At 41.8% G+C, this 481580-nt stretch overlaps 5 protein-coding genes and 4 long non-coding RNA genes across 24 annotated transcripts; 6 read left to right on the top strand and 3 right to left on the bottom strand.

Moving 5' to 3' along the window:
- The first annotated feature begins 16221 nt into the window (after positions 1 to 16221).
- On the top strand, positions 16222 to 19096 carry MYF6 (myogenic factor 6). The gene is made up of 3 exons (XM_081877737.1): positions 16222 to 16922; positions 17133 to 17223; positions 18592 to 19096. Exons 1-3 carry the CDS (start codon positions 16326 to 16328, stop codon positions 18708 to 18710), a joined length of 807 nt encoding a protein of 268 aa, XP_081733863.1. The 5' UTR covers positions 16222 to 16325; the 3' UTR covers positions 18711 to 19096.
- A 10382-nt stretch (positions 19097 to 29478) lies between these two features.
- Positions 29479 to 37130, top strand: MYF5 (myogenic factor 5). Its single transcript, XM_081878595.1, has 3 exons — positions 29479 to 30209; positions 35438 to 35513; positions 36442 to 37130. Exons 1-3 carry the CDS (start codon positions 29655 to 29657, stop codon positions 36639 to 36641), a joined length of 831 nt encoding a protein of 276 aa, XP_081734721.1. The 5' UTR covers positions 29479 to 29654; the 3' UTR covers positions 36642 to 37130.
- A 16716-nt stretch (positions 37131 to 53846) lies between these two features.
- On the bottom strand, positions 53847 to 89748 carry LIN7A (lin-7 homolog A, crumbs cell polarity complex component). 4 transcript variants are annotated; one of them, XM_081878416.1, is made up of 6 exons: positions 89625 to 89748; positions 78558 to 78676; positions 63762 to 63833; positions 60095 to 60304; positions 59030 to 59236; positions 53847 to 57877 (listed from the first exon to the last, which is right to left on the bottom strand). In XM_081878416.1, the coding sequence occupies exons 1-5, from the start codon at positions 89668 to 89670 to the stop codon at positions 59030 to 59032; spliced, it is 654 nt and encodes a 217-aa protein (XP_081734542.1). In that variant the 5' UTR covers positions 89671 to 89748; the 3' UTR covers positions 53847 to 57877. The 4 variants fall into 4 exon arrangements, with proteins under 4 accessions (XP_081734542.1, XP_081734544.1, XP_081734543.1 ...); XM_081878418.1 differs by lacking the exon at positions 89625 to 89748 and adding an exon at positions 82551 to 82572; XM_081878417.1 differs by lacking the exon at positions 63762 to 63833.
- Positions 89749 to 89893: 145 nt separating this feature from the next.
- On the top strand, positions 89894 to 110961 carry LOC309351203. Its single transcript, XR_014160750.1, has 3 exons — positions 89894 to 90117; positions 105662 to 105717; positions 110635 to 110961. It is a non-coding gene; the product is annotated as an uncharacterized lncRNA (long non-coding RNA).
- Positions 110962 to 118074: 7113 nt separating this feature from the next.
- On the top strand, positions 118075 to 187760 carry ACSS3 (acyl-CoA synthetase short chain family member 3). 6 transcript variants are annotated; one of them, XM_081878580.1, is made up of 21 exons: positions 118075 to 118556; positions 124315 to 124459; positions 131407 to 131595; positions 139111 to 139245; positions 139574 to 139714; positions 141785 to 141865; positions 142456 to 142551; positions 144178 to 144329; positions 146555 to 146658; positions 156872 to 156967; positions 159810 to 159873; positions 166548 to 166629; positions 167581 to 167703; positions 174193 to 174292; positions 174426 to 174601; positions 175325 to 175392; positions 176533 to 178399; positions 179520 to 179648; positions 181503 to 181722; positions 185103 to 185241; positions 187554 to 187760. In XM_081878580.1, exons 1-17 carry the CDS (start codon positions 118225 to 118227, stop codon positions 176582 to 176584), a joined length of 2136 nt encoding a protein of 711 aa, XP_081734706.1. In that variant the 5' UTR covers positions 118075 to 118224; the 3' UTR covers positions 176585 to 178399; positions 179520 to 179648; positions 181503 to 181722; positions 185103 to 185241; positions 187554 to 187760. The 6 variants fall into 6 exon arrangements, with proteins under 6 accessions (XP_081734706.1, XP_081734705.1, XP_081734707.1 ...); XM_081878579.1 differs by having other exon boundaries at positions 185103 to 185246; XM_081878581.1 differs by lacking the exon at positions 181503 to 181722 and having other exon boundaries at positions 185103 to 185246.
- PPFIA2 (PTPRF interacting protein alpha 2) lies at positions 181145 to 448020 on the bottom strand. 8 transcript variants are annotated; one of them, XM_081878567.1, is made up of 34 exons: positions 447756 to 448020; positions 437934 to 438184; positions 306868 to 306930; positions 303708 to 303749; positions 279604 to 279705; positions 272576 to 272740; positions 268643 to 268717; positions 254935 to 255051; positions 246017 to 246238; positions 245687 to 245833; positions 244613 to 244747; positions 236379 to 236465; positions 235853 to 235936; positions 234934 to 235065; positions 234259 to 234321; positions 230303 to 230394; positions 228193 to 228328; positions 227623 to 227843; positions 226339 to 226576; positions 223884 to 223913; positions 221356 to 221486; positions 218346 to 218500; positions 213694 to 213787; positions 198172 to 198253; positions 194807 to 195007; positions 193383 to 193445; positions 192083 to 192112; positions 190137 to 190312; positions 189734 to 189831; positions 189103 to 189278; positions 188939 to 189007; positions 186160 to 186319; positions 185070 to 185166; positions 181145 to 182647 (listed from the first exon to the last, which is right to left on the bottom strand). In XM_081878567.1, the coding sequence occupies exons 2-33, from the start codon at positions 438180 to 438182 to the stop codon at positions 185108 to 185110; spliced, it is 3894 nt and encodes a 1297-aa protein (XP_081734693.1). In that variant the 5' UTR covers positions 438183 to 438184; positions 447756 to 448020; the 3' UTR covers positions 181145 to 182647; positions 185070 to 185107. The 8 variants fall into 8 exon arrangements, with proteins under 8 accessions (XP_081734693.1, XP_081734686.1, XP_081734687.1 ...); XM_081878560.1 differs by lacking the exons at positions 181145 to 182647; positions 185070 to 185166; positions 186160 to 186319 and having other exon boundaries at positions 187992 to 189278; positions 218346 to 218497; XM_081878561.1 differs by lacking the exons at positions 181145 to 182647; positions 185070 to 185166; positions 186160 to 186319; positions 236379 to 236465 and having other exon boundaries at positions 187992 to 189278; positions 447756 to 448018.
- LOC309351194 lies at positions 195023 to 211883 on the top strand. The gene is made up of 2 exons (XR_014160734.1): positions 195023 to 195424; positions 211706 to 211883. It is a non-coding gene; the product is annotated as an uncharacterized lncRNA (long non-coding RNA).
- On the bottom strand, positions 251788 to 253765 carry LOC309351202. Its single transcript, XR_014160749.1, has 3 exons — positions 253681 to 253765; positions 252775 to 252901; positions 251788 to 251926 (listed from the first exon to the last, which is right to left on the bottom strand). It is a non-coding gene; the product is annotated as an uncharacterized lncRNA (long non-coding RNA).
- Positions 312138 to 317689, top strand: LOC309350695. Its single transcript, XR_014160500.1, has 3 exons — positions 312138 to 312254; positions 316928 to 317076; positions 317174 to 317689. It is a non-coding gene; the product is annotated as an uncharacterized lncRNA (long non-coding RNA).
- Positions 448021 to 481580: the final 33560 nt, after the last annotated feature.

Below are 481580 nucleotides of genomic sequence, written 5' to 3'. Positions count from 1 at the left end.
TGCCATCTGTACTTGCTGGTGAGTAACGGCAAGCAAAGGCTTTGTGCCCTTCGTGTGGGATTCTCAGGGGCATCTAGTTGAAACAATATGGTAGCTCAGACAGGCCTTCCACCTTTCCTGATCACCCTGCAGTGCTGCTTTTATGTGTTATACAGCAGCACAACTGGACACCTTCCTCTGCCCCAGCTGCAACAAACCATTTGTTTCCTGCTTGGCAGGGGGTTGGACTCGATGGCCCTTGTGGTCTCTTCCAACTCTATGATTCTATTCTATGATTCTATGATTTCTCTCCCATATTGGTCTCAGCAGCCACAACATTATATTTGAGCTTTCACCCAATGTAAAAGTCAATTCTTGAACTGTAGTGGGATATAGTGCATTTCCAAGTTCTTTGCTTCCAGGGTGGAGGGCAGAATCCATTTGCAAAAATATGAAAAAGAATGCTAAACTTGCACTATATTGCCACTAGAAGTGTACAGATAAAATATTTTACCATGCTCACCTTAAAAAACATAATGACCACAATCATGCAATACTGATACATGTGGTTTTATGCCTATTAATTTCAGTTGGCTTTAATGTGCATGACTCTGCCCACTTTTGGGCACAGTTCTGAAGCATCTACACCAGTGGTGGCCAAACTTGGCCCTCCAGCTGTTTTGGGACTACAACTGCCATCATCCCTAGATAACAGGACCAGTGGTCATGGATGATGGGAAGTGTAGTCCCGAAACAGCTGGAGGGTCAAGTCTGGCCATCACTGATCTACACCATGTACCTACATACAGGCCCATGAGTGTACACATGAGCAGATTATTTCAGAATTGCAGCCGGGAGTCCGAATCCAAAAATGGCAACCTATCTACCAAAGCAGGCTTCCACATATGTAGCAGAATCCTTGCATGCAAATGGGGCATGAATCCAATCTATGCCTTTCATTGGTAGGCTTATTTTTGTCCCGATGTGGATTAACATACATCCAAATGATACACTATTGAAAGCAACAGACAACTTACTTTGAAAGTGTGTCTAATTTTTCTTTGCTCTCTTGTTAACTGGTAAGTTTAAAGAAACCTGCTTTTGTGCATGGATCACATCTTTGGATCAGGGCCTATAACCTTCCTTTGAGGAAATGCTCTGGACACATTCCGCATACCTCTAAATTAATATAGGATAAAGGTAAAGGGACCCCTGACCATTAGGTCCAGTTGTGACCGACTCTGGGGTTGTGGCGCTCATCTCGCTTTATTGGTCGAGGGAGCCGGCGTACAGCTTCCGGGTCATGTGGCCAGCATGATGAAGCTGCTTCTGACGAACCAGAGCAGTGCACAGAAACGCCGTTTACCTTCCCGCCGGAGCGGTACCTATTTATCTACTTGCACTTTGACGTGCTTTCGAACTGCTAGGTTGGCAGGAGCAGGGACCGAGCAACGGGAGCTCACCCCGTCACAGGGATTCGAACTGCCGACCTTCTGATCGGCAAGTCTTAGGCTCTGTGGTTTAACCCACAGCGAGGAAATGCTCTGGACACATTCCGCATACCTCTAAATTACTATAGGATAATACAGTACGTGTCTAAATGAGCCAAATGTGATGCAGAGCATTTGTATTCCTCAGGTGTATATAATTCAGTGTGCAGATCTGTTCTCCTATTTGTGGTTGATTGTGAGGGAAAGCTGCCATCCCATAAACTCAGTTGACTTAAGAGGATGGGGTTGATTGAAGTAAGATGACTTCCAGGATTATCATAACATTTCCCTAAATGTATGCTCTTCTGTTTTGACTCTTTGTTTTATGGGAGTTGAAATATTATCTTATGATCCTGAACAGCTGAAAACTCACCCCTCTGACACTGTGGAGATTTTTCAGCTTTTATTCGGCACACAGTAGCTTTTCAGGGACACTCGGGGCTATTTAACCCATCGTGGAATGACGACCAGAGATTATTGGTTTTCTTGTTCCATTTTGCAATGCATTTGGTAATTGTACGTGCTTGACGATTAAAAAAAACAAACACTGTCTCACATTCCTAATACTTTTCTAATGCTGTAAAATAAATAAATAAAGTTTTACATTTTATTATACAATATAATTCTCAATACCGTCTTGTCTCCTATATACAATTCTATCAGTTACATTTGAAAAGTCTGCATGGAGTCAAATTCTTTCCCACCCTGGTCCTTTCCAGATGATTTGGACTACAAATTCTATTACCTCCAACCAGCATAGTCAATGGTCAGAGATGATGCTGTAGTCCGACACATCTGGAAGGCACCAGTTTAAGGGAGTTTTGCCTGAAGTTGAGATCAAACAGCTAGGCAGTTCAGACCTTATTTTGGGAGAGGAAGGATACAAGGTCTAATTCATGCAACATTACTTGGGTTCTTTTTTAAACCCCCCCCCCCAGTCCAGATTGTATGGAATATTTGTTTATTCCTCTACCAGTCTGAATCCAACTGCAAGTTAAACACACTTCTACATAAAGTCTTACAGGACTTTCTTAGGAATATTTTAACAAATTGGCAATATTTTAACAAATGAGAATTTGGAATTGTGCTTTTTGAAGCCTCATGTTCCTTTGTTGTGTTTATTGCTGTTCTTATTTTTTGTTCTTACTGTTCATAAACAGTTTTGCATTTCATGTGAATAGAAAGAAATACAATCAATCTAATCAATGTTCCATGGAAAAACACTTTTGAAGCTGTAAGGACCCTCAAAAGCAGTTTGTGGTAGGACATATGGATCTTCAATCTGATGAAAGTGGCAGTTTTGAAATCCTACTAAGTACAGTGGTACCTTGGGTTACATACTGTACACTTCAGGTTACACACTCCACTAAGCCAGAAATAGTGCTTCAGGTTAAGAAATTTGCTTCAGGATAAGAACAGAAATCAGGCTTCGGCAGCACGGTGGTAGCAGGAGGCCCCATTAGCTAAAGTGGTGCTTCAGGTTAAGAACAGTTTCAGGTTAAGAACGGACCTCCAGAACGAATTAAGTACTTAACCGGAGGTACCACTGTATGCCCAATTTAAAATGCTTCAGAAATAAAAAACAAAATCAGAGTCTCGGTGTGGGAAAGGGTTTAACAGGACGATGCACCAGGCAAGAAGGATGTGCTGAGATCATTTCTTTTTGCGAGGACAAACTCTGTAGTAAATTCACCTGTCAGGCTAAAGAAATAACGGCGCTTTTTAATGCAGAAGAAAAGAAAGAGGTGATACTCACAGCTGTTCATATACTTGGCAAGCCATTTTTGTGCAGCTCCCATTTCATTTGGCTCATTCAAAACACGTGTTCTCCATTTATTATAAATCTACTTTCACATATTTGACAAATTGCTTAGGGAGGGCTCTACACATGTGGAGCATGGTTTTATTTGCACTTGGTATGCACAGCTTTCCTGATCAGGTATCATTAGTTTCGTACTCTCAAGTTCTTGAATATGAGTATCTGTGTTATTCTGAGAGGAACTGCCAAGCCACGCCATGCCAAGTTGTTTAAAAATGTTTGAAACATGTTAACTTAGGCAACTTCAAAATCTATTTAATATAAAGCAGGTTGTGACTATCCTAGGGTTTTTCCAGTGCTGTTAGACTACAGCTTCCATCATCCATAATCATTGGGCTGATGGGAGCTGGAGTCCACAAACCTCTGGAGGGCTACAGGTTAGCCCCTCCCCATTGACTATAAAGATTATTTCATCTTTCCCTCAAGCTTTTGAGTAAGAGTAATTTTGTCTCCTTTGAGTGAAACACTTTCTTCTGTCAACTTATTTAGGGGTACCTCATCTTCTATGTGTTAAGGGATTACATCATTCTCAGTTACTTAGGGGGCTATTTGTAGCAGGCTGCCTTCCATGTGTTGGGGAGTGGGGCAAGGTTTTTATTCTTAGTGCTGCTACTAAATTAATCTATTCTGCCCCTCTCCTCTCCCTGATAGATGCTGGACGTTCCAGAAAGGCTTATTTATATTATTGGGACCTGGAAATGGCACAAATAGTTTGCATAGCTCACATGTCACTACACAGCCTGTCCTGATTAGCACCCCACTCCTGCAGTCTTTAATAAGCATAAACGTGCCCCATATTTATGCTGAAATAGGGCTGCCATACATCTGGACTTTCCCAGCCATTACTGGGATCTGAAAGGCGTAATTGACACCCAGGGGGAATTTCTGAAAGGTGGCGCTTTGTCCTGGATCTTAGGCAAGTCAATCGAAAAATCAACAACTTGGGGGTTTGTCTTAAAAAAAACACCTCAACCCTATAAATGTCATGCAACAATCCTTATCTCCTCTATTGCTTTGCTTTTGGTCTCTTCCTGTTAAAACAACACAGCATCTCTACCCTTCTTTCACCCCATCTGTTGTAACACCGTGGCTATAGAACCATCTACATTTCAGTCTGAAGACTTGTAGGAAGGAATCCTGTTTGAGCACATGTTCATCACTTGAAATCTGAAAGTTGGCCCCTTCAAAATTTGTTTGAAATCTGCTCAGTTCCACCTGGAAACTGTGAATTTTCCCCAGAGAGAAGCTTAATTAAGACCCGACTAGGTTACCTGTTGGTTTCCATACAGCTCTTACCAATCTGTATGGAAAAGTTTTTACTGCCACTTTGTGGGCCACTGCTGGGTAATCTCACTAAGTTACTGGAAAGGTGCAGCAATGAGGGAAGTGGCTGTGGTGGTCCAGTGATTGATTGGCAGCTAATTGTAAGGTAAAAGTTGATGGAAGGCACTCTGCGCCTCCAGGGCTACCTGTGTCTTGAGTGACAGCAATGGATCCAACAGAACCTCTGGTGAGCATTCTTGGGTGCCCCCATCTTCTTTCAAGATTTCCCCCCACCCCTTTTGAAAAGATGTTTGGAATAGGGTGAATATCAGGGAGAAGGAGGAAACCCTCCCCCCTTGTTGTGGTAACTGTGTCAATCTTCACTCTCACAATCCAATCATTGGGTGGGATTCAACCAAGGAGTCCCATCAGCAGAAGGTCTGTGCAAGAGGTTCTGCTGGTGCAGCAGGGCTTTCCCATTTCTGCTGCTCTGTGCCCCCTTAAATTGGCTTGGGGCAGGGGGGTGGTCAGAAGAACCCCTGGAAAAGTGTCACTAGTCTGGGGTGTATTAACAGCCCAATTGTTGCTGTTGCTTTCTTGTCTCCTTATACCTAACTAAACAAACCCAGTGTCCTTTTGCAATGCAATTCCATCCCATTTTGGTGCTGCAAATCCCCCAGAATGTTTGTGCCCTGGGAGGGTCAGCTGGGGCGTTATCAAACCTGTTAACACAATGCGTTGGATGCTTCATCATGAAATTTAATTTTTAGGATCTATGCCAGTGAAGGTCAACTTGCTGAAAGGTAATCTACTGCCCCATGCCAGAAATGTCACCACTCAAGTAGTGATGAAAATATAAACCTGTCTAATAGCCCTCCTCAGATTACTTCTGATCAGAGAACAACCTTACATATGAGGGGGGGGGGTTTCTTTTCAAAATACCACCTCAAAATGGAGCTCATTGGAAGGCACACACACACACACATATATATATACTGTGTGTGTGTGTGTGTGTGTGTGTGTGTGTACCTTAAAAATGATAAAGCAGTATGAACGGCTGATTGGCTCCTTCTTGAGTCACATGACTTCTAACCCTCTGGCTGGAAGTCTGGCATAGTTACCTCTGCCCCCTGGCAAGAAATTGACATATATCAATTACAGAAGAAGACCCCAGTTGGGTCAAGACAAAGGTCTCTCTAGTCTAGCATCCTGTTCCCTCAGTGGCCAACCCAATACAGATGAAAGCCTGTGAACAGGGTATAAATGGAGCAGGGTATAAATGCTACCCAGAGGCAGTAGAAGATGGCAGGGTGAGCCACAAGCACTTTACCTGACCTTGTGGCAGCAAAGTTGACAGTTTTGGATGGCTGTTTCAGTTCACATATTTTTTCAGAAAGTAAGAGTTAGGCAGGACCGGATTTAGATGAAGAGAGGCTCTCAGCTAAAACTGATTTCCAATAAGTGCCCCCCTTATTTCCATAACAAGTCCTTGAGTCTGTACTCTGAATGGTGACACCAGGGACCTAGAAGGGGCAGGGCTTGTCAGTCCAACCCCTGCACAGTCTCATCAGGGCTGACATTCAGGCAATTGGAGTAATTGGGCCTAATTGGGCCCCACGGGCCGCTCCTAGGGGGGGCTCTGCACCAGGGCAATCTAGATGGATTTTATTTATATCTATAAGATTTTATAGACTTTGGCTGTAAACTGGGGCCCTGCAAGAAGAAAAAAAACAAGTTGCGCCCCACTGCTTCAAATTGGGCCCCACTGGCTAGCCCTGAGTCTCATAGTTGCCCTGCCCTTGCATGAAGTCTTGGGTTTGCAATTTTGGGAGAGGGGAGACTGCGGCACTGGGGAATGGGAGAGCTGGCGAGGCCCCCTAGATTTAGAAGCCCTAGGCTTCAGCCTACTTAGCCTATACATAAATCTGACACTGGAGTTAGGTAGGTTCACCTGTAAATGTGAACTGAATGGAATTTCTCCCCTGTCCTTCATTTTACACTCCCCTGGAAGTAACCTGAAAATTTGGAGATTTGGGGCTTGTAGTGGCAATTGGAAAAGGCAACTGAACCACTTGTTTAATGTCTTGCTGAGCTCTCATAGGTGGGATGGAAATAAGGGGGATGACACCATCTTGCACTTCTCTGTTCTTTTCCAGGTTTTTGGTTTGCCCCTCCCATTGAGAACAATGGAAGACAAATTTACTATGCCAGTTCCAAGCAGCTTAGGGAAATGCTTCAGCTTGGTGGAAGAGCATCTTGTCTGCAGAAAATTCTGGTTTCTTCAAGAAGGACTGTGAATGTCTCATGCCTGAAATCTTGCCATGGACAGTCTGTGTAGACAAGATTGAGCTAGATGGACCCAGTGATCAGACTTGGTATAAGGCAGCTTCCTATGTTCCTAGTTTCCTTCCCCTGGTCTGCCCCAGCTGCAACAAAACATCTCTCTCCCATATTGGTCTCTATAGCCACAGCAGGTGCTGTAATCTTCCAACAGTTTGACTTTACCCCAAAGGCACAATTCTCCATTGTCTCCCAAGAAAGACGGATGTCAACCAACCAACCAACCAACCAACCAACCAACCAACCAACCAACCAGCCAACCTGCTTTCAGTATCAGCAGAGCAAGGACAACTGATGTTTCTGTCACAAGAGGAAGGAAATCTTCAACACTGGATCTCTCTTTCTGATGGTTGGTGTTCCTGTTTTTAGAGACAAACATTTGATGCTTCCTATCACCCATACAACACCCTCCCTGGGACTGTAGGAGTGCAAAGACCATGAATCCATTAATAATTTTTAGTCTTCTGAACTCTATTTGTTATCAATATCCTCAGCAAAAAGCTACTTAGCAAAATAGATAGATGATAGATGATAGATGATGATGATGATGATAGATAGATAGATAGATAGATAGATAGATAGATAGATAGATGATAGATAGATATAGATGATAGATATAGATAGATAGATAGATGATAGATAGATAGATGATAGATAGATAGATAGATGATAGATAGATGATAGATAGATAGATAGATAGATAGATAGATAGATAGATAGATAGATAGATGATAGATAGATAGATAGATAGATGAAGGCAGAAATTTGAACGTACAGAAGGTGGGTAGGATGTAGTAACAGTGAAATTCTAATCACCTAAAATGCTAAACTAAAACTGTTAGCATCTACTCTATTCACTACAATTGCCTTGTTCAGCCTGGTGGTATATTCTTTTCCAGAAAGAAGGAGGGAAATACTTATTTTTACAAGAGGAACTTCAAATTGACAGGGGCTTGTAACAATAATTAAGAATCTGTTGCTCTTATTTTAGACCTTTATTGCTTCAACTACATGAGCAGCTGTTGGTTCTTTTTTTAATTCAGCAACCCAGAAGGGCTGTTGACCTACTACACTATACAAAAGATTCTAGCTAGTCATGGGGGTGCCTATTTGAGTGCCACATGTGGTATCCTAAAATGCTAATTCTGGGTCTTGTCTGGTGGTTTGGGAGGCCGTAGCTCAGTGCTTTGCATGCAGAAGATGCCAGGTTCAGTTCCCAGGTAGGGCTGGAAAACCACACAGAGTCTAGAACCCTGGAAAGCTGCTGCCGGAAACGTGTAGAAAATACTGAGTAAAATGGACCTATGGTCTGATTTAATACATGGCTGCTTCCTGTGTTCCTTCTTTCCATTTGTAAAACCTTTGGATTTCCAGAGTGCTCCTCTGCCTAGGCTGGTGTGCCTCTTCTCCTTCCATCCATTTCTACCACTTTCCTGTGTAGCAGTTGTTTGACATGTTCTCCTCTTTCTGTTCCAATAAGAAGGAAGGAGTGGCATTGCAATCCCTTGCTATTTCCCCCAATGACCGTGGGAGCTGTGCCAACCCTTCTAGGAATGTGCTTTTCTTGGAAGATCACCATAGCTGGTAAGAAGAACCCTGGAACACTGAAGCCATTGCATCTTCAACAGCCAACCAGGCAAATCCTGTAGCTTTGGGAATCATTTACAGCTAATGTTGCTCTTGCCTTTAACTTCAGGCATATGTGGCCATGACCGGCAGATCTCCAGACACATTGCATAGGCCTTCCAGCAAATGAAAGACAATTCCTTTGCATTTTGCAAAGCATGGGAAATACAATCAAAGCTTCATCTATTTGCTCGGATATAGTTGCTCTCTTTATCTCTCTCTATATATGAGACAACATGTAGCTACAAACTTCACTGTTTGATATCAAATCATACAGTATAAGCGAATAAAAATTACGTGCCTGCCATTTCACTGTCAACAATCTCCATGCCATCACCTCATTGTCTCCAATGATGTTTGTGCTCACAGTTGTTCTAAGTGCTGTTGAGGAAGAAGTAGCCATAGAATGTTGGCAGTCATAGCTACAATATCACCCCTGAAAAATGGTCCCATTCCCCACCCATGAAATGTTTGCTAGTGATGGGGTGAAGACCTGGACCTTTCGGTGCTGAACTTAAAGACAGGGCAGGTTCAGAGGGGTGAAGGCAGTCCTTAAGATAGCCTGTAGCGTGGAGACTAGCTGCAACCATTTTGAAGCTAGGTAAGATGAGAAGGCATCAGAAGCAAGCTTTGTGACCTAGAAGGTTTCAGGGTGACCAAGAAGTCCAAACGTTACTGCAAAGGCCTTGTGTGCAGCCGAAAGGGAGACCCCGTACTGAGAGAGGCCGTAGCATTTCTTAGAATGATTTGACTCTAGTTGCCTTAGTCGCACAGCTTATATCCATAGTTACAGAGAGTACAGTTGGGAGTACAGTATTATGGATACTCTGCCAGCTTTGCAGCTGTGCAAGGAGTTCTGACACTATGTGTGATAATAGAGGTCACACCCAAGGTTGTCTCCGCTTCTCCATAAAGAACCAATTTCCCCTCAGACCCCATTTGTAAAAAGCTTTCCTATGTCTTTCTGTGCTAACAGGCTTGTAAGGAGTCTTCTGCAAAGTATGGGGTGTGAAAACCTCTTTAAGTAGAAAAGATTAGGAAGGTGCACTTATTTTCTGTTCCGTTCTTGGTAGGGGCTCAAAGCAGAATCTGTTTATAGGATATACATCATGTGAGACTTGCATAGATCCAAGGATCTCAAATCTGTACCATTATCTCAAGATAAGGATATTCACAACTTTTACATGCATACCCAAACATTTTGGACTGGTCTGAGGATTATGTGGTAAAATCCTTTTAAAATATTTGCAAACATGAACAGCCCAAGCCAAACCAAACCCCAACCTTGGGACCTATTTATTATGTTGACCTTTATACGCTTTCTCTGTACTGCTTCTTTTTCTCTTTCTAGACAGAGAGGATCCATAGCAGGGGTCAACATGGCTCAGGGCAGTGGACATATCTGGTACATTGAGAAAGTATCGTGAGTGCCAGCCACAAAATGGCTGCTGTGGGCGTGTGGTATAATGATTTCTTTGCAGGAGAAGCCCAGCTAATGCAAATAGGAAGTGAGCTGGAAGACCAAACAGTCCCTTGTGTCTTTTGGATTTTTGAAGGGATATTTACCAAGGTCTTTTGTGCAAAACAGGAGGAAGTCCTGGCTGTTGTGATCACGCCTGCAAGTCCATGAAAGTCTAAACATAGGAATAATCATATTAGAGCCTTCAGCCTACTTGCCTATAAGCTACTTATCCTTCATCCCTCTCACACAACACAGAACGCTGTAATGCTCTAGGTAGCTTCATATGATCATAACTACCAATATTCATTCCGAACAGAAATACAGCCAAAGTCATTGGTGACAAGGGTCACAAACCCTGGCATGAGGCATGGCAATATTGCAAATTTCCAAAGGGTTCTTTTTTTAAAAAGGCCAGAGATGAGTGGCCAAATTGGGATGCTTTGTTAGTTATCAAAAGCAAGTGGCTCAATGCCCCTAATTTAGATCCAGCTGTTTGACCCACAGTAAATGGCCTCTGGTGCCCATTCCAAATGGAATGGGTGCCAGGAAATGACAGGAACAGGTTGAACAAGAAACTTCCCTGCTCAGTATCTCTATGGTGCCTTCTACACTACAGAAAGTTCCTTGTATGAATACCATTCACTGTTATATGCTGCAACTGTTCTCCAAAATTTCCTCTTAAAGTGGAATAACTAAAGCTTAACTAATTTTAACTGGCATATTGTAGTCACAATCAGGGTGGTTTAAATCTTGTTTTCGCTATCTGTCTGAGAAGGTGATCAAGAGGGTTGTTAGGCACTTTCCAAACCACAAAAACACATGGAGAAAATGCATTGATTATCCCAATTATAGGCTAAGTGCTACATTTTTACATGAAAGTGTAGTGAGTGCTGCATGTAATTTCAGGAATAAAAGCGTCATTAAGTCCCCTGTGTCTCAGTAATTACAACATTTCATATAAATTGACCTTCAATAATTGTGCAGGTTAGCTTTTGAACAGTGCTCAGTGACCATCCTTTGACTGTGAAATCCCTGCTGCCACCATTACAAATGGGGATATCTTGCTATAGAATAAATGTGTTTATGCAGTGGTGGTGATTTGTCACTGCAGACCATGACACAGGCATGAAGGCATCTGCCACTTAGAACTATGCATCATAACCACCCAATGTGAGAATGGTAATAAAACACTGCCTTCCTATTTTAAAGTAGAAGCGTCTGTTTAGTTAGCAAGGTTGCACCTCGAGACAACGAGAGAGACTTGTAACTGATCTGAACACAAAAGTCCATTTCTGTTCAAAGGGCAACAATAATAATTAGTAACACTTGCCCAGCCAAGATCTCAGCAAAGTAAGACGCCTCTACCAAGAACAGAAACAAAAAGATCAAACAGAAAATCGGCCATCCGATTTCTGATTGAGTCTCACCTTTATTCATATATGTCCACAAACATTTTATTATTCTAGAGCTATGCGATATTTGCAAGTATTAATTGGAAAAAATAATTGCCTACATATCAAAGATATGTGTACAAGAGCTAACGTTTAACATATAGTATGTTTCAATAGGATTGTGTGTGCTTAAATTATTAAAACATAACTAGGTACATGCTTATTCTTTCAGTTGCTTTGAAATATGAATTTCTCCACATGCTTAGAAACTGCAGTTTGTTCTAAATACAGCTGCAAGATTACAAATCAGGATTAGATATGATCGTATTACACTGTACTTTACAGTGGAATGGGTCCAAATTAAAGTGCTGATTTTGACCTTTAAAAACCTTCATGGCTTGGGATCACAGCATCTGAAGCCTGTCTCAACCTTTGCTTATTCCTATCCTCTCCCCATCTAGTGTGTGTCAGGTAAGAGGGAGAGGGTCTTGTCTGTATCATCACACCGGTTATGGAATGCCCTCCCCAAGGATGCTTGCCTGATATCTACACTGATGCCACCTTTTTGCGGTGCCTCTGCCTCCACCCCATTAACCTTTGACCAAAAACTGTTTTGTCACTGTGAGGTTCTTACATGGTCCTGTTTAGATTTCAGATCCTGCCACTTTTCATCCGTTGCGCCTTGGTGCTTTTAAATGCATTTGAGTGTATTTTTTATTATTTAGCATTATAAACTACCCTAATGGTCTATCAGGAGCATGGGATGTAAATTCCGATGATAAACACACATCAAACAAATATTTGCCCTTTGACTTCAATACAGGTCAAATATTGATGGTGGGGTATGATTAAATAATTTTATTTTCATACATAAATGGTGTGAAAGATGGATGGTGATGCTATTAATAATCATAGAGTTGGAAGGGACCCTGAGAATCATCTAGTCCAAGCCCCTGAAATGCAGGAATAAGTAGCTGTCCCAAATGGGGATCAAACCTGTAACCTTGGTGCTATCAGCACCATGCACTGAGCTATCCCGAAGTTAAATACTGCTTTATTGTAGCAAGTGTGTTTAAAAAGCCTCAGGAGGCAAACTCTGCACACCAAACACTAACTACTTAGCCCTCTAGCTGCTGTCTCTGAACTAGCTTGTAACAAGCAGCAGAGCATATGCAGAAATCCCTGCCCATTGCCACCTTGCAGCTGCAGGCCCATGTCGGGCTGCAGCCTGAGGAGGGAAAATGTGGTCCTCCTAACTGCTTCCTCCAATGGCTTGAATGATGAGGCTTCCAACCAGCACCTAATCATAATGATGATTGTGCCCTAGATCCAAACATATCTAATCCCGAGTTATTTCACTTGATAAATGTGACAGCTTGTCATTTATATATACTGATAAGTGCCATATATAAATAAATGCACCATCAAATAACATACTGAATGTGTGAAATAGCAGATCAAATGTTACACACGCATCCTTTCCCCTCAAACAGAAGATCGGGGATGTATATGACTCTCTCCCATATACAGTACATCTTCATTAAATGTGCAGTATGAGTCATAAATACCATACAGTCTACTTACATACTCATCTGCACGTGTTGAAGTCCGAAGTTATGACATTTTAAAAGATCGAGCGATGCACAGTATATGCATGTGTGAACTGGCTTCACATTTAAGGATGAGATATATTTGTTTCAGAACGAAATTTCAAAATGAGAGCAAGAACCCTTACTGAAGATTTACAGCTCTTTCCTATGGTCCACAATGGCTGGGGAGTTAGTGATGCAGTCTAGGGTCTCAAGGACTGGGCATTAGGGTCCCAGCATCAGCACAGCAGGAAGTCAATTTATATCCTCAATCCATCACTTGGAGCTGGACATACTCCCAGCACCTGGACAGCAGCAGTCCTCAATCCCTTCAAAGAGGTTGATGCAAGGGAATGCTATGGAGTGAGGAGGGCACAGAAAGTGAGGTTATTATCAACACCAGAGATGCACAGACTTATCTCATTTGTCTTGTATAAGTTTTTTTGGGTACAAACCATCATCTGTGCATCTGTATCTATCTGTATCTTTTGCATTTTCGATCCCAGCTAAAGGTGGCATTCTTTGCCTGTAATTTCATCGTAAAATTGTACTCCGTGCAGCACATTCTTTGCATTATTACAAGAATTTGGAATTTTAGTCCCAAGGCCAATTAACAAGACTATTTCTGAAGTGTGAAGTCCTTCCAATAGCTTCATTTTCATGTGGGAATCCATATGCGTGAAACAGCCCCATGGGAAAAACTGAAAAGTGGTCATGTACAGAAAATCGTAATTTCCACGCATTTTCCCTGATGTGGTCACATTTTTGTGTTGCCCCACCCACTTCTCCAAGTAGAAGCTGTTTTGCACAAGTTGGAAATCAGCCATCACAGAAAAAGTTTATCACTTAATGGGATAAATGTGTGGATTCACATCAAAAAATCATGACTCAATGAGATTTTTTCAAAATTAGGGATTTTACAAAAAAATTAAATATTGAACACACTATTATGCTTTTTTCAGCTGCAAAGCAGCTTTCTGAAAAGGACAGATTAGAACTTTTTTCATGTCTGAAATATGAAATTTGCACCACTTCTGGTCAAGTTTCCGATGTTAGACTATAAAATAATAAAAAAGATAATTAAAACAGTAATAATCTTAAAGAAGGGTGGGAAAGGGTGAGGAAATGGCATATCAGTCATTGCAAACGGACAAGGACGTTTGCAGGGTAACTCTGGTGCTCCTAGGAGAAAAAGGAAAAGGAAAAGTGGACATACTAAGTTTAACTCTTCCTCCCCTCCTTTTCATTATGGATGAGCCAATCTCATGTCAGAGTTAGAGAGGTCTGGTGTCTAATCCCCCAGTATCTACTCATTAAAAACTAAAGCCTGCTGATTCTGATATCAGTGGAAAAATCAAAATAGTTTAATTGGTATCAGATTTTTACAAAAACAAAAAAGGCCCAGGAATAAATTGCAACAGAGGAAAGCGAAAACTGGCAGAAAAACAGGGCTGCCTCTTAAACTCAGTTGTGCTGTGTTCCTAGTCCCATATAGCAAGGGTGGCTAACCTGTGTCTTTTCTCACGTTGCTGACCTAACCATTGGTCATGCAGGCTGGGGCTGGAGGGTCACAGGTTAGTCACCTCTGACATATTGAAAGACATCTTCTTGGCATTCATAAAAATGTATCTTTCTCTGCAATTTAATCCCTAAACTAACTGAAAGACCCTACGGCCATAGATACAAGCAGAGCATCTATCCAGATCATATATCCAGAGAAGTGGTGACATAATAAAAATTGTCTTGTCCAGTAGGTTTGACTTAGCTATCCAATTGTCTCACCACAGATTAGTTGTTTTTTCATGCACACCCAGAGGAATGGCTGGCTCACCTCCATTCATCACTTTGTATCTGCAGCATCACAGTGGTTCAGTTTGTGCATAACACTAAATTGTGGCTAAGCATAAATGCGCAAGAGTGCTAGAAACTGGGGCCACTATGCCCCACCCCGGTTCTGCTGCCAATGCACTACCCAGGGCCAAGCCATGGTTTGGCTTAGAGTTACATCTGAACCCAAGCTCATGGTCTGTTCCAAAACAGACAAACTACAAGTTTCCACCATGGCTTGTTCTGGGCTTACCATTAACATCTGTAAGATTTTCATTTTGAATATTGGCTGAATTGCAAGCTGAACAATTTGAGGTGGGCTGGATATAGCACTCAGTGCACAGCGGCAAGAACCAGCCTGGTTTTGTGATTGGTTAAATTATTTCTATCTTCGCCCTTAATCCAGCAATTTAACCTGAAGTCTCACTAGACAGAACATGGTTTGGGAGATTCCAGGAACAGAGCCCAGAGACACTCCACCATCATCACCACCAGTAGCATTAGAGGCTGGGGCTCTTCTTCCTGGCAACATCCCCTGGAGCAGGAATCAGGAACCTGTGTCACCCTCCTGGCATTGTCAGGCTCCAACCCCTATCAGTCCCAGTCAGTGCGGCCAATGGTGACAAGAGTTGTCCTACAACACCTGGAGGATGCTAGAAGTTTCCCAATTCCTCTTCAAGAAGCCCAAGCACTACCAGCAGCAGGTCCCAGGCTGCTTTCACTTTATCATAGGGATTGAAAACTTGTGGACTCCAACTTCCACCAGCTCCTGCTGCTAGCACAACCAGCTGTCAAGGTTGGTGGGAGATGTGCTCCAGCAACATCCAGAGGACCACAAGATCCCCATCCTGGCTTTGCGCCCTTGAGCTGGTCCTAAGGCATTTAGGCCTTAGGAGCGACATGTTTTTGCCCAGACGGGCAGGGTACTAATTAATTAATTAATTAATTAATTAATTGTTCTGTTGTTTGTTTTTTTAAAAAAGCACAACCCCACAAAGTTATTACCTGGCCTATTTGCAAGTATAATCATTAGAGCCTAGCCAGAGTTCTATACTTAGCCCAAGGCTGGGAAGGGAGAGGGGATTTTCGTTTGAAGCCCTTTGGCCTGAAACCAACCTGCTGCATTTAACTCACGCCCATGCCAGCAAGCGATTCCCATGTGTCCAACTTTGTCACTCTGGCTGTGCTGGACGGGTCTGGGGTTCAGAAAGCTGGGAGCGGGCTTTGGGGAGAAGGGGATCTCTCCCCAAGGCCTCTTATTCCTCGACTAGGCGAGGATGGTCTCTGGCTGTCGCTCTGTCCGGCCAGCAGCAGCAGCAGCACCCAGAAGGAGCGTCGTGTTGGCCGGGCTCGCCGAGGGTGATGCGCCGCGACAGCTAAACCGGGGATAGGGTTTCAGCGGCGACTCTATATATAAAGCAGCCGGGGGCCCTGATGTCAGCGCGCTAATTAAATTCCGCCGGGCCGGGCGGCTTCTCTGCGGGGGCTTCTCGGTCGGGAGCCCCTCCGAGAGAGGCGCGCAGAGGCGGCGGGAGAGCCATGATGATGGACCTTTTCGAGCCCGGCTCCTATTTCTTCTACTTGGACGCCGGCGACCATGGAGGCCTGCAGGCCCTGGACATGGCCGACGAGGGGTCGCCGCTGTACCCGGGCAGCGAGGGCCCCTTGTCGCCCAGCTCGTGCCCCGACCAGCTGGCCCCGGAGGCCGGAGGGGGCGGCGGGGGCGACAGCAGCAGCGGCAGCAGCAGCATCGGGGGCGACGAGGAGCAGCACGTGCTGGCGCCGCCGGGCCTGCAGGCGCCCCACTGCCCGGGCCAGTGCCTCATGTGGGCTTGCAAGACGTGCAAGCGGAAATCGGCGCCCACCGACCGGCGCAAGGCGGCCACGCTGCGCGAGAGGAGGCGCCTGAAGAAGATCAACGAGGCCTTCGAGGCGCTCAAGAGGCGCACGGTGGCCAACCCCAACCAGCGCCTGCCCAAGGTGGAGATCCTGCGCAGCGCCATCAGCTACATCGAGAGGCTCCAGGACCTCCTGCACCGCCTCGACCAGCAGGACAAGAGCCACCAGCAGCTCCTGCTGCCCGCCAACGGGGGCGCCGTCGGAGACGCCTTCGCCGGCAGCGCCAAGCAGGGCCATGTAAGCGCCACTGCCGCGCGCAAAAGGCGCGGTCGCCTCCCTTAGCCCCGCTCCGAGTGGGCGAGGGGCGCGCAGCCGGGCCAGCGGCGGATCTGCTGCTGCTGTTGCTGCCGCCGATCGGCACTCCCCTTTCGTGCCAGCCCCCTCCCTCCCCCCTGCCCCACTCCCGCCCCCAACTCTCTCTCTTTCTCTCCTTCCTTCCTTCCTCAGGTGCCCCCGCCCGACTTCTTGAGCCCCTGCAGCGCCGACTGGCCCAGCGGCTCGGAGCATTCCAGGGCGCTGCCCATCGGCGCCAAGGAAGGTAAAGCTCCACACTGACAAGGAGACTGGGGTACTGTGTGGGGTGGGGTGTTTCATCTGGCTGGGAGACTCGGGATTGTTGTGCCCCCTACTACGCCCTCTCTTCACCCACCCGCAGCCCAAATGCTTTCACTTCGCAGGATTCGCCTGGTTTGCCTACTCACATTTGCGCGCGCGCGCGCACACACACACACACACACGCGAAGTCCCACATTTCTGGCGCCGACGGGTCCCCTGGAGCAGCCCTGCATCCCAAGGGACTCTTTCCCCGAGAAATGGCGGCTGATTTGGAATAGAAGGGGAGGGGGCGGCTCACATACGCCTTTGAAAGTTTCTGCCCTAGTAAATCAGGCGCAGCGCGATCCTAAGCACTGAGCTGAGCAGGACCTCCTCTCAACAGCGCGGGTACTTCAGTTTGCAAGCGCCGTCTCTGTCCTAAGTAGAAGCGCACAGAAGGAATCCCGACGTTTCCTTTCAACACCAGCTGCGAGTTGCACCTGTTTCGCTCCTTTATCAGGCCAAACCTGGGTAATCTTCCCAATGCGTTTGCTTTCTGGAGAGCTCGCGTTGGATGGCTCAGGAGGGTGAATTGCCTCGGGAGTTGCCTGCAGGATCGCAGCACACAGCATCCCCACTCCGTCCTGAGCTCACGGACTTGGAAGCGGACCCCATTCTTTCAGCAGCACATTTCGCAATAGGGTCCTCCTCAGCCTGTGATCCTAAAAGCACCTCCTCTGAGGTGCAAATCCCCCTCAACTAGAAAACGTTGTGCTAGTTTACTTTGGATGTTTTGGGCTTGTGAGTAAAATCCTTGCTGGAAATGAATGGGATTCACGTTTCTAAATAACTCCCGGTGGGGGGGCCTAACCCTGTCAGTCTGCTGCATCTGTCTAAGTGGCGTGTGTCCCAGAAAGGTGATAACACACGGAGGGGTCCCCTGGGTGGTCGATCTCTCCGTCATTTGGAATAGATCTGCAAGGGATTCCGGCTGCCAATTCTTTTAACGATGAGACCCCAACTCCTTGACTTCGGCGGAAGAAACGAATATATATAGGTGGTAACCAGAAGTGTAAGCCCCGTGCTGACAATAAATGGCCGGATTCAGAATCTCCACCACCACGATTTTATTCTAAACTGCCTGCCTTTTGCACCTGCCTTTGGGTTGGTAGATCTTGGCATTCCACCTTTTTGCAACAAAACAAATCTGACGCGCCTGTCCGCCCCTTCCATGATCAGTGTGTGGGTCTTTGAAGGGCTCCTGCCGTGGGATTCTGTGGGTGCTTCGGTTCAGAAACACAAGTGGCTCGTGAAGAGGATGGGGCCCCGATTCCGCGTGCGCTAAACTGCATTTTCCCCCTTCCAAACCCAGGGAATCCCCTTGGTGACTCGTCCGCGTCGAGCAGCCTCCGTTGCCTCTCCTCTATCGTGGATAGCATCTCGTCGGAAGACCGCAAAGTACCCAGCGGGGAGGAAGTCGTGGAGAAGTAGCCGGCCTGGTAGTATTTTTGGAAACATGCAGCAGCCCCGCAAGGGAAGGTCTCTCTCCCTCCCTCTCCGCCCCTCCCCCCTCCACTTCGCCCTTTGGACTAAATCACAATTAATTTAATCTTCTGGAAATCCTAGATGGGGTGGAGGGTGGCGTTGTGGAAAAGAACACACAGCTGAACAAATAAAAACGCATCTTCTTAAAAGGAAGTTTTGCCCTCCGACAAAAGTACGCCGGCCCGCTTTCATTTCCACCCCGCCCCCCCTTCCCGCAAAACCAATTTTCAGAGGTATTTTTATTTTACCGAACGTTGCCTCGACCACCCCAACCCTCTCCTTTTATAATTAATATATTGCCTTGTGGTTTACTGAGGGTCTTTTCTTTGGGTAACACAGTTCATTCCTGTTTGAAGGAAGTTCCTGGTTGCCTTGTATTCTCTTCTCTCTCTTTTTTTTTAAAGTTCCTGAGATTTAGGGTTTGTGTTTGCGTGGGTTTTGTTTTTGTTTTTGTATATAATGTTAGTACTTTTCTTTATCTCTTATTCCCTTTTTTAACAAAGACAAAAAAATTATTATCTATTTAAAATGTGGAAAGTGATCCTGTATATAAGAAAAGCTAGATAAAGTTTCCAAGGTTGTAAAATAAATCTCTTTGTGTAAAAAAAAGAAGCTGTGCTTGAATATTTTTAGCCTTTTGGCGTTTGTGTGATTCAACTGAAGACTCTAAGCTGGCGGGGGAGAGATAAATGATATGGGTTCTTCTCTTTCTCTAACCCCGACCCCCAAACAGGAACAATCGGGACCGCTTTTTCAGAAACGTACTACCGGTTATTGAAACGGATGGCATTTCCTCGTGCGTGGGATTATTTTAAGATTGAGCTCTGGCCATTTGTTCTACTGAAATAGTACGAGTGCCTCCTCTGAAGTCATAAAATGAACGGGACAACAGCAGAGTAAATGGCTTAGGAACAGAAAGAGCGAGAGAGAGCACTTTCATTATTTGTAGCTTGCCTTCTTCGCCTGTCGCTTTTACCTAACAACCTCCTGTTCTTGGTATGAGCTTTCGTGTGCATGCACACTTCTTCAGATACACATCTGAAGAAGTATCTTCAGATGTGTATCTGAAGAAGTGTGCATGCACACGAAAGCTCATACCAAGAACTGACTTAGTTGGTCTTTAAGGTGCTACTGGAAGGAATTTGTTTTGTTTTGACTATGGCAGACCAACACGGCTACCTATCTGTAACTGAACCTCCTGTTCCGTTGTCTTCTCAAGTCGCTAGGCCTCATTCAAAGAGCATCTACTGCCGCGAATCCACGCTTTTCTTGTTCTTTTGCCGGCTTTCCAGAGATCGCTCCTCCGGGTGTTCCTTTTGCACCCGATCTCTGCATATTGCCAGGATCTATTCCTCTTCCCCTCCCCCCATTGGCGGGTTGTGCGCCTGGGTTGCACTCGAGCCTTGTTTAAAGCAGAATGGATGGGCGTGAGATCCAGAGGCTCCGACAGGAGGCTGTCCAGTCCCTTGAGATGTGGAGAAGGGGCGTCTCACGTGATGAAGGGGTTAAGTGGCTGAGAGCAAGGGGCCAAGCGCGCACCTCTGGTGGAAAACAATCCGCTTCTGAGGCTGGCAAGGCGAGCCTCTTCCTCCCAGGGAGAACAGCCCTTAGTTGTAACCAGAGTTGTTTATCATCCCAGGAAGGGGCGACCACCAAGAATCCACAACCCTCCCCCCACCTCTCTCTTCCTGCCCTCCTCCTGCGTCCCCGCCAGCCTCACCATGCAGAGCGAGAGGCAACATTTCCAATTCTCTGCAAGGCGCTTTGTGGGTTTGTCCCGATTCTGCGTCTTTTGTGGTTTGGTGCTGCTACTTTAATTATGTTCTGGGACTCTCATGATGTTTATGATTGCAACTTGTTTAAATTGTTTTTACTGTAATGTTGTGGTTTAATGCTGCAACTCGCCCTGGGACCTTAAGGTAAAGGGCGGGTAATTATTATTGCTGCTGTTATTATTATTATTATTATTATTATTATTATTAATATTAATAATAATAATAATAATCTCGAGGGTGGCAGATCTCTCAGCCTCTCATTCAGAGACTGCTGATCTGGAGATTTTCCCCTGCCTTCCTATCTTAACGGGCTGTGGCTGTCGGAACATCATTCTTTGCATCTTCCTAAAGTCCCATTCCCACCACCCTTCTGAGTAATACCCCTCCCCAACTTCTCACTATATAGAAGGGTCTGGTGACTTCTGTTTCAGTGTATCTGAAGAAGTGTGCATGCACACGAAAGCTCATACCAAGAACTAACTTAGTTGGTCTTTAAGGTGCTACTGGAAGGAATTTTTTTATTTTGTTTTGACTATGGCAGACCAACACGGCTACCTATCTGTATCTCGATCCTGTGTTAACTTCCTTGGGAGTAAGGCACATGGAAATCAGTGCGACTTTCTTCTGAGTAAACATGGAATCTGTGCACGTGTGTGATTCACAGGCAAACTTGCGCCTGCCTGATTATTATTTTTTATCATCTCCATCCTCAACAGAGAATAGCTCAGGCCTGAGCTGTTAGTATGATAGAATAATCATGATTTTTTTCAAGCAATCTTGCTTCGTGTCGCCTTCTAGAAGGGCAGTTCTGGGCCCGCTTACGCAGGAGTAAGGCCCTAGGACTGACTTCCCAGTAAAGAGGAATAGATTCACGGTGTCGATTCAGTTCCACGTGTTATATAATTTCGCCTGACCTCAACATTTTGTCCTATTCTTTTCAGTAGGATTTATTCCCGAGTAAGTGCGCAGAGGACTCCAATCTGGCATCTTAGTTACAAAATGAGAATTTTACTCCTATATTTTGAAGGTCGCCTTCCAATCCAAACTCTGGAAGCCAATTGTGTTCAGAGAATAGTCCTTTTTACACACTCAGCCACTCCAAACCTGTAATGTTATCTGCACGATTTCATATATATTGCGACTGTCATCAATGCAGGCTCACGTCACAGTCTTCTTAGCGACTTTACATCAAAGTCCCACTGAGTCCAAAAGCGTTCTACTGCATTGGATAGAGAAAACCCTGGTTTATTATCCTTAGAGCAATTGGATTTAGCAAATCTGTGTGTATAAGAGCAGCCCTTCGCCAACCTAGATGCTGACCGACGCTTCTCTTTTATTACTAGCAGAGTCTTTGTGTCTTAAGGCCTAGAAACTTAAACGCTGTCCGTGTTTTTAAGTTGAAAGGGTCTGCAAGGAAAAGTCCCTCTGCCTTGAGAGACCAAACTATCCCTGGCGCGACTCTGCCGATCTCGAAGGCGGGAAAGCTTTTAGGAGCCCCAAACCACCCGAAGGAAACAGCAGCCAGGAACGAAAACTATCCTCCCCCCCCCCCCCGCCAATGTCTGTGCGTCCCCGCCTAGTCCCAGCTCTTCCTTGTGATATTTTAGCCTTACCAAACGGTGTTGGGTTCCCCTTCCGTCCTTGTCTTCTCCCTGCAAAGCGCAGTAACGTGAGAAATTGTTTGGAGTAAACGGGACTTCCAAGAAGGTTTCTCATTAAAGAAAGAAAATAGTCTCTCTCCCCGGGCCTGCACCCCCCCCCCAGCCCAACGCGACCTCGGGGGCTGCAGCCAAAGAGACCCCGGGTGTGTTTGCAATTACACTGTTTGGATTTGATATTAAGAATGATAATCTTTACCTTACTCTAAAGCCAAAGCAAACGCGGCCGTTGGAAGCACAACTCTGGAGAAAGATAAGCAGGTTTTGTGTCTGGATCTAGTGAGAGGTCTCTCCACCCCACCCCCCTTTATTTGCTCCCCTAAGCCCACCCACCAGGCCAGGGGGAAGGTGGTCTGCAAAGGGAGCAGCTGGAGAACGAAGGAAAGAGATTTATTCGTCTTGGGGCTGATTGAAACAAGGTCAACTTTACCTGCAGGTTGGACTTCCTACATCCTTGAGTTATCTGATGGACCTCAGAGATTAGGAGATCTTCCCGCTCCTGCCCCTAGCCTCACATCCACACCAGACAGTTAAGGCGCCTGGTTTTCTCAAAAAAATCCTGGGGACTATACTTTAACCCACATGGAACTACAATTCCCAGCACCCTTAACAAACTACGGGGGAGGAATGTGCTTGGCAGTTATTTGCATTGAGAAGATAATGGGGTGGTCGCAGAGGCAATGTGTCTCTTACTGCAGAGCGTCTATAGGCAACAAACCAATAATAGATTGCTTTGTCTGTTGTTGTTGTTGTTGTTGTATATTTCCTGCCATTTCTCCCAAGTGGACACATGGTTCTCAAACAGTCTTCCATTCAGGCACTGTCCAGTCCCAGACTTGCCGGGTTTCAGCAAGCTGATGGCCTCATGCACCCTCTCTCACCATACCATAACCCAGGCTTCCTCAACCTCGGCTCTCCAGATGTTTTTTAGCCTACAACTCCCATGATCCCTAGCTAGCAGGACCAGTAGTCAGGGATGATGGGAATTGTAGTCTCAAAACATCTGGAGGGCCGAGGTTGAGGAAGCCTGCCATAACCAATATGGAGCTTCAGAGAGCTCAAAGCGCTTCACGGTAGTCTTCACGACAACCCTGTAAGGTAGGGCACATTGTTAACCCTGCTGGATTCTGATGGTTTTGATCCACTAGAATTTTGATAGCTTTCAGATGGGTGTTAATGTTAATTATATATATATATATATATATATATATATATATATATATATATATTCTTTAATTAAATATAAAAAAATTACAAGTGCACAGAGTAAGATAAGATGGGGGAAAGATAGAACCCATGTAGAAAACAAAACAGAACGGGGAGGGGGAGAAAAATTGTATACATTTAAAAAATGGTTATTGTTGCTAACCAGACCTTAACCTAGTAAGGTACTGTATTTATAAAAATGAAAATTGGAGTTCCTCATGCATGCAAGTTTGTTTGTTTTCAGTGTCCATGTGATGCAGTTGTCATCAAAATGCGGGGCCAGCAGCCCCCCCCATGAAGCCAGGTGTGGCGGGGGGGGGCACACGAGGTGCCAAAATATATTGGCCTGGCCCATACTGCACCCCACAATAATAATAATAATCCAATTTACCTTTTATAGGTGATATCTGATACATTTTTTAAAATTGTTGTCATTGACCCCTTTGCAATATATCAATGACCTGTTTGGAGTATTACACGTACCCCCCCCCCCAAAGCACCCTTTGTCATGTCAACAAGATGGTCATGGCCCTTTGCTGAAAAAATAAATCCACTTCATCTGTTTGCTGAACACTTGTGGTTCTACTAACAGAATCCTGAGCATGGAGCCAATCCGATGCTCTTTTTCACAATGCATAGACTCATACAAAATAACTAGAATGCATCGTGAATCTGAACAGCGTTCCATCTCCTCCACCCTCAACTGCACGCAGTTGAGGGGGAACTCTAGTGGCTTGAAACCCAGCAGTGTATATCATCTGAACCCGGACCCCAGTTGGTCATTCATCCTTCCAGTGAGAACCAACAAGCTTCCCCACCTCACCCCGCCGCCAGACCCTCAGCTAGGATCCATGCTCGAATTGCTTGCTTTAATGAGCATCTGTTGAATTCATTTCTAGCCTTGTTTCGATGGGGCTGGCTGGCTGGTGGTGGAAGGAGCTGAAGTCACCAGCTTGTTTCAGAATGCCATGTTGTGAACCGCCCTGAGATCTACGGGTGAATTGCGGTATACAAATTTAATACATCCATAGATAGTCATCAGTTTACCAACCAGAGAAACAGCTGTCTGGAGAGAAACGCAGCCAGCGCCTTTGGAACAAGGAACCCGGGACAGCGCACCCGAGGGCCCAAAGGGGTCCCTGGCCTCTTGCCCCTGGCCTGATGCTCCTGCTGCCTCCCGCAGGCCGCTTTTGATCTCGGCCAGTCCAGGCCAATGGCTTCTGCAGCTGGGACCGAGCTCTCCCGCCGCTGGGGCAGGTACTGCTGTGTTGACATAGGTGCGCTCTCGGGCGCAGACGGGCCCCGCAGCCGAGTAGAGGTTGGGGGGGAGGGGAGGGGATCTGCCAGCGGCGGGGGAGTCTTTGGGGTCCCCTTGAAGGTGCCAGCCCCCCCCCGTATATGTTGAATGGTGAAAAATTGAGCTTTCTAAGGAGGAAATCATTTCCTTGAGGACCAGCGTCCGGAGCTCAAGGTTTTTCCTTGTCCTGTGTTGCCAACTCAGCCATCTCCATCTGAGCGGGTCTTTGTACAAAATCTCTCTCTTTCTTTTATCTGAATGTTGTCCCGTGCCCCCCCCCCCCCAGCCTTCTCTTCCAAATCAATCGCGGCTGTCACGCAGTCCTAAGAAGTTCCTCTGTCCCCAGAACACTTTGGCTGAAGGCGCATGCCTGCAGAGCCGCCGGCATTCCTGACAAAGGAGGAAGCGACGGCAACATTTGCTACCCGCCTTTCACCATGAGATCCCAGGGCGAGTTACAACAATGTGAATTCCCCGCCCCCCGTATTAAACTCAGTTAAAACAGTTGCCATGTTATCAATCTTAAGACTGCCTTTCTTCTGTCATTTACTTACATCGTAAGAATCTTTGCTGTATACAGTTGTACCTCGGGTTACATACGCTTCAGGTTACAGACTCTGCTAACCCAGAAATAGTACCTCGGGTTAAGAACTTTGCTTCAGGATGAGAACAGAAATCGTGCTCCGGCGGCACGGCGGCAGCAGGAAGCCCCATTAGCTAAAGTGCTGCTTCAGGTTAAGAACAGTTTCAGGTTAAGAACGGACCTCCGGAACGAATTAAGTTCTTAACCCGAGGTACCACTGTACATCAAAAAACCTTGCGTTTGATAAATGCAAAGATTTCCAAACTCCTCCCCCCACACTGTAGCAGAAAGGTAAGTACTGTATTGGAATTTCCACGGGATGTGGAATAGATCCTGTGTAGCAGAAACATACGCAAAAGTAGGGGAGCAGGCCAGACTCCTTGTCCTTCGATAGTTTTGACAACTTATTCTGGCAATGAGAGCTTAGTTCGTCCTTGACTTCCCACTGATGTGAATACTGGCTGGACCTGGAATTGAAAGCAGATTCAATCTCTAGCCAGCCTCTCGTGTGCCCTGCGTAAAAATCTTCACAGCTCTGTAGAGGCCTCTGAAAATGTCGGAGAGGGAACGGGTCAACTTCTTGCCGGTTCTCTCCCCTCCACGTGCAACCTTTCACTCACTCAGTCGATGCCCGGTTCCCACAAGTGCCTCCTCCGGGGGAGAGGGCTCCTTTGCTCCCCAACTCCCTGCTTCTCTGGTTCCTCTCTCCGGCTGGACGTTTGCAAATTTGTTTTGAGAACGGCTTACAAAAAGGGAGCCGGCTCCTCCGAGAGATACCAAATGCACTTTTGCTGGAGTGACGACACACACAGACCAGAGCTGCTTTTAGCAGGAGAAAGCAGCCCAGGACTTTCCCAAAAGCTCTGGACAAAGGAGACGAGAGCTGACTTGCTGTAAGCGCAAATATCCCTTCAATAATAATCACAACGAAGGCTGGAGGGGTCGCTTCTTACTCAAGAGAAAGAAAGAAGCACTGGGCTGTGTACACACCATAAATTTAAAGCACATAGCTTCCAGGAAAGAATCATGGGAAACTGTAGTTTGTTAAGTGTGTTGTTAAGCTCTGTGAGGGGTAAACTACAGTTTCCATGGTTTTGGGGGTGGTGTGCTTCAAACGCCCTCATCAGGTGCAGCCACTGGCTCGAGAAAGAATGATAGTATTGTTGGCTTATTTTTTGTTTCTCTGTGAGGGTGCATCTAAACTCCAAATAAACTACGAAAAAGACTCAATCTCTCTCCTTCTCCCGGGGAAAAAACCGAGTTCTCCTTCCAAAATCTGAAGAAATCTTTTATTGCCCTATATTTTGACAGCATTCCTGTAAAGGCACTTTCCCTCTGCACTTTCAGACGTTCAGAAACTCCCTGATAGAAGCACGATGGGGCTTCGCGACTGTTGACTTGAAAATGTGCACATTCGCCATAAGCGAGCTTTTTAAACAGCACATTGGCGGTGAATATGCAAAAGCTACTAAGCGCTTTCTGAGCAACGCCTGGCGAATATGCACAATAACTGGCGTCTCTGCACATTCTCCATTCAGCCCACAAGAATCAGCTCTCTCTATGAGCTAGTGGTGTACCCTTCATCCAGGCTAGTTCTCGCCTTCTTAACGATTTCTTTTCGACTGCACCAGCCATGCTTCCCATCCCTTTGCGCATCTGCTCGAGTATTTGATGCCCCCTGAGGTCACGAAGCAACAAGGCGAGCGACGCGCAGCGCTTCTGGTCCTCCTGATAGGAATCAAACTGTATTATTAGCCCCGCTGCGAGGCCCTCTCAGCCACCGAGCTGATTTGCAGAGAAAGCGCCCTGGAAAAGGCGGCTGGCGCTTGCAAAAGATCAAGTTTATTTGTGTTCTTCGGAGGATAAATCGGTAAACGGGTTAATTTTCGCCCCTGGGGAATCCGCGAGCTCAAAACCTCCATCGGAGCCAGTCCTCGAGTTACAGCTCACCAGACACCTCTTTCTTTGCTTGGTGGGCGATTCCTCCCCGAAACCAGAGGAACGGATCCGCCGGTTGTCCAGAAGTTTATTTTCTACCAGCGTTTCTCCCTTTGCAAACTGCTTTAGAGCAGCGTTCGCCAACCTGGTGCTCGCGACAACCCCCATGAGCCCTAGCCAACGCTATGGTGGCTGGGAAGTTATTAGGGGAGAGAGATGACTCAAAACATTTACCTGTATCAAGTGGGGAATATATTCAAAGCGTGTGTGAGAGACAGACACGCCTGTGCTTTATAATAGGCAGAAATCGCCCTCGCTAAAATGAAAGCTTTATATTATGTATTAGCTTATTAAAAATTTATATATATATATATATGTGTGTGTGTGTGTGTGTGTGTGTGTGAAAGGTGAATACTCTCCCTTCCTATGCGCACGTTTAATACCGACCTCTTTCCATAGGAAAAGTAGCGCTTAAAAAGTACAGGATGCGAACTGGGGGAAGCATGTTGGCGCCTTGGCGATGAAGGCCTTCGAAAAGGCCCTTTCCTAGCCCACCTCGAGGCTCCCCCTCCCTCCGCCTGCCCTGCTGCACTTCTTAATTGCTGGGACCCCGGGGAGCCTGTTCCCACCGCCTCGCGTCAAGCTACTCAGGATCTGTGAGACTCGAAACTTTACCCTGAGAGGAGGGGCGGGGCGGGCGGTGGCAGCTGGAACGCATCTGTAACGGTGCAGAGACAGGATTGGAGCCGCCTCCCGCCGGCGCAGCCTCTGTCAAAATGAAACTGCAGCAAAGGGGGAAATAAGAGAGCGAGGAGGAAAGGCGGCAGGGCAAGAGTTGCTTGGGCTAAAGCAGCCTGTCTTTGGGCTGGGAAATCAGAAAGAGCAGTGGCTTCCGGTGACTCTGCAGAAGCAGGGGCTTGGGGTGGGTGTGTGGAAACCAAGTCAAGATTTTAACACCCCATGCGCCCCACTCCACAAATCCTTATCTCTTCCTGTTGTTGTTGTTGTTGTTGTTGTTGTTGTTGTTGTTGTTGTTGTTTTATACCCTGCCCATCTGGGCGGCTCCCAATAGAATATTAAAAACACGGTAAAAGATCAAACATTAAAAACTTCCCTAGACGGGGCTGCTTTCAGATGCCCTCTAAAAGTCAGATAGTTGTTTATTTCCTTAACATCTGATGGGAGGACTTTCCACAGGACTTACAGTCAATGGGGCTTTAAATGTTGATTCTTTGCTTGCCCAATAATCTTAACCATTCGCTTTAAGAAAGTGTCAGCCTTTGAGAGGGTGGGGTGGAAGGAAAATTCTGCCCATCAGAAAATTCCGAATTGCTGGTAGAACATTAGGTATGATTCTCCAAACCCGCCGCATTGGGAAGCCAGGAGTCCTGAAAGCTTTGATCAGTCATTAGAAAGGAGCGTGTTTGTGTGTGTGTGTTCTGGTATTATTACTATTACTGTCCATAGATAGCTCAAGAGACTCTTATTCTCAGGGTTGTGGGTTCGAGCCCCACGTTGCGTGAAAGATTCTTGCATTGCAGGGGGTTGGACTAAATGACCCTGGGATCCCTTCCAACTCTACAAATCGATGAATCTAGGATAGAGACTCTAGGGCTGCGATCGTCCTTCTGAAACGGGGCGGCGGGGGGGCGGGGAGGACACATAGTAATTTTTAACTCCTAGGAACAGCAGGAAGGTCGTTTCTGAATGTGCCTGACGCATTGCCTAATGGCTTTTGAGCAGGTTTCTTCAATTGTCCTTCGTGTTCCGTTTGGCACCTCTGCTTTCATGGACCTCTGCTTTCATGGACAAGCGCGGCTACCTGAAATCTTCGACGACTGTCCAACTTTGTTCTCTTAAGAACAAAGGTCAGCCCGTTCTAAAGCTGCATTCCCAGCCACGTCAACTCAGAAGAAAGTCCTAAACTCCCAGGAAAGTGGAGTTAGGAATGCACCTTTCCTTGGAGAGAGGGCTTGCCCTGTGGGATTTCCTTCTAAACAGACGGCCTAGGATGGAGCCATCGGCTTCCTGAAGGCGGGAACTGACCTGACACTTAACTGAGCCGTCGCGTTTTTGAAAGGCGGCCTCTCTCTCTCCCCCCACTCGCTCCTGGTTGCTCCTGCTTGTCTCTCTTCCTTCTGCTCTGATCTCCAAAGTGTTACTAATTGAGCCTCCCGGATCCACGCCTTTAAAAGGCAGCAGCCAAAAGGAGCTGGGAAAGAGACTGTTGTCCCCTTGGGAGAGAGGAGGGGGAAGCTCTACACAGACGTCCCCCCGTCCAATCCCATCCCCAAGTAGGGGTCGTGGCGATGATGCTCTGAGCAAGCAGGCAGCCCCTGGGTGGGCAGCCTAGCCTGTCCTGCGGGTATAAAGAGCCCCGGCCTGGCCTGCCCGGCTCCCAGATCCCGGGCGCCTGGCGCGCCCTCAGCTCCAATGATGGACGAGCTGATGGACGGCTGCCAGTTCTCTCCATCCTCAGCCGTCTTCTTCTACGACAGCTCTTCCTGCATCCCTTCCCCGGAGGAGGAACTGGTGGAAGAGGACTTCGCGCAGCGGATGGCAGCCTCCTCCTCGTCCTCCTCGTCGTCTTCTTCCTTCGGAGCGCACCCGGCAGATCTGCCCGGGGGATCCGACGGCGAGGAGCACGTCCGGGCGCCCACGGGCCACCACCAAGCCGGCCACTGCCTGCTGTGGGCTTGCAAAGCCTGCAAGAAGAAGTCGAGCACGGTGGACAGGAGGAAGGCGGCCACCCTGCGGGAGAGGCGGAGGCTGAAGAAAGTCAACCAAGCCTTCGAGGCTCTCAAGAGGTGCACCACGGCCAACCCCAGCCAGCGGCTGCCCAAGGTGGAGATCCTGAGGAACGCCATCCGTTACATCGAGAGCCTCCAGGAGCTGCTGAGGGAGCAAGTGCACCACTACTACCGCTTGCCCGGCGGACAAAGTTGCTCCGAGCCCAACAGCCCCACCTCCAGCTGCTCCGACGGCCTGGTAAGGACTTCGGAGGGACCCCGCCCGAGGCTGGGGGACCGGGTCAGGGAGGGGAAAGGGGACCTCTTCGCGCTCTCCCAGAGGAAGCGGCTGCGCGGGGGCTACGTCGGGGGTCGTGGCGGGTGTGAAGCGCGCGGGGAGCTTCGGAGCGCCGCGAGCGGAAAGGCAGGCGCTTCCTTAAGCCGCCTGGAAACAAAAGGCGCTTCAAGGTTACGCATTGCGCCCGGGCTTCCCGCAGAACAGAAGGGCATAGCGATCTTGGAAGACGCTGCCTCCGACGATCATTTTATGTCTGGGTTTGTCCTGATATGGTTTCCGCTCCGGCTTGCCTAAGCGCGATCACAATAAGTACCGATCGCGCACCTATATATATAAAAAGACAGATTAGAAAAACAAACACAAACCAGCCTATGGGAAGGTAAAGGCTAACAGAGGGGAAACGGCAAGAGTGGAGAATCTTTTGAACCTCAGTGAGCAAGGTACACGCGCACACTAAGCTGATGCGAGAATGGAGCATCTCGCTAGTTGCGCGTGCGCGCACCCCCAGAGCAAGGCATTGTGATAGACTGCTAGTCGTGTTTAGAGAATTTGCTATGTGCTTTGGAAATGCCTTCCTCATCCACAACAGTCCTGCGAGGTAGGGCGTTATCCATCTCATCTGACAGATGGAAAGCAAAGTATTGAGTTCAATACTCCCAAGTAAGCTGGTGAAGTATTGCGGTGTAAATTCTCCTTGCTGAGCACGCACTTGAACCCAGTCCTCCCATTTCGATAGATCTCTTTGCTGGTGGAGATGGTCAAATACAATAATACGGGAGCCGTTCGCGTGTCTGCAGATGGTGAGAAATGTGAGCGTATGATATATTTTAATGCTGAACACTGAAACGAATTGACTTACGTCAGAACAAAATGGATTTTGGGTGATTTCATAAACTGTTGCGTCATTGGCCAAATTGTTTGCTTCTGAGGAAGAGCCTTGCGTTGTTCAGAAGCTAGCAACTTTTATCAAGTCGATCTAAGGTAGGAGCATATCCATCAAAGTAATGTGACATAATGCAAAAGACTTAAATAACTGGAAGGCTGCAGTTTTAGGCCAAATAATTTGGGAATATAAGCCGAATTTTTGCTAGGAGGCGCGTCGGTTTTACTAACTATGCATCGCATGGGACCACACGGTTGCGTGAGAAAGTCGCGCGTTTTGCCGCCGCGGCCGGGTCAGCAAAGGAGTAAAGGCAAAACTTGCGCTCACTTTGCGTTGCGATCTTACGCACGATTCTTTGTAACGCGCGTGGCCAGGAAATTCCAAGCGAGGCAATACGCTTCCGGCTGTGACCCGGTGCGTGTTTTCTTGGAAGCAAGCGAACGTTGAACTCAGCGTGTTCCCTATTACGGAAGTACTGTAAACATGTTTGTGGTTTGTGGTGTTAGTCCTAGATCACTCTTAATGAAAGCAATTAGCCAGACGCCCAGATCTTGAAAAGCCGTTTGAAATCGACAGGCAAGTGAAAAGTCCTTCAATTCTAACTAATCCAGTTTTCTGGGCGTGCTGAAGGAGCTGTCGCCTACGGTCCTATTAAGCACGTTTCTTTAGGAGGAAGATCCTGGGAAATCGGTGTGTAAATTTCCTTGGATTTAGTATTGCACTGTCAGAGTTTTCCACTATAAGTTTATTTGATCAAAAGATTTAACGATGGACAAGATAATGGTGGAAACAACAGCTCCCTCTGAGATGACGCTTGTTTTCTCCCAGTTTTTCTTCCTTGCTGGTGGAGGGAACGGCCTCCCTCCCACATTGTGTTATGGGGCTGTTGTTGTTGTTGAAACCACATTCTTTTCACCAGGCATTTGGCTCCGGATGCGCCAAGCTTTGATGCGCTTGGGAAAGGGTCCTGTCCTGGCTTGCTGCGGCTTTCCCTTGCTCCAATCCATTCTCCATGGTCAGTGGAGCTCACACAGATCGGAGATGCCCCAGGTTGCTTGGCCTTCGTTTCCCTTCTTCCTCGGAGCACAGCGTTGAGGAAATATAGGAAGTCAAAGGGAACTCCTAAAACTGAGCCTGGGCAGGCTGGCTGCCTTCTCAATGGTTTCAAGTACACTCTGTACAGGCAAGGGCCAGGCTCCCATCCGATTTAACCAAATTCATAAGAAATGCTATCGTTACTACTACCAGCTGTGGCAATTCAGGGTGCTCCTGCCAGATTGTGGGGAAGTGCTTAAATCGCAAATGGGCCACTCAGATCCTATTTTTCTGTGTACATTATTTGTCTGGCACCATCTGTCTGGAACATCAGCTTACACACATTCCTGTCCTCTCCCCCTCTCCCAGTCATGGATTTTCGTTGCTATTCCATTGCTTCCCATCCACACCAGAGGGTGGAAGTTGATGGAGTGTATTGAGAGATAGTATAGTCCCTCCTCTCCAGTGCCATTTTCTGTTCTGGGCATGTGGGCAGATATTTCTGTACCTGTGTGTGTGTGTGCGCACATCATCTTGAAAAATTAACAAACCAGGAAATGTGCAAAAGCATCAATTATTTTGTTTCACAACCAGAAAATGGAAGCTTGCACTAAACAAAATAAATTTCCGTTACTTTTTTAAAAAATTTAAATCAAGGTCTTGTGCAAGAGCTGATATTTACTGGATTAAGGCTTGCACAGGAGATATAGAGGTGCTGCACAAAACCTCTGCAATGATGTGTTTTTAAAAGTGCACAACACATTATCATAGAATAGAATCATAGGATTATAAAGTTGGTAGGGACCCCAAGGGTCATCTAGTCCAACCCCCTGCAATGCACATATTAGTCTGCAAGGTGTTCCCACCCAGCAGAGTTCCTGAGAAACCAGCTCCTTCTAACTGGGCTGTTGAAATCTGGCCACGTCTTCAGTAGGCTACAATTGGTGGGAATATGTATGCCTGCATTGTTTGGGCACCCAGAACAAAATGGCCACTTGTGCTTGGGAAAGCAGCAAATAGAAGTAGCAGAGGGAGTGATAGAGGCCACGCACAAAAAGGTCACCATCACACATGTGACAATCCCCTCCCCCCCGCAAATGACACTAATGAGCTTCCACTCTAGCAGCAAGTGTAGATGTCTAACAGTTTGGTTTTTTTTTTTTTAAATCTTTTTGGATGTTCAGCTGTCAGATTAAATCTGGATTAAATATAAAACAACCCCCCCCCCAAAAAAAAATATGGGCTTGCAGCCTGATGATGTTATGGGGGTGTGGACGCTGCAAAAAACAAAACTTGTGTGTGGACGCACAGCAAAAAAACTCCTGTCTGGAAGCAATCTCAGTAGCTGATCTGCCCATGCGATTAAAGTGGTACCTCAGGTTACATATGCTTCAGGTTACATAAACTTCAGGTTACAGACTCCGCTAACCCAGAAATAGTACCTCGGGTTAAGAACTTTGCTTCAGGACGAGAACAGAAATCGTGCTTCGGCGGCCCGGCAGCAGCAGGAGGCCCCATAGCCTAAAGTGGTACTTCAGGTTAAGAACAGTTTCATGTTAAGAACGGACCTCTGGAACGAATTAAGTACTTAACCCGACGTACCACTGTACTACTATTTGTAGTAATATTGTAACAAAGAGTCTTATCACACATTTGTTTGTGGTTTTGCTATTCTGCATGTTTTATTGAGAGGCCTCCTCCTTCGGTTCATTAGTAAATTTTTGTAGGCTGGAGTCCGTCAGATCCATGAAGTGTAATCGGAATAGGCAAGGATATATATATTTGCATAAGTAGTTCGCTGGGAGGTGGGGGAGCAGGGATGGAGAGAAGTGGGGTTGGATAGCAATGAAGTGCATTTCAGCAATGAAATTGTGATTACAGAGTAGTTGCGGAGAACAAAAACTCATGCAGCCAATTCTTGGTTGCACCGCATAGATTTTAAGCTGCTACTCCGTCGCTTTTCTGCAGCAGCAGCAGCAATACTATATAATTCTATAATAACACTATAGTATCACATACCTGTAGTTGGGAAGGTCTTCCAACCAACTTCCTCTTGAAAGGTAGGCAAGATCAAGACTTCAAAGTGAAGCACAGCTCACCAGGGCTCCTTCTTTTAATGCCAGGTCTCAACCTTGAACATGTGGCGTGGTATAGAGAGTCTCTGAGTACATAAACATTCCACTGAGTAACCACACACCAGGGGTTGTTGCGAGCAGGGCTTTCAAGGCAGGTGGCTCCATAAACCGCACAGGCCCAAATCTCTTGTTTTGGAAGCTAAGCATGAGGAGCTTCCATGGGCAGCTTCTTACAAACACTACTGTCCAGGACCCAGAATCTTTTGGACTACGGAAGAAGGAAGCTGCTTCAGCGAAAAAGGACAGCAGCAAAACAAATAGGCAGAACCAATTTCAGACAAGGCACCTGGTTTGAGATAACACAAAACCAAGCACCCACACATCCGCAGTCACGGGGTCATTGCTAGTCACCCTAACCTGGGAGAAAATCTGTCCGTCAGACTATGAGTAAAGTCCATCTATAAAGTTTCTTTGTGAAAGAAAACCTTTACTGAGAAGGTTCACTTATGGGAATGGTTGTACCTTAGCAGGAGAGAAGAAGAAGAGTTTGGATTTGATATCCTGCTTTATCACTACCCAAAGGAGTCTCAAAGCAGCTAACATTCTCCTTTCCCTTCCTCCCCCACAACAAACACTCTATGAGGTGAGTGGGGCTGAGAGACTTCAAAGAAGTGTGACTAGCCCAAGGTCACCCAGCAGCTGCATGTGGAGGAGCGGAGACGCGAACCCGGTTCCCCAGATTACGAGACTACCGCTCTTAACCACTACACCACACTGGCTCTCATGCTTTTTGCATGCTTTTGCATGAAAACGGCCTCAGATTCAGTCCCTGGCAACTCACAATGCTGAGCTAGGTAGACCAAAGCAGCTTCCCCTGTTGAAGATAAGAAGAGCCTGCTAGATCAGGCCAGTGACCCATCTAGTCCAACATCCTATTCTCACAGTGGCCAACCAGATACCCTTGGGAAGCCCCCAGGCATATCCTGAGCACAACAGCATTCTACCAACCTGCCGTTTCCAGCAACTGGTATTCAAAGGCTCCTGCCTGTCAGTGGAGGTGGAACGTAACCTCCATATTGCCATAGCTTCCTGTCTTATTCTGGGGTGCTCCTTCTTGGATGCCCAACACCAATGCAGCAGAAGTAGTAGCCATTGCAGGAACTCCTATGAAACTCATTTCTTCTCTCATCTTTCAGGCTGAATGCAACATCCCGATGTGGTCCAGGAGAAACGTCGCTCATGACAACGTCTATTGCTCTGATCTCCAAAATGGTAAGGCTTAGCTTCCTTTTCCCACTCCAAGGAAGTGCTGATAAAATCAAGACCAGAGAGGTGCTCTCTCTGATGGAAGATCAGCAAAAGGCTTTGGAGAGGGCAGCTTTAGCTGCATTTCAATTATATTCTCTGCCAACTGCCTATTCATTAAAAATGCTCAAGCTGGGATAAAAAAAAATTAATATACAAAGCAATAAACCATAGTGATCAGGAGATGGCAGAAGGTAGATTGAGATCTGCTGGTAGATTTCTGGGTGCTAGATCAGCAGCGGGGTTTGGTTCTCAGTTGTTTAATGATAGCAACAGCAAAGGAGGCTTTTGCCTCATGTGAAGATTATGCCGAACAAACGAATTCAAGCTTCCTACTTTTAAAGCCCATCTAAAGCCCATTTCCCCCCTCAAATAATTTTGGCTGTTGCAGTTTACACCTCACAGAATTACAGTCCCCAGCATCCCTTAATAAACTACAGTGCCCAGAATTCTTTGAGGGGGGAACTCCAGTGTGACTGTGTGCCATGTTTGCAGCCTCAGATGTAGATTTGTAGAGGCAAATCATCTCAACGCAGGAGGTAATTGGTTCTGTCCCTGAACCACCATTTTGCCTCTGACTCCACCCCAACACCAATCTCTATTTTGGATCTAGCTCTGATTAGTGGATCTCAGTGTTTTCTTTACCCAGTGCTTTTTTTCTAGAAAAAGAGATGTCGGCACTCACTGTGAAGTTGTTACAGTAAGTGCCACACTCTTAAACAACAACAAAAAGAGGTGCCAGTACCGCGTACCATTGAGTCCCCCTCGGGGGAAAAAAGCACTGGTTTTACCTAAAGAGAGAGAGAGATCCCACAGGCCTTAAGTCTGCCCATCTAATGCAAAGTCTAATGTCTTACTTTCCATTGAATGTCCTTTGTTTCTTCCCCCGTCCCAGTCTATCCATCTGAAGTGAGCACAGCCCTCTCCAGTCTGGATTGTTTATCCAGCATAGTGGATAGAATCTCTTCCTCGGACCAGGCGGGCCTCTCTCTGCAGGACTCCACTTTGCTGCAGGATTCTCCTGGTGCAAGCCCTGAGTCACAGCCAGGCACTCCGGAGACCCCTCATCCCAAGCTCATCTATCATGTACTATGAGCTGGCTGAGATTTGAGACCAGCTCCAGCCACGTTCGGACATTGCTGAGAACTCCCAACAGCAACGAGAAGGAGGCTCTCCATTGAAATCCGAGGCCCTTGGAATCTCACTGGACCAAAAATATGTATATAGAGGAGATGTCACTTTAAAATGTGTACATTTGTGAATATATTTGCCCCGTCTTCCTTTCTACAAGGGGAATGACATTATATTTAACCAAGACATCTATATTTTAATATTATATAATTCTATGTTGGGTTTTTAAACTGTGCTATGTTAAAACCCTAGTTATTGTCAAGAATGGACATGCAGGCAGAGCTGGCTCACACATAAAAACACTTCATGTTTTGAGATGCCCAAAATGACAGATAGAATTTAAGTTATATTTTCATATGTGTATTTTTCCCAACTGAGGAGAAAAACAACACCGACATGCTGTTTTTATGAGATGAGCTGAAAATTCTTAGAAGACATTTTTCTGAGACAGGTTGAGAGAAAGATGGCCACTTTGTAGAATTTTATTTGAATATGTTCTACCATTTTTGTGTGTGGCAAACATCATTTCCCCCTCTTCTGTGACCTGGAACAACTTCAGGTCTGTGTGGAGGATGCAGAATGGCGGCCAGGCTTTCAACGAAGTTGCTTTCATTTGCAGCAGGGGGAGAGGATGGAGAGAAACTTTAGAGCAAAGGAATGAAGATATTTCCATGGCTAATGGTCAGCTCCATTCCTAATAAAATTTTGGATAATTTCTCCTCCCTCGTAGAAATTTTGCTGAAATAGCACTCCTGTTTTTCTGCCCACAAATAAAGTGGAGAATTCTGAGAGGTAATTTTCACACACCTCTGCTTTTTATAGCAAGTAAACAGCCTTAACCAGGTAGGGTGAGGCAGTTTGCTTCCGAAAGGAGCAAATTGTCATTACCGTATATTTTGGCCACTAGGGGAGCCATTGGACACTGATGTTCCTGCCTCTAGGGTTTTGCGCTGCCTCTATCTTTACTGCCATGGCGGTAAATCATTTTACACAGAAGCCTTTAGAAATCAAATAGTACCCCCAAAACAGTTTTTGATGCTCTACTTTACTATTTCCATTTAAGAGGCCCCTCCAACGGAGAGGAGCACTTAAATGTTTTGGTGGGCTTTCTTCAAACTAAATCGGTGCTTGAAAAACTGGAATGCAAATCCAATTCTGGTTTTATTTTTTTATAGCCATGTTTTCAATGGTAATAAAAAAGCCTTGTGGATTTTTTTTGGGGGGGGGGGTTAGGGAAGAAATCTCTGTTTCAGTTCATTGTATGTAAAAGAGAGTCTTGGTACACTTTTGGATTATGGAGCAGCTCTTCAATATGATGTACTTAAAGAAAAAAAAAGCAGGAAGGCTCAAGCGTAACATTTAAAAGCACTTTTGATCTCCATGGAACTCAGTCATGCAGTTTTATGAAAGGAAAGAGTTCTGCAAAGGGCAAAGCACATTAAGGTTTATGGTGGTTAGCAATTCTTCAGAGACCAGCTGAGCTAGCCAGTACTAAAAGCTAGATAGTTTGTAGTGTGCAAAATATCACAATGGAAAACTTCTCAATTTATATGTAATGTAACCCTGTTATTTCCCCCCTGCCTTGGACATTGGGGTGGGCAGGGGAGAATATGGTGATGCCAGCATAGAAGTTCAAATCTGACCCTTTTCAATGCTTCTACTGCCTCTATAAAACTGTAAATTTTGTAAACCAGCTGTGACAGTAATTACTCACCTTTACAACCCAACCCAACACAGGTCTAGCCAGTAGTCAGTACAATTGAACTCAATGGGATTTGCTTCTTTAGGGTTATGCTGTTGGTGTTTTCCATACTATTCAGCACAGACTACAGTACAACTGTTGTGTATATGCATGTGCTGTTCTTTTGGTGTGTTCCATGTAGGGTATTTTACACCATCAGCGCCACAAGCAAAGTGCAAAAATCCACTGTAATAAAACATAGCAACTATGGAAAGTATCATCAGCTCCAATGAATGGTGGCCCACTATACACTAGAGAAGCTGTATGGAATCCTCTGTTTCAGTTTGTGCCACAATGACCTTGCAAATGACCTTCTGCAAGGCATGCAGTGTAACACTGACAAATCACATGCCCGTAATATAATATACGCCTCTTTCTGGCTAGCTGGCATTTTCAAGAGTCGCAAGCAAGGTCAATGGCTCTCTTTTCGGCTGGCAAATGTTTTCAAACAGAGAGTCCTGCCGTTCATGACTTACTATCCCGAAACAGCTGTATATCAAGCTTGAATATCAAGCTGAAGAGCTTTTCCTACAGCAGAAGGAATCAGAATGTTGGATTTTTGCAAATGTTGTAAAACTATCCATGACTCCAAAAGCCTTTATTGTGGGAACTTTTACATCTGGGGGAGTGTACTCAGGAGGACACATGTGAGCTGTATCTACAGGGCTTTAAGTGCCAAATCAAAGCACAATGAGAGAAGTGAGTTTTGTAACTTCCCTTGAGCACACCTTATGTGGACACCCAGAACCCAATAATGTAAATTGTGCTGTAATATGCATTGCAGTGGTCCATAAGTGAAGGTCCATCGTAGCTCAGTGGTACAGTGTTTGCTCCAGGCAGGGTTGGGCGAGATCCTTGCCTGAAACTCTAGAGCGCCAGTCAGTGGGCCAATCAGTATCAGCAATACTGCACTAAAGAAGAAGAAGATGATGAAGGGTTTGGATTTGATATCCCGCTTTATCACTACCCGAAGGTGTCTCAAAGTGGCTAACATTCTCCTTTCCCTTCCTTCCCCACAACAAACACTCTGTGAGGTGAGTGGGGCTGACTTCAGAGAAGTGTGACTGGCCCAAGGTCACCCAGCAGCGGCATGTGGAGGAGCGGAGATGCGAACCCAGTTCACCAGATTACGAGTCTATCGCTCTAAACCACTACACCACACTGGCTAAATAGACCAATGGACCTCTGCTCCCATCAGCTACACAGCTGACAGGGACTACCCAAGGCTCTGGCCTCCAACATGTCTGTAAGGACTCTGGGGAATTGTTGCACTGCTTTGGCATCTATCCATTTGCTGAAAATAAATTGCTGTGCAGATGGGATCTTAGATTCACCTGTCTGCTTTTTTAGCTGATTTTAAGGTTCATAGGAGAAAGAATTCCATTGGCCTTCTTTAGGACTTGCACAGAAGGCAGAATTTCATCAGCTGTGTCTTGACCCATGAAATGCCTACAGTTCTTACAATCTAACCTTATGCCCATCTGCATAAGAAGAAAGTCCCACTGAATTAAATGGCTCTTACTCCCAAGGAGGGGTGGTCCATCCCATTTTGCCACCTGAGGCGCAACAGGAATGTGCAGCTCCCTGCCCTGCTGCACCCTATCAATTCCATTTCAGCCATCAGCAGGATGCCCCCACCTCTCATCAAACTTGCAGAGAGTCAAGGCATTGCTTCGCATCTTCTCCACCCCAGAAGATGAGCTGCAACGCTGTGTGCTGGAATGCCTGCTTCTCACGGGCGAGAGGGAAGTGTTCTGGCGGCGGTGCCAGTGGTGAATGAGGTGTCGTCTTTTCTGCTTCTGCTGCCTGAGCTGGGTGCATTGACCCACTTCACTGGTGAGTTGGCTCTGCTCCCAAGTATAAGTGTGCAGGATTGCAGCCTTAAAAATAAAGGAGCTCATCTCAAGGTCTGAACCTGGAAAGCAACGTTCTGTAGAAATTCTAAACATAAAACTGGTGATACGGCCTCCTTTTTAAAACCTGAGTAGTGGTTCTACCTGGGGAAATAATTTTATTTGTTTATTTTGCGAGGTTATATACTGTTGCATTGTAATAAAATCTTACTTAAAACCAGTATGCATGGGCTAAAACTCCTTTGTTGACTAGCAAGGCCGTTCCTACACCTCAATAACTGTTGATATATATATCATTGCTATACTGTGTATTTTGGGTCTATGGACTGCAATAAAGCTCTCTCTCTGTGTGTGTGTACATAAAAGGATAAAACAGTAAAACTACAAGAAAAAAGAGTTAAAAACAGTATTTAAAATATTCAGAAAATAATTAAAATCAACAATAAGTTAAAAACTATGTTAAAACACATGTCAGCATTCTACATGTCCAGACAAGCTTGCCTAAACAAAAATGTTTTTAGCAGGTGCCAAAAAATAGGTACTTTTAATGCTATTGTGAAATGGCAATCAAGTCTATAGAAGGGACTCTTCAATGAAAAATGAATACAACATGATTAAACATTGCAAGCGAGTGGAAAAAGAATGCCGAACCTATGGAGTCATTTACACTAACCATGGAGAACAAGAAAATCTGTGAGTAAATCTCCAGCTGGGCTTTCTCAGTGCCTGATACGTGCCCATTCCACAGTGTAGGAATTTCTCACACAGTAAAAGAAAAAAGTCTGGAGTTCGAAATCTGAAACTACCATGTCAGTGGTTTTTAATAAGTAGTATTAACTTTACAGCGAGACATATTATTTAGCTGCCAAGAGCACGCTTGCAAATTCTAAAACAAAGAAAAGCACTGCAAATGTGTGTGTGGGAAAATACTGGGCAACTCATATTGGTTTAGAACTTAGAAATAACCATTACATTACAGAACGTGTTTTTATCAAAATGAATATGAAATTAAATTTCATGTTTGTGCTTTTCTTACCCTTTTTCTCTATAAAAGTAGCTTAGAAAACAGACAAGCAACAGATTTTCCCTAGACTGAAAGAGATTTTGTGCAGCCTTTTATCAGAGTTAATGCTTGTTGCTGTCACAATTATGTTTGTAGCTCTCGCAAAGTACACATAATCTTGAAAACGTTGTGGCAATAGATGCTAACATTTCAAAATAACATGGCCAGTGTAAAAGAACACAGGAAAATATATTTTTTTAAAAAACATGGTTTTAAAACTTTTCTAGCATTAACACAAGACTGTTCATATGTCAGATTATCTGCTCTGGAATAAGAACATCACTCATGTTTGTGCAAATATAAGGGAGCTAGAGAATATCCTTGGGTACCACCTCCCCCTCAGAGTACTATTCAAAATCAATAGTTTGGTATGTACTTCCGTTCTTATCTATTCCTATGTGGTAGCATTTGTACCTATTTCAAGTATTGGAAACCACCATTCACATTTCTCCTTGACATATCACTCAACAAGCTTAGCAATCTTAGTGGTATTTGGGGGGGTAGTTCAAATGATGCCCCGAGTCACTTCCAATTCTTGGGATCCTATATCCAGTGGGGGGTTAGAATTTAGTAGAATAGGTTGTTGAACTTGTCAGACAAGTTTCTTTGTAAAACAATTAGCTGGCCACTTCAGTGCCCTCATCAGCAATAATGAGCTAGGTTGCCACAGCTACAGTGAAGCGATGGAGAACAATAGGCCAAAGGAAAGAGAGTGAGGGGAGGGCTGTTGTGCCTGTGAGCTGAAAAGCTGAACATGAGAAGCTGCAGGTGGAGAGATATGTCTTATGATTCTACGCTTCTGTGCTCTGTGCTGAACCTAAAACTGTGACTAATGGAGGAGTGAGTTCTTTGGGGATGTTCATGCTGTGAGCCTCACCATCCTAGGCTCAAGTTGTACATATGAGTAAATAAAACCATATATCTTAAAGACACTGCAATCTCAGCTGACCTTCATTCCAAGAAAATTGAACCTTGGGTAAGTGCTCGAACCCAACCTTTTGGAGGGGTGGAGAGTAATGGTATTTTAACTTCTAGCACTCCCCTGCTTAACTCTGGGGTATGTACACATTAGCTACATAAAACACAGCAAGGTCATTTCACCCCACTGACTTCCAAGTCTCATTTGCACTTGCTGCACATACCACAGAGGAAGTGGAGAGTGCACCTGTAACTCTCCAAACACCAATTCAAGGAAGCTGTCTTCTGCACTGATGCAACAGCTGTCTGAACTGTACACAAATCAGCTTAAGTGCATCTTGTGTCTTCAAATGGGATGAAAGCTGGTTTGAGGGGAAACGCATCAAATGTGAGGATTTCTTGGGGCGGGGGGAAATGCAGGATAGATATGGATTGTGGCTAATGCCATCTGCAAACGCCTTCAAACACCACTGATGGGAATGCATTGGAGTCAGAGTAAATGGTAACTTGTATGTAGCCTTCCTTGAAGGAAAGCAATGTTGGACGGAATAGTACAAGAAACAAACAGGTTAGCCATTCTCTATAGACTCAGCACAGACTTTAAATGCTATTTTATTGATTGAACCACACTCCCATTCTGCCTGTATATGAAGACAGCATACACAGAGTTCAGATGTGACCTCCCATCGACCACAAACTGGCAAGACCCGTCCCTGCCCAGTTTCCTCACGGTCACAGCATCATGTGTCTTCACACCAAGCCTTGTGATCTAGTGTAGATGAGGGCAAAATGTATTTCAGTTTCAGTTTTGTTTCGTTGACGTGACCTTCCCTGAGAATATATCTACTGTAGGGCAGCAAGAGTTGGGTGATTCACAACATTCATGAAATAAAATAAATGGGGACTGTAAGAAAATGTTGCAGCTGTGGAGTATCCATGGTTGACTGGCATTTTGGCTGGCTAGGACTTCGCCCTCTTCCAGGACATTGTATTTCCCCTCTGGCCCAGTTTTGTATCCCCCCCCCCCAATTCCTCCAGCACTACCTCTAGATATCAGTCAGCATTCTTTGCATTTCATTCCCACTGAACTGTATTTTTTTCTTTTTTTGCGGGGGGCTGGCCTTCAATGCTGAGGGTTCCCCCCTAATATTTTATTGCACACCTGCATACAAAGTGATCCCCCAAATTTGCGGACACCACCCTCTTGTGCATGGTTAGTGCTGTTTTGGCTACATAAGGGTGGAACTATGATTAGTGTCACAGGAGCAGAAAACCTCTGGCCCTCCAGATGTTGTGGAACTGCAACTCACACCAGTGCTAGCAAGCATGGCCAATGGCCAGGAAAGATGCATTGCTGCAACATCTGCACTAGAACTTACTTAGCAAGAGTTCTTACTGAAGTTAATGGTAGATCTTGTTTTGTTTCGTCTTAATCATGGCTATTTGATTTCAAATTTATAGAAGAGGACATCTACTGGCAAGATTTGGCAGTGCTATTTGCTTCAGACGAAAGCATAATCAAATGTGTTTGCACTGACAGTCTGTCAGCACAGAGGCTCAGGTCTGAAAGCAGAACTGAGTAGTATGAGTTAAGTTTTATATTCATTGAAATGCGCTTTAAATCGGTGGTTGTGGCGGGGTGTGTGTGTGTGTGTGTGTCCTGCATTCTGCAATGTCATTTGTGCCATTTCAAGGGAGAACCAAAGTGGGGCTCCGTATGGTGTTTGGAAGGTGGTGTTTTTTTAGCTGAGATCTAAGGACTGAATTTCTTGTTTTATGATGCAGTAAAAATCTCATGTGGTAACTTTACCACACTGCCTTCATGTGGTGAGGTGTTAAGTGCGAAATATCCCCCACCTGGAACAATCAACACTCAGCATGCCAGAGCAAATGTTTTATTAACTGTTGATTTTCTCAAGTGTTGCGTGTTCACACAAACTCCTTGTCACAGAAAAACCTTGTGCTAAAGTCATAGTATAAAGCCCATGTAAATAGATATAGGTATGGATATAAATAGATATATAGTTTCACTTACTGTGCTCCAGCAGTTAACACCATTCAAGGCATTTATTTCAGAATCTCTTTTCAGTCCCAGGGCTTAGCCCTGAAATATCCAACTATTTAAAAAAGGGTATAGTTGGGCATGTTCAGAGAACATTTACTTCACTGAGTAAGCACAGCTCTTCCTTTTCCACCCATCTAGGAAGATGGTCTGGATGCAAGATTTCAAGAATATCTGGAGCACCATGACACCTTTCATTTTAGAATTTAATTCTTGCTTCTGTTAAAAGAGTTGAGGGATTATGAAAAAAGGCAATGCATCATAAATAAGACCTCATACTTCTTAATATGAAAAGAAAACTAGTTTAAAGTCTGCACTCTCCATTTTGAAATTCCACAGAGCCAATTCAACAGCCACGAATAAAATATAACCTTTATTTATTTGGGCTTCTAGAAGTTCTAGACATCTGAACACTGATAGCCACGGGTGGTTAATTTTGAGGTGCTATGTTCTCTTTGAACAGTAGGTGGCTCCCATGATTTGCTGTATTGTGACATTTTTTGATGCAACTTGCCCTCTGTTCAGAAAAATGCCTAGAAAATATGCATGAATGGCTTCTCCTACCTATAATGAGACTATATATAGCTAGGCTTGCTATACATCAGGAAAATTCCTGACATGTCCTGGTTTTCGGGTATAAAAATGGCATCGGGGTGAATTTTGCCGAAGTGCCAAACATCATGGAAAACCCAGGTGTACGCAATGCAGAAAGCTGCAGAAATAGCTCCAAAAGCTTAAAAATCACTATTTTGGGGGGAGTTTTCCTCAAAAAGCTCAACAACTTTGCTGGTATCAGGAAATTTACTTTCTGAAATATGGCAACCCTATATATAAATGTAATCCATCTACCCTTTTACTTAAGACATTTTATTCTTCATTGTTTGAACATTAAAATATAGAATTTCTACCACAAACACTGGAGGGAACAGAGAAAGTGTCTGGAGATCAGAATGGCTGTCCCACTGTCCTCAGTCAACCTATGAGGTAAAGTCTAAATAGTTCTTATTAGCCTGTTCACAGATGGAGCTGTAAAAAAGAAAGAAAGCCTTAATTCTGAAATGTAGGCCATGGACAGAATAAAATAGATCATATGTTAATCTAGTAACGAGTTCAGAAAACCAGGTTTTGATCCTTACAAACTTGCTCTGCCTTAAAGAACACACAAAAAATTCTATAAACAAATGTAGACAAATCCCAAGGTAGTTTTGGTTGTCAGAGTACCTCTTGCAGCAGATGACCCAAGTCCCCCACCCCCAAAGCATAGCTTTTAATGTGTTGGGAGTTTCTGTTATTTCAATAGATCCTCTTTTGCTCTTATTGATTCTCTTATTTTTAATGTCCATAGATTGGTTGCTTAGAAATGGTTTATGCTGATGGCAGAGCTATAAATTATTCTTGCAATTTTTTGCCAAAACAGAACCAGCTGTTTGGCACAACCCTAATATGGAATAGTAACTGGCAGGTAGCATAGCAACAACTTGGGCAGCACCCAAGTGCTTTGGAGATGAAAAGATGGTTGCACTGTGTAAGCATGTGGTTGTCCGGACTGAGGCAGGGGGCTGGGGCAGAGGAGAGAAAAGCAGGAGTGATTATACTCCCTCTAACTTTGTTAACTTTGTTTTGGAAGGTTGGCGGTTCAAATCCCCATGATGGGGTGAGCTCCAGTTGCTCGGTCCCTGCTCCTGACAACCTAGCAGTTCGAAAGCACGTCAAAGTGCAAGTAGATAAATAGGTACCGCTCCAGTGGGAAGGTAAATGGCGTTTCCATGCGCTGCTCTGGTTCGCCAGAAGCGGCTTTGTCATGCTGGCCACATGACCCGGAAGCTGTCTGTGGACAAACGCTGGCTCCCTCAGTCAGTAAAGTGAGATGAGCGCTGCAACCCCAGAGTTGTCTGCGACTGGACCTAACGGTCAGGGGTCCCTTTACCTTTACCTAACTTTGTGTTATGTCATGTTCCACCACAACAGCCATGTTGTATTATGGCATGGTCCCCCATGGTGGCCATTTTGTGTTAGGCCACACTCCCATGGCAGCCATTTTGTGACCAACACTCACAGCACTCTCTCAAAATTCAAAACGTGCCCACTGGTCCAAGAATTCTGATGAATCCTGACTTGGTTGGATACAACCCAGTGCATCAAATATTGGCCTAGTCTGCAATCCTGAACATATTTGTAACAGTGCAGGCCCCCATTGAACTCAGGAGAGAGACGAGGACAGCAGCGTTCAGAGCTGCTCCATTCCAGCACCATGTTTGTGCTCTGATGTTCATATAACTCTCTTGTGCCTGCAATTTCCCATTTTATTCAGCAGGAGGCTAAAGGATGTGTGTGCGGAGCTCCCTGCTCCCGTGAAATGAAAAGTCCTTGTAGGTAGTCAGAGGAGCGTTGCACTACAGTGGTACCTCAGGTTAAGAACTTAATTCGTTCCGGAGGTCTGTTCTTAACCTGAAACTGTTCTTAACCTGAAGCAGCACTCCCGCTGGCAGCACTCCTGAACCTGGGGCCTCCCGCCACTGCCACGCGATTTCTGTTCTTATCCTGAAGCAAAGTTCTTAACCCCAAGTACTATTTCTGGGTTAGCGGAGTCTGTAACCTGAAGCGTCTGTAACCCAAGGTACCACTGTATTGAAGTACCATACTATTTTTTCCCAAACAGTTACCATTTTGCTTTTATTGGGCAGCCAAGACCCAAGCAAAATCGTGGCTGATATCTATCCGCATTTTAATCCTAATTCTTGCAACGTGTGTTGCAAATTGCTCTTCCAAGATACAGCTTGCCCTTCTCAGCAGGACTTTGGAGAAATTACTGGAAATAATCGTAACAACATAAGGAAAACCTGCCGGATCAGGCCATCCTGATGCATCTAGTCTGTCATCCTGTTCCCAACAGTGGCCAAGCAGATGTTTGTGGGGAACCCACAAGCAGGAGTCAAGCCCAAGAGCCCTCTCCCCTCCAGCAACTGGGATTCAGAAGCAGGGCTGCCTCTTCCTTGCGGAGGCAGACCATCACCATCATGGCTAGTAAAGGTAAAGGGACCCCTGACCATTAGGTCCAGTCACGGACGACTCTGGGGTTGCGGCGCTCATCTTGCTTTATTGGCCGGGGGTGCCAGTGTACAGCTTCCGGGTCATGTGGCCAGCATGACTAAGCCGCTTCTGGCGAACCAGAGCAGTGCACAGAAACGCCGTTTACCTTCCCGCCAGAGCGGTACCTCTTTATCTACTTGCACTTTGATGTGCTTTTGAACTGCTAGGTTGGCAGGAGCAGGGATCGAGCAATGGGAGCTCACCCGTCGCGGGGATTCGAACCACTGACCTTCCAATCAGCAAGTCCTAGGCTCTGTGGTTTAACCCACAGCACCATCCGCATCCCACCATCATGGCTTGTAGCCATCAATAACCCTCTCAGCCACAGATTGGTCTAATCCTCTTTTAAAGCCATCCTGGTTGGAAGCCATCACTGCCTTTTGCGGGAGCGAGGTCCATCCTTTGACTGTGCATCAGATGCCCCTAAGTCCTGGTGTTATGAGGGAGGGGAAAAAATTCCTCTGCCAGCTTTCTTCACGCCACGCATAATTTAGATATGTAATTTCCAGTTAACATCTGACCTCACTCTGAAAGGAACCGTGCTTGCAATTCAATGCAGTGTTTAAATGCATGCTGAATTGTAACCTTTGTGTTTGCCAGTAGTCCTTGGTTGCGATTGCAGCTTCCTTTCTAGCTATTATTCAGCGCTGCAATAAGGTTCCTACATGTGCTGTGCCATCGCATCTCTTTAGACAGGCAATTTTTTAGAATTTACTTGTTAGAACACATTCAGGTCACATCAAAGATGGCAAGCTGAAGGGTTTTATTCTTTGCCTTCGTTTTTTCAGGATATCTTCCCTGTTTTTTTAACCCTAGAATAACTGTAGAATTTCAGAACCACTTCATTTCAAAATCAAAACATCCAACATTTCTTTAAGCAGGTAGGTAAACCTCTGGGGCTGGTGTATGTTTTCCATCATTTCAAAGGCATGTCAGGGGAATAGGTAGACTATAGATCTTTCAGAAGCATGCCTTCCCCACAACCAGCTCTATCATGCCCCGATAGGCTCCTGTCATGCTCTATGTCAGCCCCTACTGACACTGAAGTTCTGCTCAGTGGCATAGAGAGGTCGTCTGAGGTCGGACCTCTCTCTCTACCCTCAGAATGGGAGGTCCAACACATCCAATTCCCCAGAATGTCCTCAGGGACAACAGAACAGTGGCGTAGCGTGGGTTGTCAGCACCCAGGGCAAGGCAAGTAATTTGTGCCCCCTAACCCGGGGCAAGGCAAGTAATTTGCGCCCCTAACCCCTAACCCCTAACCTGCCGCCGCTGCCAGCTTCTTCTTGCTGCTGCCTGGGCTGGTCGGGTGTGGTTCTCTCCCGCGCTCAGCGCTGCACTGGGCAGCCGCTGCACTGTCCCTCCCCCAGATAGTCCCTCCCTCGCTCTCTCTCCACTCCTCACCGCAACGCATGCCTGGCACCCTCCCCCTCCACAGTGGGCGGTGACCCGGCAGCTCGGATCGGATTCGCACAGCCAGCACTGCAGTGAGAGAGAGTGAGTGAGCCAGGTAGGGGCAGAGAGCTGTGAGTGCGAGCGTGCCCCCCCCAAATGTTGCGCCCAGTGCAGCTGGCCCCCCTGCACCCCCCAGGCTACGCCACTGCAACAGAAGGCTTATTTTATTTGTATTATTGTTTTCTTTCTCTTTTAACTTTTTATTCCATGGAAATGCACCAGAATGGAAAGACTTTAAAAATTCAACACAGACATGAAAAAGTGTAAATATAGACTATTCCAACATGAGACATGGAGAAAGGATAATTACATGCCATCTTGAAAAAGTGCTGTCTCTCTTGAATGTGCCTATCTTAACTCTCTTGAAGAAATTCCATCCAAAAAGTTTAACTGGATGGCCTCAAGTTCTAGCATTAAGAGAGGGAGAAAAGCTTTCTTCACCCCATGCATAATTTTATACGCTTCTATCACATCCCCTTTTACTCACATTTTCTCTGAACACAAAAGCCCCAAATATTGTAATATTGGCTTATAAGAGAGTTGTTCCAGCATGATGAGAATTTCTGTTGCCCTGTTCTAAAACTTTTCCAGCTCTACGACATTCATTTTGAGGTGAGGCAACCAGAAGCATACATGATATTCCAAGCATGGTCACACCATACATTTTCAAACCCTTTCCTAATGATTCCTAGCATGGAATTTGCCTTAAAAAACAAAACAAAAACATCTGCTGGACACTGGTCCATCATTGTGCACAATGGCCTCAAGTTCTCATTCGCATTCAGTCACTGCCAGTTCAGACTCTATTAGCACATATGTGAAACCAAGATTTTGTTGCCCCAATGTGAATCACTTTGCACTTGCTTATATCAAATTCCTTTTGCTGTTTTACTGTCCATTCACCAAGTCTGGAGGCTAGCAGAGCTTTCTTAATTGGGCCTCATCTGCCAAAGACGCCCAGGCCTTTCAAAAAAGTATTGAGGAAGTTCTTTATATATTTCCCATCAGCAGACGTTTTGAGATATTTTATGATTTCATATGTCATTTTACTTTGCACAGATGGAAGATGGTACTCACTGCGGAAGTATCCTTACTGGTTTCATCCACCAAGTGTTACATAACCAGGAATATATCTAAATGCTAAATTATGCTTCTGGGACCTCTGGTGCAGCCGAGATAGATGTTGTGACTTATGAATTCAGGCAGCCTGCTCTTGCTTATTACAGAAGTTAACGGGGAGAAAAGGTTTTTTGGATCAAACAGCTCTTCTCGCTGCTTATGTAGGTTTAAAATATTTGAAGTTGCTCAAGAGGGGATTCGTTTTGAAACTGAAACTTCTTGGATTAATTCCTGAGTTGTCAACTGAGCCAGAATGAAACCTGGCAGGCTCAACATAATCTCTGTATATGTCAGGCCATGCTTTTATTTAAGCAGCTCTGCACTTGGGGCTTAATTTTGTACTGAGCTATTTATGGGTAAATTTATGTGCATCACAAATGCAGAAATGTGCAAAACTGAAGCACTGCAGTCAGGTTGCAACCATATGGGTTGCAAACATTTCAGGGGCTCCTGATGCAGCTCTTTAAACAACTTGGAGAAAGCTGCTACTCTCTGTTCTTTTTGAAAGAGGTGCACAGGAAAAGCTTAGCAGATTGTTTGCTGGGAGAAATTATCCTGCATCCCAGGGGACAATCAAGAGTCTTCTGAGCTCCATCTGTTGCCTGGGCTATAGCCATAGTTATAAAATAAAAACAGAAAAATAGTATTCTAGTCAGTTTTACATTGCTCAGAATAAAATAAGATGCAAATGGAAGGCAACATCTTTTAAAAGTGTCCTACTGCGCTTCTTGAAGGGATGCAGGTGGCGTTGTGGGCTAAACCACAGAGCCTAGGACTTGCCGATCAAGTCAGTGGTTCAAATCCTCGTGACGGGATGAGCTCCCATTGCTCGGTCCCTGCTCCTACCAACCTAGCAGTTCAAAAGCATGTCAAAGTGCAAGTAGATAAATAGGTAGCACTCCAGCGGGAAGGTAAACGGCGTTTCCGTGCGCTGCTCTGATTCACCAGAAGCGGCTTAGTCATGCTGGCCACATGACCCGGAAGCTGTACGCCGGCTCCCTTGGCCAATAAAGCGAGATGAGCACTGCAACCCCAGAGTCGGCTATGATTGGACCTAATGATCAGGGGTCCCTTTACCTTTACCTTTTACTGTGCTTCTTGGAATAAATTAATACTATATCAAGAGAATCAGGGTCACACTTAACTAACTTTCTTCACCTTAGCAATCTTCAGTTAAATCCTCTGTGTAATGGGATTTTCAAAGGAATATCTGAAATTTTGGTATTTGAATTGCAACAAAGGTGGCAATGCTCCTAAAATGACAGGACTCCTCCCATTTATTGTGTCATAGTGTACATCTTAGAACTATGGCCACTGGTGTGCATGGTTAATATAGATTTATTCTCCATTTGCAGTTTTTCCAGTTTGTTGGCTTTTCTCCCTGATTGCTACACTAGGAATGCATCTTTATAAATAATAAAAAGGCTGGGCATATCTACATTATGAACCTTACAGTCTTAAACTTAAGCTATCACCATTTCTTTCACAAACACCCATGGGACCTGTAGATTTTGGCCCGTGTTGTGAATCCTGTATTTAAAAAAAAACAATGCAATCTGAGAACTGTAATTTCCAGGCCCCTGTGTGGAACCATGGGAGATATGCAGTAAAATCTAACAATGTATATTCTTGCTAGTTAGCATGTGAAGGGGTTAAGACCATACAACTGTATTGCTGATAGGCGGACCCAGACCATAGAAATGTAATTGGTAGAGAAAGCTCTGTGTGATGTCATTTCCCCTTCTCTCCTGGGAGGAAAGAAGCAAATGAGTATTTTCTGTTCTCTCTCTCTCTCTCTCTCTCTCTCTCTCTCTCTCTCTTTCTCTTTCTCTCTCTCTTTCTCTTCAACTAGCCATGGCAGTGGACATCTGTCTGCTTCCCTGCAGCTGTTTTTGCTGTAGATGCAAGTATTTTACCTGCAATAGTTGTTACTGCTGTTGCTGCTCAGGAGGAATGCTTGACTGTGAGTAAACTATATATTTTAAACTCTCAGTCTGTAGCCTGTTCCTTTGATAAAAGGGGTAACAAAACAAGGAGACCAGCCTAACAGCTAATTCCTATGCTTTCTTTTAAACTGCTTAAGATGGGATTTAAACTCTGCTGAGATGGCTTTCTCTTGTGGGAGGGTCTGCAAAAGCCCTGCACTTTGAAAAAGGCTTGCAACCACATACGTATTCTCTTTGCCTCACCCTACATACCGTAAGTGGGTCTGTAGAGGCATAAAATATAGTTAAGATTACCTACTTAATAAAACCCATCAGGAACCATCAAAACAAATCAGGTTTGAAAATTTACAGTGAAGAACTAAGTTGAAATCATACTTCATGTGCATACCAATCTATACTGTGCATTCCAATAGCAGAAGCAACACTGCATTTTGTGGTAGTTTTTAGACACCCCAATTTCAACCCTTCTGTTCTAGCTCCTTTCCTGTCAATTTCAGCCTGGCTGAAATATTTGAAATATTGGTGAGTTTTCTGGGAAGCTGCCATGATTCTCTCTCTCTCTTTCTCTTAAAGGAAGCACATAAATATTGTAATGAAATGCAAATGTTGTGTTATATAGTTATGCAAGCTAGGGATTCATAGCAATATGCATAGCAGCTTGTGCCTTCAGTCATTTTAGATTTCTTTTGAAAAAGTTAAGAAAAGAGAAGGTCACTAAACATGCCTTTCTGTCATCATGAGAATTTGAACATCGAAAGGGAGAAAATGTTAAGTAACAACAACAACAACAACAATTTGGGGACAAAATGCCACTCCAGCAGCAGGGATCTGGGCTCAAAAGTAGAATGAGGATGCATAGCAAGTATATATACATAATCTTAAAAGCTCTGTATCAAAAAGCTGCAAGACGCACATCTTTTAAAGCTCTAGTCTCTGCAATTTTCATTCTCCTGCTTTCCTTTCTTCTCAGTGGGGTCCATGATGCCAAAGGAACCATTACTTGGGTTCTTGCAGACCTGTGATGCCCTGTTCCTCCTAGTCCCAGCATGTGGTTAGAAAAATGGATGAACTATTGGTGACTTGTGGAAGTCAGCTGGTCGTTCACCACACCTCAGCCATGCGATTTATCAGCAGAGAATGCAGAACCCCAGCAGAGACACCAGACATTTCCTGCTCCCAGCAGAACTTCCTCTTCCAGAGTCCCTGGTTGACAGAAAAAAACTCCTCTCCCACATAGTTCAAAGTAACAAAGTGTTTATTGTCTCCAGATACAAGACAAAGCTAAACACTACTATCTACTATATACAGTTATTCTGGTCTTTGAAATAGAGATACACATGTACAGAGTGATCGGCTAGCGCTATCACCATGCTAGCTAATGCTGCTGTGTAAAACCTACCCAATTCTCTCAGTCAGACCATGGCAGCAAACAGGAATAGTATAACCATCTCTACATTCCTGCGAAGGGTGAATGACTCAGCAAGTCATGCCCTTGACCTTACTGGTGTTGCTATGGTAACCCAGTGTGCCTGGCACTCTTCTCTTAGAACACCCAGATGTGGGAGATATGCTCCTCAAGGCATGAGACCAAGCACTGTGCAATCTAATACATCGTTCACATTGCACCAACATGAACTGCAGATTCATACAACTCTCCTTGTAAACAGGCATACCAGTGGATTCTACTTCTACATTCACTGTTTAAAAACTTTCCTATGCAGCATGTGGCTCTGCAGCTACAGTCTAAATACCTCTGCATGTCACATGTCCACTGCCATGGCTAGTTGAAGAGAAAGAGTAAACTGGAACAGGAAACAAACATTCTGTGTAAATAATTTATTAAACCATAAGATCCAAATTGTGTTGATATTCACTATTGAAATATGAGTGACAATCTACTTATGCAATATATCCTTATGCACTGCCATTTTATCAAAATCTTTATTTTTCTGTTGGAGTTTGACAACAACGTATGCTAAATATATAACAACATTTTACAGGGTTGGCTATAACTGAGGTTTGTATTAACATAATACAGAATGTGTGGAAGGTGAAAACAGCTTCTGTACACTCAATTCTGACATAAACCCTTAAGCAATATCATTTTTAAGAAGCTAGATATTTCATAACACACATCACATTTGGTAAACACAACAAACTAAAACCCAAATATAAAATTCCACATTTAAAGTTGGATGGCACAGGGCTAATGTAGTTGCACTGTCCTGGTTCCAGACATCACTGAAACAATACTAAAAACACAATTCCACACAATTATATTTTATCTCATATTTTCAAAATCCATGATCCTAAATCTCATGTGTTCTGTGTCAAAGAGCTATGGCCGTAACTTTAATTTGGCCTTAGAAGTACTTTTCTCAAATTATTTTCAAAAATCTTTGCACAAAGCAACACCCGACTTCTTACAAAAAGGAAAGTTTATGTGTGTTCATCGAAACCCATCTAAGCTCTGGCTAATTCCTACGGCTGTTCTTCTTTAAGGATGTTTTTCATAGCCATGAAAATTCTAGGATCGACTTCTAGAAATTATTCCCAAGGAAAACGACATCCTTAGCAACCTTTCAACATGACTATTATTCAAATGGTTCTGAAACTGCATGTAAATTTTAACTGACGTTTTAATTTGATTACTTGCAACTAATTCATATGAATTGCACACATTATAAATTATCCTGATGACAGCAGGTGTCGGCACTTCTTTTTATATTCTTGGGTCTGAGATTGGTTTGTTACGATGCCAGCATTTGAAATCAGTGGTTGAGTACTTGCTTCGCATGCGTAAGGTCCCATAAATCCCTGATGTTTCTGGTTAAAGACTATTTTGTATCCAGGTTGAGAAAGAGCCCTGCATGAGACCTGTGTGGATTAGGGTTCATTGAAAAAGATCAAGATGGGCTGACTTCATGGCTAAGGCATGAGGATGTGATATCCTTTCCTAACCATCAGTAGCAATAGACTGGGCTGCACATGTAGTAGAATGGAGTGGTTAAATCCTGAGCTGGTAGAATGGACTGTATAACTTAGAAGATCTTATTTTTGAATGCTACTCCAAAGAAGAAGAAAAAGTGTGTGTGGGGGGGGGGGGGGGACTCATTGCAAGTAAAAAATAATAATCCAGTATGTTAATAATAAAGTCTGCTGTGCTGGAAACCCAAATGAAGGGAATTGAAGGGGAACATTCAAAAATATGATGCATCACAAGCAGTTTGAAAGCCAGGAATGTCCCCAAACATTTTGTTGTGTGAGGTGAAGGACCAGGTGGCACCTCTCCCTACAGCACAGACAGAAGCCAATTGAACTGGTTGATGAATTCACTTCAACGCTAGTGACAGGACAGCGGCCCCTACCACACCAGAGGGCAGTGCGGGGGGGGGGGGCAGGGCAGGCCTCATGGCAATACAGCTCTATCCCTCATCAATTTGCCACCATTCCTGACATATGTTGCCTAAGGCAGCCACCTCACTCTGCCCATTAGTAGGACCAACCCTGCTGAGGGGCCAACCTAGAAGAGACACCGATCACATAACGAGCAATTTTGTGAATGGCTTTGTAAAAGTGGCAGGCGTGGATTGGAACCTTGGCAGGGGGCAACAGGGATCTTTGGTGCCAACGGAATATTCTCTTCCAATGCACATAGCAGGCACTGGGTTCCAATTCCAACTGGGACTTGCAGATGAGGCAAAGGGTTAAAGCCCCTTACTGTTCTCACCTGGATAACCAACCTCATTTTTACTGCATGTGTAGATCAGACCTATGTTGAACAAGTCAAAGAAATCCTAATATTATTTTAGCAATCCTTTGTGCCTCTTTGGGGAAGCCTGCCTTCCCACTATGGGATAATAATAATGCTCAAGGTTTGTATAGCACTTTCAAATGTCCATTGTGCTTCGTGTGCGCTAACTTATCTAGTTGTAATGCTTACAACAACCCTGTAAGGTAAGTCAGCATTGTTATCCCCCATATAGTAGGGGGGCGACTGAGGCTGAAAGGGAGAGTGCGTTGCCTAAGGCCACCTAGTGAGTTTGTGGCAAAACATGAGATTTGTAGCTCAGTTTCTCAGCCACTTGGCTACGCCAGCTTTCTTGACTAAGTATTTGGGTGTATTAAATCCAAAAACATAAACAAAATAAAGAATATATTTGAAAAATAGAGAAAATACTGATACCCTGTTTTATCTATTTTTTCCCCAAAAGAAATTTTTGTCTCATTAACATTATCTTAAAACATTTGTAATATATAATAAGTACAGATCCTACCTCTGGAACACATACATTCTGACAATATATATATGTTGGGGATATATATCTATAGATATAGATTTATTTATTATATCACATCATATATATCTTATAAATATACTGTAAACATTATAGATTTCTGAATAATTATAGCTATAATACTAATAATATCTATATTTAAAAATACAGTTCAAGGGTCCTCTAGTCTTACTACTTACAGAAGACAGAATTAAACCTGCTGAACAGAATTTATGAATACACCAAGAGTAAAAATGCTTTTACAAATAAAATTCTGTATAAATTAGGGCTGTTGTTTGATTAAAATAAAGTTTAGTTGATTAATCCACTGATAAAAATCTGCCCAAATTGTTTATTATTATTATTTATTCTGTATAGGCTATGAAGTGCAACAGTACACATGTCTACTCAGAAAGAAGCCCCACTGAATTCAATGGGGCTTATTCCAAGGTACATGGTGGAATCCACTCACCTGGGAGTAAGCTGCATGGAACTCAGTGGGGCTTACTCTTAGTAGACACGTACAGCATTGTACTGTTAAGGCTACATAGTTCCAAATGAGTTCAAAACTATAGTATTGGAGAAGAAAAATTGCTCCATATTTTTTAGATGATGCAAGCATGATCTCAGAAGAAGCATTACTTCCTACGAGGTGGAGGAGGAAATTGCCCCCCCCCCATGGATTTATAACCACTTGCATTAAAAATAATAATTAACCATCAAAAACAAAACAAAAATTAATCAGGAGCATCTCTTTCATCAAGTAGCAATATTTTGATTTAGATCCATTGATTAATCAACTCAACTCTGCAGCCACAGTATAAATATTGTAATAACTCCCAGGAAGGAAAAAAAAAGTAAAGAACTAGATTACAAACTGGATTTCAGATCAAAGCACCTGTACAAGATTGTGAAGTGAAGATGTTTTGCAAGATGCAAGAAGGGCTTTTGTAAGTGGTAACATTTTATAACTGATGCCATGTCTCCCTGAATTTGTAACGTCTTGGGGCCACAGGCCTCAATCCAGATAGGGATAGGTACATTTAAAAGGTGGTCTTCCTCACATGTATCACTTACTGGTTTAGGAACCGTGGACACAAAAGGGGTGGCATTCAATTGTCAGCACCCAAATGTCAGCACATTGCTTTCAGTGTGCAGTCTAGAGCACTTTTCCATCTACATTCTGAATCAACTAGTTCTGATCCATTTAAAAGCATGGCTTAGGCTAGATAGGGCCAGAAATACTGGACAGCTGTTACTCTCAGCAGTGGGCCCCATCTTGCATCCATCTGATAAATTCCCACTGAAGTATCACTGTAAAGCAAGCAGGATTGGACCATAGACACATTCATTCATTCATTCATTCATTCACTACTAAAACTCTCAATTTTACAGAGTGTTCTTTTTCTTTTTTAAAAAAGCCTTACCACATGGAACAGGAGTCAAAGAAACCTTTCATCCTAGGACTTCAGTACACCGAAAAACCTTTTTGGAAGGATTTCACTATGTTATTGACCTGCCAAGCAATTCTTATGGCAGCCTTTCACAGTTTGCTGGTGAATGCAGCTGTTGTATTGTCATTGCTGCTGCTCTTTTACTGCATGTTGGAATTCAAAATACAGCTTTGCTGCTAAATTGTTGGATTCTTGGTTTAGAATTTCTTCTTCGAGGACGATCTATAATTAAACAACAACAACAGAAATATTGAGGAATTAAGCAACATCTGTCCCTTCTGTCTATTTCCTTCATTACTCTTTTTCATCTACCATATACATAGCCGTCAGGGAGTCACTACACTGGTGTTGCCCAGCGTTAATATCATGCAGCCATTAGTAGCCCTAGCAACTAAGGGCCAGTCAATTGGTCTAGCAACCAAATGATAAGTGTAGTCTGCTCTTTTTTGCTTTGTGTTTGGATCTGTAGAGAATGGTGGGGCAGCTTTATTCACATGAACTCTAGTTGGCCATGCCGTCTCTGCTTACTGAAAGTAAAAGGGGATGGACAAGGTGTCAGGGTGGACAAGGATGGCCCAGTGCAAATGCACCAGTGGGGGAACTGGATCGGCTCTGCCATTGCATTTGCCACCTTGCCCCTCTCCATCTATTTCTCAGTTAACAGCAGCGATGTGACTACCCAGAGGTCAGGTGAGTGTTACCAGCCCACCATGCTGCCTGCTACTGGTCTTAATTGTAAAGAGTTTTACCATACAACTGCAATAGTGCAATGGAGCCAAATCACTACCTGATATTTCAGATACAACAACTGTATTGAGACCAGGTGTCCTGCAGAGGAATCCTATTTCCTTGTGCAGGTGATGGAGCAGCTATGGATCCAGCTCTGGCCTGCTCTACTCTGCTCTACCCCACATCAGGGTCCAACACTTGATGTAATTGGTGGGAACATTGCTGGAGATAGCTGCTCAACCGCTGTGCTTTTTAGAGGGTGCAGTAAGCCAGCCAACAGAAGTCAATGACCAGGCACTGCTGGTATATCGTAACTCCCTCCAACAGCACAGGTCAGGGGTTAGGACTGATCTGGTATTTCTATATGATTCAGTTCATATTCCTGAATTTTGAACTTGAGCCTAACAACTATATTTGAGAATTCTGCATAAAATCTAAGTTATGAAATAATCCCCTGCTGCTCTACTATTAATCAACATTGAGCAAGGATTTTAGGGTATGGAATGTCAAAGCAAATTATGGATTAGCACCTAAACCCAAATTGATAAAGCAGGGCTTGCAAAACTACAAGCAGGCTACAGATCACGACACGCCAAAAGTCTTTTCCAATGGTAGGCTAAAAGCAAGACCATCGGATTCTCTCACCTACGACATATGGTTTTGTTGTGCATTCTGCTGCTGCTGCTGAATTAGCAACTGCTGCTGTTGTCTGCGCCGTGCTGTTCTTAGCTTCTCAAAGCGAGCCTCCATCTCATCCAACACTTTGGGAGTGTAGCGCACCACTAGCTTGACGCTGTCCTTAGCGGCCTTCAGGAGCTCCACAGCTTTTTCGTGATGCTCTCCTTCCACGCTCTGATTACGAAAGGAAAGAATAGTGAAAAACCACATATTGCAAGTTTCTATTAAGGACTTGGGTTTGGAAGGCAAGACCTGAAAAGGCAAGAAAGCAGAACCCAGGATCAGGGCAGAAAGCACAGTTCCAGCAGCTTGATAAAGCCCTAAAGACTTTTAGCTTTTTGCAGTTGGTGCAAAAATTATATTAAATATGCAGTTGGCTTGTATTGATGCACCTACTGCAGGAATGAGTTCTCAGATAACTGGCACATACAGATTTACTGCACCCCAACACACCTCTCTAAAATCAATATATGGCTACACAAAATCTCCACTTTGCAATTTTTGTATCTGAAATGTCACATTATGACTGCCTGTTGTTTTGCTTTTGCTTTGTTTTTAATTATCATTGACTTGAAAACTATTCCTAATATTGCATATCATAACAGCAGCTTTTTGTAATAACACAACAAATGTTTGCAATTCCACACTGGACCCATCAAGACTCAAGAGCTACATATAATGGTTTGTATCCAGATTTCACTCCAACCTGTGGGAGCACCCCCTCAGTGGAACTCATAGGACACTCCCATTGACAGACCAATAGGAGACAGCTTTTGCCTGTTCCCTCCTCCCACTACAGCCTCTAGGACCATCTTCCACAGTTCCTGAGGGTAAGGTGACTCTCTGAAGCAGTGTGGGGAGAGGGAAATGGCAAAAGTCTTCCATGGATGGAAGGAGCATTTCCATCCGTGGAAGGTGATGTCTGGACACAGCCCACAGTATTTCCAGCTATGACTTCTTACTTGCAGCATGGGAGCGGAAGCTCCTTCAAAAAGCACAGTTCATAAAAAAAAAATCAACATGTTCACATACCACTCCATTAACAGAAAGTAACTGGTCTCCCCGTTTGAGTCCTCCATGCCTCTCAGCTACTCCTCCAGGAATTATGCGAGAAATATAAATAGGAGAATTTTGTTCTTTTCCTCCCATTACATTAAAGCCAAGGCCTTCATCAGTCTTTGGCAGTTCTACCACTCGAGGGTGAGAATGGCCTTCACTAGCTGCAAAGGCAGCAACTGTTGCCTAGAAGAAAACACATCTCTTCAGCATATAGTGAGTACAATGAAAAGCAATGGTGCTGACTTTTTAAAAAATATTAATTTGCATGAAACAGTATTTGCAATTCCTTAATTTTAAGCAAACATTCCATAATTCTTCTGAATACAAAGTATTGATGTGGAGCATTTAGTACAGAATTGCCCAAAGCCTCCAAGCACAGTTATGTGCCAACATCTTCGGTATTAGAACTGGGGTGCATGAATCCCAAGTACGGAGTTTCACATGTGCTCAGAGGCTCACATGGAGCTCCTGCACATATGGGGATCCCTGTTTCCATAAACGCAACCCATGCACATGAAGCAAATATGAAAACCAGTTCTGTGCACTACTTGGAGTGATTTCGGTAGACTTTCTAAATCTATAAGCAGTTTTCTATGTTCTCTAGAATGTGGCCTCTCTATGAAACCTGAATAATAATAATAATAATAATAATAATAATAATAATAATAATTTATACCCCGCTCATCTGGCTTGGCTTCTCCAGCCACTCTGGGCGGCTTCCAACAAAATATTAAAAATATATTAAAACACCAGTCATTAAAAACTTCCCTAAACAGGGCTGCCTTCAGATGTCTTCTAAAAGTCAGATAGTTGTTTATTTCCTTGACATCTGATGGGAGGGCGTTCCACAGGGCGGGCGCCACTACTGAGAAGGCCCTCTACCTGGCTCCCTGTAACTTCTTGCAGTGAGGGAACCACCAGAAGGCCCTCAGAGCTGGACCTCAGTGTCTGGGCAGAACAATGGGGGTGGAGATGCTCCTTCAGGTATACTGGGCCGAGGCTGTTTAGGGCTTTAAAGGTCAGCACCAACACTGTGAATAATGATAATAAAAAGTAAGCTTTGCCAGACTACAAAAAAGGGAGCTGTTTTTTTCTTAAATAGATTTAAAATGTATTTTCAAAGTAACATTTAAAAATGTTTTAACAGATTTGATTAACAAGATTAACAAATTTGAAAGCTCTGCAGGGCCTTTATGCACACACTGAGCTTCATGCTAGCAGGGGCAGGCATGCAACATCCCTCAGCAGCAAAGTGGAATCTGTATACCATAGTCTTTACATGTGAAGTGGAGCCACTGGACTTGCAATGGTAAGGAGTGGAAGAAAAAATACTTTAATTAGGGGAGTTTAGTTTAAATAACTGTGTCAAATAAAATTTTAGGACTCCTGAAGTTAAAACAGTTGCTGAAATTAAAGCAGTAGGAAACCAGGATTACATTGCTTTAAACCTCCCCCCCAAAAAAGTTTAGAAGTATACCTTAATTCTCAAAATAAACCAATTTGCATTGTGGAAACAGACATTTTCCCACCAGCAACTGTTTTTCAAAGTGTTTTGTATGTTTCTTTGGCATGTTAAAATGCAGGAAAGAATCTAACTAAAGTTAAAGACTTTAAGGGGTTCATTCATTTCCATAGGAGAGATGTACACTAGAATCCTATATTTGCATATTCAGAAGTAAGTCCTATTGGGGCTTAGCCTCAGGCAAGTGGCTATAGAATGATAGCCCCAAGCACATACATAACTCTTCTATTGAAATAAATGATGCTAGAAAGTGCTTAACGTCAGCTGGAATGATGTCCATGGTTCTTAAAGGTCCTATGAGAGATTGTTCTATTAGGGATGTTTAATGGATGGAACTAGGTAACATGAGTATGAGACCTTAGTTACATATGCAACATGTGTTATCATGCAAAAATTGTAACCATGCACACATTAAATGTCAAACATAAATGCACAAGATAATGCAATGCAGACAGCCCAGAAAAAACCAGGAAATATTGTGATATTGAAACATTGCTCTACAATCCTGCTGTTCTAAATGAATAAGAAATGAGAATGGCAAACCTGGAGAGTTTTTCACCTTTAACTGTACTTTTCTATTCACAGCAGAAGTAATATAGAACACACCTTTCTTGGATAAGGAGTTACAAAGCTCAAGCTCAAACCACTCTTGCATATGTGCAATGTTCCAGAAGCTGATAATATAATGGAGGAATTTTATTTAGACCTACCTATAGCTTATTAAAGTTAAAAAGTACTGCATGGCTCAGAATGGTGTTTTTTTAACTCTCTAATAATCTAAAACACATTATTTTAATGGTTCTAATAATACATTTAAAATAATGTTTCCCCTACATCAAACTTTGGCTTTCCTCCATTTCAAATCAACAGGATTCTTTCACCAGAATTGTGGAAAGAACATTAGCATTATTTGCTTTGATTTGCAAAGAGCTGTGTTCTTAGTTTGTGAGCATATGCTTTGTAAAAGTTCTAGTTTTCTTAGTTTTCTTTCCCCTGCCTCACTCATGCAGAGAAAATTCATTCAAGTTTTATCAGTGTTATAAGGCAGAATCTATTCCATGAGGAAAACATTTATTCTTGCAAACATTTATTCTCTGCACAATGTGAACACAAAAGTACATTTCAGATTTAGTTACAAAAGCAATGGGATGGATTGGATAAAATGCTAAACCACAGTTTAGCATTGCAAGGATGATTCTAGCCTCCCACTGGGCTTGCACATGCCCCTCCCCTCCTACACAGAATTCCTGAGCAGTTATGAAGCTCTTACTTCTGCTTTGATTAACCTCAGGTTATTGTGTAATCTGAAGCCACACAAATTGTGGTTAATCTTAACTATGGTTGGTGGAAACCAGCTAACTTCAAACCATAGTTTATTAACTTAACTAGCTTATCCGAACCCCATTTCATGTTTTAGATGGCATGCCAAACTTTGGTAAATCAAAGATGGAAGAAAAAACTTCCAATCTCCTTGGAGTTGCATCAGATGGGAGAAGTAGGAAGCCTGGGAAAAGCAAAGCTTTTTGTAATGCTAAAACCAATGGTTTAGTGTTGCAACTGAACACAGCCATTATTTCTCTTGATGCTGGGCACATACAAAGATTTGTAAGGATGCGTCCTGAAATTTCGTCATAAGGCCCTGTTTTTCAGAAATGATGAAAAACACACAGCTGCTGCTGCTGCTTTCTGTTGAGGAAATATGTGTTCAGCATCTCTGACAGTGAGAACATTTACTGTCCTAAAGGCAGGCCTGTGCCATACTATGAAGAGAGAGAAAATGTTACAGGAGAACTTAGCTAAAGAAGCGCGAACGGCCAGTACATTGTTCTATGCAATGAAATAGTAGATTTGACCTGAAGCTGGCTCCCCGCTCCCCACACTGCAAGCCTCTTTATTCTGGAAAGCATTCTCTTTTCTTAAGCTACAGAAGCAGCAGCACAAAGGTTGAATTTGCCATTATAGTTGTTACCTGGAAAGTAGCACTGGTTCTAGACTCTGGGCTGCCACTGATGTCTAAATTTTCTTACAGTCTACACACGAATACCTGAAACATACACGCGCACAGTCAATTACTGGGGCATCTTAGGAGTGTATATTTTAAAGCTGCAAGCACCCTACCTTTGCTGTTGCCCTTGCGCGGAATTCGGGGCAGCCATTAACGTTTATGGTTTCATGCATATATTGATATACCTGAAGCGGAAAAAACAAACAGAAGCAAAACGAATCATCAAGTGTTTCTCCGCAAGTCAAAAGCTCTGAATACAATTTGGTGCTTGTTTGCCTGGCCAGTTTGTTTTTTTGTATTTCTCATGTCATAGGACAATGCTACCTCCAACAGCCTTTTTGTACTATTGATTTAATAATCCGTATGTCTCCCCTCAAGGCTATTGGAAGCATATTGCCATATTCCAAGCACTCAAACATCTATATTTGATACACAGAGAATAGGTAACACTTCCTTGGATTGCCATACATGGAACACTTGAGTGGGCCTGGGTCCCCATAATCATGTAAATGGGTGCATTTCATCCTTCACACTTTATATATTTCTTGTAAAAAAACATGAGTGTTGCACAAAGCAAAGACATCTGCCTTATGAAGTGTAGAGCCCTCTTTAATTAATAAACAAACAAACCACTTTTACATTTAACTGTTAGGAGCATGTGCCAGGAGCAGGTCAGCAATAAATCACACGGCGTCAGTGAATTAATTCTTTTTTCAAGGAAACAAGCTTGACTCAGGAGGCCATGCCTAGTGAGCACAGCAACTTGTCCTGGTAGATCTTGCCCCTATGAGACATTTGTGGGGGCTGAAGGTCCCCAACTTCCCACAGTTCCCTATGTCTCCTCCTCCCCTGTGTCCTTCCCAAGCAATCTGATATTCCGTTGTCATGCCTCTCTTCATACTGAGTCCTGGGAGACTAGGGTGAGGGGAACTGGTTGCAGCATGAGTGGGAGACTCCCCTGGCTTCTTCACCAGCCTGACTCATCTCTGCTTCTTGCCCCCCATCCTCTTCATTCTCTGTTTCTACCTCTGATTTTGCACTGCTCTCTACCACAGCCTCTTCCTGCTCACCAAACCCTGTTACTTCTTCAGCTTCCGACACCTTCTACACCCAGTCTGCTCCCTCTGACCACTCGTCCCACCACCCATCCCCTGGCTCTAAGTCTTCTTCCCTTAGGGGTTGCCCAGCTGCTGTCTCCCACCACTCCTCTGTACCCAGCCAGTCCATGACATTAATACAAACAGACACACACACAAGTTTTGCCTGTCTTTTTGCCAAGAAGCTGAACTTGTTAGCAATGTGAACTCCAGAAGTAAGACATCAACAAGAGCAAAGAACAAAACACCACTTCTCTTGATTTCTTTTTTCACACAGAACTACTAAGAAGATAGGCCCTTTTAGTGTGGTTTAATTATTTAACACCAATCAAAAAATAGGTTGTGTTGTTGACTTTCTTGGGGAGTTTTCAAAGTTTTGGTGAGAGTGTTCTTTTCTGCTGCAGAACTGACCAGTGAAACTTTCAGTTAAGGCAACATTGCCATCAAGATACTTTGGACTAAGTTGTCAATTCAGACTTCGGTACTTTTGATGAAGATATAGATGAAGATGTTGACAGTGTGCAGAGGCTGTGAAAAAGGCAAACTCCATGTGCGGACTTCCCCCCCCACTTTTGGTCCTGGCACAACCACAAAGAGGAGTAATTTTCTTTTTAAAAAATGTTTACTACATAATCTAGGCATGAAGTTGGCACATCACTAATGACATTACTGGACTCCCTGTTCTATACCCAACAGAGCACAGGATCAGACTCTTTGAATTTCTGTGAACTTCTACATCCTTATACAGCAGAACTGCACTCAAACAAGTTGTAGTAAGAATGCTTAGTGCACTGAAGATACCTACTGGCATATTTATTAAATTTGAAATTGTAGTCCTGTGGCTCTAATCAAATACTAAATCATCAAGACATCCTTAATCATCTCAGGTCTAATTTAATGTACCATGACTTATTGGTGTGATAAATAATCAAGTTATAATTGCTTTCACTTGAATACTCATTCCAAGTGAAAAATGTCAATGTTTAAATAATGTAAGAGGCCATCAATTAATTTCAGAGTCTGCTTGATATTATACTGTGCTGCTCAATAGCAATAAACACAAAGTGGGTACTATGTTTGCAGTACTAGTGTGGAGGGACATATCTTTCTGTTTCTGCTTTGGGATCCAGCAGTGGGTTTTTTTATACTGGGACAATAGCAGTCAGTACTGTACTCAGGAGACATCTGTATGTGGTTTTGAGCTTTGAAAAAGGATTTTTTTGGGGAGATGATAGCACCTTTGGCACCTTGTTCCATCTGCTACAGTGTAACACAAGAGCAATTTTCCAGGACCAACAGCACAAAACATAGTTATGTGGACATGTTTTGTTTTTTGAAGGCTCATGGGGCATAGCTGGATGCTGCAATTACGGTAGTTCACAACTGCAAGCCAGAAGTGAGGAATAATTGTAAGACCACAAAAGAAACATCTACTTTATCTTTTCTTATTACAAGGAGGAGGAATGGATGCTGCAAGATAGTGTGGTTTGTCAACTGGAAATTAACAACAATAATGCTACCAGTCAAAAGGAAACTGATTTCGAGTTGCACAGCTAAGTCCACATAGAGTATACCCATTGAAACCAATGGACAAGTTAGTCATATCAATTGACATCCATAGGTCTGCTACTGGTATGGCTTACTTGGTCCCAGCCCTCTGAGCATAATTTTTGGTGATGTACATGGATCCTTGATAGCCCTCTAAAATGCACTTTAGTGTGATTTAATGAATGAGCAGTATGATTATTTTGACCAGGGTGACTCTGGTTCAAATCCTACATCAGCCATGGAATTTGCAAAGGGCCCTTTCACAAGCTTTCAGCCCAAACCACCTCATGGGGTTGCTAAGAGCAGAAAATGGGGAGGGTAGCATTTATGCTGCATTCAGCTCCTTCAAACGAGGGCAGCATATAATTGCAAGAAAGAAATGCTGTTTTAAAGAGGGAGATGGCAAACAAAAAACAAGGGCGACAGCCCTCCTCATTATTTAAGCTGCCTTCATTTTTGCAGAATTTCAGCAATGATTTAATGAGCTATAGTACAGAACAGACTTGGTCCAGGCAGGGTTGACCAACATAGTGTATTAATAATTGCATTTTATCTTAATCTTGAGAGATATGCTTTTTTAAAAAAGCACCATCCCTTCTAATTTTGAACTCAGGTGGTTGAGTGCCTATTAGTTTTGAAATGAAACTGAGTCGTCCAAAAATACAGAAGTGGTTTCTTCATATTTCAAGGACTCCCTAGGCATGCAGAAGGCTAAAAACCCCTCAAAGCTGCCTGACCATATCTAGAGTGTTTATATAATGTTGATGGCAGATGAACAGAGAAGGGTGGGGGAATCTAAAGTAACCAGAACTTCTTAAATTTTGACAACTTGCAGGTCTGAAAACAGATGTTTTAATTTACTCTTGAATGCCTTGTCCCCCACCACAATAATTTATTTCAATATACATTGGAAAGGTCAAACAGTAAAAATCTGGCTTATTGACAGAAGTTAGGCAGACCGGGTGAGTCTTTCAGTTAGGTCTATGGTTGAAAGCAGTTGAGGCAAGGAATGTTCAGAAATTTACTGTAATGAATAATACTCTCTATATGGGGCTGCTTTTAAAGACAGTACAGAAACTTCAGCTGATACAGAATGCAGCTGTTATAATGCTTGTCAGGGGGACAGCCATTTGAATCAATTCTATACCAGTTGCACTGGCTGCCTATTTGCTTCTGGCCTCCATTTGAAACACTTGTTTTGATTCTAATCAATTAAGCCATTTCACTAATAACACATGTGTTCTTATTAACTGCATGTGTAGCTCAATGCTTTTGAGATCTGGGTCAAATTAACAGATCTAAATGATTGACAATTAGAAGGCTGTTTATTACTATTATTAGAAACTGGCAAAAATATCCCAATAATTTTGAACTGGGGGTAGCCAAGACTATATTGCCAATAACACACTTGTGCTTTTTTTTAATCATACTGCCACTCACAGCTAACGGGAACATGGAAATGATCAGTCTTTGGAGCCTCATAATTAGTATATTGCTTATGTATTGATCTATTAATACAGCATCAGTTTAAAAGTGTAAGATTGCCTTTGGTCAATCTGATCAGTGATCCATCTAATGCAGAATTCTGTTTCACTCATGGCCAGTTGGATGCCTGTGGGAAGTTTATGTGAAGGACATTAAGGCAACAGACATAACCCGCTGTCTGTACTAACATCTTTATTCACCGCCTCTGAATTCAGGGATTCAGTTTTGTTATCATGGCTGATAGCTGTTGATAGAGCAAGCAGCCATCACCTGTGTACTGCAGGGGCCAGCAAGGTTTATCTTGCCTGGGCTGGATCGGTCCTGCGGTGATCCCTCTGTGGATCGGATTGCACATGCGCGCCCGTGATTTCCAGCACCACGGAAGTGAGTCCCCATGCCGTGCTAATTTAGCGTAGTGCGTGAGTGGGCAGCTCAGTTCGAGGGTGGCTTGTGGGCCGGTCAAATGACCTCCGTGGGTTGCTTCCAGCCCATGGGCCTTAGGTTGCTGACCCCTGGTGTACTACATCTTCTGATAGAGAGTTGCTGTAGTCCTATATAAAAGGGCTCTGGCAGCAAGCAAGGATCACTAAAGCTCCAATCCTACCGAGGGCAAAAACCAAAGATGGATGAACAGCAGGGTAGATGTGAGGTAAGGAGAGAAAAAAAGAACACTTGAAATCCTCCTTCCTTTAAATGTATCCATTTTTAACATTTCCCTTTTCATCATGGGAGAGATTTAGACCAACTCCTGAGCTGATCTAAATCTTCCTTGTCTTGAGGGTATGTCAGAGGACTGTGGCGACTTTGGATTATTTGGCTCCAATGTTTTCTGGTCCTTCCCTTGCACAGTTCCATCATGCCCCCTTTCTGGCCCTACTGATGTCGTGGCTCTGACATAGCTTGTGCTGGGATATCAGGTGTTCCCATGTTGGTGGAGAATCGGGATCCAATCTTGGCTCTCCCTCTTCAGCATTGGAAAGGCAGATCCAATGTATCCTATGGCCCCCAAGATGCTCTCTCATGGATAATAGTATCACCCCCTAAATCTACTACATGTTTCTGAACCATTATTGCCCAGGTTATGAAAAACACCCACTGCACTCACATCAATTTTCAACATGCGCTATATGCTGAATGCAGAAAACAGAACCACCTGACTCCTAGATATGCCAGGCGAGAATGCACTGAGGTAAGGAAATGCATATGTATTGTGGCTGTCAAGCACATCAAAAATTAAGCTGATTAATTATAGAAGCTTTAGCAAACTAATTAACCACTACAATTATCATAAATTATAATGTGCAAAATAAAATTATTTCAAAGACAAAATGAAGTTCATTTGCAAAGAACAAGAGCCAACTGTCATGGGGCCAATCTGGAGGGCCACAGGCTTACTGATCTACAGAAAACATTGACATGATACTCACAAGGAGGATTCTAACAGGCCAAATGATTCCGCTACTGCAGTTACTAAAAATACTGCTTTGACAGGACAGAAGAAAGCATAGTGGCAACAAACCCTTTTTATAAAATGGAAATTCAAATCTCTTGTGAGAATAGCAAAAACAAGCACAGAGAAGAGGCGTAAGGAAAAACAAAAATAAGGTCCAAGTTCTGCTAATCAGGGAGGCACCACTGCTCAGTTTTGGAACATGTTTTTAATACAGAAGTTAATGGCAGCCCCAGCTAAAAAAGGACTCAGCAGATCAGGCCTCTGTCTGAAACATTATAGTACTGCTGACAGCTGATGCTAACTGTACTGTGATAGACGCACCAATGGTTTGACTCAGTATAATGGACATAATCTCCACCAATGCATAAAGAAACTGCCTATTACCTAATGCAGCTTTTACTTTGCTATTTACATTGTGGGCTGATGGTGAAATATATGGGCATATCCATACAGGAAGATGGATATGCTTCTTCGGGTACCTCTGCTGTTGGAGGCAAGATGGGTAACTGCTGGGAGAGGGATTTCCCAGTGATGGTGCTCCAGTTAGGAATGCTTTTTCAAGAGAGGTCCTCTTGACACTTGCCTTATTCCTTTGGCAGCAGGTAAACATCTTTTATTCTTATTTCCCTAGGCCTTTTAAAGTCAACTTTACCCCTGCTGTCTTACCCAGGGTGGCGGGATTCACCGGGGCAGCAGATCCCAATGTTGATCATTCTTCCGCCCTTATTCCTGATGTAGATCTTCGCTCACCCCTTCTTCCTTGGTGGGGAGGGGAGGCATTTGGGGCTCCACCTCAGGTGTCTTGGGCTGACCCTGGTTTTACCTGAGACTTACTGCCTTTTTAGTTTTGTGTTTTATGATTATTCTGATTTGCTTCACCTGCATTCTTGTTATTTTCTACTTTCTTTGTAAGCATTTCCATATGAATTTCTGTAATAAACTAACTGTGAAGGTCATTGCACCCACACCATACATTTAAAACACTTAATACCACTTTAAGAGTCATGGAGAATCCTGTAAACTGTAAACTGATAAGACTGCTGGGAGCTGTAGATCTTCGGTCAGCACTCTTAATAAACTACATTTCCCATGATTCTTTGGAGGAAGCCATGGATGTTAAATTGAGTGCTTTCAATGTAGCACATGCTCCACATCAGGGAGCTATGGGTCTTTTACAACAGTCTCAACGTCTCTTGTCCTTTGTCCCCCCTTTTTAAACTTGAAAAGAAACACATATTTTTACATTGTTTTCAGAGCAGCTTCTTTTCTGAAAGTCAACTTACATTTGCAATTACACACAGAAATAAAAATGTGCAAATTTGTGTTCTGGGTCTGCGCCGCAAGTCTTTTAAAGGCCTAGCAATGTCCCTGCCTTTCATGCAGAAGACCCCTGATTATTGCCTGATAAAGAAAGGATTTGACAGTATCTTATGGAAAATACCTGCTGAGACTCTGGAGAACTACCATTCAGCACAGACAATACTGGCCTGCATTGTCTGACTGAGTATGCAGTAGCTTTTTGTGATTTGAATAAAAATAAAATTGGTCTGTTACCAAAGCTGTTAGAGCTTTGGTATGATGCTCTTTTATTAATCTGGAAAAAAAAGTCATGTGCTTCTGTCAGGACAGTGTTAGCAGGCCTCCCTTGGAGACAAACATCTGCACCATTACGCCAGCTGTCGGAACAATTGGATGCCATGCAAGAAATCTATGTGTCACTTTGCCTCATGCAGTGGGGATGATGATTCATTAACAATCCCAAACCTGCAATGAACTAAATCTCATTTAGCTCTCTGTGGAGCTATGACATTTTTAATTACAAAACATACCACAAGAGTATATGGAAAAAATATAAAGGTCACTGAATGAAATGTTTCTTTGAGAGTGTGAAGAAGAGAAAATTAGACTTATTTTACCATATTGGGGAAAAAATGAATGTTAATTATAGTTAATTTCAAACCTTATATTTGGAATTAAATATCCTGAAAAAGCATCGCATATGAACAAAGGAGAGATGAAGTGCTTCCAAATACAAGGATTTAAGATACTGATGTGGATTTCTGCTTTGCACATCTGCCTACTTGCATCCATCTCAATGTGCTTCCATACCAGATCTCTACTTTGCCTTCTGACTTCACTGTGAGCTGTGGAGGGAGGGAGGGAGGAACAGGGTGCTGAATGAGATGCAATGGAGCATTTCACTAAGAAATCCCTCAGCAGCCCAAGAACAAACGTCTGATTCTGATCATGGTTTCTTTAGGGAAGAACAAAGATCCTGGTTTGGATAATTTATTATTTATACCCCGTCATTCTGGCTGGGTTTCCCCAGCCACTCTGGGAGGCTTCCAACAAAATATTAAAAATACATTAAAACATCAGTCATTGAAAACTTCCCTAAACAAAGCTGCCCTCAGATGACTTCTAAATGTTAGATAGTTGTCTATATCTTTGACATCTGATGGGAGGGCATCCCACAGGGCAGGCGCCACCACTGAGAAGGCCCTCTGCCTGGTTCCCTGTAACTTCTCGCAGTGAGGGAACTGTCAGAAGGTCCTCAGTGGTGGCCAGAACAATGGGGGTGGAGACACTCCTTCAGGTATACTGGGCCGAGGCCATTTAGGGCTTTAAAGGTCAGCACCAACACTCTGAATTGTGCTTGGAAACGTACTGGGAGCCAATGTAGGTCTTTCAAGACCAGTGTTATGTGGTCTTTGGACAACATGGTATGTCAAGGTTTATGGTTTGTTGCTCCTGCTTGTGCTATGGGAGGAGTGAAGCAGCAGGGGTCTTTCAAATTTCAGTGGTATTACGTGTGAGCCGAAAATTCAGCACCCCTCACCTTCCATTCTGCTCAACATTGTAGCTGTGACATCCTGCGGTGCCCCTTGGGCTCGGTGCCCAGTGGAGCAGAACTGGTCATGCTGCCCTAAATCTGTCTCCGGAAGCAGGAGAACCCGGTAGCATACTTTCTCACAGCAAGCCATGGTTTATGGCTTATTGCAACATGTGAACATGGCCTACCAATGCAATCCTATGTATATCTACTCAGAAGTCAGTCATATTGAATTCAGTGAGGCTGGCTTTCAGGTAAGCATATATAGGATTGCAGCCTATGTCCAGTGCTCATCTTCTGTGCAACACTCAGTCACTTTTAATAGGCTTTTTTTCTCTCAAGATATGTCTCCCAGTGGACTTTGCTAACAGCAGGAATATAAATACGTAGGATGACAGTGCACTGCAGACCATCTCCACCGTCAGCTGCAATTTTGCTCAACAGTGGATGAAGATGAATAGCACTATGTGCTTTAAGTCTAGGATTTTGTAGAACTAACTATAGTACTGCATGACAAAGCAGAAATTTGCAACAACCTGCAAGCAAAGGAAACAGGTAGGCAAGGTCCATAAACAAATCTTACATAACAAACATGCCTTACATAACTATAAATAATTGTGGCAATAACTGAACTGAATCAGCATCTTCAAATGTGCATTGTTCTTTAGAATTTAAGGGACTGACAAGAGAAGCACATCAATATCTTACCATTTGCTAGTCAAGCTTTCTGTATTCATTCCTACCCCCCAACCGTTAGTTGTCTCATCCCCTCCTAAGGGTCATCTAAGCAATCGGGCATAGCTGAAAGTATGTACATTGCTGGTGGTCCAATATTTTCTTCCCCTGCAACTGATTTTTATCTTAGAGTCAGTAGGGGACCTCTGATTACACATCAGTCCTTTCATGTGACTCTGGATTCTGAGATATTAACATTTGTAGCATCACTGAAAGCAGCACAAAACTGTGTATCACTAGCAGTCGTTTTAGAACTCCTGTAGTGAAGTCATCAGGATGTAGCAGCCGTAAATAGGCTTAACAAAGCCTCTTCTTCAGTAAATCTTGGGTTGCCTAGCCGACTCTTGTAATTAATGACAGCAATCTGACGCATGAAAAAAGCAATCATACCTAAAAGTTCTGATTCATACTATTCAGGGCTTTGTGGCAGCAATGCCAGGGAGCCACTGGTTGTGAAAGAAAATACTTAAGTTTGTCATTTGGCAAAAATTACATTTAGTGCCCTACTTGAGCTATAGCAAATGTTATCATTATACTAAATGTATGCAGAAATACCCGCTTGTGTGGCTTTTTACACCATGCATTCTAGCTGCCAAAAACCATGATGCACAAAGGGGACAGCATAGATTTTTCTATCGCCACCCCCATCCCTGTTTCCAGTCAAGTCTCCTACAAATATTCAGGTTCTATCAAGAGAAGGGTATTCTCTATTGCTTTGGAAGACAGGTCACAATTGTGATGGTTGCCCAGCTGATGTGAAGACATGGCCAGTCTGCAACACCCCCAGTTTATGTCAGCTGTCTCCTCTCCACTTCCCCTTCCTTGGGAAAAAGATACAGCTCAGTGGTAGAGCATTTGCTTTGCATGCAGAACATCTCAGGTTCAACCCACATACATCTGCTGATAGGGCTGGGAGAGACCCGCAAACAAAATCCTGCAGCTGCTACTAGTGAAGGCAATGCTGAACTAGATGGCCCCAATAATCTGACTTGGAATAAGGCACCTTCCATGCTCCCAATGCCCAAGCAAGAAGATCTCTAAGAGATGCAGTTTAATTTTCAGCCTGGGAGGAAGGGTAACTTCCCAGCCACCACTGAGCAAGTTCAGCCTCTTTCTTTTAAGTCTCCTGGGTCAAAGTGTGTCTTGTGAAACCATGGGGAGGAGAAAGTACCCAATGGTGCAGATGGAACCTGTTTTTTGTTTTGTTTTTTTACAAAGTCATGTGGAGGGAGATTTAGGGAAGCAAGGAATAAATCTGACCTCCCTCCATGTTGCAATCCCAGTAACAATCAGTTTCCCACAGCTGTAAGCTAATTCAATAAAAAAAAGATTTTGTTGCATGCAAGATATTAAGCATGACATATACCTCTGACCCTTAAAAATGCATTGGTGATACAAGACCAGATATATTTTTGGGCTTAGCAGGCACAGGATCTAATCAGATTTCTAGACAAAATTAGCGAGCCTAGCTGAGCAAGATTTATATTATTAACACAAAAGAAAAGAAAAGAAAAACAACATTTCATGCTTGGGTGACATCTGTTATTGCTAAGGCTTTCCCAATTTATCTTTTGCAATAGGTTACATGTCTTCTCCCTAAACCCTGGTGAGGAGCAGATCCCTTCTGAACTCCAGATGCAAAATATAAGCCACATTCACCTAAACCACGTTTTAGGTCTACATACATGATGTGGAATGAGTCTGAGAAAAGCTTCAGACCTGCATGCTCCTTCCTCAGTCCCCTGTCCTCCCACTTAGCTGAGGACTTTGTGAGTATTCAGCAACACTTTACATTGATTGGCTTGTCATTGGGTATGAATCAGGGTTTATAATCTGTCAACCGTGTTTTGAAGTCGGCTTGCTTTGGAAAATGACCAGTGTTTGATATGCAGTTAATTATAGACTATAATCTCTGGTTCACACACACCAAACTGAGATTAGCGGGAAAGTGAAAGTAAACACTGGCAAACTCCTTCTCTTGGCCAGATGGGAGTGTGCAAGCCTGAGGCTTAACTTGGTTTCATGACATACATGTGGCTGCTTTGAACCAGAGGTTCAAAAAGCAGTGCAGGGCTGCATGAAAGCTGCTTTGCAAACATCCCCATCTTCCTCTTTGAACTTCTGGTTGCAATCAATGAGAAGGAAATAGGTTGGTGTAAAAAACGGGTTTATCCCTCATTTGAGGGGGGGGGGGTGTTAGGGGAATGGAAGCATCCATCACTTTTCCTAATGCCCCCCCCACCTTTTTGCCCTCTGTGATGTTGGACAGGCACCGACTACAGATCTTTTCACAGCTTCATGGAGGAGTCATAGAAGGTCAAACCTCCTTCTCTGGAAGCATGTCTCAGGAAGGGAGACGCAATGAATATATGGTGCTCCAAACACCCTCCCATAGGATTGCAGCCTAAATCTTTATTTCTTACTAATGGAAACAGGTTGACCACAGCTATCTGCCAATCACCCATTCCCACCACCCTTCTGAGCAATACCCCTCCCCAACTTCTCACTATATATAAGGGTCTGGTGACTTCTGTTTCAGTGTATCTGAAGAAGAGTGCATGCACACAAAAGCTCATACCAATAACAAACTTAGTTGGTCTCTAAGGTGCTACTGGAAGGAATTATTTTTTTTACAATGGAAACTGAAATAGTGATAGTTCACTGATGGACAAATTTCAAGAGATAGCACGATGAAGCTGTTAGCTGTCAGTGTGTAGAGCAGGGGTCAGCAAGGTTTACCTCACCTGGGCCGGTTCACTCCCGTGGAAATCGTTCCGTGGGCCGGATCATGTCTGCGCAGACATGATTTCCAGCACTGAGGAAGTGAGTCCCTGCTCCGTGCTGTGCCGGTTTAGCGCAGCACATGGGGACCCACCGAGCAGGCGGCTTGGTTCAGAGGCAGCTCATGAGCTGTTTAAATAACCCCCGTGGGCTGCTTGTGGCCCATGGGCCACAGGTTGCCAACCCCTGGTCAGGATAGGTTGTTTAATTTCATCCCTTGTAAATGAATCAAAGCCTATTTTATGAGACATATTGACTGTATAACAAAATCGGTGTTCTTAATACACTGATTTGTGGGAACAGATATCTGTAGAGCAAGTAATGTACATTTTGGGATGATACCTTCTAAATATTCCTCCACCATGGCTGAGATTATTGCAAGGCCTTAGTAAGCGTAGACATTTAAAGAAAGTGAAAGCATCCTTTCATTCAACATGTGGTTTCTTTCCAGCCTTAGGCTATGTACACCTTCGCAGTTTAAAATGCAGCAAGGTCATTATGCACCCCCACCCCCATTTCAAGTAGTATTTGCAGGTTGTTGTACACATCAGAGAGGGACTGGGGATGTCAGCACCCAGTGTGCATTATCTGTTGGGTCTTCTTGCCCCTGCAATACTCTCCCCTCACCTCCAGTTCCTATTTCTTAAGCTGTCATCCATGCATGTGCAATGGCTACCTCAAATGTACATACATCAGCTTAACTCCAAAGCAGATGTGCCCTAAAATTTCCTTTAGGATTTAAGCTGTTTTAAGAGAAAATGCACCTAGGAACAGTTTTTCTCCATAAATTACAGAAGAACTCTGCATTGTGGGTAGCATCACATGTACACAGATTCAAAAGCCAGTGGCAGAAGTGCACTGGAGCCAGAGTAAATGGTAATGTGTGCACAGACTTATTTCAAACCCCTTGCCATTTTCTTGTGGTAGGAGTGAAGGAGTTTTGAAAAATCAAGATCTTCTCATGGTGTAACAGTCACTCAGCAGTCGTAACTAATCAAGAGTTGATAACCTGAGCATACTTTAGCGCAGCTATGCAATCACTTAAGAGGTTCAACTGTTTCCTCATTGTGAGCTCATTTTTTCTGTTTCTGGTACAGTAGTTTCTTTTTAAGACATACACTACTAGTCAGAGGGATCATGTTAGGTACTTGGCATAAATATCAATCTATTTCTTCAGAATTCAGCAATAACTGGTTAAATGTATAATTATATGCTCTTTAGGCTGCTGCCTTATACCTAATTACCTAGAAGGAAACATAATTGAACTCAATTACACTTACTTCTGAGTAGACATATGTAGGATTGCACTGTGAAACTGAACTTAATTTTCTTGCTATTAATGGGGGTGTGGAGGTCAGCTGTCACTAAACAATAGCCCATAAGAGCTTTTGTGGGCTATTCACTGTCTTGTCAAAGTCCAGCTAGATAGCTTTTAGTTCATTCAACCGATAGTGAATCACAGTCTAAGTAATTTTCTGCTTTCCTGAATTTTGCACCTGTTACAAAGGACTGCATGTTGGCTGCTGTTCAAAACACTCTTCACAGATGAATATAAATGTAATCGACATTCCTAGTAGTATTGCAGAAAGGCAAATCTATACCACATAAAGACAAAGCTACAATACAGCCTGTCATCAGTTAGAAGCTTTTAGTTGGTCAAATTAAAGGCCTTCATCATGATAGCTACTACAAATCAAAGACAGCACCAATCTTTTGCAAAAGAGCAACATTCTCTTTAAAATAATTTAAAAACATACACATTAAACTACTGTACACTGTGTTTGCTGTTTCTGTTAGCCATCAAAATATTTCTTCATTTAAAAACAGTGTTTCATTCTGTGTACTGTTATTGCCTAGGAACCCCAGTGTTGTTGTTGCTGCTGCTATTGCTTAGATAATAAATAAATCAGAATAGTGGCAGGCAGTCCACAGAGACCAAGGAAGAAAATGGAGGCACTTGCTAATTTTTAGGTACAAATTGCTATTTCCAAAGAGTGTTTGACAACACACTCCTGGGACAACAACTTTAAGGCTATTTTAGCCGAGCATCTAATGTTTAGGTGGCTCTAGGCTTTGTTGTAATTAAAAATTATGAAGCAGACCAATTTCTCTCTTCCTTCAAAACAGCTATAAAACTGACATGAACATGTTAATGGAATTAAGAAGGGAAAACATAAATGGTTTTCTAATGAGTAACAGCAATGTTGTGAAGATGTCCATAGTGCCTTCCTTCCTGCCACAGATCACAAAGTGGTAAATCTACAGGGCTGCAATTAATCAGTTAAGTAAGTTGAAGGCTTATTAGCTAATTGAAAATTTGTCCATGGAAAGATGCTACTGAATAATTAGTCAGAAGATTAAAAATAATTTAGAAATGATTATTTGAAAAATAAGTACTTAAAAAAAACTAAAGACACTTGCCTCTTCTAAGATGGTGCTTACCATTAATCTATTTATAAAACTGGACTTTTCCTTTAAAAATTATTGTTTGTTCACGGGGGGGGGGGGGGGAATATGCAGGTTTAAATTGATTAATCAAAATTCCTACCTGTGAGAGAGTGCCACTGAACGTGGTGTACATCACTTCCTGGTAGCCATGCATGGCATTGTGCCCACAAATCAAACAAATCAGATAGCAGATTTATAAATTAGTTCACCTCACAAAGATCTCCTTATGTTATGTGCGATAGAAATTACTACCCCAATGGAACATATTTATTAAGAATCTGCTGTGTGCCTTAAGACCCCGGTCTCTCTTGTTCGACACAGATGATTGGACCTCACGAGGTTCCTGAGTTATTACAAACGTTCATTTTTTTTATGGAGGCAGTAAGTCTCTGGACACATGCCGCTGACTCTTATGGAAACGTAATAGAACGATTTTCACTTATTTGCATAATACAGCATAATGTGCAGTGGCTCGTGCACATTGTGAGTCTCCCCATTAATAAATACGGCCAGCGATTCATTACCATACCTCTCTGATAGCTGTACAAAACTCACTCTGCAGTACTTTTTTAAGTGACTGCAGCTTGTGTCCTGGTACTTCTCCAGCTTCTTGTAGTTTCTCCAGCAGTTCAATTGCTCTGGCAACATCTGAACAGATAAAAATAAGGCAAAAGGTCAGGGAAGGTCACATTTTGACTTGTATTACTGCTGTTTCAGCTACACCAAGGAGCATATGCTGTAATATTCAAATTGGACAGTGAGATTTTGCCACCCCACATTCCCCCCCCCCCCGCCGGCTGTTCAAGTTCAGTTCTGCATTTTCACTGACTTTAAAAAAATATGACTATTGCTTTAGGCTGCAATCCTAGGCAGCCATATATGCAGGCATTGGAAAAGAGCAAATATTGCCCGAGGGGTTTTGAAAGTTTTTCCTACAGTCAGTCATCTAGTTAATCAGGTAAGCCCACTTGGGCAAATCTTACGACACAACACACAAGCTGACACAATGCACCAAGCTCCTACATGTTTGACATACACCTCTCCCTCATTTTGGCTGTCTTAGTAAAAAAAAAAAAAGGAAAAAAACACCCCTCAAACAACAAAAAAAAAGCAGCAGAGTATTCAATTGTGGGGACTGGACTACCAGGATAATGGAATGCATTGGATTGTTCAGCAGTGGAACATATTACCTCTCAGAAGGTGGTGGGCTCTCCTTTGCTGGTGGTATTCAAACCACCGGTGGTCCAATGGCCATCTGCTAAGGGTGCTGCAGTTGCACCCTGCATTTGTACACTTTGCATTGAAGTGGGGTTGGACTAGTTCAGGATTTCCCAAACCTGGGCCTCCAGCTGTTTTTGGACTACAGTTCCCTTCATCCCTGACCACTGGTCCTGCTAGCGAGGGATAATGTGCTTCGAAAACAGCTGGAGACCCAGGTTTGGGAAAGAGTGGATCAAATGACCTCCAAGGTCCCTCCTAACTCCCATGGCAGACCTGGTCATTTTGTTATTCCTAGGTTGGTTTGGATACCTTTCAAGGCTATTAGCATTAATAATGTTCTCTTTCGATCCTAATGCAGAGCACTAGGCTGAATGCAAGGATCTCATCACCTAATGCATGGCCCACAGATGGCTCAACTTCGGCTACACTAATGGAGAGAAGACATGATGGCTCTGACCCCGTTCCTCACTCATTCTGGTGACGAGACCTGCCAAAGCAGATCAACCTTCTGTCCGCTGCCCAGAGGGACAGAAATGCAATGACCACAATAATGGGACAAAGAGCTGTTTATCAGCAGGTGCCCCATGTCTGCATGATAAAAAGTTGCTTGCTGGCATGCTTGCTGCCTTCTTGTCTTGCTATTTTGTGAGCTGCATGTATAATGTGAAGGTCTGGTCCTGATTTTGATTGACTGATGGGATAAGGGAAAACTACAGCTTTAAAGACAGTATCATTTTCTCCTGCTTGGTCTAGAGATGTGAAGGCTTGAGGAAAAAAACAGGTGGGACCCAGTTTTACTCCATTCCCCCCCTTATTTACTTCTTTAAAAATTGGAAGGAAATGGAAAAAATGGGTGAAAGGACCCCTCCCCCCTCTCCATATTTTTCTGTGGGTTTTCCCCCAGGCCTTCCTATTTCAAGTAATGTATAAATTAATGTCTGTGCTATAACCAGAGTTCTGTAATGGATAATTTAGCAAATATTAATGTATATAATGCTAACATTTGAGTTCTTACATAAGCACACCGTAACTTGATTTGAGGGTCATACAGTTCAGATAAGATGTGATAATAATAATACATATTTTTTTTAATGGTGGAGCAAAATATTTGAACACCTCAGTTGCCTTCTACTGAGCCAGACCACTGATCCAACTAGAACAGGGCGCTCTCTGCTCTGACTGGCAACAGCTCTCCACTGGTCAGGCAACGGTTTGTCCCAGTCTTACTATCAGTAGAAGTGAGCACATGCATTTACCAGGAAGACACAGAGCCAATTCATGTATACCTTTCCGTGTGGCAGGAGGTTTGTATAGCATCCAGGCTACACAACAAATCCACGCCAGAACACACATTATGCTAAAACCTGGGAATAGCTGTAATGAAGTGTTAAAACAAGTCCTGTGCCAAAAATCTCTCCTATCCCCCCCCCCCATTTCCCATCTATTTTTGATGAGAAAAATTGTAACCAAAAATTTTGAAATAGGAATAAGATTTTTGTGAAATTCTCATGGGTGGGGAGGTACAGTCTCATGGGGTTTTGTTGTGATTACTGGCTGCTAAGGTGGCCGTGGGCTACCTTTGAACGTCCTTTCTTTTGTTCCAAAAATAATCTCTCCAGCCTTCCTGGGTGTCCATTTTTCCTGGAAATCCCATGATGCCTTCAGCTGAGCTTCCATGTAAGCACAGGGAGGTGGGAGAGCTACCTATTATGAACCCAACAACTGTTATTTTTTACATGAAGTCTTTTTACATTTTTTTTTAAAAAAGTGTAGATTTAAAAATAAAATCAGTGACTGTGTCAATCTGAGATGCTTGGTAGCCAGCCTCCTTAACTTCCTGTGCCTCAGTTAAAGCTCAGAATAAGGCATAGTGAAGTAAATTCTTCTATGGTTTTTTCCCTTCCAGATCAAGATATGCATGCAGCCCAGAAGGTTCAAGAGCACTGGATGAATGTTTAATCTTTATTTTAATGTTTAATCCCCATGCAATGATAAGGTAAGCTGAACCCTGCATTCACTGAATTTTTAAAGAAAAGTGCCACAAGAAAGAGCCAGGCAAACAGAAACATCTTTTGCACTGAAATAAAACTTTTCAGTTACTGGAGAATAGGGTTCAGAACAACACTAATTAAAACCAACAGTCACTCTTTACAAGTATGGAAATCAACTTGCATTGAACAAGACAGAGATTCCTGGCTGTTCTACACAGTGTGATATAATGAGGATTAAATGCTGATAAGACTATGGCTTTGCTAGGATGAGAAATTATGCAATCAATCTCCTTTATTGGCATAAAAAGTGCATGGATATACATGGATCAGAACACAACACAGTTAACGAAACATAGTAGGAGATACTTTAGGATAAAACTATCAGGACATCATGAGGTGCAAAGATGGCTCTTAGGACCTATGGTGACATAATTTAATAGCGTCACTCAAAAATCTTGCCACATTCTCCACAATATCATTGCTACAATCGTTCAGCAGATAAGACACTCTGGAAGAGTCTTTGCGATAAATCTCCTCTTCGGAAAGGGGGTCAAATACTTATCATATATTCCTGCATAAAATAGGCAATTAAATAAAATGTGTGTGATGCATTCGACCTGTTTTGTGCCACAAGGGCAGTATCTTTCAGAGTATGGGATTTTCGAGAATCTACCTTGCTGAAAGTCTTTGAGCCAAAGCTGAACTACAGTGACCACAATGTGATCAAATGGGTGAGGTACATTGGTAGGAGTGGAATCTATGAGCAGTGGCGTAGCGTGGGTTGTCAGCACCTGGGGCAAGGCAAGTAATTTGCGCCCCCTAACCCGTGGATTTTAGTAGGGGCAGAGAGCTGCGAGTGTGAGCGCGCCCCCCCAGATGTTGCGCCCAGTGCGGCCGGCCCCCCCTGCACCCCCACGCTACGCCACTGTCTATGAGACAAGATGCTAGCCCTAAGCAGCCAGCTGGCTCCCTCTCCCCTAGTCTCCCTTGATTTCAAAGTACAATTGAAAAGCATATCTCTGGCCCCTACTCCATACACAGGCAGGAAGCTAGACTCCTGCGGCTTCTGTGGAAAAAGAACACGTGTGCCTGCTCTGGCTTCAGTCACTGCTGGAGTTTGCAGCTGGCACTGGGCAGCCAGAGAGCCCCCTGCCCCAGCTCACCTCTTGCTTCTGTCCCAGGATATAAAAAGGCCAGTCTAACCACCACCCAGGGAGCATCCACCACCATGTGATAAAACCCTCCTCTTCTGTTGGTGTCACCACTTGCATCATATCCTAGTATTTTTGGAAGTTCTTGTGCATATGTACTTGCTGGGCAACCCTTGAGTTGACTGTCTCCTGTGCTTGCTATTGCTGTTGTGATTGGTTGGGGGCTCACACTTCCCCTCCCCTCTTTGTTGTGCAGAGTCCTTGATATGGAGCCCTGCTCTGGGAAGGTCTGTGACCAAAAAGGCTGAGGGTTGGCATCTGCTACTTGTTGGGCTGGAGTGGGTGGACATACCACAACATTTGAAAGCTTTGGAGTCCTGTTAATGGCTGGCAAGGCCAGCACCTCCCTCTCCTCCACCCCAATCAGAACTACACCCTCCTGCAAAAAGTAAACCCAGCAGGCACACGAGGACAGATCAACTTGTCTTTAAAAATCTACAGGTTTTGTCCTCTTAATTTGAAATTGGCCAGTAAGTAATTCCTTGCCTCCATTCTCTTCTCTCTCGCTTGCCCCCGCCCTGCAATTGCAGTTCACCCCAGGGGATCAAAGACAACTTGTCTGAGTCACCATGGCCACTGCTCTAATAAACAAGACTTAGACAATCAACATTATAGTTCGCTTTTTTTTCCATACAATGAAATGGCCAGAGCTTTTTAATACTTTTTCTACAGAATTACTGCTTGCATAAACTGAGTAAAAAATCCATAAATTCATGTCTGTACTTGAATAAAAATATTCATGGCTTAAAAGCAAGCAAATAACCAATGAAAAGGGAGGAAATAGGAAATAAAAAGGAAAAATTAAGAATTATAGTATGAAAACCATATTCCAGCTTGTGGGTTGCAATTATAGGATTCTGTCATTATCCTGTTTTGAATGTTCATATCCAGGGATCATTTTATACTCATTTATACATTTTATATATTCAGGTCTCTCTCTTTATTCTTTATCTCTATGTTTTGACATATCCAGCCCATTCACAAGTTATTTGCATTTAGACAGAGGAAGAAAATGAGGTTGAGCTTTGCGAACTTTGTAGTGAAAAGCCTTTCAAATATCTTAGGACAGATTTGAGAGCAAGATGAATCATTGCCAACAAGTTTGCATTATTTTGATGCCATACTCCCATGTATTAATTTCTGGATGGTTTTAGAGTAAACCCACCTCAGTCTCCCATTTGCCTTGTTTACAGCTAACAGCTTTGATGAAAGATTAATGGACAACGTAGCGGCATGTGTATCTGTGGCAACAAGAGGAACTGTACGTTCTATGTATCAAAGGGACATTAATGATGTCTTAATGCAAGTAAGGAAAAGATCAGGTCTGCAATTTGCCGAAAGTAGGAGGCTATATAGAGGGTGCTACCTCAAGCCATCCATAATGCGATATTGGATGTTTCATCTAGATAACTTAAAAGTCGATTCATATATTATTACTGAAGGAACATATGCAATCTGCCTCTATTCCACCTGCATTAGCCTTTCTTCCTCCTTTCAGCAACCAATGCAGACAACAACTGCAAAGCTATTCAACAGCCTCTCCTGGCACAGAAAGATCCCTTGGTACCTTCATCACAGCCCTCATCTAACTGCTGGTAAAAGTCTATCCCCAACCTCGGAAGCATAATATCACCTTAGGGAGCAAGCCTACATATGAGGCTGTTAAGATTCAGGTAGTCATCCTTTCTCTTTGCCTCCTCTTCCCCCCACCCCGCTCACCACATATCAACAACTGTTTCATGTCCTTTTGGGTGTTGCAGTTCTGAGATTATTACTTTGCTCTCACATTAACTGCCTTCAGATTTGCCTGAAAAACTGGCCTACTTAATTGTTCTCCTGAAAGGTCTCAGTATATTTCATACTAGGTTCAGCCAACTACCAAACACTCGACGGACGTTTTCAAATCAGTAGAGCCCATATGTACATTTTAGGATACTAAATTTTGCCTCTCATAATGAATTCATCATGTATTGGCACTTAATGAATTTACTGGCAGTGGCTAGTGGCTAATTATATGTTTCACTTCTCTCCTTTCACTCTGCTATGCCTCTCTGCATTCTCAGTTTCTCCCTTACTATGCTCCACCATTCAGCCTTACCCACTATGTGCCACATGATCTTTTGCCTCCCAAATCCCTTAAACCCTGGAACATCTGCAATTCAGTCTCCTGGTTAGTTGCACTGCAGCACGTTCCTTGTTCTGCCAGAACAGCTCCATGCAAGCTAAATGGCAATGCCTGTGAGATTAAACTATAAAGTGATTAAAAATTTTCATTATTTCAGAAATGTATTCTACCCAACAGAGAAGTTGTGCAAGACAGTTTTGCAGGTAGAGAAGATATATGCTGGCAGAAATTAAAGAAATTAATTCCTGTGTTTGAGATTCAAGTAATCTACCACCATTAAATTAGCATTCAAGGATTTACAGCAGCGGGGGGGAAAGGCTTTTTAGGTTTGAATTGCTTTATGATGTTTTGTATAGGATTTGTATCTAATTGTCACTCTTGCGTTCATGAAAAAATAAGGCATGATTTTATCTTGCTATAGTACAAGAAAAGGGAATCTTCTTTAGTGACTGGTAATATTTTACACTGTCTGCACTCCTATACTCAAATTAGCAGAGGACAGAGTTGCAACTAACAGAGAAATTCTATGCATTATCTGGCTGCCCCAAAGTTCGCCCCATTGATTTCAATGGGATTTACTCTGGCACAGGCAACTGAGACTGCAATCTTGTACATGCTTACTTGGTAGTAGCTACAGGTTACAATGGCAGAGTGACTGTGTTTCACCAGTGTAATTATTACAATCTGAGGGCAGGATCGGAAGAGTGACCCCCTTTGTCCAGGTCGTATCCTAAGTCAAGACAAAATCCTGCCACTCCCGTCAGTGTAAAGCCATGATAGCAAAACAGCTATCATTCATTCAATGGTAATCAGAAAAATCAAAGCAGTTTTATTCAAGAGATGACATAGCTAAGTATACTGTTTTGCATAAAGGAGGTCCCTGTTGCCACAATCCTCAAATGCAGATACTACCCCACCATACACTGGGAAGCCCTACAGGGAGCATATTGGTAAATACGAGGGATTCTTCTCCAACTGCTGACCAAACCACCACCTCTGGTATTTATGTCTGTGCAAGAATAGAACCAGGAATCAAGCAGCACTGGAGGTAGAGCTGTTTTCAACTCCTCTGTTGCACGATTGAGTAAATGGCAACATATTTACCCCTGTCCTGTGAATTTCCCTATGCAGACATCAGTTGGAATGCAGGATAAATACACACCCTGTGGTAGAGTTGAGAACTGGGCTGAAGCATGAAGAATGGGAAGGAGAGCACCTTGGTGCTAGAACCTTTTCTCAGTTGCTCACTGTCTCCTCTCTATCCTGTGCCATGTGGACCAGCGGTATATCTGGTATTTTTGCAGGACTCCAGTACTTGAAAGATACTGGACGGACACCTGTGTAGCAGAAGCAGTCATATCCAATATGTGGCTGCACTTTTTACTCTATTATTGTGATGAGGAATCTGTGGCTGCTCCCTCATACATTGTTGGATTCCAACACCCATCAATTGCAACCAGCATGGCCAATCATTAGTAATGATGGGAATTGTAGTCCAGCAATGCCCAGAGGAACAGAAGTTCCCCATCCCTGCCACCTTAAATGCTGAAAAGAAAGCAATTTTGGTTCCCCTCCACATCAGCATTTAGTAGGCATTTTTTCTGAGGTGAAGGCTTGCCAAAGTTGTCACCCTTACTACTAATGCAGCTAATGTTGTTTTTTATACTTCATATGAATGGATAGTATAAATCTAAGAAGCACGCCTCTACCTTCTTGCTATTTCCTTGCTGTTTGTCTGGGAGCTACTATTTACCCTAAGTAGCACTGTATGTTGCAATGTCAAAACTGTGAGTATTAGCATGGCAACACTAGGGCCTGTTTATGCATTTATGTAAACATGCAGATCATCACTGCTACTAAATGTTATTTAATGTCATTTTCATTTGCAAAATTCAAAATATTGGAAAGTTCAGACTGTTTTAGTAAAACATCAGTATTAATTAAATTTTGACTCACCTGTACAGCTATCATTCTGAAGTTTTTTAATAGCAAGAGTTTTCAAGTATGTTCTCAGATTTATGTAACTGGTGATACTACCTCCCACCTCCAAACAATATTTTCATTGTTTTATGTATAACTTGCCTTGCCAACTGGGACCCCAAGCAAGGGCATTTCTGTACCTTTTCTATACACTCTTATGCAAGTTCCACCTGCAACCTACGTGTAAAAAGACAGAAGTGTAATTACATCTAACTTTAGTTTGCTAGCCTTTAAAAATAAATAAGGGTCATGGTTGTGTGATACTTTCCTTTGAAAAGCTGTGCTTCCTAATGGATTGCCATCTGTTCAGCCTTTTGCCAGGAAATATTTATCCTGCTTAATGTGGTCACCACAGAGGTGGAGCTGCAGATTACACACTGAGCTTCTAAAAAGAAGAAAACACACATTCTTCCTCCTAACCAATGCTCTCCCTTTTCTTTATCTAACACTTTATCTAAGCTTTCCTTTGTTTGGTTTGTGTGCCATAAACCATACATTTCAGAAATCAATTTTAAGCAATGTACCGTAATTATGGACATCATATTATAAATTCCTCTGCTCTTCATCAGAATCCAACAAAGTAGAGACTGCCTAAATTTTAAATGGAGACTGAACATTTCTTTTTTACATTGAATGTACAGCAGGAACCTCTCTGTCTTGTTTTTAGAGTCTGTTGTAATCCTCTACAGAGCATACAATTATAATGAAGACACTGGCTTTAATCATTCCCAAATCAAGTACAAGACTTTAAAATTCTTTAGGAAGCTTAATCCATACAGATCAAGATTAAAAAAAATGAAATGCTTTAAAGACTCTGAAACCATGTGGATGGAATTTATTTGATTTAATTCAGTAGAGTGCACAAATAAGTAGTGTTAAACAGAAAATAAGAAAGCAAATTATTATTCTTACTTGTTTCAGGTAAGCACAATACCCCTATATTTCAAGTAAGCACAATAGGCCAAATGCCTATTAGGAACTATGTCAATCTTTTAAAGTATTTAAAAGATTTTATCATTTAACCATTTTTTATCCCCAGTGTAACAGTAGGTTTACAATACAAAACTTCATTTATTTTGTTAAGTTTTTAAAATAAATGCAACTTCAGTAATTCTGCCTTGTAACTTAATTATAGCAGTGAAAAGTGCAACAGTATCCTCAGTTGCAGCATCAAGGATGACAGTGATAACGTAACAGATGCTAAATGGGAAAAGTGTGGTATAGTGGTTATTAGACTGGAAGGATATTTAAATCCCCACTCAGTCATTAAGCTCAGTGAGTGAGCTTCGGCCAGTCACTATCTCTCAGTTTAGCCCACCTTACAGGGTTATTCTCAGTGCAATGAAGAAGAAGAATATTCTTCTTTGAAGGAAAGGTGGGGGAGAAATTTGACTAACAACCCATCAATTAGCTGTCTTTAGTGATATATCATGCTCCCACTACAAACAGCAGTAGTATCAAATTAGAAGCCTACAGGGAAGGAATGAAGTGGCTAGTTTAACTAAATTAAACCAAGGTAACAAATTTCCCCTTATATGAAATTCTTAAAGGTATAGTCTCTCTAAGGCTATAGATCTGGCAGACCTATCTCCACAATAGTCTCCAGTCCCCAATACTTCCCCCCACCCACCCCAGGGCTGTCTCTTCTACCTGCCCTTTCCTTGACTCTGGGCTCTCCGCTCCTCAGTTTCTGTATCTTGGGGGTCTTCTCCAAGTGAGTTTTCCATTTCTCAGTACAGGGCTGAGGAACCTGTGGTCCTCCAGGTATTACTGGAATTCAACTCCTATCTTCCCCAGCTAAAGTGATCATCAGGGAATGAAGGGAGTTGTAGCACATCAACATCAAGAGGGTTTCAGATTCCTGCCCCCTGCTTTTTGGCATGCTCTTCCTTTCCTAAGGTCTCTATTAGGGTTTAATTTCAGCCAAACTGCCAGCTTTCTCTTTTCTCACAGGAACCAGACTGCAAACATTCTGACAGTTTGGGAACAGGTTTAGTTATTCCATGGCATCACACCAGCTCAGCCAATTGGCACCATAAGCTTCACCATAGCAGCGCAATGCAATACAATACAGACTGCGATCAGAAGCACAAGAGCTTTCAAATCAGCTTTGATTCTGGTTCTGTACACGTGCAAGCCTTTTCTCACCCTGCGAGAGCTTATTTTTCTAGCAGATGCTTGATGGAGGACGTGACGATGGGCGAAAAGAGCCACCGAAAAGTAATCCACAGTTCCTCTACCACTGCTGTGGATACATCTGTACACTGCAAGGAGAAATCAGCTCCCGGCCATGCTATGCAGCGAAATAAGTAAACAGCAATGAAGACTGATTACTCCAAACCACATTAGTAATCCTTGTGTGGCCAAACTGTGACAAATGAGTAGCTTCCCCCTCCCAATGCATTTCCAATGCATGCTTACGTGTGGAGTTGCGAATCTCCTCCACACCGATTGCTGTTCTGGACTGTGGGCTTTTGCATTTCTTTCTGGCGACAGGGCTCTTCCTAAGAAACCTGCCATTTTGGTGCAGGTAGGTACACCCGCGAGTCCCTGATCTCCAGGCAACGGGATCCTGGTGACCTGGGGCAATCCGGCTCCCCAGTCTTCCCAAACTGGCGCAGAAGCTCACACAAAGTTTCCCTCTTTTTCATCCTCCCACCCCGAGCCCCATTCGCTCGCTGCCTCGAGTCTCCCTCCGCGCTCATCGGAAGCCCCAGCTGATCCCAGCAGCTCGGCTGCCGGCGCCCTTCTCCCAGCCTCGCGGCTGCCCTTTCCCGTCCGGCAAAAGCCGGGCGCTTGACGCCGGCACAGGGTTCAAGAGAGAGGTCACCGCCGGCAGGTCACGGCTCCCTCCTTGGCGCACTTGCCCAACTGCTCTCGGCTCCTTCGGCCAAAAGCGAGGCAGCCTCTCAAGGATGGCTCGGTTCCCAGGACCCTTTCGTGGAAACAGCAGCAGCAGCAATGGGGCTCCAATGGTCCCGGACGGACAAGGCATCCTCGGAGGCCGCCCCCCCCCCCTCAGCGAGCAAGGCGGGGCGGACCTGAGGCGGCGGCAGTGGCGCGCTTACCTCGGTCCAAAGTGAGCGGCTGGACGGCTGTCAGCGTCGTCGCCATGTCTGCAGCGCCGCCGAGGCTGAAATGACGCTCGGCTCCAGTGTGAGGCGGGAGAGGGTGGCTGGGAGCGGCGAGGGTGGGGCTACGCGAGGAGGAGGGGGGAGGGGGGCGCAGGGGAGACGCGCGTGGCCGGGCGGGGGGCGCGAGGGCTAGGAGACGCCGCCGAGCGGACGGGGCAGTTGTCAGGCGGGCGGGAAAAGGGGAAGAGCGGCAGGCAGGCAGGCAGGGGTCACGCCGAGGCCAGCCGCATCCCTGGGCAACAGCGAGGGCGTGAGCGGAGTTTGAGGGGAGACGTGCAAAGACTCACGGGAGCTGGAAGGAGCCTGGACGCGCACAGCCCGCCGCTGCCATTCCCACCTCCCCTTCCAGGTCATGAGGTGGTGGCTTTAAGATTCTGGACCCCCGTCCTAGGGATGGCACCGTTCAGACGACCTGTGTGTGACTTCCGTGGGGAGTAGCAGAACTGGCACTTCTTCCCTCCTGCTCCCCGCTCCCAAAAATAAAAATAAAACCCCCATGTTTTAGGACTGTTTCTACATTTCTGGACCTGATAGGATAGTGTGTAACAAACAAACCAAACAAATTTGCCAACCCCGTTTTGAAAGAAAGACTCTATGCGCAGTTTTTCACTTTAAACCCACTTCAATCATAGTAAAGTGGAGGTTTGCTCCTGACTTGCGAATAAGTGCTGGGTTGCTGTAGAAAAGGATGAAGTAAAAATCATAAAATGAGTACCTACAACCCCAGACAATACAATGTTTTTTTTTTTTGTTTTGTTTTTTTTAAAAAAATAAGTTTGGAAAGGATGCAATCAGCATCAGTCCCAGGAGACACAGGATGCCAAGCCTACATTTTATCCTAAGACTCAGCCCTAGCTGTACCACTGCCCCTCTGAATAACACATAATGTCAGATACCACAGTGTCCCTCATGCAGGAGCAAACAAGGCACAGCACGGATAACCTGAGATGAACCAAGAAAGTGGGCCACACAAGCTGTGGAGGAAGGAAGAAGGAAAATTAGATACTCCCTGTAGGTGGATACTAGACCATATGTCATGCTGACTAGAAACAACTTGGAAGGAAGCAAAACCATGTGGATCAAAGAATCCCAGGTGGTTGTCCTTGCCAACAAATCCACCTGTGACACTTCAGCACCAACGGATCAAGTAACTCACATCATGCAGACTGCGGAAAAAGCCACATGCAGAGAGCAGTAATGAACACTGCAAAGCAGCATAACCAGTTATGCTTATACAGAGCAGAAATAGCCCCAAGAGGACCCAAGTGAATCTACAAAGCAACACTTAGGAGGAAAGCTCTCTCCTCCTCAAACACCAGATGTGATTACATGAGTATAACAAATCCCATTGGATCAGATCTTCATATATACATACCTGCACACAAGCCATGATGTGTTGGCAGCTTTGTTTTTTTTTTTTTTTTAAATAATTTTTATTAATTTTACAACATAAACAAAAAACAAACAAACATAACCGACTTCCCCAAACCTCCCCTTCACTGCATTCTTGTTTTAAAATTTTTTAGCAATCCTTCATCCCTTTTTATATTTAATTCTCTCTAAAAATTTTTAAGTTTCAATTTTTACAGCTGTAATTCTTTATATCCAATCCCTTGACATCTTAACATTCCGAAATTTTACAACAATTTTTAAGATAGATTTTGATTTTTTTCCAGTCTTCTTCCACTGTCTCTCTCCTCTGGTCACGGATTCTGCCGGTCATCTCTGCCAGTCCCATAAATTCAGTCACCTTGGTCTGCCATTCTTCCAGAGTAGGTAATTCTTTAGTCTTCCAATACTTTGCCAAAAGAATTCTTGCTGCTGTTGTTGCGTACATAAAAAATGTTCCATCTTTCTTTGGAACCATTTGGCCTACCATGCCCAAGAGAAAAGCCTCCGGTTTCTTTACGATGTGTTGGCAGCTTTGAGGAAAACCAACAGGGAGCCTTGTGGCACCTTAAACATGAAGGCGTTTTATTATGGCATAAGCTGAAAAGGAAGAGATGGAGAACCAGGTGTGGGTGGGTGGAGAAATCACACACATCTCAGACACACTTTTGCACATACACACATTGAATATAGGTAGATACATTTGTACACAGCCCAGATGCATAGCACAGCAAAGAAAGATGTGCAGTCCCTCTGTGGACATACATACTGTGAGAATCAGATGTAGTGTTGAATTCTAGCAGAACAGCTGCACAACCATTGCTGTCTGTTACGATGTCTTAAAGACTAACACATGTGGCATGAGGCTTCACAGACAAGAGCCTAATTCATCAGCTGCAGATTTGTCTGTTTACAAAGTGATATGGAGTCAGATGTTTACACACAGAAAAAGCACACATTGATATGTGTCTGTGAAGTCAGAGTTAATGGTACACAGATAGAAAGGGCCTCACTGAGTGATCCTCTCCTGATAGGATTCTGCATTAGTAATGACAACAAACTCCCAGAGACATCTTTTTTGGAGGCTGGCTCCTCTCTGGTGCTGCCTAAATATATAATTCCTATTATCTTCCACTGACCCTTATAAGAAAATAATTGGAAAGTTTCCTCCTAGGTGCCTCAGAACAGAAGAACTGCTTCACTTGGGCACCACTTGTAACCAATGAATTTTTGGTAAGAGAAGTTAATGCTCAGGTGCTTCCTTTTCCAGAACAACAATCCTGCCTGGGAAAAATTCACTTCAGCAGAAGAATCATGGATGGCCCAAAACACTGGACACTTACGTAATGGAAAGTCATTTTTTCCCTTCAGATTTGCCTAATACGTTCCATACCATTCTACTGTTTGGGGCCCAGTATGAAAATAACTGTTTGGAACAATATGAGGGATACATTGGAACACTAGAAAGCCCAGTTGGGTCAGCTCAAAGGCCTGTTTAGTCCAGCATCTTGTTTCTCACAGTGGGCTGCCAGATACTTTTGGGAAGCTCACAAGCAGGGCAGTGGCACTCTTCCACTATAATTGCTTCTGATGCTGGAGGTACGACATAACATCATGTCTAAGGGTTTATTCGTGCTTCCTCTTGTCCCACTGCTTTCCCACTCTTTAGCATGCAATCAAAACAAACAGCAATTTAGGTTTTCCTTGGATTGACATTTGTTTTGATCTATCGCTAAATAGCAGGTTTTCCGTTGGAAAGGAACAAGGGCAAGGGGGAAACCACTTGGACCTATGCTTTCCAGGCACAACACAAGCAGAAGTATGGATCAACCCAACAGTCACTGATAGCCTTAACCTCCATGGAGTTGTCTAAGCTGATGCCCATCATCATACCTTGTGGGAGCAAATTCCAACTATGTGTTGTGTGAAGAAGTACTTCCTTTTGAAGAGACTGTGTACTTCAATAACCTCTTAATACCTGCCACCAGTGATTGTCATCTTCTGGGGGCATGTACAGCTGCTTAGTTATTATTGTAAAAGTCACCATCTTAATACAGCTCATGCAATTGCTATGAACACTGAGGATGTTCTAAGAAGGTAGATATTTATCTGTACAGTTTCCATATATTACCAGCTTTGAAGTCAAATGGTCACCATGCAGACTAAGTTAAAGGAGCCACATTGCATTTCTTGGAAACTAATGGGTCTCATTGGGATGGAAGCATGCTTTTTTTGTATTGTGCCATATGTGGACAAATACATCCAAATAAGCTCTTTTCTATAGAAACATAGACTACAGATTATTTATAGTCCAGTCCTATAAATCTGCTTTGATAGGTGCAATGTTGTCAGTGACATGCACCCCAGAAGCTAAAGGGAGACCCAGTGGGGCGCAGCCAGCCAAATCTGACTTACCTGCCAATAGAACAAAAACACAAACTGGGCTAAAGTGATCTGATTCTTCAGCCACCCAAGTGGGCTTTTTAGCATATGGATAGGGTGCACAGGAACTACCAGTGGGGCTGTACAAGAACACTTCTTTAATTCTATCAGGAAAAAAATAAATCTTAATTGTAGCCACATTGAGGACTGCTGTTGATGGCCACAGAAAGTTCAGATGTATCTGCTTCCACTTGTAAACAAACCACAACTCCAGACTTTGGAGACTGTGGTTTGTTTAAGCTATGATTTAGTCAAAACAAGTCAGGATCAAGTTTTAGATACAGTTTCTATAGTTACTTTGCCATGTTGCTTATTTTTGAACTGGAGCACACATCGGTTCTGTTGCCATTACTGTAATAGCACTCTGTGAAAACCATCTGCTTAAGGCTCTCAAAACGGCACCGCTCTGATTAACTGGAAGTTCACAGTAGAAGTTGTCATATTTGCCTTCAAGCTGACCCACATTCTGTTTCATGCTGGAAAATAAAAATTCTAATGACTGCAGTACTGCTGATGGGTTTACAATCAAAGGCTTCCACCCTGCCCCAGTGGATGTAAACAGTTCTGGGTGAAAGAAGTGTTCAGAACACACTCTTAGTGGTAAATAGTTGAATCTTTCCTGCTGGTGACAGGGAAGATGATCTCACTGATACTCATCATGTCAGTTATAATCAAATACGCCGGCATCTAGCTCCTACTATGTCTGTCTCTACTGCTGCTTTTAAAGGTCAAAATAATTTAGTAAACTGAGGGTTGAGGGTCAAACTAAAAAGGTAAAGGTAAAGGTAAAGGTACCCCTGCCCGTATGGGCCAGTCTTGCCAGACTCTAGGGTTGTGCGCTCATCTCACTCTATAGGCCGGGAGCCAGCGCTGTCCGCAGACACTTCTGGGTCATGTGGTCAGTGTGACAAGCTGCATCTGGCGAGCCAGCGCAGCACACGGAACGCCGTTTACCTTCCCGCTGGTAAGCGGTCCCTATTTATCTACTTGCACCCGGGGGTGCTTTTGAACTGCTAGGTTGGCAGGCGCTGGGACCGCATGATGAGAGCGCACCCCGCCGCGGGGATTTGAACCGCCGACCATGCAATCGGCAAGTCCTAGGCGCTGAGGTTTTACCCACAGCGCCACCCGCATCCCGAGGGTCAAATTACATGTCTGCATTTGCTTCTGCAGCACATATGAGAGGATACATGGATTGGGTTCAGTGCCATTATTATGATGTTTCTGTTGTCACATCATCATGATAGGTGCATGGCAACCTAGTTGTCAGGTACGATGTTGGCGTTCCTGTAGTTTTCTGTTTTTGCACTCTTTGCTGTTGGAGGAGAATAAGAGCATGGCTAGGTTATGCTGGTGTTAGTAGAAGCATAGAATCAGCATAGATATTATGAAGAAACTTTAATTTAGGTTGTGAGTGACAGAGATGAAAATTTATGTGTGTTCAATAATCTCTCAGGGTAAAACTACATGGAGTCCTAAAATGTGAGAATATTTTCTCCAAGGTTTTAATATTATTATTTTACCCAAACCAGGTAGAGGAAGATGCAATATAGATTGGAAGTTTACACAGGGAGATAGAATCATAGAATTGTAGAGTTGGAAGAGACCCCAGGTCCCTCTAGACCAACCCCCTGCAATGCAGGAATCTCAACTAGATCATACATGACAGGTGGCCATCCACTCTCTGCTTGAAAACCTCCAAGGAAGGAGAGTCCACCACTTCTCTTGGGAGTCTGTTCTACTGTTGAACAGCTCTTACTGTCAGAAAGTTCTTCCTGTTGTTTACTTGGAATCTCCTTTTGTGTAACTTGAATCCATTGGTTCGAGTGCTAGCTTCTGGAGCAGGAGAAGCTTTTTCCATCCTCCAGGCAGCTTCAAGATGAAATATCAGTCATCTGGAATCTTATCTTGTGAGCCGCTTTTCCAAATTTTCCACCCACAGGTTTTCCAGAACAGGGCTATAGAGAAGACATTCCCTCCCTATCAACCATGGAAACAACATTTCTTTGACTCCTGCACTGATATTGCATTAATTTGTAAAGTTCCCCACTTTACCTGAAAACTCCTGTTTTCAAGTTTTCCTCTTAATACACAAGAGATCCTCTACAAACAGTTGCATTTTGATTTCAGCAGTTTGAGTTCTTGCTAGAATGTTGCTTAGTGTCATATAGTGCTACTTAGCTTCATGTTGAGAGAATTCAATGCTACAAGAGAAGTAATTTGAAAAAGGAAAGACTGTCAAACTCCCAAACTGATTTTTTAAATAAATATTGTAACAGAGGAAGTTGAATAAAATATTCTGATACAATATAGCATCTAAAGAAACTAACTGAAACAAAATTAAATCTCCCCTTTGTAATGTAAAGGTTTGTTCTTCCAATGTGTAATAATAATAATAATAATAATAATAATAATAATAATAATAATATATTCCTTGGCCCATGTGAGCCCTTTGCATGCCATCAGATTGAGCATCGTCTAGCAGAAGGAAATATCTAAAGAATTCAGAATTCATTGAATTTACAAACTGAGATCCAATAGCTTTCTGAATTCACACTTGTTAGAATTCCTGTTTAATAATCCAATCCCTCTCCATATGAGAGAAGCTATATATTAGTGATAGTACTTTACACATACACATACAGTTCCCAGGTTTAGTCCCTTGTACCTCCACCTAAATAAATGCTGGGAAGAAGAACTGAGAAAGACCTGAACCTGATACCCTGGAGACCTGTTACAAGTCACAGCAAACATAGGAACATACCATCTAGCTCAGTACTGGCTACCCTGACTGACAGCAGCTTTCCAGGGTTTCAGACAGGGATCTCTCTTCCAGCCCCGCCTGGAGGTGCTAGAGACAGAACGTAGGAATGTCTGCATGCAAAGCAGATGCTCTGTTGCTTTGGACCCCAGTAAGATGGATCAATCAGTAGTCTGACTTGGTACAAGGTAACTTCATATGTTTATGGGATTTCCCCCTGTCATAGAATCTATCTTGAATATGCTATGAAGCATCAAAGGCAAGAGGAAGCATTTATTTTCTCTCCCCCCCCCAAGGTTTCAAAACAATCTAAAAACAATTTCTAAAAAGCCAATGGAAATGATATTATGGTGACATCTGGGAGACTCATGCGAATTAAGATTCAATTGGTCTCAAACTAGTGATATAAATATATTTGCTATCATTGCAGAGCAGTTTGCAGCTGTTACTAAAGGGAATTAATTGGTGATCAGTGTAATGTATATAGAATCTCAAAAAAAAAAAGAAGATTATTACAGTTAAAGGTTTCGTTCTAAAACCTGGGAGAGATTATTTTAGTGACATTGTTTTCAAAACTGAAAATTGTTTGTGACTATCTTAGAGAAAAGGCTTCTTTTAAACATATGAATGTGGCTTTGTGGATTGGACCAAGAACAGATTAGAAATATATAACTACAAAGAGCAGATGGTGTGAGAGTTTTATTTGTAGCAAACAGCCTTTTTGATTCTACTGGACGAAAATGAATTTAGACCAGGAGTATGATTCTTTTAAAGAAGTTTTCTTATAACATTTGAGTCTGTGAAAGCTCCCCTGCTTCACATAAAACAATGGCTTCAAAAGCTTTTGACGTACGTCCACTCCATAACTACATATCTCAAGAGTGGTGTTAAAATTAATGTGCATTGCCTAGGAATCCAGAGGAGGAATTTATTCCAAATTATTACAGATATAACACATCTATGGACACACACAGAGAGAAGTAAGCCCCACTGAACAAAGTTGAAATTATTTCCAATTAATGCCCATAGGTTTGTGCTGCAAGTCGTCCCAACCTTCTCTCCAGAAGTTTTGCTCAACCATTTCCATCTAGTTGACATTGTCAAGGGATAATTGGAAAAGTGCTTTTGGAGATCAGGTTTGGCAGTGGTGTCAAGCTGCAATAAAAGACTTGTTCAGATTTCAAAAATAGTCATTCAACAGCCAGACTATTTACCTGTCTCATCGGTCACTGTGACAGTGCTGTCACAAGTCCAATTAACAGGCAGCATTCCAGCTGTTCCTTCAACTCCATACCCACTACTCATTAACTGACAACTGAAAGTTATCTGTAGTGCAACTTTCAACAAGACATTTCCAACAAATCTTGTCTTCCAGCAAGGTAAGTTTCAGCCAGACATTTCTAGCCCCCTAGTCCTTGTTCAAGGCTGCATCCACTCCATCACTATTGCGTTTTGCAAGGAAGCTTACTTCAGCTTCTCAATATGGAGGTCTTGAAAACTTGGAAATATTTTCTTCCTCGTTGCTTCTTATTTTGGCCCAGTCATATAGTAACTTCATAACCCACTGCAGTGTGGTGTAAGAGAACCAGTGTGGTGTAATGGTTAGTGTGTTGCACTATGACCTGAGAGACCAGAGTTCAAATCCCCACTCAGCCATGAAGCTCACTGGGTGACCTTGGACCAATCACTGTCTCTCAGCCTAAGTTACCTCACAGGTTGTTGTGAGGATAAAATGGGGTGGGGAGAACCATCTACATTACTTCAAGCTCCTTGGGGGAGGTGGTATATAAATGCAATGCAATCAATCAATCCATAGAAATTTATCATTAAATTATTCCTCCTGTGTGTATTTATTCATTCAATCGTTTACTTTCTGTGGTTATAGATTGCCCTATAATAAAGCCAGGACAGCTTACAATGAGAAATAAAAAGAAATGGAATGATAATGATACATTAAAGTGAAACTGCTCTTTAGCCATAGCATCCGCAGTGTGTATCTTAACTACAGAATAAGTTTAGTTATTCAGATAACAGTATGTATGTATGTATGTATGTATGTATTTAAAATACTCCATTCAAATAAATGGCTTTTCCATTGCCTGTAATCATGGCAGCATCTAAGCTGATTGCTGCTCTTCTTAAGTGACTGGCAGAACAATCTGCTTGGTTGGTTGTGGACAAAATTACACCAATTATCCCATCTCTTATTGTTCTTCACACCTCCTTATTCTTTTTGTTATTCATCTTAAAATGTCATCAGTAGGTCTAATTCCCGCCCCTGCAAATATCCCATCCTACAAGCAGAGATGCCTATTCATACGTATACAATGCTTTGAGCAATCTATCTCCAGTGACTATTTAGCATGCCATTTCAATATCCCTTTTCACAATGGAAGCTTCCATAAGTTAGTAGGGCGACTTACATACAGAAGTGGACAATAGGTGTTGATCAGCAGGCTGTGAGGGGCCTTTCTCATATGCCAGACAGATCAGACTATTAAACTGTGGGGAATTAGCAGTCCTGAGGTAAACTCATGTGGAAACACAACAGTGAGATCCATATGCTTGAAGGAATGATTTGAGTCTTAAGACACCTTGAAGGCTCATGAATGTATGTAGGCATAAGCTTCTCAGAATGGGCCAGAATCCACTTGGTGTCATGCTTCCATCAGATGAGATGAAGACACCGAAGTTTGAAGGCCCAAGGGGGCCTCCTGACTCAGTGTTACCTTAGATATCTCCAGCAGAGCAGGAGAAGCTATGATTTGCCCATCTGCAGCAGAGGACTAGAAGGGACCTGTGGACAGGGTTGCTGACTTACCTGCAGCAGCTGTCTCACCTGCAAAATTAGAGAGGGGAATGCCAGTGTCAGGAGGTGCAGAAAGAGGCAGCTACGTGCCAATTAAGTGCATGCCTCAAGGCACAGAAGAATCAGGCTCCTCAGGAGCAGGTAACTGGAATGGCTGGTGTAGCTAGTTGCAGCTGAGCCTGGGTGGGTCCTGGGTGACCCCAGGGTGCAGAAGTTCCCAGTTGCTGACAGGCTCTGAGGATGAGAAGGTTATAAATTCATCTGAGTGAGGAGTTCACTGGGTGTTTTCTGAAGGCACAAGAATCCCTGGGGCTCTGAAGACCCTTCAAATCCATGGTGGGAGGGTGGATGCCCCCATAGCCACCTTCTAATGAACTGTAGTTCTTTTGGTTCTAACTGGTTAGCCAGTGATTCACATGCACACAAAGTATCTCCTTCTCACAGACAGCACACTATTTCCTGCTTGAGGTTTCCAGGAAGCTAGGCATATATTGTGTGCAACTGGCTCTTCTCATGATTTTCCTTTCCCACCTTCTAAGGCAGGTATTTGGTGTCCTAAATTGGTGCATCCAAGACCCACAAGGCATCCCCATGCAGGCACATGGTCCACATCAGTGACTGCAACACAAAACCCTTCTAGTTGGTACCTCTTTGGCAACATTACTTTGTACTTTTTCACTGTTTCCTGTTCAGCACTACAGGAAACTGCGGTCTGCATACAGTCTAACCAAACTATAGTTTATTGTCTGCATTGTTAGGAGAATAGAAGGGTCAAGATAATGCTGTAAACATTTTCAGTTCTACGTTTCAAGGAGGAGAAACTGAGTACGTTATAAAGAAAGCTTTATGGATATTCTGAACTAACACGCTTTGTGGATTAAATGGTTTCAGTTCCTTCCATTTCAAAAATGTATGGATGACATTTTTTGTCACTATCTCTTTTTGACTGCCTTACTTCCTCCTGGGAAGTGGTTGAGATTCTTTTTATTGACATGATTCTGTTTATTTCCTCTATTTTAAGTGAAAGGTTGGGAATATACTTTCCCCCATCCCCATATATGTCTCCATATTTGCATTATGTAAGCATAATTTCTTGCTGCAAGCTCAAAGTTGCACTGCTAGTACTATAGAAAGTGGGGGATATTAACACCAGTCCCTTGTCACTACCAGATCACTTCCTGTTGAGATTTAGGCTTTCAGCATATTTTCTACTCTGTGGAGGTGGAAGACCTATTAGGATAGTCTGCCCTCAGAGGCTGGTGTATCCAATGGGTTTCCAGACAGCTCTGGGGAATTTTCCAGCTGATAATACTGGTGCTCCTGTCAAAGCCCTGGCTGACTTCTGGAACACCCAAATGGCTTGGGCCATTGACATGATTGCTCCTGAGTGCTGTCTCCCACTTTGTAGAGCCTGTTTGGCTCCCTAGTAGACTCCAGAGTTTAGGGCGAAGAAGCAAGCTCGAATGCCAGTGGAGGAAAACTCCACTTGAATGCAATCAAACACCAGTGAGGCCTCATCATCATGCCTACCTAGCAAAGAAGGTATACTTTGCTGCCTCCACTGCATCTTTATTGTGCTGTCCAGCAGATATTTTCCTGGTAGTAAAAGATAAAGGACCCTTGGATGGTTAAGTCCAGTCAAAGGTGACTATGGGGTTGCGGCGCTCATCTTGCTTTAGGCTGAGGGAGCTGGGATTTGTCCACAGACAGCTTTCCGGGTCATGTGGCAAGCATGACTAAACTGCTTCTGGTACAACAGAACACCGCGACGAGTGCCAAAACGCACGGAAACGCTGTTTGCCTTCCCACTGCAGTGGTACCCATTTATCTACTTACACTGGCATGCTTTCGAACTGCTAGGTTGGCAGAAGCTGGGACAGAGCTCATATACAAAAAAGTTTAAGCTATACTTTGGTAAACACACACACACACACACACACACATATAGCATTAATCAGAGTAGACATACCATTACAGACAGAAAAAATATGCTCAAATCATGAGACACACTTATGAAACTTCTTCCAGTTTGGTAACCTTATTCAACTCAGGGCATATGTTGAAGTTAACTGGACTCTATAGAATTGTTTTGTCAGTCAGTCAGCCTCCTCCTCTTATATTCTGTAAATATACATGCCATGCTAACTAGAAGCAGAGCGACAGAAAGCTTATACAATAAATAGACACGAAAAGCATCAGGTTTTCCTTTTTTGGAAGCTCCAAACTCGCTGTCAAGGCTTTATTTCCCATGTTCAGTTTAAAAGATGAAGACATATTTGGGGCATCGTGCAGAGCAGTGATTTTAAAATTTTCTGCCTATGGGGAACCTTTTCCTCATTATCTCATCTACCATGTAACTTCCCTGCATTGCAGAATATGATCTACTTACTTTTATTTATTTAACATATCTCTGTACTCCTTAATATGGAACATCTAAGCAGTACACTGTATCATATAAAACCCCCTGCCCCCAAATAAATAATAAAACAAATATCAGCCTGCATATCAGCCCACTTGTTTAGAGTGCGGTGCTGGTAATGCCAAGGTTGCAGGTTTGATCCCCGTATGGGGCAACTGCAGATTCCTGCATTGCAGGGGGTTGGACTAGATGATCCTCAGGGTCTCTTCCAACTCTATGATTCTATGATATAATACAAACTCAGTTTTACAATAATGATCTGTAATAAATAAAAATAGCTGGAGTCATACTTGTCATGGATGCAAATCACAAAGTGGCTGCCATGGGGGCATGGCATAACACAAAATTAGACAGTGCAATTGTGGTAAAGCTTTGTCCATAACTATATTTTCATACTTTAATTTCTGCCTGACATGCAGCTGTTATAGACACAAACTCCATGTTTTCGCTAGTGCCATCTTAAACCAAATACTGGGCTTACACAAAGAGACTTTCTTCTAATAATAGATATATACCATTGTACTTTAGGTAAACTATACAGTGGTACCTCGGGTTACATACGCTTCAGGTTACATACACTTCAGGTCACAGACTCTGCTAACCCAGAAATATTACCTTGGGTTAAGAACTTTGCTTCAGGATGAGAACAGAAATCATGCTCTGGCTGCGTGGCAGCAGCAGGAGGCCCCATTAGCTAAAGTGGTGCTTCAGGTTAAGAAAAGTTTCAGGTTAAGAACGGACCACTGGAATGAATTAAGTACTTAACCTGAGGTACCACTGTACAGTGAATTGTTAATAGCTGCCTGGTCTTTAGCTCCTGCATAGCAGGAGACATGTCCAAGTCTCTTCACAGCGTTTTCACATTTGGCTTTTGGGAGGGATTGTTTGACATCCTTCCACACTTATTGTGTAGTAGTATCTGCAGAAAATAACTTCTAAGGACTACCTGATCTAAGATGAACCCACCATAGTAAAGATGCAAAGGCAAATTATGGAGATTCAAAGAACTAGAAATAAGACAGAAGCAGGAAAAGTGCAAGAAAGTGGAGGGGGAAATAGCAGTTCTTTAGGACTCTAAATATTCCTATAATCTGGTGTCCAAACAACTCACTTATCAATCACTGCTCTGACTTCACTTACTGGCTAAAAACCTGACAGGCAGGAGCAGCCATGCTGGCTCATTTCACAGAAATTGCTTATTTTACTTCATTATTTTCTTTCTAGGAGGGCTAGAGACTTATTTAAAAGTATTTAAATAAAAATTCAGAGTCCGGTGTGCCTGACGGGGGGCATCAATGAAGGCCATCATGGGAAAACAGAGTGCTCAAATCCACTTTAACTGTACAAACTAATTTTCTGGGACGCAGACTCCCTCCTACATAGTAGTGATAGTCTGGAGGCACTCAAAAGGATTTTGTTGTTGTTGTTGCACACATTTGCTTTTCTGTACAGCTCAGATTTAGTCTTGGGAAGGCTAATGTGCATTGTCTACCTAAGATTCCATAATTCCAGTGGAGAATAATCCTAGATAAAGCAGCAGCACTCAATAGTCTTCAGAAGTATTTTGTAACTGGATCTAACCTAAGGATGACTCACGTTTTCAACCTTGCGCTTTGGTGGTTTGTCAGCTTAAGTAGCATGGAACCCAATGAAGTATGCGTGTGGTTCCTAGTCAGTCATCTGTCCAGGCACTGACCAGACCCAGACCTGCTTAGCTTCAGCGAGAATGTGGCTCCATGTGCCTTGAGACCCTGGCCTGCATTAAACAGGATTAATTAACTTCAACATAACCTGCTAAATATTTCAAAAGAGCTATTCTTTGGGAACACATCAGACAAAACTTTTTGGTAACCAGTACATGGTTACTTTCTAAAGACATATTGTATTGTAGGCTTTTTTAAAAAAAAAAAAAAATTGCAGGAAGGAATATGAAAGCGCAACTCTAATGATTTCCCTTAAGAGCTTTGAAGGGTTGCTATGATTAATTGAAAGGAATATGTTCACACTGACTAACAAGTCCCTTTCTTCTTCCTGTTCCACATCTGCCCACACTCTTCATATGAATCTCTATGTATGAAGAGAGTCTTAAAAGTATGTACACATTAATAGCAATTTTGACAGCTGCATTGTTTCTTGGAGAAGCAATCATCTTTTCCCCTATTAACTCCAGGCTGAAGGTCTTCTCATTCATTTCAGAGCGCAGGTTCAGTTTCCCAAATATAAGCTTCATTAAATTTCCAACAAAACAGTCATTTAAAATCAGACACTGAGGGTAGTTGGCTCCATTGTAGTTGTTCATTTAAGCTTACTGTGACTCATTGTGTTACTAGAATTTGGAGACAGAAAAGAAAGCTGTGAGGATCATCAAAAATAAAAGCTTTGGTTTATGTTTTGTGAAATAGGCACAGTGGGAAAATCTAGGCATCGACTTTCCAGTGTGGCACTGTACTTTAGGCTGGGTGGCTACCCATATCTACCATAAGATTCAAATTTTAGTAGGCGAATTGATTCTGTTAACTATACATGGGATCACAACTCCAGACTAAAGAGTTAGTTTAACAGCCAGCATAGTAGGGCTATCAACGGATTATAGAGATTCGCTGTTTAAATGGATGGATTAATCAGTTATGATAGATGCTGTAGTATCTCAGTACATGCAGACGTTTGAGGATATTTCATGGTGGAAACAGTTTCATTTAATTAAACGAACCAGAAGACATAATAATTGCTTATACAAATCACATTATATGCAAATAATTTCAGAAGATTAGCATATTTTGCCACAGTGTCTCTACGTTAAACGCTCTTCATCTATAGCCAACAGATTATTTACAGTGCAATCCTATGTATATCTGCTCAGAAATAAGCAGTGGTGGGACTCACTGCCAGGTAAGTGTATACAGTGGACAATCAGGTTGCGAACGTGATCCGTGTGGGATGCACATTCACAACCCACCGTGTTCGCAACCCGCGTCTGCACACGTGGTGGTTGCGATTTGTCGCTTCTGCGCATGCGCGATTGCCAAAACCCAGAAGTAACCCGTTCTGGTACTTCAGGGTTTTAGTGGTCCGTAACCTGAAAAAACGCAACCTGAAGCGTCTGTAACCCAAGGTATGACTGTATATGATTGCAGCCTTGCAGCACAATTCTATACAGCACCACTCCATCAGAAGTGTGGCCCATTGAATTCAGTGGGGCTCACTCTTTGGCAAGTAGGTATCAGATTGCAGTCTTAATGATGCAATTTATATCCTGCTTATATTTATATTTATATCCTGGAGGTTTTTAAGCAGAGAGTGGATGGTAACCTGTCATGCATGATCTGGTTGTGATTCCTGCATTACAGGGGGTTGGACTAGATGACCCTTGGGGCCCATTCCAGTTCTATAATTCTATGATTCTATGAATTAAACAAGAATAAAGTGCATTAAATGTCTGCTTTTGTTCAGCTGGGCTCATTTCTGAGACTTACACAAATGTCTTAATACCGGTGTTTGCAAAACCATTTCATTCTGCTTGCAGCACTTCAAAGGATGCAATTTCTTCTTTCCATCTTTAAATTGGGTCTGCAGTTGTTCAGAAAAAAGGTATTCATAAAGTACATTTGAATGAAGGCTACATAAAAAACCCCATTTTAATTACAATCATACTTTGATTTCTGCTTCTGTCTCTGAATGTTTGCGGCTTGTTTTGGTTCAACCTCTGGGTCAGTGCCAGCTTACTAAAATTATATTTTCTCTGCGTTTTGCTTTGAAATAACCCCAGGTGAATAATGTTTTCTGCATTACCTCAGAAGCGGCGGTACGGTAATTTTTGTTTGGGGAAGAGGCTACAAGTCACTTTCAAATGTTAACTTGCTTTTGAGATAATCATATATTGAGTGGGAGCCACCCGTGGAATCCATACTCTGTCTTCCTACTAACATGATTACTACTAACATGATTATAATAGAGCCAGTCCAGTCTACTAAATAAGAAGATGAAAGCATTAATCTTCTTGCCTCTTGGGTATACCTATGTGGCTTGAAATGATAGACAAGGAAAATAATAATATATTATTGTTCTGTGGTGTACTTCAGAATGCTAAGGCTTTTCACTTTTATACTCTGTCAGCAAGCTGACGAAACTCAGTTCTATTTCTTCTTTTCCAGATGGGGCTCTGAGGTCTCAAAATCCATGCCGGCCACCAGTGGTGGAGTGGATGGAGGTGAATATTTTCAAACTCAATCCAGATGCAGAGTTGATTATAGTGATAAGTCAGTGGGCTTGTTGGCTAGTGCGTAGTCAGGGATGATGGGACTTGCAGCTCAAGTACCGTATTTTTCCGAGTATAAGACTAGGTCATTTTATTAAAATATTATGCTAAAAATTTGGGGTTGTGTTATACATGGATAGTGGAGAAGTGGGATGGGCGATTGGTGGCTGCCACAAGCCGGATATTGTCTGCGGCGTTTTTGCGGGTGATTGGTGGATGCTGCAAGGTCTGCTGGCTATTGGCTGCTGCGGCAATTGGGCGAGCGATTGGTGCTTGCTTTCAGCGAGCGTGCAGACGATTGGTGGCTTCGCCAATGTGCGATTAGCTCTATTTAGAGTCCCCCAAAATAGGGGCCGTCTTATACATGGGGGGCATCTTATACACAGAAAAATACGGTATATCTACGTAGAAGGCACCGCCTTGGCAACTGCTGCCAGAGTGTGACTATAGCTCAGCTGCACTCCTCTCAGCAATGAAAAAGCATAAAAAGGAGAGAGGTGCAAGAGTGCTCATATCTAGAAGAGTTGTGAGGTGTGTGCTTTGAATCCCATGAGCAGGCTCAAGGCAAGCATAACTCTTGTCAGAAGGAGGATCTGTGAATTGCTGCCTTACCTTTCCCCCCTCCCCAAAGCCCAGAGATATAGCTTGGGTTAGGGAAGGTGGCAGCAGTGAGTAATCTGAATCCAAAAAGTGGAATCCAAAAAGTGGAATGGCAGCCATCACAGCTATTTAAATAGTGGCTCCCAGCTAGTAACCTAGCAACAACATTTTGAACCAATTCTGAGAAGCCTTCAAAGGCAGCCCTTCATACAGCACATTGAGCAGTCTAATCTAGAGGTTACCAAAGCACATACATATCTGCGGCCAGACTGTTTGTCCACGATGGCAAGTAGCTGGTGGAAGGTGTTGCATGCCACAGATTCCTCTCCAGCCACCACCAGTGTCAGTGCTACAGTTAAAACTACAATTTGTTTTAACAAAGTATGCACAAAAATCAATGGAGCGCTGTTCATGGAAACTGTTCAGGCTGAAATAAGTCCTCCAATCCCTGCTGTCAAGTCTGCTCCTGAAGCAATTAAGTATTTTGGTAGTTTCATTAATGGACTATGCAAGGTGCAAAAAAGAATGGTTTCCTAATTCAGTCAAGGAATCCAAGACCTGCTTATATTTACATGTAATTACACCAGTGTCAGTAGGCAGCTGGTGGTTGTTTGGTGTCTCCTACTCCATATGTGCTTCAACATCTGATAACATCCACTGATGTTGATAACTAATCTTGTTCTAGCAACAAACTTCTTTTTCTTCCTGCTATTTCTTAATCATCTGCTATCAGCGGCGTAGCGTGGGTTGTCAGCACGGCAAGTAATTTGCGCCCCCTAACCTGGGGCAAGGCAAGTAATTTGCGCCCCTAACCCCTAACCTGCCACCGCTGCCAGCTTCTTCTTGCTGCTGCCTGGGCTGGGGTATTTACAGTAAGGTAGCCATGGCGGCGGCGGGTCCGTGTCAGGTGATCTGAGGTGAGTTGCCACTGGCGCTGCCGCCCAAACGACGCCGCTTGCCCGGAGGAGGAGGGCAGAGAGGCGAGGAAAATGCAACATGGCCCAGCAGCTGCAGCAGCAGCGGCGGCGGCGGGGCTGTGAGGAGGGGCTGCCTGGCGCGCCCTCCGTGGCCCTGATGCGCGGGGACCACGGCGAGTGCTGAGAGCCGCTGCCTGCCGGACGCCTTCAGCCCAGATGCGCGCACTGCTCGTCGGTTCCGCGAGACATGGGGCTCTGCTACAGCCTGCGCCCGAGGCTCTTTGGCGACTCCAGAGGCGGCGAGCGTGCCCCCCCAGATGTTGTGCCCGGTGCGACTGGGCCCCCCTGCACCCCCCACGCTATGCCACTGTCTGCTATCCTTTAACAATTGAAAGGGCTGCTAGGAGATCATCATTAATTAACCTGATCAAGTTTAAGCACACAAGATTTTTGTAATTGGTTTACACTGACTAGTCAATGAAGCATAAACCTACACTTGATGGAATAATCTGTCCTTGAAAGCTTGCTCCCTTTTTACATATACAGTCGTACCTTTGAAGTTGAACAGAATCTGCTCCAGAAGTCCGTTCAACTTCCAAAACATTCGGAAACCAAAGTGCAGCTTCTGATTGGCTCCAGGAAGCTCCTGCAGCCAATCAGAAGCCGCGGAAGCCTCATTGGATGTTTGGGTTCCAAAGCACATTCGCAAACCGGAACACTCACTTCTGGGTTTGTGACGTTCAGGAGCCAAAACGTCCAAGTACCAAGGCATTTGGGATCCATGGTGTGACTGTAGTTTATGTAAAGCTTCACAGATGTTAAAGAGGGAGGCTCGCTTGGCACCTTGGTTACATGTCTTTAGGCGCCAGGCAAAAATATTCTTTTTCTCCCAGGCCTTTGGCTAATTAAACAATCCATGGCCTTTAAAACTGTGGGGGGGGGGTATTGTTTTCTTTTGTTATGTAGTCTTCTTTTTAAATATTGTAAACCACCCTGTGATCCTTGGATGAAGGGCGGCACAGAAATTTTATAAGTAAATAACAAATAACAATCTTTTCCTCCACGCACTGCAGGCTTGTCCCCATAGTATTTTCTTTTTAATTGCTGCCATCCTTTCAGATCTTGAAAGATGCCTTTCGAATTAAAGAAAGTACAGCTCCTTAAAAAAACAAAACCATCAGACATTTCATTCAGCACAGCATTAAAATCATAATTACGCCATTCACTGAAGAATTTTAAGCAGCAAGCAATTTGATTTTTGAAAAGAATGACACAGGAACAGCAATATAGCAGATACACTTTTCTAAACTGTGGAAGCATACAGTACTATGCAAAATTTTAATTGCAAATACGGCATCTCCAAATTTTATTGTTTTAAAAATGCAAATAAACTGGGATCTAATAAATGATTTCATGAAAGGAATTGAATAGAATATACAGATTGTTGTTGTTAAATTATACCTACGTTCTTTCCTGACAGGGAGTTGAGGTGGCTTGCAGATAAAAATAAGTACAGCTAAAAAACCCCAAAACAAACTGATAGAACAAATTACAGATAGGTAGCCGTGTTGGTCTGCCATAGTCAAAACAAAATAAAAAAATTCCTTCCAGTAGCACCTTAAAGACCAACTAAGTTAGTTCTTGTTCTTTTAGCTCATACCAAGAACTAACTTAGTTGGTCTTTAAGGTGCTACTGGAAGGAATTTTTTAATTTTGTTTTGATAGAACAAAAACTTGTAAAAGGAAACACACAGTAAAAAATGTCTGAATCCACTTCGGCAATACTTTTATTAGGACCGACCAAAATACCACCCAAGTGGCAAGTGTTTGACTTCTCCAGAACTATTCATCAGGCAATATGTCACATAAAGCAAAGGGTGGGGGAACATGCCTAAAACATGGTTGACTGAATCAAACAACCAGAGAGATTAGTAAGCAGCAGGACATGGGCTTGTTAAGGATGTAATCGCATATATATCACGCTAATTTAACAGCAGTCACATTAGAACTAAAAGAAGAAGTTATATATTTTAAAGAAACTGATTTCTGGAATTGCACTCTTTCAAGTGGCAGAGGATATATGTTCTTGAAATATTATTATTATTATTATTATTATTATTATTATTATTATTATTACAGAGGTAGTGGCACTCTTCCTGTGGAATGCCCTCCCATCAGATGTCCAGGAAATAAAATAACTATCTGACTTTTAGAAGATATCTGAAGGTAGTCCTATTTAGGGAAGTTTTTAATGCTTGATGTTTTAATGTGCTTTTAATATATTCTTGTGAGCCGCCCGGAGTGGTTGGGGAAACCCAGTCAGATGGGTGGTCTAGAAATAAAATTATTATTATTATTATTATTATTATTATTATTATTATTATTATTATTATTATTATTATTATTTCTGCAACAAATGTATTAATCACCTTCTAAACTACTGTCTAAAGTTAATTTATACATGAAATAATTAAACACAGTTGAAAACACAAAATAATACCTTTTAAACAAGACTGAAATCCTGACAAATGGTAAAGACCCAATTATCTTGTTGAAAAAGCCCATAAGAACAAAGTTGTCTTCAACTGTTTCTGGAGTGCGGGCACTTGCCATATCTCGACAGGAATTCTGTTTGACAGAACAGTGGCAGCCATATTGCTGATACCTGCCTGCCAACTACAAAGAAACACACCATATCTTGTGAGGCCATTGATCCCTCAGTCTAGCACATTCCTTGGTTTACTGTGCCCAGCAGTGGCTCTTCAAAGCCTCAGAGGACTTTCCTAGCCTTGCTACATGAGATCCTTGTAACTGGAGTTGTAAGGAACTGAACTTTGAACATTTTGCATGCAAAGTATGTGCTGTGCCACTGAGCTCTTGAATATTAAGTAGCAATAAATTAAGCCAATATTTAAGAATGTGTAGGTGGACTCTCATCTTAAAGTGGAAGCCTTCAATAATTCATGGTGGTTGAAAAGATGCTTTCTTTTGCCATGTGTGGTACATTTTAAACTTTTCTGTGCCATTAATACTCTAGTAGTATTACAGTAAATCCATACTAGATAAAGACACTGATTTATTCCCCTTTTTTCTTTTAAAATTCTATAAACCAGGGGCAGGAGATTAATTCATGGATTTGTCTATTGTGTTCTCTAAATTTGTCATTCACGAATTTCCCTATTGTATCATTTAAACATATCCTCATGCAAAAACTCTGAAAGGCAACCTAATGCAAATGCAGAATGTTCAAACTTGGTAATTTCGGTTATAATAGTTAATAGCAAATAGTTCATTCTGCAAAGCCTAAGATGGACGGGCTCACAGCATTAACACCCCCTTGCTTCTTCCATAGTCACGGCCTTGGAAATCAATCAGAAATCAAGCATGGCTCTCACTCCCCAGCCTCTGCCAGCAGCCTGCCTCTATCCCAGCTCACATACACTCAACTCTGGCGATGATCCCTCTCACTGGGTGAGGAAGGGAGGTCCACCCATTTGTCTTCTGGCACAAAGTCACTGCCTTTGTTTTCCTAACCACCACACTTAGGTGGTACTTAGGACTCTTGCTTGGCTAATTCAACAATGGAATCCTCAATTAGATTTCAACTCTTTTTGGATCCAGAGCCCAAGAATCACAAGGGACTCAGGCATCATGCTGTCAAACTGCCCCCTATCCTGAAACACACAATATGTATACTCAAAAATAAGTGCCACTGGGTTTTATTTCTGAGAGAAAGGTGCATTGAATATAATGGATTATCCTTCATAGTAAATATGCGTAAGTTTGCACTGCCAAAAGTATCACCTATAGTGTTATCCTCACCATGTCTACTCACAAGGAAGTCCTATTGAACTCAGCGGGGCTTACTCCCAGGTAGGTGCAGTTAGGAATTCAGCCTTATTTTGTTTTGTTATAACATGTCTTTATTTTCCAGAGTCTATCTGGGTGCATTTACAGAAATTACAGTATATGATAGTATAGTCTCTGCTCTATCCTAAAGTCACATTATGGAGAGAACATATAATAAGCTGAAAAGCAGAGTTTTAGCAAATATTTTGTGGTAACTATTCAGACATTTGTTTCTATATTTTACACACACACCCCGGACATGTCCCCTTGAAACTCATTAAACTTTCCCTTTCTGCTTCAGAATATTTTCTCAGTCATGAATAATCTAAAGAGTAAGCAGAATGCTGGGATAAATATGCAAATAACCATTATGAGAGATAGCAAAGTAAGAGATAATGAAAAAGCACTAAAAAGAACAAACAGTCTTTGAAAAACAGTTTCTTTAATTATTGCATAAGCTGTACTTGCTCATCCTGTTGAGTATTTATTGCAGCCTAGCCCCAAAGATTCAGAAAAGAGGAGAAATTGGATTGCCAGGGCAGGCTAGTAGCTAAGTAGTACTTCAAGCAATTCAGCTGAACAGAGCAACAAATTTCTCAGAAAGTAAACAGTTATGTTGACAGGGGCCTGTTGGCTCCTCAAGTCACCTTATCCTGACTTGGATAACATTTGTTTCCTCTGCTTGCAAGCTGCCTTGCTGCTTCAGGGACTGAAGTTTCTAGGATCTACCACCGTATTTCCAGGTTCAGAAATCTATGAAAGAGAAAAGACAACATTCCTCACATATGCGAAGAGAATCCATGAAGAGCTGGAAGGCTGTACAGGCCTGCCCTGTTCCCTGCTATGCAGGCAACCATGTCTCTCCATTGTCCATGTTTTTGGACATTGATAAAGGGCCCTACATTGATGTACATATATAGAGCTCCTCCATATGAAGGGTGTATGTGTCCTAGGTAAAGGTAAAGGACCCCTGACCATTAGGTCCAGTCGCAGATGACTCTGGGGTTGCAGCGCTCATCTCACTTTACTGGCCGAGGGAGCCAGCATACAGCTTCTGGGTCATGTGGCCAGCATGACTAAGCTGCTTCTGGCGAACCACAGCAGCACACAGAAACGCTGTTTACCTTCCCACCGGAGCAGTACCTATTTATCTACTTGCACTTTGACGTGCTTTCGAACTGCTATGTTGGCAGAAGCTGGGACCGAACAACGGGAGCTCACCCCGTTGCGGGGATTCGAACCACTGACCTTCTGATTGGCAAGCCCTAGATTGTGAGGGAACACCAGGCATGCTGATAATGGCCACATGGCTAAGCCGCATGGCCCCTCAACTCCCACATGAGAAAAGTGTTGAGGGTTATGATATATTTGTGTGAAATTTTCCCCAAAGGGTCATCTATCTATCATCTATCTATCTATCTATCTATCTATCATCTATCTATCTATCTATGAATGAAACTTCCATGCTTCTTTTTAATCACATGAATAACCCAAGCTTTTCATTTGCAATTTTAATTGGTTTGAAGCAAGTTACGGAAACATTAAAAGAAACAGAAGCCATACGAACCAATAGAATCACCATATAATACCCATTTCTCTCTAAACTGTCCAGAATTGTTCAGAATGGTAGGGGGAGAAGCAGATGGCAAGGGAGTGGAGCTATATTGATGAAACTAAATGGATTGCTGGAAAAGTGAAACAACAAATGCTACAACACTTGCTTATTGTCCATAAAACATGAAATAATCAGTAGAAATAATAGTTTAAATATACAAATGAAAAAAACAATCTCTAGATTAAAATCTAATACAAACTGAAAACTTCTAGACTGCATTTTAAAAAATTATTTCCCCCCCCCCCGTTATAATTACACAAAAGAGTGCATTCTGCAATGCTCATGATATTGTATTGCCCATAAAACATGTGTGTGATTCATAGTATGGGGCTTACCGTATATAATGGAATGACCACTGCAGAGGACCCCTCAACTTAGAGAAGCACCAGACTGAACAGATCCCACCCAACCAAGACCAGGCGTATCCCAGCCCCCCTTTTGGGACATTCACTAACCAGCCCCTTTATCTTGATGCTACTCCTCAATCCCAGAAAGAACTTCAATGCTTTATTACATGCTCCTTTTTTGGCTGTCCACCAAACCCATCTTCTACTCTCACCACATTTCCAAACCATGTATGATATATGATGCTTTAAGCTGTCTGTACATTGATTTGGAATTAAACAGCCTCTAGTAAAAAGATTATTCAATATTATTTAGGATCTAACAGAACCGAAGGATGAAAGCTTGTATTTATCACATCTGTATGAATCACACAAGTGTCATATTGGTTTAAATTGAGGATTGGCAATGTCAGTGGCAGACTGGGGGTTCTCAAATTTTAGCAACTCCCTTTGTGACACTAAAATAGGCATCCTTGCCTCTCAAACTCCATTCTACAGCATTGTTTTGGTGCCCCCTGCAGCATGGGTCCGTGTGGCTACACCAGTTGTACTAGCCTAATACTGGCTCCGGCAATGTGCTAATACTGTGGGGATAGACTTCCAAGCTGCTCAGAGCCAGACCATCCGTGGCCAATTTGCTGAGCTTGAAGCACAGATCTGAAACAAGAAAGTGCAATTTGTTTGAAATGTGTTCAATGTTTGGCAGGCTTGTGCTCTTAATTACGAAAAACAAAAAACCTCCTGTCATTTTGACCTAGATAAGGTTTGCAGGTGTGCATTCTTCATACAGTCCAATCCAGTGATTCTCAAATTCATCTTTGAGTTATTGATTCAGGTGTGACAACTGAGCATGCTTAGTGTTTTCTGTTGTACTTCCTATCAATGGTTCTCCTGGCTGTAGACCATTTCCATTTAGAAACATTTACAACTGGAGCAAATATTGCTGTTTTTCAGATAGATGTGAGGTCCAAGAAGATCCCAGAAGCATAGTGTCAATTAATTGCCATTGGAAATGATGTGTAGTGGTATTAATTCACATTATACAAACTCATTTGCAGGTTCAAATGAGTTCGTAGAATGTTTCTCCATTACACACCCATACCAATTTTATTGTAGAGAAACATGGTTTCCTCCTAAAGAATTCAGGGGAAAGAAAACCAGCACATATCACATCTGTAAATTTGAACATTCCTGGAAAAGAAGTAATAAGCAGACACATTTAAACATATGGTAGAAAATAAATAACAGTGTGCTTTGCTGCTTTTAATGTTGTGTGTACTTCACCGATTTCTGGAAACAGACCCAAATTCCAGTTTAATTTGCTTTACTATGTGTAGTATTGTAATTACTACTTCCTTTGATTAGCTTATTCATTTAGTAATAATTCATTTAGCAATAATGGAACATACATGCTCAGGGTTTCATTCATAACTAATCATCAAGCATATCTTTGAGTTAGAACATAACAAAAATGCGTCAAAATTGAGGCAGTTCCTCTCCCACCTTTGCTGGGGGCTGCTAAAGACCTGCATGCCCTGAGGGAAGGCATAAGCAAGGGAGCCCAGGTCAGGGAACAGCTAGATGAAATGAGAAGACTCTGTCAGTCTTTGCTTTATATAATGGTGTTTTTATTTTTTTTAGTGTTTAAATTATAAACCGCCTTGAGTGCATTGTCAGGAAGGCAGTGTAGAGATCCAATAAACAAACAAATTGGCTTGTAAAATGCGCTTTGTTGCTTTGTATTTTGCTGCCTTAAAGAGGACGCTGGTTATGCGTTGATTTTTTATTGCCATCCAGCGGATGAAGATTTGCTAGAAGGGAGAGCTATGTGTGGGAGAGATCCGACATTCAGATATGAGTGAATTTAGTAGAAATGGCTCTGGTTGGTGTCAGTGGAGGCCAGTCCATTAGGGCAAAAGGAGCACTGCTTTGTTAAGCTCAGTCTTGATTCTTTCAAAGCACACCCTGCTATCTTACATACAACCTTGGTTATCTGCTTCTTCCACCTTGGTCTTAGTGTTGTCCTTGTTGAACTCAGCAGGGTGGAGAATGGGGACAAAACCAGAATTAGTTGGCTCCGCATGTGCTTGGCTGTAGTTTCACCTACTGTTGCTCCTACTACGTTCCACCCAACCAGTCCCAATGAGCACCAGCAACCACTGGTTGATGTATGTTATCAACAGTTGGGTGACTTTTTTGGTATGCATTGTGCCATAAGCAAAATGCTACTAGAGCTGTCAAAATGGCATTTTCCATGCCCTTGTCAGTAGACTCCGAGTGCCATAACTAGATTGCATTGAATTATACATTTAATTATTAGGAATATTTTACTTTAGTGAAATGCCACAGATTGAAGTGCATACCTCACCACGGCTGGAACACACAATACTACTATTGGGTCAGTTTTCTTCTTGCTCCATAACTGTCCACCACAGGGATTGCCAACCTTTTTGGAGCAATGGGAGAATACTGTGGGGTGGCGCGAGTCAAAAAATGGCTGCCATTTGGTGGGCAGGGCATAACACAGAATAGGCCCAGTATTGTGGAATATTCTGCCAATAGAGATTCAACAGGCACCTTCTGTTTCAACTTTTACATGCCTGCTGAAAGCTTATGTATTCCATCAGGCTTATATGGCCAATTAAGAATATATCTTTCCACAAAAGTTAGCTGATTTCTGAGTTTAACTTTTTTTATATGCTTTTTATTGTACGGTTTTACAAATAATTGTTGCAAACTGCTCTGTTTTTTTAAAACGAATAGCGGTATATAAATGTTTTTGTAAACAAATAAATAATAGAGAGTAGAATCATGGGGAAACTTTACCCATAATTGTATTCCCCTACTAGAAAAGGCATAACCTGTTGAATTTCTGCCTGGCCCCTAGCTCTACGGGCACAAGAACCCTGTTTCCCAAAAGCCAACCCTAGGCTGCCATCCTGTGCCCACTTACCTGCAAGGAAGCCTTCTTATCCACAAAGAGACTTAACTTCTGAGTAGACATGTACAACATTGTACTGTAGCAACATACAGTGAATTACTTTTGCCTATTAGCCACTCATATTAAGCACCACGCATCAGTTGATCCTGCAACAGGGCATTAAGGGTTAAGGTGTAGCAGCACCCATATCAGCAGTGTTCTTTCAGGTTTTTATTTAGGTGTTCCCATAGCAACCTTGCCTGTTCGAAAAGTTTTCCTGCCGATTGTCACAGTTGGGGACTTGTTATGAAATGCTTCTACCTTCCTGGAATACTCAGTATTCGCCATGGAGAAATGTGATTCTCGAAGAGACTACCCCTGGGGTCAGTGCTCCTTTGCAAAAGTACAGCACACTGGTGAAAGTTTATCTCCCCTGCTGCATTACCCAATAGGCAGGCTAAGTGTGTGCTTAGGGCACCAGTAAATAAATAAATAAATAAATGGGGGGGGGGGAGAGGGAAAGAATTTGACATTTGATATTTAAAAAGAGCATTGACGTAGTTTTCATGGGAACAATCAGAACTTTGTTAAGACTTCCTTACACTCCATACTCTCCCCCCATTTTTCTGTTCTCTTATTACTTATCCCAGCATAAACCACAAGGCATTCTACAGATGTAGATGGGAACAATGCGAGGAAATCAGATCCTGTCATGTGTTGCAATAAATCTGTTTTATTTCAATTTTTTATTTTAGGGTTGGTACAAGTCTGCATTGAATTAAAGGCAGCCCTGTTTAGGGAAGTTTTCATGTTTGATGTTTTATCATGTTTTTAATACAGTGGTACCTCGGGTTCCATACGCTTCAGGTTACAGACTCTGCTAACCCAGAAATAGTGCTTCAGGTTAAGAAGTTTGCTTCAGGATGAGAACAGAAATCGTGCAGCAGCGGCGCAGCAGCAGCAGGAGGCCCCATTAGCTAAAGTGGTGCTTCAGGTTAAGAACAGTTTCAGGTTAAGTACGGACCTCCGGAATGAATTAAGTACTTAACCCAAGGTATTCTGTTGGGAGGCGCCCAGAGTGGCTGGGAAAACCCAGCCAGATGGGTGGGATGGATAAATAATTATTAATGATTAATGATTAATGATTAATTATTATTAATAGCAGCATTGCTTAGTGCCTGTAAAGGTACTGTTTATCTGGCACTGTTTATCTCCTAGTCCTTTAAGACTTCTTTGGGTTGGTGCACTCCTAAATTAGGAAATATAATAGTAACATCCTTCTCTGTGTGTGGATCTACACATTTTCTCACACACAGTGAGAGTCCGTGGTGAGTTCATGGAATCCCTCCATGGTGAGATCTCTCTGAAACTGGTGTGTCTGAAATGCCTTTATCTGGCAAATCTAATTTTATTCAAAATGTCAAACGCATCCCTTGTTCTGGATAAAATATATGCCCCTGTTGTGGTGTCTCCATATCAACCTAATCCTCTCCAATTCTCCCTCGATAAAGGTTGATAATGGAGATAAATTGTAATAGTTTTTTTTTTAATGATGGAATACGGTTTTAATATAGCTTATTATTTTAAAATGAAGTGCACTTACTGGAAGTGGACAGGAATGAAAATTGTTTTCAAGGTAATTTAAAACTGCCGTTTGTAGAAAATGAAACTAATCAGGAAAGAAATGCTGTATTCCTGGGCGAGTTTTAAATACGCCGTTGCCTCTGAGAGCAGATTGCCATGATTTTAGAAAGGATCTTGAAGAAGGAAAGGCGAATTCCTGAATCTGCGAAGTGAGGGAGAAGCAGGACACTATCCTAAACCGCGTCCACTTACTTCCAGGCACTTAGCAAACTTGGAGCAGTAATAGAAGAGGGAAAGTTGGCAGAGTATCCCGAGCCCCAGAGGTCGGTGGGCGATATTATGCAACCTAAGCAAACCCCAGAGGGCCTCCTCGCTACAAAACAAAGTGCGGGCTTGGGAGCCGGCACCAAAGCCCGGACTGGAGCTCTTGCAAACTGGTCGTTTGTAAATACCAAAGTGGGTGGAAGGAGGAGCAGGTCCTAATCTTTGGACCTGAATCCAGCTCGGCTCTTCCTGCTGACTTTGTGAAAAAGGGACTTAATAAGATTCCCCGGTTCCAAAAGTGTGTAGTTCAGGGCGCTCGAGTTTGGGGGTTCTTTTTGCAGTTTCGCCTCGGGGCGGCCAGGGAACATGAGCGCCCAGCAGTGCCGGAGAGTCTGGCTGCACCAAGTTGCTCGCAGCGCCCGAGGCCTTCTCTGGGCTCCGCAGGTGGGACTCCGGCGCGTCCCTCCGCTCGCTTTCCCGACTTGCTGGACGAGGCGCCCGCCTGCAGCCCGGCTCCTGCTCCCGCTCAGCCGCTCGTTGTCCTCGCGGCCAGCCGCTCCTGGAGGCGACTACGAGGCGGTTTTCAGGGCGTCGGTGGAGGAGCCCGAGAAACACTGGGCTGAAGCGGCTCAGGGCATCGACTGGCACAAGCCCTGGGCTCAAACCATGCAGAGGAGAGATCCCTATAGCACCTCCTGGTGAGTGGCTGGACCAAACCCTCGCTGGGCTGCACCTCAGGGACAGGCAGAAACTCAACCGGTGCTGTGCTGTAGTCGCGGGTTTCCTGCATCGGTGCTGGGTTGGATCATGATTAGAGGACCCGTGAGACGCCTTCCAACTCTCCTGTTCTGTGCATCATTTCACCTCCCGTTTCTGGGCGAAAGTGTGTCCTCACCTGTTGAATTTTTGCCTAGCAAACTGCTACAAAAGGGACATTGAAATAAAGCTAGCAAGGCTTTGGGCAACCAACTCTTGCTCTCACTATTAAGTGCTAGCTAGAAGGGATTTGCTGGGTGGGTCCCAGAGACAGCAAATGCTTACCTCCAGGAAAGAGGGGTGCCCACCACATTGACCCAGGTGGTTGCACAGCCGCTCCTTAAGAAGTCCCTTTTGAACAGAGGAGATTATAATGACTATCACCTGGCTGTTAATATGCCTCTTTGGACCAGGTGATTGAGAAGGTGGGTGCAGTTCCAGGTGCAGTTGGAGGAATCTGATTATCAGGACCCATGCAATCTGGATTTAGGCCCTGTTTTGGCACTGTTGGGACGTGGGTGGCGCTGTGGGTAAAAGCCTCAGCGCCTAGGACTTGCCGATCGAAAGGTCGCCAGTTCGAATCCCCGCGGCGGGGTGCGCTCCCATCGTTCGGTCCCAGCGCCTGCCAACCTAGCAGTTCGAAAGCACCCCCGGGTGCAAGTAGATAAATAGGGACCATAGGCGCCGACTCCATGGGGCCTGAGGGGGCCCAAGCCCCCTCAAAAATTCATTTGGGGGGGCTCCGCCCCCCCAATAATTTAAGAAAATTATTAGTTATATTATGCTTTGTAAAATCACAAAATTATGTTGGTATTTTTTATTTTCCTTGTTTGACGATAGTTACCTTTTAAAATACATTCAGTAATGAGTTAAAACAAAGCCACTCCCGATCTAGAGAGGGGGTGGGGTTGTGGGCTCTCGACCCATCAACAATCTCGCGGGGCTGGCGTCAGCCCCGCGAGAAGCGGGGATTCCCCCTAGCTCATTAATATTCACCGCCCACGGCGGCAGCCAATCGGCTGCCGCAAAGGGTGGGCCCTCACAGGTTCACTTAAGGTCGGGGCAGCCCGGGGCTCGCCCCTTTCGTTCCCACAGCAGCAGCGGTTTGGAGGTCTTGGGCCCCCCCAATATTTTTTATAAGTCGGTATGGGCCCCTGCCCCCCCAATATTTTTTATAAGTTGGCGCCCCTGATAGGGACCGCTTACTAGCGGGAAGGTAAACGGCGTTCCGTGTGCTGCGCTGGCTTGCCAGATGCAGCTTGTCACGCTGGCCACGTGACCCGAAAGTGTCTGCGGACAGCGCTGGCTCCCGGCCTATAGAGTGAGATGAGCGCACAACCCTAGAATCTGTCAAGACTGGCCCGTACGGGCAGGGGTACCTTTACCTTTACCTTGGCACTGTTACAATTTTGGTCACCCTGATGGATGTCCTTGGATGGGAGAGGGACAGGGGGAGTGTGACCCTCTTGATTCTCCTTGATCTCCCAGCAGCTTTTGGCAGCATCAACCATCGTACCTGCCTGGATGGGAGTTGAGAGCATGTTGATGTGATGGTTCTCCTTCTACCCATAGGGTTAATTTCAGAAGTGACATGGGAGGATTTCTGCTTGGGCCTGTGGTGCTTGTGCTATGGGGTTCCATCCTGTCCCCTATGCTCTGTAACATCTCTATGAGGCCACTGAGTGGGGGTCAACAGAGAATTTGGAGTGAGTATCTTGATGACACTCAAGCAGATTTCCATCACCCAGGGAAATTGCTATGTGGTGGCACTGGAGAGAGCCTTTTCTGCAGTGGTGTTCTGGCTGTGTAATACTCTCGCCTTAGAAACACGGAATTGTAGAGTTGGACTAGGTTATTCCACAGGAATCATCTAGTCCAATCCCTCCTGCACCCCAGGAATTTTTTGCCCAACGTGGAGCTCAAACCCATGACCATGATATTCAGAGTCTCATGCTTCACTGACTGAGTTATATCTAAGTTCAGCATTTTTTCTCATTTTGGTTCCGGGTTAAGATATGCCATTTTGCTTGGACAATTTAAGAGCAGGAGTGACTTGTCAGATTTTGGCTGGCCCACATGCATCTGAGACTACAGAACATGGCTCGTAGGCTGTCTTGAACCCCATATATATATATATATATATATATTCCCATGTAGTGGTAGAGCTTCTGCTTTGCATGCAGTAGATCGATCCCAGGTTCAGTCCTCAATATCTTCAGGTAGAGCTGGGAATGTCCCTTGTCTGAAATCCTCACTACTGCCAGTCACTGTAGACAATAAACTCAGTTTCCTGTGTTCCATAAACCACTATTAATATACACTATCAGGTACTTTAACAGAGAACTATCTCGTATAATTTATGTAAGATTATCCTTTTTCTTCTGTATTTATTTTCCTTTAATCTCTTGTGAAAGGAAAGCACCTCTGAACAATAATATGCTTTCCCTTGGATATGTTCCAGCCAGTTCTGCAATATGATACTGAGTGTGTACTTAAGAATTCTTGTGGGTAAAAGGAACACAAGCAAAATTGGCTTGGATCACAGTGGGCAGTGCAACAAAAGCCCTGCTAGTGCTTAGAATGAAAAATCACACTGATCTGTCCTCTTTGTGCCAAAAAATGGCCTGAAGTGTTGCGCTACTATACCAGCTGACAATTCCTTCTGGATCGTGGTGTTTGCTTTTGTTTAAAACAATGATGCTTCCTAATTCTGTTGTTTCTGTGCAGATCACATTAGCTAGTTCTTGCTGCATAGCATCGCTTGCTTATAGATTTCTTTATCTCTTTTACACATGCATGCATGCATGAACACACACACCAGGTTAAGGAAAAAACCAAAACCCTTCCTGTCTGTTGCTAGATTTAGGCTTTATCTATCATTTCTGGTTTTGCTCTGTTGTGAGCCTCTTGGATTGTTTTTATGAAAAAAGAACTGTTGGACTTTGCAGTCATTTAGATTTTTTTTTTTAAAGATCCATGAAGATTATTCTGTTGGACTTGGGTGTTCTGTTTTGTTTTTAATGTGTGCTAGAAATGTCACAAGCATAGCCATTGGATTATGCACCTGGGATTTGTTTGTTACTCATTACAATGCTGTATAATATTTATAAGCACCGTCTGGTGTGCACAGAAAAGGAGTATTTGTATTCCAGCATCACTGCTAGAAATATATTATTACTAACCTGTTGGATTACACAAAAGACCTCTTTTAGCTAAGATCCTGTTTCCCACAGTTGCCAGCCAACTAGTTGCTTCTACAAGAACAACATGAGGACAGTAGGCCTCTCCTTCTTCAGTTTCATAGCAACTGATATTAAGAGACATACGGCCTCCAGTCATGGAGATAGCACATTATTGCCATTATAAACCCATCTAAATTGGTGTTCATCACTGTAGTTGATGGAAGAGCCTGAATGGGAGGCAGGAAAATTTTGGTCTCCCAGGGTGAGAGGCTGGGAGGAGAAAGGAAAGATCCCAGGTGAGAGCTGGAAGGGGCTGCTACCTTCTGTGGATAGTAAGGGTCAAGAACTACCTTTAAAAGAGGATTCCATATTCTCTTATTCTATTTGCATTTTTAAAAATTTAGATTAGTTTTCTATATCTTATTGTACTATGATTAACTTTAATAAAAGTCTCATACAAATGAAATAAAACCAAACTGTGTCAAAGTCATCTTTTTAACCTTTCATATCCTTCAGTCTTCAGCCTGTTAACGTTTTCAGCTAAATCAGTTGGCCAGATCCTTATGTACCACCTGGATAATGTTAACCCTAGGCCAGTTTCCCAGTGTTTACTAATCACCTGATGAGCAACCATTATCAAAAATATAGCCAAGTCATTGTAAATTCCATTGTTGAACTGTGTGCTGTGAGTGAAGCACTTCCTCTTGTCTGTCCAGAATCTCCCACCACTCCCCATGCAACATGAGCCACATCTTGTGATTTGCAAGGGGGGGGGGGCGGGATAAGAAATATCTAAACTGTTTCTTGAGTTAATGTTGTAGGATCTGCAGCAGCAAGCAAATGTAAAATTATCTTTAGAGCACTGCAGATAAGTTTCTATATACAGTGGTACCTCAGGTTACATACGCTTCAGGTTACAGACTCTGCTAACCCAGAAATAGTGCTTCAGGTTAAGAACTTTGCTTCAGGCTGAGAACAGAAATTGTGCTCCGGCGGCCTGGCAGCAGCAGGAGGCCCCATTAGCTAAAGTGGTGCTTCAGGTTAAGAACAGTTTCAGGTTAAGAACGGACCTCCGGAACCAATTAAGTACTTTGCCTGAGGTACCACTGTAACTCCATCTTGTATTGCCCCCCCCCCCGCCATTTCAAGGGTAGTACAGAGACATTTGGACTTCCCATCCACTTTAGTGCATTGGGGATACCGTATGAAGATAGCTTCTCAAATTAGGAATGATGTGACGCAGGAGAATCCTGCACTGATGTTATACCTCCAGTTGGGCAGGTTATTCCTATCATGTGGGCTTCTGTGAGTGGGGTGAGGAATTGGCGGAGGCTAATTTGCAGGCACTAGTAGTATTCAGGTGCACATTTCAGTGCATATGGGATTCCTGAAAACTGGCCAGTGCAGATAAATTCTAGACAATCTTACATCCATTTCTGGACTCGCCATAGCTGATAAAAAGAACTGTCCTAATGTTTTGACCTTACTGAATGTGGTCAAGGACAGAACTGCACAATGTTTAACTTGAACTGATATTCAAACTCCAGTGGAACTTTGTCCTTACTGGAAGGACTTGGGTTGGGATGGCTATGTTCTTATAGCCTGTGGGTCATTTTGCTTGGTATTATTACCTGACAAAAAAAAAAATTTTCAGTAAGAGGTGATCCACATAATACTTTAGTTGTTGATATTACATATCTCTGTAGTTTCCCCATTCTTCAGAATGTTGATAGATGCACATATTCAGGTAATATTATCTGCAATTGCTGAGTTCACAAGGCTGAAAAAAATACCGCTGCCTCGATCAAAGAATTGCTAACTGCCATTCCACGGTTTACATCCATCCACATGGATGTGTACCCAGAGGTGATTATTGGGTGTACAACAATAGTATTGTGTATACTGGCCTTAAGAGGTAGGAAAAACCTATAATTTATTCTGGAAGATAAAGAGGTTCAGAAGAACTGCTCTGTATGTACACATAGCATCGTACCTACAGGGATAATGATGTTTTTAATCGTGTGAGAAGAAGATAATGACTTGGATGTTGTAAAATTAGCATCTATATATTCTTAGGTGGAGTCATTATATTCTAGAAACCATAATAGTTAATAAGGAAGTTTTGTGCAAAAAATGGCATGTACTACAAGATTATGATTAATACTGTGGCTTTCTTTGCTCAGGTTCTAAAATACATACAGACATATCTATATAGGCTATTGCGATAATCCTTATCTCCATGCCATACAAAGCTTCATTTGCTGATTTCTGCAGGTCAGAAACCTGCTGAGGTCCCATAAATGTATTAGGACATTTTGTTTCTGGCTAGTTCGCAACTCCATACATATACTATAAAGTAATGCAAGGCATGTTGGGCAGGAGGGTCAAGAGGTTGGATGGTTAGCGGTAGGGTTGGCATGCAGTATTTTGCTGCCTGAGGCAAAGGAGAAGATACTAATTCTCATTTGGCAAGATTTATTTTTTAACCCAGCGGTTTTCAATCTTCTTTCTTCTCTAGGTTTGTTGGGGGAGAGCTGAATATTTGTTATAATGCTATAGATCGCCATGTCAAGAATGGACAAGGGGACCAGATTGCTATCATCCATGACAGTCCTGTAACAAATGCTAAAGAGTTTATAACTTACAAAGAACTTCTTGAACAGGTGTGTTTAATGGATTTTTTTTTAGCGAGCAAGAGAGCCAAATGAAATTGAACAAAATTATTATACCATGGTTGTAAAACTTCAAATACAGGAAAGACTTTTTTCTGTTCATTTACCTTGCTGTATGTGTATATATTTCATAAAATTTATATACTGCATGGTTGTGGAAAACAAGCAAACCTCCAAGATGTTAACTGATAACATCAACTGATGTTGATAACTAATCTTGTTCTAGCAACAAACCTCTTGTCTTTCTGCTATTTCTTAATCATCTGCTGCTCTGGTTCATCTAATTCAGCAAACAGAACAACCATATCGCTTTTCCATTTAACATATGAGTTTACATGGACACCAACTGTATGACATATGATTAGTCAACAATTGAAAGGGCTGCTAGGAGATTATCATTAATTAAGTTGATCAAGTTTAAAGCACACAAGAAGAGATTTTTGTAATTGGTTTACACTGACAGGTCACTAAAGCATAAACCTAGCTTGTACACATAGGTTCCTATAGGACAAATTATGTTTGTACGATATACAGAACAGCCATATCTATGCAGATCAATCCAGAAAGCTGGGTTCGGCTTTCTGTGTGTGCATATGCCTAGGCTTGATAGAATAGTCTGTCCTTGAAAGCTTTATCTCTTTTTACATAAACTTTACAGATATTACAGGGAGGCTCACATGGTGCCTTGGTTACCTACAGGTGAAACTCGGAAAATTAGAATATTGTGGAAAAGTTCATTTATTCCAGTAATTCAACTTAAAAGGTGAAACTAATATATGAGATAGACTCATGACATGCAAGGCGAGATATGTCAAGCCTTTATTTGTTATAATTGTGATGATCATGGCATACAGCTGATGAAAACCCCAAATTAACAATCTCAGAAAATTAGAACACTAAATGAAATCAGCAAAACAAGGATTGCAAATAGAGCAATATTGGACCTCTGAGAAGTAGAAGCATGCATATGTACTCAGTGCTTGGTTTGGGCCCCTTTTGCATCAATTACTACATGAGACCGAGCAATGCAGAAGAGCTGAAGGCTGCTATTGAAGCTTCCTGGTCTTCCATAACACCTCAGCAGTGCAGTAATTGATGCAAAAGGGGCCCAAACCAAGTACTGAGTACATATGCATGCTTCTACTTCTCAGAGGTCCAATATTGTACGCCATGATCATCACAATTATAACAAATAAAGGCTTGACATATCTCGCCTTGCATGTCAGGAGTCTATCTCATATATTCCCATGATATTCTAATTTTCGGAGTTTCACCTGTATCTTTAGGTTCCAGGCAAAAATATTCCTCTTTTCCCAGAATATTGCTAATTAAGCAATCTATTGCCTTTTAAACTGGGTGGGTGGGTAGGTTTATTGCTTTTGTTTGTTACTGTGTGGTGTATTTTTGTGTTTTTATATTGTAAACCACCCTGTGATCCACCTAGGGTTGGCTGTGGGCAGGATTCCTGCATTGCACGGGGTTGTAATACTGTAGATGACCCCCATGGTCCCTTCCAGCTATGATTCTGGGATATGATAAGCAAATTAAAAACAAATTATGAAAATATTTCCACTCCGTGTATGAAACCGCTTGACATACTATTGCTTCAGTTGAGACAGGTTTCCAATAGGATGCAGAGAACCCCAGAACCAGTTGTGTGCGTCCAAGAAGGCTTTTGATTTTCTTTTCTTCAAGGTTTTATGCCCCTTCCCATTGTGCAAAGCATGAGAGCCAAATCAAAAGAGATTTGTGACATGGTATGAGGAGAAACTATGTGAGGAAATAACTTAAGCACACATGAGCCTTTAACTGTGACTCCTGCATTGCAGTGGCTTGAACTAGACCTTTGGGTCGCTCCCAACTGTATGATTTTGCGAATCTGTGATGCATCTAAACTAGATGTTTGGATCCTGGCCTTAGCTTCCCAAAGCAAATTTGCTTGCACAGCTTCTGCTCAGGCCGTTAAATTTGCCCTAGGCTTGTCTTTCTGATATATTGATACAATTGTATACGCTTTGTCCTATGCAACTAAGTAAAAACTATTTTAAAGAAAGAGGGCAAGAGTTATAGAAGTAGCTGCTGCTCTGGCAAATGTTCAATTACACATTTCTGATAGCACAGCTTGTATTGCAGTCTGTCCCAAGTTATTATTGTATCATTTATTTTCTTCAGCGCACTTGCTCTAGGTAATCCTTGCACTCTGAGAGTGATTCAGTTTTGTCATCAAGCCAAATGTAAAGGTGAATTGTGGTTCAGAGCTGCTTGTTGGCTTTCATTTCCCACCAGCTCTGTACTTTCCCGCAGCAGTGACCTCTTTGTGGAGCAGTGGCAGTGTGCTTAGTTTGTCAGACGAAACATATCACAGATAGTGAAAAACTGGAGTGCAAACTCTCTTCAAACAATATTTTCTGGCTCCTGTTGATCAATAGAAAAAGTATGGGTTTATCATAAAATCCTAGAATTGCAAGGGTCATCTGGTGCAAACCCCTACAATAAGTTATCTGCTGTTCTGCTCATACATTGTGTACACAGTTGAACTTCCTCGCCTACCCACTCCAGCTCTCCAAGTGCTTTCAAATTCAATTCCAGAGGGTTGGGGGAACTCTGGAGCAGATTTTTTTTGGGGGGTGGTGAATGGGAAGAGGAGAAGAATGACCTTTTGAGATAAGCCCTGCTCTCACATCATTGCATACAACCCTCAGATGAAACCTTAGCAAAAACTTGTTTGGTGCAGTGCTGGATTTGAGGCAGTGTAACAAAACCTATATTCCATAGCTATTTGCTGTTTCATCACTCTCATATTTGAAAAGGAATTTGTATTCAACAGTGCTAATTCAGCCTTACATGATCTGGAGGTTGGGAATACCTTATTAGGGAGTGAGAAAGGTACTGCCTAAGCCTAGATCCACAGAGGACACACTGCTCTGTGCCCTGGATTTTTACAAAAATAAAATATTGTGAGGGCAAGAACTTAGTGGAAGGGCCCTAGCATAGTGGCAAAACATCTGGGTTGAGAGCATAAGGTTCCAGATTCAGTCAGGGTGGGAGATGACCCAGACTGAAACCCTGGACAGCCAATGCCAACCAGTGTAAGACTATACTGAGCTAGATGAACCAATGGTCTGATTCGGTATAAGGCACCTTCCTTTGTACCTTCTTTTTAGAGACACCTGTACTTTGGGATGGTCATTTTATCCACCATTCACCTGTTACTTTTTAAGGTTGCTTAAAACCTGATAATAAGGGCATTTGGTGATGGGTTTTGATGATTTGAGTTGATTCTCTGTAGCCTTCTGGTTTTCATGGGCATAAGAAAAAAAACACCCTCACCTCTTGCCCTGGCCACAGTGATCCAGCAAGGTTTAGGGAAAGGCAGCAGCTTTGTAACAAAATTTCCCACCACCACCACCATAGCATTGCTGTATCACGCTGAAGATGAAGATGTTTGGTACTGTCTTAGGTGCCACTTCTCTAACGGAAAGTGAGATGAAGAAATCTTAAATCAGCTAGTAAATTAAAGTTAGATGGCTTGTTTTGGTCTTCTGTCTTCGTTGTTACGATAAATCTTTGACCAGCATAATGTAAAGGGGTGGATTATTTATAAAATATGCTAGTCAGTCTATACAATTTCATTTCGGGTTAGGCTCAGCTCTGAAATTGTGCTGGTATTATTCATTTAAAACAACAGCCGTTTTTTTTTACTTCAGCTGTCCACCGCATTCTGAGCTGCATAGAATGTTTATGGTTTTTTTCCCCCTAATTTAGGTTTTGTGGAAAGAGGTGTTTTACAGCTGCAAATTGACTGCAGCACTTCCTAAGTTAGTAAGGTGACATGAGGAAGCCTTTTCCTTTGTAATAATTACATGATCCTTAGGGATTGGCAGCCAAGAAAGGATTTAAAGGTTAGTTGTCAAAGCATGGCATTGTGTCAACTCTTTTGTGTGTTGAAAATTACCTGAACTGTTACAAAAAGAGAGCAAGAGATCACGTTAAATAGCATTACTTGACAAAAGTGTGTTTTAAAATACCCCTTTTAAACAACAAACCTTTATGGGGGAGGAAATCCTTTTATTTCCTCTCTCTTTTTCCTGATCTCCTTTTCAACATAAATAAAATACACATTTTCAGCCTATACAAACCACATTCCCCCCTTTAAAAAAATACATTTTTATTGATTTTCCAATATCGTTGCAATAGCAGCCTCATTATAACAATACCATTTTAAACCAATGAATACAATTATTAATGCCAGTTGTTCCAATGTCAGATTATACAATTGAATCAAACTGGTCTCGCCATGTGTGTCAGCGGAGTGCACTTAAACCCGCCCCATCCTGTTAGCCCCCCCATTCTGTTCCACCCTCTTCCTGAACGTGTGGAAAATTGCAACCTCCCGTAATTGAATGGGCCTGTTTTGATGGCTCGTAACATAAGCCTACGGCACCACTGGATCACCAGTTTGCTATACACGAGGAAACATGTGCCTGACAGAATCAGTATTTCAGAAATGCTATCATTTCCTCTATGTAGCGTTTCTATTATGCCAGTGACAAAAGCTGCAGAGCTGTGGATTGGGCTTCAGGCCTTTCACCCCAACCCCCCCCCCCCCCGGTTATTGAGACTCTTCTGCTCAGTGTTTTGAGACGCCAACTAGAGCTAAAATAATGGGTCAGTGCACACTGAGCTGCACAAAAAAAGCAGGAAAGCTGCAAATATGTGTCTTTTTTACTCACGGGCCCTCCCCTATAATGACAACAATCATATTCTGTATAAGAAGCACTATAGTCTTAAAAAAAAACCCAACCACACTTTTTTTTGCCAGAGTGCATTTCTTACAGATCACAACTCAGTTGGAAAAAAGCTGCATAGGAAGCAAGAAAAGGCATAATTAGGCTGGAGTCAGAAATGGTTGTTGCAGACTAGCTCCTAGATTTTCACAGCAAAAGTGCTACCCCTTGCATTTTCCAGAACTCCATTAGCACCCTGCCTCTCATTTTCAACATCCTGATCTGCAAAGCTTTCCTGCTTTAGCTGAACAACATCTGCTTTTTGAATCTTCCAACTAGATGGGAGGTTATAATCACAATTGATTTACTGTATTTTTGGCACCATAACACTCACTTTTTTCCTCCTAAAAAGTAAGGGGAAATGTCTGTGTGTGTTATGGAGGGAATGCCTACAGGTGCCATGCCTACGGATTTCCCTCCTCTAAAAACTACGTGCGTGTTATGGTCGGGTGCGTGTTATAGAGCGAAAAATACGGTACTTCCTTTGAGGGCAATTCTTTGCATATGCCTGTTACAACTTACTTTGGCTTGCTTAGCTTCCACCAAATGGGTTATGAACCACGGTTCGCATTAACTGTGATTCTAGTGGCTGCATTGATACCTGCCACATATATACCGCTAACTGAAATTTATTTTCCTGCACCTTGATATTTAGGAGGACGAGGAACTGCTTTACACAGTCAGATCCTCTGTCTCCCTAATGCAGGACTGTCTGCATGCAAAGAAGATGCTTTACCACTGAGCCACAGCCTTTCCCTGTATCTCTCTTGGTGTGGCTCATTCTTATCACACTAAACTATGATTTAGCATGACACCCGAATGGATTGATTTCAGAAAGCGTGCACTTATTGTCCTATTAGATTTATTTGGCTAGAACTAGTATGAAATTGGGGGTGGGAAACATGGAGCCAAGTAACTAGTTTGAAATGAGGGGCTCATGTGACGTTGGCAGGATTTGATATAGTCTCATAAATATTATGAGAGCACATGGGGCACATGCCTATCCAGGTTTATTTAATATAGCTTTATCATACTTGCTAAACTTGCCAAACATGATAATTAAATGTTATACCACACACATGTCTAATAAAATGGAGTAGCTCATGAGTGAAATTTATTCGTGTGTTTCTAAAGCACCTTTTACTAATAGCATTTTGATTAGAGCTTACTTTTGGTTGTGGTTTGCCTTTACGGAATAAAGGAATACCAACTTTTAATTTCTTGTTTATCCCAAGTTAACTGATTCAAATCTTCATTTCCCCCCCATACCTTGCCTCAGTTTTTGATCGTGTCGTTTCAAGTGGTATACACTGAATTAGCATGCTTTACTAATTGCTTGTGGTAGATTTATGCAGTATTTTCTTCTCTTAAGAGTTAAACGTTATTGGTCTTGAATGTTTTTCCATAAATTGTTTTTGGGGGATAGCCACATTTTGGTCGTTTTAATAAAAGAACAGTCACAGAATCATAGAGTTGGAAGGGACCATGTGGAACATCTAGTCGAAGGCCCTGAAATGGAGGAATATTTTCCCCAATGTGGGATACCAGCCCATGACCCTGAGATTAAGAGTCTCGTGCTCTTATACTCTCACTCTCATAGAACACATCATGTGAATACAGGCCTTGCGCCAGCAGTTAGGCACTGACCAAGGGCCTCTGTGGCTAAGGAGTCCCCTCATTCTCCTCACCAAAGCCTTGGGCAGCCAGTTTAGCAGTGGGTGGGCAGTGGCGCCGCTTTAGAATAGGAACCAAGAAAGCTTCCATTGGTGTTGGTCACCTGCCATTTTAATTCACCCAAAATGCAAATCTATAGAATCCATGGATCTGTGGGTCCAGAGGCATTACATCTTGGGGAAATGAAATGGCAGCCAGCACCTGTGGTTTGCAGTAGAGGTTGTCTTTCATTCCAAAGTGTCACTGCTGCCTACCTGCTGCTAAAACATCACTCACTGGCGCAGTTTGCAGGTTGCTAAGTGGTGGTGTTGCTGTGACAGCAATGGCAGAAGAAGAACAAAGTATGGCTACACTAAAGGGGATAAAGTACATAGGGGATGGGAGTCCATCGGTGCCATTGTGTTGAAGCCCCCCTGGAATCTGGTGCTAGTACTATGTGAGTAACCTCCATATAACTTTAAACTGTTGCCTGCTCAGGTTTCCAAGCTAGCTGGTGTCATGAGGAGCCACGGTGTGAAGAAGGGAGACCGTGTTGTCATCTACATGCCAATGATTCCACAGACGATGTACACAATGCTGGCGTGTGCAAGAATAGGAGCTATACATAGTCTCATTTTCGGCGGATTTGCTTCAAAAGAGCTTTCAAGTCGCATTGATCATGCCAAGGTAACAATTAATTTTGCTCAAGTATGGGAGAGGCGAAGTGAAACAGGTCTTGTAATAAATGAAAGCTGGCAAGTAACCCTGCACATCATCTGCCCCACTGCTGTGCTACTCACTAGTCAACCGTGGCAGGAAAGCCTTGTAAATGAAAATACTATTATTATTTTTATTTCATGATGATGACATTGTGATTTTTATTTTTTATTTTTATTTTTTGCAGTCAGTGGTTTTTTGAGGCTTGGTAGCTTTTATAGACTTTTTTGCTTTTAAGGAGGATATGAATTGCTCTAATGACAGTGTTTTCAGCCTCAGAACTGACCTTTTCCTAAGGAGCTGGCATTTCTAATGAGGACTGCTGACAGGTGGGTAGAAGTGGCAGGATTTAGGACCCTAGGTCAGCAGGGACCCCAGCCTCTTAGTTTTCATTAAAAAAAGAAAGAAAGTCAATTGGATATTTCTGAAGAAACTTGGAACACAAAACATGGGGGCAGCTCTAATGCTTCAGCACTCAGCACCATTAGTAAGGACACTTAATCTCTGTTGCTAAGTGATCAGAGCAAGAAATGCTGAGCAGTTTCACCTGGGACTTGGGAGAGCCCTCCCAGAGCAGCAGAAAAATCAGGAGAGGCTCCTTGCTGCTAGCCTGATGTTGGACGGAGGAAGATAATTGGGGTATGTTTGTTTAGCAATTTCTGCTGCGTCCAAATTATTTCATTCACTTCCCAAGTGTGGAGCCTTTACAGAGTAAAACACAATTGGCTGGCTTTGGTATGTTTTACTCAGAAGTAATTTCCTTGAAATAAACAAGGCTTCCTTCCTACTGGGAAAAATGGTGCTCTTGCAACCCCCCCCCCAAGTTTCCATGTCCCCACTGCTGGTCTGCTTGTCATCACGGGGCTATTATTTATTAATACACTGTTAACATTAAACAAAAATATAAAATACAAGGTGAATCAGCAAACACCTTACAGCTGTAGCATGTTAACATTTCTATAAGACTGTACTTCAACACCAGGATACTTTTTTGTTTATCAAGGTGGGCAAAATGGGTTGCAAGCTGTGAAATTGCATATACTTGTTGCTTGTGGTATATTTGTCTCACAGTTTTACTCCCAGGAGCTCAAGGCTGTGTACTTTGTCTTTCACTGCCCGCTTTTATCTTCACACCAGCCCTGTGAGGTAGGCTAGGGTGAGAGTTCAGACACTAAAGCTGTGAAACTGCACATCATTTGAGGGTTTGGGGGGGGGGTTGGCATAGTATTAGGATTGACATTTTGTTTGTTTGTTTAGGTATTTTGTTGTAAACATCAGGACACTGAAACACTGTAGGAAGCTGCTTTTCCGGCTTTATTTACATGATCTGTGAATGGTAATCCAAAAGAAGGGCCTTCCTGGATCAGGCCCCAGGACCTGAATGCAATAGCTGTCTCACCTCCTAAGGTTTCCAGCAACTGCTATTCAGAAGCAGCTGTGCAGGCAGACAATAGCCGGAGTGTCTAGTTGCCACTGACCGCCTCATCCATGAACTTGCCTCACCTTCTTCTAAAGCCACCCAAGCTGGTGGCCATTGCACTATAGCCTGTGGGGATGTGTTCCATAGTGCAGCTTTGCAAAGTGTGGCATATACTTGCTTTTTCACTCAGGAGCTCAAGGTTGTAATATTTACCCTGTCCCCTTTTTATATGTGCAACAGCTCTGTGAGATAGGATAAAGGTGAAGGTAAAGGTAACCCTGACCATTAGGTCCAGTTGTGACCGACTCTAGGGTTGCGGCGCTCATCTCGCTTTATTGGCCAAGGGAGCCTGCGTACAGTTTCTGGGTCATGTGGCCAGCATGACTAAGCCGCTTCTGGTGAACCAGAGCAGCGCACAGAAACACCATTTACCTTCCTGCCGGAGCAGTACCTATTTATCTACTTGCACTTTGACGTGCTTTCAAACTGCTAGGTTGGCAGGAGCAGGGACCGAGCAATGGGAGCTCAACCCAATGCGGGGATTCGAACCGCTGACCTTCTGATCGGCAAGTCCTAGGCTCTGTGGTTTAACCCACAGCGCCACCCACGTCCCTTGTGAGATAGGATTGGTTAAGTTAATACAGTGGTACCTCTAGTTACAAACTTAATTTGTTCTGGAGGTACGTTCTTAACCTGAAACTGTTCTTAATTAGAGATGTGCTTTTGCTAATGGGGCATCTTGATGCCGCTGTGCCACAGGCACACAATTTCCATTCTCATTCTGGGGCAAAGTTCTCAATGTGAGGTAACTCTTCCAGGTTAGCAGAGTTTGTAACCTGAAGTATTTGTAACCTGAGGCATTTGTAACTTGAGATACACTATATATGTACATAGGCAGCAGTCATCAATAGATGGGTGGGGATAGCGGAAGGATGTGGGTGGCGCTGTGGTCTAAACCACTGAGCCTCTTGGGCTTGCCAACCAGAAAGTTGGTGGCTCGAATCCCCACGACGGAGTGAGCTCCCGTTCCTCTGTCCTGGCTCCTGCCAACCTAGCAGTTCTTTTTTTTTTTTTTAATAAATATTTATTAAGGTTTTTAAATATAAATGCACACATAATAAACGATCTTACTTCTTTTACAACAATTTCATCACTTCTTTGGACTCCCTCACGTCTCCCGCTCCCATTTACATCGTTAAAAATTTTTTCCAAACAAATTATCAACTTGTTTACAATCTCATGTCCACTCATTCAAATATAATCTAGCACTTCTTCCAAAAATTTTTTATATTTTCTTTAGTCTCACTTATCATCAAATTTAAATCTAGTTTAGTGGTGGCCAGTTTTTTATAATCTAGCATCCTTCTTAACATTCAACCAAATTACAATGTTTTTGTAGATACATCTTGAATTTCTCCCAGTCTTCCTCCATCTTCTCTTCTCCCAGATCACGGATTCTGCCGGTCATCTCGGCCAGTTGCATATAGTCCATCAGTTGCATCTGCCACTCTTCCAGTGTGGGTAGATCTTGAGTTTTCCAGTTTTTTGCAATGAGAATCCTTGCTGCCGTTGTTGCATACATAAAAAATGTTCGATCCTTCTTTAACACCTTCTGGCCGACAATACCCAGAAGGAAGGCCTCTGGTTTCTTTGTGAAGGTATACTTAAATACCTTTTTCAGCTCATTATATATCATTTCCCAGAAGGCCTTCACCTTAGGGCATGTCCACCAGAGGTGAAAGAATGTTCCTTCATTTTCTCTGCATTTCCAACATTTATTATCAGACGAATGGTATATTTTGGCAAGTTTAACTGGGGTCATGTACCATCTATATATCATTTTCATTACATTTTCCTTCAGAGCATTACATGCGGTGAAGTTCAGCCCAGTGGTCCACAACCTTTCCCAGTCCTCAAACATAATGTTATGCCCAATGTCCTGTGCCCATTTTATCATAGCCGATTTAACCATTTCGTCTTGTGTATTCCATTTTAGCAGCAAGTTATACATTCTAGATAGTACCTTGGTCTTTGGTTCTAACAATTCTGTTTCTAACTTCGATTTCTCCACCTGGAACCCTAACTTTTTGTCATTTTTAAAAACTTCTTTAATCTGAGCATAATGTAACCAGTCTCGCACCTTATCCTTCATTTTCTCCAAACTCTGCAATTTCCAATTGTCTCCATCTTTTTCTAATATTTCCCAATATTTTGGCCATTTGGCCTCCATATTGGGTCTTTTTCGGGCCTTAGCCTCCAGAGGTGAAAGCCACCTTGGAGTTTTATTTTCCAATAAGTCTTTATATTTTGTCCAGACATTAAACACTGCTTTCCTGACAATATGGTTCTTAAAGGCCTTATTGATCTTAACTTTGTCATACCATAAGTATGCATGCCAACCAAAAGCATTGTTAAAACCTTCCAGGTCCAGTACGTCAGTGTCTTCGAGAAGTAGCCAATCTTTTAGCCAGCAGAAAGCTGCGGCTTCATAGTACAACTTTAAGTCTGGCAGGGCAAAGCCCCCTCTTTCTTTCGCATCTGTTAATATCTTAAACTTAATTCTGGGCTTTTTGCCCTGCCAGACAAATTTAGATATATCTTTCTGCCACTTCCGGAAGCACTCCGTTTTATCCACAATCTGTAATGTTTGAAACAAAAACAACATTTTTGGCAATACATTCATCTTAATAGCAGCAATTCGGCCTAACAAAGAAAGCTTCAATTTTGTCCAACTATCCAAGTCTCTCTTAATTTCAGACCAACATTTTTCATAGTTGTCCTTGAATAGACTCAGGTTTTTTGCTGTTATGTTTACCCCTAGGTACTTTACCTTTTTAACCATAGTTAATTCTGTTTCTCTCTGAAACCGTTCTGACTCTATGTCTGTCAAATTTTTTCCCAGCACCTTGGTTTTCTGTTTGTTTAATTTAAATCCCGCCACCCGACCAAAGTCCTGAATCAATTGTAATACTCTTTTCGTACTAGATTCTGGCTCCTGCAGGGTCAAAACTAGGTCATCTGCAAAAGCTTTAAGTTTGTATTGTTTCGCTCTGACCTGAATCCCTTCCACCAACCGGTCCCCTCCAACCTAGCAGTTCAAAAGCACGTCAGTGCAAGTAGATAACTAGGTGGGACGGTAAATGGCATTTCCATGTGCTCTGGTTTCCGTCGCAGTGTTCCATTGTGCCAGAAGCAGTTTAGTCATGCTGGCCACATGACCCGGAAAGCTGTCTGTGGACAAACGATAGCTCCTTCGGCCCAAAAGAAAGATGAGTGCCGCAACCCCATAGTCACCTTTGACTGGACTTAACCATCCAGGGGTCCTTTACCTTTACCTTACAGGATGGGGAATGGGGCAGTGCCCCAGGTCTACCTATAGTGCACTGGGCCCAGGAAATCCTGTTGGCATCCCTGCACCTTATACATTCAGAAAGTTATCAAACATACTAGATGTGGCTCCACTCTAGAGCAGGGGTAGCCAACATGGTGCCTTTCAGATGTTGTTGACTAAAACCCCCATCAGCCCCAACCAGATTGGCCAATGGCCAGGGATGGTAGGAGTCATAGTCCAAAACATCTGATGGTCACGGCTGCATTAGAATGTCTTCAGGTGCCATAATGGATGTTCCCCCATACTGTCTACCTTTCACAGTGTGGTTCAGCTATTGCAATATTAACAAGAAAGAGCTCCGTTACAAGTGACTGCTTTTCAGTCAATGCTTGCCAGCTTATGGCTGACTTTGCTCTAGCTAATTCTTGTTTTTCTCGTACTGATATGGTGTTTGCAAGTGATACTAGTGTAAGTAGAGGAATGAAGGGAAACAAACCTCTTTTCAGGCATTGCAGGAGAATAAATCTCCCCAGCGTCAGTTACAGGACTTCATTTACACTATTTCTGCTGCCTCTTTCTTTCCTTGTTCATAATTATTTGTTCAAATTCTTTAGTCACGGTGCTCGTTTTAAAGAGGTGAGTACACATTCACTCTTGCTAATAAAAATAATTATTTTCCCATTCTGCTCCAGAGTAGCACACGCATCATATCAGTTTTCCGGTGGTTTATCTTGAATTTTAAATAGCTATGGGAATATCACAAAAGCCCACCCTAGATCATTGTTAGTCTTGTCAGGTTATTGGAAGTCTAAAAGGCGAACAGTGATTAAAGATGTGGAATTGAAGTGTAGGTTTTTCTTTTATCTGTTGCAATACACTGAACAGGCTGTCATGTGTCTTTAGTTTTATGTGACTGTGGTTAAGAAATGCCTCCCTTTAATAGGTTTTTTTTTTAAAAAAAAACAAAAAATGGTATAGTGTTTAAAATAATCCTTGAAATTTTCCAGTTGATGGGGGTAATGAAATTTTGGCAATAAAATGCAAGTACCACTCCACCAATAATGTTGATTACCTTTTTCTATAAACAGGGAATACATGATAATTCTTTATTTTCAAATTGGAAAAGTTTTGGAATAAATAGGCAGACAGTTTCTCATTGTATTTCTGTGGAAAAAAATATGTGTGAGGGCTTGGAATGTGTTCTAATTTGACAAAATGACACATTCTCCAGTCTTCAAAGACGTGCAGTCTCTGCTTGCTGCCAGTAAAGGAGAGTGTCAGGGACACAGTGGTCAAGCAAACTGCTCCTCACTTGTCATCATGCCCTCCTGTTTCTAATGGGAATTTGCTCACTTGCCCCTTCTCCAGAAAGTAGGTCAAGCACTCTTTCCCCACAAGTGCAGCCGACAGCTGGCCACTTGGGGGGAATGGATTGAAGATACAGAGGAACCAAGATGGCAGCTCACTTCATCCTGTTCCAAACCTGCTATTTCAAGGAAATCCACTAGGTGGTGAGGTTCAGTCTTGACACTTCTTTGTAATGTTTCATGAGTGGTGAAAAAGAGAGAGAAAGAGAAAGTACAAAACTTTTCCCAGCTATTTCTCTTTCTCAGCAGCCTCTTTAGTCATCACAGGTTATTTGTACATCTTTCATAGCACGAACACTTCAGAAACTTATATTTACGTGGGGCATAGGTTATAAAACAAATATATTTTCTTTATATGTATTTACATAGGTTATAAAACAAATATATTTTCTTTATATGTATTTACATAGGTTATAAAACAAATATATTTTAAAGCTTCCCTCCTCCTTCCCAGTTCAAGGAAATGTTTTCAAGGAAATGCATGCTGAACTTTCATTTTAAAAGTCACCCGGTGTCCATGTAAAATAATTTATTCTCTTAACAAGAAAGAAATGTCTACACATAAATGGTATATCAGGTTTTAACATTTGATAGAAGAAGCAGTATGAAGTGTGGTGTATCCATGTATTAGTGGTGAGCTTGTGGTTTTAGGACTGGGTAAGGGAGGGACATGGGTGGCGCTGTGGTCTAAACCACTGAGCCTTGGGCTTGCCGATCAGAAGGTTGCCGGTTTGAATCCCCACAATGGGGTGAGCTCCTGTTGCTCGGTCCCAGCTCCTGCCAACCTAGCAGTTCTAAAGCACCCCAAAAGTGCAAGTAAATTAATAGGTACTCCTCTGGCGGGAAGGTAGATGGTGTTTCCCTGCACTGCTCTGGTTTCGGTGTTCCATTGCACTAGAAGCGGCTTAGTCATGCTGGCCACACGATCTGGAAAAACTGTCTGCAGTGCGGACAAATGGCGGCTCGCTTGGCCTGTAAAGCAGGCTTCCTCAACCACGCCCCTCCAGATGTTTTGGGACTACAATTCCCTTCATCCCTGAGCACTGGCTAGCTAGGGATCATGGGAGTTGTAGGCCAAAAACATCTGGATGAGCGCCACAACCCCAGAGTTGTTCGCAACTGGACTTAACTGTCAGGGGTCCCTTTACCTTTACCTTTAAGGGAGGAGTTGTTTGTATTGGATCCCAGTTCTCAGGAACAGCTTAGGGATCTGACTGGAATATGGTTATTTACAGGAATTGGAGACAGGGCTCCTCATTCCCTAGCCTAATCTCAAAGTAACTTGTGAAACAACCCAAAGACCCGTGATGATATTGCCCGTTTCGAAAATAATATTTTAACTGATAAAGCTTTCTCTCTTCTTTTAGCCCAAACTGGTTGTAACGGCAACTTTTGGAATAGAACCTGGAAGAAAAGTCGAATACATACCACTTTTAGAGAAAGCATTGGAGATGATAAAGCACCAACCTGACAAAGTTCTGGTTTATAGCCGCCCTAACATGGTAGAGTTGCAGCAAATACTTTGACGCACTTTCTTGGACTATTCCCTTCCCTCTCTGACCTCATAATTTCCCTGAATATTTAATTGGAACATTTCATTTTTACGATACTTAAGTAACATTTATTTTTCTCTGTGGCAAAACCTCTATTGCTTTACTTGTTTAAAGCTTATAATTTTGTAAGTTTCAGTACAGCTGCTAAAAGTCATGTGGTAGGGAAATCAGGCATATATTTGGTGCTCCACAAGGAACAGCTAATTATTTCTGAGCCTTTCCTCTTGTTGTTAAATCCAGTTTAAATGGTTGCAGTGCTCTGTCTCTTGACACGCAGGGAGATGTTGCTCTTAAACCAGGGCGTGACCTGGACTGGCATGAAGAAATGGTGAAAGCAAAGCCATGTGACTGTGTCCCTGTCCTTTCGGACCATCCACTTTATATTCTGTATACATCAGGAACAACTGGCACCCCCAAGGTAGGCCCTGCCTTTCAGTATCTGTGACCAAATTATGCTCTATTCCACATGAGGGAGAATTTAATTAAAAGGCTGAAAATGTTTTCCCAGAGCTTAGCACTCATAAAAGATTAGTGTTGTTGGAGCTGACTTTAATCGTATTTCATTACTCCAACATCACTTTTAATGTCTGAAGCGGTGTTGTCAGTGAATATTTGAGCCACTTGGATTTTTCTTCCCAACCAAAGTATTCCCAGCTTGCTGCTGCACGTTGCAGCACTTCACCTTGAAGATCCTAGGTAGCTCCACTGTGTTTCTGATCTTCAGATTCTCTTGATTCTCCCCAGATGACACCACATAGCCTTTCTTTTTTTTTTTGGTCCTGTGTTGTGCTGGATCAGGATAAGATCAAAGAAATAAGCTCCTGTGTTGTGATGGCATTTGGATGAAATCGATGAAGCAGATGAAATGAACCACATGAAATATATGGAATAGCGTGTGGGAAGAAGCAACATCAAAAGATAGATTCTCACACATAAACAAGAAGCAAGAGGAATGTTTACAGCAGCATATAGCTAACTTGAATAGACTAGATGAGGAAAGGGATTGCTAGCAAATGGTCCATGAGGAGAGATGGAGAATGGCCTGAGATTAGGTGTGAGGAATGTCAGGCCCAGGAGCCTAGTGCGGCACTCCTGGCCCTCCGGTCTGGCCCTTGGGATTCTCCCCAGATGTGGCGCTCAGGCTGAGGAGAGTCCCCCACCTTAAGCCTTAGTTAACAAGAAGCATCAGCAGCTGTATTTGCAAATGACTCGCACAAGTGGCTGGCGAGGCTTCTCACCATCTCATGCAGGGATCTCGTGGGGGGGGGCAGATAGCTTTATTTATTTAATTTAAGCCATTTCTATACTGCCTTTTGATTCAAAATTCCCCACTAAGGTTTACAGTAACTAATAGTTCCAGTTACAGATAGGTAGCCATGTTGGTCTGCCATAGTCAAAACAAAATAAAATAAAAACATTCCTTCCAGTAGCACCTTAAAGACCAACTAAGTTAGTTCTTGGTATGAGCTTTCGTGTGCATGCACACTTCTTCAGATATTAGTAACTAATAGGAACACCATAAACAGTGGAAGGCATTTCTGAAAGTAAACACAGCGGATGGAAAAATTACACCAGAGACTAAAAGCTTGGGGAGTAGGGGGATGCTTTTGCCTGGCACCTTTGAAAAGAAAAAAGAGAAAAACCTGAGCATAAGTGCCAGGAAAACCTTGCTGGGAGGAGGACTACGAGTGAGATGCCATAGCCAAAAAGGTCTTTTTCCTCTGTGCCTACTTCTGAGGGAAGACCTTGGCCTACTGAGAAAATAAATGTGTCCGTATCCCATGAATGAAGCAGTGCCAACTTAGATGTGCAAGACATTCTGCTATGTATCTGGCTAATCATGCTCCCTGTAGTATCCAAAGCCATATCCTGTTAAGTACTGTAACACAAAACCAGGAAAACTAGGGACAGTGTTCTAAGGAAAGGTAAGTAGTGAATTTTCCTCTCTCTAAGAAATCCCAAGTGGAGACCATGACAAGCCAGATGCGTGGATTTTCCAGCCTCTGCTGTTCTCACATGTGGACTGTGAGATCTGGAAGGATTCAAGCAGAACTCTTCTGAAAACATCAGTATCTGGGCATGTATGTTCTCTGTAGTATTTGGACTGAAAACGACAAGTTTTTATTCAGTTACCTGAGGTTCAGCATAAATCTTGTAATGTTCTTTATAAGTGTGTTAGGGTCAGGAGCCTTAGGTTACTGCAGTGCATCTATCTGGTTTCAGCACAATATATAGGATATAAACCAAATTGCAAAGAGCAGTCGCTTTTATTTTAAAAGAACAGCATTCCACACCTCCTCGTTGCAGAGATAAAATCTAAAAGTAAAGGCTATTTCTGCTATTCTGAAGGGCTCCTAGGAGCTAAGGAGAGAGTTGCTAATTGCTTCAGAACGTTAAATTATGGAAACAGTAATTTTCCTTATGGGATGAAGTTTCAGGGCATAATTTATTTACAAACGATCTTAATTTCACATTGCTTCTCACTTAGGGTGTTGTTCGACCAACAGGTGGCTATGCCGTTATGTTAAACTGGACCATGTCAGCAATATACGGCCTTAAATCTAAAGAGGTAACTTCTATTGATTTATTTTTCATTTTATAAATTGTTTCCTGTGAAATATCCCAAAGTGATTTAACAATTTTTAAAAAAAGCATATTTAAAAACTATTTCAAGCGCACTGCAGAGATTCAAACTGGAATTTAAAATCTCCACTTAAAAGGCTTGTTGGGACAGGAAGGCATTTAGTAGGTGTCAAAAAGATAACAGAGATCATGTCTGGTGTGTAACAGAAGGGTAGGTGCCACCACACTAAAGGCCTGAATCCTACATGGTTTCTGTAGAAGGCCTTCCCTGTAGTGCAGTGACCAGCTGGGTATATAAAGTGTGAGACAATATTTTAGCTCTCCTAGTTCCAGGCTGTATAGGGCTTTGAACACCAGTGCCAGCACCTCCCATGTCACCTGGTAGCTAATTGATAGGCAGTGTGAGTCTTTCCAGGACGGTGTCATATGGTAGCAATATTCCAATGCAATTAGCAGTCAAGCTGCAGCATTTTGCACTTGCTGCTGCTCCTGGAACAACCTCAGGGGCAGCCTCACCTGGTTCATGCTTATGAAGAACTGCTTATACTTCAAAAATAAAATCTTTCTTTCTTTTAGGTTTGGTGGGCAGCATCTGATTTAGGCTGGGTGGTTGGCCATTCTTATATCTGTTACGGACCTCTCTTGCACGGGAATACAACGGTTTTATACGAGGTGACTGTTTATTCTAATGTCTGTTATTTAATTACTTTTATAGGCTAAATAAGCTCTTGGAGAATTCTGGGGGAAAAACACAAAACAGAACACCAATGCATGTTTTACTGTTATGTAAGTTTAGCATGGGTTTGACATGACTGTTCTTCTGCAGCCTCGTGTGTGGACTGAGCTGGTTCTTAAATGGCCAGGGAAGCTCTGCCCATCCAAAGGAGGCAGAACTTGGAAAGTCACCTGCTGTCTTGGATCAGGAAGCAGTGGAAAGCCATAGCCTCCCACTAAGTCAATGAGCCTGAGGACCTTTCCTCTTCTATGTGCTAGAGGAGGAGAATGGAAATCTTTGCTTCTGGTTATAACTAAAACCACAGTTTCCCATTGCATTCAAATCTGGGAAATTGGGGTTTGTTTAAACTGTACATACTGATAGCTAACCTGGAATCAAGTCTTGAGTGGTAGGAGGCTTTAACTCTTTGGCACGAATAGGAGCTTCCCTGGCCATTTAAGAACCAGCTCAGTCCACACTCAGTCTACTTTTTTTGAACATACATTCCTGGCATTGTCTAAGGAGGCTACATTGGACTTCACGTCTGTATTTGTGAAGTACTGTGTCCTTGATCTTTAAGCCAGGCTTGATGCAAGCTTTGGGATGGGTGTTCAGTGATCTTTTTCCCTGGTTGTCTTTTTCCTCCCACAGCCCGGTGATTGAGTACATTAAGCTCCAATATGCAGGAGTGTAGTGAACCGGAAGCTGCTTGCCTGCAACAGTTGTTCTCTCAAGTGCACATTCTGTCCAGTTTCACATCCTTCCCTCCATCCTTACAGCAGGAGACGCATCAAGACAAAATAGCTTCTTCATTTCTAGATATCTGGAAGGAATTTGGTGTAGAAGCTCTTCATCCGATATGTGCTGTTTTACTGTGTATGGATGAGGGATGGGGAATCAACCCCATTTTCAGAGCTTTCTACAAACTCTCGCCAGTAGTCTGAGCAGGTGCTTTCCTGTATGTTCAGACCGCAAAGTGAATGTTGCATTTAGCTAATTATGTTTGTTAGTCTCCTAGCGGAGTTCAGAGATGCAGGAAGTCACAGCTTGTTAAGGATCTGCTCCTGTAAGACAGCAAAACCCGGTGGGTCAGGCTGTTTAATCCCATATTAATTCCTTGTTGCTTTCCTTTGTTTTCGAAGAACTGTGTATAGATAGCCAAGGGAGGATTAGTTTTACTTCTCACATACCAGAACAATTCAGAGACAACTCCTTGTGAGGATAAAATGGTGTTGATGGTGTTGCAGCTATATACACCCCCTTAAGTGTCTTGGAGAACAGAAATGTAAGTGAATAAATAAGAAAACATTGGTGCTGACACAGCCAAGAAATTGAAATCTTAGACACATTTCGTATCTGAATGTAGTGCATTTCTGAGCGCACCATAAGATGGAACTGAGCCCTTAATGGAGCAGCAAATGGATGCTTTCCTTCTAGTTGTATAAAGGCAATTTACCAGTTGCTTGAATACACTGCTGACAAGTTGATAACTACTGTTACAGTCAGGACTCAAATCGCAGAAGACTCATGGAACACTTTTACCCAACAACAACTTTAAAAACACCTCCCAAATCTCTTTGTAGGGGAAGCCTGTGGGAACGCCAGACGCTGGAGCTTTTTTCCGTGTGCTTGCAGAGCATGAAGTCATAGCCTTGTTTACTGCACCAACTGCAATTAGAGCAATCCGTCAACAGGACCCTGAGGCTAACTTGGGGAAACAGCACAGCCTGACAAGGTGAGTTTAGATTAAGCCAGAAGCTTGTTTTTACTCATTATCGGAAATAAGCCCCAAGTGTATATCTTGAGTTCAGTCAACTGTAAAGATGCTATAAAAAATAGGTTTTGTGTGTGCATATATACTATGGCCATAGGTACATACAAATGGTCAAACCATCATTGCAGTGTTTCAAGCTTGAGTTCTCCCTCCTTTCTCCCTCAGAATGCACCAGTTTCATCCTTTCCTCCATTACTAGTTTGAGCAACCCATCATGTGTTGTGACGTATTAATAGGTCAAACTTTGATTTGCACAAGCCGTGGTTTGCTGACAAAGCAGAATTGGAAATCATGACATGAAGTAGGCTTCAGATTCTAGTTTGGAGATAAAGATTTTCCAATACAATAATACCATAAAATATTTGTTATAAGAAAGAGAAAGATGTAACCAGCCATCAGAGCCTAATCTGTTTTGACCTTATGAACCTTTGCAGTGACAAATGATCAAAACTGGTAGTTTGGCAGCCCCAGAGGTGGGTTCAGAATGGAATATATCTCAGGCTTGTTCTTAAAAATTAAAATATCCCATTATTTTACAATGAAATCTCTTTTCTCTCCCCTCCCCCATATGAACACACTCTGGATAAGGCTGCATATGATGACTCACCATCTGTTTTTTACAAAAATGTTCAGATGAGAAACCCTGTAGTCCTCAGACAATTGAAGCCTGAGGGGAAAAATGATTCAGCTGTAATTTCCAAACAATAAAGTGAAAGTGTGTTGAATGTACATACACAAAACCTCGACTAAATAAATCCTTGTTAACACATTATTTAGATACTCACCAATATTACACTTACCCCAAACTACTAGCCCTCATACCAGAAATTTTGTTACCCTTTATGGCAAGGGTGGGGAGTTGTAAGCCCTCCAGATGTTGGACTCCCAACTCCCCTCAGCCCCAGCCAGCATGGTCAACAGTCAGGGATCATGGGATCTTTAGTTCAGTAACATCTGGAGGGCCATAGTTTCCCCACCTGGTTTAAGGCATCACAGGCCAGCTGTTTTTAGTTATGAATGTTTGTTGTGGAATTTAGTTATTACAGATACTACAATCTGAAGAAGATATACTGGGAATTCTGGCTATGTTATTTATGACTGTACTGTTTGCTGCTTAAATAGTAATGATTCCTCAGCATCTCTGTTTACCAGAGTGGAGGTAGGATCTTGCGTAGCTTCCAAAGTGCCAATGAGGTGGCCCTGTCTTATAAATAAAGTGCTGAAGAGGCCAAAATGCTGTAGCAAGGAGAGAAGAGATGGGCTTGCATAGGTTTGAACATGCCTTTTATCACATTAAACCTAGTATGCATTATTCTACAAACAAAAAATAAATATTTATGGGAGCTCCTCTGCATAATTCATCTGTAGCTGTTCAGTTGCTGACATAACATCTTCTCTGCTTTATTCTGCCATTTTATGGACAGGTTTCCTATGTGTCTCCCTCCTTATAATTTGCAAGTGTCTTTTGCCATTTGTAAGACGCATGCCATTGTCATTTCTCATATATCTGTCAATGGTCCTATTTATTTACTGCTTAGCTCCCAGGATTCTACCATGAAGAGTTTGTGGAAACCTCCCTATTGCATGCTTCTTTCTCTACCCCTCTCATAGCAGGGAGAAGTGAGAGCCTTCACTGGGGAGATCCTCCTTTTACAACGAATTTGGTACTGCAATGAATCCCTGGGTAGGGCTGGCTCTACCATTAGGAAGAGTAGGGCAGTCAACTCAGGCAGCTGATATTGAGTGTCCTGAAAGGGTAGCAAATGGTTAGTTATTCATTTTTATTTTTTAAAAACTGTTTTTACTCTCACAGAGAGGAATTTGGGGGATTTTCTGCTTCCGTCACCAAATTAACTTGGCCAGTCTTGGTTCTGTGCTCTTGGGGAGGAGGTTGCTAAGTTGCTGTTTCACTTCAAGCAGAAAAAATGCCCTGTCTCAGTCGTGCCCCTGGAAGAGAACCCACTTTACGACGGATTTTTCTCAGCTAAGAAGTGTTGCAGCTATTTCTGCTACCTGCAGCACATGCTAGTCACCTCAGAGCTCCCTTCAGATGTCTGTTAAATCGGCTTCATCAACAGGGAAAGTCCATAGCTTATTCTTCAAAGCACGCACACAACACTTACCTTAGCGTGCTTATCTTTTTTATATTGCGGAGACATGCTGAAAATAATCTTTATTTGAAACAGGTTCCGAACACTCTTTGTAGCTGGTGAACGCTGTGATGTGGATACGTTAGAATGGTGCAAGAAAATCTTCAAGGTTCCGGTTTTGGATCACTGGTGGCAAACTGGTGAGTTCTGTGCATTTACAGCCACCTTTCTGAATAAAGTTTTTGTTTTCAAGCCAATTGATATGTGGAGCTTCTTGCTCTTCTGTAAATTTCTCATTACAGCTGGGAATAGTTGGGATTCATTCCTCATTTGGCCATGGACTCCCGTGGTTGTGATTTAACGTATTCTCTTCCTAATTTCATTTGGGCCCCCTCTTACTATTTTTCTAGTTTCTGATCTCACAAAACTGAGTTATTTGGTTTATTTTGGAACTGAGAATTATCTGACTATTCTTCTACTGGGAAAAAAAAGACATGCATCATTCTACTTATTAATAAAGTGAATGCAGCCCCAAATGGGGCTTGCTGGAAGCACCGACCAACTGATTGGAACTTAGCTTGCAGGGCTTACTGTATTGCTTCTGTTGCCCCTGCAGGCAAAGAAAGCAGGATTTGAAGCAGCCACCAATTACGGTAGCTGATGCTGCAAATCCCACTTTCTTTTCCCACCTGATTTGGTTTTTTTAAAAAATGATATTTATTAGAATTTCAAATAGTACAAAAAAAACAAAGAAAAAGAAAAATTCAACATTTGCAATCCATATTTTCAATACCTTTTTTCCACAACTTCCCCTCGCCTCCCCTTCTTGTATTCCCTGTCCAAAAATTTGTTCAACAAGTTCTTCTCCCTAAATTTTTAACCTTATTTTGTTGTTATGTTAAATTCAATTTATATATCAACTTTTAGCATATATACATCAATCATTATACTTGAAAACTTTTCCTAAGATCAACCCAGTTTCCCTTCCACGAATTCCCCATTTTAATACTAATAACAACACAAAAAGAAAAAAAAGATAGAATAAATCAGAATATTTTTGTACACCCTTTGGATTTCCAAACCCCGCCCTCCCTTCCCTGGTTTCAATCCCCAAACCATTGTCCATTAGTCCATCTATTATCAGCCTGGCAGCCTCACATCTGAGGCCCTTAAATCTCTCTCAGTCCCCCTCTGCCGGTTTCTTTGAAAGTCTTTTATGTTGAACACCAAGTCTCGGAGGGGCACTATCCCTATAATGTCCATGATCCTTCCAGCCGGATCTCCATATTTAAAAGTTGAGCTCAAGTCTTGATTCTCAATCCTTCTAAGTCCAAATAGCCGGAAGGTTCCAACTTCCACCTTGATCAGATTTATAGACCAAAGATCTTCAGGTCTCCACAAAAGGAGATCCTTCCATTTCTCATTTTCCAGTTCAAACCCAGTTTTTATCCTCCAGTTCTTATTTTCTTTTATGTCCATCTTGACAGGCCTCCGGCTCTCCTTTGCCTTCTGCAACTTTGCAGCCCCTCCTTCCTGCTCCTCCTTTTCAGTTTTCTCAAGTTTATTTTCTTGTTCAGCTGCCTGGGTTTTGTACATCAAATCCTTTTCCTTTTCCCACCTGATTTGAAATCAAAACCACACAAAGAAATGACGATACTTCACCTGACTTCATGGTGAAACCAGGTGATAGATAGGTGGGTATTCCCATTCACTTGCCAAACTGGTCTACCTGCAGGTGAAATCTGGATCCAGATTAATAATCCTGAAATGTTTAGCAAATATGTTACCCCAGTAGATAGACCTCACATTCCCATTGCTTCCTGGTGCTTTAAATTCTCTCCCAGCTGCTGTTGGTTCAAAGTTCTGTTACTGCTACGCTGACTGGGCTCTGTATATTCCTCTGACTCTCATCCTTCAATACACAAAGGAAAAGCACAGGAAAAACTGTCAACATTCCTGATAATGCCTCTTCAAATGATTAAAGGTTGGGGAAATAAAAATATATTCACTCAGTGACAAGAAGACATAAAAGTAGGTGCCAGGAATGCTTCCTTGGGCAGAGAATTCTGAAAGTGGGTCACCACAATAGAAAACAGCTTCAGCCCTTTGCTCAGCAGGTGTTGCTTTTCAGCTGATGCACCTTTCTGGATTTCTCAGTGCTGATCAGCCTGCAGCAGCCGGGCCCAGTTCGTTTTCCTCCTGTCCTGAAAATTCAGCAGTTTGATCTCCTTTCCTCTGCTGAGGCAGAAGAGCCTTCCCAGGATCTCGCCAAACAATTCCAACTTTCAGTTTTGTCTTCTAGTCCTGATGCCTCCTCTCCTTCTGATGATGATATATTGGCTGGAAGCAAATAAATAAATAAAAAGAACCCATTTCTCCAAGTGGTCTGCACACAGGAGCAGTGTAACGTTAGAGCCATAAACTCAGTGAAAAGAAGAATTGGTCCCCCCCCCCATTACTTTTGATGAAAGTAGAGCCACAATTGTAAAGGAAAAAAATGTTAGAAAATGATTTAGTAGTAGTGTCCGTGATATTTTTGCCTTCAATTCAGCTAGCATAATATATATTGGCTGCAATTCCCTACTATCTCTTGTCTGAACGATGGGCTATAATAATATCTCCAGACATATTTTGCCTTGCAAAAAATCCTTAGTCTTAAATACTGGGGAGCTGCTACCAGTGATGGACCAGTGGGCTGACTTGGTATGAAAAAGCTACCTGTGTTCCTACCAGACATGTGCTTTTCTTTCTTCTGTATTGCATAGACTCTGTAGCAAGGGTAGCTAGCATCACCATCTGTTCGTCTGTCTGCCACTTTCCCACAAAGTTGTGCCCTAGGTGGTTCACAACAGATCAGGTGAACAATTAAGCGGAAAAAAATATATATGAAGCAGTATCATCAGTAAATAAATACAAACAACAACAAACATCCATATAGGTTTATATAAAACAATGATCTAATTTAGCAGCTTAAAACTAAGAAGGAAAGAGGAATGAGGCCTAACACAGAAACTATACACATTTTTGAATGTTGCTTTCAATAATTTATGCATTCACGAACACTTTACCTTAGTATATGCATTTTTGTAAACATTACCCGAGTGCAGAACTGCTTTACAAAATTCAGAAAAGTGGATGGCTCTGCTTTTATGGACGGTGGAGCTTCAGTTTGGGAATTATTTTTGGAAAATGTGAAATCAGTAGGTTTACCTTTAAGTACAAACTGTATTAAATTTCTCCTCCATCCCTAGTGCCACCTAAGCCAGTTGTAGAGTTTCAGCGTTAGCCTGCCCTCCCCATCCCTCTGAAGATCTCCCCTCCGCACTCTGCCAGTCTTATTCATTATAATTGTGAGATTGGATTGTATCCATTCCACCTCACTTGTCGCTGATGCTGCATGTAAGTTAAGCATGTATCAGGAATCTCTTCAGTCCCTCTCAACTGTTTAAGCTCAATCGCTTCCTCTTGCCTCTGCCCCTCTTCCTAGCCATTATGTCATTACTCTGATTGTAGGGAAAGGAATAGCTAAATCACATTCAGACATGATTTTGATCTCAAAAGTTATTTTAAGATCCACTAGAAGAATTGGGTTGGAGGGGTCACTTTTAAAATCTTATTTCCATAAGCGAGAGAAGCTGTGACAGCCTCTGGTTTTATATATTTCCTCTGAAAATGTTACAGGCTGCTGATGTCATTTGTGTTGCCTGGCAACAATTTTTTTTCTAGTTCAGAGACTGGAGTCCTCGTTAGGGTAAAGTAGATGGTTTTACTGATGATTTGAGAATAGGGAACTGAGAGCTAAGCTCCATGAATCTCTTTTATAGAAAGAATAATCCTTTGCAAGATTTAAGGCAGCCACAGTGGAGCCTTTGTTGCAGAGAGGGCAAGAAGCAGTTTATAAAACACTAATCCCTGCTGTAGATAATTTTTACCCAACTAAAATAGTTAGCAGCCTAATCAGTCTTTTTCATCTTTATGGTATTAGTCTGACTAAAGTAGAAACAATGTTTTCTGGACACGATTAAATTGTAAATGAGATATGCAATTACTTTTTGTAACATCAATTTGCATCTAATGTCCACTGTGCAGCATTATAAACATTTGCAACAGAGGAAGCTAATAAAATACTTTGATTGAATTAAAACTGGGAAACACATATTGTAATCATGTGCATGAAAAAAAAAAGAGATTGTGTCTTTATTATGCAATGCATGATACGTACTGGAAGTAAATAATGGGAGAGATTTCCAAGGCGATTCTTTCTCCCTTAGTCGGAGGAGGATGCTATAGTTCTTCTGCCTTTCCTTGCCTACAATGTAGTAGTTGTCTGACTGCTTGCTTCTTCCTTACATCTTCTGTGGGGCAGTGCTGGAGTCATGCATGCTATGAAAGAAGAGAGCTTGGTTGACCCAGAAAGAAGAACAGGATATAAATGTACCAAATTACAGTTTGAGACTTTTTGGACTAAAAAGCAAATGGATGTACAGCTTGATCATCTGTGGAGGGCTTCCGTGTTTTAAGGCAGAACGTAGGGATGGGAATGGAGAAAAAATGCCCTGTTGCCCCCCCCCCCCACTCCCCATTTTTCTTATAAGGTTTGCTCAACTTAATTAGCAGATTCCACAGATTGGCTGATGTGGAAGGATACCGCAAAGGACCAATCAATAGGGAACAGATCCAGTTGTTCAGTTGACAGATGTTCTATTGCTTTACACAGTGAGGCAGAAGGATGCTGCCTTCAGACCTTTAATGCTCCTGGAACATCCGCTCGCTTTTGCTTCATGGGCTTCAACTGCATCCAGCCTGCTTCAGCGAGACTTCCTGACTCCGAGGCAAACACCTGGCCTTTTGGCTCTAAGGAGCATGCACATGGCCCCTCTGCTGGAAAATGGTGCACAATCAGGACCTCTTTATGAATAATGTTATCCGTCTGCGGAGATACACATGGGTCTTTGTACTGGAGATGATCTGAATATATGGTGTGCAGTGTTTTCTGCACAGCAGATAGACAGTTTGTGCAGTAGGTGTGCATATAAACTGCCAGTAATGTATGCTACATGTGACAGAAGAATCAGCCTTTCATATATTACAGTATAAAACTGCATTTTCCCTAACACAGATGATCATCTCCATGTTCGAAAAACCTTACTTGTACAGTAGGGAGTTATCCTTCAGAAGGATGAATGTTTCTGCATGGTGACTAGCCTGTTCTTGTAGCAGGCCTTTTCTAAGGCTCCATAAAGTAAGTGACAGAAACGGGGGCCAGAAAAACCAGCCCAAGTTAAATCCAGCTTATTTCAACTAACCAGAGTGATTTAAGCAAAGTAGCTGGATCGGAACTATAGTTTTGCTTCCTTCAGGATTTCATTGAGGTCATTTTTCTCAATCTGTATAGTGGGTAACAGTATAAAACATTTTATTCCATGAGCGTTCAACAAAATTGTGCATATGCTGTAATCACGCTTGAGGGCAGCATGAGAAGCAGGCAACAGGGTATGTGCCACCCTGTGGGTTGGCAGGGTGTTGTGAGGAATGTGCCCCCCTAAAAACTGTGCCCAGGGTGACAGCCCACACTGTGCCTCCGATATCTAGTACAGTGGTACCTTGGGTTAAGTAGTTAATTCGTTCCGGAGGTCCGTACTTAACTTGAAACTGTTCTTAACCTGAAGCACCACTTTAGCTAATGGGGCCTCCTGCTGCTGCTGCACCGCCGGAGCACGATTTCTGTTCTCATCCTGAAGCAAAGTTCTTAACCTGAAGCACTATTTCTGGATTAGCGGAGTCTGTAACCTGAAGTGTATGTAACCTGAAGCGTATGTAACCCGAGGTACCACTGTAATAACACCTGTGCACACTTCAATGTTGCAGTGGTCACCAACCCCATCCCAAAGCATTTCTGTATCGGTACAGCAAGTCTTCATGTGAGGTTGGAAGTATATTGCCCCGTAAAATGACTAAATCCACAAGGAACCATGCAGAAACAAAAAGGTCTGCCGCTGATATGCTCTCCTGTTTTAACTGATCCGTGGAAAACTAGTTTCAGGAGCTTATGAGCCCACTAAAATTAGCACTTAAATTTATGGTACTTACTATAAAAATCATATCCGCCGTACAGTACCCTGAGAGTAGAATTATTTCTTGCATGAGTTAGCCTCCTATTGATTTTTCACGGGTACCATAGAAGTGGATCAGAGAGCCATAGCACTGGTACCCTCAGGTATGCTGAATACTAAAAATAGAACATTTTGTACAGATAGCTGAAGAATATTTAGTTATAGAGTAGCTATGTTTGGATATCCTTACTATCTAGAGAATGGAATTTGTTTTTGAAAGGAGATGAAACATAACGACATTGGAGAAGTATGTTGTTTTAGTGAATGGATAGACAGCACACTAATTTAGTCTCTCTTGGTACATTTAACCTTTATTAATATTTGGAATCTTTTGATTATTGGATCGTGAGGAATCCTGCGAGATTTCCTGTGTATATAGCCTTTAAAAATATGACTTTCAATAATTTATTGCCTTTTCTGACAGAATCATTGCTTTGCAGTTGTTGTAGTGATTTTCTTGCCGTTAGCTCTCCTGATTTCTGACAGCTTGTATGTGTAACAGAATTAACTGGAGTCCACAAAGTGCTTTTTCAATAGTGATAACAAAGTTACTAATAGTTCTTTACCTGGCAGGCTTTTATCAAGGTAGATTTGGAGAGCAAGAAACCAAGTAGGCTAGAGCAGGGGGCTGTTGAAATTGCTGTGGGAACTACAAAATACCAATTTCACAGAGGAAGACCTAGACATGCTTAGGTCCTTTCTCCTAAACAAAACAAAACAAAACACCTGGTCAAAACAACTACATTGGCCACTAGCCATTATGACTGTATTGGAAAATATGCTTATGTTGTGCTTATGCTTATGTTGTGCTGCAGATATCCCATAGGCAACTGTCAGGCCATTATCTGAACAGGGTAGTGGACTATATGGGCATTTGGTCTAATCCAGCAGGCCTATTCTGTTCTTCAAATGGGGGGGGGGGAGAGCGAGAGCAATGAGAAATTTACCTTTTCCTATGCCACCAGTGAAGTTGTATCATAATTTGATTGAGACCGCTGCTGTTTTTCAGCATCATGCTGTTAAGAAGTTCATTAAGGACGATTTCATCCATTCTAATCCCTTGGAATGGAATAATGGTGTCTTTTTCAGGCCACACATGATCATTGCGTCATCTGTTAGCCAAACCTGCTTTCTTTTTCAATGACAAAGTTGATATTTATCAAACATCTTAACTAAAATTACAGTAGTGCTTTATTGATGTTCACTGGGGGACTGATAACAGCTTGAGGGTAGTTTTTTAATGACAAATCTTGAAATGAATTTAGTGTGTGTTTTAATCCTCTGAGTAGGCAGGATGGACTGTGCTTTTGATTATGGCAGTGATTTCTCATTACAAAGTTCTCATTACTTCCATGTTGTTATACACATACAGCATGGTCGTGAAAGAGATGCACCTACAGATTTATGCCAATGGATTTGTAACCTTAGGATAAGGAATCTATATATAAATGACTAAATGCACCCTAAGTAATTAAACAAGTCGCTTTAAGACTAGAGGAGCTTGAGGCAGTAACAATGTCCATTAGGTCAAAAGGTGCTATTTTTTACTTCCCTGAAATTGAAGTGAAACTGATGATTGCTGAGACCTATTTGCATGTACTGTCTTAATGTACATGTAAACTATATTAATGTTGGGCACAGCTTTCCTAACTGTCAGCTGACCTAACTGTCCTAACTGTTAACTTTCCTAACTGTCAACTGACAGCTGCCACTGTCTCCAAAGCAAAGGAAGAAACTAACCATCAACATCATGTTAGTTGTGATGGGTAGAACTACAGAAATTTTAGGAGTTGCTTTATAAACCAGAAGGTTCAGCTATGTCAATTGGTAAATTTAGTCACTCAATGTAACCTTTTTATATATGTATTACAAAAGTATGCTTGACTGCCATATGTTTGCCTAAATCAGGCATCCCCAAACTTGGCCCTCCAGCTGTTTTGGAACTACAATTCCCATCATCCCTAGCTACCAGGACCAGTGGTCAGGGATGATGGGAATTGTAGTCCAAAAACAGCTGGAGGGCAGAGTTTGGGGGTGCCTGGCCTAAAGGCTTAAAGGAGTCCCACTGGAAACTTCTTTTGCTCAGATCACATTGAGACAAGTATGAGCTTTCCCTTGGCTCCTACCAATTTCTTGAAACCTTATGGGTTGTATCACAGAACATTAGTGTATGCTGCAGTTTTCTGTTTTCATCATTCTTCTTGTTCCTTAACTCTCTCATTGAAGCTCCATGTCACCTTCTTTTCCCTTCCTCCCACCTTCCTGTTTCTTTATTCTTGTCTATGTTCCATTCCCCTCCTCTTTGGGTTTCACTTCCTTTTCATCTCTTCTTACTACTGCCTTCTCTCTCTCCCCCTTTCCATTTTTCCTTGCTATTCATTCATCCTTCTTTGATCATTTTCGAGTGCCTTTTTAAGGCCTTGTCCCTGGCTTACGTCTTCTGCCCTTTCCCACTTGAGACTCTTCAAGCTGTGGCATTAGCAGCTTCTTCTGCTCTTATCTCTCTTGTTTGAGATTCTGACCCCTTGGGCAGCTTTTCATGCAGCACAGCTGCCTTCTGAACTGGCCTCTAGTGTAGATTGCCTAAAGGAAGGATTTGGTTTTTTGAATTTCCAGTTTGTCCTTGGTTCATATTCAAGGTTCTTTACTTCTTCCTATGGTGTGTTGAGGCATGAAGACGGAGGCATCTTCAAGGATGGGCAGTGGGTATGGCCTATTAACTGGAAGTTTGCAAGTAAATGGGTACAGTTGGGTGAAAATTCTGAACTTCTTTAATTTTCCAGAATGATGCTATGCGATAATGGAGGAACTTATTACCTTCCAAGAGGAGGTAAAGACCTCTCCCCTAAATTTCACTGCATTGTTGCCAGCTAATTCCGACTAGTAGCTTCAGTGAATATACACCTGGAAAGGACAAAAACCCCAAACAAATAAGCATTTAGATTGATATACAAATGGCAAAGTAACCAATTTCCAAAACCCCAACTTATTGACAATTTGACACCCTTTGGAAACTAGTCATGAGAGTGGAAACAAAATTTAAAAAATTTCCTTCCAGTAGCACCTTAGGTAAAGGTAAAGGGACCCCTGACCATTAGGTCCAGTCGTGGCCGACTCTGGGGTTGCGGCGCTCATCTCGCTTTATTGGCCGAGGGAGCCGGCGTGCAGCTTCCGGGTCATGTGGCCAGCATGACTAAGCTGAACCAGAGCAGCGCATGGAAACACTGTTTACCTTCCCGCCAGAGCGGTACCTATTTATCTACTTGCACTTTGATGTGCTTTTGAACTGCTAGGTTGGCAGGAGCTGGGACCGAGCAATGGGCACTCACCCCGTTGCGGGGATTCAAACCGCCCACCTTCTGATCAGCAAGTTCTAGGCTCTGTGGTTTAACCCACAGAGCCACCCGCATCCCTTTCATGTGCATACCAATAACAAACTTAGTTGGTCTCTAGGATGCTACTGGAAGGAATTTTTTTTTTATTTTTTATTTGACTGTGGCAGACTAACACGGCTACCTACCTGTAACTAGTCATGAGAGTGCCACAGATACTTATCAGTGTTCAGTTTGCACTTCATAAACTTAAAACCTGTCATTCAAACTTTGCTTCAGGTAGCAATTTCAATTCCCTAGTAGCTTTAGAGATTTAATTTAAATCCTTGCATAATATTTTCTCCCCTGCCCTGCACCACCAAGAACTCGTTGTTGCAGGAGCCCTGAGAAACTGATCTTAACAGGAGTCACTTAAGCTATTAATAATTCTGGCACTACCACCAAAGCAGACGGGCATGTCAGTGATCCATTGCTTGCTCTTTAGTTGTCTTTTTGAAGCCAAGTGAAATTGGTAGCATGATTCATGTGCTTTCCTGAACTGATGTCTGCTTGAGATGTAATTTCACAGGACTGGCCAGATGAGTCTCCTTGAGATCCTTTAGGGCAATAGCTCCAGTTTTATGAGAATCCTTAAAGTTGACTTGCCATCTAAGGGCTGCTTATAGTAATATATCACACATGCTGTTTTCTATGCATCTAAGCTCAATGGACAAAAGCAACTCAATTTTTACACAACCACACATTGTTGATTAGATATTGGTATCTGTTCAATGCTAAAATGGGGGCTAGCTATCAACTATGTGATATATTCTGTTTGAGCTCTTTTTGTTTGTAATAATGACAACTATCATTACCTTGCATATAAGGACATTTTCTTATAATGTGGATTTTAAAAATGCTTGGTTGATCAATTAATATTAAGTCATTAACTACCAATCTTATGATATGTTCTGCTTCTTGTTTTACAGAAACAGGATCTCCAATAACAGCTTCTTGTGTTGGCTTAGGAAACTCACTAACTCCTCCCTCAGGTCAGACAGGAAAACTGGTGCCTGGATACAATGGTAAAGTTATTACAGTATTATTATTATTCCTGTAGAATGCCCTCCCATCAAATGTCAAGGAAATAAACAACCATCTGACTTGTAGAAGACATCTGAAGGCTGCCCTGTATAGGGAAGTTTTTAATGTTTGATGTTTTACTGTGTTTTCATTTGTTGGAAGCCACCCAGGGTGGCTGGGGCAACCCAGTCAGATAGGTGGAATAATAACAATAACCATAACAACATGTATAACATTATAATATAGTATTAGCTTACCAGCTCTAAGAAGCACATGATTCCTCACAGGGTGCAACACCAAGACGACATTTAAAGCTGAAATGCTGCTGTATTTAACAGTTGAGGACCAAACCCATTATTGATCTGGTTTCCTTGGCCACTTGAAACTTTTTTTGTTCTGTAGCAACATCTCCATTTGTCAGAACACACTTTTTTTCCTGTTCTCAACCTGCAGCTGTCCAGTTTTGGAATTACACCATGCCCCAATAATTCCCTAATGTAGCAATAACCTATATTCATCATTGCCAGCAGGCATAACAGACTGTAGCATGGATGGGTGTTGCTTCCATTTTCTGCTTGGAAGTCACCTTGAATGAACCAATCCATATGGGCTGCCACATGTGGGTCAGTAGTTCTATAGGCCCAGAAGCCCAAGGAAGTCACTTACGGGCTGAATTGAGGGAGAAGATGAATCCAGAAGCCTGAGGCCACTTCTGCAAACACAAATCTTACCTTGTACATGACCCCACCTCCTGGGCAAGTTGGGTCTGCTTGTGAAACTGAAAAGCGACTGTTTTATCAACCTAGCCCAAAAGTTCACAGACACCTTTGTATGTGGAAATGCATAGATTTTGCTATTTATGGCAAAGCTAGGGCAGCCTCTGCATATAATTGACTGCTTTTAATTAAAGGGCTGCTGCCGTGCTGTTTCTTTTGTGTAATTTTGTGTAATTATTGGTGATTTTATATATGTATATAGTTTTAATTCTATTTTTATCAATGCTTGTATTTTAATATCTTTTTCTACATTTTTAGTTGCTCTTGTTTTTATCTGTATGCTGCCTTGAGTTCTGCCAGGGAAGGCGTGGTATAATAATAATAATAATAATAATAATAATAATAATAGGAATATGTGTACAGAGTTGTTTCTGATGTTGTACTGGGTACTTTGTGATTGTGGAAACTCTGGGTGATAGACCATTCCCACACCTTCCTGCAGCCTTACTCCTTGGCTAGGGGGACCCTTCAGAGCAGAGAGTACAAGGGGAGGAGAAATGGAAGCTGCCTTGTGTGAAATTGGATATTGTTCTTTGTACATGCATCAGGAGTGCCAGCAGAAACATACACAGGAGGCCATGACATCAGAGGGCAATTGTCCTCATCAAAACTGCCATGTACTCTGTAATGCCCTGTTTGAGAATATGAGCAGTGAACAGATGTCCCCATTTCAGATATTGCTTTTTGAACTCTGTACATTAAATAGCACTTGTGTGTTTTATAGTGTGTAAAGATGTTGCTAGCTAGTCTAGTCAGTGATCCCCAGAAACATTTTTTTTAGTGAAAGCAAATGCCCATTGAGCTCCGCAAGTGTCTAGCTGTTTTTAATTTAAAGTTACCTGCTTTCCACTTATACCAGGAAGGCAGTTTTCTGCAGAGGCTGATATTTGAAAGGAATGCTAAGCACATTATCTTTAATGTTCAGCATTAAAAAAAAAGATTGCTGTAGGAAATGTAGGCTTTGAATCCATATAAAGCATGAAAGGCAGTAGCTGCCTCTAGCCAGGAAAACAACCGAACAGAACATGTGCAACCGTAAGATTAGGAAAGCTGCAATATTTTTATAACTAGAATTATGGTTTGACCAAAATTATCTAGGGATTAACCTGTTCTTCACATGTAATTGATAGTGTACTCCTATTCATATTTACTCAGACATAAGTCCCATTAAGTTCACTGGGACTTAGTACCAGGTAAGTATTACAGGGTTGCAGGCTGAGATAACTTTAAGATCAATTTCACTTGCCTGAGAATTGCTCAGTTAATTGGAAAGGAAAGAGTTGACTGGTTTTGTAAAACAAAGAAATAGGGCAGGATAGTTGAAGGTTGAAAAAGTGCAATGTTTTCTTGCCCTTTATTGGCAGAAGAACCAATAATTATGAGGTGGAAACAAGATCAGACTTGGCACATTAAGTCAAGAATGAATGTGGGGCATGTACACTCCTTTTCCACTCACACACTGGGTTCAGCGCTTCTAGTTAACTTTAAACCACAGTTTCCCATTACATCCAAACTAATAAATAAGGTTTTGCTCTACAGCAGATAGGAATGAAGTGAAAAGTGGGGGAAGTGACTGTTGTGGGCTGAGACAGGAAGTGCAGTGGCTGTAAATACATACCCTCTGGGCTCTATTTGACCTTTAAAGACAGATGAAATTAGGTGAAAACTGCCACTTTTTGTAAATTGCCATCTATACCTCCAAGTGCTCTTTAAACCGCATCAGCTCCTGTGTAGTTGTCTGTGCTTGTTGCTGTGCCTTGCATCTTAAACCACTCTAAAAATAAGGTATCTCTTGCCCTCTGATAAAGGTAATTTACATTCCAGCTTTGTCCAGCCTTCCTCTGAGTTGAATCTGTAAATTAAAACTAATTTTTCAGTCTGATCTGCAAAAACAAGAGCCCCAAGATAGCCTAATTGGGCACTGCAAATGTTTTGTAATTGCTTTCCTCAAGTTGTGTTTTCCATAGCAATTAAGCTCGAAGCTTTCCTCTGTCTTGAACACTAGTAAAGAGGGGAGGGGAGGAAAAAAATATATTTTTGTGAATCATTTTGTCTTTTTTTCTTGCAGTGATGATTCTGGATGATGACAAGCAAGCTGTAAAAGCGAAGACTTTAGGAAATATTGTGGTGAAGTAAGCAGCCCACAACCTTTCAAGGGATTAATGCTGTAAAGTAGACAGAAGGAGTGAGCCAAAACACTGTGATATAATTGAATATTGAATGAATATACTTACTGATACTGACCACAAATATTACCCCTTTGGCCAGTAACATCTACCTCTCTAGAGTTAAAACAATTTTTTTTCGACATACGAACTTCCCTCTCTTTTGCTCAATTAGGGGCTCTTTGCAGAGGCTGCTTGCTGCTTCATTGATCTGTTTCAGCTTCTGTAACAGTACCATTGGAGAATACTTGAAAGCCAATCCTCATTCCATGTGGGAGCTTAATTGGAATTGAAAGAAAAGGTCCAGGCTTTGAAAGATGCCATTGCAGAGAGGGAGAACTGGTTTTGTAAAGGCCAATTCCAGCTAGTTCAAATTATGAGTGTTGGGTGTGGTGGTTCCTTCCTCTCTGCTTCTGAGAACTGTACCATCTTTGTCATTGTTATGGCTGGTTGGCTTCCTAGAGAGAACGTAATCCACAGCCTAGCACAGGAGGTCCTCTGTCTATTTCTGGGGCACAGCCAGACAACTCTTGGTTGTCTTCTTCAGTACAGACCTGGGAATCTGGCAGGTTGCTGTCTTTATGAAGTCCCACTTGTTAAGCCCCCTTCATGCATTGATCATGATTAACTGCAAACTTGGCTGCACCAGTGACACTAACTACTCTGATGTTGCATGGCTTCCTTGACCCTGCCTGCAGTTTCAGATGTTGAGCAAGGGGCACCTATGCTCATAGACCTCCACATGTATAGGTTTCTACAGATGGAGCCTAGTTAACACAGGGTTCTTTGGAAACCTAGACATGTGGAGGCTTGCATGCATACACTTCCTCTGCTCAGACACTCATGCTTAAAGCATGAATGTCAGGACCGGGTGGCGTGGAAGCTGCATGGCATTGGAACAAGGCTCTGTTGCTCCTTTCAACTTCTAGTGTCATGTCAAAACATTTAACTTTCCCAGGCCTTTTAAATGGCTATGCTTGTTCTGCACTATAATTTCACAATTCTATTGCTGCCTCTCATTGTTTTTAATTCATTATGAATGTTGATTTTTGCTGTATTTGCTGGTGTGAACTGTTTTATTTATTGCCCCAGAAACCATTGGGATGAAGGGCAGTCTAGAAATGAATAAATGAATAGACTCATATAGTCCCACACACATTTACTTGGGAGTAAGTCTCATTTAACTCAGGCTTATTGCACAGTATTGTTCTGTCTGTGCTTCAGGGACTCTGGCATGTTCTCTCATTGAGAGTGTCAAATTTCCCCCCACACAATCTGGTGAGAAGGAACAAAATTTTCTTATGAGTGAAAAATTCACCTAGACTACCAATTCTGACATTGTTTTTCCTCATGTCCTCCAATTACTTTCACAATGCACACTCCTAATGGAGACAGAATTTATGTAGGAACCAACCCATTATTTTTCTGTTGTGGTTCTTTCATATTAGCCTATGATTCTATTATTTTGCATCTCCAACCAGGTAGGTTCATGAAAGAATAATATCTTGCATAGCATCTTTACACAATGTGAGCTGGGTTTCTCATCTCCGTTTCTGCTTTCCTACCTGTTTTTCAGTTTCTACTGCTTCTCCTTAGGAGCTCACTAAGCTTCTGCTACCATGGAACGTGCTATCTGCATTTTTTGCCTGATTTGCTGGTAATACTTGAGGTGACTATTCTTTTGCTCAGCTGATTACCACTGTTTTAGCTTCAGCTTTTCTTATTTTCAGCATTTCTGTTGCTAATTGACAGCAAAGCACATGTTTAACTAATGCTCGGAGGCATTATTGCTTTTATAGGAGTTGTCTGGACAATGTTGGGTCACAAATGCAACATCTGTGGCTGCTTTACATCTTATCTTTTTTGACACATGTGCCAATCGAGGCATGCATGCAACATGCAAATGGAAGCACCTGTGGCTGTTATCGAAACACAGTGCTTGCATTTGCACTTAATGTTCAGACTTCCAGAAAGAATGAATGAATGATCCAGCTTTGCTCATCCCCTAGTGCAAACAGGATAAACAAACCAGCAATAAACCAGAGCTTCAAATTGGTACCAGTAATGCCTTGTTAGGGATTCAGAAACCATAACCCATGGCTTAGATGTAATGGGAAGCCAAGGTTTCCTAGTTGGCTATGTCACTTATGCCAGTAGAGCAGCAAAGCAGCATGCTCATTCCTAATAACCCACAATAAGCCATTCTAGTTTATTGTTTTATGCAAGTATGGCCACTAGGCTCTTACTGTTGATGAGTAAATTCATCACAGCACTGTACTTTGCAGTGAAGGGGAAGGTGCTTGCTCCCACATCAAAGTTTAAATATATATATAACTTGAATACTTGTTGGTTTTCCCCACAGGAGAAGGTGGAATGTAAAGGCAAGTCTCTCTTTGTTTAAGTGTGCATGCAAAACATTTTTGCACCTTTTCAGTTGCTTGTCAAACATAGCTGGCAATGTTTGTATGCATTAATTTTTTGTTATCATTAAGGCCTACACAGTGTGTTTAACAAAGTGACTGGCATGCTGCCCATTGCTTAAATATTAGATAAATCTAAGGTACTCCCCCACCCAAAAAAGCCCCCCAGTTTGGTATGATACTTTTAAAAAAATGTAATCAAACCCTAGTGTTTCAAAGGGAGGCTAATTCCAATAAAGTTATCCTGAGACGGTTTCTTTTTTTTGTTTTGCAGTTGTACAAAACACCTATGTTGTTGTTGTTTTTGAAAACTTGCATGTTCAGAGCGTCAGTAGTTAGAGGAGCACACTGGTTTAATAGTTCTAAGGAATAATGCTTTTCCGTAATTCTCCATATTGACAGACAGGGTGCAACTTCAGTATAGTGTGTGTTAGAATGTAAAACTACTATCCAAAGCTTTAAAATGCTGGGCTAACTTTGGAATTAATCTCTAGGTTTTTGTGGGGTTTTTCTTTTCTTTTATACTAATAAATGCTGAGTGTAAGCTTGGCCTTTCAGGCAGTTGATTTTCTGATGATTTCAGGAAAGGTCTTAATCTTAAAGTGTCACGTTGCCTTCTTTGCAGCATAGCAGGCACCACACTTTCTGCACATATTGTCTCATTCCTGCTACAAGCTAACATTCATGTCACACTAAACAAACCAATTAGTGTCTATAGTGCCGCAGGAATTTTGACTTTGAGAAACCTCAAGAAGCACTTTGTAAATATGGATGGAGGAAAAAAATCAGGGTTTGTGGGGTGTGTGTAATGACACATTCTTCTAAGACTTAACTATTGCTAAGTTTTAGCACAAGCGGTGTGCTAAATACAAAATGTCCTTACAAACTTTTGCATTTTCAGTTATGTATGCATATCTATTCTTGTTACACTTGATGTGACCCTGTTGCAAATCTCCAGATGGAATTAATTTAACACCTTTTTTATTTCTGCTCTATTGCACGCCAGCTTTTTAAAATTTTTATTTTTGGAATTCATACGGGTGAAAGTCTGTGTGTGCCGAGAGGTGATGGGCTCTCTTACTTAATGGCTAAGCTGAAAGGAGCAGAATAAAACCAAACAAAAAAGCCCCAGGGGAATCGTTAATGGCTCTGTCAATGAGAATTGTCCTTCCTCTCTGTCACAAGGACTTTTTAGACAGTTAAATAAATCAACGGTGCAACTATGTTACCGGTTATGAATTACTGTCCTGTTGGTACCCTGAATGCATACAAGGTAACTTCTGTTTCCTGAAGGTTTCATTTAATACAGATGCATCTTGACATGAGATTACAAGTTAGGCAACATTTTATTCTCAACTCTGTTGGAACTGACCATTGGGCCTGCTTCAACAGGAATTAGAACCCAAGGTTCAGTTCAGCCAAGGTACCTCTTATCCATGGGTAGGCAAACTAAGGCCTAGGGGCCAGATTTGGCCCAATCACCTTCTAAATTCAGCCCGTGGACGGTCCAGGAATCAGTGTGTTTTTACATGAGTAGAATGTGTCCTTTTATTTAAAATGCATCTCTGAGTTATTTGTGGGGCCTGCCTGGTGTTTTTACATGACTAGAATGTGTGCTTTTATTTAAAATGCATCTCTGGGTTATTTGTGGGGCATAGGAATACGTTCATCCCCCCCCCAAAAAAAAATATAGTCCGACCCCCCACAAGGTCTGAGGGACAGTGGACTGGCCCCCTGCTGAAAAAGTTTGCTGACCCCTGCTCTTATCTTTCAGTATTGTGCAAAGCACTTGAAACATTTAACCACCTTTGGAAGCAGTCTTCTCCCCACTGCTCCAGGAACACAAAACAAAGGTTGTGGGTAATGGTACCATAGTGAGCTAAGGGATTTTGTGATGACGGAACCTGTGGCTGTAGAGGCCTGAAACGGTTATGATATCATAGAGCTTTTCACAAGCATTCTAACTTGTCAGCGATGAAAGCTATTTGCGGAGTGCTAACAGTCTCCTATGAAAGACTGTAAAAGTCACCTGAGTTGAGATTAAGCCTCACACATTCCCTATCCCTAGGAAAGGAATAGGCAGTGTGGGGAAAAATGAGGACTGATGCTGAATGGGCAGAGACAGAGAGAGATGCTAAGGGGACAAGGGAGCCAGAAATGGGAATGTCGGTGAAATGGAATAAGCTGCCATGTGAACACAGCCTCAGGAGGGACTGTGAACTGTTGAAGAGAAGAGGGTTGTTTGAAAAGGAAGCCTAAAGTGCCCAGGACCACGGTGTAGGGGGCTAAGGAAGTGTGGGCCAACTTCACTCTGGGTGCCCTTCGTGATTAGAAGTTTGCGTTGTCTTGGGAGTGTTATTCCCCTGTCTGCTTTTTATCATTACCTATGTCTCTATTTTGTGGCGGTGAATTAGATTTTAGGCAGAGTGTAACATACTCCCAGGAGGAACACTCCCTTTTAGGGGGACATCTCCTTGTATTTTTCTACAACAAATTCTAAGGTCATAAAAAACATGGCTGTTATTGTTAAAGGAAGTTTGAAGAATATTGATGGGTTATCTGGAAAACATCAGTTGATGCCGTTTGCAAGCCATTGATTTATGACAGTGTCAAACAGAAAAGTGAATTCAAGGGGAGCCTTCCCCTCCCTCACTTTTTTGCTGAGATAAATGGGAATCTTTCTCATGCCCTCTACCACAAAAAAGTGTGCCTCTGAAGTTTTGTCACTTAACCTCGGGTTAAGAACTTAATTCATTTTGGAGGTCCGTTCTTAATCTGATACTGTTCTTAACCTGAGGTACCACTTTAGCTAATGGGGCCTCCCACTGCTGCCGCCGCCGCACGATTTCTATTCTCATCCTGAAGTAAAGTTTTTAACCTGAGGTACTATTTCTGGGTTAGCAGAGTCTGTAACCTGAAGCGTCTGTAACCTGAGGTACCACTGTACTCGGCTAAGGGAGCTTGGCCACTCTCTTTTTGCACTAGGATTTGCAAGTTTAACTAAAGACAGTTCTCCTGGGCTGTACCTGAGAAGGGAAGTCACTGCCACCAGCTCTTTATGGTAGGGATGGGGCATCTCAGACCCAGAGCCTGAATTGCAGCCCTCCAGACCTCTCTTGCCAGGCCTAGGGACTCTTCCCAGGATACAGCCAATGGGGAATTGAGAGGCTCCTCTCTCACACATACCCATAGCACTAAGCAGTTTCTGGGAAATCATGTTGCTTATGTATGCGCCTAGCTCTTGGGACATATTGAGAAACATGTAGAGACAGTTGACCATGCACATATTGCTTAGTGGGTCTGGCTCATCTTTGTTCTTGTCAATTGGCTTATTACCTGCATGCAGAGACACATCGGTTTTAAGCAGTCTGCTTGTTTTGTTCACATGTAGTTCACATCTAGTGCAGGTGTAGTCATATTTTTCCATGTTGGCAGACTCTGTGAGCACTGTATTTGTAATATTTTAACATCTGTTTTCCTTTAGTTAACAACTAAACTATTTTTAAACTATTTTTAAAATGTAAACCAACACATAATATTGTGAATGGTGAATTGATGCTTAATTATAGTTCTCCCCCCCCCCCCATAATGCTGCGCTTCCAGTTTAGGATAAACACTGGTGTGATAGGTGTTTTTACACAGATTAAAATTGAGGATTCAGTACAAAAAAAGGTACATAGAATTGGGAGATTTATAAGTGCCTGATTAGCTTGCACATTAGGTGAAAATATTCAGGATTTGTAATGGGCGTGGTGGTGGGCATTGTGTCTTATGATAGGAGAATGTCTTTATAGTACAAGAAGCTACCATAATTTGTGCAATGGATTTGTTAAAAATAGATTTCATCCCCATCTCTGTTTTTACTATTATGGGAAGGAACAAAGTAAATCCCTGTATCTTCCAAAAATATTGAGCTGACTTGAGCAGCAAAAAATTAAATATTTGGGTTGGAACTGATTATTAGCTACATGTGTGACATAAATATTTCATATTCTTGATCAGAATGTTTCAATCCTTGACCAGCTCCACTAGACTTGTAAAGATAGTTGCTTTTGGCTTCTACCCTTCCAACACATTTCAGGAGATGACTTTTTTTAAAAAAAAAAACAACCCTTTAGTCGCCATTGTGTAATAATCTTGTAAAAACGATCTGTTCTCCTTGATCGCCTTGTTCCAATTTAATTTTGTGTGTTTGTGTTTGCTTTTTTATTTAAATAACAGGCTGCCTTTGCCTCCAGGAGCCTTTCTGGGCCTTTGGAAAAATGAGGATCTGTACAAGGAAATATACTTCCAGAAATTTCCAGTAAGAGGAGTTAAAATGAACTAAATATGTAGTAAGCTATCTTTGGCTCTCTAGAATGAAGCGATGCCATATTTTGGGATGCTGTTTCCCCCTCTAATTGACCATGCTGGCTGGGGTTGATGGCTTCTCAAAGCAACTGGAGATCAGCGTGTTGCTTACCCTATGTAATAGAATAGATATATTTTGTAATGCTCAAGAAATACTTTCACTCCCCTTCTCCATAAATGCTGCGCACTGTAGTGTAAGAATCCCATTCATGCCCATGTTTGCATATTCTTCTATTACTCTTCCACATGTCCTTACTAAAGGCCAGCCGGCTTCTTATGGGATGTGTGCAATGCTGGCGTGGTGAGATAGCTCAGTCGGTAGAGCAATGACTCGTAACCTTGAAGGTCGTGGGTTCAAGCCCCACACTGCACAAAAAGATTCCTGCATTGCAGGAATGACTCCAGTGGTCCCTTACAGCTCTACAATTCTCTGATTCTATGGAGATTGCACATGAGGCAAACAAGGCATGTGCTAAGCAGCTCTACACGATACTGTTAAGAACGTAAGAGTTCAGTCCAAGGCCCTTCTAGTCTGGCCTTCTGTACCCACAGTGGCCAACCCAATGCCTACACAAAGCCCATAAGAGTGGCATGAGTGCATTTCAGAGGCTTATCTCCAGTATTAGAGGTAACATCACTGTCAAGATTAGTAGCTGTTGTTTTGCGGAAAAGCTGCTATACGAGATGTGGCCTGTAAAGACTGGACAGGAACCTAGGGTTATTTTGGAGTAATGCTAAGGATGGGAATGGTGGTTAAAGTGGTCCAGATCTTTGGTAATTTTTGTTGATGTTTCTGTATTTAAGGAACATCAATAAAATGAGCAATAAACATCTTTTTAAAGTATTACTGATCTCAAATATTCTGATATATTTTTTCCCTTTCCCCTCTTGCTTTTGCTCCCAGGGGTACTATAATACTATGGATGCAGGTTATATGGATGAAGAGGGCTATTTGTATGTGATGTCTCGAGTGGATGACGTGATAAATGTTGCAGGTCATAGGATTTCAGCAGGCGCAATTGAGGAGGTAAATGCAAAGTGGTCTGTAAAAATGCTTTAAAATTACATGTTAAAACTCCAGCTAAGATTTAAATCACCAGTGGAGGATGTTTCCACATTGCTGCTGCTTATGAATGGTATTAAGGTAATGTGTACAAAGTCACTTTTGTGTCCTCCCTGTTCTTGCCCCTAGGCATTTTAACAGCGAGAAGAACAGTGGCATACATTTTTAAAATCTGACTAACAAAGTACAAAAGGTCTTGTATTATCCAGCACAAAGGTGTGTTCTTTTGAAACTTATCTGAGTGATTTGTGGTCCACATTGGCAACTTCATAACTTCAGGAAAGCCCTGATACCAGGGACTGGATTCTGAGTTCCCTCACTGTCTGCAGGCCACTCTGACAGGGGAATGGGGCCAAAAACCTACCTGTGGGTCACTTGATGTCACTTTGATGTCAAGTAACTTAACTTACTCTCCCCTCCATGCTACAAATAAACATTTTTTTCCTGTGCTGATAAGACTTGAATTCAAGCTGTGTCTGCAAATAAAGAATTGGAAGCATACTAAGGTCACATCCACAACATACATTTAAAACACGTGGTTTCTCCCTAAGAATTCTGGGAACTGTAGTTGGTTAAGGGTGCTGGGAGTTGTAGCTCTCTGAGGGGTAAAACTACAGTTTTCAGGATTCTTTGGGGGAAGTCATGACTATGAAAGTGGAACATATGTGGTTAAAATGTATTATCACCATCAATTTATTATGAAGGGACTGTGCAATAAAGCCCCAAAACTCAGATACATTTAAGACAAAACTAAATCTCTGAGCAAAGACCCATATATCCTGCTGAGAAAGCCTGCCAGAATCAAAATGTATTTATTTGTTCCTGGAAAATGCAGATAATGGGTACCTGTTCATATCTCAACAGGAATGCTATTCTATAGATCACTGAAATCCCTGCTCCAACTTATTGCAGAGCAGGCCTCTGGATCTTTGGAACTTACAAGAGAAACTCTCCCACAGACCACAGGGATCTGCTAGGTATATAAGGGGTAAAGTGGTCTCTCAGATAACCTGGTCCTGACACGTATGTTAGCACCAACACTTTGAAATTGGCCTGGTAGCAGATGCATGGCATGGAGGTGACCTAAGAGTGTTCCTGATTCTTCCTTTGCATCAAAAGGTTTGGCACTTTTTGAATCTCACACCTTGTAATGTCACTGTGCAGGGCCACAGAAAAAAGGAGCTAAATTAAAAAAGTACCAACTTTTTGATGCTTGAACTTTCTTGTTCCTGGCATCATATATGATGGGAAAGGTTGGCATGGTTTGTCTGAGATGGCCTGGTGGACCACCCACCAAGTCTTGGCAGGCCTAATCAGGCTGGGGGTGGGGGACTAAGGTTCACCATGGACTTATATACTGTCTTATTTCCAAATAACTTGAATAATAGTAAAATGAAAGTAAAGGTGTAAAGTAAACTGAATCCGGAAAAAGAAATAGGGTAATGAATGCCAAGGGAATAAATGCAGCAACACAATAATGCTTCCAGGCAAAGAAAATAATTAGAGCAGATGAATGAATGAAATAAAGGGCCTATGATGAGACATAGGTAAACAAATCATTACAGTAATCCAAACAAGATAAAATTAAAGTATGAGGTGTGTCAACAGGTGGAAGGGTGATATTAGTTTCCTGAAAGAAGTAAGATGTTGGCAGTGATATTTTAGGAGAAATATTACTAGAAAGGAGAAGAACCACACAATACGACCTTGATTCCAGAGAGAAGGCGATATTGGAGTGACACCAGCAACAGATAAATCAAGAACCAACGTGGGAAAACCAAATAAACTTATTTTTAGATAGTTTAAGGAACTGTATCCAAATCCCAGAAGAAATAGGCAGCAAAGAGGGAGAAAACTCTTATATGGTGATGGTCATCTGGAGCAGGGAAATTCAGCTGAATTGAACCTACCTAAATATGATAATCAGTGCTAGGGGAATGGTTGCAGGAACTGAGACAGCGAAACCTGAACCATGAAGGACACCCAAAAGTAAAGGGACAAGGGTGAAAAACAGCACTCACACTAACTCATGATTGACAGATAAGAAAACCATTAAAGAATAGAACAGGATTAGCCAGACAAAAAGAAAGCAGCCTCAAATACTGAAGGATAACAAAGAACAGAAAAATTATACATTGAAAGTAAAAAAGAAATGTGAAGATGAGGCAGTTTATCAAGCCAAATGAATGAAAACTACATTAAAAAGGACCTAGTGTAGTGATGTATGGAAGTGAGAGCTGGACCATAAAGAAGGCTGATCTCTGAAGAATTGATGCTTTTGAATTATGGTGCTGGAGGAGACTCTTGAGAGTCCCATGGACTGCAAGAAGATCAAACCTATCCATTCTTAAGGAAATCAGCCCTGAGTGCTCACTGGAAGGACAGATCGTGAAGCTGAGGCTCCAATACTTTGGCCACCTCATGAGAAGAGAAGACTCCCTGGAAAAGACCCTGATGTTGGGAAAGATGGAGGGCACAAGGAGAAGGGGACGACAGAGGACGAGATGGTTGGACAGTGTTCTTGAAGCTACCAGCATGAGTTTGACCAAACTGTGGGAGGCAGTGGAAGACAGGAGTGCCTGGCGTGCTCTGGTCCATGGGGTCACAAAGAGTCGGACACGACTAAACAACTAAACAACAACAACAAAAGTGTAGTGATAATCAAGACTTTGAGAGAGAAAACACCGCATACACGTTGCTTGGAAACAAAGGAGAGAAACCAGGTGGCAATTAGACAAACCCAGTGAAGTCATCTATGAGGCTAGAAGCCATAACAGAGAGATTCGAAATTATACTAAAGGGAAGAATAGAAAGTGAGCAATCTGCTTAGAAAACATGAAGGCATGACACTGAGCAAACAAGTAGAAGAGAAGAAGAGCAGAAAAGAAAGAAAACAGCCACAAGGCTGTGACAAATGGTGATAAATAAGAAGAGCTGATCAGAAGGAACTCATGAATGAACTTGCGCTGCTTTATCAAAGGCATGTGCAAAAGCTAAGAGATAAAAATAGACAAGAAGGAAAATGAGGAATAAGAAGTGAATTAGCAAGGGAATAAAAGTGACTAGCCAAAGCAGCAGCAACAGAATGAATTAACCGAGAAAGATAAATAAGATTGCTTATTTAAGGGGGTGTGTGAAGCGTATAGATAAGAAATTGAGAAGTCATGACGAACGGCACAGGACCGTGATATATGAAGGAAAACCTAATTGAGAAGTAATCTATGGCTGACCTGGGGAAGAATAATGGGAGCAGAAAGACAAATCAAATGTACATGTTGAAACAGAGTTAAATGAAGAATCCGAAGCATCAATAATTGGTGCCATAGAAACAGCAAACAAAAGAGGATCAGGAAAAAATAGGTTGTCAAGGCTGAAAGTTGCAAAATTCTTAAAACAGTCAATAAAGGAAACGCATCAAGCAAGAGAGTAAATTAAAGTAAACGATGTTCAGAGGGAGGACAAAGAGTACACAATGAGGAGAACACCACAAGGGAGTAATTAAGAGTACCGGTTTCCCAGGCAGCAGGGAAGAATCTGCTCCCCAGGCATATTTTGTCTAACATATAAAGTGTTACCTCAGGTTAAGAACTTAATTCGTTCTGGAGGTCTGTTCTTAACCTGAAACTGTTCTTAACCTGAGGTACCACTTTAGCTAATGGGGCCTCCCGTTGCCGCCACACCGCTGCCACGTGATTTCTGTTCTCATCCTGAAGCAAAGTTCTTAACCTGAGGTACTATTTCTGGGTTAGCGGGGTCTGTAACCTGAAGCGTCTGTAACCCAAGGTACCACTGTATCTTATTGCTGTAAGCCTCTTTGAGACTTCCATGGTGAAAAGCTGGATATAACTTTATTAATGAAATAAATGCAAAGTTGAACCCGTGCATTATGTGGAAGCACCTCCCTTCAATACCATCACATGCTACTCCAAGAACATGGCCAGATAATTTAGACCCAGTGACAGTTCCTTCCCATGTGAGCTTTGCTTGCCTGCTGTGTAGAGCTGCCTGCAGTATCTATGCACATTGGAGCACTCATAAAAACAGACCATCATGCTAACCACTGTTCAACCCCACTCCTGGTACCTTTCATACCATCACAAAATGGATATATATGTATGGGGTCTGAATCTTAGTGGAGCATTATTTAATAGAGACCCACCTTTTCTCTCTTTTCTGTGTTAATTCTATCGGATCCAGTTTTTAGGAGAAAGTGTCATAGAGCCACTTTAAGGTAGGTTAAACTTTTGGTTTTTAAAGAAGTGTTAGGAAACTTATTCAAAGCTCTCGCTGCTTGAGGGGGAAGGTAGGGGCACAGTTATTTTTATTTTTACAGCTTAATTGCTTCTCCATCCTCCTTGCAAAACAGGTGTGAGGTGGTGGTAAACTGACGCCTTATTATTATTGCCGAGTCTGTATTTTTAGGGAAAGAAAACTTGGGCTAAATTAGTTGTTTTGTGGATTGTGCTTTATTGCAGTGCTGCCTCCCTTGTGGCGTTGAAAAAGCTATTTAATTCCCATTTTTTGCTTACCATACAGTGGGTGGCAATTGATTGTTTTGCTGAATGCACAATAAAGTTGTTTGCTGATAAATAATGTATCAAATTTCTGTCTGTCTCTCCTGTTTTAAGGATGACATTAAGTGATAGTTTGATCTACAGCTTAAAATACTGTGCATGTTATTATTCCAAATGGAGACCCACAAAACAATAAAATGTACACTAAAGTAGCTAAAATGATTTATATCAGCATGTTGCTCATGGTGAATATCATTGTCGTTTATACACAGTCTTATGGGCTGGACTGCGAATGTACATTTGTAATTTGAAATATTGCATTCCCAGTAGGTTTATTAATCAAGCTAATAAGCAAATGTTACAGCTTAAAAAATATTTCAGTAAAAAGGCACTGAAACATCTCTTTTTGGCAGCAGTCAGACAATAGTAAATAGGTGTAATGTTTTGAGCATGTAGGCCAGAACTGTAGCATCACATGATTCTGAAATCCTGCTCCTGGCAAACTGAGTTTTCTGTATTATGGACACTGTGAATCGCCATAATGGCTTCATTGTCTAATGCTGCCTGGAAACTTCAGAGGGGTCAAAATTCCACTGCTAAAATCTTGACAGGCCAGGAGTTGGGATCATGTGACCATGTCACTGTATTAGCTACACTGGCTGCTGATTCAGTTTTTAATGCAATCAGAGGTATTGACTTTGTACCGTTGGTCCCACACTCCTTGGGGCTTCAATCTATGTACTTGAAGGGCCTGTGAAGCTGCTTGTTTTTTCAGATTGCCTTGCGCGTCACACTGCCTTCTGAGGCACATTTTGTGGCAATGCATGGAAGAGTTTTCTCTACGGCAGGACATCATCTGTGAAACTCCCTGCCCCAAGGGGTCAGCTTCCTCTCTTATCTTTGTTTTGCTGGCATCTGAAGAAGTTTGTTGTTTGTTTGTTTTTAAGCCAAGGATTTGCTAGTGCTGCTACTTAATTTATTTCAATTTGATTTTTATTCTGGTTTTTCCTGTTTTCTGATGATAGGTCAGGTTGTGTTTTTTGTAACCCAGATTGTGTTTTTGACAATGGGTTTTTAGGGATGTGATTCTGTTTTCATGTTTTGTTTTACTTGTTGGTTTCTCTGACTCCTTCAGGAGCAGAGTATGGTCGGTTTTTAGTGTACGACAGGCACGTCCAACAGGTAGATCACTGGATGTATGTGGTAGATCATCACTGGCTCCCCTAAGAAAAGCTATTTTTTTTGCCCTGCACCCCCCAAAAACAGGAACTCTTCCTTCCTAAAAAAAGCTCAACAAATTTGACCTGAGTAGATCGCAGTCTCTTGGGAGTTGGCCAGCCCTGGTGTAGAATATAAGGAATGTATCTAAAGCAGGGGTAGGAAACCTTAGGCTGGGAGGCCTGATACGGCCTCTCTGTTTGGCCCTCAAAACTCCCCAGACCACCCCCCTCACCCACACTGCCTCATAACCCAGGTGGCCTGACTGGAATGTGTTGTTGACCTCTGAGAAGGCCTCTTGCTTGTCTAGATGGAGGATACAGAGGGGTGTACACTTCTGTTTCAGAAGCTAGGCTACCGTGCAGAGGTGAAACTCACATTAATTCCTCCACCCACTTTGGCCTCTGCTCCTGCCTACCATGGGCATGTGGCCCTCAAAAGGTTTTCTAGAACGGAATGTGGCCCTTGAGCTATAAAACTTTCCCCACTCCTGATCTAAAGAGCCTCCCACACAGTTCTTTTGGTTGCTATCTTTGAAGGAGTCCCCGTCCAACAGGAAAATACTTAGACATCTATCTCCACTGTGACTCTGAAAACTCCCTGTGATATTCCAATTAGGAAAGAAACTGTGACTTCTGCATTATCAGATTCTCTGGATTGATAAGGAACATGTGTGCTCCACTGACGCATGGTGGTGGTTGTTTTCTGTTTCCCCAATCAGGCTGTTCTCTCCCATAGCGCTGTGGCAGATTGTGCAGTTGTCGGCCAGGAAGACTCCTTAAAGGGCCACATCCCACTCGCTCTGTGCGTCCTACGAAACGGTGAGACATTTGTTTGAAAAGCGGAAGGAAGCCTTAGGCTCAACTCATGGCCGGTAGCAGCTAACAAAATGGTTACCGTACAGAAGAATCAGACTACTTTTGTTGACCGTGGTACTCTTACCTTGCTTATCAGGAGTAAACACTGAAGAGGAAAAGCTTTTGGATGAAATCGTAAAGAGAGTTAGAGAAAATATTGGCCCTGTGGCAGCCTTCCGGAAAGTAGTGTTTGTGAAACACATACCAAAGACACGTTCTGGCAAGATACCACGGTCAGCTCTTTCTTCCTTGGTAAATGGCAAGCCATACAAGGTGAATTACCTGCATTCTTTTACTACTACTGTGATAAAAGTGCTGGATATTTTGATATTACGCTGTGCTGTCTGCAGTTTTCATAATCTTTTATAGCGGTCCCTCTAAAGTTATGCCTAGCATGTTGTGTAGCATTTAAGTGGCTTTAAGCAGCAGCATATCTTGTGTAAAGCAGACCAGTCCCATTAACTTGGCTCCAATACCACCACCCTGTAGCAGGCATATAGATTTACAAAGTGTAGCCAAACAACCTTGGGAGGGTCAAATGCTTTTAGGATAGTGCCTGCATTTCCTACCCTTGCTATATATACTTCTTTATCCTGACCTTTGACACTTGACAAGTATATTTTTAGGACTCTCTTTCAGAACATAATACGTCCTGGGACCTTAAGGTGAAGGCCAGGTAACAAATAAATAAGAATAGTTTTTATCACATTTGTTTTGACCCATTTCTGTACTAAGGAACCATTTTGTGTGAGATTGCCTTTTTTGCATCTACTGACAGTGGTTGGTCACAAGAAGGTGGCGGCTACAAAACTTGTTTTCCAGTGCCACTGCTGACTATGGGCCATTACACTACTGCTTTTTTGATGGTGTATGCAGGGATTTTGTATGATTTCAACAAAACTAGGAAAACTAAGTTGACTAGACTTGAACTTACTAACACTGTTGTTAACTATAACATAGTATCTTGATTCTCTTCTCTTGCTCATTTTTTCCCAGATAACTCCAACCATTGAGGACCCAGCTGTGTTTAAACATGTAGAAGAAATGCTGAAGACCAAGTTAAAGTAATGGTTAAATCCTATTAAGATCTGAAAATACCTGGAATACATAACTGCATTTAATTAGGCCAGGAGTATCATGCAAATCAAATTACATTGGGACTAATTTTATTTCTGCAAAACTGTTGCTAAGCCTTATACCGCAATGGCAAGTAATTAATATTGGATTGCTGGTGTAATGATTTATGGTGGATATTCAAACAGTTTCTCTGAGGTTCAAATAGCTATTAAAATAATCGCATTTGCAACTTTCATGCTGCTCCAAACCTATATTGAATGCAAAGATGAAGCTGATGATGCAGGGCACACCCAGCCAAAATTTTAGTGCTTTCAAGCCCCATCAGTTTCAGTGCAACACTTGAATCCGTGTGCTCATACTTCTTCCACTGAATACTGGGGGAATTTAAGTATGCTTATATATTAATATTGTTTCAAGAGGTGGGCAGAGCAATCTTAACTTCCACATCCATTGGCTGGAGGGGGCAAGGGTGGAGCAGAGGCTGCTGCCTAGCTTTGTGTGTATAGAATTACCACTGTTGGTTCTTTTGTAGCCAAAGTCAGGGTGAGGCAGGGGTAGGATGGAAGCAGCCTCGAATCTGCTGGATGCAAGGCTCCTTCATTCACTGGAGGGTTCCCAGGATCAGTGTCCCCTCCACAGGACCCTGGAGCTGGTTTATCTAAGTCCCACCCCACTATTGGAATCAACTGGAAGATTGAGGGGGTGAGCAAAGATCCACACAGCAAAGGAAAGTAAGTCTGCCTGCTTTGCTGCCCTGGCTGCCACAAGCAAGCAAGGTTTAGAAGTGGAGGTCAGTTTTCAGCTTCACACCCATGCAAAGACATTCACAACCTCAGGACTGCCCTCTAACTAATGAAACTATTGTTTACAAGTTTAGAGCTATGAGAATAAAATTTACTATTTTTATTTTGAGTTGTTTAGATTATATATCACACCCAATACATTTTCCCCTCCCCCTCCCCCACGTTTCGTCACGCATATTTGCAGGCTACATTTCGGAAATCCAAATCACTAGAACCCATTTAATACTTACCTGCAATCAAGCAGCACAGAAGAATATTGGGTCTAGCTGGCTGTATGCTGAACTTCCTGTCCCAGGGTGCAATTTTGTTTCTTCACTGTAATAGAGTGAGCTCTGCACCTATCTGGATCCAGTTCAGTACTTCGTCCAGCAAGTGATTATCCTGATCAACACAGAGAACAAGACTGGAAATAGCAGGGCCTTGGGCACAGAAGGGAAAATGGCCCTGTGCAAAAGCTTACCTGTAGGTAAAACGGTGATGATGATACAGAACAGGAGAAGCCCTTGGTGGTGAGTGGGCTTCTCCATCATTTTTGAACAAAGGCTTATTTTATATTGCCCTGTAAGTACAAATTCATCCCAGTTTTCTGGGCCAGTCTGCACAGAAAATGGAGGTAATGCTGAATATCTTTAGAACGACCATTCCTCAGTAGTGTAGCGCACACTTTTATGCTGAAGGCTCTCTTTTTGGTCTCTGGCATCCCCAGCTACAGCTGAGAAAACCTGGATAGATGCTGCCAATCATTGTAATAGTTAGATGGACCATTGATCTGACTTTGCATAAACCAGTTTCCTGTGTAGAAGCAATGCCATTTTTTAATACGGTTTCAGTTTTAGTACTCAAGGTGCAATCTTATACATGTTTGTTTACTCAACCTTAGTTTGCTTTAAGACATCTGTTGCATATTTTGGCTTCACAGACTGAACAGCAGAGTCAAAAGGGGAATTAAAGAAACCTTAGAAAGTCTTCATAGAACTTTGATTAGAGTCAATCAAATGGTTCGAAATAGCACATAGTATTGCCTTCGTAGGACTGCAGTTCAGGATGCATGTGAAAAATGCTATGTTTCTCCCACTTCAAAAGCATGTAAAGCAGCTGCTGGTTCCCAGAAAGCAGTAGTATTGTAGCAGCTGAGGGTGGTGGGAATGGGGAGAATCACAGAATTGTAGAATTGAAAGGGACCATAAGGGTCATCTAGTTCTACCCCCTGCAATGCAGGAATCTTCTGTCCATTGTAGAGTCTCTCCACATCACATAGACGTGGGGACTTAAACATGACTTTTTACATGCATGGGTTGGGGGGGGGGGAGGGAGTGGGAGAGCATGAAAAAAAATGAGCAGCAATCCCAGCTGTGTTTGTGAGAGTGTTTGAGTGCAAAGAGGCGGTTGGAGAGGAAATCAGAGAAACTTGTGGAGTGGTTTGGAGAGAGAACAGAGGGGTTTGGAGTGTGAGGGAGGTGGTTGGCAGAACTTCAGATGGCAGAATGGTCCACCAAAACACAAAGCATCATCACCATTGTCATCAGCTTCTGAGAAAACAAAAAAGTAGAGGGTGGTTCTCATGCTGATATACATGTTGGCTTTGTTGGATTGCTGGCATGTCTGCGAGTGCTGTGGCATGCAAATTTGGCCAGAATGAGTCCAGCATCCATGCTCATCAAGGTGTATGAAAATGAGATCCATGGGGCTGTGGCAGTAAGTGCACCAGTGACGCAGCCAGGTGTAGGACAAGGCTTTCGTGGAGACAGAGAAGGCCCTGAACTTGTGGCTGGAGGACACGAACCGGAAACATGTCCCATGGATGGCAAACATACTGTGCCAAAAGACACTGAACCCCTATGACTTCAAACCTTCTATCACAGATGGGGACCAGCTTGCTATGAAATTTGAAGCCAGGCCAGGTTGACTTGACAGCTTTAAGATCTGCTTGGAACGCAGCCTCGAGTTCATCCGTGGGATTACAGACACTCTGAGACTATAAAAGAAAGTGTTTGATGAGCTCAAGAGACAACATCGGCAGCTGCCAGTCACCATGTTCCTCACACAGATACCAGCCGCCGCTGTCATAGCAGCAGATGTGCCCGTGCAACGCACCTCTGAATCTGAACCATAGCCAAGCACTTCTCAGTCTTCATATAATCAGAAGTATCATCCAGCGAGGGAGGAGGATGACTTCATTCGTCCCTCACAGGTAGGTGCCACCATTTGAAAAATGGTTTTTACGTGGTCTTCTAGGGATTGTTCAGGCTTTAATGATTTTGTTTATATGTGCGATGATCAAGAACATAACCCCAGGTGAGAGTTACCTGTAGCTTTAAGATGAATAGAAACTTAAGGGCAAGCCTTTTACTCAGCATGTTCTGTTAGAGAAGGTTAAGCACAGTTATAATAATAATAATAATAATAATAATAATAATAATAATAATAATAATAATTTATTATTTATACCCCGCCCATCTGGCTGGGCCTCCCCAGCCACTCTGGGCGGCTTCCATAGAAACCAAAAATACAGTAAAATATCACACGTTAAAAACTTCCCTTGCCTTAAGATGTCTTCTGAATGTCAGGTAGTTGTTTATCGCTTTGACATCTGCTGGAAGGGCTTAATGGATGTTGTAAATATATGGATTGTGTGTGTGTGTGTGTGTGTGTGTGTGTGTGTGTGTATGAAATACAACACTGAATTTGAAACGTCATGTTGAACACAATACATGGTACCAAAAAATGTTTTGTGAGGGTATTATGGGATATTTGAAGGCTCCACATCTCTCTCATGTGAAGCAGCTGAGGAATGGAAGAGGGAAAAGTGTAAGGAGGAGAAAGTGGTAGTTTTAAACAACTGTAGAGATTTGAACAAAGCAGAGATGGAGAGGAAAATTTTGTGCTTTTAAGCAATGGCAGAGGTTTGAGTAGAGCGAGTGAGTAGACATTGCAGTGGGAAGAATGGCTTAAAGCAGGGTTTGAATACAGCGAGAAAGGAGATGGGAAAGTATGTTTTCCCCCTGTTATTTTCCCTTGTAAAACTATTTAAAAAAAAACGTATTTCTCCCTTCCCAGTCTATTCAGACCTCTCCCATTGTTTTAAACCACCACTTTCCCCCTCTCAGTTCTCTTTTGTCTTGCTCCCATGTCACAGCCGCTGCTGTTGTGCAATCTGTCTTCTCTTTTGTGCCCCTACCCCACCCCAATTTCATGCAGTCAGGATTGTGATGCGGCACTACAAATCCTCCAGAGGGGGCTACATGATGACACTCTTAAAGCTTTATTATACTTAAGGACCAATTTATCCTAACTTTGTGTCTTCCTTCCAGCTACTTGGCTACACCTCAGAGAGCAAAGGCTTATCATGTGTATGTCCTCCGAATCCTGGGATCCAGGTCTCTGCAGGACTGGCTCTTCATGAATTTGGAACAGCAGCATATGGAAATTGTATATGGGAGGTGAGTCACAGGCATCAAAGTGCTGTTTCTCCCATACACACTCCTTTGTACATGTGTCCCAAGTATGGAGGTAGGCGGAGCATTAGAATAATTAAAGGAGGTATTTGTATGCCTCTTACATCTATACTTTTCCATTTGCTTTTGAAAGTTACATGAACTATAAAGTTACATGTATATGGGAGGAACATAGATTTCTCATTTCTCGTCATGGCCTGTCCTACCTCTATATGTCTATATGCACATCGTAAAAGTGTGAGAGGTATTATTGAGCCTTATAGCTAATAGGTCCTTCCCCACTTGTAGGGTGCTGTGTGCCTATGCAGGGAAGAAATATACCCATCAGTTTTTGGCAGAAGAGAAATAAAAACTTAATTCATCTATTTTCTACTCAGCACCTTTGTGTGGAAAGAAGAGAAGCTCTTGCTATAGTTGTCTACTGAAAAGTAATATTGTTTTTGCAACTACTATTATAATTAGTGTATTTCAGGCTTCCTCAGCCTTGGCCCTCCAGATGTTTTTGGCCTACAACTCCCATGATCCCTAGCTAGCAGGACCAGTGGTCAGGGATGATGGGGATTGTAGTCTCAAAACATCTGGAGGGCTGAAGTTGAGGAAGCCTGGTGTATTTCATAGTAGTCTTAACTCTATTCTAGGACACATAGTAGCTAGAAAAGAAACTGAGGCATCTGTAAAGGTAAAGGGACCCCTGACAATTGGGTCCAGTCGACCTTCTGATCGGCAAGTCCTAGGCTCTGTGGTTTAACCCACAGCGCCACCCGTGTCCTCTGTAGGCTTCAGCAAAAATTCATTATGGCTGCAGTCCTACATACTTACCCATAGGTAAGCCTCCTTAAATTCAAATCACCTTCCCTATTTATAGGATTATATTGTGCTGTTATATAGTGTATTGACTCCAAACCAAAACTAATCATACTTATATCAATGGGACTTAACTTGCTCAGGAGCAAACAGTGGTTAGAGAATTAGATTACCAGGTTGCTAGTATCTTTGATTACAGCTGTATATTGGTCTAAAACGTGTTTGGAAATTTGAAGACATGTTACAGCAGTTGTTACAACAACAGAGTATATTAAGGTTACCAGATTTTTTTCAATGAATCCGGGGACACTTTTCAACTTCAGTGGATTTTGTATGGGGACTGATTTGTAAATCTGGGGACTGTCCTCGGGAAATGGGGATGTCTGATAATCTTAAATTATATCCCATAGAAATCAATTGATCAAGCCAATGTCTTGGCGGTTGTAGCAAAGTTTACTTAGAAGGAACCCTTTTTGTATGTTACTTTCTATGAAGCAATACGTTCAGTGCACCATCTTGTGGCAGACAGCATTATTATCTTTCAAAGCACATTCTGGTTTGCTTGTTAATAGAAAACGTTATGTTTATATTCAGCCCTGAAGCAATGTTTGCCTCTTAAAGTTCCATTTGAAGCTGTGACACACCATGCAGTTCCATCAGACACTGAACACATAAAACAGCACTGATTTTCTTTTATTGACAACGGGGGGAGAAAAAGAATCTGTCACCATTTGGTTAACTGAGGTCTGTTTAAGTAAAAAAAGCAAAACAAAACGCAGTAAAACAAATGTACGTGCAGATGTTTTGCAGATCAACCTGCTGAAAGGAATAACCAAAAGACAGGTCTGAAGCTAAGATCAGGCAGCGGGAGATTAGCAAATAGAAGGTAAATGACATTATTAAATAGGTCTTACTTTGAAACTTCCCATATAAACAAAGAATAAACATCAATAACACCACCAAATAAAGCCACAGCAGATAATAGTTTCTCCTCTAAGCTTTTGTACATTATATATTAACTTTTCTGCCTTTCAGTTAGTTCCTCTGATAAAGTTGACTTCCGAGAAGTCTCAGCAAGGCCGTCTTGGATAAACAGGTTATTAGACAATCAGCTGTCTAATGCCTATTTTAATGAAGAAATGGAGGGCAGCATTTTTCTATATTAACTGAAAACTTGAAGATCAGGATTTATTTCCCCTTGATGTTTGTTCTATGCCAACGTTGGCCAGCATCTGAAGAATTTGGAAGGCAAAACGTGAGTCCTAGAAAAAGCTAGTTTCTTCTTGGTCCATAAGTAGCCATTGAGGAGAATGTCTCTTGTTAACATCCTATAGTTGATTTTTGATATTAAAAAGGAGAGCCGTCACAGTGCTTTTCTACAAGTATATATAACAATTGTGTTTTGCCTTTAGAGGTCCATTTTTGGCTCAAATCTTTCTTTTGTAAATCATCAGAGGCAGGTGTTGAGCTTTAAATATTGACAGATTTCTTTTAAAAAGTAGGAACATGTTGAAGCATCTAATAATTCTGCTAAACGTATCCAATTGACTTTGCTACAATTCAAAACTGTAAAAATGGTGGAATGGAAGGATACAAACAGTATTGTTGACACTGTATTGTCAAGTGTTTGCACTAAGACCCCATGTACCATAGATTTAATTTCTTTTAAAAAATCATATTTATATCCATTTACATGAGACTTACACATATTAAAAGAAATACATACACAGTAAATACATAAATTCTAGTATTTTACAATAAAACAGATGAAACAAGTTTAAAAATGAGTGTCTCCTTTTGATAAAAGCTTTCCTGCACTTCAATCAAATTTATGATAGATACATTGGGGTTTATTTATTTTTTTAAAAAAACTTAATTAGTAACTATTACCTTATTGAACTACCCAATGGGCGCAGTCCGGCCAGTACTGTTGCTGCACATTCTTTAGTCATTTCAGTGGGGCTGTCTGAAACTTAGGTTACCTCCACTGAAATGAATTAGAGTTGCATGATGGTAGTACTTGGCAGGTTGCACCTTAAAACGCAATTTGTAAAAAGATCTCCATGTAGTTTAGTCTGATAAATATTCTAGTGTACTTCCTTATACCCTGTTCTTGAATAAAAAGCTTCTTTTCATAACGTGGTGGTAGTGCACTTCAGGTAAAGTAGAAGAGTTGGCATCTAGAGGTGGGGAAAAAATAGTACATTCAGTAATAACTCCATTACAATATTCTGTTACTGAGCCCAAGGGTCTCCAACATGGTGCCTGTGGGCCCTGCAGAAGTCTTCCCTGGCAGTGCAGGGCACCCTTCTTCATCCCTCTATGGAAATTAGGCTCAAAAAACATTCTGGAGTAGCCAATACAATAAGTTGTGGTGTGTGCTTGATTACAGCATGTGATCCCCCCCCCCAAAAGGTTGGTGATCTCTATCTTAGGCTCATTATTAATGAGTAGTAAATGGCTTCTAGCACAGTCCTGTTGAAGCAGACAGGATTATTGTGGAGAAAAGGGGCTGCGGACACAATGGGGAAAAGCTGTCTTGAGGCACTAAGGAAATTTAAACATGGGCAGTATCTGTAGGTTTTGAGCTACCAGCCCGATTCCTTTTACCACTCAGAGCTAAGTATACATATTTTACCTGAAGTAATCAAGGTAAATGATACTGTTTTCTGTGAGAATTTAGATTGTAATTGTAACCCGAGGTACCACTGTATGACTAAACAGACTCCGCTAACCTGGAAGTAGTACCTCGGGTTAAGAACTTTACCTCAGGATGAGAACAGAAATCGTGCAGCAGCGGGAGGCCCCATTAGCTAAAGTGGTACCTCAGGTTAAGAACAGACCTCCGGAATGAGTTAAGTTCGTAACCAGAGGTACCACTGTATAATATACCGAAGCAGACGTGTTAATACAATAAATAGCCCAGTTGGAATTTCACTATCTTAATTGTTTTGCATCTTTTTAAGGTAATAAATTGGGTTGCTTTTTTCTCTCTCTAGTAGGATTGTTGGTAATGCAGAATGTTTCCTTTGATAGATGCCGGTTGGGAAATGTTTCAGATGTCATTGGTGACAGTATTGGTCCATAAATTACTGTAGCTACCAGTGGAATAAATGTCAAGGGCAATGGCATTTGCAATGAACCCATAGACTGCACTCTTAAATAGTAGTAGTAGTAGTAGTAGTAGTAGTAGTTCTCCTTGCAAATTGCACCGATTCATTTTTCTATACCTTTAGCACATTATTTTTGTCTGCCTAGTGCTGTTTGTATTTCCTAATTTTAGAATTTGTATTCTCAAGCAATGGCTGACTCTGTGGTAGTAGCAGTAGATTGGATAATCATAGGTCTGATATTTGCAAGCATTGGCTCTTTGCTATCTGAACTTGCAGTGAAATTTGTAATGCTCTGGGGCACTCAATTTCATACCCTTGGCATGCTAACAACAGCCTACAGCTCTAATTACAAGCTATTCCATTTCAGTGTTTTTGTCCTCATTTGGTTTAATGTTTTTTGCTTGGGAGAAAGGAAAAGCTTTCTCCCCCCCCCCCCCCATTCAGAGCTAAACTACACATGGCATTAATGATGTGTGTAAACAAGTGTGCTATGTCTGGCCACTTTTATTTTGGAGCGAAATCTATCTTGGGGCCCGGTGCTGGAATCTGCTTCAAATGTGGATGGGGTCCTATGCTAGTTTTCTGCTGAAAGTGCACCATCATGGTTGACATTTGCCCTGAAGGTGGTGTTTTGCAGTGTCAAAAATTGTGTGACTGTTATTATTTGTACCCCACCCATCTGACTGGGTTGCTCCAGCCACTCTGGATAACACCCAGCTATGCTCAAGGAGCAGAAGTAAGACACATGATTAAACAGAGGAAAGTAAATTGGGGTTTATGGAAAAGAAATATTCACATGCTCCTCAATGGAGCAGTTTCTCCCCTCCCCTGGATCACAGGAGCCAGAGTGGGGCATGATCAGCTGATCAGTGGTGGGTGTGCAGCCTGTGCAGGGTGTACTCTTCTGGTCAGTCACTCCTGGAGCAACCAAGCCCTGCCTCTGGCTTGTGGAAGCTGCCAGAGCAGTATGGGAGGCTTCCCACCCCTCCGTTGAGTGGTTTGAGGAAGCCCCCTCCGGCTCGTGTCAGCCAGAGGGGAGAAGCTTGATCAGCTGAGGGGCATGGGACTGGGTGATGTATTTCAGCTGCTTCTGAGGAAGCAGCAGCCAAGATACACTTCACACACTGTTGTTTTAGCTGCTGATACATCACAATGTTAAAAACCAGTTATCACCCAGCCCTAGTCCTCTAGACCCTGTTCTACTCTTTAGGCTGCAGGCAGGTTCCTTAGATTAATTTGAGTCTCATTCCAAGGCTTAGATGTTGAGAACTCACAGCTGCTTATTGCTCAATGCTGTTAATGTGCAGACAAAGTGTAAGAATAGTCAGAAGTTGTATAGCCCAGGCATACCTTCACTATCCCAGTGCCCGGACGTACTTCAGTGAGAACTGCCTAGGCCCTTTGAGAGAACCCTACACTGCTATGGTTATTGCTTCAGTTCTGCCCACTCCACCCCAACAACAAATAAGATAGCTTTTTAATTACTCACATGAGTTCACCTCCGTCCTTTTTTCCATGCCAGCCTTGTCAGCACGAATACGTGCGAACTGTCGAGCTGTCTAGTCTCTGCAACCGTGCTGACGCCACTGCAAATTGATAACCAAAACAACAAGAAGAACCTTGGAATTAGAGGAAGAGGAAAAAAACACATAGCCCACTCTGTAAGGTATTCTCTGTGACCCAACTCTTGAAGCTTATTTAGTGTGGATTGCACGGTTGCCCCCATTCAATTTTCATTTGTTAAAAATAGTACTCAGTAGTTATCACTAGGGACTGGGACAAGAGGGTACAAGCTGCAGATTTGCTCCATTATACATGTTGGGAAGAGAGAATGCACCTGTTGCACTTCAGATGCGCACACGTACACTTAATGTTCAAAAAGGGTATATATCCAGAGTGCCTGATCTGTGTCCCAGATTTTTTAAAACAAGATTCTGACCATGCTATCAGGGCATTTGTATATACCTTACCTATTTGACCATTACACCCATATGTTATGCTATTTATTTAGCTGTTTTGCTTATGCTGGTCTGTGACCGAATAAAGTAAATTCATTCATTCACACCCATATATGGATATCTGCTGGAACAGGAGACACAGCAGACAGACCATGTGGTGGTGGTGGTGGTGGGGGAGGTTCTCTTTTTGCTCTTCTCATTATATGGGACAATTGGGGAAAAAAGGTGTGTAATGCTTCTTAGCCCAATTAGTTGTAGCCGTATGGATGAAGGGCAGGTTATAAATATAAAGAATAAATAGAATGGATAAATAAAATGTAGAAATGAAAAATACATTCACCCCTTCCAGGGATTTGAAACTGTGTAAAAGCAGGTGTGGGGCATGGGGCCAAGCATATGAGCCCAAGGTTTGCTGCAGCTCTTTCATGTACCGCTAAACCATGGTTTAGTATTACATCTCTTAACACATTTTATGTGTAAATATTTCACACCCACCAGCACCTAAGTCAGTGATGCTTTGCTGCTGGCTATATTGCTTATGCAAGGTCGGCATATTTTCTTCCACATAGATAATGAATGCTTAGACACCTTTAGCTATGAAAATAAGCGTTAGCCCCATACCATCAGTTGCCACTTTTCGTGACTGTCCTGATGTTGTAGTTAATCTGAACCCAGCTGGCAGTGTTTCTGAGGAGCCAGGCATCATGCTGATTCCATGGACTTCACGTGGGGGGAACTGTCTTCGCCAGGAAGAACCTCGCCTGTAATTCTTGTCATCACTCTGCCAACACACAAATACAGTATTTAATTTTGCTAAAACTGAAAGCTAGTCTTCTGGGTAGTTAAAACTGAACAGTTGAGGAATAGTTATCAGTAGAAAGGCAGACTTCTGCTCGTTACAAATAGAAACAGATACTTAACAAGGAAATCTTGTTTTAAGGCTGGCCAATGTATAGCTTTATCATTCCTTTTGAACATAGCCAGTTAAAATGGTCCATATATAGGCATTGTTACTCTATGGCCAGAACACAGTGAAAAAGTGAGCCAGATAGAGACACTGAAATATAGGATGTGCACAACAGAGCATTAAATGGAATGTAATAAATAACCCTCAACTCATCCTTTGATAAGATCCCCATTGGACCCAAAGGGTAGGAAGATGCTAACTGGAGTGCTGGGGAGATTATCTGCTGCCCTCCCACCATTGAGATACTCTAACTAATATACCTCTGTGGTTTTATTATTTAACAAACCACCAAAAGATTAAAGAGGGATGATGTATGCCTATCTAAAATGTCCTATGTGAACAGTGATAATAAGAATATAATCAGAAAATGGGGGTAGGTGGGTGGGCCACAACTAATGAAACTGACTAGTATGTTTAGTTTTTTGTTTGTTTGTTTGTTTGTTTGTTTTACTAAAAGCTGTGTTCTGTAAGACTGTAACTGCACAGCCTTCAGTGGAGGATTTGCAGTATTTCATCACAATCCTGAATTTGCATGAAGTCAGGGTGGGATAGGAGAGCAAAAGAGAAGGCAGGCTTCTCAGCAGTAAAAGACTGAGTAAAGAAGGGGTGGAAGGAGCACAGAGGGAACAGCAGAGATTTGAATAAAGCAAAAATAGAAAAATGGAGAGGGAATTTTAAAGAATGGCAGAATTTTGACTAGACTGAGCAGAAAGCGACCTGGGGGAACTGCAGGTTTAAAACAAAGCTTGAGTATAGCAAGGAGGAAGTTGGGAAAGTCTCTGTTGTATTAGGTTCTGTGTTGTACCCATCACTGCTATTTTTCCTTGTTAAATCTGGTGGGTTTTGTGTGTGTGTGTGTGTGTGTGTGTGTGTGTGTGTGTCTAAGAGATAGATAGATATAGATATATAGATATAAACAGCAACCTTTCAGTTTCCTTCCATTCCTGCTTTGCTCAAACCTCTGTCATTGTTTGAGTACAGCAAGAAGAAAGAGTAACTGAAAATAAAAATATGGCTTTCTCAAACTTCTTCCTCTCCCATTCCTCAGCTGCCTCATATGAGAGAAATCAAGGATGTGAAGCCCTTAAATATTCTACAGTACCTCTCCACAATCATGTATTTCCTGGTACCATGTGCTGCCTTCAACACGGAAGTTCAAGATTCAATGTTGTAGTTAAAAGAGATATTTCATTAATAAGAAAACACCCATGTATGTACAACATTCATCAACTGAATTAAACTCTTCTAAAACTGACAGGCTTTTTCTTAACATTGTAGTCATCATAAGGATACATTAACATATCAGTATGGGCTGTGTACACAAAGGGGACTGCAGAATGAGAGAGGGGGAAGACTGAAAGTGGGGGTGATCTGTGTGAAGGGAAAGTTAAAAAACAAAAAGAGGAAGGGGGGAAAAGGTGAAGGTGATAATGGTGTGTAGGTGCAAAGAGATCTATACAATAGATAGGAGAAGCAAGGAGGAGGGTGGAGTAAAGAGATGAAAGGAGGGAGCAGAAGGCATGGGAAAGGGTCTGAAGAATAAGAGGAGATGGCGGCTTCATGGTTGGGTTGAATGTGAAATGGGTGCTTAGCTGCAATGTACGGAAGATGCAAGAGGTCTCTGTGGTGATCACACAGGGTCCCCAGACGTTTCACTGCCTATTGATCTCTGTGCCACCACTTTATTTATCGCTGCCACCACCCAGGCCCTACCTGATACAATACTGAGTCCAGTCAGGGTTAAATTGGAACATAAAGTTTTGCTTATTTATTGCAGTTTAACAAGTGTGTGGTTTCATAAACGGTATCAGTCAATTACAATCATGGGTTGCCTATCCAGACCTATAACTTCCGCTACCTGTTCTCACACACTAAACCACCTCTCAGATATTTACTTGTCTTCCTAGTTCCTAAGTATTCCTGACTCAGCTTATTTCGCTACACTAACTCAGCCTACTCACAAATTTTATCCCCATTCACTCCCACTCCAACCAACCACCCAACTCCCAACGAACTCCCCCCTTTGCCCCTCCCAGAGCTGGTTTTATAGTCCCTCTGACTCCACCCCTGGGTCCTGATTGGGTAACCTGTTTAACTATTTCACCTCCAGCACTCTCATATGTTAACGTCACAGTCACCATGGGAGTGGTTTGTGTGCAGGGGTGAGGAAATAGCACAAGAAGAGGGGAGTAGGAGGAAGAGACATGCAGGTGAAGGGGAAAGGGGGTACAAAGCAGGACTGCAGAATAGAAGAGTGAAGTGGCCCCCAAAAGGGGAAAAGTTAGCTTAGTGTTGCTTGGGTTGGGAAGGAGAATCTCCAGCTTACTAAGGGTTAGTGGGCCAAGTGAGCAGGGGTATGTATATATATATGAGGACCAAAATCAACCATTTCATATTCTCTGCTACCTATTAAGTATAAATAAAATTACTTACTTCATCAAGTCGTCTATCTGTTCCTAGTGCTAACAGATTGTTGTATTCTCTCTCAAGGATCTGCCGTGCCTATGGTTAACCAAATCAAACAATTGAAGCAATTTTTTTTTAAAAAAGTTAAAATCCATGGGAAATAATTACAATTAGCAATTTAGTTTACTTGCCTGGGTATTCTGTGTTGGAATCTGCAATAACAAAGCTAAGCTGCTGTAATCGAAGTTATCATCCAGGGCTATGAGCGATCCATGCACCCCACTTTCTAACACATTGTTTGCATATTCTCGCAATCCAATTGCTTGTATCCAGCGTATGACTCTGTCATTACTCCATACTAACACATCTATGAAAAGGAGGGAGAAAAGTATTTTCCCAATGGCTGAACTTTCAGAAGTGCAAGAATGCATGGAGGGCTGAGCTGAACCAGTTCTGAATATATATAGAAATTTCATTATATGGACTTTTCAAATCCAAAAAACAGCAATACAATAAGAGGAAATTTCGAGAGACTTGTAATTAAATGTTGCATTGTTCAGATATATTGTGTTTTAAAATTCCCGTTAATTTGTATGATGGCTACATTTCCTTGAAATGTGCTGATAAGTCTATGCTGATTCCATCTAATAATGAATAAACTTTTAGTTTCTTGCTTAGCCTCGAGGAATTATTTCATTTTAGTGAAACCCATTCTGAACCTGAGAGAACTTGTTCATATAACTACATTGGGGCTATTGCGTCCAATAGAATAAAAATTCAGAAGACAAGCATTAAAGATATCCTCCTTTAGTGAAGTATTACCTTTTATTTCATGCTGACTTGCTTCTCTTCTCCTTTCTAGTTCTTGTCTGTCATAATTCAGTTTCTTTAAACACATGATTCCATACTGCAGACTTGTTCTGTTATTTAAGGTGGGGAAGACGACATTATAAGGCAACTTGCAGTGAAAGTAAACAAATTAGAAGATTTTGTGCATTTGAAAAGCTCCACTTAAAACATTTTATAAATACTGTAAACTGTCTACTGTATACTGTAAACATCTTCTATATGTTCATGAGACAAACTGTGGAAATAATTTATATATCTTTTCCCCAGATAGAAACATTTGGCTTTGGTAATATCAGCACTTTTATTTCTGGTTTAAAAGTAGCATAGACATGGTTTTAATAATTAATTAATAAATGAAGATAATGTGCTAACTCACCGATGAAAGCTATCCACCATTTTTAAGTGTACCCGGAGATCTTTTTTTGTCAGGTGATCTAACATCCTTGCATCTACCAAACACTCCATGAAGTAACTTCGATACTGTGGCAATCCCAGACTAGGAAGCCATTCATTACCAATCCATTCATGATTCATGTCACCATAAGCAAGAGTCTGGGGTGGAAGGTGGTGAAGAATAGGAAAATATATTACTAGTGTCCATAGTATAGAACAAATGCACTTCTCTTGATGTTCCAGTTTCGTTAGTAATATTAGGTAGTACTCTATGTATGCCATAATATCATTTGATCAGCTCTAATCAACAATCAGCATTCCTAGTCTAGCAAACAGGCGCACAGAAGGAATAAGGAAATATAAAGCAATATTATCCATGAAGGCCCTTTCTTGTCACAGGAGAAAGGCATCCGATGATGATGAGTGATTCCTACCATCTATATCAGAAATCAAAACTTTCAAGAGTTTGGATTTGATATCCCGCCTTTCACTTCCCTTCAGGAGTCTCAAAGCGGCTAACATTCTCCTTTCCCTTCCTCCCCCACAACAAACACTCTGTGAGGTGAGTGGGGCTGAGAGACTTCAGAGAAGTGTGACTAGCCCAAGGTCACCCAGCAGCTGCATGTGGAGGAGCGGAGACACGAACTCGGTTCCCCAGATTACGAGACTACCGCTCTTAACCACTACACCACACTGGCTCTCAGAAGCTTCTGAAACCTCAGCCAAAAGAAGGTTTGGCATGTAAGTAATAGGCTGGCAAAGTATATACAATGGATTTATATCTAATCCTAATAAAATTATCTTGAGAGATGAAGTGGTGTTATTTTAGTTTTGTGGAACTGCCATGGAAAAATCATTTCAGTTGGCCTCCATGTGGCTGGTATAATGTGTAGACTGGCCTTCAAAAGTTTCAGATTCTAGCAGGCATGTATTGTAGACCCTTCTCATTCAGATGTCAGCACTGAAGAGAACCCACAAGCCACTGCCTATAACAAGGGTAGGGAACTTTGTGGAAAAGCTGGCAAAGGGACCTCCTGGAGAAGAAAACCCACTGCTTGAAACGAAAGTCCCTACTTCTGCCACACCATACTGCTTATGTTTCTTAAATACTTGTAGCACTGGTCCTCTGTTTAGCACCAAAAATAAACAAAGCCAATATGACACATTTAATAGTATGTAGTCATATGGCAATAGTAAGCAGCCATGGTAATGGAAGGGGCAGCAGCAGGGAACTGGATCCCTTAATCCCTGAGGGCTACTTTCACAGGTGGGGGGAGCCCTGATCACCTGGCAATCACTTGATATCACTAAGATGTCAGGAGACACATTTTTTGCCTTGTAGTATGACAAGTTATGCCACAGAAGAAAAATCAATGAAAGTGGGGCTTCAAGTCGTCATTGATCAGCCGATAGGCAGATACTTGAAGCTGGCTTTCTGCATGGATTGGCTGCATGACCAGGTTCCTCATGGGGAACTCATGCAACTGATGCAATGGGTTTGGTTCCATGGACCCATGCTAGACCAAGTCAGGCCCACAGTCCAGAAGTTCCCCACTCCAGGGCAGGTGATCAAGTCCCCATCCATATTCCCATGGAGGCAATTCTCTCATCACTTGCCCCAAGCATCTTGGATTGCCTGTCTTGCAGTAAAGGGGGGGATTAATTCTTGAGTCAGAGAAGTCCATTCAGTGTAGGTAAACCCTCTAAGGCACATTGAAGCTTTTGCCTGGGGCTCGGTTATAATTAGCAGCACAAAACCAGCTTGTCTTAACAAAAAGAGAAAAAAGAACAAGACCATTAAAATATCCCTTGCTTCTAATACTTAAATAAATATGAAGAGCAAGCACTGAACTCTTCTGTGGAAGGGGCTGACAGCTCCCTAGTGCCAGATGTTGAGCTATTGTTAGTCACACTGGAAAAGGTTCCTACCTGAGCCCAGCTGCCTTCCTCATTCTCTTTCTGCAGTGTTGAGGACAGCCGTTAGTAAAGTGAGTTAATAACACAAAAAGAAATACAGCATGAGTCAAAAAAGCAAAACAACAGATACAGTGCCTTACATTAATTGTGCGTTTCAAACAGAAGGGTAATGAAGTCAACCTACAGCAGGGTTAACTGCTGGCTAACAAAATACTCTTAATAAGATTAAAAGTGAGGTAAGAAGCAACATCATGCTCTACCCTAATACATCTCACACTGGCCCATCTAAACGGTGAGGAATGTACACATTTTGAGGGAATTTACTGACCTGGCAGAAATGTCCCACATGGCCACACAAAACAGCTGATATGGGAACAGTTTGATTCTCATTTTGTCTATCATTACTTTCAAAGCTTAATTGCTTTCATATTTGGCAGGGAGAGGGGGAATGTGTAAATATAACTGGGAAGATTTATTCACGTAATGGAAATAGGTAAGCATAAGGACAGACTTAAGGGTGGAATATGGGACAGAGGTAGCCAATTCTGAGCTGAAATTGTGGACAGTCAACCTCTCTTTGCAAGAAACTCTCAGAATTGTAGCGCTGTGAGGGGAACAGGTGGGTCTCCTAACCATTCTCAGCACCCTTAACAAATTGCAACTCCGAGGATTCCTTGGGGGAAGCCATGACTGGTACCATAGTGCTTTAAATGTATGGTGTGAATTTGTCCTAAGTAAACAGTCTGCCATCATACCTCTGGGATTAGCACTCTGTCACAAAGCATGTTACTGCATCAGCAATGCAGGCACTATGTTGTCAATTACAACCTGTCGTCAATGCACATTTTCACAACAACTGTTTCAGCCAATATATATCACTACAGAGAATTATTTCCAGTCTAGCCTAGTTAAACAAACAGCAATAATTGCTGCACCAAGAAAATAAAATGAACAAAGTGATTAAACTAATAGTAACACAATTCAAAATTGTGATTATTGCTACAACCTTATGTACAATTTGGACTTAATTCTGACTAAATATACACAGGCTGCACTGGGCAACTGGTGAAAAGCCAGACCATTTCTTCAGAAGCACCTCCATTTATTGTTTTTATTTATTTTGGCATGAATTATCTGTACATTAACTGTACAGTGACATTCTCCTTGTATATACAGAATATTCAGCGTACATAGCTTAAGATTCAAATAAATGTTGTGTAAAACAATATGCAGCTTATTCACATATTGTGATAACTGTAAAATCCACACTTTGACATTGAAGTAAATATGAAAAACTGTTGTTGAAACTAACCGTTTTAGCTGGAGCAGCAAGAGTTTCCATTTCTTCATGGGTCACCCAAACATTGCCTGAGGGCTATTGCCAATGCCCACAGGGAGGCAGGTAGAATCCGCATTAGGTAAGCAGTGTTAAAGAAGAAAGGCAGCAACACTGTAAGTTAACAGCATACAGCATCACAATGAGCACAACCATGTCCTTGCCTCAGTTGAGCAGCAGCTAGAAACAACTTCAGACAGCTGCTTTTCATCTTCCTCCACTTTGAAAAAAGATATGGAGGTGATCCCCTGAATTCCATTAAATGCGTATTAAGGAATACTAGTACGATTGCCATTTCCAAACACAACTGTTACTACTTCTCACAGAGCATGTTGAAGTGGCTCTTATTTCAGCAGACTGGTATGCTATTTCAGGTCTTTGGAGACCCAAAGGCTACATACATATGCACAGGACATTTCTAATATGATAAACCTTTTAACTAATATGCTAAACCTCATGAAATGGAAAGCACAGATTGAAGCCTGTAGATCTAGGTTGGGGTGCAATTTTTTAAAAAAGATAACCCTTTAGGAGGCAAACAGGTAACATGGGGTCATCAAATGGCTATTCTAGAATGGAGAAAAAAGAAGACATTGCCTACACACACGCCTACACACACACACACACACTCAGAGTTTCTTGTTTTGTTTTGTTTTGCTAGCTCTCAGATGTTGCCCCTAACGTTTTGCGCAATGCAAAATTCAAAGCGCAGTTCAAGGGTTGCTTCTTCAGAAAATATATCAAAGAAAGCTAAAAGGGTTGTTAAGGCCATATTCATTCTTTTTTTGAAAATCATATCTAGAAAAGAATAGCCCCCACTGAACCATACTTCTCTGCTGAGGCATCTCTGTCTATTTCAGTGAGATGACAGATGCTACTGCTTCTGCCCAGCTCAACAGGAGAGAGAGACTTGTGGCCACACATGCCTACTTCAGTGGGAGAGAAATATTGTGTGCCCTCACTATTGTTGCTGCCTGCCTAAGGAGACACTGGCCATTGTGACTTTGTGCTGATGTTGCCTGCCCAGGTGCCCTCATACTGCTTTGCCCCCCCCCCCAAAAAAGGTTGCCCATGGCTAAAGCCACTTTCACAGAAAATGTGTTCCTTACACACCAGATGACTCCCTCAACAAATGCCTTTTAGGACATGGGGACGCTTGCCCTCCAACTCCTGTTGAATATCAGCAAAAGCATGGTAAGAAGTATTTAAAAGGAAACCAAGAAATTACATGTTTGTTAGCTTAAAGTCCACCTTGGGTAAATTGGTGGAAAGTATTATGAAAGATAAAACTATTAAGCAAATAAGACAAACAAGCCTTGCTGAGAAAGGAGAGGTCCATAGATGGCTAACTTCCATGCTCAGGCCGAATTCTAGGTGAGTGAGAGAGGAACGTGACTCACCGTTCTAGATGTCGGAGGGGCCGATGGGCTTGTGAGTGACACCATCTCCTGGATTGCCAGACGGAGCTTTAGGCGATGAAGAGGGTTGCTGATTCCAATTTCCCTCTGAATTTCAGTATCTGACAAGGCAGACATAATGGCACCGCTTTTCACATTTGCACGGCAAGCAGCAACATACCAGGCGGGCATTCCCAGCCACAACTGTTGAGAGGGTGGGGTGGAGGGTGGGAAACAACAGTGAGCATCAAAAGTAGCAAATCTGATTCCTGAAGTTTTATGCCTGGAGCTGAAATTGGGTGTGCATATTGCAAACATGGGGTGCTTGTTGTTTGCGTTTGACGGGGCTGCAAAAGCAGACCACACTGTCACCTGTTGCTGTTTCTGGCATTCAGGGCAATGCTCCATTGTGAACCTCTTTATTAACCCCAAGTAGCTGCCGTTTCAGTGGCAATTTCTTTTTGCTTTAATACAGTCCTTTCCCTAGTGACAGTGTTAACGGTCACACACTCAGGCTTGGTTCGATTTCCTTTTTGTTACTAGGAAGAAGCAGAGTTATTTTTCCAACCAAAGCATGTCACTGATAGAGACTCTGAACAGGAGTGAACTTGTGCAAAACAGGTAAGGTTTGGGAAGTTTTAATGAAACATTTTCACCCTCTGAAACTGCCTTTCATTCTATAATCCTTTGCTTCAAAACCTCTGGCTTCATCATAGCTTACATGCAATTCAGGTGTAGAGAAATCAGGGGTGAAGGAAGGTGTTGTGACACCTATGACGTAGGGCGTATGTGTGGCATCGCTATGTATGACACATGCGCCATACGTAGTGATGCCGAACATGCGCTCTATAGTGGTTTGCCGCCAGTGCCACTCCAGTGCTGTACGGACAGTGCCGGGATCCCTCCAGCACTGCTACAGCCACGGAGGATGGAGTGCTGGAGCAGCACCGGCAGCAAACTGCTATACAGCACACGTGCGGCGTTCCTACATACAGCGCATGCGTGCAACACCGCACATGCGCTGCACTTAGTGGTTTGCTGCTGGCGCTGGGATCCTCTGCTCACTGCTGCAGCTGCGAATGGAGGATCCTCCAAAGGCGGCCATGGTTGCATGATGGCTGCTCGTGCCGCCACAAGCCCCGTGGGGTGACTTCTTGTCACCTCTGCAGGCATGGAACCTGGGGTGTATCTCCCCCCTGCCCCCACCACGACACCACTGAGTGAAAGGATTTTAAAATTCAGTTTCAACAACAGTGCTGTCATTCTTGGAAACAAATGCCACCCCCAGAGCCAGATTTAGGTTTGATGAGGCCCTAAGCTACTGAAGGTAATGGGGCCCTTTTATATGTCCAGCTGTCCTTTGTCAACAGCAATTTGTCACTGTTTTTTGTGTTGAATATATGCTATATGGTAATTTATGGACCTAATAGGTATCTAAAGCCATTTTATTTGTTTTTTTATCTTATATTTTGGAAATGTACATCCAGTTTTTTTCCTTTAACTTTTGGGGGCCCCCAAGAGAGTGGGGCCCTAAGCTATAGCTTGTTTAGTTTATACGTAAATCCGGCATTGGCCACCCCCCTGCTCCTCTTGTTTCCCATCCAGAAGAAGAAAGCTTTTCACCTGGGGTAGATTATAACTCTAGGGGCAAAAGCAACATAATATTCGAATAGTCTAGGGCAAAGCCACATTTTAGCTTTTAGCTACAAAACTTCCTCTTACATCAATACACTTTTGGTTACCATCTTTCAGCTAAGCCTTCTTAATAATTTAGGCTTCCTTCACGGAAAATGAATGGAATGAAGCTGCTGCTTTCAGATCCTATGATTATCTGCACTTTTCCTTTTTTAAAAAAACTGTACATTTTACACACTTAAATACAGCACCTTTGCTTTGTATCATTTGAATCAAGTTGTTCCTTCCCCATTAAAAAATCCTAATAGCTCAAGACACACTTTCTCTCTCACAACTTGTAAACCAAGTAGGAGAACATATGTTTGAATACTAAAGCTTATTGGGGAGTTCTGCTTCATGAAACACACTCAGTGCTTCTACCTTTGAAATACAAGTGCATGAATCTCACTTCAACAGCAATAATCCTGCACATTGTGGATTGAAACACAGCATCTGTTTTTAACATCAAAGGAAAAGCAAACTCTTTAGCTTTTCTAAATGGCTTGCTTTTTAAAGAACAAACAGATTTATAGTGATTGTACTCAAGAAAGTGGAGTTTATTAATGCTGAACACTCCTCTATCTTTACTGATGTATTCAGATTTTAAATATCGCAGGGAGGTTCAGAAGCCAGAGTGATTCAACCCAGAAAGCAACTTTTCATTTAATAGAACTGAGGATCATTGTTTACAATGTGGGATGTGGTGTTGCTTGCTATTTGTAATAAAACTTTAAAAAAAGGAAAAGAGATTAGAAACTAATGCAGCACAGCAGGTTTATCAACAACTGCTGAATCTGGTTTATCTTATCTTAATCATGCCTCTGAATTCTTAAGATTTCATATGCCCACACTGGAAAACAATAAATCACAGTCTGCAGTGACACCCTAAACTGTCAGCACACTGGGCAAAGGAGGACTAGCCCCTCTGTGACATCAAATCTGATAAGCTAGTGGCAGCTTCAAGGATTCACTATGTCATCAAAGCAGATCAGCCAATGGCATCAGGAGACAAGTGGCAGAGAAAACAAGGACAAGGAATGAGAGAACAAACCAGAGGAAGGAAGGGACTGCAGAACCATCAAGGGATTATAGGCTTGGTGGTTCTCATTGCCTGTTATATCTATAGGTCTTTTGCTAGGTTCTAAGGACCTGTATCAGAAGCATAGCTGCTTCTTTAGAGCAGCATGTTGGCTCAACAATTTACCAGAAATTGTAGGTGACTGCCTGTTCATACAAGTGCTCTCACATGTATGAGGGGGAGCCCCATGGGTACAAAAACCACAGGTATTGGTGTAGTAGGCTGACATGCAAATCCACTCTTAATTCGATCCAAAATCTGAATGCAGCAACAAGCAAAGAAGCTGCAAGTAAAAATTGAGAAACACTGGTTTCTTAATGGGTTGGGTTGAAAAGATCACTATTCATCACAGATCCTCAGATTCGTTTAGATTAATCTGTATTTTTAGAAAGGTTTGGCCATTCTCTGCTTCTATAAGACGACAGCTGGAGAACTTGCTGCTTTGTGCTGGAACGCAGTATAAAGCATTCTGGGAGGCTCTCAGTAAAATGAATGAATTAGTGCTGCTTTTGTTTTTCCTTTATGAATGCCAAACCTGTATTAGATCTTCAGTGATTCATAACATTAAGGTACAATCAGGTATGGCCACCTTTTCAGAAGATTTCCTAGCACTTACCTCTAGCCATGCAACCACTGTGGGCCCATCCCACTGTGCAAAAGGCAAGCCCTTCCTCCGAGCTTCCTCCAGGAGTTCATGCCTAAAAGACCATCACAAATCTATTAAAGCATATGGTGGTACCTGGGAGCACCACAGACACAATTATGCTCAGATACAGTTAGCCTGTGGTAAATCACATCAATATACAGTACTTTAGCTGCCTTTATTTGTCCGTCAGCACTGTTGAACTGTTCAGACCACAGAGAAAATGTTATTTCCCTTGTTGAGAGAAATGGGCTCCCCTGGCCATGAATTCTCTTGCTGAATTCACAGAATCATCAAGGTAGAAGGGACCTCAAAGGTCTAACCCTCTGCAAATGCAGGAAAACCACTTTTACAACATCCCTGGTAGGTGGCCAGTCACTCATGAATATCCAACATGTGGACAAAACCACTTTCAACTTTATTTTTCAGCATTACTCAAACTGCATGGAAAACCCATTATTATTCAGTTGTATTATAAACCATTGCATATGTATGTTTGCTCAGGATACCGTTTAGAGAAAGAACAGCTATTTCCTGCCAAATTAACACTGACTTCTGTAGAAAGTAATTAAGCAGTACAATGAGAGATGGACTCCATATTCACTTTGTTGTAAGAACTAGATTTGAAATACACATGTTGGGCTCTTTCCAAAACCAAATTTCACTTAGTCATTTGAGGGCTTCAGGTGTGAATGGTTACTGGGAGAGGGGGGCGGTTCTTACGTCATGGAAGAAGTGTTTTTGTACACCGTATTGTTTTTGTCAAATCAATAGCTGGCCATTTGACAAGGCCCAGAACTTTCTGGTGCATAGCACCTCCTGCTATGGCTGTTTCAGAGGGGGAAAGTAGAATATGTCACCTGACTGAAATGGGGAACACATATCTTCCACGATAAAGGAGTGCTTGAACACTCCTGATCAAACTGCTTTTCTCAAGCAGTTTGATCAAACTGATTTCTCAAAAACGAAATACATAGGTTATATAATTTCAAGTGCTTTCCATTTTGTACACCAGGATACGTAATTCATACATGCAAACTAACTCTGAAAACAGTTTGATAGCAGGTAGACACTATTTTTCACCATTACAAAAAAAAAGACAGTTTTCAAAATCTGATCTTTTTACACACATGCAAATAAGTTTTTTTTAAAAAAAAAATATTATCAACCAATCACATGATTAATCTTAACCTGTCTTAACTTCATGATGCTAATTTTGAATTTTGCCACTGAAGTCAGTGAAGGTATCTATATGTTTTAAATATCATGGCTCAAGGGCAAGACTGCTCTTTTGATAATAACATTCTCCAATCCTTCCTAACTGAATTTACTAAAGTGAATTTATTCATATACTTGTTTGCAGCTTCTTCATTAAATTATACAGGATAACCTGAAATATGCTGACATTCAAAAAGAACCCCCTTTTTTTGCTCCATTCCTTTAGGGCTGTTAATGAATGAAATGTTGTAGAGTTGATACACTGCTGTTGGTTATTGCTTTCTTTTTCAATTTAATGCAAAAAATAATTAAAACTCATTTTGTTCCATTTTAGTCTATGCAAAAAAACCCCCTAGAATTCAAACTGACCTTCTTACCATTCCATTCTACAAGCCATTACACATTCAAACATATATATATATATATATAGTGGAGTATTAAAAATTACAGTAACGTTGGAGTGGAAGAAATTAAAAAGGTCCATAGAAGGGTAAATGGACCTTGTTTGGCTTCACCAATGAAGCTAAACAGGGGTGGCAGTTTTGTGGATGGAAGATCCCCTGAGAATACTGTTTGTGGCATTCTGAGCTCCAATATGTACGTGACATGGAGTCATTAAGAAAGCAGTTAACTGCATGAATGTTGCAAACACTTCCTATTACATTACCCATGCATGCCAACCCAAATTCATACAGTGTTAGCATGCCAGCCTCTCTCACCCACCCACCACTGGACTGCTTAGTGTTGTCATGCTAGAGTTGGGTGTGTATGGGCCTAGCACACATGGTAAATAACACTGAAATATGACAAGGTATGAAGGGAATGCTGACCTGGGTCAATGATTTACCTATCACCTGAGCCACATATAATTGGGACCTTAGAAACTTAAAGAAAGGGCAAACAAAGAAAATAATAACCTGGAAATACATGCTAAGTCTACTTGGAAAATGCTACTTTTTTAAAGATACCATGGTGAAATCCAATAACAGCTTGCTATTTCATAACTCAACTCAGGATCACTCATTTTTGCAGAAGATGGTGAGCTATGATTTTACCATGGTCAGCTCCTCAGTCATTGCCTTATGCTGTTCATGTGATAGATATGCATAATTATTTGTATTTCGGTCCTTTTGATACCTTTCATGAGCCATCTGGGAAATTAATAGAATGGGTTGCCAAGGCAGTCACCACTATTATTGCGCTGTACAATTGAGAGAATTTTATATCTAATCTTGGCCATTCAATGTCAGGTCTAGTAATGAGCAGAGGACCTACAGTACACTTCTCTGTGTAAGATAAAGGGGGAAAAATATAAATATGAAACGTGAGAGAATAGCATTAATGTTCAGCGAATTCCAATTGAGAACACAAGTGCAGAAGTGGGTGCTGACTTTAGTTTGCATGCCATTGATTTTCAGCCATTTTCTTTCATTAAGATATCAGATGAGCAGAAACATTTGACCTCATTATGCAGATATAATCCAGTGTGGAATGAAATGTTTAAGTCCCACTGGATGTAATAAAGAGTACCTGTTTTTTCTTAGAAGTAGTAACAGGAATGCAGCCTTGTTTATAACGCAACATAGTGCCATAAGCTTAGATTACAGGATAGTATGTATGTTTATCATAGGGAAAAAACCTTGTAAGTGCTGCTGCTGAAGGACACAGTCCAACAGGGAGCCTTCTGCTGCACTTCTGTGACTATCTCCCACTTCAGTAGGGGATTCACAAGAGAACTCCCCAGCTGGAGAAACTTGACTAGAAAATTATGGGACTACTCTCTTCAAAGGTTGGCTGAATGCTGTCTTTGTCAAGGAAGTCTTGGTAGACTGAAATTTCTTATTCACTACAGTGGTACCTCGGGTTACATACACTTCAGGTTACAGACTCCGCTAACCCAGAAATAGTGCCTCAGGTTAAGAACTTTGCTTCAGGATGAGAACAGAAATCGTGCTCCGGTGGTGCGGCAGCAGCAGGAGGCCCCATTAGCTAAAGTGGTGCTTCAGGTTAAGAACAGTTTGAGGCTAAGAACAGACCTCCGGAACGAATTAAGTACTTAACCCGAGGTACCACTGTACTAAGACCTGATCCACACAGAACCTAGTGTCAGGGCTGGCCCAAGACATGTTGGCACGTGAGGGGAACCACAAAATGACACACACACACATACCCTCCCAGGGAGAGAAGGGGTGAGTGAAGATCTGCATCAGGAATTGGGGGGTGGGGGAGAGAGAATCAAATCAACCCAATGGTTGAAGTGCAAATCAAAGGCCATTATGCAGGGATGGGGCTGCTCTGAATTATGCAGGGCAGGTGCAGAGCCCAGGAAACTCCAGAGGGCAACCCCTACCATTTCCTCCCTAGAGGTGGGAGGAGACCAGCAGTGTCTCCTATTTGCCAAGAGGCTGCTGTAGAGGCAGCTTTGGTGAGGCTACCAAGGAGGCAGCAGATCCAGCTTCCAAGCAGCCATTGATGTTACTGTGGTGGCGGCAAGCAAGCAATGCACTCCTTGGAGGCTAGATCTGCTGCCCCTGTGGATCCTGTTGCCTGAGGCAGTCACCTCACCTTGTCTCTTGGGTGGGCCGGCCCTGCTTAGGGCAAAAGGCTGGATTTCAAGAGAGAAGTGCACAAGTTTTTTGCCTCTTCCCCATTCCTGCTGTTACTGTGTTATTGAGAAGCAAAGCACTTGCAACTTTCTCTCCAGGAAGCTATACATTTGCTCCTATATGCTGTATCATGGTTTGGCTTAGTGTTGTGTGTGAGTATTGAACTGCTCCATGAAAGAAATTCAAAACAGTCAACAGCACACAGTTCCACTCCATACAGTGTAGCTAGGTTTCTTTCACAATTTAAAGTCACTATTGAACTTCTCTGGACACATGTGTAATTCATTTTCTATATATATATTCTGCTAGAATAAAGGGGGCGGGGGGAATCCTCAAAAGATAATAAAAAAATCAAATTAAAAGGTTTCAAAATCTAAAAAGTGGGGAAGTTTGATTACTCTTTTAATGAAAGCACAGCTTGCTTAAATAATGCTGTAATTGCTGTGCATATGTTTCAAGGCGGTGAAAGTTATTGCTTTTTCCTAAAAGCATTCATTAGGTAAATGGAAATATAGTTTGGAATTGCTGAGTAGCCACTAGAAGCCAGGGCCTTAACTTTGAATTATAATGAGAAATAATGACTGTTCAAAATATAACACCACTACCATAATGAATCAACCAGCCTGCATAATATGTGGCCTTGGAATCTTATCGTAAGCTTGCGAAATACAATTACAGACCCCTGGAGTTTTCAGGTATATTAAAGCATATTAAATCCATATTTGATTGCATCCATCGTAGAAATACATTTTAACATACAACTCTTAAATTAGTATTTTCTGTCCCTTGCAGCTCCACACACCAAAGGGCTTTTTGTAAGCTTACTGTTTTAATCACAGAGATGTTGGGAAGTTTATATATGTGTAAAATTCTACATACGTTGCATGGAAGGGGCTATACATGGTCTGACTAGGAGTTTTTCTCTCCTACTACCTGATTTTTTTACAAAATCAATTGTTTCAACAGTGCAAACCTACCCATGTCGACCCAGAACCAAGCCCCATTTATTTCAGTGGGGCTAACTCCCATGTAAGTGAGTTTGGATTGCAGCCGGAATAATTTTAGCCAAACTGAGAAGAGCAATAAAAAGATATTCACAAACTTGCAAATTAATTGAATTGGTAAGAAATGAAACCAAGAGTGGGAAAATCAATACAAAATATTGTTGTTCTATATATGGGTCATATAGAACAAGTGAATGAACAAATGAATGAGTGAAATACCAGTGAAACAGTTTACCACAGAGGTAGAGCACAAGTTTTTTTGTCATTTATTTCAGCTCATCTAGAATTTCACTCAGTTCATATGAAAATATATTCATATATCCACAAGTTGAGAACAAACAGGAGTAGACCTTGAAAAGGTCTCCAATGTTGCCCAAGTTTAGAATATTTTAAAGTTTGATTTTGGTTCAACTCTCCACATAGATCTGCAAATTAAAGTGGTTATATAGAAATTAAAAAATATAATAAGAGGAAATAAAAGAAGAAATCCAAATATGGTGCTGAAAATGAATATGATCAGCAACCATTGTGGTTTAACTTACCCAGATGTGCTTTTCATGAGATGAAGAGAGATGGATGGAAAAGAAAAGCACACAAATATTAATGTATATATGTCAATCCATAAAAGAAATCATATGATAGAATAAAAAATTAAAGAAGCAGCATAGAAGTATGATTTTTTAAAATTAAAACCGATCTCTCTTGCTTTAGCTAAATTAAATAGATAACCCTCTACAGAGTAAATACATTTAGATAGCACTAATTTCCCTGATAAAGAAATGCAAATTATTCAAGCTTAACCTTGAATTAAAGGCACTTGAATGTAGAACATACAAAATGGATTACAATCACAACAGAACTAGCCTCAGTCAACACGTAAGAAAAAACATACATTTGCCTTCCTTACAGTTCATCAGATTTGCAACATCAACTCCCTGAACCATTATAACAATTTTCCTTATAATTTATCCACATCCATTAATGATACAGTTCCTTACCTAGGAGCCATTCATACCCTCATCTAAATAGGCTTTCCCCTGAAGAATGAACAAACTGGTGTACAATCTAGGATGGGGTAAACTGGGATGTCTGATCCAGGCTTCCCATAAATACAGAAGCAACTTCCTAATGGAGATTTCATGCAGCCACAATTGGCAGCATACTTCGCAGGTCCCACTGAGAAGAGCAGGCACAAGGGAGGAGGGCCTAATTCTGCTTGGGGCTGCTATGGGAGCAAGGGCTTACATCTCTTCTCCATGGTTCTGATCCTGTTCCCCATTGTGTACCGGTGGTTTGTTTCAGGGGGAAATCACCAATGCAAGGTCACACTGTGTGAATAAAATGGACCCACGTCATATTTTATGCTCTCCATATGAGTGCATCCCTGGAGACACTGTGTTGTATATGAAGAAAGATTGTGACTGAGCGAACTGGTCCGTAGAGATAGATGCAATGGCTTGAGCTGGGAGGTGGTTCATAATGTTTATGCTTCAACAGGGCTGATTCATTTCCACTGGGCCTGGTGGCGCAGATGGCAGGGAGACAGACCAGCAGTAGGGGGAGCCAGAATGGAAGGCAGGCAGAGCCACCCATGACTGCCTCAAGATGGCAGGCAGGTGGGAGCTGGCTGAGGGCAACCCGAGATTGGTGGGGCAGTGCCCCATTTGCCAGAACAGATCTCTTATTTATCTTCTGCTAGGGCATCTGCAAGGGACTGAAGGTTTACTATTAGCTGAGTAGCAAAGATCCTAAAATCTGACCCTTCTCACACTGCTTTGGTAAAAAAACCAACTACCTAATCTAAAAGAATTACCTTTGCCTTTGCTAAAATCACTGAATATTGTCCTTTCTCTTTTCCGGAGAGCGTAGGTATGGCGTTGCAACAACTATATATAAGAAAAAATTATTTGTGGAGGGAGGCGGAAGTTTGTGCGTCAGCTCAGAGATATATTAATATATAATGATTTCTTATGGGTCCTGACACAAAAAGAAGAGGCAAACATAGATTTAGTCAATAATGGGCAATTATAAATAATTAAGAGTTAGATAATAATTAAGTATTCCGAAGGGCTAAACAAAAGCATACACCCTTAGTGGCTAAATTAATGGGGTTTTTTTTCTAGCAATAAGAATCAGAAAAAAATAGATGGAAAGCAATTAATTCAGTTTTTTGTTTTGTTTTAAATTGCACTTAATTACTAGGCTCATTAGAGGCAATATTGTGTATATGACAATGAGCAAACTTATTATTTTTAGTTAAAGATGAGCAAGCCAAACTAATATAATTAAACACTCAACTAAATTAAAAAGGCCCTGATGATAACAAAGGATGGATCAATTTGGGAAATAGATCTTTACACGCAGACAGGAAATGCTGTAGTTAGAATTTCCTACACCCAATAGCTTGGCACGGAGAAGCTCCTATTCCTGAGATCAATACATTCAGCTGCCACCAATCCTAGTTCCATTTTGGGAAGGAGGCCAGCCTAGGGATTGCTTTTCCCCTCTCATCGGCAATCTCTTCAGTGTGATCTGGAAGGGTCAAGATCTACTGCCTTTACAGATCTATAAACTGAAGCTAAGTAGTTGTACATGTTTATATATTGGGACAGAATTAATCCCCCGCCCCATGAAACAACTAGTGTACAATTTGTAACAATACATTTGCTAAAGACTGATGGGATTTTTTTTTCTACTTTCAAATCTAAGGCCAGGTCTGAAGGTTACACCTACTGTGTTAACAGCATGCATTTATAGCACATCCCCCCACCGAACAAAGAATCCTGAAAGCTGTAGTTTACCCACCAAAAAGTAACAATTCATTGCACCCTTAACAAACGACAGTTCCCAAGATTCAGGGGGAAGGGCTGCATGCTTTCAATATGCTTTCAGTGTCTAGTGCATATGGAAATATTATTAGGAACTGAGCTGTACTGTTGTTTGCTCCTAACAAGTCTTGTGTATGTTGTTTGCTCCTGTGCAATCTTAAGCGATCTGCCGATATATATTTTTTCTGTTGTCAACCATGTCCCCTTTTTAAAAAAACTATGTCAAGCAGAGTTTGCCATGAAATGGAAAACAAAACTTTCATTGCCATGCCTGCCCTTTCTGAACATGGACATCTGCTTGGGTCAAGCCAACTCTCTCCCCTTGTGTCAGAACTTTGACTGAAAACACAGAGGAAAAGAACACTGGGACTGTCTTCACAAGAATGGGCACCCTGCAAACCGCCCTGGAGGACCAATAACTTGCACCCAAGCTATGTCCCATGTGAACTGAATGTAATGTTTACACATATCACATGAGTAGGACAATGTGCCAATCTATCACGGAATTCCTGAGTTGGAAAACAGGAGACAAACACTCACGGCATGATACATACTGCAAACAAGACACGACAACTTTACATACCACAAGACAGGTGTAATCAGTCACAAAAGTTTCTGAAAGCAGCAACACTATAACTGCCAACCCAATGCTTAATATTTTATCCACCTAAATAAAACTATATATATGTATATATATAATGCATGTTATCAGCATTAAGTAGATACCTAAAACTGGACCAGATTGCAAAAGCACCTAAATTAAGCACGATTACGATTTATTAAAGTCTGTATGTTATTCAGAAACTAATACTGCATTGTATAATATTGCCAGTTTTAAGAATGTTTGTCTCTAAAAAGAGGAGCCGCAGGATCAGAAATGAATCTAAACAAGTATATAAATAATACACCTGCCATCTCCAAGAAAGGTAATTTGAGGCATTATGATTTTTCTTTCCCCTTCCATTCCATTGCATAAGAAAATTTAAAATAAAATGTCGGTTTAAACTTATTTAAGAAATCAACTCAAAGAAATTCCAACTGTAAAATGAAAGAGCAGGGTTAACTAATAAGCAATTGCTATGGCTACAAGGAGGAAAAGAGGACTTTAAGGGCTCCCCCTATATACGAACTGCCTAGTTATGAACCAATTCAAAAATGCCAGCAGAGAATAGGAAGAAACTAATTAAGGTGGCAGAAGCTGAGAAGCGGAAGTCACTTTTTAAAAAGGGCACTAGGAGGAAAATTAATGGGAACATTAGCCCTGGGATGCCTCAAAAGCACTTCGCTGGGCTGGGCTGCAGTTGCATTTTAACAGTTTAAAGAAAGAGAGCCACAAATCAAAAGTGTAGAAAAGCAGGAGAAGGATGGCTAAAAACACCAGAATACAGCACATTAGCAACAGTCTCATTTGGATTATTCAGGAAAAAGCTGAGAGAACAAATGGCGTCCATTTCAGATGAAATGGCTAGTGTGGAAGAAAGCTTGGTAATGGGATAGTCCTGTAAGGGCTTCAGTATTTTGCCCCTAGAGTGATGCAGGACTGAATTCTTCCAGCACTTATTTTCAGTGCTTTTAAAATTATGGTTTCGGTGCTTTTAAAATTTTACCTCTAAACAGTAAGGAAGTTTGTACACACAGAGAGACCTCCCCCTCCCCTGCTATTCTCCATTCAAACAAGCAAAAGACATTATTAAGAGTTCCAAAGGCACATTCCAGCCAGGCAAAAAACCTCAAGGTGTTAAAGGTAAAGGACCCCTGGATAGCTAAGTCCATTCAAAGGCAACTCAGAGGTGTGGTGCTAATCTTGCTTCAGGCTGAGGGAGCTGGCGTTTGTCCACAGACAGCTTTTCCAGGTCATGTGTCCAGCATGCCTAAACCACTTTTGGTGCAACAGAACACTGTGACAGAAGTCAGAGTGCATGGAAATGCCGTTTACCTTCCCACCACAGTGGTACCTATTTATCTACTTGCACTGGTGTGCTTTCGAACTGCTAGGTTGGCAGGAGCTGGGACAAAGCAACGGGAGCTCACCCCATAGTGGGGATTCAAACCGCTGACCTTCCGATTGGCAAACCCAAAAGGCTCCATGGTTTAGACTACAGCGCCACCCACTCCCAACTCAGGCCAGTGGGGGTGTGTGTGGCCTGAGGAGAGTTCTGAGGCCTGGAAAACCTAATTCAGCTTCCCAGGCCTAAGGTTCCTCAGCACTGCTTGATGATGGGAAATCCAATGATACAGAATACCAGAAGTCATCCACATATTGTAATATATGGATTTCAGGACACTTTTAAATGAATGAATGAAAGAACACCAAGCTACAGAACAGGAGCAACTAGTGGCTGCACTGGCCAAGGTGCTAATTATCAGCCTCAGCTCAACCTCACAGAGTTAATGTGAGGATAAAACAGAGCAAGGGGAGAACCAGGTAGACTTCTCTGAAAGGTGGGGTCTAAGTGCAGTCAAGAGAGGGCTCTTGTGCTCAGTTCCTGCTTGCGGGTCTCCCACAGGCATCTTGTTGACCATTGTGAGAACAGGATGCTGGATGAGATGGGCCGTTGGTCTGATCTACAAGGCTCTTCTGAAGTTCTTATGTAAGACCATCTTCACTGACTTTCCACACCTACACAAAAAGCAGAAAGACTGATTCCCCCTATCAAACCAGCACTGATTACTTCATCCCACTAAGTGGGTGCTTTTGCAGAAATGTTGATCTTCATAGTGCCTGCTGCACCAGTAGATTTCCCATGGGTTGGTATGTGCATCATCCCGCAGCTGGATAAAAGTACCAAACAGTCTGTCATCCCTTTCTCTGCCTCCTAAATGACCTTTTCCTAATCCAAGGTGTGGCTGAATGGCCGTACAGAGCTGTCACACCCTCTCTCTGTAGCTCATGATACTCCTTGCAGCAGCAAGAAAGCACTTCGGGAGATACTCCAATAAGATTCTCCATCTGGGAGCATAATACGGTTTGTTGGCTTGCCTGTGTCCTTACACCCAGCTTGGAGCCATATACTGTACCGTTTGAAAATAAGCATTAAGAATTAGGGAGAACTTGTGCATTCAGATCCCCTTTGATACTGAGCAAATGCAAACAAAGCTGTCAGTTCTCCCCCCTCAAATTATCGCTCTTTGTTACTGGTGATAATAAGGTAGCACTAATCATCTGAAGAAGTGTGAAGAAGTGTGCATGCACACGAAATCTGAAGAAGTGTGCATGCACACGAAAGCTCATACCTAGAACTAACTCAGTTGGTCTTTAAGGTGCTACTGGAAGGAATTTTTTTATTTTGTTTTGACCATGGCAGACCAACACGGCTACCTATCTGTAAGGTAGCACTAAATTCAGGTGCAAAGGCATCCTTGCCAGAGGCTGAAATGCTGCAAGTGACAAATTTGGTAAGCGGCAGAAGGAATTTGTCAGTGTCAGTGTGGTAATTTTGTCAGTGACTCGAGGGAAGAGGTAGTTGCATTATATAGAGGACTCTGATAATTTGTGGGGTGGCTTATCCTTAAGAATTGCTGAGAAGAGAGAAAACCAGGCTTCTTTCAACCCTGGTCACAGCTTATACCCACTGCAGTTTAGAGTTCTTGAATGGCTTGTTAATTAACAGTGTTTATCACAATGCACTAGTAATGCATTGGAATATGGTCAGCCAATACCAAGGAGGATGGTGATGGGGCAGGGATGATAGTGTGAAAGTTCAAACAGTTGATTCTAACCTTGTAGCTTTCCAAAGCCTGAAATCTATGGAGTAATCAAAAATAGACAGCATATATACTTAATTCTTTCCGAGACTAGCTAGGCAGGGAACATATTCCCAGCCTTGCTGAGCTAATATTAATGCACTTTGTTGAGACAGGTGGTATGGGGCAAGAAAGCAAAGGAAAGTAGAGACTTATTTGAAAGACACAGAAAAAGATTTTCAGTTCTGGATATGGGCCAATTGCATCCCAAACTAACATGCAATTTAAATGCTCCAAATTTAGATGATTATTGGAGATGCTTCTTGATACATATATATAGAGAGTATAGCATTTGTATAGGATAACTAAACATCCCTTCAAATTACATTATTATTCCAATTACATCATCATCCAAATGACATTGTAAAATCACAATTAAGCTTTCACTTTGCATTTGTAAAACTTATTTTACAAACATGCACAGCCGACGGTAGTAATTGAAGATGTGACTTAGATGGGTACAGTTTCAATCTGAGCAATATACGGTATATATATTCCGCATTTTAAACTATTTGCTTTTGATTGCATTTTTGACAAATTAAGCCCATGTAGACCTCAGTGAGTTAGCATGTGAAAACTACTATAGATGTATTAGATTTATGAACCATGAAACCACTGAAATGGGAAACATGTTCACATTTTAATAGCTGCTAGACACACATTTGTCCGAGACACTGCATGTCATTTGCATTTTTAGTGAGCATACAAAAATATGTATTAAGTTATAAACCTTCTGTTGAAGCAACAAGGTTGGACCCACTACTTCTGAGAAGGTACCACTTCCTACAGCTCTACTGTAATAAAAACCATCTTTCAAACAATTAGTTTGAAAGTCTGGCCCATCATATAACTGTGGTACATGGGCGCTTTAAATTTACTGGTACCCTGTGAGGTTTCCTGTCTTAGCAGAATGATCTCCCGTGTAATATCTAGTAGAAGGCCAGTTGCCTTGATATCTAAACAGCCAGGGTGCTGTGCAGACAGCAATTTGGCTGGGACACGTTTAAAATGATGCCTGTTGGCCCTATTGGCAATCTTTATGAATTAAGTCAATCTATTGTCCAGAGATTATGTGTCTACAAACTGCATGAACCTACAATCTTTCCATGTGATCTGTACCCTGAAAAAATACAAAGAGTAGCTCCTGCACAAACAACTGGTGTGGGTCTGAAGATTAGGTGAATTAACCCCTCTTGCTTTTTTACCATCTCTGACCCAAAAGTGCCATTTGAACAGGGCTAAGATCTATACACAGATAAGTAGCAGGGAAAGATTCCATGGGCAAGTCTCAAACACAATGTCTGCAAAATTCAGAGCCCCAGGAATTTCTTGTGCGGCAGACATTTTTGGCAGCAGACTGTATTCAGTTGACAATCAAAATCAAGACATGAGAAGTCAATGGGCCAGATACTATTCACCCGAGATTTCTTTAAAAGCTGCTTGATTGATTTTGTAAAGCAAACAGATGGAATAAAGGGGAATCAAAATGAACAAGCAAATAAAGACACCGGTGTGAAAATACTGGTCTCTAAAACATGTATCCTATCACTAAAATTTGCAAATTCATTGTAGGATAGTTAAACATTTAACTTAAAGAAAGCAAAACACCCTACAGGCAACATGAAATTACAGATTTAATAGAGGAAGATAGGAAACATTTAAGGCTGAAAAGGAAATTGGTGGTAGGACCAATAAAAACTAATTCCTTGCCTCTCTGACTTGCATTAAACTGCATAATCCTTGCTTGTTCCCTTTCATACATTCACCATTGTTCTTTCTAGTAAGGAGTAGGCAGAACTCCAGCAATCTCCAACCCCAGTTGCAACTAAACAAAAGGATAGTAGTTGAAGTAATCATATAGTCTTACCCTGCTCACCTCTGCTCCCATTCCCCTAGTCCCCTTTTAGATTGTAAGCATATTTGGGGCAGGGGCCCTATTATATGAGGGATGGTGTTAAACAGAGTATAGTGCTGGCTGGGGCTGATGGGAGTTATAGGGCACTGGGTTGGGCAAGGCTCTGTTAAATAAATAGACATTGGAGCTTTCCTAAGCCACACTGTAACCAGAAGGAGGTCATCAAATTATATGTTACTGCTTCTTTTTCAGAGGCTAACCACAAGATGCAATTACCAGAAACAAGAAATCCAGCAAACATAAAGAATACCAAACCACCAACGAATGAGACAAAGGACAAAGGTGAAAGGCAGGACTAAAGTCTCTAGCAAAATTTTATATAAATTATTAGACTCTTTTAATGAACAAAGATTTCTATTCCAACCCCAAAGCCATTTTTTGTTTACTTCTGTTGCTTATACATATGATGGGCGACAGTGACTGATTTCATACTACACCATCATCATGTGTTATACAGGTATTCTAATAATATTACGTTAGTTTTTCTAGGATGTTAAAATGTAGGGTAGAGTTAAAGGTAAAGGACCCCTGGATGGTTATGTTCAGTCAAAGGTGACTATGGGGTGTGGCGCTCATCTCGCTGTCAGGCTGAAGGAGCTGGCATTTGTCCACAGACATCTTTCCAGGTCATGTGGCCAGCATGACTAAACCGCTTCTGGCACAAGGGAACACCATGACAAAAACCAGAGCGTAACCTTCCCTTTGCAGTGGTACCTATTTATCTACTTGCACTGGTGTGCTTTCGAATTGCTAAGTTAGCTGGGACAGAGCAACAGGAGCTCACCGTCATGTGAATTTGAACCGCCGACCTTCTGATCAACAAGCCGAGGAGTCTTAGTGGTTTAGACCACAGCACCACCCGTGTCCCTTTCGGATGTTATCAGTGCAATCCTATCCATGCCTACTCATAAGTAAATCTTACTGAATTCCATGGGGCTTTCTACTAGGCAACTGGGGTAAGGATTTCAAGTGCTATTCATTACAAATATTTAGGAATGGGAAGCCAGAAATAAAATTTTAAAATACTACAGAAGTTATAACCAGAAGTTATTCCTGAAATCCTCAGTAATGATTTTATACCATTTATAGTCAGAAACCTCTTATCTGATATTTTCTTCTAAATCTAATGGCTAGCTTGGCAGCATGATACAAATTCCAGTCTGGTTCTCTGCTTCTTCTATACAGTCATAGCTCAGATAAGAAATCAGGTAAGGATTCTAGTAAATAGCATGGAAAAGATAAAACTGGCAGAATAATTCTGTTGATTGTAGCTTTGGATTGCTGCATCAGGATTTTCATAGGGTGAACAACCAGGTTGAACAATGAACAGTGAACGGTGAAAATATATTTTCTCACAGTCATACGTGGCATAGAAAACATGGTTAATATGCACTCTACAAACAAAGAGTCAAATGTTGGAACACACCTATGAAGAAACTGACAATATTAAGCAGGAAACTTTTGAGGAAAGGATCAGCAGAAGTAAGTTGAGTGAGAAAACTTTAAGGAAATTTCCAAAGTCATACCATGAGAAGCAACAGCAAAACTTCACAACACTGCTTCAAAACACTGAATAGTCTTATTCCCCCTATAAGTTTTTCCCCCCTTTGTTTTTTTTTTTTAAATAATCTGTTTCCAAACGGAGCATAGCAGGTATTGAGAAGCAGTAGTAATTACAGTTTATCAAAGCCTATGTGTCCTGAATCATAGCAGCTGCTGAATTTAACTTCCAAGTAAATGCAGTGGGTGAAAGCATATAATTATCCTATAATTCATATACACAAAACTCTAGGTTGCCCCCCTCCTAAGGAGAAAATAGAGTCAAAGGAGAACATTTGCATTTTATAATAGGCTGCTCATAAATACAAACAGCCTTTCCTCTTGACCTTCTTTACTGAAATCCACATAGAGAAATGGACACAATCCTTTAGGGTTTTTTTTTTAATGCTGCTTTAAGTGCCAATAAAACTTGTTTTATTTTTGCAAGCTATTGCACTATTTTGATAAATTATATGTTTGTAAATTGTACTGAGTGTTGCTAATCAAATATATTTAAATAGAAAACAAATACCTACTGGATATTCCAAGCAGGTGCAATCCATGCTGAGCATAAGTAAAGGATCAAGGAAATGCACTACAGATGGATGACAGGATAAAAGGAGCATGAATAAGCAACCTACTTTTTCTTTAGTCTTCGGTCTTTCTCTGCCTGAGTTCCCAGTTTGCCTAATCCCAGAGATTCCTGTGCTGCAGCTTCTGTTTCCATGTAACCTCCTGTGTCAAAACAGCAAATAGATTTTCTCCATTGACATTCTTTTCAAGCAGCTCTATTAGTTTAGCATTTGGTCTGTGAAATTCTAAAGTCTGTCTTCTGGGGTGGAAAACAAAGCAAGATACCTAAATCCAGAAGCTACTTCCTCACTATCCGTTGGGACATATAAGAACTAACAACAAGGAAATCATTTGTAGGATGGTCTCAACGACTTAGAAAAAGAAGCAGCAAAAGCCACAGGTACCTCAACAGCAGATTATTAATATACAGTCACTAAAGGTCTTGTTCAAGGTTTCCTGTGAGGTATGGGAAATGTCTGCTGACTGCAGGACTGTTCAATATGGAGGCGAGTCATTATGTACTGATGACTGCATAGCACTACAGGATAAAAACAGAGTCCCCTGTGTGTAGGAAACTGTAGTTTCCTAATGCTTTGGAGAAAGTATGAAATTAGCTGGGTTTTTCCCTAGAGCTGCCTCTAAACAGAATGAAAACAGAAAATGGGCTGTAGCCAGAAGTTATGGGAGTGGAATATATGTATGGAGAAGGGCTTGTCCACACTCCTCCTTTTCCTAATACAGCCTCCTGGGCCTCTTAAAAGTGTCTTCTAGGGGCACTACATCCTACCAAAACCTTTCTTGAGGACTCCTCAGCTGCCAAGAGGCTTCATTTTTTATTTAATGCATTTATTAGATGCCCAGTTGCTATTGATCTCTCTTGGAATCACACAAAAAGGGAAAAGAATATGTACAGAAAACAAACTCACAAAAGTCAACAGCAACAAAATAAAAAAAAAACAGCATGGGAAAGAATTATAAAATGGAGTTAAAACCATACCAAGCAGCAAAATACAACCTTAAAATACCAACAAATATTGGTTGTGTGGGGTGCGGTAGTGAGGAACTGGGGCCAGGAATGTTCCTTTGCATGAGTGGCCTTCCAACCTCCTTACTTATGAATACAACCAATAGTTTTAAAGGTGGTTGAAAATGGGTTGGGTTTTTTTTAGAGGTATCAGTTCCCATTAAGCCTTTCTTCTGCTCGCTGTTGCCTCTAGTCATGCAGGTTTTGCACGTTTTTGAAACAAGACAAAAGCACTTGCTTACTGGAGGCAGGAGTAAGATGATTATACACATCCCTCTTTCAGACACCTTCGAGTCTGGAGACACACACAAACACACAGAGCATGCCACCAGCAATATAGACTGTTTGCACAGACAGATGAAAGATGTACATGCAGGATCACTGCCTAAGATATAGTATATCAGAGTCAGTAAATCTCCTCTTGTTCAGCTGTACCATCATCTGACCAAGCACAGTTAGGACATGCATTCTGTTATGGATCATATTTAAGCGACTTTGAGCTTGAAACATTGGCATGAGCTATAGTGTACCATTGTGCTATTTTAAATTAAAAGCAATACCACAAGGTAACTGGGTGGTTACACAAGTCATATTCTTAAACATTTTCACATGTTTTCTCCATCTCCAATTAGATGGGGTGGAGGGACCCTGTTCTTGCCAACCAATGTGATACATTATTTGAATTTAAGAAAAGACATCACAGATCCAACAATAGAGAACACAAACAAAAGTTGATGTTTCAAAAGCATGCTGGAAGACTGCAGAGAGAGTCAATGAGACGACAAAAGGACAGCAAGTTCAAAGGATAAAGAAGGGAAAAAAGAGAGAAAGAGTTCCCTACTCTCAATCTTAAATATGTATCGTTGAGTCAGGTTTTTTGGGTCGAAGAATTAGAAAACAACAACACTAAACTAGATCTCTTTAACACATTAGGTGACTTGATCCTAGCTAATCATCAGAAGTGGAAAGCTATGGAAACCAAGACTACAGAAAGGACCACCATGGTTTTCTGAAAGAAAATCTTTGATAATGATCATGGACCGGAGAAGATGCAGCATGGTTGAAGCAACTTTTCTCATTCAAAAAGAAAAGAAAAAAGAAGTCCTATTGTGACACAGGACAAAAAGAAACCAAATGACACTGTTTCCAATGTTATAATTGCTGCCATATACAAGAGCACAAATCCCTATCAGAAGGCATTAGATTAGAGGTTGATCTAGACCAGCAAGTACTGTAGATGCCTCCAGGAAGAAGGACTTGAAGGCAATGGCTCTCTCCCATTGTATGGAGGTTCTAGATAGAGGTTCTAGATAGCTAGATAGCTAGAGATATGGAGGTTCTAGATAGCTAGAGTTCGCCTTCTTACGAAGTACTTCATGTTTGACTACAGATAGCTCAAAATACAGGTTATACAAGTTATGAAGGATCATTGTGAGCATCAGTTGTGGGCTTTCCATTCCAGAAGCATGCAAATGGAAAGCCAATCTTTTTCCTGCCATTGCTCTCACACTTTTTTTTAAAAAAGGGGAACAGGTATTCTGCAGAATATACAGTGGACGTTTGGGTTGCGAACGTGATCCGTGCGGGAGGCACGTTCACAACCCACAGCATCCGAAACCCACAGCAGCACGCCTGCGCACGCGTGGGTTGCAATTTGGTGCGTCTGCGCATGCGCAAAGTGTGATTTAGCGCTTCTGCGCATGTGTGACCGCCGAAACCTGGAAGTAACCCATTCTGGTACTTCCAGGTTTCGGCGGTCCACAACCCGAAAAAATGCAACCTGAAGTTTCTGTATCCCAAGGTATGACTGTATTTTATTAATATTGGTTGCATATTTTACTTTTGAATGTACTACTGCTTTGGTTGAACTAAGGTGGAAATGAAAACCCCTGTTTGTTACAAACATTTGGCAGTGATTTACTTCAAGTACTTCTTCAGAACTATGAATGGATTTTCATCCAATTATGCAGTTATGATGTTGTGGTGGGTTACAGTCATGGGGAGGGGGTAGCACATTGGGCAACTAATATTGCCCCCAGGGCAGCTTTTACAGGTTGACATCTCTATTCTGTTCTAAAGAGCATAATGGATATGAATGCATTTATTATATCTTGATTCCTGGGGCCTTCAACTTACTAAAGAAGAAGAAGAAGATAATCAGACGTAATAGTATTTAGTATGCCAATAGTATTTAGTATGCCAATATCAATAAAATGGATCTTGATTAATTTAACTGACAATGAATAAGCCATGGAACAGATATTAAGCTTTTAGTCTGTGCAGATGGGAACATCTAGTTTGTGTCAAAGGGCTCATCATTAAATTGATTGTGAAATATATTGAATGTACCATATTAAAAAAAACCAAATCACCTCATTTCCCCCAATGCTAGATGAAAGGACGGTCTGAACTAGAATGTTACTAATAATGAGAAAAGTGACCATTCTGCACTAAGCTAATTATCAACCTATTTATTTTTTGTTTATATACACTATATTTCAGAATGTACAATATTTTACATGAAAAGTTAAAAATATGGGGGTTAGGCAGGCTGTATTCACTATTTGCTTGCCCCAGAGTAAACTGGGGCTGCTCACTAAATATCCTAAATATTTAGGTTAAATATTTGTTTCCTTGCTCTTTCTTGTCAATAGGGATGTGGAAACTGAGAAGTGGAAGTTTCCAATTTTATTTGAATGAAATGATTCAGGATAAAACTTACCTAAAGTGTTGCCCCTGAATAACGTAAATGGACAATGATATGAAGATATTAAATACGAACTGTAAGACACTGTGGAAATTCTTCATATTCTAACAGGATCCATAATCACCAATATGTTCCGGCCATCTGTTTCAAATGACAGTTACCTAAATCTTTGTTTTGTTTTTACAAATGGCAACTTAGCAAAGCCACTAAAAGGTGTAGTTTTATTGAAATGAATAGAATTACAACTATTAGTCACTTTTACTAAGTCAGCAGCAGCAGGATTGGGGCCAGAGTTGCCTGCCTCCCCTTTTGCTGCTGTGAGTGGCTGGCTACAAATGTCCTAGTGGCTCTGCAAACCACAGTGGCATAGGCAGGCAGTTAGCATAGCTCTGCCAGTGTATGGATACTTTTGTGTCTTATAATCTATCTGAGTATAAGATCAAAACAGATAGGAGCCTTGTGCTATGAAGACTGGAAAAGAATCCAGGAGGGGATTCATGGCAAGCAAACGAAGGCTAAAAGCAACTACATTCATAATAGGAGCAAAAGCATGGGAACCAATGCCACTTTGAGTTTTCTGCTAGCCAAGTCTTCTGTCAAGTTGGATGCTAAACAAAACTGAAAAAGGACGGTGATGGTGGTTGTGGAAAGGGGCCTTTTAGCCAAGTCAACAGATTCATATGTTTGCTGTCAAGGTTTTTTAAACTGTGTAAGTGTTAGCAAAGTTACACTTTCGTAATTCTGTAAAGGCAGCAGAATTAAGTAAAGGAATCTCATCCTATCCCCCCTGCTCATTTAGAAAAACACAGTGAACGATGTGACAGTCAATACTAGTTATGGTATAACAGAATTATGTGGAAAAGATCCCACCAGTTTAGAAGAGAAATGAATGTTTGGAAAAGCAAAATGAAACTGAAAAAGAAGCCAAAACCATTAAAAAAAAAATACTGAAAAACAGCGACCCGAGCCTGGTACAACTAATTCCTTACTGAGCTGTCCAAGTCGAGCCTTCTCTTTTTTACCGAACAAACGTCCTATTGAAGACTTGATTCCTTTCTTCTTGGGAGCTTTGTGTAGGGAATCCTGGCTGCTACTGACACTGCCAAGACCAATGCTTTCTGGCTCCAAGGATGCAGGCAAGCTACTATAAAATACACACAAAAGATAGATAATACATTATTGCCCTTATGAGGTCCTGTGCCCATCCCCTCCTAAGCAGCTGTGCAAACAAATTATCTGGAATCTAATAAGAGTGTCTTCATAATTGGAAACATTAATCAGGTTCTGATGGCTTCTTTCCTGCATCATAATAATATTTAGAACAGCACAATGGCTAATTTTCATGTCTCACTAATGCTGATCAAGATGATTCAATCTAACAAAAAGTGACAGAAAGGAGATATAATTCATCAAAGCCCTATTAATATATTTTTTGGCTGGAAAGTTCAGAGAAATATGTGTTGAGAAGAACCAAACAAATCTGAGTTGTGACAACATTGTTTTCAACCCAAAATGGGATTTTTAAAAATCTTACCTGAGAAATTTCTATTCTGAGCAGGAACAGGGTGAAAACCTAGTGAAAGGTATTTTCCTCCTACTAGGCATAGATGCAGAGCAGTATTTCTGAGCGTATCCAGAGAATGAGTCCTATAAGTTCCAAAAAGCAACCAACAGCCATGACACTGACTGGAGGTGGTGGTGGTGGTGGTGGTGATAGGCTTCTGAGAAAGATTCCCTGCTCTATAGCTGGGCTTGTATCTGCTGCAGGTAGATCTAATCTCTCTTCAGGTGTTTTGATGTCATGCATTGTGATCATGCAAAGGGGTAGGGCTATAGGGAGGGGCATGTTAGCCTTGCTATTTTCGTACATGGCATCAGAGCACCTGAAGAGTGCTCTCGTGTATGAACTCTGGCTTGTAAGAGAGCTCTCGACCATGGGAAGGTGAGCTAAGACTTGTCTTTTGACTTTTGCTCATTTGCTGCTGAACAGAGGTATAGCTGGTGATACAGAAAGTCTGGAATAGCATAAATGTAAACTGGATTTCAAGGTTTTGAGCCATTAATCCTGCCATTGCATTGCATTCCGATTCAGAAGGTAGATATTGCTTGATCCTAGGGTCTTGGGAAACAGGGTCTTGGGAAACTAGGTCTTGGGAAAATGATGATTCTAGGATCTCTGCCTAGATGTAGTCAGCAAAACTGTTCCAGCTTCCAATTCCAGAGATACTTAATTTCCCCGCAAATGATCCGTCTTCCTGCTCCACACCATAAGAACAAAGACACGATTCTTACAAGGGCATTTTGCCCCATAGTAATAAAAGCCTTTAGAAGTGTACTCAACATACTCTGGAAACCCTTCAAACTCCTATGTGGAGGGCACTTTCCATGAAAAAAAAGAGAGCTTGCAAATTATGTAATGTGATCAAGCTCAGATTCCTAGCATAAAACAAACACATACAAGTGATATTATCAGAGTAACAAGCTATACAGAATTGGCATGCTATGTCCTACTTGGTGGTGATTTGAACATTAGCTATGTGTGAGGGGGCAGATCAACAGTGGCAAAAGCATGCAAACTAGGAATGGGGTGAAGTGGTGGCTAGGCTGGGAGCTCCGAGTTGGTGGTGGTGACCTCACAGGTGTGCCTGCACCTGCAGGATGCTGATATCACCAACCCAGAGTTCCCTTGACCTCACTGCCTCCACCCCCTACCTTATCTGTGTCCCAGTGGGCACCTGGAGGGCACTGCTGGACTTGAAGTGACTCTTATTCCATGGGACGCAATATTACCAAGGCTTTGCAAATGCCCACTCTGCATATTCCGAACAATGTTATAGGAAAACTACATCTAGGAGGAAGAGCTCAATGGGGAAAAAAGTTGGTTGTCCTAATTGAAATTGTCAAGAATTTTGCAATATGGGGTTCAAAAGGTTAGTAGTGGTCTTGTCAAAAATTGCAGTCCTTCACTGGTCTCCTTGCACAGGTCAGCCAAGATTCAAGTTATTGGTTGTATTAGTTGCATTTCTGCACACAAATATCAAACCCCATCACTGAATCCAATATGGATTTTTCATTTTAATCATTGTTGTGAGCGTTGCCTTCTCCTTAGTTCACTTATAGAGAGCCAACAGCAAGGCAGTAAGAGCAACCACAAAAATATACCATTTTGCTCCACCTCAATTACTTAAAACACAAGAGGGTAGACTTCAGGCTTGTGTGGTCTGTCTTGATTTTTACTAGAACCCTGAGATCTACAACTGGAGCCTGGGCCAAACAACATACCCTTAGAATTATAGCATTCTGAACCCAGGAACTTATTTTGAGGAGCTCAATGTCCTTCCACACCAAAATCCACTTTTGGTTATCCACAGCTTTCTTCATTTCAGCAATGTAATACAGGGCAGGGGGTGATCTTGTATCCGCCATCTCTAAGCAGCTGGAAGTCGGAATCCTTGCTCATATACCACAAATTACCAAAAGATCTACCAGTAGATCTAGATCTGACTTCTGCTCACGTTTGATCTAAAGGGGCTACAAAATGGGAGACCAGACATCCAAATCAGACTGGAATTCAAGGAGTCAAGTTGTAAGAGTTAATTCCCACCTTGGTGATGATGTACAAATTTTTAATTAAGAAACAATTACTCTTGGAGAACTACATTTGGACCATATAAGAGGCCTGGGTGAGCTAGGAACTAAAACAATCAATGCAAGCAGGGCAAGCACGATCAATGCAATGAAAGCCACTCTTTCACAAAGAAACTTGTCCAGTTTCTCCTTCAGATAAGCTACTTCTCATGGATCCTGACATGAAGTGGTGAAAAAAAGAAAAGCCATCACAGGGTGGAAAACCCCCCCAGCAGTCTGCATTTCCAGATAAATAGAATACATTGGAAGTTATGTGGAAGTTCACCTAGAAGTCATATGAATGGGTGCATTATAAAAAGAACACAGCACATTCAAGTTGTGAATTACTGTCTGAAGCAATGAGCTTCTTACCTTCTAGCATCATTGTGGTATGAAGAAGGTAGAGTATGAGTCATTCTAATGGCTCTAGGTGTTGGAGGAGGGGAGGTTTCACATTTTATTGTGGCTTTGTCTTCATGCCCATCTTCTTCGACGACTGCGATCTACAAACAAACCATGTCCATAAAAGGCAGCTTAGAAACCAACTTCCTAAGTTATTTGCAAGAAATAATTCAAATTGTGCAGTAGGCAAACTGTTTGGAATTCACCATACTTTCCAAGCAAGCATAAGGGCTTACATAAAAACCACATTCCATTCGTGGGACGCAAAAGTAACAGAAGAAAAACGCCAAGGAGATAATCGGATATGATCATGGCCCTACAGAGAGCCATTCAAGTCCCATTTTCCAATCTCTGAGGCCCAAACTGGCCCAAATGAGCACACAACTGGCCATAAAACATATCAAGCACAGGTCAGTGCTGGCACTATGGTGAGCACCCAGGCAACATGGTGTCAAATGGTGTCAACAGCTTGTGGAATTATGTACCAACTCTTTGTAATCCACTGTAGGCACCCATGGGGGCTAAATGCCTATGTTTCCATACTGGATGGAAAGTTTCCACCCTCAAATATACAATGGATGGAAGACATGACACAACTGAGGAATTTCAAGAAAGTGAACCTCTTTATTCAGAAAAGGAGTGGAAGATTCTTGGCTATATCGACACCCTACACAGGGTTGCACAAACAAAGAATACTGAGCAAGTTTGGGCTGGTAACATAATTCCACACCCCATCCTCTTGACATAGATACATAATTATTGTGGGGGGTTTTTGGTTAATTTCTTTTCTTTTCACTATTAATGTTTATTGCAACTCTGTGTTGCTTTTTTTGCTTGTGATTAGCCTTTTTTTTTTTGTATATAAAATAATCAAAAGCATAATAAAAACTATAAATAAACCACACACATGATTGGCCCTTCCATGTTTGTTTTCTAAACAGCAACTGCAGATGCAGGGCAATCTGTATCTGGACCATAGTGATGGTCAAGTTAAATGCCCTCAACTACCTCCATGGCCCTGTTCAAGATTCTACCCTCCCAACTGTGTATAAAGAAAAACCAAGAGTGGATGGGGCCAGTAATTAGCTTACTGTAATGTTTGGACCTCGGGCATCATTTAATTAACTTTATATGGACCCAGTACAGAACAGGTTGATAGGACTGTGTTGCTTACACATGCTGTGTCTTCTCACACTCCATGTTTGCAAAGCCTGGCTAATTTATATGAACATACAATGGATATTCTAGCTCAAAATACTCTTCAGTATTCAAAGTAGATTCAGGGAGGAAACCAATTGTGTGTTCAGACCCAGAGACCCCCCCCCAAATAAAAACACAATTGACTCAAATTTTAGTTTTGGTTTTTGGCAGAATTTAGGCCACAACTTTATTGATTACAGAAAATGAGTGGTTGCATAGGCTCTGGTTCGACTAGCTCCCTGCACCCTTGCAGGTAGTGCTGACCCAGAGCTCTATCATAGGTCAGCCAAGGGTGAACACCTGAGGTAGGTAGAAAGCCTGGGAACAGACTATGCCCACTCCCCAGATGCTCCCCTGGACTCAGGCATGGGAACAATCCCCTTTTGGGGGTTGGCCAAACCAAGTTGAGTCCCTGGATTCCTTTAACAGAATACCCTTCACATAGGGATGGCGAGACTGTTCTCCCATCCCTATCACCTGAACCACTGCCTATCCGCAACCTTAGAAGTTGTGACGATTTGCTATGCAGCAGACAAAACCCAAATGGCAACAGCCAATCAGCAAGTGGGGAAAATTCCTGCTGTGCCCCTGTCCCAAAGACAGATGACACATGACGGCATAGCAAGGTCAATTGCAAAAATGCCCTAAATATAGGGAGAAGTATACCCACCCACAACCAGAAAGTCAGTCTCCAGGTCTCACCGCAACACGTGCCCTCTTTTAGGGAGGACACGCTCTGCCACTAAAGAAGTGTATAAAATTGAGACCAGCAAAAGACAGGCCTCAGATATTGACTCATCTGTGTAATTTGATGCATGCCACCATTGTTTCATTAATCCCACATACATAGCCAAAGTTACAACTGGATACATATCAAAGCAAGATCAAAATTATGTATCAGTACAGAATTACCAGGGTTCTGCTTAATAAGCTGGAAGTAATGACAACTTCTGGTAGTTTCATATATGCTTGTGTCATGTATTGCTATAACATTCAGGGTGCTTTACTATTTAGAAGAATAATGAGAAGTTTTCTGCAGCTTTATAAACTAATATGCAAAGTTATGATTCACAATGAGTTACACATCAAATTTCAAAGATGACACAAATCATCTTTGTGAGTTTCAAGAGCTGAGGCCTGATTTTAGATGTTCTCAAGTTCCAATTACAAATGCAAAAATTCATTTTGCAAAATTACTTTAAAAAACCTGTGGGAAAAATCCGGTTAAACTGAGTTTTAAGTGCACATGGGAGAAAATTCACAGCAGCATGCTAAAAGAGAGAGAAAAGTATGCATACCTTTCTCCGGTGCTTCCTGAGATCACTCGGCTGGAGTTGAAAACAAAGGAAAGAAGAAAGGGGAATGATCAAAGCCGTGTAGGTAAAATAAAAGATACTGATATCCTATCCATTTCCATTTTTCAACATCAAACCGGAAAATCAATGTTTTGGAAACTGCAAAACTTCAAGTAAAATACTATGGCTTGGATCTAGAGTTAACTTGTGCAAGGTGAAAAGCACTCCCACTTATGCAAAGCAGCCCCATGAAATCTCCCCGTTTCCCCATATTGCTGCAACTCCACTAGCCTCATCCAAGATTGTTCAAGGTAGTATGTTGAGCCTCAGAAGGCTTTTCGGAGATTATGGGCTCTGTGGTAGATGGGGGAAGGACTCAGGAAAGTCCCACTGTATGATGAGAATTCTGCTTAGTTTTCTCTGGAACCAACTCCACAAACATACTTGAATCTTTTAATTTGCAGTTAGATCCTATGCTGCTATTTTAACTGCAGCAGGAAAAGCAGGGCTGCCTTAAGTCGCATTTGTTGCCATGCAGCAAATTAAGTTCTGTCCCTATGTAGTACCACCCAGTGCTATTTTTCTAGAACTCATCATCTTCCTTGTTCTATTATGATAGCAATGGTGCCCACCTGAGAGGTGCTGGAACTGAATCCTGGTGAGTTGCAGCTGAAGAAAAGCCCTGGTACCACCCCACCAGTCTTCTTGTGACTCTGTTTTGCTGTTGCAACACCAGGAGTTGATTTGGATGTCATGAATGAACTCTGTAGTAGGCTTCCACCTCCTTTCCCTGCCCTTTCTTCTCCCATGCATTCTACTTTAATAGTAACTTCCTGACTTTTGACAAACCATAGTTGGCCATGATATCCAAACTGGCAAACTATGGCTTGAATAACCCCTTGCAAACCAGAGTTGGGAATCTTGTATCAAACTTGTAAATGGAAGTTCATACATGCAATGCCTTTCAGTTAGTAAGGCTTGGGGATGTGGACAAGGTGTTTGGATTGGTCAGGGTGACCACTAGCACCCTAGACCCTGAGCTGGTAATATCTAGGAGGGAGGGGACAGCAGGCTGGGCTAGGGAGGTGATTAATGTCTCCTTGTGAGAGGGGGTGGTCCCTGCCTGCTTGAGGGAGGCAGTGGTAAAACCATTCCTCAGGAAACCCTCCCTGGATTCAGAAAACCTAAGTAACTACTGCTAATATCTTCTTCTTGGGCAACGTTCTTGAACAGGTGCTCACAGACCAGATCCAGGTACTCTTGGAGGAAACTGATTTTCTAGATCGATTTCAGTCAGGGTTTAGGACTGGTTTGGGTACAGAAACTACTTCGGTCGCCCTGTATGATGACCTCTGTTGGGAGAGAGACAGGGAAATGTGCCCCTGTTAATTCTCCTCAAGCCCTCAGCAGCTTTCGATACCTTTGACGATGGTATCCTTCTGGAGCAGCTGTCCGAGTTGGGGGTGGGTGGCACCACTTTGCTGTGGTTCTGGTCCTACTTGGATAGTTGTTTCCAGAGGGTGTTGCTTGTGGAGGATTCTCCAGCCCCATGGAGCCTTCAATGTGGGGTTCCTCAGGGTTTGATTTTATCCCCTATGCTGTTTAACGTCTACATGAAACTGCTGAGTGGGGTTATCGATAGGCTTGGAGTATGCTGTCAGCAATACACTGATGACATACAACTCTATTTCTCCTATATATCTGCAGGTGAGAGAGTGGATGTGCTGGATCATTGGTAATGGACTGGATAAGAGCCAACAAACTGAAGCTAAATCCAGTTAAGACTGAGGCACTGTTAGTGAGCAGTTCCCTAGACTGGGATGGCTAGAAGGTTGCCTCCTCTTGATAGGGTTACACTCCCCCTGAAGGGGCAGGTTCACAGATTAGGGATATTTCTGGATTCGTTGTTGTCACTTGAGGCTCAGGTGACCTCAGTGGCGTGGGGTGCCTTCCATTAGCTTCAGCTGGTCTCCCTGCCCTATAGTCTTTTTACAGCACCAGATTTTGCCTCCTTACACTGTGCAAACAGACACGATATATCTGAGAAGTCCTTTTATTAGGAAAAGCACTTAAGGATTCTCACACGAATGCCATCATAAATTTGTTAAGTCTTTAAAGGGCCACAAAACTTTTCATTGTTTGGTATCCTAAACAGCTTTCTGGAGCACTGACTGGAAACATAATGAAGAGTGCTTATCCCAGCAACCCACAAATTCATTTCATTACTATTTTTTATTGTTTACTGTATCTTGTGTAACACTGGCAATGGCCCTATATGAAGTCTTATTGCATTTTGTATTAATGGTTAACGTGATTCTACTACAGACAAAAACATAATAATAGGCAAATAAATAAATGAGCAGGAAAAGAAACAAGCTATAGAAAAAAAATCTTATTTAGAGAAGTAATAAAATAAGTGAAACGATCAGCACAAAACTGTATTTGTACATTTTCTTACCAGTGTCATGATGCCCATACGATCCATCTCCCTGGCTGGGCTGCGGGGAGTGAGTTTTGGAGTAGAATGCCCACTTGGAGGAGAAGAACTTGCAAGGGAGGAAGCTGTAATGGAGCCAGTAATGGATGTGCCAGGATGGACCCTGGCCAGGTTTAAGCCTTCTAGGCTTACACTGGCTACTCTATTTTCTATTTCTTCAGCACGCAATTCCGTTGATTCTTTTTCCTCTTGGATTAACCTATAAACACGAATTGGGAGGCAGCAGAATTAAAACAGCTAATGTCATGTGAGTGGTATTCCAATACAGTGGTACCTCTGGTTATGAATTTAATTCATTCCAGAGGTCTGTCTTAAGGTAAAATGTTCTTATCCTGAGGCATGCTTTTGCTAATGGGGCCTCCTGCTGCGTGCGCTTTTTCCGTTCACATCCTGGGGCAAAGTTTGCAACCAGGAGCAGCTACTTCCGGGTTAGCAGAGCTTGTAACCTGAAGCGTTCCTAACCAGAAGCGTTCGTAACCAGAGGTACCACTGTACAGCGAATTGCTTCCTTGCCCTGATCCCTGGCAACAGTTTAATAAGGTGCTTTTCACAAATGATATAGGCTTCACCAGTACATCATGTTGGAGACCCATCGGTGAGCTTTAAATAAGAAGATAATAGTAATAATAATAATTTTATTATTTATACCTCCGCCCATCTGGCTGGGTTTCCCCAGCCACTCTGGGTGGCTTCCAGCAATATATATATATATATATATATATAATGTCAAATATTATAATGATGTACACTGTAGTCAAAGCATCTATTTCAATTGATTTAGCAATTTTGTAGAATCAGTTGCTTAAATGACTTCAAAGGTTCACCACAGCTGAAACATTCCACCTTGAAAGGTGGAAAACCTACACAACAAACAGTTGAAATGTTAAGGGGCCTGAGAGGTATTGCGTAGTTGTCTCTTATGGCTGTATATTACATGAACATAGCTGAACTAAAGGCTCTACTTTTGGGGAGACATTAAATGCTTACTGGTTTTGCTGACAATAAAGTGGTATACAAATTCTCTTAAACAAATGTACACATTTGCCTTTTCTTTTGAAAAATACGTAATAGTTGTTTCAGGATTGCACTGCTAATATGAATAAAATTCCACCTAAGTTGGTTGTTCTGCTTCCCTCAGAGACCAGCCAGATGCATGTGAATAAACTCATTTTATTTATTGCAAGCATTTCCACGATTTGTTGCCTGGGATGAGAAAGCTCTTGCTTTTTAGTGATGTACAAGTACCTGATTTCTTTGTTGATTGCATCCAGTTGTTCCTGAAGCATCATAGCAAGGGTTTGGGCATCAGAATGTCCACTTGGCGACAGAAGATCCATGGAGCTAAATATTGTATCTCTGTCGTCATCATCAATGTCAGACATTTCAGTGTCACTCTCAAAATGATGGCTGCTCAGAACACCCATCGGTTGACTTCTGCTCCATTCATGATCTCCAAGGGATTTCACCTAATTGGAAAGAAATGCATACCCGATCAGCCTCATTCCAAATGTTAATTTTGAGAGAAATTAAAAACAGAAAGCCTAGTACATTGAAACACTGTTGGCATTGATTAACACCTTTTAGTTTTCTCAGGCCACTTGTACAAGAGTCACTTTCCAGAAAGAGGAATGGCCTTGAGGCAGGGCTTGGCTGGACTACAGTTCCTCCTTACCAAGCCAATCTTCCTGAGCAGCAGTGAATGTTGTGCCTCTGTCACTGAACATCTAGACTCCTTGGACCACTATGGCTAAAACCTATCCATTTCCATTACTATAATAGGAGCACTGCTTTTAATAAACAAAGAACAAGATAAACCTTTGGTTCGTCTCTCCGGATTCCCATACGGCCTCTTCTAGGTCTTCTTATCACCTTAGTAGACCTATAATCTGGTTGGCTATCAACTAGGGAGCTCACAGAGTACCTCAGCTCTGCTGATGAATCAAGATGTGGTCTGAAAAACAGTTGCAGCACACGAATTAGCAGATGCAAATAAATAAGCCAAACCGTAAAAAATAAATAAAAAATCAACAATTTATCAACTGTTTTACAATGTGCAGAGACGTTCATCCTATGAAATCTCATTCTATACATAAAGAAAACAATTTTGGGTGGTTTCCTGAAATACTACAAGGGTAATAAAGCTCTGTGATGTATCTGAATGGAAACTAGAAATAAGCAGTAAAACTCAAAATGACACGTTTTCCTGAGAGTCAGTGTGGTGTGGAGACAGCAATGAAACTTGAACTGGCAAAACTTGGGTTGAAATCAACCAGGATTCAAGACCAAATGAACAACTCTTGGATGAAGCTTAAGTTTCCCACTAGCTTTTGCACTTCCCAAATGTTTCTGCATAATTCTCAGCTCAAACGTTTCATCATTTACAAGGGTGCATTTTGAGAAAAGATACATTTTAAAAGACACACTTAAATATACACTTGAAATGTGATCTTTTCCCCTCCCCCAGATTGAAATAAAACTTAACGTGGAGATGAAGCAGAACAGACTTATGGGTAACTGTATATAAAAGTCATACAAATCAGAAACAGGCTGCATTTACATGAAGTTTATTCCATTTCCCTAATTGTTAATTTCTGAATTGCATGTGAGCTGTCACATGACATAATAGCCATTTCCTGAAAACCAGTGGTATATGATGCATGTTTAGTGCTCACTTCCATGTTATTTGATTTGGGGGGGGGGGGAATCCTTCCAGCAGCTCTTTAGTGACCAACTAAGTTTGTTATTGGTATGAGCTTTCGTGTGCATGCACACTTCTTCAGATACACTGCAACAGAAGTCACCAGACCCTTATATATAGTGAGAGGGTGGGGAGGGGTATTGCTCAGAAGGGTGGTGGGAATGGGTGATTGGCTGATAGGTGTGGTAATCCTGTTGACGACTATTAACGACTGCAATTGGTCTTACAGGAAAAAGCAAGGGGTGAGATGGCTAAAAATAGCTTTATCATGTATAATGAGAGAAGAATCCACATGTATAATGAGATAAAGATCCATCTCATGTATAATGAGATAAGAATCCATCTCACCCCTTGCTTTTTCCTGTACGACCAATTGCAGTTGTCAACTGGTTTACCAAACCTATCAGCCAACCACCCATCCCCACCAACCTTCTGAGCAATACCCTTCCCCACCCTCTGTGACTTTTGTTTCAATGTATCTGAAGAAGTGTGCATGCACACGAAAGCTCATACGAAGAACAAACTTAGTTGGTCTCTAAGCTGCTACTGGAAGGATTTTTTTAAATATTGTTTCGACTACGGCAGACCAACACGGCTACCTACCTGTTACTAGAAAAAAATAACTTTGCAGCCCCTTAACCCAGAAACTCATGGAAGGGACAAAATTGGGGGTGGTACATTGGCATACAGTTCTTTCCTACTGTTTTCATGGGGACGTAATGGAGAAACAGAAGCACACATGTGAAAGGATGAATGGGGGAGCATCAACCTCATCCAGTGACATTCACTGTGTGTCACACCATGACCACTGGTGTGAACGAACGGTAGCACTAAATGCTACAGGTTCCCTAATGCAACAGGTACTGCAACGTGAAAGGAACATTAGAAAATGGGACAGATGTGCTAGCATTATAATCAGGAGAACTAATGCAATATTCATCACATCTGAATTTAATCATGGACTTATTTGTCCATTCCTCTTCCTGCCAACACTTTCCCAAAACCCACGCAAAACAACCTATAAATGCCTAAAGCAGATTTCCCATTGGCAGTTATGAAAGGAAGCGCTTCACCCAGTACCTTAGAAAATGACGATGATTAAAATGATAACATTTTCAAAGGCTGCTTGCAACACATGGTGGATGGTGAACTGCAAACAGTATTTTCAACATAGTATGATTTTAAATGTATTAAAATTAAGAAAATATTATGGTTTTCTTAGGCTACCTTGACAACGTGGGATCAATTAAAGAACCTGCTCTTATTTTCAATTGGTCAAGTTCAACTCTCAGCTTGTCTATTTCATCTGCCAATCTTTCCTGAAAATAATAATAATGACAAAAATAAGAAGTCAACAGTGTTTTTATATCAAAACTTACATTTATCAAAATTAATATCAGTGAACAACATTAAGCTTCTTGGCAACTAAGTACCAACTTACATTGTATCAGCCTAGCAAGGGGTTGTAAAAATATTATTTTCATTAAAACTAATATTTGTTAAATAAGTAATTTGTTAGACTCATTACTTATTGACTAGCATTACTTATTAAGGTTAAAGTTGCAACAAACCAACTAATCATTTTAAACAGCCCAACAAAGCATGTCTATAGATATTTTTACAATATGAAAAATAAATTATTAACAGGAGAATTGTAGAAAAAAATTCCTTTGTCAGCTAGACAAACTAATCATTGGTGGTTTTTAGTGATGCCAGACATAACAAATGGAAGATTATAAATACATTCCAAAGATTCCAGTTTTCACCAATTTTGCATTCCTTCTTTGCTGTTTTAAAGTTTATACAGTCAAACCTCAGCTCCTGAACTCCTCCGTTTTGGAACGTTTTGGCTTCCAAATGCTGAAAACCTGAAAGTAAATGCTCAGAAGCCAAATGTCCAATGCAGCTTCCTGCTTGAGTGGAGGAAGCCTTGCAACCAAACGGAAGCCATGCCTCAATTGTTGAACATTTCAGAAGCCGAACGGGCTTCCAGAATGGATTAAGTTCAAGAATCGGGGTTTGACCGCACAGAGTTCTTAAAAGAATAACACTTTGCAACAAATACATAAATCCAGCTAACGTTAGTTGTCATTGAGGCACACTGAAAACCATCAGATTTGAATCAATTGTTTCTTACTTGTTCTTATGGGTCAGTCACAAATAACAGGATCGAGGACAAAGAACACTTCCCCTAATTTTTTTAAAAGGTCGAGTACAGCAGTTTGAGCTCAGTTTAGCATGATAAAACCACTAGCCCTCAGTGAACAGGGGTGAACTGCATAAGCAAGAAACTATTCCTAAATTAATATAGTAACAACAACAACAACAACAACAGGAATCTAGACACTTCTCTATCGGGGAAAAAAATGCAGCTCAAATTTTCAACGAAAGCAGTCAAAGAAAAATGCACAGGATTTTATATACGAAATCATTTGGCTCGGATCCAGATTTAGGTTTGGAATAGTCCTTTTAAAAGAATTGACTTGAGTATTCTACTCTAAGTACGAATAGGTCCAGATCCAGCTCATAGAACTCCCTTAAGGAGCAGCTATCATGGCTGTGCTGCATTGACTGGTGGAAATTGTTGTATGAAACATCTGGAGGGTTTCATGTTGGGAAAAGAGGATCTACCTTCTTCCCGTGAAACCTGCCCCCACTTGTTCTTGGTATCAGGAAGAATCATAGTATCCTTCTGGTGTGCCACTTATTCTGTACTTTTAGCTAAGAAAATGTAAAAAAAGGGGGGGCTAGCATGGTATGGTGGTTAGAGTGTCAGACTAGGGCTAGGAAGACTCCAGTTCAAATCCCAACTCAGGACAAGAAGAAAACTGAAGAATCTTGGGACATCCACTCTCTCTTGGCCTATCCTAGCTCACTGGGTTGTTAGGAGGACAAAACATGGGGCAAGCATGTCTTAAGCTCTTCGGGGGGGGGGGAGAGAAGCTATAAATGCAGTAAATCAAAAACAAATTCTGGAAACATATTTTTCAACTGCTCAAAATACATATAGGCAACAGCTATTTACATTCCATAAATGCTAAATATGACATTCTCCCCCCCCCACACAAAAAAAGATTCAGTCTCTTCCTGACAACAAGTATAGACAAAATATGGGGATAAGCATAATTGGAAGGAAGCACACTGCTTCGGGTACCATTCTTTGGAACAGAATGTGGCCAACAAATTATTAAAATAAACAAATGAAGCAACAAGGAGCTCATGAGTCATAGTCAGGAAGTCTAATCCCATCCATTCCTTCTGGAAATTCTCTTTTTAGGAACAAATGGCAGCCAAATTAAAAAATGTATTTGTCTACAATGTATTCCCTTCATGTTTGGTTCCGATATCACGTATTAACAGTTATTTTGCCCCTAGACTCAGGGCTCAGCCACAATTCTTTCCCATTCCACTCCTTCTATTTCTATTTAATCTGATACCTAGCAAAATTACTTTCTGCTTACTTAAATATGATTGGTTGAATTTATGTTATCTACTGGCTGTAGGTTGGTAAAGAATTAGAAAAATGGCATTTGTTATAAATGTTTGTAATGAATTTGACTGGTTCATTAAATCAATGGTACATGGGTTAAGCTGTGTTGACTTGCAAAGGGCAATTTTGATGCTATTTTTAATATGACTGTCAGGATTGGGTAGATGTGGGGCTGAAAGCTCAAGACTCATGTCCTCAATAAGTTTCTGGCCATTGACCACCCAGACTTGAGCATTCTATGGAAGCAGAGCAATCAAAATGCATCTCTAGAGTGGGGAAGGAGGTATTTGCATAAGAATGTGGCAGTTTGGAGGAAAGTCTTTCATTCAACCAAATGTATCCAGCCCACATATTTTATGGGGGCAATTCATGCCAGCACTAGGGTCCATAAATATTATCAGCAGGCCAATGAACACTACTTGAAGTGTACAGCCCAATTTGGAAGTAAGTTGCATTCAATGGGGCTCACTCCCAGAGAAATGTGCCAAGGATTGCAGCCTACAGAGGTGCGGGTTCTCTAGTGTATGGCTAAATGTTGATGCTGTGCGGCATGTAGCTCTCTCATATCTTCACTTGGATGTGTGAACAATAGCACTGTCCAGTTTAATTGCTCACACAATGAAACTTCTCCACCTTCTCCTTCCATTGCACCCCCTGCAATCTGATTTGGAGGGTTGAGGGAACTCCATATCAGATATAGAGGGGGTGCAAGGGGCACACAAAGGGAGGTGTGGGCAGGGGTGAAGGAAGGTGCTGTAGTACCCGGAGTGGCTGTCATGATGTAGGGCACATGTGCAGCGTTGCTACATATGGCGCATGCGCCATACAAAGCGGCGCTGCACATATCCTGTATAGTGGTTTGCCGCCGGCGCCACTCCAGTGCCGTATGTACAGTGCCGGCATCCCTTCGTTGCTGCTACAGCCGCGAATGGAGGATCCTCCATTTGCAGCTGCAGCCACAAGCAGACGACCCTGCCACTGTCCATATGACGCTGGAGCAGCTCCAGCGACAAACTGCTATACAGCGCATGGGTGGCGTCACTACGTACAGCGCTTGTGTGTGACACTGTGCATGTGCTGTATAGCGGTTTGCCGCCGGCGCCGCTCCAGCACCGTACGACGGTGCTGGGATCCTCTGCTCGCAGCTGCAGCCACGAATGGAAAATCCCATTCTTCAGTTCGCAGCTGTAGCAGCGAAGGAGGGATCCTGGCACTGTCCGTACAGTGCTGGAATGGTGCTGGCTACAAACTGCTATACAGCACATGCATGTGGCACTGCACATGCGATGTACTTAGTGGTTTGCCGCTGGCGCTGGGATGCTCTGCTCACGGCTGCAGCAGCGAATGGAGGATCCTCCACATGCTGCTGCGGTGGTGCGATGGCTGCTTGTGCCGTCACAAGCCCCCACAGGGTGACTTCTTGTCACCCCCGCAGACATGGAACCAGGGGCGTACCGCCCCCCACTCCCCGTTGTGACGCCACTGGGCGTGGAAAGAGAGAATCCCTTGCACAAGTAGAAGTTGTTCCTCTTGCAGAGTCTTAGTTGGATACAACCCTTAGTTGGATACAACCCTAGGTTCCATTATCTTTAGGAACATTTTCAGGTTTTGAATTCCGAAGACTACTACTTCTTTTTTGGTAATCAGTTGCTTTTTAAAATAAAGGTGAATGCAGGTAGGAAAGAACGAATACCTTATCATGTAATGATTCTTCCAAGTTCTTCCTAAAGCTTTCTGATTCTTGTATTAAAACATTCTAAGAAAGAGAAAAGATCAAAAGTAGAGAAAAATTACAGCAAAATAAAACACATTTCTGCAGAATCTGCAATTTTTTCCACGCTTCCCATTGTAATAACAAGTATTGACTATCCTTTTATGAATATGTTAAAAGTTATACTATTAACACTGATAGCTATCGGACAGCATCAATTTTGGACTGACATTTTTCCATCAACATAGGATTGACATTTTAAACATTAAGCACATGGCCCAGTCTGTGTACTGCAAATACCCCCTGAGTACATGAGTAGCTCCTTTGGGTTTTGAAGAAAGCTGGCAGGAAGGAAAGTCAGTGAGGATTTCACATACAGGAAAGGAACGGGAAGATTTGATGGACAAGGGATCAAGCCTTAAGTATTTATTTGCTTTCCCCCCATAGTATCAAGAACACAACCCCCCCAAAAAAAATACAAATCAAGGTAAGTATGGGACAATCCTCAATTGGGTCATACACTCAGAGTGTATTGAGCTAGATGGACCAATACCTAAGCAAAAGGCAGCTTAGTACATTTCTTCTTAAGCTGATCCATTGATTCTGTTCTGAGCATGACTACCATTGGATATGAACCATTTGTTTTGCTCATTTTACCTTTTCTTCCAATGCTGCCATTCTCTCTTTTAAATGTAGCTGCAGGCGCTCATTAGATTCTGTCAAAAGTCTGTCCACAGTATCTGATAATCTCTTGTTGTGCTCTTCATTCATTTTTTCTCTTTGCCTTGCCTTCGGTAAAGTATCAAGGAAACAAAATGGGCGGTTCCAAAATTATCTAAAACGTTATCATTAGTGAAACACGAGTGGTGGATTATTGTAACTGAAATCACAGTAATGATACCCTGGTACAGCAAAGGTAAAGGTAAAGGGACCCCTGATCATTAGGTCCAGTTGTGGATGACTCTGGGGTTATGGCGCTCATCTCGCTTTATTGGGCGAGGGAGCTGGCGTACACCTTCTGGGTCATGTGGCCAGCATGACTAAGTCACTTCTGGCGAACCAGAGCAGCGCACGGAAATGCTGTTTACCTTCCCGCTGGTGTGGTACCTATTTATCTACTTGCACTTTGACGTGCTTTCGAACTGCTAGGTTGGCAGGAGCTGGGACTGAGCAATGGGAGCTCACCCCATCATGGGGGTTCAAACCGCCGACCTTCCAATTGGCAAGCCCTAGGCTCTGTGTTTTAGACCACAGTGCCACCCGTGTCACAGTACCCGTGGTACAGTAGCGCACAGCAAAAACAAATACTGCCAGAGGATAAAATTTATTAGCACTACTGCTGAATCAAACATTTGCGCACATTCAATACCTGATAATCGTTCAGTTCATATTCATCAAAAAAAAGTCAAAAAAAAATAATGGAAGCAATTTGGGGGAAATTCCAATTCTTCTCTTCCAGTTGAGCTTCTAGACATGAGACTCATTTTTTAGGTATAAGGGGGACTATGTGTAACAGTGTGATGCATTTAGCTTAGACGAGTCAAACTATAAATCAAATGATCAACAATACACATACTCTTTGAAGCTCCTGGTTCTTCTCCTCCAGTTGGGCCTCCAAGTGCCTCATGCGCTCTTCAATGTTGCCATGCCTTTCTTCTGCCTATATAAAAATAAATAAACACACTTCTTTGAAACTTAAAGAGCTTTCTGAGCCAAAATCTCAATTTGTTTTAAAGAAAATGTAAAGCAAGCTACTGCTAACTGCAAACTTAGTTTTCAAAAATAAATATTATTCAAACAGGCAGCTGAACAGCATTGCTTGAAATGTGTCAGCTACAAAGGCCTGTTACATCCAAGCATCCAGCAAAACATTGGAGTTATTTATGAGCAATGAAATCAGCCAAATGTAACATGCAGACTGTGCATGGTTTGAACACAAACCTGCCATCATAAAATTGTAAGCTCTTTAAGCACTGAACCACACAATGGTTGATTATCAATAAAAGAAATACATAAATTTTTAAAAAAGAGTTCTTAAAAATAAGAAAACAAAATTAGATGGATTCTATTTAGCAATAGAAAGTAAAGTCCAGTAGGACTACCTTCCTACGTATGGAGATCATTTCTTGCAGTTTAGCTTCCATAACATATTGATAATCATCAGATGAGGTAGAAGAGGTTGGATCAGACTAACAAGTCAAGGAAAAGGAGAGGGACAAAATTGAAAAATCAGAACTAAAGACACCAACACTGAACAGAACACAGCACAGAATGCTCAAAAGAAAAGTGTGATTGCAAATTTAATACTTTAACTGACAGAATTTTATGTAGAATAAACCACACTTACAATAGGGTGACATGAGGCAGTTGATGCGGATGAACTAAAAACAATGTGATGCTAAAAAAGCTAACAACCTAGGTATGGAAATTTCAGGTTAGTGATGGCTGGCTGGTAAGAATTACTCTTCCTCTATAGAGGGATCTCAAAGCAATTATGGCAAATATAAAGCCTGATTGGAATTTGGATAAACACAAGACCAGAACACAACTTTGAGGAGCCAATGCCAGAATTATTATTATTTTTTTAAATAGACCATCCTACAATCTTATCATAACAAAAACAATGTATATTATGTTACAGAATATACTAAACCAAATGGGTTAGTCATCTCTAGAATAATGTTATGGTAGGTTGCCTAAGAGATATGAAAGCATATAACTAAAGGAAATATCATAACTCTCCCGGGCTTACTATGAAAGTGTTACTGAGTTTGTGGTGAATGCAAAGCAGGTGTCTGGTCGTTCCACAAGCTGCTCACATTATGTCTTGCTATGCCACTCTTTAGTTTAGTGAACAACGATCTGGACAAATGCTCAGTTAGGTAATGTATCACAATGGATCCTATGTTTACTGCATGTCCCATTAACACACACCATGGACTTCTAAAAAAAGTCAATGTGAATTATTTAAACAGAATGAATAATGGGTTGTATCCCTGTTAGCCATACTCAGAGTAGACCCACTGAAATAAATGAACATTACTGACTTAGGCCTACTGATTTTAATGGGCCTATTCTGAGTATGACCAATTCTGGATTTTGGACTAGTTAACCCCTTTCAGCCCAAATTAAAGTTCATTGCAAACATTTTAGGACACAACCTGCAACCCTATCCAGCCATATGCAGCCCACCTGGACTAGGGTCTTCCAGGTCTTTGGCAATTCCCGTTTTTGTTTTGCAGTCCCAGGCAGGCCGCAAAAGCAGAAGGATTATCAGTACCCTGGGCAGACGACCATATGTAGCTGATGGGCTGCATTTGGCTTGGTGGCTCACAAGACCAAAGTCAAAATTAAGAGAAGACACTCTTTATAATGTGTCAGTATATGCTACAAGATAAAAAGAGTACTCAGATCAACATGAATATTTAATATTAATAATAAAGGCTCATCCAACGATTCAACACCTTTCCAAGCATAAAATGAAGCTGATAATTTGTTTGACAGTGGACTTTTTTCTTACCTGTAAATTGCCTGAGAGGTGTAAATTCAGGTAAAATGTTAAGAGCTCTACAAGCCCACAGTTGCCTCATTCAGTTGTAACGCTAAACCATGGTTTAACATAGAATGCACCTTGGTCCCCCTTCCCTATTCCTCCTTCCAAGGAAAACATCAGACATCATCTCCATTACAATTTACTGCAGGACAGCAGTAAGTTTAGTCTGAACTCAAAGTTGTGATTAATCTTATCAATGGTTTATTGAAACAAGCCAGAAATTGGGCTGTCTTAGTAAACCATACTCAAAGTTAAGCACAGTTTGTTTGGGACTGGATATAATGCTAAACAGTGGTTAGTTAAAAACAGAAGCAACAGCTTCTTTTCGCCTCTTTGTAGCCGGAAGAGGAGAACAGGTGGGCTGAGGGGAAATCACATGAACCAAAGGCTCACCAAGGCTTGATCATGTAAGGTCAATATGTGCAACTTTTTTTCCCTTGAGGAGAAATGGTTTAAGTAAGAACAAAGAAAAATACCCCCTGAAGCTTACAGAAGAAATTTACTTTAAGGATGAAGAAAGGGTGAGGCTCAACATTTCTTTGTCCTTAGCAAAGGCATATAGGCCCTTATTGATGGCAACGCTGAAAACCTACAGGCAAAAGCAACAGCCACAAGAAACTGCATCTAAAAGATTTTGATTACCAAAATTGCAGATAAAGTAGACATAGTGGTATAGCAGTAAAACTGCTAGCACATTTGCAAAGGCTAAGCCAGGTCTGGTCTGGTTTCAGATTGGATGGGAGACTGCAAGTTGAGGTAACTGCATTGCAGGGACTTGGACTTGGTGACCACTAGGGTCCTTTCTAACACTATAGTGATATAGTGATATTGCATTTTGAGGTAAAATCCAATAATGACCGAACCATTTCAGTTCTTGATTTACATCATTCTGCACTCTGTGATCTTCTGGATCATGGGTAGGATTGGCACTTTATATTGATTGGTTGAAACTTAATACTTGATTACCTTAAAATGAAGCATTCACCCTGCACAGTTGGAAGCCTACTGGTCACCTGATCCAGTCTGCTAACTTTATTTCCACCAGGGACATTAGGCGAAATGCAAATAAATCTTCTTCTACCTTGGCTATGGGCCTTGATGGCATCCTGTTGGAGCATGAAAGATCTCATGTATCTCTGTGGAGTCCTGACCATTCATTTCTTGTCAGGAGCGTCTCCACCCCCATCGTTCTGCCCGGACGCTGAGGTCCAGCGCCAAGGGCCTTCTGGCGGTTCCCTCATTGCGAGAAGCAAAGCTACAGGGAACCAGGCAGAGGGCCTTCTCGGTAGTGGCGCCTGCCCTGTGGAACGCCCTCCCATCAGATGTCAAAGCGATAAATAACTACCTGACATTCAGAAGACATCTTAAGGCAGCCCTGTTCAGGGAAGTTTTTAATCTGTGATATTTTAGTGTATTTTTGGTTTTTATGGAAGCTGCCCAGAGTGGCTGGGGAAACCCAGCCAGATGGGCGGGGTACAAATAATAAATTATTATTATTATTATCATTCCTAGACTGACTAGCACATAAGAACTATTCCTGGCCAACCCTGGTCAGCTTCCTTGCTATCACTTATGTTATGGATACTGCATTTCTAGTCTTTGGATGGGAGGAAAAGACCTCTTAGTCAGGCTGACAATGAAGTGCTGTTTTTTTATTTAGGCAAGACACAACTGAACATCATTCTTTCCTTCATTCCTGGGTAAAAGTCAACAAAGGTATAATTTGGGTAGGTTTCAAAAATAGAATCATATTTTGTAGGCCGAAGTGTGACACTAAGGCCACATCAAGAATATCCACAGGGTTGGCTACTTGAAAACACTCAATACTGAGTTGCATTAACAATGCAAAAATGCTTCCTGGGGTTGAGGCTGCAGCTGGATAGGATGAAATATACTTCTGAAATGCTTATACAGTGGTACCTTGGGTTACATACGCTTCAGGTTACAGACTCCGCTAACCCAGAAATAGTGCTTCAGGTTGAGAACTTTGTTTCAGGATGAGAACAGAAATCATGCTTCAGCGGCGTGGCGGCAGCAGGAGGCCCCATTAGCTAAAGTGATGCTTTAGGTTAAGAACAGTTTCAGGTTAAGTACAGACCTCCGGAATGAATTAAGTACTTAACCCGAGGTACCACTGTAGATGTTATCACTTCAGGATGAAAACTTTGCTCTCATCTGTTTTTAATGCAATGACTGAGCTTCTCTAGGGTTAAAATGTCTAGATTGTCTTCCTTCTTTGGAGTCCCATTTAATTAGTCCTTGAATGCCTTTAGGGCACTTTGTATAAGTTCAGCAGATATCTGGCACTATCTTCTAGTGTCTAGACAGAAACTTCATTTTTGGAGTTGAACAAAAACTATCCTTAAGTAACACAACAATTTCAGAGCATATTTCTTCAACAGTTTCCTTTGCTGATTGAGTTGATGTTATTTTGCTGCAAAGTGCTGAAAATATTCTCATTTTGAAATTAGGGATCACACTGAGTACTAGGGTTCCTCCAGATAGCCTATTTATTCAGGATTCATCCTGATTTGTTGCAAAAGTTTGTGGTGGTTAGACTATGTCCAGTCTTTATTGAACATTCATTCCGATTTGTTTATGGGGTGGTTATATGACAAAGAGCATTCATTCTGCATTTGCTGGTGTTTACATATCTTCCCATTAATAATTTGCTTATCCCACAATTTTTAATCTCCTGATCATTTTCCAAAAACTCAGTTTCTGTGTTGTCTCCTTCTCTCTCAGAGTGGGGAAGTTTAACAGCCTCCCCAGGACATGAAGAAGACTGCAGATCCTCCAAGTGTCCCTATTTTCCAGGGACATCACTAATTTGGAGAAGCCGTCCCAGTTTCTGATTTGATCCCAGAATGTCCCACTTTTATTTAGGATGTCCCTATTTTCATTGGAAAAATGTTGGAGGGTATGGAGTTATCAGACCCCCAAGCTGTTTGAAGGTGAACCTGTATAGGAAAGGTTTTTTAATAATGTTTTTATATATGTTGGAAGCTGTCCAGAGTGGCTGGGGCAACCGAGTAAGATATGTGGAGTATAAATAGTAAAATTATCATTATGGAATGGGACGTCCCTATTTTCATCAGAGAGAAGTTGGAGGGTATGAGACTGAAATCTGTTATCCACTATGCATGCATCTAGATCAGAAGCTAGGCCTCATGACTGGCTTTTGCTTTGATTTAGGGAGAACTGCTTGCTTGAAAAAGGAGGTACATAGTCTGTAAATTGACATTCCTCTTCAATGCGACTGCATTAATAATATGAAATTGATACTATGAAGGAGCAACCAAACTGCTGGTATTGAGATAAAAACAAAGTAGGCAGGCAGGAGGAAGGAGGTGCCAGTCTGGCAAGCTGCGTAACTCATCCCTTTTGTATCCTAGCAATTTCGCTCTGATTGTAGCAAAAAAGGAGGAAACACTATCCTAGACATGATGATTCCCTCCCTCTGGAACCTTGGAAGAACTCTTGAGGAGTTTTGCCTTGCAGCAATTTCAATGTGGATGTTTTTGAGCTGTTTACATGAAAACATAAAATCCCTTGATATAGTGGGCTGAAACATGTTGGGCACTAATAAAAAGTGCATTTCTCTTCAGCATCTTTGATACTTTTTTTGTCTTTTCCATTGGATGCTTCCTTGTTTTTGTTTTGTTGCACTATTGCTTCTTCGTTCAGGAACTCCCTTTCCCTGGAACTCACTGAGAAACTGGTCGCAAGCAACTTCCAAAAATATACCAAGAACGAGTTGGCTCCAGACTTAATCATGCTTAGACAGACTCATTAAAAACCAGTGCACTTAAGATGTGCTTCAAGCTGCTTCAAGCATGACTAAGTCAAGATCCAATCCAATATATATTTAAATTTAGGGGTGCAGAATAGGTTTACTTTAGTTGAATTAGAATTGTTCATTCATTTATATTTATTATTATTTGAAACACAATGTTATGAACAACACAAGCCTACTATAGAGTAGTTATAAGACGAAAAGATTTATAACATGGCTATAGTTTTACCAGATTACCAATACTTCCTAGTAAAGGAGGTGCTTATGTGAACTCCCACCCAATATTCAAGGACTCCTCCATTGACTTCAGTATCAGTGGCAAAACTGCATACACATCTCTTCCGTATCCACATCAAGGCGGCCCCCAAAACTGTAATCAGTGGGTAAGTGTGATCACCTAAGAACTGTTGATCGCACCAGAGGGAAAAACAAGATTTCAGATTTCATGTGTGTTAGACCAGTTTAAATTGATGTTAGTTTTCTTCTTGCTATGTAACACTTGAAATCTTATACAAATTGATAAACAGAAAATAATGTGTCAGAAGTAAAAAATCTGGATTTCTGTGCCCAATACATTAAGCATCTTTTTAGTAGAGCGAATTGTGGGGAGGGTTTCAGTAAAGTCTATTCTCACTTTTATCCACTGTTTTTAGGAAAGAAGTCAGTTATGTTGATTAGCTTGCTTAAACTTAAAACATAATAACAGTAATACATTAGGACCCTTGATTTCCCCTGATTCTGCCCTCTCTGCTGGCTTCAATGAAGCTGGCAACTGAGTTGGCCAGAAAACTATTTGGGGAGAAGTTAGCAGTGGGTTAAGGGCCTTGACTCAGTTGAGATGTAGAGTGTAACTTGCCTCTGACTCCCTCCCCACACACTAGGCAGTGCAAACAAGGTCCCCTGACTGGCTTTGCAGAGACCAAGTAGGCTCTTGCTTGGCATTCAAAAGAGGAGGTCACTAGTGCCATCAATGGCTACAGATGTATTTTTGGCTATGTTTGGCTGCATTGCTTGTGATCTTGTTGTCCAAATAGTAGTTTTGCCCTCAATTAAGTAACATATACATTCTGTCTCACTCAGTTCCTGATATAAATTGCACAACACAATCTGGATGGAACACACAGACCATATATATCTAGTTAACAGGAACAGAACTGAAAAGACACAGAAGGGCTGGGATTCCTATGAATGAGGATTTTTTCCCCCATTTCTTCTCCTCCTCAGTACAGAAATGATCATTCAAACAGGCTAGAAACCTATGCAACTTATAATCACAGAGTGGTAACTATACTGCATTATTATTATTATTTTGGTCTTCTCTCCACCCACCCAATGGATGAACATGGCAACCTTCCTTTCCTAATGTCACTTACAGTAGCTCTTATATTAGCTGACTACAGGACACATAAACACTTCAGCATTGTGCGTGCTCCATTTTGGAGCTGCTTTGCACGGCGATTTCTCCATTTGTTCCGTGGAGGGAGTGGGAGGAAAACACATCTAATAGTTTTCTTCCCACATGCTGAGCTGCTCACTGTACAGAAAATACTTAATAAATAAATAAATAACCACCTGTGTGCATTGGAGGGCCCATTCACACATCACTTTGTTAGCTTGGTGTGACTTTTTCTGAACTTTACAAGGAATCTTAATGAAGGAAGAAGATATTCACCCATGAAACTACTTTAAAAAGGTAAAAGTAACCCTGACCGTTAGGTCCAGTCGCGGACGACTCTTGGGTTGCAGTGCTCACCTCACTCTATAGGCCGAGGGAGCCGGCGTTTGTCTGCAGACAGCTTCCGGGTCATGTGGCCAGCATGACTAAGCCACTTCTGGCGAACCAGAGCAGTGCACGGCATCGCCATTTACCTTCCCGCCGGAGCAGTACCAATTTATCTACTTGCACTTGACGCGCTTTCGAACTGCTAGGTGGGCAGGAGCTGGGACTGAACAATGGGAGCTCACCCCGTCGCAGGGATTCAAACCGCCAACCTTCCGATCGGCAAGCCCTAGGCTCTGTGCACATCCAAAAAGCATTACAACAGATACCCACAGGAATGAGCCATTGTCTTTTGGTTTGTTTTTTAAAAGAAACCCGAGAAGCATTAAAAGAAACCCTCCAATTTTTGGTGACTTTTCTGAGTTACTGATGAAAAATCTCTCTCTCTCTTAACATTCCATCAAAGATTTTATTACTGTGTTCCAGAATACTTCTGTAAATGCATTTGCACCCTATTCAGATATTGAGTGCCAATCAGTTCAGTGAGGAATGGACTTCCAACAAAGTGTGCATAGAAATGGAGCCTAAGTCCACAGGGGTGGGGGGCAGGGAGGCAAGACAAGAGTGGTTTTAGGCATTATAAAGAAGAGCCAGCAGAATATATGTGATTGACATGTGCCTTTTCTTTTTGAACTTGTGTATCATCGAAACTGGCAACTTGTATATCTGCATGAAACTTGTGTGATACTACTTCCTATAGGAACAATCCACTGGGTATTTCTCCTATCCATCTTATGCTCTCATGCAACCCTGATTCATTTGAGCCTGGAAAATAAAGTGTCTATTTTCTTTTGGTCTGTTTTAATGAAAGTGATCACCGTGTTTCTTTGAATTAATGTGATGTGGGAAATCATGGAAAAAATTCGATGGCAAATAAAGTTCATGATTTTTAGCTGAATTGGATTAATCATAACTCTTTTATAATACGAAGTATTATAAAATAAACTCCTTTGGGATTTTGGGAGAAATGGACTCAAGCCATACAAGAAATACGAAGCAATACCTCTGCCATTAAATTAAGCTAAAGCAAATAACGTCGTATGTGTAATTAGTATTTATTTACGGTGCCAATAAGTAGAATCATCTTGTCCACTCCAAAACAGGGTTTTATTGCTGCTGATGGTGCTGAAGGAAGGGAAAAGGGATGAAAATCAATGTTAAAGGAAAACGTGTTTCTGAAATTCACCTGCTTTCAAGTGTACAATACCTTAGTCAGGGCTGCGATTCTCTGAGCCAGTTCAGCTTCCACTTCAGGCAACGTTTCAGCTTTCCGCATTGTTTGTTGCAGCTTTTGCTCAGCTAGTTCAAGCCGTTCCTGCAGCTGTCTATTTTTGTCTTCCATCTGAAACCCAGAAATGAGATGGTTAAATAAATAAATAAAAGGCCGGATCAGGAAATTGCTGCCGTTCTCAGGGGATTGGACTTCCAATGGTTCATCCTGGTTGGCTCTCAAAGAGCAAATCTTCCTCACTTTCTCAAACCCAACCGATGAAGCATGTAATGATTCATATAGAGATGCACTGAAGAAGTGTTAATATAGAGAGATGTACTGAAAAGGCATTAATATGAATGAACGCTACAACAAACTGGAAAGTTAATAAAACATATAAATAGGAGCAATCAGTAACTTGTCCCATGCTCTCATGAACCAAGACATATCACCTTCAAGTGGTTTCTTACTTTTATGAGTAAGAAACTTCCTATGGCAAGTTCAAACCTTTTTTTTTTTTTTTTTTTTTAGCACGCTCTTAGTTTCCCACTATTTTAGGCTGTTTTATATTAGCAAACATAGCTTGCATGCTGCAGTCATAGATACTTTCCTGGCTGGCACTGCACATCATTCACCCTCTCCCAAAATCTACTGATGGTTAAAGTTTATGATCCAGTCTGTATAGTTCATGTGTAGCTCAGCTTGCTGCTATAAACCTGTCATACTTTCCCTTTCTAGCTTACCTTGATTTTCCTTCATCTCACCCAATCTGGATTCACTCCCAGAATCTTGCCACCCTGACTTGATAAGAGCCAGGTTTGACAATCAGATATGTTCTAGCCTTGTCTTGAACATCTTAGCTCTGGAAAAATTAGATCTGGGCCCAAATCTGATCTATCTTTGACTTCTCTTGCTGGAAAGAAAAGTCCTCATTCCCTTTTGATCCAAATCTAGCAGTATTTGGATGGCAGAGTAAGATCATAGCAAGAACACACATTTGCCTTTCTTTTCAGCTAAATGATGAGAGGACACTTATGAAGAGTCTCTTAGCAGTGATCCCAGATACTGAACCTGACGCAGGAGAGCTTCCTTGTTTGCCAGCTCATTTTCCAGCTTATCATTCATGTCATGTATGGAGGTGGATTCCCTCTGAGCACTTAGGTAACGCTTTTCAAGGGTAGTGATCCTTTCTTCCATGTCTTCCTTCTGAGCCATTGCCTTAAAAGAACAAACAATACATCAAAAGACTACAATTTACAATCGCTGCCAATATTCATGTAGCTAGCAGGAGGTCATTAGATGGCTTATAATCTAAACTTGACTTTGAGATGTACCAGCTTCAAAAGGAATGAATGAATGTACAGATGAACGAAAACAAATGGAGGTGGAATTTTTTTTTACCTCCCTAATGTCCCTCTGATATTTGCTGTTCAGTTCTTCAGTTTTAATGAGGTCTTTCCTAGCTGTCTCTGCATCTTGCTCTACCTCCCCGACTCTGGAAGACAATCCAGCCAAGCGGTCCTTCATCTGTGCCATTTCATAATTTTGCTTTTCAAGAAGTTCCTGCAGTTCCACCAATTGGCTGGTCTCATCATTTGAGTCTATGGAGCCATTTGACAGACGCTATTAAGAAACAAACAAACCATAGACCACTCACATTAGCCTACTTTCACCAACTTAGTGAAGAAACGGAGCAAAGTGTATGAAATCAACAGGAATATACTGTTGGCACTTTTCCATATGATTCAGATTTCTACAGTGGTCAGGTCTTCAAAATAGATTGCTACTGCTTATCAGAAAAAGAATGAATGAAATCTTTATTGCTAAAAGCTATAAGCCATCACAATTCGACACAAGTTGGGAAATGGTCACAGTGCATGGGATACAAATAATTGAATCAAAACTGAACAACAGCAACAGGAAAACAGACTTACCAAAATGCAAAATCACACCTGTATAAGTTAAGAACTTTACTCCCCATTATGATACTTGTCTTGGTACCTAGTTCTCAACTTACTTGCAGACAAAGCAAATTTTGCAACTAGTGCAGTAATAAATACATTATTGCCAGCTAGCAAAATAGAGATTTGCTCAAGGGGAGGTCAGCTGGAAAAAGAACAAAGGATGTAATTGATGAATTTTTGTCTAGGGGATGTATATAAAGGGCATCATAGCAAATAGTGTTGAATGTCCTCCACGTCTCCCGACTTACAGATGCAGAGTCTTTGGTACACAGGGGTATTATTAAATCTTCCTGTTAGATAGGCGGAGGGCATACACTGAAAACACAAAGCTGTGAATCCTTTATCAGAAAGAGAGACCAGGTGCCTAAAACGGCAGCACTCCAAACCTAATTTAAATAAAGGAAAACTCTCACACAACAATGTTCAAATGTCTATCCTCAGTGACTTTTCCCATTTCTGAACTTAGCTCCTTATAGTATTTTCTCATGGTGTCTTGTTGCAACAACAACAAAAGCATCACAGGCAATAGGGAGGGCAAGTACACACCTGGCAACTGAGCTGTTCATATATTCCTCCCCCAACATTTTAGTGGGGGAAAAGCATGGAGTTATGTTGCTTTCTGTAGCAGTCATCACTTGTGTTCTGGATTGTGTGTAACTACAAGAGGACATAGTTGCTTATATGCTCCAAATACGAGTAATTGCACACATAGCATTCTGTCTGTGTTATAAATCTTGCTCAATTTATATGACCCTCAGAATGACAGAACACTGTGAAAAGAACCTGTGAAAGATCTAGTCTCTTTTATTCTCTTACCTCTGGTAAGTCTACATTTGAAAGCTTATATTTGCTGTACAGCTCCCAGTCATTGTAACGGTTGAGTGATGCCGCAGGAAATAACAGTATGAGTCTTGCTTTGTCTTTGCAGTATTTTTTCTATTCAACTTACTATTTGCTTTAATCCAATTAAAAATATAGATGTCTGCACATGCATTAAAATATTTTTTCTTTTTTTTTACAGCTGCTGATAAAACTGATAGGCACATTCATGTTAGCTGTAATAGATAATTTTTTTTTCTAGAGTCTGAGATTCATTAGCTTAGAAACACACAAACACTGGAATTATATTATGTGAAGTACAGAACCGAACTAAGCTCTATTTGCAAATTAATATAATAAATCCCCACCTACCATCACACGAATATTGTGTAATGATAATAGCTAAAGCTGAAAATTCTATCATTCAGTTTTGGAGCCGGTTCATACGGTATATCCATCAGCTCATTTTCACAAATAACTGCTTTCATGAATGATCCATTTGTGTGGTAAAGATACTGAGGAACACATAGCTGCAGCTTCTTTGAGCAGTATTTCCATATTCCAAAGATATCACACTCACGAAGGCTGCCACCATGACTTCCATGAGCTTGCTGCAGTGGCCCCTTCTGACCAAGGGAGGGAGCTTTAACAAGGGGGTACCATACCAACCTTTACAGCCAACATGGGCACATGACTACAGTCTATGCTGCTGTCCTGTTAAAGGGAACCTGTTTATGAATCAGCATGGCCAATGTCTACATGTTGCCCTACAATAGCCCCAGCTGGCCAACTAGGGTGACAGGCAGCAGTGGGATGGATTTGCTGTAGACCAGTGCCAGCTAATTTGGTCTTCAAATGAAGCACATTTTTTTTCTTTCAAAGGATATGCTGAGCCATGCAAACAGTTAATTAAATGACTATAACACTTGGTGGAGACTTGATGATGTAGTACTAGCTTTGTTAAATTAAGGTTTTTTTTAAGAGCCTAGGCAAGCACTTTTAATAATTTGGCATTCAAACAAGCACACCTACCACAGTGAATCACTTATTTTTCAAAGCTACCAAAGACGGTAAAACACATTAACTAATCAACTTATAATTTAAATGTCTTACATGCATTCCATCACTCCATGTTGATTTTCCAATGTCCCTAATAGCACAGTGTTAAACAGTTTGCCTCTATGAGACCCCCTAGCTGGAAGAAGAGATGGTTAACTGAGTCTTTCAAAGCTGACTGGGTGTCTCTCAGAATAGGCCAAGTGAGCTGAGTAGATTCCTCTTACTGGTGAAAGTCTGGCTTACTTTTGCTGCTTTTTGTGTTGCCCATTCAGTTATGACACTTGGAAGAGCCTGTGATCTTGTATATGATTGTATGTTGGCTAAAAGCCACTTAATACTGCTTATAGGGAAGAAAAAGAACGGCTGTGTCAGATTGTGAGTCCAGTTCATTTTATTTGTACTTGTCTGTGGATTAATAATGCTTTATATACAGTTTTTCATTGACCTCCACTTAAAAAAAAATCAGCACCCTAGTACTTCATATACAAAAATCAAATCTGACTATGTATCTTTTCAGCATCCTGGGTTTTCAGTGTGGTGTGTTCTCCTGGCCGCTTTATGGGTTGTATGCATGTCAGAAGACCGGAGTGACCAAGTGACAAAAAGTGTTTCTTGCTGTTTCACTGATTGAGGGTGGTGGTATATATTGTGGGCTATGTAAAATTAGGTAGTGGGCCAGAAGCAGTGCCAGATTTCCATATAAGCTAAACAAGCTAAAGCTTAGGGCCCCACTTTCTTGGGGCCCCCAAAAAAATTTTAAGGGAAAAAACCTGGATGTACATTTCCAAAATATAAGATAACAAATAAAATAAAACCTACATACAGCAACAGTGTTTTGTTTGGTGTTGTGTAGGCTCCTATGATGTAAGTAATGGGCCCCACCTGCTAGCCTGCTCCCTAAAATATCACTGGTTTGCTCATTTCTATATACAGTGGTACCTTGGTTCTCAAACTTAATCCATTTCGGAAGTCTGTTCCTATACCAAAGTATTCCAAAACCAAGGCGTGCTTTCCCATAGAAAGTAATGCAAAATGGATTAATCCGTTACAGACTTTTAAAAACAACCCCTAAAACAGCAATTTAATATTAATTTTACCATCTAATAAGACCACTGATCCATAAAATGAAAGCAATAATCATATAAAAATCATTTTAAGTTTAATAATTAAACTTCACTAATAATTATTTATGCTTAATAATTATTTCACTATTAATATACTACTTCTTAATTGTATTTCACTATTAATATAAAACAAATTCCTTCCAGTAGCACCTGCATGCACACGAAAGCTCATACCAAGAACTGACTTAGTTGGTCTTTAAGGTGCTACTGGAAGGAATTTGTTTTGTTTTGACTATGGCAGACCAACACGGCTACCTATCTGTAACTGGAACTATTAATATACTTTTTCTTAATTGTATTTCAGTTCAACAATTACTTTGATAAAATTCATATTTTGTTATGTGCAAATGGCTTTAGATACCTATTAGATCCAAAATTACCATATAGCAGATATTGAACACAAAAAACAGTTGTTGACAAAGGACAGCTGAACATATAAAGAGCCCCATTACCTTCAGTAGCTTAGGGCCTCATCATACCTAAATCCGGCCCTGGCCAGAAGCAGTCTGGGGAGTACAAATTGAAGATGCCTTAACAAGAAATAAAAAAAGAGGCATGTTTCTATGCCTACTGAACAAAGAATGTGCATATTGCCTGGATAATATAGAAAATGGTGTTGAGATATGCATATTCCCCAAGGCATGTTGGAGATTATGCATAATGACTGGTTAATATGCACATTCTTTTCTTCATGGAAGGAATATGTGCACATTCTCCTGGTGCACAATGGGTGGTTATTATGCATGTTAACAACTCATATGTGACTGTGTGTGTTTGTGTGTTTATGTGTATGTGTGTAGTCATTCCTCTGGTTGCAATCTGAAGTGGTACAGGCAATTTTACTCTCACAAGACTTTACTGTAACAATCTACAGCACATGTGGTCCCAGTCAAAGAGTTATACGAAGACCTCACCTTGAGAAGATTACAGGCCACCATTTATGCTGTATCAGCATATTATGGATTTATTTATTTTAATATTCATATACTGCCTTTCCAGGAAATGTGCAAGGCAGCTTATAATAACACAATTTAAAATGGTATGATTGATAAAAACAGGAAAAAAGAGTAAACGTTTTATGAAAAGAGTAGCATTGTTAGGAAGTTAGGCACTGCCTACACAGAGAAATTCCAGCTGTGTGTCATAAATATGTGTACCACTTTGGGGAGCGCAATAGTCTGCGATTTGTGGGCTTCATATTACTACACACTCCCACTCATCATACTGACAAGAATTTTGCTGGTTAAATGCTTAAAAAGGGGAAAGGGAGCCACTTTCATCATGCCAATCCCCCCCCCTTTCTAAGTCACCCTAAAAAGCAGCAGCAAGTCTCAAGAATGTGGTGCATCTCTGAAATCAGCACCCATATATGGTGGAACCACAGCCGAGTTCTTTGTTGGAAAAGAGCTTTAATAGCTGTCCAAATATAGTAGTAATCACCCGGGGGAGAAAGAGAGAGATGAAAGTGTTATCAAGCAAATCTGATATCAGTGATGGTATTAGCTACAACAAAGCAGGCAGGCCATGGAGAAAATCAAAGTTCAAAAATACCCTGTGGGAACTTGTGCCACAAAGCGCAATGGAGATTAAATGTGGAAGAGGTCCAGGGGGGAAACAACCAGCACACGCTATCAAACTGAGACTGGTTTGTAAGAGAAGAGAAGAAGAGGAAAGCATGATCATGGTCTTCCCTTCCTAAATTGCCAGAAAAGGAAAGTCACACCGATAATGTGCTATTTCTCCCCTCTCTCCCTAGATCAAAACACAGCAGCAACTGCAAACTGGTGTCTGCAGAGACAATGTATCTGCAATCAGAGGGAGGCTTAATATATGGACTTACCGGTATATAGGTAAAATTTCTTTTGCAGCCCCCAATTACCTATCAAAATGAGCAAGAATGTCATTGGATAATAAGAAATTAAAATTAAACATGCCAGGGAAGAGAGAGCTAGGAATTGGAGATATTAGCAATGTAATGGGAGAAAAATTCTAGATGAGGATAAAGCAGTGATATTTCAGGTTCATGAACTGCAAGACTGGCATTTCTATTTGTCTATAGTGTCTGATCTGTATTTTCTTGCATATGACTATACTTCCTAAATTTGTTTAAACATATTTATGACTTGGCAATGCTTTACAGGGTGAATAAAAGTGAATAAAGCTGCCATAATATTAAGGCTGCAATCCTATGCATGCTTACCTGAGCTGGAAATAAGATTTAACTGATCATAAGACTGGGATGCATTATATATGCTCAGTTCTCCAGAGGTTCTTAGTTATTCTCCCATCTCTGGATTCTCATATTCCTGCTAAGATTCTCAAACCTTAAAACTTACAAATACCATCTGCATCAAGAGACACGGTGTTAATGAACTTTCCACTATTTTATAATCATGTACTTTTTATTTTATTTTGTTGGATAAACATTTAATCCTTCAACAGCCTGGCATTATGGCCTTGAGGTTAATATCTCAATCTATTTAACCTTTAACATGTGTAAATGTGAACATTATAAAACACCCAACCAAATGGAGGCTATATCTCCTGTTCCTGGAACAGTCATCTAGAAAGTAAAATATTATTCTCTCTCTCGAATTTAAGAGTTTTAGGAGGCTAACAAGAGAAACACTGCAAGCCAACCAAAATGAAAATGAAATACAATTATCATTTTTGTCTTAAAGCACATAAACCAACACCACTTGTCTTCCAAACTGAAGAGTGCAGAGATGACAAAGCATCATGAATAGAAAATAGAAAAACTGCCTTGTATTGAGCCAGATCTTTACTTTATTTAGCTCAGCAGCTCTCCAGGATTTCAGACTGGGCTCTCTCCCAGCCCTACCAGGATATGCTAAGGACTGAACCTGGAAATTTTTGCATGCAAAGCAGATGCTCTACCCACTGAGCCACAGCCCTTCCCAAGATGGTAAGATTGTGCGACTAAATAAATCATTCCAGTCTTCTCTACAGTCCACTATAATTGCTAAGCTTAAAAATGTATTACTAGACCACATTGTATCTTTTCCATGCCCACAATTCACAACGTACATATCAAGACAGCTACACATCTCATTCCACACACATCTCTCTGTGGACTATTCACATTATTGCTTCAGATTTAACTTAACAAAATAATTCTCAGATGCTTTCATCCTCTCCCCATCCAATGCCTCTTACACCTGGGACTCCTTACCTCTCCTTTGTCCATTTTGCATTCCTTGTAAGTCCTTTTGCTTATCTTATGTGCCAAACAAGCAGATGTTTTGATCAAATTCCATGCACACATAGTTTTTCCAGTAAAGTCTATCAATAATCACCCACTGAACGAAGTAAAGAATTCGAAAACACAGGCAGTGTATGCGTTGCTTCTTAGACTAAACCATATTGTTATGAACAGCTACATTTTGGGCTAGAATTGTATTGATTTTCTAGTTGAGAATGTAAATCCTCGGAGGGCAAGGATCAAGCCTTTGACCTATGTTTTACACATCAAGCATAATGACTATATTTAATAAACCACAAAATTATAGCATCAGTTCCTTGAAGCAAATTTTCTCCAAGTTATAATCAACCTCTGAAGGTCAGTGATAGCTCCCTATATGTCTCTTCCCTGAACTGCCTTGCACTGTCTTTCAAAGAAAGACTCCACAGTTGTTTGTCATCGTTTCAAAGTATTGCATGCTATTAACACAGAAACACTAATGCTGGAAACAACTCTGTAACTTCCTTGCATAAAAATATGCAGATGATTAACTTGAAAAAGAGCTTTCCAGCCTGGTTGAAGAGCTTCATTCTTGCATCATAAATTATCTACACATGACAAGAAGTGGATATCAAAAGTGAAACTAGAAAGTTACAAAAGGCAGTAGAAGCTGCTAAGATGACAAGCTGCTACAAAACAGCTTTGATTATTATTTTTTTTACATCACCGCTATAAGAAGTGCAAGTAGAATTGTTTCTATCACCTTCCATCCCTAGATTTGCTTGTGAGGAATGTTAAAATTGTCTTTTGGCTGCTAAGAATTTTATTTTTTTCTAAAATACGTTTGGAATAAAGAACAGCTGAAAATCTCACACATTGATGTTGTATTAGACCTACTGCTAAAAAGCTTCAGTTTAAGGCCTATTGGCAGAACCCTTTTGAGGGACCGTTTGCAAACCCCACACGTTAAGGCTGATTTTCCTAGCACTGACTTTAGAATATCGAAATGGTTTGCAGCGTCAGCACTTGGATCACAATAGATCAATTCTGTAGCTTAATGAGGTCATGAGGTTCATTTATGCCTGAGGTTCCTATAGAACCGCTCACATTCCCAGGGGGGCAGAGTTGCAGGCTGGCCACAAGCACATCCCGTGTACAGTGGGGGGCGTGGCAATGCCGCCTATGTCATTGGGAGTTCCAGCTGCATCACACCCCACAGCCGACCAATCTGGTCGACCGGGGGCGTGGTTTACCCGATTTAAACATCCTCGCAGCCAGGGCTCAGTCTCCTCTTCTCCTCCTGCTTCGGATCTCCCGCCCTCCCGCCCTGTTTTCATGCGTTTCTCATCTTGGCCTTGCTATGGACCACGGTTGGTCACCTGTTGAGGGGGCCAGGTAGGAATTTTCCCACTTGGCAAATAGCACCAGCCATGTGATTTTCGCCTGCCTTGTAGTAATCGTCAAAACCTAGTAAGGTTTGGCGGTTAGGCATTGGTAAACCTGGTTTATGGGAGGGGAGGTTGTGGCCTTCACCTGCCCCTCCTCTTTAAGGATATTCCGTTAAAGGGATCCGGGTGTGTAGATTCTGTTTGAAACCTGGGTAAGGGTTAGGGCCATGCCACGACCCCATCGGGGACCCTGGGGGAGCTCACAGTTAATGTACAACAACAGGAACTCCCCCTACTGGTAGTTGACCTTTATGAGACTACCTGCATGATGGGCAGGAGTCTGATATAGTCGGTGCAGTTCCAGTGCCTAAGCCAATACTGCTCACATCTGCAACCAATAAAGTTGTGGCCTTATTTATCCCATTAACCCAAAATACTGGTGTCTGTGTGTTTCATTATCAAAGAAATGGGGGTGGGGCTCGGGGCCTCGCCATGCAACCTGATGCTGTATGAAACTTCTTCACTACTATCTTAATTAGAAAGAAGCAGCTTTAATTTCTGTAGGAGGGCATAAACAAAAGAGACTGCTCAAGGCATTGATTCAGAATACACTAGCGACTCATCTTGCATAGGTGCCAGGTTTTATTCATCACATTAAGTTCATCTTAGAAGGCAGAAATGGATTTGGGAGCTTAGAGCAGTGGGCTTTGATTTGAACTTTTCAAATGACGAAGACTCTCAAAGGGAAGCTGTTACTTTATACCTTTTCATGAACTTTTTGTCCAGGCTCCATTCCTTTAATAAGCTCTGAGTCAGTAGGACCCTCTCCTGATGCCATTTTCCTTTGAATGTGTGCATTTTGTTCACGCAAAGCTAGAATCTAGAAAAGAATTAAGATTAAGGTCAGAACAAACAGCAAGTAAGAATTTCATTTCTTGAGCACAAATACACAGCATTCTAAGCAGTAATGTGACAACATTTTAACATTATTCTCCACATTGTATCAATATGCTACAAATCTAAATGTGGAAAAATATTTAAAGATGGTGTCTCTTGTTATCATCTTTCTTCACCACCCTTAAATGCTATCATTTTATATCTTCCTTCAAGCCTTTATCAGCTATGCATTTGAAAGAACTAGTTTATGTGATTATGAAAGGTCAAACTAAGCGTGATGCAGCAGTTCCATGATTGGAACTTGCAACATATTTTTCCTCTCTTAAAATGCACCCACAGTCAGTGGGGGAGCTGATATGGATCAAGACCATGGTCAGGGAGAGTTTTTAACAATAAGTTATCAATTGGGGGAAACATTTGCATTGAGGGGCCATTTCCAAAAGGAAAAGAGAGCAAAGAGGGGTAACTCATCTTCTCTGTACCATAATCCTAATTGAGGACACCCTCCTTCCCACACAGCTATGCTTTGTAAAGGGAAGAGATGAAATCAAACCCTTTAAGAGAATAGAGCACACCAGCAGCCTAATAGGTTTATCAGCAAAATTGTTAATGATACTGCACTTTACAATACTAGAGAACCAGGGCCATCTTATCCATAGGAGCTAAGGGTGCAGGGCACCCAGGCGCAGGGCTCTCAGGGGCGCCAGGCTGAGAGTCCGGGGCCTGAGAGTTGAGTCTGGGGATGAGCCCGCCTGTCGGTCGGAGCACTGCAGCGGGCTCTTCTGCTGCGGGTGGCTCTGTGCCATGAGTTCGGGGGTGACCGAGCCAGCAAGAAGCTGAGGCGGCTGGCTGGCTCCGCTCTCCTGCGTGCCTGGGACTGGGCAACCTGGGGAGGAGGCGCCAGGCAGATCTTTGCACCCTGGCGATGCATATACTTAAGACAGCCCTGTAGAGAACACACCCCTCAAAAAGCACAGAAGCCAGCATGGTTTTACTTCAGCATCCCAATTTCTGTTCGTAAGACTAATACTCAGAGGGAAAAAAAAATAGTATATGTAGATTGAAATCGTTTGATCTCATAGACACTCAGATCAGCAAGATCACTCAGTACAAGTTTTACACAAGGTTGCTTCTAACAGATGTGAACAGAACTTCAATTTCCAAAATAGCTCTATATTTTTCAAAAATTGTATTTAACTGTGCAGTGGGGGTGATGAAGCAATAACATCCATTGATTTCTACCAGTTGGGACACATCCTTATTGGGTTAGAAGAGCAGTACTGGATTATGCTATGGGACACATATGCCTTCTTCATACAGTGGTACCTCAGGTTAAGAACTTAATTCGTTCTAGAGGTCTGTTTTTAACCTGAAACTGTTCTTAACCTGAAGCACCACTTTAGCTAATGGGACCTCCTGCTGCCGCTGCTGCACGATTTCTGTTCTCATCCCGAACAAAGTTCTTAACTCGAGGTAATATTTCTGGGTTAGCGGAGTCTGTAACCTGAAGCGTCTGTAACCTGAAGTGTCTGTAACCCAAGGTACCACTGTACATTACAACCACAAAGCAGCAAACCCAGCTTAAATAGGCTGTGGGGCCATGCATTCCCTCACTGTTGTCTTTCCATATTCTCAGATAACTTGTTCCACTTTGGGGGGGTTCCTTGCACAACTGAGGATATGTTTAAAAATGGTTCCCCACTGCAGCAGTTATAACAGAATACAGGGTAGCTGGCTTGAGTCATCAGGCTAAAAGACATAGTCCTAAATCCAGCACTTTTTTTTTTCCTTAAAAAAAGGTTAGGGGTACTCTCATTTTGACTCAAGAAAATCACCAATCGGGAAAATCAGAAAAATAAATACAGTAAATGGACAAAAGGCAGCCAATTGGGGGTGGAACTGACGATTCACCGTGCTAGAGAATAAACTAATTTTTTAAAAAAGTTTTTAAGTTTCTTCTCCTGCCAGATTCAGGTTTAAGGGTATGCGTACCCCTGTGCCCCCCACCCGAAAAAAGCACTGCCTGAATCCCTTTTTTCCTCCCATAGTGCCATCATGGGTGCCATACCTGAAGAGGGCTGTAGCATCTGCCAACTCAAAACTGCCTGCCAATGTCTAAGTAAGCAACTTGCATGACACAACCTAATTGGTCCTGAACCCCTGCAAGTGGCAGCCAATGAGGAGGAAGGGAGGTGGGGGAAAGTAGAGTATCACAATGTCACATTACACATCACACTTAGTTTGGCATTACTGGGATGTGGTGACAGAAGTGGGGGAAGTGATGTCCACACTGTTGCTGTCATACACAATTTAGATCTAACTGTAAGGAAGCTCCTTATACCCTTTCTTTTTCTAGAAAAGGAAATACTCACATTATAAAGGATATAGAAAGACAACAAAGGGCAATGTTTGAATTGTGCTGAATCACTGCCTCAGTTTTGATCACAAAGTGTGTCTAGGCATTTTAGCTGCAATGATAACAGTAAAAAATAATAATACTGGGAAATGGTAAAGGAATCTATGCCAGATGAGCTCTTATTCATTTTGGTGAGCATGAAATTCCGATGGTAATGATACATGTTATTTATTTATAAACTGTCTTTATCGCTTTTTATCCAAAGCAGAAAAGATCTAAGAGAGAAATAAATTGGACACAATACATTCATAATGTAACATGCCATTACATGCAACCATTTCACAGCTCAAGGGATTAATAAAATAAAAAAGTGGGTTGCTTAAATGTTGCACAGCAGGGTGGATATCTAAAGTGACTGGTCACATTGCTCAACTAAGAATCAGAGGCTGTAGAAATCATTATTAGACTTGGTGGGGGATCTATGAAATGGAACAGAGACCTTCTGCTCTGATGCAGCCATAATGTAATTCTGAGCTAAGTAACAAAAACACACTTCCATTTCATTTGCTCTGAAACAGAAACAGCCCAAAATTAATAGGAAAAGGTTCACATTTGTTTTACACCCACCTGGAATACAGATAGTTCATTTATCTTAAAAGAGTCATAGAAATAAAAGCTACAATGGGCATAAACAACACCTACCTATTGGACCCCTAAATTAAATTGGTGTGTTTCCATTAACTTAATTTCCAGAGGATATCATGGTCCACACTTGAAAACAGAAATCCAGGTTGGTTTCTGTGCATATACTTGTGTCTCTGAACTATACTTGCTGGCCCATGCTGAAACACAACACAGGCAGAGCGAAATATGCCTTTAAGGAAAATTTATCAGGCACCAACCTGCTCTTTCACCAGGAGGCCAAATATTAGAACTTCCTTAAGCCTTAGCCAAAAAATAAAAGAAACAATCAAAATGCAAAAATGGAGGGAAATGGAAAGAAAATATAATGCTGTTAGAGAGGGTGGGGAAACTCTGGGCCAGTCCATTTAGCCCATGAAGCTGTTATGGACAAGCCACACCCATCTGCTTTACACCTGAGGTTGGGGGGGCGGGGAGTAAAGATTAGTGGCTGGGCCAAAGTACTGTGACCCCCAATGAGCTGGATGGAAGAGAAAGAACCTATTCCCCAAACCAAGGTCTTTCCTCTTTCACTATAATAAAGATTTCAGTCTCCGCATTATACATTATGCATTTACTTTATGGAACAGAAATAAATAAAAGAAATTATATACAGTGGTGGCTGATTATTAAAAGCAGACATGGCAATGATATAGATCGGCTTCTTATCCAAGGGAAATCCAATGCTGTTTTTTTTCCTTAATGTTCCTTGCATTTAAAAACATCAGTCAGCAAAACGGATTAAATTATGTCAGTCTAATTATCTTGATTGTAATTTGCTTCCAATTCAATCACTTGTCTAGGATGTACTAAAAGGGCTTAATTTAATTAACAGTATAGTAAAAATGTAAAGAGGTCAAGGTCTATTTTCAGAGGAGGTTTGTCAGGTGTGTATAACATTTGAAAACACCTTATCTCGCCTCTCCTGTTAATTTGCAGTTCTTTTTTTCTTGGGGCAAAAATATGCTTTCCTTCTTATTTAAAGGAAAACCAAAAGTACAAGTATTTGCTCTGCAAAATGGTGTATCTAGGAAAAGCGAATAGTGGCATCCACACTATGCCCTGTGGGTTCTTTGCAGGGGGTGGGGGCAGGGACTGTGCTTGGCACCTGCAGCCACAACCAACAGCCCTGCCACTTCCTGCCCACCCAGTGAGGCTCGCCACCACCTCCCTTCCTAGAACATGAGGCATTGCTGGCACTGCTACTGCTAAATTTTAGTGGCAGAACAAAAACATTGGGGGTATCGTCATCAGGAAGAGAAGGAGTCAGGGAAGAGATGAAGCCAATGGGACCCCACATCCCCCAGTCATGCCCCGGTTGGATCTTCTTTGGAGGATAATAAGAATAATTCCAGCAGATTATTAAAATGCAGTGGTACCTCAGGTTAAGTACTTAATTCGTTCCGGAGGTCCGTACTTAACCTGAAACTGTTCTGAACCTGAAGCACCACTTTAGCTAATGGGGCTTCCCGCTGCTGCCGTGCTGCCGGAGCACTATTTCTGTTCTCATCCTAAAGCAAAGTTCTTAACCTGAAGCACTATTTCTGGGTTAGTGGAGTCTGTAACCTGAAGCGTATGTAACCCGAGGTACCACTGTACAATGATTCAGCAAATATTAAAAGCTTCCCTAAACAGGGCTGCCTTCAGGTGTCTTCTAAAAGTCAGATAATTGTTTATTTCCTTGACATCTGATGGGAGGGTGTTCCATAGGGTGGGCACCACTACCGAGAAGGCCCTCTACCTGGTTCCCTGTAACTTCACTTCTCGTAGTGAGGGAACCACCAGAAGGCCCTCAAAGCTGAACCTCAGTGTCCGGGCAGAACGATGGGGGTGGAGACACTCCTTCAAGTATACTGGGCCGAGGCTGACCTAGGGCTCTCAGAGGAACACCCTGTGTTAAGCGCCCAGGGCCCTCAGGGAAACTGGCAATCTGACTTTCCCTTTTTCAGATTCAGAGACAGATACTGAGCAGCCACCAAGCCCTAGGGACCACAGCTGCCTCAAGATACAGGCTCCGTTGGCTACCAGATTCTAAAGTGCCGGGTGACGAATACTCGTGAGGAAGCTAGTCATTGCAGAAGACCAAATCTGTAAGCAACATGGGTGCCTTGTTGCTGTCTTCTGGGTGGAGATCTAAAAGCCTTCAGTTGCAGGCATAGAGTACCAGAACATCTTTGTGCCAGCTTCCTGACTCATGGGTCACTGCCACCTAGGTGTTCACCGAGCTTGCCATGTTTGAACCTCTGACTGTTTCTGAACCTTGCTTCTTGGGTTGCCCCAGTGAGAGGAGAGAGACTTTCTGTTCCTCAGCAGGCAATAGCATTTACACCTGCCTTGCCCCACCTAGCCTTTCAGCAGACTATGACTTTGAGAACAGCAGGAGGAGCAGCAGCAGCCACTGGACATATACATATATAAAGGTAAAGGACCCCTGACAGTTAAGTCCAGTCACAAATGACTCTGGGGTTGCAGCGCTCATCTCTCTTTACTGGCCGAGGGAGCCGCCATTTGTCCACAGACAGTTTTCCCAGGTCTTGTGGCCAGCACGACTATGCTGCTTCTGGTGAAACCAGAGCAGCGCACGGAAATGCCATTTACCTTCCCGCCGGAGCGGTACCTATTTATCTACTTGCACTTTGACGTGCTTTCAAACTGCTAGGTTGGCAGGAGCAGGGACCGAGCAACGGGAGCTCACCCCATTGCACGGATTTGAACTGCTGACCTTCCGATCACCAAGCCCTAGGCTTAGTGGTTTAGACCACAGTGCCACCCGTGTGCCACACACAAACACAGTGGTACCTCGGGTTACAGACGCTTCAGGTTACTCCGCTAACCCAGAAATAGTACCTCGGGTTAAGAACTTTGCTTCAGGATGCGAACAGAAATTGTGCGGCAGCAGCGGGAGGCCCATTAGCTAAAGTGGTACCTCAGGTTAAAAACAGTTTCAGTTTAAGAGCGGACCTCCAGAACGAATTAAATTCTTAACCCGAGGTACCACTGTGTGTATATATATATGTATGTATTTATATATGTGTGTGTGTATATGTGTGTGAATTTTGGGACTACAATTCCAATCACCCCTGACCACTGGTCCTGTTAGCTAGGGATGATGAGAGTTGTAGTCTAAAAACAGCTGGAGGGTCAAGTTAGGTCACTACTGTTTTACATGGTTTTGTATGTTTTGTGGTATTTTATGCATTGTGATTTGTTGTTACTTTTATTGGTTATAGATTGGCAATTCTTTATTGTGGTTGAACTGTTTGTTATTTGCTGTTTACTATTAGATTCTGATGGATTGTTGAATGTTGCTTTGTTTGATATGTTATTTTAAAGTTAGCGTGACTTTTATGCTGGAACAGATTGTTACTATTAATGTTTGATGTTTTATTATGTTTTTATGTCTTGGAAGCTACCCACAGTGGCTTGGGTAACCCAGTCAGATGGGCGGGGTATAAATGAAATATTATTATAATTATTATTATTATTGACTTCTACTTGACTTTACATCTTAGATTGCCCCTGTTGATGTCTTGCTGCTCTGATCTGTGTGCAACCTGAATCAGGATACCCCCCCTCCCCAGGAAAGCCCTGGCATGGTACCCCAGCATAACAGAATATTTCCTGTCAATGGTTTCATTCTCACCTCCCGCACCAAATTCTCTTAACCTTTAATCACTCAAGCTTGTTTTCCAGACAAACTGTAACAACTTTAACATTTACAAACAGATGTTCCACATCCTATTAAAAATCTAGTGGGAAACTATATTTGTTTCACTGCAGCAAACAGTATTCAAAATCAGGCTTCCTTCTTACCCTTCTTAGGAACAGATTTCTTCTACACAGATGCCAATGCTAAATAAAATGTCTTGTGTCAGACCTCCATCTTGCATCTAAAGCCTTGAAGAGCCAGATAATTGAGAAAGCATCTATCCACATATGTTCAATTCTATACTAGTCAAACAAAATCTTGAGAGGAAGCTGGGATAAGAAGGATCCCCTTTGTCTTTGGAAGATAAGCTTATGTAAAAATGTAGATTTTGCCAGCTTTGTGACCGCCATGTATTAAGCAAACAATGCAAAACGACCACATTCACACGTCACAATTGGGGATAAGAAAATCTGTCCATTTTTATTTCTCTCAGTTTCTCATTCCCCCCCCCCCCAATTTTAAGTTTGGTTGCCCATGTTTCCAAAACAGTTTGCCATCCTTTATTTTTAAAGTCTTCATTAAAATCCACCAGCATTTTAGTGCAAATTTCTCTTACTACACACTTGCTTGGGTGCAGTTTGTATGCATAATGTGCTTTTGCATATTATTTCCACTAATATATGCATGTATATGCACACTTTATGCAAGTATATGCATTTTGGTACAACTGACTTCACTGGAGAACTGCAATGCAAAATTCACGGCACAAAGCATAGTGTGATGGTGTGCTTGGATATAAGCTAAGTAAGATAAAATGTTATGATTCTGTAAGCAAAGACTATAATGAAGACAGAATAAATGCAAATAAATTATATTTGGCATTTAAGATACAGCCTGCTTGCTCAATTTCTATTCCTGAGTTCTAGGTACAAATTATACTCAAGCCTTCTGAATAATAACAATAATTCTCCAGCTCCTAGTGTGGTTTCATTCATTTCTAATCTGATTAGTCACCACCTTCTCACTTAAAAATAGGGTGCCTGCTTATACATCCAGTTTAAAAGATATATATTTAGAATTGGTGGGGTTTTAAAATCTAAATAAATATACATTATTTTTATTTAGATAAATAGCCTACTTTTGTTTGAATATCTAACAGGGATATCTTACATTTAAAGAGCCTTGGCCTTGTATACCTGAAGGAGCATCTCCATCTCCGTTGTTCAGACCGGACACTGAGATCCACCTCTGAGGGCCTTCTGGTGGTTCCCTCACTGGGAAAAGTGAGGTTACAGGGAACCAGGCAGAGGGCCTTCTCAGTAGTGGCACCCACCCTGTGGAACACTCTACCTTCACATGTCAAGGAAATTTTAAAAATATGACTTTTAGAAGACATCAGAAGGCAGCCCTGTATAGGGAAGTTTTTAATGTTTGATGTTTTATTATGTTTCTGTAAATGCTGGAAGCTGCCCAGAGTGGCTGGGGCAGCCCAGTCAGATGGACAGGGTACAAGTAATAAAATTATTGTTCATTATTGTTCTTAAATATGTGTGCAAAGACAATTGGATTTTCAAGAAAATTGATTACCATCAGTTTGCCAGAACCGAAACCTAAGATTTTTATATCAATAAGATGTTCTATATATTTTAGGTTGGAAATTGCCATGGGATGCCATTTATGGTGGCAACCTTGGGGCCAGAATAGAACATATCTTGCCTTTGTTCTTTGGTTGAGAGTCAACTTGCCAAATGATAGCTTATGGTCATAATCATAGGCTGATATGATGCTTAAATGGCTACATACCTGATGCAAAAGTAACATGTACAGTGGTACCTTGTTTTGAGTCCGGGATCCGTTCTGGAGCCCCGGACACTTGACAAAAGGGACGCTCGATGAAAGGGACGCTCTGCGCACACACGCAGAGTGGTGTGCGCTTCTGCGCATCCACGAGCAGCAAACATGGAAGTAACCCGTTCCGGTACTTCCAGGTTTGCAGCGGACATTCGCCAAAATGGACGGTCAACAGGGTGGACGTTTGAGGAGATATTACTGTATAATATTTTCTCAGATAGATTGCATCACAACTCAATGGTATACAGGCTGTGGCTACACCATCTTGCCAGAAAATTGTAAATGCCTACTTTCTTAGTCAGTGATGGAACATGCCAAATTCAGTGAAGTTTATTTCTTTACATACTGTATTTGTCCAATTTGTGAACCCCTTCCCATTTCAAGCTTCGCAAACAAGTTTGAACTGCTTCCTCCATTGCCTTCATAATTGCAATGCAAATGAATGCAGTGTTAATGAGAACCTGCAGTTTAATGTGTGCTGCTTCGATGTGATAGGAAGCTAAAGCAAGAGAACCTTTTAAAATTCTGATTCTGTTAACCAACATGCAGAAATTCCCCACAAACTACTTTAATATTATGTGTGGGGGGGGGTGGGGGTGGACACCTTAGGTTAAATGATGAGGTTAAGGCAGAAGAGATGGCTTGAATGCTGAAGCACTCAAGATTTCCCATTCTCAACAGCAGGGGGTCTACTTCTTCGATCTGTTATTCGTTTAATAGCACATATATGGCATCTGTGTTGTGAAAAGGCAATCAAAATATTTTCAGCCACAGGAAGACGCTACGTTGCAGTAAGGACGGCTTTATATGGCATTTATCACTAGTGCAAGTTGCACTTTAAGGGAACAAAAGGCAGAAGAAAAGGCCTTTCAGAGTTTCAAAAACTGGTTTGGGATGTTGCTTTCAGCAACCACAAAGCCCTTTTCATCCTCTTCTTAGGTGAAAGGATGCTATAAAGCACCTTTCTACCCAAAATGGGTTTCTTTCTCTCTACTTCAACTTTAAAAACAAAGGATTCCATCTCAGATAGAGTTCCAGCAGACACTCTTCCTAGAAGAACCGTGGAACGAAATCTCAGTGAAAACCACTTATTCTACACAATTGCCAGCTGCACCACAGATTCTTTTACCCAGGGCTGAAGTTGATTTACAAAACCAGGTAAAAAGTAACCACAATTAGCATTACTGTCAGCATCTGCATAATGCCACGTAGGCAATGCTGATGAGAAGAGTGGGTGAATTTGTATGGAAGAGGAAGGAGAAGCACGCCTGAATATCATCTTGCTTTGAAAGTGAAAGCTAGCTTTGCAAACATTTACATGCCAGTTGATTGTAATGAAACCTCAAAGTGGTTTATATATAATGTATGTGACACTTAAGGAAAGTCAGTATTTAAGTAGAGATGAACAGGACTTCCCCACATCCCAATAAATGCAAGTGCCTTACTAAAACTTTGGATTTTCTCATCCCTCAGATTCCTCAAATGTTTCTCCCTGACATATATGCCTGGAAGTTCCCACAGTGCCCAGCCACCCTGAATAAGTTGCCCACAAACAGGAGCAGCCACTGTCTTTTGGGAACCTACAAGCACTTTTTCACACTATCTCCCCTCCTCTGACACGTAAAGGGGGGGGGGGGGAAAGGTAAAGGACCCCTGGACGGTTAAGTCCAGTCAAAGGTGACTATGGGATGTGGTGCTCATCTCACTTTGAGGCTGAGGGAGCTGGTGTTTGTCCACAGACAGCTTTCAGTGTCATGTGGCCAGCATGACTAAACAACTTCTGGTGCAATGGAACACTGTGATGGAAACCAGAGCGCACGGAAATGCTGTCTACCTTCCCGCCGCAGTGGTACCCATTTATCTACTTACACTGGCATGCTTTTGAACTGCTAGGTTGGCAGGAGCTTGGACTGAGCAATGGAAGCTCACCCCATCATGGGGATTTGAACTGCTGACCTTCTGATCGGCAAGCCCAAGAGGCTCAGTGGTTTAGAGCAAAACCACCCACTGACACGTAGACATTAGCAGCAGCCCAATGAAGAAACCCAGGCTAACATCTGACTTGTGAGGGACTAACATCTGGGACTAATTCCTGGCAAGGAGATTCAGCTGCAGAGCAGTAGCTAGAACACTGGAGGATGGAGGAGACTTGCGAGAAACATCAACAGCAGCCCGGTGCGGGGCCTCTGGGCTGTTAAGGAATTAACATCTGGTGCTGTATTTTCAACATACTGGAAACTACTTCAAAAACTTCACTTAGTAGGCAGAGTATAATAGTCATAGAATCATAGAATTGTAGAGTTGGAAGGGACCACAAGTATCATCTAGTCCAATCCCCTGAAATGCAGGAATATTCTGTCCAACATGGGGCTTGAACACACAACCCTAAGAGTCTCATGCTCTAGTGACTGAGCTACCAAGGCAGATAAATAAATAAATAATAAACAACAATAAACAAACAAACTAATGAGTGACGGATGGCAAGGAGGACCCACATTGCACTGTGCTCTTACCAGTGCCCAGTAAGATAGTTTAGTTTGTACAAATGTGTTACATTTAGGTCTGATGCCAGATTCCTTGGAGAAGATGGAAAGGCAGGTCAGACGTTGCAGGACCATGGATAGCTCTGAGTGAGTAACTTGCCCTGATGAAGCTTGAGAGCAGTCGGGGTCGTTTTAAGAACCTGCCCCCAGGCTCTCTCTTCTCAGGGTTCACTATCTTGTGGATTACTTTAGAGCCTTAAATGGCCAACATTCTGGAGTAAAAATGAAGACTCCTCAATTCCATAGCCTCCATCCTGGCACATCCCTGGCATTGCTGATCCAGTGAGGAACAGTGGGAGGCACTAGGTTCCTTAGGGAACTGTGCCCATTTTCCTTGGAGCTCATTTTGATCATTCTGGGATGTCCCAAGATGATATGTAACAGGATTAGTTGCCTCCTGATCTCCAGCAGGAGACTTAGAAGCTTGGACCGGGTCTTGCTCCTTAGCTGGAGACTCTACAGCCTCTTACTCAGAGTCTTGCTCTGCTGGACTCTGGGGTCATGACAAAAAGGGGCCTAAATAGCCAGATTGCAATTTTGTGGGGAGAGATAGGTTAATTTCTGGACATTCCCTGCATGTCCAGGTAGTTAATCAGGCTTTACGGGATTAATTTTAAACTGGACTGAAGGGGGGGGTTGTTATTATTTTCTGCCTCTACATAAATGTCCTAGTTAGAATTCAAATCTCTCAAATCTTGTGATCTGTAGAAGGTATTTAGATATTTAGTACTACAGTGGTACCTTGGGTTACATACACTTCAGGTTACATATGCTTCAGGTTACAGACTCCGTTAACCCAGAAATAGTGCTTCAGGTTAAGAACTTTGCTTCGGGATAAGAACAGAAATTGTGCTCCGGCGGTGCGGCAGCAGCAGGAGGCCCCATTAGCTAAAGTGGTGCTTCAGGTTAAGAACAGTTTCAGGTTAAGTACGGACCTCTGGAACGAATTAAGTACTTAACCCGAGGTACCACTGTATATTATTATTTTTAAAACACACTAATAAAGTTTGTGCTCCTTGCTAGTACTATTGCAATACCTATTGTTAACAAAAACTGGTGACATATAATCTGTAATTATGATCCAGGAAGGTGAAATGAAAATCCCACACTAAGAAATACACCGAGGCAGTTATGAGGGATCAAGGTTTTGTGAAGAAAAAATATTCAGCTGCACAGAAAAAGGCAGACCAAGTGGCATTGCCAGAACAGACTTCAAACATTGGATACTCAGCAAGGTACTGTTTTAACATATATTTCAAATCATCAGTACACTGCAGGTGTGGAGGAAGATAAAAATAGTAAAACTGGTAAGCAGCAATTTTTGTAGCTTCCCCCCATTCTTCCCTCTTCATTTCTGTTGTGCCTGGATTCCTCCCTTGGTTAAACAATTAGTAACTCTCTGAGAACAATAGGAGCAATGCCCAGATATTATGAATAGCTAGCTGGAACCTTAGGCAGAATACTCCTTAGACAGGAGACACAACTGGGATTTTTCAACAGAATATTGCAGTGTCTCCTTCCTCTTAATAGGAGTGCTCCTGTCCAGCTATTCCTTCAAAACAGAGCATTCCACTTTCCTCACTCGTCTGTTCTCCACTTTTCTTCTTCACCTGATACTCTACATACTGCAGCCACTGAACATGCTCAGTTCTCATTAGGTTGTGTTTTGCCCCCTTGATTTATTTAATAAATGCTTTGTTGTGCTTCTCCAAACCTCAATATTCTCCCAAGCCTGCAGAGACCTTCCTCTTATTTCTCAGTAGCCCCATTTTTGGCTGTTTTTACTGGTACTTAGCACCTGAGTTCACTGTTAGAGGACATAATGTATGTACTCATGGAATCAAGCAAAGAAACAATTTTTAAACACTTCAGTAAAAGGACCACTTTGCAAACAGCAGGAACAGAGGAGTGCTCTTGTTCATACATTAGCTGGGACAGCATCCCTGCTCATAGAGTTGCGTAGCAAACTTGCTCCCTCACTGCTACCATGTAGATAGCAGTGTGAACTGAACACTCCGCAATGGCTGGAGGTCCAGCTCAAATGGCTCTTCCCATCTTCAAAAATAGGAGGGAGAAATTGCATGATTGTGACAATAAATGAGCATTGAATTTAATGTCCTAAGATGTTTTTCTGTCTGGTGGTGCTGACGGAGGGAGGGGAGGAAGCTCACCCCACCACCCTGTGACTGAAGACAGCGAGTTTTGCAGTGAATGTATTGAAAAAGCTGTATAAACCCATGCTCTTCAATTGTAACCTAAGTGTCACAATTTGTTTTTTAAACTTTCCTGCTATCTTCGATGCTGTGGGTTTCTAACAGCTTAAGGTAAAAAACAAAAAACAAAAATCATACCCCTTTAAAAGTAGCAGGATTGCCTAAATTTTCAGAATAGAACCAAAGCAGTATCTACACAGGTTGTAAATCTAATGTTAATCCACAAAATGATATGATTAAAAAGTTACATCATACAAGACAGAGAAAAGTTCTGTATTTACCTCCTGATTAGCAGCTGCTAGTTCCTCCTCAAGTGCTGAGACTCTTTCTAAAGAAACCCTCAGTCGTTCCCTTACCTAGAAGAAGAAAAAAATTGTACCATTCAAATTATTTGAGCTCTAGAACTTGAAATAATAAATAGATGGGAGCACTTGAGGCACATATACCCCATTGTGTGGCTTGGGTGTATTGCCGTGCAGTTTTTATGGCTAAAAGGAACTGGGGAAGAAAGGGCTCTAGCAAGACTTGGGTAGTTTCTCCATATGAAGCTGCTGCACCCACACATAAATTAATTGAGTCCATCCATTTGCTATACAGTGGTATCTTGGTTCTCAAATGTTTTGGTACTCAAACAACTTGGAACCCAAACACTGCAAACCCAGAGGTAAGTGTTCTGGTTTGCAAACTTTTTTTGAAAGTAAAACATGCTCTGTTTTGAGTGTTATGCTGAGGTCTGTCTGTTTTTGCTATTTATTTTGTGTTTTTGTGGCTCTTTTTTGTGACTGTGTGGAACCCAGTTCAACTACTGATTGATTGTGTGACTGCAGTACATTATTTATTGCTTTCATTTTATGGATCAATGGTCTTGTTAGATAGTAAAATTCATGTTAAATTGCTGTTTGGGGGTTGTTTTTAAAAGTCTGGAATGGATTAGCCCATTTTGCATTACTTTCAATGGAAAAGAGCGCCTTGGTTTGGGAACACTTTGGTTTTGGAATGGACTTCCGGAATGGATTAAGTTTGAGAACCAAGCTACCACTATTTTTAACTTTCAAGACTCTGAACAAGTCTGCTTTAGAAGCCTTTGTTGAATAATGGCCTATGGTTAACTTGACCAGTCATGTAAGAAACATCACCACATACCCAGATCCCCAAATCTCTATTGGGTTGGGTAGGGGGGAATAACCAATGAACCTTCAGACATATCCCATTAGTTGGTTGGAACATGGCTTACTGGGCAATTGGAAAGTGCTGAATCTGCAAATGAAGTTGTGGTTACATTGTTGCTGCATGTTGCACTCAGACTGATTCCATGGGCCGGATGGATTTATGATCAATAATTCAACGCGCCAGCATTCAATCCACTTTTGGAAGGTTTGTAGCAGTTCAGAAGGTCTGGTGAATCACTCAGAAATAAGCAGGCAATCACCTTAGTGCAGATTCAACGCTTACCAGTTGCTTCGTAACATACCTGGTGTCACTCAAACCGCCAGAGAAAATCCTTCAATTTCAATTCTGAGTTCAAAACACAAAATGTACAATACGTAGGATGTTTCTGATTAATTGCTTGCAGAAAGTTCAAGTTCATTTCTCATTAATTAAAGTAGTTTGAGAAAACAAGGCGTCACCACTTCCCTAATAGTTTTTTTTTTATCAGTCTCAAATACTGGAAAGTGAAATTAGTCTATAAACCATACTAATCTCCAAAGACTACTGCTAGTAATGCTCATTATGTAAGTCCCAGCTACAATGTTTAAGTTCAGCAGAAAACCCAAAAACTTCCAGGGACATTTAAAATATTGTTTAAATGTGTTTGCATAGCATTGGCCTCAGTTACTCGTCTCTTACTATGCACAGCTAAATTATAAAGCTTCATTTCAGATAAAAAAGCACAGTAAATGATTTTCACATCACCTAGAAGGAGCATGTCAAAATATGGTGCAATTGTGATTCAGGCACAATATGCACTGCCCTATTTAGACTGTGATGAATCTCTGTGGGATTTCTTCCTAAAGGTAACATAGTTCCCTACAAACAGACCACTCTACACAAGCCAGCTTCTAGGGCCATAGACAAGTGGCCCATATGCCTTGACTTTCCTTATTTATCATAGCTGCCCCTCCCTGCTGCCTGGTACCTACTCTTGATAAATCACTATCCCATTTTTATTTTTATTTTTATTTTACAATTTTGTTAGTGTGAGATACCATTGTTTAGGGGTTCCCCATGGTGTTTAAAATTTAAATCTCTGAGTGGATGTCAGATGCATCGTTTCTAGTGCATATTCATATCAACACATAGGCGTGAACCCTCTCAGGCACCATGCAGTGAACAATCTGCCATTTCCCACACTTGCAGCTGCTGGTGGTATTCTCACAAACTGTTGACAATGTATTGCAAGACAATTTTATGTTTCTCATGAACACTGTCTTGGCTTTTAACTCAATAGAAGACAGGCTATTACACAGTTAATGAATACAGGAGGAAGAACAGACACCTTTAAGCAATGTTGGGGAACTGAGACTGTTATTCTCATGGTGGAAATAAGAGACAATAAAATTCCTGACACCCGCAAAGGTGTTGAGATTTTCTTAGGAAACCTCCAAGATTGTTGAGCCTCTTTGGAGAAACCTTCCCCCAAAATAGTGACTTTAAGGTTATGGAGCTGTTTCTGCTGCTTTTTCCATCACATTGCCATATTCTGTAACTGGGTTTCCCCTGACATTTTGCCGATTTGGCAAAATTCCTCCGACACCATTTTTACACCAGAAAACCAGGATATGTCAGGAATTTTCCTGACGTATGGCAAGCCTAGGTACCCCTGTATTCATACATGAATATGGGGGTCCTTACAAAAATATTAACATTCTGCTGATCAGTTGCTTGGGAAGGGGAACAAGGATTGGGTTAAACCCCTCCTCTCACCTCCTTTCCTCCCATACAGTTGACTGATAGGTTTTTAAACTGTTTGAAATGACTGCACATTTTTGGATCAGGCAGTCACACCTACACCATACATTTAAAGTATGTAACTTCCCACAAAGATTTATGGGAACTGTGGTTTGTAAGGGGTACTGGGAATTATAAGTCTGTGAGTTGTAAACTGTAGCTCCCTGGGTCTTTAGGGGAAGCCATGACTGTTGAAGTAGTATAAATGTGCTTTAAATGTAGTGAGAATATTTAGTTCAACTTGGAAATGCAGCTTGATAACTGCTTTGGGGACAGCATCAGAGATTTTCTCTCCATCTCCTGCTCCCCTCTGCCATCTCTCTCTGTCTCTCTGGGCCTAAAAGGGAATATAAACAACTTACAGTATGCAACTAGCCTGAATCAACTGGGTTTGACTTCCTGGAAGGGCCCCATGGCCCTGCATAAGTCCCATGGAAATCTCCACCACCATTCAGGGTGTGAGGCCTGCTGCCTCTGTCATGACCTTGGAAGAATATAAAATGGCACCCTGGAAGCATTATTATGTTACATATGCCAAGAGAATGAGGGAACTAGTCTAGTGTAAACAAAATAAAAAAATTCCTTCCAGTAGCACCTTCAAGACCAACTAAGTTAGTTCTTGGTATGAGCTTTCGTGTGCATGCACACTTCTTCAGATACACTGAAACAGAAGTCACCAGACCCTTCTATATAGTGAGAAGGTGGAGAGAGGTATTACTCAATAATATAATTACTCAATAAAATAAAATAATTATTATTATTTCAGAAATAGACTGGAAAGAGAAGCTGCTGAATTGCAACTTATTACCAAACTTAAAACCATGGAGAGACCTGGTCTGAACAAAGACATTGGATTCTTATCTCATTATACACGACAAAGCCATTTTTCACCTTTTCACCCCTTGCTTTTTCCTGTAAGACCTATTGCAGTCGTTAAGAGTCGTCAACAGGCTCATCACAGCTATCTGCCTATCACCCATTCCCACCACCCTTCTGAGTAATACCCCTCTCCACCTTCTCACTATATAGAAGGGTCTGGTGACTTCTGTTTCAGTGTATCTGAAGAAGTGTGCATGCACACGAAAGCTCATACCAAGAACTAACTTAGTTGGTCTTGAAGGTGCTACTGGAAGGAATTTGTTTTGTTTTGTTTTGACTATGGCAGACCAACACGGCTACCTATCTGTAACTAGTCTAGTGTAGGCATACATGACAAAGCTTAATAAATATATGCTGAGTCAGTAAGCTGATTCCCCATACTTTACCTTCTCATCTAAAGCCTTGTGGTGTTCAAACAATGATTTCAGTGCTTTCAGAACCTCGACTTCACTGGAGACTCCTGAGGGGGACTGTGCTTGCCGTTTCACCACTGTCATTCTCAGCGACCTTTCATGTCTTGAAACAAGGCACTCCAAATGTTCCAGTAACAGCTATTGGATTCAATATATATATATAAAATGAAAGTTAGCTCATTTTCACCTGAAGGTCACCGGCACCATAATTCTAGTTCAAAATGATAATGACACAGGCAGGTTTCACCGTACTTGAAGGTTTATGGTGACTCTGTTTGGCAGTTTTCCATGATATTATTGCAGAGAACATAAAGGGGAATAAAGTATAAATGTGATTAATATCTACTGAACTCTCATGCAAATTTTCCAAGATGGCAAATTGTTCCACTCACCTTTGTTGTGTCCAAACTAAGACATTTTAGGACATTGAAATATTGTTAAATGGAACTACTTAAACCGTCAGATTAAAGAAACATATCACAGTGCAGTATGTAACAGATGCTGAAATTAGTTGCACAACTGCATTTCAAAACATGAACAGATATGCAAAAAACAAACGTTTTTTATTAACATTTTGAGTTTCTGTATTTGATCAAAAGGGGTTGTATTCAATGCCAGCACTCATGTAACAAACTCCCTCTTGTAACCTTTTGGAATGTATTTCCCACATTCATGGCTGCAGGAACAGACTTGAGGAGAGGTGAATAAAGAGAGGGCTTATCCACACCTTTTGCCTTGCTCTTTACATGCACAGGCCCAATACTGAGAAGCTCTATGTCTGAGCGCTCTTTTTGTTGCCCTAGAGCTTTCCCTGTGAAAACCCACTCTTTAAAGCTGAAGCGCAACAAACAGCAACTCAGGTTTTTCCTGGATTGCAGTTCGCTCCTATTGCTTCCCCCATAGCCGCAGCCTTGGATTCAAACAGAAATCAAGCTCTGACTCTCTCTGGCTTCCCAGTCTGCAGCTTTTCTTCCAGCTCCTAGCTCACCTCATGCAAATCTCAACCCTGGCCATTTCTTTTTAACTACCGGTCAGTTGAGGGAGAGAGCCCATCCATTTCTCGTCTGGCACAGACCCATTTCCTTTGTTCCCTTAATGGCCCATTACCTAGGCTATCATCTCACCAGGAAGCTAGCCTGGCTTATATTTTAACAGCTGCTGGATCCAGGGGTTAGAAGGGTCTCAGGAAACAGCCTACTCTCCCCCTGCACCACAACTCACAATAGTACATTAACATTGCCCCACTCATTTATGCTATTTTACAGCAAGCACAGCACATCATAGTGTTGTTGTTGTTTAGTCGTGTCCGACTCTTCGTGACTCCATGGACCAGAGCACGCCAGGCACTCCTGTCTTCCACTGCCTCCCGCAGTTTGGTCAAACTCATGCTGGTAGCTTCAAGAACACTGTCCAACCATCTCGTCCTCTGTCATCCCCTTCTCCTTGTGCCCTCAATCTTTCCCAACATCAGGGTCTTTTCCAGGGAGTCTTCTCTTCTCATGAGGTGGCCAAAGTATTGGAGCCTCAGCTTCACGATCTGTCCTTCCAGTGAGCACTCAGGGCTGATTTCCTTAAGAATGGATGCGTTTGATCTTCTTGCAGTCCATGGGACTCTCACCATAATTCAAAAGCATCAATTCTTCGGCGATCAGCCTTCTTTGTGGTCCAGCTCTCACTTCCATACATCACTACTGGGAAAACCATAGCTTTGACTATAGTGTTACGCTGAACTAACTCCAAGAAGTGAATAATGGATCCTTTACTTTTCCCATACCACAAAAAAATTAATTGCAGCTATAGATGCATACACCGAGGTCAAAATAAAGACTTTTCACTGCAGGGTTGTTATGTCGTAGAAAACAAAACACACCACTGGATAAATGAAAATGTGGAGTCAAGGGATAATTATGTCTGTCAACATTTTTGAGTGGCTTCACAATTCCTATCTCAGAACAATGCTGTAAGAATCGGAGAAAGAAATACGACTCAGCCCAGAGTCAGCTTCCGTGACTCAGCAGGGATCCAAACCTGAACCTCCCACTCCATTCACTTCCCCGCACTTCCCCTTGCATGTCTGTTCAAGCATTTAACAAATACATACAGGATTTAAGGCCTATGAAAGTGAGCAGCTCCTGACAGTTAAACGTTTGTGCCAGGCTGTCTATTTATCTTAAGCAACTATAGAGAGTTTTTCTCTATTGGCATAATATATGTTACTCCCTTACACCCCATTATGCCCAATATCAACAACCTCAGATATACAGATGGCACAACCTTGATGGCAGTAAGTGAGGAGGAATTAAAAAAACCTCTTAATGAGGGTGAGAGAGGAGAAAGCAAAATATGGTCTGAAGCTCAACATCAAAAAAACTAAGATCATGGCCACTGGTCCCATCACCTCCTGGCAAATAGAAGGGGAAGAAATGGAGGCAGTGAGAGATTTTACTTTCTTGGGCTCCATGATCACTGCAGATGGTGACAGCTAGTCACGAAATTAAAAGACGCCTGCTTCTTGGGAGAAAAGTGATGACAAACCTAGACAGCATCTTATAAAGCAGAGACATCACCTTACCAACAAAGGTCCATATAGTTAAAGCTATGGTTTTCCCAGTAGTGATGTATGGAAGAGAGAGCTGGACCATAAAGAAGGATGATTGGCAAAGAATTGATGCTTTTGAATTGTGGTCCTGGAGGAGACTCTTGAGAGTCCCACGGACTGCAAGAAGATCAAACCTATCCATTCTGAAGGAAATCAGCCCTGAGTGTTCACTGGAAGGACAAATCCTGAAGCTGAGGCTCCAATACTTTGGCCACCTCATGAGAAGAGAAGACTCCTTGGAAAAGACCCTGGAAAAGATTGAGGGCACAAGGAGAAGGGGACGACAGAGGACAAGATGGTTGGACAGTGTTCTTGAAGCTACCAGCATGAGTTTGACCAAACTGCGGGAGGCAGTGGAAGACAGGAGTGCCTGGTGTGCTCTGGTCCATGGGGTCACAAAGAGTCGGACACGACTAAACAACTAAATAACAACAACAACAATTAATGCTGAACCTACAAAACAAAAAATATTGCCTTAAAGGAGGATGATTACTTTGCTATTTTCTTTTTCAAAAGGTCTGCGTTGTGGAATCTAACTGTATACAAAGCAAATCTGAAACTACATTGTGGGAAAGGCATTCAAAACACACTATGTGGTGTTTTTGCAGATGTTATCCAGGGATGAGTGCTGATCTGATGTCAGAACACTGCTCTCTATAAATATTATGTACCCTACAGTAAATGTCATAAAATTATAGACACCCAGGCTCACCAAATATCTACTGTTCTTGTATCATATATGGCGCATTCTCTTTTGTATTACAGTGTTCAAAGTTGGACTACCAACTTGGCACTTGTGGATGTAATGGCACCCTTAACGTCTCCCCCTGGTAGTGGCAAAGCTTCAAGCTCTGGCAGGGAGGCGGAGAGCAGGTGGGGGCGTGGTGTGTGTCCTGGGGGAGTGGCGCGTCACCTGCGGGGGCGTGGCGCCTAGCTGGGGGTGTAGCCGCAATGGCACCCCACCGGGATCATGCCGCCAGGGCAGTGCACTCCCCCCACACCCCTGTTCCTCCACCAGTGCCCCCTGGCACCACAAAACCTCTCAGCTCCCCCACTCACTGCCCCTTTGGTCATGAGACGGTGAGGCAGGTTACCTTTTTCTCCCTCGATTCTCTTGCCCACTTCCTCTTTCATTTTTATGTGCTTTTCAAGGCTCAGATTAACTTTAATGGATCTGACTTTCACCTAAGTTTGCTTCAAACAGTGAAGTATGTTTTGTGCTTTCTCTGGGGGCTCATCCAAGGTAGGGAAGAGAGCAGTGCCCATAGATGGTGGTGTGCCCATGGCACTCTCTCAAAAATCCAAAAGTTCCCATTGGTATAATTAAAGTTGGTGGCTTCTGGTTTAGAACTTGTTTGATACCAGCCATCAGATAGATTGATGTCAGGGCTAGTTTAAGAGACTACCCGCCCCCAACAGGAAAGCTGCCCTAAACAATTTTTTTGTATAATGTTTAACACTTTAAACCTTCTTGCCGTGTGTGTTGTTGTGCTGAACACATACAGCATTTCTGTGTCAACAGTGCATATCTTTAGAAACAGTATGGGGATGCTGCATACATTTGCACTGCTACATGGGGTAAGATACTTTCACTTAAGGATTTTTTGGCAGCCATCACCTGGGAACTGTAATATTTAAATTAGACATCATGTCGAACAAAGGCAGCGAACAAGCAACTACTGTAACAATCCCTTAACAGGGATGTAGCAGTGTGATGTTTCTTTGTGTATTCTTGATTCTAGTCTGTCTTTCTAGTCTTGCATAGGAAAAGGCAAGTTACATATATTTAGGGTTATTTACTGTCAATTTATTATTTTTAAAATCTGAACCTGACTATTTTTATTTATTTAATTTATATTTTGCGCTTATCCAAAGATCACAGGACAGTTTGCAGTAAAAAAAACACAAAATACATAACAGCAGCAGCAAAACACAGCACCCGTCATAAACATTTAACGCCATAGATTGTTTAATCAGCCCAAGGCTTGAGTCAACTTCAGCCAATCATTGTAGACAGTACTGAGTGAAATGGACCAATGGTCTGACTTGGTATAAAGCAGCTTCCTAGCCGATCTTCCAGGTATGAAAGAATGGCTGTGACATATTTTACTTATACAGCAGGCTTCTGCTTTTAATTTGTAAGATGGCTGTAAGGTAGAATGATATCCTTATTCAGTGAAATCATAAAGCACTACTTAAATTTTTAATTGTGCTTTTTTAAAAAACTGCCCGTTAATAAAAGCACACAGTAATTCTTTTTCTTATTAATTGCACATTCATTTAGAGTTGAAACCCCCCTTTAAAAAGATTGTTCAAAAACATTTGTATTGCCAAAAGTGAGAGGGCAATGTAGTCGTTTTCTTGCTATGTTTTCTTTAAAACAAATAATGTGTGGGTTCTGTTGTCTATTGGCAACCAATATGTCTATATTTGCACCTCTCTCACTGCAGAACATGGCATGGTATGTTTTGCTTTTTAATAGAATAGCAGATTTTTTAATGGCTCTTTGGTAAGAACATATAGGAGTTTCCCATTATATATATTAACAATTTCTGGAAAAACTGGGCAAGACTCTGCTAGAGCCTATAGATTGTATCCAATTAAGTTTTCCCCAGAGCAGATCCATTGAAATTAATGGTCCTAAGTTAATCATAGAGTTGGAAGAGACCCTGAGGATCATCAAGTCCAGGGGTCAGCAACCTTTTCCAGCTGTGGGCCGGTCCACCGTCCCTCAGGCCATGTGGTGGGACGGACTATATTTTTTGGGGGGGGGTGAACAAATGCCTATGCCCCACAAATAACCCAGAGATGCATTTTAAATAAAAGCACACATTCTGCTCATGTGAAAACACCAGGCAGGCCCCACAAATAACCAGACCTAACCAGAACATGGAGCATCATCAAGGGGGCTGGGTACTGAATGTCTGAATAAAACTGCTGCCAGAGACAGGATACATATCCAGGTGATGTTGAGGATCCAGGAGGGCAGCAGTACTACACAATTGTTGTTGTCATTTTTTAGTCGATTAGTTGTGTCCGACTCTTCGGACCAGAGCACACCAGGCACTCCTGTCTTCCACTGCCTCCCGCAGTTTCATCAAATTCATGTTGGTCGCTTCTATAACACTGTACAACCATCTCATCCTCTGTCGTCCCCTTCTCCTTGCGCCCTCCATCTTATCCAACATCAGAGTTTTTTCCAGGGAGTCTTCTCTTCTCATGAGGTGGCCAAAGTATTGGAGCCTCAGCTTCAGGATCTGTCCTTCCAGTGAGCACTCAGGGCTGATTTCCTTCAGAATGGATAGGTTTGATCTTCTTGCAGTCCATGGGACTCTCAAGAGTCTCCTCAAGCACCACAATTCAAAAGCATCAATTCTCCAGGCGATAAGCCTTCTTTGTGGTCCAGCTCTCACTTCCATACATCACAACTGGGAAAACCAGTAAGGGGGTCCTAGACAATACAGCTCTTAAATTAAGAAGCTGCCAAAGATATGCCTTTTCCTGTGGATCCCAACTTCTACAAAGTGGTACTTGCTTTACTTCTGCCTAATGGATGAAGGCATCAAAGATACTTTTGTTTCCATACATATATTTATCCATTCTGAAGGAAATCACTGTGAAACTGGTAGTACATGGGTTGGAAGAAACATCAAACACATGACCAGGTTTCATCATGCTTATAACACTAACTCCAAAATTCCATATATAAACTGGTTCAGTATAAACATTGATCAGAAAGGTAGGGAGATAGGAATTCTGTAAGGAAGACTCCTCTACTCATCATACATTAGCACTCTTTGGTGTATCGCTGCTCTGAAAAGTCAGAACTGCTCAAAAATTATCCCAGGAATGTTCACCAGTCCACACACTGTCATATTCCAGTAACAACATTGACCATGAAAAGGTTTTGGGAATCAACTGATTAGAAGCCAAATTTGCCAATCTTTTTGGTGCTGGACACTGTTCAATTTCACACTTTGATCAAAAGCCAGACTGGGAGAAATCCAGAAAGTTAATAAATGCTAAATGAACCCAAATCTGATCAGTGAATGTCTACTTTTAAACTACTCCCCAAAGAGCAGGTGGAAAATAGAACTCAAGATATGAATTTCCAAACAAACCACTTGAACTATCAAAAGGCTATTACAAAAGAATGACATTGATGAATCGGTGGCTCTGCAAATATTGTTGGATTCTAACTTCCATCAGCTGCAGCCAGCATGTCAATAGTCAGGCATGATGGTTCTGGTCCATCAACATCTGGAGAACTACAGATTCCCCCACCCAGGCACAGAATGTATTTTCACAATTCTCATAGAATATTATAAGATAAAAAGCAGTGCTAAAATTATCTGATACATCGTTGTATAGAAAACACATAACTGATTGTTTTTATACTTACTCTTGTGTTATTCCTTTCAGCTTTCAGTTCAGAAATTTCTTCTTCTTTTTCCAGTAGTTGTTCCCTGCATGCATTTAGCTCTTTTGTAAGTGCAGCAAATTCCTGCAAAGATGGAGAAAATATGCAAGAGGAAAACATTTAGCATGAAAATATTGTATTGATTTAATCTCCAATTTCAGAAAATCTAACAAAACTAAAGCTTGAGTGCTGGAAAATTTCTAAGAACTTTTGAAAACAATGGGAATGAAATGCCTCTCTCAGATTAATATGAAGGGCCCTGCTTTGAAATGCCCTGCTTTGAAAAGTACCAAAAGTCTAGAGTTATATTCCACTGAACAGTAAAATATGCTGTCAGGTGTCAGTATAAGGTTCACATAATGTATTTTAAAATTCTTGTAACAAAAGCCACCAGTACAGTCATACCTTGTGTTACGCTTGCTTCACATTGCGGCTTTTCAGGTTACGAACGCAGGAAACCCATAAGTGTTTACTTCCGGGTTCCCTGTGCGCATGCGCACAGAAGCAATCTGCGTGCTTCGCGTATGCGCAGTAGCAGCACTCTACTTACGGACTTTTCGGTGTGCGAACGGCACCCTAAAACAGGTCATGTTCATAAGTAGAGGTACCACTGTATTACATTTTAGGGCAAAACTGTCTGTTTCCTTAGCACTCATATGTCCCCAAACCTATGTTTTCTGAGGTAACATAAATGTGTGGCTGAGTCCAGGGCAACTGTATGGGTTAACTGACATGCCTTTCCATCATCTGCCCACTATTCTGCAAATGCCCCCACCCCCTCATTCTGGCTTAGTTCTGATCTTGGAGATCAGGTGAATAAACACTGGATCAAAACTGATCAGGAGGAAGCAATTTGCCACAGAGAATTGTTGGCAGGAGAGGAGAGCCGAACACTTTCCTTGCAACTATATCCTTCCATCTTTTAATTAGCATTATAAGGTAAATCTTTGATGAAAGTGTTTTCTGTTCAACACAGTTACATTATATATATCCGTGGCATAGTAAAACACACATAGTATTATTGATCAGTCCCATGCAAGTTCACTTCCTATGCCTTTCAAAGCCAGTGAGGCTACTATTGGTATTGACTGCTACAAACCACTCACCTGGCAGGATGGAACTTGTGGGATATGCTTAATATTTTAGATCCACCAGCCAGAGCCCAGTACAAAATGGTAGTCGGGTGGGAAGACATATGCTAAGAATTAAAAAACATGGTGCCTCTGAACTCATACCCAGCCTAGGAATTTGTGATCATTATCTGAATGAAGCTTACAATTCCTTTCACACAAGAATCCACTACTGGTTTTCCTGCCAAACTTCTTTTTCAGCAACCTATGTAACTTAGGAATGGGGAGGATTTTTAGTTGTTGTTATTAGGCGGCAGTTGTTATTGACAATCTATTGCAGGCAACGGCAACCTTCAGCCCTCCAGATGTTTTGGACTACAATTCCCATCATCCCTGACCACTGGTCCTGTTAGCTAGGGATCATGGGAGTTGTAGTCCAAAATATCTGGAGAGCCGAAGGTTGCCTATGCCTGATAATACCCTCAATGTCTCAAAGAATGCACACAATAATCTGAAGCATATATGTCACTTCGTAAAATGGTTTTCCAATCCATTATGTTATGTTAAGACTCTTCTGAAATAATTATACCTTAATAATATAATTCACTTAGTTTAATTAAACCACGGTGAAGCAGATCAATACAGTACAGAGAGAATATTAAAAGCTTAAGCAGGAGTGGATTCTGCAGGAGAGTGTGTCTGAGGTTTTTATAAGGTTAGGCAGTAAATTACAGATTTGATGATTTATAGTTTTTGCAGAGGTTAATCATTCATCACTCTGATACAGTAACTGTTTAAACTAAAATATCTGGATTTCAGCCAGCTTCATCTCATCAAGGAACTAAAATTGGTGTTTTGACTTAGCTGCTTTTAGTTGATGACTTGTTCATTCATTATTAGAAAGGAACACAAAACAGCTTACCATTTTGGCAGCGGCGGCAGTTGCAGCCTGGTATGGCTATGGGCAAACTGGGAGGGGAGATTCTTTCCCATGGGGCCAGCTGGTGTTGTCATCAGCCTCAGCTGACCATGGGTAAATGGACAGTCTTGCTATGGAGTTGGTCGCTGCATTTGGGACCAGGGAAGAATTGGGCCTATCTGGCAACTGTCACAACTTGCTGACAGAAAAAGGCATTGAGTTACATCATTAGCCTAAACAGAGGAAAGGAGTCCTACACACTACTTCTTAATCAAATATTAGGGTACCCCGGTAAAGTGGTCCAGGGGGAAGGATTCTGTCTGAATGCCCGGATGGGGGCAGTGGCAGAGCTAGCTGCTTGGGCACCTGGAGTGGACATGCTGTCTAATTACTTTTCTAAGCTAACATCTGCAGTGACATTCACACACATATATCCATCTGAAAGCAAAGGCTTGCCTTCAAAACTATTGTTTCAATTGTATGCAAATCTATATGGATTTAATCAATTACTGTACTTAATCAATTAAAACTAACTTGATTTTATTGGAATAAAAGCCCAAATTAATACATGCATTTCTTGCATGTATTATTTAGACATCTCAGTATTGCTGACACCAGATCCCTCACCAGATCCCTCACCCCCCACCAAACCAGTAAATGTATTTTGGTGTTAGGGGTAAAAAGTATCAGCTTAAATTTTCTGTTTACCTGCACCTCAGGGGCGCCGACTTATAAAAAATATTGGAGGGGCGGGGGCCCATACCGACTTATAAAAAATATTGGGGGGGCCCAAGACCTCCAAACCGCTGCTGCTGGGGAAACGAAAGGGGCGAGCCCCGGGCTGCCCCGACCTTAAGTGAACCTGTGAGGGCCCGCCCTTTGCGGCAGCCGATTGGCTGCCGCCGTGGGCGGTGAATATTAATGAGCTAGGAGGAATCCCCGCTTCTCGCGGGGCTGACGCCAGCCCCGCGAGATTGCTGATGGGTCGAGAGCCCGCAACCCCACCCCCTCTCTAGATCGGGAGTGGCTTTGTTTTAACTCATTACTGAATGTATTTTAAAAGGTAACTATCGTCAAACAAGGAAAATAAAAAATACCAACATAATTTTGTGATTTTACAAAGCATAATATAACTAATAATTTTCTTAAATTATTGGGGGGGCGGAGCCCCCCCAAACAAATTTTTGAGGGGGCTCGGGCCCCCTCAGGCCCCATGGAGTCGGCGCCTATGCTGCACCTAGGCAGGTGGCACTGTGGGTTAAACCACAGAGCCTAGGGCTTGCCGGTCAGAAGGTTGGCGGTTCGAATCCCTGCAATGGGGTAAGCTCCCGTTGCTCGGTTCCAGCTCCTGCCAACCTAGCAGTTTGAAAGCACGTCAAAGTGCAAGTAGATAAATAGGTATCGCGGCGAGAAGGTAAGCGGGGTTTCCATACGCAGCTCTGGTTCGCCAGAAGCGGCTTAGTCATTCTGGCCACATGACCCGGAAGCTGTACGAAGGCTCCCTTGGCCAATAAAGCGAGATGAGTGCCACAACCACAGAGTCGTCCATGACTGGACCTAATGGTCAGGGGTCCCTTTACCCTTTACCTAGGCTGCACCTAGCTATCCAAAGCTTTGGCTTCTCTGTCCTGAAAGGAAACAGACAAAGATCTTCCACTGGGGATATAATAGCAGGACCCCCCCCCCCCGAAATTGCCTCACAGGAAAATTAAGCTTTTCTTTCTGCTTTAAAAACGAGATTATTTCCGTCATGCTTGGCTCCTGAGGGATGAGTTAATAATGAGGTAAGACAGCAGTTTTGAATTCATGCTTGGCAAAAGCACAGGTAAATGCCATTTGTTGACACAAAAGTTATTTTAAAGTTGGATGTGTAGCTTGGCTCTTAGGCACTGTCGGATAGCAAAGTCTCTAAGAATACGTTGCCCCACGTTAAATCACAGGAATGCATGCTTTTGTTCTATGCAGTTACATAACAGCTTGTGATGATAATGACCTCTGCTCTGCATTTGCCTCATAGATGCACAGAAACCAAAGGGATACTGTCATCTAGAATTATTGTTTGCAGCAGAAATGTTGCATGGTCAGTCATAGTTTGGGAGGCCTGAAGGTAGAAACTGCTGCATAACTAATACAGTTTGACAGATCAAACTGCACTCTTAAAGTTTACAAGGCAACTGTGGGGTTACCACACCAATTAAAAAGTGAAGCACAGAAATTACTCAGCAGATAATCCCACATTTTAATCCTGAAATTTGAAGGGCCAAACATGTTGCTCCACATGATGTTTAATTTTTTTATAACCCACTTTTGGAAAGGGGGCTTCAATAATTAAAGAAAAACAAAAAAATAGAATTGCCAGAAGATTATGGGGAAAGAATAACTAGTTTTCTGATGCTACATGGTATTCCATGAACACATACATTTATCAGGATAGTGTTCAGAAACAAGTCACAAATATCTGTGGCTCTTGACACATAAATCTGAAAAAACACATGCTTCTGAAGGGAGATACCAGCTGCTGTGCCCACTTCTGACCTCCATGTCCTCATCTGCTCTCTGCGCACAGAATTTATGGGTTGGATCCAGATTTATGCCACATTCACACCATACATTTAAAGCACTATGAGACCACTGTCATGGCTTTCCCCATGTAGGGTGCTGAGAGTTGTTGAGATGCCACTATTCCCTTCCCAGAGCTTTCTGTGAAGAGGGCTTGATTGTTAAAACTATGCTGCGAATTATAGCTCTGTGACGGGAACAGAAGTCTCCCTACAACTCTTAGCACCCTTGACCTAGGATCCTTTGGGGGGCAAGTCATGACTGTTTATAGATGTATCATAGTCAGGGCCGGATTTAGGTTTGATGAGGCCCTAAGCTACTGAAGGTAATGGGGCCCTTGATATGTCCAGCTGTCCTTTGTCAACAACAAATTGTCACTGTTTTTTGTGTTGAATATATGCTATATGGTAATTTATGGACCTATATGGTAATTTATGGTAATAGGTATCTAAAGCCATTTGCACATAACAAAATATGTATTTTATCAAAGTAATTGTTGAACTGAAATACAATTTTAGGGAGCAGGCTAGCAGACAGGGCCCATTACTTACATCACAGGAGCCTACGCAACACAAAACACTGTTGCTGTATGTAGATTTTATTTAATTTGTTTTTTATCTTATATTTTGGAAATGTAGATCCAGTTTTTTTCCCTTTAATTTTTTGGGGGGCCCTCAAGAGAGTGGGGCCCTAAGCTATAGCTTGTTTAGCTTATATGTAAATCTGACACTGATCATAATGCTTCAAATACATGCTGTAAATGCAGCCTTAGTTATGCTTAGGAACAGACCCCGTGAAATCAATTTCAGTGATTAATTTATCATTGATTTCAATGGAGGTACAAGTTGCACACATGATCTGTGACACAGCAAAAAGTAGGAATCCAGATAACACGGAAAAGTTCTACCCAGGGAATGCTCAGAGCACACAGTGCAGATGAAGACTAGGAGATGGGAGGTAAGGACAGTGAAAGTGGTCGCAGGCATCTTCTACATATTCTCATTGTAAATGGTTTCAGACAAGGTGAAAAGGTGCTGACAGTGATCCTCACTCTTCTTTCCCAGCCAAGAAACTTCCTCTGAACAAGAGAAACGTTTACCGCGTGCACAAATTCTTTTGCCAAATAATAATTCATATTTCATGTGCAGTAAAAGAAGGCAGTCTTTTTGAGGGGAAAGGGAAAGAAAAAGCACCCTGGCACAGAAATATTGTTGCTTTGTGTTCAGCTCAGTTAGGTCTCTCTGTGATTATGATCTTTTTTGATCCACAGACTTAGAATTGTTTTAGATAAATCCCGCCTGAGAACAGAGATTTTGAGTTCCAAACATTTGCTTTCAAAATAATTAGGCTACTGGTTTCATTGACCCATCAAGCTGAGGTGTGGACAGCTGTGAACTTGAGGAGAGAGAAACTCAGTATGACAATCGTATGGCACCCTTAATGGGAACAGATCTGTTAATTAAGCCTGTGATGAGGCTGACACCTCAAGAGAAGGTGTCCCTACAATGTCATCAGTGATCACGTCTGCCATATTGAGACATAATCATCTGTTGGAGTGCACAGCTTTCTCTAGAAAGGAGATTGGAGTCTGATAACAGGAGCAATCATGAGTTTTTATGCAATAATTTTACAAAGTTTGCAATGGTTTAAAAACGCAATGGCCTGGTCCATATGACACAGAAAGCCCTACTATGGTTTACTGGAACTGCACAAACATATGGGCTTCTAGGGAGGAGCTTGAAGCTGGCTTGCTCCTTTCTGGTCCTTTTTGCTCCCAAGCCATGCTTACCTAAGCCAATGGCTGTTGAACATGCCATCCAAATCCTGTCTTGTGGGTTTGTCTAGAATTTCCCCATCAGCCTGAATAAATTTTAGAAACAATGCACGATCATATTTCTCAGTTGGCTTGACTAATATTTCAGCCATGCACACAGTCCTTTCTTTTGTGCCCTAGGATGTTCCACATTTATTTAACACAGATCTATTTTTCTATATTTGATTGTCATGCCACGTTCCATACAACCCAGATGTTGCACATTATGAAAGCCTTTTCAATTAATATGCAGCATCTAGTGCAACATGCCTTCTACTTTGCACTGTCAGAGTGGTAGAAAATTAACATTTGTTCTGCCAACATAATGTCCAAATGCCAGTACTATAAGCTGACCTATTTTATATAGAATGCTTACACAATGGCAAGCAATTTAAACATAAAACTTAGGATACTGCACTTCAATGGGAATTTTGTAAACAGAAGGAGAAAGTCTAATTTTAGTAGATTTTTGTGCTTTACTGTTATTGTTCATCTTGAAAAGGACATTTGGCAAGACAATTACTTCAAAATGTATACAGATGTATGTATTAGAAACGTGTTCTGTGTCTGACAACACAATTTCATTTTACGAACAACAAACAAATGGGTCTCATTCAAGATTTTCCCAGCTGACATGGGGGAAGAGGAAGTGATTGTGGCTACACAATGCTCAAATCCAGAGAACAAGAGACTCAGCAGGAAACTGCATGCCTGCTGCTTTGATCATCGATCACCTTGACCCAAACCTAGCTGATGATCAGCACTGCCAACCCCAACTATCTCTTAGAGATAGGGGGAAAAGAGGATCTCAAATTCCCACATATCCTGGAAACTGACATGACTGGAACAGAAACCATGCACCAGTCTTCTATGTTGCCAGTAGGTAAATGGGAACGAATACTGTCACAAGGACCTGTCTACAAATCCTCATGATATGAATTTTGGTATCCTCTCTCTGCAAGTCAATATCAGTTTCATCACTGACCCAAGAGGTGTTTCACAACTCATTTAAAATCATCCTCATCATCATCATCACAGAAAAACCTATGGATACACCCATCCTCCTATATACATAAACATGCAAGGCTATATCATCCTGTGTCCACCACTGAAGGATCAGTCGTGCCGCATCACAATCCTGTATTTGTATGAGGTCAGGGTGGGGCAGGGGAGCAAAAGAGAAGGCAGGCTGCACAGCACCAGCAGCCGTCAAAAGAGAGTGTGAAGGGAGGGACCCTGTCAGGGGAAGAGTGGTGGTTCAAAACAACAGCAGAAGTTTTGAGTAAAGCAGGGGTGGAGGTAACTGAGAGGAAAATGGTGGTTTTTAACAACAGCAGAGCTTTGAGTAAAGCATATGGAGGGGCACAGAGGGAAACTGTGGCATTAAACAACAGCAGAGGTGAAAAGGGCATGAGGGTGAAGGTGAAAGCAAAGGTGCAAAGCAGAATTGCAGAAGAGAAGACCGAAACGGGGCCGTGAAGGGGAATAACGAACTTAGTAGCTGCATGGGATGGGAAGGGAGTATTTGCTCACCTGGGACTCCGGGTGGGTGGCTGTTGCAGCATGGCATGGCAGTGGTGGGTTCAGGGAGGCTGCTATCTTCCAGGCGCGGCCAGGGAAAGGGATAGCTGGCACTGCCCACCTCTAGCCAAGTCAGACACTCAAGAAAGGGTGGGCAGTGCCTGCTGCAATCTCAACCCAGCCTATTTAAGGGGTTGTCCAGGTGTCAGCTGCCCTCTTGGCCGATCGTCATGGGATTTTTCCACCCACCAAGTCTTTAGGGGCCCACCGGGGTGGGGAGGGGGGGAGGGGGCACATTGCCTATGGACCTTGCTGTGGTTAATTCAGTCGCCCTATTCAGGGCTCCCTTTCTCGTGTAAGCAAATGGGCCGGCTTGTAGGTTTCTCCTATCTCGGAGCAACCATCACAACTTGGGTGGATAAGGCATTGGGCTGCATCCTTAGTAACAAGGGTAGCCCGTTAGAGCAGTCCAGAAGGGGTGACTCTGTCCAGGAGTCTGCTAGGGGACCAACAGGCCCATATACCTCTCCCAACAGTGGCCTGGGTGGGGCTGTGGCATCCAATCCATGTTGGGGGTGACTCCGCAGCAAAGGTTTGACCCCACCAGGTTTCCATCAGGTAGCAGGTGGGATACATGCCCAATGCCTTAGCCAAACCTACTCTTTCCTGTAATCAATAAAGTTGTGGCCTAATTCAACCCAATACCAGTCTCCTGTGTCATTCTTGTGGCCTTCCCTTCACCTGCCATAGCCGTTATGCATCTGTGCCGGCAAAACTCCAGGCAGTTAATAAGGGGGAAATGGCAGAGGGGTTGGTGAGCAGGGGCAGGGGCATAGCCCCTAGTACCAGTGCTTCTTTCTGGGGGTATTCAAGGGTAGAAGAAAAGCATTGGTTAAAAGCGTGACACTTACTGCAACAACTTTATCGTGAGCATCGGCACCTTATTTCTAAAATAAAAGCACTGCCTAGTAGAAATAAAAGTCTAAAATCACTCTATATATGGTGCATGCCAATAAGAGAGCTGGCTATTCAGTTTATTCAGTTTGCCATCTTGTTTCCTTTCTATATTGGTTTACAAACTTAAATAGATTTTCAATCATCTACAGGACTTTCACTTGTTTGTGCTCACTTAGCAATGAGCAAGACATTTGATTAAAAATGCCCAGTTCTCTTACTTTTTGGTAACTTACACAATATAGGCTTTACTGGTCTTTATGAAACATGTTGTTGTTGTTTTTTTTTAAAAAACCCCCAATGGTACATGCCTCATTTATTTTATTCAGTTATCTTTGAGAGTCATGTACTATTTAGAGTGATGGCCTATGAATGACTTGACAGCAGTACGTGTTACTTTTTCTGAAATAGTGACATGACTCATCCCTCCCCCTCGACTGCCCTTTGATTTCTCAAATACCTTTACCACCTGGACCAAATTATGTAAACTCTTTTAGGATAGGACAGAGCCCTGAGTCACCCTAACATGACTTGAGAATCACACTGAGTCTGACCAAAACTATTTCCTCAGATGTAAAAATAAACACGTTCCCCAGCTGTGTTACTCATACCTTGTTCTGTATGGACATTTGGACACACTTAAAACAATGAGTTGTGTAAATGGGTGCAGTTTCATTGAACTTTGAAGACGGTAAGTGGGGAAAAATGGTGACGATGGTAGAATTTAAGGCTCAGCATACAACAAAAAATAATCAAGAGATTATTCTGCAGGTAAATGTGAACCTATCACCAGAATTTTCTAATTTCAAAAGCAAAAATATCAGCCGAAAAGCAAGTAGTCTTCATCCTTTCAAGGCCCTTTCAAGTTCAGAAAAGTTGTGCCTGCATAACTTCTCTACAGAGCCTAGGACTTGCCAATCAGAAGGTTGGCAGTTCGAATCCCCGCGATGGGGTGAGCTCCCGTTGCTTGGTCCCTGCTCCTGCCAACCTAGCAGTTCGAAAGCACATCAAAGTGCAAGTAGATAAATAGGTACCGCTCCGGCGGGAAAGTAAACGGCATTTCCGTGTGCTGCTCTGGTTTACCAGAGGTGGCTTTGTCATGCTGGTCACATGACCCAGAAGCTGTACGCTGGCTCCCTCGGCCAATAAAGCGAGATGAGCACCGCCACCCCAGAGTCGGCCACGACTGGACCTAATGGTAAGGGGTCCCTTTACCTTATTTAAAGATACAGACATCCTGCTCTGTTTGCATCTCGTCATTCTTTCTCTTTCTTTTATGAGAAAAGAAAAGTAATAGCACTGATGCAACTCATGCTGCACTAGAGTAGAAAGGGAGGGAGAGATCAGCTTCAAAACTTTTTAAGAAGAGGAGCAATGGCACCCTCTGCCCCAGCGTAAACTACAGAACCTGCCTGATGCTGCAGATGAATGAGGTGATAATAAGCAGAGGCAGATTTAGGGGAGCACAACCGGTTTCATTGCACTGGGAGCAGAGCTTTGGGGCACCACAACTATGATGCAGTATAGAAGGCGAGGTGAGGGGCACCAAATTTTGACAAAGCACAGGGCACTTGAGATGCCAAGGTCTGCCACTGTAATGAGTTATTCAAGTTCTACAGTTGTCAGCATAGAGGGGATCAGAAAATAACAAAAACAATCACGCAAAGGCTGGATATTTCTTTCCTTTTCTTTGATGGGGTTCCTACTTCATGCCAGCACTCCCCCCTGAAGTTTGGTGATGCTTACTCCCAGGTAACTACAGTATGTACAGTATTTTAATCATGCTTCACGACTGATCAGGGACAGCAATGTCTAACATGCCAACCTTTGCTAGCTCAAGGTATGACTATGAACACCTTTGGGGGACGTGGCTAGACAAGTATCGTGACAAGATCCTACTCTACAAAATTTACCAGCACACCATTTGTTGCCACCCATCTTAGGTGGAGGTGTGTCACCCACTTGTGAGGTGCAATCTATCAGCAGGATCAGTGATCTAAAGAACAGAACTAAAGATATGTTTACCATAGAAAAATTATCTCCTCCTTAGCCACTTGACCAGTCATGAGTTGTTGTTTTTTTAATCAAAACCTGCATAGGACACACTACTTTAAATGCTCTACCCTGGATGGAGTGGATGAGATCAGACTAGTAATGAAAACATAGAATATAGCTGAATGTTTGCCTCTGGACAGATTCCAATACCAAACAAATTATTCAATGGCAGTATTGTCACTCTGCAGAAGTGAAGGATGGTAGAGGAAAATTATTCAATCATATAACCCAATAAAACAAAGAGAAGGTCAAAAAACATTTTGTCGATATTGCTACATGTTCTTTTTTTTAAAAGCACAACTGTCTCAGCGCCATAGAATGAAACAGTTTTGGCATCCATTTGTATGAATAAATATCTAAAGAGGGGGAAAATGTGTGTACTTAAACACATCTTTCTAGACAGGCAGAACTACCTTCTGAACTAGAACAGTCCACCTTTCAAAAAATAACATCGGCAAGGATGCCAGAGAAGTTATTTTCTAGGATAATAAGAATAAGAATAAGAATAAGAATAAGAATAAGTTATAACCCGCCCATCTGGACACAAAAGCAAAGCAAAGCATCTATGGATTATGCCAATATTTCGACTTCCGAGGGTGTTCAAAAATCAAGGCATTTACTTCCGGGTTTTCGGCATTCGAGTTCTGAAACATTTGACTACAGAGGTGTTCAAGAACCAAGGTACCACTGTACTATGAAAGGCTTGTGGTGGAAGCCACTCACAGCACTAAGCTTGACCCCTGCTCACTTCTACAAACCCACTCAAGAGTTCCTTAGTTTCCTGTGGGCAAAATATAATGCTGAATTAATAGAACTGTAACTGTTACCCCATGGTGCCAACATTTTTTTTAAATGACAACAGGACAATGACAACAATCCACCAACAGCATACAAATCAATATGGCTAACCTGATCCAAAACACCCACCCACCTCACTCACACACGAAAACAAAGATCACCACAGCCAATCACAAGCAAACAATCACACCCTAAGCCAACCCCAACCTCTCTCACCACCAAAGGAACACAAGTGAACAACACAAGCAACGCTGACACCAAACTCTACATACATTAAACATAATAGAAACACCGCCACCCGACCCCACCCCCATCCATCCTCCCTCTCCCCACCCCCCTTTCTTTTTTCTTTCTGTTTTCTTCTCCCCCTAATGCCTCAACAAATGAAACGGACTTGTAAAAACGTTACATGGAAGAAGAAGAAAAAAAAACAAAAACGAGGCACTACACTTCTGTAAAACAAGAAAATCCTTAATAAAAAATATTTAAATGACTACTTGTTTTTAAGGAAAATGTTTGCTATAGCAATGAGTTACTACATCAAATCCTACATTTCCTCTGTATTTTCAAGTTCTCATAATCATTTTAACTAAACTGTCCTTTGAGTTTATATCCTAGCTGTCACAAGAAATGAGATTTTAAACTGTGACAGCTGAGCTTTGATCAAAATAAGACCTTTATAATGAAAATGTTGGCTAGTAAAGGCTCTACTACTATTAAAAACTGGGCAAGTAGGGCAGCTCCATTAGCTTATACTTAACATGTAATGGCTATCCACTAAAAATACAGCCAAGCTGTTGTGTTAATGTTGTCTCCCACTAAATTGATTTTTAGAAAAAAAAATCTGCCAATATGCGACATAAATCAGAACCAATTCAGAATGGAGCATGATGTTGTGGGGGACACACATTTTATATCCACACAAGTTCCATGACCACCTTTCCCTGGCAGGCTTGAATCTTGTGGATGGGGCCACTGGGGACTACTCAAAAAGGAAAGGGACAAACTTGGCTTTGAAATTCAAGCCATTGTTTGGATCCAGGAAAGCAGTTGTGTTTTGGAGAGGAGATGGGTTGTAGGAATAGCAAGAAAAGTGTAAGCTGGCTGTAGGAGGCCAGATGTCAGAAGCAAAGACTTTTGCTACACAAATGACACCCCCCCCCCCCGTTTTAAGAGCAGCTACATATATGAGTAAGAGCTAAAGAGTACTCCTTGATAGAAGAACAAGAACTGTAGGAGGGAAATCAGCATGGCTTCTCCAAAGATAAGTCCTGTCCCATTAATGTTTTAGAGTTCTTTGAGAATGACAAGCAGCGTGTAGATAGGGGTCAGCCAGTAGATAATGTACATTTGGATTTGATGAAGTCCCTCACCAAAGTTTCCGAAATAGGCCAAGCAGGTAGGACTTTTTCTTAAGTCCCTTTGTGCATAGAGAATAATTCCATGGACACTGCTCATGAAAATAGGATGGCTTTGTACATTTCACATGCTACTTTCAAGCAAGACTGCAGAACCTGTGGCCCTTCAGATGACTAGGGCCCATCAGTCCTAGTCAGCATGACCAGTGGATTGCTATGATGGGAGCTGATCTAGAAGTGGGTAGCTATGATGACCACAGGTTCCCTAGTCCTGGTTTAAATCAATAGCACACAGCAATGCTGGGCCCCATCTGCACTATACATCTAAAGCATAATAATAATAATAATAATAATAATAATAATAATAATAATAGAATTTCTATGCCACCCTTCATTAGAAGATCACAGGCCGGTTCACACTATAAAAGCACAAAAATACATACCGTAATAACAAACAAAACCAATACCCTCCCCCCAAATAGTTTAAAAGGTCATAGATTGTTTAACTAGCCAAAGGTAAATGTTTTTGCCTGGCGCCTAAAGATGTCTGACAAATATGCGAGGCGAGTCTCCCTAGGGAGATCATTCCACAAGTGGGGAAACACCAATTCTTGGTGGTTTAACTGTCAACTCCTCTTCCAAGGGAACTCTGGGAATTGTACCTCTCTGGGGGAAATAGGGGTCTCCCAACATCTCTCAGCCTCCTTAGCAAACTACAGTTTCCATGATGCTTTGGAAGAAGTGATTACTGTTTAAAGTGGCATGGCATTACTTTAAATTTACAGTGAATATGGTGCCTTAGTTATAGTTTCTCTCTTTTTGTGCAATAGATCCAGCTATTCACTTTTGATGTATGCCCTAAGTGGTGTACTACAACAAATGAAACTCTGGTATGTAGGGAAACATTTTCAAATGAACACAGCAGACACAAGAATCAAGCGACAATGAAGCATATACAAATACCAAGGCAGTGTGGCACAGTAAATGTAAAATTCTTTCTTTGCCATCATTGATGCCATGTTATAAAAGACTGAGAATGTGAAAGATTTGACAGCTTGCACCCACTAGTAGGCCGAAGGTTAAAGGTTAGAAAAACATGGCTTTCACAACTAAGTGCTTTCCTGAATATTAGAATTACCAAATCAGTAATGCTGACAGGAAGTGTCTTTTGCCATGCAATTAATCAGATATAAACACTGCATGTCCAAAGGGAAATTTTATAATTAGACATTGCAACTGGGACTTGAAACATGCCCCTTTCCAGGATCATCCATTCTTTCTGCCCTCCACCCCACCATAATTTTCAGTTTCCCTCCATGCCCCAAACAGACACTACTGTAGTTCTGTGCAAGTTCAGTTTTCACTGGGTTGCTTTAGGAAAATCCTTTGGGGGCTCCCCGCTAACATTTTGTGTTCTTTTTGTACTACATGCATTTGGGTTCTCTGATGCTGCTAATACCTCTCCTCTTGCATGTGGATGGTGCCATGTTGACTACATAAGAATTGGCACTCAGGAGGGTGAATATGCTATTGGCAAATATGGTGTGAAGTAGGGGTGGCTAACCTCTACTCACCCACTCAGATGCTGTTGGACTCCCCAAGTCAGAAAGGCTAATGATCAGACTTGATGGAAGCTGTAGATCAGCAAGGGGTGGTGGGAATAGGTTAGCCACCCTGATATAAGGTTTAAACATGGTGCAGGAATACAATTTAAAAGAAAAGTGCTAATTATTAAGTGCACCTCATAAAATACTGCTTGCAACACATGGCAGTGAAAATTATATCCTGACTGTCAGCCAGTTCATTAGCATGTATTTTGAATGGTACTTAGGCACAAATGCAGACACATTGAGAACTGTTAGTGAAAAGGACTTTAAAAATAGACCAAACCCCAGCTCCCTATTGATCTGCCTCACAGTTGTGAATTGAAGATTGCAGCCCAATAAATATTAAATGATTATCTTGTCATATTTACAAATTCCAGGGGGAAACGTTCACGGAGGACTCCATCAACAAATATATAGCTAATTTGTATGGTTCCTTTTACAAAATTCATCCCGTGCAATGTGAGCAAGAAAGCCAATATCTGTTTCAGCAGTACCACACACCTAATGCTTAAAACGTTATCAGTCTTGCAGTAGTATAATAGTTGTAGCCAACTAAGTTGTGCACAGAAAAGATGCACTGATGTTAATGGGCATGACTAACTTAGGTTCATTAATTTCAGTGGGCTTACTCTGAATACAACTTAGACAGCCAGTTCTTGGCCAATAAAAAAATAAAGCACCTCAGTCACAAAGCTCAGAGCAGTCTGACAACAAGGAGAAGCTCACACGCTAACCCATTATAATGGTGGGGGGGGGGGCGAGTTGCAAGGGGAGAAAGTTGACCAAAATCACCACCAATTTACTTTAAAGGATAAAGAAGAAATATGCATCTTGCTTGCCAATGTTCTCTTTGCTTAAAGAATACATTAGAAATTAGGTTGACATCTTGGCTTGACTTCTTTAGCATTGCTTATTGCTGGGTGTAAGTGGGACTGAAATAATAGTTATAATTGGACAGTTAATCACAGCAAAGACTTCCAGGGTTGTGTGGTGTGTTTTTTTACGATAACACACTGAAGTGACACATTCAGAAATCCAGCAGAGAAAAGAGGAAAGTGGTGTCTGATTTCAACAGATGTTCCTGATCAAGGATGGTGAAGAAATCAAGATTAGTGACATCCTGCAGAAACAAACATAACAGCACCCTGTCTGAATGCTATGATCATTCATGTCATTAGAGGAGTGCTAAAAGCATAGCAGGGAGGAATAAACATTCCAGCCATTAATTAAACACCTAAGCCATCAATCAATGACAAAATCATCCCCTGAGCAAAACTTTCAGTCATTTCTAAAAGAAGTGTATCTGAAGAAGTGTGCATGCACACGAAAGCTCATACCAAGAACTAACTTAGTTGGTCTTTAAGGTGCTACTGGAAGGAATTTTTTATTTTGTTTTGACTATGGCAGACCAACACGGCTACCTATCTGTAACTGGAGCCATTTCTAAAGTATAATGAGAGACCTAAACAGCTGGAATAAAACTACAATAGCCTTCCTGCTCTTTGGATGTCAGTGATGAAAGGAACCATCTACAAATGGCCCCATAATGCTACAAGCCTCACTCTGCAATGCGTAGCATTCATAGAATAGTAGAGTTGGGAGGGACCTGTGAGGGTTCTCTAGTCTATCCCCCTGCAATGGGGGAAGCGCAAATGAAAACATCCATAACAGATGGCCATCTAACCTCTGCTTGAAAACCTCCAATGAAGGAGAGTCCACAACCTCCTAAGGGAGTCTGTTCCATGTGCAGGTAACGCTCCGCTTTGTGAAGGCAAACCTCGCACCAGACATGCAATATGTCAAGGAGCGCCGCACCTGCTTTCCCTGACCTTTTGCCTTCTTGGCTAGAAAACAGGGTTTTCCCCCTGACCGTTTGTCCTCTCACAAATTGTTTGCTAGACATAACGCTTGGCTAGAGCATGACCAGGGACACAGATGTAATCAAGTATTGGGGTGATTTCACTACTGTTTCCAATTGTTGACTTCTGCTAATAAAAGGAGCCTCCACAGAGCTAGCCGGCAGCTTGCTTGGAGCATGCTTGCCAGTGTGCTTCTGCACAGCTCACCTGCATCCAACCTCCTGTCATCTCAGTTATTCCTACAGTTCCATTGTCAAATAGCTAGACTATCCCTGGCTCCTTTATTCTATCCCAACCATCAACACGGATGTCTGTTGCTGCAGCAGATTGTAATGATCATAACTTATCATCTTCCCTGCTGCACAGGTTTCCACAGGCTGCTGCAAAAATAGCAGACAGCAATCATACCAGCCTGATGCATTGAAAATAGCTCTGAGTAGCCTTCAACTATAGAAGGTGGGAAATGACAGGCAAAGAATATTTACGATCTCAAAGGATGCTGCCATGATTTTGGGGGAAGAAACCCTTACTTCTCTTTTCGGGGTAGCCTATGTGATACCAGAAGTGCAACAGTTAGATGAACAAAGTAATTTATCATTTGTTATATTTAATAAAACAAAGTTGTCATTTGCTATATTTTTACCCTGCCCTTTCTTCCCGAAGAACCTTGATACACATAATCAAAACATTTAATCAAATCAAAGCATTGAAAGCAGCCACATCTGCATTTGTACATGATCCAATACTCCGGAAACCTGAAGGTCCAAGAGTGTGCCTACAACAGCCTTTATGTGTAAGCTCTGTAAAAATAGTGCCATTAAGTGTGGATGGACACCTATAAAACATTTTATATGTTACCTTTCCTTTAGAAAAGGTCAAGGCAGCTGGCCACATTAAAACAAAATAACTAAAAGCAGCAGACAGTCAGCCACATAAACCTATGCATAACCAGCTGTTGAGCATCTTCCAGCAGTAAAAACAACCCATAGTCAAACTCCGGCCCTCCAGATGTTTCAGAGTACAATTCCCATCATCCCTGTTAGCTAGGGATGATAGGAATTGTAGTCCCAAACATCTGGAGGACTGGAGTTTGACTATGCCTGCAATACAGAGTCGCTTAAAAATGATTCATGGCCCAAAAGTGATCCGAAGCAGGAAAGTTTTAAGTCACTTGGCAGAAGGCCATTAAGGGAGTATGAATGCATACAGGTTGGGAGGGTCTGTGATCCCAGTGGGGATATTTCTTATTTACTCAGAGTTCATCCTATATATATTTTTGCACAAAGTTAATAATAATAATATTTTTTTATTTATATCCTGCCCTCCCCTGCCAGGGCCGGGCTCAGGGCGGCTAACACCAAATATAAATTACAATAAAACGTAATAGGAAAACAAACAAACAAACAAACAAACAAACAAAAACCAGTTAATTAAAATATGGCTTAAAATACAGCTTAAAATGCAGCCTCATTTCAGTAGTAGCCCATAAATCAAGACCATAAAGGGAGAAAACATCAGATATCCACCCAAGTCAACTATGCATACTGATCCTATGTGGGCCAGCAAAAAAAAAAAGGGGGGGGGGATTTATATACCAAATTCCATATAAGGGGTCAGAGTGAGTCTAGGCCGAAGGCCAGGCAGAACACCTCCATCTTGCAGGTCCTGCGGAAAGATGTCAAATCTTGTGACAGAGCGTCCCACCAAGTTGGGGCGAGTGCTGAAAAGGCCCTGGCCCTAGTTGAGACCAATCTAACCTCCTTGAGGCTCGGGACCTCCAAAGTGTTGTTATTTATGGACCTTGAAATCCTCTGCAGGGTGTACCAGGAGAGGCAGTCCCGTAGGTACGAGGGTCCTAGGCCACATAGGGCTTTAAAGGTCAAAACCTTACGGGGTGTGTGTGTAGGATGCACTGTTTATAGATTTTGATTCTATTTTGCTTGTAGGGAGGTTATGCAATATCATTTCAAGCAACTGTTCTCCCATGCTTCCCAGTGCATTTTCCAGTCAGCTTCAGCAAAACGTCCGGCTTTTCAAAAAGTGGGATTATTTCACAAGAGTATCAAATCCTCTTTAAATGCAGAACCTGAGTTTTCTGCTTTGTGGTTGAAGTTCCTGTTTACCCAGGCCTTTTCAGTCGAAGTGGGAAATGTTTGTCTTGAACAGCAATTTGTACTTCTTTGTTTTTAAAGACTGCTACTTTATGAATATTTTAGTTTTGTATTTGCTTTATTCACTGGTGTAATTCTGCTGTTTCTCCTTTGCTATACATCCCCTTGGGCTCTGATGGGTGACTCATAAATACAGTTAACTATGATGAAGAAGAAGAAGTCTTATTTAAATTATAGCATAATTCTGTACACATTTATTTGGAAGGAAATCCCACTGAATTCAATGGAACTTACTCTCAGGTAAGTGTAAGCAGCTTTAAGAGAACACCAGTTGTGAATTGTGTTAGCCTTTTCAATAAACTTACATTTTTCTGTTAATCGGGCTCTAAGATTTAGTTAAATCTTCTGAAAGTTAAATTAGGCAATGTCTTCCTTGAATCACAGGGCAAATCCTATAATTGCTAAAATATGAATACATCTATTTAGAAAAGACCCTCCCCTTCTGACTAAGCTGATCTATGTACAAAGCTACAATTTATATCTTGCCCCAGGGAGCCTACTGAATTTGTTCTGCTTATTTTCCATAAGTTATTTTAAGATATAAGCAACATTATTCCAGCACCATCAAACAATGCTTCTAAAACTGCACCACATAATTTATCTCGCTGCCCTTTGACATGCTATCATTGTTTATTTTGGAATGTGAATATTAGGTGCGAACACACCTTGTATATAATTTAGAACAGTTGGATGATTCAACATAGCCAATATAATATTCCTCCCCAGCCCTAACAAGCATGTAAAAACAAAAAACAAAGAGGAAGTTAGGATTATTCAGACTGGATCTTTTCATTTCCACCCTCTCTGTACACTGGAGTTACTATGTAGCAAACCCATTCATAACATCCAATGCAACTTATTTCAGCAAAATAAATAGGAAAAGCTTTACTTTAGGCATTATCACCGAAAGAGGAAAGGCAGGTTGAGCAGGGCTGAGAGGTGCACATTATTTACTTATTAAATTTGGGCAAAAACTGCTTGGACTGGGGTGGCAAGGGAAGGGCAATCAACTCTGAGATATTTCTCTGCTCTTCCTCCTTGCCTATGGTGGCTTTTCTTGCAAAAACACGAAATTAATAAGTGAGGGAGCCTGGAATTTGCTGTCTGTTTTTTGCATGTAACAGTAGTTTGGCTGTAACATGTTTTGGGTGCAATGACTGTTCTTTAGCGCTCATCACTTAAAATCATATCCCTATGTTGCATGAGCTGCCTCCTAAGCTTTAAGGCTCAGGTGTCTCCGTAAACAGCTTCTTCTATTTTGCTTCCTTCTTTCTGCCACCTTTTTGTCAAGTCAGTTTGCATTTTGCTAGCTTTTGTGGCACACTTCCAAAAACTGCACTGCCAACTGTGTTACCGTAGAGCCAGAGGCACCATTGGAAGGGGGTGGGGGAGAGGCTGTGGCCTAATTCTCACTGAGCCTTCTCCTGCCACGTCTGCCTGCTCCTCCAAAATGTCTTACTCCTGATGTCTAGAGCCCATGCAGTGCTTGTTGCCATCATTAACACAGCCGCTTTTGTATGGAGCAGCATTCATTCATGTGACACTGCCCGCCCCCCTGCTCGCATGCTTTCTAAAGGAGTACAACCCAGATCCAGATCTGGCACCTTAACGAGAACTAGGACTGCATTTCCAAGCATGCGTGATTATTCCCAGAGGAGCACTTAGACCTCCATATATGATGAGGTATAAAAAACAGCCATGCCGAATGCTCTCAAAATGAGCTGCTGCTCTGCAATTTAATCTTGAATATACCCAAGAGCAGGCCCTTGAGCCGTGCCCTCTGCAATCGTTGATATGTCTTTGCTCTCCTCCCACACTGAAACCATAAAAAGGAAGCCAGAACTGCTGAGTCTGCTGACTGCTGCAATGAAGAGCTTGCAAACTCTGCAGAGAGACTGTACCTTCTTCACAGCTGCCACACAGACACCTTCCTTCCAGTATAGCAGGGGTGGCCAACTCCCAAGAGACTGCGATCCATTCACAGAGTTAAAGACTGGCGGTGATCTACCCCCTTTTTGGGGGGTGCAGGGCAAAAATGTTGAGCTTTTTTTTAGGGGAGCCAAGCTTGTTGAGATTCTTTGGAGAGAGCCAGTGATCTACCAGTGATGTCCGGTGATCTACCGTTTACAATAGAATGCAATATCATTACTCACTACACTGATCTGGCTCTGTTCCCTAAATACATTGAAATGGGGGGGGGGGGTAGGGAAAGCAGCAAGACGGTGCATAACAACCCTGCTACTGACCTGCTCAGTTTAATGTTTGTATAGATCTTACATGCAATGGGCTGTTTCTGCAGGAGCAGAAACACTGGAAAATATTGTTTAGTGCACAGAAAGAGATGTAGGTGCTTTCAAGTTGTATGTTCATATAGAGTCGTATCTTGGAATTCAAATGGCTTATTTGCCGAATGTTTTGGCTCACGGACGATCAAACACCAGAAGTGATTGTTCTGGTTTTTGAACATTTTTTGGAAGCCAAACGTCCAGTGGAGCTTCCTGCAGCCAATAGGAAGCCACGCCTTGGAAGTTGAACATTTTGGAAGTCGAATGGAACTCTGGAATGGATTCCGTTAGACTTCCAAGGTATGTCTGTATTAAGCTGAATACCTAGAGGTGCTCTGTCCTGACCACAAGGGGCACAATGGATAGCCAATGTGGCAGGTCAGGTGGATGACAGGGTGACAGGGTGAGCTGGAGTTGCAGGACCTTGGACAGCAGCAATGAGAGGACTAGAGAGGAACAGGAATGAGGGAACATGCAGTTAAAAAGAAATAACTTGGGGGATTTGTGGGCAGTGGCAAAGATGTGAGGTTGTGATTTTTTGGCCCCAATCCTAGCATGGGTGTGCAGTTGTTGTTTTTTTAAAGGTCTGATAAGAGACAGACATTACAAAGGCAAACTTCATTGGTGTTGTGAGAGGAGTATGTGAGTCCATATGAATAGTCGTGCAACTGACTCATAGGATATCATCCACCTTTTCTAACAGCATGAGTCTATCTAATTATAGCTGTGAAGCCAACAGAAACAACCTGTCAGGTGGTTCTGGCTATCTGTGACTAGGTGCAAAATGCACTCTAGTAATGGATGCCCAATGGGGCCACAAGAAAAAGACTGCCTTGCTAAGCACACTTACTTGAAAGGAAGGCTGGCTGAAACTAATGGGCCTTTTCAGTAGCAATCTATGGGTAAAAGCTATCAGAGTCTCCACATGTTTAGCCTTGGGGCATTGGTTATTGGTTACTTCCTGAACAAGGGAACCTACCTACTGATCAGCAGTAGCTTCAAAATGGACAAAACAAAGTACACTAGCACACAAAGCATCATGGAATTTAGACACACGAGATACAGTGATTGCTACCAAGTTAGCTGGCTGTGTGCAGCCTGTGTAGGCTAGAAAAAATTATTAGTCACACAAAGGCCTATTAAGCCATGTTAGCTAATAGAACATCCTTGTTCGTCCTGAATATCAGGTGTGAACAAGGAGAAGAGGGAAGCAGGGTTGCATCAAGGATTCTGGATGAGATAGAAAGGTGGATGCTGGTTTGGAAGGTCTGATCCACCAAAGATCTGCTGTTCTTATGATCTCAAGACAAGTGATAAGCCTATAGATACAATCTCATATGCATTCCCAACCCTTCTTCTGGTGCAATATGAAGAAGCCCATGGCCAGCATAATTTCGAATTGTATTTTGAATTGCAGTGTAAGCTGATTTAAGAGCTCTTGCAGAGCAAGTAGACAGAGTATGTGATTTAAATAAATAGGATATGTAGCAGTGCCAAACTGGTAAAAAAACCAACAACAGTCTGGCTTGCTAATTTTCTAGAAAGTTGTAAGTGGCATAAACCCCACCAGTGTCTGTTATCTCATCATTTTCTTTTTTAATTGCTTAAAGTTTTCACACTTCTCTTTACACCATCAGTGTGGCTTTTCTGCTCACACAACTGTGATATTTTCAAGGCATGAAAATGGAATCTGTACCAAATAAGCAGAATCTTGGAATCTGTACTAAACAAGAAGAATCTTGGCAAGATTACTACTAAATTAGCACAGAGAGATGGTCAAAGGGTTTTGATTTGGGGTAGGTTTGTTTTGTTTTGTAAGATTTCAGTTCACACATGCATATAAATTCTTTGTGAATGAAGCCCTGCTAAATATGTATTCTTGCATGTGCATATGTGCATCTCTATATATGTGCATATGCATATATAATGTGTCATGGGCTTTGAAACACTTGAACTCAGGATGCAAGGGAGAAACGTGCTAAGAGGAAGGCACGCTTGGCAAATCCACACCGTGATCAACTCCCACCCAGAAACCAATGTTCCCACTGTGGAAAGAGGTGTGGATCCAGAATTGGCCTCCACAGTCACTTACAGACTCATTGTTAAAACCATGTTCATGGAAGACAATCATACTCGGCTATGAGTGATCGCCAAAGAAGCAGCAGCAGATACAATGCAGTAAAGAGGAAGCAAGATTCACAGGCAGAACCAGGGTACATTCACTACCACCTTTTAATACTAATCTAGTCCCAGCTGAGTTGGCAGCCTGTATCTTTTGAATGCAGATAAAGATGCACATGCCCATTCGAGAGCTACTAGCTGCAGTGTACAACTAGCTACTTATGTCATCTGAATCAGGGACATGTTGCTTTTGAACTCAAATAAACTTGCAAAGCAAAACACAATTTAGTGAACCAGTGCTTGTCAGTAGTTCTGTCAATGTGTAGAGAGGGAGTAGTAGACTGTACTTTCTGTCCTCACTGTGGCCACACATATTTGAGAGCTGGAATGGAAAACAGGTAGGCAGCCATCGGCCATGCTTGTGCAACAGAACTTTCCTGCCCCTTTTCCTCCCATGAACATCCCACACCCTCCCCAAAAGTGCTCTGGAGGGTTGGGGAAAACCCCAAAACAGATTTAGGGAGTTACAGGGGGAGAAGACGGGGTGGGGTGGGAATTCAGTTGTACAAATCCTCGCACTGGTGGATTGAGTGACTTAGTGCTAAACTGGAGCTGCCCTATTCTTCCATTACAACAGGGTTCCACTTTGTTTCTCCTGAGACTCAGCCAGACTGGTAAAGAAAAAGCGATTTATATGCATTGTATATGCGATATAACATTGTGCCTGCAGATGGCAATGTGGAGTCCCATTTTTCTCTACTTGTTTTCCCTGTTTAAATTTACAATGCTTTAAACTGACACGGTCCTTTGATGCATCCAGATCCAGCCCTGGTTTGTTTTAAAGTGTTTCCCTTACTTTCTATGTGGTATACATTACTCTCTCCACCCAACCCTTGCTATTTGAGACCAAATTATTAGGTTTCTTCCATGTGAATGTGTGTATGTGTGTATATATATATATATATTGCACTAAAAACAGAAAGGAATTATTTTCACCTGTTTTCCAGAACAGTAGCTGCATTGGTCTGCATTGTTCATCTAAAAAACAAACACAAAAATTGGAGTCCATTATCTGCGAGAAACCCTACCAAACCCACTGTGGTTACTGCATAGAGCTTTCTAGCATGGGGGATTTTAGATCTGAATTGGCCATGGTGAAAATTGAAGCGGAGTAGTCCTTATTTCAGATTAGTTAATCCAATGCCTCCCTTGTCCTCCAGCGTAGCTGTAAGGAACAGATTAGAATCTTTTGATCTTGATCAACCACAGTTTAGTATGTCACCTAAACTGTGGTTTACCTTAACTATATTTTGATAAGCCGGTTGCTTAAAACAATGGTTTGAAATGGGCATGCTTGACCAGCCATTGTTAGGGCTTAGCCAGAATTTGTGAGGGTTTGGGAATTGAAACTGTGCAAGCTTCTTCTTGCGGGAGCACTGGAGGAGGAGAGTCTGAGACATTGCCTAGACAATGGTTTAGCATTATGCCTTAAGCAGTCTAGGCTCATCTCCATATTGAACACTGTTTTTGCAGAGCTCCCTATATTACACAGAGTTGCATACATCTATAGGCTCTATTTCAACCAGGAAATGAAGGCACCCAAGTTCAGGGGCAGAGTGTGCTGCCATGATCCTGCACACATTCAGTACATATAGATTCATTTCTGAAAAGGACTGTGGTATGACAGAGGGGAAAGAGTTGGTACTAATGAATAGCAAATTTAAGTTGTACAACATTAAAAAAGGGAACACTATCATTTAAAGAAAAAAACATAAAGCTAGTAATGCAGTAGTATAAAACTACATTAAATTGAATAAAAATAAAATTCCAGGGAATTCATATGGTACTTAGAAAAAAGGAACTCAGTCTTAGAGACCAAGGAAAATCTGATCAGGTTTTCCAATACTATAACAGTCTGTGAAATACAAAATTCCAGAATGGTGCCTCTTATTATTTAGGGGTACATGCCCAATATTACTTGGGAAAGAGAATACTTAAGTGCTTTTAGTGTTCATTTCATAGTCCAGCTTTTCTCATGCAAAGAATATCCACTAATAGGACTAATAATGAATAAAACTGAATAGACATAGAAGAGAAAGTGAACTGAGGTCTGCAATGAAGACCAGTTTCAAAGAATGCCTTTAAAGGAGCTAACAACTTTTGCTAGCATATTGTTGACAACTAAGTATGCCCAAGTATGGAGTTCTTCTGATCCCCCCAAATTTGATCTATATTACAACAACATTATTAACAACAGGTCACATAGCAAAGAGAGAGACCAGACTCTGCAACAAACCCAGATACTGTTAAGAATGCTGTTACAGGATCAAGTAACATAATTTGCAACAGTTATTGGCCCATCTTTTAATATGTTATTACTTGCCAGCAAAGCTTTTCTGCTTCCTATATATAGGACAAACAGATAAGTTTCTATGCAAAAGAATATACAGACACAAATCTGACATCATAGAGGGGAAACACTTAGAAATCAGTTCTGGAAAATTTTAATTCCACTGCTGACCTGCAAGTGGCAATTCATTCTATCAATTTTTAGGCTTCAACTGAGACAATGTCCCACTATGAGTGTTAACATAATCAACCTGATATTGTTAAGTTAAATATCTTAAAATACTTTTGTTGTGAATGGTAACTTTATCTTAAACTATATATAGAATGACCACAGCCTGTACTTTTAGTATTTCACGTCATTTGACCTCACTGTTTACCATTTTTTTCTCTATACCAATGTATGGGATTAACATGTATGCATATATGTGCCAGCTGAAGAATCTACTCTAAGAGGCAGTGATCTACCCCTTTTTGGGGGGTTCAGGTCAAAGTTGTTGAGTTTTTTTAGGGAGGAAAGCCCCCCTTTTGAGGAGGAAAATCCCATTGGGGAGGGTCAGGGCGAAGGAATAAATAAAGAAAAAAAAGTGCTCACAAGGCGATCACTAATGAAACAGCCAGCATTGCAACAAGAACTTTGTCTTCCGGTATCGTGATCTAGAGGATGGGGCGAGGGGGCAGGGCCAGATGGAGGAGCCAGTGATCGACCGCAATCTACCCAAACCTCCCTGGGATTGACCAGTAGATCAAGATCGACCTGTTGGACATCCCTGACCTATAGCATTGCCCTGCCAATAAAACCAAAGAGGCTGCTCCGATAGTGACTTCTATGGATGATTGAAATCTGCTTATTCAAATAACTGTCCTGTACATATGTAAATGATTCAAGAATATACAAATTTTTGTTATTGTTCCAGATTTTGACCGGTTTATTTATTTATATATATATATATATATATATATATATATATATATATATATATATAAAGTTCCTACGCAACTACGAAAGCAAATATATATATATATATATATATATATGTGTGTGTGTGTGCGCGCGCGCGTGTGTGTGTGTGTGTGTGTTGTGTGTATGCTGGGGTGGGAAGGAAACAGCAGGAAGCAGTCATTGAGTATCCCAGAGGCTACATCTGAGATGCTATATTTCAGTATATAAAAAAATTGTCCAGTAGCACCTTAAGAGACAAAGAAGTGTGCATGCACACGAAAGCTTATACCAAGAACAAACTTAGTTGGCCTCTCATGTGCTACTGGACATTTTTTATTTTTTTATATATATATTTTGACTGCGTCAGAACAACATGGCTACCTACCTGAATATTTCAGTATATGATAGATGCAAAGTTATTCATTTTCTGCAAGTGGCTGTTGTTGTTGGGGTGATAGCGGATTATGTAGAATGCAAAGACTGCTACTGTACTACAAGCTTATGAATAAGGTTTACCAAGAAAGAACAACTTTAGATCCTTGGGTGATCAAGCCAAGTTTAGAAGTTAAATAAACATGGCCTTGAGGTGCTGCACCCTTCGTTCCAAATGATGAGAGCACTGTGCTGGAAGGAAGCAGCTCTGAGAGAACTGTGGCAATGTAATCACAGACATTACTAGCAAAGCTGTCAAATTATAAGAGAAATGCTTTAACGGCAATTCAGTAACCAGCTTAGATCCTTCACTTGTAGTATAATACACAGCATGCCTGGAATGAACATGATGTCGTAAGATGACAGAAGAGCAAATTCACATAATGAGATTTTGCATTTATAATCAGACAAAAATCCAAGATATGTAGAACATACATTAGGGCAGGATATGGTCCTTTGAATGTTATTCTCAATGCTCGTACCAGCAGCAACCGTCATCTGAAAAAGTGTGCAACAGAGAGTCCACTGAATTGAAAGGATTTGCTTTAAAAACAACACACACATATAAATAATGTGACAGAAACATTAATGTATTTTCATTTCCACTCAACTGCGACAGTTAACCTTACTGCAACGTGTGTCTTAAAATCTCACATTGCAAATTTAAAATTATTGTAGATTAGCATAGTAAGAACATATTGCTGATTGTAGAGCAAACAGGTTATTATTGATTGAAAAATGCCAGAAAACCATTACTTGTATGCAATATCCTTATAGTTTAGTTCTGATGACTTTAGAGTAAACAGGGATGTGGGGTTTACTGTTCAAGGTCATGATCCCACAGAGGAGTTCTCCTGCACAAGGCCAACTGCAACAAATGGGAGTTGTGCAAGAACACCGCAAAGTCAGTATGTCGATCCCATTCAATTTTAGCAGTGCATGCACAAGAGAACATCTGCCTGGATTGTACCCCATATCCATGGCCATATCTGCACTATACATTTAAAGGGTCCTCATACCACTTGAAGCAGTCATGCATTCCCCCAGAGAATCCTGGGAGCTTTAGCTTGTTAAGGGTGCTGAGCTTTGTTAGAAGACCCTATTCCCCTCACAGAGCTGCAATTTACAGAGGTCTCTGGGAAGAGGAAGTGACTGCTAAACTACTTTGAGAACTGTAGGTCTGTGAGGGGAACAAAGAGCACCCTCAACAAACTACATTTCCCAGCATTCTTTGGGCAGGAAGTCACAGCTGATTACAGAGGTATGCTGCTGCTTGAAATGTACTACATAGTACAGATGGGGCTCAAATCAATGTGTGTTGCTATCAACATTCAAGACTATTCTGCACACAGTACTTGCTGACAACTCACACACTTAAGAGCATTATGAATCTTGAAGTCACACAAACACATCATGCCAAAATTTGTTATGCAACCATGTTTATTGGCTGAGCCAAGCCTTGCAGACGTTGAAATATATACAAATCATTTATATTTTGTTGTACTTTTTAGACATATTCATGAAAGGAATAAAATTTATAACACAATCATAATTATGCTTTCTCTACTTTACAAGATAAAATGCTTTTTTATTTGATGCAAACATTAAATTTTCATAACCTGGAACAAGTAGCTTTTGTCCACACATGCTTTAAAATGCTCTTTCTTTTTTATGTTACTGCTAAACTGTCTGGGCAGGAATTTACAATGCATTGGTGAAATTATTTCTTGCTGCTTGCAAAGGTTTAGAAATTTAGATCACGATCCGAGGGACTCTGCACAAATCTTAATTCCACCTCACTCCCGAGAGTTTTAGTCTCATAAGGCACATTCAAACTGCCCTTTAAACTCACTTGAGTTCAAACAAAACAGTCAGGATTTGGCACAATGAATATTTACAAAAAAGTGGGGTGCGGGAATACCACTATCAGCTCTTTTCCTTTCAAAATTTGCAAAACTGATTTTTCAAGTTTAAAGAGAAACACTCAGGGGGAAAATGTTACCCTGTGTTGACAGTGTGTATGTGTGCTTCTGGAGAATGGCTATACAGACTGTTGAGTACTTCCGCAGTTGTCCTGTCACAAAGTTTTATAGAAGACCTACAAAGAAATTATTGGACCTAACTTTCTCACATTCATTAATTTCAGTGCGTCTACTTAGTTGCAAACCACTCATAAGATTTAATCATTGAGCCACACGTATCAAGACTTCTCTTTTCCTTAGTGGAGGCTGCTCTAGAGTAAACCGTTTTAGACTTTAGCCCAAATGCCCTTTGACTAACAAGCATAAAGTGTACAGATAACATGCAGGCCTAACAATATCAACACTGTTTTGTTGTTGTTGTTGTTTTACCTTTTCAAGGTAAGATATATAAGCTTTGTTCCAAAAATCTGCCTAAAAATAAGCCCTATATACTCATCAGTATTATAGATAGGGATGAAATGTGGGGTGGAGGAGGGGCAGAGAGCTAAATTCAATATTATTTAGGAATGGACACTATTAAGTCCAGTTTGCTGGGAAAGTGAAGCACAATGTCACCACTTTATAAACTAAGCTCACATTAAACATGCAGGAGAATTCTTAAAAACTGGAAAGTCAACGAAGTTTTATAAGAACCATTTAAAAAGCAGACGGTAAACTGCTTTCCCAAAACTGTATGTTCACAATGAAAATATGTCATAATTGTAGCATGCCGTGGCCCCATCTGCACAATTAAAGCAGTACCATACAACTTGCCATGGAAACTGCTGTTTCTTTAGGACACTGAGAAGTTGCTAGAAGGTACCTATTCCTCTCTGCAATTCCCAGAGTGGTTTAGCAATAGATCCCTCTTCACAGGGAACTCTGGGAATTGTAGCTGGGAGTGGGGGAGGGGTAGAGATCTCCTAACAAGTCTCAGCATCCTTGATAAACTACAGTTCTGAAGATTCTTAGGGAGAAGCCATTATTGCTCAGAGTGGTCTGAAAGCACTTTAAATGTATACATCCATGTTTATAAAAGGGAGAGAGTGAGTATCTGTCACAGTAAACAGCAGCGGCCTTACCACGCTACGTGCAGAACAGCAGCCAGGATTCCAGATCTTGATTTTCTGTAGCCAGCCAGCCAGATCCATTGAACATACTCAGCTGCCATAGCACAAGCAATCATTTGCTCTACGTCAGCTAAAGCAGCCCTCTGGACTTGGCAAGTGGGACAGATGTGCCCAGCTCTGCTCAACTTGCTCTTCGACCCCCTTACACTAAGCAGTGATTGTTGGCTTTCAGGGCTCTACAGGGCATACGAGCGGCTGTTACTTTGGACCCCCTCCCCTCCCCTGTCTAGGCACCAAAAAAGATGGCTGGCAATCCTTGGCTGAAGGCAGATGTTGCATCAGTGCTGCAGAAGTGAGGTCACAGAGCTAATGCCAAGGGGTTATTGTGCCCTCAGCAACTGCATCACACCTGATTCTATTATTCTTTGCATGAGAAAAGTGGCAGAGTCATAACTTTCATTTTAACATTTCTAGAAATCTTTCCAAGAATACCGAAAATATCTCTTTTGTATATTCACTAGTGCATACATTTCATTCGTGTCACAATTTACTTTGAGGTCTGCCCCCCCCAGCAAATAAAGTAGGTCCTATCATTAATGATTTTGATAATACTGCATTAGTTTTACCCACTTATTAATGTCATTTTGTTCAGGATCCAACTAGTGCTTTAATTGATTCAGAAGGTTTATCCATGTCTAGGCCCTTACTCTCCATAGCAAAGTCCATTGGGTATGATTCAATGACTCTGTCTGTGTACAACACCACACACTGAGAGCATATTACTTCTCCCAAAGAACCCTGGTAACTGTAGTTTACTCCTCACAGAGCTACAATCTCCAGCACCCTTTTTAAAACTACAGTTCCCAAGATTTTTTTTTTTGGGGGGGTCATGTGATAATAGATGATTTAAATGAGTTTTAAATGTATGCCGTGCACACAGCCTGTGACCTAGAAGGCATCACAGCTGTACTTGTTGAAAACCAGAAAAGTAAACTACACACGTTATCAACCTTGACTTTGAATCCTTCAGATTCTTTTTCATGGCTTTTTAAACCAACAACAGCCAGAGAATACTGAATCCAGATCTGGAACTTGGCACAAGAAGACTTAATTTTTTGCCTCATGGCAGTTCCCCGCCCCAACCCCCCTTCTCCAAGCTACAATTTGCTTCAAATAGCAGCTTCAGGAAAGAGGAACATTTTCATCTACAGATCTCTATCGTGGTTCAGATCCAGACCAGGTCTTTCTGATCATTTAAAAAAAAGAAGGAAAAAAGTTCCAAGCACAGAATTCAAAGACATGGTTAATTTTGCATCTAAAGGTAAAGGGACCCCTGACATTAGGTCCAGTCGTGACCAACTCTGGGGTTGCAGTGCTCATCTCGCTTTATTGGCTGAGGGAGCTGGCGTACAGCTTCCGGGTTATGTGGCCAGCATGACTAAGCCGCTTCTGGTGAACCAGAGCAGCACACGGAAATGCCGTTTACCTTCCCACCGGAGCAGTACCTATTTATCTACTTGCACTTTGAGGTGCTTTCGAACTGCTAGGTTGGCAGGAGCAGGGACTGAGCAACGGGAGCTAACCCCAACACGGGGATTCGAACCGCCGACCTTCTGATCGGCAAGTCCTAGGCTCTGTAGTTTAACCCACAGCGCCACCTGCATCCCTAATTTTGCATCTAGTTTGAACCTACAGATCCTACGGATGTATCTGATGCTCTCATATGCATTTGAGCATCATTTCTAATTCTTTGGCCTCTGCCTGTGATCTGTTCATGTTTACTAGAAAATAATTCTTACTGGAGGTACTTCCATATTAGCGTGCTAAGGAGCACAAATTGAGTCTCTCTCTTTTTTAAAAAAGGTATGCAGATAGTTTCCCCAGTGAAAATTATATAGATGACATATTTCCAGAGCTCCTTTAACTAGAATAAAAAATAAGCACAGTACTTGAAGATTCATTTTATATGTTCCATGCACAATGCTCAGAATGACCCTTCATTTGGTGAATGAAGTGATTTATACGGCCCACTCTCTTCAGGTCCATCAAAGTTGCCTTTGTGACTGTCACCTTATCTATAAAAGTCAGCTTGTTCTATGTAGACATTGATCTTTTGTTGTTAAGAGTACTGAATCAAACAGCCAGCTTTTATTTCTGTCGCCTTTTAAAAAGATTGATTTGGCTGTTGGCTTTGCCCCTATCATCCTTAGCCAGCCAATTTCGCCTTATAGCATCATTCTGAAACCATTTACCTGGGAAGCTTACCACCAAAACCAGTCAGATCACTGTCTAGTAGGCTGTTGTCAATATTCCATGTTAGTGTCTTTCCACATGGGTCAATCGATGTGCACCTTCCTCCAGAATATTTTAGGCCAGGCCTCCTCAACCTCAACCCTCCAGATGTTTCGAGACTACAAGTCCCATCATCCCTGACCAGTGGTCCTGCTAGTTAGGGATCATGGGAGTTGTAGGCCAAAAACATCTGGAAGGCTGAGGTTGAGGAAGCCTGCTTTAGACATTCTGCCATCATATACATTTATGTGTGGTAATCTTCTGTCCTCTGACTCCACAGTCCTCAACCATTTAAAGGTCTCCTACATCCTCAAAAGATTCCATCCTTTCTGCTCCACATTCTTAGAACTACTTCTAAGAACCCCTGTCTGATTCCAAACCTCTTACTTAGGGGGACACCAACCAAGTCCCCACAGGTGCCACTGTGCCTGCCAATACCACCTAAGGTGACTATGAAATGTCTCAGTCAATATCCCTTCAGAAATCCACAATACACAAGGTAATGTTTGCCCTTCTTGTTCAGTTCCTGTTTGCACTTCCTCAGCCTCTCCAACACTGAACATGCCTGCTTAAGGATGCCCATATTTCATACCCATATGTCACCATTGGACACCCTCCTTCCTTTCCATTCCAAACAGAGGAGAGGTGCAAAGAGCTTATCTCAGAGAGTGAACACAGGAGTTGCTGATGAATGCAGCAGCTAGACTGGTGACTGGGAGCCAATATCATATAACACCAGTCCTGAAAGATCTTCGTTGGCTCCCAGTATGTTTACAAGCACAATTCAAAGTGTTGGTGCTGACCTTTAAAGCTCTAAACGGCCTCAGTCCAGTATACCTGAAGGAGCATCTCCACCCCCATTGTGCAGCCTGGACACTGAGGTCCAGCGCCGAGGGCCTTCTGGTGGTTCCCTTGCTGCAAGGTTACAGGGAATCAGGCAGAGGGCCTTCTCAGTAGTGGTGCCTGCCCTGTGGAATGCCCTCCCAGCAGATGTCAAGGCAATAAGCAACTATTTTACTTTTAAAAGACAACTGAATGCGGCCCTGTTTAGGGAAGTTTTAAATGTTTGATGCTGTATTGTTTTTAATATTTGGTTGGAAGCCGCCCAGAGTGGCTGGGGAAACCCAGTCAGATGGGCAGGGTATAAACAATAAATTATTATAATATTATTATGATGTTGATACTTTTTTTACCCATCAATGGGGCAGCTGATGGGGGGAGGAATGCTTGCATCATCTTGTACTCTTCTTTCTCCTCCCCTCTCTCCTTCATCCTATCCCTCTCCCTTTCCAGTTTGGTGGTCCCTGTGTTATACAAACTTGCCCAGTTTAACCCGGCTTCTCCTTAGCTTCCCTTCCAGCATTGCTTCTCCTATGCTAATCCTTATCTTATTCTCCAAAGATACTTATGAGACACCCACAGTCCTTACAGCTTGGCTGCAACACCTTCCCCTCCTGCCATTTTCCCTGGTGGTAGAAAATATGCATAGAATACAGTGGCTGCTCGGGTTGCAAATGTGATCTGTGTGGGAAGCATGTTTGCAACCTGCAGTGTTCACAACCCGCAGCGCCATGTCTGTGCACGTGCAGGTTGCGATTCGGCGCTTGTGTGCATGCGCAAAGCGCAATTTAGTGTTTCTGCACACGCGTGAGCACCGAAACCCAGAAGTAACCCGTTCCAGTACTTCCAGGTTTGGCGTGGTGCGCAACCCGAAAACGCACAGCCTGAAGCCGAGGTATGACTGTACTGTAAAACAAGCAAATGCATGCAAGTATCTTGCTTTGCACTGTATATTCTGGTCACAAAAAGTAAGCTTCCCAGGTCCTTTTTATCCGCATAAATATCCTCCATGCTACTCTCTCCCATCTGATTTGTCCTGTGTCCCTATATGGTTTCTTACAACAGAAACATGGAAAACTTTAGTGTCTGTCATCCCCATACTTTCAAAATCACAAGGCTTCGAATCAGTACTTAGTCAGAGGTAAGAACGTGATACAAGATTGATGCTTATGATTCAGAGGAAGACTTTTCTTGGAGACCTCCCAAGAAACTATCCACGCTTATGCCCACATAAAAAACTGATCTACAAAAAGACTGACTGCATTAATTAGGCAATACTACATATATTTCCATATTGGTATTGGGGGGGAGGGCAAAACAAAAGCTGCCTTGAAAAAAATAAGAAAAACTGCAACTTTTAATAAAGTTGCGACAGAGCATTCTGTCCTTTGAAGTGTTAGCTTGATGGCTATACAGAGAGGGGCTCATAAAATGATGGCAGAAAACATGTGGTAATTAACTCGACATGCACAAGGTCATATCCAACACTGCTGCTCAGCTAGCGCAGCAGACATCAACTTGCACATAGAATTTTTCCTCTTCTGCTGCTTCCCATACACCTCAAAATCAGGAGGACCCTTCAGAGCCGATTTTGAATGAGTGTGGGGAAAGGAGAAGTCCAGTGGTGCAAGTTGGACTCCACAAATGTAGTATTAGATACAACCTACAGCCTCCCTCTCTCCCCCACTCCCCGTTCAATAAGTTATTTTTGTGGCATATCCCCAACAAGTATCTATCCAACCATTTAGCGGAGATCAAACTCTGCATTCCCCACTTGTAGGCAACAGACGGCTAGACTTAGCTTACGCATTATAGGATAGTAGCCCTGATGTAAAAAAAACTGAACCAATGTTTCACTCCCGTAAAAGAAAAGTAAAAACAGAGCCAAACAAAAACACTTTTGCTTTAAGACAATGTCTAGTTCTACATCTTTGATAGGCAGTAGCCCTATTCACAAATTACTTGTGTGTAGGGCATCTGCATTCTGAAGTAAATAATAACTTCTAGTGGTCATAGACTGAGGTATGCTTCAAAATTCACAATCACAAATTGTTAATTCTGTGTTGGATTGTCTTCTATTGACTAATAATCAGAATGCTGCTCCTAAAATAAAATTATGTACCCGTACAAAAATGGATTGAAATTTACAATAAGCTAAACAGTAATACATTCAAAATGAACAGCCCAAATACATGCTATATACATAGATAGATATAGCTGGATATGCTTTCAATGCCACCATCAAAAACTTTCCTTTAATACATCCCTCAGAAATGCTGTGATTCAGGTACATAACATGTAGGTGGGGAGCTTTCTTCCCTTTTCCTTCTCATCACAAAAGAAGGTTAGAAACAACAACAAAATGTCAAAACACTGAAATAACTCACTACTCAAATGTCAACAACCAAGCAAGAATGTTGATACTGTCACACACACAAAAAGGTGTCAAAGGAACAAATACGCAAGAACAACAATTGATAAAATCTAAGCATGTATCAATACCACCTCCATCAACAGCTTCAAAAGTCAATGAGTGACAGCACCACTCATGCCTACCCACAACACAGAGCCATCCCTGTCTCTTCAGCATAAGTCACCACAGCCCACCATCTCCCATTAATAGCCCCAAAGATTCCCTCTTATAAGAACAGGGAGACTTAAGAATAGGAATGTTTCTAGCCTAGATCCACTTCTGGTTCATCTAAGTCTTCATTTCAGCCTTGCAGATCCGTAACACCATGCCCTGATCCTTATACAGCAATGTTTCCTGACTCTGCCTGTATCATAAAAGAAGTCAAGCTGTTGGTCCAGGCACTGTGGGGGCCTGTGTCTATTCTTCTTCTATCCTGTAATCCTGCATCTTCACACAGTTGTACCTTGGCACTTGTACGTTTTGGCTCCCAAACACCACAAACCTGGAAGTGAGTGTTCTGGTTTGCAAACGTTCTTTGGAACTCGAACGTCCGGCGTGGCTTCAGTGGCTTCCGATTGGCTGCAGGAGCTTCCTGCAGCCAGTCAGAAGCCATGCCTTGGTTTCTGAACATTTTGGAAGTTGAACAGACTTCCGGAACGGATTCCATTCGGCTTCCAAGGTATGACTATTTCAAATCACAAAGCCATTTTGCATTTCAACCATGTTTTGATGATGTATACAGACACAAATTTATTTTGAACCTATATTGGAACTCGGTGTTTCTAGCAAATTCCCTGGAATTCAGGTAACTAAGGTGCAGGGCAATATCCCCCACTACATACGACAACTTTGGTTTAAAAAAATCTCAAATGTCATACCCTTGTGGTTCCATGTGTGGACAAACAAGTAACATTTGATTAATGAAACATACAGGCCTGTTAACTCTTCTGCTCAAACTCTTCTGCTACCAGATAGGCTTTTTATGAAAGTTGGAGAAACCCCACTTGCCACCTGAGGGAGGTCCTATAATTTGGCACTACTCGTAATGCCTTGTGTGCCCTTGTCTTCTACGAGTTATAGATTTGGAACGCCTGTCTCCTACTGATTGTACATGATCCTAAAAACCCCCACAAAAAACCCACCACACTCAAATAACAGCCCTCAAGCATCAAACATTTTGATGCCTTTGAAGTATAACAACAATCCTTACTTACGAAAGGCATTTGTATTTGTCAAACATGAAGTTAGTTGGAAATAAGTCACAGAAGGGATTCATGCTATCTATCATGGTTACTTGTTTCTTGACAGCCGACACAATTTTCCCAGTATAATTTTGCATCTTGTTCCACAGATATTGCTGTGGGAGAAGGGGGAGGTGTGGGAGGGAAGGAAGCTAGGGAGAGGTGCAAAGAGAAATACAAGTTTAATATGGGGGAGAAAGGGGATGGGTCAGATAAGAGAGTTCTGTCAACTTTAGCAGAAACAGAGACAGCACAAAACCTTCACAAGAGACCGTGATAGCCACTAACTTGGATGACTTTAAAAGAGAGAATAAGACATATTTGTGAAGGATTATCCATGGCTACTAGCCACAATTGCTATTTCTATCTCCATGTTTTGCCTTTGACTGCTGGTTGCTGGGACAGATGCAGTTACATTTTGTCTCTGCTTGGAGGTTTCCCATGAGCATCTGGCTGGCTGCTGTGGAAACAGAGACCTGGGTTAGATGGGTCTTTGGGCTGATTGAGCAGGTCTTTTCTTACATTCTTACATTCTTATCATTCATGGAGAAAACAGGTTGATGCGAGGCTAGGACACAAACAACTTTGATTGAAGGACTGGGCAGGAAGCAGAAAAAGTGAGGGAAAGGGAGACAAAGCAGAACCCTTATAAGATCTCAGGGTCCTTTCTGATTCTAGGCTACATCTTCTCCCTCTGCTTAACCCAGAAGACCTGGCTTCTTTCCGTTTCATAAAAAAACCAAGAAGTTCACCTCATCACAGGCGCTAGGCACCAAATGTGATCTCTTCAAATTGGTCAAAACAAGGAAGCAGTAAAAGTGTGGAAGGTATGGCAGTGGAAGGAGCAGGAAACAAGAGGGAGGAAATGGGGCAGAAGGCCTTGCAGGACCAGACTTGGGAGCAATTCTTTCTTCGCCATTTCAGGTGCATCACAATGAAACTGGTAACATCTTAACATGATGCGAGTGATCTTTACACAGGGAAGTATATTTGATCACTCACTAATGTGCCCTTTAAGCAGCTTAATTTGCTCTGGTTTAGCATTTTCTTAACAGAGGGACACCACCAGACTGTTGAGCAACCCCACAAATGAGTGGATTAATTTGTAAATATGGAGATCAGAAAGGAAAATCAAAGAAAGGATAACCCCACCTGCTGGTAGCTGTGTTCACACACTGCCCATCTAATGAGCCAATGCATGGTATTCTGAGAAAAAGAAGGTTTCCTTCCACCAGCTGTTAGTTCAGCTAGTGACACAGGAGCCACAGATGAGGCTTTCAGGGAATGGTGCACAGTTTCCTGACACACACACACACACACACACACACACTTGGAGAAGAAAAAAATGGATGCTGATTTTTCATTACTGCTGCTTCACATTATTGAGTTTGCAAAGGTGGCAGCAGCGGCAGCAAAGCTGCTGCTTTTATTATTTTTTTATCTCATAAAATCTATATACCACTAGATTGTATTTTTTATATTGGAAAAAAACCCTCAATGATTAAAAAGTTTAACTCAGCCTTTGCTAATATGGTGCCTCCAAGATGTCTTGAACTACAACTCCAATCGGTGCCAACCAGCACAGCCATGTTGGCTGGGCTTGATGGGAGTAGCAGTCCAAAGGAGATAACCAGGTAAGTGAAGCCCGGGTTAACTACAGCTATTGAGAACAGGCCAATGGGAGGAGGCAGCAACAACAGCAGCAGCAGCAGCTTCTTCCTCTCCAAAATCAAAGTGTGGGAGAACATGTCAGTTCTTCTCTATCTGTCTCCTCATTGTTCCAGTTACAGATAGGTAGCCGTGTTGGTCTGCCATAGTCAAAACAAAACAAATTCCTTCCAGTAGCACCTTAAAGACCAACTAAGTCAGTTCTTGGTATGAGCTTTCGTGTGCATGCACACGAAAAGTGTGTATCTGAAGAAGTGTGCATGCACACGAAAGCTCATACCAAGAACTGACTTAGTTGGTCTTTAAGGTGCTACTTAGTTGGTCTTTAAGGTGCTACTTAGTTGGTCTTTAAGGTGCTACTGGAAGGAATTTGTTTTGTTTTGTCTCCTCATTGGTTTCTGGAAGTGAAAAGAGACTGATAATGGAAGGGAACCTCTCCCTGCTATCTCATCCTTAATTAAGGTGGCCAGGTGCAATGGAAGGAAGATATTATGAAGCTTTAACACTTGGGTAGAAGAATGGAATTTCAATTGATGTAACTTGCATGACATTCTTTTTTAAAAAAGAGACCCCTTCCTTTTATGCAAGTATATATAAAGTAGTATGGGTTTTCCCCCCTCTCTTGTACATTCCAAAAAAAGGTATTAGGCTTTCTGGGGCTCGGCTTCAATGAATCATTGTCTTGATAAATTAGAGTGTTCAAGGGGCTTTGTCAAAGGTGTTGAGTTTTGATCGGGAGAAGCACACAACCAGCTCTCTCTGTGTTATGGGGGCTTTTATCTTTTTTGCAACAGCAGTTCCTTCACACAGCATAAGCATCTTTTCAGAAACTCAGAGGAAACTTCAAAAGGTGTTGCAGTGCAGCACAGGAAGGGGGTGGGGGTTATATTGTACCATAAAAAGACACCTTATGCCCTCAAGTCTTTCAGTTTCCTGAAATAGATTAAGAAAAAGTCACAAGGGTCAACAAGGTAGCCCCATGGCTCAATGATTGGTCCTGCTGACTGGAAAGGAGGGGTCAAAAAAAGGTGGCATGCTCTAAAAAAACCAGTCCATTAACTGAGAATGAAAAATCATTTTAGGGTTAAACTCTATAAGCACAGAATCACAGAAAAGAGTTGGAGAGTTGGAAGGGACCCCGAGGCTCATCTAGTCCAACCCCCTGCAATGCAGGAATCTCAACTAAAGCATCCATGACAAATGGCCATCCAACCTCTGCTTATAAACCTCAAAGGAAGGAGAGTCCACAACCTCTCATGGGAGTTCATTCCACTGTTGAAACAGCTCTTACTGTCATAAAGTTCTTCCGGATGTTTAGCCGGAATCTCCATTCTTGTAACTTGAATCCACTGTAAGTTCATAGGGAGTCAGCCCTACTGAAGACTGTGGAACTTAATAGGTAAAGGTAAAGGGACCCTGACCGTTAGGTTCAGTTGCGGATGACTCTGGGGTTGCAGTGCTCATCTTGCTTTACTGGCCGAGGGAGGTGGTGTACAGCTTCTGGGTCATGTGGCTAGCATGACTAAGCCGCTTCTGGTGAACCAGAGCAGCACATGGAAATGCCGTTTACTTTCCCACCAGAGCAGTGCCTATTTATCTACTTGCACTTTGACGTGCTTTCGAACTGCTAGATTGGCAGGAGCAGGGACTGAGCAACGGGAGCTCACCCCGTCGTGGGGATTCGAACCGCCGACCTTCTGATCAGCAAGCTCTAGGCTCAGTGGTTTAACCCACAGCGCCACCTGTGCCCCTACATCTTACATCTGAGTAAATAGGCATTGGATTGTGCTGTCATAAGAACATAGATGTAAGAACAGAAGAAGAGTTCTGCTGGATCAGACCAAGGGCCTATTTAATCTAATTCCCACACTGGCCAAGCAGATGCTTAAGGGAAGCCCATATGCAGAACCTGAATGCAACAACACCCTCCCCACTTGCGATTATCAGGAAATGGCATCCACTATTGGATGGTAACCATTTATTTTGAGAAAGAGAGAGATTCCTTTCCAGCAGGCCTTTCCTAGTCCTGTGCTGCCAGACACAGCAGAGCTCTGTGGAAGGAGAAGCCAGCCGACCAGTCAAGTCTCAGAGGGGTACTTGCCTGGAGGCAGAGTCCATATACAAGGTCCAGTCCAGTCCTAAGGTCAAGACAACCTCAGTTCACCTAGTCAGACGATCTGAGGGTAAAGAAAGCCAAGGGTCCAAGGTCGCAAGAAGCAGCAAGGTCTGCTCAGGAACGACGACAAATATTGTTTCCAGCAACTGATTGAGGCTGGAAACCCTGCTTAAGAAAGCTGGAGCCAGCTGGTTCTCATCAGGAGCAAGAAGGCTGATCAGCAGCAGGTGGAGTTGCCTTGCCTTCTGCTCCTTCAGGCTGCTGCTCAGCAGGTGAAGCCAACTCCTGGCCCATGACAAGCCCATTGACTCAGGTAAGAGAGATCCTTCTTACATACTTCCATTTGGAGAGCTCGCTATTTATACCTGCCCTCCATTCCTGTCCCTTAACCCATTGATTATTCATCTCTCCTCTTTTTCCATAACTGCCAAGCTTACTCAGCAGTCTTTGGTGAGGGACTTGATCAAAAGCTTTTTTGAAAACCTAAGTACATAATGTCTTCCACATCAACTCCAGCCGTATGTTTATCGGCACTCTCAAACTGCCAATTGTTTTCTTTTTATTAAAAAACAACAACACATTTGCTAGAGTCTTGCCAATGATAGTTGTTCTGCTTAAAATGGATGCTGGGAACAAATTGGCACAAAAGACTCAGTAAGTTACATTTCCAATTCCCAGCAGAAGATCTACTGTCTTTGATTTACTGTTGGCTTTTCTTCAGCGTGAAATACATGTATTTACGCAAAGGAAATTAAAATTGTGCACTTCTGACTTTTTTATTTTTCTGCAACAATCTGCAGTGAATAAATGAATGAATGAATGAATAAATAAATAAATAAATAAATAAACCACACAGTTAAAAGAAACTAATAACTCATATTTATCAAACTTTAGGCCTTTTCCATTCCTAAATATGCTTTAAGTATTTACATTGTTAAATTATCTTTCTCTATGCATTATCTGCCCATGTACTCAGTTAACATTGCCCTGTCAATAAATTGCCACAAGAGTTTGCAAGACCATTTTTAGAGCAGATTTCAGTAGCAGAACTCCAGACTGTTAACACTATTTCTAATTGTACAGAACTACTGGCAAGCTGCTTAAACCCACTGTGGCTATAATAAAAGGAAACAGATTGAGGGTGTAATATTTAACAACAATTCATCCAGTCATTCTTTATTTTTTGAAGTGATTTATATATTTGAAATCAATTAGATTGTCAAAGGCCAAACCACTAATGAATATAATTTAATACTTTGTTACTAACACACAAATAAATAATCGCATGGGAATTTCCAACTGGGAAATCTTCCTATTTCCTTTTTTCTCAAACTGAAAGAATAAATGAATATATAAATTTGCTAACCTGTGAGTTGTCCCATATATATTTTCCATATAACAAGCAAGGCAGGACATAACTCCATAAAATGAAGCAGTATTACAAAATATCCTTAGTCATCAAATTCTAGCATAGCCTCCTTTTCTAACTTTCACTGCTAGCTTAGCAATGTTCTGCACAACTTTCACATTTTCTGTATCATTGCTACTTATTAGTCATCACTTATAAAGATTTAGATTTGTAAGTGAAATGGGGGGAAAAAACCTGTCTCTGGACTGCATCACTGCATGATGCAATATTCTCCCTAGGGAAAAGCATTCCTACATAGAAAACTAGCATATCAGGTAGGAGGCTAGGCTAGAAGTTAGAGCACATGCTTTGCATGGAAAATGTCCCAAATTCAATCCACAGAATCACCAGGTAAAGGTGAAAAAGACTCATTTCTGAAAACCTGGAGGGTCATTACCAGATAGTGTAGACAACACTGAGTCTGACTCAATATCAGGCAGCTTCCTATGCCCCTATGCAATATCTAATTTTCTATATTTATGGGGGTGGGGAGCGTATGGAAGAGAATTCAATCATGTGAGTCCCCACCTGAAATCTGGCTGCAATCTCTAATTCTTGTTTGTGAAAACCAAGTCCAAGTGAAGCTGGAAAGGGCACTTCTGGCTGCAGCCACCATCTAAGGCTTATAGGACAATCCTATACATATCTACTCAGGAATGATTCCTTGGTGGGAATTTCCCACTGATTAAAAAATGCAGTCTTAAGCAGCAAAGCTGGATCCAAAAGGATCTCCAATCTATGTATCTGCTTCTCCTTGAAAGAGTGTAACCCTATCACAAAATAGGCCAGTCAGTGGCTCTTGCATAGAGTGAGCCAGGGATGAGGCAACAACAGCTCCCTTGAAGCTCTCGGGTAAGCTCCTGTCCTTGACTGGCCAGCTGCCAGATTCATACCCATGAGTTTTCCGTGGGGACACTTGTTTCAGAATGTGGGTAAATAGAATACTGCCATAAATGGGACAGTCGTGGAATTCCCCCTTCCTTTTGATACAGTGCGGCCCAGCTTGCTAGACCTTTGCCTCTTCCTCCTGCCTAGTCCACTCATGGAGAGGTATGGCCTTCACATTCTGCTCCTTGTGCTACGTTAGGCTGCATCCTGCACTCCTAGAGGACCAGAAGCAGCAGTACACTGGAAGTTGAGTATGACCAGTCAATGGAAGCCACTTATTGGATGTTTTATTTCCCAGGTGAATATCTAAAGTCCCCCAAAATATTTTTTTAATCATCATCAACATGTTCATCACCAGTTTCCTTTCCCCCTAAGAACAGAACTAACGCAAATAATTTTCTCATAACTTTTTTTGTTTTTTTTAAATTGTAGAATCCTTTAAAATCATAAGACTATGGGCAGTTCAGGCTTTAATCATTGTGGTTAAGACAACCCTTTTAATAGAATCACAGAATTGTAGAGTGGGAAAGGACCGCTAGGGTCATCTGGTTCAACCCCCTGCAATGTAATAATTTTCTTTTTCTTTTTGCCCAACATGGGGCTCGAACCCACAACCTTGAGATCAAGAGTCTCATGCCCTATGGCCTGAGCTATGATATAGTTCTGGCATGCAGTTAATGAGGCATTTAAAGCACAATCTCAAATTAAGTCCTTGCCCTTTGTTTATGCCGGGCCTCATCTTCTCTGACATACGTCTCTGACCACAGCAAAACCTCTTTCCACAGCAATGCCTTGGATAGTCACATTATATACAGCTCAGAGTTTATGTAAAGGTTATATTATATTTTAAACAACAATGCAATAACATGAGTGAAAGGTGAGCACTCCAGGAAGAGTGCCAATGAGAAATATTGATTCAATGAAGTTCCTTCAAAATACAAGCTGCAAGGGCAACTCAACCACTTTGGTATCAGGGCAAGAGGATTTGAGCTCTCTACAGCAATCTATTTTCCAGTTTTCTGCTTTTTTCCTTCCCTTTTCACTCTTTTCTTTTCTTATGACTCAATCTAATAAAGTGTTGAATAGTGAATACTCCAAGATTTGCTTTCCTATCCTATGCTATCCCAAACTACCAGTGATAAATTACAATATAACCTTAATATGCTTCACAATAGTCATGCAAAATAAGGTAGGCAGAGAGATGGTGATGTCTGGCAAGCTTAATGGCAGAGCAGACATTTGAATCTGAGCCCCTAAGTACACTCTCTCCTGCAATTAATAAATAATAGTAATAACAATACTACTACTACTAATAGGATTTCTATATTGCCCTTTATCAAAAGATCCCAGGGCAGTGTACAACATTAAAAACATATTTTACAGAGCATAATAATAATAATAATATAAAAAGCATGACACTAGATTCCATAGGGATGTTTATGCACATGCTGAAACGTCTTTTAAATAATTAGCTGGATTAATCAAGATTTTATGCAGCATCAGCCACAATAGGACCTTAAGTACTGTATATTATTCACAAAATCTGCATCAGGGTTAGAGAAGTCCAGATAAGGACCACTTACATGTGGTATTCTTTCCTACAATGCTACACCCATGTTGTACATGTTGTATCCATTATATGTGGGGGGTGGAGAGGGGACCTGGCTTTCTCTCTCTCAAATTCATGAAGCAACTCAGAGTATTACTATAGCAGCTATGTTTCATATGACTGTTTGCTGTGGGGAACCTCATTCAGCCCAAGGGCCACATTTCCTTATGGGCAACATTCTGGGGGCCACATGCCAATGGTGGGATGGGCCAATAGAAATAATGGCATGACTCCTCCATTGGTACAACAGGCTACATTCTAGCCGTGCAAAAGTCAGAGGTTTCTACAAACCCCACACCCCTCTCCATCCTTCTTTCCAAGCAAGCAAAAGGCAAGATCACAATTCAAGGAAGCATTCCAGCTCAGCAAAAGCAGGGGGTGGCAGTAATCCAGAGAGCATCCCAAAAGGCTGCACAGGGCTGGATTTGGCCCCCAGGTCTGAAGTTCCCCCTCATGGCCAGGTCCCCAAAATTTCTAATCAGTGAAACTAGAAGATACCTGACCTCCCAAATATCATATACAGTCATACCTCGGGTTACAGACGCTTCAGGTTGCGCGTTTTCGGGTTGCGCACTGCGCCAACCACAACGGGTTACTTCCAGGTTTCAGTGCTTGCGCATGCACAGAAGCGCCAAATCGCGACCCACGTGTGCGCAGATGCAGTGCTACGGGTTGCGAATGCTGCGGGTTGTGAACGTGCCTCCTGCATGGATCATGTTTGCAACCCGAGCGTCCACTGTATAGCCAACCTTGAAATCTCAAAACAGTGAAGGGCTTTCACCCTGGCCCGTTGTCAGGCCCTCCCCATAGCCATTCAGGAAGGCCGTTATAAGAAGACACCATACCAGGAGAGGAAATGTCCATGTGGTTCTGGGCAGGAAACATGCCTTTCCCATTGCCAGTACTATGTAGACATATGAGCCAGGTTTATCCTGCCTATCCTGCACAAATTCCCAGGACGTACATCTCCCTACTACTCCAGGATGAAAACCCAGATGTTACACCCTCAGTTGCTAGATTTTGCACTGCCATGATGGATATTTGCCAAAGGATGGTTTGTACTACAAACCAGTCCTAAACAAAAGGTCCATATTGCAAGACCGTTATTCCCCCAAGCTCCACCCCTTATAGTAGTTTCAACTTCGTGTTCTCTAGTTCTTATCTGTTTTAATTATCAGTTCTTATTCATCAATTATCTGTGTCTAATCTCGTATTCTATTCACATGTTTTATCCTATGCTTGTTTCTTTGTTCTTATTTGCTTTAGCAATTACCTGTTTAAATCCCAACTGCTACTGTATTCATATGTTTCTCTTATGCTGGTCTGTGACTGTAAAAAAAGTTTATTCACTGTATTTTGAACACTGTATTTTGAACAACTGCAGAGATCTAACCACAACCCTGTGCCCAGCGTCAAGGAGCTATTTTCCACAGTTGGCAATTTCGAGCACATTAAGAAGGAAGGGTTAATTTTCCTTGGGGAGAAGCAACATGTACAAATAAAAAGCCAAGCCCAAATGTGGCTGCTTCATATACACCCCCATACAGCTGCTACGGAGTGCCCACTCTCCCATCTGTCCCAAGCTGTATACCAAATTGGAAGTGTCATGATCGTTCTATTATTATCTTCCTGGCTGTGGAATTGTGCCCTCCTTGCATCCGTGATGCTGGAAGCCCCCTTTGTGACTTCAGCCAGGGAAGATAAAAGGAAAGGAAGAAACGAGTGGGAAGAAACAATGCCTGATATTGCTGCCTACTTAAGAAGGCTATGGCAAGTTGCTACACAGTGTTGCTAAAATGCCACACTGCGGTGATTTTCTTTGAAACATATTACAGGGTACAAGATTTAAAAATTTATACCAGGAGGCTCACGAAAGTATAAAAATGCCAGGACTTATTTTCCTTCCTTTTTTATTAAAGAGGGAGAGATTTCATTCTCTGGGAGTTAACATAATCTTTAGCGTATTTATGGCCACATGATTTAGAAGACTAAAACTTAGTACACGTGTTGTGCAAGAGACTCTGATGAGCAGAGACCTCTGCAAAGGGGCATTTGTACATCTTCCTTCAAAACCAGCCAAAAACTGCACCCTAAAATGGTGAAGGTCTTCCTATCTCACGCAGAAAGCTGAAGTGCATATATATTGTATTATGTATTAAATCAAGGGTAGCCAACATGGCGTTCCTCTAGTTGTTGTGCTCCCATCAGCCCCAAGCATTGGCCATGGAAAGGTCCACCACACTGGCAGGGCACCAGGTTGGCTATATACTTATATACTACAGAAGTCTGAAGTGAGACATTGCACCATCTCTCTCTCAAAGGGTGAGCATGAAATTTACTGCTAAATGATTACAAAGTACTTCCACATAACAAGAAATTGAAACTGGTGCCTAGACTCTGTGGTTTCTGCAAGAGTATTTAAATGGGACATTTTTGCATCTAACGCAAATGAAGAACAAACATAGCCTTAGTCTCATAACAGAGGCAGAGTTCATAACAGAGTGGGAGTTCCAATGTCTCTTTACACACCTGAATCAGCCTGAGGTGTAGCAGGATTTCCATGACCTGGGTAAGGTGAAGGGACCCCTGACCATTAAGTCCAGTCGTGGACGACTCTGGGGTTGCTGCGCTCATCTCACTCTATTGGCCGAGGGAGCCGGCATACAGCTTCCGGGTCATGTGGCCAGCATGACAAAGCCGCTTCTGGCGAACCAGAGCAGTGCACGGAAATGCCATTTACCTTCCTGCCAGAGCGGTACCTATTTAGCTACTTGCACTTTGATGTGCTTTTGAACTGCTAGGTTGGCAGGAGCAGGGACCGAGCAACGAGAGCTCACCCCGTCGTGGGGATTCGAACCGCCGATTTTCTGATCAGCAAGTCCTAGGCTCTGTGGTTTAACCCACAGTGCCACCCGCATCCCCTTTCCAGTACCTATGTTTGAGTAATTATTATGATTATTTATGTGAGAGAGATGCATTTGGGACAACAATACAGTCACTTTTGAGAGCCAGCATTGTGTAAGAGTTAAAGCCTTACATTTGGGAGACCAGCATTCATATCCCCACCCCTTATCACTGTGGGATCTTGGGCCAGCCATGCTCCATCAGCCTAACCTACCTCACAGGATTGCTTTGAACTTAAAATGTGTGTTCTTCCCTGAGTAAACCAAAAGCCACTTGAGAGTTTATTTACTCCTATCACAAGAAACTCTATTCATTTACATATGGACACACATACTACTTTTTTGTATGCTTTCGGTCATGAAGAGCCCAAGCATGAGTGCAATAATGTTTAATAGGTCTAAATCAAGCAGACACCTTGTAATTATATCAAGAGGTACTTAAGAGGCTCTTGTTTCATACTGAGCCTGGAATCTGCTTTGCTATGGAAGCTATTTTATAATATAAATAATCTATTTTAAAAGTGCCATTATGTCAGAGGACTGTGACTGAAACACCTCCAGGTTAAAGGAATGCATTATTCATTACAAGGCCTTAGATAGTCTTTCCAAAGAAATCATACCATGCCAAAAAAAGAAGAAGACATTTTTAGGGCTTCACATATAAAACTAACTATAAACACACAATGATTAAACAATCAAAATTCCTGGTGCAATGACCACAAGTAGATATGAGATGATGGAGCAGAAGTAACTTTGTAGGAACTGGAATAGAGACATGTAAAGGTCACATCGACACAATGTATTTAAAGTGCTCTTACACCACATTCACTTTTATGGGTTCCCCCAAAGAAACCCAGGAAATATAGCTTGTGAAGGGGGCTGACATCACAGAGATACAAACTACAGCATCCTCAACAGATTACAGTTCCTGGGATTTTCCATGACCATTGCAGCGAAAAAAGAGTGCTTTAAATATATGGTATGCAGAGAAAGCCAAGGAGGAGGAGGAGGAAGGAACTGAACCAGAAAGAGAGGGAATCCTTGCTCAGCCCAATGAACTTTTGCAAAATAACCTGGGAGGTAGGATATCCAGCTTGACCAAGCAGCCCAAGACCCTCACAGGTCTCCACAGCTCTGTGCTGTGTGCAAAGCTGTCACTCTACACACCTGCCTTGAGTTGAGAGAGGCAAGTTGTGGCATTAGCTACATCAGCTTCTGAAATGGTTAAACAGAAAGAAAGAAAAAGACCCGAAGATAAAGCACCAAAGGTTTGGCCTTCCTTGCACATGCGTTGTATGTGTTCACTGTAAGGAGTCAACAAGAATAAGGTGTTTCCCCACTCTCAGTTCATCAAGTTGCTCCAAAAACATGCTCAACAGAAAATTATAGAATCCAAATAAAGCATAGAAATAATCCCTTGCATTAAAAGCCAATCCAGGCAGTTAGCTTTGACAGATTTTCCTTTTCCTCCTGAAGCCTTACAACATTTTATACTGAAGGTTTCCATTCCTTGTAAAAAGGTTCTGTTGTTTTGAACTCTGCCAGTAAAAGATTCATAGACACATAGAACTGTAAGTGACTGTGTGGCCATTATAAAGACCCTGGTGTTGGGAAAGATTGAGGGCACAAGGAGAAGGGGACGACAGAGGACAAGACGGTTGGATAGTGTTCTCGAAGCCACCAGCATGAGTTTGACCAGACTGCGGGAGACGGTGGAAGACAGGAGTGCCTGGCGTGCTCTGGTCCATGGGGTCACAAAGAGTCGGACACGAGTAAACTACTAAAGAACAACAACAGAGAGGATGGATCATCAATACACCAATCATGTTTGCATTTTCCTGTCGACAAAACCACTTGGTGTGAATTTTTGGTTTCAGTATGGCTTGCTGTTGTGGTGCTTTTGAGGTTTGTTTTTGCCACCACTACATGCTGCAGTTGTGGCTCAACCAAACTGAACCCCACTCATCAGGACTGGCACAAGACATTGTGGTTCCTGAGGTGAATGACAAGATGTTACCTCCCTAATTCCATGTACAGAAACTGACTAGATTGACCATTTAATCTTAGTTCAATACTGGCAACAGAAGTGTCCCCCCCCCACCCCACTTGATGAGAGCAGGCTAGATTAGCGAGGCAGAGGGCAGACTGAATAGCACACACAACACTTCACCACCAGTCCCCACACCCACAACCACACCTAATGCTAGGACCAGACTTGCCTCTCAGTGGTGCTGCATCATGACACTCAGTCCTTCTAAGGAAGATGCAGGACAGATGTCAGCCATCAATGCCATTATTATTATTATTATTATTATTATTATTATTATTATTATTAGTCTGCCTTACTCATATAGTCACTCAGCCAGGGAAACCCAGCCAGATGGGTAGGGTATAATTAATAATAATAATAAATTGCCCTCATAATTGCCTTAATCCTGTCAGCTTGGTTAAACTGAGAGATAGTGGCCAAATGTGAGTTCCATAGCTAAGCAGCAATTTGAACTTTGGTCTCTCCAGTTTCTAGTCTGACACTCTAACCACCACACCATACTGACTCCTCTCATACCCTCAACCCCTTGGGGCAGCGGTGGACTTTAATAACATGGTGCCCTGAGGGAGGCTAACATTTGACACCCTCTGCCCAAATATTTCATATTTTCACAATAATTCCCTTGGTAAAGTTGCTTTTTTCATAGATCATCTCGACAGGTACCTGTATAAATATAGTTGTTGTTGTTGTGGTGGTGGTGTGCCCCCTCAGCTTGGCACCCTGTGAGAGAGAGCCACCCACACCATCTTAAATCCAGTGGTGCTTGGAGCGATACTACTTTGTATTTTAGTGGCATTCCCAGAGGCAAGGACGATGTGTTTATGTGTCTGCTGCCATTGCTGCTTGCTGTGCTGGCAACCGCACATTTTATAAGGAGTCAGGAAGGAAAACACTGCTGGCTCCAGACAGCATCCAGCCCACACCCACAAAAGATCACTGAAATACCCCAAATTTGCCACCTTCAAAAAAAAGTGGGTGTACTTGTCTCATCCCTAAATTGGCTCTGGAATCTGCATTTTCCCCTGGACAATAGACAGCCTCAGTTGATGCTATTTTGGCGTACTGGAGAATTCTGTTTACACTTCTTTGTGTCTATTCCCCTCCCCATTCCTGTCCCACCACTACAAAAGTATCTAGCATTATGGATCTGTAAGCACAGCCAGCAGGCATATAATTCCACTGAAGCCATGGAAAACAACTTAGTGTGACTAGATTACTTTGGGGGATCTTATGCAACAAGCCACATGCATACAAACATCGCATAATATATGCTGAATGTTCAAGAAACACCAACACTGCACAACTATCGCCCATCTTTTCTCACACAGCTGAAAGAAAGGAAACCTTCACCTCTTCCTATAGAAGCATCAGCCTCTCCATCTGTTTCTTGTAAATAAAAGCAGCTTTTATCTTTATAGCCGGTAACCACAGTTGTTACAGATAAGAGAGATGGAATAGCCCATTTTTACTTATTCAAAGGCCGGTTCCTCAAATACTGCCGGGCTCATTTATTTCACAATGGATAATCCCCCAAATAGATGAAAATATGTTTGAAATTGTTATTTTGCACTTTCATTGTGCTCCTGCATTTAGAAATGCATTACAACAAAACCGTAATGCATTTCCCATGGAAACTTTTCTAGATTATTTTTTGGGGGAAGGGGAAATAGCTTGGGGGGGGGAGAAATCTTACTTGGAATTATACCAAACTTCTTTCTGATGATGTCACAACGTCCAAAAATGTTAGGAGCCTATTTCACAAAGTATAGAAGAGGTTCAGAAAAAGAAGGAAATGAATAATTGGTCTTTAAGCCTGGTCCTTAAAATATTTCTTTAAGAATACAAGTTAATCCATTTGCTCACTGGTCCTTTATCTACCCTGAAAAGCAGCTGGCAAGTTGCTTGGGCTCAACAATCTTAAAACATTTATATTGAATGTAAATTTAAATTGTAAAGTTGCTAGACAGGATTAGAGACCTAGTATCATAGAGCGGGAGGTGGGTGGCACTGTGGGTTAAACCACTGAGCCTAGGACTTGCCGATCCGAAGGTGGGCGGTTCGAATCCCTGAGACAGGGTGAGCTCCCGTTGCTCGGTCCCAGCTCCTGCCAACCTAGCAGTTCAAAAGCACCTCAAAGTGCAAGTAGATAAATAGGTACCACTCTGGTGGGAAGGTAAATGGCATTTCCATGCACTGCTCTGGTTCTCCAGAAGCGGCTTAGTCATGCTGGCTACATGACCCGGAAGCTGTACGCCGGCTCTCTTGGCCAGTAAAGCGAGATGAGCACCGCAACCCCAGAGTCGGCCACGACTGGATCTAATGGTCAGGGGTCCCTTTACCCTTTACCTATCATAGAGCTTTAGGATTGGAATGGACCCTCCCCCCCCCCGCTGAATATAAGATCCGCTATGCAGGATGCAGCTACAGTAAAAAGGTAAAAAAAAGTTAAAGGACCCCTGGACAGTTAAGTCCAGTCAAAGGGGACTATGGGGTGCAGAGCTGATCTTGCTTCATGCCAAGGGAGCCAGTGTTTGTCCACAGACAGCTTTCTGGATCATGTGGCCAGCATGACTAAACCGCTTCTGGCACAATGTAACACTGTGATGGAAGCCAGAGTGCAAGAAATGTCATTTACCTTCCTGCCACAGCAGTACCTATTCATCTACTTGCACTGGTGTGCTTTTGAACTGCTAGGTTGGCAGAATCTGGGACAGAGCAATGGGAGCTCACCCCGTTGCGGGGATTCGAACCACCGACCTTCCAATCACCAAGCCCAAGAAGTTCAGTGACTTAGACCACAGCACCACCTGCTCTTTGCAGCTACAGTATCTCCGAGGGACAACTGCCTAGCCTGCACCTCAATATCTCCATTGACATAGAGACCATAACCTCCAGGAGACAGTCTAACTTCCCACTGCCAAACACTTATTTTCTTTCATTTATTTTTATGTATTACATGACAACTGATGAAAAGATGATACAAAGTTATTAATCCACTATCATGAGAGAAACAAAACCTGATTCATAATATTCAATTAAGGGATATAATGCATATAATATATATACGGTCTGTTACTGTACTTAAATTTCTAAGTCCAGAAGGAATTAAAACTACCCAAGTAATTTTGAACAATACATTTTTTTCTTCAATAGACATAAAATGCAAGTTTATACATTGTAGTAATATTCTATGTACTAAAAATATTTGGAAAAGGGAGGAGAGATTCCCCCCGCCGCCCTAGCTTCAAACAGTTCTTTCCATTAGGCCATTTCTCCTAGGCCAGCATTACACTTCATTAACAGTCACAGATTCCTCAAAGAATCCTGGGAATTGTAGTTTGTTAAGGGTGCTGGGAGTTGCTAGGAGCTCCCCTCGTTTCTCTTGCAGAACTACAATTCCCAGAGTTCCTTGGGAGGAGGGATTGGTTGTTAAACTACTTTGCAAACTGTAGCTCTGTGAGGGGAATCAGCTGCTTCCTTGCAGCTTCCACCATCAGTCCTAATTCTGCCCTTTGGAACAACAGAGAACAAGCCTGCTCCATCTTTTGCAAGACAGCCTTTCAGATATCAGAGGACAGCTATTATGTCTCTCCTTTATCTTCTCTTCTCCAGGCTAAAGTAGTCCTTACTGAAGTAGAAAATAAAATACAAAACCAAGTATTTCTAGTACATGCCTGTCTGCCTTACAGCAGCATCAGATTCAGCCCCCAAAAAACCTGAGGGATGGAAAAGGGGGGGACGGGGACCCTGAGGTGTCATTGAAGTGCTAAATACAAAATGAGATTTGCACTTCATAAGATGGTTTTACAGACTTAAAGGATTGGCAGTGCTCCTTTGACAGTGTTAATTACTCCAGATTATTTATATCCTTGACTTTACAAGCAGTCAATTGATGACAAACAATCAGGCTACTGTGGAAAAGAAAAGTCACAATGCATTACTTGAGGGTTTTTTGTTGCTGAGCTAGTCCCTTATTATTATATTATATTATATTATATTATATTATATTATATTATATTATATTATATTATTATATTGGTACCTTGGGTTACATATGCTTCAGGTTACAGACTCCGCTAACCCAGAAATAGTACCTTGGGTTAAGTACTTTGCTTCAGGATGAGAACAGAAATTGTGCTCCGGTAGTGCGGCGGCAGCACGAGGCCCCATTAGCTAAAGTGGTGCTTCAGATTAAGAACAGTTTCAGGTTAAGAACAGACCTCCAGAATGAATTAAGTACATAACCAGAGGTACTACTGTACTGTATATTATTACACTAAACTACAACTAAATCATACTCCAAACAGAACCACCAATATCAATAGTCTTGTCCATGTATCTCAGTGGGTCTACCTGAAGTATGATCACTCTTAATTCCCATGCACATTCCAATTCTTCTTAGATTCAGAAAAAAACCCAACACATCCCTCCTTAAAATGTAAGTTTCAGAGACACACTATACTGTTGATCCCAAGGATATACCTTGATTTCTGTTTTTTGAAATCCAGAGGAAGGAAAGGAACAGAGTCAAGGTTTGCCAAGGATGAGCTTACAGTGCAAATAAAGCTTGTATATCCCTCATTTGACACTTTTCAACCTGACAGCAGAGCTCTCTCTGCAGGGGGTCTGCCTGGGTTGCAAAAAAATAAATAAAATAAAATAAAAATCCTCCCAATTCTGTCTGGATGCAGCTCAAGGTTGCTCTGGATCAGTACTATCTCCCCTTTGGCATCTGCTCATGACAACAGGGGAAGTGGAGGGAGAGTTTAATTAATTCAGGGCTATAAATATCAAGGCAATTATGTCACTCGTAATAGTCTAAGTGTAAAAGAGCCAAGGTCTCGAACAGAGCTGTGGCCAGGCGTGTAGAATGAAAAAGAGCACGATGGCAGCTGTTACACAATAGAAATCTGCTTGTTCTCAGAGCAGAACATAACCAAGTAACATATTCCCACTTCCGGTGTACAATTTTCCCCATACATTCTCACATGTTGTGCCTGCGTGCTGGCCTTTCACAAACAGCAGTTCTCAAAAAGCCGACCACCGTGAAAAGGATGCTATTTGGCACACCAATTCCTCCTTGATCTTCTTCCCAATTTGTCATTTGATTCAACTAGGAGGAATTAAGAGTTCCAGTCCACCTTCCCCCCTAGTCTATGCCACAGAAGAGGCTGGATACCTCCATACCTTTGGTGTTGTGTGTTCATTCTGATGTGGTAAAGAGCTAGGGTTTTTCATACTTTGCCATCCCTTGGGTTCATGGACCATAAGTTGACAGCCAGTTGAAACTCAGTTTTTCAATCCTGGCTTCGTGCCTTAACTCTGGCTTCTGGCAAATACAGCACTGGCCTGATCTATATATGACGACAAATTATGGTTACCATGAGGCAGTGAACTGCAGCACACATGATCACAACAGGGCTAGGCACATATTAGCCCTATTAAGCACCTGCTCAATGGAGAGTACATATTCATTCTGATTTATTGATGGTGGGAGGTTATATGACATCACATCGAACAACTGTTACCTTACATTTTCTAGTGCGTTTTCACACCACTTTCCTCACCACAAAAGTCTATTTTTGGGAGGGGTGGAGCAGGTGTGTTCTACAAGAGCAACAGGTACACTTTAATTGCACAACCCAAAAATGCCGAATGCTACTTATCCCACCCGCAAACTGGTGACAGTTGGAAGTAGCCCAACTAAGTTAGGCCTAACAATGTTATGTGTCAGGTTGGGCAAATCTTTAACCAGTTACTTTGATCCTCCCAAATGAAACCTGTCTGCAGCTCTATGCCTGGCAAGGAGCATCAAAGTGAGAGTAAGCAAAAATGTGCACACAACTCTGGTCAAAAAACACTATGAGCTGGATTGCAGCCAATATTACTAAGCATGCCACTTCAGAAATTTGAAGCTTTCTAAGTCACAGCATTGCCAATCGTTTTGTACAAGTGCACAAGCTTACTAACCCATCTCCAAAGCCATTATAGCTTCAGAGCCATCAAAAGAAGTAGTGTACAAATGCATTTAAGCACAGTGTACTTTTTTCTCAAGCCCACTGAAAACATATTCAGATGGTAATCATTTAACCAGGCTGCCACATTGGAAGAAGATATGAAAAAGGTTATTGTACTCAAGCAGCAGCAGCAGCAATAAAGATGCTGTTATAAGACTTATCCATCACAAATTTTTATAGCCAGGTTTGAATACATTTGCACACCTACAAAGGTGGGTTCTGACCTAAACAATGAGCACCTCTTATCACCTTGTGTATGTAATAACAAATTAAGGAACAATTATCATGTGTGATTGTTCTTCTGTTGTCACTTATGATATGGAGTGGTGTGGGGCAGAAAAAAGAGAGTGCCACAGGTTCCCCATCCCTGATCTACACCAATAATAATAATAATAATACAAATACTAATAATATTAATAAATTTTATTTATATCTCGCCCTCCCCAGCCAAAGCTGAGCTCAGAGCAGCTAACAACAGTAAAATAATATAGCATTCTAAAATCAATTCATTATAAAATCAGTTCAAATCAAATTGATGGCACCCATTGGGCTAGAGTTCGGTGAAGAATTACCAAAGGAAGGGGTCAGGCTGTGCCTTGGCCAAAGGCCTGGTGGAACAGCTCTGTCTTGCAGGCCCTGCGGAAAGACGTCAAGTCCCGCAGGGCCCTAGTCTCTTGTGACAGAGCATTCCACCAGATTGGAGCCACAGCCTAAAAAGCCCTGGCTCTAGTTGAGGCCAGCCTAACCTCTCTGTGGCCTGGGACCTCCAAGATGTTTTTGTTTGAAGACTGTAAGGTCCCCCATGGGAAATACCAGGAGAGGCAGTCCTGTGGGTACAAGGGTCCTAGGCCATATAGGGCTTTAAAGTTTAAAACCAGCACCTTAAACCTGATCCTGTACTCCACTGGGAGCCAGTGCAGCTGGTATAGCACTGGGTGAATGTGATCCCGCAGTGAGGACCCCATAAGGAGTCTCGCCACGGCATTCTGAACCCACTGGAGCAGCTCCAGGGTTTCATACTGGGGTCTCTCTCAGCCCTACCTGGAAATGCCAGAAATTGAACCTTTTACATGCAAAGTAGATGCTCTACCACTGAGTTACAACTCTTCCTTCCATCAAGCATTTCATGATGACTGAGAGTGTTGTTTTGCCCTTTCACTGCTATGAAAATTGTTAAGTGTATTGTGGTTTGCTGAAATTGATCACTGTGTGCTTGATTCTATTGTTTTATTTGTATTTTAATTGTATGTATGTTGCTTTAGGGGCCTTTGCTGGAAAGCAGCATAGAAGTAAGCATGAACATTCATGTGTGCATTGGCTATGAGGACACAGAACTTACACACACTAAGTTCTACACACTGTGGGGAGGCATTCAACTAGGTTTTACTTAGAGTAGATCCATTGAAGCTAATGGTCCTAATGTCCTAATATTTAACAACAACAACAACAACCCCACCTGGGCTGCTTCCAACAGATATAAAAGCCTAATAAAACATCAAACATTAAAAACTTCCCTATAGAGGGCTGCCTTCAGATGTCTCCTAAAAGTTGTATAGTGATTTATCTCATTGGTCCACTGAAAGTAAATTGAACAGCACCCATAATCTCTAGGCCCAATCTGAAACCCTGAGAAAAGAGTATGTGTTTCTGCCTGGACCAGGTAGTACTGGCTGTGTTTGGGTAGCTTGAACACATATCTATTTTGGGGGGGGGGGTAGGCTCCATTCACATGCATCATTTCCCCACTTATGTGCTAAAGCATAAACTATTACACAAGTACATCATTTTTTTATCTCTATTTTGCCAGGATATGTCCAGTCAGAATGTTGCCAATGCAAACTAGGAACTGAACCTCAGCCATTTAAAAGCCATATTTACATGTAGGATTTCTGTTCAAATTACAGATGTGGGAGATAAAAAGCACAATGTGTAGAATCACTGGTAGTTTGTTTATAATGACTTTCACGATGAGTTTCAAAATTCTTTATCTGCGTTTGCTGGAGGACTCCACAACTGAAGGGAAGAGTTTGGCGGTTTTCCAGGATCTATACTGGCCTCTCCTTGTTTTTTGAGAAACAAATTAGCATAAAAGCACTGGAAGCACCGGGTCAGCAGGGCTTATTTACCCTTCTTCCTGTTGCCAGACATCCTGTTTAGCACAAGCTGTCAATCAATGTCAACAAATGGGCTTGAAAATAAGTTAAGACAGGACAGCACCGCCTGAAATTTATAAATAAAAAATTGCTGGCATTTATAGCCTTCTCATAAAGATGCCCTGAGATGGTCTGAAAGACAAGAACCTGAGTTTTGGATTTGACGCTTAGATGTCTTGTGGAGTCAGTTTCTTCAGGTTATGTGCATTGAGGGGAGCGGGAATAAGCCCATGCTCTCATCCAGACCTGTTTCTCTAATACCACATTCAACATAAAGTCTTTCATCAGAATCCCTGCAGAGATGGAAAGCAACATGAAGGGATGTTTACTGTCATCTGAAAGCTTTAAGGGATTTCTATCCAACTCCATACACTTGCAATTATAGAATAAGACTGGGGAGAAATGTGTTCATTCTCACCCTCCTTAGACCATTTATTCTGTTTCCCTTTGCAAGGAAAATGTTACTTTAGGGCTACAAACCACCTCTGAATATCACATATTGCAAATAAAATAAAATCAGGCATATTTTAAGGGGGGGGGAGAGGTATGATAGCTGGAGTCCTAGGGTTGCCATATTCTGAAGAGCAAAAAAGAGGACATATTTGGTGACTTCTAACTATGGATCGCTATGACAACTCTCATTTTACATCCCCATGAAAAAGAGGACATGTCCTGGAAAAAGAGGACATATGGCAACATATGGCTCCTGGACACATACTCCATCTGCAACAATGTATAAATCCCACCCTCATTACATTTAAACACTTGGCAAATGGTTACAAAAGACCATGTCAGGTTGACACATGAGTTAGCTACCGGGGACAGGTCTATGCAAACTTGTGCTATACAGTGGTACCTTGGGTTAAGAACTTAATTCGTTCTGGAGGTCCGTTCTTAACCTGAAACTGTTCTTAACTTGAAGCACCACTTTAGCTAATGGGGTTGCCCGCTACAGCCACGCCGCTGGAGCACGATTTGTGTTCTCACCCTGAAGCAATGTTCTTAACCCGAGGTACTATTTCTGGGTTAGCGGAGTCTGTAACCTGAAGCATCTTTAACCTGAGGCATATGTAACCTGAGGTACCACTGTAATGTCAGTGGCATTTGCCACTTCCATAAGAGACCTGTAATGGATCTATTACTTAGGCTGCAGTCCTAACCCACCTTACCTGGGAGTAAGCTCTGCTGAATTTAAGAGGACTAGATTCCGAGTTAGGATCACACTGTTTGCCAAGTTCAGAGTAAAGCCAGTGAAATCAATTAACTTCAGTTAATCATTATAAACAAAGCCCATTGATTTCAGTAGATTTACCCTGGGTCTGTCTTAGTTGGAAGCAATCTTTTGTATATGTATTTCCTGGGTTGGGTCCTAGGTCTGTTGGTTGGAACTTTATGAGATAGTGATCCATAGGAACATGAAGCACTTTGCAGACATTCAAGTTACAGTCCCCTGCCCTATGCACATGCAGCATTTTATAGGCACAGTAGATGTGTACAAACCTTTTAGTCCATTCAGTCCGGACACCAAGCTCTAGCTCCGAGGGCCTTCTGGTGGTTCCCTTACTACAAGAAGTGAAGCTAAAGGGAACCAGGCAGAGGGCCTTCTTGGTAGTGGCACCCTCCCTGTGGAATGCCTTCCCATCAGATGTCAAGGAGATAAATAAATAAATACAACTTTTCGAACACATCTGAAGGTAGCCCTGTATTCAGAAGTTTTGATGTTTGACATTTTATTATGTTCTTATATATTAGTATCATTTTAGAGGATTCCTGTTTATGTGCATAGATCTTGTGTAGACTGCTTTCCCACCCTCTTCCCCATCCCCACTCCATGCAAAATACATTGAATGTCTGCTAATGTACGTCTTTTCACTGATACCCACCTCCTGATTAATTCTCAGATAATACACCATAAAAGAGAGGAAAAACCTCAGCTATCTTTAACATTTGGATCCTGTAATTTTGCAGAATGTAATTTACAAGATTTAGCTTCTTGTTTTATAGGCATGCATTATTTTATATGCATTTTCCAAATTTGTATATTTATTTTCTGAGCAGTGGGAAATGCATACTATTGAGGAATGTTAACATGCCTTTTTTAAAATAAAAAATAAAAATTACAGCATTCTGTCAGGTATGTTATGAGTATGCCCACAAGGGTGATTTAATTTTGTGTTGGGAAGCCAACACCAAAGAACAAAATATGCAGAAGACAATGTTCATCTACTTTGTGAGAAGTGTGAGAGACATATAATGTGCCACAAATTATGCTAGCAATATTTAGAGTTAAAATCTGTAGCAACATCTGTGCACACCAGGAAACAAAAGGGTTTTTTCCTTTCCTACTGAACAGATAATCCTCAATCCTTTAGCCCCAGGAATAATCTCCTTCAAACTCTTTCCCCCAATATGGGATAGTAAGAACCACTTGATTTGGTGAATAAAGCAAACTGTGTATTTATTCTCCTTCATTTGCAAGTCTATAAATGTCTACTGCATTAAAGAAAATGCATAGTAAATGGTAACATATTATTTCCCCATGCTTTCCAGTTTCTGATTTGAGTTCTAAACTTGAAAATGCCCTTGGATCAAATCAGATGCACAACACACACACAATGGTTGTTCACTGAAATTGGTATCCCAGCTGTTCTTGCATCATGATCTTTATTATCACATTGCATTTTTTAAAGGTGCTTCCAAAAGGTCCAATCCACCCCCCCCAAAGCTGATTAATTTTCTATATTTAAAACATGAAGAGGCACTAAGGAAGGGAGGGATGAATTAGGCTATTTCCAGCCCAGGCTGCTTTCATATGCACTCACCCATAAGTCTGCCACATCCTGTTTCCACATAATCAGCATTTAAAAAATAATAATAATTCCACGCAACATTTGGCACCATGCTCTAACAAACTGAGCTATCCAGGCTGTCTTTAGAAAAGGTAAAGGGACCCCTGACCATTAGGTCCAGTCGTGACCGACTCTGGAGGTGCGGTGCTCATCTCGCCTTATTGGCCGAGGGAGCAATTCCCTAATGTATCAGGATGGAGTCTTTCCCAAGCGCTACCTGGAGATGCGAAGAATTGAAAGTGGGGCCCTCTGAATGGAAAACACCTGCTTTGCTGCTGAGCTGTGTTCTTTCCCTTGGAAGTGTGGATCATGTGAGCTCATATCGGAAATCCTCAAGCATCTTTATACTGCATGTACAACTGAGTGTTGGTGCTGACCTTTACAGCTCTAAACGGCCTTTGCCCTGTACAGTGGTACCTCGGGTTAAGTACTTAATTCATTCCGGAGGTCCGTTCTTAACCTGAAACTGTTCTTAACCTGAAGCACCACTTTAGCTAATGGGGCCTCCTGCTGCTGCCGCGCCACCAGAGCACGATTTCTGTTCTCATCCTGAAGCAAAGTTCTTAATCTGAAGCACTGTTTCTGGGTTAGCGGAGTCTGTAATCTGAATCGTATGTAACCTGAAGTGTATGTAACCCAAGGTACCACTGTATAGCTGAAAGAGCATCTCCACCCCCATCGTTCAGCCCGGACACTGAGGTCCAGCGCTGAGGACCTTCTGGTGGTTCCCCCACTGCGAGAAGTGAAGTTACTGGGAACCAGGCAGAGGCCCTTCTTAGTAACGGCGCCCACCCTTTTAGAAGTCATCCCTGTATACAGAAGTTTTTAATGTTTGATGTTTTGCGGTGCTCTGATATTTTGCTGGGAGCTGCCCAGAGTAGCTGGGGCAACCCAGCCAGATGGACGGCATAAATATAAATATTAACAACAAATGACTTATACTCCACATAAAAACCATCGTATTTTTGTTGCTACTCTGAGTGCTTTCTATTCAATGTAGTTTTTATAGGGGAAAAGGATTTGCAGATTCTAAAAAGTAAATTAAACACAAACATTTATGTTTAAGGTCCCTTTGGCTCACACTGCCTAGTTGTTAAGTGCCTATGATGCAAGTCCTGTAAGGGTGTGAGATACAGGTTTGGTGAGAGCACTCTTCTATTCTTTAGCTCCGAAAGACTTTCTTTTGCTCCACTTAAGCTGTCATTTTGATACCTCATTTTTTTCTGATTGATTTCATGGTCATTTTTACTGTACTTTTAATGCATATTTTGTTTAAATATACTGCTTGACACAATTGCGCAAGAACCTTCTCGCACTTCAACACCAAAACAAAAAATTAAGGAGGCTCAGGGGGAAGAAAGGCATGGTGCAGCTTTCTCACACCAACAGTACATCTTCTGATGTGTGAACTCTGGCAGCAGGGACAATTCCAAGATCTTACAGTTACTTTCATGCAGATGGTATAAGCAATATTCAATCAGCTTTCCTCTGAAGCTAGAAAGTTCAGTGGGGGTCAGTGGATGAATGGTCTAACCAGGAACAATGATTCATTTTAGTAGCTATAGTAATTTCTACCTTTTCTTTAAGAAACAAGCTATAATTTGTGGGGTGATGTGACTGTGGGCAAGAGTCTTTGCTTCAGTGCTCTATAATACGAGGAGAAAGGCAAATCAGAAGCAAATATATGCATTTGTGTTCACTTACCAAACTGACAAGCATGTATAACTCCATCTGTTTTGCCAGAGGCTGGAATCATTGCTTGCTTCTACAGCTCTCAATGCCTACTCCCCCCGACCTTTTTGACAACTGCTGGCCCAGCATAGATTATAATTGAATATTAAGTTGTCCCTTAGTAATACACTAATTTTATAAACAAATTTATAAAACTTGTACACAACAGCACAAAACTTGATTAAAATAGCCACCTGTTTGCCCATTCAACAAACACAACTTTCTCCTGCAAAACCAGGCAGACACAAAAAGAAAAATGCACACACTATTATAGGCGAGTCTTTCTGCTGTCTAACAATGAAGGGTGTCTACTTCATAATAAACCTAGACTCTTCAGCGTTCTATAATACTAATAAAAAGAGAAAGCAGCCATGATAATACTTTTTTTATAAATGAACCCTTCAAAACCCACAGCTTGGACGTCCTATTATAAGGACCAACCAAAATGTTGCAAAATAGTGACATTCAGGTACTTCAGAATTCTTCATTAGATGGGAGGGTGTTGCGGAAAAATAAAAAGCACAACATTAGACCCAGTGTTGTAGCCATAAGGTAAACATCTAGGCTCACTTCCAAGATGGAGATGGCAGAGCAAATCTCTGCCAGGTGTTGTATCAGGTTACATAGCTACAATTGTGGGATAAAGAAGCAGCAGTCATTCCCCATTTCTGAAAACACAAGGGCTGGCTATTATCCAGATTTGCCCCATGTTTTAAGTGAAACTCAGAGTTAGGAAGAGGGCAGGAACAAAGAGCAATGCCGCAGTCTGTACACTAACAAAGACGGCAAATTCTTTTGAGTGGTCCAAGTTGTTTAACAAGGGCAAGCCACATGGAACATTTTACTCCAACACAAGCGATTCCCAACAGACCTAATTCCGGGCTGGATTTGATCTCTAAAGACTGAAACAACCTGGGTCCTGGATAGTAGTTCATGGTCCACCTTCTCCCACTGGAACCTGCCCAGCGTCTCTCAGGCCTCAATTCCCCCCTCCCCTTGATTCAGAGGAAAACCCAGAAGGGAAGAGGAATCAACCGTCCCCTGCTCCCAAGGCTTTGCCAGACTTGGACCACACTCTGCTCAATTCAGTCCTCACCACTCCCATTTTAAAAAGCAATGGCCCTTTAAAAAAACAGGCAGCTTGTTGGAGGAGGGGGCATTAACTGGAGCCAGCTTTCATAAAGCCTCTGCATGCTGTTAAGACAACAGCTCTCCTTGGGTGACATCCAGGCTTTGCCTTTTTGACTGGGATCTTCCATAGCCTACATTGACTTGACTTTTCTGGCTATGATCCTGCTGTTACAGTAAGTGCCACTGCTTCAACCTAGTCTCCCATGGGAGTCCTAAACCAATCTATGACATCTCTCTCCTCTCTCTCTCTCTCTCTCTCTCTCTCTCTCTCTCACACACACACACACACACAGAGAGAGAGAGAGAGAGAGAGAGAGAGGTTGCTGTTCTATGTTTCCCATTAATCTGAACTGTGGAAGTTTGTAAAAGAGAGACATGGCCTCCTCTGTAGTTGTACAACTTGTTTCCAAGGAAGGTTTGCCTTGACCTTTTCTCGACTGGTTTTTAGGTGTCATGTGAAAGACAGATAAGTGAGTCAGCAAGTAGTTGGGCTAATAAGCTAATGACAGATGACCTGAGAGGCAGGGTAGTAGTTTGGCAGAGAAGTTGGTTGGGGCAAACTAATGACAACTCCTTCTACTGCAGTGTTCTTCAACCTTTGGCCCCCATATGTTGTTTAGGGAAGTTTTTGATGCTTGAAGTTTTATTCTGTTTTTAATGTTCTGTTGAAAGCTGCCCAGAATGGCTGGGGAAGAAATAATAAGTTGTTGTTGTTGTTGAAGTGTCAGTTCCATCAACGCCAGCTTACATGACGGGAGTTGTTTATTCTTTTTGTAAACCACTTTGAGGGTGCAATATATATATGACAATCATGTGGTTTCTGAATTTCATGAGATTTATATAAATAATAGTCCAACAACATCTGGGGACCCAAGGTTGATGAATGCTGCCTAATGCCATGCTACTACAGAGAACTTTCAGTAGTCAGTTAACAATGTCAATTGGAAGATCTGTGTTGGTTTTGACTGAAGTTGTTCTACAACTTGGGATATAGTTTGCCTTGAAATCTTTGGAGTTTTGGCCAAGTGTTATACTTGGCCCCATGAGCTTTCTTTGTCTAAATGTCAGCTTGACTGTGTCTGGAAGACTCACCCTACACTTTTCTTAGGATCAATACTATCCCATGATGAAGACATTTCAATACATTTCAGCTATTTATCCTTTTACCATTTTATACCACTCAGCAGTCAAGCACAATGGCTTACAACTATGGCTTTGTCAGACAAAGCATGCATTGAGTACAGCAATTTGTCTCTTCCTATATAATTTCTGAAAGCTGGGGATGCTATTGTATATTAGCAACATTCTGTTTGTCATTTCTGTTGCTAGGATATGAGGATGCCACCCACCCTTGCCCTAGTCTATGATGACTTTGTCAATATTAGTCAACATTTCTTCACCCCAACCCTACAAAATCCTAGTTATTTTTACAGCTAATATGCAGTATTAAAAATGTTGAACTTGGCAGATTATTCTTGTTTTACCAAGCTTGATTTAGCAGATCATTTTAACAACTGACACTTTGTAACACAGAAGGATGTATATTTAGTTCCAATAAACCACTGATACTCCTGATTTTCTCTGTCATTAATACTGACAGATAAGTGCTCACTCTGATTCATTTGAGTTGCATCTATCCTACTAAGGATACAGCATAAATGTTTGAAATGGGGGATAATTCTAAATCTCTGAAAGCTAAACAAGAGAGTTACGCAACAGACAGAAGTCTTTGCAGATGTATTGATCATGTTCAAAATGTTCAATAATAGTACAATTGAAGAGTAATGTACAAGATGTCATTTTATGATAGCCGTAACAATCTTGCATTTGATATTAAAACATAAGAAGCTCCAACGTAAGTTGGATCAGGCCAAAGGCCCATCTAGTTCATCATCTTGTTACCTAGGAAGCTAGCCTATGCTTAGTCAAGCCAACTACCTCTGCATTGTCTACACCAACTGGAAACAGCTCTGCAAGATTAAAGAGAAGGTTCTCTCCCAGACCAATCTGGAGATCCCACTGATTGAAACTGAAACCTTCTGCATGTTCCACCACTGAGCTATGGCCCTTCACCAAGGGTGGCTGCTCAGATGACACTGAGAAGCCAGAAAGCAGGACTTAAGTACAACAGTAAAGATCTATTTATTAAGCATGTCTTATATTTGGCATCTTGTTCTTTGCTTTGAGGCAAAAAAATAAATACACACCATTAACTATTAAATGCAATCATCTTGTTACTTCTTCTTTTGTGGGAGGAAACAGAGCAGTAAATATATTTATTATTAATAAATAAAAACAAGGCAGGAGGGAATAGGGCTAAAGAGAAATTTGAGATGTGTGAAATCAGTGATGTGGTGCATGAGATGAGCTAGAGTAAATGGAAAAGCTTTGATTCAGTGTCTCTGTACCAACGGAAGGAGCCAAGGGAGGAACACAGGAAGCTGCTTTACAGCAAGGCCCCATCTTCACCATACATTTAAAGCAGCATCATACCACTTTAAACAGTCATGGTTTTCCCTCCAAAGAATCCTGGGAGTTAAGGGTGCTGAGAGTTGCTAGGAGACCACTATTCCCTTCTAATGGGTCAATTGCTCTTCCAGGGGAACTCTGGGATTTGAAGCTCTGAGGGGAACAGGGGTCTCCTAACAACTCTCAGCACCCTTAACTCCCATGATTATTATTATTATTAGTGGGGGAGCCATCATTGTTTTAAGTGGCACTGCTTTAAATGTATAGTGCAAATGTCAACCAAGTCAGGCCACTGGCTCATCTACCTCAGTACCGGCCATGGTTTTCCAGGGTCTCACCATGCAAGGCAGATGCTGTAGCACTGAGCTACACCCCTCCTACTTGAGGAGAAAGAGTGCTGCTGGAGAACTGAAGATACAATACAGTGGTACATCGGGTTACATATGCTTCAGGTTACATACGCTTCAGGTTACAGATTCCGCTAACCCAGAAATAGTACCTCGGGTTAAGAACTTTGCTTCAGGATGAGAACAGAAATCGTGCAGCGGCAGCAGGAGGCCCATTAGCTAAAGTGGTGCTTCAGGTTAAGAACAGTTTCAGGTTAAGAACGGACCTCCAGAACGAATTAAGTTCTTAACCCGAGGTACCACTGTATTAAGTTTGTGGGTGACAAGAGTACCAGAGGAGTGAGGACATCAGAGAGTAAGAAAGAAACGTAGAAAGATATTGCTAGAGGAAAAGAATCCAACACTTACACACTGCCCTACCTTTAGCAGTTGTATAATTCGGTGCCAAACAAAGTTACCTTGAGTAAGATCCAAGCATTTGGAATGTAATTGTCCATTTCTTATTTTTAAACTATTTCCATTGAATCGAGGTACCTGCCTTTTTTTGTCACTGTGCTGTTCAGTGGCGTGCAGTCAGTGGTCTGGGGGACTAGGCTAGTCCCCAAAATATTTCCCTGGCACCTCCTTCGCAAGGCCTGGGAAGTTTCTGCCCAGCTTAGGGAGGGAGGCACGATGCTCCAACGAGTCCAAGAGTCCTGTTGCTGCCTTCCCACATCCTGCCTGGCTTTGGGAAGGAAGCAGGAGGGTTCCAGCATCCTGCCTGAGGCCTGGTGCCTCCATCCCAAAGCCCAGGAAGCTTCTGCCTGGCTTATGGAGGGAGGTGCAATGGTCTCATGCATGATGTCAAGACGTTTCTTCCCTTTCCCCCACGCTGCAATCACCCTCACAAGCTGGTGCCTCTGGCCCTAACTGTTCCTCTACACAAAAATCCACCACATGCCACTGCTACTGTTGTAGGCAAAGTTCAGGTTCCTCTAAGAGAATCCTACACAGCGGCGCTTGAAAATGAAAAATGATTCCTCTTTTTGAGGTAGTCTCCTGTGTCATGAACTAGGCTGATCATTTCATTTCTACAAGATTAGATACCTTTCATAAGAAACTCCTCCTCTGGATAGTCCTGGGGGAGAGTTGTTGGGTGTGTGATTATTTTGGGAGTTTGTCTGTCATCAGCGACCATTTATTTTCCTAGTTTGACATTTTTATCTTTAAGGAGCACACTTTCTGCATAACATAATCAAGCTTCCCATTCCAGAACAGCATCTGCAATGAACAGGCTACCCTCTGCTATGAATGCCAATCTCATTTCCAGTTTCTTACAGTACATTCACGAAAAGCCAAACACATAGTGCTAATGTTTCTCTGTATGTTTCACTGTTCTGGTCTTCCCCCAAAGAATCCTGGGAAACTGTATTTTACCCCTCACAGAGCTACAATTTCCAGTACTCTTAAGAAACTACAGTTCCCAAGTTTCCTGAGCCATGTGCTTTAAATGTACTGTGTGTGCACAGCCAATGGTTACAACACTATAGGGTGGGAGGGTGTGTTTCTAAAACTAGGTTTGGGTGCAATGATGGCAGGTTAGCAAAAACCTTGCTTGACCCCAAGTCTCCCCACAGTGCAAAATATGTGATTTATTGTCAAGATATAACAGCAGAGGCTGAAAAGCTATTTGCATATGTGGATTAATCCTGCATTGACACAGAAACAAGTATGAAGCACATATGGTTTGCTCCAATACCAGCAGTATAATACTTAAAACACAAATTAGCATCTCCTCCTAACTATTATAATGACAGCAGAAAGGGTTTTTATAGGAACACATTGCACTCATATGGCTAAGCACACCATTTTCTTCAGCTGCAGAGGATTGATTGAGTTCTTATTTTAAAATATTAATACAGTGGTACCTCGGGTTAAGTACTTAATTCATTCTGGAGGTCCATACTTAACCTGAAACTGTTCTTAACCTGAAGCATCACTTTAGCTAATGGGGCCTCCTGTTGCTGCCGTGCCGCCGGAGCACAATTTCTGTTCTCATCCTGAAGCAAAGTTCTTAACCTGAAGCACTATTTCTGGGTTAGCGGAGTCTGTAACCTGAAGCGCATGCAACCTGAAGCATATGTAACCTGAGGTACCACTGCAGGTCACATTTTAACATAAAACCTTCTCAAAGTGGCTTGCATGAGAACCATTTAAAAGTACCACTTCAACATTAAAAAAAAGAAAAGCAGAGAGAAAACACACCCTACAATTTCTTCAAGAGACCCACATTGTTAATAGACGAGCAATGGTAAAAGAGGAAAAAAGAATGAAGCCTATGTCCAGTCCATAATATCATTTTAGCCAAACATCATCTAAAAAGCAGGACTGGCCCTCCCATTTGGCAATGTGAGGCAGCTGCCTCAAGCAGATGATTTTGAGTGGTGATGAGGTGATGGAGGACAGAGTTATGTATACCATGCAGCCTGCCCCCCCCCCACTCCAGGTTGGTTACCTGTCCTTAGGTGAGTAATGTAGCCCCAGCACCAGTACTGAAGTAAGATTCATTTGCCACTGAGGTCAGTTTCTATATGTTGAACAGGGGTGTCATTTTTCCCTCTGCCTCAAGCAGAAAAATATCTTGGGCCATACCCTGCAGTACAGGCAACCCTTCATTTTCGCATGTTCAGTAAGTGCCTGACCATGCATACACGCATTGCGCCAAACCCAGAAATGACCTGAAAATGTTACAAAAACATCACAAAAAGGGGTGGAACAGGGAGGGGTGGAGTGGAATGGGGTGTTTGCAGGCTTTCTACACTGGTGTTTCAAATATACAGTGGTACCTCGGGTTAAGTACTTAATTCGTTCCAGTGGTCCGTTCTTAACTTGAAACTGTTCTTAACCTGAAGCACCACTTTAGCTAATGGGGCCTCCTGCTGCTGCCGCACCGCCGGAGCACAATTTCTGTTCTCATCCTGAAGCAAAGTTCTTAATCTGAAGCACTATTTCTGGGTTAGCAGAGTCTGTAACCTGAAGCATATGTAACCTGAGGTACAACTGTACACGATTCCACTTCAACGCATTGAGCCTCGGAGCATAAACCCTACGTAAATGGGGAGTTGTCTCTATAAAAAAATATACTCCTCCTGCGTAGGCAACCCACATCAAATAGATTTCCAAAAACCTCCTGAAGTGTAGCCTCTTTCTAGAGGTCAGCTGGTAGTGAATCCTAGGGTCTTTCTTTCATGGTAAAAAATGGTTTAGTATGGTTTTCATGGTAAAAAATGGTTTAGATACTGCTGTTCTTGCTTTCCATGGGGGTGGGTTTGCCTCCCCACCCCCTCAAGGAAAAAAGGCAACACAAGGTTGTCTCCTCCTCTGGGGTGGTTTTGATGCCATGATGCTCCATGAGAATTGGAGGGGGTACAGCAGTTAAAAAAGACTTTCCTACCCACTCTTCTCCCTCCAATGCCATTTGCAGCACCCTCCCATCCTCCCTCTATACTGTGGGATCTGGTTAGTCGTCTTTTTCGGAACCGAGTAGGAAATTGGCAGCAGGAGCCCCTGATTGGCTTTTGGGGCTCCCTGTTTTTGCCTACTTGACACTAGAATTCAAGGTAAGTGAAAGGCCCTTGGTAGGATGGAATGTGATGCAGAAGGTTCCATTTTTGACCAGACCTTTGAGGTGCTGCTTTAGGGAGTTTGCACGTGGTCTAGCCTGCAACTCATGAGATGCATCATTAGGTCACACAAAATTTCTGCATATTTTTTTTCAGGGGTGATTCACACTCCCCGCTGCAAAAGAAGTTAGCTACAGTGGTACCTTGGGTTACATATGCTTCAGGTTACAGACTCTGCTAACCCAGAAATATTACCTCGGGTTAAGAACTTTGCTTCAGAATGAGAATAGAAATCGTGCAGTGGTGGCGCAGCAGGAGGCCCCATTAGCTAAAGTGGTGCTTCAGGTTAAGAACAGTTTCAGGTTAAGAACAGACCTCCAGAACGAATGAAGTTCTTAACCCGAGGTACCACTGTATTTTACATGGTTGCTTTAGAAAGCAAAACCAAAATTCTGATTTTTCCCATTGAAAAGATAATTTCATCAAGATAACCGACTTCTTTAGCACCTGACAGTTGTGAAATCCTTTCTGTAATGACTGGTCAGTTTAATTACAGATCAATAATTTGACTGTTTTTAATACACTTGAGTAAATTACAGAAGGGTACTTCATCTATCATTGTATTTCCTTAGGAGCTTTTCCCACTGCACTCAACAGCCTAACATTTAGCATGGGAAAAGCAAGGTGAATGCAATTACAAATATTTATTTGTGTTCTTCCCTTGTTCTAGCAGGGGGAATGTCAGGCCTTCAGAGCAGCCTTTGCATCGTCAGTTTCATTTGGAGTAATGCATGCTGGAGACTTGTAGTATCTTTGTGATAAGATACAATAATGATGATTTACTTATTTGCCAATTGGATAGTTGTTATGGAGGCACAAAGCAGCACAGAAACAGATATTGGAAGCCTGAAAACAAAATCAATTCTGTCCTTAAAAATCCAACTCAGCTTTTTTCCAGTCATATCTAAAGTTCCACATATTGGCTTTCTATTGCATTTTCTCAATGGTTTCATGGGCCATTCTCTTCATCATCTTCTTCTTGCTTCCCCTCCTCTTCTTCCTCATCACTGGGGTACAAAAATCTGACTACACCTGCTTCTTGTCAAATGCAAAGGGTGCTGCAATGTACAATTTATCACCTTTTAACAACAAAAAGAATGGGGTTTGATTATTTCCCTTTTGTTCTTCTGATTGTTTTAAAGGGATACCAGCTGTGTTTTACTATACTCCCTGTCCACACTTGATTGAAACACTTGTATATTTGGCAACTAGCTATCCTGATGAAAAGGCAAAATAAAAAGTGAGAATTGGCCATCAATCAATGTTTATTCCTGACTGTCCAATGTGCCAACCAGACTGTAAATCTCTGGCTTTGGATAGTTAATTTTATTTCCCCATCACAGTAAATTTTAGCCTGTTACATGATTAGCCATTTTTATTTTTATTTTTTGCACTGCTTGGTTTGGATTGCAAGGTTGGTTTTATGGAGACAGAATTATTTAATCACTGTGCATCTACTTAGAATGAAAGAATTGTAGGTTTGTGTGTTCTTTTATGCTGCTGCTATGTTGTATGTTATGCTTTATATTTTATGAGTTTTAATGAATATTTTAAAGTTATCCTTAATGGCATTTGAAGAAAGGTGGCTTATAGTTTTTTAAAAATAAAGCTCCAAGTCCATAAACACAGATGAGGAGAATGGGTGGGAATAATGCACAACTTCATTCTAGACCAGGGGAGACAACATAGTGCCTTCTAGATGCTGTTGGACTACGTCTCATAATCCCTGGCCAATGGCCAAGTTGACTGGGGCTGATGGGAGTTGGAGTCTAACAACATATGATGTGCCACTATGTTGGTTACCCTTGTATGTAAAGTACTAGAAACCTTTGTAATTAAGCAGTATATAAATACCTTAAATTAATAAAGTATCTAAATATCTACTACATCATTCTCTAGGTAAACAGTAGCCAACATGATGCCATCCAGATGTTGCTAGACTTCCATGGCCAAATGGTCAAGGAGGATGGGAGATGTAGCTCAAATTACATATGGAGGGACCCGTGTTGGCTAGACCTATTCAAGGCTTTTATAGTCCAGCAGACTCCTCTGAATATTAGGGTTTATAATCAGTTTTCTTAATGGAATGCCACTAAATCATGGATGCTATCTCCATACCAAAGGTAAAAGAAGAGCCACTCTGCATAACAGAGCAGTGCGAGTCTCTACAATATTTAGTTTCATAAATCTAATAAACTCAGTGTCAATGAGGCACTGATAAGCACACATCCTTTTGACTGATAAAGGACTTTCACATAACATTTCCAATTATTTGGACACCGTTGTGAACATATTTCAACTTGCTTCTACAGGCAGATTGCTCAAGTGCATGCCAGCCCCACAACATTTCAGAAGACGAGACTAATATTGCTACAATGAGATGCAAGAATGCACCCTCTAATTGAAGTTTATTGTTTTTCCAAGGAAAGCCTAGAATAGGGATCAGAAGCCCACAAGCAGAAATCAGCTGGGCTCAGAAGCAGAACACAGCGGTGCCACAGTTCCTGGTACTTTTACTGTCACCAACATCACTTTAGATCCAGATGGGGCAGCAGTCTAACTTCTTTCTTAGCTTAGTACAAGTTAAACTGAGATACAAAATTCTGAATCTGGAAATTCCCCTTATTTGGGCCAAGCTAGATGTGACATGAAGAAGAAGAGAAGAAGAAGAGTTTGGACTTGATATCCCACCTTTCACTCCCTTTAAGGAGTCTCAAAGCGGCTAACATTCTCCTTTCCCTTCCTCCCCCACAACAAACACTCTGTGAGGTGAGTGAGACTGAGAGACTTCAGAGAACTGTGACTAGCCCAAGGTCACCCAGCAGCTGCATGTGGAGGAGCGGGGAAGTGAACCCGGTTCCCCAGATTACGAAACTACCGCTCTTAACCACTACACCACACTGGCTCAGAAATGGCTTCAGTGGGAGATTTCCCCCAAAGCAAATAGCTTCAGAGAAGGAATTTTTCTCAGGACTGTTGCTGGGTAGGAAAGGGTTGATTTCTTCATTCAACCCCTTTAATTATCAGCCTGATGCTATTTGCAACACACACACACACACACACACACACACCCTACATGTTCAAATCAGTGCAAAAACTTCAACTTCATGTAGAGTTTGGCTCTTCTGTTTAACTTGCATTGCTAAACGAATGATACACTTGAATAATACGTTTTTCAAAGAAAGGTCCCACTGAATTTTTGAAAGTGTACATCACACATGATTTCTGAGCACAGGTTGAGGTTAAAGCTCACCTTCCCTTCACATGATATATACGATATACGATATCTTTATTGTCATTGTCCCATGCAGGACAATGAAATTGAAAAACTACATAAAACTACATAAAAACTACATAAAACATTCAAAACCCCCTAAAACTCTGAAACCTGATTTTAAAATACACTATACTATAGAATTCTCAACCCTTGAAGAATTCTCAACCCTTGTTTCTTTTATGGTATAGTGCATTTATGTTTATGTTTTTAAAAGTGAGTCGCTTAGGCAGCAAGTGACAAATAAGTTCAATAACGGAATGAAAATAGTAGGGGTTTTTTTCTACCCAGCGCATAGTTACATTTTGGAATCTGCTAACAGAAGATGTGGTGACTGTCACCAACTTAGAAGGCTTTAAAAGGCAGGGTGCCCCCAAATGAGAACAGCTGCAGGAGAAGGCTATTGCCCTCATGTGCTGGTTGTGGGTTTCTTAGCATCATGTGGTTGGCCACTGTGGGGAACTGGAAGCTCGGCTAGATATCTCCCTGGTCTGCTCCAGCAGGACTTTTCTTATGCACATAATCCTAACAACACCAACACCAAGCATGGGTAGACTGTCTGAAATGGTCTAGAAAACTACTTGCAACGCAGAAGCAGAATACGGACATCTAGTCCACACTTTTAAAGAGATGGAGCTATCGCTTTCTATTTAGGAAGACTGTATTTTCATAGCAGTACGGCACCATCTTTGTTCACCAGAAAAATGTGACACTCATCAAGGGAAATATGAAGTATCCACTATTCAACTGCATGTTAAATTTAACACATCTCTTTCCTTTACTCAATATGGCATAAATCTTAATCCATTCCTATTGTCACATGGCATCTATGTGCTCCTGTGTGTGCCCACCCTGAGCGTTCCCTTTTACAGTGGTACCTCAGGTTAAGAACTTAATTTAAAGGTAGGGCAGTGTGTAAGTGTTGAATTCTTTTCCTCTAGCAATATCTTTCTACGTTTCTTTCTTACTCTCTGATGTCCTCACTCCTCTGGTACTCTTGTCACCCACAAACTTAATACAGTGGTACCTTGGGTTAAGAACTTAATTCGTTCTGGAGGTCCGTTCTTAACCTGAGGTACCACTTTAGCTAATGGAGCCTCCTGCTGCCACCGCTGCACGATTTCTGTTCTCATCCTGAAGTAAAGTTCTTAACCCGAGGTACTATTTCTGGGTTAGCGGAGTCTGTAACCTGAAGTGTCTGTAACCTGAAGCGTCTGTAACCTGAGATACCACTGTAATTGCTTTGACTGAGAAAACCCCACTGGATCCTCCTTTAGAGAACCGTTCTGATCCCAATAAGCAGTTCAACTTTGGATGAAACAGGATCCAATGTGTACAGCAATCTATTCAGGGGTTTTTTAAAAAAAGTATGTGTAGATATGTCATTTATAGATACACATATGTCTAACTATAATCATTAAACAATTAAGTAATGTAAATTGCTTCCAGAACATTTAGCATTTTACTATGCATCAGAAACTGAATTAAAAGGTGCAGGTTTTTGGGTTGTTGTTTTTTGATGATTTTTTTTTTAAAATACTCAAATGACTTCCGGTTTGGATCGCAAGCAGCAGGGAGTGCGGAGAAGCCGCTGAAGGGCTTTTCTGAGCCTCACGGGGGCTTGGGAGCAACGCAAGGGCACTGTGACCCCCAAAATCTCAAGGGGGACAACCTTGAGGGACAAGCTGTCCAGCAGCGTAGGAGTAGTTCCGACGTTCTTTCGGGGTTTTTTTTTAAAAAAAAGGACTCGAGAGTGACGGGACTGAGAAAAGCGAATGGTAAGCTCTGCGGACCCCGTGTTGCAATGCCTCTAGCTCCCAGTGGAAAAGTGAGAAACCTCCGTAACTTTAAGAACAGAACCCTTAGTGTTTTTCTGGAATAATTCTTGACTAAAAATTTGGATTATACACTAAGTGAACTCTGGATGTAAAAGGATTTAATTGAGGAGCCTGACCCGTTTTTTGGAGTGAAAATGGCGCAGGATATATAGCTGTAAGAGTGAAGAAAGGAAGTGATTAGTCACCCGCTGTAGAAACAGAAAAGTGAAAGTCCTCAGCAACTTTTAAGCGAGGCAAAGGAAACTAAATAATATAAAAGTAACGAAGAAGACCTTTAGAGACTTTGTATTCTTTCTGGGGAGAGCTTTAAAAGATAAGAGAAAGAACTGAACAGTGGTTACAAAGAGTGAAATACTTTGAAGCCTTAATCCTTAATATGGAAACATAAGGGGGAAGGAGGGGAGAAGAGAGAAGACGAAATAAAACACAAAGGCTTTAAACTAGACATTAAATAATAATCTCCACTTATTGTGTTGTTTTTTTAAATCCGGAACCCCCTATATTACAGCTTGGTAATTGATAAACAGGAGTGTAAATTTTTGCTTCTTTTTTTTCAAACCTCAACTTTGGAATTTTACCTCCCCCCCCCCCCAAGAACTTAGATTTTTGACTTCTTCTTCACTTCCTTTTTCTGAGTCACCTGGATCCCTACATGAATTGAACTTATAGGGCTATATACATATCTTTATTTGGATACTTATCTTTTCTCTTTGACTGATTGGATTAAACTCTGAATACCCCGGACTCTCAAAGGTTGGAGCTTTTTGAAATGGAATTATATACAAACTAAGTCATAGAGGGGTATATTTAAGATTACTGGGGTATATACTCCCCTCCATTTGATAGACTGATTTTGGATCTCTGCGTCTCTTTTCAACATAACTCAATATTGGATTAAGCCAGCAAGTGGCTGAAGAGCATAGAACTTAGAACTTAAAATAAACAACCCTCTCTTCTCTACCTTTTCCTTTTTTTGGAGGCCTAACTGTTTGGAACCTAACAGACTGCACATTAGAGACTACGCTTATTTTTTATTTTTTATTTTTATTTTTTACCCATCCATTTTTTTTTTCTCTACGGACTGTGTTGGCACTTTTTGTCCCTTTCTGGATACAGAAGAAATTTATTTAGACCGATTTCCAAATACTGATTCCCTCTCTTGATAAAATATTTGAATTGGATTAAGCTAACCAAGTGGCTGAAGATCAAGTAAAAGAAAGAACAGGAAGCCATTATCCAAAACAAAAGTCAGATATATGTTAAATTTATGATTTTTCTAATGGTTACTTTACATAAAGTCTTTCTTGTAAGATTAATATTTTATTCACGGTCTTCATATAAGGCCCTTATCATTGCATAAATAATAATTTCTTAATAAGATTATTACTGAATCAATTCGAATTAACCTGTATTAATTGTGAATTTACCTTGGACTTTACCTAAATTCAGATTGTAAATTTGTAAATTCAGATTGTAAATTTCAGATTGTAAGTTTATAAATTGGGATTTCGATTTGGGAAACTAATTGATATTTGGGACTTTAGATTTGGAGTCGGAAATTCTACAAGCTAATTTTGAATGAATAGCAACTTTGTGTATTTGTAAGAACCTAAAGGGACTGAGAACAACCTGATTTGTCATATTCACAGAACTACCTTATACGTTTCTTTTTTGATCTCTATTGGTAAAAAAATTTTTTGGGAATTAGATTGTTTAAGAAAATGCTGTTCAATATATTGTCTGATAATTAATTAAAACTGGTTAAGATTGTGCACCCTCTAGGGGAGAGAACAAATATTACAAGAAACTCATTTTAAAAAGTCGAGAAGGAGAAAATGTCTGGGAAAAACGGGAAAAAGATAGGAGGAACTCCATTAGATAGGAAAGCATCCCGACAAGAAGAAATCAAGGACTTGGATATCCTATGGGTAAAAATAAAGGAAGAATTCAAACAGAGTGAAATACATATGGAGAAAAAGCTAGGAAAGATGCATGAGTTGATAGATAAGAAAATAGAGGGAGCAGTAGGAGAACTGTCAAATAAAATTAAACACTTGACAGTTCGGTCAAAGACCATGGAAGAAACAAACAAAAAAATACGAAAAGATATGAAAGAACAAAGGAAGGAGGCAGATAGGATAAAAGATGAAATAGGAGAACTGAATAGAAATCAAGATCAAGTTTTGGATAATTTAGCGATGATTGAAATGAAACAGAAGCAGCTAAATTTAAAATTTAGAGGAGTAGGAGAAGAAACAAATGAGAATATTAAAGAAAAAATGACTAAAGAGCTAGCGAAATGGTTAGAACTGAAAGAAGAGGAGGTTGCCTTTACGATGGAAAATGCCTTTAGAATAAAAATAAGGTCTAAACAAGTAAAATCAAAAAAAGTTCCAGGAGATTGCCTAGTTATATTTAATTCGATGGAGATGAAAAATATGATATTAAGAACAAGTTATCAAAAGAAATTAATCATCGAAGGCAGACCAATCATCATCTTTAAAGAGATACCAACTAAACTCCTACGCAAAAGAGAAGGTTACAAACAGCTAGTAAGTGTGTTAAAAAACAATGGTATATAACATAGATGGGAGTTCCCTGAGGGGATCTCCTTTTCTATAAAAAAAAAAAGATTCAGAATTACTGAGACCCAAGAAGTGAGGAAATTTCTGCGTAGATATGAGAAAGATCTTGGAAAAGTAGAGGAGAGATATGGAGGAAGAAACGGAGACCCAGAGGAGAGAAGAAGGAAAAAGGAGAAAGGAAAAGAACAGGAAGATAAAGGAAGGGAAGAAGAAGTAGAGGAAGAGGAAGAGGAAGAGGGAGCAGCGGAAGAAGAAGAAGAAGAAGAAGAAGAAGAAGAAGAAGAAGAGGAAGAGGATACAGAAAACAAAACCACTCGAATCTAAATTATTCGTTATTTGTAGATTGGAAAGTAAATACAATAATGAATCTGAAAATTTTGTCATGGAATCTGAACGGTTTGAATGAAAAAACCAAAAGGAATAAAATCGTGAATGTTTTGAAAAGAAAGAATCTTGATTTAATCTGTATACAGGAGACACACGTGACTAAAAAGCATAAACATATTCTGATAAACAAAAAATTAGGGGTTGAATTTATAAATTCTATTGCAGGGGAAAAGAGAGGGGTAGCGATATATGTCAAAGAAAAATGGGAACCCAAATTAATCTGCAAAGACGATGAAGGAAGGATTTTGGGGGTACAAATTAACTTCCAGGGTGGAAAACTTAATGTGATAAACATATATGCCCCGAACCTGAATAAATTGGAGTTCTTTAAGAAACTGGAACTAATATTACTGGAGCTAGAGTGTAACAAGACGATATTATTGGGAGACTTCAATGGAGTGCCGGCACCAGAAAAAGATAGACAATCAGAAAAGAAAAAATGTAATCAAGGGAAACTGCCAAGATCCTTTAACAATCTGGAGGAAAATTTAGATTTAGTAGACATCTGGAGATACAAACACCCAATAGAGAAGCAATTCACCTTCTTTTCAGAGCCACATAAGAGCTGGGGCAGAATTGATCAAATCTGGGTCTCAAGAGAACTCACATTAAGAACTTCAAAGTGCGAAATCCAACCTAGAACCCTCTCTGATCATAATTCAATAGTTTTCGAAATAAAAGGTGTATCACAGGGCGGGTTCAGATGGAGAATGAATGAATATTTATTAGAGAGTGAAGATGTTATTGAAAAAGCCCAAGCCACCTTAAAAGACTATTACAGTCTGAATCTCAATAAAGAAACACGTATAGATATAGTCTGGGATGCCAGCAAGGCGGTCCTAAGAGGGTTTCTTATTCAGCAAAATAGCTATAAGAGGAAATCCTTAGTCAGCTAAGAGAATGTGAAAAAATAATAATAACAAACCCGAAAGATGAACAAAACATACAAATAATAAAAATGTTACAAACACAGTATTCAATGCTAACAAGTCAATAAATTGAATGGAAAATTAAGTTAATGAAACAAAAATATTTTGAATCAGCTATCAAAACAGGTAAACTATTAGCTTGGCAACTGCAAAAAAGGCAAAAACAAAATGTAATAAATAAGATAAAAATAGAGGAACAATTGATAGAAGATCCAAAAGAAATAAAGGAAAATTTCCTCAAATTTTATGAGAAATTGTACAAAAAGGAAGACGAAGAGATAACCCGGATAGAAGAATATTTAGAAGACTACAGTGGGAAGACGATAACAGAGGAAGAAAGAACTCAATTAAATAAACCTATAAAAGCAGAAGAGATCCAGGATGCGATAAGGAAGATGAAACCAGGGAAAGCCCCGGGACCGGATGGACTGTCAGCTAAATATTATAAAGTATTAGAAAACCAACTAACGCCAGTGCTATGTGACATCATAAACAATATATTAAGAGGAGGTAGGATACCAGAGACATGGAAAGAGGCCCACATTACGATGATCCCTAAACCGGACACGGATAAATTAAATATCAAAAACTATAGACCTATATCACTATTAAACAACGATTATAAAATTTTCGCAGAGGTGATGACAAACAGACTCAAAATATGCCTAGTAAATTTAATACATAAAGATCAAGCAGGATTCCTCCCAAATAGGTTACTCAAAGACAATGTAAGGCATATCATAAACATCACTGAATATCTGGAGTGTAAGAATGAGGTACCTGCGGCGCTGATTTTCATCGATGCAGAGAAGGCATTCGACAACGTCTCATGGCTGTTCTTATTAAAAAGTATGGAGAAAGCAGGGCTAGAGGGCGAATTTATGGAAGGAATAAAATCGATTTATTCGAACCAATCTGCTAAACTGATTATAAACAATAATCTAACAAATTCATTCAAAACTGAAAAAGGAACAAGACAGGGATGCCCTCTATCCCCGCTTTTATTCATTATGGTATTAGAGGTAATTACGAACAAAATAAGAGCAACACCAGAGATTCAAGGGAACGAAGGAATACAAACTAAAAGCGTACGCAGATGATCTGGTGCTATCCCTAGAAGAACCACAGAAAAGTGTTAGTAAGGCCTTGGAGATATTAGAATAATATGGCAAACTATCCGGTTTTAAATTAAACAAATTAAAGACAAAAATGTTGACTAAAAATTTGGGGAAAGATGAAAGAGAAAAACTGGAGATACAGAATGGAATCAAGGTGGCAAAAAAATTAAAATATTTGGGAATTTGGCTAACCACAAAAAAACATAAATTTAATTCAGGATAATTATTCCACAACATGGAAGGAGATTAAAAAAGATCTAGATACGTGGAACACAGTAAAACTTTCGTGGGCGGGAAGGATGGCAGCAATAAAAATGAACATACTCCCAAGAATGATATTTTTGTTCCAAAACATCCCAGTGATTAGAGGTTCCTCAATGTTTAAAGATTGGCAAAAAACTCTTTCAAAATTTATATGGCAAGGGAAAAGACCGAGAATTAGATTCAAATTACTTACAGATCGGAAAGAAAGAGGGGGATTCTCGGTACCCAATCTGAAATTATACTTTGAGGCCTCCTGCCTCTGCTGGATCAGAGATTGGATTAATTTGGAAGACACCGATCTGTTAGACTTAGAAGGCTTCAACAACAGATTCGGTTGGCATGCCTATTTGTGGCTAAATAAAGAAAAGGTACATAAAGGTTTTTCAAACCACATTATTAGAGGGCCACTATATGAAGTTTGGGAGAAAAATAAAAAACTTCTGGAATGGAAAACACCCTGGTGGTTATCACCAATTGATATTTTAACAACCAAAAAAGCAAATATGGAAGGAGAAAGACTGACATATGAAGACCTACTGATAAGATCAGAGAGTGGATGGAAATTGGGAACATATGAGGAGTTGAAAGACAAATTAACAGGCTGGCTGCAATTTCATCAAATAAATGCAGTTTGGAAGGAAGACAAAAAAGTAGGGATAAACAAGAAAAAATCTAAATTCCAGATAAAAATAATTGAAGGTAAATCCAAGTTATTATCTAATATGTATAACATATTACTAGATTGGGACACTAAAGATGAAGAAATAAAGGAGGTCATGACAAAATGGGCAATAGACTTGGGATACAATATAGAATATGATAAGTGGTTGAAATTATGGACTAGTGGAATGAAATTCACGGCATGTGTCTTACTCAGAGAAAATTTGGAAAAAATGATGTATAGGTGGTACATCACACTGGCAAAACTAGGGAAAATGTACAAAACAGGAAATAAGCCTTGCTGGAAGTGTAAAATCAAAGAAGGCAATTTCTACCATATGTGGTGGACCTGAGAAATAATGAAGAAGTTCTGAGAACTTATTTATAATGAGTTAAAAAAAAATTTAAATATACCTTCCCTAAAAGACCAGAGGCATTCTTACTAGGAATAATTGGGGATGAAATAAAAAAAGAAGATAAGACATTATTCCAATATGCCACAGCTGCCGCTAGAATATTAATTGCACAAAATTGGAAAAGTCCAAATACCCCAACGATCAGAGATTGGCAAACAAAATTATATGAATATGTTGATTTAGCAAAAATGACACAAAAAATCAGAAACCAAAAAAATACAAAGTTTATTAGTGACTGGAATAAATTTATGGTATACATTGAAGGAAACTATAGAGACCTAAAAACTATAGCAGGTTTGATATAAGTCTTACGACGCGTAAACCATTAACAATTAATAGCTGCAGAAAAAAGAAAGAATTTTTATTAAGAAGCCCGAAATCGGGAGGGAAGGAGGTCAATGGGTGTGTAGAGGAAAGGTTTAAATATCTAAAGATATAAAGATTCAAGGAAGAAGACAAAGAACTGTAATGGATGTTATTTTGTGCTATGTATGGCTATTTCTTTTGAATTTGTTGACTTGTTTATTTTTTTTCTTTTGGTTTTTTTAAGAGAAACTCAATAAAAAGAAATTTAAATAAATAAATAAATAAATAAATAAATAAATAAATAAATACTCAAATGAAGTTATATTTATTCACTTTCATTCATGTGGTAAATGAAAATTTAATTTTATAAACACTGAAACTAATCTGCAGGAAAATGTCCGCATTAACATAACCAGCTGGAAAAAATATGCAAGGGGAAGAACATCTGATTGTGAATCTTATTGGTGGGATTGTCATAATCTTATGGAGCTTTTCACCACTGAGTGTCTTGTATACAGTGGTACCTCTGGTTAAGAACTTAATTCGTTCTGGAGGTACGTTCTTAACCTGAAACTGTTCTTAACCTGAAGCACCACTTTAGCTAATGGGGCCTCCCGCTGCTGCCGCGCTGCTGGAGCACGATTTCTGTTCTCATCCTGAAGCAAAGTTCTTAACCCAAGGTACTATTTCTGGGTTAGCGGAGTCTGTAACCTGAAGCGTATGTAACCCGAGGTACCACTGTATGTCAACTCCAAGCCTTCTTTCTTAACTGTGCTGTACTCAAGAAAATATAAGCAAATAATTGGCACAAAGAATAAAAATAGGCAGGTGATAAAACGCATACAAATGAAGCATTTTTCTAAACTGCATATGCATTTCATCACTTTGTAATTAAACTCAGCATGTAAAAGAATACATTTGAAATTTCATTTAAGAGATTTCATTTAAAAATCCACAATACCTTCTGCTCTGCGTAATGGATAACAAATAGCAGGTAAATTTATATAAGGGAAATATGACTCACATGCCTTGTGTGTTTAACAATATCTTATTTCCAGTATGTGCATGTGTGTTTCTATATATAAATATATAAACTTTGCTGGCTGGATATACTGAATATGCAAATGCGATGCAGGCTTATTTTAACAGTATTACTTGTAACTATTAGCAAATATCACATCTGGACTAATTTTAAACACAAAACATCAGCAGGACTATTAATAGACTTGAGACTACTCACACGATTAAACAGTTGCAGATTAAAGGGACTTGTGCAGGAACCCAGTTTTGACTGAAACTTAGCTGATGATCAAAGAGTTTAGAAAGACACATAACAAATCAAGGGGTAAATGAGGGAATTATGATGAACTTGGGGTCAGTATAAGAGACAAAAACTGAGGGTGTCAGATGGAAAGGAGATGGAAAGGGAAATAATTCTCTTCTATCCCAGGCCCCCATGATATAGCAAGCTCTGTCACCCAGTTCTACAGGTCCACATATCTACCAAGTAGCTGCTCAATTGCAGTGACAGCGCAGTAAATTCAGTGGTGTAGATCCGTCTTCTGATGCAACTAGTTTGTCAAAATCCCATTATAGCCAGTTGTTATAATTCACACACACACTGAACCAACTCTATGTAACTGGATCTATGGTAAACAAAAGCTGATGCCTGAGAGCTGTCTCAGGTCTGTTTCCACCCTGTTTCACTTGTATTGGGCCCTACGCTCACCAGTATAGGAGCTTTGCGTTTAACATGTGGTGGGGAAAGTGCTTGCTGCTACAGCAATGTTTACAAATGGTGGATGAGATAGATAGCGCTCTTCTTGAGAACTCTTGCACAGTCCATAGCCTCAAATCCAGTTCCGAGGGCAACTTAGTAGGACTTGAAGAACAGTTTGGTTGACTCAGTCCCCACCCCCACCCCCTGCGCAATGCTCAGTATGGCATGCATACTATAAACTCTGTATAATGCCAGGTTGAAAAAGAAGAAGTGCGGGAATGTAAAACTAGTCACAACGTCTTAATCAAATGCCCTTGGGACTCATGAAACAGGGTATCCAATGGCAAAGCTACAGTCGGGGCCTTCGATTTATGGCCCAGGAGTGGACCAGAGGGAGAAGGTTCTTAATAATAATAATAAGGTTTTTTAATTATTATATCCCACCCATCAGACTGGGTTTCTCCAGCCACTCTGGGTGGCTTCCAGCACATGTAAAAAGTAAAAAAAAAGTAGACGTAAAAAACATAAAGGACCCCTGGATGGTTAAGTCCAGCCAAAGGCAACTATGGGGTTGCAGCACTCATTTTGCTTTCAGGCCAAGGGAGCCGGCGTTTGTCCACAGGCAGCTTTCTGGGTCATGTGGACAGCATGACTAAACTGCTTCTGTGATGGAAACCAGCAAGGAAACACTGTTTACCTTCTCACTGCAGCAGTTCCTGTTTATCTATTTGCACTGGTGTGCTTTTGAATTGCTAGGTTGGCAGGAGCTGGGACAGAGCAACAGGAGCTCACCCCGTCGCAGGGATTCAAGCTGCTGACCTTCTGATTGGCGAGCCCAAGAGGCTCAGTGGTTTAGACCACAGCGCCACCCGCATTCCATGGTAAAAAAGTACCACTCACAGGAGCCCACTGACACTGCTGTTGGGTGATGTCACCACTCATGAATTGCTAACTTTATGCCTAAGTAGCTGTGCCAGTCCCCGCCCCACTCCACCAATACCCACATGGGGACAGAGGAAAACTTCTGGGCAATGCGGGAACCCACAGCATTTTGAAAGAAGCACAGTATCTCATTCAAATGTTATTGGAACCAGGAACCTTTAACGAATAAGTACAAGTGTGTAAGGAAACTATGGAGCAGCTACAGTTGAACCCAACTGAATCTACTTCTCAGGAAAAATGCCTAAGATTTCACTGTAAGTAACTTATCCCAGAGATAAAATATAAAAGGTATAGTACCCTTTAGTGTTATATCTAATCTTCAGTCAGGGAGAAGAAGTTGTTGGGGGGTGGGGTGGAAGGGGAGGGGGTTACAAGTGAGATATGCATCCTAACTTCATGTTTTAACACGACATCTATTTTTAATAGAGCGCTTTAAACCGGGTGTTCTGCCTTAAGATTTAATACTACTGCTGTCTGTGGCCATAATTCAGAATGTGACCAATTCACGATTACTTGTTTTCCCCATTCCATGCCCTGCCTTGTCTGTGTAGTTTCAGAAGTGTTTTATGGTGTGGCTTGGGAATGGGCTGCTGCCTAAAGAGGAGAAGTTAGCAGCCCCAGCACACCTAAGAGAGCTCTCTGAATCATGGCCTATAAAACAAAAATAAATTAATAACTTAAGCATAAATATTGTGGTGTTACAGTCGATCTGGCTGAACATTTCTAATGCAATACAAGGGAATGTACAGTACTGAATTTTCATGCTTGGAATTTGGGCTCTAGATCTGAGAATTCAATGTGCTCAGAGAGCTTCAAATCTCCCAGGCTTCCTATGTTCTCTTCTGTGAGACAGAAAATGCCCAGAATGGGGCATCTAGAACCCTCATGTGCATCTCTTCATAAAGGGAATAGGAAGCACCTGTTTTTATGTATTAATTTTTTTAATATATGCTGCCTTTCGGAGTAGACCCTTTCAAGGCAGCTTACAATACTATGCAGTGATATAATAAAAACACTGCGAATCAAGAAACTAATAAATCAGGTAGCCCCTCCAAAATGACTAAAATACAATCAAAGCCCACAAACCATTTCTATTTTATTTTTTAAAAAACCCTTCATGGGAAAGTCACTGAAAGCAGGTGAGCTTTAAGATCTTTCAGAGAGGCCTGCAGCATTGTGGTCTGGTGGAACCCAACAGGCAAATAATACCAAGGCCATAAAGCTTCGTGCAAAAGCTTGGGATCATGTCCTTTGACTGCCTTCTGGTGTTTAGTTATGCCCACTTAAGTTTTGTTTAGGTGCACAGACCTGCCCATCTGGGCAAAGGATTACTGTTAAGTTTTAAAATAAAAAAAATAAGTTGAAAACTTATTTGATATGGGTTGGAGGCAAGTAGGAAAAGGGCTGGGGCAGAAAAATTGAGAAGCTGTTGTTGGACAACTCCTCCCACCATCCATGACTATGTTGGCTGTGGCTTATGAGAGATGAGTGCAGCAACATCTGTCCATGGAACAGGGTTCAATACACTGAGAATATACAGGAACACACACAGTATGGGAGACTGCAGAGTTTCAGTTGTGTGTCTGTAGGGAGAGGGAGAATTAACCAATCTGGAAATGACCAAACTTTGGAACACTCACATTCCTGAATCACTGCCAGGATCGGCAGAATATCACTGTGTGAAAGATAACACACTGTTTCAGCACAGCCTTCAGCTATCAGCAGATATCAGTGTAGAAAAGGGCAGGACGACTGGGTTAAAAATAGCACCACAATAGAGGAAAGGAATATGACCTGAAACAAACACAAATATATTGCAATACTTCCAGAGTCAGTGAGTGAGATGGATTGCTTTGCATGTTATAGATTTTAGCCTAAGCATTTTGTTCCTTATTTAATTATGATTAAATCATTAAAGACCCATCACAGATTATTACTTTGTAACTGCCAAAACAACAATGGATTCAAAACGAAGCATGGGGAGCTTTATTTTAATCCTGACCATATAAAGAGGATGAAATGAAAAAGGCATTGCAATTTTAAATAATGGTTGCTGTAAAGAGACAGATATCTTTAGACTTTATCTGTTGTGTTTATTTGTTCCCCTTTTCTTCTGAATAATTGAGTGAGGGGTAGAAACCGAGTGTGTGTGGGAGATTACATATTTATCTTAAAGCATAGCATTAGGGATTTCGTTTAATCAAATGACATGGGGATGTAGCTAAGAGAATGTCAGCTTTACGTCTCAGGCATACCAATAAATGATGAATGATTTCTTACCATTCTTTATAAGCAATGAAGGAAATGTCATTCATTTTAGCTGAACTTAGCTGATAAACTAGAGAGCCTGATAATCTAACAGTAGATAACGCTTCCCCTTGGCATGCATAACTGTTCCTGCCATCCAAAACGACCCCAAGAAAAAGCCACACATCATTAGGTGGGGCTTTAAGGTTGTAGAAACCCCTTTCCTCTTCTCCAAGTATATCATGCAAACTTTCGCAAAGCATTACTGTATATCGTACATTATTAGCACACTGCAACTATTTCAGGAATGCTCTTGCAACTCCTGTCTAAGAAATACAAAAAACACATTTCTACCTGAGAAATAATAATTTTAAAAATCTTATGATCGAGCACATTTTATGCACAGCACTGTAATAATAATAATAATAATAATAATAATAATAATAATAATAATAATATGAACACACTCTTCCTGGTTTCATCTAAAATGACAGATAACCTTTACTTTGCTGGGGGCAACACTATGTTATTTTCAAATATTTACTGCTGAATACTTGAAAACCTCATGTTCTGTTTTCCCTTGCATCTCCCCCCCCCAACTTTTAAGAGCAATTAACTTCCTAATAACTTGAGTAATTAAAGCTCACTTACCTGGAAAGTATAAAACCGAGTTCCATTCGGAGGATATACCTTTGGGGACCCAGAGACAGTGCTCATATCAGAGAAAATCATTTCTGCTCACAGACACAATAAAATCCACAAGGAGCTACAGAAAGAGGCAGAGCAGAGCACTATGCTTACAGGCAAATCCTCCCATACATTTCAGGGAGGCAACTGTAGAAAATTGCATCTGCCCCATCCATTCAGAGAGAAGACTGACAGCATGTGAATTCCCCCATGCCTGCATTTGCGAGCTTAGCTGGAAAGTCGTCAGTCAACAACCTTTAGTTCAGTGAGTTCTTTTTTAAAAAATGCCAGAAGGGGGGAAAACACACACACATACACACAAGACTTTGTTTTTTCTATATAAAAAAAATTAGAAGCTAGAACAACCTACAGTGAAATGTAGCTGGTGCAGAATCTGGCAATGTTTTGGACCCTGCCCATCTGTTCTTAGTGATAATCACCTCCCCTCTTCTACAGACTAGCAGAGTGATTATGCTAAGCATCCCAGTTAACCATTAGCACACAGCTTCCTTGCAAGCAGGCAGGCACAGTGTAAGACAGGGGACCTCTTCTGACTAACCCGAATCATGTCACGTATAATGCTCAGAGACGTAGGTGACGAGAGAAAAGAAACGATTGTATTAGTTCATTGCAATGCAATCTACTTCTAAGATCAGGTTGTGTATATTTCTTGCCCCACTGACTGCACAATTCGTTTTGTTATACATGTGCCACACAGGGGCAATGAACTGGCAACAACGGAAATGCAGTATTTTGATTACTCAATGTTTGTCACCATCCTTGTTTCACAAGAACAAAACTCCTCCAAGCAAGCATTTATTTTTAACAAGCAGCCAACATTCACTATGTTGATTGGGCTCTGCCTGCCACACACATTTACTTTGGGATGCTTTGTAAACAGCATGATATATATATATTATTTTATTTTTAAATCCCACCATGCTCAAATTCCTTGGCACATTCCAAAGAGCAAAAATAATTGGCTTGATTTACACTCCAATGAAAGGTGGTGATTCAAATGAAAATTAAAAAGCAGCGTCAGGTAGGGAGGAAATTGGGGGGAGGGCAGGGTTGTCACAAATGTTAGACCCATACAAAAACACTGCTTTAGTAGTACAAAGTATTAGTGTGTGGCAAAACAGCTTAAGAAATGGATCTTTAAGAAATAAACCCAATCAACAGAATCCTTTCACATTTGACTTTGGACTAGTTCAACGTTTTAGCAAAATGTAACACCGTGTCTCCTGTAAAAGGTTTCCACCGCAGTTAGCATATTCCCGGAGGAACATAGATGCATTCTTGTGTAAATTTGCCAGCTTCCAATGCTGCCAACATTCTGTTATAGAACATACAGCAGAGATAGGAAATCCTACAGGATTCCATTCCTTCTCTCATGTTTTAACTCCTACTGCTAAAATTCAGAGCACAATGATCTCATCCAGTAGATTACTTCCAAAAAACCCAGCAGGGCCAAAATGGTTGCATCAAAAATAGACTTGAGAGAGAGTTGGCATGGGCCCAGAGTTCAAATCCATGCTCGACAATGGACGCCTACTGGGTTCCCCAGGCTTCTTCACTTACCACTATATATGGAACAGTAGAACCAGAATAGTCAGAACCAACCAGTGAGGTTCTTCTCAGTTAAACAATGACGACAGCTGGCACCACCCACATCATTCTGGGTTTTCAGGCTTTACAGACTAGAAGCGTATCACTTCAGGATGCAGATGGGAGATCAGGTATTACAATGCTGCTAGGAGTCAAAACTGCCTTGAATATTTAAAAGTAAGCATGTCAGAAAGAGGAATAGGCTAGGAACTTCCACCCTGGTGTGCTAGCTTTGGAGGGAAATGATGAAACTGGACAGATTTAAATAATCCCAATATGCAACACGAAAGCTTGCTTACTATTGAACTAAAAATGCTGATCTAGTTTATATCTTACTATAAAAGAGGCCTTACTCTACACATCTGACTATATTAAACATATTTGACAGACAATTGACCAAAGACCTCCTTTTCCAAGAACAAGGTTATTCCTGCCTTCGGGCTATGTGTATTCCCCCTACAGACTTCAGAGGCCCAGGAAAGTGGTGGAGTGGGGGGATTCAAAGAGGCTGATATAAAAAAGGTTGATAAGCTAGAGCACTGGCATTAGCAGTGGAGGAGGAGAGGTGGCAGATGGCGTCAACTCTATATTATTACAAAACATTTCTATTCAAACCCTCAGAACGAAAACTACATACCAACGTTATTAAAAATACAATTTCAGAAGTCCCACCCCCCTCAGAAAAGGGTTCAATGCATGATGTGTTAAAATTCAGAAGCATTGTTTCTAATCGCATATAAGAGTAGAGTTGGAGAAACATTCCTATGACCGTGATGTGTTGAAACCGTTTTTAATGCTGCATTTTAAATTGTTGCAACCGATCCTGGGCGACCTGCTGATGAAGGGTGGGTAATACATTTTACAGCAGCAGCTCAGGGGGCAAATCTGGAGCACTTTCTAGTCCTACAATCTAACGTAGTCAGAGGTACCCCACAACACAGAGGCAGTTGTGTCTTGTGACCCACTCTGCAGACTGTAAAGGGGAATGGTGGCATATAAAAGAGTGCCTATGCCTAGCTGAGGCTGGCATGCCAACTATGGCCATTCCTAGAGACTGCAGAAATGGCCATGGTAACGCATGCATTAGTTACATGGTATCTGGATATTTATTTATTTATACATGTATACATATATACAGGGGATGCGGGTGGCGCTGTGGGTTAAACCACAGAGCCTAGGACTTGCTGATCAGAAAGTCGGCGGTTCAAATTCCCACAATGGGGTGAGCTCCCGTTGCTCGGTCCCTGCTCCTGCCAACCTAGCAGTTTGAAAGCACGTCAAAGTGCAAGTAGATAAATAGGTACCACTCCAGCGGGAAGGCAAACAGTGTTTCTGTGTGCTGCTCTGGTTCGCCAGAAGTGGCTTAGTCATGCTGGCCACATGACTCGGAAGCTGTACGCCAGCTCCCTCAGCCAATAAAGCAAGATGAGTGCCACAACCCCAGAGTCGGCCACGACTGGACCTAATGGTCAGGGGTCCCTTTACCTTTACATACATACATACATACATGCATACATATATACCCCACCCATATGGCTGGGTTTCCCCAGCCACTCTGGGAGGCTCCCAATCGAATATTAAAAACACAATACAGCATTAAACATTAAAAAGTTCCCTAAACAGGGCTGCCTTCAGATGTCTTTTAAAAGAACTCACTCTGAAACTCACCTACAGGTGCTACCTAACACCAAGAAAGCTAGCACTGATACGCCCAGTAACCTCACCAAAATGCTGGAGAGGGTGCACCTCCATAGGCACATACCTCCACATGTGGTGAGACTGACCCAAAATCCAACTATTCTGGACAACAGCCATACGAAAAATATGTAAAATAACTAAGCAAGTACAGTGGTACCTCAGGTTAAGTACTTAAATCATTCTGGAGGTCCATACTTAACCTGAAACTGTTCTTAACCTGAAGCACCACTTTAGCTAATGGGGCCTCTTGCTGCTGCCGCACCGCCAGAGCACAATTTCTGTTCTCATCCTGAAGCAAAGTTCTTAACGTGAAGCACTATTTCTGGGTTAGCGGAGTCTGTAACCTGAAGCGTATGTAGCCTGAAGCGTATGTAGCCCGAGGTACCACTGTATTAGAAATCACCCCAGAATTGGCCCTACTAAACATCTTCCAAGACAATAATGCCCACTTATAATCTCATTTTAACCCATTTTAAATTAACTCAGAAAATGGGACATTTAAGAAACAGTCCAACCATACTCACTTTGCCTACAGATGAGAGAAACAGGGGGTTCTAAGCCTGCTGATTCTCCTAGACGTCTCAGTGACATTCAATGCCACTAATCACAGTGTATATTTTGGGCTGGCTCTGCAAGTTGGCAGCAGCAGCAGCAGCATGTTACAGTGACTCCACTCCTAGCCACAAGTTGCTTCCAGATAGTAGCACTGGAGAACTTCTACTCCATGACACAAGACTTGTGCTGGGAAGATCCCACAGGGTTCCATTTCCCCCCGTGCTGTTCAATATCTACATAAAACTGCAGGGAGGTGTCAAATGGGGATCTGGAGTGTGACATTACCAAGATGCTGATGTTGCCTAATTCTATCTCTCTGTTCCATCAAATATAGCACGGTACCTAAACTTTTTGGGAGTAGCATTTTGATAACTATTACAAATATCCACTAAATTTAGAGTCAAAGTCTCCCATGTCTAAAACGGACCATCTCAGTGTGCCCTCTTGAACCTTCCCTATTCAGCCTATAAGCTACAGGAGTAACGATGCATCTCTATTATACCATATTGTGTCATTGAATAATGAAATCCCTGCCACAGAGTGTCAGCAAACTTAGAACGATGCATTCAGATCTTTGTGATAGCTACCCATAGATGCAGAAAATTATCTGGATATTGATGCTTTCTCAAGAGCCTAGTGATTCAGCCCCCCCCCCCCAAAAAAAAATCATATACAGGGCAGAAGAAAACAAATCCATCTTTTCTATCCTAGTTTAATGCTTCACAAATTCAATATGGTGAAAGGATAGAAAAGGCAAACATTATAACTCCTAAGCAAGTAGGAAAAGAAACAGAGTTTCCAGTCCCACAGGCAGATACGGCAAGTTACACTTCAGTGATGTAACCTTCAAGTCATAGTGTGTGAAATTTAGCATGCTATTGTCTCCTTGGGACGCAAGGGATGGAGGAAGAGTCTAGAACCCAGTTAGAACCATGAAACGTAGCATCTCAGAAGGCAAATCAAGGATCGCTCTTCATGAGAAAGAATCCGGATGGTCAGTAATGTTTCTACAAGGCAAGCCTGAACCTTTAGATTTCTTAGTCCATCCGAAAATATATCTGAAATAGCAAAAACAGTAAAGCTGCTGAACACTCGCCTTTTTGTAAGAGGGCTGTTAATTTTTTATTATTTATGTCACTTGCTGGTTTTATTAGGATTGCTTCACTGCTAAATGTGTTTCATTGATTTTGTGCATATTGTTTTAAATTTGTACACACCTGTTTTTTTAATGAAAAGTGATAAATTAATCTTTTAAATAAACACACACGTACTTGACTAATCTCTCTCTCTCTCTCTCTCTCTCTCTCTCTCTCTCTCACACACACACACACACACACACACAGAGTTATATTTGCTTTTATTTTCCCTCGCCACCCCACTTGCATCTAAAGAGAAGCTGCAAGGGGTAATATATAACAGATAAATGTGTGCCATAATTTTGTGCTATTTGGATGGCCTGTCTCATTATCACTATATGAACGTTTCTGAAGAGCAGAGCACTTACAGGCCAGAAATGCAAGAGAAAATAAAGACTATCTTTGCAAACTAAAATGGATTTTATATAGAAGCATTTGCATGTCCACTACTTGAATTGAAAAATCATGGACAGACAAGTGTGTGTGGATCAGATCAAGGGCCTATGGAGAGCTTATAAGCAGGAAATAAACATAATAGCCCTTTTTGAACGACAGTTTAAAAGCAAAACTATGGTCCAATTCACAAGTAACTGCAAACCATAATTAATGGCTTACCATAAATGAAGTGATTACTCCTCATTTCTCCCCTGTTGTGAGCAGGAGCAACAATCCTCAATCCCTGGGGATGTGTGTGCTATGTCCAAACTGGGAATGTGGTTTGTTTTGCTCTAACAGCTGGTAAGCCAAGAAATAAAATATTATTCACTGCACAAGCGAGAGCCAAAAAGGACATAGCTAAGTGAACCCCCCTGGGATGGTGTTCCGACATCTTGGTGCCACGGCAGCAAAGGCCCTGTTCATCATATTCACTCACTTCATCTCCAGACATAGCTGTCAACTTACAGATTTGAAAATAAGGGACCAGCAGCCTCGAAAATAATGGATCAGCAGCCAAAAGAAGGGATTTTAGTCAACCAGCTGAAATGCGAAGTTAAAAGGGACCAGATAATTTTGGAGAGCAGCCCCGGTTTTTACCCCTTCGTTTCCAGAGGTTGCTGCTCGTGACACCAGCCGATGAAACACTGCAATTAAATAACTACAAGCAGCAACCACTTTTCACGCAAAATGAAGTCCAAGCTATGAAGATGCTGCTGCAGTTCTGTATCTTTTCTCTTGTGCTCCATCTGCAGCTCTCAGTTCCATCAGGCGGGGCGGGAGGAAGGGGGGGTGGAAATAGCGCCCAAAGTAAACCCACAGATCAGACCATCTATGCTAGTCTACCACTACAAATCTATGGGAGAAGTGCTTGCAGTCCTTCCTCCGCTTTCCCCCTCTATGGTTAGCCCTTGGAACACCTGCCTGCACGTCCGCCTCCTCCTCCTCTCTCTGAACTGCTTTCTCTATGGTTGCCTTCGCTCTCCTCTCAAGGCTCCTCAGCAATTCATAGGCTGTGCCAGGCTGCCCATCTCATCTGGGTCCTTTGGCGGCACAGCAGCAGTATGGTCTAGCGGGAGCGGCGGCAGCGACGGGCAGAGGGGAGGCCCCAGGCAGAGACGCTCAGTTCGGCGGCAGTGAGCAGGATGGTGGTGGAAGGGCCTGAAGCTCCCTGGGACTGAGGCTGGTGAGAGGAGGCCGGAGGGGGGTGGGCCAGGCAGCCAAGCAACACAGTTGGAGCCTCCCTCCTTCCTGGCCGGCAGGGAGGGAGGGAGAGGAGCTGCTTCCTTTGAAACCCGGGAAATTTAAGGGACATCATCAATAAGGGACAGCAGCGGGACACGGTGCTGGGATAAGGGAGTTTCCCGCAAAATAAGGGACGGTTGACAGCTATGTCTCCAGAACAAGCAACAAGACCTTCAATGACTCTTAGTGTTTGGGTAGGACTATGTGAAATGAGGCTATTGTAAAGGTAACTTGGCCCCAGACCATTTATGGCTTCAAAGGTCAGCACTTTAAGAGGAAAAGTGTAACTGTAAAACTTTTCTGGAGCAGGAAATGCTGTCGTACTTGTGTACATTTAATAAACAGCCTGCTCATTTTCTTTTTTAAAAAAACCCCACATAAAAGACAAATGATGGGACATTTTGTAAGAAAAAATGTTTTGATTTCTAGTAGAGACTTGTCTGCATTAGATAAAAGGAATACGCTTTCCCTTTCAGTGTTCACAGCATGAGAGGCCAAATGTCATTTCTCACTAACCACCTTGCACAGAAAACTACTGTTAAAATAAATAGGGTAGAAAGCGAACATTCTTGAATACTTGGACCAGCAAACCAAAAGATTATTCAATTCCAATTTCATGTTAGTTACAGAATAGAAATGAGCACAAATCAATAAGAACCGGATGATTCTTGACCCTAATCACTATTAACGTTAACAATGCTTGCAATGGGAGGAATGTCCAGATGAGCCTTTCCTTCTCTCATTTACTGAGCATAGTCTTAAAGGTGGGCTTGGAGATGACTGCTCTCTCTGGACTCTTCTGTCTACAACAAAACAAGTGATTCATTTCACTGCTTCCTCTGGGCTCTTGACATAGTAGGCCCTCATCATGCGTTGTAGCCATGTCAAGGAAGTAGCACCCACATCACCCCCACTTGTAAAAGCTGCTATACAGGCTTGTTGTTGCATTTCCTTCTCCCTCACATTTACCTCCAGAAGACCAATGTATGCATCTCTTTTCACTATGTATAAGAAACGGCAGTTGCAACAAGTGCCATCCACAAGAGGCAAGAGTGGGACATTTAATTTCGTAATATTAGAAGAGATAGTTGTAAACCATAAAAGAGATACAAAATAAATAAAATAGGTGTACATGTTAATGAAACAGAAGCCAACTACAAAGGTAGGTACACCCATTTATCAAAACATTCTAACGTAGATTGAGATTAGGGAAGACAGAGTTCCATAACACCAAAACATTGGAGCATTCCTATGTTAAGTTTATCATATTATTATTATTTATTGAATTTATATACCACCCATACCCAGGGGTCTCCTATTACTGTGTGCATTTTCTAGATGTATAATTGAGGTCAAGGAATATGTTTCTTGGGGTTACTCTATGGATCAAGGGGTACACTGGAATTCAAATTCAACCACATCATATGAAGACCTGCCCATCTAATTAAATACTCAATATTCTGACAACTTGTTCCATTTCTTCCACTAATACAGTGTAGTTTGGATTCCCTGCTTTATCGGTGCGGATGGAGAGCTATCCAGGGGAGCTTTCCATACAAGGAATTGCACAGAAAAGGAAAACAAGCAGACATGGTGCACTATGGTAGCAAAGCTGGGATCTGATTGAGCAGCTGGATTCCTGGCTCATCTGCACTACCAAGTATTGGGAGGCCCCTGATCCTTTGCTTCCTTTCCCCCAGAACAAGCTATCATGTTGTGAAGGATCATACAGTGATACCCAATCCAAGTAAGACAGAGACACTGTTATTAGGTGGTTCTGCTGTCCAGGTAAGTGATGTTCAATCTGTTCTGGATACGTTTGCACTCCCCACTGGAGGAGCAGAGTCATAGCCTCAAGATTCTTCTGGATCCATCACTATCACTTGAGGCACAGGTGGCCTCAGTGGAACTGAGGTAGCAGCTTCAGCTGGTGGCCCAGTTACACCCCTATCTAGATAGGGTTAGACTGTGTTCAGTAACCTATGCTCTGATATCTCCCAGGTTGGAATGATGCGATGTGCTATACATGGGGGTGCCTTTGAAGATGGGCTGGAAATTGCAGCTGATGCAGAACACAACATCCAGCCTGCTAATGGAATCCAGACAATCCAACAATATTATACCAATTTTGGCCCAGATGCTCTGGCTACCAGTACATTGCTGAGCCAAATGCACAGTGCTGGTTTTAACCTATAAAGTATTATGTGGCTCAGGAGGTCAGCACCTCGTGAAACACCTCTTCAGACATAAGCCTCCCTTGACCCAAGGTCATCATCATCTGTGCCACCATGCAGAGGTTTGGAAGGTGGCAACAGAAAAAGGGCCTTTTTCGTTGTCCTTTGTTTGCCTCTATTAAACTGATCGCCGAAGAATTGATGCTTTTGAATTATGGTGCTGGAGGAGACTCTTGAGAGTCCCATGGACTGCAAGAAGATCAAACCTCTCCATTCAGGAAATGGAGCCCTGAGTGCTCACTTGAAGGACAGATCATGAAGCTGAGGCTCCAATACTTTGGCCACCTCATGAGAAGAGAAGACTCCCTGGAAAAGTCCCTGATGTTGGGAAAGATGGAGGGCACAAGGAGAAGGGGATGACAGAGGACGAGATGGTTGGATAGTGTTCTCAAAGCTACCAGCATGAGTTTGACCAAACTGCGGGAGGCAGTGGAAGACAGAAGTGCCTGGCGTGCTCTGGTCCATCGGGTCATGAAGAGTCGGACACGACTAAACGACTAAACAACAACATTAAACTACTAAAAAGGAAGATCAATGTGATTTCCTACACAAAAAGCAAATCACCTGGAAATTCAAAGGAATGCCCCACACCTATCTGAAAGAAGTAAATTGGCAAGGAATAATATTCATAAACACTTAATTTGTACCAGCACCCAAAATCATTGTGCTGTCACAACTATTTTTAAAATTAATATTAATTTCAGAAGTCTGTGATAGATACAGGGAGAAGGAAAGCTAGTATGATTTAAAATGACTCCAAGATGACAATTTACAACCCTCATGTTGAATATCAAAACCACCACACCCCACACTGATGGCTCATTCAAGAGTTGAACCCAATCAAGTATCCAAACATAAATCATTGCTTCTTGAAATGTAGGGGTGTGTGTGTGAAAATGACACTAATGTACCCTAACATTTATCACACATTTCTGCTCCTTTTGCCTACACAGCCATCATGCATCAAACAAATGTACCATAGTGTTGCTCAACATGAAACAAACCCAGCCAAGTTCAGCTATTGGAACTCTATCTCTGTGCACACACAAAAACAACTTTCCACACACTATATACAGTTACAATCTGGGTAGGAAATCTCAAACCTCTGGTCCAGGGGCCCTCCAGGTCTTCAGAAATATCCTTAGGCTACACCCTCTCTCCCTAGGCCACACCTCTCACTGGCTCTTCTCTGTGCCCTATCTTTGAAGGGCTTCATCTGGCTGAAATATACCAAAGAACTGTGATCTGTGATGATACCTCATGCTTGCCTGGAGATTCTCCCTCCTTTTCTCTCTCTCTCTCTCTCTCTCTCTCTCTCTCTCTCTCTCTCTCTCTCTCAAAACCCCTGACATTTGTGTGGTTGGAATATACCTGTAGTACAGTGGTACCTCGGGTTAAGTACTTAATTTGTTCCGGAGGTCTGTTCTTATCCTGAAGCAAAGTTCTTAACCTGAAGCAAAGTTCTTAACCTGAAGCACTATTTCTGGGTTAGCGGAGTCTGTAACCTGAAGCATATGTAACCTGAAGTGTATGTAACCCAGGGTACCACTGTACAGAGGTAAGGGCCACCCTAATTTCTCTGCCCACTTTCGCCTTGTTTTCTGCCCACCTCCGGTATGCAGCCCTCAAAGGATTATCTCCCACGAATGTGGTCCTTTGGCTGAAAAGGGTTCCTCATCTTTGTGTTACATTCTTCAAGAGCCATCAGTCTCTTTCCCCCACTCAACCAGCGAAATTCTCACAGCCCATACCAATGCAAACAGGATACAGATGAACTAGAATATCTTTCTGAGTGCCCTTGAATCTTGGCTATGTGAACCAAGGTACTTTCCTTTCCAAAATGTCCTGCCATTACTAATTATAGGTGAACATGCTGGGTTATCCACTCCAAATTAAAGTGCAAAACTTTAATACTCCAAGACAGCAAATTAAAACAGTATCATTTTCTGAAAAACTGCATTTCTCTCTCAGATTGTTAAATGACATAAATGTTGAAATAGTAATAGAAGCGGCGCACAATGATACCTAGACAGAACACTATGAAGAATAAGCCACTAATGAGTCAACAATTTCAATAAAATCTGTCGTGCTAATATAAGACTATAATGACTCACTCATTTCCCCTTCCCTCCGCCCCAGATTTGTCTATGGCAGAGTTACTTGCTTTAGTCAGAACAGCCACTGACTGAACAGATGCATTTAGGTTCAAATTAATTATCAGCTCTCTTGGCTAAGATATAATAAAGCTACATTAACCGGCTGAATTTATGCTTTTTAAATGTTTGAGGATTTAATTCTACTGCTCCATTACCTATCTCCAAAATTGGTATAATGTTTATATTTGCCATAGAATTTCAATATTCACTATTTGATCCCAGTGCTTTTATTTCAAAAGTGGGAGATGGTTAGCCTTGGCAATGTCCTCTTCTATATTAGGGGTATTTTCCTTAGTGTCACATGTATGGATGCATGTTCAGGTTGTCAGTGGTCCGATCAAGCAATAGAACAGAAGGAAAGCACCCACATCCCAATATGATTTATGACAAAAAGAGAAATCACAGAAACATAGCCTTGTAGAGCTGGAAGGGACTATGAGGCTCAACTAGTCTAAATCACACATTTAACCTATACTATGTTTTCGCCAGCCAATAAATAATAGATAGGGAAAAGCAGTCAAAGGAAGAGAGAGATGAGAAATGAAAAATTTTAACTCTCACTCTTACGTGGAACAAGAGGAACCATTCCTAGTGGAATATTTTAATTGCCCCCAGGAAATGATTTTTTACATGTTTTTGGCCATAAAAGATTGATAACCCTTGTAACTGACTGCTACTGAAAAAGGAAGCTTCGTGGATACTGAAATTAGAGGCATATTTTGCAATCTTATGCATAGCTACTTGGGAATAAGCCCCACTGAACTTGCTGAATTTTATTTCTAAGTGAACATGGAGGGAATTGGGTTGCAATTGGGTCTACAATTAAGGCACTTAAGGCCACAGCTGAAAGCTTATTTACTTGGGAGCAAGCCCCACTGACAACAGTTACACTTACTTCCTGAGTAAACATGCATAGATTGTGCCAGAAATATTACTAAAGCTTGTAGAGTTTCAGAAACCTGCTTGTGCACAGGATTTCAACCTGAGGCTCCGAGGGAGATAAAGTAGAACAATGAACTGAGTGTCTTGTCATCTATATCATGCTTCACCAACCCAGTGGCCTCCAGATGTTTTGGACTAAAGCGTCTATCAGCACATGCTAGCACAGCCGTGCTGCCTCCTGATGTTGATGTGAGTTGTGCTCCAAAACATTTGGAGGACACCAGGTTAGCTGATCTACATTGAGTACAGAAACCACAGATCCTGGTAAACTGAGCTTTGGAAGGGCAGTTGCTCAGTGGTAGAGCATCAGTTTTACATGAGAAAATCCCAGGTTTAATCCCCAGTCCTGTCTGAAATCTCAGAGAACAGCTGCCAAACAGCATAGATAATAATAATAATAATAATAATAATAATAATAATAATAATAATAATAATTGTACCCGCCCTCCCCGGCCAGAGCTGGGCTCAGAGCGGCTAACATCACTTCTTCCTATGCTCATTTCCTTAGGAAATGAAAAGTTTTCGGTAAAACAATTTTGAGGGAAGGGAAAGGTGGTATTTTGACTGGAATTAAAACTTCACACAGAGACAAGATGCAGACTGAGAAGAGCTCCCCAGATACAGGGAAGAAAAGTGTGCAGATTAAGCTACATTCTGAAATAATGGCTGCTGGGTAGACAATAAGGCTAGATCATGGATAGGCAAACTAAGGCCTGGGGGCCAGATCCGGTCCAATCGCCTTCTAAATCCATCCCACGGCGGGTAAAGGTGGGCAGAAAAGAATATAAGGTTAAAGCTTTCGCAGATGATTTGGTATTAACCTTGGAAAATCCTATGAATACAGTATCAGAAGTATTGAAAGAAATTGATAAGTTTGGACAATTGGCAGGATTTATGTTGAATAAGAAAAAAACTAAAGCAATTACTAAAAATATTGATCAGGAGTTAGTTAATAGATTACAGCAGCAAACTGAGATAGAAGTGGTTAAGAAAGTAAAATATTTAGGGGTTTGGTTAATCCCCAGGAGTACTGACTTGTTTCAGAACAATTATGTTCCAACATGGAATAAGATTAAAAGGGACCTTGAGGTATGGGGAAGAATGAAACTTTCCTTTTGGGGAAGAATTACAACGATAAAAATGAATGTGCTACCGAAGATGTTATTTCTATTCCAAACAGTTCCAGTAATCAAGGGGGCAGCAATTTTTAAAAACTGGCAAAGAGAAATTTCAAGGTATATCTGGCAGGGTAAGAAGCCGAGGATAAAATTTAAGATTTTAACAGATGCAAAAGAAAGAGGAGGCTTCGCCCTGCCAGACCTGAAATTATATTATGAAGCATCTTGCCTCTGTTCGTTAAAGGAATGGATAAAATTACAAGATACGGATGTGTTAGACTTAGAAGGTTTTGATAATAGATTTGGGTGGCACGCGTACTTGTGGTATGATAAGAAATGGGTCCACAAAGGTTTTGAAAATCATATTATAAGAAGGTCCTTGATTGAAGTATGGGAAAGATACAAAAATCTGTTGGAACAAAAAACACCTTATTGGTTATCACCGCTGGAAGCGATGAGCGTGAAGAAAGTCAATATGACAGGGGGTTGGGTAACATATGAGAAATTAATATGTAAAAGTGAAGGAAAATGGAAAATGAGACCATTTGAAGAAGTCAAGAATCATGTGAATGACTGGCTGCATTTTTAAAAAATTAAAAAGATTTAAATGAAAGGGGCTTTGTTGATAAAGAATCCAAATTTCAGACTGACATATTAAATAATGACTGTAAGATCTTAGCAAAAATGTATAAGATATTGCTGGAATGGTATACGAAGGATGAGGAGGTAAAATCTGTGATGATTGATTGGGCCAAAGATATAGGGCATAATATACAAATGGAGGAATGGGAAAGACTTTGGAAAGATGGTTTAAGATTCACTGCATGTACTGCTATAAAAGAAAATGTTATGAAGATGATGTATCGATGGTATATAACCCCCGTAAAGTTAGCAAAAATGTATAAGATAAGTAACAAATGTTGGAAATGTAAAGAAAAGGAAGGCACTTTCTTTCATATGTGGTGGGCGTGTAAGAAGGTAAAATGCTTCTGGGAAATGATTTATAATGAATTGAAGAAAATGTTGAAATATACATTTACTAAGCAACCAGAAGATATAATACTAAGTATTACAGGGAATGAGATAAACAAGAAAGAGAAGAAGTTATTTTTATACGCAGTGACTGCAGCAAGAATATTGATGGCCCAGAAATGGAAACAAGAGGAGCTGCCTACGATAGAAGATTGGAGAGCCAAAATGATGGACTATGCGGAATTGGACAGAATGACAGGAAGGATTCAGAATCGACGAGATCAAAGATTTACAGAAGGTTTGGAGACGTTTATTCAATATTTGCAAAAACTAAGTGATAACCAGATTACGTTTGTAAGTTTTAAGGGAGCTCTGTGATGTGAAAATCTAATAATAAGTATAAACAATGAAATTGAAGCTACCAGAATAAATAACAATAAGTAGGATTGTGTTAAAAGTTATAAAATGAAGGAAGTTCAGACAAATTGAGGGAAGTCAAAAAAATGGAATTAAGAGGTAATTAAGAAGTTTGAATGTACAACTTTGGGGGTTTTTTTGTATTTGTAAACCAATAAAAATATAATTCCCCCCCCCCAAAAAAATCCATCCCACGGACGGTACAGGAATCAACGTGTTTCTACGTGAGTAGAATGTATTCTTTTATTTAAAATGCATCTCTGGGCTATGGGAATTTTCTCATTCCCCCCCCCCCAAATATAGTCCACCCCCCACAAGGTCCGAGGGACAGTGGACCAGCCCCCTGCTGAAAAAGTTTGCTGACCCCTGGTAGATAATAAGGCTGGGAAAGGAACATAAGAAGAGAGCAATGTTTTAACATGTTTGCATTTCCAAAAGGATGAATTTATCTATACTTTCCTCTGGGAAGCTGTGGTTCTTTTCAAGTTATCTTTTGTGAGGTGACTTAATTTTTGATTCATGTGTCTTTTTTTGCCATTACTTTAAACCTATTTCAACGGAAGCCTAAATTGGCTCCATTTCTTCAGGGATTTCATTAAGTTCTCAGTAGAAACCTGCAGCTGAAAAATGGTCTGCTTGGTCTGAATAAGAATGAAATTCTGCCTCTACCCTCCATGGGAGGAGAAGGGTTCAACGCCTTTCCAAACACTTCTTGGTTCCCATTTACCCAGGTCACAATGTTGCAACAACAGTCGACACCACCACCGACATGCAAATTATCCCTATAAGATTGTAGAACTAGCAGTTCCATGCTTCAATGGCTCCCCATCAAACACATTCTGAATATTCCTTGCCAGTTCTCCTGATTCTTAGCCTGCCCTGCTCTGGCAGGTGCAGTCTATAAGTAGACCTCAGCAACTCTGGGCTCAGCCACGCACTTTTTCATGGCCTGTGGACCAAGTTTGGATTTTAGGTGCCTGCAGTCTTAAGGGCTGAGAACTGGCTCAACCTCTCCCTTGGACTCTACCAGGGGCTCATCCACTGACTGGAACCCACCTTGAGGATGCTCTGCAGGTCACCCCAGGGAGGCTCTTCCTAGACTCTCAGTATAATGGTTTCTGAGTCCAGCAGCAATCAAGACACAAAGGCAGCAGAATATCTAGCTAAAGAACCAGGTCAGGGCTTTGAGCCTGCTTCTGGTGACTGGGAGACCACTAATTCTGAGGCTGAGAGACAGAAGCCCATGAAACAAGCTCCCATATAACCTGGGCCCATAGGGCTAGAGCCAGGATCCTCGTGGACACATTCCCCTGAGCCTCGGAAACCCAATGCCTCCCACAATAGCTCACCAGTCCAATGGCACAGACAGCACATCAGGCTATAGAACAGAGGTGGTGTGCTCTTCTTCAAGCCAGAGAGTTGCCCTTTTTAAGAAGGCAAGTTATCCAAAAGATGGTGGAGCCAGGAGTAGTGACCTAAGGGCAGGGGCTTAAAAATGCTCAGTGGACTCTCAAACTTAGTTGGAACATTTTGCTCACTTGGAGCTGTCCATTGTCCTGCAATCCCTGAGCTGCCTTGCTCTGTGGGATCCCAGACCTGATAATGACTTGACCTGACCCTCAAGATCTCCAGAACCAGTGACAGGGGACCTCACCTGTTTCTAAATCTTCAGTCAATGGGATGTTTGACTCAGAGTTTAGGGCTGGGCATGAGAAAGCCTTACATGTCCCAGTCAAAACAAAAAAAATTCCTTCCAGTAGCACCTTAAAGACCAACTAAGTTAGTTCTTGGTATGAGCTTTCGTGTGCATGCACACTTCTTCAGATACATGCACATGAAATTCGTGCATGCACACGAAAGCTCATACCAAGAACTAACTTAGTTGGTCTTTAAGGTGCTACTGGAAGGAATTTTTTTTGTTTTGACTATGGCAGACCAACACGGCTACCTATCTGTAACATGTCCCAGTCATACATTCTAACGGACCCCTTCTTTCCTCATGCCCATGATTCCATCTCCCCACTATTTAGGTCTCTGTTCTTCAGGCTGCAACCTACTTTGTCCCACCTCAACTGTCTTTTTTCCACTCTTCCTAGAGCTTACCTTTTTTAGTTTGACAAATGTTGTTTATTAAATATGTACCTCCAAGATGAAAGAGTCAGAAAGACTTAGAAGTCACAAAATGACAGGCTTGATAATTTGGATTTTTTTAAAAACAGTCCTTGCAGCAATGAAATCTTAAGAGAAAATGTTACACAGGAATGGACATAATAAAGGTAGCATTCCTAGGCTAAGCAACAAACAAATAGATACAATTAAAGACCTGAGGGAGCAAGAGAAAGTCTGTTACGTAAATGGAGTAGTTAAAATCAACAAGCATGGAAATAGTTATGTAAAACAAAACAAAATCTATATGATATAAATGATATGGCAGACTTCAACCATACTTAAAATGCCTGCCATTCAAAATGCCTTCTCAGGAAGGCATTTTGATTCCACTCCAGTGATTCTCATGGGTTCTGATTGAGAAGGAAACTTGGACAAGTTATGGAAAATGGGAACCTTCATTATTATGTTTGAATAATGTATGATGTCCATGAAATGGTGACATCTTAGCCCAGTTTGCTCACCAAATTGAGCAAGTATTATGTAGATTAGACTAAACTACAGACAGATCCCAAATGCCAGATTGAGTACTAAAATCTTAATTATCCAGAGCAGTCTCCAAGGACTAGTCTTGTGATGGAACTGCCTCAGTGTTAAGTCAGTAGGCGAAATGTCTGGTAATCCACACTACTGCTGCCTGGAAGTTCCCTGTGGAAAGGATGTCTCAGAATTGATCAGCACAGTGTGAGAGGAAAGAACTGACAAGCATTGCATCAAGCGTGCAGGGACTAGCTTGTTGCTGCTCTGTGAAGAGACGCTGCTACACACAGCTAATAAATGCTATTTCTTCATTTCACGTACACTCCTTCCCCCCAATATTGCAAGTGGGCAGAACTCAGCTGAGCACTGGATACCTAAGTACTGGGTTGCAAATGCAGGGATACCTGTGAGAGTCCTGGACTCAGGTATGGAATAACATGGCACCTGGCTATGTGACAGCATGCACACTTAATACCTAAAGAATAGCCATAAGAGCTTTGCTGAATTGACACCAAGGAAGACTTCAAGACTTCATAGGGGAAGCTAGCCCTGTGTTTGGTCTTTCTTCTAAGACACAGTACCACATGTGTGGCAGAGTACGTTACACTGTTACATTATGCCCTATGGGACAGGATGGCTGGTGATTCCATATCACCTTTGTCCTCCTCCTAGTATCCCACAGCCACGCAGCACCATAGTTCAGTCAATATATTCAATTTGTCACTACTTCAAGATGCAATTAAGCTTCATAATTAGCTCCATAATACAGTGGTACCTCGGTTTACGGACTTAATCCATTCCAGAAGTCTGTTCTTAAACCAAAGCCATCTTAAACCGAGGTGCGTTTTCCCTAATGAGGCCTCCCGCCAGTGCCCTTCCACTATTCGGCTTCCGTTCGTAGACCGAGGTAAAGTTCACTAACTCGAACACTACTTCCGGTTTTGTGGAGTTTGTATACTGAATAGTTTGTAAACAGGGCTGTTCTAAATCCGAGGTACCACTGTACATTATTCCTGTATACTTATGCTACCATCTCAACATTATTAGAATAATAGAAGCCTACAACCAAGGAATAGTCTGATTAGTCCCAATCAATGTCTATAATTAACCCCCCCCCCAATTTCCGCTGTGCACATTGTGCCCTTTGTAGTGGTGTAATTTAGGCAGTTTTAGACTCTGCCAGAGGCACCATCTTGCATTCAAGATGGGGTGGGGCTGGAGTGTGTGTGATGTCATGTATGTAATTTGTGTGTGCAACATCTTGAGTGCAACACACAATGGTTTATTGTATCTACTACCCCCTCTCTAAAATCTTCATTACCCACTCTAACCCTCTGTTTCCTAGCTTCCTAGTCCATTGCCTATGCTGCATATTTGCTTCAATCACCTTGCCTGCAGGCTTGCTGACCCTTAGCTTGCTGACGTCCTGGGATCTTTCCCCAGTCCTCTGCTTGCCCTGCAAAGGTCCTAAAAGCCCATGTGACATTTTAATCCAACAAAAACTAACATATTCCCTTACCTCATAAAATCTGGACTGCAAACACTCTTGCAACATTGCTCCTCAAGCAATTAGAGTATTCATAAATATTCTCCTCAGTGCCATCCAATCAGTGACGGAAGCCACAAGAACAATGCTTTATAGGTAAATGTGAATGTATGCATTGGATTTTGTCAGAATTTCAGCCCTTAAAACTGATATTTATCATAAAATAAATGCTTTTTTGAAAGTGTGGTAATGATCGCAGTGCTTTGGTTTATTGCATTTGTTAGCTTTAAAAATGATGGCGGGTTTAAAAAAATAATAATCCAGGAGGTACACATTTAAGTGACCTTCTGTGAGATGATTCACAGATTATTTATGCATGAATTTCAGGATAACAAGATTCACTTCCTTTGTACATTTGACTGCAAGTCCAGGAGGGCACAATTTCGTATTAGAAAGGGCCACAATGAAAGGGGCAGGCTAAGTCTATAAATAATCAACATTGGAGCAAAGGGCATTTTCTTAAATATTTTGGCTTTGTTTCTTCATGAAGACTCCTGAAAGCATCTCTGGCGCTGTGCTTGAAGCTGAGGGATCTTTTTTCTGCTGCACACCAACTGCTATTCCAAAATCAATATATTTTTCTTTCATGCATATGTACATTACGCTGAAAACAGAGGAACCGACTTTCTAATCTCCAAAAGGCAGCTGTTAATGTGCTTCTAAAAATATATGGCATGTTTTTATGCTTGTTTTAGCATGTTTTCAATACCTATTTATATCCTACGACACTTAACTTTAGAATCTGACACTGAAACTTTTGAAAATTTAAAGTAGACAAGTGAGCATTAACACAACAGAAACTAATGCTCATTTTCATGTGCAAGGAACACAGGATTTGCATGTATAAACTGCTTCTAATTCTATTGAGAATTTCCCACTGAAATCACACCCCTTATGTTTATTTAAAGTCCAGTATCATATTAACAGGAAATTGTCACCTGTGCAGCAGTGGCGTAGCGTGGGTTGTCAGCACCCGGGGCAAGGCAAGTAATTTACGCCCCCTAACCCGTGGATTTGCGCCCCCTAACCCGCGGATTTGCGCCCCCTAACCCTAACCCCCAGATGTTGCGCCCGGTGCGGCCGGCCCCCCCGCACCCCCACGCTACGCCACTGCTGTGCAGACTGGAAGGGGCAGTGAGGTTTACATGGGTGGGGACAAGGCACAGGGAGAGAAGGGTAAATTCTCCTGTCCTTGTATATGCATCCCCTACATGAATGTATGTGTGAGAATGATCCCACCCAGGCCTCACTCACCACTAGACTACAGCTGGGTCTGACACTGTGGGGCAGAGCTTGGTGGTGTTTGGGCTGGGTTTTTTAAATGTATGTTATAATGCAACAATGGGAGACAAGGGAAAAATGACAACTGGCCACAGAAGTCAGTGCTTATGACAGGAATCAATGGCAGCAATCATTTTCAGACAAGTTGTTTTTCAGAATAAGGATAATGGAGATTTCTTTTTTGAACACTTAAACAAAATACATCAGATTTTAAGTGTGCAGTCATTTAGAGTAACTACTCAGTATGATTTTCAAACATAATAAATGCTTCATAAAGAGACTGTTCAGCTTACAAAATTAAAGGTAACTCTTTTATCCAGTACATGTGGATTAATTGCCTTACACACTACTAATACAGTTATGGTGAATGATTTTGTAATTTGCAAAATGGAGAGTTTAAAGACAGCAAAACCCAGACGCTCTGGCTCAACTTAAATCTTAGGTGAACTGGGGCAACACTCCAATTAAGCTTGTTCAATTCACAGAACTTTATGACATAATTTGCATGCATTTCACAAGAATTTTATATCTACAGATCCTGAAATACTGATAATGAACTTTTATTTTAATGTTCACGAGTAATTTTCACACCTATTATGCATCTACATAAATATTAATTGGGTGTAACTAAGAAGAAAACAAACAACTGAATTGACAGCTTCTCAACTTGGTTATTTATCCTTAACGACATATATAAATTAGTGAAGCAACACACTCACACTCACCTGAACCTACAGGACGTCATATGCACTAAAGTTAGACTCCCAGTGTCTTCATTGCAGGATCTAACATTACTTCAGCAGATTCTTACTTTTACTACATATATCTCAACAGACTACAAGTTTCTAGTCCTCAGGTATTAGACAGTTGTGTATACACTCGCCTGTCCCTGAATATGTTAAAAGTTTTTTGATACTAGCCCCAAATTGGGCATTTTAGAACTGCATTTTTCCCATTTCAACTAATCTTTCCAATGACTGCCACCCAGTGGTTATTGTGAAAACAACACTTCTCATATGCTGAATTATATATAAATAATCTCTGACAGAGCTCCAAGCAAAATAATTGTAAACTACAAAAATTATCAGTTCCTTCCACAACTTCAGATGAGCCTGTGCAAATTACTAAGTCATCTATTCTGAAGTTACTTTTGCTACCTATTTTACATTTGCTAATTATATTCTTCTCTAATTGAATCAGTGTTGTGTTTTTTTTAAGAGGATGAAGAAGAGAGGCATATAAAGTTTCAACAAGAAAATCATTTCAAGAATATCAGCATCCAATATATTACAGAGATGGGGTGGGGGACTTCTCCTGAACCAGCAGCTTTGCATCAGATGCCTATTCTGTTCAGTAGGCACTTGAGACTCCCAGAGGAATCAGGTAGAATCCACTGACATGTCACAACAGATAAGATCAGATCAAGTTGGCAGAGCCCAGTAAAGGTAGGCAAAGTCAAGTTACAACAGGCAAGAATAGATCAAGGCAAGCAATGTTTGGCCGGACACTCTCTTACGCAGCTGACAAAGTTTAACCTTGGTGGTAGGATTGGGTCCTCTGGCTGGGAGGGCTTCCAATAAAGTACTGATGGTTCTCCTCTTGAGGAAGTGGCACAAGAGTTCTTTGCCATGCATTGCAAGGTCCAAGGGTTGGGGGTCATAGCAATGCCATGCTTCCTTCTCATGTGAAAAGAGCTGTTTGTGTCTTCAATAACCTCCACATACAGTGGACGCTCGGGTCGCAAACGTGATCTGTGCGGATGCACGTTCACAACCCGCAGTGTCCGCAACCCACAGCACCGCATCTGCAAATGTGCGGGTTGCAATTCGGCGCTTCTCCACATGCACAAAGTGCGATTTAGTGTTTCTGCGCATGTGCAAGCGCCGAAACCCGAAAGTAACCCGTTCCGGTACTTCTGGGTTTCAGCACGTCCGTAACCCAAAAATGCGCAACCTGAAGCGTTTGTAACCTGAGGTATGACTGGATTATATTTATATTTAAAAGACATGACCTTCTGATTCTTTTGGATATAAGAGGTTGAACCCAAAAAAGTCATTCTGTAAGTGAAATGGCTTCTGCCCACACCGCAGAATTTGCACATGTGCCACTCCTCAATCTGCAACAGGGGAAATCCCCAGAGCAGATTGGGGGGTAAGTGTGCATGGGGAGGAGAGGTTTTTTGTGTTGATTTAGCTGGATACAACCCAATGCATGTTTATATCCTAGGAAATTATGATCTGTATCACCAATCTTTTTGTTTATTTTCTTTTTTAGCTGGGTATGGGGTGGTTAAGTTTGTGAAACGTGTAGTTGCCTTGCAGGTACTGGCACACTTACGAAGATATTAAATTCCTGAATGCTAGGCAGCCTGATTTCTGGAAGCCAACAACAGAATCATTTTAATTGCATTGGCACCCGTTTTGCTGCAAAATGTTGCTTACAGAATTGAGAGGCCCGACAGGTTTTTGTGGGACAAATTTCACGGTTTTTATGCCATCGTTCAAAGATCACAGGGCAGTTCATAGTAGAAGAATACAAAACATGAATACAAAATACATAATAAAACAAAAACAAACCCATAACCTCCTTCCTGCAAACACGTTTAAAAAGCCATAGAATGTTAATGCCTGAAAGATTTTCGCCTGGTGTCTCAAGATGTGTAATGAAGGCACCAGGTGAGCCTTCCTGGGGAAAGCGTTCCACAAAGGGCCCATACAGATGGCCCTACAGATTCTGATTCTGTAGATTTTTCTGAATTAAATGGCACCTTGTCAGGGCCTTAGCTAGGGGGTGGTGAGGTGGGCCCCAGCCAGGGGCGCAAGTGAGGAAGGGGGCACAAAATTGGCTTAAAAATATGTCCATAAATATGTCTATAAATAAAAATATTGATTATTGCCTCATCAGAAAAGGTTTTAGAGGGTGAATTGAATGGGGAGGGGGTTGGATGAGAGACAGAAAGAAGAGCTAATTTGTCAGTGGCTAGTGGGTGCAATCTGGACAGTTCTGCCAGGGGTGCAAGATCACCTAGCCACTGCTCTGCACCTTGTGTCTTTCTATCGCAAGTCTGACTATGGAATTACTCGTGCTCCTAGACCAATTTGCTCAACAACACAAAAGCACCTGAAGGCCAAACTAGATTTTAGCTTATTAACATAATCAAGTTTCTCTCCTAGGAAACATGGCTTTCACCTATGAATGAGCTGTTTTCTTGTCAGAGGCAATGCAACATTTTGAGGCATTCACTCGCATTATCTGTAAAAAGAAAAGAAAAGCTCTTAACAGAAAATTTGTTCCATAATTATCAGTGAACGAAAAGATGTATAATGTTGCCTAAGCTCATTAACAGTTATAATCATAGCTTGATTATGTTAGATTATATTTCAGTCTTAAAGGAGTTAATATAGTTCTTTAAATAATAATTACAAATCAGATGAAACACATTAGAGTATACTAACTACAGCAATTATGTGTTAAATATTCAAATTTGTTTTCAACGTGTGTGTTTTTAATAGCAAAAGTCCAGGATCTTGCTCTAAATCTAGCCCTTCAGCACTGCCAGGTGTGTTCCTAAGCCAACTGTCCACAGTCTCGACACTGCACAGGGCCAGACCCCAGGCATGCAGACCTCAGGGCAGGACATATCACAGCAGCCTGGTCCAGTTCACTGGGTCTCCTAATCAGTACTGAACTTTATAGAAAATATTAAGGCACACATTTGAAGTTGGTAGAGCATGAGACTTTTAATCTCCGGGTTGTGGGTTTGACCCCCAATTTGGGCAAAACGATTCCCTCATTGTAGGAGGTTAGACTAGATGCCGCTCCTGGTTCTACAATTCTATGAAGTATGAAGAATTATAGCAGTTTAAATTAGCCATGATTGATTGATTGATTGCTTTCTTGCTTGCTTGCATTTATATCCCACCTTTTTCTCCACTGAGCTCAAGGTGGCGTTTATGGTTTCCCCCTCCTCATTTAATCCCCCACCACCACAAACCTGTGAGGTAGGTTAGGCTGAGGCAATGATTTGGACCCTGGTTTCTTAGGTCCTAGTAAGACACTCTAGCCACTGTGCCACACTGGCTCTGGGTGAGATTCCGTGAGACCAGAGAAACAGAGCAAGTGAGGTAGATCTCCTAATTCTATCCACTAATTTAGTAGCTTTTGCAATGGAAGTTCACATTTTAAATGAGCAAAAGTTAGTGGTGGCCACCAATTCAGATAGCTTAAAAATAGCATGAGACAATAAGGCTATCAATGGCAACCAACCACAATGGCTATATTCTCTGCTATTGAGGGCAATGAACCTCCAAAGACCAGTTGTTGTGAATCACAAGCAGGGAGAATGCTTTTGTGCTCAGGTCTTGCTTGCAGGCTTCGTTCCCGTATAATTGCCATTATCATTAAAATCTATTACCCGCCCTGCACCAGCAGGCCTTGATGGGTGACAAAAACTGAAAATGAAAAACAGCTAAAGCAGAGTACAATCACAGGAACAGTGTGGGCCCTGAAAACTCAGGTATCTGCTTGACCACTGAGGGAACTAGGTGTTGGACTACATGGGCCTTGGCCAACTCAGTTCCAGAACCTCTCAGGTGGGTGCCATTGCCATCCTTAGAGAATGATGGAGGCATTCGTGGTGAGTTCCAGCACCTCTTTTTCTATAGAAATAGCACTGGCCTTGGTCCTGATCTAGCAAGACTCTCCTGGTGTTCTTAAGCAAAGAGTGTTTCTATTCACTATCCTGTTAATGGAGCTATGTCATAGCAGCAGAGACTGAACTGATGGTGAATGCATTTTCCTATCATTGTACGATCATCAGTGTACTGTAAATTGCAGAATTGGGATTGCAATCTTAGCTTATATTATAGGGAATAAAGACAGAGGAAATGTTTTACATATATTGTTAAGTAGTTAGAAAAGATACAGACAATTGCAAAACAGCACAAGTACAAGTGGGCACAAGTAGCAAGCCTTTCCACCTTTCAGAAAAACCATGATCATCATCTTAGCCAGTTTTCGCTTCTAAGCCAATCTCCTTTAACTCAGTGTTCTTCAGATGTTATTGAACTTCATCCCCAATCAGTACCAGCAAGCTTGGCCAATGGTCAGAGATGATGGGAGTTGTAGTTCAAAACATCTGGAGGTACTAGGCTGTTCTAAGCAATTATTCTGTTCCAAGCTTCATTTGTGTATGTGTGTTAGATACTATGAGAAGTTTAAAAAGAGGAAAACTCCTATCATAAAACGAAAATAGAAATGGTTTGGTTTTAGACTGGTTTTATTCCATGGTTTTAGACTGGTTTTATTCCAGGGCATTACAATACAATGAGTACAGTCACTTGCTCATATTGAGGCAATTGCATGCTTTTTTAAGTATACCTGCAGCCTCCAACTGGAACTCTATTAAAGAGATTTTCTAAGTCAGATCTGTAAGCTTAGGGGGCTGATACTGATTTTCCCCAGCTCTTTTACCCAGAACAAATCAGTTATGACTATGGTATAGAACTGCCACAGAATTGGGCTCGACAAGAAAATTAGAGGGGCTTGGTGAAGCAAAACATTTGTGGGAAGTCCAAGGAAAGTCAAAATTATTTGGGTAGGATTCACTAACTTTCATTCTGCATTGGCAAGGAAAATTACGGTACTACTTGTGCTGCCTTTCAGAACTTATGAAAAAGCACATGCAAAGTGAAGGTGTGTGTCCTGCACCAAAAGGAAAACTGTGCTACAGACAGAGTTTAGGCGACTTCCGCTAAAAAGTCAAGAAATAAGCTAAACTGAGCACTGCCTGTTTCAAAGCCAAATATTATGCACATTTTGTTCTAGGGCATTTTTCAGAGCTGCGGCCAAACACAGTTGCTGTAAATATCGTACCTGTATGGGAGCACTTTCCCTCTCACACACTGACTGCTCATGATAACTGGTGGTGGGCCAATGCCTTGCAGAGCTGACTGAATAGAGGCCACTGTAATGTGATGGGTAAGTCATACATCTTTGCATGGAAGCCACAATTATTTCTCTAGCATTATGCAGAAAGCATTGCATGTTTCATGAGTTTGAGTCTGTTCCACAGGGCAAATGAAAATGCTGTTCGTAGCAGGGATGGGTAAATCTGTCAATTTTGTTTTCTCTCAGTTTCTCATTTTTCCCATCTTAAGTTCAGTTCTCCACATTTCCATATCAGTTTGCTTTTTTTTTTTTTAAAAAAAAGATAATCTTTATGAAAATGCAACCACATTTTAGTGCCAATTTCGCTTAACAAACACATTTTATACAATTTTGCCTAATATACACATTTTTGCAAAGACGTCCCCCCTTAAACAATATATTTTTTTGGAAGTTATATTCATTACCATATGCATTTATATCGATATTTTACCCCAATATAAGCATTTATATACACATTATTGACTGGAGAACTACATTGCAAAATTCAGAAGAATGCAAGTTTCAAAGAATAGGTGTGTTCCAGTTCTTGCATTGTTTCGGAAACTGCAAATGAGGTAGTTTTGCCTTCAAATTGAATTTGTTATCTTCCCTATAACTAGATCCCAGTAACCCCATAATGATTAACTGTGAGGGTATATGAGATGGGGGGGTTAGAGGCTCTTGGTGGTTTTACTTATTTTTTAATTGTGGTGTTTTGCTGAGCTGTTGCTTGCTGCCCTGGGCTCCTTTGGGAGAAACGGCAGGAGAGAAATTTAATTCCATACATAAATGAATATCAAGTCAAGTGCAATATCTCAGTCCCTTGCTACAACTTGTTGCACATAACCTTGCTTTTGCCAGGGATACAAGAACCCATTTCATACATGCATTACCATAACTTGTTGAGTACAACATCAAGTCATGATCTGGCCAATCTAACTGTGCCAGCACAGGATCAGTGCCATGTGAGATTTCACCTCTCATCCAAAGTCAAAAAATTTAATTGAGCTATTCAACACATCCTTTGAACTGTAGAGATATCAAATGATATAGAATGTAATTATGAACCAGCCCTAGCAAGCTATACAGTGTCAAACGTAATGAGTAAAACTTATTGCACATTACATTTTCTGTACGCATAAGAGCCCTATTAAGTGTCAAATACATGCCTCTCTATTCTGCACTACAACCTTGCCTAATAAATTAGCTCGGCCACTGCCTTTCATTAATGCAGACTTCACACCCATTAATTAAATCCAGAAGGGTTTTAGACCTTATCTCAACATTCGGAACACAGAAATTCATTTCTCTCCACGAGGTGGTGCTCATTCTTTTAAAATCAGTTGCTCACCAAGCGTAGGATGAGGGATGCTGGTGAAAGAAGAGTTCAAAGCTCAAAGACTGTTCATTTTCCATTTGTCTAGCACAAATTTTGCAAGAGCAAAGATAACCAACATCTGTATCACAGCTGCAAAAAAACTGCAGCAGTGAGCAACGAACTAACAAATGTAATTTTTTGCTCTGAGTAAAACTGTCAGATAAACATTTAAAAAGGAACATTAGGCGGTATCACAGGAAGTTGGGTACATTCACATACTATTATTATAGCCAATGCCCATAATCACCTTGAGACGACGGTTCCAAGCAACATGGTCATGACACTTCTGCTCAAATCCTGTGGGGAAATAATGGGCTAGTTCACACTTGCCAGCAGTTATTCTGTGTGTAGAAAGCTTGTGGTTAAGTGCCATTTATGTGGACTCAGCACTACTCAGGGCTGTACATACAGCTCCTGCAGCTGAATGGGTGCCTCTAATATCACAGTAGCACCTGCAAAATTTGCTCTTTGCTCAGTTCCTGTTTAGTCGGAAAAGAACTCAACCCTGAAGCTCTCATTCAAGTCCTTTCTGTTGGAGAGGAGGCCAAGAGTTAAGATCCTATTTCCATGTGTGGTGGAACTGCAAACCTGTAAATATGTAATATTTGCTGCATTGCACATTCAAGTTGCTTTTTGTAAAAACAAAACGTAATATATAGAATATATACTTAAAACAATTTTAAGGTCAAAGGAAGTCAGTTCAGTATAGGCGTTAGCCACGCATGAACAATGAAAGTTGTTTAACATTTCCCTATTAGCCATGACCATATAAGAAAAAAGAAAATGAAGATAAATGTCTCCTTCTGTTGTAATATTAGAACTCAGGACCATCCCATGGAGCTGAATGTAGGGAGATTCAGGACAGACAAAAAATCATGCAGAGATGGCAACTAATTTGGATGGCTTTAAAAGTGGCTTAGACATGGAGGATAAGGTTAAAAAAGGGTAAAGGTAAAGGACCTCTGACAGTTAAGTCCAGTCACAGACGACTCTGGGGTTGTGGCGCTCATCTCACCTTACAGGCCGAGGGAGCCAGCGTTTGTCTGCAGACAGCTTCCAGGTCATGTGGCCAGCTTGACTAAGCCTCTTCTGGAGCAACAGAACACTGAAACCAGAGCAGTGCACGGAAACGCCATTTACCTTCCCACTGGAGTGGTACCTATTGATCTACTTGCACTTTTGGTGTGCTTTCGAACTGCTAGGTTGGCAGGAGCTGGGACAGAGTAATGGGAGCTCACCCTGTCGTGGGGATTCGAACTGCCGACCTTCTGATCGGCAAGCCCAAGAGGTTCAGTGGTTTAGACCACAGCGCCACCCGCATTTGCAGCAATGGCTGTGTACTATTGCCACTGTCCAAAGTACAATGCCTCTGAATACCAGTCACTGGTGCTCAGAAATGGGGAGAATGCTGTTGTACTCAGGTCCTCTTTGTCGGCTTTCTGCAGGTATCTGATTGGCCACTGTGAAAACAGAATTCTGGACTCTCCTTATTTATTATGGACCTTCCATAACATACTTCTGAGAACTAGATGCTTTGTGGTTGGGGCAAAAAAACATGGGAGAGTGAGGTGCCCTGGCTAAATCTTCTTGGAAATACAATACTGGAATAGATAGAATCTTGGTGTGAGACAGCAGGGTAGTTTCCGAGTAAAGAAGGTCTTTGAAAATACCTTTGGTCCCCCCCCCCCACTAAATATTAAATGCCATTTCCTTTTACATGGATCACAGACTTTTTAAATGAGATCATAATTTCAATTTTCTGCTTTGAACATATTTCAGTTCAGCTGGAGAAAAGCCCTCCAGCAACCTGTTAAAGGCAGTTTGCTACAAATACACAGCAAAACACTGCTTATTACTGCACAAATGGAAAATAGTAGGGAGATTCTAAGGCCAAAAACTAAAGTGTTTCAAAGTTAGTTATCTATCTTAGGCTGCTATAAAACATTGATAAATAAGTCCCAAGTTTAACTCACAATTATCTGCCACCCATCTAAAAGTAAATAAAAACGTCAGTGCACCATGAAAGATATGCCATAGGATGTTATGCTAAGGCTTTCGTCTGATTTTAGCTTTTCTGCAAAGGGAAACGAGACAGGATCCCAGGTCTCCCTGTGCTCTTAGATTTGCTAGTCACACTCCATTGCTTCTCAAGTAGTGGTACAGAATAATGGAAGCAGCATAAGGGTAGAAAAAGGCAAACCATTTGAAGCCAATCCATCACTAACCAATAAGAAAGAAGAAGAGATCAAACTACGGTTATTGATAATGAACAAAGATGAAAAACTATAAACACAAGTGAAGACTGGGGGCAATGTCCCTTGCCCACTATTTTTTTTTAAGAGTGCAATAATATTGAAATGAGAATAAGGAGTTATATGATAGCATACATTATACTCTTAAGATATTGCCTGGCAGGAAACCATTAAAAATAGCTGCAGATGCATGTATAAAAACAGCATCATGTACCAAAAATAGCCTACCATATTAAAGGCGGAGAGTCCACATACAGTGGTACCTCGGGTTAAGTACTTAATTCGTTCCAGAGGTCCATTCTTAACCTGTAACTGTTCTTAACCTGAAGCACCACTTTAGCTAATGGGGTCTCCTGCTGCTGCTGCGTCGCCGGAGCACGATTTCTGTTCTCATCCTGAAGCAAAGTTCTTAACCTGAAGCACTATTTCTGGGTTAGCGGAGTCTGTAACCTGAAGCGTATGTAACCTGAGGTACCACTGTATTTATTTCATACTAAAGAGAACAGACCTTATACAGAACCATTGGCCGTTGTTCTACATTTTAATGAAATATTTTCAATGTTAAGTCTGACATACTGAAAATACATCTAGGAATAATCCATGCAACATTTGGGGAGAGGGACAAGGTATCAACCAGTACTGCCCGATTCCTGAACAACTCCTTTTTTTAGTGCCTAGAATATGTGGAATTGAATGTAGGGTTGTTACAAATATTTGCAATGCTCAAATACAGAATGTTGTCACAAAATACATTTTCAACCCAACTGCTTTTTTATTTCAAAGCCTGGCTACCTTTTTTCACACTTGTGAGAAAAATAATGCTAAAAGTTGTGCAGCCTCAGGAGATAGAATGATAAAAATAAGGGCTCAGAGTGCAGACACAGCACTGCAAGATCACGTTCGCAACAGAGGAGCAAAGCAGCAAACTGAATTCAGCCTCAAATCCCTGTCTAGCTTTCACCAACCACTGGCTCCTTCCTACCACCTCTGATTCCTTGGTGTTTAGGTGGTAAAGTTAACCAGTTCACCAGCACGGCATCTTTCAGACAGAAGCTGCACAACCTCCTTTTATTGCAGGTGCCCACTTGTGGCACAGTGGGGACAGAGGATGGGACAGCTATGGGCAGCAAAGGGAGCTAGCATTGGAGTGAGGATCTTGAAGCAGAATTCAGGTTACTGTTCAGACATGAAGTTGCAATGAAGTTGAAGCATGCCAATCACTTTTTTAAAAAGTATTTGGCACCTGAGACTGGCAGGGCAATTTAAAATACCGCTTTATGTTGGGAAATGGGAAGCAACACCCGCCTCATAACCCTACTTCGAAAGTGTTGAAATCACATAGTTTACCACAGAACTCTAAAATTCAAACAAACTTGTTCACCAAGACTTCATGGGATGAGCAGAACAAACACAATTCTACACGGGAGTTGGCATAAATAGTATAAATAACTATAGCAAGGTGACACATTCATAATGCATTCTGCCATTAGTGAATTGTTCACACGAACAGACCCAGACACTCCCCTCTCTATAACTGATTTGTTCAGTATCCAGGACAAATGATTTCCAAAAATAGTTATTGGTGCACAGCTCACTCAGAAGCAGCTATTGTTTTACATATTTGACAGACTAAATGCTGTGTTTAATTGACATTTTCAGTTCAAGTTTCTGTCCTTAGCACTATAATTACAGCAGGATGGGTTTGGAATCTGATTTAATTTTAATGAAGGCAGTCACAATTAGGATAATGAGGTTCACTATCCTCAGATAAAACATATTGCTAGTTAAGTGCTTCAAGAAAATTCATTTAAAATATATTTTTACTTAGGAAAAACCCCTGCTGTAGTCTCACAAAAGTAATCGTAATCCTACATTCATAAAATTACATGCTATCTAATAAATAAATAAAATATACCATAGTGGCGACTCTTTACTTAGTTTAGCAAATTTATTTCCTTCTCATATTCCAAGAAACACAAAGGCTACCTCATATTTATCACCACAACACCACTGTGAGGTAAATTAGGCTAAGAGATCATGATTTGCCTCACGCTGCCTTGGGAGGGTCATGTCTTAGAAGGGATTTGAACATGAGCTATTTATTCATACTTTGTAATAATATTTGTCAATAACTAAGTATCTACATGACCATTATAAAACTACCCTTACAAAATGTCCGTTTCTGCTGTTTACATACTTCTTTACACATTCTCACACTTTAAAGCTGAAAAATAATTAATGATCACCCATTATTGCTTTTTGACAGAAGAGGAAAGAAGATGGGGTGGGGAGATTTTTGAGGTAGAGATGTTCAGTAGGGAGCAGTGATTTGCTTAAAGTTGCATCTCCCTCATCTTTTGAATAGAGTGTCTCATATTTTCACCAGATACCCCTGAAAGTTTACCTAAGCATAACCGTTTAGAGTCTGGTAGTATCAGCAATGTGTCTTCATTCAATAGCTATCCTTAACAGCAATCATAGCCAACATGGAAAGCAGGAATCATGAAGGAAGAAGATACTAACTGTCAAAAACAAAACCTATATTAGATTGCTAAAGAGAGCATGACATGTTGAACAAAGCTCTAATTTTGTAAGGGGGCATAGTGGGAAACCTAGCCACAAGCTTCTTTCTAACAGATTGTCCAAAGTTTCTGTCATTACACACTAAACCAGAGTGGGGAACTAGCCTGTGTGCCCTCTCCAGATGTGTCCTCTGACATTTAAAACCCTAAACTTGGGAGCAAAACACCTGCAAGAATGCCTTCCCCCATATTAACCAACTGGGGCTTTAGGATCAGCACATGAGACCCTCTTGGTAGTCTATAAGGGATGCGGTAGATGGTGTGAGGGCCCAGAAATTGCCCTTTTCAGTGGTGGCTCCTTGTGTGTTTGTGTGATCTCAGGAGAGGTGGATTTAGGGCCGTGCAAGTGGTGCGATTACACGGGTTCACAACCAAGGAAGGTGATTTCACCAGTTTATTTGGTGGCAAGACTGGCCCTAGCTACTATCCTTTAATATATGACGTGCCCTTTAAAAAAGTGTTTTTTCTCAAAAACAACCCCATGATTTTAAACCTTCCAGCTGTCAGTATTTCACATATGCTGCAATAGTTTTATCATATAATTCTGTTTTTTCAATCCTGTCAACATACAGTTGATCATTTCCTATGCATCCTTCAGGAAATCTGCTGGAAATATATGTGGTCAATCCACACTCAAAATGCACTGTACTTATTTTTAAATCATCTTTGTAAATAGGCATTCAAATTAGATGGAGCCCAGGCACATTGCTGATGCAGCTTTTGCTGTCACAATTGTTGGGTGTCCCAGTTTAGAGACTGAAAAGGTTGCATGCTTGAATCTTGCTGAATGTACAAACATACCAGTTTTCTTTGCATTCTCAAGACACAGAAAAAACTCCAGTGAGTTTAATATAGCCACGTGAAAAACATCACATTATGGTGCAATATTCATTGTACTGGATAACTTTTAAAACTGACCTACAAACCTAAGGACTCTTGACTTAGAGAAGAATTTTGCTTAGAATGAAAACTGAAGCAGGTTTGGCATGCCCCCCTGAAGGCAGTTTGGGTTGGTGAAAGGAATTACATCAACATTTCAGGAAATCACGAAGTTTCTGTTTTAATTTACAGAAAGAAAATTCAAATTGAATCGAATCCCCATTCAATTATCTTCACCTAATGTGCAAAAATCAGATGCAGAATATTCTGCATATCTCACTATTATGTCATTGCAGTTGCATTTATACCAGAATAGTTATGTATAAAGATATCCTGATTGTGCCATTTTGCTCACTAGGTGGCACTTGGGTTTAATTTCAACAAGTTCAACAGAATCATTGTTGTAGTACAGTTGCCTGTATGTGGTGGATTCTTAAGTGGCAAATCTCTTCCAGTTTTATTAGGCCAACCTAAAATCTGATCTGACTGCTTCCTATCAGCAAATTTAGACATAATGATTCTGGTACAATATCAAATGTATTCAGAAAAGTGTGGGATCCATCTGCTGACACAGATCTTCAGCCCACTGGATATGGTGCTGGTTATTTTACAAAGCCAAGATTGCACACTTTATACAGTGGTACCTCTGGTTCCAAACACCTCAGGTTACAAGCACTTCAGGTTACAGACTCCGCTAACCCAGAAGTATTACCTCGGGTTAAGAACTTTACCTCAGGATGAGAACAGAAATCGTGGGCCGCAGCACGGCAGCCGCTAGAGTCCCCATTAACTAAAGTGGTACCTCAGGTTAAGAACAGTTTCAGGTTAAGAACAGACCTCTGGAACGAATTAAGTTCATAACCAAAGGTACCACTGTATATCAAAAAACGGCAGATCACAGCTAAAGGGCCTTTGCTCACTGATAGGGTTTCTAGCCTGTGGGCTTTCTTTGGCTGGTAGACTTAAACTTGGCTTGGCAGCACTCTGTTAAGTAAAGCATGTTATGCAAGCATTTTTAACACTATCAAAACATAATACAGATATCAAGACCACTACCTGAAAAAGGTATCAGAGTTAAAATTCAGCCACAATAGTACTTTCTCTTAAAACAAACAAAGCTCGTTGCTGGAAATGCAATTACATGCATGAACATATTCTACATGAAATAGTGGCTGTGTCAATATTGGGGTAAGATATTGCACAATGATTAAATAAACACCTGGCTATGACATCCTATCAAGTGAAGAGGATAACTGAAATTGTGAAAATTAGATAGAGACAAACTAACCCCTCTCAGTGTGCTTTAAGGCTGAATGGAGATTTGAACCACAGCTTCCCATATCCATTTTTGACACCAGTACACCACAATGGTTTTTACATGTGATCCAGGAGTCTTGGGGTTGCAGTATATACCCTTTGCCTAGTTGTATAGTTTTTACAGATGCTTTGCATTATTATATTTCCATCTTTTTTATGGCTGATAAAGTTTTTATGCTTTTTTATTTACACAATTTAGTATCCACAGGTTGCTTTTGATTATAGAAATTACCCCAATGTTAACTTTAAAGAAAAGGTAAGAAAGACATTTAACAAATGTGTGGGAAACTGATTGTTATTCATGTCTTAAAAGACATAATAGCATTAATCTCACTGTTTCAAGAGTTAAATGCTAGCTCTTAAAAAAACCAAAACCTTTTCTTAACATTAAGTAAAATGCCAGGAAAGAGGAGAAAATGTTCTCCTGATACTAGATCACCTTCCTTTTTTTACCCAAATTGTACATTAGTTTTAGGAGCCAATGCATGAATGATTATAATATAAAGGAAAAGCCACATTTGGCTCTCTGCAATCTCCCATTGTAGTCTACCACACATGCCCTCTGGCAAGGTTCTGACATACTTGTGAATGGGCACCATGCCATCCAAACAGATGGGTGAGAGCATAGGTTGCTACAAGACCATGAGTACATGTCAAGCATGGGTGCTAGAGGCAACAGTTCCAGAATGAAGACTAAAATATACGCTCATTTGGAAGCAACGTGCCTGTGATTTAAAACAACACGCCACCACTAATCCAATTTGGAGTTCAACAACTGCTAAAAATAGAACTGTGCAAATGATTCCTGGGCCCGATGCATGGAAGTGAAAAAAGCAGATAGGTTGAATCTCGTTAACTCCTGCCCTGAGTAAAGGCAGGCATAATGGGGACAAAGGCAGAAGTCCCTCCTTAACAAAGTTAGATTAAATTGCTCAGACCACTCTCTCTTAACCACGGCCAGCTCACCCATCAGGCAAGGTGAGGCAACCGCCTCAGGCAGCAAGATCTACAGGGGCAGCAGATCTGGATGAAGGGGAGGGGAGAAGCAAGAGAGGAAGCCTCAGATTGGCAAACAAAAATGTAAAGTTTATACTCAACCCATTTCCACTTAATAGTCTCCTTTGGGAGAAAGAAAGTCTCTCTCTCTTTCTCTCTCTCATGCTACAGTCTGCATCAGTATCATTCTGAGAGATTATAACTTAAAACATATGAATCATATCACATGCTGCAGTAAACATTCTATTTTTGAGCACTAGACTTTTCCTTTTTCAACTAAAGCAGTAAGCTGCTAAACTAGGAGAGGCTAATTTTTACATTTGTTTAGTAATATATAAATACATGGAGCATCGTTTTTTCCACTTTAAGCCTATGATTCTTGGAGGAGAGAGAAGACACAGAGGGAGAGTATCTGCTTTGCATGCAGAAGGTTCCAGGTTCATTCCCTGCTCCCTGTCTCAATCCAGACAGGATAGAGGCACCATTAGGGTGTTTCCTGGATGGGGGAGTTGGGACCTTATCTGGCTGGTCCTCACAAGTACATTACTTCTGGATCCATTACTGTTGCTTGATGCTCAAGTGGCTTTAGCCATTTGGGGTGCCTTCCATCAGCTTCAGATGGTTACCCAGCTGCACCCCTATCAGGAAAGGGGTAGCCTAACCTGTCTAGGCTCTGGTAAGGTCTAGGTTAGACTACTGCAACGTGTTATACATGGGGCTACCTTTGAAGATTGTTTAGAATCTGCAGCGGATGCAGAATCCGGCAGCTAGACTGCTGAGCAACACAATACAGTGTAAACATATTTACAACAGTTATGGCATAACTGCACTGGCTTCCAGCTAGTTTCCAAGCCTAACTCAAGCTTTTGACCTATAAAGCCGTATGTGACTCGATGATCTACTACCTCAAGGAATGCCTCTCTCCACATGAACCAGACCCTTTGGTGAGGCCTTTCACCATGTTCCCCCCCCCCCCACACACACACCAGGAAGGTGCAGAGGGTGTTGACGTGAGAATGGGACTTCTCAGTGGTGGCTCCCTGCTTCTGGAATGTTCTTTCCACAGAACCACACCTGGCACCGTAATTACTTATCTTTAGGTGCCAGGCAAAATCATCAATTTTCTTCCAGGCCTCTGGTCTTTATTTATGGCTTCCTTTAGAGAGTGGAATGTTTTAGTCCTGCCCTTTTATAAATATGAATATGTTTTTAGCTTTTACTCTGTTTTAGTTCCATGTTGGTTTTAATACATGTGCTTTTTTGGTAAGTGGCTTTGAGTTTTTCTTTTCTTTTAAGAAATAAAACTAATATGTTCAACAAATGATGATATTTGCAGATGGGGCTGGGAGAGAACCCTGCCTGAAATCTCAGAGGGTCACTGGCAGTCAGTGCAGACAATATTGGTGCTTCTAAGCAAGGTTTTTTGGAAGATAACAGAGCAAACTGAAAGGACAAACCCACATCCAATTTCCACCCTGTTACACCCAGACACTCCTATACGCCAGGCAGGCTAGTAAAAATCAGCTAAGCATGCCTGTTTCTAGTAAAAAGAATCCATGAACAGCAATACACCTCTGAGGCCCTTCTGATCATTTCAGCAAAGGATCTTACAGAACAATCTGAAGTATATCTGTTATGGGAATTATATCAGAAATACTTTGCAGTTGTGTTAGGACAGCAGCAGCAGTTAAACGTTCCCCCAGGCATGCAATAAGTCAGGTTTTTTAAAAATAAATAACAGAAGAACTGACAATTTATGTGCATTTGTTTTTTCTTGTTGCCAAATGTAAGGAGGAGGGAGGGGGGAATTGAGAGCCATATAGGAATTGGAACAAATCTACACATCTCTTTGGCAAGTGTCCTCAGAAGCCATTTAATACTACTTAAATAAAATCGGCTCATGCATTCAATATTGCAAAGCAAAGATTCAGGGAAAGGAAAAACATCTATATTATTGTGCAACTGTGTCCCTATTTCCGTGGAAAGGGGGAGGTGTCACCACAAAAAATTCTGAAGAAGTGTGCATGCGCACGAAAGCTTATACCAAGAACAAACTTTTTTTAAAAAAATATATATATTTTGACTGCGTCAGACCAACACAGCTACCTAGCTGAATACAAAAAGGATAGTTAAGTTTAAAAGTATTGTGTTACATGGCATATATTACTCAATTCACATTACCTGGTACAGATTTTTTTTACTTTTTATTTTCACTTTTTAAAATCCCCCGTTCCTTTACAAAATGGACACAGGGTAGCTTACAACAAGCTTACACTATTTTTTGTTTTCAAAAAACAAATCTCTGGTCAGCAGTGGGATCACAAAAAAGGACTCCAATGCTAAGCAGAGTTTCTGGACAGACGAATCTGAGACAAGCCCTGGCTCATTCAGATGTGGGAAATACTGCATTAGATTTCCTAACTATAATGCCTGCACTTCTGTCCTGTTTTCTAGTCTTTCTTTCACACGGCATTATCTGTTGCATTCTGGAACTGTGGCTTTTGGACAGACATATCGGAATGTTGCACGGAATTTCGTTCACACTAACACACATCACTGGACAATGTTGCTACTCTCCCACCCTTTCCACAAACGTGTGCTTTGGTCCACCCCACAATTTCCCATGAAAACAGCAGGAAAGAATTGTATGCTGGTATACTGCCCCAAATCTTGTCACTTCTGCGATTTTCTTGGTTGATTTTATTGTTATGGTGATCATTGCGAGCAGTTTTGAACTCAACATTTGTTGCTGGAAAAGTGGAATACAAATCAAATCAAATATGTCATTTGTTAATATGAAAAACCTAAATTAACACCTCTAATATCACTACGGAAGCAATGTTGGAATTAAAGGATGTCTGAATTTTGTCTAAGTGGACGGTATAGCCGAGAGCTTGTAATAAAACTCCAGCTGTGAAACTGTTATCTGATCATCAGATATCTAAATACAGTCAATCTCCTCTATAGAAAATAACAGAACTGAGACACTCATTTTCCTGATAAAGAAAATAAAATATTCTCAAGTAATTAGGAATGACACACTTTGGGCATTTGATCTGATTTTAAGCGCCACTGACTAAGCTTCTACCTTGGTAGAATTGGGATTTTGGGTACTTGATCTTACCAGCTGTTAACACTAGAAAATAAACATTTTATAACCGATGTGAACCATATTTTATGTTTATGTCCTTAGACTTTTAAAAAGCCATAGAAAAGGAAAACAGAACTGTACTAGACAGAAGAGAGGTATATGTGTAATATCTACTTTTTATAGTACAAGCTATAAAATAAAGTAGATATTGTACTCATAGTACACACTAGCATCATTTTGCAGAACATCAAAACGACATAAAAAATAAATTCTAGGATTTGGAACAACAAAATGACATAGGGGAAAAAATGGATTAGGCACAAATGGAACAAAGAATAACTGTAATCCACTTCCAGTTTATTGCTCAACAATGAAATCAAAGGAAACTGCAGCTTCTTTGGGTGCAAGCTCCAGTAACTTACTCCCAAGTAAGTAAATTACATATAGGACTGTAAGCATTTTCATTTTATTAGATTTTTACTTGTCCAACAGATATCAACCAGCCTTAAAGAACATTTCAGTTTCTCTGGGTTACACCAATGGGACATAAATCCATGTTTCTATTAACCAAATTGTCAATCCAAATTCACTTAAATGTTTTTTAAGCAATTAAATATACTTCAAAGATGTTGTTTTTTAAGAGATTCCCATAGGGGGGAAAAATCAAAGTTTTTATCCTCATTTATCACCCTACGGGGAACCTATTGACAAACCTTCAAATATTTCCTGCTGTTTAATATTATTTGCTGGTGGCAGTATTTTCAAAGTGACAATCTCCCTAGCTTTTTTTTTTTTCTTCAGACAATTGGATCTACCTCAAAGAGAGCCAGTGTGGGTGTTGTTAGACCGCAATTCTTATCAGCCCAAACTCCATTTAGCCCCAGGCAACATGGCCAACCGTCAGGAATGAGAGTTATAATCTAGCAACTTCCCAAGAGCACCACACTGGCTACTCTCGTTCTTCTTATTTATCTATTCTGCTGCACAGCAATGCTGTGTTCTACCACATGTCAAGATACGGATGGAACTTTTTTCTTTTGAAAAACTCCAACATACTTTCAAGAGCAGGAGAGAAGAACAGAAGCAGTTTGCAAGATCATAGTTGGCTCGAGCTGAACTGCTTTTCTGTTGCAGTTGCCTAAACATTGAAGTGTGATGCTGTAATATTTTCATTGCCTTTCTGATTGGTTACGAACATCTAATAATTGAAGGTGCATTTCCCTATGCAGATATTCTTACAATGGGCGGTATCCAACTTAAGTCATATGTAAGAGGAGAGCCACTGAAACAAATGACAAATTGCTCTGTTATTTCAATAGGTCTACTCTGAGTATGAATGTCTCAAACCACCCACTGCCTGAGAACAGAATGGGATCACATGGAATGTCACATGTGTGTAGATAGCTCAATACACATAGGCTCAATGAAGACCTTCAGCTTAATAGTTATTTACTTGTTTATTCAATTTATAATTTTTCAATTAAAAAACTTACATGTGGAGATAGAAAGCATGGAAAGCAGAATCTCACTGTGTGGTCTCACCCACTGAAATAATATCTGCATATAGGTTCTGCAGGATGTGATATAAAGGTAAAGGTACCCCTGCCCGTACGGGCCAGTCGTGTCTGACTCTAGGGTTGTGCGCCCATCTCACTTAAGAGGCCGGGGGCCAGCGCTGTCCGGAGACACTTCCGCATCACATGGCCAGCGTGATGAAGCTGCTCTAGCAAGCCAGCACCAGCACAGCACACGGAAACGCCGTTTACCTTCCCGCTATAAAGCGGTATCTATTTATCTACTTGCACTTAGGGGTGCTTTCAAACTGCTAGGTGGGCAGGAGCTGGGACCGAAAGACGGGAGCTCACCCCGCCACAGGGATTCAAACCGCCGACCATATGATCGGCAAGTCCTAGGCACTGAGGTTTTACCCACAGCGCCACCCGCATCCCAGGATGTGATATATTGGTTGTCAAAAAATTCTATTGTCATCGGTGAGGTCTGAACATCACAACTGTACTGCTAACACATAATGTTACCATTGCTCCCCTGCCAAATGAACACAAAATAGTGATAAAGGGAAAAGAACTCGACACTTTACTGTGGTATGGTTGTAATTCTACCAAGTTGCTTAATGAGAACAAACCCCATTCACTACATAAGCATATTTCATTGACAATTGGGAATGATTACAGAAACATCTGCCCATCTCTGCGGCAAAAGATGTTCAGTTATAGCTCTCAGATGAAGGGGTGTATGTGCACATATATAATAAAATAGCCTTCTGAACCATCACTGAAATGATAGATCACCCAGAAGCCTATTTTGAGTGCCAATTGTCACCTCCAAAAAAATAGAAGTGAATCATAAAGTTTTTAATCACAAAGAAAGCTGTATACCATCTTGAAGACAAGCAGATTTTTTTAATAGATGTGGTTGATGCTGCACTTTAAAAAAAATGTCCTATTTAGATTGAGGGCTAGTTTGGCTTGGATCTGATTGTTGAGAAATATCCCATGTTGTAATATGTCTATGACAATGAATTCCCTCCAGCAGCTGCCTGGTTATTCAATAATGTTTTGTCATGAACATGTGAAGACTGATGCAGATGGCTTACCTTATTCCCATTTTGGGACCAATTTACAAAAATTAACAAAATGGATGGAAATAAAGTTAGCTATGTCCTGACTTTTACAAGCAAACTCTTTGTAAAATACGCATTAACCAACATATTACTTAAAATATATTTGGAGCAGATCGTGATCCCTCCTTGTTAACGGCAGGCGTTGTTAGCTCTAACATCTGATGAGGAACTAATAAATTTTGGAAGTAATAAATTAGACGCAGTCAACATATCCAAGTCAGTGCTAGACACTCCTAAGTCATCCCACTTTCCATGGAAATATTAAGCATTCAGTTACAGATTTCTCCATCATTGCTTAACTTCAGTTGGATCAGTGACCTGTGTGTATCTTATAGTACTTTGCACTATATATTTTACTTCCTGTGCAACCGTACATTTCCTGTCCACTCATTTTTCTTCACCTCCCAGGTTAAGCGCTCATCTTTCTCCAAATACCCCATATAAACCAACAACCATTTTTAACACGTATGCGTTGTACACAGAGATTAAGAAAACTATTTTTTTTATGCTGTATTTAAAATAAAACTGGAATAAGAGCTATCCCAAATTTATTCAGAAAAGTTCTCAGAATTCTCGAAGAACCTTATGAGGTGATGCAAAAGGTTCCAAGTTCAATGCCTAGCATCTCCAGGGAGGTTTGGGGGAAATTCCTGAGTGAAACACTGAAAACCCAGTCAGAGTAGTTATTAGGGTGCTAGATCAGCCAATGGTCTGATGTAGTATAAGCCAGCTTCCTAGATTTAAGGCAACCCTTGATTAAATATGCTACAGAAACTCACTCTTGAAAACTCTACAAGAAGAAATAGGGAATAATTAATCCTGAATGCCACAATCATTCAAAATATGAAATTCTAGGCCAGCAATTACCAATTTGGAAAGTAGTTCGGTGCATGCAATACTGCACAAGCAGTTTTTGAAAGGAGAAAATGCTGTTTAATAAATGGGTAGCTTTCTGCAGAAAGTTTACATAAGCCACAGGCATTCAAGCTGTAATATGCATTCAAAGACTTACATAGGTCTAAGTCAGTTGAACTGACAGAAAAGGCATTACAGGTTCCCAGGCTAAACAGACCCTGTGAAGAGGATATTAAGCTACCTGAAGCGATATTTAGTCATGGATAAATCCTTGCCAGAACTATCATTATTGGATTATGATTTATTTTTTGCTTGTTTTGTGGTGATGCTTTCCACTAACTCTAGACTGGAGAAAAGATGTAGCACATGGGTGGAGGGAGGGAAATATTTTTCTCCCCTGTGTCTGAAACACAGAATGTGTAAAGGCACTGAGAGCAGGCAGCTTGTGTAACCCAATGAAGACCTGCCACCATCATAGACAGAGTGAGATCCACCTAATTGGCCCCACCCCCTTGTCAGATCCTTGTCAGAGGACCAAGTTGGAGTTGATGCTTGACAACTGCCAGAAGCCAGCAAGGGGAGAAGATCTGCTCCCATCATGGGTTGAACAAGCTCCAGCTTGGGCCAGCCACTGTCTCTTCAGCTCATCTACCTCACAGGGAGAGAGCCATGAACTCCATTTTGAGTTACTTGGATGAAAAGGAGGATAGTATGTTACTTGTCCCCAGTAAATATCACTCCCTTTGTGTCCACCTCCATCCTTACACACTTTATGTGCATCATGTTCCGGTCCTGAGGCTCTCCTTCCAACACTGACAGATGTTTGATTGGGAGAACAAGAGGGTCTGTCCCTTCTCCTGTGGCTTCTTGTGGACCATCTTCCCAAACATAGACATCTGCTCCTTCCTTGTCTGCTTTTAATGAAGCTCTTAAAACTAGTGAAGTATATTGGCATGAGGATATAAATTCACCCACCTTTTTATTAAGAGTATAACTGTCACTGGTGTTATTTAAGCATTCCATCAGATTATATTTATATAAACTGCAGAAATGCTTAATAGCTAGTTGCACTGCTTTAATATTCCCTTCTGCAGAACTTTATATATTTTGGCCTAATTCATATATCTATGGTATTAACGTATGGCTGTGATATATTCTAAAACATTTCAGTGAACACTGACAGGAAGAAAAAGACAAGCTTATACTGCCCATCAAAAGCAGACTGAAAAAAGGAACTTTACAAAAATTACAAAACCAACTTATATTTCCTAAAAGAAACCAGCTCCACACAGCGTAAGAAGAAACAAATGTCAAAGTACATCTCTGATAAACTATTTTCTAGTTTACTAAAAGTAGGATCTTTGTAATTTTTATGACCATATGTCATAACCTTCCAAACATATGCTTCAACCTACCTACTTGGTTTGATAGTCTATGTCGTTTGCCAGTAGTTTACTGTCAATCCAAATTTTCAGTAATTTCAATAATGTTCAATACAAATTTTCATAATATATTTATGTATCTTAACAGGATGTGCAACTGCAGCACCAGGAAAATCTACAAATCGTGCTAACAAAGAAATGCTCAAGACTGATTCCCAGAGGCTTATGGGCTAACACCCACAGCAGTATTTTATTCAATGGCTGTGAAAAGTACTTAGCTTAATGAACTTCTTGGTCTTCCATAATGCTAGTCTATAGGGCAGGAAGCAAGTAGCAGAGACTTGCCAAGTTGGCATCTCTTTCAGAAGCCTTCCAAGACCTTTTTCACTTGGATTCGCTTTCAACCTGTATCAGGGATTTTCTTTAACTAGCTTCTCCCAACTCTTTTTAACTGCATAGATCTATTTTAACTATGGCAGTGAATTCAAACCATATTTCTACGGCAGGTATGAAAGACACATCCAAGCCAGGCAGCCCCATTTGCTACTTCTAACTCCTAATATTTCTCTTGTGGTAGGCTCCATGCACTAGGCTTCTGGATTCTAGTTCAACGGATCTTTCTTTGGCAGTGCTGCCATATTCCCTGCTCTGCCTCTCTCCATTCTGCCAGCATCTCACATGCTGCTAATCTGAACTTCTCAGGAAGAGCACGACTTGGGCTGTTCAAATGCAAAGGAGAGCAGGACCTCTGGACCTGAAGCAGTTGTGCAGGAAAGGGAGTTGGTGCAGTGTGGCTGCCTCTGCTACACCAGTACTGGAGGCAGAATTGGATCACAGCATTCCCTTTCACTGACAATAGGCTCTTCATATCTGATTCAGAGCTACTTCAGACTAGGATTACTTCTGAATTTCCCTCTTTTCAAAAGAACCGCCCCACCAATTTACTTTCAATCCATGGTGTTCCAGTCAATGTAAGGAATTCTTCCTTGCTTCCATCCAGCTTGCATTTCCAGAATTTGCTACATAGGTGTGCGGCGTGGTTTTCAAGTGAAATATCAAGGCCAGTAAATTAGGTTTTTATTTTTAAAAAAGATTGTGCATGACTAGCACACTTTTTTAAAAAAAATGTCTTTTGCCTTGGCTAGTTAGCTGGGGAAAGGAGACAATCAGCTTGCAGGTTATTGCTGCTGTGTCAGGCTAGGGAGTGTGTGGGATAGTGCATGGTATAGCCCTCTCTCTCCTCCTGCAGTGGCAATAGATATTGCTCTGAGCCCTGAGAAGGGGGTGTCGGGTTCAGAACAAATCAGCCCCCAAGATTCTAAAACACCTACAATTTAAATGATTTAGTGACCCACCCTAATGTAATCTTTCAATGATCTCTCATTTCAGCCAATGGTAAGGCCAGCTAGAAGTCATCTCAAACAGCAATTTAAGAGCTCCCTAATTTTGTCTTAACAACAGGACATTCCCTTCACTAAACCACTGAATTATTTGCCTGTATTCCAAGTTTCAGGGACATTTAAAATACAGAAAAGGTACAGTGGACATCAAGCATAAGAAATACTACGCAACAAAGGACTACAGGGCTCGGTAATGTTTTTTTAAGATGTACAGTACCTCCCAGAAAACTTTTGTCACAGACAGTTGCATTTGTTTTAAAAAATAGCACAAGGCAAGTTTTAATCTGATATAACCATTCCTGTTGGCTCCCAACACAGAAATACCTACAGAAAAAAATCAATCTGATTCGCATCAGCAATCCTTTTATACTTAAAGCAATCAGCAGGGCGACTTCCTGGTGTTCTGCAAAGGGTATTCGAGGCAGAGCTTTGCCTCAGTTGATTAGAGAACAAAATAATATTTATTAAATTTGCCTTCCCAAACCCGATTGTAAGGTTTGAACAAAATTGATCTCAATATCAAAATCTTTCCCCGTTAGAATAAATTGCACCACGCGGTGCACAGCGGCACGTTTCATTCTGGCTGGAAATAAAGGGAATGAAGATGTAGGAGATTTTTATCAGGAAAAATGACAGGTGAATGCCCATTAGAAAGGGAGAAGAAATTGAGTGAGACACATGTTGAATACACGTGCACACAAATTAGGAAGGGCTGGCGGGGGGTGGGGTTGAGAGTACTATCAAAAAGAGAAGCTCAAGTAGATTTACATATATTTTGTTTTGTTTTGTTTAATTTATTTTGAAAAAATAGACAAGGCATATACTTTTGTAGATTTATATATATTAATGGGCCAGGTCAGTTGCAGCCTGAAGAGAAAAACCACTCCAATCTACCAATGCCCTAGAGTTCATTAGCCATGAATGCTCTCGTAGAAGCTCTTTGGACTACATACTAAAAAGCAACTTAATATTATCTGGCAGTTTTCTTCTATTTTGTAGAGCATCTGACAGAGCCTGCCCTGGGTTTTGAAGGGCCCTGTGCTAAGTGAGATGTGAAGAGCCTAAGGCAGACATTTGTAGCTCATGTCCTAGATGAGTGAGGTGAAAAGGGGCAAAGTCTGTTGGGAAGCCAGGCAATGCTCACTGCAAACATCTGTAAGAGGCTGTTATCTTCCAGAAGAAAAACAAAAAGATGAGTATTTGTTTTACAGCTGTCAGCCATGGTAGAAAGGCTCTCCGGCCTTATCTTGAAAGTTCATGAGATAAGAGGGAAAATATTTCCAGGCCGTTCTGTGTGATGGACAGGGAAGGCAGCGGGGCTTACTTAAACGAGAATACAATTATAGTCAGCATGCTAGCATTTTGTCACTGAAAAAGAATAAACAAGCTCTCAATACACGTTGCATTAAGAAAAAGTGAATTAAGATGATTTCGTTACCGTGGAGGGGGCATTGCTATAAATCCCCAGGGAGACATGAACTTACGGAATTGCAGCTACATATATAATGCAGAAACACACACATCAAAGCATTCAATGGCAAGCTAGAAAACTGCATATAATCACAGCACCAACTCTAGTCTGGAAAGCCTAAGGTCAGCCACAAACTCCCTCGCCATAACCCATGGAGTCTCTTTAAATGCACTCATGCAATGCAAACTCCCCATATTCCTTGACACCATCTCCTTGCACTCTCAAAGGCCATTTTGAAGACCCCAAGTTTGGGGAGTGGAGAGTAGTTTTTCCATCAGTGTGGAGATTGCAGTCTGAAAGCAGGGACTAGGAAGCTTCCCTGTGTACAATACTCTTGCTAGACAATTCTCTAGAGGGCATATTCTAGCTTTCCAAGCAGCAAATACAAGATTAGTCAGCTAAACTGAGGCATTGTGTAATTAGCTGTCCCCCATAGATGGGCCTTCTATGAAAGGCTACACCAACTCCAGAACCCATGCCAGGATTTCACAATATTGGCAGAGATACTACAAAATACACAAGCTGTATTACTTTCAGCTAAAATTCCCTTTTATGGGAGCTAAGTACTCTGTTGGTCACAGAAATTTCCCTACGTTCTGTCTCTGTACACTTCACTCCAGGATGAAAGGCCTATTACTGAACAAGGAAATACTGCATTTAAATACAAGATCTTCCTGATACAGCAAAATATACTCTGCTCCTTTTCTCAGAACCCCAGAGGGAACTGCTAAGTAATATCTGCCAATGAATTAAATTACATTTTCCTGCAATCTAAATATAATAATCCAATAAACCATTCCTTTTTAAAAAATATTGCTTCAAGTTTTATAGCTGCTTTGTTTAGAAAAGATAGGCTTTTTAAATAAAAAAACCTATGGAAATTATGCAAATGTGTAGACTGCAAGAGAGTAAAAATATCAAATGACAATCTGGTTAATATTGACCTGTTTGGTCTGTTATCCTAACTCAGATAATGCTGAGCCATTTGTTTAGAGATAGATTTAGGATGCAATAAGCAGGCAGAATATGCTGATTCTGCTTCCTTCTGGAATTAAAAACCAAGTCCCTGAACAGAAATAAATTTACTTCTTAATTGGCATATAGTGGATATCATGAAGTGTGTCTCACAATGGAGGGATGTAAGAAGTGGGATCCTTCAGGAATCTGTGCTGCTACTGGTGCATTTTAACTTGTTCATACATCATCTGGAGTTAAGGGTGGCAATGAAGTGATGAAGTTTGCTGATGATACCAAATTGTTGTAGATTGTAAAAACAAGGAAGGGTTTTGAAAACAAATAAGGATTGTGAAGAGTTCTACAAGGACCTCTCCAAACTGAGTGAATGACCATTAAACTGGCATACACAATTCAATGTAACCAATTGAAAATGCTGGAGGAATGACTGGATGCCAAGACATGTAAACACCCTGCAAGTGAGTCAGGATGGATGCAAGATGAATGGTCATATAACTGCCCTGCAAACAAATAAAAACAAATATTTGGCAAAGGCAGTGCTATTTGTCTAGAAAAAGAGGTGCTGGAACTCACCACAATCACCTCCCTCATTTTCTTAGAATGGCATTGGCACCCATCTGAGAGGTGCTGGCAAGTTACAGCCGAAAAGAAGCCCTGAGTAATGACCATATATCATCTCTCTGCCATTAAGCTTTGTGAATGTAAATCAGGATGAGCATTCAATAAACAGATAATCTGGACAGGCCCTAATATTGGCAAATTAGCACCTGTGATTAATTCAGTCAATACACATTTTGGTTTTGTGCGCATTAAATTACTTTGACTTCAGATAAAGGGGGAAGACAGTTCTAGACATCAACAACTGTTTCTAAAGCTAAGCACCAAGTTTGGGACTCCAACAAGGTTTCAGGACTGCAAATGAAAATGCTCATGCTTGGGAACTGCCCCTTCTATACCCAGATATTTGCTATGCAGTAACCTAGCACTTTGAGCTGCAGTCAACCCACAATGCTGTCAGAACAAAATTGCAGACCAACCTCTATGAGGACATCGAACTGTTATTTTGACATTTCCCATTGTGGTCTACGGGGAAAGCCTGTGACCTACTTATTTACATTAGTGCTGTCGTAGTGGCCACTCATGCACTTGCAGTAATGCATTGTTGTACCTAAAGCTAATCTTGAGAACTTGGCATACTAATGCACTCAAGGGTTTTTAATTTGCCACTCAAGAGGAATTATAACTGGGTAAAGGAAAAACAACAACATTATTCAGGACAAATTACCCAACCTAATTTAGGGCATATCTTCTTTTATCGCAACCAGAAATTTCTCCACAAACAAAAAATACTCATCAGCAACATTTATAATTGCCATGTTATTTCTCAGTAGTTCCAGTATTGCTTATTCCTTCTGACATTCCTTAAATTGCATGTTATATGCACCACAGACTGTTATTGTCTTGTAACAAGAACGACTATTAATTAAGTTGTGCAAGTAGGGTAGTCTAGATTTGAAATCGATTGAAATAGAAGGCATTGGGAATCAAAGGTACATTGAGATTCCAAAAAATATTTGCAGCTGTTCTGTTGTCACCCCTCCTAACTCAACTATGCTCACACACTGCTTAGTATAGATTTCAAGATATGCAATTCACTGCAGTACCAGCCTGACAGGTAGTTAGTTTCCATTTCTCATGGGTTAATCTGATGGTGGGAAGCAGGTAAATGAAGATTCAGTTGCCTGACCAGTTTCAATCATTATGGCTGCATTTGAGGGGGGGGGAGGGGAGGATCACAAATCTATCGTAGAGAGTAACATATATACCATAAATACAGAACCCGTTCCATGTGATTGAACTTTCACTACACATTGCATTACAGTTTTTGTTGTTGAGGGGCATGTCAGGGAAAGATTACATTCAAAGAGGCCTGCAAAATTCTGTAGCAATGCCTGCATGGGGAATTCGCCCTTCGCCTCTTAGCTTGACTCTGACACAGATTGAAGTGGCTGCCTCAGACAGCCGATATTACTGGCAATTAAGGTGGTAGCTAGCTTTGGGGTGTAGCAGCAGGAAAGGTTCTGCCATGATTTAAGCTTGAAAATCCCATAGCTTAAAAAATGGCAAGTATTGAGCAAACATGGCATACACAATCCACCTAATGCGGTCTATGAGTATGCCAGATTTTCACTGTATCTAAAACTGCATGCAGAGATCAATTTCACCAGGACTACAGTGTTTGCAGATGAAGCCACCGGAGGGATAACTTGTGCGATTCCCATTCCACTAGTTATGAAATATAACAGTGTCATGCCATGGTGAAACGAGGGGCTGCTAATGGGTTTTTCTTTTGCCAATTGACTCATTCCGAAACTTAAGGAGCTGTCCCCACCAAGCTTCTCCAAAGCAATCCCAGATGTCTTGTAACATGTCAGCTGATAGAAATCTCAGCATGGCAGTGAACAAATATTTTTCTCCTGTCTATCAAGTTGCCCTTCCAAATCCAAAACAAGAAACTTGAACTCTCGTATTGTTCAGCCTTATTGCAGTGCAATACAAACAAACAAAAAGTTTGTGGTGAGTCATAAGAAAGGCGAAGAGGGGCCTCTCAGTCTTTAACTCATCTTTCCAGCTACTGACCAAAGCCACAAGCATGGGTCAAATCAGAGGAGAGTTTCTCCAGCCATACAGTAAGGCTCAAGCGCTTCATAAAGCCATACAGGACCAGGACAACAAGGGACACTCCATCCTCCTTATCTGGATGTGAGTCTGAAAGACCAAGGAAAAATACAGGTACATGGAGAGCAAGTCATAAGCAAGCACAATTTGTGACCCTGCACAACATCCATGGAGATGACAGGGTGCATCTGATAAGACTTAGCTTCCAATTTCCTGGCTTTGTGGAGCTTGAACCTACATGAGATAGCCTTAAATCCAACATTAAACTGCAAGGTTTTTATAAATAAAAAAAAATAGCTGGATTTATATTATAGCTAAAACATCTGGAGGAAATGAGTAGAATCTAGAGACAGGGCAGATCCATGCAAGGGGTTCAAAGCAAAACCTCGAGGGAGGTGACTAGTTGTGAAGACAGAAAGGAAACTTAGTCAAATAACTTTTATGGAGCATGGTATTTCTCCATAGCAATTTCTTCTGAGAATTTGAGCACACGTCAAAACATTCCATCATGCTCACTGGACACAGACATCAAATTGTCTCCCTGCAGTTCCGACAAGCATCACAGAGAGATTGCAACTCAAGCCTGTTTTTAAAGAAGCCCTGCAAATGGAGCATGTTCACATTCAGACACTGGTCTCTATTCTCTTCAAGAGCTGCTGCTAATGGCTTAAGATAGTACTACATAGCATTTCCAGTTTATGATGATGGTTAATTTACACCACACCCTTCTACAGAAGGATACAAGACTGCTTATACAAAGGAGACACACTAGAACACAAGGTAAAAATGCAACCTGAAAGCAAGACAAACTTACAAGCAAAAACAACAGCAGCATTTGCATTGGGGAAGTGTCCACATCTCTGCTTTATGGATGCATTGATTATATTCTATCCATACTGGCAGGAAATGGCTATTAAATAAAAGAAATTGATGGTTTCTCCTACTCAACACAAAAGTGAAAATGTGAAAACAAAACAAATTCCTTCCAGTAGCACCTTAAAGACCAACTAAGTCAGTTCTTGGTATGAGCTTTCGTGTGCATGCACACTTCTTCAGATACACATGTATCTGTGTATCTGAAGAAGTGTGCATGCACACGAAAGCTCATACCAAGAACTGACTTAGTTGGTCTTTAAGGTGCTACTGGAAGGAATTTGTTTTGTTTTGACTATGGCAGACCAACACGGCTACCTATCTGTAACTGAAAATGTGAAAGCATTTTCAAAGTTGTTAGTCTCAGCTGTCAAAAAAAGAAGACAAATTAAAGCACTTTCCTGGCTGCTTTTATTGGGTTTTCTAAGTTTATTTGTTGTTGCAACCAGCTGGGAAAACCAACACCTTTAGACCTAAACAATCAAAAGTTATCCTGAAACTATACTTCACCCATGAATTTCATGTTTTTAAAATGTCAGATAACAAAGGAAATGGTAGTTTGCCATGATCAAGCGCCATCTCTCCAGTGTCTGCTCACAATGCCTCTTGCTCCCTTATTTTCCTCCATGCTGTCCAAGTCTGTTGAGGGCAGGTTCCAACATAAGCAAAGAATGTAACTCCCTGTGAATCACAATAGAAGCTTTCCTCCCTTTTTGCAGCTGCTCACACTGCTACGCTTTGGCAATTTATGTTTATCAGTATTGCTACTTTAATGCTTTCGGAGGATACTGCTAGTTCAATGGTGGCTTACTTATATTTTAGACTTTGGATGTTTACGTGAACTGCTTTTGATCAAAAAGGTGGCCTAAAAATACTCAAATAAATTATTATCATCATCAGATTCTTAATGGATTTCATCAAGTGAAATCATTGCCCAGAATAAGGTACTGCCGTTTGCAAAATGCATGGGAAATGTCTTATTTTCACTCTTTTACAGGATATATGTTTCCTTTCTACTAATCTATAAAAAGGCACTTCAACTAATTTCCTGGGCAAGAGTTCAAACTTGATACAGGTCAAGAGGTATAAAAACTGTGCACTTAGGCAGAAGAGATGGTAGCTTTGTCATCATGGTTGGTTGCCTAACTATTACCCAAGGACATTTGCCTTCCCTGCTGAGAGGAAAAAATTATCTGTGCTTGCCATGATAAAGTATTGCTTCAAAGGGCACTGCTGGGTTGACCTATGGACCAAACTAACAATTCCACACCTGTACGACCCATATTTTGTATTTTTATGTTGTGAACTGCCCTGTGGTCTGTGGATGAAGGGTAGTATACAAATTTAATAAGTAATAATAATAATAAACGCTTAAAGTTGATTTTAACAGAGTAGGGACTCATTTAACAAAGGTGCACGGCTATAATGTAATTCACTTTGTTATGATTATCATCAGTTACATTTATACCCCAACTTTCCTCCAATGAGCCCAACGCTGCTAGTATCGTTCTCCCTATATGTTATTCTTACAGCAACCCTGCTACGCTGAAAAACAGAGTAAACTGGACACAGGTCACCAGTGAGTTTCGTGTCTTAGTTGGGATTTGAATCTGGGTTTCCCCAATCCTGGTCTGATACTCTAACCACTACCTGACACTGCCTCCTTGTATACCTTGCACAGATGATCTAATTTATTTCCTGTGAATGATTGCAAGGAATGAGGTATGGGTTTTGTTTTTTAAAAAGGTTATTTGTTGAAAGTTATTCCTCTGCTTTCCATTGTAGAACTCCTCACTGGTACCAGTAGGGCAAGGCACCTGCTCTATTGCATGACTCAGCTGAGCAATAAACTGTGATGCAACTTTGTAGCGAAAGGGACAGATCAATGCTAAGCTCATTAGACTCTACTGAAAGCAAAAGCACTGCAGCCCATCAGCAGTAATCAGCAGTCCGGTTTACAAAAGGTACTTACCAGCTGTGTGTTTAGCTTGGACCGGATTGAGAGAAAGAATTTGATCAAAAGCAAGAGGAAAAGGAGAAGAATGCAGCAGCCAGATTTAGATGGGACGTGAGCATGTACATTTAAATAACTCCTGAATTACAAGAGTGAAAAGTGAATGGGAGCACTATCCCTGGCAAAAGAAAGAAGAGGATTAGATTTAAATAAAAAAAAGATAGGAAGAACATTTGATTGCAAATAAGAGGTTCACTCAAAATCGTCAGGGTAGTAATAGCAGAAGCTATAGACGTATACTATACTAACTCAAACAGAATCACAAAGGAGGGGAAAAACAAGTAGCTTTTCTCCAGCTCTCATTTTCTCTTTTGCTGTGAATAAGGCAAGAGCAGCTTCCAGTTTTATGATGAAGCACTGAAGAGGCTTCTCTAGAGTGAGAAGCTTTTGTCCAGATGGCTGACACCACCAGCACCTGAATGAGGAAGTCACTGCATATCTGGTTGGCAAGGCGCATTTGTAACATCCGAAGACTGAGTTTCTCTCAGAACTCTCCCATCTCTGTATGAGAGGGAATTTGAGCAGAGGGAATAAGGGAAACAAATAATAAAGATAAGAAGAACTTTGACTTCATGTGAATAAATTCATCCTATCACATAGAAAATAATTATTGTTGTTGTGCTTGGGAACCAACCCATTATTGTGCTTTAAATGGATCTAGAAGAGGCACAGGCAAACTCCGGCCCTCCAGATGTTTTGGAACTACATTTCCCATCATCCCTACCTAACAGGACCAGTGGTCAGGGATGATGGGAATTGTAGTCTCAAAACATCTGGAGGTCCGGAGTTTGCCTATGCCTTATCTAGAACATGGATACCAAAATTAATAAATAAAGCAGTGCCTCCGTGGGAGCTTTTCATACCTCACTTCTGTGCGTTTTTCTCTCTTTGCAAGATACAAGCTCAGAGAGCTCCTTAAGTTTGGGGAAAATAATACGATACAGAACATAATAGATGTTTATAAATGGGACCCTGCAACAATATGTTGCAGTGTGGAGTGCAGGGTTCCAGCCATTCAATTCCATCCCCAATCCCTGGTTTTCTAGTTTTTATTTCAACAGTGAATGAGCAATCTGAGCCTGCAGCTGCCAATAGCTCCCTTTGTGTGTGGCTGTTGCCATTTTAGTTACGTAAGCAACTGCTCAAAGGTTTACGTTGGAATTCGGCTGATGAAATTATGGACGGCGCAGAGAATGTGAAGTTTGGTTTCTGCCTCAGAATACTACAATTGAGGGGTATACAAAGGAATCAATCAGCAGTAGACTCAGAACGGGAGGGGAGCACTTCTTCACAAAATGCCTAATAGAGCAGATGGAGTTTGTGGTTACAAGCTGTAGTGATGGCCACCAGCTAGCATAACTTTTAGAAGGGGATAAGGCAAATTAATAGAGGACTGTTCTCTAAATGGCAACTAACCATGGTGACTTAATAAATTCCTCAGATTCCAGGGAATTATTGAATTCTGGTTGCTGAGTGCTCCTTATGTCCCACTGGTGGACATTCTAGAACCACCTGGCTCAGCCTCTGTTGGCAACAGGATCCTGCGCTAGACGGTTCTTTGCTTTGATCCACCATGGCCTTTCCTTTGTTTTCATGTGCTCTAGATGGAACCAGGAGGTGGTACAATACAACATGCAACTTGGTGTACTGAAACCTGTGTAAACTTCGCCCCCATTCATACAGTTGGCCATGTAAACAATGAGTAATGCATGGAACTTCTGCCCTACAGAATGAGAACAACTGAGATGTATTAAAAAATATCTGTGGGGCATGCCTTTTGTGAAGGATTGCTAATTTCTATGGAAGACTGACATCATGTGGCAGGCCATCCTCCCTTTTTCTCTTATCTGCATGCACGTGATGCCTAAGACTTTGTCAGGATCTGCTGATGGGAATTCAGAGGTTCCTAACAAAAATGTGACACAGAGAGGTATGGGAGAGAAAAAGCCCAGCCCAGCATTGGAGCAGTGATAAACGGTGTGACTGGAGAAGCCAAGGAACCAGAATGTTTCTTTTTATTCCATAACCAACCATTTCGAAGTAACGTCACAGCCTGTGGGGGCTGCAAAAGCCCTAGAATAGTTTTTCTGCTTCTAGAATAAAATTAAGCAAGAGTGCACACACTTATTCTAGGTTAACTCGTCTGGAAACTCTGCTGCTCCCCCGTTCTATTCTTACTAATACACTTTACTTCAGTTGACAAATAATCAATTCCTGTATGAGGCACAAAGATGGATGGAAACCATCTCTTTTTAATGGGCTGTGAACCCATTGTTGGTTGAGCGATCAGATGTGTGAAGGGCCATGATCCTGTCTATTCACCAAGGATTGCTATGGCAGGAGGGTGAGTAAGAGCTAACGCACATCCAATAGCTATCTACTTCCCAGATGCCCCAGTAATGCACTCATGAGTTAGGTCTTCCAAAATTTGATTCTGCGTAAGTTGAGGTATTGCTTTCATGTTCCATCCTCGGTGCAACTGAGTGCACTGGCGGGTTATCTGAAATTTGTACATTGGTAATGACTGTAAAACAAAATTCTCCAAATCAATCAATCAATCAATCAATCAATCAATCCCCCCTTCTTTGTTTGCCCTGCAGTCTATAGCAGCAGCATACCCCCCATGCTATTCCAAAAGGTTCCTCAACCTTCCAGAGCAGTTTCATAGCGAAGCGAGAAACAGGGGTGTACAGGAGAAAGGGGAGAAGCAAATGGGAGAAATATGAATTATACTCTATGATCAATCACTGAGCTTACAAGTGCCTATTTATTTCCAGCATAAAATAAGAGGCTAAGTTTCACAGGTCTCATGAAGAATAGCCCTTGGATACTCTTGTATTCTTGCATATAGTCCATCTTTATTTCAGTTAACAAGGAAGAAAACTGCTACCAATTTTATTATTTAGGAAAATCTTGTGATTAATTACTTTCAGGAACTTGATATAAAACAGATTGTCATTTAGTAGTATCTTAGGGATGCAAACTATTAGTATGACCTTCTTCCACACAATCATAAACAGCAGATGTGATCATTGCCTAGTAAGGCATCATAATTCATTATACAATCATACTGAAATTGGGGTTGTTGGTATTTTTTTCTTATGCAAATATATTGCATAATGAAAACAAAAATTATGATAAGATTATCTGCTAAAGATTGTGAAGACTTTTAGAGCATGCTTGTTATGTGAAATCAAGGGATTGAAAATACAAATGTAATCTTTAGAACCTTACATTAGAAGAGCTAATTGCAAGGGACCTAAATTGCTTTAATTGAAGATAACCTGTTTGTGTCCATGGATATGAGCTATATACAGGCAAGCTGTGCCGCTTAAACTTTTATAGACTACTTAGGGAAGAAAAATAAAGTAAACAGACTAAATTTAATACTCTTCCATTTTAAAGAGTGGGCATGTTACACTGGCATATGTCCAAATAGGGTATCATACTCATTAATAGCAGAAATAGCTTGTCAAAACATCCAGGAACAGGAAAATATTATGCAAAAACCAATTAACAGTGTTAAAACATTGAAAGCAAATTAAATAATGTAGGATTCCAATTGGGAGCTCAGAATGACTCAATCAGGGGAGAGAAACCTAGTGAATTTACAAGTATCTTGCTAAAAAGAGAAACACAAGACTGGTTTTATTGAGTACTGAGTGTGTTAAATTTATTTTATAGGCATCTTAACATTCTTTGGTTTGCCAAAGGTGCTTTTTTAATGCTATACATACATCACGATCTCTTATGAAGGACATGCTGTGGAAAATGTTGGTCAATTTTGCATTTCAGGCATCCTAAGGATAGGACTGTAATGGCATGTTAAGCAATGATCACCACTTTTATCACACTTGAAATATTTAGTTCTTTTCTTTGAAAAGTGGACACAACTCTCTCTCTCTCTCTCTCCACACACACACACAGAGAGAGTTCTTCCTTCTCAGCTGATTCATGCAGATCAGTTTAGTGGGAGGCATCAATGCCCACTCTCTGCTCACCAAATGATCCATCTGTTGATCAAAAGAGGGCAATTTGCATATCCATCAAGACAATGGGCTCTGCAACCCCAGCAGAGTCCTTGCATTTGCTTTGCCTTCACTGCCAAAATTCATGGAGTCTTGGGGGAGCCATAAAAAATTCCTGGTGGGCAGATAAGTCCCTCCAAAATAAGAGTTAGCTACCCCTGTTTTAAAAACACAAGTTAAGGGAGGTGGGGAATGCTTTATTTCTTCTTCAGCTGTCACCTCCAGGAGATTTCAGGTCTGTTTTCGCAACACACACACAAAAGTGATATGCTAGTAATGTATATTTAATGTTTTCGCTCTTTACCCAGTACATTTCTATACACACAGAAACCTGATTCATTTTACAGTGCCTCCCCTGCTCTGCCCTATTAATATGCATAGATGTGCAATGATATCATTTCCCCAGCTACCGTATTTTATTTTTTTAAGTTGTGCCGTGTGTAGCCTAACTACCTTAATTTCCAGACCATAGCTCCAACTTTCTCTATTGCTGTATCTCCTGTCTTGGTCTAGTGTCAGGGTAATCCAGATGTGCTGGTTCTCAAGGAGAAGCCAAGGTCAAGCACAGTGAGGCAGTTCATGGCTATCTGTGGTCCAATAGCAGAGACTGAAGAAAAGGCCAAAGTCAAACACTGCAGAGCAGGTTCCCCGAGTCAGCAGCATGAGGCTAAGGTGGGAATCAGGAACTGGGTCACCCATTGCTAAGCACCTGTGTTTCTCAGAAACTGACAATCAGTAACTGAGTTTCTGCCTGGTCACCCAGGCCCTGCAGCAACTGCTTAGCTGAGTCTCCAAGGTTCCTGCTTCTGAAGAGGCCCCTTACTCCTGAGAAGCCTGCTTCTTCCAGGCCTTGAGTTGACAAATGGCTGGCTGTGCCTTCCGACACTTGTTCCCTGGGGTTGGGAGGCTGCTCAACCTCTCCCTCCGATTCCACAGATGAAAGAGTTGCCACAGGTGAGTGAGGACCATTGCATGCCAGTCCCTCCAGGTCCTCTGCTGCAGATAGACTTGCTACTGCTGCTCCAGAGATGCTAGAGATGTCTGGGGCAGTGCTGGAGTCAGGAGACCCCATAAAGTCTTCAGATTTCATGTCACTGGAGGAGGGACAGTCATCCTGGCTTGTGCCTGGGACTCCACGTGTCTTCACTTTAACATTCTAACATTTAATTTAGTTTAGAAAAATTATGGAGGTGCCTCTGCAGATTTCTCACCCATCCACCTGCCTATCACTCTAGTTCAGTGGTGTCCAAACTTTTTTCAATGAGGGCCAGATTTGATAAATTGAAGGGCCATGAGGGCCGACCAAAAGGCTTTTTTATTCTTTTATCCCAAAGTTGTTGATCTTTTTTTTAGGATTGAAGTTGTTTAGGGTTTTTTAGGATTTTAACCCAGGAAATAAGATGCAGGGGCATGGATTAAACCAACCGACAGGCTGGATTAGGCCCCCAAATTGGACTTTAGACATGTCTGCTCTAGTTTAAACTGGGGCAGCAATGTGGACACCATTGCATGCACTGTTTAAGGTACTTAAGCTTTGACATACATACATACATACATACATACATATATAACAACAGACACACACTCTTTCTTTTACAGACCTTCATTAACTTTTCACATTGCTAGCTCCTCCTCCTAGTCTATAACACAAGGACTACCACCCACAGGACCGTTTTCCCACACATGATTCCACTTATTTTTCTTTAGTTAAGTTTCCTACAGCATCCTCCACAAACACAGTGCCCTCCAGATGTTTTGGACTTCCACCATCCATCCATGACCATTGGCCATACTGGGCGGGGCTAATAGGATTTGTCATCTGTCAACCTAGAAGACACCAGGTTGTGGGATGCTGTCCTACCCCATCTATTTTATTTGCTGCTCTCCTCTCTTGGTCACATTATCTACATTTTTAAAAAATGCAGTCTCCTAGGGGTTGAAGCAGACATGATGACAGCCATGGTTAATGTACTGTCATCAGGAGTGGTATGTCTGGTGGGATGGAGCTGTAGAAAAAGCTTTCTGGCAGTGGAGTCTCTGCTGCTTTCCAAGATGGGCAGTGCCAAGGTTGTGGCTGTGTGGGCACACCACAGTGTCGTACCTTGGATCTCAAATGCCTTGGCTCCCAAACAAATCAGCTCCTGAGCAATCGTAACCCGGAAGTGAGGGTTCTGGTTTTTTAACGTTCTTTTGGAAGCCAAACGTCCAATGGGGCTTCTGCGGCTTCTGATCGGCTGCAGGAGCTTCCTGCAGCTGATCAGAAGTTGTGCTTTGGTTTCTGAACTTTTGGAAGTCAAACAGACTTCTGGAACAGATTCCATTTGACTTCCAAGGTATGACTGTACTGGATTTGCTTTGCAGCCCTGACCTTGACACCACCATCTCAGCCCTTCTGGTAAGTGCCAGTGATGCCTGCCAGGAAGCTGCTGCTGCAGCTCTGACCCACTAGATAAACATGTGTAAGCACTCCATACATTTCCCCTTCACCTATAAATGCACTATAAATGTGAGTTTGCCTATCCATGTATAGGGACAGCATGCCAGCAGTGCGCCTGCCAACTGATGTCTTAACTCTAAACATAAACTGGTTAATTCATGCTCTAAGTATGCTTATGTGTGGAGGGTACCCATCTAATGCTTACACAAGCAAGCAATTGACATATGCTTGCTATCCTCCCCATTTATGTTTCTATCTTCCTGTTAAATGATTGTGGCAGCTTTTCTCTCTCTGATTTTCCCCTCCTGCCAATGCTCTGCTGCTTACCTTCTATCACTCCACCATGTTTCAGACACACAAACCCTTTAGTTTCAGAAATGTGCATCTGGCTCAAACCTCCCTGTGATCATGTTTCTTTCGGCACAAAGTATATCTGCTTCCTTGTTTGTAATGCTGGAAGTGTCATTCATGCGCACAAAACTGCTCTACATTTGTCCATTTTGCTGTCCATTTTCCTTGGTATCTTTTGTCACTCTTCAGGTTCTATTATCAATGGACAGACTGATTCACACTGACGGCAACTTCCAGGGTGGGCTGAGCTTCCTCTGCTCACACTTCATTCCTTCCCCTTGCCCCAAGTGTGGTCTTTGAGGCCAAACAAAACACCTGCTTCACTGACATTCAACTCTTCCACTGGTTGGACATCTGCTTCTTGCAAATGCACAAAACCCCCTAACCAGTTTGGAATAAAGGTTAGATGTTGGACTAGGACCTAGGAGACTGGAGTTCAAATCCCCACTCAGCCAGCCATGAATCTAACTGCATGATCTTGGGCTAGTCACCATCCCCAAGACTAAACTAGCTCACAGAGTGTTGTAAGAAACAACTGGGAGTGGGAAAACCATGTATGTCATCCTGGACTCCTTGAAGCAAAGGTGGAATATAAATGTACCTTAATTAAACAACAACAACACAGCACTACTACTGCTAGTCTTCAGAATCCTGTAACTGCACATGCACATGACAGGTTGCCAGTTTCCCAGTTTGGGAAGTACAAGTTTCCCACCCCCAAATTCTCCATTTTCCTGCATACCTGCAAGGCCTGTTGTGCTTATCAGCACAGACCCATTCTCACCCTTGCCCCTAGTGTGGATTTTCACAGCCCAGGCCTGAGAAGAGAGAAAATTTCTTCCAAATGGCACAGAATGTTTTAAGAGACTTTAGGATTGCCTGTTTTGCATTTCTTGCAGCTGAATTTTGTGTAAAATGCTAAAGAAAATGTGATCTGTTGAAAAGGAGATGTCTTGTTTTATCTATGCAAATAGGCTTCATTTTGCTTCAATAAATAAGCAAAGTAATCGTGAATTAGCCTTGCCCTTGACAACTAATATTTAATTCTATATTTATTTACTGCAATGCATTCTTACACTAAGTCATCCATTAATAATATGTGCTAGATTTTTCCTTGCTATGGACTCTGCTTGAGCAATACACAATTTAAAATGTAAATTATGTTATTTTTAATAAACTGCAGCGAGATTGGGCTATGCAGTAAAAGAATTTAGAAAACTGATGGGGAAGCTGATTTCTCCCACAATCTGCAATGAAGATGCATAGCACATACCGGTAGCACAACCAACTTTCAAATACATATATTCCATTTTATTATTAGTGCCGCTGTTATAAAGTGTGTTTCCCCTTCATATGGCTGAGTTTCATCAAGTGAGCTCCAAGAAGTGCTGAACCTGCTGTTGGAAGATTTATGTTTTGAATTACCCTCTACCATACCAGGAAGTCTTGAATCTTTTACGTTTAAAGCAGAGGTGTGGAATCTCTGAGCTTCCAGATGCAGTTGAAGAAGACCGTTCACAACCACTGGCCATTGGTCATGCTAGTTGCTGCTAATGGAGTCCAACAACATTTGGAGGATCACAGGTTCTCCCCATGCTCTATTAAGGGCTTCTTCATGGTTCTGCCTGCTGCAGTAATGGAGTTGGGATAAAGCCCTTAGCTTAATTTTAAAAAGTAAGTTGATCCAAAAAGTGACTACACCCTCCCAAAAAAATTCAAACCTTTTTGAAGTGTGCATTTATTACAAAAACAGCAAATGCACCAGGAATGTAAGAAGCTGCCTTATAACCAAGTCAGACCACTGGTCCAGCAAGCTCAGCACTGACTGCACTGCCTGGAAGCAGCTTCCCATAGTTTCAGGCAGGGGACATTTCCTGCCTTATCTGCTGATGCTCCCACTCTTCCTATAGGGTCACTCCTCATCCATATTCACTACAATATAATGGTCCTTGTTGTACTCAACAGTTTGAAGAAAGGCTATCTAGTACACATGGTACTTGATAAAAGCACAACCATAGAAACATCTAAAATGTTAACTTATCAAGCCACTTATCATCCAGTTACGTTCTGGAAGCCTATGCCAGAATTAATAGGAGCAAAGTCCGGCGAAAAGTCACCCACTCCATAGAAAAAAAGCAAAACACAAAAAGTGAAAGAAGCTACAGTATTAGGAAACACCCCTCCAAAATTAAATATGACAGAAGCCAGAGAAGTCACAGGAATATAGTGGGGGTCTATATCTCCATTTTAATAAAGACACACTAAAGCACAACCCAGGGTATAAGATGCAGCCCTACCACTAATGCGTAGAGCTATAGAGATGGACAACATTAAAGGCACCCAAACAAATCTTTGCAGGGACTGGAGTTTCAAAAGAATCTTCCTTGCAGTTTCATAGCAATATAGGAAAATCCTCACGTAGGACACCCATCTGCTCTAACTGGCAGCACCTCCACATCCCACACCCCCAGCCTCATCAGATGTCTTACTCCAGTTCCTGTTACCAGGCCTTCCTTAGGTGGAAAAAAGAAGGATAAAATGAAGACCTTCTACATGCAAATCATATAGTTGAGGTGGTGCCCACACTGTGGCATTGATATATATGTGGCGGTGTTTGATGGAATGCATTCACACTGGGCATTAGTTGTCTCCTCCCCTCAGCTAGTACTTCCCCGCCCTCCATAAGATCCAGAAAACTGAGGTCCATTATGGGTATGCAGTGCAAATACTAGGTGTGCAAGTATTTGGATGGGGAATATGTCATGTGGATGGATTGTTTTGTTTTGACTATGGCAGACCAACACGGCTACCTATCTGTATGTGGATGGATGGCACCCAAAAAAATCGAGACACATAAAGCTTGAAATCCACATTAAACTCCCACATAGATGGGCCCTGACCTGGCCTTCCCATGCTCAAAAGTAAAGCACTACAAAGACAGGAACTGGTTCTGAGTGGTATAGCAAAATGCCCCGCTTCGAGTGGAGTTCACTATGCATCTCTAAATAAATACACAAAAGATCAGGCTGTATGAAAAGTCAGTCTTCTATGTGTCTGCTCAGAAGTAAGCCCTACTAAATTCACTGGGGCTTATCCCCACACAAGATTTCAGCCTCAGAAACATCACATAACCTGGAAAGAACAGTCACTTTAGGAAGCTTTGGGCTTTCTGTCACCCATAGCTTTCTGCAATAAATAAAACTATGTTTTTATAAAGATACAACTTGAGGTTTGCTTCCCTTTGGTTTTGTGTTCAAACGAAACAACAGAGCCATTAATCTCAGACAGACAGCTTCCTTTTGTAAGCTTTTTACTTTAATTATCATTAAAGTAGCATTTCCTTTTGTTACATTGTACCAGGTGCCTGCTTTTCATCCTTCAGGGTTTTTGTTGGGTTTCTCTCCCCACCCCACTTGCCACTTCTGCTTTATCCTCAGAGGCAAAGTATCTAAGAGGCAACAAACACCACACCATTGACCCGTCTGGATTTATTTTTATCTCATGTTTATGCCATGTGTCTTTACAGGCTTGGAGATAATGAGCCATCAAGTAGTTTATGTGCCCATTAATGTGTCTGCTCCAAGTTAAAGTAACATTTATGAACCAGAATTAAATGTGGAGACGGGGACACACTGTTCCTGCTGAAAGCAATCTGGCCACGGACAATTTTTGCTGGATACTTTTATTTTGTGCCTCACCACCACCACCACCCCAGGATTTCCTTCCACTGCATTCTACAAGGCAACTCATGTTCTTTGACTTGAGGCATAACATTTTTTTGGAAAGAAATGTAAACATCCAGAGTTAGGCTGATCAAAGTTAGCATCGAAGGATTGCAAGGCACGCATATGCAGTTCCAACTATATATATGCAGCGGTTGCTGAAGATTAACATGTACCAACCTGCACCAAATAGCTGGATACACTGTAGAGGTACCCCCCCCCCTTTGAAAATGACAAGGGCAATCCTCTTCCCCTAGGTCCCTGGTCTTCAACTGGTGACCTGACCCAAGGTGGGTCATAACAGGAGCACTACCACCATACAAATATAAAAGGTTAAGAAACGGGTCCCCCAAATGCATGCTTGAGTTTAAAGTGGGTCCTGGGTCTGCAAAGGTTGAAGACTACTGCCCTAGATAACAATGCACATCAGCACAGTTGTGGCAAAAGTGAATGCATTTCTTAGTTTTCTGAGAAATACTTGCACTACCTCTATCTGCCCTCCATGTATTTTGGGCTACAACTCCCATCACCCCCAGCCAGCACAGCCGCACTACCAGTCTCAGCCAACAGCAAAGGATGCTCTATCCTGTGACCTGGGTAAAGCTAAGCTCTAGTTTGGGGGATAGCCAACATGGTATCCTCCAGATATTGTAATACAACTCCAATGAGCCCCATTCACCTTGGCTGATGGTCAGGATTAATGGAAGTTGCTGTTCAAAGGCTGGGCTAGAGCACAAGTGTGCTGATTCAGATTAATCTGCAAGGCATGACTTTGGCTACTCCTACTAGAGTCTCTTGCCCTTCTCTGATGATGGGAGAAGTCGAATTGCCATATGTATGGTGTGATAGCACTGCAGCAATCCAACATATGTGTAATCATTTGGATGCTGGCACAGAGCCCAAGCATTTCATGGTTTCCAGTTACGCAGAGAAAGCACTACACATGCACAAACGGTAAAGGAGAAAATGCTATACAGACTGGCCAATGAATGCAAGTATGTTTCGGGTGGGGCTAGCAGCCACAGTCTCCCTCTTCCCTTCTCCCACATTCATTCTGCCCTTCATGCTGTCTAAAAGAGCTTTGCTGACATTGTACGAGGCTCAGACATGAATCAGGGGATTCCAAAGATCTATGCATTGGCTTCAGATCTGATGCTTCCATTGTGAAGGCTACACATGTTCAATAGTTATTAGAAAACTCAGTACACACATCTTTAAGAAGGATAAGACATTGCAATAAACCCTGAACTAGACTCGGCACATCCCACTTATTTCTATGGAACACAGTCATGCATACACACAAACAAACACATCCTTTAAAAAGTTAATATTATATGTTGCAGATGTGCCCAGATTTGTTATTTATTTGTCTGCATGTCTGATTTATATGAGGAGGTTTTTCTAGTATATGCACAGTGACCAAATCAATACTGTTGTTGTGGAGAAAAAATAATGAAGGAGAGAAGAATGGCAGGTTGCTACTTTCATGTTATTAAAGAACCTAATTATTTTCTTCCCAGATTGCACTTCCCTTCCCTGAATCAGCAAAATCCTTATTGCTCAACAGTAATGAAGAAAATGTAAGACTATCATGAATTTCCTTAACACAACCCAATTAAAGCTTCACATTGATCAAATTGCATGTACTGGTTCAATAGAGCAAGGTCATTACATTTCCTTCCCTGACTATTTCCTTTTTACCCTCCCCCAAGGATTCCACAAGCTTGCATTCTAAAGACAAAAAAAAAAAGCAAAAAACCTCCAGAGCATTTCTTCCAAGTAAATACCACAGTGCAGGTCTCTTTGTCTGCAGCAAAATTTACAGCACAATTAGATATTGAAACTATTGCAACAGAATTAGATACTGCAACACTTGCAAAGCTATTGTTGATCTGCACCTCTTCCCTCCCACAACCACAACTGTAGCATTGAGTTCAACAAATGTGTGTGATGATACATTGTACTCTGTATACAAACCATGCTGGATCTCACAGTCTGTGTATTCCAACACGAGACATGAAGCTTCTAGAAACCAGCAACAGGACATTATATATGTATGTATGCGTGTGTGCTTGCATGCGATTGTTTTTGAATTATTGTTTTTCTTTGTTTTTAGTGGTTCTTATATCAGGTGGCGCTGTGGTCTAAACTACTGAGCCTAGGGCTTGCCAATCAGAAGGTTGGTGGTTCAAATCCCCATGACGGGGTGAGCTCCCGTTGCTCGGTCCCTGCTCCTGTCAACCTAGCAGTTCGAAAGCACGTCAAAATGCAAGTAAATAAATAGGTACTGCTCCTGCGGGAAGGTAAACAGCGTTTTTGTGTGCTCTTCTGGTTCACCAGAAGTGGCTTAGTCATGCTGGCGACATGACCTGGAAGCTGTCTGCGGACAGACATCGGCTCCCTTGGCCTATAGAGTGAGACGAGCGCCGCAACCCCAGAGTTGTCTGTGACTGGATGTGTGCTCTGTGCTGAGTTTTATATAACGGAAGCAGATTTGAGAGGCCATGCTTCCTTAAGGCTCAGTCCTCATTGGGCTGCTTAGGGTGGGACAGGGGGTGGTCATGCTAGTTCTCAGTCCCAGCAACATTAACATTGCATCCAACTAAGTGTAGACCCATTGAAATCAATTAACACAAGTAACAATTTGCATTACATCACTTAAAAGCCCCCCTCTCTCTCTTTCTCTCTCTCTTTCTCTGACACACACACACACACACACACACACACACACACACAGAGTCTTTGAATTATACCATTCATTATTCAAAGCAGCTGCCTAGGCATCTATTTCCAAGCAACACGTTTAGGATTAATGTGGAAGTTCATAAAAAGAGAAAAATAATAACTCAATCGCAATGGGGGGGGGGGGAATCCATGTGGTGTTTTTAAAACTTCCTAAATTTCAAGAAACCTTTTCCACATTTTTGTGTCTTCCAAGGAATTGCTGTGTGCTGCAACAGATCCTCAAACTGCTGGCTTGCATGAACACAGTACACCTCATTACACACCCTGCACTCTTCTGTAACCATGCACTGAAAGGAAAGGAGGGTCACACAAAAAGTGTTTCTGTTTAGGTGACCCTTCATTACCAAGATTCTTGTGCTGGAAACTCTGATAAGAAAAGGCTTCAGTGCTAAGCACACCAACTAGATAGCAAGTCATAGTGAAGTTTCTTCTGATTAAACCAACTTAGGAATGGGCTACATTGAGCCCAGACACCAATATGGAAATGTACCGAGGTCAGCCAACGCCAGGCATTGTGGGGAACCTTTCTCAGCCTAAGGACCATGTTCCTCATGGGCAACTTTCCAGCAGCCATGTGTCAGTGGGGAGCAGGCAAAAGGAGGCAGAGCAATGGATATGAATCTCACCTTTGTACAGCAGAGGACATTCCAGCCATCAAAAGTCTACACGCACATACATCTCTCCATCTGCAGCCATCCAAATTGGCAAGGCATATTATGAAAATTCAAGGACACATTCCAGTCATGGGGAAAGCAATTGAGGAGAATGCAGGACAGGGTCTGTGGGGGGTGTAGCCTAGGGAGAGGGGTGGAGCCTAAGGAGAGTCGCAACGGCTGAAGGGAGAGGTCTTGGGGGCAGAGGTGCCAGCTTCGCCAGAGGATTGGGGGGACCCAACATGCCATTGTGAAACATCCTGACATTGACGTCATGGGGAGCCAGGTGCAGAGCCAAATGCCCTCTGGAAATTGAGGGGGGCGGCCTCCTCCAAAAATGCATTTGGGGGGGCCGAAACTACCTTGGCCCCTAGGAGTTGGCACCTATGCTCAGGGGGGTGCATTTTGTTTCCATGCCTGAGTCTCCCCAGCCTGATCTAGTAGACCACTGTAAACAAAATGGCAGAAAGCAGCAAGTACGGTAATATCTAGATCGGATGAATTCACAGACGATGGAAATTGCTCATACAGGAGGTGGCAGTGGCCACCAATTCAGACACCTTTAAAAGAAGACCAGCAAATTCATGGAAAATAAGGGTATCATTGGCTACCAAACCCAATGGCTGTGTTCTGTCCTCCATGGTTAGAGGCAGTGTGCTTCTGCATAAAGGTAAAGGTAAAGGGACCCCTGACCACTAGGTCCAGTCGTGACCGACTCTGGGGTTGCAGCGCTCATCTCGCTTTATTGGCCGAGGGAGCCAACGTTTGTCCGCAGACAGCTTCTGGGTCACGTGGCCAGCATGACTAAGCTGCTTCTGGTGAACGAGAGCAGCGCACGGATAGGCCGTTTACCTACTTGCACTTTGATGTGCTTTCAAACTGCGCACCCACAGCGCCACCCGCGTCCCGTGCTTCTGCATACTAGTTGCCAAAAACCACAAGGTAAAAAGTGCTGTTGTGCTCAGGTCCTAATTGCAGGTTTCTCAGAGGCATCTGGGTGGCCACTGTGAGAACACAACACTAGATTAGATGAGCCATTGGTGTGATCCAACAGGCTCTCATCGCGCCCTAAGAAGATGAGCACAGATTCTGAACACTTCTCTTTGCCAGAATTACTACACAGTAACAAAATCCACATGCTCCACTCGTTTGGTGCTAGATTACGATACTCATCCTGCCTAGCTCTATTTTGTAAAGAAACAAGGATAGGATTTGAAATGTGCATCATTATTTGATGAGAGTTCAATAAGACTAGCTCTGTCATTCCCAGTGGGCAACACTTCCACATGGAAGATAAAAATATATTTTTTAAAGAAACAAATCCTATTTCTTGCCAGTCTTTTGCTTCTTGAATATGTATGCATCAGAACGAAGTCTCTTTGCATACGGAAAAGATCATATCCCTTCTTCACTAACTGATTCCAAATAAAAGCTCATATACAGTTTCTTAAATTAGCCATTTATATTCACAGCAACTACTCAACCAGAACTGTAATAGCAGAACATTTGCCATCTCACATATTACATAAGTAAGGTTAAAAACAGGCCTTTGTAATAAACTAGGAATGAAGCTGGATATATCAAGATCTGTATACCCATCCCTGCTAAAGTTCAAGTGCTTGCTAAATCCGAAATAATGTGCAGCTCCTGAGAATAAATGCTAAATGCCAGATTTTACTAAATACGGGCAGATTGCTGCCTACCATATTTATTAAATACTAAATGGTTATAATACACTCTAGAATATAACTCTACCAGCTCCAATTATATTGAAGGTACTTCCTGCTTCCTTGCACTACCGTCCGATTCCATCAGATTGTAAATGTGATCCTATTCCATGCTTTAAATATTGCAGCACAAGCCCACTTTTCTGAGGGGGGGGGGGACCAAATGAATAGGTGTTCTTTGTCAAGTGCTACCAAACATCACCAAACAGGCTTCACATTTACCAGCAGCATATTTTGCCTGCCTTATTTTGTGATGGCACTGTATAACCACTGACTACAATGCACAGGAAGAGACTGGTCTCTACACGTGGCTAAAGAATATCAGGTTCCATTTGTTTGGGCAAGGTGAAGTTGAAAGACAATAGGTAGGAAGAGGAAGGAATCCTAAGGCAAAGTTTCAAACTGCCACCCTTTTATCTACATGGCTCAAGAAATGGCACATGTGCTTTTTAAGGATTCCACTTAACCTCCCTGGGGTTAAGACAGAACATAGTAAGAAATGATCAAAGTCCAGCTGTTACTGCCATTCAGACATGCCTTAAGTCACACGATTTGTAAACACAAATAGCATATTGTCTTGGCAGTGCCCAAATACCATTTTTCTGGGCCTAGTTTTTGAAAAAAAATCATTACAATGTCCTTGACTTCTCTATGAAGGATCTTATCTAGTTTTTTGTTGTTGTTTTTAAAAAAGGAGAATTAATTGTGTCCTTTAGCTGATTTAAGTTCCTATATTCAAGCTTCGTGTGTTTCTGGCTTCCTGATGTGCAACTTGTAGTAAAGCATAGCAGAATGATATGTATGCACAACAATTATAAATGAGTTATGAACTCGATTTAAACCAGGCACCCCCAAACTCGGCCCTCCAGCTGTTTTGGGACTACAGCTCCCATCATCCCTGACCACTGGTCCTGTTAGCTAGGGATGATGGGAGTTGTAGTCCCAAAACAGCTGGAGGGCCGAGTTTGGGGGTGCCTGGTTTAGACACTGTTCCCTATCCCTAGGATCTACTGTCAGTTCCTCTCTGCTTTCTGGAGCCCAGAGGTCTGTCTCATTTACTTGTATATGTCCTGAGTTCTGCAAGTCCTGCCACCACTATTGGCTCTCGATATCCCCTGGATCTCATTGTCCCCAATTTATTATCCAGCTTGTCTTTCCCTCCCTGCTGCCAGTCATACAGGCTTCTCCTACCTGGGAGTAGAAAATGCCACCAGGAAGTAAGGCTGTCTGGGACTTGGAGGGCACGCACCTCCATTTCTCTCCAAACCAAGTCCCAAGAGTTTTCTGTGTAAGGACAATTGTCCCTACCTACCCACCCTGCTTCAAGGCCTGGGCCAACAGCTCACTGCTCAGAACGCTTCTTCTTCTGTTCCATCATTGGTTAGTTCCAGTTTATCTCGAGATCTGTACACCCATATAAATAAAGGGAAACATTTTTTTTCCCTCCAGCCCCTTGTAGCCCATGCTGGACACCTCTAGACACTCAGACATGGTTTAAATACACTCAGTCCTTTCCTTCCCACCATAGTATGTTTGTTTTGGGACCAGAGTGCATGAGGAACACAGGACAACAGGGCTCTTAAACCTTTAAGCGGGATATAGAAGAAGCATTTCCCAGCATAGCATTTGTCCTGTTGGAATGGCTGCATCTGGATTCACTGATGCTCCCTCTTCTAGACACCTGTGAAAGCAGGTATTTCACCGGACCCCTGGGACCACCGCCCTTGCCCATCAGCTGTGTAATGGAAAGCAGCAGAGAGAGGGGAGGGGAGGGGAGGGTTTTGATACTGTGCAACTTGATGTCTGATGCAATTGCAATGCTGCAAGATCAAAGCAAGGGGGTAGAAATAGCTCAGCAAAGAGACTTGTGTTCCTTGCTGTATGCAAGAAGTCCCTTTACATTTTGCAACTGCTTGCATGTGGTTTGCAACTGCATCTTAAAGACTGTAGCTTTGAGGCTCTGATATAAATAGTATCAGGGAGCTTTAAAAAAAAAGTCAGTGGGAAAGCTGGAAGGTGAAGCTTGAGCAGAGTTGCCGAGAATTGAATACATGCCTCTATTTCCATGGGAAATATATTTGCAATCTCGTCTGTGACACTGTCTGTGACACTGCAGTAGTGGCAGGCAATGGGCAGTGGGGCTGCATTGCTCTCCAAGCTTCCCAATATGGTTTTCTGTGGGGTGGGCATGCATTGGCATGGCTTTGATGTTAGGCTACCCTATGCCTGATTTGGCTCAGATAAAGAGCATCCTTTCCCTTAGACTAATTTACCAGGTACGTTCTATTAATTGGCATAAGTTTTTATTACTTTTATGTTTGTATTGCATTGATATTAGATTGTACACTGTCCCTGAATCAATCAATAGATACATTCTATTCTTTCCTCAAATAGATACATTCATGTTGTTTCCTGTCTTGCAGCAATTAAGTTTAAAGTAAACTTTGAAATCGTCATCGTCATCTAAATGCAGCAAACCTGTTAAGTAGAAGAGATCCAATGTGCAGAGTACATGTGCAGGGCAGCCCCATTCTATCTGTAAGGTCTTGCCATTCATTTCAGAGGTAAGGGTAGCATTGTGCCTACAAAAGGATGCATTGACATGCTTTCCTTTCCTTGAGAAAGACTGCTTAAAGTGCATCGTGGTTCCATCTGCACACTGGCGCACATATAAAGCTCTGGATCAAGGCATATGACTTTCTGATGGAACCAGAGGCAATTTGCACATTCAAGGGTTCAATTTCCTTCTTATTGAATCTATATATATATAACTAGGCACACTGAGTGTCAGTGCTTAAGTCCAATAGTTAAACCATACAAAAAGTGCTTTGTAGCTTCTTACACTGGATCTTTAAGGAACTCATATATTATCCATTGAGATGATGCGCTGCAAACGCAATGTTTATGAGTTAAAATGACCGGGAATGTATGGACACCCAACGTACCTGGGGCAGTGCAGAGTTGAGCTGCCGCTGGAGAGCATCTCTATCGTAGATGACATCCTGGAGGCGTTGCTGGGCCAGAGAAAGGCTTTCCTGCGTCTCTCGAAGTGTGTCCAAGAGACGGTCCCTCTCATCTAGCATATTCACCATAAGCTGCTCAAAGTGAGAATCCGAGTCCGAGCCACTGCTCTGGGACCCCCTTTGGCTCATCGGGGTGTCCTCGTTTATCGTGGGCATCACTTCACACATCATTTCTGAAAGCAAAAAACAAATGGTGGGAGGAATGAAAAATAATCCTCTAAGTACCAATAGCATCTAGGAAGCTATTATATATAATAAAGTCAATCATTTCAAGATTGACTCCCTTCCTGGCAGTAAAATAATTAATAACAACAATAATATATTTATTTATTGAATTATTATAATCATTTATTATTAATAATATTGTTAATTATTAATAACAATTAATAATCCACAGTTCTGGAAGTGTTCCTCTTTCAGGAGAGGGATATGTTTAAAGTCTCACCAGCAGATTGACACAGACAGTGTCCTTTGAAATCATGTCAAAGATTTCATTTTCAAAGTTCGTTTCTTTTATCTGACCTTTATCCACCCACTCTCCTGCGTGCCATCTTCTGACTGTTTGTAGTGGTGCCCATGGCTACTATTAATTGCCAAAGATAGTACTTCCCAACACTTTCCTATAGCAGAGCTCAACTTCAATGCTGAACTCAGCAGAAAGTCAACATTAAAAATGTCATAACGCTCTACCCTTCTTGGCAGCCTAGGGTGGAGTCAGGCCTCCACTTAGGTGATCTCTTCCAATAAGAAAGCTAATTGCCCTTCACATAATTCCTTCCTCAAAATGAGAAGGACAGAAATGCTATTCTACAAAGCTAATTTGTTCCAAGATTGTTGCAGCCTAGCCTAAGGGTAGCTTTTGGAAAATCAATTAATGTCACAATTATCATAACCTATCTTAAGGTGCCTGGTGCTGTGCAACACAAGGTAATTTCACAAATCCAATATGCTGTTGGATATTTCTCAATAAACATTTATGGCCAACATCTTAGAAATTCTATGCTAGTTCAGAAGATTATTAACCTTAAAACATCAGGAAATGAAAATGAACTGTGTACTAGCTAAAATTATTAACTAATATGTCGTCCATATATTACAACTGTAGCATCAAACCATGACCATTCTATTTTGCCTTTGATCTCAAGTGATTCTGCCATTCTAGCCCATGTTATTGGCTCCGATTCTTGTTCTTTTCCTAGATGCTCTACTCTTTTTGTGTGTTAATATTCCGAGTGGCTTATATTGGTGTTTTATCTCTGCTTTTGGACTGGATTCCTTTTGTAAAGTACTTGAAGGACTGAGTGGGAAAGTGAGCCATACCAATAAACATGGCTCAGTTATTTACAACTGGGATAGATACACACAAATTTTGAAGCATCAGACAGCACTTCAGACAAGTTTGCTGTTTACACCTTAACGCCACCTAGCCTCAGCCAGAATACCTGAGATCACATAGCAAGCTTCAGTCTCCAAACCCTCTAACTGCCACCTTAGCCACAGCACCCTTTTAACTGTATCAGGGCAGCCAAAGAAAGCAGAAGCCAAAAGTTATTCCTCAAGACTTTGGTACCTTTGTTTTGTTAATCATATGCATTGACTGAACCGTATTGTTGCCTCTGTGTATTGATGGAAAACAGCATATAACTTCCAATGCGACATAAAAATGTTCTCCTGAAATAAGAACTCTAGGAAGGCTATTTAAGCTGCCTCGATGTGTCAGCTGTACATTGCTCACTTTGTTTGGCTATATTTATATAGCCGCCCCCCCACAACACACGTTCCTTGGGCTGCGCAATGAACATTAAAAGGGTAAAATATATCAAAACAATAAAAAGCAATAGAAAAATATGAGGGTAGGCAGAGTGATTGCTATTGTTCCTTCTGCCTAGAACTCTCCCTGACAGCTGGGAACTATTAGTAGGCTTGCTACAGTGACAAATTGCTACCTGTTGATTGGTGCTGTTACTGTGTGCTTGTTACATGAGATGCCTGTGAGCAAAATCGCCATTGGTGGGTAGCTGCATCTTTTTGCTATAAAAGAGATTGCCACTGTTGTTGCATTTGTTACTCTTGTGATGTTTCCCATGTGTGGGTAAGTCACTGCTGGCTGGGTGTGGGTACCAGCAAGCTAACATGGGGGCAAACAGAGACTCAGAAGCAGACATCCTAGGTGCACCATACAATTGGGATGCTCAGGACACATAATGAGCAAGGCACCTAGAAGGAGTTGTATTTAATTTGGTTACACCAGAGGTTTAAGACCTGATAGTTCAAGGTTACAATTAAATGGGTTCTGAGCTGGACAAGGGTGAAGTAGGAGGCAGTGGATGAAAGCATGATCCATGAACGTATATTTCTACCCCTAGTGCATTGTCTTGTCTTTTCTTTTTTCACCTTTTCTTTGCCACTAATGAGTAACTTTCCAGATTTTTCACCATGGTTGCAATCCCACAAGAAACACGTAATTGCTCTCTTCTCAGAGCACAGCAATCTAGCAGGGGAAACAAAATGCAGTGCCGTAGAGCCAAATGGTAGCGCTCCCCAAGGACCCAACAGGCAAACCGCCATTGATATCTAGGAACATTAGGGCCAATTTCAATGCAACAAGGTCAAACCAAAAAGCTTATTCTTCAAGCAAAGGAAGACCCGGAATTAGGGGAACCTGTAAACAACAACTAATGTTACATTTTTGCAGTGCTCCTATTCAATGTTGCAATCAGCTGTAGGAGACTGCATTTCCCTTTCCTCCAGATTTTCATTCTTTCCCCCTGCTCAACAGACACTCAATATTCTATGGCCACTGAGCCTGCTCAGTCCTTACTGGACTGCTTTTGGAGGGGAGATCTTGCCCTTTCAATCCCACCTCCTTGTCATTTTTGCTGCTTCTGCAAACCTGCATGCCAATATCAGCAACTCTGCTTTCACTACACAGCTGTCATAATGCAGCACCTTAATTTGCTATCGGTCTCAAGCAGGGCAACAACATTTTGCACCAAATATATGCATTAACCCAGGGCTGTGAAAAAAACCCCAGCATCAAAAACATGAATCTATGGTCCAGCTTGGGTCTTACATCATGGCTTTTTAACAAAAGTTTTAGACATTTTAAAGTGCAATAGGTCTGCAGGCAAGTCAACAGAGTAGGTGGCTTCTGCATACAGCTGAGTGTTTGATTTGTCCTGTGAGGATGCCTAAGGGGTCAATTAAGCAGAATGACTGGCCTCTGCTACAAACTGAAAGGTATGGGAATTTTGACTGGAAATCCAAATAAAGGTTACTTGCAATGTTAAAAGTTGACTATACTGCAGGGTTGTTGTGTACTATGCCAGTGGCAGCTGGCAACATTTTGACTTGGTAGGGCTGCAGTTTTTAACCTTGCTGTTTTTCTTATAACAGGATTTGTTTAGGAAACTGTGCTGAGTTCTACTGTCTCCTCACTAAAAAGCATCAGTTATTCTCTGCACATCTATGGAGTTGAGAATAGCTTGCATTGTAAGAGGGCCCCTATGATTTTCAGGGAAAGTTGACTCCATACCTCTTATTTAGAAATTATTTCATACCACATGACATAAGATTTTGAATTCACATATTCATGACCCATACACATCCATTGCCAAAAAATAAACTCAAACTTTTTTAAAATGTAAGAAGCACTTGCTACAAGTTGCATGCTGTTTTTCTCTCTCTCCCCCCAATCAATTTAACTTTTCATTATACAAAACACTTCTTTCCTCTAAATTAAAAGTACAGAACAAAATGCTCCAACCAACAGATGAAAGATTATTGCTTCATTTGAACCAAGGCACACCAGAACATACTTGCAATGCATGGCTTTGTAATAATCTCTGGTCATGTGCAGAGTTCACCACACCGGAGTAATTGTAATCAGCCTCGTACACTGAGATTAGGAATCATATTGTCCAGGTTTGGGGAAAGATGGGTAGTCAGTCAGTGTGATATGCAAACAGTCATAGAGACCAAACTTCTCATTTTAGAAACTGACAGATAAAGTCTGTCATTTTAGTCATTTTAGAAACTGACAGATAAAGTCACAAAAAACACCCAATATAGAAATAATAGCAAGAGCATTTCCCTCCATTACTCCATATTCATGAGATTCAGAATTAGGAAGGGGCTTGTTGGAAGCAGATCCACACACCAATTCTGGAAATACTCTGGAAAATACTTGCATTTGGCTTAAGATCAGCTTGCCCTGCTGTGCTCTACCCAGCAGCAGCAGCTGCAGTTTTTAATGTGTGCATGCAGGAAAATTGTTAATACAGAGTTTGCTGCAGCACATGCAAAAGATGTCCATAATTTTTTAGAAAAGCATATTTATTATAGAAAGAGACTCACACTGTGATCACTGTTATTTGCTTCCTTCTCTTGCAAGGAAGGTCATGAAACAAATACTAAAGAAAACAAAAATATCCTTCAATGTAGGAAACACTCCCTGTTGCTTCTCTGGTTAACAGAACATGCTAAAAGATATGATGAGATCTAGCCTTCAAGGAACAAGCTCTGAGCATGCTCACAAGCAAGGCATGATTTGATAGGGCTGGAACACCCTCAGTCCTCCCCACTCAATGCAGATTGCCTTGATAACAACAGAAAGAAGGGGAAACGGAAAAGCTGGTAGTCCTCCAAGAGACACATGGAAGGGACCTCTTTACCAGAGTATACTTCTGGATTAGGACTGTCAGAGTGATGCAGAGAGCTGATTAGCCAGAAAACAGGTAATGGTCAGAAATGTTTCCAGAGCTTCTCTTGAGTCCAAATGGATGCATGTGAAACAGGAAAGTGTGTGTCTTTGGGGGTTTTGTTTGGTGGTGGTGGTGAGTTAAAAACATGCTTAACATTCTCCTTGTGCTGTGTCCCAATAGTGCAGCCCCACTTGCAATGTGGGTATGAAAGCAGTGGGTAGCGGGGTAGGATTTTTCTACTTTCTCAGCTCAAGTTCAATACAGGTGACACACAGCAAGATTGTTGCACATGCTTTTTTCTCAGTCACACATCCTTCCAGGCCACAATAAAGGCAATAAAGGGCGCTTGCTTTTGAATGTGCATTAGCATTCATTTCAAAAGTCTCACACCAAGGAAGAACAGAGTTAGAAAGAGCTGGAACGCTTTTTCCTTTGCTGCTGATACCTTTTGAGGGCACTTGTGGGGAGGGCCTTCTAGTGCACCACCCCACCTTGATTAAAATCTTGATTTCTGTGGACAGCTCTCTCCCCCCATCCCAGGGGACATGACCTATCCAGACAATGAGGTAGTTTGCTCTACTTTTTTATATTCATGTGTTGTTTCTTCTCTCTTCTTTCTCCATTCGGTTCTATGTGTGCTGTATGCTGATTCTTGTTGCGCGTGAATAAAACCTATAGTCTTCTTCACCCCAAAGTGTGCTCATTGCCTCCAAATCACAAAGAACAGCTGCCCTTTGGAGGAGCAGTGGGCTTTCTTCCCCCTCCCCCCAAGATGCTTTGTACTTCTGCAAATACAGTGGTACCTCAGATTACATACGCTTCAGGTTACAGACTCCGCTAATTCAGAAATAGTACCTTCAGGTTAAGAACTTTGCTTCAGGATGAGAACAGATATTGCGCAGCAGCAGCGGGAGGCCCCATTAGCTAAAGTGGTGCTTCAGGTTAAGAACAGTTTCAGGTTGAGAACAGACCTCCGGAATGAATTAAGTACTTAACCCGAGGTACCACTGTATCAGGGTTCCACTGAGTCTGCTAATAGCTGCCTTATGTGCTTGAGTGCTGATGTTCTGGCTACATAAGCACAGGCACTCTCCTCTAAAGATATTTAAATGGAATTTAAAATATTATAAGAAATGAATGATTAAGCAGAGACTAGATGGCAACCTAGCAGAGCTGCCATAGCAGCCGATTTCCTGCACCTTCAGGGAGTTTGCTCTAAGATCTTAGAGATCTTGTCCGACTCCATTGTTTAAATTAATCACAATAGTGGAGTTTCTCCTAAAAGTCACTTTTAAATGAGAAAGAAAGAGGAATTAAAAACAACAACACTGTTTAACCCCAAGAGTGTTCATAAATCAATTACAACCTAACTCTATTAAAATGCATAGGACTTTTGCTATTTACATCTACAGTATGGGAAAGGGATTGTGCACTGCAGTTTTAAAATTACTCCTGTAATTTGAGGTTGTTATGCCTTAGCAATGATATATCTGAATTAAGTAGAAAAAAGAGATTATTTAGTGACTGTCGACATCTTTCTGGAAAATATATATATATACTAAGATAGATCTTCACATTAAGCTTAACTGTGGAAGGTTCAGATGTTTAGTAAAAATGAGGGAGGGAGGGAGGGAGGGAGGGAGGGAGGGAGGGAATCTATCCAATAATATACCATATGTGCCCTTTCTTCTACAGCAGGCTTTCACCAACCACACTCTTATTAACTGCTGATCTTTGGATTCATTAAAATGTTCTGATGAGGTAATTGATTAACAAACTTACATCGAAGCTCACAAGCCTATCAAGTGCCTTCACCTTACAAGACGTTTTGAAAGGACAGCAAGACAGAGATAATGAAGCACAAGGCTCTGTGGTTATTGGTCTGAAATTCTTTTAATGCCACTGTTTGTTCTTTATTGCAGAACAAATAAACAAATGGGATTGGGGTCCCCCCCCCCAGAGATGTATTTTCTCCTAGCAAATAGAATTACAAAATAAGTCAGTAAGAAACTCAGTCTGATATAGCATGAGAAAGGTACAGAGTGACAATCTGAGTTGGGCACTAATAGAGGAATTCACGACTTTTCATATTAACATGAGCATCTAATTCCGCTTCAGCTAATCTTGATTGACTGCACATCTCATGGAATTAATGTTTCGTCTGCAATGCCCAGCTCTTGGAGATCCTGTAATTCATTGTTTGGGGATGCAAAGCTTAGTAAATAAAGATTCCTAGATCAAGCTTAAAACTTGGATTTTGTGAGTAAATTTCTTTGAACTTTTTTTACACTGCAAAAATTGTTTAATGGTGAATTCAAATATGAATTCTTTTCCGTGATTTCTTTGGGTTTGCATGCGTCAGTTCTGTCAATAAAGAATATTGCATTTCCAGAAGTAACGAGATTCCTATAAGGGGCAATAACCAAAAGTTAACGTAGACCCTTTGGCAAACTTTCAGCTGGACAATATCAACCATTATAATATCCTATAATAGCGAACTCCTTCTCTCTGAAGTGGTGCACACACTCTCATATACTCCGCATCTAGTGTGCTCCTGGTTTGCTACAATCCCTATCTACCCTGCTGTTTCTTGTGAAATACTGCATTTTGCTGCGTTTCCCCCAAACCTGCTTCAATTCAAATTGAGAAAAAGGAGGACTCAGCTGCATTTAAAATCACTGATCGGTAACCCAGCCTGAACGTTCATCCTTCTTTGGAAAAAATGGCACCACTCCCACACAATAATTCCTCTTATCAGGAGGCTTGGGGGAAACCCCATGATATATAAAAAAAGAGGAAGACAAGTTTTTGTGGTGAGAGGAGAAACTAGAAGACATCCCAATCAGGACTGAGCATGCTCAATGACCACAGAACACTTGGGTAGGAAAAGATAGCTCAGTTGGTACAGCATGAGACAATCTCAGAGTTGTGGGTGGGGCAAAAGACTTCTGCCTTGCAGGGGGTTGGACTAGATGACCCCCTGTACCCCTTTCCTTCTCTTCCATTCTGTGAACCTGTGAGAGGGGAATGGCATATCCTGGGAAAGGGCACAGTTGTCTATCTGGAACAAGAAAACTCCCAACATTTCTTGGATAACATATCCATCACTGGTCCATGTGACTCCAACATCTCAGCAGAGGTCATTCCCAAACCAGAAATATTTAACTTTAAATATTTAACTGGAAATATCAGGGATGGAACTGGGGACCTTTTGCAATCAGAACATGTCCTCTGCTACTGAGTCTGCCCCAGGATATGGTTTCACAATACAGTACTAGTACTAACAGAAAGTACCATTTGAGATGACTGCTTTTTCTATAAAAGCAATTTTTATCAAGGTGTTTTACATTATTGTACAAAGTGCTATAGGTAGTATTCAATGCTAGTCCTGCTCAGAGTAGACCCACTGAAGTTAATAACCCTTTGTCAATCATGTGTATTAATTTCATTGGGCTACTCTGGTACACAAAGCTCACATAGTGCAAACTGCAACACATCAGCTAGAGCAGTTGGTAAAGTAAATTAACCATTAAGTCCTGTGATGAGATTTACTATTCCAAGATGCATGGGAAATTAAAACAACTTGCATAATTCAAAGTTACCAGAAGGAAGCAATTATATAATGGTATATATCCACTTCACCCCAAACAACAGACCATTACAGACTGCAACTTTGTGGCTTTCTGATGTGCAAAAGGCAACCTGTATCAATCCTTAATTTGATCAAAATTTATCTTTATTCTGAATCACTACCATGGAGAGGATGGTCTCTCTGTGTGTGTGTGTGTGTGTGTGTGTGTGTGTGTGTGAGAGAGAGAGAGAGAGAGAGAGAGAGAGAGAGAGAGAGAAACCTCTGCAAACAGCACAGCAAGTCAATCCTAGTTCTTTCATTTTGACCCCACCCACCAGCTTCTCTCTACCTCTTGATATCAAATGCCCCAGGTGGAAAAAAAAAAGCTCAGAAATCAGAAGAGTAATATTCACTCCGCTCCACAGGTCAGTCACGTTTGTTCCCTGGCACATGTTCATTGCCATTCTTCCTTTTTTAATTGTAGGGATGTGAGAGGAGCAATTTGTGAGCACAACTGACTGCTCAACAAAGGCTCCCTTCTTATCACACTACCGTTCAGCTATAGTTCACCTTGAAGGCTTCCAGTTTCAAAGGATCAGGGTGTGGGAGGGGTGTGGTTTCTTCTATATTCCGAAGATGGTACTATAAGGTGACTTTCCCCCTGTTCTTGCTAAACCCTTCCCTTGGGAGCCCTGCGTGCAATTTCATTTCTCCATTCAGGGAAGCCAAGTCTTTAATTGCACGAGCTACTTTGCCCCTTCGGCTACATCCGCGCCATCCCCCTTCGCTCTTTGCCTGCCGTGACATCATCAGCAGGAACTCACCCTGCCCTTCGGATACTACTTCACCCAACCATATTTACAGCACCTCCAAAGAGACGCCGCCGCTGCTGCTGCTCTTGCAGCGACCAGCAATTCCTGCGATTTTCTTCTCCCTCTCCCGCCCCCCCCTTCCCCTTTCCAGATGCTGTCAGCTACACCTCACTTCACCCACGGAGAGCAATTCCTGGAGGAAAATCCGTGCCATTGTCTGACTTGCACACTGCATGCATCTTTCTCCTCCTAGTTAACTCCTTCCCTCCCGCGCTGCTTCAGCTGAACTGTGAGATCACCTTTGAAAAATTAAAAGAAGAAGAAGAACGTAGAGGGTTGGCAAGCGAGAGATCGAGAGATCCTTTCCACTTATCCGCACCCCCCCCCCTCCACCAGCAAGTCTTGGTATTAAGAGCTAAGTCTTGCAGCTGCAACATCTGCCACCCAGAAACCCAGCCCATCCTTTAAGGGAATAAAATAGCCTTAAGAAGTTGACTTCATTGAAAGACTCGCATCTCCATTTCCAAGGAGAATCTTTTAAAGGCAGCAGCCCCGGCTGATTCCCCACCACCTTCCCTTTCCCTTTGCAATGGGATGTGCGGGGCAGGGGGTGGGGGTGGTTTGAGATCTGCCTTTGCCCTCTGGCTTTGCAACATACCTAAAGCTTGGTCTTCTCCGCGCGTCTCTCGGGAATCGGTGGTCCTCGCCCTGGCTCCGCTGGGCGCTCACACACAGCCGGCCGCCGCCGCCCCTCCACTCGCCTCCCGGGCAAGGCTGCCAGGACCAACGCCAACGCCGCCGCCGCCGCCGCTCCTGCTCAGGGAAGGCAGCCCCAGCGCAGCCCGCCACCCGCTTCGGCCGCCAGCAGGAGCGGCTCGGCGGCACCTCAGCATTTTCCTCCGCCTGTCACTTCGTCGGCAGCCGAAAGGGGGAAACATCCATGGGGAAAAAATGGCATATTACAATTTTTTTTTGCTTTGAGGAGCTAGAGCGCGGTTGAGACCATTGTTAGGAGGAGGAGAGGGGGGAGAGGCGGCTCTTAAAGCTCCAGCAGCCCTTTTTTCTCTCCCCCCCCCCCTCCGTGGCTGGGAAAGTCAGCGGATTAAAGGGGGGGGGGAGAGAAAGAAAGCAGGGATTTTGCTTTTCTTGGAATTAAACTTTGCGGAGTGACAGCTGGAATGGCCTGCGATATATAATTTTTACAATGGCTAGAAAATCGGGCAAGCTGCGTTCCTTACCCGCGCAGCACAATCCTATGTATGGATTTTGCACTTTGTTCGGTGGTGTTTAGTAAGAGGTAAAGGAAATAGAGGAGGAATCCGGTGCGTTCCTCTCAGAATTAGCAAGCGCAGCCCTATGCATGCCTACTCGGAGGTAAGCCCCGATGAGATCACTGCCAAGTAAGCGGAGTATAGGATTGCAGCCCCTAAACCTCCGCGCAGTTGCTATGGGTTTCGTTAACTAAGGACTGCAGCCGCTGAGTGTTCGCGCCGCATCATTACCAGAAAGGCTGAAAATCAACTCTGATGATGAACAGGTGCATGCATTCATTGAGGAATAACCACCACCACCCCTTCCCTAATGTACAAATATTTCAGGAAATCCATATCGGCCGTCAGCAAGAGAGCCGCATATTGTAGTTCCATATTTCCCTACAGCATGTAACACACACACACATCCTGCCTTTCTTTCGCCCTCAAGGGGTACACACAGTTCTCAGGCATGGAACAAAGCGGTGTAGGCAACCTGGCGCCCTCCGAGCCTTCTGGACTACAACAGTTCCCCGCCCCCCTCACCTTTTTCTCCAGGGTGGCTCACACTCTCCTTCCCTCCTCATTTAATCCCAACAATGACAACCCTGTGAGGCAGGTTAGGCTGAGAGGCAGTGACTGGCCCAGCTTCATCGAGTGGGGAATTCGAACCCCGATCTCCCAGGTCGTCGTCTGACACTCTAACCACTATACCACTCTGCCTCAGTCCCTGGTATCTCCAGGTGGGGCTGGGAATCTCCCCAGTCTGCCCGCCTGCGGTGCTCAGTGCGGGATTTACATATAAGCTAAACAAGCTATAGCTTAGGGCCCCACTCTCTTGGGGGCCCCCAAAAAATTTAAAGGAAAGAAAAACCTGGATGTGCATTTCTAAAATATAAGATAAAAAACAAGTAAAATAAAACCTACCTACAGCAACAGTGTTTGGTGTTGTGTAGGCTCCTTTGATGTAAGTAATGGGCCCCGCCTGCTAGCCTGCTCCCTAAAATATCACTGGTTTGCTCATTTCTATATCAATTACTTTGATAAAATACATACAGTATTTTATGTGCAAATGGCTATTAGGTCCGTAAATTACCATATAGCATATATTCAACACAAAAAACAGCGACAATTTGTTGTTGACCAAGAACAGCTGGACATATAAAAGGCCCATTACCTTCAGTAGCTTAGGGGCTCATCAAACCTAAATCCGGCCCTGGAGGTGCTGCTGCCAGTCTGTGTAGCCAACACTGAACTAGATGGACCAATGGTCTGGCTAAGTTTAAGGTATCTTGCTTTTTTCCTATTCCTTGCTTTCGCTAATCTCCCCTCCCCTGTTATTTTCATACATCTCTATAATTATCACTGCGTGGATAATTTATCTCCAAGAGGCTATTACAACGACAGGGCCACCGGGTTGATCTAATCAGAGGAGCCAAAGGGGGCCTTCCCTCCTTTCCCTCCCTTCCCTGTAATCTTCGGAGAGCCGCTGCTATCAGTTATATCATCTGACAAGGAGAGGGAGATCTGCTAGGAAGCCGCCCCGGAATGCCTGCCAGAAGAGCGAAGCAAGAGATGAGTTCACTGACTGACTCGGGAGTTTGCGGGACGTGGGAATCCGGGGAGCGGAAGTCGTGTACGGTACGCAATCGCTCCCTTTCTCAGGGCTTGGGGTTTCCCCTGGAAGCTGCTGCAGTGGTTTCCACCAGTCTTTAAATAAATTCTGAAGTAATCACGTCGGCTTCTCTCTCTGCCTCACGCACGCAGCCAGTTCCCCAGATGCTGCCGCGGCGTTTTCACAGCTCGGATGCTCCGCCATCCGCCCCCTCCCTCCCCAAGGACGGCCGGTTGTTAGGAGAGGGAGAGATGGCAAGGCAAGAAGGAGCGGCGGCTAGGTAGTCCGCGACAACACTTTCCCCGATTTTGGAAAAAAACACCATTCAAAATAAGGCTTTTTTGTTCTGTCTTCACTTTAGGGCACGGGTTTCTCCTTGGTGCAGATGGGGCTGGAGCAAACGAGAGCTCAAGGACAGGGAGGGAGGCAGGGAGTCCTGCAGAAGTTCTGTTGCCAAATAAAATCAGCTAAAAATGCAATCCTATACTACATACCTCAGTGAGTCTCACTTCCGTTAGGTGGTCATAGGAGTGCAGTGTAGGCAGTTTGGGGGTGCCAAACAGGGTGTTTGACCCAGATGAAATAAAACCTAGTTTCATCCCTAGTGTAGGCTGGTTAAAGTAAAGGTAAAGGGGCCCCTGGCCATTAGGTCCAGTCGTGACCAACTCTGGGGTTGCGGTGCTCATCTCGCTTTATTGGCCAAGGGAGCCGGTGTACAGTTTCCGGGTGATGTGGCCAGCATGACTAAGCTGCTTCTGGTGAACCAGAGCAGAGCATGGAAATGCCATTTACCTTCCCGCCGGAGTGGTACCTATTTATCTACTTGCACTTTGACGTGCTTTCGAACTGCTAGGTTGGCAGGAGCAGGGACCGAGCAACAGGAGCTCACCCCGCTGCGGGGATTTGAACCGCCGACCTTCTGATCAGCAAGTCCTAGGCTCTGTGGTTTAACCCACAGCGCCACCTGCGTACCTATTACTCAGAAGTAAATCCTGCTGAATTGCATAAGAGTTGTGTGCCTAACTAAGGGTGCAAAGAATTGCAGCCTCTTCCTGCTCACCCACCATAGGCAGGTATGTTGGGACCACCAATGTCCACACCATCCCCTTCAAAGCACATTTAACCCACATTTCAAGCACATGGTTTCCCCTCTGTCATGGGAACTGTAGCTTAAGGGTGCTGGGAAGTGAAACTCTGGGGTGTGTGAGTGGGTAAACTACAGTTTCTAGGATTATTTTGGAGAAGCCCAAGGTTTTAAATGCATATGACTTTTGCTTCATCTTTTTCCATGTTCTGAGCCACTTATGGTAGAATTCAAAGAAGCGTGCAAGCCTAGGTGCTTCCATACACATATGTACACTGGTACTAGATTCATAAGAGCACTAACACCTGTGGGTTGGACCAGGCATCCATCTACTCTAGTTTTGAATGGTGGACAGTAGGGATGCTTCATAGAAGCCTACAGATAGTGCTTAAAGGCTCTCCCTTGTTTTTTGTCCACAGATTAAATATTCACATGTAGAGGTTTTCCCGTTAGCCCAAAAATGGAAAACGAGCAAGGTCCCAACTAAAGAATAATGGCAACTTAAGCTGATAGAATATGTGCAGCTTGCAGACTTAACATATAGAATAAGAGAAGAACATACGTTTAGAGAAGATGGGGAAATGTTTATTGAATATATGGGAGGGATGTGTTCACTTGAAAACGTTGGCAGCATTAAGATAAATTCAACAGTGTAAATTAGTTTTGATGGGTGTAATAATGGAATACTGAATGGTTTAGTTTATGTAAAATATGCTGGGATGTATGGTATGCAAAATGTACCATGGAAAGAGAAGAAGGGAAATCATTGATAATTTAAGGATGTTTAAAATAAGTATTCAAAATTGTAAAACAGAAAATTTAATAAAAATTGTATATATAGAGTTTTCCCTGTCCATTTCTATCCCTGCAGCAGCCAGCTGCTGAACCTCTAGACTGAGTATTTACACTCATGGGAATTAGCAAAGTTCTGTTATTATAGGTTGTGCTTTGGAGGAGTCATCCCATCATGTTTTATTGTAGTGTGGTATAGTATTGTAGATCAGGGGCCTGAAAGATCTGCAAGTGCTGTTATACACTTCTTAAGAAGACAAGTTGTTGAAAATTATACTTTGCCTCCTACACTTCCTCGGAGAAAGAGTGGCTGCTTAACCAGGGCTCCTGGGCAACCTCTCATCCAGCAACTGATCAGACTAAAAGTTCCCTCATACAGATACGGTATGTGAAAATGTTCAAGCTGTGCAACATACTTAATCATGCAGAGTTGTTCAGAAGCTTATAATTGCATGGGATGTAATTTCATCTCCTTTTGTACACACCATCCATTTAAAGCTCATTGCATCCCCCAAAGTATCCTGTGGACTGTGGTTGGTTAAGGGTGCTGAGAACTGGAGCTCTGTGAGGGGGTACACTACAGTTCCAAGGGGATTATTTGGGGAAGTCATGTGTTTAAAATGTATGGTTTGGATCTGACCTAAGAATAAAGGGGGAGGGTTATAGTTGCATGATGAAGCTCATTCTCTGCGTAGAGAAGGTATAAGGATCAATCTCTGGCTTCTCTGCTTTTGGAGCTAATGGAAAGCCCTTTCTGGAGTTGACCTACCTACTCTGGGGTCTTTAAGGCACCAGGAAAAGACCACCCTGTCCCCCCCACCAGCTTTTTTATGACTATCTGTTGGGTGCTTCCATTCCCCCCCCCTACATTCCCCTTTGCTCTGTGTTGTGTGCTGGTTTTAATTTTATGCTGTTTGTTTAAAGTGGATTGCTTTTTTGTGTTTTATCGCTTATGGAAACCACCCAGAAAACTTGTTTGGGTAATAATAAAAGAACCAGGTGGGAAATGTTTTATCGGTATTTGCTTATGAATAGTCTATACTCTATCATGCAAGCAACTTTGAGATCATTTTTTTAATTATTATTATTCAACGATCTATAAATCTTGTTGAATGGATGAAGAAAAGACTAAAATATCTCTGCCTGTGATCTTGGAGAGCTGCTGCCTGCCAGAGTGGAGTCAGGCAGCTTCCTGCTCAAACGCCTGATTCAATCAACTGCAGCCTTTAGCTTTATAATCCTAATCCCTTTACTGGTGGAAGTTCGTTCTGAAACCCATCACCACTTGCTTTCAAATAAATATAGTTAGAATTGGGCAGCCTGGTTCGGTAAGTCATTGGGAATAACAAACCAAAGCTGTAATAACATGTCATGTATAACCTTTATAATTACTTTTGTAATAACTTTGGAATTAGAGTAGCCTAACCGAAGAACTCTATTTCTTTTCTTTATTAAAAAAAGGCCATGTAAAGCAAGAGAGAAGATTCCCTGAAGTGAATAAATGATCTCCTGGTCTCTTCAAGCAATAAAAATTTTCTTTCCTCTAGTCGAATAAATATGGCCCGATGCCATAGTGTGTGTAGTTAGAAAAGGGAGGGGGTGGAATTCCGTGTGGCAGGTGGAAGTGTGCATATATATGTGTACTGTTCTGCTGATATATCACTTGAGCTACCTAGGCCTTTGATTTTGGGTGCTGGGCAGGGTTGAATTAGCCTACGCTGAGGCCTTAAGCTATATCAAGTATAAGAGGCCTCATGACATTATTCTAACAGACAGGACAATGAAAATTGAAATAATTAACTTTTACATTTGCATATATACCAGTACATAGGCATGGGTGCAACAAAAAACGAACAGCCTAACTCAAAGTTGCATCTAGCAATAAGCCTATTTATATACGTAATACCGTACCTTTATATGAAAACACCCTTATGATCTGCTACTTAGCACGTATGAAAACTTTTAAAAGTTCAGCAACATGAGAGCAGTTAAACACAAAACTCATTACTTACAAAATGGAACAGCCAATACAATGTGCACTGCACGTGTCCTACATATGACATTACATTTAACATAATTTTGTGATTAGGGTTTTTTTTAGAGCAAAGTCATTGAAATTTAGGATTGCTTTCTCCTCTTGTATTTAGAGGCCCATTATAATCTGAGGCCATCATCTGTATACAGCCTACTTAGTTTGTGTGGAAATCCAGCACTGGGGCTGGGGAATTATGGCCAGCCAAAAAAACAGGAGTCCTGACCACAATCCCCTCAATCCAATTTATTGATTCTATTATTTATCATATTTGTGCATTGCTTTATCTATTGTTTTCAATCCCACACATTTCCCAAATCAGCACATGGTATTTATGTGCATATTGTCTTGACTGTACACATGCAGAATTAGCCACACAACTGAGAACAAGCAGTTTAAGCAGCTGCTCTCAAGATGGATGCAACGTGTTGTTAACATGCACATCAAAGCCCCCTTTTAGTGCTGCGCATGCTGATCAGAGTCTTCTCCCTAAAACAAGGCTAGCCAATGCAGTGTCTGCCAGATGTTGTGGGACAACAACTCCCATCAGCCCTAGACAGCATGGCTTATAGCCGGGGAAGATGGGAAATGTAGTTCAACAACATCTTGAAGGCACTAACCTGGGTATCTCTGCCCAGAAAAACCACTGGCAGTTTTCCTGGGATGAAGAAAAGGACAACATCCAAGCTGAAGAATAGGAATCATTTTTCCTCTCTCCTTGATTCTGCTTCTTTGATCTGAAGCATGGAGAGGAAAAGCAGTCTGTTAAATTAAGATGGACCATCTACCTCTTAATAGCAAAGAATGAAAACACACAGACCACAGCCCAAACCAGTGTTAGGTGCACTTAAAGCCATTACTTTTAATGAGCTTAAGTGTGCCTGTGTGCAGGATTGTGTTCATGGGCATCAAGCCATTCATACCGCTGCCAAATTTCATTAACGTTATTCCACAGAGGACAACTGGGTGGAATGTCTGCTTCTTCTTCCATTCAACACTTTGCATCTTGAGCTTGTGTAGTCTTTTGTCGAAGAAGTGCTGCTATAATTCTGCATCAGTGCAGCTGCTGATTACTTAATCGAGCTTCATGCGCATGAACAAGCAGCAGCTTTGGAGAATGGTCTCAAAAACACAGGCATTTGGTCAGTTCTTTTCCCTTCTCCACCCTCCTCGTTTTGTCTTGGAAATGCTTACACTAAAAATAGCAGGAAGTAAAGACAGAATCAGCTAGAGCTGTAAAGGCTGTGATCCTTTGCACAATTACTTGTGGACAGGGCTCGATAAAGTTAAAGGATAGGACTAAGCATACTCAATGGGCATGAAATGCTGATATGGCAGGCAGGGAGAATGGAAAACTGCAGAGTAAAGGAGGAGGATGCAATGGAGTATCCTAGAAAAGGGCATGGCTGACCAGCACCCTAAGTAGGAGCATGTCACACCGTCAGATCAGATTCAGGAGCAGAGCTCCAACCATACAGTTATTTCCACAGACAGCTGACTTAACTGTTTCCTGCATTGCAGGGGGTTGACTAGATGACATTTGGTGTCCCCTCCAACTCTATAATTCTATAATTCTATGATGGGAGTTCCAGTCTTCATAGGAGGACTAACAGTTTCATAATAGTAACCCATACAATAGTTACAGTTTAATAGCTTTAGCATAGTCGGAATAGATAAAAATGTTAAGAGAGCTTTCCCTTCCTCCAAAACTTTTTTTTCTCTGTCCATGGAGAAAATGAAAAAGTGAAATTTGAGAACACCTTGGAACTCCTTAGTTGGATACCACTCTAAGAATGCAGAGTAGTATTCAGCTACATTATACACAGTGAAATTAATGGCCATGCTTAACTTAGGTCTGTTGATTTCAATGGGTGTTCTCTGAGTAACCATGAGTTGGATACAACCCATTGACTTTATTGTATTGCCCAATAAGTTGTAGTTTATTTTATTCCCCATGCTCCTTACATTTTATTTACTCTTTTGTAGCAATATTTTGTCATCTGGTGTATTTAGTGGCACAGATCCATTTAACAGTGGACAGCAAACATACAATCTCAGAAGGAATAAATGATGATTGGGGTGGGGGATAATTTATGATTTATTGACAGTAGCTACTTATCAGACCAATTTCCAGCTTGGGAGAATAAAGAGGAAGTCTAGAATTGCACAGGAAATGATTAAATATTTAGTTCAAGTCTTCCTTCCAAAAGTGGGCTCCATGCTACTTGAATGGAGGCCATCTGAACGGAAATGTAAATAAACTATTCATTCTTAAATATTATCCCTGTAATGGAAGGTAACAGCCAATTACTGAAGTCAAAAGAAATATTATTGGCAATCAGTGTGGCTCTGAGGCTCATTTACATTATCGGTTTGTCTCTGTAGCCTCGATCCATGCATCTAAAAAACAAGGGCTTCCGTATCCGAAATGCAAAAATCATGAATGTTAGTCATTGCATGAATGGATAAAGGCCTCTTTAGTGAAGGCACACTTATGAAACCGACACACTCATAGAGTAATACAGGGAGTAGTTTTGTCTATTTATTTTTGCTGCCCATAGCAACAGTCCTTTGTGCTGTCCATAGCAGTTAGAAACAAAGAAGGTGCTTTATACTGAAGTCTGATCTCTGGAACATGGAACATCTAGGAACCTAGGAAGCAACCACCTTCTACTGAGTCAGCTTATTGGTCCATCTATCTCAGTATTATCTCCACTGACTGTCAGCAGCTGTTTAGGGATTCAGACAGGAGACATTTCCATCCCTACTTGGAGATGCCACATTCTGCATTTAAAGCAGAGGTTCTACCAGTTCAATATTCCTTCCCCCAAAGCGTAGTGTCCGCAAGCCTCTGCAGGAGGTACATGTCTCCCATATACACATTCTAAGAGTCACATGAATTGGTATTTCTAGGCAGTGGCATTAGGACACAGGGACAGGTTTATCTAGTAACTTAGAATCACACAGATCTTAAAATGGGGGTACAGTTTACTGAATACATACAGAGTCAAAATTTACTCATTTGATACTGCAGTGAAATGTTATCTATTACAGCAATGGTGAATAGCTTCAGCTTTGAGAGTATTAGCTAAATAATTCTAACCACAACTAAACTTAACACATGTGTCAGGATTGCTCCACCCCTCTCTGCAGGATCTTCAGAGCCTCAGGGTGTCTCTTAATTTAAGACACTACCTGGTGAGCCCCATACTCTCACAATCCTGGGTGCTCTTGTCACCATCAATCCTGTTTGTTTCATGTTTTATTTCCTCAGTTGGGTACTTCTGAGTACAGCCCTACAGCTTTACTGTAGCATTGGCTCTCTGCCTCACAGAATCTCTTCTTAACACCTTTAAGCTAACCATTGGAGGTTTGTGGGGCCCCAGACCTTCCTCAGTGACTCCTCTTTACTTCTGTCTTTCTTGATTTTCCTCTGTGGCAATGCCTGTCAACTCTATCCATCCACCTCTCCTCTTAGCAGTTTATTCTCTCCTTCTCCTCCTCCTCCTCCTCTCTCTTCTGGATCTTTGCTGGCTCACCTCCTCACTTCCAGTCTCTCCTGACCAGCTTCTACTCAGGGCGCAAGATGAAAGGAGCAGCAGGCAAGTTGCTGTGACACTGTCTTCCAAGAACACACAGGGCATGCACACAAGACTGAGCAAGCACATGAGGCATAAGATGGATGAGGCTATAGAAGGAAGGGCAAAGGAGGGAATGTGAGAAAGTGTAAGGTTCAGGAGAAAAGGTGTGCCCAGCATAGCTTGAAGAACACCAGTCTGCTAATTCTTTCTGGGCTTCCATAATGGAAGTTACATTGCATGCTAGGCCTCAGCCATCCACAATTGGCATGAACTCAGTGGAAGGCTGGGTTAGGGAAGAATCAAAATACTGGTCTAAAACAAACTCTCTCTCTCTCTCTCTCTCTCTCTCTCTCTCTCTCTCTCGCTCTCGCTCTCGCTCTCGCTCTCTCACACACACTCAAATATATGATAGGCCTATTCATGAAAACAGACTTGTCCATAATTAAATGTAACATGCTGCCATTTTAAAATGTGTTTCTTTAAAAAATAAAAGAGAACAACAAGCTAATAAAAGCTGTTAAATACTTCCAGATGTCTTAATTTGTAAATCAATGTATACATAATTGGCAATGTGATGCATCACATTGTACTCCCTCTAAACTTCATGTTTTCATTCTGCTAACATGTTGTCACAATGAATTCATGTACACCCTGGTATATTGTAAATATCTACTATTTCTTCCATGCCTACTGAATCAAGTATTGTACAAACAGTGGGAGAGCTAAATGACCAACTCTCTTGTTTCAATTAAGGTTAATACACTGAATTACCTGAAGTTTCTGCTTTATTGTGTTTACCTTATGCGTTGGAATGATGCCCAGAACAATAAAACATCATTGTGCTTGTTTAGAGCTAACCAATTACATTTTCCTTTGCTTTCTAAGATTGGGGCCCTCTCCTTGCATCCCAACAGCTAAAAGAGCATCTCAATATGGCAAGCAGGGGTAAAGCGGCTCCATCTCATCGCATTTGCCAGGAAATGAGGGAAGGCCAAGGCAGAGAGCATGTTCATTGTGTGCATAAATTCCAAGGTTCAATTCCTATCATCTCCAAGTAGGACTGGGAGAGATCCTAGCCTGAAACTCTAGAGAGCTTCTCCCAGTCAACACTGAGCTAGATTCAGACCAATGTTCTGAATCAGTAGGAGTTTCTGAAGACAAAAGGAAGCCTTCTTGGGACAGCTGGTAGCTGGAGGGTACAGAAAGTGGAACCAAGGTTAGTGCTAGAGGGTGTGGTTGTAGCGGTTAGAGTGTTGGATTAGGACCTGGGAGACCATGGTTGAAATCGCCACTCAGCCATGAAGCTGAATGGGTGACCTTGGGCCGGTTGCTGTCTCTCAATGTAACCTACCCCACAGGATTGTTGTGAGGATTATGTGAGGATGAGAAACATGTAAACCACCTTGAGCTCCTTGGAGAGAAAGGCGGGATATAAACGCAATCAACAAAGAAACTCTTTAAGATTCAATACGTTTTACATATTCTAACACTATGCTAGAAAGCCAGATTACTCTTTGAGTCAGATTTCTTGGTAGTTTTCTTCACTGCTCTATCTTGAGAGAAGATGGTTGAGTTTGACAAATATGTACAAAATTAGAACTAAAAAAAAGAAAGAAATACTTTAGTCGTTTTCTTAGCATTTAAGCAATGTTTCCATATTATAGGTGCAATTCATCTGTCTTGTCATTCAGACTGTGGGACATCACAATACAGTGGTGCCCCGCAAGACGAATGCCTCGCAAGATAAAAAACCCGCTAGACGAAAGGGTTTTCTGTTTTTCGATGGGCTTCGCAAGACGAATTTCCCTATGGGCTTGCTTCGCAAAACGTCTTGCGAGTCTTGCGATTTTTTTCGCCTTCCCCCCCTTTTTCTAAGCCACTAAGCCGCTAATAGCCTCTTAGCCGCTAAGCCTCTAAGCCTTTAATAGCCGCTAAGCCGCTAATAGCGCTAAGCCGCTAAGCCGCTAATAGGGTTGCTTCGCAAGATGAAAAAACCGCTAGACGAAGAGACTTGCGGAACAGATTATTTTCGTCTAGCGAGGCACCACTGTAATGGCTTCCTTTCAGTTGCAGATCAAGTACAAACTACTTATCTTTGAAGGTGTCCATGGCTACACCTCCCCATCCCTCTTCTTTCATTTAGCAATATGAACTTTGTGAACTTTATGAACTTTGGCCCTCCAGGTCCACCATCCTCAGCCCTCCAAAGGACTCATTCTCCCTTCAGCAACAACTTCTCTTGCCACTACAACTGTCGGAACTTCCTACCAAAACACAAACGGGCTGCTTCAGATTATCCTGATCCTGACATTGCATAGAGGGGGCACAAATTGGCATTGTCTGTCTCAGAGTTTTCCTTCTCTGAGATTGGCTACCTTCCTAGGTTGACAACCTACAATTTCCAGACTGGCTGAACAACCAATTCCTCATCCTAAGGAATGCTGGGAATTGTAGCGCTGTGAGAGAAATAGGGGTCTCCTAACAACTCTCAGCATCCTGAACAAACTAGAGTTCCCAGGATTCTTTGGGGGAAGCCATGACTGTTGAAAGTGGCAATGATACTGCTTTAAATATGTAGTGCAGATGGAGCCCTTGTGAGGTGCCCATGTACACTGATGGCATTGTCATTGTCCTCTCATTGTCCTTAATACTGTGATAGTCTAGTCATGTTGTTTCTTCCAGGCAAGAGATAGTATTTTGCTGTTGGGGGGGGGGAGTAATCATTGAATCAGGGAAGTTTTTAATATGTGACATTTTAGTGTACTTTTCATCTTTGTTGGAAGCCGCCAAGAGTGGCTGGGGAAGCCCAGCCGGATGGGCGGGGTACAAATAATAAATTATTATTATTATTATTATTATTATTATTATTATGCATATGGATAGACTTTGGCTGTCTTGTTTGTAGGTGTACAGATCCAAAAATATATTTTTGAAAGCAGCCAGACAGCAGAATACTCTGAATTTAGAACAATCCACATTTCTTTACTTCAAATCCAAGGGGGTAGATTGCAACTGTGGGGGTGGGGTGGGATGCAGAGACAGCTTTTCAAATACTTCACAACATAGAACATTGTTAAGCAACACATAATTTCTACCTTTTATATTGGATTTGCACCCAGTTTGCTTGAGATAATTATGTACAAGCTGAGTTCCACGGACTGTTCTACACTTTGCATCAGCCACACGGATGCCCTGAAATGGCTTCTGAATGAAATATCTTCTCAGTGTGGAGACTTTTATGTTTGCTGTTGGTACAGCTGCACTTTCCCTAGGAGGCAATAAAACTATACTATTGCAATTCCTTTTCTTTCTACACATAGCCCTTGGTGTATTTTTATTTATTTCATTTCTGGAATAACCTCTATGAACACACATTTACACTTCACAATCAAAGAATTCTAGCAAACTTACAAGAAATATGTGGGCGTCACTTTGGACTGATTATCCAAACCACTTAGTAGATTTTTAAAACACAAGCAAACTGCATGACTCATCTAGCTTCAATGTTCCTTTATTTTCTGCAGAATGTGATAGGCATAGGGAAAGGGTTATTGCTCTGGTTTGAAGGCAATAGACCTTTTAGGGCTCTGTAGAATGCTCCCAGCCTCTGCTATGTGCTTTGTCATATATATATATATATATATACGTGTGTGTGTATGTGTGTGTGTGTGTGTGTGTGTGTGTTTATATGTCCTTGCACTGGGGAAAACCAGAGGTCTCCTATCTTGAATATTTCATTGCATGAGAAACACAGATATCTTCCTTATGCAAATCACATCTGGTTCAGTATTGTCAACCCTGAGTGGCAGCAGATCTACAGGGTTTCAGATGGGGAACATTCTCAGCCCTACCTGAAGATGCCTGGGATAGAACCAGAAATCTTCTGCATGCAGAACAGATGCTCTACCACTGAGCTACAGCCATTTGCCTACCTCTGTATAGGATTGGGCAGCTGCAGAAGACCGCAGAACACCTGCTGGCATAGTGAGGCAAGTCCAAACAGTTCTTGGGACTGGGCAGGGGGAACCCACAAAGTAAAGTTCAAGAAGGACACTGACAAACTGGAACGTGTCCAGAGGAGGGCAACCAAAATGGTCAAAGGCCTGGAAACGATGCCTTATGAGGAACGGCTAAGGGAGCTGGGCATGTTTAGCCTGGAGAAGAGGAGGTTAAGGGGTGATATGATAGCCATGTTCAAATATATAAAAGGATGTCACATAGAGGAGGGAGAAAGGTTGTTTTCTGCTGCTCCAGAGAAGCGGACACGGAGCAATGGTTCCAAACTACAAGAAAGAATATTCCACCTAAACATTAGGAAGAACTTCCTGACAGTAAGAGCTGTTCGACAGTGGAATTTTCTGCCAAGGAGTGTGGTGGAGTCTCCTTCTTTGGAGGTCTTTAAGCAGAGGCTTGACAACCATATGTCAGGAGTGCTTTGATGGTGTTTCCTGCTTGGCAGGGGGTTGGACTCGATGGCCCTTGTGGTCTCTTCCAACTCTATGATTCTATGATTCTATGATTCAAAGGCAAGTAGCATCATAAATGGTAAAGAAAAGTCTTCAGAAGGCCAAGGCAGCACAGGAAAAGGCTGCAACAAACTCAAGACCATCCTGGGGCTACCAGTAGTGCAGGTAGATGCAGTGGAGCTGTAAAATCCTAGCAGTCTTATCCAATGCCAAGAGGGAAAAACAAAGTTAATAGATCCCACCAAAGGCCCTAATAAATTCTCATAGAACTATGGTGGATTGGATAGGATGATGGAGCTCCCAGCTACCACGAGGTACAGGAAGGGATCAAGAATCCCTCAGTTTCCCACACAAGGGCCACTTCCAGATCACCTGGCTATTGAGCATGTATCCCAGACTTGTTTGCACAACGTTTGCAAGGAGATTATACAATGTCTGCTGTTTATTGAGCATTTGTTCTGATTTGTTTGTGGGGATGGATCTACAACGTAACATCAAGCAATTGTTATCCCATACATTTCCCCATCACTTTCCTTACCCCCAAATCACTTTAATAGTGCAGCCAGGCTTTGCTGGTATGTGCATGGATCCTACTCATAAAACAGAGACAGCCTGGGAGAACCTTGAGATTTAGGAAAGACCTGGAGAGCTCCAAACACCAGTTTGACAACTGAGAGAATCAGCCACAGTAAATACGGCAGGAATTGAGTGGATTGACCCAAGACACACTTTGCACGTTTCACTAAACTACAGTCTGAAGATTCTTTGGAATAAATCGTCAGGAGTTAATCTTAGTCTTGCCCAGTTCATTGGGAACATGGACCATCTTTTGTCATTATAGTAGTTTTGAATGATGCAATCAGTATTCATAAGCTGAACATGTGCCCTTGTGTCTGGATTTCCTTATTATAATCAGCACATCCTTAATGGAAAATGAAGGTGTCTTTTTTGTCCTCATAGAAATCAAGGAGTAGCAGACTTGCAACATTTGTGCAAAGGGATTTTTATTTTAATTTAAGAATCTCACCTCCTCTTCACTTTGAAAGGAGATGGTGTTTTCCAGTTAGAGAGAACAGCATGCTGGAACTGAAAAGGTCTCTCATTCCTTAGTTTGTCCTTAGAGACCCTCAACATTGTTTGTGCCTAGACCCCAAATAATTTAACCACCTCTCCCCATATAAACCGACCCAGGCTCTGTGCTGATAATCTGAAGTCCTTCTTCGTGTTCCTCCTCCATGTGAGGTCCGGAGGGTGGAAACACAAGAACAGGACTTTTCTGCAGGAGCTTCCCTTTTGTGGAATGTTCTGTCCAGTCTGGTGCCTTCCTTATATATATTTAGGCACCAGGCAAAAACTGAGAGCCAGTGTGGTGTAGTGGTTAAGAGCGGTAGTCTCGTAATCTGGGGAACCGGGTTCGCGTCTCCGCTCCTCCACATGCAGCTGCTGGGTGACCTTGGGCCAGTCACACTTCTTTGAAGTCTCTCAGCCCCACTCACCTCACAGAGTGTTTGTTGTGGGGGAGGAAGGGAAAGGAGATTGTTAGCCGCTTTGAGACTCCTTAAAGGGAGTGAAAGGCGGGATATCAAATCCAAACTCTTCTTCTTCTTCTTCTTCTTTTCAACCAAGCCATTTTGCTGATTAGTATTCTACAGCATTTTAATTGTGTTTCTGGTAGGGGGGGAGGCTATTGTTTTCTTGTTTCTGTTTTAACCATTTATTTGTGCTTTTATCACATGTTTTTATCTTGTGAACTGCCCTGAGAGCATTAGATGAAGGGCAGTATATAAATCTAAAGATAAGTAGTACTAGTAGTAACAATAATAAATTTCCTGGGTTTTTTGGTAAGTAGGAAGCTATGAGGGTTAGATGAATTTATGCAAGCGATGAGGTGAAGTTTTAATGAGCTAGACAATCTTTCAGTTATAGCTTTGGTTGACTAATTTGTTATGCTGAGTCTTCCTGGCCCCCTCAAAAGTGGATTAGTCACAAGTATACCAATAAGCCAAAATGTGTAGGAGTCCTATTGCCAATAAACGGGGCAAAAGCACAATATGCTGTTCACAGCTTTCAAATTCCTCCTTATATATTTGCTCCCTCAGCTGACAAAAAATAAAAACAAACAGCGTGTGGACCCACAATTAAATGAAAGACTGTTATCCACTTTGGAGAGCTATTTGTGATTGGGTGTCAGAGTTAATGTAATAAATTCCATCTTTAACAAGTGGTATAAACACAAAGAGATGCTAGTGGACTCCAAATGATTTCTTCCCATGTATGCTTTAGCTGGCTGCTATACAGTCAGGCTGGAAAGAGTCAGCATTGGCTTTTCACATTAGAAAATGGCTGGTATATTCAACACAGTAGGAAAACTGCTCATGCTAATGGTTAGCAGCTAACTGACAGGGCCGGAAGGATTTAAGGCACAGAGTTGACAACATGTGAACAATTTTAAAAAAAATTCCTTTAGTTAGTGAGATGAGTGGCCTATTCCTTGAGAGTACATCATAGGACTAAAATTAAAACTGGATTAAGCTGTCATATGAAATATAAGGTATATATATATATATATATGCATTTAAATCATCCCATGCCTCTTTAAATTTAGGTATTAAAAGCCAGCCCAAATAAAACACCTCTTCCAGAAATCAGGGTCAGAGGGAAGGTGGTGAGATTTACTGCTGATATTAGTCAAGTTCTTCCTGCATTTGTCGAAAAGGAGTTCTGTGAAGAAGGCTTAACTGAACACACGGAAGAAGCTTTGTTAGAGAAGGTTGCTTTGAGAGTACAGTCTAATCTGTACCTTTGCCTCCTGTCTCTTTTCATGATTTGGTCTAGGAGCAATTAGCAACAAAACAGACCCTCCTGGAGTTGGTGGCAGGTCAGGCTACTCCAGGAAAGTGATTCATTCTTACGTAAGCGAAAGTGTGAATTACTAGCAGAGAAGTCTTATATGGGGATAAATTTCCCACAATAGACTTGCCAACACTGGCAGTATGACAAGTATATAATGTGTGTGTGTGTGTGTGTGTGTGTGTGTGTGTGTGTGTGTGTGTAAAGGTAAAGGGACCCCTGACTGTTAGGTCCAGTCACGGATGACTCTGGGGTTGCGGCACTCATCTCGCTTTACTGGCCGAGGGAGCTGGGGTACAGCTTCCGAGTCATGTGGCCAGCATGACTAAGCCGCTTTTGGCAATGGCAATGGCACCCACCTGAGAGGTGCCGGAACTGAGTTCTGACTGAAAAAAGCCCTGCATATCACTATTTTAAAAAGGCATAAATATTATAAGCACCACAAATAAAAATAGCAAGTACCATACAATAAGAGCTCGGGAGCTCCTCCCAATATCACCACCATTCAAAAAAGTTTTATAAGCTGTTTTATAAACTGTTCTCAGTCAAGGTTGCATAAAATTTTGACTCACTTGTTCCACTGATGCTACCCTTTCTTCCCACGCTGGCCAAATAAAAAATAGGAAATAGAAGGGGAAGCTACCTGCTCAGGGAGATGAGGGAGTTGCCTAGTTCTTAGCAGAATGCGGCTCTGCAGGTGAGTAAGCAATTCTGCAAAGAAACCGTTTGGGGCTTGTTCAGACATTGAAGAATGATTCTGATTTAGCTTACCAGGACTTCAAATCCAATGTCTACCTTTCCATTCTCCATCCCAGTGTGCTCACAAGAGTTTGAGCCTTGAATCTTTCTAAAGTAACTGGCCTAATCAAGCCCAATGAGTTGCACAGACACAGGTTTCGCTTAAAAGAGGACAGCAAAGTCTAAACCAAAGTTTAAAGGAAAATGTGAACAGCATCAAACAAACACTTTGCTTTCCCCAAATGTAAACTGGGGCCAAGCAGGGTAGGAGTTGAGACAGGACTTCCTCTGTACTTTATATGCCAAAAAAATGCCCTGAGATTGAAGGAAAAAGTTGGGCAGGATGCTGCCGTACCTTAAAGTCATCATAAGTGCAGGAGGAGGTAAACTGATTGTTATATGATTGTTATAAAGTATCATCCTAAATAGTCTTTACATGGATATAACACTTGTCAAAATAACTGCTACTCTTTCTGATTAATTTGCTAAGATACCATTACAGTGACTTTTATTTTGCATTAGCTATGTGTTGCATGCTCTTTGACCACTGAACACCTTCCACAATTTAGCTCTCTAAGCATCATACACTAATATTAGCAACCTAAGTTTCTACATGTTGCTGTTTCTACATGCTACTGTATTATGCTAAGATCCATAGCTCTTCTGTATTCCATCTGCTACTTTGTGCTAAAACCCTGCTATATTTTAGCATTATATAACAATATAATATAGCAGCATTATGGAGGTGGCTGCATTAAAAGCCATAATGACCTAATCCATGATTCAGCTGTAAACTGTACACTTGTATTAGAAGTATAAAGATCAATGCACCTCCTGAAAACTTTCTTCCAGATTTCTGGAGTGAGTTTTCAGCACTGTTCTTTTATACTGATTGAAGTTTAACTACAAACTGAAGCCTGTTCAGAGATATTCCTAAAGGTTCTGAGAAGGCCAGAGGTTTGTTATTACTATTATTTTTAGAAAATACAGCTTTTTATTTATGTGGATGTTGCAAACATAGGCTAGAGACTTCTATGAAAGAAATATCCTAAGGTTAACAGCCTTGTGCCATGTTTCCTTCCAAATCAATTTCATCTTTTGGCATTAAGAAGTCATGAGTAATACAGTTACTCTGCTGAAGTGTTAATAAATGTAATATCTCAGAAAGGTCATTCTGTCTTTGATTTACACTACAACACCAGGGGGTTGAAATTAATGTTTTTGGTCATTGGTCACACAAGGCTATGGGCTAATTCTGTTACTAATACCCAAGTAATTTACACAACTCAGGGTTTTAGTTTTCATTTACTAGATAGATAGATGATAGATAGCTAGATAGATAGATAGCTAGATAGATAGATAGCCCCTGGAGTTCTCACCACTATCCAGGGAGGGCCATGAAAAATCAGCTTCCAAGCGGGTATTTCTGAATGGATCAGACACATGATTGCAAAAACATGTTCTGTCTCTGTGCTTCTACAGCTTGAAAAGTCAACACTGATCAAAGAACCAAGGCTGAATGTATCCAATCCTATGCGGTTTGCCAGCAAAAGTTCTGTTCATCTCTTCAGAAGGAACGTGAAAGGCCCCTGAGTCCGGAATCAGGCAGATGATGGATCCTGTTATCCATCATCTAACAGCAACATCAGCCCCAGCTAATGACTCTGCAGCCTGATCCCATTCATTTCTATGCAGAAGTCCCATTGTCTGCAGTGGAAATCCGAATTAATAGTGCAAGCCTAGGCATATTTACTCAGAAGTAAGTTCTACTGTGTTCAAATGGACTTACTCCCTGGTAAGTGTGTTTAGCATTTCTGTCTTACTGAACATAAGTTTGCCGTCACAAATATGCTGCAGTAATAGAATTAAAGCCAATATAATCCCCCATCCCTTGGTGATTTCCCCTTGCTCATAACAAGATTGGTTGCCCTGCCTCTCTTTTTGGCTTTCTATTATAAACAATTTGTCCCCCATTGCCTGGAATCCTTCTCAAATCAGCCAGTCCCTGAGGACATAATGTCTTGAGATATGCAAGCAAACTAGACATCATAAGAAACAGATTCAGCTGGAAAATAGCCAATGAAACAAGAGCTTCTGCATAGTAAAAACAGGACGGATGTCCAAAACATAGCTAGTAAGGAAATAAGTTCCACTGAACTCAGTGAGACCTACCACCAAGTAGAGGGGCTTTGACTGGGGGAGACAACATTGAATATCACAGCTGCCAGGCATCTTATTGTCAGACATTTGGGCAAATAGCTCAGGATCAGACAGTGAGATGTTAGGTGGCTGGTAGGCAGGCAGAAGTCTGATAGTACAACAGTGCAGAGCTATAACGTAGTGGCCTCCTCCTTTAGCAAGCTGATGGTGAGTTTTCTATTAGACGGGGAAGAGGATTGATGCTCCAGTAATTAAGGTGGAGGATGAATTTGTTTGGATAGTGCTGGTGTCTATCTCCTGTGTCTGTGGCAATGGAGGTGGAGATGGCTTGGCATTAGGCTTATTCCACCCACCTCCCCAGAGGAGGAAGGCTCCTCAAAAGGAGACAAAGGCTAGGCATCTTCAGAAGAAGAATGGTAGGAAGCTTCTCTGCCAGCCTCTTTGAGCATTCTCTAGGATCTGAATTTCCAACCCTTATACTGCTGTGCCCCTCCCAGAATTGATGCACTACAACCCAATGGGGCCCTCTCCTGGGTCTTCCAGTGTTCACTATCTGAGCTCCTCCCACTCGTCAGGATTTGACCACCCCCTGCACAACACCTCCATGGGACTCATGGCCCCATGGCAGAACCTGACACATTGGTACCTAGGGAAAGTGGCAGGTAAGTGAGGACACTCTAGTGGCACAGAGGGGAACAAGATGGCATCTCTTAAAATGAATACAACAGAGCTAAGAGCAATATATCAAACAGCAGAACAGGACTGGCCTTCTGGTCTCCTTGCCCCCAATTCCCATGGGCCTGGACAATTCTGAGGTGTTGTTTAAGTAATGAATCTTAAAGCTGCCTGTCCCTTCATCAGTGCCCTGATAATGCAACAGGGAACTGGTGTATCATGATGGAGCTACCCATCAAATTCCCTTGGTGTTTTGACTCTTCTTAAATGCTCTACTTTACATTTCTGCCTTTAAGGTAAGAAATATGTGTGACAAACCACTCAGCAATACATGAGATTTATGTACCCAGAGAGATTAAATAATACATAACTCACAAGGTTTCGAGATTAAGCAATGAGTGCTCTCAAAAGTAATTAATGATTGAAACAAGTTAAATAAGATTATATATAAACTTATAGAAAATTCTCACTTGTCTCAGACTATACAGAAACCAAGGAGAACTTATTTTTTTGGGGTGATCCTGATATTTGTTATACAAAAGTCATTATAGATCAGCAGGATTCTTGGTTGCCAAAAGTAAAAAGTGATTAAGCATCTGGATAATTTTAGACTCTTCAGTTCCATATATTTTTAAAAAAATAAACCAAAGAAACCCACAACAAGTGTATTAATGAGCTTCTCCTGCTGTGATGCCCAATTAACATTCTGTTCCTTTCCAAATTATATTTCAAAGTTTCAGAGAGCTTTGCCCTCTTTCCTTTTTGAACACAGGGAAGATAGAAAACTAGAAGATGACTCAAATGGTCTATTTTTCATTTTCCTAACTTAGAGAGTCTTTGCACTTGTTGGCACATTAAATATCAAATTCATATTTGAGTTATACTGTTGAGTCATGCCAAGCTACAGTTTATATCTCTATGGATTGAGACCCTAGCTGCATATAGTATGGAGCTGTGTGGGGGATAAAAGGCAGTTCAATAACACCCCACAGCTTGGAGATTACTCAAAGTTACTCGATCACCGGAATCTCTTGGAATTTCTTGCTCCTTCTTGGTAGTCAAGGCTATGTAAGACTCGAAATAATCAATGTATCAAGTACAAGTTATCACCAGATCAAGTGCAACATGTCACACACAAGGAAAAGGCATTGCTTATTAAAACAGGGATGGACAACTGGTAGCCTAGGATTTGCACTCACCCACAAGCTGGTTCTGCGCCTGCCACTTCTGAGATAGCACTGGCATGTGGCTGTTGAACTGAATAGCACTGCTTAGGTCAAATGATGCATGAGAGGCCTCTTCTAAACTGATCAAATGAGTAAGCCTCAGATGGCCCAACACTGCAGGTAAAGACCTACAGAGGTCCTTGTTATAATTGCAAAAGCCACAGGGGTATCCTTTCCTACTGGCATGACTGAAGGATCTACTGGCTTGGATCTAGAATAGAAAAATCAGGCACTGTACTATCATCACAACCTTGGCTGCGTTAATTCCTAGGCACACCTTGGGAAAGCAATGCATCAAAACACAGCACAACACTTGAAGGTCATGCGGGAGTGAAGCCATCTCTTCAGCATTCTTAGCAAGGAAGAGGCTGAAGAATGAGTGGAGAGCTCATACGTGCATGCTGAATGAAGCTCAGGCTGCATGACTTTTCAAGGAAAAGAGAGAGAATCCTGCACCACCTCTGCCCTGGTCCACCCTTTAGCAGTCTCCATGCTGGAATGGGGGAGATGCTTCAGGGGCTCTGTGATTATGCAGCGCCCTAGAGAGTATCTCCCTGCTTCACATTGGAGGGCAAGGCTGAGAGAGGTACAAGTATCGGAAAGGCAGCTCTGCTCTCAGGCTTCCCTCCAGCTGGCTTGAACTCTTTTCAGTCCTAAAAAAAGGCTGCAGTACGCTAGGCTGCAACAGATGTTCTCAAGGGAAAGCAGAAATGGAGACAAAAACACTTACATTTTGAGATATGACTTGTGAGGTTGCAGGATTGTCTAAAAATGAAACTCCAACATCTTGCTTTATGCTGCTGTGAGGGACAACATTTGAGGAGTCTGTTTCCCGACATCTGTCTGCAACGTCAGTGTATTGACAGCTTTTATATTATGCATGTCTCACAATGCTACAGCTAAACAGTTTGATCCTTTCCAGTGAATGGTTGCTTCCCTTTGGTGAGAATGAAAGATGAACAAAATCTTTTTGATTAAACTAGTTGTGCATATATGTACCAAGTACAGTCATAATTGAAATGTTCCTTGCTCGGTGGTTTCTTAGGGCTTTCCTCCTACCAGTTCTCCCAGATTTTATTTTCTCTGTATTTTTATTATTTAAAATGACCACCTGCTGGGATTTGGTTTGATTTGAACAGATGAAAGACTGTAATAGAAAAGAGGAAAAGTCATGTAGATAAAGGCTATTTGTTGAATTATAATACTGACCCATGCTTAAGGTGAGCAAATCATTTCTTCTTGATCTTCTGAGGTGGTTTGTCCCAGTGGAATATAATGGGGACAATGTGCCTCAGCATCACCTGCCTCCCTTGGACTATTTTTTCAAATCTTGGCAATTTTGGTCTATTGCACATGAATTATGTTTTCCACATAATTGTCTTCTCCACAGAAAAGAATTGTGATTGCCTCCTTCTATTCATAAAATGTTTCTTTTCTCGCAGCCTGCTTTTCAGCTAAAGTCCTCAAAGTGGCCTGACTGGAGCAAGACTTGGTGCCTTATTTGCTTTCTCTTATTCCTTCCCTCTGGGCATCAGGTAGTAGGTAACCTTTTCTTCTTCTTTGGCGATCACTCATAGCCGAGTAAGATTGTCTTCCATAAACATGGTTTTAACGAGTCCATAAGTGACTGTGGAGGCCAGTTCTGGACCCACACGTCCTTTCACAGTGGGGACATTGGTTTCCGGGTGGGAGCTAATCACGGTGTGGATTTGCCAAGCGTGCCTTCCTCCTGGCATGTTTCTCTCTTGTGTCCTGAGTTTGACTGTCTTTAAATCCCATGACACCTTTTGGTAAAGGCCGTTCTCCAACTGGTGCGCTTGCAGGCCAGTGTTTCCCAGTTGTCAGTGTTTATACTACATTTTTAAAGATTTGCCTTGAGACAGTCCTTAAACCTCTTTGTTGACCACCAGTATTACGCTTTCCATTTTTAAGTTCGGAATAGAGTAGTTGCTTTGGAAGACGATCATCAGGCATCCACACAACATGACCAGTCCAATGAAGTTGATGCTAAAGAATCATTGCTTTAACACTGGTGATCTTGTAGTGTAGATGGGGTTCTATCACACCAGAGGTCCATCTAGTCCAGCATCCTGTTCTCACAGTAACTACGCAGATCCCCTCCCAGCACCTTCCCCACCTGTGATTGCCAGAAACTGGTATTCAAAGGCATAATGCCTCCTACAGTGGAAGTAGAACTTAGCCATTCTGAACTAACCCTTTTTTTAGTCGCTTTAGACATTTGTCATCATTTCAGCCAAAGTTGCACTAACTTTTTGTACCAGTATTCTTTTGTACCTCCTTCCAAATTCTTCCAAAAATGGGCAATCAGGTTCTTTTTCTATTGTAACATTAATGATACATTAATACCTGGACCAGGCACAAGGGTAAGCCCACACAGAGCTCATTGCAATAATCAAGTATTGAGGTTACTAATGTATGAATCACCACAGCCAGGCTATTCCTGTCCAAGAATGGCTGTAGTTGATGGTTATCAAAAGACATTCCTAGCCACTGAGGCTACCTGAGTGAGCCTCAGGTGACATAGATAGATCCAGCAGCACCTCCAAACTAAGCAACTTATTTAACACAGGCAGATGGACAACCTCTGAGATGCTGGAACCACCCGCTCACAATGCCTCCATCTTCTCAGGGCTCAAGCTCAGTTTATTAGTCTCCATCCATATAACATCCCTCTTAAAGAAAGGTTAGGAATTTTTATTTTTTATTTTCATCTCTCTTCAGCCTTCAGAGCACCAGACTGAATGTATTCTATTGAGTGTGTTTTTAAAAGCTACAACCACTTCACTATACAACTGATGATGTACATTATTCTGTTGAAAAATATGGCTCTTGTAACTGACATTATGATATAAAGGTCATACAATTATGCTCTGGAGTGATTCTAAGAGCATGTAACAGGGGGGAACACACACACACACACACACACAAACTGCCTCACACTTCTTTTCACTTGACAATGGAGTACCTGATAAAATCAAACTTGGCTGTGAGGTGACAGCAGAAAAATCAAGCAGAAAATAAACAAAACCATTAATCAAGCTGTCTTGACAGAGGCAAGGAAGCTGATTGGATCCTAGTTTTCAATCATCACAGTAAAATGTTTCTGAATTATACTTGTTTTTAGAAACTGATTAGAAGGCAGGCCTTGGGCCAAAAAGGCACCTTATTTTCTACCTTTGCAACTGGGTAAAATTAGCTTACAGAAGCCTTTCTGGGAGAGTAGGGGGGGACAATAACTCCATCTCATGCAATGGTTCCATGTATAAAACATGAATGGTATGTGAAAAGCAACAGGTGAATTTTTTGCACTTGTGATAGATGTGGAAGCTTCACCAGGAGGTTGCAATTCATCTGCCAATAGGCCTTTCGATATACTCTGGTTATGGTTCAATATCATTATGGGATGGGAAGCTTGGTTGAATGGTCTCTTGGGGTCCCTTCCAGCTCAGTGGTTGTTGATTCTAAGAGAGAGAGCTAATGGGCCTGAAACATGCCAGCCACATGTGGCCCAAGTACATCATCTGACCAAGTCATATCCATTAGATTAGAGTTGATCTCAGAAGGGGCCACCATTGCTGCAATTTTCATCTAATTCTGGCAGAAAATAAAAAAGAAACTTCTTTTAAAACCATTCAATATTCACTTAGGGTTAGGGAGCCCTAATATTTACATTTGGATTCATTATTTATAATTAATGTTTTCTCTCCCCCCCCCAACTTTCTCCCATAAGAAGATCTGGCCCAGCAAGTTTAAAGACTCTCTGTGTTTTGCTGCTGCTTATTCCTAAGCTTCCTGTCGATATCTGTCTGTGCTCAGGATGAATGGCAGGCAGATGTCTGGAGGTGCCATTTTCCCTATTACACTATCCTTCCTCACAAGGACCCTCCTATTTAGCTACCCATAATAAGCACAGCCTACTTGCACATCTTCACTCATGTACACAGCAGTCCACATTGCTAAGGTGATTTCAGCTGGCTGCAAAAAAGGTTAACCGTCAGTGACATGCCAGAGGACACAAAAAACATGCTTGGCAATACTTGTCTTTCACCTACAGCTAGATCACATCTAATAACCATCACTGCTATGGCAGTATCCTCCCACACTGACAGCTGACATATAGAGGACAATGCCATTAATCTAGCAAGACTCGAGTGAAAGTGAAAATCTGAAGTTCTGCAAGGAAACTCTTTCAATGAGAAAGGTGCACACACACACACACAGAGAGAGAGAGAGAGAGAGAGAGAGAAGAGCAATTTGCTGCACAACCCAGTTTGCCTGAGTAAACCGACGTAATCCCATGGCAATCAATAGCTATGAATATCATATGTAGATTTCCCAAGTTTCTTTTAAATTGTGTCCTGCTTAAGTGTCATATAACTTTGTCCTGATTGCATTCCACTATGTTTTCGAAAATGTAACAATAAAAATCTACAATAACGCCTTGCCCCCACAAAAAAATACCCCTTAGCATGGAAAATGCATCAGTTTGTTAATCACATAAAGATGTGCAGTGCAGATTCTCTTTCCTCCCTATAAGTGTGAAGGAATCTTCCTAGCTAAAGGAAGAACCACAGTACTCTCACCTATTTATAGAGAGAGCTAAGGAATTCACTCCCTTTACCTATGAGCTGAGATGTGTTGATTCCTCTAAGCACAGGGAGCTCACATGTGGAAGAATGAATGACCCAACAGGAAAGTCCTGCCCTAGCAGCATCAGGGGACATTTTGTGACTGCAATGGCCATAGCTTCATTGCTCACATAAGGTCCCAGTACTGCATGACATCGGACTGTGCAGATATTCCCTCTGTTGTAACAATACCATAATTCACGGCAATGTGCTGATGTCAGGGCTCAAGTCAGGCATAGGCCAGTAAGAAAAACAGTGAATCACCTGAAGCCAGTGAACTTAAATCTTTATTCAAGGAAACAAACCACAGCTTGGGTCCAGGGCCGTCTTAAGCATATCTGGTGCCATGGTGCAAAGATCCCTCTGGCGCCCGCCCTTTCCCAGAGATAACCTTTCTTTAGGGCTGAAGGAAGCGGGAAGCAGCTGGAGGGTGGCGGAGGCTGGATGCGGCACCTCCTGGCTCAGCTGGCCGCTTTGTGCCACGGTGGCCATGGCAGGCAGCACAGCGAGCAAGCAGGCCAGGCGAGAGTCCGGGGAACACCAAATGAGCACCGAGCAAGCGAGGGCGTGTGCGCCGCTCCCGCCAAGAGTCAGCTCGGTTTTTTCCCTTTTAGCCTTCTGGTGCCCCTCCCCCCCCCTGAATTCAGTGCCTGCAGGCTAAAAGGGAAAAAACTGAGCCGCAGCTCGGTGGGAGCAGCGCACGCACCCTCGCTCACTCAGTGTGCTCATTCGGTGTTCCCCGGACTCTCGCCTGGTGCTCTCCAGAACTTTACGACCTGGCGCCCTGCGCCACTAGCCTCAATGGGTAAGATGGGCCTGAGTGGTCTCCAGCAACTCTTTCTAGGAGGTCTTGGCCTGATGAAGCAGTTGAGAGGACTGATGGTCCCCACCCTCCCATTGCCCACTAGGACTTCTCCTCTCCAGGGTCTTTCCCACACAGTCTCAGGCTGCTGCAGCCTCTTCCAGTTCATGAAACCCTGTCACCTCTCCTGCTGCTGTCACCTCCCCTCCCAGTCTGCTTCTTTTTCCTCTGACCACGCATCATCATCTCACCACCAATCCCCTGGCTTGGAGCCTTCTTCCCTTGGGATTTACCTAGGGGGTTCTGTGGCCGGTGCCTCTCACCACTGCTTTGCATCCAGCCAGTACATGGCATCTAATAACCAGAACACATCCTTAGACCCAGATGCCAATGTTGCTGCTTTACTGCAAGAAACAGATTACAAGCTGGCATCACACAATGGCTATTGCCCTGAAATAGTGCCAGTGGCTTTTGGATCAACCAGAACTGCAGAGGCATGCCTTAAGGACAGATAACTGCAGTGCTGCATTGACCACTGGTCTGACGCAGGACAGCTATTCTTATGCACAAATCTATCTTCTCTTGTTTTCTCATCTCTGTTTCCTCCTTTAAACCCTAGAAATTTGAAAAGACTGCAAAACACAAGTTTGAGAAGCCTGCAAAATCAAACACCCAGGAATTAAGTAAAGTGCAGATTATACTTATTATAAGTATGGAATGAAGGTTACGTTTCTGTGACATGGAACTGGGGACACAAATGGATAGTATAAGTGAGCTTCTTTCTGGGTTGCACTTATTCTTTTGCAGATATTAGTCATACTTTGAGTAAAGGGAGAATGTGAAATAATGGTTGAAAAGGAGGCAAACTGTTGAAAAGTTGGCCTCCTCAACTCAGTCCACAAGCAGGAGAATGTAGACAAATTCTAAGAAGAGATTCTCAGATCAGCAGCAGGGAAAGACTAGCTTTTCCCAGCATCAGATGACTTGGGAGAACCAATTGCTGAAAGATGTGGATATTGGGAAATAAGTTGGAAGGTTGCAGGGTACTCGTTTATCTCTTCCCACGCCAGCATAGCTGCCCTATTCCGAATAGGATACCTCGCAAGAAAAGGGAAAAGTTGATAGCTATGCACCCCAGTCCTCAGCACTTGCCTTTACCTTCAAGATTGTCCCTTCCTAACTTCTAAGCATCTCCTCTCATAATCAACACCTGGGGCAACAAACCATTGGCTCACCAAATGTTTCTAGTCAACATGGTCAACTAGCAGGGATGATGGGAGTGAGGAGGACCTCAGTTTCCCAACACTGATCTACATCTCTGAACATCTGTTTGCATTTGGAAAGCTATGAATCTGGCTTAAGTAACCTTAACTCTGTCCCTTGTCCTAATACTTTGCAAAAGTATTTCCCACCCCCAAGCATCCTGTCTTGTTTTGTTAAGTGATGGCATAGCCAAAGCATTTTGACAGGCAAAGAGCCACCACTTGAAGCAATCATTCACATAATTATAGCCCAGAGTGCCTAATTTGAAAGTACAGAAACCAGCAAGTCAAATTCCAATGTTATTTATTTATCATTGTTTGTCAGCAATTAAACAGTATTTAAAACTAAGGAACGTCCACAGGGAATGCCAAGTGAAGCATTTATTTAGATTTGGTAGCATGAAAGGCAGGGAGCCATTATGTGGGACAAGAACAGTTGTACACATTGCTTCCATTAGCAAAAGGAAAATAGTCTGTGTGGTAAATAGGTTGTGAGGTCTTGATTAAAACACACATATGCACACTCACACAAGTGTAAGCTAGAGATTCATATTTAACCTATCATTAAATATGATATGAAGGAGTTTTATAAATTAAAGAGAGATTTGTGATAGTGTTGTTGTTGTTTTTAAACAACAACCAAAAAATAGATGTATAATATGTTAGTACAGTATTGGGACAAAACACATGTAATTTTCTCAGCATGCTGTTTTGGAATGCCCACATGCATATACAAATTTGCATCCTAACTCTGGTCACAGTCACACCATACATTTAAAGTAACATGAAACCAGTTTAAACAGTCATGGCTTCCACCATTGGCAGACTTGGGGTTTTTAAATTTCAGCAGCACCCTGTGGAATGCCAAAATTTGGCACCTCCTTGCCTCTAGCCTTCTGTTGTTCATCATTGTTACAGTGTCCCCCGTGGCACCCTCTTGGCTTGGTGTCCAATGTGGGTTACACTCCCCTAAATCTTCCACTGCCTCCCCCAAAGGATTCTGGGAGTTGTAGTGTGTTAAAGGTGCTGAGAGTTGCTAGGAGACCCCCTATGCCCCTCAGATAGCTACAATTCCCAGAGTTTCCTGTTAAAAGAAATTGACTGTTAAACCACTGTTAGGTAGTACAACGTAGTGAGAAGACAAACACTTTCCCCCTTGGTTAAAGAGTGTGAAAAGCAACTCAGAAAGAATATTTGTTGTTTAGTCGTTTAGTCGAGTCTGACTCTTCGTGACACCATGGACCAGAGCACGCCAGGCACTTCTGTCTTCCACTGCCTCCCACAGTTTGGTCAAACTCATGTTCGTAGCTTCGAGAACACTGTCCAACCATCTCGTCCTCTGTCATCCCCTTCTCCTTGTGCCTTCCATCTTTCCCAACATCAGGGTCTTTTCCAGGGAGTCTTTTCTTCTCATGAGGTGGCCAAAGTATTGGAGCATCAGCTTCAGGATCTGTCCTTCCAGTGAGCACTCAGGGCTGATTTCCTTAAGAATGGATAGGTTTGATCTTCTTGCAGTCCATGGGACTCTCAAGAGTCTCCTCCAGCACCATAATTCAGAAGCATCAATTCTTCGGCAATCAGCCTTCTTTATGGTCCAGCTCTCACTTCCATACATCACTACTGGGAAAAGTACATCTAAAGTACGTCTAAAGTACGTCTAAAAGCTAAAGTATGTCTAGCCAATTAAAACAAACTCTTCCTACATAACTACATAACATTTAAGAACACATGTGATATAATATCACATCTTGGCTGTGAGTCCTGGAAGATTCCCTGCCTCACAGGCCTTTCCGCCCCACCTTGAGCATGGTTTCAACTGGGAATAGGAGGCATAAACATAAAATTATGTGTGTATATATATTGAAAATGTAAAATGATGCATGTAAAAACAGTAACATTCTCAATTTAGATCACTACTAATTAAAAAGAAGGTATTAGAATACTGGTTCTGTGAGACTTAGTCTGAAATCTTGTACACACTTACCTGGAAATATGTTCTACTGAACGCAATACAGCTTACTCCTGAGTAGACATGCTTCGGATTACACTGTCCGTGGTCTTATAGATGGGCTTGTTCTTCTGTGTTGAAAAAGAAGAACTCAGCCATGAGAAGCAAAAGACAAGGCGATTATTCTGCTGAAAATTAATTTGGTCAGAGTTCTTTTTGCTCAGGTAATTGGATAGTAAGACTAAAACTACATAGTCTTTGACATGTACCAGATGGCAATATATAATAGAAGGCAGACTTTTAGAGTGAGTTACTGTAATTGGTGCATTTATTTACAGTGCTCAGAGTGAAGTGATGCCACATAATTCAATAAGAGCTGAGAAGAACTGCCGATTGTGAAAAAGGAGATACAGCACTGCCAATGTGGGGGATTTATAGGTGAAAGAGCAAGTTCTAGCTTCATTTGTAAGAAACTGCTAGAAGTTAATTCCAATTAAATTCTAACTATCTGAGCGCTGATAAAACCAAATTTTCTCTACAGCCATTTCTTCCATAGATGGGGGTGGCTGTGAACAGAATGTGAGGAGAGGGGGACAGAGGGATCCCTGAGGGACAGTTCATCTTCCCTAATACAGAATCTTTGGAGCAGGGGCTAATGGTATGGCTGGAATGGTATCTAGTGGTTGTAAGGGTGTTTAAAACCAGAAGGCCAGAGAAGTCTGGAGAGTCACATCCAGCCCTCAGGCTTGAAGTCCTCCATGCCTGCTTTAATCCTCACCCTAGCTACGTGGAAGTCACTTTTCTGTAAGCAAATCCCATGTTACTGAGGGGGCCCAACCAATTAACTGCCCCAGTCTGAGTCATAGAGTCATATCACTCTTTCTCACAAACCTGGCATCCTCTCACATTGGAGTGCCTATTCCATATTTGGGACACATGTGGAAGATTTGACCCTCTTCACCTCCTGGCAAATAGAAAGGGAAGAAATGGAGGCAGTGAGAGATTTTACTTTCTTGGGCTCCATTATCATTGCAGATGATGACAGCAGTCATGAAATTAAAAGATGCCTGCTTCTTGGGAGGAAAGCTATGACAAACCTAGAAAGCATCTTAAAAAGCAGAGACATCACCTTGCCAACAAAGGTCCGTATAGTTAAAGCCATGGTTTTCCCAGTAGTGATGTATGGAAGTGAGAGCTGGACCATAAAGAAGGCTGATCGCCGAAGAATTGATGCTTTTGAATTATGGTGCTGGAGGAGACTCTTGAGAGTCCCATGGACTGCAAGAAGAACAAACGCACCCATTCTTAAGGAAATCAGCCCTGACTGCTCACTGGAAGGACAGATCCTGAAGCTGAGGCTCCAATACTTTGGCCACCTCATGAGAAGAGAAGACTCCCTGGAAAAGACTCTGATGTTGGGAAAGATGGAGGGCACAAGGAGAAGGGGACGACAGAGGACGAGATGGTTGGACAGTGTTCTCGAAGCTACAAACATGAGTCTGACCAAACTGCGGGAGGCAGTGGAAGACAGGAGTGCCTGGCGTGCTCTGGTCCATGGGGTCACGAAGAGTCGGACACGACTAAATGACTAAACAACAACAACAAATTTGCAAATATTTCTGTATTGTCAGGCTAATAGAAGGAGTGAAGAATATAAAATCATAAATAAAATTACATCACAAAAAATAAAATCACATCAACAAGTCAGATACTTTAAATCATTTGTTTGCATGTTTGTACACACACAACACTTTATTATGTATGCAGTGCCATACATTTATATTCCATCCTTCAATATTATTTCAACTTCCATTAAGTAGTGCACATTTTAGAAACATGTGTGCTTGGGTTTATTTTGCTAGGTGTGTGCGGGAAATTTCCATACATCTCATCTGGGTACTTCCCAGACATGAAGAAAAACACTGGGTAGCTTATTTCATTGAGAACTGAAATAGTTACATCACTTCTATATCCCATAGTTCCATAGCTTGGACAACTTTAGACCATGGCACATTTTAAAGCAACTTTCCAAAATGTAAGTTGAAACTGAAGCTGAAAAAATTACGTTTTGTCCCTTCTGCCCCTGTTCAGTTCTTGTATGGAGAATTCAAAGTATAGAGAATAAGTATTGGACACAGAATAGGTTTTACACAGTGCTACTCAAATACAGTTCTCTTGGTGGATAAAACTGACTCACTAGCAGGTGATTAGCAAGATATACAAACATTATTAATGTAGGCTGTCAGTAAGCCTCTCGTGTATTAAAGTATGGGCACATGTGGTACATGATGTATTTTCTTCTATAATTGTTGTTGGGTTTGAAAAAGTATTGCATGCATAATGGTAACACCCAGTGCTATCGGAATATAATATCACACTGTATTAATAGGACACATCTATTCTGTTTCTTGAATAATCCATGCCAGGAAGTAACTATTCTTATGGGATAAAACAGCTATATATATGGTAGGCAGGCAACAAATGTAATCCATTACCTAGAAGGCTTTAGACTGAATGTTCTGCAGAATGTTTTGTACAGGATACATGATAGGCAGACTACATCTCTCATGAGCGCACTGGGAATTTTTGAAAGCTGCTTGCATTAGTGTGTGAAATGTGGGGCTCAAATAGGCTCTTCCTGTCTACAAAGCAATCTCACCTCTGGAGGGCAAATGTACAGCAATATAAGATGATAGCATGCATATTGAGGAGACGCATGCAGATTAGGAGGTTCAAAAGTAAATGTCTACAGCTAACCTGAAAAACCAGGAACAAATGTTAACAAGTCATTCTGACCAAGATGTACAGAGACAGTCCTCCATCATATTTTAATAGCTAGATATGGGTAATTAATAACAATTAAGAATGTATTTCAGACAGATCTCAAACCCTGGCGGCATTTAGCAGAGTCAAAGTTCTAAAAAGACTCTTAAATCTAGGTCATGCAGTTAGAAAGAGAATATCTGTCACGATTCCTTTGTCTACTAAATGGCTACATCTATGGATGGGGAGGCACATTTTGGCCTTTGAATGATAGAGCAGATCCACACATAATGCCAAATCAGAGCTAAACAAACTATGGCATACTGAGAATGAAGAAGTTTGCTGGTGCATGCTGCCAACATTGCACACATCCTCTCTTTTTTGCTATGCTAGGAAGAAACAAACCAGGATATTGACTTAGTATAATGTGCTAACAAGGACTTATGGTTTGCTTCTCACCAAACAAACAATGACAACCAGCCAGGAACAAACCATTATGGGTTCCCACCCCTCTCGGCTCATTCTAATTATTTGTTTGAGGTTAATGAGAGGAGGGATGGGAGGGTGCAATCTGCACGGTATGCATCAGC

Source organism: Podarcis erhardii (genome assembly GCF_964252035.2).
Source record: "Podarcis erhardii genome assembly, chromosome: 10".
In the NCBI taxonomy this organism is placed as follows: Eukaryota; Metazoa; Chordata; class Lepidosauria; order Squamata; family Lacertidae; genus Podarcis; species Podarcis erhardii.
This window is presented reverse-complemented; position numbering and strand designations above follow the sequence as displayed.

What these genes read in the sequence shown, in the direction of transcription:
- MYF6 (XM_081877737.1), top strand. Translation starts at nt 16,326, where the DNA reads ATGATGATGGACCTTTTCGAGCCCGGCTCCTATTTCTTCTACTTGGAC. An exon ending in GCAGCGCCAAGCAGGGCCAT is followed by an intron (nt 16,923 to 17,132) that starts GTAAGCGCCACT and finishes TTCCTTCCTCAG; the next exon opens with GTGCCCCCGCCCGACTTCTT. An exon ending in GCCCATCGGCGCCAAGGAAG is followed by an intron (nt 17,224 to 18,591) that starts GTAAAGCTCCAC and finishes TTCCAAACCCAG; the next exon opens with GGAATCCCCTTGGTGACTCG.
- MYF5 (XM_081878595.1), top strand. Translation starts at nt 29,655, where the DNA reads ATGATGGACGAGCTGATGGACGGCTGCCAGTTCTCTCCATCCTCAGCC. An exon ending in CCAGCTGCTCCGACGGCCTG is followed by an intron (nt 30,210 to 35,437) that starts GTAAGGACTTCG and finishes CTCATCTTTCAG; the next exon opens with GCTGAATGCAACATCCCGAT. An exon ending in TTGCTCTGATCTCCAAAATG is followed by an intron (nt 35,514 to 36,441) that starts GTAAGGCTTAGC and finishes CCCCCGTCCCAG; the next exon opens with TCTATCCATCTGAAGTGAGC.
- LIN7A (XM_081878416.1), bottom strand. Translation starts at nt 89,670, where the DNA reads ATGGCGACGACGCTGACAGCCGTCCAGCCGCTCACTTTGGACCGAG. An exon ending in TTTGTACAGCTATCAGAGAG is followed by an intron (nt 63,834 to 78,557) that starts GTATGGTAATGA and finishes TTTCCGCTTCAG; the next exon opens with GTATATCAATATATGCATGA. An exon ending in GCGCAAGGGCAACAGCAAAG is followed by an intron (nt 60,305 to 63,761) that starts GTAGGGTGCTTG and finishes GTTTTCTTCTAG; the next exon opens with GCAACAGTTGCTGCCTTTGC.
- ACSS3 (XM_081878581.1), top strand. Translation starts at nt 118,225, where the DNA reads ATGAGCGCCCAGCAGTGCCGGAGAGTCTGGCTGCACCAAGTTGCTCGC. An exon ending in TAAATGGCAAGCCATACAAG is followed by an intron (nt 174,602 to 175,324) that starts GTGAATTACCTG and finishes ATTTTTTCCCAG; the next exon opens with ATAACTCCAACCATTGAGGA. An exon ending in ATGCTGAAGACCAAGTTAAA is followed by an intron (nt 175,393 to 176,532) that starts GTAATGGTTAAA and finishes TCACTGTAATAG; the next exon opens with AGTGAGCTCTGCACCTATCT.
- PPFIA2 (XM_081878567.1), bottom strand. Translation starts at nt 438,182, where the DNA reads ATGATGTGTGAAGTGATGCCCACGATAAACGAGGACACCCCGATGAGC. An exon ending in GACAAAAAGTTCATGAAAAG is followed by an intron (nt 246,239 to 254,934) that starts GTATAAAGTAAC and finishes GTTTCTTAATAG; the next exon opens with CGTCTGTCAAATGGCTCCAT. An exon ending in ATCAGAGGGACATTAGGGAG is followed by an intron (nt 245,834 to 246,016) that starts GTAAAAAAAAAT and finishes TGTTCTTTTAAG; the next exon opens with GCAATGGCTCAGAAGGAAGA.